The sequence below is a fragment of the Talpa occidentalis genome, unplaced genomic scaffold (genome assembly GCF_014898055.3).
Source record: "Talpa occidentalis isolate TD23 unplaced genomic scaffold, MPIMG_talOcc4v2.1 talOcc4.10, whole genome shotgun sequence".
Lineage (NCBI taxonomy): Eukaryota > Metazoa > Chordata > Mammalia > Eulipotyphla > Talpidae > Talpa > Talpa occidentalis.
In genome coordinates this window covers 85853300-86430015 of record NW_023600993.1, presented here as the reverse complement: position 1 = coordinate 86430015, position 576716 = coordinate 85853300, and the positions used below count along the sequence as shown (strand labels likewise).

Here is a 576716-nt window from a genome sequence, read left to right as displayed (position 1 = left end):
TGTTGAGTGCTTTTTATCAGAGAAGAGTGTTGAATGTACTCTACCTGGGTTTTACAACTAACAATCAGCAAAATTCTTTGTATCTCATTTGGTATAATTATGTGAGACCAAGTTTCATAAGAAATTTTATTATGGGCTTCCCTGGTGGTGCAAGGGGTTAAGCATCAGCACTGTGACGCTGTCCACAGCTACTGCAGCATGAGTTTGATCCCAGGCCAGGGAGGTGACCCACAAGGTGCAGCAGATCTCTCCTGTCTCGCCCGCTGCTCCCCTCAGCAGTGTATTTCAGTCAGTCCGCCTGTTTTGCTCCCCACTCTATCTCTGGTGAATCCTCTCACACACACCCCCCGCCCCCCACACACACACCTCTGGCCTACACCACAGCTCTTGTATAAATAAATAATGTCTTTTTTTAAAAAAGAATTTTTATTATTCACAATTCAAAACCTATTCATTGTAGGTTTTATTAAAATTCAGCTTTTCTTGACTTGATAACCTTTTTAAAGAAGGTTACAAAGGTTATATATGGCTGGGAGTCTAACCGTGTGATCTTAGGCAATTGCTGCTTCTGCGGGTCTGAGTTTCCACAAGTGTAAAATGGGGACCACACAGTAATGCTTGTTTCATGGGGATTTGGTGGATGGAGATAAGATGGAATTTTGTATGCAAAAGTACTTTGCAAGGAAATCAAAACTATATGCTTCTGTTGCTGATCTTACCAGAGATATTTTTAAAATTCTGGTGAAACATGTGTTTGATAAAGTATGCAAAGGGCATTGATCTTAAGTATAAATATGAATAAATTTATACACCCATGTGAACATGGGTGGATCTTCCTAATCTGTCCAGCACCCCACAAATGGCCTTCTTGCCTGTTCTGAACCACCCTCTGGAGGTAACTACTGCTCTGACTCCTAGCACCATAGATGAATTTTGCCTGTTTTTAAACTTCATATAAATGGAATCATATAGGCTTTTGTGTCTGATTTCTTTCCCTCAGCATATCTGTGAGTCACCCAAGTTGTTGCATGTGATGGTAGCCCATTCTTCTCACATAATTTTTTTTTTAAGATTTATATATTTATTTATACAAGCACTGGGTACAGTCAGAAGCGCGGGAGGGTGAGAGAATTCACCAGAGCCAGAGCGGGGAGCAGAGCAGGCAGAAGGACAGAAGTACACTGCTGAGGGGAGCAGCGGGCAGCAGGAGAGGTCTGCGCGCCATGCGGGACCCTCCTCTGGTGGCCGGGGAGCAGCCGGAGATCGAACCAGTGTTGCAGAGGCTGCTGGCAGCTTCGCAACCCAGCACTCAACCGCTGCACCACCGGGGAGGCCCACTTGTCACATAATTTTTGATTAGCTAGTGACGGTTGTAGTTTGAAAAGGCTATCCACATGCTCAAGAAACCAGAAAAATGAAGACTAGAGAACCCCAAGGCTCTCCAGTATTGAGCCAGCTTACTCTGAATCTCTACCCAGGTAGTTGCATCCTTAACCAGGATGGCAGCTCTCTTGCCCATGTATCACCATTTCCCACTCCATACTCTAGAAAGACATCAAACATCAATGTTGGCATAGTTTTTTTTTTAAGATTTATTTATGCATACAAGAACTGGGGTGTAAGCCAGAGGTGTGGGGATGGGAGAGGATTCACCAAAGAGTGAAGAACAGTACAAGAAGATCTACTGAAATACATTGCTGAGGGGAGCAGCGGATGAGACAGGAGAGGTCTGCTGTGCCATGTGTGTTGCTCCCTGGCAAGTTCGGGAATCGAACTCATGCTGCAGTGGCTGGAGATAGCTTGATAGCGCTGTCTTTAACCCCTGCACATCAGGGAGGCCCCTTGGCGTAGTTTTTTACAAGGAGTCCTGTTGCAGCCTCAGAATCCTTAACTCAGCTATCCAAGTGGCCCATACCTATGGATTAAGGTTGGAAGTCAAGATAAAATCTGAGTTTTCTGCTATGTTCCCAAGGTATTTTTCTGGGTTCCAGAGTCAATACATGAAAGGCCCTTCTATCACCCTTATTTTACCCCACAGCAGTATGAATTGGTGGTGGTGAGGTCTATAGCTTCCCCCTCTTCACATACTCTTTGGATCATCGCTCAAACCCAGGAAATGTTTGCTATCTCTGTGCTTGGTTTCAACATGACTTAAATAAGAAGGGATAGGAACTGATTGCTTAGATGTGGAGGGGTGGTTGTATCCATGAGGTGACTTGATTGAAGCCTCCTTGTTTTTATCTTTTATTTTCATGAAGACATTTCAATGTCTCAATTACAAAACAAACACAATTATGCTGCTGTGAATTCTTGACAGTTCTAGCATACCTCTCACATTTGAAAATTTTCTATCAACCTGCAAAGTTGGGTGAAATGAACTCTCCCATCCGTTGGAATGGGACATCCTACATATGCAGACTGTAGTCGGAAGTTGTTATAATAACAACTTCTGAAGCATGTTTTTACCCACATGTAGATCAATGTCTGGAGAGGAGACAAGACCTCATGTATGTGAAATGAAAGAGAAAAAGCTCTTATTTATTTGAAACTCTGTTCCCAAGCAACTTCACATATATGAAAGGCCCAGGAAGGAATAAAAAAGGTCTCTAAGGGCCTCCCTGGTGGCTCAAGGGGTGAAGACACAACCTATGAAGCTAACCACAGCCACCACAGCACGAGTTCGATCCCTGGCCAGTCAGCTACCCACATGGTGCAGCAGACCTCTCCTGACTCACCCACTCCTCCCTTCAGCAGTGTATTTCAGTCAATCTGCCTGTTTCTGTTCCCTACTCTGTCTCTGATGGATCCTCTCACTGCCCACAGCTCTGGCCTGTACCCCCGTTCTTGTATGCATAAATAAATCTTTAAAAAAAAAAAAAAAGGTCTCTGAGAAGCCATATTTTCTTCACTGGAGCACACTTCAAATTCTCACTGTTTAACTCTGTTTTCATGCGAGATTAGCACATGTAGAAGATTGAAAACAGCAGATTGGAATGGTGGGCTTGGGGGAAGAAGCTATCAGATGTAGCTCCCCTCGTTATGGATACAGACGTTATGGCTACATTCTGCAGAGGCCAGGGACAACTTCAATGTGGTGTGCTCAACCCTTTGCACCATCAGGAAGGCGAGAAATGATTCTTGCCAGCAAAGGGCAAGGGAAAACAATGAAAATGTCCCTCTATAACCAGTTGGCCCTATATAATGGTACAGGCAAAAACACATACAATACTTCTACTTTTTTTAAAGTTCTGGATCTCCTACTGGTTTAATTATCACTGTGTATGATGACCCAGAATACCTAGAAATAAAATATACATTTCTGAGCACCTTCTGTACTAGGTCTACACTAGCTAAGCACTTTTTACAGGGCCAGTAAGTTAGTTACTTAATTTCTCTGAGTTTTGGTTTACTCACCTACAAAATAAGAATGGTATATCTTAGCAGTGTGAGAATTAAATGTTATAATGGATATAAAGAGCTTTGCACAATGCCTGGCTCATAGAATGTGCATAATGCTAATTTACTGTCTTTTATAATACTGTGGTTTATTTCTGTCCTATCCCCAAGATAGAGTGGATTCCAAGGAAACCACATTTCCCAGCATGCCACTTCACCCTTTGACCTTCTTAGATCTAAAAGATGCGCCTTGGAGCGCCTCAAGCCGGAAGACTATAGCCTCCCGGCATGCAGCACGCTTCTCTCCATTAGGTTTGAGGCGCAGTGCGCGCGGTGCCTACTGGGAGCTGTAGTCAGTGGCGCGTTGCCCTGACGCGGGCCGGACAGGGCGTGGGGGGCCTGTGGGAGGTGGCGCGGCTGGGCCCAGCTGCGGGGTGGAGGCGGCGGAGAGGCCTGCGGCGGCAGGGAGCGGCGGGGCCGGGAGCGGGCGCCGGAGCCTAGCCGAGCCGGAGCGGGCGGCGCAGGCCGGCGCGGCGAGCAGCAAACATGTCGGTGTTTGGGAAGCTCTTTGGGGCGGGAGGGGGTAAGGCGGGCAAGGGCGGCCCGACCCCCCAAGAGGCCATCCAGCGGCTGCGGGACACGGAGGAGATGCTAAGTAAGAAGCAGGAATTCCTCGAGAAGAAAATCGAGCAGGAGCTGACGGCCGCCAAGAAGCACGGCACCAAAAACAAGCGCGGTGAGACGGCCCAGTCTCCCCAGAACCCCTTCAGACTCCCCGGGCCTGGGCTCCACCTTCGTTAGTCGCCTTAGAGTCTGGAACTCTTCGCCGGTCAGACTGTTCCGTGCCTTTCCCGGCCCGGGACGCCTGCCCGTGTGACTCCCTTCAGTGTCTCCCCCATCCTTGGACTCCCCCTTCGTCAGACTTTCTGTCATTCTAGCTGTCTCCCCTCAGGTTATGCCAACTCTGCCGGGGCCTTTCCGAGGGGCACGTTCTTCCGCCCTTAATTCCTTTCTCTTCCGCATTTTCGTCCTTCCTCTGGCCTGCCCTTCTCGATCTTCCCTTGTACTGTCGCCGCCGTCCTCTTCATCGTTTCTGCCCTTCATCCTAACGTTTGTGTCCTTCTGGATCCCACCCCTGCCCTCTCGCGACCCCTCCGCGGAGTCCAGCCACCCTGGCCTCTCCCCGTCCCCCTGAGTCATAATTCCCCTTGCGAAGCCCCCTTGATGGAGAGAATGGTACTGGGGAAAGAGGAGACCCCTGTTTCCGGCTCTGTTCACTTGAGTGAACTTGAGCAAGTTGCTTCCCTTCTTGAAGTCTCATCCCCCCCAACCATCAGCTAGTGTTTAGCCTCAGTGAGGCCTAAAGTGCCTTCCAGTTTTTTGAGTCACTTCTTGTTGCCTCATAGCAGGTCTTATCAGAGTTTTACGTAGCACAAGCCTTCATCCTGTGACTCACTTCTTTCCTATCCCTCTGAATAAGAAATAGGGATTCCATTTCTCCCTTGGCACTGATTCCTCCCCAGCCCCCACTACTGGGAGTTCAGGGCAGGATTCAGTATTGAATTTCGAGGCACACTTACTTTATTTCATGTTATTATATGACTTTCGGGCAAGTATTTTGTGTTATTTTTAGTGAATGTGAAATGTTGTAATAGCTATAAAGCAATTTAGGAATATTTGATTTTTCTTGCTGTTGTGGCACTATGAGTATGAATCATAGAGTGACAACCCCTCCCCCTCAGAGATGGGCAGAGGAGAGAGGGATTTAGGAGCTGCACAAACAAGTATTTAATGGAAAAGTCCGTTTTTGCTTAGCTGTATGACCTTGAGCTAGTTAATTTGCCTCTGAAAGAAAGATCATGGATTTACAGCACTTAGGATATAGGAAGGGCTAAATAGATCTTTTCTTTGTTCTAACCTAAGAACAAAATCACCCAAACTGAGGATTTTCCTCTGCTGATAGTTAACAAGTACTCTGGGAAAATGTTTCCAGTGCTACTGCATGCACTGTATTCACAGGGTGAACAAAATATCTTTTCCACCCTAATGAGGGGGGAGACAGAAACAGATGGGAAGATAAATGAAGAAAACATTGTTCCCAAGTGATAAGTGGACAAAGATGATCTGCTAGGAGTGATGGGGTGGGAAGGGGTGCCACTTTAGCTAGAATGATCAGGAAAGGCCTCTTTGGAAAAGTCCAGTTTGCACTGAGCCTTGAGAAGGAACCAGCTCTGTAAAAATCTAGTGGAGGAATCTTCCAGGCAGAGAAAGCAGGAGAGAAAAAGGCCCAGAGGATGATTTGTTTTAATAAACAGGATCTCCATGTCTGGAGCGAAATGATTGGAGAGTGATATGAAGTGGGTGGGGCGTGGACTTTGAACTTCCTGGTAGAGTTTAAATTTTATTTCAAGTACATGGAAGGCTGTTGGAGGGTGCTTTCCAGGAGTGTGTCCTAATTATTGATAATTTTAAAAACACCATCTGTCTGGGCTTTGGAAAGTAGATTGGTGGAGGGTGAGAGTGGGAGCGAGGAGACCATGGAGGAGGCAGTTGCTGTCATCCAGTTATTGCCTGGGCTCCAGTTGGATCTCTGAGAATGGAGAGTAGGGTTAAATTTTGCTGCCTCTAACTTTTTCTCTGATGACTCTTCCCTCAGTCAGGATCCTCTGCTGTTCATGGTAATTGGAGTCATTGTTTTTACCAGTCTTGGTTTTGGAACACTTTGCCCATTGCAGGTGGTAGAGGAGGTGTGTCAGCTTACTTCATCTCCCATCTGAGAGAGCAGTTCTCCTGTTGTATTTTGGTCTACAGCTAGTTTAATTTTGCAGTTTCAGAAGTGATTGAGTTGGCTTTCAAGAGGCTTGGAGAGAGGCTGCCAGCCGACTGTGGAGGCCAAATCCTAGCTGTAATAACTGCTGAAAGCAGTCTGTTGTCTTGAATTTGCTTGAGAGGACAGGAGCTGTTGTAATGTGCCATTCTTTTTAGCATCCTCAGGGAGGAAGATTTTTTTACCAGCTTGCTGGTATAGTGCTATGAGGTGTTATCATTACCACATACCATTCACTTACTCAGGCATTACTGTGCTGGGACCTGGAGAATCAGAAGTGAAAATACAGTATGCTTGCCTCCAAAAACTCAAGGTTAGAAGTGTGTGTGTCTGTGTGTGTGTGTGTATAAGAAGGGGGAGAGGAGGAAGGGCAGTCACTACTAAAACTTGTGTACATAGGGCTGAGGTTGCAGAGGAGTAAGGTTTGTCTGGAGAGGAAAGGCCAAGGAAGACATCAGAGTAGGATGTGAAATGGGTCAGCAAGGAGTTGGGGAGCAGGCTGGGGATGGGCAGCAGGTGGATAATACTGGGTAGTGGCCTGTGTCCTTTAGACTTTGACCCAGAGATGCTGAAAAGTCATTGATGATCTTAAAGTACAAGATACAGATCAACCTGGATTTTGTAAAGAATACTCCAGCAGTAGCATAAGTAGGAGTGTAGACCAGCCAACAAGGCTTAAGGGCAGGAATCCAGTGAGGAATAAGAATAGACTCTCATCGTTATTGGCCTGAGCCATAGTTTTGTCACTTACTAACTGTGTGCCTTGGGCAGGTTACTCTGCACCTCAGATTCCTCCTTTATAAAATAGGGGTACTAGTATCTACCTCGTTGGGTTAAATCATGTTACACATGTAAAGCTCTTAGCACAGTGCCTGCCATTAGGTCAGTGATCAATAAATGCTTGCCATTATCATTATTACAATGGAATTTGTAGTTATTCAGGTGGGAACAAAGGCCCTCGAGTAGAAGCATGGAAAGCCAGACAAAAAGTAATACATGTCAGAGACTTCTGACGGAGAATCAAAAGCAGTTTGGTGATTTATTGGAATTGTGGGCAGGATGAAGGGGAGGGAGGAGTGGAGGATGATCCCCAAGTTTATGCTCGGACAACTGAGGGGACAGTGATGCCATTAACCAAGTTGGGAAACACCCTGAAGGAGTAATATTTCATCATCATGCAGTCCTTTCAAGTTTGTAACACTCCTTTTTTCATGTGAGTCTCACAGCATCTCCTGAGTCTCTGAGCTCTATGACATAGAGTCATGTTCATCACTGTGTCCCCAGCACCGAGCACAGTACCTGGCTTGTGGCTAATGCTCAGTATTTATTAAATGAATGAAAACAATCTTGTATGTTCTGTTATTCCCATTGGACAGGAGGAAAATGAGAGGCCCAAGAGAGGATGTGAGTCGACTTAGACCAGTTCTTCTGGTGATGAGTGTCTGTGTTCTGCTTATTCCCATGATGGCTGGAGGCGTCTTCATGACCTTTGTCATCTGCTCGGCTTGTTAAATGCACACCTATGTAAGGTGTGGTGCTGGTGGGGATGGGGGGAGGGATAGAAGTGAAACAGGCCCTGCATGTGGAGTGTGTAGGTGAATGTGGCTTCCTTCTTTGTGGCATACATATTGGAAAAATGATAAAATCATCCTTGGAAACAAAACTCTGAAGCTTTGAGTAGATTGTTTGCATTGTGCATATGTGCTGTAGCAGTGGTTTCTGTTAGGAACCTAGAGCACAATTTAGGTTGCATATTTTCCCCCAAATTTCCTTTTCTATAGTCATGTATTCATGCATAAGTATGTGGCAAGTTCTTAAACTGTCCCAGTCTCATCCCTGGGAATATAGGGAAACTAGACAGGGTCCCTGCCATCCTTAAATATTGTTACTTTCCTTTCATCTAAAGTGGAAATGATAATCATCTCACATGACCTTGGTAGGGATTAACTAAGATAGTACATGAAAAAGTGTCGTACATTATAGGTTGTAAAGTATACTTTTCTTTCCTTTTCTGACAAAGTTATTATTGATCACACTTTGGTTTAATTTTCAAAATGGAAAAATTCTTTCACTGAGAACTGGATGGAAGTCAGGCTTGCAGTCTCGGTGAGCTGACAAAAATCACTCAAACTTACATCTTTTTTTGGTAACTTTCTAGACAGTGCCCTGTTGCTTTTATTCCTAACAGTTGATCAAATATCAAAGATTATTTTCTTAAGGCATTGTAACCCTAAGTGGTTCAGATTTCCTGTTTTAATAGAGATGAAAACACTATATAGAAAGGACTGTATTTTAGCTTAACAAGAGAACTTTATGAGATTGGAAAATGGAGACTGGGTATCTCAGACACACTGTACTGGTACATTTCTGTTGAATTTATGAATGCAAGCAGTTCATTTACAGGTTAATTTAGGTTCAGCTAAAAAGTGTCTGATGGATGCAGAGAAACCAGGCGCTCCGGGAAATACATCTTCATTAAATCCTGTTCATTGCTGGAACCAGGCTGGCTCTCTCATGTTTATTAAAGTTACTCTAAAATGTTAGCATGTGGGAAGATATCTTAATAAGTTAAATATATATGGAATGCAGCCTTTTGGTTCTCTGGAATTAAGTATCAGGTTGAAAAGTACAATATCTTAATGGTATATGTACCAGCAGGATCTCCTCTCTTAGAGGCCCTGAGATGGAAAATCTGAAACCCACCCAGGGAACTGAGCAGTGGGTATTTCCCTTGGTGATGCTTAAGTTTCTTTTTTGAAGAAATGGTTAGCCAGCTTGGGTTTGGTTTACTCTTAAGACAGATGGCGTGTCAGAGAGGCCTTATGTGTTGGTTGTCCAAACATGCTGGTGCCTTTGATTCAAATGACAAAATCTTTTCTTGCCTCATTTGGCAGGAAGATTAAATATTTTTTTTTTTTTTTTAAAGGGGGGTGAATTTTTTTTTTTTTTTTAAATAGAGGCATTATTTATTTATTTGTTTGTTTTGTTTATACATGCACTGTGTACAGTCAGAAGCACAGGAGGGTGAGAGAATTCACCAGAGCCAGAGCGGGGAGCAGAGCAGGCAGAAGGACCGAAGTACACTGCTGAGGGGAGCAGTGGGCAGCAGGGGAGGTCTGCGCGCCATGTGGGCCCCTCCTCCGGTGGCCGGGGAGCAGCTGGGGATCGAACCGGCACTGCAGAGGCTGTGGGCAGCTTCGCAACCCAGCGCTCAACCGCTGAGCCACGGGGGAGGCCCAAGATTAAATATTTTTAAGTGCATACCAGTAGGTTTATAATGTGATTTGAAATTCAGTATAGTACACTGATACTTCAAAAATAAATTCAAGATAGATTTTGTTCTGAAGTTTAGCTAAATGTGAGGACCTTTGAGCCTGAACATTTTGCTAAGGGTGGCTTGGGTTGTTGTGAATTGGGTTTGAGTGTGGGGAGTAAGGTCTTGGAGAAACCTGTGAGGATGTGTATGAGCTATACATCTCTGAGGAAGAAAGCCAGGGCTAACTGGGAGGACAGCAGAGCTCTTGGGGCCTTAAGGAATTCCTGTAAGTAGGAAAAGTGTTGTGAAAATGTAGTCCTTTTGCCCAGAATTGTTTTGTGCCATGTCACTGAAGTGAAAGAGAAGATACTAAACAACGACTTTATTTTTTATTATTTTTTTAAAGATTTATTTATACTAGAACTGGGATACAGGCCAGAGGTGAGGGAGGGTGAGAGAATACACCAGGGACAGAGTGGGGAGCAGAACAGGCAGATTTAGTGAAGTATACTGCTGCGGGGAGCAGTGGGCGAGGCAGAAGAGGTCTGTTGTGCCATATGTGAGTTAGCTCCCTGGTCAGCGATCGAACTCAAGCTGCAGTGGCTGGCAATAGCTTGATAATGCTGAGAATTAACCCCTTGTGCCACCAGGGCAAGCATTTCTTTTTAAAAGCATTTATATTTTCCTGTGACCTTCATTAGTAAAGGAATGAATACCTAGGAACCCTAGTGTTTGATTCGCCCTTTTTTTTTTTTTAAGATTTATTTATTTTTGCATACAAGAACTGGGATGCAGGCCAGAAGTATGGGGAGGGGAGGAGAGGATTCACCAGAGAGAATGGGGAGCAGAACAGGCAGATCTACTGAAATACGCTGCTGAGAGAAGCAGTGGGCAAGGCAGGTGAGGTCTGCTGTACCATGTTGGTTGCTCCCTGGCCGGCTAGGGATTGAACTCATACTGCAGTGGCTGGCGATAGCTTGATAGTGCTGTCTTTAACCCCTGAACCACTAGGGAGGCCCAATGTTTGTCCCTTCTTAAGGAATTTTAGCTGAAGGATTGAATGGTTTACTTTTTTTTTTTTTTTTTAAGTTTGTTTATTTGTAGAAGAACTGGGGTGTATGAGAGAGGGGCTGAGAGGATTCAACAGAGACAGAGTGGGGAGCAGAATAGATGGATCTACTGAAATACTTTGCTGCGGGGAGCAGTGGGTGAAACAGGTGAGGCCTGCTGTGCCATATGTAGGTTAGCTCCCTGGCCGGGGATCCAACTCAGGCCTTAGCGGTGATAGCAATGAGATTTAACACCTAGACCACCAATGAGGCCCGCAGGCCCCATTTAGACTTATTAGAGCAGAACCTGCATCTTTATGAGAATCCCAGAATCGTTTGTATGCACATTAAAGTTTGAGAGACACCTCTCTGCAGTTATTGTGGGTATTCAATGGGAATATTGGACATTCTTAATATACCCATGCCAATATGCATTCCTGGACACTTGGGAATGCTGTGTCCCTGGTCAGTTTGTTTACTCCTCCTGTTGCTCAGAGATTAAACTCTTAGCCAGTTCAACCTATTAGCAAATACCTTCAGGCATCCGCAAACTTGAGAAGGCTACAGAATGTGGATGGTTTGACAGAAATCTGACTTTCCCTGCTTGGAAAAGTACTTTAAGCACATGTCCTCCTGATGGCATAAAGCCTTCTTCATGAAAGACCTGGTCATCTGGATATCTGACAAGCATTTTGTCAAGCTGTCATTCATGAGGACCCACTGATTGTCAGACACTGGCAGCCCTGGTAGTATGTTAAGGGGCAGTTCCCATCTTCATGGTCTACCACTGCCTGGTGTGGGGACCAGTTGGTAAAGAAAGAATTTCCACTCAGTGAGGCTCATTGGCTTATGTACAATAAGGACCCCAGGTCAAGGGGTATTAGATCCACTTGGGAGGGCTAGAAAATGAAAATTTTAAAGTCATATCTTTTTCTACCAGAAAGGTTTTTTCAGTAAGTTGTGGTTTCTTGGTTTAGTAACTTTGTGGCTATTTCCTATTTTGTTTTTATGGCACTGAGACTCTTCTATTCTACCAGTTTTCTGCATCAGGAGGGACAGATGTTCTCTGAGAGCCTGTTGTGTGTGTTAGGAACCATCTGAGATGCCATGTGGATTTCCAGGCAGTGAAAAAGACACAGCCTGGCCCAGTTGATCCTACAGTTGAACAGATCTGTGGTGCTCTCAGAAAAAAAATGTGATCACAACTAAGTAGCCCAGTTATTTTCTCACTGGAGTCTTGCAACCTCCTAAGTAAAACTGTTCCTTTCAGAAGCTGATGGGTAAAGTAAAATTAGAAAATACAAGGAAGGGCTTCTCTGGTGGCTTAGGGGTGAAGTCTTAGCGCTATCACCACTGCGGCCTGAGTTCGATCCCCAGCCAGGGAGTAACCCACATATGGCACAGCAGACTTCTCCTGTCTTGCCCACTGCTCCCTTTAGCAGTGTATCAGTAGATCTGCCTGCTCTGCTCCCCACTCTGTCTCTGGTAAATCCTCTCACCCCCTGCACCACTGGCCTACACCCCAGTTCTTTTACGCAAAAAAAAATAGAAAACTAAAGGAACTTCAAAGTTGAGAGAGAAGGATAATATAGTATAGATGGTAGGAGAGGATCAGTAAGGGAATTTTATCATCAATCTTGTTCAATCCTATAAATGGCATTTTCTGGATTTGGGGGCGATACTGAACTTCTTAGCAAGGATTCCTGATTGGGTTGAAACTGAGTAAAAAAACAGTATCTTCTTTTCATCCCCATATCTCTAAAAAAAAAGTCAGAAACAAAAAATAAATAAAAAAAACATCAAGCACCAGGTTGCTTAGGGCATTTGACCTGGGCCTTGGCACACCCTGTAGAGGACAATTTCTTCCCCACTAAACAGTCAGGGTGGTTTAGTTTGCTGAGAGGCAAGAGGTTCTGTGTCCCAAAGTAGTTAAGACATTCCTCAGTCAGTGTTTTCTGCCCAAGTAGGAGACCTGCCTCACGAACTTGCTCTCAGGAGGCCCATACTCTTTGTGGGGGAATATAAACCTAGGACAGGAGTAGCTAAAGTCCAAAATTGACTTAAGGAACACTCATAATGGAGCTCAGTGGAAATCCGAAGAAGCACTTGCCCCAGTTAGGGTTAGGAGTGACATTGTGATCATTTGTATTAGTCCTTACAGGAAGGAGTAGGCAGTCCCTACAGTAGGAATATGTGGGGTGGAGTGAGGGCTGGATGTAAACACTCACGTTTGGTGTATAACACCATCTCAAATTTACAGTTATAACTAGAAGTTGCAGAACCTTTGCTTTTATGTAGCTGTATTGAGTATAGAGTCATAAATAGTATTTGAGAAAAGGAAAGTAGAAGACTTGAAACAGTTGGATATTGTATGCTATTTAGGAATTCCAGATCTATTTAGATTCTAGATCTTTTTGGTCTTAGAGTAGCTTATACATTTGCACTTTATTTCAGATGGTCAGTTTTAAAAGAAGGTAACTAGAAACTTTTGCTTCATTAATTAATCCGTTTTATAAATATGTATGTTAGTTAAAGCTATATGCCAGATACCGGGACATAGGTAATTAGAAATGAAGACAGGCCATTGCTTCACAGTCTAGCTAGAGTGACAGACAAATCAGCGATACAACAGGGTACAGTGTGATCTGTCCTAGATGCATATTCAGAATTCAGAGTACAAATTGTGTAGTGGAGGCAGCCAAAACAGCTATGTGTGTTGTGTGTATGTGTACAGGTGCCCACATGTTGCTTTAATCTGTGCCTTATTAAATAGTTATGGTGGAGAGTAATAAAATGTTGGAACAAAAAGGAATTCAAAATGTATGAGTGCTTCAAACTTTGAATTAATAGGAAAAGTTTTTCAGAAGGAACAATCAGGAATATAGAAATATATGTAATCATTTTTAAAAGCACTTTATTTGAATCAGAAGGGGGGATAAAAACAGTAAAATGCCTAGTTACAAAAGATTTAGCTTTAGCATACTAAATTTGAAGTATAGTTCATTCTGATAATGGTTGCAGATAGCTTTTCAGTTGTTTCACTTTCCACAAAAGGAAGTAGGAAACAATAAACCTGAGAAGCGAGTTCTGTACTGTCTGTGTAAGCAGGAGCTGTAAGTTCCTTCTTTGTCATCTTTGTAAGATCTGATAATTGTAAAAGCAATGGGAAGACTTGTAGGTGTGTTTTGCAGTACAGCTCTCCCCTGCTTGAAAGGAATTGCCACCTGAGAGACTCCATTAGGGTGAGGAGTTTGATCAGCTTGATGTCCCTAGTGTTCATTGCTCTTGGAAACATTGACTGACATGGGTAACATTTGAAATTCAAAATAATTGCTAATTTCTTAATTCTCCAAGAAGTGAATTAGTTGTTTTCACCACTCCAGTGCATTTTCTCCTTTTAGAGTCTTGCACAAGGGTAGTTAAGTGGCTGCAGATTGCATGGCCAGTCTAGAGTTACAAGATTTGGGTGTACTCTGATGAAGCCCTCTGTTAGCCTTCTGTGGCCATGTGTTAGAAGGAAGCTGATACCAGCCTGGCATTTATCTTATTGCTCATCGTGGGCCAGGGCCATAGGACTGTTGACTAGACAGCCCTTCTCATGCTTAGATTTTAAGGGTAACTTTTGAGGTATAAAGGACAGCTCAGTATGGATACATCTTAAGTTATTCTCACCATTCTTTAAAAAAATTATGTTACAGGGCCTCCCCGGTGGCGCAGCGGTTGAGTGCTGGGCTGCAAAGCTGCCCGCAGCCTCTGCAGCGCCGGTTCAATCCCCAGTCACCGGGCGAGGGTCCCACATGGCGCGCAGACTTCTCGGGCCGCCTGCTGCTCCCCTCAGCAGTGTACTTCGGTCCCTCTGCCTGTTCTGCTCCCTGCTCTGGCTCTGGTGAATTCTCTCACCCTGCCGCGCTTCTCACTGTACCCAGTGCTTGTATAGATAAATAAATCTTTAAAAACTGTGTGTATATATATATATATATATATATATATATATAACAAAGTGAAAAGTTTTTTTCTGAAGGAAAATCTTCAGAAATTGAAAACATTGCCTCCCCCCACTCCTAATCTTTGGGAATGTACTTGACAAAATTGATCATATTTGATCTTTTCAACAAATGAATGGTATTATAACCCCCTCATTAGAGATGAGAAAGCTGGGCTTTAGATTACATGATTCACTGAACCTACCCAGGAATGTTGGGGATCCCTAGGCGGGCTGTATCAATGAGTTCTTTCATCTTTGGTGTTTTCGTAGGCCCAGGACTCCATAGTCTTGAATACTTATAACTTATTGATGGACAAAATCCTGTCATTGGAAATAGCTTTTTATAATATTCCCTTCACAATGTGAGCACCTGTTATTCTGCAGGGGCATACTTCACATTAGTACGTAGCATTGACTACCAAAGCAGTTTCATGTAAATGATCTTGTTTTGAAACTCAGGAGAAGCTTTATAAGATAGATAGGGCAGGTTGTGATTATCAACCCATTTTGCAGAAGAGGAAACTGGCTCAAAGCAATTAAGTTAGGTTCCAAGTCTAGTGCTTTACTAATAGAGCATCCACCATCCTTGTATTAATACTTATTAATGGTCACTCTCAGATTCCATTGCCAGCTTCAGCAAGCATGGGTATGGGTCAATCATGGGTATGGGTCAGGTTGAGGAGTATGGGTCAATCATGGGTATGGGTCAGGTTGAGGAGGTTGGGGGGTCCTTAGAGTGACTGGGTATGCTGTGGAACTGGTGCCAGAGAGAAGATGAAGAGGAGACTGTTCATGTGTGTCTGAAATGGTTTGAGAACCTTTAATCACTATATTCATTCATTCACAATCCACTATAGCATTAACAGTGTGTATTTCCCAGCCTGGTTTCCATTTTGTTTACCACAATGAGCTTGTTTTCTCATTGGCCTCTAGAGCAGAGTTTCTTAACCTTGGCACTATTGATATTTTGGATCGCACATTTCTTTCTTGTGGGGGGTTGTCCTGTGCATTGTGGGATGTTTAGCAGCATCCTTGGCCTCTACTCACCAGATATCCATAGCACTCCCCCTCCAGTTAAGACAACCAAAACTATCTCCAAGCAGTGCTAAAAGCTCCTAGAGTTGAGGACCATTGCTCTAAGAATGGTCAAATCAACCAGGTATAAGTCTAGTCCAGAAACTGACCTAAGTGTGAGGGGTCTTAAAAAGCAGAGCTGGGAATACCCATTAAAGCATTTGTGCTTTTGTTAAGTCCTGTGCTTTTGTTTTTCTGCTGAGGACATCAAGATCTAGAGACAGTTCAGGGTCTCCTGGCTCTGCATTATGGAGTCTCACTAGGTTTGGGACCTGTATCTAATTCCTTCCTATCCAAGACTTTCACCAGCCAGAGGTCCTCAGTCTTTCCAGGTTGGAGGGCCCTTTTCGGTTCCAGAAAATATCAGGGATGGTCATGTAGTAATAGTTGTACTTTTACTACCCATTATTTGAGAAGATACATAATTCCCTTCAAGCTATAGTTACTGAACACCCATTGTCTATATCACTGAACACCCATTGTCTATATCTCTATCCTAGAACTACGACTGACATAAGCAATAATAGGTGGTCAGATTATTGTGTGATGTACCCACCATTAGTGTGCAGGCAGTTTTCACAGAGCAGGGGGGTGATAACTGAACTCCGTGGACTCACAACCCATAGGTTGCAAACCAATGGGTGCATAATACTATGAGATTTGAGAGAACAGCAGGTTTGAGACTTTGAGCTTTTCTTGATTTCCATACTTGAGATGGAAATCGCCACACTTTGTAGAAATAAAAAGCCAACAGGCTACCCAGAGTCCTCAGTGTAGCTCTCAGCAGCTATACACTAGGGCATGTGTGACAAAAGAAGAGGCATTTGGCTGGAAACAAGTTTTAAGTTCCTAGCATTAGTTGGCAAACGGAGCATGAGCCTAAGAGGAGTTTAAAATAATGGCCTGAAGTTGACAATGTGTGTTTCCAAAGCTACTTATCTCAGAACACTAGCTTCTCTGACAAGAACTATTAGTCTTATTGCAGAGGTAAGAGGAGAGTGGCCCAGCCTCACAAATGGTCCCTGAAAGAGAGCCAGCTACTCATAGATTTAGGAGCTGGGACTCTGGTTGGTATCCCAGGAAGGGATGTTTGTTTCTGAAGATGGTGGCTAGAGAAAGTTTGTTCAATTAAGTTTCACACAGGTTGGCCAACGATTTGAGAGACCACAGTGGAAGAGTCTTTGTGAAGGGACTTTATGGGACACAGATGAGCAAGATTTGGGACGAGTTGGTGTTCGGGAGCCAGGATACTGAGATGAACACATTGTGTATGTGTATAGGAGAGGTGGGGGGCTCATGGGGGCTGGTTAGGAATAGTGGTGGCTCAGGCAGAGTGATGGAAAGGTAGGCTGCAGCCTACCTTTGAGAAGGCCCTGGCTGCCTAGCTGAAGAACCTGTGTTAGGTTAAATTTATTGAGGCACGTACTGAATGGACACTTTCTCTAGAGCAGCTTGTGGGATCTAGTAGCCATCTTCCAGCAGCACTCCGATGGTTTCCCTTTGGTAGGCTTTCTACCCATTATTGTCCGAGGGAATGAGGTGGGTTAGAGGAGCTGGTCCCTTATAAGGGTCACCACCTTTTCTCTCCTTACTTCTTGGTTATCCTTCTGTTTTTTTCTGAAGCCCAGCACATCCTGGGCAGCTGGGTAGAGGCAGAGCAGCAACTTTTTTTCCACTTGAGAGTATTTCAGGTAATGTACCAAAGGTAGACAGGCAGATCCTCCTTATTTAAACTGTCTTCACCCAGCCTCATTTAATAACCAGTTCCTTGACTACTGCTTATTGTGCAGTTTTTACTCCCAGCTGCCTTGCTGACTTGCTCAATTAGTTGTGATCTTTGAGATTACTTAATCTTCTCTTCATGTTTATCTTTGATGACATGGACCTGTGTTTCTGAGGCAGTACATTTCAAGTTCAGCTTGGTCTGCTATGGTAATCACAAAAATCTGAGAACTAACTCTCTTATTTCCCCCTTTCCTGAGCTCCCAGCCTCCTATTAATTTCCCTGTTCCCTGAGTGCTCTCCATCACCCAGGATGGTCAAGTACAGCCCTCAGACTTAGAAAAACACTGTACACTGGTACTTGTTCTGACTATAGTAGCCACTATCTTGGGGCAAGTGCCTTCCCTACTGTGGGCTTTTGTTATGTCAAAATGAATTAGATGGCTGGATTAAATAACTGCTAAGGTTCATGAGTCAGTAATATTCCAGTCACTCTCCAGAGTGTGACTCTAAGCAGTTTTACATAAAAAGATGGAGCAGCTCAGCATTCATTTTTCTGTTAGAACTAGAATATCCCTGCTCACTGTAAAACCTAAGGGTACCCACACACTCTTATATAGAAGGTGTTGGACATTTTTCCATTTTGACTCCCTGGTCCTGGTTTAGAAGCCAGAGCTAAATAATGTTGTTTTTTTTTTTTTTTAAGATTTATTTATTTATGCATACAAGAGCTGGGGTGCAGGCCAGAGGTATGGAGGGTGAGAGGATTCACCAGAGAGAGAGTGGGGAGCAGAACAGGCAGACTGATTGAAATACACTGCTGAGGGGAGCAGCGGGCAAGCCAGGAGAGGTGTGTTGTGCCATGTGGGTCACCTCCCTGGCCAGGAATTGAACTCGGTGGCTTCAGATAGCTTTATAGTGCTGAGGCTTAACCCCTTGTGCCACCAGGGAGGCCCTGAATAATGTTGTTTTAGTTGCTCTCCTCAGCCTCTGTCCAGGTAAACAGCACAGATTCCAGAGGGCATCTTTCTTGGTGTCAGAGCCTCCTTTGGATTAGTAACTTGGCTCTGACTTCTCTGTCAGCTTTTTGACAAATCAGAGGTACAAATTTCTTCTGGCGCTGAGCAGACTCAAACCCTTCTTTACAAAAATCCACCAGTGACCAGTTAAGCAAACTGGGGTGCTTTCTTGTGGCAGGACTTGACTTCCTTACCAACCCACCTTTGGGGCTAGAGGATGCAAGGTGTTTATCTTCTGTGTAAGGGTAGGGGAAAAGGAACAAGCTGCTCAGGACTGGCCTGACTTGAGACATTTTAATTAAATCTGCTTTTTAGACTGGTGATTAAGGATGATGCTGGTTGTCTTAGGGAGAATAGCAGGCTTCTCCGCAGAGACCGCCTGTGCTTAATATAAATCCTGATGCCAACGTAAGCAGCTAAGCCTCTTAGGAATATGGAAAACATTTACCCACCTGGTTCTAAATGAAGGCCTTTAAAACCTCAAGTTCCCTACTAGTGCCCGTTAACACGGTTCTCTCCCTTTCATTAACGTGCATGGTACATTTCTATCTCCTAAGCAGTCTGGAAATTCACAGAACTTAAGAACTCTTTCTGCCCATGCAGAGGGAAATCCCAGGCCCAGAGAGGTTAGGTGACCAGTTAAAAATGACACAGCTCATGGGGCCTCCCCGGTGGTGCAGCGGTTGAGCGCTGGGTTGCGAAGCTGCCTACAGCCTCTGTGGCATCGGTTCGATCCCTGGCTGCTCCCCGGCCACCAGAGGAGGGTCCCACATGGTGCACAGACCTCTCCTGCCGCCCGCTGCTCCCCTCAGCAGTGTGCTTTGGTCCTTCTGCCTGCTCTGCTCCCCGCTCTGGCTCTGGTGAATTCTCTCACCCTCCCGTGCTTCTGACTGTACCCAGTGCTTGTGCAAATAAACAAACAGACAAACAAACAAACAAACAAACAAATAAATAAATAAATCTATCTTTTAAAAAAAAAGGCACAACTCATGAAAGCAAACCTGGGACTAGAACCCATGGCACTTAGCTCCTCAATTCCAGTGAGTTCTAATGCCTCACTGCTTTTCTGTAGATGCTGTGGTGGCATATTCCCAGCCCTGCCAGAATGGTTTTGAAAATAAAACTAAGCCAACAGGAGAGATGGAGCAAACAGTTGCTATTTTAGGGCGTTGTTTTCTTTTGAGTTATAACTGGCTGTTGGTGGTTAAGACGGCTGGGTGGAGAATCATAAACCCCAGGGCCCATTGTTGCTACACTCCTAACTCTGTGTGTGACTAAGCTGTCTTTCCCTGCCTCCCAGGATCCTCCTGTGCAAGAGATTGGAATAATTCTCACTTTAACCCATTTTACAGAGCTTTGGGGAGGATTAGGAAGTCTGTAAAAGACTTAGGAAAGGGTATATAAATAGCAATTTTTGTTGCTTCTTGACTTTTTTATTAAGATATAACTTTTTTTAAAAAAAGATTTATTTTTATTTATTTATGCATGTAAGGACTGGGGTGCAGGCCAGAGGTGCGGAGTATGAAAGGATCCACAGAGACAGAGTAGGGAGCAGAACAGGCAATCTACTGAAATACACTGCTGAGATGAGCAGCGTGCAAGACAGGGGAGGTCTGCTGTGCCCTACGTGGGTCAGCTCCCTGGGCAGATATCCAACTTGTGCTGCAGTGGCTGGCGGTAGCTTGATAGCGCTGAGAGTTTAACCCCTGTGCCACCAGGGAGGCCCAAGATGTTAAACTTTCTTAAGAATAAAGTAGATGGGACCTCCCTGGTGGCGCAGCCGTTGAGCACTGGCCTGCGAAGCTGCCCACAGCCTCTGCAGCACCGGTTCGATCCCCGGCTGCCAGCGAGGGTCCCCGCATGGCAGACCTCTCCTGCTGCGCCCGCTGCTCCCCTCAGCAGTGTACTTCATCAGTCTGCCTGTTCTGCTCCCCGCTCTGGCTCTGGTGAATTCTCTCACCTTCCCGTGCTTCTGACTGTACCCAGTGCTTGTATAAATAAATAAATTAATTTTAAAAAAAAGAAGAAGCAGATGAGTCCAAAGTGTACAGCTTAATGTCTTTTTATAACAGTATTCACTAGTGTAACCACTACCCAGATCAAGCACTCCAGCAGTCTTGATAATTTTTATAGCAACTCAGGACTTGAGAGGGAGAGTGTTTACTCTATTTCCTTTAAGAATCCCAGAAGCCTTTATATTATCCTTCTGTTACTCATTTAACATATGTTTCCCAGACACCTAGTGGAATAGGGCACTGTGCCAGGTATTGCTGGGGGTACAGAAAGGAGTGATTGACCTGTGTCATGGGGCTAACAACCCATCAGGGATTATAACTAGGATCCAAGGGCAAAAGTGAGGAGGCTGTGAGAGGCAGCTAGGAGGAGAGAATACTGCCTTTTGCTGGGAGAGGAATGTGTGTGTATAGACACAATTTATCCAGTTCTCCTATGGCCCATACATACAGTAAAGGATCCACTCGATGAACTTCCAGGTCCTTCTCAGCCAGTTCTTTGCATTCGTGAACTATGTTGGGTGCTTGGAGAGATACAGTGACAGCCAAAAATCCACCTCTGTGGTGTTTGCTCAGCCTTTCCTTGTTTGCCAGGAGCCAGTGGAGAATGGGGCAGTGTAGCGGGAAGGAAAACCAAGAGGCATGTCCCTACCCTTCTTTGTGCCCTAGACTCCAAGAAGCTGACTTCTTTCTTCTGTCTTAAGGCTCATAAGACCACATGTCTGCATTTATTTTGGCCCGAATTTCTTTACCCCCTTTGGTTGAATAATTTCAAACATAGACTTTTCTGATATTTTTTCATGTGTGAGAAGCAAGTTTTTGTTTTGTTTTAATCGCTAATAAAAGCATTTGACTGTGATTGGTAGGAGGGAAGAACGCAATGTCTGACGTAGATATAAGGTGATTCCTTTCTTTAAAGAAAGAGTCTTCTGAGGTAGTGAAGACCAACGCCTGAGAGGTCAGCCTGAAGAGATAACCTGGGACATCTGCACATTACAGTGCTGTATCTTGGTGTGTGTGTGTAGATAGTAGATAGGAAAGAAAGTAGGGTAAATTGCTTAGCCTGGCTGAACCTTGTTTAGGTTTTAATGAATTACTATTTATTAGAAACCTAAGAGACTTAGATCATGTAGGTCTGTTTTACAGATGAGGAAACCAAGACTGATTTGACCAGAGCCGAAATCAGAACCAAGTCTCATGTCTGGTAGAAAACAAAGACACTCTGGAAGAGTGCTCAGCAGGATTTGGGAGGAAGCTTGGATGGGGGAGGTGGTGGTGACGTGTGAAGGGTGAATGCAGTGACAGGAGCGTCAGGTGGTTCCAAACATTTGGAACCGGGAAAACCAACTTGCTGAAGAGGTGAGAGTGGGGCACAGGGAAGCATCTGAGACTGTAAGTCATTTGTGGGGAGGGTCTTTGGAGCCTTCCAGCAAGGGGATGTATAGGGTACTGTGGCCAGGATTAAGGCTCTTAATTGACTGGAAAATCTTCAATGCTTAACCACTTTATCTTTTTGTTTTCAGTTTGACTGCTTGGGAACCCTTGAAATATTGCTTCCCTGTGTACAAAGTTTGCTTTCTGACATTCCTTTCTGAACAGTCAGGTGTAATATAGCACTGTTGTGTATTGTTCAAGGGAACAGAAATGATTTCCCCCACAGTATTGGTTTCTGGTAATTGTGTGCAGTTTGGATTTAGTCCTCCAGTATTCTTCTTCTTTTTTTTTTTTTTTTTTTTTTTAAGATTTATTTATTTATTTATTCATACAAGCACTGGGTACAGTCAGAAGCGCAGGAGCGTGAGAGAATTCACCAGAGCCAGAGCAGGGAGCAGAGCAGGCAGATCAATGAAATACACTGCTGAGAGGAGTAGCAGGTGCAGCAGGAGAGGTCTGCGCGCCATGTGGGACCCTCGCTGGGGGCTGGGGATCGAACCGGCGCTGCAGAGGCTGCGTGCAGCTTTGCAGCCCAGCGCTCAACCGCTGTGCCACCAGGGGAGGCCCCAGTATTATTATTCTTATATATATGGCCATGGGCTGCATTGTTCAGTGAGAAGGCCAACTAGCGGAGTCATGAATTGATCTGGTTTCTCTGTGTGTGGTAAAACATATGTAACAAAATTGTTTGTTTTAAACATTTTTATGTGTAGTTATATGGAATTAAGTACATTCACAGTTTTGTGCCTGCTGTATTTTTACTCCTTGGATCTTTTTGGTTTTTTTTTTTTGACCAAGGTTAATCACTGAGCAGAAAGGTTCTTATATTTGATCTCTGCCATTAAGGTCAGTGGTTTGGCCTTGTCTGTGTCCTAACTTGTAAAATGGGGATGATAATGATAGTGATGATGATGATGATGATAATGGCTCTGGAGTTAGACAACTGGGTTTGAATTCAGACTCTGCCACTTACTAACTGCAGTGTTAGGACAGTTATTTAACGGTCAAAGACGTCATTTTCTACTCTTTTGCCCTATTGAAGAGGAAGGGAATGAAGATTTATTGAGCATCTTCTATCAGGTATGGTTACACAGTGCTTAACCTGTGCTGCCTTGTTTCCTCACAATGCCCCAGTGAAATACAGCTGCTCTTGTGTTTATTGTACTCATATACACAGTGAGCCTCAGAGAGAGTTAGTGACTTTGCTATCTTAGTGAGCCTTGGGAGAGAGCCTTTTAGGAATGACTATCATGGTACTTTTGGAAATGGGATTTTCTTTTTCATAAAGACTTGATTCCGTTAATGTTTGCTGAGCCTTTCCTAGATGATAGGTATTATAGTTCATGCCAGGACTATTTATCACCATTTTATAAATGAGGAATTAAAGCTCAAGGCTTAACTAACAAAATAAAACTCATAGATACAGAGAACAGAATGATGGTTTTCAGAAGGAAGGGGAATTGTGGGGATAAGTGATATGGGTAAAAAGGATTGAGAAGTACAAACTTCCAATTATAAAATAAATAAGTCGTGGGGAAGTAATGTATAGCATCTTGACTATACTTAGTGCATATGTGAAAGTTGCCAAGAGAATAAATCTTGGGGGTTCTTATTACAAGAAAAAAAAACTGTAGCTTAGTGTGATGACAGACGTTAACTGAACTTATTGTGGTGACCATCTGGTGGTATCTATAGATGTGAAATCATTATGTTGTACACCTGAAACTATATAATGTCATATTTCAATTATACCTTAAAAAAATAAAAACAAAAACTCAAGGTCACCCAGATTGTAAATAAGAGCCAGTATAGTGACCCAAATCTTCCTAATTCCCACCTCAGGATTACCTGACAGTGGCCCAGTTGTTTCAAGCAGTTTTTGATAAAAATGAATTTCATTTCAGCTTTAGAATTTGGCTAGCCTCAGGAAATTAATTGCATTGAGATCTGACCTGAATCACAAAATAATAAAAGATAATGCGGAGGGTAGGTAAGGAAAGGGTATTCCCAGCCATTTTTAGCATGTCTGCTTAAAAGCACAGCAAAATCCCCTTGCCCCTGATAATACATATCCAGCTGATTGTGCTGCCCCGCAACACCATAACCCTACCCTGGTTGCTCCAGTTACTGTGAGGGACTTTCCCTTGGTGTGCTGAAGAGCCAGCTGCTGAGGCTTAAGTTGAAGATGTGTGGGCAGAGAGGCTTTTGGAGTCTCTAAGGGAGAAGTTGTATCTGCCTTCATCCAGGTCCCCTAGAATTGAGAAGGGCAGTAAATGGCTATTGGTGAAGTGGGAATTGCTAACCACCTAACTCCTCCTCAATCTAGCTCCTCATTCAGGGAGAGTAAATGTAGAAATAAAATCATGCTTCTCCGATGGGGGTGGTGTGTGTGTGAGAGAGAGAGAGAGAGAGATATATGGGGTGGCAGGGGTGGGGGTGTCACAGACCCAGTTGAAAATCCAATATGTCCTTTTTCCTTAGAAAAACACGCATAACAGGTGCATGTGCAGTTTTTTAGGTGTGTTAGGGATCCCACACCCCAGTTTGAGAATCCTGTCCCAGCTTTTCTCCTGCTGTTTTTCTGTTGTACGTCATTTCTTGAATTGGCTGGTTTGTTTTTCATTGCAGGTTATAGAATGCCAACTCATGCTCTCTTACTCTGCAGAAGGGGGACTTACTGAGTCACATGACTGTGAGAAAGGGCAGGGAGGAAGTGACTCCCTTCAGCTAGTTGACATAATCTTACTGAATTACTGACTTCTTAAGTCTGGGCCTTTGGGGCAGAGGCAGACTGCTCTGGTTGATGGCTTTGGTTCTTGGAGGGATTGGGGAAAGAATTTACACACACACACACACATGCATTTCACACATGCGTTTCACACACACACACACACACACACATTTCAGAGAAGGAAGCTGATTGGGTCATATGCCCATGACTAGGCCAATCACAGCAATCAGGGAGGGCACTTTCTGTCCCCCAGTTTGAGTCATGTCTCTGTGGTCTGGGAGGCAGCTGCTGAGGCTTGGGTTATGAGGTTTGGTACTTAGAAAAACAATCGTCCCTGCACTCTTCTCCCTGGGATAGGGATGTTCCTAGGAGATCATCCATTCTTTCCCTAACCCAACCCGGATTGTTGGGAAGGATTGGAGACCTGGGTTTTGGTCCTAGGCGCTCTTCTCCACCAGACTTTCATTCAGCAGGGGTTTCCTAAGCATGTTTTTTTCTGCTTACACCTCCTTGGGCTTTAATTTCCTCTGTCTTTGCAAGGCTGGATTTCCCCTCCAGCCAGCCATCCCTGACCAGGTGTTACTGTGAACCAAGGATACTGAGATAGAGAATTCTGTCCCTCCCAGAGCTCATATTCTAACTTTATAGGCTAGGTTATAAATTACAGGCAATGTGAAAATAAAGATATACCACAGTCTTCCAGTACTCTGAGGTTCTGTGTCCCCATTTCTTGTGGACCAGGACAGGACAGTTTTGTTTTTTTTTTTTCCCTGAAAGGTACCTGCTTCGGGACCTCCCCAGTAGTGCAGCAGGTTGAGCGCCGCACTTTGAAGCTGTCCGCAGCCTCTGCAGTGTGGGTTTGATTCCCGGCCAGCCAGGAAGATTCCCACATGGTGCAGCAGACCTCTCCTGTCCTGCCCACCGCTCCCTTCAGCGGTGTATTTCAGTCAGACTGCCTGTTCTGCTCTCCGCTCTGTCTCTGGTGAATTCTCTCACCCTCCTGTGCCTCTGACTGTACCCCAGTTCTTGTAAAATTAGTAAATCTTTAAAAAAAAAAAAAGAAAGAAAGAAAAGAAATGTACCTGCTTCATTTGGGCAAGGAGGGTGATTTGTCCTTACATCCCCTCATCGTGTCTCTGATTCTAAAAGGAAAAAAGCTGGTTTGGTTTTCTCTCTTGCTTGGGAAAGCCACTGGAAAGTGTTTCTCTGCTTTCACGTGCCCCATATACAAACTACCCCATCCCCCAGGTGTCTGTTGTCATCTCAGTTGCCAGGGTGCTCTTATGCTTGCTCAGGCAGAAGGGGGCTCTTGTTGGCATGAATTCAGATGGAAGCAAGGAAGAAAAGCCAGTTAGGAAAAAAAAAAAAAAAACAACATTTCATCCCAGCCTGGGAACGGAACCCAAAGGCAGACTCTTTACCTCTGTCCCAGCCAAGATCTTCATTACCCACAGCTAAGAGCATCCAGCCTGGAACCTAGTGGGTGGGGGAGGAGCTCAGTCAATGTCTTTATTCCTCTGGTGAGACCGACCTAGTTAAGTTCTTCTTAGTAACTGTTAGCTGTTTTAACTATAACTCATGTTTGGCAATGAGGAAGAAATTGGCAATTTTATTTAAGTTACTTACCTTTTTGTTTTGATTAGTCATATAAATGGTAGATAATTTTTTTAACATTTATTTTTATTTATTCAGGCCTCACTGGTGGTGCAGGGAAGGAAAGGTCTGGTGAAAATGGTTTCCCTCTTCTTGCTCCACATTATCTCTCAGTCACTAGTCTCAGAAATCTCTATCTCAGTCACCTGCTTGGTCACCCCAGCCAGGAAGCCTTTCCTGACTCCCTGGCTGGGACTTCCTTAGCTGGAGTCTTTCCTGTCTCCCTCTCCATTTCCTTCCTCTCACATTCCAACTGGTGATCAAGGCCATGGAATCTTCCCTCTTGATATGTCTCAAGTTCATTCCATCCTAATCAGCGCCTCTGCTCTGGCCTTAGTTTAGACCCTTAAAATCCAAACTCTGGATTTGGTCACCAGTCTTTTCTGCCCCCAGAAGCCAGAACGATCTTTCTGAAATGCAAATCTGATCACGTTCCTGTCCTGCTTAGAATCTCTCAATGGCTTCCCTCTAATCCTGGGATAAAGTCCAGCAGCTCCTTAATAAGACATACAAGTCTGTTCTTGAGTTTCTCTCTTGGGCTTTTATCTTCCTTCAATCCCTCCCCCATTCTCTCATGTCTCCTCCTGCCTGGGATATATCTCTTGCTCTTTATCGTCTTTTAAAATGTGTGGTAACTTCAGAAATTAGATTCCCCTCCTCTGGGTTCCACAGTGCCCTGTGCTTATCTCTGTCATCATATCACATTGTGCATCTCTCTGTGGCTTGTGGGTTCCATCAGCTTTGGGACTATATAAACATTTTTTGTCCCTGTTACATAGCAAAGTATGAACAAGGTGTAATTCCTGATACAGGAGAAGGAACATGGATTTGGGTTGTTCAGGGAATTTGTCAGTCTAGGTTGTGAAATTTATTGGCATGAAGTTGTTCATCATAGTCTCTTTTTCTTTTAATATCTATCTGCAGTGCTGTCGCATCCACCATCCCTACTACTGGTAAATTTTATTTCCTCATCAGTCTGCCTGGGAGTTCAGTTTTGTTGATCTTCTCAGATCAACAACGTACTGATTAGATGTATGTGTATATTGTGAAATTGTCTCCACACTAAGTCTAGTTAATATCCATCTGTTTTTCATTATTGATTTTCATTTAATCATTATTCCCTTTCTTCTGTTTACTTTGGGTTTCTCTTGTTGTTCTTTTTGTAGTTTTTTTTTTTTTTTTAAAGATTTATTTATTTATTTATTTATTTATTTATTTATACAAGCACTGGGTACAGTCAGAGGCATGGGAGGGTAAGAGAATTCACCAGAGCCAGAGCGGAGAGAACAGGCAGAGTGACGAGGTACACTGCTGAGGGGAGCAGCGGGCAGCAGGAGAGGTCTGCACTCCATGTGGGACCCTCACCCGGCGGCTGGGGATCAAACCGGTGCTGCAGAGGCTGCGGGCAGCTTCGCAACCCAGTGCTCAACCGCTGCACCACCGGGGAGGCCCCATTCTTTTACTTTTAATCTACTTTTTTTTAATGGTTGAAGCATTTATTGTAGGTAGTATAGGTGGATTTTTTAATCCATTCAATAATTTGCCTTTTTTTTAAAGATTTATTTATTTATTTATTTATTTATTTATTTATTTATTTATTTATTTATTTATTTATACATACGTATAAGCACTGGGTACAGTCAGAAGCGCGGGAGGGTGAGAGAATTCACCAGAGCCAGAGCGGGGAGCAGAGCAGGCAGAAGGACCGAAGTACACTGCTGAGGGGAGCAGCGGGCGGCAGGAGGGGTCTGCGTGCCATGTGGGACCCTCCTCCAGTGGCCGGGGAGCAGCCAGGGATCGAACCAGCGCTGCAGAGGCCGCGAGCAGCTTTGCAACCCAGTGCTCAACCGCTGCGCCACCGGGGAGGCCCAATAATTTGCCTTTTAATTGAGGAGGTGTTTACAAAGTTGCATTTAATCATTCTTACTGATATGATTAGATTTAAATCTGTAACCTTAGTCTTTTTTTCTGTTTGTCTCCACGTGTTCTTAACATTTTTTTCTCTTTTTCTGCCTTCCTTTTTAGACTAATTTTTTTTTTTTAAAAAAAATTTATATTTATACAAGAGATGGGGTACAGGCCAGAGGCGTGGGAGGGTGAGAGGATTCACCAGAGACAGAGCAGGAAGCAGAACAGGCAGACGGACAGACTGAAGACACTGCTGAGGGGAGCAGCAGGCAAGACAGGAGAGGTCTGCTGCACCATGCAGGTATCTCCCTGGCTGGCCAGAAATCAAACCCGCACTTCAGAGACTGAGGACCGTTTCACAGAGCTGCACTCAACCTGCTGCGCCAACGGGGAGCCCCAATTTTTTTTATTTTTTTTTTTTACAGATTTATTTATGCATAGAAGAACTGAGGAATAGATCAGAGGTGGGGGTGGGGGTGGGGAAAGGATTCACGAGTAAAGTGGGGGAGCAGAACAGGTGCATCTACTGAAATATACTGCTAATGGGAGTAGTGGGTAAGACAGGAGAGGTCTGCTGTGCCATGTGTGGATCAGCTCCCTGGCCTGGTATTGAACTCAGGCTGCAGTGGTCATAGTGTGATAGCACTGAGACTTAACCCCTACACCACCGGGAGGCCCCAAGGCTGTTTTATGATTCCTTTTAGCTCCTTTGTTGGCTTATCAGCTGTAATTCTTTCATTATTTTAGTGTACTTTAAAATTCATAATGTATATCTTTACCTTATTGTAGTTTACTTTCAAGTGATCTTACCACCTCGCATATAATATCTTACATTTAGTACACTCTCATTTCTCATCTCCTGGCTTATTATTGTCCCTATAACTTTTATATATAAGTGCCGTGCTACATTATTTTGTTTTTTTTAAGAGATTTAAATAATTAACAAGACGTTTGTTTATTCTTGTTTTTGTTTTTTGTTTTTTAAGATTGATTTATTTATTTATACAAGCACTGGGTACAGTCAGAAGCGCGGGAGGGTGAGAGAATTCACCAGAGCCAGAGGGGGGAGCAGAGCAGGCAGAAGGACCGAAGTACACTGCTAAGGGGAGCAGCGGGCGGCAGGAGGGGTCTGCGCGCCATGTGGGACCCTCCTCCAGTGGCCGGGGAGCATCCGGGGATCGAACCGGCGCTAAGCTGCTGGCAGCTTCGCAACCCAGCGCTCAACCGCTGCGCCACCGGGGAGGCCCTGTTTATTCTTGTTTTTATCTGGTGTTCCTTACATCTCTTTGTAGAGCTATATTTTTATCTGCTATTATTATCCTTCCATTTAATGGATTTACTTTAAAATGTTTTATAGTGTGAATCTATTGGTAATGAATTCTTCTAGTTTTCATTTCTTTCTTTGTCTGGCAAAGTCCTTTATTTTGCCTTTGTTTTTATCTTTTTTTTTTTTTTTTTATTTATTTATTTGTACAAGCACTGTGTACTGTCAGAAGTGCGGGAAAGTGAGAAAATTCACCAGAGCCAGATTGGGGAACAGAACAGGCAGACCAGAACAGCTCCCCTCCTGCTGAGGGGAGCAGGGGGCGCGGCAGGAGAGGTCTGCACGCCATGTGGGACCCTCGCCAGCGGCCGGGGATCGAACCGGTGCTGCAGAGGCTGCGCACAGCTTCATAGCCCAGGGCTCAACTGCTGCGCCACCGGGGGAGGCCCTATTTTGCCTTTGTTTTTAAAAGATTTCTCTCAGTTTAGAATTCTAGGTTGGTATTTCTTTTCTTTTGTTACTTTAAAAATAGTGCTCCATTGTCTTCTTGGTAGTATTGCTTCCTATGAGAAATCTCCATCAGTTTTTTTGCTCTTGTTACTCTGTATGTAATGTGTATTTTTTCCTTTGGCTGCTTTTGAGATTTATTTTTTACATTAATTATGATACTTTTTTTTTAATTGTATTAGTTTTTATTGAAGTAATGTCACGCAACACTGTATGATTCAGAGATATAGTTCAAACCTCTGCAGATGTGTGTTACCACACCACACACACCACCAAGATACCCAAAGGCTTCTACCATAGTCCACTGGACCCTTTCTACACTTTGTTCCTTACCCTAAGATTTCTTTCTTATACTGGTTTTAAACAATTTTATTATGCTGTGCTTTGGGGTAGTTTTTATGTTGTTGTTTTTTTTTAATGCTAGATTAATTGAGCTTCTTGGATTTATGGGCTTATAGGTTTTTTTTTTTTAAGATTTATTAATTTATGTATACAAGAGTTGGGGTACAGGCCAGAGGTGTGGGGGGGCGTGAGAGGATTCACCAGAGACAGAGTGGGGAGCAGAAAAGGCAGATTGACTGAAGTACACTGCTGAGGGGAGCAGCGGGCGAGTCAGGAGAAGTCTGCTGCGCCATGTGGGTTGCTCCCTGGTAGGCCAGGGATCGAACTCATGCTGTAGAGGCTGCAAACAGCTTCATAGGTTGTTTCTTAACCCGTTGCGCCACCAGGGAAGCCCCTGGGCTTATAGTTTTACCACATTGGAAAAATTTTGGCCATTGTTTCTTGAAATACTTTTTCATCTGTCCTCCTCCTTTGAGAAAATCAGTTATATTTACATAGGCTGCTTGGACTTATCCCACAGCATTTATCCTCTGTTCATTTAAAAATTTCTTTTTCTCTCTGTTTTATTTTGGATATTTACTGTTGCTATGTCTTCAAGTTTACATCTTTTCTTCTGCAGTGTCGAATCTACTATTAATTCCATCCAGTAATTTTAGTGTCTAAAAGTTCACTTGGGTGTTTAAAATAACATCTTCCTGTGTGTCTCCTTTAGTTTTTACTAATTCTAACATCTATTTTAGTTCAGGGGTACATGCAATTGATTGATTTTTCTCCACATTATGGATCGTGTTCACCTGTTTCTTTGAATGTAACTTTTGATTGAACTGCTAGTGTAAATTTTTCCTTTTTGGATATGGGATATTTCTAATTTCCTATAAATATTCTTAGGCTTTGTTTGAGCTTAATTTCCATGGCAATAGTTTGTCCTTTTGGGTCTTGCTTTTAAGATTGGTGGAACCAGAGCCATGCTTATCTGGTAAAGGATTAGTTATCCCCTACTGTTGAAACAAGACCTTTCTGAATATGCTACCCCAAACCCCTGTGAATTAAGAGGTCTTTCTAATATGGCTGAGGAGCAGACGCTCTTAACTCGCCCCATATGAGTACTGTTCTCTGATCCTTTCAGGTGGTTCTTTTCCTGGCCTCAGGAACTTTCTTCACACACTTACACTGATCAGTATTCTACTAACTACTTGAGGGGGACTTTCTGCAGATCTCCAGAATTTACCCCACTTCCCACCCCACAGCTCTCTCGAATTCTGGACTCCTATCGCTTTGGTCTCCCCAGACTCAGCTCATCAACTCAGGGAATGTGTCAGGTGCTTCCAGGGTCTTCTCTCCATGCGTTGATGTCTGGAAACTCTCAAAGTAATAAACTGGGTTGATTGTAGGGCTCATCTGGTTTATTTTACATCTCTGAGGGATTACTGTCCTTTTTTGCCTGATGTTCAGTATCTTGAAAACTATGTTTTATTTCTCTTAGATGGGAGGATAAATCCAGTCCCTACCATTTTATCTTGACTACAAGCAGAAGTGTGGATTTGAATCCTGACTCTGCCAGTTATTCACAAGCTTTGAGAGGTTAGCAATTTACTTATCTCTCCAGCCTCAAATCTTCTCATCTGTAAAGGGGCTATTAAGATAAATTCCTTATTGTGAGGATTAAATGAAGGAATAAAATGCAAGGCTCTGAACAAGTGTTAGCTACGTTTAGTATGTGAGAAAAGAACCGGGGATCAAGGTTTGAGCTCCATACTGACCATTAGGAATTGAAAAGAGGGAAAGGATCTTGGTGTGGAAAGCCTGAGAAGAAATGACTGTGGGGCTGGGAGGCCCGGCTATGGTATCTTTTAAGACTGACGGGATAGAGGAATTTCAGACAGAGGAGGTTATTAGCACGGTCAGAACTTGTAATGCAGTGGGGCCTCCCCAGTGGCGCAGCGGTTGAGCGCTGGGTTGCGAAGCGGCCCGCAGCCTCTGCGGCGCCGGTTCGATCCCCGGCTGCTCCCCGGCCACAGGAGGAGGGTCCCACATGGCGCGCAGACCTCTCCTGCCGCCCGCTGCTCCCCTCAGCAGTGTGTTTCGGTCCTTCTGCCTGCTCTGCTCCCTGCTCTGGCTCTGGTGAATTCTCTCACCCTCCTGCGCTTCTGACTGTACCCAGTGCATGTGTAAACAAAACAAACAAACAAATAAATAAATAAAAACATGCCTCTATTTAAAAAAAAAAAAAAAAAGAACTTGTAATGCAGTGGAGGGTGAGGGCATCTGGAGTCACACACTAGTTATCATTTCTCCTAAATGATGTTGTAAATGATCTTTGTGGCTAATGTTGGATCCTCCTCCACCCAGCTGGCACTGTTGAGTTCAGGGGTTGGAGGGAGTCTCAGCTCTTTCTAACTCAGTTTGTGAAACCAGTTAAGAGAGATACTAATTTCACTGGATAAGAAAATCCAAAATACTCAGAAATTGAAGTGTATTTGATATTACTTACATTTTCAGGATTTCACAGGGTCAATCAGTATTTGTTTCACCCAGTTACTGGCAATTTCACAGCTATATAGATTCATGTATTACTAAACTGAAGGAAGAACTTGGAGTATCTGATCAACCCTTCTCGTGTCCTTGATGAGAAGTACAGATCCTAAGAAGCGAGTGGCCTTTCTCAGTGACATAATTTGGTCATGACAGAGTTAAATTTAAAAGGCAGATCTAGGATCACAGGGCCCATTTTACAGGTTCTGTCTGAATATTGGTATCCCCTAGAAGAGTGGAAGGAGCAGCGTCCTGGGAGACAGGATACCTGGTTTGGATTCTTCTTTGGATGTTACCTCTGACTTTATGGCCTTGAGCAAGTTTTGAGCTTTAGTGACTTCGGTTGCCTGTCTTTATTTTTTTTAATTATTATTATTATTTTTTAAATATTATTTATTTATTTATATTTATACAAGCACTGGGTACAGTCAGAAGCGTGGGAGGGTGAGAGAATTCACCAGAGCCAGAGCAGGGAGCAGAACAGGCAGAGGGACCGAAGTACACTGCTGAGGGGAGCAGCGGGCGGCAGGAGAGGTCTACGTGCCATGTGGGACCCTCCTCCAGTGGGCAGGGAGCAGCTGGAGGGTCTACACGCCAGCGCTGCAGATGGCGGCGGCAGGTTTCGCAGCTTCGCAACCCAGCACTCAACCGCTGCGCCACCGGGGAGGCCCCAGTTGCCTGTCTTTAAATTGGGAATAACTTTAACTGCTTGAAAGTAAGGGATTGTCCCAGATAACTCCTAAGGGTTTCCTCCAGATTTAAGATTAATGCCAGGTGTTTTAGGGTGGTCAGGACATGTAAATGAATAATGTATGCAGGTATATAATAAAGATATACAGTAAGGTATACAGTGGTGGGCAGTGACTGATGCTGAGGTGAACTGTAGTATGTGTGCCCTTCTAAAAGGATGGCTGGACTCAGCTCCACTGAGTGGTTGCCAGACAGCAATGTGGGCTCACTGTTGCTAGATAATCTGCATCTTCACGAGGAAGCCAAAAAGGTGGATTTTTGTGTGAAATATATAACTTTCAGATTTATATATTGAGACACAGGACAATGAAAACATATCTGTGAGCCTCATGAGTGCTCAGTTTTAGCTTCTGATGGCTGTTTAAGTGAATTTCTATGACATGGTTGGTGTACAGAAAGAACCTTGACCTTAGATCTCAAATCATAGTAACCCTCAGTAATGAAGGGCTGTCACTTTCCTTCCCTAGGTTCTAGTTCTCAGTTCTCAGTGCTGGCCCTAAGTTGCCCTGATCACATGGAGCTAACCCGTGGCCTCCTGCTGTGTCTGGGAAGTAAAACACCTCCACTGAATTGAACCCAGCCACAGCAGAGCCGTGGGAAGCCATCAGCTGCCCTTTTAGGAACAGGAGGAGGCAGCCACATAGGCTTTGCACTATTTCCCTGGGTGGGCCTGACTCCCCTTTGCCATTTTCTCTTCCTCCCTATGGCCCCGGGTGTCTCTCTCTGGGACACCCTAGAACAATCTGCTGCTTACGCTCTGTTTCTGCTCTTTCCCTCCAGATGTAGTCACAGGGAAGGTCCCAGGATCGCTATCACTTATACAAACCCTGGACCCTTTGGTTTTTTAAATTCTAGGTATCCTAGTGGAGAATAACAAAGAAAAATATGACAAAAATGGGCTTCCCTATGGCACAAGGGGTTAAGTCTCAGCACTATCAAGCTATCCGCAGCCACTGCAGCATGAGTTCGATCCCAGGCCAGGGAGCTGACCCACATGGCACAGTAGACCTCTCGTGTCTTGCCCACTGCTCCCCTCAGCAGTGTATTTCAGTCAATCCACCTGTTCTGTTCCCCGCTCTGTCTCTGGTGAATCCTCTCACCCCCGCACCTCTGGCCTGTACCCCAGTTCTTGTATGCATAAATAAATTAAAAAAAAAAAAAGAAACCCACTAGATAAAAAATGCCTTTACTACTTAACCTTCGTGTATTACCAATTAGTGAAGAGCTTCTGGGAAGATGGAGCTACCTCTGGTGCCCTTGTTGTCAGACTGCTAGTTTGTGAAACCTGTTGGGTGGGGAAAGCACGGGAGACTCTTAGATCCTCAGGCTCGAGCAGAAGCCAGCCAGCTGCCTGCGCCTTACAGGGTAGGTGTTCTAGGTGTTCTTGTGGAGAGTGGGAACTTGCCTTTTGCAGATGGGCAGCCTTGGCCCACCACCCTCCGGTCCATCACTGCCTAACCAAATGACTTGGGCAGGTGCCTCAATTTTCTAATCTGTCAAATGGAACAGTAAAAATATCTACTTATAAAGTTGTTGGGACAATCCATTGAGCATGTAAAACACCAGTGCTGGTGCCTGTTTCTGAGGAAGCCACTCACAGATGCTAGCTGCTGTCCATATATTTTTCTACATTGTGCCACAGCTCTTTCTTGGAGAGTGCTAGGGGAAAATGCCAGGGACAGGAAAATCGAGAGACCCACAGGGAGATTGTCGAACACAGACTAGGAGAGAGAGACAGAAGGGGGTAAGAGATGGGCAAGATGAAGAGAATATTCACGCTAAGTATTTTCAAAGAGATTATCTTTCTTATTTTCATTGGAATAGTGATGTCATTTCCATTTCCCACTTGGTGAGGAGGTGAAATAACTTAGCCCAGGCCAGTATCAGGGCCAATATTTTGACTTCGAGCCTCGTGCTTCTTTCTTTATGCTCCAGTACCGTATGCACCTGCCAAGACTAAGAATGGTGAAGCTTATGTTGGCTGAATAATCAAGATGGTTTTATTTTTTATTATTTTTTTTAAAGATTTATTTATTTATTTATACAAGAACCAGGGTATAGGCCAGATGCACGGGAGGGTGAGAGGATTCACCAGAGACAGAGCAGGGAACAGAACAGGCAGACTGACGAAATACACTACTGATGGGAGCAGTGGGTGTGACAGGAGAGGTCTGCCATGCCGTGTGGGGCCCTCCCCAGCCGGCCGGGATCGAACCGGCGCTGCAAAGACTGTGGACAGCTCCACAGCACTGTGCTCAACTGCCTGCGCCACCAGGGGAGGCCCAATCAAGGTGGTTTTATTTTATTTTTTTTTTTAAAGATTTATTTATTTTATTTATTTATTTATACAAGCACTGGGTACAGTCAGAAGCACGGGAGGGTGAGAGAATTCACCAGAGCCAGAGCGGGGAGCAGAGCAGGCAGCATAGCAGGCTGAAGGACTGAAGTACACTGCTGAGGGGAGCAGCGGGTGGCAGGAGAGGTCTGCGCGCCATGTGGGACCCTCCTCCGGTGGCCGGGGAGCAGCCAGGGATCGAACCGGCTCTGCAGAGGCTGCAGGCAGCTTCGCAACCCAGCGCTCAACCGCTGCGCCACTGGGGAGGCCCCTCAAGGTGGTTTTAAATTGATTTTTCCCAAACTATTTTTTGGGAGAGTGGTGGTGGTAACAATTCTTTTGCTGTTTAAATAGGCTTGGAGAGAAGTCTTCCATTAGTAATATCATAGACATGTCTGACCTTGTGTCTGGAGCTTTACATTCTATCTCATTTTTAATCCTCACAATAACTCTGAGGTCAGTATTATTATTATCTGAGGATTAGTGAAGTTAACTAATTTGCTTAAGGTTTACCTGATAGTAGAACTGAAATTCATAGCTGGATAGCTAAACTCCCTAAATGGCCATGGTAACTTAATGTAATCCAGCATTTCCTGAGCTTGTTTGGTGGTGTTTTATCATACCTGCCTTTATCTGCCTTTTACAGAACATATTTTATATACACTATTTAAATAATTTTGGAGCACTTTTATATTTCATTAGATTGTCGATCTGGGGGGGGGTTATTTCTTTCATCTTATTTCTCATTAAACAGATACGCAACTTCCTTTTTTCTCCCTAGAATTTTCCCTGTACTCCCTGTGCTTTTGCTGATAAAGTCAGCAGGGTTTCAGACACCACTTTCCTGTTCATATACAAGTACTTATTTTATCATCACTAAATGGAGCCTATTAGCCCTAGGACACAGAGAGCAAGTTAGGGGAACAGGGAGATATATCACAGAAGGAGGCTCCTTGAAAAGTGCTGTCTTCACGTCTAGCATAAACTCCCCAGTTATGTGGGAATAAGGACAGCATTGTCAGGGGCAACATGCCAAGGCTTTTGGAATGAGGCCCTCTTTTTCTGCAGGTGAGCCTGGGACATTGAGGGACAGACACAACCAGCCTCTGTTTGGGCTTAAAGATGCATTTAGGTTTCTTGAGACCTTTCTGTGGGTCCTATAGAGTCATACTGTTCCTGCCCCCTTTTTTAATAAGGTAGAGAAATGAGAACCCAGAAACTGCAGGCAGGATCGGCAGCACTCATTTGGGGGTGTACTCTGGAACCAGGCACACTAGTATCTTTTTTCCATTCTTTTTTCTTTTTCTTCTAATTGGGGACTTAGGAGAGTATATTCAGTAGCTTTCCACTTCTTTCATGTGTCAGCATGAGCTTTTAAATGAGGTTTGCAAAGGGCAGGGTTTGGAAATTGGATGAAAGAGCATTAGGCAGACTATTTTCCTGATGAAGGGGGAACTGCTGGTTTATTTATAGCAACTTAATGGGAGATAACAAAGTTGAGGTGGTAGAAAGAGCCCTGGGCTAGAAACCTATGTTCTAGTCCTGATTCTTCCTCTAACTCAGTACAGGATCTAGGCAAGCTGTGTCACTTTCCTGGGCATCATTTTTCCCGAGACAGGTTGGACTTCAGTATCCCTGGGAGTCTTTTGAACCCCTCTGCTTTTGATGGCATGTTGAAACTCTTATTTGGTCAAACTTTGGTGGGATATCTGATGCCTTGTGGTCCACAGATGGTTACTAATAACTGTCCCTAAAGAAGGGTGGGTTTCTTTGACATTGGTTAACTGTGTTGTTTTGATTTTGGGTCTTTTGTTGCCCGCATGCACAGGGAAGATAACAGGTGACTCCAGCAAACACAACTAGTGACATGAGGTATGGCTGTGGTTCTCCTGGCTGAGGGCACCCTGAACATTTTATTTCTGGGCATGATGGGCAAGGACCATCTGAATGATTGCTGGAGACAAAGCAGGGCTTCACTTGGCCCCCTGCCTGCCAGTGCCCTGCCATGACCTGGCTGCTGAGGGTTCTTCAGAATTATCACTTAGTGTTGCATTTGTGTGTAAGTGTCTTTTGGAGTGTGTTTGTTTTAGCTGTGTGGTTCATGCTGAAAGTAAGAAAGAAGCATCACTCTCCTTCCCTCCCAGCCCTTGTACCTTCTGCTAGCTGAATTAAAATTCTGTTAGTAGAATCCTGGGTCTTTGAAAGGACTGTGGACACGATCACTCATTTAGTGAAAGGATATTATTGGTTACTCTTTCCCCAACGTGTGAAACTGCCTATGTGAGTCATGAGTATACATTATGACTTCTTAGCATCAGTTGATCTACCTTGGACTAATGATCCCTGTAATGAATGCCCAAGTTGGGGCAGGAAAACTTGCCCTACTCACAACTCTTCAAAGAGAAGTCACCTGCCTCTGCCTAGACAGGAGAAAGAACCGTCCTGTCTAGTTTCGTTGATCCAGTGCATTCTTTGAAAACAGTTTCTGTACAGTCACTACAACAAATGCCTCAAAGGAGTTTCCAGTCCTGGGTGAATGTCTTTTCAGCTGATCTCTCTGCTTCTTAGGGTATCTCTTCTCTATTTTTCTTCCAAATAGCTGTTTGGAATGTCTAATGAAGCAACTGTCTGGAGACCAATGTTTATTTCAGTGTGGTTGGAGTTGTTTTTGCTTCAGCTTTCAGAGCCAATAAAGCTGGTTATTAGATTTTGTAACTGCTGCTGTAATTACTCTCTTGGAACCAGCAAAGGTATAATTAAATATGGAGATTCAAGGACTATTTTTTCTTTCCATCTCAAAGTTACCTCTTACCTCTTAAATGATTATTGGCTTGGGTGCTATTTCAGTTGTTAGAGAAGTTGTGTTTATGAATGACACTGGGATTCTTTGGGAAAGGGATTTCTTAGAAGCATCTTCTTTGAATATTTGGTTTAGATGAACTCCTATTGATCCAGTACTTGTTTTTTCCCCCATTTTTCTCCAGTTTCATTGATATAAACATATAACATTCTTTTAGTTTAAGTGTACAACATAATGATTTGGTATTTGTGTATGTTGCAAAGTGATGACCACAGTGAGTTTACCCATTACCATATGTGGTTACAGTTTTTTTTCTTGTGATGAGAACCCACTACTTACTTTTCTCATGGAATTTGGAGAAGTATCAGGCAGGGCACTAAGAGTTAGCATATATTTATGTAAAACCCTGGGCATAGCCCTTTAGGCTTGGGCAACAGATAAACCCAACTTTCTATGGTCAGAAATAAGGTTGGAGTGGAGGATGTTTTACTTTAAGTGTGTTAGTGTGTAGGAAGAGTGGCATTTTACTCACCTTCGCACATTGATTCCAGTGAGCCTTTAGTTTACTAGCATTGCCAAAAGTTTGTAAAATACAGAGTGGTTCAGGTACCATGACTATGTTCACACGTATTTTTGCCCAAATGCTAACCCAATGTCTAGTTTCAAGGTTATTTTACTCATGACCCATGTGTGAAGGTTTCTGATGGGAATATTAAATGTATAACCTTTCTCTTTGGAGTTCTTAGCTAGTTCAGAATACACACAGGAGAGAGATGGGGTAAAAAAATCAACTATCCCCAGAGAGGAAGATACCTAGTCAACCTTGCAGGTAGGAAGCTGGCTGTTTGCCCAGCACCTTTTCCTAGTATCAGAAAGGCATATCTTACAGTGAGGATGGAGGAAAGAATGTTTCCTGCCTTATGGACCTGGGGGAATACAGCGAAAGAATCTTGCCAAATAATTGCTTGTTTACATATATTATCTCATTTACTCCTTATTAAAATGAACCTTTCAGGGATGGGAAAATAGCTTACCTATCTCTGTCTATGAGCTGGAGTTTGAATCTAAGGCAGTTAAACCTCAAAATGCATTCTTTGTTTGGGTGCCTTCTCATGCTTTGATTTGTGTGTGTTGACCAGAGGATGTGAACTTCTGCTCATGTGCTTGGCTATATATATATATTTTTTAAGATTTTATTTTTTGTGTAGCAGAACTGGGGTGTGAGCCAGAGGTGCAGTTGGTGAGAGGATTCACCAGAGACAGAGTGGGAAGCAGAACAGGCAGATAGATTGAAATACTCTGCTGAGGGGAGCAGCGTGCAAAACAGGAAAGGTCTGCTGCGCCATGTGTGGATTACCTCCCTGTCTTTGGATCGAACTCAGGCCGTCGATGTGGGCTGTCTCAGTGGTAGCGCTGCGACTTAATCCCTAGGCCACCAGGGAGGCCCAGCTTGGCTGTATTTTGAAGGATGTGAATTTTGTATAGTTTTGAAATTGAATGTGTTTCTTGTGTAGAAGAGATTATTAGCCAATCTCTCTTACAATAGAAGCAACTGAGATACATCCATTACAATTAGGGTGAAGACTCAGCTGAACTGTGGACATCACCTTGTATCTGGCTCTCTGAAACCCTGTTTTTCTCTCTCATGCAGCTGCCCTCCAGGCACTGAAGCGCAAGAAGAGGTACGAAAAGCAGCTGGCACAGATCGATGGTACACTCTCAACGATTGAGTTCCAGCGAGAGGCCCTAGAGAACGCTAATACCAACACTGAGGTGCTCAAGAATATGGGCTATGCCGCCAAAGCCATGAAGGCTGCCCACGACAACATGTAAGTGGTCCCCTGCTAGTGGAGGGGGGCACCCAGCATGGAGCAATGCTGACCCTGGAATGCCTCAAGCTGAGGCCATGGCCTTGGTGGATAGATCTCTTGACTGATCCGTGCCAGCCCCTGAGTTTTTGTTTGTTTTTTTTTTAAGATTTATTTATTTATACAAGAACTGGGGTACAGGCCAGATGTGCGGGAGGGTGAGAAGATTCACCAAAGACAGAGTGGGAAACAGAACAGGCAGACTGACTGACTGAACTACACTGCTGAGGGGAGTAGCGGGCGAGACAGGAGAGGTCTGCTCACCATGTGGATATCTCCACGGCCGGAGGGGATCAAACTGGCATGCAAAGGCTGCAGACAGCTTCACAGTGCTGTGCTCAACCACCTGCGCCACCAGGGAGGCCCCTGAGTTTATTTTAATTTGCATTCTGTTTTTGGAACTCCTAAAATGGATTATGTCTCCTGCTGCCTTGGAAGCAGATCTTATGGAATGAAACAGTATTTTCTGTGTAATTCAGGATTATTGTGGTGAGCTTAGAGTTTCAGTCTGGAAAGGTCTTAGAAGGTCCTCTCACCCAGACCTCTGATTACCAAGGTAGGCAAGCTTGATGGGACTTGACTTCCTTGGGTTATATATGAGCTTGGGCATATATGTATAAATATATTCCCTTGGCTAGGACTAGGGTTAGAAGTAATTGATTAGAATTTAAGGTCCATGACTTTTTCATCACACTGTCAGGTGCCTTGAAAAGTACTTCCAAGGGTTTCTGATCTCTTATGTCTGCTGTTAATGGAATTTTCTGCCTCTCCTCTTGCTTTCGGTTTAGACTATTACGTTGACAATGTGCTTGACCTCAGTATTCCTGTCTTTGCATAGCTACTTCTCACTTATAGTGGTCTAAGAAACTATATGAACAAGCTTGTTGCAGTTATAATGAAAGGCCAAGGTAACACTAGAGCCAAATGAAGGCCTCTCATGAACAAATTTTGCATTTGGAATTCTGCTTCAATCGGCAGCATGTATGTGGGAGTGCTTAGAGGCCTTTTTTGCTTCCTTCTGAGTGCTCACTAGAAAAGGGATTGGCAAAATGCAGCCTGTTTTTGCCAGTAAAGTTTTTGTAAATAAAGTTTTACTGAAACACTATTTGCCCATTAATTTATATATGTCTTTTGTGTGACACAGTAGGGTTGAGTATTTGTGAGAGATCATGTGTATAGACTGCAAATTCTAAAATTGGTACTTTACAGAAAAATCCTACTGGTCCCTGCTCTAGAAATGTGGGTTTGTAGGAAAAGTTGTATTCAAATAAATGAGGTGGGGCTTCCCCGGTGGCGCAGCGGTTGAGCGCGGGGTTGCGAAGCTGCCCGCAGCCTCTGCAGTGCCGGTTCGATCCCCGGCTGCTCCCCGGCCACCAGAGGAGGGTCCCACATGGCGCGCAGACCTCTCCTGCCGCCCGCTGCTCCCCTCAGCAGCGTACTTCGGTCCTTCTGCCTGTTCTGCATCCTGCTCTGACTCTGGTGAATTCTCTCACCCTCCCGCGCTTCTGACTGTACCCAGTGCTTGTATGAATAAATAAATAAATAAATAAATAAATAAATCTTAAAAAAAAAAAAAAAAACAAATAAATGAGGTGTTATCTGAGAGTTCATTGTTCTGAGCTTCCTGAGTGAAGTCCATGTCTGCGTCATTTCTGGTCCTCTAGATACCTAGCACCTAGTACAGAGCATTCCTTTAGGGCCAAAAATGGATTTGGATAGATGGGAAGGGCCTGTCAGGTGGCATAGCTGTACTTTATGATTTATGATTATACTGCCCCCTGTACAGAGTTCCCTTAAGCTTGAAGAAGACTTACTGACCCAGGAGTTAAGGCTCCATGTTCTCATTTGACATGTTACTAGCTTGCATAAGAGACTGTGATTGTGGCACTTAACTTTGCCTCATTTCTTCAGGGTTGTTGGAATAGCTGATCTAAGGATTCTTCCACCCTGTTGATACTATGATTCTTAAAGGGGAAAAAGAAGGAAATAAAGATTCACAGGATTAATTGTAGGGGGTGAAGCTGGGAAGCAGACTATGTAGAGTGGGGTTTCTGTTCCCACCTCACAGACAGTCTTTTATAGATTTTTATTTATACACATAAGAATTTGAGCGCTTATTTCGATACACACATAGAGAACTGGGTGTGTGACTGGGCTTGCATATAAGAACTGGGGTGTAGGGGCCTCCCTGGTGGCTCAAGGTGTTAAGCACCGTACTATGAAGCAATCCGCAGCCTCTGCAGCATGAGTTCGATCCCCGCGGCTGGCCAGGGAGCAACCCACATGGCACAGCAGACCTCTCCTGACTGCCCGCTGCTCCCCTCAGCAGTGTACTTCAGTCAATCTGCCTGTTCTGTTCCCTGCTCTGTCTCTGGTGAATCCTCTCACCCTCCACACCTCTGGCCTGTACCCCAGCTCTTGTATGCATAAATAAAATCTTTTTTAAAAAAAAAAAAAGAACTGGGATATAGACCAAAGGTGCGGGGGTGAGAGGATTCACCAGAGACAGAGTGGGGAGCAGAACAGGCGGATCTACTGAAATACACTGCTGAGGGAAGCAGCAGGGGAGACAGGAGAGGTCTGCTGTGCCATGTGTTTCAGCTCCCTGGCTGGGGATCAAACTCAAGCCGCAGTGGCTGGTGATCGCTTGATAGCACTGTGTCCTTAACCCCTGCGCCACCAGTGAGGCCCATCTTTACACAGACTGATCATCTAATATGACATCTGTCTATTTATTTAAAGGGACATCGATAAAGTTGATGAGTTAATGCAGGACATTGCTGACCAGCAAGAACTGGCAGAAGAGATTTCAACAGCTATTTCAAAGCCTGTTGGGTTTGGAGAAGAGTTTGATGAGGTGAGTGTGTTGGGTCACATGTCTATACAGCGACTCCCGGGTCACCCTCTGATGTGTTGTTGCAGGTTCTCAACCTGGGGCATGCGGTCTGGAAATCACCAGTCTCATCCCTCCAAAGACTTAGACATAAGTAGGGCATAGTATTAGCCCTTACTAGTTCTAGATTTTTAGGGATACATTCACTGTCTGGGTTAGGAGGTGGAGTAAAGGAACTGTTTTGTTGGGACTCCTCAATAGGCCTCAGGTTGCTGGTTGGTTTCAGGAAGCAGTTACTCTGCACCTTTCTTTGGTGGGCCCTGGGCTCAAAGCTGGGGCAACCAAGGTGACCATGCCCTGGAGAAGTTAACAGGATTTGCCTTTAGACAACGCTAATGTGAGGGAAAGGTAAAACCACAAAAGGAGCATTTACATCTGGCTCCTGAGCCATCTGTTTGGAACTTTGCCACCTACCAATTTCTGCTATAGCAATTGGGACCTTGGTTTCTTGGGTTTTAAAAATGCAACAAAGTCCCTGTGAGGCTACTGCATTCTGCCTTAGATTTGAGTTCAATGAAGACTCTCTCTGCTAAGCCTCACTCCTTGTCCTATCAGATTCTCACTTGTATAATTGAGAAGACAGCCTGTGACTCTTACCTTTGGCTCCCAGCACCAGGGTTTTCATAGTTTCAGAGTGGACTTTGATAGACTGGTCAAGTTACTTTCAGTTTAGCAAACATTTCAGAATATTGACTCAGTGTGCCCAGTTCTGAGATAAATAGGAATGAAAAGATACAACCCTTCTAAATATTTTACAGCCTATTATAAGACACCAGATGTAGACATCAGTAATTGCTTGATAGTCTGTATGTTCACCAGTAGAGCATATGTTGGGTTAGTTGAGTCATAGAGCATTGGCCTGGAATTCATCTCTCGTCTGACCTCTTCAGGGGAGGTGGGGGGATTCACTTCTCCGGAGGAGGGTTCTGAGCCATCAATCAAGAGATACTGCTGCAGGAACTGGGCTTCCCAGGTGCATCTGTTTCACTGTTTTGTTTCCTTTTACCAGGATGAGCTCATGGCAGAATTAGAAGAACTAGAACAGGAGGAACTAGACAAGAATTTGCTGGAAATCAGTGGACCCGAAACAGTCCCTCTACCAAATGTTCCTTCTATAACCCTTCCATCAAAACCCAGTGAGTACTCTTTATCCAGAGTCACTACACATCTGTGACACCATGTGGTGGGTAATCTTGTGGGTGGTTTGCCTCAGTGTGGGTTCTGAGTTTGCACAGCATTGAGAACTAGATAGGATCTATTGTGGTGGCTGCAGAGACATTTTTACCTGCCCATTCCTAGTTTCGCTCTAGAAATAGGATTTCTTAACCTTGGCACTACTAACCTAACCAGGTCATTCTATGGGAGGAGTAGGAGGGCACCCGTCCTGTGCACTGTGGATACTTAATAATAATGGCTGTGGCCTCTAGATGGCAGTAGCACCCCCTCCCCAAGTTGTGACAACCAAAAATGTCACCAAATATTGCCAGATGTCCTGGGATTTACACACACACACACACCCCAGTCGCGTGCGCACACACACACACCAGTCGAGAACCACTGTTCTAGAATAATTTTCCCTGGGTGGCCAAAAAAAGGGAAAGGCCCAGGCACTGGGAGAAAGTATGAGAGTTGAAGTCCAGGAGGGCTCTCACGTCCCATGTGGTCTCCTGCGCTGTCTGGGGGGGAAAGCCCAGGCCCTGAGACGACCACTTTGAGAAGGAAACAGCTTTGGAAACCTGGTTCTATAAAATTTTCATTTCCTGCCTCTTCTCCCTCTCCACTCCCACATCATTTCACCCTTTGGTAATATTCTACAACGTATTCCTATAGAACAGGTGAAGCAATTTGATTTGGCCTGGAGACTTCGGGGAACAAGTGCGGCCAGGCCGTAGTCAGCTCAGTCTCCCGCATATCCAGGGGAGATGGCCCCTGCAGTCAAGTGAGCTCCCTGGAGAGCTGTGAGCAGTGCTGTCGAAATGCTGTCCAGAAAGCTGCCTGTGGGTGTGCAGTGGTGGTTTGAGCCACTTGAGGGGAGTGGAGGGCTGTCGAGGATTAGTTGTCTTCTGGGCTCTTACTGCTCTCCCTCACCATGGATGGTCTGGGACTGGAGGCCTCAGGAAATCCTTAGGGGCTCTCGATGTATAATCCTTATTTTGTGAGGCCCTGCACAGGAGGGAGTGGCCTGGGGAAAGTGCTTAACCAGGAGTTTATGTTGCAGGTTTAGGCACAGAGAAGCGGTCTGCCGCAGCCTGGAGAGGAAGCTGGCTGCCAGCAGACGCCATGTAGCACAGCCCTGGCTCCCAGCTGGGGTGCGTTGAGAGCAAGCAGCAGGTCTCCTAAAAGCCCTTTTTCTCTTTATACAGCCAAGAAGAAGGAAGAGGAAGATGATGACATGAAGGAATTGGAGACCTGGGCTGGGTCCATGTAACTGGTCCAGTGCAGGCTGGGCCAGACAGACTCTGGTGGCCTGCGCAGCAGGCGTGCGTGTGCGTGTGCAGGGCAGGCAGGACGTGGTGCAGGCAGGTTCCATCGCTCTTGAATCTCCCTCCAAAGCAGTACGGCCACATCGCTGCTCACTCTCTGCATAGCATGGTCTGCACCCAGCGGGATGGGTTGGGGGGAGGGGGGGCGGGCGGGGTGGGAGGTGCCTGCTGTTTATAATGTTGAATTTCTGTAAAATAAACTGTATTTGCAAATCCAACATTGAGCTTCTGGACTACGCTAACTCCACTGCTGAACCTCAATGGAAAGGGTCGACCGTTTGCAGTTTAAATGATCTGAAAATGTAGCCTCTGTCCTTTTAAGTCTGTTGACTTGTCGCACATCTCTTTGTAAGACTTGTATGGTACTGGCAGAAAAGTCGTTTTTTAAAAGCCATAGGCTTTTCCTTGTTCTTAGCTGTAATAATGCATCTGATTTGGTTTCCTCAAGAACTGTATTTCTCTCCATCACCTGTGACTGGCCCCTGTGTTTACCACTCTGGCCCACTCCTCACTCCTGCTCCCCTGGTCTTTTGGAGTTTGTGACACTGATTTGAAATGGATGGTGTTCTCTTGAGAGCAAGTGAGATTGTTAGAATTAAATTCCAGCTATACATTTTTCTAACATAGCTCTAAGGTCCTTGTTGCTGTTTGTGATAACTGATAGATAACTCATTGGAAACATGTGCATACATTTATATTCAGATGAAATTATGGTTTGCACTGTCTATTAAATATCTCGATTAATTTTCATACTTTGCTGTTGTGTTCAATTAGTTGTCATTTGCTTTGGGAGTAGACCCTTTCCAGGTCAGCATGGTGTCCCCTGGAGCTGTGGAGATGTATGGAAGACTTGAGCTTGATGCACATCAACAGCCTGAACCAAAGAGCAGAGCCTGTGTTACTATAAGTGTGTTTAGGTTCTGGAGACTGAATCTGTGGCGCTGAGTGCATTGACAACCAAATTCCCTCGTCCTTCGCTATCAGCATCCATGAGTGATGCCAGCAGGACAACAGAGCTTCCACCTGTTGGAAACCCTGGGGCTCCTACTGACTCGGCCCATCTGATGCATTAACCAATCAGCCACATTGAAGAAAATGGCCTTACCTGTGGGGAGGAAGTGTCGGGCAATAACTAAGACTCTAGGACACAGTGGTAGCCCGAGGCCTCCTGTGACTTTCTGTATGACTTTGTGCAACAACCTCTTCTACTCACTCCCTTTTTCTTTATTCTTATGCCCCCTTGAGAAGCTGATGAATGCTGTGGACCCTCTCCTTCAGAAAAGTCAACATACGCATCTTCACCCTTAATTCTGCATGCAAAGTGGCAGAATTGAAAGGATCCCTCTCCATTGTCCATCCCCAAATCTCTTACAGTGGAAAGCAACCTGAGTTCACAATTGAACACTACTGTTAACCACTGGTCCCACCCAGATCTCATGTTCCCATCTGTGAGACCAGGACACAAGACCAGATCATTTCAGAGGTCCTACCTGAGAAACAGCCCATGCTGTGTTCCCCAACTGTCATTGCTCTAAGGTGTGCCTACACTCATATTTGGCACTTGACCACAGTGGTTGGATTCATGACTTGTGTGGAGGTTGGTCCTGTCTGGTTATTTACACAATATCCTTATTTCCAGCCCAAGAAGAATCTGGTTGTAATGCCTATTACTGCCAGCATCTGCCTTCCCAGCCTGCATTGGTGTGACTCCTGGGCGTCACTGTGGGTGAGATCCATGCTGGACATTCTTAAGCTTTTCTCATAAACTGCCTCAGGGCCTTCTCACCTCAGGTCTGGGAGTTCTCAGGCCCAGCCATCCAGCTCTAGCAAGCCCAAAACCAGGTCCAGAGCAGTGTCTGGGGAATAATGAAAAATAGTACTTTCTGCTATTAATAGATGTGGGACATGTGCCAGGCTTGTGGGATACAGTGTTCAGTCATACCCAGTCTTTCCCACTCTCAGGAGTTTCTTAGTCAAGCTGGAGAGAGAAATTACTGTGTCTGGAATCCTTGGTCACAAGTAGCAGAAGCATCAACTGACTGGTATAAGCAGTAAAGACATGTACCAACTCACTCAAAACTTAGTCAACGAGTCCTTTCTTTTAGGAAGGAAGAAAAAGGGATAGTGGTGAAGTAGGTGGTACCAAGTGTTCACAAGAGGCAGACACCAAACATCAGACAGATGTGAGATTACTGATTCTCAAAAGCAGTGGAGTCACGACGTGTTCATTTCAGCTCCCTCCATTTACCTCTGCCCTCTTTTCAGAGGTTGGAAAGTAAAGGTAAGAATTACAGGGAACCTTGGTCCACCCAGGTTAAGTGTCAGCACTATGGCAGCCACTGCAGCATGAATTCGATCCCCAGCCAGGGAGCTACTCAGCAGACCTCTCCTGTCTTGCCAGCTGCTCCCCTCAGCAGTGTGTTTCAGTCAATCTGCCTGTTCTGTTCCCCACTCTGTCTCTGGTGAATCCTCTCACCCCCTGCACCTCTGGCCTGCCCCAGTTCTTGAATGCATAAATAAATCTTAAAAAAAATATTTAAAAAAAAATTACAGGGAAATCATTAGAAATACACTCCACTGGCCTCACCCCAGAACAGGACCCAAGAATTTGCATTTTAACAAATCTCATGGGTAATTCTGCTGTAGGATTTGGAACACAGGTTTACAAGGTCAAAATAGAATGGTTTGGGCCTCCCGGGTGGTGCAGCGGGTTGAGCGCAGCACTGTGAAGCTGTCTAGGGAGATACCCACATGGCGCAGCAGACCTCTCCTGCCTCGCCCGCTGCTCCCCTCAGCAGTGTTTTTGTCCCATTTGCCTGTTCTGCTCCTCGCTCTGTCTCTGGTGAATTCTCTCATCCTCCCGCACCTCTGGCCTGTACCCCAGTTCTTGTATAAAAATAAATATTTTTTTTAAAAAATGGCTTATATGGACCCTCCATGGTCTGGCCTTCATATTCACCTCCCTTTTTGTCTCCATATTATCACACAGAATTCTCCTCCCATTGGCAACATTTCAAATATGAAATGAACTACAGATGGGAAGACTGAGGTCCTGAGGTGCTTCATATCCCATAGCAAGTACAAGCAGAGCTAAGACATCAACACAGCTCTCATATCCTAATCTAGGTCTCTTCCTGTCTGCCTTGGGTACTTGGCCTGCAGAAACAGCTTGCTTCCTTTCCGCTAAGCTGCATCCTGGCCTTGCTCAGGCAACGGAGGAGTTAGGTGGCTCTGGGATAGAAGTGCAGACCTGTGGGTTATGGAGCCCAGATTGCACCAATCCCAAACTAGATTTCATGAGCCCTGGCTAAACTAGGCCCAAATTCCCAGTCTGGACTGAAGCAAAGGTCCCTTTTCAGAGCAGAAATGTGTTCTGTTCACAGTTGAAGTTACTCTCTTGGACTCTGGTTTTCAACAAGAAAAACCCTGAAGGAGTGACAAACATTCATGGAGCCTTTACGAAAGCAAGCACTTAATCAGCATTGCCACGTTCAGTCCATGCAAGTATTTCAGGGCAGGGCCCACTCGCCCTATTTTACAGCTGAAAAAACTGTCTCAGAAATAGAGTGACTTGTTCAAAGTCACAGAGCTTGTGAGCAGCAGCAGAGGCACAATAATCCAGCCTTTTCCCTTCCACCCTCACCCCAGCCCTTCCAAGCCATGGTGGGGGGGGAGGGGCAGCCTTGGAGACTCTAGAAGTGCCCATTCTAAAAGTAACCAAATGTTGGGTGCTGGGGCCTCCCTGGTGGCCTAGGGGTTAAGTCTCAGTGCTATCACTGTGATGACGACCCACCACTGTGTTCAATCCCTGGCCAGGGAGCAGCAGATATCTGTCCCGCTGCTACCCTCAACAATGTATTTCAGTAAATCCACCCGTTCTGCTCCCCACTCTGGTGAATCCTCTCATCTCCCCTGCATCTCTGGCCTACACCCCAGTTCTATGCAAAAAGAAAAAAAAACACTTGGCACCCAAATGTTGGGTGCCAAAGAGGAAGCCAGTTTGCCAGAATCTTTCTGCTGAGAGCAAAAAAGCCACAGGCAGCAGGATCTAGATCATCCAGGGTAAACTGAAATGGAGCAGTGAAGTCAGAAACAGTGAAATTGGCCTTTCAGCTCCTTCCACAGGGAGCTTTCAAAGGTGGAGCCCCTCTGGGGCTGATTTTAACTGGTGGCTGAAGTCAAAGACTGTTATAGGTGGCGCCCCCTGGAGGGGGCTGCTGGTGAGGGTGGATGGTCCCAGGGAAAATACAAAGTATCAGTGCGGGTAGAGACTCTGGTAAGAAATAAAAAGGACTGCAGAATTCCGGCACTCAGCATTTGGGATTTCAGCACTTTTGGGTATTCAGGGATTCCGGGGACAGCGATTTCTACCCCCACCATGTCGGTCTTCCAGAAGGCTGTTGCGGGCCTCTGGAGAACGTGGAGAGGCTTCCAGCAGCCAACCTCAAGAGAGGAAAAGTTCGGAGGCTTTACGAGTAGCCAAGCGACTGAACTGTTCCTGGTTTTGCTGCTGTTACAGCCTGGCAGGGAAGGCGAAGGCCCGGAGCTGGTGCCTCACTGAGCTGTGAGTGTGGCCGTTTGTCTGGTCGTTTGCCCTTGGGCCGCTGCAGCTGCTGTTTTGAGTGTCGCTTGTCTGGTGCTGCATGGGGGCATCTCGGTAGCAACCGGAGCATCTCCTGTCGTGTCTTCTGCTGTCTTCGTGAGTTGGATCCTGGCCTTTTGTCTGGTTGCCGGGTGCTCCAGGCCCTCCGTGGAGGGAAGATGCCATTTTGGACGCCTTTTGTTTAAGACTTCAAAACACCGGACACTGCTTCAGGTGAGATAAACGGCCACTTGTGGCCTCAGTGACTCTTTGTTTTCCCTTGCTTGTTAAATAAATCCCGTTGTTGTTGTTCTCTGAACCTGAATAGTCTTGCAATTGTGTTCGCGAGTGAAGAACTCAGTGACTGGTAAACTATTTGGGTACTGTCCTTGGCCAATTTTAGTGCCCCTTATTGCCCAGTCTTGGCTGGTGAGGCAGCCAGGAATGAGCCATCTGTGATTAGCTCTTTGGGGAACGGTGGCTTCCCCATGGCACTGGGTACCATAAGCGCAAGTGTGATTTTTTGGTTTAAGTATATTTGTTTCAGATATGTGTAGATTTGCTGTTGAAAAACTGGCTTGGCCCTTCTGAAAACTTTGCGTTTTTGTGTGCAATTTGTTTGTAGTCACTTGCTCAGAGGTTTGATTTTGCGGAAGTTGTTCTGTGTGGTAGTAAGCAGTTTTGGATCCTGTGGCCAGATCAAAGATGGCATCTGAGGCCACCTGTTGGGCTTCTCTGAAACTCAGAAGTTTTTGTTCTTTTGGTCTCCTAAGATTTTTTTTTTTAAAGGATAATTTTTTTTTAAAGATTTATTTATTTTTATACAAGAACCGGGATAGAGGCCAGATGTGCAGGAGGGTGAGAAGCTTCACCAGAGACAGAGCAGGGAACAGAACAGGCAGACTGATGAAACACACTGCTGAGGGGAGCAGCAGGCGGGACAGGAGAGGTCTGCCGCGCATGTGGGTATCTCCGCCACCGGGGATGGAACTGGCACTGCAGAGGCTGCGGACAGCTTCACAGCACTGCGCTCAATCGCCTGAGCCACCAGGGAGGCCCTCCAGGGAGGCCCTCTGTAGGGTAAGAAAAAATGTCAGGCTTTTCTGCCCTCCTGCCATCAGGATAGATGATGGCTCACTGCAGTCCTGAATGCATGCCTGATGGCGGGCACCTGGAATAGGGTGTGGGCATAGGTAGATGGGATTCAGCTGAGCTAAGACTGTGCTTTTAAGGGCGGCGTCACCGGGATGCCAGCAGCAGCAGCAGCAGAAGCAAAGAAGGAGAAGCAGCAGCAGTAGAAGCCGAAGCAGAAGCCAAAAGAGAAGCCAAGATCACCAGAGAGCCCAGATAGAGTGAGGATTTGCTGGGGGCTGGGAGGCCTGCCAGCCTCCCGGCCCCCCAGCACCCCTGCCTGCCATATGCCTGGTGAACCCCAATAAAAGACCTGCAAAAACCACTAAGGACTCTGACTCCTCCTTTACCCATGGGATCAGAAAACCTGCACTGTGCCCAGTCCTGCCCTTACACGGATATAAGAGCTGGAGTACAGGCCAGAGAAAGGGGGGTGGGGTAAGAGGATTCACCAAACAGAGTGGGGAACAGAACAGACAGATTGACCAAAGTACACTGCTGAGGGGAGCAGCGGGTGAGACAGGAGAGGTCTGCTGCGCCATGTGGGTTGCTCCCTGGCCAGCCGGGGATCGAACTCGTGCTGCAGAGGCTGCGGATTGCTTCATAGTGTGGTGGTGCTTAACCCCTTGCGCCACCAGAGAGGCCCGATTTTTGCTTTCTGTTTGTGGCATCCTTTGTTAGCTAAAGTTAAGCTAAAGTTGCTGTGACTTTGGCTTTTGATGGAGACTACTTCCTGATCTCTGCCTGAGGGGGTTTTGCAAACCAACAATGGGGCAAGGATGGTTTAAATTAGCAAATTTATGCCTGGGACTGTTCCTTCTCACCTGTGCCATCCTTCACTGGGCATCCACCTGTAATAGCTTCTAGCTACAGCCCCTGGTTACACCACCTCTTCCCCCAAAAACTGATACTGAAGCCCATGTGCATTAATTTAGCCCTTAAAACCATGGATTCTTGAAACTGTAAAAAGGAATTCTCAGACGTAGACAAGTAAGCAGAAAGAAGCAAACTTTATTCAAGAAAGTAAGAAAAAGTTTATTTAGAGAAAAAAGAACAAAAACAAGGACTTCAAGGAAGCATTGCCAGGGAGGGCAAAAGACGCTGTGTGGGCCCGTGTCTAGAGGATATTGAGACTCTTTTGCTCTCTTATCGTGGAGTTTACCTCCCCTGTCCAAAGTTTCATTCTCTCAAGTTTTGCTGGTTTTGTTTAGTCCTCCTGGGCTTTCTGACCTCATCTCTGGAGTATGTTTTGGTTAGCACCCCTTAGAATTTACTGTTCTTATCTCAGAAGTCCCTGCCTGCACTGTCCCTGAAGCTCCCTAATTAACCCTAACTTGCCTGGGACTCAATACTGCTGTCTCCTCTCCCTCCTCAGTTTGGGCAGCTATGGGAACACATTTAATTTTCTCACAGAAAGTATGAACAAAGAGGGCCTCCCCTGTGGTGCAGCGGTTGAGCGCTGGGTTGCGAAGCTGCCCACGGCCTCTGCAGCGCTGGTTCGATCCCCGGCTGCTCCCCGGCCACCGGAGGAGGGTCCCGCATGGCGCGCAGACCTCTCTTGCAGCGCCCGCTGCTCCCCTCAGCAGTGTACTTCGTCACTCTACCTGTTCTGCTCCCTGCTCTGGCTCTGGTGAATTCTCTCACCCTCCCGCACTTCTGACTGTACCCAGTGCTTGTATAAATAAATAAATCTTTAAAAAAAAAAAAAAGAAAGTATGAACAAAGATACCAAGGTTACATAATGATGGAGTTTTGCTTAAATTGTTGCTCAGTAAACCACCCTGAAATTCAGTTGTGAAAAGCAGATATTCCATTATGTTCACAGATTCTGTGCTCAGAAATTTGGAAAGGGCCCAGTGGGGACCACTTGTCTCTTTCCCATGCTAAGTGTGTCCTCACCTGCAAAGAGAACTTCACCAGCTGGAATCATTTGGAGATCTAGTTAGTCATACTCTGTGTGTGTGTGTGTGTGTGTGTGTGTGTGTGTGTGGTTTTAAAAATCTGGCATAAGAAATTAATATAACCAGAAGTTTCATTGTTTTCTTTCTGTTATTTCACAGGATTTACCTCAGGTATCTGTCCCCTCACCTTTCCCTCCACTGTCACCACCTGATCCAGAGCACCATTAAATCTCACCCAGGCAACTGAAGCCATCACCTTGATGGTCTCACCCTCCACCAGTCCTTTCTTCCCGGTCTCCAGAGCCAGCGTGACCCCTCTAATGCTCTGTAACCCCTGTTTAGAGGCTCCCCTGGCATCTGCTATCTTGCAGTCACAGCTCGGCCTGCCCGGCATGATCTGGCAGGGAGTCGGGCAGGCCACTGCCTGCTTCCAGACCTCCTTGAAGGCCGCCTCCTCAGTTTTTCTCATGCAGGGCTGGCAGAAGATGTGCATTAGAATCTCCCTTAATTCAACATGCAGATTCCTGCATGGATCTGAATTTCTTGGGGGTTGGAGCCCCAGAACTTGAAATTTAAACAAGCTCCCACATGATTTTCTTTCTCATTAAAGTTTGAAAATGCTGCCAAGCCTTTGAGATAAGGGTTGCAGCACCCTCTCTCTGCCCCATTCTGCAGATGAGGCCGACTCTTTGATGGCCTCAGGGCTTATGTCAGGGAACTGAAGGGTTAACTCAGTGCAGACTTTGGGGGCAACTGTGTGTAGATAATCCCAAAGAGCATTTCCCAAGCTTGTTGACCAGGATGTGAGCTCCATGAAATATGTTTTGGAAAACATATTTGGGAATCTGCCTCGGTTCCTCCAGGGCCGGGGACAGCAAGAGGTGGTCTAGCCGGGAGCTCCACCCAGGCCTCCAGAGAGTCATCGGCTCCCTCTCTGCACTCTCTTCCGGCCTCTGAAGGGCCTATGCCGCAGTGCACCTGAGGGCCTGCAGGTGGCGCCATCTCCCAGGGAGTGAGACCCACATTGCGCCAGATCCGTGGGGAGAGGGTGGGTCCATCTTGGGTGGTCTGAGCCCCTGGAGTGAAGGTGGAGGGGCTTGTAGATGTGTGTATCTCTCTCTCTCTCTCTCTCACACACACACACACACATACACCCCTGCCATCCCTTGCCTGCCCACCTGCTGGGGCCCTCTGATGAGAGTCTGCATGCCTCCCCCAACCGTGGGCATAGGGGTGGATGGGGAGGAGTTGTTGATGAGTCCCAGCTCCTGCCAGGACCTAGGGGGTGAGAGGAGGGGGAAAGGAGGTAAAGCCAGCCAGGAGATGGGGCCACTGTAACAACGAAGGGTCAAATAATATTATTTACTGAGCACCCCACTCTGCAAGTGGCCCAGAATGGGGGGAGTAGGGAGGTGCTACCGGTGTCCATGATTCATCATCTTCTAGGAGGTGTCTCCTTCAAGGTCTCTGCCAGCCTCCAGATCTAGGCAAAGGTGGGCAGCACTGCCTCTCCCTTGGACTGGCCTCCACGTGGAAGGGTAGGGGTAAATGACAGACCAGAGCCTTTAGTTGCAGATCTGGATCTGGGTCCCCAGGGCCCAGACCCCAAACTGCCACCCCTCAGCTATCTGGGTGAGCTGCCTCCTTACACCTCAGCTGACTGCCTTTTTCCAACCCCACAACCACACTGGTGTCCTCTACCCATTGACCCTCTGTGAAACCTGTGGCCCCACTATGCAGGACCTTTCTGCCCAGGCCCTTCAAGCTGAAGGTCCCCCACCCCAATCATCCCGAGCCCCACTCTGCACCCTGTGGGTGACCCACCAGGCCTGGGAAAGGTGCTCAAACTCAAAAACTGTATTTTTAGCACCTGTCAAGGTGCACCTTGACACATTCTGGGAAACAATGATGAAGACGCCTCTTTGAAAGAAAATAGCTTATGTTTCCTGATTCCCATGGTATAAATACTCCCACCATGGCGAATTTCAAGCTACAGTCGTGACAGCAAAATTCCTCAAAATTGAACTGCTGGTCCTTGGAGTAGGTTAGCGCGGTTCCAGCACACCAGGAGAAAGAAGTTCTGCCTGTGAGTTTGGGGATCGAAGAAAGCTTTCTTTGCTGTGGTCAGGAATCAACAAGGTCCTTTGCAGGAACCAGTGCAAGATGAAAATATAGGGACTCCTGTTCAAAAATTATTAAGAGTTTTTTTTAAGATTTATTTATTTATACATCCAAGAACTGGGGTACAGGCCAGAGGTGTGGGAGGATGGGAGAATTCACCAGAGACAGAGTGGGGAACAGAACAGGTGGATCAAATGAAGTACACTGCTGAGGGGAAGCACCAGGCGAGTCAGGAGAGGTCTGCTGCACCATGTGGGTCACCTCCCTGGCCGGGGATTGAACTTGTGCTGCAGTGGCTGCAGATAGCTTTACAGTGCTGCATCTTAACCCCTTGCACCACCAGTGAGGCCCCAAATTATTAAGAGTTTTAAGACAGTGATGACAGAGTAGTAAATCAAGTGAGGGCTCCTCTGAGTGAGGGCCCTGGGTGGTTGCATAGGCTGCACACCCACGAGGCTGCCCTGGCTCTGGTCCAGGCTGCTCCACTGACTTCCTTGCTGTCGCCCTGACCCCTACAAACCATCTCCACTCAGCTGTCAGGGGCGCCTGAGGCACCTAATATCTAGGCCAGATATTGTCACGCCTTTGACTGCTAATTGTTCTTAAGAATGAGGCACTTCTATCTGCCCTGCGTCCCCCAACCTCAGCTCCCAGTGATGTAATCTCATAGCTTCCCTTGGGTGCCTGTCTAGCTCTCATCGCTGGGGAGACTTGACATTTACTTTCTCCCCGTATCCTAAGATCCAGGAGGGCAGTGCCGTTGTATCCCTGTGCTCAGCGCCCCTGTGCACTTCCCCTGAAGCCCTCCCTGTGCGCCGGTAGAATAAATGACTTCATCCATGGAAAGGATAGTTGGACCAGGACAGGGGTTTTCTTTTGTTTTTGTTTTTTTAAAGATTTATTTATTTATGCATACGAGAACTGGGGTACAGGCCAGAGGTGTGGGAGGGTAAGAGGATTCACCAGAGACAGAGACAGAATGGGAAGCAGATCAAGTGGATCTACTGAAATACCTGCTGAGGGGAGCAGCGGGAGAGGCAGGAGAGGTCTGCTGTGCCATATGGGTCACCTCCCTGGTCAGGGATCAAACTTGTGCTGCAGTGGCTGCGGATAGCTTCATAGTGCTGACACTTAACCCCTTGCGCCACCAAGGAGGCCCCCAAAATGGAACTCTTGAGAGGGTCTCTTTCCTGCACCTCCTCAGTGGCTCCTAGAAGAGGATCCTGAGGGGGCACCTCCCCTTGGGGCTGTCCTGTGTTGTCCTCCCACTTAGTTCCTGATGAGGAAAATTCTGGAGGTACAGTGTGAAGAGGGGCAGCATGATAGGTTCTGCCCTCCTCTGTCACCCAGTGGCCCTGCCCCTCTCAGGCCTCAGTTTCCTCATCTCTAGTGTGGGTCTCCTCGCAACAGCCACAGTGTCAGGGCAAAGGGCAAGTTGGGATCAAGTCCCAGTTCTGTGTAGTCAAGACTCTCACATAAAAGGGCTGTGCTAGTTTCTTGATACCGCTCTAACAAATTGCCACTAATAGAGTGGTTTAAAACAGTAGAAATATATTCTCTCACAGTCCAGAAGAGCAAAACCCAGATGTCAGCAGGGCCTCGTGTCACGATCCCTCCTTGCCTTCTTTGCCCGCAAAGCCTTGGCATTCCTGGCTTGGAGCCTGCAGTCTCTACTCTGTCTTCACTCACCTTTTCTGCATATGTCTTCTCCATCTCTTAGAAGGGCATTTGTCACTGGATTTGGAGGCCACCTGGGTAATCTGGGATATCATCCTGAAATCTTTAATTACATCTGCAAATACCCTTTCCCCAGATGAGGTAACAATTACAAGTTCCAGGGACTTGGATGTGACATCTCTTTGGGGAGGGGCACCATTCAATCCACTCTGGGGGTTACCATAGTCCCCCGCCTGCAGGAACTGCCAGAGGAATGAAAGTGAGAGGCAGAGGATTCCTCCGAGGACCTAGTGCTGCATGCAGGAAGCTCAATAAATATGAACCCCAAGAAAGAAACTGAGGCACAGAGAGGAAAAGCCGCCGGAGACGCCTGTACTCTGGGCCTTGTCTCTGAGTGGGTCAAGCTGGGCCTCGTGGGCCAGGGGCACCTGCCCCTGACGCCTGTCTCTGGGCTGAGTCTGGCGGGTGGGCATCTTGGTGTCCCGCTCTGGCAGAGCATCACCCGGAAACATATTTTACCCGTAAACGGGCCAATTAAGAAGGCAAATGTTTTCAAACAGGAGGATTTATTGGCATAGAATGTGCCATCCCTCCGAGCGGGAGGAGTGGGTGTGTGGAACCATCTGGAGGGGAGTTGTTTATCATTTTTATTTAGTTACAAGTTGCTGGGTTGGAACTGGCAGGGCTTCATTAGGTGTGAGCAGGGATGCCTAGGAGGGGCACGGGTTTGGGTGGCTCTGTGCCTGTGTAGACATGCACTTCTCTGGGTGTGAGTGTGTGTGTGTGTTTCTGCAGGTGCGTGTTCACATGTCTGCCGTGGGTCTTGCATGCATGTTCATGCGTGTACATATCAATGCACATTGAGTGCATATACTTGCCTTTATGTGTGGATGCATGTATGGCCTCGTGTGAACTTGTATGCCACAAACCCTTCCTACCTTGCGTGATTCAACTTCCCATCAGCATCATTTATTGCTGATCACACTCTCCTTGAAAGGCCTTCCTTGGCAACTTTTTCTGCAACTCTCTCTGTCTGATCCTCTGGTCACCCCTTCCTGGCTTCTGGCTTGTGCTTCCCAGTCCCCCTCCTACCTAGCAAGGTGCATGAACTGTGTGATTTGATCCTGCAGCTCCAGCCTTGCCCTCCCCCCTCCCTGCTGATGTCCCCTTCAGCAGTACCAAGCTGCCTTTATCCTATTTATTGCCTCTTGCTTTTGCACATGCTGTTCTCTCTTCGTGATTCCTTCCTGGGGTCCTCTTCTTCCCCAGTTAACTCCTCTTCATCCTTCAAGACCCTCCAGGAAGCCCCCTCAGCAAAAAAGGAGATGTTAAATCTCTCCTCCTCCGAATGTTCTCGGCATTCCGTGGAATGGTGCCTAGACAGTACTGGTACACAGGAGGTGCTTAGTTGATGTGAGTTCCTCCCTCTGTCTACTAGCTCCCCCCAACCCTGGGGTGCTGCTGCAACCTGTGGCAGGAGGATGTGGGAACCTACTGGGCCCCAAGGGATTGGACGGTTCAGCCTCTGGACAGGTGAGCTCCCACGTCCAGACTTGGGCTTCCTATGACGTCAGCCACTGAACTTCATCAGCAGGTGGAGTTTTCCAGCCTCCTTCACCCATTAACAGGCACCTTTATAATTTCACTGGGCGAGCATTCGTCTCAGAGAATTCTGATTTTTTACAGCTCGTGTTGAAGAGTGTGATGTTCTGGTCTGTAAAGATAGAATTGACGCTCGGGAGATGGTTTCTCTGGTGCAAAGGGGAGCTGGCAGGGCACCAGCGTGATTGGCACTCTTAAGTGTCTAAAGCAGCTGTTGCAAGTCCCCAGAGCCACAATTCAATCAGCCACTCCAAACGGGAAAGTCAACTGTGAGTGTTAAAAAGATGGGGAGCAATGGAAATAAAAAGAGAAAAAACATTCAAGAGTGAATTGAATTTTGGAGTCATTTGATGGAAGTTTTAAAAATTAATAACAGTCCTCCAGCCCCCCAAAAGTGTGACTTCTCTAGCTCGGCTGAAAGAGAGAGGGGTTTGCTTTCCTGAATTTTGAAGAACTTTTCAGTTTCTTTTTTTCCCCCCTCCCTCCTTCCTTCTATTCTTTTTTTTTTTTTTTTTTTAAAGATTTATTTATTTATTTATTTATTTATACAAGCACTGGGTACAGTCAGAAGCGCGGGAGGGTGAGAGAATTCACCAGAGCCAGAGCGGGGAGCAGAGCAGGCAGAAGGACCGAAGTACACTGCTGAGGGGAGCAGCGGGCGGCAGGAGAGGTCTGCGCGCCATGTGGGACCCTCCTCTGGTGGCCGGGGAGCAGCCGGGGATCGAACTGGCGCTGCAGAGGCCGCTGGCAGCTTCGCAACCCAGGGCTCAACCGCTGCGCCACCGGGGAGGCCCTTCCTTCTATTCTTCATCCCCAATCCCTAGCCTATTCCAGTCCATCTATAAATGATTCCGATGTACCTGCTATGTGCCCAACACTGAATGAGGCACTAGAACTATAACAACAAATAAGACAGATGTTGTCCCTGCCCTTGTGGAATTTATAACCCTCCCCTACTTTCAGGTACCAGGTCTGTTCTCACAAGTGCAGAAAATGGGGACATTTTGCACGTGTACCTGCGGGAGGCATGGAGTAGCAATGGCAACCGAGGCCAAGGGTATATCAAGTACCCCACATTCTAAAGAGCACAGGGGCCAGACACTCTGTTTAGGACTTAGAAAAGACAGTTGAGCAAGTTCTCTTGTACCAACAGATTCCCCAACCCCCACCCCCCAGCCACTAAGGCCTTGCCCTGTCAACATAAGCAGAAAATCACTGAGAGAGAGAAGAGAGTTATTGGAGTGCATATTATTTGCTCTGGGGATGGGGTAGGTGTTACCATCCCCTTCCTGTGGAAGAGAAGAGGGAATCTTCAAAGGGAGCACTTGCTTAGATGAGGCCCATGTTAGGGCATCTTGTGCCATGTTAGAGGGTCTGCTTAGGCAATCACCCCATCTCTCTGCCCTGGACCAGATAAGGCTGGGCAGAGGGGGGCTGCACAGAGGAGACTATGGCCAGGTGGGCCCAGACTAGGAGGCTGGCAGGAACTGTGTGCTGGGACAAGGACTCAAGGCACAGCAGGAGGTCTGGGTGGGCTGGCAGGGGTGGGAGCAGAGGGGTGGAAGGGCAGAGCCACAGCACTGTTCCACATCAAGTTCTTTGAAGATCCCCTTGGGGTTACAGGGCCCGGCAGGGGAGCATCTTCATACACATCCTTTCTGCCTTCTGGCCCTCTTCCCTGGAAACTGTCCCTGCCTGCTCCTCTCCACACCCACCAAGATGGGTCGGAGCCCCAGGGTTCCTGCCACCTTGGCACCAGTCCCTCTGGCCTGGGATCCCTGCCTGGGATGCGACGGTGTCTGGCAAACAGCAAGGCCTTTATTGTCTTGTTTGTTGCAATGTCCCAGCACCTGCACAGTGCTGGTAAACAGCAGGCACTCACTGTGTGTTTTTTGGGGGAGTGTTGAGTCCAGGAGAGGGGTCTCTGGACCTGGAGGAGGCGGTGTCTTTATTGTTCCTTCTCTCCTCTTTCTGCCCAACCCCACCTGACTTCTTTACAACTGAATAAATAAAACGTGGTCTCAGAGAGAGTGTTCCTTTGGACCGTGCGCTGCCGAACTAGGAATGCTCCCAGCCTAGGTGTGCAGCATAGGAGGCTCTGGGAGAAGACCTCTTAAGACCTGGCTAGGCCCCTGTGGGACAGGGCACCCCCAGCCTTGCTGATGCCATGCTCTTGGCCCTGTTGTACTGTCCCTTCTCTGTTGCCGAAATATCTCTTTCCCTCTTAGGCCTCCTCCAGGAAGCCTTCCTTCGTCTCTCTGACTGTTAGGTTCTCTGCTGGGATCCCATCCTAGGTTCTTCATCCCAGCATTTAGGATTTTAGGGCCTCCCTGGTGGCGCAGGGGTTAAAGTCTCAGTGCTATCAAGCTATCACCAGCCACTGCAGCATGAGTTCGATCCCCGGCCTGGGAGCTGACCCACATGGCGCAGCAGACCTTGCCTATCTTGCCTGCTGCTCCCATCAGCAGTGTGTTTCAATAGATCTGCCTGTTGTGCTCCCCATTGTCTCTGGTGAATCCTGTCGCCCCCCACACCTCTGGCCTACACCCCAGTTCTTGTATGCACAAATAAATAAAAATTAAAAACAACAACAACAGGATTTTAATAGTCTGTGTCTATGTCCAACTTATTTACTTTACTGAGCCCTTTGTAAAGTGTCCGATTCTGTGCCCTGTCCCCAGCTGTCATTAGGAGTTTGTTACAAGTTTTTGAACAAAGTTTCTGGTTGGTGGACCCAGGCTGGAAGGCATGAAGTGGTAACATGTAAAGTGGTAACATGTAGAGATGAAGCAGATGTGAGTGTTGGGGACAGGGTCACAAAATAGAGAAATGGGAAAAGGGAAGAGTGACACCAGGGAGCAGGCACAGCGTGGGCAAAGGTACAGAGGCAGGAAATCGCTGGTGTGTAGCAGGCTTTCGAGCAGCCCACAGCTCCAATGGGAGTGGTGAGCGAGGGGACGGGAGATGCTCAGGGCCAGGTCCAGGGGTGTTGATGGCAGGCAAGGAGTGTGGACCATGTCCTGAAACCCTGGGAGCTGTGACGCCTCAATAGTAGGAGGGATGTGGGCCTCCCCTGTGGCGCAGCAGTTGAGCGCTGGGTTCCGAAGCTGCCCGCAGCCTCTGCAGTGCAGGTTCTATCCCCGATCGATCACTGGGTGAGGGTCCCACATGGCGCGCAGACCTCTCCTGCCGCCCGCTGCTCCCCTCAGCAGTGTGCTTCTTCCGTCTGCCTGTTCTGCTCCCCGCTCTGGCTCTGGTGAATTCTCTCACCCTCCTGCGCTTCTGACTGTACCCAGTGCTTGTATAAATAAATAAATAAATCTAAAAAAAAAAGGTTGTTTAAAAAAAAATAGTAGGAGGGATGTGAACAGATGTTGTGTGTAGAAAGTTCCTTCTGGCTGTGCAGTGACCAATACCCCCCACATCTGCTCCTCCAGGCCCCACTTAACCCACGTGGTCTCCCGTAAGCTCATTGCTCCTGCTCAGAGCAGGTGCCAAATCTGAGTCTTTCCTGCAAGAGTGGGAGTGAACTCTCCAGTGAGGAATCGTGTCCTTCATCCTGTCCCTTGCATTTTACGCCACCATGTAAATTTTTCCATTAATTCCTCAGGATAAAATGTAGTGGCTGTTAATTTTTGATGCCTGGGAAGTAGCCAGCTGAATGCTTTTTTATGGTGGAAACTATTTTCCACCATTAGGAGAGTGTAATAAAAATTTTTCCTTCTTTGATTTTATTTTTTAATTAGCCTGGAGTGTTTAGGGGCTCTGTAGTCAAGAGCTGCGGCCAGCAGTGGGGAGCCCCGGGACATGGCAAAGAAGGGACACAAACTCTCTGCAATGCCTCCCTGCTCTGAAAATCGGAAGGGCCCAGGTCCGACGGAAATCAGAATAAACTCTAAACCGTCACTGCTTTTCCAGAAAGGCCACTTGTAAGAGGTAAATTGGAAGCTCTGTTTCTGTTCTCTGCTTCTTAATATTTCTTCTTTAGACCTTCCTTTTGGCTTGGTCAAGTTTTCTTTAGTTAACTATTCTCATCTACAGCAGGTCCTTAAATAATGTTATTTTGTTCAATGTCTTTTTTTATAATGTTGATGAGGAAAAAAAAAATCTGTTCCCATGCAGGGCCACATCTGTGAGTCTGCACTTCTCCCATGTCTGTGTGGGTTCCCCTCCCCCAAGCATGTGCAGCTTAGGCTCATTGGCGTGAGTCTGCCACTCCCAGCAGATCCATGCCCCGCTGCCAGCCCACACGTGCCATAGCAGCTTGTTGATCAAATTTTGTTTGAATTTTACCAGTTTGTATAGTTGCAGGTGTCTGCTCAGGTAAGGGTTTATGTCCTATCTTCCTTGGAGGTGCCTATGTTTCATTAGATGAGTTTCTTTAGACTTGAGGTTGGTTGGTTTCCCTGGGATCTCAACTCTGCAGTAAGCTTAAGAAAAATTACAAAATTGCAGCTTCCCTGTTGTTGTTGTTGTTTTTTTTTTAATCCTATGGGCTGAGATGATACTTTTTCCAGCCACCTACCTCCTAAGCAGAAACTGGAAGAAAAACTGGGCCAGTTTTAAAATGTACCTGTGTGTTCTTCAAGGGCAATGGGAGTGGCTCTGCAGGACTTCTGAGGCTGTGTCTCAAGGGCAACTCAGCTCCCTGTGTTGAATGCCTACACTAGAGTTCTGACTTGCCATGTCAGTTCATTTACCCCAAGTTCACTGCCCTGTGAGGAAGCCCACACCACAGGCACTTGTGATTGTGCCAGCAGATGGCAGTGACCTCCAAAGGTGTGAGTGGTGACAGCTTCAGTTTCATTCTCATCTTCCCAGAGGGGAGCAGAGGCAGCCGTGCTCACCGAACCGTGTCTGAGGTCCTGACCCACTGATTCTGGGAGCCTAATAAAGCATTGCATGCCAGTACTTTGGGGCTGATTTCTTACACAGCCATGGTAACCAGAGCAGTGACTCATCACATGTTTATTTATTTGTTTTGTGCCTGCTCTTGGCCTGATACCCAAGAGACCAAGGAGCTTCTAAACCTCTGCCGTCCTGGGGCTCACAGTCTAATGGCGGAGGCAGATAATTGCTACTTAGAGAGATGAGAGTTGTGATGGGAATATAAGGGACTATAGGGGCCAAGCCTGGGGTCCCTGTCATGGTTTGCATGGTGGGAGTGACAGGGGGGGGGGAGCTAAGATAAATGAGGGCAAAAAAAAACTTCCTGGAGGAGGTGACTCCTGAACTGGGACCGAAAAGGTGTAGAACAAAGGGCAGAGAAGAGAGTCCAGTAACAAGTAGTTTGGGCTAGAAGGCTGATGGGCAAGAGATGTGCACTTTGCAGGAGCCTGCAGGAGGCTAAATAAGACTGAGTGAGGGAGTGAGTTTGAGACGCAAAACATATTGCAAGATTTCCACCATTGCGCACAAAGGGGTGTTGAATTTTTTTTTTATCTTTCATTGAGGCATTTTATTTGCACACAGGTGTTACATCCCTAGAAGAATTCCTGGATGTCCCCCCCGCCCCTGTGTGTTTTCATCTTGTGTCGTCATGGTTTATGATGCCAGTACACTGACAGCAAACTGTCAAGACAGGAACAGGTTATCTGTCATTTTCCTAGGTCTTGGAGTTGCCCATCAAATCTGGGGCTGATCATTCCATAGTTGTTCAACCTGTCTGTGAGACACACAACAATTTCCCCAGCTCTGTGAGCATTGATGATTTCAGATTCTCCAGGGCAACCATGCTTCATCATCACAGTTAGAATCCAGATGAGGACTTTGGAGCACAGCCTCATAAGAACTTGGTGTTGGCCTCTCTTTTCAGCATGGCTGATGTGCCTGAGAGGTTTGGCTGGTACAGTCACATGTACTATTATGGCGGCAGGGAAAGATGAGGGAACGGAGACACAGAGTAGTGGCTTGCCATGGCCCCACAGTATGTGGTAAAGGCAGGGTTTGAACCCATGCTGGTCTGACTCCAAAGCCAGCAAGAACCATCTCTTCATGCTTCTGAGAGGAGTTGGGGTGAGGGATAGGGGCTTACAGGCCAAGATGCTAAATGTCCAAACCTTGGCCGGGCCTTCTGTTTGTTGCTTTATGACCTCCATCATCTAAAAGAGGGGGCAGTGGAGAAGAGATGGAGGAAGGTGACAGCTGGCAGGGGCTCCTGGAGGGTGAGAGAAGGCCTTGCTATCACTCTGAATGTACTTGATCAACTCTAACCAAATTGGTACCTACACGCTTCTCAGCTGTTGTATTGATACATCTTGCCTTGGAGGCCAAATCAGCCCTTAATCAAATTGGATTTCTTATTTCTGGTTATAAAGAAACCCAAGGAGATCAATAATAATAACAGACATTCAGAGAAGTGCATTACCTCTCTGGAAAAGTGAGGGGAATTTCTTTTAACTCAGCCAGTGCCCCACCAAGGGCAGGCATGTGAGCAAGTGTTCCTGGTGGCTCTGTTTATTTAGCTCTATCAGCACATCACATAGACTTCTAAATGCCAGTGCTACTATTTGCGGGAGATATGATAATATACATAGAGAACCCCAAAAACTCCACAGAAAAACTAATTAAACTAATCAATCAGTTTAGTAAAGTGGCAGGATACAAAATCAACACACAAAAATCAGCAGCCTATAGCCTTGCGGAGGGTTGCCGTGGTTTCCTGCTTCAACCGTGCTTGGGCAGACCCCTCCCCTGCTGCCACCCACCCGCCTGCCCGCTGCTCCCGCCCACAGCGCCCTAGGATCGCCCCCAGCCCTCGCCGCCGCCATGACGACCGTGTTCCCCTCTAGGTGCGCCAGAACTACCACCAGGACTCGGAGGCCGCCATCAACTGCCAGATCAACCTGGAACTCTACGCCTCCTACGTCTACCTGTCCATGTCTTGCTACTTTGACTGTGATGATGTGGCTTTGAAGAATTTTGCCAAATATTTTCTTCACCAATCTTATGAGGAGAGGGAACATGCTGAGAAACTGATGAAGCTGCAGAACCAACGAGGTGGCCGCATCTTCCTTCAGGACATCAAGAAACCCGACCACGATGACTGGGAGAACGGGCTGAATGCAATGGAGTGCGCCTTACACTTGGAAAAGAGCGTGAATCAGTCACTACTGGAGCTGCACAAACTGGCTACTGACAAAAACGACCCCCATTTGTGTGACTTCCTGGAGACTCATTACCTGGATGAGCAGGTGAAATCCATCAAAGAACTGGGTGTCCATATAACCAACTTTCGCAAGATGGGGGCCCCCGAATCTGGCATGGCCGAATATCTCTTTGACAAGCATACTCTGGGAGACAGTGACAAGAGCTAAGCTAAGCCTTAGGCTGGCCTCTCATAGCCAGGGGGTGACTTTCCTGGTCACCAAGGCTGTGCATGCATGTTGGGGTTACCTTTACCTTTTCTATAAGTTGTACCAAAACATCTACGTATAGCTTTCATTTGTAACATTCCTTCAAATAAAGCAATTTGTACCCGTTTAAAAAAAAAATCAGTAGCCTTCCTATACACAAGAAATCTGAAGAAGAAGAAGTCAACAAAACCACTTCTTTTATTATTGAAACAAAAAAAAAACCCAAATACTTTGGAATAAACCTAACAAAAGAAGTAAAGGACCTATACAATGAAAACTATAAAACACTATTAAAAGAAATAGAAGAATCAACAAAAAACTATGAACCAGAGACACTTTTTGGGGGTGGGGGGCGGGAGGGGAGGGATTGGGGTCAGAATGGGGGGGGTTGCAATTGTATAGGGAATATAAAAATAAAATTTATTATAAAAAAAAAAGAAATAGAAGAAGACACAAAGAAATGGAAAGACATCTCCTGCTCATGGATTGGAAGAACTAACATTATTAAAATGGCCATCCTACCAAAAGCAATCTACAGAGTCAGTGCTATTCCAATTAAAATTTCAATGTCATTCTTTGAAGAAATAGAAAAAATATTGATTAAATTCATATGGAGCCACCAAAAACCCCCAATAGCCAAATCCCTCCTGAAAAAAAAAAAAAAGAAGGGAATGGAGGCATCACTCTCCCAGATTTCAAACTATACTATAAAACCATAATAATCAAAACTGCATGGTATTGGAACCAGAACAGACACATGGACCAATGGAACTGAATATAGAAAACCCAGAAATAAACCCACAGATCTATGGTCAACTAATCTTTGACAAAGGAGCAAAGAATATGCGCTGGAGCAAAGAAAGTTTGTTCAATAAATGGTGCTGGGAAAACTGGGTCGCTACATGCAAAAGAATGAAGCTTGACTACTACCTCACACCATGCACAAAAACCAACTCAACATGGATTAAAGAACTAGACATAAGACCTGAAACCACAAAATATATAGAAGGAAATATAGGCAAAACACTACATGACATGCACCTCAAAGACATCTTTACAGACGCATCACCCAAAGCAATGATAGTGAAGGCAAAGATAACCAGCTGGGACTACATCAAATTAAAGAGCTTCTGCACAGCAAAAGAGACAATAACCAAAACAAAGAGAAATCCCACTGACTGGGAGAAAATTTTTGCACCCAATGCCAACGATAAAGGACTGATCACAAAAATCTATAAAGAGCTGATGAGACTCAACAAAAACAAAGAAAATAATCCAGTCAAAAAATGGGCGGAAGAGCTAAAAAGAAACTTCTCCAAAGAGGAAATACAAATGGCCACCAGGCATATGAAAAAATGTTCAACATTACTTGCAATCAGGGAAATGCAAATCAAAACTACCATGAGATACCATCTTACACCAGTGAGAATGGCACATACTAAAAAAACTAGCAACAACAAATGTTGGCGAGGGTGTGGAGAAAAAGGAACTCTCCTGCACTGCTGGTGGGAGTGCAAACTGGTCCAACCACTATGGAAATCTTTGTGGAGATTCCTCAACCTACTAAAAATAGAGCTGCCATATGATCCAGCAATTCCACTCCTAGGTATTTACCTAAGGACACTATAGTGTTGTTTTGAGAAGGATTCTGAGGGTCTGTTTAGGCTTAGTAGAGGAAGGCACTGTGATCAATGAGTGATGTATCTCATGGAGTCAGGAGGCAAGGAGTGGAGGGGACAATTTACTCCAGACTTACCACCTGTGTAAGGTAGGTTTTCAGGGAAGCAAAGTCTGAGATGGAGATTTGCATGTTAAGAAGACTACTGGGGAGTGTACCCAGGAACATTTGTAAGGGAGTGAAGGAAACTGGCAGTTCCCCCTCCCCCACTCATTTTTAAAAATCAGATCATTTAAGCTACTAAGAATGTGCTCCTTATGTTAAGTGGCAAATGACGATATTATGCATTTGGTGAAGGACGTACATCTTAAGTTGTACAGTTCAATGAATTTTTACAAATAGATGCATGTGAACACTTCCCATAACAGGATATTCATGGTTTCCAACAGTCCAAAAAACTCCCTCTGCTTTGTTCCCCTAAACGTAATCACTATCCCAATTTAGATGAATTTTGCCTGTTTCTGAGCTTCATACAAATGGAATCATATGGTCGTCACTCTTTGCCCAAATTCTTTCCTTCAGCATTGAGATTTACCACTGAGATTCATTCAACTTTTTGTTATGGACTTATGAAACAACAGTTAGTTCTTTTTTTTTTTAAGATTTATTTTATTTATTTATGCATAGAAGAACTGGAGCATAGGCCAGAGGTTCAGGAGGTGAGAGGATTCACCAGAGACAAAAGCGGGTGTACTGAAGTACACTGCTGAGGGGAGCACCAGGCGAGACAGGAGAGGTCTGCTGCACCATGTGGGCAAGCTCCCTGGCTGGGAATCAAACTCAGGTCACCATAGTGGCTGGGGATAGCTTGATAGTGCTGAGACTTTAACCCCGCGCCACCAGGGAGGCCCCAGCAGTTAGTTATTTTTTAATTGCTATGTAGTATTGTTATATAAACATACCACAATTGATATATCCATCCTTTGATGATGGACTTGATGGCTATTTCTGATTTGAACCTATTGAATAATGCTACTGTGAACATTTTTTTAAAGCTTTTTAGGTTTTTTTTTAAGATTTATTTATTCATGCATACAAGAACTGGGGTGTAGGCCAGAGGTGTGGGGTGTGAGAGGATTCACCAGAGACAGAGTGGGGATCACAACAGGCAGATGGACTGAAATCCACTGCTGAGAGGAGCAGTGGGCGAGACAGGAGATGTCTGCTGGGCCATGTAGGTTGCTCCCTGGCCAGCGGGGGGTTGGAACTTGTGCTGCAGATGTTGGTGAGAGCTTCACCTGTCTTCACGCTGTCTTTAACCCCTGCGCCACCAGGGAGGCCCTACTGTGAACATTTTTATGTGGTTCTTTTAGCAGTTATGCTCTCATTTCTCTTGGGTATATATCTAGGCGTGAAATATTTGATCATAAAGTTAGGTATATGCTTATCAGTTATTTATTATTTTACTTATTTATATAATTTTTCTCCCATTAAGAAACAAAATTGTCTTGTTCACTACTTTATTCCCACTGTGTAGCACAGTGCCTGGCACATGGTAGATGCTCAATAATTATTTGTTGAGGGGGTCCCTCCGGTGGTGCAGGGGTTAAAATCTCAACACTATCAAGCTATCCGCAGCCACTGCAACACAAGTTCTATTCTCTACCAGAGAGCTATCCACATGGTGCAGCAGACCTCTCCTGTCTCGTCCGCTGCTCCCCTCAGCAGTATAATTCAGTAGATCTGCCTGTTCTGCTCCCTATTCTGTCTCTGGTGAATCCTCTCACTCCCCACACCTCTGGCCTACACCCCAGTTCTTGTGCGCATAAATAAATAAAATAAATCTTTAAAAAAATAAGTATTTGTTGGGGTAAATGAAAAGACAGAGCTTGAAACTATCAGCTCTAAGTAAGTTATGATGAGCTTGGATTAGATCCAAGTCCTCCAGACTTCCATCCTCCCCAAGCTGAGATTTGGGAGCCCAGCTGACTCCAAAGGAGATGGAGCTGCAGGTGCTGGGTTAATTTCAGCATCCTGTTATTCTTTGAAGTAAAAGCAGTTCTCTCTCCCTCTCTTGGCCTGTATTGTCACAGCTTGAAATATTCTTTTGATTATGAGAACATTTCCCATTAAGTTGCATCTCCAGTTTCTCCCCCACCACCCTAGTATTTATGAGTTCATAACTCCAGGATATGTCACAATCAGTGTTGCAAAAGTGTATCTGAATGTAATGAAATAATTCGATGAGAAACATGGTAAGGAGACAGAATTTTCTCCTGCCTTGAAATCTATCCCCAGGGGATCGGTGTATATAAATCAGCACCTCCCTTAATTAAGTAAAACATTTTAAGGAAAAAACAAATTAATTACCACTTCATGGTACCCCCCTCCCCAGCCCATTACCCAAACAGTTCACGTTCCATAAACCTTGCCTGAATTTAGAACTAATTACCGCTCTTTCGGTTTGTTTATACTTCCCCATACAGCAGAGATCTGTATTAAAAAGTGGGATGGTTTTTTCCTCCACTTTCAAGATGATGTAAGTTGTCACAACAATCATGAAGTAAACCTTTTATTTTTATGTTGAAAATACAGAATGTATAGAATGTTGAGCATCCAGAGGAGGAAGTAAAAATGATCTTGGGGTATTGCTGGGGTGGTGGCGATAAGCCCAAAAGGGTCAGAATGTGTGGGGTGTTGGCCTTGGATTGTCCCTAACTTAATGTGTAACCTTGGGCAGGTACTGGAAGTCTCTGTTCTTGACATTGAGCAGCTTCCATCTAGTCACGTGTCTCCACTGTGAGCCCCCACCTCCTGGCATGCTCGTCCTATTAGAGGTGAGAATTCTATGTCTCTGAGCTATTTTGTCCAACCTGACCCAATGTTCTTCTTAACTCTCCTTCCTGTTGGCTCTGGTCTCACTCTTGTCCCATGGGCCTGACCTGTTCTTACCTTTGCTCTAAATCAGTTCCTGTGGCCAGGGCAGCTGCTGACAAATGCTTGTGTGTTCCTGTCTATCCCAAAGGGACGATTTCACAGTTGGACTCTTGCCTCTGACTGCCTTCCAATTGGTCCAGTACCTGGTGGAGCAGGCTGCTCAGGCCTGGCCTTGGCTCTTTTGGGGTGTGAGAAGAGCAAGAATCTCAATGGCATCTAGCGCAATCGGCCCTGAGTAACCCATTCCATCTGTCTTGATCTAAATCCAGAGCCACATCCTAGTGCTTGGGGGTAGAAAGTCAAGTCCTAACCTTTGCTTCTGCTACTTGCCTCACATGAGTGCCTGTACAACACAGGCACTCAATAAATAGAGTCACTATTTGAATTTTACTGAAAGATGTAACTAATCAAAAAGAAACAAGAATCCTATTCTAAAACATTTTAATTACATATGTTGTATGAGTCGTACATAATACAGCACATATATTATAAATGTAGCACCCAATGAATATTTACTTTGTGTGCCCCCATGTAAGCTCCACCCAAGCAACACACAGGATATTTCCAGCTCCCCAGGAAGGTTCTCTCCTGGTTAATATCCCTTAAAGATAATCATTATCCTAACTTCTATCCCCATGGATTAGTTTGGTGTGTTCTTGAATTTCACATAAATGTAGTCACTTGGTATCTATCAATAGTTTTTTCGTGTGTGTCTGGCTGCTTTTACTCAGCTACTATGTCTATGATATTCATTCTTGGTGCATGTAGCAGTGTTCTTGAATTCTTTTACAGATTAAAGAATTTTTATTTTATTTTAAAAAATGTATTTATTGATGCATACAAGAACTGGGGTATAGGCCAGAGGTGCCGGGGTTGGGGGGGGAGTGCGAGAATTCACCAGAGACATAGTGGGGAACAAAACAGGGAAACTGACTATAACACACTGCTGAGGGGAGCAGCGGGTGAGACAGGAGAGGTCTGCTGAGCCATGTGGGTAGTTCCCTGGCCAGCTGGGGATTGAACTCAGGCTGCAGATAGCTTCACAGTGCTGTGCTTAACCCCTTGCGCCACGAGGGAGGCCCCTAAAGAATTTTTAAATGATTATTGGTTATTATTATCTAGTTTGGTGGTATGCGGTCCTATCCAAATGCCAACATATCCAATACTGTCATAGTATGCAGCCACTCCCAACGGGATAATTTGGCTCTTGAGAGTAGTCCAGTGCATTCAAGTTCAAATGGAGCTGGGACAAGTCTGATTAGGAAGGTGTCTGACCACATCTCTCCCATCTTGAGCACCTTCCAGGGCATCTTTTTGTTGTGTTAATTCCCATCTCTCAGGGTTACCAGAGAACTCAAGCATCTTAGGAGCATTTGTCATCTAAGGGCACTTGGTTCCTGCTGGGGCCTTCTCTGGAGGACTAAGAAAGAAGGGAGTTTGAAGGCAGCTCCCTCCAGGTCTTGCTGAGGGAGTTTTGGACCAGACATCCCTTTGGGTGTCCAAAAAGCTACTCACTGCCAGACCAAAGGAAAAATCAGTGCTTTAGGGAAGGTGGGAGAGATGGGGATCTACCTTGTCTCAGGCCAGATTCAGGCATCACTTGTCCCCAAGAAACACTCAATTTTAACTTCTACCTTTAATTCCAAGTGCATCCTGGCAACTGATGCCTGGGGCTACCTGAGCCTCTGCTCCAGCATCAGGGTCCAGATTGGGGTGGGTCCAAAAATAGGATGTTTCAAAACTCCCCAAGCGATTTCAGGGCATGGTCTGGAACCAGTCTGCCTGAATTTGAATTCCTGCTCTGCCTGATATCATTGTGACCTCAAACCAAGTGATTTGCCTTAATTTTTAAAATCGTTGTGATGGGGATTATAGTAATTTGGGGGGAATAAAGTACATTAATGCACTGATACTATGAAGCACTTACAGGTGTGCCTGACATGGAGTAAGCACTCAAAAAGAGTACCACCACCACCACCATCATTATTTATCATAAATGATCATAAAGCATCACAATGCTTTTCCATCTCTTTTACTCTACACTCAGGCACTCTGAGGACCACAAGGTCACACAGTGAGTCACAGGTGGTGCAGGGACTAGGATGCTAGGGCTCTCTTGTCTCCTCCCCTGTATAGTCAACTAGTCATCCTCCCAATTCCATCTCTACAGTGTCCTTGGAATCCAGTCCTCTGCCTTGCCTGAGGCTACTCTTGGAAAACTGCACCAGCCGCTCCCTTGTCTCCCTGCTGCCACTTTGGTGCCAACACTCTATTCTAAAGCCACAATGTCCTCCCAGAATGATTGTTCTCAATCAAAGAACAGGTCACACCCTTACCTAAAATTCTCAAAGGTATGAATGGATAAATAATAAATATGTGTGTGTGTGTGTGTGTATATAGATATATGAGATAAAGTAGTATTTAGCCTTTAATAAGGAAGGAAATTCTGTTGCATGTCACAACACAACATGAATGAAACTTGAGGACATTATGCTGAGTGAAATAAACCAATCACAAAAAGGACAAACTGTATGTTTTCACTTACTTGAGGTATCTAAACCCAAAAGAAACAAAATAGAACAGTGGTGGTTAGGAGTTGAGGATCAGGAAGGAAGGAAAAGTTGTGTTCAGTGGGCAAAGATCTGTTTTACAAGATGAAAACATTTTAAAGCTCTTTTATATAACATATATATCTAACACTACTGAACTGTACACTTAAAAATACTTCAGGTGATAAGTGTTATGTTACTTGTATTTTTTAAAGCATAATTAGGAAAAAAAAACCAGAACTTCAAGACTCCCCATAACCTTTAGGCAAACCTAGACTCCTTCACCTCCAAGACCCCTCTTCATAGCCACCTCCTACCAGGCCCCACCAGCTACCATGTTATCCATTTCCACCAAACTCTTTAGCTTTCTCCACACCAGCTCACAATTGCTCACCAACCAACTTTTCTGGGCTGTTTTCTCTGCCTGGAATGTCCTTGTCAGTCTTTTGAAATTCTAAGCATCCTTTAAGAGCCAGCTCAAAAATATCTTTCTGTGTGAAAGCTTCTCTTAACCTATTTCCTCTAGGAAGAATTAATACCCAGAGTGTGTGGGTATATATTTATAATATCACTGCCATCACCACCTTTTCTCCCATTTAATGATTGCTTAATTCATTAACTAAGCACTGAGCATATGAGCTAAGCCCCATGCCAAGCGAGATCTATATCTATATCTATATCTATATCTATATCTATATCTATAGCTATATCTATATCTATATCTATAGCTATAGCTATATCTATATCTCTAGATGGATAGATAGATAGATAGAGGCATGTTTTTTTTTTTTTTTTTTTTTTTTTATTTATTATATTTGTTTTTTTTTTTTTGTTTATACATGCACTGGGTACAGTCAGAAGCGCGGGAGGGTGAGAGAATTCACCAGAGCCAGAGCGGGGAGCAGAACAGGCAGAAGGACCGAAGCACACTGCTGAGGGGAGCAGCGGGTGGCAGGAGAGGTCTGCGCACCATGTGGGATCCTCTTCCGGGGCCGGGGAGCAGCCGGGGATCGAACCGGCGCCACGGAGGCTGTGGGCAGCTTCGCAACCCAGCGCTCAACCGCTGCGCCACCGGGGAGGCCCGATAGATAGATAGATAGATATCTTAATATCTCAGTTAATCTTCATGATAACCTCTTTTATCCCCCATTTTACTGATGAGGAATCTGAGGCTGAGAGAGAAAACATCATACCCAAGATCATGCAGGAGTAAGTTGTGGCTCTGAGGCTTACATCTTCCTAATTCCAGAGAAAAGCTTTCAACCACTCACCTCTCCTCCCCATACACACCCAAATCATTGCATCGTCCATATAATTGTTTAGTTTTCTGCTTCCTCAGTTAGGTAAAGATTGTGCCCCTGCATCTGCCTTCTATGCATCGTGTCTGGCCCAGAGTCTGGCAGAAAGGGGGTGCCCATTTTGTGGGAGTTTTGTTGAATACCCCTGAGTAAGTCAATATGAATGTTAACTCCCCTAATTCTACCCTTTCTATTTACCCTCCAGGAATTGGCAGTTTGGCAATAGCAAAAGAAACATTCCCAGCTGATCAATAAATAATAATGTTGGAGAATTTAAAATAAGAAACTGGATTATTAAAGTTACAAATCTTCGGTCTTTATACCTTTAATAAAACATGCGTCTATTAATAATGGATACTGATTCTGGCCTGCTTATGCTGAAAAGGGGAAAAAAATGACCAGTCAAAAGATGCTAATATTTTTTCTTCTTACCCAGCTTGGCTGCCAACTGCTTTCCTGACAAATTGCTCATCATTTAAAAAGGTTTAAAAATTTTAACAGCTCAAAAGGGAAATTGAAGATGGGATGTTCAGCCTTGGGGGTCCTCAATGAGAGATCGCTCCTTCTGGAGACATCTCTTTCCTGGAGACGCTTCTGCTGGCACCTCACCTCATCCTCTGGCTGCCCCTTCTCAAGTCTCTTCCCCACCTTTTTTTCCCAACCTTTTCCTCCAGCCTCCTCCCTCCCCTTCTCTCTCCCTTCCCTTCCTGCCCCTTTGCCTCCCTCCCCTACTTTCCCTTCTTTCCTCTTCTCACTTACTTCCCCACTCTGAGTGTTTTCACCCACTTCTGTGACCAATAATCATCAGCTTTGCATGAAGGGAAGTTCAGAAAGGTCATAAAACTTTGGGTTTTGAAGTCTGTTGAAGGATTTTGACTGCAAACACATTATCACTAGAGGAGCAAAGAATGGTATGTTGTGGCTTCTGCCATGTGACTTATAGACTGTAGGGTGATAAGGGTAGAAGCAGGAAAACTGTTTAGGAGAATATGGCTATAATTCAGGCAAGACAGTAGTTTGGAAGGGGATGCAAGCAGTGAGGCAGTGAGAAGTAGCTGAGTGCAGGATATATTTTAAAGGTAGAAGAGATAGGACTTGCTGATGAATGGGAGTGGGGTATGAAAAAAAAAAAGAAATCAAGGACAGTCCCAAGCATTTGGGCCTGAACACCTAAGAAGGTGGAACTTCATTTCCTAAAATGGAGGTAGGCTGTGGGTGGAGCAGGTTTGGGGATAAGGAATTTAGTCTTGTATGTGTTTAGTCTGAGATGACTGTTGGATATAATGGTACAGGCTAAATTGTGTTCCTTAAAACTCATACATTGGAGCTCTTACCCCCAATGTGACTATATTTGGCAACAGGGCCTAGTAGATAGACCAGTGTTTTAGAAGAGGAAGGGACACCCATGATCTCTGTCCTCCCACACATACAGGGAGGCCCATAGGAGGTCACCACAAGGTGACTGTCTACAAGCTGGGGAGAGAGCCCTCACCAGAAATGAACCATACTGGTACTTTGATCTCGGATTTCTCTTCCAGAACTCTAAGAAAATGTTTGCTGTTTAAGCCCTTCCAATCCATTGTCATCTTACTATGGTGGTCCAGGTTGACTAATAAACATATCCAAGAAGACATATCAAATTGATTATTGGACACTTGGATCCGGAGTTGAGGCTAGAAATATAAATATCCACATCGCCATCAGAGAGGTGGTAAGCCATAAGACCAGATGAGATTGCCAATGGAGGTAGTGTGGCAAAGATGAGAATGTGACGAATGAATGGAATCATATGAACTTCCTATGTTTTAAAGGTTGGGGAGATGAGGAGGAATTAATAAAGAAGATTGAGAAGAAGAGAGTGAGATAGGAAAGCCAAGAGAGTCAAGAGCCCTGGAAACCCCATGAAGAAAGCATTTTAAGGAGGAGGGAATGGTCATCTATGTTCAGTGCTCTGATGGGTTCAATAAGGTGAGAAATGAGGGAAGACCACAGGATTTAGCAACACTGAGGTTATTGGTGATCTTGACAAGAGCATTTGATGTAGCTTTGAGTTCCCTGATAGTGAGAGCAAAAAGGGAGCCCAATGAGTTCCATAGATATTATACTGTTATCTTCCACAAAGAAATCTTATCAGTTGTTCAAGACTCTCCAATGTTTGCAGGATAGTTATCATGTGAGTCCTCACAAATAGCATGTACTTGCACTAGAAGAAGTTCTTTTCTCCTGTTTTTAATGACTTGTTTCTTCCCGCCTCTCTCTCACACCTTTATATTCACAAATACACCATATAACTGTTAGAACTCTTGTTTATAAGTGACAGAAAACTCACTTCAAAATGACTTAAATAAAGATAACTTCTGGTTCTTGTCACTGAAAAGCCCAAGGGGGCCTCCCCGTGGCGCAGCGGTTGAGCGCTGGGTTGTGAAGCTACCCGCAGCCTTTGCAGTGCTGGTTCGATCCCCGGCCACTGGGCGAGGGTCCCACATGGTGCACAGACCTCTCCTGTGCCCGCTCAGCAGTGTACTTCGTCAGTCTGCCTGCTCTCCTCTCCGCTCTGGCTCTGGTGAATTCTCTCACCCTCCCGCACTTCTGACTGTACCCAGCGCTTGTGTAAATAAATAAATAAATCTTTAAAAAGAAAGAAAGAACAGCCCAAGGGTAAATTTAAGAAGTGACTAAACTCAAGGGTCAAACAATAGTTCTGTAACCTGGTCTCTCCCTGATGTGGCTCAGCTTGCTCCATTGTGGGCCTAGCATTCACCTGCCACAGGATGCCAAGATGGACGCCAGCAACCCCCTGGTCTAAATCATCCCAGTGGAGGGCCTCCCCTGGTGGTGCAGCGGTTGAGCGCTGGGCTGCTAAGCTGCCCACAGCCTCTGCAGTGTGGGTTCGATCCCTGGCCACCAGTGAGCATCCCACATGGCATGACAGACCTCTCCTGTCTCGCCCACTACTCCCCTCAGCAGTGTGTTTCGTCAGTCTGCCTGTTCTGTTCCCTGCTCTGTCTATGGTGAATCTTCTCACCCTCCCGCACATCTGGCCTGTACCCCAGTTCTTGTATAAAATAAATAAATAAATCTTTTAAAAAATTAAAAAAAAATCATCCCAGTGGAATTAAACAGAGAAGCCTCTCCATTGTGCCTCATTGGCTCTGTTAGGGTCTGGTGACCATCCCTGAACAAATCGCTGTGGTCACAAGCCCACTTAGTAACAAGAATAGAATCAACTCTAAAGCCCCTGGTAATTAAGCAACCTTAATTACCAAGGCAGGTTGAATGGACCTTTGGCCACAAAAGCCTTGTATATTTATTTTCATGGAGGGAGATGTCCTGAGATACTAGAACCAAGCCTACTGTATGGACACTTAGGGCTGGATGATTCCATGGTTCCCAGAGCAGTGGAGTCTGCAAACGACTGAGCCCTGAGGGAGAGGCTGAGAAATGTGAATGGTCTAGGGCTTAGAAGTTGTGCAGTCTCCTCATTGGACAGATAAGAATACAAGACCAGATTGGCCTAGCAACTTGTCTGCAGCCACAGCAAGTTGCAGTAGAGTTGGGATTTGAACCCAGTATGTGAAGGCAGGAACCCGGCTCTGTGTGTCTGGCAGCTGCCACATTTGAGCTGACATCTTGTTTCCTTGTATAGTTTTACAAGGTTGTTAATTACCAGCCATAAAGCTCAGCAAACATTGTGATAGGCCTTAAAAGCTCATGAAAACAACATTACATTTTAAGGGATGGCTTCCTAATTAATCTAATTAACTGTCAGGCTCACATCCTGCTGGTTTCCAGACGAGGCGAGCTGTACCTCTCAGCTTCTGAGTCTGCCCCAGTAGACAGGTTTTGGGGCTTTTACAGCCACTATCTCCAAGCCAGTACTAGCCAACATGTGACTGAAGGGTGGCTTGTCTGAAGCAGAGTCTAGATGCTCAGGCTCATGTGGGTTTATTTCCCCTGGATGACCTAGGTCCAGCACAAAGAAAGCAAGGCGCCTCTCCTTAGGACCATCCCAGGAGGCCATCGTATCAACAAATTTGGGGTGTCCTCCCCAATGGTGCTGTTTCCAGAGATTTGTTCTCATCCACAGACCTGACTTTGTCCTTGTGCTCCTGTTCCCCACACAATAGCTGATTAGACCGAGATGGAGCCTCCTCCTCTACTTCTGACCTATGACCTGGCTTGAGCTGGCCCAACCAAATGCAACTCTGGGGAAGGAGAAACAGCATCAGGAAAGGGTGTATGGTTTGCTAGGGCTGCTGTAGCAAAGTACCACAGACGGGGCATGTTCAACCACAGAAATTTATTTCTCACAGGTAGCCAGGAGCTACCTGGGAAGCCAGAAACTGAGACCATGTGCCCTTTTTTTTCTTTTTTTAAGATTTATTTATTTATGCATATAAGAGCTGGGGTGTAGGCCAGAGGCTCTGGGGGTGAGAGGACAGAGTGGGGAACAGAACAGGCAGACTGACCGAAGCACACTGCTGAGGGGAGCAGTGGGCAAGCCAGGAGAGGTCTGCTGCACCATGTGGGTTGCTCCTTGGCCGGCCAGGGGATCGAACTCGTGTTGCAGAGGCTGCGGATAGCTTCATAGGCTGCATCCTAACACTTGCGCCACCAGGGAGGCCCCCTTTTCTTTTTGAGATAAAACATGATCACAACCTTTCTGGTTGATTGGGATCAGCCTAACTGAGGTCCCTAAAAGAAAGAACTTAAAGACCCATAGGGAAAATGATCATAAATGCAGAGGGAATCTGTATTGATGACCAGTGTTCAACAGCAACATCAATTTTATTATAGTATTTAGAGTGAAATGTTTAAGAGTTAAGATTAGACCATAGGAATTAAAACCTGGAACTGTGAGCTATCCTGGAAAATGAAAGTGTGATTGGAAATTGCGTTTTGGAACCTGAGCACTTGGAACCTGAGCACTCAGTTCTTCAGAGCCTCTTTGTGTTTAGTATTTGGGGGAGGGAACATAGGTATGTGGGTTATATCACATTTTCCTCAAGAGAAGACAGAAAGGAATAGAGTCAGCAGGGACAGAGGAGTTGTTGGGACATTTGGCTTTTGGACTAGAGGAGTTTTCAAGATAGGGAGCCCCAGATGATGGGGGAAATCTCAGAAATGGGGTCCAGTCCTTGGGTCAGGGATAACTTGATAATTCCAGTGATTAAAATGTTGAACATAATAATCATCGTAATGTCTGTTTACAAATGAGAAATCTTCACCACTCTCAGTAGGGCTGAGTGTAGGGTCTAGGAGGAAAATCAGACCCTAAAAAATATGATTCAACAGTGAGAAGGTAGTAGGATGATGAGACAGATTGGGAAATTGAGTTCAAGGTTGTGAACACTTGGGGTGGGGATGTCTCCCAGAGATTCAGGAGGCCCATAAGGACTGAACAGGATTGTTTGCCCTTCCAGAGGCTTCAATCCATCGACTAGCACTGTCTGGTCCTCAACCTGACACCCCTATGATGGATTTCAATTGATAACCTCAAAACTGTAAACCTGAGACTAGTTCTCCCTTCCTTCTAGCCACTCACTTTCAAGAGTGTAATGAAATTGTCTATGTTAAAATGTTTTATTAAAGCACAATGCTGGCGGTATTACTGAGGAATTAAATCCTAAACTAATAGAAGTTGAGTATAATATAAAATAGCAACTAATCTCTGTCACACAAAGTAAGAAAAATTAACAAACAACTCTTCAAATATCTATGAGCAGGAGAGACTGGACTATCTTTATCCTATGATTTGGGGGCAATTGAAACTCAAGGAATTGTCTTATACTTAAGTGGGGGGTTGGGATCCAGAGAGGTGAGGGGGCCAGAGCTTCAGGGTGAGAAGTATGACACCTGTGGTCTCCTGGGCAGGTTCAAATGGGAGGAAATGTCTTTAGAGACATCAGCTTGTGGGTGTTCACCCTGACATGACTGTCACCAGCTCACCTCGGTGACACATGTAGCAGGGTTTCAGACCCTTCCCCAGCCAGGGGCACAGTACCAAACCTCAACCTTGACCCGCTTACCATGACCCTGCTTCTATGCTCCCTTCAATCAGCCCCTCTTTCTGACAGCTTTGGTAGGTCTTGACTATGCAGTTCCAAAAGCCATACCCACTGCTCTGTACCAAGGATCAAGAACAAGATGGATGGCATGGACTCAGTCACCTGGGAGCTTTCAAAGTACACAGGTGCCCAAACCCCACCCTCAAGATTGTGATGTAATTGTCTAGGGAGAAGCCAAAGCAATTCTTGGTTCTGCCAGACTTGAGTGGAGGACAGTTTCTGCCTCTAGTGGAGGCCAGTTTCTCCCTCCTATCAGCTGTCATGGGTTGACTCTTCAGCTGTGGCCTATGAAAAGTAAACATTTATTAAATTCTGGGGTGCACTTTTGAAATTAGCTCGCAAAATCAGTATCAATTCCCTTTATCTCATTGTCTTTTATTAGTTAATATAATAAATAACCACCAGTAATAATTTAACAAATTTTTTAAAGTCAGCATTTCCCAGAGCTCAGGCATGTGGGAACTGCCTTCTCTTTGGCAATCTGCGTGTGTGGCCATTGCTAATTTACTTAGGACTCTACTTTAAATCAACTCCCGAAGTTAAGTGGATGTTTATTATGCCTATGTGTTTACTGGGGCTTCAGTCCCAAGAAAGGAGAGAGAGCCAATGCCAGGGCTTGCCATAGAACAAGCCACTACTTGGCATCAAGCAGAACTGATTTGCTTGCTTGGCCTGGAGATAAGGTCTTCTGATAGGCCTGCTGAATGCAGCCAGCTCTGAACAATCCGCCTGGGATAAGGAATGGGGAGGAATGTATCTGCCTGCTTTGTTCCTATTGGGAACATTCACCCCTCTACCCTTCCTGGTAGTTCATTCGTGTGCACCCAGTTCATCCATGTCATCTCCCACCTAAAGCCCAATAGCAAACTGTGGGGGCAGGAGGCAAAAGGTAGATGGCCCAGGCATGAGATTAGTTGGAGCCCCCAGAGGGCAACTGCAGATAAGCTGGAACAAGTAGCTGAATCTGCCCACAGCTGAAGGAGGTGTAGGGGGACCTGGAACTTGCACAAAGCTTTGTCTGCTCCATTGACTCCCCCATGGCTCACTCCTCGCTTTCCTCGTGACTCAAATGCTACCTTTTGACAAAGCCTTCCCTGATCACTTTGTTAAACATTGCAAGACCCCCATCTGCTTACTGCACTCACTGCCCTCTCATATAACGTGCCATTTACTTTTAAAAAGAAAATTATCTCATGTCGTCACACTCCAGTGGGCACTCCATGGAAGGCAGAGCTGCTTGCCTATTTGCTCACCTCTGTGTCCCCGTGCCCACACCAGTGCGTCACATGCGGTTGGTCATCAGTAAATATTTATTGAGTATCTTTAACAAAAGAACTGAATGAATGGAGCCCTTAGAAGTCATCACATTCACTAGCCTCAAATTTATTTCTAAGAAATGTGACATGGAAATCCTATACTGAAAGAGGAAAAAAAAAAAGGGAACAACGTCAGAAATGCCATGGGACTCCCTCCTCCTTGGGTTGGTCTTGTCTATTTTCCCATCACCACCATGCAGTTATCCAATTCTCAAGGATGCTGACCATGTGTCCTACAAGTTTAGCTCAATTCTGGCTCCGTGGAGATGATAGGGGCCTGGGCATGAGGGGAGAACACCGTCGCTAGTATAGGAATCTGCACACACACAGCATAGGCCGCACCTACACACGATACATGTGACTAATGATCTGTTTTCTCCAAACAAAACTCTTATTTTAAACTGAGATTTTTTTTAATGATTCTTTTTTTTTTTTTTTCAGATTTATTTATTTATTTATACAAGCACTGGGTACAGTCAGAAGCGCAGGAGGGTGAAAGAATTCACCAGAGCCAGAGTGGGGAACAGAACAGGCAGACTGACGAAATAAACTGCTGAGGGGAGCAAGGGGCAGCAGGAGAGGTCTGCACGCCATGTGGGACCCTTGCGGGTAACTGGGGATGGAACCAGCACCGCTGCGCCACCAGGGGAGGCCCTTACACTGAGATTCGTGCCCCGATGATGCCCATATGAGTTTTGGACATTGACACCATGGGAGGTACCCGGGTCAGGATAACTGGGAGGCTGCTACCAAGTTCTGGAGACTGACTATCACGACTCCCATGACCATGAGCTGTGATAGGCTGTTCTGACAACTGCTTGCTTATGACAAACTGTTTTTGTTTAACTCATAAAAAGGCCAGCTTAAGATGAGATGGCAGAATAATTTCTTTGTCCTCTCTGACCATGGCCAGTGATCTGAAAAATAAAAGTGCTTACAAATTCAATTCCTCTCTGTGCATCTTGGCTTTTTGGTAGAGTCAGGGTAGCAGGACCCAGGCCTATTCCCAGTAACAGGGATAGCCTTGTATTTGCTAACCCCTTCAGATGCCAATTGAAAGTCCAGGTTGTCACCCATGTTTCTGACTGATCTGCTGAAAATCAAAGGTTCCCATGACCCCCTCCTTGGGTTTAATCAAAACTCAGGACACTAGTTTTCTTAGTAGGATACTGCTTTATTATTAAGGATATTAGAGGATACAAATGAACATCTACATGGGAAAGTAGCCTAGGGCAAGTGAATGTGGGGAAAGGGCTAGGAGTCTCCATGCTCTCTGGGTGCACTCCTCTTCCTGCACCTCCATGTATTCACCAAGCTAGAAACTCACAGAAGCCTGGCCTTCTGGCTTTTATGGGGGCTTAACTACAGGATTGATTAACGTACTGATCAATGGCCATTAGTAATTGAACTCAATTTAAAGTCACTTGAAAATTCTCTAATCAAGTTGATTCCTCTGGAAATCAGCCCCCATTCTTTTTTTTTAAAAAAGATTTATTTATGCATACAAGAACTGGGGTATAGGCCAGAGGTGTGGGGGGTGAGAGGATTCACCAGAGACAGAATGGGGAACAGAACAGGCAGACTGACTGAAATTCACTGCTGAGGGGACCAGTGGGCGAGTCAGGAGAGGTCTGCTGCACCATGTGGGTAGCTCCCTGGCCAGGGATTGAACTCACACTGCAGTGGCTGTGGATAGCTTTGTAGGTTGTGTCTTAACCCCTTGTGCCACCAGGGAGGCTCCCCTAATCCCATTCTTTAGGGCTTTCCAAAAGTCCCTCATTAACAAATTCATCTGTGGTTGCAAGGGGTTTGTTATGAATAGCTAAGATGCTCCTTTTACCTTTATACCTCTTATCTCTTGGGAAATTTCAAAGGCTTTAGGTACTCTTGTGCCAGAAATAGGGGCAAAGACCAAGTATATTTATTATAAATTTGGGCCTCCCAGGTGGCATAAGGGGTTAAGACTCAGCACTATGAAGCTATCTGCAGCCATTGCAGCACGAGTTCGATCACTGGCCAGGGAGTTACACACATGGCGCAGCAGACGTCTCCTGTCTCGCCCGCTGCTCCCCTCAGCAGTGTATTTCAGTACATCTGCATGTTCTGCTCCCCACTCTGTCTTTGGTCCCGCATCTCTGGCCTGCACCCAGGCTCTTGTATGTATAAATAAATCTTTAAAAAATTATTATAAATCACAATATCCCATTAGTTATAGTGATATTAGTGAGCCCAGAGAGGGCATATTCTTTCCTCCACCCTCACCTACACTCAAACATAATGACTATAAAATGCTAGAGTTGCTTTCTATTTGGAACAACTATTTAAAGGATAAACACAGTTTAACTTAATGTTCTCTGGACTGAAAGTTCGTCCTGTACCTCCAAAATTCTTTCCTGAACAAGGAATCAGAGAACTCAAAGTTCCCAGCCAGCTCAGACTTAGAGTGGTCAGTTTCCCAGTTTCCAGGTACAGGGAGAACACTTGTTGTTTTGTAACCAGCTCATGCTTATGACTATTTGTTAGGCAGGTGTTAGAAATCTTCCTCAGAGAATTGTACTTTTCTTTGGGAAACTGCTTCAGCAGCTCTCTGATCATTCAAAGGGATACTTGCTGAAGGGCCAATGTCGCTGTGTGTTCTGCTGTTTTTGATTCTGTAGTGGGGATTTCATTTTTACTTAAGTACTGTCCTGTGTATTTGACTCACCCATCTTTGCCTTCTTTTCAACCTTTATTTAGCATTTTGTCGGGGAGCAAAGGAAATCATCCTTTACCCCGCTGAGTTCTTCTAAGCTGACAAGTAAGTATCAGACAGATTGATAAAGGAAAAAATATAAGGAGAGTTTAATAATAATACAAATAACTCCTGGACACCTGGGAGAAACCCAACTGGACTGAGTAATTCGCCCACTCTGGCTTCACCTTTGTTAACTGGTATGCAGATTTAAGTCCTGCCTTCTCCAATGAAAAGATAAGGAGACTAGGTCTTCCTGGTACACACCCTTTCAGAGAAGCTTACAAGTAAACATCTTTTTCAAAAGTAACCTCTCCCCAACCTTCAGAGCCCCTCCCATGGAATCAATGTTTTGCCCAAAAGACAAATTTTGGGGAGGCCAATTTTGACTTCCCTACAACCCTGTTTTAACAGATTTTTTTTTTTAAGATTTATTTATTTATGCATACAAGACCCAGGGTACAGGCCAGAGATGGGGGGGTGGGGGTGAGAGGATTCACCAGAGACAGAATGGGGAACAGAACAGGCTGATTGACCGAAGTACACTGCTGAGGGGAGCAGCGGGCAAGTCAGGAGAGGTCTGCTCTGCCATGTGTGTTGCTCCCTGGCCGGCCGGGGATCGAACTCGTGCTGCAGATGCTGCAGATTGCTTCACAGTGCATTGCCCAACCCCTTACGCCACCAGTGAGGCCCTGTTTTAACAGATTTTTTTATGAAACATATAGAGGGCAGAAGGAGAACAGAGAACCTGGCACCAGGCTGGGGTAAAAGGAGTCAGTTGTTTACTAAGAAGGCCTAGGTGGGAATCTTGGCCACTGAGCTGTCTGATACTCAGGTGAAAGACTTTTTTCATTCTATTAAGGGCCTCCCAAAATGGAGGAATGTACTAAGGAATGTAGTCTTAACTGGTCAATATGGAATTTTCTGGCTAGCACCAGTGAGATTATCCTTTCCATTCCTCCAAGGAAGTTGAGATCATGTACCAGAAAACCCTTTCCCATTCCCCATAGGTAGGCTACCTAAACCTGAAATAGTTCCCTCTTCCCATACCTTGCCTATATCCTTCCTATACTTATACCCTTCCCATACCTTCCTATAAAAAGCCTTTCATTTTGCATAGCTTTTTGGAGCACCTTTCTCCTTGCTAGACGGGATGCTCCCCAATGAATAGTCTAGTAAAGTCAATTAGATCTTCAAAATTAACTGGGTTGGATTTTGTTATTTAACAATTCTGTGATGACACTATCTTTTCTTTGTTCCCAGACTTTCAGGATCAGTTGTTACCCCAATAGAGGGTTGAATTATGACCCCCCCCTGAAAAGATGCTCACACCCTAACTCACAGAAGCAGTGAATGTGACCTAATTGGAACTTTGCAGAGATTTGTTGGTCGGGGGAAGCTGTGTGCTGTGTCCAATTCACTGATTCCCTTTGGAACCTTGTCACTCTTCATGGATGTAGATTCCAGACTCTGGGGAACCATTGCTAAAATCTCTGCTAAGTGGTTCTGAAACATGTTTAGATGCTGTTTAGCCGCTTGGATGAACCAGTGACTGCCTCATTAATCTGATAAACTGTTGGAAAGGACTTGCTTGCTTCTCTCCTCCTGGCATTAAGTGCTCACAGCAGCCTCCTTATCTCCAGGACCCTTTGCATTTCAGGAGTCCAGCGGAATCTGACTTTGGTACCAGAAAGATGGGAGTTCAATTTTGGCTTCATGATGTGAATCTCTCATGTTCCTGTGATCTTGGGGATGCTCCCTCTCTGACCCTAGACTTCTACATCTTGGGGATCGTGTTAGCCTCAGAAAGTTGGGGGGGCTTCTCTGGTGGCCTAGGGGTTAAGAATCAGCACTATCACTGCTGTGCCCTGAGTTTGATCCCTAACCAGGGAGCGAACCCACATGGCACAGCAGACCGCTCCTGTCTTGCCCGCTGCTCCCCTCAGTAGTGTATTTCAGTGGATCTGCCTCTTCTGTTCCCCACTCTATCCCTGGTGAATCCTCTCACCCCCTGTACCTCTGGCCTATACCCCAGTTCTTATATGCATAAATAAATAAATCTTAAAAAATAGCTAGTGGCATTAACTATTGTAATTCTGTGCAATTGATCCATATGTGAAATCTCACCCCTTCCTTAATTCCCACACATAAGCTCCCACTCAAAGAAATTTTGTGAGCATAGCAGAATTTACCACCATCAGGTACAGTGGAGAGAGGAGGGGTTTACGGCTTGTTACACTAATGGTTTCAAGTTGATCTTTAGACACTGCAGTTCTACAGCTTCAGCCCAGCCTCCCACACAGCCCCCCACCAGGTCTCTCCTGATGGTCTCCTTCCTCTCACTTTTTCTCTGCTCCCTTGGTTCTCTCCTTCTGTTACAGGACAGGGAGAGGGGCAGCCCAAACCCGGCAAACCTGCCTATTCTAAATGGGTTCTGCCATCCGCCGCATCAACACAAAACATATGAGACTTCAATGGGAAGGAACTTTAATAAAACTAGGAAACAATACAGGTAAGGCAAAGAGTCTAGTTTCTAAATGAAGCACCCAAAGTTACCCATCCCCTCGTGGGTAAAAGTCCATCCATATGGGAATGGCGCAGAGCAAGGCCCCAAGGCCTGCCACAAGTCTAAAGCATCTTCCAGTGGGGACCCACAGAAAAGGGCCAGAAACAACCGGACAAGCCCGGAAGGAAAAGAGCAAAATCAACATCAAGATAAAAGCTGCCATTGTCACCTCCCCACGGGTCTCACCCACATCTGTGTCACCCAGTCCACGACCAAAAGACAAGCGCAGTTTCTTCACGTGTCTCTAGGCTCCATGCGCCTCCTCCAGGTCTCCTTCTGGCTCCATCCTGCTTCCTTCCTTCCTCAGTCTCCTCTGCAGCTTCTCCTCTCCCTGCTCAGCTCCACCCTCCCTTGGGTGGGCAGGGCACCTCCCCCTTTCCTGGGGACCACGCTGTTACACTTCCACCTATCTCCTTCCCTTTTCACCCTGGGTTGTCCTCATCATCACTGTCTAATTTCTTCTCCCTTTGGTAAGCAGAATGATTCTGCTCTTGCAGCCCTATTCCTTGCACAAACACATTTAGCAGCACCCCTCACCCTTGAAGGTGCTCAGCTGAGGGCAGAGGTTTCCCATGCAATTGATCCCCTCCTTTGAAGGTTTGAGTCATAAAAGAAATGTGATGTCTTGTTGAGGTATGTAAAGACTATGATAGGGACGGTAGAAATTATAAAGGTCCAACTACACATGTTGTTTTACATTTACACTATTACCTTTTCACTTCCTTTTTTTTTTTTTTTAAGATTTATTTATTTATACATACAAGAACCAGGGAACAGGTCAGAAATGTGAGGGATGAGAGGATTCACTAGAGACAGAGTGGGGAACAGAACAGGCAGATTGACTGAAATATACTGCTGAGGGGAGCAGTGGGCAAGGCAGGAGGAGTCTGCTGCTCCATGTGGGTTGCTCCCTGGGTGGGCATTGAACTCGTGCTGCAGTGGTTGCAGATAGTTTCATAGGTTGCGTCTTAACCGCTTGTGCCACCAGGGAGGCCCTCACTTCCTTTCTTATCAGATCTCATTGCACCAGAGAAAGAGATCTATAGTTGAATGGGAAGAGAAACCAGAGAAATTAATTCCCAGAGATTCCAGGAAATTACCTAAATTTTCTAGGATAATTTTAACAATAAGTAATTTTTACCTTATAATATTCAAGTAAGGATGTAAACCCCACATGAGATAGAAATCTATAGTTCAGTCAAGTGTAGATGGCCTTTCTTTAGAAGAATCAGGCTTTTTGTAGAGCAGGAGAGTATAACAGCATATGAAATCTTCATGTAATTATTTGACAGAAAACTCTGATTTTTGCAATGAGGTCTACCAAGTTTATGTGGTCCATCTTTCAGCGATAGAGAAACGTTGGATAAAAGTCTTAAGACACATCTATTTAATACATAGCTGAAAAAGAGTGATGTTAAAGCAAGAACAGTAAACTCTTAGCTGATAGAGCAGCAGCCACCAGAGTACATTCATGGACTCAGAGACTAGAGATGGAGGTTTTAATGTCTGTGCAGGTAGAAGATGTGGCCCTGGGTACCTGTGGAACTGTGATCTGGAACAAGACCTGTTCAAATCAAAGCCAGAGGACTGTCCTCACTGGCCTGGACCCAGACCCAGCAGGCTTGGGGACAGGACAGGTGAGTAGGGCAAGAATCCAGACACTTGGGACAGGACACAACCCCATTTATCAGAGTATGAGCACAGAGTGGACAAAATTGATGCTGCATCAATTTCACAAGACTAAATAATTGAATAATAATAATGAGAACAATGGTCATTTATTATGTGCCTATGATGTTCCACTCTGTTCTAAGTACTTCGCTCTTAATGTTTGGCAACAATCTGGTGAGGTGGGTACTACTGATGTTGCCACCTAGAGGTTCAACTTGTAAATTTGGGTGATGTCAGGGTGAGGAGGTGGATGCCTATTGGCTCCAGCTTGGGGAAGGCTTTCTTGGGATAGTCCAGAGGGGAAATCTGGAGATAATTTCTCAGTCCAGGGGTAGACGTTGAAGGGTAACAATTGAAAGGTCCACTCAATGAGACTTGGCCCCAACCATCCCCCCTTTTAACCAGAACAGTTCCACTGATGTCTCTTACATATTACACCTCTCCCTCATGAGATTTGCTTCACAGAAAGGGTTCAGTAGTCCAAAATAATAAACTACAATTTAAAAAAAAATCCAAAAGAGCAACAACAATAGCATGAGGTGTGTAATTGCCGCCACACAGCTGTCCCTCCCCTTGCAGCAACCCACAATGCAAATGATGTTAGCCTTTGTCAGGAGCCCCGAGGACAGGAAGACTGCGGGGCTTTGTTCTTTATGGTTTCCCCAGCATCTGGTCCAGCGGAGATCTTCTACAACTTGGAGGAAGGAATCACACTGGCATTTCCAGGCATCCCCTGCAGATCCAAGAAGCCAGAGGTGTAGTGACTGTTCATTGTCTCTACAGACAGTGTGGGCTGCTTTTTGCCCTGGGTGCCCCTCCAATGGAAAAGAAGGATAGGGTTTGTTTCCAGTTTGTTCTGTTGAAAGGCAAAGCAGACTCTGCCTCTGGAAAACCCTTAACTGCATCTTTATAAAGAGACTCCACATCCTGAAAAGGGAGAAAATTAATTGGTCTTCCAGGGAGCAGCTGAACACGATCTGGTAATTGAATTTCACAATGGATGCCTCCCTCTGGGTGGCTGGCATGTGATCTGGGATGGATATTTGAAACTTTCTTCATGTCAATAGTTTGAACTCCTCAAGGTTTAGGTTTTGGGTGGGTATTACTCATTCACACATTCCTCTCAGACAAGATGAAGGGAAATTTATTTTGTCTTACAAATTCAAAAATGACTGAAGGGTAAAAAAAGGAGTGGGGGAGCATGACAATCAACCCATTGAACAACAGCTTGTGAGATGCCCCCATTGAAGAGGTAACCGGCACAGTGACTTGGTGAAGATGTAATTTATGTGCTTTCTGCTTCAACAGTTACCAGCAAATCCCCTTATCCTTGAGAAGTGGCTGCAAGGTAACCCCTAATCACTGCCACCATTGCATGAGTATCTAAAGTTTAGGTCAGCACTAGAACTGTAAGATATATTTCTAGAAATACATAGAATAAATAGAGACATAATATGAGCCACAAATGTGAGCCATATGTGTAGTTTTATTTTTTTTAGTAGTCAAATTAATACAAAGAAACAGGAGATATTAATTTAATGACCTATTTTATTTAATCCAATACATCAAAGATATCATTAATGAGATGTAAAATAATGTGATATAAAATGTGACGAAGTATTTACATTTAAAAGTTTGCATTATTTTTTATCTTTTACTTTTTATTTACAGCATTTCTTACTTTGGACCAAAGTTTGTTCTTTATGGTTTCCCCGGCATCTGGTTCAGTGGAGATCTTCTACAACTTGGAGAAAGGAATCACACTGGCATTTCCAGGCATCCCCTGCAGATCCAAGAAGCCAGAGGTGTAGTGACTGTCCATTTTTTCTATAGACAGTGTGGGCTGCTGATATCCAATGTGTATTTTAACTTACAGCACATCTCAATTCAGCAAATGGTGCAGGGACAGCTGAATAGCCACATACAAAAGAATGCAGTTAGACCCTATCTCATACCTCACACCACATACAAAAATTGGCACAAACTGTATCCAACACCTAAATATAAGAGCTATTTAAATTAATATTTCTGTCCCATTGTCCTATTTTATGACCATAGAAAGATGTTTCAAATAATGCCCATCTCATAATTTCCACATCATAGAAGTGATTTTTTTATCCTACTTTTACCTTCATCCTTTGCTGCTTTATTTGAATTCTTCCTAAAGGGTTATATCATCTTCCCAGAACAATAGATAATTTTCTAAGTAACTGGAAGAAAATATGTCAAGGTAGACCATGATAAAATATGGATTATTATTTAAAAATTTTTATTTGTATTATATTTTCTGTGGATTATTTTTTTCTTTACATTTTTCTGTATTTTATTTTATTTTTTTTTTAAAGATTTACTTATTTATTTATACAAACACTGAGTACAGTCAGAAGTGCGGGAGGGTGAGAGAATTCACCAGAGCCAGAGCGAGGAGCAGAGCAGGCAGAAGGACCGAAGTACACTGCTGAGGGGAGCAGCGGGCGGCAGGAGAGGTCTGCGTACCATGTGGGACCCTCCTACGGTGGCCGGGGATCGAACCGGCGCTGCAGAGGCTGCGGGCAGCTTTGCAGCCCAGTGCTCAACCACTGCACCACGGGGGAGGCCCTTTTTCTGTATTTTTAAACCTTCACCTCCATCCCCACCAAAGGAGTCTTTTGCCACGGGTAACTTTGGTAAGGTTGACTTGCATTCTAGGTCTATGGTCTGTAGGTTCACAGACACTTTCCAAGAGTCTGAAAACTCCAGGGTGCGGAAAAGCTCAGTAACAGTAGCCTCTGGTCCAGGTTCTGGCATGAATCTCCGTGACCCAGATGGGAAACTCAGCCACATACAGACAAATAACCACCCAAATCACAAAAAGGCATTCATGGGTATAATTAAATTTTTTTCTCAGTTGGCAAAATTTTTAAATAAAAAAAAAGAACTGAGTGCAATCTAACAAATACCCATGTCCTCCAAATCTCAGAATTTAGTATAAATTTTATAGTATATGAAAGGTTTGGAGCAGTAAAGAAAAGGAGAGCCAGGCTAAATTTCTCAAAGGAAGGGAAAATTTATGGGGCCCGGGCGGACCTCACGGACCCACGGTGGGGGTCCGTGAAGCTGCGCCCGTTGTGAGGAGAGATGTCCCTTTTATATAGGGCGAGGAGAGGTCAGGCAGGAAAACTGGGTTGGCAGGGGGGGAAACAGGTTTAGACGGAACAAAGTTGTTTTGGGTGGAGCCAAGTTGTTTTCTCCTGTTTATGGCTTCTGTTTAGGCTTGGTGGTATCAGGGGTCCTAGTGTCAGGGTCATCTTGTCTTTTTCTATGTGGGCTTCCTCATTCCTGGCCCCTGCATCGACCTTTCAGTCTATGCTTTGGATTTTTAAATATCAAGTGGGGTTCACAGTGAAAACTTTTATATACACCTCCCTTCACAGAAGAATCCACCATCAGGAATTTGTGTCTGGCCTTCCAAATTCTTTAATATTTCTGCATGTAATGTATCCATAAATGCTTATAACGGGTTTGTGTAACATGCATAAAAATGGCATTGCATTTTATTTTCTGTGACTTGCTTTTTTATGCAATAATGTGTTTTTGAGATCTTTGATGATTTGTTAAAAAAGAAACAACAGGGGGCCTCCCCTGTGGCGCAACGGTTGAGCGCTGGGTTCCAAAGCTGCCCACCGCCTCTGCAGCACCGGTTCGATCCCTGGCTGCTCCCTGGCTACCACCATGGAGGAGGGTCCCACATGGCGCGCAGACCTCTCCTGCCGCCCGCTGCTCCCCTCAGCAGTGTACTTCGGTCCTTCTGCCTGCTCTGCTCCCCGCTCTGGCTCTGGTGAATTCTCTCACCCTCCCGCGCTTCTGACTGTACCCAGTGCTTATATAAATAAATAAATAAATAAATAAATCTTTAAAAAAAAGAAAAGAAACAACAGGTCTGGAATGGAATCCTTATGCCAAGTCCTTCCAAGACTTAATAACTACTAGTTGCAGTTTCAGTCTCTCCAAAGGTGGAATTTTAAACCACGAGCCTGGAAGTTTTCTGGTCAGCAGAGTGAAGTAATCTTCATAATAAGACCCCTCTGTCTTCCCCTAAGGGAAGGTGGTTTTGCCTGAAATCATTTTTTTCCCCTAGTAATCTTGTCCCATTCTCTCCTGACCATAAAAATCTTCCATTTTATATAACTCCACCGAGCACCTTTCTACTTGCTAGGTGGGCTGCTGCAGGATTCACAAATCATTGCATAAAGCCAATTAGCTCTTCAAATTTATTCAGATGATTTTTGGTTTTTAACAATATATGGAGAGATACACATGGATATCCATCTACTTCATTCATATTAACTGTTGCATAGTATTTCATCATATGAATATTTATAAATTCATCTCTCTAAAGCTCTACTTGTAGATAATTAAGGTTTTCCAGATTTCCTCTATTACAGACAATGCTATAAAAGTGTGCATTTTTACTTCACTAAATAAATCCTACCAAATTGCTCTTCAAAGTGGTTGTTTATACTTCCACTAACAGAGTAGCTGGGTTCCTGTTTTATAAGGATCTTTTTTTGAAGATTAGATGCAATGCTAATAAACAGAGCAGTGGTTAATGAAAAAATGCAAAGAAATTAAAAATAACTATTTGTTAAAGATTTATTTATTCATGCATACAAGAACTGGGGTGCAGGCCAAATGACTTGGGAGGGTGAGAGGATTCACCATAGACAAAGCGGGGAACAGAACAGGCAGATTGAAATACACTGCTGAGGGGAGCAGCAGGCAGTCAGGAGAGGTCTGCCACGCCATGTGGGATTCGTGCTGGTCAGCCAGGATCGAACTGTTAGGGGGAAAGGATGTCCTGAGCTAATTCCATGCAGGCTTTGTGGACTCCACCCCCACTCCACACTAAAGCCATCAAGTCATTGGGAAAGACAAATCCCATCACCACCAAAGGGAAGGTGGCTGGGACCTGAGGGTGGAGTTAAGCAGCCAGGGTTGGTATAAAAACCAAACACGTGGGCCTTGGGGTGCTCGCTCTCTTGCTCGCTCCCTCGCTCGCCTCCTGGCTTCACGGCTCCTGGCTCGCGGCCAGCTCTCAGAGTGCCATTTGGGATTCCAGATCGGCGGATTGGGTAGGACGCATTTAAAACGTTGTCTCCCACTTTTCTCCCTGAGCTGTACATTTCCTCATTTGCCCTTCCCTTGTAAATAAACCTTTTATTAACCTTTCGCGTGTGCCTGCAGTAGAGCATTGATAAGTCCTTTTAAGTGTGCGGGTGAGGACCCACAGTCAGGCACCCCGTTTTGTATCGGGGCTGCCCTATAATAGAACCAGCGCTGCAGAGGTTGTGGACAGCTTCACAGCACTGTTCTCAACTGCCTGAACCACCAGGGGAATCCCCTAAGAATAACCATTAAGCTCTGCTTAAATGTCCTGCCACCCCATCTCCATGCATACAGACCCGTGCCCAATGGGGGATTTTACCGGCTGCTTCAATCCATGTTGTCCCCAGTTACCATTTTGCTGACAACTTTTCTTCATTAACTACTTTTCATACTTTCAGTACTTTCATCCCCAGTCTCATTTCTTTACCTCCTTCACAAGGGCAAAAAAGAAATTCCTTTCATTTTCTAATGGAAAATTGCCTCCACATTCTTTGCAGTTACTTGGGGCGTGATGCTCCTGCTTCTACTGCTTTATTTTCTATCTTATCTTATCAGGGCCGTTTCTCAAACACAGTTCCCCCATTGAATCAGTTGGAAATTGCTACCAACAGGGCCTTCCTGGTGGCCTAGGGGTTAAGCCTCGGTGCTCTTAACCTCTACAGCCTGAGTTTGATCCCAAGCCAGGGAGCTGACCTCTCCTGTTTCGCCCACAGCTCCTCTCAGCAGAGTATTTTAGTAGATCCATCTCTTCTGCTCCCCACCCTGTCTCTGGTGAATCCTCTCACCCCCTGCACCTCTGATCCACACAAAAATAAATAAAATTAAAAAAAGAAAAAGAAATTTCTACCAATGTACTCACCATACACTTAACTGACTTGACACAGCACTATTAGCTTATGGGTTAGCAGTTTGCACTGGGCTTAACTAATAGCATTTCTGGTCTTGGGTAAGTTCGTTCGGGCATTGTGTTCAGCTAGGTGGCTCTGCTCCTCAGGGCTGCTGGAGAAGAGTGGGACTTCACCATTTGTCTTTTATGTTCCAGCTAGCTAAGTTGGGCTTGTTCTCCAACCATGAGAACAGAAGCACACCAGACTTCTGGAGCTCAGGCTTAGAACTGGTATAATTTCACTTCTGCCTCATTCTATTGATGGAAGCAAGGCACATGGTCAACCTAGATTGAAGGAGTAGAGAAATAGGGCCTCCCTGGTGGCGCAGGGGTTATAGACACAGAGCTATCAAGCTACCCCAGCCACTGCAACATGAGTTCAATCCCCGGCCAGGGAGGTGACCCATATGGCACAGCAGACCTCTCCTGTCTCACTCACTCCTCCCCTCAGCAGCAGTAGATTCACCTGTTCTGCTACCCACTCTGTCTCTGGTGAATCGTCTCACCCCCTCCCCCCCACACACACACATCTATGGGCTACACCCCAGTTCTTTCTTTTTTTAAAGTTTTATTTATTTATGTATACAAGAGCTGGAGTGCAGGCCAGAGATGCGGGGATGGGGCATGAGAGGATTCACCAGAGAGAGAGTGGGGAGCAGAACAGGCAGATCCACTGAAATACACTGCTGAGGGGAGCAGCGGGCGAGACAGGAGAGGTCTGCTGTGCCATATGGGTCACTTCCCTGGCTTGGGATGGAACTCATGCTGCAGCGGCTGTGGATAGCTTTACAGTGCTGCATCTTAATCCCTTGCGCCACCAGGGAGGCCCCACCCCAGTTCGTGTATGCATAAATAAATCTTTTAAAAAAAAAAAGAATGGGGCCTCCCTGGTGGCACAAGGGTTAAGACGCAACCTATGAAGCTATCCGCAGCCACTGCAGTACGAGTTTGATCCCCTGCCAGGGAGCAACCCACATGGCACAGCAGACCTCCTGTCTTGCCCGCTGCTCCCCTCAGCAGTGTACTTTTGTCAATCTGCCTGTTCTGTTCCCCACTCTGTCTCTGGTGAATCCTCTCACCCCGCCCCCCATCTCTGGCCTATACCCCAGCTCTTGTATGCATAAATAAATAAATCTTTAAAAAATTAAAAAAAGGAATGGGCCTCCCCAATGGCGCAGGTGGTTGATCACCACACTGTCCACCGAAGCTGTCCACAGCCTCTGCAGAGTGGGTTCGATCCCAGCCAGCTGGCAAGAATCCCACATGGTGAAGCAGACCTCTCCTGTCTTGCCCGCTGCTCCCCTCAGCAGTGTATTTTGTCAGTCTGCCTGTTCTGTTCCCCACTCTGTCCCCGGTGAGTCCTTTCACCCTCCCGCACATTGGGCCTATACCCTGGTTCTTGTATAAAAATAAATAAATCTTTTTTTTAAAAAAAAGGAATGGAGAAATAGATTCCATCTCTTGATTGAGGAAGCTGTGAAGTCATGTTCCTATGGGCATGGATATAAGGGGGAGGAAATGAAGGAAGCAAACTGAGATAGTAATTAGCATGCAAGAAGTTATGTAAGAAATACTCAACACTTATGAGAGAAAGAGAAAGAGACTGCATGGAGTGGAGGGAGTAGTCTGAACTACAATGTGAAGCTGTTCTTTTCAGTAGGAGGAGAGAATGAGGCTGAGATCTGAGTCTGGGAGAAATGATCACTCAAAGGGGAATCTGGAAAGCCAGCATGGAATTTCACTGAAGGGTCAAGTTGTGAGAGGAAAAAGACAATGCGCGAAGCATTTAAAGATGAAGAAACAGTCCCATTAGGCAGCTCTTGAGATCTGGGCAGATAAATGCTTTGAATAAGCAAGTTGCTGATACATCAAAATTCCAGGGCAGTCACCAAATTAGTATTTGGGAGCTGGATGGAGAATTATACCTGCAGCAAAGGAGAATGCTTGTGCCCACACCGAGAAGACTGCTTTTGGGAAACGAATGGCTTTGACCTTCACAGGGAAGTTGACATGTGGAAACTTGGAGGACCAGCCAGACAGGAGGAAATTTCAGTATGGAGGTCTGAAAGAACCACAGAATGTCAGAGCCCCTCAATTTAAGTGGAGAGCCCAGTTCTCCAAGGACCAAGATCATGCTATGTGTTGTTGCCTATTTTGTCTAGCTCTTGAGATCCACACCTTCACCCTGCTCTCCCCAGGAGTGCTATGTTCCAGGGGTTCCTGTGTTCCACCTTTATGGAATGTCAACAGGATCCTTAATCCTCTGACTAGATGGTGGAAGAAGGAGAAATGTGAATATATATTCCCACAGCTCCCTCTGCACTGGGGCCATGGACTGGGACCATTCTAGAAGATGCTCTTTTACAACCCCAGTTCCTACCACATTCCCATAAGCAGCCCTCTCCTTACCCCTTCAGACCTGGGGTCAAAATGTCCCCCTCACCTGTACCAAATGTTGAAATTTCTGGTGTTCTTCCCATACCTTATTGGTTCGCCTTAAATATTCTTGCACCTTTTAAATTCTTGTTTTATTAAACTCATTTGTTTAACAAAATGCAACCTGATGGATGATATATCAAGTGAGCTAGCTAGCTTAAAAGTTTTCACATATGTTTAGTCCTTCTGGCTTTCCAGGCCCAGAAACCCATAAATGTATTTAGAGAATTTCCCACTAAGTGAGTCTTGGTAGGAAGTAGAGTTCACTTCCCAGTGTAGAATGTGCAAATGCTAGCTGCATACTTTCCCAGCCTTCACTGCAGTTAGAGTTTGGGCTTGTGACATAGATTCAGCCATTAGATTTTAAATGAGGAACCGGTGACAAGAAGACACAGGGACAGTGGAGAGGCCCAATCTGGCTGTGGTGGCCACAGAAGCAACTATATCCCCGGGTAGCTCAGGACAGCAGTGGGGTCAGTGGCAGTCCCTAGTGTCCTGGTGTGGAGCTTTAGCCGGTAGAGATCTGTACTCAGGTGGTGGCAGTAGGTCTTTACAGACTAGCCCTGTGCTTGTGCTTTTGCCACTGTGGTAGCCAGGTTTGGTTCTCCAGCTTTCCCAGCAATGTCAAAATGTCTTCAGTTAACTTTTCCACTAAGGTCTCTTCTGCTTAAATCTACCAGAGTTCATATCTGCTATTTTGCATTTATGAATCTCAGCTACTACAGGTCTCCTTGAAACCAAAGAATGGAGAGCATGCAGGCCTCACCAAGAAACCAGAAAGCAGTCCCTGCCTGCCTTCTACCCCGGTGTCTCAGTTTCTCCCTCTGTTGTATAATGGCCACATCCTTCTCCAGGTATGGCTCTTAATCCATGAGGAGGCAGTATCGTCTATTGATTGGAACGTACCCACTGAGGTCAGAATGCTTGGATTTGAGTTCCAGGCGTACAGTTTACTAAGTACAGCTCTGGTCAAGTTACTGCATCTCTTTCCTCATTTGTGCAATGATTACTGTAGGGTCTTCTCGTGTTGAGGACTAAAAAAGATAAGATAATGTATATAAAACCCTCATCATACTGTGTGGCTCAGCTATTAGTAATTTGGCTATTGATATCTATTTTCATCAGCATTATTATTATTATTATTATTATTATTATTATTATTATCAAGATTCAAGGGCTTTATGGAGACTAAGTAAAGGTCTAAAACTCAAGTGCCTGATGGAGCCAGGTGGGTGACAGAAGTAAGTGAAGTGAATCCACGTGTGAAAACACTTTGGGGCAGGGTGAGTGGAAGAGTGTGCGCCTGTCCAGAGGGAACACTCACTTCTTAGGAGCAGCCAGTTATTGCCATATGGAATGTGAGCTGGTGATGCCTGACTTTCCACTGTTTCAAGAGAAACCAGAAACCCAGATTTTTATAGGAAGCTCACTGTTTTCTGTTTTCAATAATCTAAAAAAGCATTGTGTCAGCTTTACAAAACTCACTAGGGCTATGATGGGCTGCAGATGCCAGTCTGTGTGTTCTGAATGCAAATCTCCAGGTCCAGCTGAAATTCTCAAGGAGAGAATATGGTCAGGTCAGGTTTATTCCACTGACTCACTCAGCTGTGGCCATGGTCCACTGTCCACCCAGTGGGTAATGTGATGAAAACTCTCTGAGGAGTGGGTGTGGTGAGAATGTGGTGACGGGCACACTTCACAGAGGAGGTGTAAAGATTGGGGAGGTTCTCCAAGAATTCCTTCTCTGTGGATGACAAGGGCATTGAGAGCAAATGTATCAGGAATTTAGAGAACTTTAAATTTAAGATGGGGCCTTCTCAATTTTACATAAAAATTTGTCTGCAAGTAGGCAGAACAGGGCTGATACATAGGCTTAGATACAGACACACGATTCCAGACACCTTCTCTCTTTTCACACCTCATCTTAACATGTAGACATTGGTCTTCGCGCTTGTCCCCTCCTGGTGGCAAGATGGTTGCAGCTGTGACCATCGTGTCTATGTACCAGGCAAGTAGAAGAAGGATCAAGAACCAAGGGGTGGTCCTTTTTGAAGGATTTACTACAAATTCCCAGCATATTTTCTCTTCCAGCTCATTGACCAGAGCTGCCTTACCTACCCATACATGGGAAATTGGGAAGGCAGATATTTTTATCTTAGCACAAAAAATATCAAGGTTCTGTTCATTGGAAAGGAGAGACTAGACCTGGGCTAGGCAATCAGCAACCTCTGTCACCTCTTCTGATTATGTGCTATGTGCCAGACCCTGGCTAAGTACTGGGGACCCAAGACTGCACAGTAGAAAGATATAGATGTTGTGAAACCCAGTGCAGCTGGGCCTGCTTCCAGAGTGAGAAAATCAGCTCTGATTCTTTACAGCTCCTCAAAGCCTCCCATCCTTCTTGACCTCCCCCCTGATGTCAGTGTGACCCTATCATGGTCCCAATGTAGTGGGCAGAAAGTGTGATTAATGCCAGTAGCAGTTTTAGGAAGCAGCCAAGAGACATTCTAGAGAGAAATATGTAACCAACACATCTGGTTTATAATGTATATTAATCCCTGACATGTAATTTGAGTAATATATGTAAAGCAAAAGTCCAAGTGCTGATTTAGGAGCCTTATTATTACCCTGTCAGCAGAATTCATGTTCTATTTGCACAGTGCTCTGGGTCCAGCATCTCATCTAAGGCAGCAGAAAAGAGGCTTTCTGATGATTGCCAGCTGATGGCAGAGCCCCTGGCCCCTCACCCACTGCTGATGGAGATGGGAGATCAGTCAAGTGCTTAGAGCCTCTGGTAGGGTTGGCAGGAGCTCATCTTGGCGAAGGGAACTTTGAAGCTAGACCAAGTTCCAGATGGGGCTGGGTAGATCTATTCCTACCCTTCAAGGAAAGAAGTCTAGGCAACTGTAGGCTTTGGGGTTCAAAGATAGCTCATGATACTCCCACCATGTGACTTTGGACAAGTTACTTCAGCTCTCTAGCCCCTCAATTTCCCCACCTGTAAAGGAGACTCAGACTAGCACTCAACAGGATGATTCTAAGATTTATATAAAAAACCAAACAAGCAGATATTGATCACTTACTATGGGCCAGGATAGTATTCCAAGTGTTTTTTACATGTATTATGTCATTGACACCTCACAGCAACCTCATGAGGTAGTTACTGTTATGACCCCAAACTTAGTTTTTTTAAAAAGATTTATTTATGTATACAAGAACTGGGGCACAGACCAGAGCTGTGGGGGGTGAGAGGATTCACCAGAGGTAGAGGGGGGAACAGAACAGGCAGACTGACTGAAATATACTGCTGAGGGGAGCGAGACAGGAGAGGTCTGCTATGCCATTTGGGTAATTTTCTGGCTGGGGATTGAACTCGGGCTGCAGTGGCTGCGGATAGCTTCATAGGTTGCGTCTTAACCCCTTGTGCCACCAGAGAGGCCCCCAACTCACCGTTGAAGAAAATGCAACAGCAAGGTGAAGTAGCTTTCTCAAGGTCACACAGCAGAGACTAGCAGAGTTAGGGTTCAAACCCAGACCCCGAGTACATCCTCTGAGGTTGTTCCTCAGCAAAGGGTAATTCTCTAGGTTGGTGAGGTTCAGTAGAACTTTCTGTGATGACGGAAATTGTAGGGTAAGGAAAAAGTATCAGGCTTTTCTGCCCTTCCGCCATTAGGCTAGACAAGGGAACCCTGTGGTCCTGAATGTGTGCCTGATGGCGGGCACCTGAAGTGGGTACACCTGAGCTGAGAGACTGAGTTTATAAGGGTGGCGTCACGGGGACACCAGCAGAAGCCAAGAATGAACAGAAGCCGAGAGAAGAAGAAGAGAAGCTGAAAGAGAGCCAGGGAGAGCCCAGATAGAGTGAAGATTTGCTGGGGGCTGGGAGGACTAACAGCCTCCCGGCCCCCAGTACCCCTGCCTGCTATATGCCTGCTAAATCTAAATAAAAGACCTACAAAACCACTGAGGACTCTGACTCCTCCTTTACCCCATTTTGATGGATCAGAAAATCTGCACTGGCCCTGTCCTGCCTCTACAGAAATGTTTTAAAATTCTGTGCTGTTCAGGGCCTCCCTGATGGCACAGGGTTAAAATTTCAGCACTATCAAGCTATCGCCTGATACTGCAGCATGAGCTCAATCCCCAGCCAGGAAGCTGACTCACATGGCGCAGCAGACCTCTCCCGTCTCACCTGCTGCTCCCCTCAGCAGTGTATTTCAATAAATCCACCTGTTCTGCTCCCCGCTCTGTCTCTGATAAATTCTCTTACCCCTTGCACCTCTGGCCTACACCCCAGTACTTGTATGCATAAATAAATAAAACTAAGTCTTTAAAAAAAAAAGAATGTTGTGCTCTTCAGTACAGTAGCCAACAACCACAAATGGCTATTGAGTTTTCAAAATGTGACTTGCTTAACCAAGGATCTGAGTTTTAAAATTAATTAATTTATTTATTAATTAAAGATTTATTTATTTATGCATACAAGAACTGGGGTATAGGCCAGAGGTAAAGGGGTGAGAAGATTCACCAGAGACAGAGTGGGGAGCAGGACAGGTAGATCTAATGAAATACACTGCTGAGGGAAGCAGCGGGCAAGACAGGAGAAGACTACTGTGCCATGTGGGTCAGCTCCCTGTGCTGCAGTGGCTGGCTATAGCTTGATACTGCTGTGTCTTTAACCCCTGCACCACCAGGGAGGCCTGGATATGATTTGTAAATTTAATATTGTTTTAAATAGTCACTTGTGGCTAGTGACTATTGAATTGGACATGAAGCTCTAGGCTCCCTCACTCACTGTCACCCCTGCTGGAGGGGTTTGAGTCCTACAGTGGCCTGCCAGGTAGGGCTCTGACAATAGAGTTGTTTGAGCTTAACAAGAAAGTTGATAGAGGGCCTCCTGGTGGCGCAGCGGTTGAGCGCTGGATTGCGAAGCTGCCCGCAACCTCTGCGGCGCTGGTTCGATCCCCGGCTGCTCCCCAGCCACCAGAGGAGGGTCCCGCATGGCGTGCAGAACTCTCCTGCCGCCCGCTGCTCCCCTCAGCAGTGTACTTCGGTCCTTCTGCCTGCTCTGCTCCCCGCTCTGGCTCTGGTGAATTCTCTCACCCTCCCGCCCTTCTGACTGTACCCAGTGCTTGTATAAATAAATAAAAATAAATCTTAAAAAAAAAAAAAAAGACTTAACTCTAAAAAAAAAAAAAAAAAGAAAGTTGATAGCTTAGCCCTTTTTGGTACCAATGAGAACATCTGTGGGCAACACTATTCAAAATGCTACTCAGTTAAGATGAGTTGGGGCTCAAGATACCAAGCCTTTCAGAGACCCCCTTTGTAGTGAGCTACAGGATCCTAGATGCTGTCCCAGTCAATGAGATTAGATGATGGACATGACCCCTACCCTCCTGGAATTGGCAGTCTAGTGAGGGAGAAGGATATTAAACAAATGACTGCTCAATTAATTATTTAATAACAATTAATCAAAGTCACACCTGACTGAATGCCAATGTCACAAGTGATAAAGTGGCAGTTAGAAAAAATGTTCTAAGAGCCCTCAGCAGAGAGCAATTATTGTGTCCAGGATTTTAGGAAATGGATTGGTCAGAAAAGAATCCAGGAAGGAGAAGAATCTTAAATTTGGCCTTCAGCAGTTGGAGATTCTAAGGGTAAAGTGTGCGGGGGTGTCATTTCAGACAGAAGTAAAAGTATGGGCATCCTTAGGGTTTAAGTAAAGAGTTTGTTTTTGTTGTTGTTGTTGTTGTTTTTTACTTGCAGTTAATCACAGCCTGACTCATAAACACTTGTAGTCTTGTGTACATATGCTTTAAGTTAACTTATTCTTTTTTGTCAAAATATGTCATTAAAGAGAAGACTCTATAAAGTATTTTCTCTAACATGTATTAACCATGACTGCTATTAAAATTTTATTTTATTTTTTTGTGTCTTTTTTTAAAAAAAGATTGATTGATTTATTTATACATGCACTGGGTACAGCCAGAAGTGCGGGAGGGTGAGAGAATTCACCAGAGCTAGAGCGGGGAGCAGAACAGGCAGAAGGACCGAAGTACACTGCTGAGGGGAGCAGCGGGAGCGGCAGGAGAGGTCTGCGCGCCATGTGGGACTCTCACCCGGAGGCTGGGTATCAAACCGGTGCTGCAGAGGCTGTAGGCATCTTCGCAACCCAGCACTCAACCGCTGTGCCACGGGGTGGTGGGGGGGGGCTGTTATTTAAAAATTAAATCATGCTCTCCCACATATCATCTAAAACCATCTTGTGTCCCACCAGGGAAACATCCCACCTTCTAGAAAGCACTGAGCTTTTCTTCTGATCACAGGGTTCTCTTCTTACTTTTTGCATTTGAGAATTTATGAGGTTCCTGTGCCCAGGCTGGTGCTACATGTCCCCTGCCCTCTGGAGGAGTTAACAAACAGCATTCCTGTGCTGTGCACAGGACAGTTAACATTCATGGGAGGTGACCTGTGTCAGGACTATGAAGTGTCTTAGAGTTTGCTCTGCTCGCAAGCTGATAAGCTAGACTGCTTTGTGGTGCTGGCAGAAGACAGATTTCTGGGGCAGAGACAGGGACTGTACCTGTCACAGAGGAAGTGCATCTAGACTGTAAGACTTATGCAGATTTCCCATGTCTCCCAAATCCCAGGGAGGTGATGCAGGTGGGCCTGCATACACCTGCATGGAGAATCTACTGTTTTTGTAGGAACAAAGCTGCTTCCTGTCTGGGGAAGACATTACTTCATCATCAAGGTTGCTTGCTACAAACACAATTGTGACAAATGGCCTGGGAAAGGGGCAGTCAGGGATTGCCTTCCTGGCATAGCCAGCAAGGACCTGCACAAATATTTTCGCAGAGCCTCTGGGGGACTGCTTCTCCCAAGAAACCACACCCGTGGATATCCTGGCTGTAAGCTCTGTGATTCAGGTCAGATAGGCTGGGCTGGAATTCCATATTCTCTCCCTCACTCCTGAAGGTGTAGCAGAAAGTCAGCAAAGGAGATCAGAATTACATCAGGTTCATCCTGATTTCACTTAAATCAGTAATAGCAAAAGGTTAAATGTTTGCTAACTTCAGGTGTGTAACTTTTATTAATAAAATAATCCAACGTTGCTGGGCTTCACCAGCCTTCACATTTAACCCTTTGAACTCTGCTGTCCCCTCTCAACGGACATCGGAATTCTAGCATATCACTCGGATGTCCCCTCTCAGGGGACATTGCAATTTATTAGTGATTACGGGGAATTGAGTTATTTCAACGCAACTTTTTGAGACATGCATGTTTCCCTGAAGTTTTATCTTGAAATGGCACAAGAAATTAAATCAAAATATCATAAAATTACTAAGATATATACAAGAAATGTCAGCGGGTTTTGTGTCAGACGAGAACATGAGATGCGTGCTCACGACGGTCCGAGGACTTCGCGACACCACTTGGAAAGAGCAATAAGGGGAGTTTGTAGAAGAAAGGTCGGTTTTCGAACATAGAGCGCACTGTATAGTGAGATATATAATTACAAATAAACAAGTCTACATCTGAAGGAAAAGATTTTCAAAGCTGAGCTCATTTTTTTTTTTTTTAATAGAGGCATATTTTATTTATTTATTTATTTATTTGTTTTGTTTATACAAGCACTGGGTACAGTCAGAAGCGCGGGAGGGTGAGAGAATTTACCAGAGCCAGAGCAGGGAGCAGAGCAGGCAGAAGGACCGAAGAACACTGCTGAGGGGAGCAGCGGGCGGCAGGAGAGGTTTGCTTGCCAAGTGGGACCCTCCTCTGGTGGCTGGGGAGCAGCCGGGGATTGAACCAGCGCCGCAGAGGCTGCGGGCAGCTTCGCAACCCAGTGCTCTACCGCTGCACCACCGGGGAGGCCCAAAGCTAAGCTCATTTTGGTTTGAAGCTTCGAGCAGTGCACATAGATCTAACGAGGAGAAAATCGGAAAAGTGATTCTTTTCTTAGTGAATAAATTGTTTGGTGAAAGCTATTTTGGTAAATATCATCTTGTCAGTTAGTAATAACAATTAGAAATTTTCAACCCATGCATTTATTCATATTTTTTATTAGAACAATGGCAAAGCTTCCAACCACGAATGAGTCTCATGACACAAGTAGTAGTGAAGATGAGCTCCAGATAGACCTCTATACAGACATGTCAAACATGCACTAATCAGCCTGCAATGCATATTGGGGAGTGTTACAAAACTTATCATACTGTACAAAATTATAAACAATAAAATATTGTTTTTTTGCAAATATACATTCCTCGATGTCACCCAATTCATATAAGTCCAATATCATTATAATACGTTACTTGGTTCCAAAATTATACTAAATAATACGAGGGTCTGTAAATGCACGTTTCCGCCGCAAAGTAGCGTCAAGTACCTGGTAGCCAATGTCCAGAATGGTTCGGAGTGCAAAGGGTTAAGGGAAAGCAAATAGGGTAAGTGCTAAGGAGACATGGGTGGGGCTCTGGCAATTGGCTACAGATATTTTTTCCTTCCTCTAAACCAAGATATCCTGGGGTTTCCCCACTTTACCACCAAATCGGTGGGAAGGGCGGGTGGTCTATGTATCAGTCACATGCTGTCCCCTGGCCTCTTAGGTAACAGTCCCAGAGGACATTACAAGAAACTATGTGTGGCCTGGTTGACAACCAGATGCCACCTTGAATGGGGGAGGGGCAGAGCACAGAAAGATGAGCCTAAATACTTACCTATGTGGTGAGACTGTTTTAAACTGGGAGAGACTAAGTTTCTGTTATCCACCAGGTTTATATTTTTCTCTCTTAATAAAAGGGGAGACACAAGAAAAAATTTTAAAAATTCCCACTTATAGAAAATAAAAAACTATACATTTTTTGCACCTGTAAGTTGAGTTGTAATGGTAGATTTAAGTTTTCCCAGGAATACAATCTCCACAATGACAGAAACTTTCCCTGCTTCGATCATTGATATATTTGTAGCACGTGTGCTATGTGTGCTATGCAGGGTACATGAAGATGCACATCAATATTTGTTGAGTGAATATATGCATTGTATTTCCTTCCCATTCAAGACCTAAGTCATTTAATTTCAATTAGCTTATTGAAGTTTCACCCAGAGCTAGGCAGGAGTGCGAGTATATTCTCTTTGGCAATTAACTGCTTTAGTAGTGGAGGGAGTAGGTGTGAAGGAGCACTCTCTGCACCCCACACAAGTCTGGCTGGCTTGGTAGAAAATGGGGAGGCTGTCAGAGCACTGGCTGATGAGTGAAGGGCTGTGTGTGTCCCTTCAGGCCCTCTTAATCAGCATAAATGATGGCTGGGCTGTCCTACCCTGCAGCGATGTTTCTCCAAGGCTTATTATGATCAGGGATGAGCAGTGTTCTGCAATCAGTTATGCCCCAATGTCAAGGAGTAGAGCTGAATCCTAGGTCCAGCTAGACTCTTTTCTGTCTAGTTGGGTGACTTTGGGTGACTTCCTGAGATACAACAAATAAGAACATGCATTTTATAGGGAGGAAATTGGAGCTTATACTTGAGGAGCTTGCCCAGTGAGAGGTAGAATTAGGGCTCATACTGAAGCTTAATTATTAGATTTCTGACTACTGGGAGGTCCAGGATCCCGGCTAAGACTTATCAGTGGGTGCGCTGTCTTTAACCCCTGCACAACCAGGGAGGCCCTACAACCGCTGTTTTATTTTATTTTTTAAAGATTTATTTTATTTATGCATACAAGAATTGGGGTACAGGCCAAAGAGATGGGAGGGGTGAGAAAATTCATCAGAGACAGAGTGGGGAACAGAACAGGCAGATTGACTGAAGTACACTGCTAAGGGGAACAGCAGGCGAATCAGGAGAGGTCTGCTGTGCCATGTGGGTAGCTCCCTAGCCAGGAATCGAACTCATGCTGCAGTGACTTGAATAGCTTCATAGGTTGTGTCTTAACCCCTTGCGCCACTAGGGAGGCCCCAACCCGTTTTAATGCCAAGCCTGTAACTTCTTCAAAGACATCTTCCTTCTTTATTTGTTCCTTCTCCAGGTCCTACTGATTCTTCCACATCATCGCTCCCTCATCTGTCCTTCCTCTTCACTCGCTTGCCTTTCTTATCTGCCTTCATTTTTTGCTTCCATTATATCTGCTAGGTTTCTCCATTCTTCACTCCCTCAAATTCATCTTCCTAATTTCGGTATGGGTAGCTCCACAAACATTATTGTCAAATCGCTGAAGAGGAATTTTCCCATTCAAGTTGAATTCAGAGGACAGAATTAATTCCATTGGCCAGAAGAGGAAATGGTTGAATGTATGCCTCTGGTTCAGATGGCCATGGGTTCAAAACCTGGTTTCTTCACCTACTGTCCATTAGACATTGACCACATCACATTTTCTTCTTTGTGGAATGGGGACAAAACGAACTCACCTTATAGGAATGCTTGGAAAATGAAAAATGCAGTTGAGCCAGATTACTTTTTTAGGTTCTTCATACATTTTATCATTTTAAAGCAGGGGGCAGGCCACACAGGACATTATAGTCTGTGAACATAATCCCCAGCGCCAGCAGGGAAGATTATCACCTGCACAGGCAAGTTTTATAACTGAGGCTATGAACATAGGGGTGTGAGTGCCTCGACTTGCCTGAGGGTGGGGTTGAAGAGAGGTCAGAGAAGACCTCTCAGAGGAGGTGAGCTGAGCTTTGAAAGCCGAACCAGGGGTATTTAGGCAGAAGGGGAGGAGAATCCAAACAGAATGCCGCTCCAGAAGAGGGTGCCTGAGATTGTGATGTATTCAAGCAAACATGGTAAGGCTGGTACACAGTGAAGGAGGTGAGGATCCAGGGAGTATCCAGAAACCGGAGAGGTTGGCAGAGATTTATTAATTGGTTGGTTGGTTGACTGACTGACTGACTGATTCATTCATTCATTCATTCAAGTGTTTATCGAACACTAGGTCTGTACTAGACATCGCACTAGATCTGGGAAGTAGATGTACACAACAATGAGAAATCCCTGGTCTCATGAAATTTACCTTTTGGTGGAGACAGACAAAAGCACATAAACAGCAAATGCCATGAAGGAAATGAGTAAGAGGCCAAGTAACTAGAGAACAGCTTTAAACCACGTTTAGGGGAAGCCTCTCCAGGGAGGTGATATTTAAACAACGACCTGAGGCACAAGAAGGAACCAGTTAGACGTTCCAGGCCTGCGCCCTGCTTGCAGTGTCACTATATATATCTCTAATTTGATTTCTCTTCCTTTATAACCGAGACACGAAGGTCATCACAAGACACAAGCGGAGGTATAATTGCTGGTCTGGCAGAGTTAAGTCCATTCAAAGTCTGCCAGGTTCTTGGGCATCCCGTCTCTTAGGCAGATTCTGGGTAAAACCAAGTGAAAAACACAATCACGGTATCACAGGTCGGGCGACGCATGGAAAATACGATCAGTCTCCAGCCTTCAGCTTACTCTATATCCGAGGGCTGAAGGGCCATCATCCTTCCCAGTGTGCTCTTGGAAGACCTCTTCAGCTGTTCGATGGAGGTCGGAGCACTGATTTAGGTGAGAGTTTCTGGCAGGAGAAGTAATTAGGAGCAAGGCTCTCCAGCCAGGTCAAGTTATAAAACATTTTCTGCACCCCAGAAGGGTAAAAACCCTTTTTTAAAAGGTGGGAGTGGCACCTCCTCGTGAGATTCAGCCTCTCCGCCAGTGCCGCCCAGGCAGCAGCAGCGACCTCAGTCCAGGGCACGCTCTGGGGTCCCTGAAAGCGAAAGGACCGCCGTTTCCTGCCGGGTCCCCGCCGTCGCGCTCGCGCCCCGCCCCCGGCGGATTTGTTTGGGCCCCAGCTCCAGGCCCCGCCCACCTCGGGCGCCACCCGCGAGACTCCCTAGGGCCACACCCCCTTCCGGCTCTTCCTCCGAGTGGCCGCTTTCGGGCCCCCTCCTCGCCGCTCCGCTTCCGGGCCCGCCTCCCATCCAGCGTCAGTCTTCCCGCCCCTTCAGGGCGCCTCTTCAGGCCCGCCTTCCGCCCTCACCTCTTGGGGCCTCGCCCGGGCTTGCCCACCCCGCTGGCTCCTCCTCCCGGCGCGGCCTCGCTTGAGCCCCGCCCACATCCCGCCTCTCAGGCGCGCCTCGGCTCGCGCTCGCCGAGGCCGCCGCGGTCTTCCACGGGAGTCCTCCGCGCCTCTCCCGCACCCTCCTCCGCTCGCGCCCGCCCCGCCCTCGGCTCCTCAGGGGCGTACGCGGGTCTCCCGGCCCACCCCCAGCCCCGCCTCCGCGGGCCCCCGCCTCAGCCCCTCCTCCCCGTCAGGCACCGCCTCGGCTCCCCGTCCCTCCTCTCCGCCGAGGCTCTGGGCCTTTCCAAAGCCGGGCTGACGGCGGGGGGAGCCCAGGCGCCAGGCGAGCCCGACTGTGGCGGGGCGGGGCTGACGGCTCCCCGCGCTCGCGTCGCCGTGTCCTTCCCGGGAGGCCCGGGCGGGGGCCAGGGAAGGCCGGGGCCGGGGCCGGGGCGGCGGGCGGGGCCGAGCTGAGGGTGGCCAGCCCGGGCGCCCCCACCCCGCGCGCCTGAGTGGTGCCGGCCGAGGGAAGGACTAGCGGCTGCGGGGCTCGGGCCGCTGTCAGTGCGGCTGGGCGCGCGAGCGGCGCGGGCGCGGGCGCGGGGCGGGCAGAGCCGGGAGAAGCTGAGGGGGCGGTAGCGGCGGCGGGGGCGACTCCCGCGCGTGTGCTCAGCTCTTCACGCCGCGGCCGGGGCCGCCCTCTTCCTCCCTCTCCGCCTCCCTCCCGTCCCCGGGGCCGCGGCACCGCCTCCTTCCGCGCGGCGCGGCTTCCTCCGGACCGTTCGGCGCGGGTGAGTGGGGCAGCGGCGCCTCGGGGGGTGTGGGCGAGGGGTTCCTGTCCCCTTTCGGTCGTCCACCCCTTCGCGTCGGCCGCTGCCTATTTTTAGAAACTCTTTTTTTCCGCCATTCGGGGACTCCGGGGAGTCCGAGTAACTCCCGGCCCCTCCCCCGCGCCTTCCCCCCGCCCGGGCCCGCCGCTCGGGTCGCCCGCCCGCGGAGCCGCGCCGCGCCCGGCCGCCCCGCGCTCCCTGCCGCCCGCTCCCGCGGCCCGGGCCTGGGCCAGGAGTTGGCGGGGTGGGCCCGCGCCCGCTCGGAAGTTGGAGTCTTTGTGCTCGCGCCCCGCCCCGCCCGGCGAGGGGAGGAGAGTGGGGAGCCGAGGCCGCGCCGGGGAGGCCTCGGGCGGCCGGGCCGGGGCTCGGGCCCCCACCTCGGGCTCCTTCCTCCTCTTCCTCCCGGGCCGGGTCTGCGAGATCCCGGAGGCGCGCAAAACTGGTTTTGCCTCGCTCCCCGCGGGCCTGAGCGTTTCCTCGGCCCCCACCTCTGCCGATCCTGGGCTCCTGGCACACCTCGGGCTCGGAGAGGAACAACAGGCCCTCGAGCTGGGGCCGTGTTCGCGCCGCACGCCGCCCCGGGAGCGGCAGAGCCTCAGTTTGCCTCTCCGTGAAACGGGAAAGAAAGTCACCTTAAGGGTGTTTGTGGGTTCAGGGAGGGAACTGCTAGGTAACAGAAGTGTTTAATGCCAACAGGTAACATTTAATGAGACTTGACTCGGGAACTTCTTAAGCCTTATTTCGTTAATGCTCACGACGGTCTTTGGGGTTATCCCTATTTACAAGAGCAGGTACCAGGGTGCAGAGAGGTCAAGTACTTTGTTCCAAGTCACAGTTAGTAACCACAGAAAGGTAAAGCTGCAGTGCTAGTACCTATTATTTCTTGTGATCTTGCGTAATCTCTTAGTGCAGGGGGGATATTGACTTTCCCCTTGGGTCGCAACGTTTGCTAGAGACGTAACTTAGTTCTCCCAGACTCCTGGGCCAGTGTCCCGCTGCTCAGTGGTTGAAATCCCATTTTGGGGCTGTGGATGTCAGAGGGAAAGAAGGTACAGATGAATTTCTTTTTGCTAGTATTGTCGTTAGAAGTTGATGGCTGCTGGGGACAGCTCAGGCACCACTGAAGTTCCCTGGGGTTTTGGCTCTAGGAAGACTTAAAGTCTTAGGGCCATCCTTTATTTTGTTAATGGTATTTTCCTCTCCCCCTCCCCCAACCTTGCTTGTTCTTTATGGTCTTTAGATTTGTACATTCTAGTTGGGGAGGTAGGAGGCCAGGAAGTGGCTCAAGTCAACCCTTCAGCTACTTGCTTTCAAATAAGGTCTTATTTTTCCTATTTTCAGATAAGGCCCAGAGGGGTAAAAGCAAACTAAAATTAACTTTGGCAAATGCTCTAGTTTTCCAACGTATTGGATCCCTGGTGTAGGGAGTGTCTAAAAATTAGGGAGGGGAGTTCCTGGGCCAGGTCTTAAGAAGTGGTCTGATGTTTGCATTAGTTCTTCCAAGTCTCCCCAAGATTCTGAATTTGGGAGCTGTGGTATGTTGCAGTTGGGAGGCCTCCTTACCATTTAGTTCAACTTCCTTACCTGCCTTTCTTGCCTGTTCTATAAATTGCACCTTGGAAAGGGGAAGTAAGTTTTCTAACTTTTCTGCCTTAGTGACAGAATTAGAAGTAGAATTCCTAGTTGTCTTCCTCCCAGGCCAGTAATATTTTTATTTCTACCATGTCTTGTCACCTTGTGAAAGGGCACAGAACTACTTATCCAGACCTTAAGACCAGGAATTTGAGTAAATTGAAATCACCAGGAAGCTGTGTAGTCCCAGCCACTCTCTACAGCTCACCTTCTGTGCGCAGGTGTACCCGTTCTCATAAATTACCATTTTTATTGTATAGTACCTTACGGTTTATAGTACTCTTCCATAACCATTATCTGATTTCATTTCTAATTCAGTTCTGTGAAGGAGTTCTAGAGCTTGGTTTATACCTCCTTCTTGCAGCTATAATTGAGAATGGAGACACAGCAAGGCTATAGTACTTGCCTACTTAGATCACCAAATTAACAAGTAGTGAGAACAGATAACCTCTCGTGGGCAGAGGATTTTATGTGGCATCATAGAGCCACCGTTTCCTTATCTATAAACTTTCAAAGTCCTCACGTTACTGTGAGGACTTAGGAGGTATGACCATGAAAGTGCTTTGTTCTAGTTGTAGCATAGGAATAATAGCTAGCATTTCAGTACCTGCTGTGAACCAGTCACTGGACTAAGGACTTTGTGAGGAATCTTGTTTAAACCCATAGCAATGGTATGAATTAGGTACTATTATCACTGATTTACAGAAGAAGCAGTCTTAGAGAGTTACATACATGACTTGCCGAGGATCATGTAACTGATAACTGCAGACAGTGTAATTTTAAAGCCGGTGTACTCTTTTGGTAAAAATATACATAAGATAAACATTTTAACCCTTAAATGTACAGTTCAGTAGCATTAAGTACACTTACATTGTTGTGTGGCATCACCAACATGCACATTTAACACTTTTTCATTTTTTCCCAACTGAAAGAAACTCTGTATCTCTTAAACTAATTTCCTACTCTGTCCTCAGTCCCTGGCAATTTTCATTCTTTTTTCTAGTTCTTTGAATTGACTACTCTGGGTACTTCATATAAATGGAATCTTACACTAGTTGCCCTTTTATGACAGGCAAAAGCTGGTACTCTTAGTGCTGCCCTTCTTGTCAGAGTACTCTGTAAATGTGAAATGATTATTCTCATCTGCACCGGAGATTGTTGCGTGTGAACCCAGATCAGGAACCCAGACATAGTTGTACCTCTAGTTGTACCCTGTACCCCATAGAGTGAAGTTCCTTGTCACTGAAGCCCCCCCCCCTTTTTTTTGAGATCTCTCCTGTCTCTTTTTGTTTTCCAAAGACACTGCAATAGGATCCAGACAACTAACTTCTCATCCTCTTCTTGTTTGCACCTGCCTTTCTGACTATCTGGGGCTTGGGCATGTGGGACTGCAATGATCAAGGATTAGTAGTGCTGTGACAGCAGCTTGGATCAGAACCAGTCAGAGAATGATTAAGTGGATTACCTTTAAGAAATGCTCCCTCGGGCCTCCCCGGTGGCTCAGCGGTTGAGCGCTGGGTTGCAAAGCTGCCCGCAGCCTCTGCAGTGCCGGTTCGATCCCCGGCCGCTGGGCGAGGGTCCCACATGGCGCGCAGACCTCTCCTGCCGCCCACTGCTCCCCTCAGCAGTGTACTTCGGTCCTTCTGCCTGCTCGCACTCTGACTCTGGTGAATTCTCTTACCCTCCTGCGCTTCTGACTGTACCCAGTGCTTGTATAAATAAATAAATAAATCTTAAAAAAAAAAATGCTCCCTCTTTGTGTTCTCGTTCCGTAAAGGCACACAAGAGGGTTTGGCTTTTGAGTTCCTAGAGGCTGTTTATGGATCCTTACTGCTTGCAGGTGGTTAAGATAGAGTTAAATGCTGTTTTTAGCCTTTCTGTATTCCCTTTGATTTGACTATTTACATGTCATGTGTGTTTTGGGGGTGGAATGTAGTGCTTGTGAATGGTAGTTGGAGTTTTGTCCTGATACCAACAGGGGTTTAGGGTGGGAGAAGTTCCAGAGGTTAGTTTTGTCCTGATACCAACAGGGGTTTAGGGTGGGAGAAGTTCCAGAGGTTGGTAATAGGGCAAAAAGCAGGTGCTTTCCTTGACGATCGGATGGTCTAACGTTGCCTGTGTATTAAAGTCCAAACATACTAAAGTGATAATGACATCAGCATGTGTTAAGTTATTGATTAGATAGAAACATGTAGTTGAGGGGCTTTAAAGTTAATGTAGACCATTTACCTGACCAACATTTGAATTGTCTAGCTGTTGATATTCTGTCATTCGACACCTCGTTTTTGGAAAGTTTTTTCCTCACTGAACAATTAAGCATCTGCCAGACATAGTGTGGAGCTTAATGCTTTTAATGTATACAACTTAGTGGTCTGTTTATCGGGCTGTATATCAGGCAAGGAATCCGGGCAGTGTGAAAAGTGTTGTAACGGACAAACATCGTGAGAGTACAGAGGAATGGTATCTGATTCCACCTTGGAGGGTCAGGGAAGTCTTCCTTGGAGAAGTTAGCTGAGCCTAGACCTCAAGAAAAAAATACACATAAGGGCCTCCCCTGGTGGCGCAGCGGTTGAGTGCTGGGCTGTGAAGCTGCCCGCAGCCCTCTGCGGCGCCGGTTCGATCCCCGGCCACCGGTGAGGGTCCCACATGGCGTGCAGACCTCTCCTGCTCCGCCCGCTGCTCCCCTCAGTAGTGTATTTCGTCAGTCTGCCTGTTCTGGCTCTGGTGAATTCTCTCACCCTCCCGTGCTTCTGACTGTAACCAGTGTTTGTATAAAAAACACAAAACAAAACAAAAAACCTTGGGGCCTCCCCGGTGGCGCAGCGGTTGCGAAGCTGCCCGCAGCCTCTGCGGCGCCGGTTCGATCCCCGGCTGCTCCCCAGCCACCGGAAGAGGGTCCCACATGGCGCGCAGACCTCTCCTGCCGCCCGCTGCTCCCCTCAGCAGTGTGCTTCGGTCCTTCTGCCTGCTCTGCTCCCCGCTCTGGCTCTGGTGAATTCTCTCACCCTCCCACGCTTCTGACTGTACCCAGTACATGTATAAACAAAACAAACAAACAAATAAATAAATAAAGCATGCCTCTATTTAAAAAAAAAACCAAAAAAAAAAAACCATAAGCCCAGAAAAGATGAAATTTGGGGGAACAGAAATAAGTCTGTTGGAAACAGACTGTTCTAGGCAGAAGGGATATTATGTCTAGAGATGGTGGTGATAATAGGTGAGACTTTTGAACATTTACTATATCCACCAAGTGTTGTTCTTAGCATTTTGTATGTGTCAACTCATTTTTTTCCATCACCACCCTGGGAGGTATGAACTATTATTATTCATATTCTGTAGGCAAGGAAATAGGCCCAGAGGGATTAGATAAGTTTTTTAAAATTCCTGGGTAGAGCATAAAGCATGAGGTGGGTGGATGTGGTAAAAGACGAGACTGGCAAGATAGAGTAGAGAGTAAGTTATGAAAGGGCCTTGTTGTCCAGGTTCAGGAATTTGGACTTCATTTCAAGGTGAGGTGACTGTGATCCTGATCCCATGTGCATTTCAGGGGATCTTTAGCTACCTGTTGGAGATGAATTGGAGGGCTAGAGTGTCATGGACAAAAAGACAGCAGGCTGTTAGGAGTAAAGCAGTTAAGAGATGATAGTGTTTCAAATAGAAATGGAATTGAGGAATGAGACGATCAGAGATTGTTGGTGTGGAGGGTAAGGAAGAAATCAAAGATGACGTCTAGATTTCTACCTGGTACACTGGTATAGATAATGTTTCCTGAGGTAGGGACACAGGAGGAGTGCCTAAGGAGGGGGAGAGGATTTCTCATGTAGGAGCCTCTTCTTCCTGTGTCTACTTTTCACCTTTTTCTAGCTATTGATACTAGCTCTCTGGGGGGGGGGGGTGATGGATTGCAATGAAGAAGTATGGGCCAACAAATCTGGTATCTGATAACTGCCCCTGGCTAAACTGGATGAAATAAACAGTAGTTTTGGAAAGGAGGAAATATTAGGATTGATACATCCAGGCCCTACGTAGTCCTGAATACCCTAAACATAAGCCAAGGGATGCTTAGCGTTTTATCTAGACAACTTTATTTGGCACTGCTCTCTCCAGGTACTAGTGTGCTCTTCTGCTTATTTGCTGCTGGACATTAGGAAAAAATAGATGAGTAAAACAGAACTTGAGGAACTTGCATCCAGAAAGCAGTAGATTTCAGTAGCTTAGATACAGTGGAGGAGGGAGATGGTGGAGTGGGATGGGACCAGGACGGATTTTTATTAGGGTCTAGAGTCAGGAGACTCTGCTCTATTCTTTAGACTTATCTGGTAAAGGTGTCCAGACTTATTCAGAGGTCCAGGTTTATAAATCTGAATAATGAAGGAAAATGACTGTGACCTCCCCCCTCACTTGTAGTAGTAACCTTTATCATTGTAGACAATGAGTTAGACAGTTTATCTTTTTTATTTTTTTAAAGATTTATCTATACACAAGCACTGGGGTACAGTCAGAAGCGCGGGAGGGTAAGAGAACCCACCAGAGCCAGAGAGGGGAACAGAACAGGCAGACCAATGAAACACACTGCTGAGGGGAGCAGCGGGCGGCAGGAGAGGTCCGCACACCATGTGGGGCCCTCCCCCAGAGGCCTGGGAGCCGCCGGGGATCGAACCGGCGCTGCAGAGGCTGCAGCCCTGCAACCCAGCGCTCAACCGCTGCGCCACCGGGGAGGCCCTAGACAGTTTATCTTTTAGAGAGGTATTTTATATCTTGCTCTCTTTGCTTCCCTCCCTCTTCCCCCTGCCCTCTTTTTATTTTATTTATTTATTTATTTTTTAAAGATTTATTTATTCACACATACAAGAACCGGGGTACAGGTCAGATGTGTGGGAGGGTGAGACGATTCACCAGAGACAGAGCTGGGAGCAGAACAGGCAGACTGACTGAAATACATTGCTGAGGGGAGCAGAGGGCGCGACTGGAGAGGTCTGCCATGCCATGTGGGTTTCTTGCTGGTAGGCCGGCCTGGATGGAACTGGCGCTGCAGAGGCTGTGGACAGCTTCACAGTGCCGCGCTCAACTGCCTGTGCCACCAGCAGAGACCCCTGCCTGCTTTTTAAAGATTTATTTATTTAGGGCTTCCCTGGTGGCACAGGGGTTAAATCTCAGCACTATCAAGCTATTGCCACCCACTGCTGCATGAGTTCGAAACAAGGAGCTAGCCCACATGGTACAGCAGACCTCTCCTGTCTTGCTCGCTGCTCCCCTCCCCAGTGTATTTCTGTTTTACTCCACAGTGTAAATCTCCCTGTTTTACTTCCCATTCTGTCTCTTGTGAATCTCCCCTCTTACCCCTCATTCACCTCTGGCCTACATCCCAGTTCTTCCATGCATAAATAAATGAAAAAATAAAATCTAAAAAAAAAATATTTATGCATAGAAGAACTGGGGTGTAGGCTAGAGGTGCAGGGGGGTGAGAGTATTCATCAGACAGAGTGGATTTACTGAAATAAATTTACTGAAATACACTGCTGAGGGGAGCAGCAGGTGAGACAGGAGAGGTCGGTAATGGCAAGGGGTTAAGAGTAGAAATAGCAGGGGAGTTTTCACATAAGTGTTTTTATTTTATTATTTTTAAAGATTTATTTATGCATACAGGAGCTGGGGTACAGACCAGAGGTGTGAGGGGTGAGAGGATTCACCAGAGACAGGGTGGGGGACAGGCAGATCTAATGAAATACACTGCTGAGGGGAGCAGCGAGCGAGTCAGGAGAGGTCTGCCACACCATGTGGCTATCTCCCTGGCCGGGGAGTGAACTGGTGCTGCAGAGGCTGCGGATTGCTTCATAGGTTGTATCTTAATCCCTTGCGCCACCAGGGAGGCCTCCCATGAGTGTTTAGTTTTTTTTTTTTTTTTTTTTTAAGATTGATTTATTTATACAAGAACCAGATACAGGCCAGATGCGCTGGAGGGTGAGAGGATTCACCAGAGACAGAGTGGGGAACAGAACAGGCAGACTGATGAAATACACTGTTGAGGGGAGCAGCGGGCGAGATAGGAGAGGTCTGTGGTGCCATGTGGGATCCTCGCTGGCTGGGCCGGGATCGAACTGGTGCTGCAGAGGCTGAGGACAGCTTCACAGCGCTGCGCTCAACCACCTGAGCCCCCAGGGGAGGCCCCCACATGAGTGTTTTTGTTTTTTTTTTTAAAGATTTCTTTCTTTCTTTATATAAGCACTGGGCACAGTCAGAAGCGCGGGAGGGTGAGAGAATTCACCAGAGCCAGAGCGTGGAACAGAACAGGCAGACCAACGAAATACACTGCTGAGGGGAGCAGCGGGCATAGCAGGAGAGGTCTGCGGGCCATGTGGGACCCTCGCCGGTGGCTGGGGATCGAACCAGTGCTGAAGAGGCTGTGGGCAGCCCCACAGCCTAGCACTCAACCGCTGCACCACCAGGGGAGGCCCTCCCACATGAGTGTTTTTAAAAGGCTAGTTTTATTCAACTTTAGATTTTTGAGTACAGTGTACAACTGGAGCGATGAAGATGACAGCAGTAATGCTAGCCTATTGTCCTGCAGGTGCCCCTGGGTAGTGTAAGGGAAGTTATAGACCCAAGCTAGATGGGGGTGCAACTTACAGACTCTTAGGACTGGAGGGAGAGGGGCAGTGGGAGAAACTGGAACCTAGTCATGAACTTGAGGATCATTTGATCTAGTTCTTGCTAATTCAGTACAATGTGTGGGCTTTGCCATGCCCTTTTCCTTTTGGAGGCTCCATTTCCTCATAAAATAATCTAGGAGATCCCTGAAATTCTCTAAAGACCCAAAGTGTAGGGCCAGAAAAAATACTGGGTACCCACTCTCATTACTTCCCCTCTCTGCTCAAGTGAGTAACTAGAGATGAGGATCTGCTCAATTTTCACTGTTATTTTTTTCAGACTGTTTCCACAATCCCTTTTCTTCAGAGTGTTGACGTCTTTCTGCCACTTTCATAATGGCCTCCATGTGAATAAATGTAGCTCTTCTTCTTGAGGAAAAGAGGAAGGGTGGGGTGTTAGCCAAAGATTCTATTCTTCATCTCTAAAGAGACATTCAAGCTTGTGTCCATGCCCAGTGCTCTCTGTTGGGTAAGGTTGGGAGTTTGTGGTTGAATACTTAGGTTTCCTGAAGCTTGGGCACATGTGTTTGGCATGCTCTGCAACTAAAGTGCAATCTGGCCATCTTCCCAACATGCTTGGCGTGGTTTCTCTGGGGGAAATAGCATTCAGTGGACTTTTGATGCTTGCCAACTTCTGTTAATTATAATTACTTAATATTCTCTGGGATCTCCGTTTTCCTATCTGTAAAAAGAGGAAGTTGGCTTAGATCATCTTGAATGACGTTTTAACCTCTAGTAGTCTGCCTATCTGTTTTTATGGCAGTAGATTAAGAATTTGTCTCTGGAAGGAAAATGGGCTTTGCTAGAACATTAGTATCAGAAGGTTAAATCCTGGGTTCACTGATACCTTTCAGTATAGAAATAGTATATAAACAGATGGATATGGATATTGCTTTTTAGAGTGGACAGATTGCTGAAAAATTGCTTGTGAGATGAATTTATCAAATTGTCTGCTGAGTTTCATTATAAGCTTGGAGCTGTTGTCCCATGGGACATACTTGGCGTCCAAGACTATAAAAATTATATTTACATATGTAGTGTTCCCTTCATATTATAAAGGGAAAATAAACACTATAGAGATCCTAAACAGTAGAACCAGAAAAACATTAGACCAAAAGTTTGCATTTCCTTAGAGCTTTAGCTTTGTGAGATAGATACTTCTTCTGAGGTTACCTGGTCCTTGAAATGCCATCTGTAGAGACTGAATGGTTCTGTTTATTTGTCAAGGTAAGAATCATTGCTGTATTCCAAGTAAGTATTCTCTTTCAGAAGGCTAGATTTAGAAGCTTAACATTACTGGTCAGGTTTTTGTCATTCCAGAATCATTTAGCTGTCTTCTGTTTGTTCTGTGTAAGTTTTCAGGTATATAGCATTATGCTCTGACATCTGTATATACTACATCAAGATCACTGCCAAAAGTCTAGTTTCCATTTTTTTTTAAAGATTTATTTATGCATAAAAGAACTGGGGTACAGACCAGAGGTGTGGGGGTGTGAGGATTCACCAGAGACAGAGTGGGGAACAAAACAGGCAGATTAACAACTACACTGCTGAGAGGAGAGGTCTGCTGCGCCACGTGGGTCACCTCCCTCGTCAGGGATCGAACTCATGCTGCAGTGGCTGTGGATGGCCTCATAGTGCTGCGTCTTAACCCCTAATGCCACCAGGGAGGTCCCTAGTTTCCATTTATTTATTTATTTATTTATTTATAAAAAAATATTTATTTATACAAGCACTGGGTACAGTCAGAAGCGCGGGAGAGTGAGAGAATTCACTAGAGCCAGAGCAGGGAACAGAACAGGCAGACTGACAAAATACACTGCTGAGGGGAGCAGCGGACGGACAGCAGGAAAGGTCTGCGCGCCATGTGGGACCCTCGGCCGGGGGCCGGGGATCGAACCGGCGCTGCAGAGGCTGCGGGCAGCTTTGCAGCCCAGCGCTCAACTGCTGTGCCACTGGGGAGGCCCTCCATTTATTTTAATAAGGATTTCAGTAAGCTTAGTTAAAGGTACTGTTTGCATGGTGTCTGTTAATCTGTTTGTCTGGTTTCCTCTGTAATTCTTTGAAATGAAATGAAAGCAAGCTCAGCAGTAGATTTAAAGGAATCATTTCCATAACTCATTATTTTTCTAGGTCTGAGTTTCTTTTCTGTAAGGTATGATTATGCTTCGTGGAGAAGTCAAATGTCCCTAGCTTTTATGTAGGCCGTTTTAAGGCTTGTGACTTTATTTTTGTAGATAGCTGTAAACTGACACTGAGGATGGTGCTGTTGATATAATAATGATAGCTGTGCCTGAGTCAGTTGGACACAAGAGTAACTTTCCTTCAGACCTGAAGACTTACCCTAAATTGATTTTCACACCAACTGAAATTAACCCTTACTAAAATTAAGGTCTTAAATTGATTTTCCCACTAACTGAAATTAACCCTTACTACAATTAAGGTGTTAGGTAAAGTTGCTATACTAAGTAGATTACCTACTTCCACCGGTTATTCAAGAAATTTGGAGTACCTATTATGTATTCTCCCTGTGGAGAACAGAAAAACCCAAGCAAGGCATGATTCCTGGCCTCAAATTACTTTCAGTCTTGAAAGGGAGGCAGATAAGTGCAACAAATCCTAGCTTCTCCTTATTCCTGTCACCTCGCCCCAGATAGTTAGGTTGAAGCTTTCCCTTGGAAATGGCAGAATTGATGGATATAAGCAAGGAAAGTAAGCAAGGAAATCTGTCCAACTATCTGACTTCCAGTGTTTAGATTTATTTTTGGTCTTTTTCCTACTCTCCCTTTTAGCTGCCTGTTATCCAGACATTTATCTTTCATTGCTAAGGTATCTAACACCCAGTGTATAAAGTGAGTGTTCCTCCCTGGTGGCGCAAGGGGTTAAACACAGCACTATGAAGCTATCCGCATATCGCTAGGGAGCTAACCCACATGGCACAGCAGACCTTTCCTGTCTTGCCTGCTGCTCCCCTCAGCAGTATATTTCAGTCAGTCCATCTGTTCTGTTCCCCACTCTGTCTCTAGTGACTCCTCCCTGAGCCCCGCACCTCTGGCCTGTACCCCAGTTCTTGTATGCATAAATAAATAAATCTTAAAAAATAATAATAATTAAAAAAAAAAGAATGTTAGAGTGGGGGACCTGGTCCTTTAAGTTTGGGTAGCCAGACATCTGCCTAGTGCCTTCCCTATTCTTTTCACATCAATTCTCTGGCCAACTTCCAGAAAGATTTGTTTATTTGGTTTTTTTTAAAGATTTTTATTTTATTTGTGCATACGAGAACTGGAGTACAGGCCAGAGGTGCGGGACGTGAGAGGATTCACCAGAGACAGAGTGGGGAACAGAGCAGGCAGATCGACGGAAATACACTGCTGAGGGGAGCAGCAGGCCAGTCAGGAGAGGTCTGCTGCACCATGTGGGCATCTCACTGGCAGGGATCGAACTCATGCTGCAGTGGCTGTGGATAGCTTCATAGTGCTGAGACTTAACTCCTTCAGCCAACAGAGAGGCCCTGAATTATTTTAAATTTTATACTCAGTTTTGATATTAAACAGCTTTCTATTTTGCTTGCAAGTGGAATTATTTGAGGTGTTCTTTCTGGCATTGAATCAATTTGTGACTTACTGATTGTGATTAAATTGTGGTTCTTTTTTTTTTTTTTTAAAGCAGATCTCATCTTTTTTTTTTTTTAATTAATTAATTAATTTATTTATACAAGCACTGGGTATAGTCAGAAGCGTGGGATGGCGAGAGAATTCACCAGAGCCAGAGCGGGGAGCAGAGCAGGCAGAAGGACCGAAGTACACTGCTGAGGGGAGCAGCGAGCAGCAGAGGTCTGCACGCCATGTGGGACCCTCCTCCGGTGGCCGGGGAGCAGCCGGGGATCGAACCAGCGCTGCAGAGGCTGCGGGCAGCTTCGCAAACCAGCGCTCAACCGCTGTGCCATCGGGGAGGCCCTAAATTGTGGTTCTTAAAGCCCATTACCATGGTCTCTGCCAGCCTTCTTTGGACACTTTGCAGCAAAGATCCCTGAGAAGTGGAGGGAACATATGGGTTACCCTGATCTTAAAGGGCTTTTCCTTTTTGCTCATCCCTCCCCTCAAAGAAAAATTGGTGATGCTGTTATGCTCATGATTTTTGCTAACAATTTAAGGTTGCCTATGAGGTCTGGAAGAAGAGGAACTATGCCTATTTCAGTCTTTGAACGTTGGGGATAATATTGAAATTAATTGGCTAAACTTTATGGAGCCCATTGAGTACCTTATTTGGTGCTGTGAGGGTTGTAAAGCTGTAAAGCATACTATTGACTTAGGGAACCTATGATCACTTTGGGATGGTAAAATAGTCACGAAGACATAGCTGATAATAAGGTTGTTTGTTGTAGACAATGTAGTTCAGAAAACTTAATGTCTGTTCTCATTCATGGTGCTAATTTAGCATTAAAGTGGAATTTCAGGTTCTTTCTCTTAACCTCCATTTATCTATAAAATGGGGTTAGTACTCTAAATCTTGTTTTCCTTTACAATGTCATCATGAATAGCAAGTTAAACGTTAGTAAAAGTACAATGTAAAATAGGATGATGCAATTTGTTGAAGAGTCCGTAAGTTACTTGTCAGAGGTAGTAGGTAAATGGCAGTTTTTTCAAAGATGGGGAGATCCCTTGGGCTGGAATGATCAGGAAGTATAATCTGAATTAGCTTCTAGGATTGGGAGGCAGAGGGATGGAAATATTTAGACAGGGGCAATGATGGAGTAAAAGATAATAGGCAAAACTATTTAGGGGGAACAGTGAATATTCTCCAACCTCAGACTCACTGGGTAAGCGTATATATTCAGCTCTAGAAGATATTGTCAAGCAGTTTTCAAAGGCACACTAGATCACACTCATCTGTGATGTGTATGAGAGAATTCCTATTTTACCATGTCCTTTCAACATTTACCACTAACTTTTTCATTTTAAGTCATTCTGCTTGGCAGTTACAGATGTAAATTTTAAGAATCATAATATGAACTCTCAGGTAACAGTACCATAAATTAGTAAAGTGATTAGGACATTAAGAGGAAAGGGAAAGATTGCTTCCTTTCTGGGTGTGTGGTGCCAGGGAACATTTATGGAGCAGTGAGCATTTGAACTGGACCGTATAAGAGAAGACTAGTGATCATGTATTGTCGAGTATCATACCAGTTTCTAATATTCTGTCTGCTTGTGCTTATAAATTATGAAACCAATATTTCTGTACCTGGACTTTATCTCCCAGACTGCTCAGAAACAATACCTAGGTATCTTTACTCAATTGCTGTGCTTCTCTCCCCTCCCCATTTTTTCTCCCAGAAGTATGGTTACAGGAGATTTAAGCGTAGAGATGGAGAGAGAACATTCTGTGCAATGGGACAACTTGAGCAGAAGCACAGATGGATGACTAGATTGAGTGGCATCTATATTCCGGCTAAAGAGCAGAGCAGGATGTGTCGCATACTTGTGGGGCTTAGGTAACGCTTTTGCAGAGCCTCCTGAAGCAGGTGGGAAGGTTATACTATTTCCAAGCCAATGTGTATTTAAATTGGACAGAAGGTTGAAAATTACCTCTTCATCTATAATTATATCATTTCAGGAGAGAAATTAATCCAGCAAGCCATCCTGTAAAAGAATGTAAAAAGAGGGTTTGTTTTCTCTTAAAATGGAGTGGGGAATGCCAAAACCTGAAGAGCTTAGTCTCTCAAAACTCATCTATTACTTGTATATTTGCTCAGGGAAAAATTGCCTTCTTTTGGTCAGCTTTTATTCTGCTGGGTGGACCCTAGCCAAGTGTTTATTTTCTGTAGTTTTACCAAATCACTTTGAAGGCTGGTATGAACATTGATCAAGTCTTAGATCCTTTCCTCTTTGTTCTGTCAGCAAATGTTAGAAAAATGTACCTTAAATTACATGGTTGGGGGAAAATAAGGTAGCCCTGCCTGCTCCCAGAGAGCAGCACTTTCATGTTGAACATTAATCAGCTCCTGATCCTGTGTGTCAGGTCAGGGTATTAGTCAGGAAACCCTGGGTGTGTTAGTTACCACTGGGGATATTCACCAGAGGGTATCTAGACCTGTGGAGGAGGCTGGCATCATACTTGATTAAAAATCTGGGTTCTAGGGCCTCCCCTGGTGGCGCAGCAGTTGAGCGCTGGGTTGCGAGGCTGCCCGCAGCCTCTGCAGCACCAGTTCGATCCCCGGCCACTGGCGAGGTCCCACAAAAAAAAAAAAAAAAAAAAAATCTGGGTTCTAGGCTTATGTCTGGTTTCATATTAACAGGAGCTACCCTGAATTGGGTGCCTACTTTGTGGAGGTTCCATACTTGTTACCTTGTGTTTATACTAATTGAATTGTTATTTACTGAAAGTTATCTCCAGTGCGAAAATGCATCTTTCTTTATAATACTTTTTATATACATTTTAAGATTCATTTATAAATTTTTATACTTAATATTTGTTATATGTTTTACATATAAAATTTATATAGGATTAGTAACAATAAATTCATACCTCAAACTTAAGAAGTTCTGTTGATCCTCATAAGTCAAATAAGAAACTGAGACGCAAGGAGCTTAAAAAATATGCTTACAGTCACACTGCCTGTAAATGGGATTGCCAGAATTTAAATCTAACCAATTCGGGCCTCCCTGGTGGTGCAGGGGGTAAAGATGCAACCAGTGAAGCTGTCCACAGCCACTGCAGCATGAGTTTGATCCCTGGCTGGCCAAGGAGCAACCTACGTGGCGCAGCAGACCTCTCCTGCCTCGCCCACTGCTCCCTTCAGCAGTGTATTTCAGTCAGTCTGCCTGTTCTGTTCCCTGGTGAATCCTCTCACCTGCCACACCTCTGGCCTGTACCCCATTCTTGTATGCATAAATAAATAAATCTTTTTAAAAAATCTAACCAATTCTCTTTTTAATATGGAAAATTTCAAACATACAAAGTAGAAAAATAGATCAATGAAGAGTATGCCCATCCCTTAGCTTCAGTAGTTATTCATGGCTAATCTTAATTCATTTATATACCTATCTGCTTTATCTCATCCTGTTCTTTGAAGAAAACCTCAGCTGTTATTATATTTTGGCCTTAAATATTTTACACTGTATTTCTAAAAGATGATTTTTAAAAAATGCAGCCATCTTATAAGATTTAACAATTCCATAATGCAGTCAAAATCCAGATTATGTTCAAATTTCCAATTGTTTCATAAATGTCACAACCTTATTTTTTTTTAAAGATTATTTATACAAGAACTGGGGTACAGGACAGATGTGCAGGAGGGTGAGAAGATTCACCAGAGAAAGAGTGGGGAACAGAACAGGCAGAGGTAATGAAATACACTTCTGAGGGGAGCAGCGGGTGAGACAGGAGAGGTCCTCTGTGCCATGTGGGTATCTCCGTGGCCAGCCAGGATCGAACCTGTGCTGCAGAGGCTGTAGACAGCTTCATAGCGCTGTACTCAACCGCCTGCGCCACCAGGGAGGCCTCACAACCTTATTTTTAATAGTTTGTTTGATTTAGGGTTCATAATAAGATCCACACATTGTAATTGGTTGTATGTCCAATTCTTTTTTTTTTTTTTTAAAGATTTATTTATGCATGCAAGAGCTGGGGTGTAGGCCAGAGTTGTGGGCTTAAGGGGGAGGTGAGAGGATTCACCAGAGACAAGAATGGGGAGCAGAACAGGCAGATCTAGTGAAATACACTGCTGAGGGGGAGCAGTGGGCGAGATGGGAGAGGTCTGCTGCACCATGTGGGATAGCTCCCTGGCCAAGGATCAAACTTGTGCTGCATTGGCTGCCGATAGCTTGATAGTGCTGAGACTTAACCCCTTGCACCACCAGGGAGGCCCCCTAAGTCTCTTTTATTTATACATCTATTTTCCCCCCTTTTTTGTTGATGAAACAGGGTTTTTCTATAGTTGCCCATGTTCTGAATTTTTCTCATTGCATCGCTGGTCTTTAATATGTTTCTGTTTTCTACATATTTCCTGTAAATTGGGGGTGGGGTTCTATCTAGAGGGTAATATCTCTTAGTCTTCGTAGCAGCCCTACAAAAATAGGTGTTATTCTTACCTCTTTTTTTTTTTTTTTTTTTTTTTGGGTAAAGATTTATTTATTTATTTATACAAGCACTGTGCACAGTCAGAAGCGCGGGTGGGTAAGAGAATTCACCAGAGCTAGAGCAGGGAACAGAACAGGCAGACTGACGAAATATACTGGTGAGGGGAGCAGCGGGCACTGCAGGAGAGGTCTGCACGCCATGTGGGACCCTCACTGGTGGCTGGGGATTGAACCGGCGCTGCAGAGGCTGCGGGCAGTTTTGCAGCCCAGTGCTCAACCGTTGCACCACCAGGGGAGGCCCTATTCTTACTTTGTAAATGAGAAAACAGATTGAGAATACTTGGGTGACTTGCCCAATGCCTCATAGCAACCTTGAATTTTAACATATATCTGCTTGCATCCAAAGCCTTTGCTCTTTTCCTTTTCACCATTCACCCATTCTGTGAGCTTGAGAAAAATCATTTAAGGCTTTCTGGTCCTTCGTTTCTTTGATGTGTACCCTGAGAGATCTTATCAAGAGTAATACTATCCCATGTGCCTGACCACTTGAGTGCCTACCATGCGAATGCATGGTACTAAATTCTTTTGATGACACTCATATAAGTCAGACTGTCTTGAGGACCATGTACACCGCCAGAGACTGTAGGTCCATAACCTGTTTCATTCACAGAGCCTGCTTTGACCATCTTGGGTCTGTAGGATCATTAATCCCCTATAGGAGCTTCCTAACCAGCCTTCCTGAAGCCTGTCTTTCATGCTCATTGCTGCTAGGTTTTTTCCTAAAAACCATTGTTGCTGTGTTCTGCCTGCTTATAACTCTAGCTTGAGGGATCTGGTAAATAAGAAACAAAGCTTTTCAGCAATAAATCTTCACTCTTTGGATTAAGTTACTATTTCAAGGATCGCTTGTCTTTTTACTGTTTGGCAGATGATAAGGGAATCTGGAGGTGATATAATAATGATGGAGTGAAGCAGAAGGAATGCTGTCTTGCTTCAGGGAAGAGCATTTGAACACTGCGGGCATTTGACTGTAATGGAGCAATTGTGCTCTTTTGCACAGAAAAAGAACTTTCAGTTGTGGCATCCAGGGAGAAGAGTCTTAAAGATACCTCTATGAGGGAACCAAGCTGCTGAACACTTCATCTCACTGGCTAGCCAAGCCACTGACATGGATGTGGTTTATAGGAGTGAAGTCAGGCAGAGTCTAGTCATTTGTGGGGGGGAAGACTGGGGTCCAGACTTGACACACAAACTTCTACAGGTAGTAAATTCAAAAGACAAGAGAAGTAAAGTTTGGGGTATTTGTATCCCTAAAATGTCTAAATCTTTTTTTTAAATCTTGACTCAGTGGATCAAACCAAAGAAGACTGAACTTGTGGTCTAAAGCTTGGAATACAAGAGATCTAGGACCCTGGATAGCTCCTTAGAAACGCTATTCCTCTGACAATGTTCGTTCTTAGGGAACTCTAAAATCCTTTCTCTTCCAGATACTTTCAGAGGATCTTACCTCTAGATAAGTGGTTGCAAACTGGCAGCCCCTTGGATTACGTCCAGCCTGTGTACATATTTGGTTTTACCTGTAATATTTTTACTTTGAATTTGATGCCCCAGCATGAGGCGGTTGGGGCTGCCTTTCAGTAGCAATGTTACATATGAGATTAGAGGCCCTGACATCTGGACTGTGAGAATGACTGATTTCTCCTGAAGATGGAGAAAGATTTTTGAGGTCAGAGACACACATCCATGGACCTGAGCCTGTTCCTGACCTGAGCAAATTTCCTTTTCACAGGAGTGAAGATAGTCCCCAGTCTTTCTGCCAAGCCCTCTGTCTTAATGACTTCTTGTGCTGATCTCCGTATGTATAAGATGCTTGTAGCCTGGCTCTTTGGGGGACTCTGAGGCAAAGGACTCTGACTTTTGGGCAGGCCTTTGTGGCATTAGCCAAATTTGGCAAAATGCTTGAGTTTATATCTTCAGATTTTTCCCCTTATTTGTTGGCTCTTTTAAACAGAACTTATTTATTGTCAAGTTTGTCAAAGCCGACACCATTTTCTTTAGTTTCTGATACAAAGCCTAGTGCCACTTGCCATTTATCACCAGGTGAGTACTTTTTTTTTTTTTTAAAGATTTATTTATTTATGCACACAAGAATGGGGTACAGGCCAGAGGTGCGGGTGGTGAGAGGATTCACCAGAGACAGAGTGGGGAACAGAACAGGTGGATTGACTGAAATCACTGCTGAAGGGGGTGGTGGGTGAGTCTGGAAAGGTCTGCTGCACCATGTGGGTCACCTCGCTGGCCAGGGATTGAACTCATGCTGCAGAGGCTGCAGATTAGTTCCATTGTGCTGCATTTTAACCACTTGCACCACCAGGAGGCCCAGGTGAACACTTTTTCTTTGACACACTGGTCATGCTACACTACTTTTTTGCTCCTTTCTTGGTCCATGTAGGCCAACCGAGTTCTAGATGATACTCTCTAATATTGAAGAAACGCCAGTTGCAGTGCACTAGTTCCCTGTCATTAGATGAACTAACTTCATTTTACCGGGGTTGTAGGATAATGAGTATCTTAGGTCTCAAAATACAGCAACAATGAACTTTGTCCTTGTACTACTGGCTTTTTTGTTGTCGTTGATGTCAGTCTCTTAACAATTTATGAGCTGGAGGGCCTCCCTGGTGGCGCAGTAGTTGAGCGCTGGGTTGCAAAGCTGCCCGCAGCCTCTGCAGCGCCGGTTCGATCCCCGGCTGCTCCCCGGCCACCGCCACCAGAGGAGGGTCCCACATGGCGCGCAGACCTCTCCTGCCACCCACCTCTCCTGCCACCTGCCACTGCTCCCCTCAGCAGTGTACTTCGGTCCTTCTGCCTGCTCTGCTCCCTGCTCTGGCTCTGGTGAATTCTCTCACCCTCCCGCGCTTCTGACTGTACCCAATGCTTGTATAAATAAATAAATCTTTAAAAAAAAAAACAATTTATGAACTGGGGGAAAGTAGATCTGATGTCTCGGGAAAGAAACCACAACATCTATCTAACTCAAAAACTTTTATTTTTAAGTTAGTACCTGGTTTCATACCTTCCTGTCTCTTTCCCCCTTCCCCCAGCTGCAACAACCTCAGCTCCTATATATTGAAAGTAGGTGACTTTCTGAGTAAGTCACTTTTCTTGCTGCCTGTTCCCTTCGGCTTCTAGCAATTACTGTAATATTATCATCCACTATATGGAGCACTATGGTAATTTCCATGACAACTGATCATGATTCCTAGATTAAGGGAGGAAGCTAATAAATGTTATGAACTAAAAAAAAAAATGGACTAAATTCTTGTGATGCTGGTAGAATTTCAAGCTGGAAAGGACTTTTAGGCAGCAACTGCCTATTTTAAACCTTTTTTTTTTTTTATAGACAAGGAAACAAGTCCAGAGAGGTTGAACAGCTTGCCTATGAGGTCCTGGGGTTGTGGTTTTTGTTTGTTTGTTTTTTTCACTTTTTTTTTTTTTTAAAGATTTATTTATTTACTTATACAAGCACTGGGTACAGTCAGAAGCCCGGGAGGGTAAGAGAATTCACCAGAGCGAAGAACAGAATGGGTAGACTGACGAAATACACTGCTGAGGGGAGCAGCGGGTGAGACGGGAGAGGTCTGCCGCGCCATGTAGGACCCTTGCCCGCTGGCCGGGGATCGAACTGGTGCTGCAGAGGCTGTGGACAGCTTCGCATCTCAGCGCTCAACCGCTGCGCCACCAGGGAGGCAATTTTTTTTTTTCACATTTTTTAAAACCAGAAATTTATTGCGGGACTGCTGAAATCATTAAGATGAACTGGACCCTGCAACAGCAGGTTTAGTTGTTCCTTCACAGAAACCACACCTGAAACTGGTATACAAGTTTTAGGTGCCTCATTTGACCAGTCCTGGTGGTATTTCAACTTTTAGTTTCAGCACTCCAGTTGTACTTTCTCTTCTGCTTGGCAAGGTAGCCACACTTGCCGCAGGTCAACTTCTGAAGGTGGTAGGCCTTAGAGCCACAGCACAACAAGTGCGTCTTACTGCTGTGCTTTCCGAATGCTGATGTTCCTTTCGTCATCTTGCTTCTGTGGCTAGGGCCAAACTCAATGGGGTTGTTTGTAGAATAAATTCAAGATCCTAAGCTTAGTGTTTCCTTGTGCTTCCTATTCAGTATAGCTTCTTTCCATTATATCCCTCTGGGCATTGAGCTCCATGAAAGCAGGAGCCATGTCTACCTTATTAATTTTTTCCTAGTGCCTATGATGGGAACTAAGTATCTTTTGAGTGAATGAATAAACTGTTGGAATTTTTCAAATAATGCACATGACTACATTGTTAGATACACATGAAAGTTCAGAATAAAGCTTATTTTCCTGAAGTATCAATGTACTCAGGTGTTTTGGGAGTTGGATTAGTTAAAATATTATAATTTAAATGTTTACCCTTAAGTTATGTTATAGAATGGATGATAAATTAGCTTAAATTTTTTTTAGATAAAATGAGAAATTATCAGATAAATTACAGGATTATAATAGGCCCTTTGACCACTACCCTGAAGGGTCTAGTGTTGCCAGTTAGCTGATATTTTTAAGAGAAACTATTTTTTTTTTTTCAAAGAGGCGTGTATTTTTATTTATTTATTTATTTGTTTGTTTGTTTTGTATATGCACTGGGTACAGTCAGAAGCGCGGGAGGGTGAGAGAATTCACCAGAGCCAGAGCGGGGAGCAGAGCAGGCAGAAGGACCGAAGTACACCGCTGAGGGGAGCAGCGGGCGGCAGGAGAGGTCTGCCCGCCATGTGGGACCCTCCTCCGGTGGCCGGGGAGCAGCCGGGAATCGAACCAGCGCTGCAGAGGCTGCGGGCAGCTTCGCAACCCAGCGCTCAACCACTGCGCCACCGGGGAGGCCCTTTAAGGGGAACTATTTTAAGTGAGATCTGATTTTAAATTTTGGTAGTTAACTCAGGTTTTTTTTTTTTTTTTTTAAGCTTTATTTATTTATTTATACAAGCACTGGGTATATAGTCAGAAGCACAGGAGGGTGAAAGAATTCGGCAGTGCCAGAGTGGGGAAAAGATCAGGCAGACTGACGAAATACACTGCTGAGGGGAGCAGCGGGCGCGGCAGGAGAGGTCTGTCACACCATGTGGGACCCTTGTCTGCAGCCAGGGATTGAACTGGCGCTGCAGAGACTGCGGGGTAGCTTCACAGCTCAGTGCTCAACCGCTACGCCACCAGGGGAGGCCCTTAACTCAGTTTTTTAACAAAATTGTAGGTAGGAAAGAGCATGCCATTGGGCCTGAGCATCTGTTTGTGACCTATGAAATAGAACAGATCTGAGCAGGAGCTAGATTTTATTATTTTTTTAATTTTTTTTTTTTTTTTTTTTTGAGAGACATGTTTATTTATTTATTTGTTTGTTTGTTTGTTTTGTTTATACATGCACTGGGTACAGTCAGAAGCGCGGGAGGGTGAGAGAACTCACCAGAGCCAGAGCGGGGAGCAGAGCAGGCAGAAGGACCGAAGTACACTGCTGAGGGGAGCAGCAGGCGGCAGGAGAGGTCTGCATGCCATGCGGGATCCTCCTCCGGTGGCCGGGGAGCAGCCGGGGATCGAACCCGCGCCGCAGAGGCCGCGGGCAGCTTCGCAACCCAGCGCTCAACCACTGCGCCACCGGGGAGGCCCAGGAGCTAGATTTTAGACAGTACCAAATGAATAATGGTGTTCAGATGGCTGTCACTCTGGGCCTGGCTCCTTTTTCACTTCAAACTAGTCATAGCTTAGAGTGAAAAGAAAGGATTAATACCTGGTAAGTTAGAACCAGTTCTCATTAAATATCACCCTTTGGGGCCTCCCTGATGGTGCAGGGGTTAAAGACCACCCTGTCAAGCTATTGCCAGCCACTGCAGCATGAGTTTGAGTTCATTCCCCAGAGGGCGAGGGAGCTAACCCACTTGGTGCAGCAGACCTCTCCTGCCTCGCCTGCTGCTCCCTTCAGCAGTGTATTTCAGCAGATCTGCCTGTTCGGCTCCTCACTCTCTCTGGTGAATCCTCTCCACCCCCACCCCCACACACACCTCTGCCTTTCACCCCAGTTCTTGTATGCTTAAATAAATAAATCTTTTAAAAAAAAAAATCACCGGGCCTCCCCGGTGGTGCAGCGGTTGAGCGCTGGATTGCGAAGCTGCCCACGGCCTCTGCAGTGCCAGTTCGATCCCCTGCCTCCAGGCGAGGGTCCCACATGGCGCGCAGACCTCTTGTGGTGCCCGTTGCTCCCCTCAGCAGTGTACTTCGTCGGTCTGCCTGTTCTGCTCTCCGCTCTGGCTCTGGTGAATTCTCTCACCCTCCCTTGCTTCTGACTGTACCCAGTACTTGTATAAATAAATAAATCTTAAAAAAAAAAAAAAAGATTTGAAAAAAAATTTATTAAAAAAAAAAATCACTCTTTGAGGGAAGCAGTCTCTTTAAACTCACAGGCTATCTCAGCCCTTAGAGAGTGTCATGTTTTACTTCCCTTGTTCTGTGGGTGAAACTAAGGTCCAGGGAAGGAAGTACAACTTTTAGGACTCCAAGCAGTAGCCATAGGTATTGGTCAGGCTCCACTTCAAACTCCAGACCTTTGGTGCCCCTGCCTTATGCATTCTTAGGGCATGGAACAAGAGACTTTGGGCTTACTTTGGCATTGTTGGTAGAGCTGGGTGAACTATACTTGGCACAGCCCCTTTATCCTGAGCAAAGAGGGTTGAGGATGGCAGTTAGTATGTACTCCGTTTCATCTTGGCACAAAGGGTCTATTTCTGTTACTAGAATGAGATTGCCCTTATTTTTTCTACCTAGAAGGATGTACAGGACAGCCCAGCAATGATGAAACTCCGTGCAAAGATAGATCTATCTTTCCTTGTGTTTTCCTAGCCTCTTCCTCTTCTGTTTCCTTTAGTTCCTTCCTCCTGAGCCCTACTACCTTCCCTTTTGCATTCCACTTACCCCCCTCTGCCCCCACCTTTGTTTTTCTCACTGTTACGCTTTTTCTCTGTGGGAAATTCTTTCAGTGCCACCAGTAGGCAGAACCTGGGATTGGATTTTTTTTTCAGGGTGTTTGAGGGGACTTACTCTAAAGTAGGGAGACTTCATAAGGGAGATTCAATGTCTTTAAAATGTCTCATCTTCTGCACCCTCCAGGTACAACAGATAAAATTTCAACTCTGGGCTTGACTACATCTGGTGCCCCTTCATTTGTGTCTTCTGTCAGCAGTGCAGAACTTAACACCCACTTGTGCTCCCGCACAGTAGAATGGATTTTTTTTTTAAAAATTTATTTATTTATGCATACAAGAACTGGGGTATAGGCCAGAGGTGTGGGGGCAGAGGTGTGAGTGGATTCGCCAGAGGCAGAGTGGGAAGCAGAACAGGTGATCTACTGAAAAACACTGCTGTGGGGTGCAATGGGTGAGACAGGAGAGATCTGCTGTACCATGTGGGTCAGCTCCCTGCCAGGGATTGAACTCATGCCACAGTGGCTGGTGATAGCTTGATGGCGCTGAGACTTTAAGCCCTGTTCCACCAGGGAGGCCCCCTCATGCCATTTTAAATGCTACCTCCTCAATGTAGCTTTTCTTGGTCACTCCATGAACAGTGTTAGTTTTGATCTTCTTGGTACTTTGCTTCTACTTCTGTAGTTATACTGTGGTGCTGTATCATACCTGAATTTGCTCTCATTCATGAAATTGAGACCTTATAGACTAGGGGCCAGTATGCTACTTAATTTCTATTCCCCTTGGTTTTCCTTGTGTCTATAATAGGCTTGGCATAATCAGTACTTGTAGAATGAAGGACAAAAATGTATGTGTACCAATACCCATGGTACAAAGTTGAATATTAAGTGCCACAGGTAAAATATGACAGAATGCTCTGTAAGTTTACTGGAGTTTTTGAGAAAAAACTTCTGACCAGGGGAATGGAGATTTCTATAAACTAGTAGTATTTGAATAGGTCCTTGAGATTCAGATGTTCAGATGGTAGGAAGAACCTTCCAGAAGGAAATGGTTTGAGTAAAAGCAATGAGGAAGTATAGAGGTCAAGTCTCACCTACTAATTCACCTTTTGTCTTACCCAGTATTCATGATAAAATGTGTGCTAAATTTCTAGGTTAGCCTAAAGAAAAGTTTTATCTTTTTTTCTCCTATCTTATCTACCTTTTTTCTTTCTTTTTTTTCTGCCTTTCTGCCTATATCTTACCGACCTTATTACCTTAAATTTGGTTTGTTCTCACTTCTTTCCTTTTGTTTCATCTTCCCATTTCTTGAGTTTTTTTTTTTTTTTACTTTATTTTTTACTTTTCTTTACCTACTTTTCTGCCCTCTTTCCCATGTAACACAAGAAATACAGGCCTTTGTCTTGATGTGAATCTGCTATACAATATTTAACTCCAACTAACACCTTCATCTTGTGTAGCCAAGTAATCATGGCATAATTGCTTCTCATCTGTCTCATGTTTTATTGGCATTGACTTTTTTTTAACCTCCCACGATGCTGGAGGTGTTGTTATCATTTTATTTTTTTAGTAGTTGTCAAAATGTCAATTTTAATGAGAAATTTCTGCAGACAGGCTTGCCCTTGAGTAGTTTGAGCCTCCAGGCAAAGCTGGGCTGGATGAGTCAGATATGCTCATGGATCTGTTTTCTCATGCATACAGGTGTCTAGGCCACACAGAAACACATTTCCTTCTATCCCACGGGTTCTGTGCTTTGAAACAGATACACAATTGAGTCACAAAACTGCGATCCATATGGCCTTCCTTACATTTCCAATTTATTTACGCTCTCCTCCCATGTACTCACATATTTACCCTTTTATAACCCTGTCCCACGTTTTATACCAAGAGTTGTATGTGTCATGTCATGAAGTATCTGCTAGCCTCTCTCACACCACACTGTCCATTCCCTTACACAAGTCCTCCCCTACACATAGACATCCATCCACACTCACGGTCCAACATACTCTATCGTACCATCTTCCACTGTTCTTAAGTTCCTCCCCTCCTTGAGTATCTAATCTTCATAACAGGTATTTTAGTTTAAGACTAGTTTTGAAAGGAAATGTCTCTGCTGATATCCAATCTAGTAAGCTGTAATGAAGCCTGAACCATTTATACTTATCTTTTGACTAAGGTCTAGAATAACCCTGCTACAGTGGGGGTGGAGGAGGACTGGATCAGAGAATAGTGGTTTGCTTCAAAATGGCACTGTTATGATCCATGGTAGGTTTTTTTTTTTTTAAAGATTTATTTATTCATATAAGAATTGGGGTACAGGCCAGAGGTGCAGGGGTGAGAGGATTCACCAGAGACAGAGTGGGGAACAGAACAGGCAGATCCACTGAAATACACTGCTGAGGGGAGCAGTGGGCAAGACAGGAGAGATCTCCACCTTGTGGGTAGTTCTCTGGTCGACCTGGTATCAGAACTCGTTCTGCAGAAGCCGTGGACAGCTTCACAGTGCTGTGCTTAATCCCTTGTGCCAACAGGGAAGCCCCAGAGTGGGTTTTGACCCTAGTTGCAAACTGGACCCTATGATTTCAGGGTTCACTTCTGTTGGAAGATGATCACATATTTAACAGGAGCTAGAGCCACTGGAGTGGGGCCTAGAAAAGTTCCCTGAGTCCATTTGTTGTGTAGCTAGGTTGGGAAACATCTAGAAGAAAAAACTAGAAGATAGTTACATTATCTTTCTGTACTACCTTGGACAAGTTTCTTTTTGAACGTCAGCTTTCTCCGCTATATTATAACAATGATCATGCTCATGAAAGACTCTTTCAGGGCCTCCCCTGGTGGCGCAGCGGTTGAGCCCTGGGCTGCAAAGCTGCCTACAGCCTCTGCAGTGCCAGTTCAATCCCTGGCTGCCAGCGAGTGTCCCATATGGCGCGACAGACCTCTCCTGCCGCGCCCACTGCTTCCCTCAGCAATGTATTTCATTTGTCTGCCTGATCTGTTCCCCGCTCTGGTTCTGGTGAATTCTTGCATCGTCCCGTGCTTCTGACTGTACCCAGTGCTTGTATAAATAAATAAATCTTTAAAAAAAAAAAAAAACTCTTTAAAAAAAAAAGACTTTCAACTCTAAAATTTAATGCTGCTTTATGATGAGCTTAGCCTGGGCATCTTTTTAGTTTCAAATATGTTCATTCTGTGGGACTGTTCTGGTCAGAACATTTTAGTTTTGGGTAAGGGGTCAGCAGAGGCAGCCCAGGCCTTGACCTCCTGTCAGAAGCACTGACATAGCTCCTAATTAGAAATGGATCGATGAGGGCCTGCAGCCAGAACCGGGGAGTTAGGAGAGGAGGTGAGTGCTACTAGCTGGGGAGAATCTGATTACCATAAAATGGATCTGGGTAAACATGTCAACACAACAATTCTGCTGGACAGTCCTCCTCTGGGACCAGCATGCAAGGCTTCTGAGCAAAGGGGGTAATAGTTAACTTGTATTCCCCTTTTATATGTTTTCCTCACTTTAATAATTTTGCATAATATGATGCTAGGTACATAGTACAGGTCTCTCCTCAGATGGGGGAGAAAAATCACTTACTGAACACTTCGTAAGTGTAAAGTATTGGCTTTAGCCCCTTTGTGTGTTTGTTTCTTCTAACAACCTGTTGGGTTATTTTGGAAATGGAAACAAAGTCAGAGAAGTGAAGTGACTTGGCTATCTATGTCACATAGCACATTCTCTGTTGTACCACACATTACAACTTTTCTAATTTCAGGTGAATCAATAGGGGTTTTTTATCCAGGGCCATCCCTTATCCTTCTCAGACTGAAATAGAGCTCAAGCCCTCTTCCCTGGAGCCTTTCAAAGACTAGGGAAGGATGTGCTTTATGCTTTCTTATTTTTCTAAGGTCCCAAGAAATGAGCAGACTCTAAAGAGAGAAATCAGTCATCATTTGGAATCAGTGGGAGGGCTTCTTGCTATGTGGAGTATGGAGTCAGGTTTCTGAACTGGACTTGTGCAAGGAGGTGGCAGCGACTCAACTAGATATTTCTAGACAATGTAGAACCTGAGGGCTTTAATACACTAAACTCCCTGTGTGGTCAGACCAAGTTCTCCCTGTATTTAGCCATTCAGCAGATATTTCTTCAGTATCTCCTGTTTGGCAGGACTTGTGCTAATGCAAAACTCAGTCCTTGCCCTGAGAGACCTCATAATTTAGTGTCAGAATCAGATAAGGAAACAAACCACAGATTTACTGTATGTGCCTTAATAAGAGACATGTTAAGGGACTCTGGGATTATAGAGGCATGAAGGGTAGCTTTCTTGAGAAAGGTATCTTTGATCTGTGCTTTAAAGGAAGAATGAGTTGAGGGTAGGGCAAGATAGGGCACTGCTTACCAGGGAAGTAGCACAAATCTAAAGATGTGTCCAGGAACTCTTGAGAAAGACTTGAATATGCGAATAGTCCTTAACATGTAACAATTAAGATTGCCTTAAATCCTGACCCCCCACCCCCACTACAATTTACCCCTTGCCATAATGTAGTAACCATTGGGTGGTAGTAACACAGGAACAGCATGTGGGGAGGAGGTAGACTTATTATCAGGTACTGACTGAAACTTTGTTTCAGGGAGGAGAGCTGCAAAGGGCAGCCATCTGTCCTCTGGACTACGCCTGCAGAGGTGCTGTGGATTCTTGGCAATGGTTTAAAGGCCAACCTGGCCCAGGCACATGGCTTTGTTTCTATCATGGCAAAATCCTTTTTTGCTCCACTCAGCCTGCCATTTCATTCTGTGTTCTTTTAAAAAAGAAATTAATGGGATCTGTTCAGAATACCCCTGAAAATGAAATTACATTTTTAACTCTAATTACCCTAATTAAAACTTGACAGCCGTAATCCTGGAATGGCAGATATGCTAAGTACCCCATGCCTGTGACAAGCTCACTTACCCATAAGATGGAATGTTGTTCTGTGCTGAGCTTAGAAGACAAATTCTTCTGTGTTTTGTTTTTCCCCATTATGATTTAGTCTGGCCTCAAAACTTCCCCAAGCTAAGAGAGCCATATATATGAACTATAGATTTGCCCAGGACCCCTAATCTCAGTAGTGGCCCCTTTTCATCCAGATGATTGTTACTCACTTACCTTTGAGTTCTCTCTTCAATTGGGGTCAGACTGTGTGGATGGAGTCTTTCCTTAGGTGAAGTCCCTGACCTTTGGGGAACCAAGGATCTGCACTTGGGCTTGCTGCATTAAGCCTAAATTAGGACTGGGGATCAGTTTTTATTGCTGGTATTGAGGATATAGTTTGGGTCAGGGACAAAGAGTTCTGAAAATAGGGATTTCTTATAACACATTTCAGCATAAGCTAGAGCCACCTTGAACTGCCCATCTTGGTCCCTACCTTAACTAGTTACCTGGCCAGACCCAAGGAGTGTGATGAGGAAGAGGAATGAGACCTTGGAGCTGACTGAAGGTTCTATTGATGTTTTGAATCCTGTCATGGTTCTGTTAGAATCAAGGATTCCCATGCTCTAATGATCATCTCTCAGCTTAGAAGCCTGTTTAGTCAGTGGACACTGGGCACTATGTTTGGTACTGCAAGGACTATAGAACTGGTCCTGCCCCTGAAAAGCTTTGAATTATAGAGGTGTGGGGAGGCTGTGGTGGGTGACGGATGTCCATGTATGTTACTGGTCGTATAAGGCAGAACAAGCAAAGAATTTTCACAGGTGTTGGTATTTGAGTGTATTTCTGAGTAGGTAATATCGGCAGAGGAATGACAAGAGCATTGCAGGTGTTAGGGACCATCATGGGGAAAGGTAGGAATTTGCTAGGTGACAGTCTGCAGCAATTGGAGTGTGGTATACTGGGAGGGGATATAGTAAAGGATTAGGGTAGAATTTATTTATTTTTAAGGAACAAGGGGTGGTTTCCTTCCAGGCTGAACTGCTAGTCTCTCTCTCTCTCTCTCTCTCTTTTTTTTTTTAAGATTTATTTATTTGTGTATACAAGAGCTGGGGTACAGGCCAGAGATTGGGGGGGTGAGAGGACTCACCAGAGACAGAGCGGGGAACAGAACAGGCAGATCAACCGAAATACACTGCTGAGGGGAGCAGCAGGTGAGACAGGAGAGGTCTGCCGCGCCATGTGGGTTTCTCCCTGGCTGGCTGGTGATCCGAGCTCATGCTGCAGAGGCTGTGGATTGCTTCATAGTGCGGTGCTTAACCCCTTGCGCCACCAGGGAGGATCCTTAGAGTAGAATTTAAACTTTAAACTGTAGGCAGAAGGGATCCATTGAGGGTACAGGACTATGATATGAGTGTCTATGTTTGATTGGGAGATGGGGTGATTGACGGCAAAAGAGTGTTAGTAAGCTGTGTCCTATGGACTAAATCCAGACTCTTTTTGTGAAGAGACTGTTCTCTTCTGTTCACTCATTTGTTCATCTTTGACTGCTTTTGTACTACAGAGTTGACTGCTACAGAGATTGCTATAGCCCACAAAGCCTAACATACTATCATCCTATATAAAAAGTTTGTTGACCTGAGTTTGAGTATAATTATGCAAGTCCTGTGGGAGAATGTAAATGTCATAGCTGAGTCTGAAGTGGATTAAAGGTATAAAATGAAACTTTGGGACAGCATGATTAAGCAGAGGACACCTGCCTTACTTCTCAAAGCTTTGTAGAATTCAAATTTGATGAAAGTCACCTAGGTCACAAAAGCACATAGGATGTAGACAAGTCCTGATTTGCTCTTAGCAAATCACTTAACTTGAAGTTCAGATGAGTATGGGGACTGGAACAAAGAAAAAATTCAAATTCTCCCTTGTGGTGCAGCGCTCTCCTCTGACTCTATACCCCCTCCTTCCTTTCTCCCGCCTCTTCCTTACTCCCCACCCCCAACGACCTCCCATTTTATAAGTCTAGGGGCTCTCTAGTGGCAAAGAGGATATCCTAGAAAATCATGAATGTAGTTTGAGTTAAGCTGGCAATGGGTAAACCTAGGGCTTTGATCACGCAAAGCAGCTGATGTAGGAGGGCCTCCAAATACTTAGAGAACATCCCGCATGTACCCATTCTTTTCCTTGTACTTGTTCTGGCCAGATTGAACTTATTTCTACCCTTTAGTTTCCAGAGCATATTAGGCTCCTGCAAAAACTAAAGCTGTATACCTGTCACCTCTCCAAGCCAGAATGGTATAAGTACTGAGTCCTAAGGCAAATTAAGGTTAATTAGGTAGTCAGGGACTGTGGAGGCAGGGGCTACGGGAGAGTTAGAGCTTCTGAGATAAGGGCAACAAAAGGAATCAGGGAAGCTCCAGAGATTAGGACAACTTCCAAAGGGGTTAATCACACATCCCAGACCAGGGACAGATGTTCCTGGACAAGGGCAATAAAGAAAACCATGCTAAGATAAGGGCTGGGACACAGGGACTTAGTTCTGGGCAAAGAGATATCAGGGCAGTGAATGAGACCACTGAGAACTAACCAATCACAGAGGGACTGGTGGGGCTTTAGAATAATTAGGGAAAGAAGGTGCATATTCCCTGAGATACGACTCTACTTCGGGTTCCTTGCCCCTCCCTGGTCTGGTTCCATGGCCTGGGAGTCCCACTTTATTTCTGTTCCTTTTCTTCTTAATAAACTGTTCCTTTCTCTAAACAAGTCTGCCTCTTCGCTTCCTTGCCTGAGCGTCAGTGAAGTTCCTGCTGCGGCTTTGTGAGACACCAACGGTGGTGGTCTAGTGACTGGGACCCAGCACTGCCCCTGCAACCTGAGATCCATTCCTGGCTGGGAGACCAGTCCTGAAAACGTGACATTACTGTATCATTACCTCTTGACATCCCTTATGTATCTCTCCCTGCCACTACACTGAACTCTCAACCCCATGCCTCACTCCCTTTTTCCTAGAACATTGTGACTCTACCCTCTTGGGGGGGGAAGGGGGGGCAGTAGATAGGAGACCACAGTGGTGGGTCACAGACTCATTTTCTTGTCGGCTTACTGTGTCACCTCAACCAATTTGTTTAATGTCTCTGGCCCTTCTGTAGACTCCAGTAAAATGACTTTAGTTACTTATTGAGATTTGGGGATTATTCTTTGACCTCATCCACAGAGCACAGCATTTTTCCTTTTTTTCTTTTTTCCACCATGTTGCGTACCAACCCTTTTCCAGCTAGAATATTAGTATATGTCCACATCTTACTTTTGACTGTGAGGAGAATGGTCACATTCCCTTTTTTGCTGGCAGGGTTTCAGGAACTGGCTCTCAATCTAATTACTGGAGAACAAACCTTTGGGTCAGGTTCAGCTGATCCCAGAGGTTCAGCAAGGCCTGATCGCTCTAGGGTGTGCAGTCTAATTCATTACTAGCAAGCACTTGGCCCATTGTATCCATGATAACAATAGAAGAATGTCTGGGCAATTTCCTTTTTTTTTTTTTTTTAATTTAGCTCACAGCTCTGAGGTAGGTGGTATTATCCCTGTTTTACAGATACAGAAATTTGGTTTTCAGGATCATTCACTGGACAGTGATTGACTCATTGAGGATATAGTGGAACAATACAAAAATATTCCCCGCTCCTCCCAAATAGGGGAGAATGGTAGTAAAGATAGACAAGTAAAGAATGATGAAAGCTCAGGTCTCCCTGGTGGCCTAGGTGTTAAGTCTTAGTGCTGCCACCTCTGGGACACAGTCTGAGTTCAAGTTGCTGGGGAGTTAACCCACATGGTGCAGCAGACCTCTCCTGTCTCACCTGTTGCTCCCCTCAGCAGTGTATTTCAGTAGATCTGCCTGTTCTGCTCCCCACTCTGTCTCTGGTGAATCCTCTCACCGCTGCCCCCCCCCCCCACCTCTGGCCTACACCCCAGTTCTTTTGCACAAAAATAAGTAAAATCTTTGGAAAAAAAAAAGTGATGAAAGCTCTTAGAGGATACATGAGAAGTAATTAAGTAACACCTAAGGTTACCCAGTTTAGGTAGCAGAACCTGAATTCAACCCACATCTCCCTACATGCTGTTTTCACTATATGTGCTCTCTTCCTTGGAGAAGGGTGAGAAGAGGGGTAGAATAAAGTGTAAATCCAGGCTGGTAGGTAGGAGAATGGCCATTGGTGGGGAGGGATTCAGAGTAAGCCTTTTTGATCCTGGGAGTGAGACCAGATGTGACAAGACAGAGGCTTTCACATGGACCTGGGCCCATTTATAGAACAGAATACATGATTTTGTGCCCTCTAAAAGGTGACACCTGGTGGTCAGCACTGGTGATATCGTAGAATACCACAGGGGAACCCATAGTTTACTCTGTAGATACAGAACAGGGTGGAAGGGTTGATATTCAGGTCCTATGGGTAGGGGATAGAAATTAGGGCTGTGACCACTTTAGAGTCATAATTCATTCGAGAACCATATTGGAGTTGTTGAAATCCCACCTGAAAAGATAGGCTGCAATAGACTGAGAGGCAAGGCAAGGGAAGAGATTATAGAAGCTGATCAGGGCCAGTCTTAGGGTTAAAAAATAGCCTTGTTCAATTCTACAAATTCTTCCAATTTAAAAGTATGAACCCTTTTCTTCTCAGCACAGCCTTTACAAATGCTGGCTTTCCCCCCTAGAGATCCTTCTTTCTTTTTCTTTTGGCAATGGTTAGGCAGACAGACCATCACTAGTTCTGGGCCATTGTATCCTTGGTCCTTCACCTTGGGTCTTTTCAGTGTGTCCTCTTCTATAGTGCGAGATTTGGTGTCTTCATTTGTGAAAGAAACGGATTGTTCTAGCTGACTGACTTCCAGGTGTTCTATATTCCGGGGCTCCTTTATCTGTGTGACCAGAAATCGCATTCTTAAGGCTCTGGACCCTCACCCTTTATACCTGCAGTCTTCTACATAGCTGGGCTGAATCCTAACTAAAACTCAAATTCTTTTTATTCCTGATCATCTATTGTGGTTTTTGAAGAAATTATAAAAAAAAGCCTCCCCGCCCCCCCAGAACTGGGGTTCTTGGACCAAGTCCACATCAGCAATGTATTGTCAATGTTTTTTGAATAGCTATTCAAATAATGATGTGTGAACTTAAAACTTACAGTTCCAAACTCCACACTGGGGACACCTCCAAAGTCATTCTGTGCTGTAGGAGTCTGGATGATACGGGCAATGCCTTGAATAGATCCTCTGTCTTAACTGCCCTATCTATTAAAGGGCAATAAGACCAACTCTGGCCTCATCTGGGACAGAAAGTCATCTTCTGTACAATTTCATTTGTAGAGCAATGTCTGGCCCAAGCTTTGGTGTGTTGGTTACAGATTATAAAACCTTAGATTCTTGCTTCCAACTCAGGAGGGGGAAGGGGAACCATCCAACTGTCTCATTAGCATGGAGAAAAGAAAACAGTAATTACTTGTGCCTCCCTTGATGATTCTTGCAGGGTTAGTTCTTCTAGGGAAGGAGGAGGGGGAAACTGGAGACAGCTTCAGTTGAAGGAGAAATACTGTTAGCTGCTCAGAAAATGCAGAGGCAAGAATGATTACATTGCATGTCACTTGTATCCTCTGGACATTCCTCCAGGCAGCCTGGAGACAGCCTGGATTGAATTTCATCTATTTATGGCATACATAATATTCTCATATTAAGGACATGGATTTGGGCTCAAGAGCTCTAGTGTCACCTGTCATTAAGAAACCAGCTGCCCTTGAGGGCCTCCCACTGTGATGTGGAGCATTGGGACACCTGTCTTTGTTGGGGAGTAGTTTTACTGAGCCAATTACAAGGTTAGGCATCCTGGTAGAACTGCAAGACCATGGTGTTTGGTCAATACTGGGAAAAGCAGACCTTAAAAGGGCTGAGGGGGTTAAGTTCTGAGGCCAAGAGGTTAAGGGACAGCTAACAAATAGATTGGCACGTGTGATTTCCTGGGACAAGGGTATTCTCTGGTCAGTCTTATACTTCTTCCTGGATCTAGGCCCTCAAGTGCTGACTGTAGCAGGAGTGGGTTTGAGGCCACTTAGAGGTGAGCCCTGCCTGATTTAGCCTGACGCTGGTATGTTGTGATAAGTCTTCTGAGGCTACTCCTGCCTTGGTTACCACCCTAGAGACCTAGAGAACCCAGCTTTCCTTTTCCTTCTCCTCTCCTGAGGAAGATTGTATTTCAGCAACTCCTTTCACTCCGGTTTCCTATAGGCTCTGGAGATTGGTTTACTTTAAAACAGCAAGGATTCTGTAGGGAATGCTATTAAAAGTTTTTGGTTTTACAAATGTAGGTGATTTCTTCTGTCAAAATCTCTCCTTAGGCCCCTGAAGTGTTCCCTTTCTCTTGTCCCAGACCTTTTGCTTTGTTCCCTACCCTAACAAAAGCTTTGATGTCCTGGCTCCAGTTCTTCCCCCAAATTTCTTAGTTCAATCCTGGCTTCTTTCTTCATAGACACCAGCTGTAGATTCATGGTTTCCCTATACTCGTGTAGAATCTGTTCCCTCTTCCCCCCACCTTTTTTTTTTTTTTTTTTCCCTCACAGAATGCTCTAAAATAAATCCCTGACCAAGGGGAAGGAATATTTCTTTTGAGACTTAACTTGTAGTCATCTGGGCCACGGTAAAGGGCTTCCCAGAAATGGGGCTAGTATGCACACCCAGGATATAGTACACGTGGCTGGATCCTTGAAAAGGTGTTCACAGCATTGTATTCCCTCCCAGTATAAGGTATTTTGATAATCCTGAATTTGAGTTCAGCCCTGGCATCTCTTATGGCTTCTTGCCTGTTCTTTATGGCCTTAAATATTTTGGCCTTTTAGGGCATGATGTCCAGTTTGGCAAAGCGCCTGTCCCCTCTCTATTGTAACAATTAGAACCCTTTGGGAGTGCCTGGTAAGTCAACTCCTACAGCTGGGAACTGGTGCATTCCTTCCCTGCCCATCTTTCCCCTAGGAATGCAAAAACCAGCAATTGCTTCATCAAGTACAAAATGGGAGAATGTGGTTTCATTTGCTAAAACTATTATTGGTGCCTACATGGATGTGGGAGAGGGGCTCATTGTTTTTGAGCTCAAGAAAATGCAAGGTATGGAGTAGTAGAAAGAATATAGTCTTTGGAGTCAGACCTGGATTCCAGTAAGTTGTATTTCCCAGCTGTGTGGTTTACACAAGTTACTTTATTCTGTGGATCTCAAAAGGTTATTAGAAATAAATGGGATTAATTAAGGGTTTGGGCATAGGGCGTGATACACAGAAAATGAACATTACTTTCTCCTAAGCCTTTTTATTGCTTCTGATTCATTTTGTGTACTTAAATGGAAAAATAGTACCTCTTATTGAGTACTACACCAGGTTGTGAGCTAATGACTTTTCTATACTATCTCATTTATTTCTCCCAATAACACATTTGCAAAGCAGGAACCTTTTAAAACAAATGTAGGAAACTAAGGTTTCCTTAGTACTTACACATGTAATACTTTGCTTAAGGTCACAAAACTATTATGAAGCAGAGCTGGGATTCAACCCCAGGTATCTGTTTCTAGAGCTTGAGATCTCACCACTAAATTGGTCTGTTTCTTGAGTTTTTTAAGTCTTAGGTGGTGCCTCAGAAACCTTTTTTTTTTTTTTTTTTCAAAAACAATATTTTCTTCCCCCCACCCCCTCAGGTTGAGTCCCCATAGAATTTCCTTCCCCAAGGTACCTGTGCACCATCACCACAGTCTCCTATTCTCCTCCCTCCCTCCTTCTCTCTGATCCCTCTTCCTCCTCCTCCCCTGCAGTATGTCTCTGATTTGTAATTGTCTGTTTTTGCTTTGTTGTGTTTTGTACTGTCGTTATTTTTTTTTTTTTAACACTGATGTGTTATTTGGTTTCCCTATATTCCTGTTGTAAGTGAAACCATCCGATATTTTTCTTTTTCCTTCTGGCTTATTTCACTGAACGTAATGCCTTCTAGCTCCATCCATGTTGCTGCGAATGGCATGAGTTTATCTTTTTTGATTGCTGAATAATATTCCATTGTGTATATATACCACGTCTTCTTGATCCAGTCATCTATTTTGGAGCATTTGGGTTGTTGTATTGTAAAAGAAACCTTTTTTTTTTTTTTTTTTTAAATGGAGGCACAGATAGTGATACTGTTTGCCACAGCGCTTTCTCATTCTTTTACCCAGAGACAATTCCTTCATTTGAAACATGGGACAGTATACCCCCTCCCCCCATGTTTTTCAAAGAGGCCATCCCCTCATTCCTTTCTTACTGCTCATAATCACACTAAGCATTTAAGCATTTTTAACTGCAATTTTCAGTCTTGATCCATCAGAAGATCCTTTAAAAGAGCATATACTGTTCCCCTCATTTTACAGGTATGGAAACAGAGATCCAGGCAGGTAAAATAACTTATCCAAGGTTACACACAGTGAATTAGAGGTAGAATTGGAACTAGCTTTTGTGTTTTCTGACTCTCAGCCTCGTATTTTTTCTATTAATTTAGTAAGAAGAAGAGCTATAATGTGCAGATCAGACCTAAAGAGGGTTGAGTTGTATTAGGACCCAGGACTTGAAGAGTTTTGAAGGGACCTTCTGTCCTCCATCTTCATTTTCATCTCAATTCATTCATACACATTTGAGGAATTGAGCAGAAAGGGGGAAACATTTTCCTTAAGGGTTCAACAAAGCTTTCATGACAGGAACCTTGGGGAAGAGTCCAGAGGAAGGGTAGGCTCCAGGGCTTATTAGCCCAGAGTAACCTTTGTAGCAGAGGGGGCAGAGGAATAGAGGATAAACTTGCAGGTTTTAAGACCCCTGCAGACTTCAGTCTAAACCTGTTCAAGGTTGGGCTTGGGCAGGCTTGTGGTGATGATAGTCTTCTGGGGGAATTCATGGCAGCAGTAACCCTTCTCCTCCCTCATTCAAACCATTGGATTTTTTTTTTTTTTCTAAGATTTATTTATTTAGGGCTTCCCCTGGTGGCGCAGTGGTTGAGCGCTGGGCTGTGAAGCTGCCCACAGCCTCTGCAGCACCAGTTTGATCCCCAGCTGCCAGCAAGGGTCCCACGTGGTGCAACAGACCTTTCCTGCTGTGCCCACTGCTCTCCTCATCAGTGTATTTTGTCAGTCTGCGTGTTCTGTTCCCCGCTCTGGCTCTGGTGAATTCTCTCACCCTCCTGTGCTTCTGACTGTACCCAGTGCTTGTATAAATAAATAAATAAATCTTAAAAAAAAAAAAGATTTATTTATTTATACAAGAACTGGATACAGGCCAGATGCACAGGAGGGTGAGAGGATTCACCAGAAGACATCGGGGAACAGAACAGGCAAACTGACGAAATACACTGCTGAGGGGAGCAGTGGGCGAGACAGGAGAGGTCTGCCGTGCCCTATGGGACCCTCGCCGGCCGGCTGGGATAGAACTGGCGCTATGAAGGCTGTGGAGGCTGCGCAGACAGCTTCACAGCGCTGCGCTCAACTGCCTGAGCCACCAAGGGAGGCCCTCAAACCACTGGATTTTGAGAAATAGTTTATCCTTTCAGATTGCTGGAGTAAGGCAGACCATGAAGTAAGCAGCAAGCAAGCACATTTTGGAGTAAAGTAAAGCAGGCCTAGTTTCTAGTTTGACTTCGAATGGCACACTTAGCCTCACCCATCTTCAGTTACCTTGACTATAAAATGGGCATGCCATCTCCTGTTTCACAGGGTACTATGAGGGTAACAGTGTAACACCATGCCCTATGTCTGTAGCCCATGTCTTTCTGTCAAAGCCTGACTTAAGTTCTTCTGTAAAGGTTCTCAAGCAACCTGTGGCCAGACTGATTTCTTTTCCACTTTTGTAATATGTAGTAGCATTCTTTGAACTGTTAGATCTTGCTTAATGTTATTAGTAATGAAATTGATACTGTCCTACCCTGAACTGCAAGGTGCTCCTGGTATGGACTGTTCTCAATCATCCCTGCATCCTCCATAACTCCTAACTCAGAACTGTGACCACAGCAACCAGACCCAGGATATATTTTTTTGACTAGTTGGGTAGAAGCCCTATATATATTCAGTGTTTTGTGCTATAGAATTAATGTGTTAAAGACCTAGCTGAGAGTTTCCCATCTGACTCTTTCCCTTTTCTTGCCAGTTATCACCAAATCCCTGTATTATTACAGGATGAGAATTATTTTTCCCTTTTGTCGATGAGGAATCTGAGCTGTAGCTAAGAGTCCAGGTCTTTTGTTAGGAGATAGATCCGGAGGAAGATAAGAGTATCAGGAATCAGAATAGAAATCTTAATTGACTAGGTCTCCATTCTGTGGAAGCAGTAGAAGTCTCTATAAGGAAGAACAGGAGAACTTTAGTTCTGAGACCTTAGTTGGTGAGCCCAGAGCCAGATATAGTTACAAGCTGTAGATATCTCAAGAACATGATGCAGTGGTGAGAGGATTCGATATAATTTTTAATGATTTAGTAAACCTTGAAAATTAAGGATTTGAATATGTACAAATGAAGACAGGCATTCTAGTTGAACAACAGCATGGGCAAAATTATCGGAGTTGGAAAGCCCATGGTAGAGAGAAGGCAGATGATGACGACCAGAGCATGACCAACCTACAAAGTAAGGCTGAGGTGATTGGGAACATGACTTTTTTTTGAGTAGGGAAGTGACATTGGGAACATGAGTCTGGCAGAGTGAGCCCAATAGATTGGAGCAGAAGGGTGGGAGGAAATTGGTAAGAGACATCAGGCAAGAGGTTACTGTGATAGTCTGTCCTTACAATGTCAGTGCATTTTAGAAAATTTTCTAGCAGTGCAGACAAGAGATAATGAGACCCTGAACCAAGAGTAAGTTGACACAGTATTGGATAAAGAACATTTTGGATGTAGAGCTTTTAGAGCAAAAATCCTCGCAAGGATGTGGCAGTTGTGGGGATGAGGAACGAGGCAAGGAGGAGTCACAGAGTATAAATACATTTGGAATCGAAATGCTTGGAAAAATGGTTATACCATTCCCTGAGCCATGTGACGTGGGAAACAGGAGATGGTTGTATTTGTTGACATTTTAAAATGGAGGAGCTAATAGTACAGTACCCTTACCACCCACCACCTTCTGCCTCTGCCCTTTGGCTTAGGTCTATGGAAATCCTTTAGTTACATGTGTCTTTGCAGCTTTGTACCAGGCCTGGAGCCTTCTCATAGATCCCTCCACCTATGTTTTGTGAGCAACTCTGACTCCTCCTCTGAGACAAAATAGTGATCTAAGGTGCTTTAGCTCATTATCTAGTCTGTTCTAAAGTGTGCATTAATTGTCAGTGGCTATTAAATGACTACTGATGTGCTTATCATTAAGCTAGAGACGAGGGAAGCCTATGGAATCCCCTGACTGAAGGACTCAGGCATCATTCAACTGTAAATAACTTAGATTACAAGTAAACGAATAGGAGCTCAGGCGTGAGCATATGTGGGGGTCTGAGCCGTGTCAGCGTGAACTGGAGAACATGCTCCCTGTCTTTTTTCCTTCTGTTTTTGCGAAGTGGTATAGGGTGGAGTTAGAAGGGCAAGCCCTGAAAGTTGGATTTCCTGCTCTACTATTTGTTAGCTTTGTGATTTGGGCAAATTTTATATTGTCTCCGTACCTGTTTTCCCATTAGTAAAACAGGGAATATGACAACACGCCATCTTCATAAGATTGTTGTAAAGATTAAATTAGCTAATATAAATAAAGGGTTTAGAATAGTGCCTGACACGGGCTATTATCTCCTTACCCCAGAGTCTCCTCTGCTCCTCTATCCCACATTCCAGGGAGTAAATGGGTATTTCTCTGTTCTTCAGCTTTCTTCATCAACAGGAGGGGATGAGTGGAGAAACCTAAAGTCTAAAGTCTTAAGAGTGCAAGTTTGTCCTAGCTGGGGTCTAGGTAATTCTGGAGGAAACTGACCTCTAGAGCTCTAGTGAGGCAGAGTTAGGGTTGTCTAGAAGACCTTCCCAGTTTGCCACTGACTGACTTTGATTTTGGACAGGTCATCTAACCTCTGAGCTTATTTTCTCATATGTAAAATTGGGAGCATAATAAATATTTCCATGTATATCTAGTACCTCGTTCTTCCCACCACTACATGCCAACTGTTAGTATTAGCTTTCTTGTTCCACAAACATAGCAAATTATTTTTGCCTAGCTATTACTGCTGCAGGGCCTTTACACTTTCTGTTTCCCCTCTCTGGAGCACCCTTTCCTCAGATCTTTGTGTATCTTACCCCTTTTCTTTATTCAGCCCTCTCTCCAGAGATCATCCTTGGAGAGGCCTTCCCTGACCATTTTATTGTAAAAAGGTCCATTTTTACCCCGGGTTATTCTTCACTTACTCTGCTTTATTTTTCTTTGAAGCGCTAGCACAACCAGAAATTCTATATTATTAACCTGTCTTTTTTAAGATTTATTTTATTTATTTATGCATACAAGAGCTGGGGTGTAAGCCAGAAGTGCAGGGGTGAGAGGATTCACCAGAGACAGAGTGGGGAACAGAACAGGCGGATTTACTGAAATACATTGCTGAGGGGAGCAGTGGGCAAAACAGGAGAGGTCTGCTGTGCCGTGTGCATCAGCTCCCAGGCTGGGGATTGATCTTGTGCTGTAGTGGCTGCCAATAGTTTCATAGTGCTGAGACTTAACCCCTTGCGCCACCAGGGAGGCCCCTATTAACCTATCTTTTCCTAGGATGTAAGCAAGATATGTTGACAGCAGGAACTTTGTTTTTTAATTTTTTTTTTTTTGATTTATGCATACAAGAACTGGGGTGTAGGCCAGAGGTACAAAGAGTAAGAGGATTCACCAGAGGCAGAATGGAGAGCAGAACAGGTGGATCTACTGAAATACACAGCTGAGGGGAGTGGCTGAGACTAACAAAACCCTGCGCCACCAGGGAGGCCCAAAAGCAGGAACTTTGAATGCTTGCACTGTCCTAAGTTTATGCTTGTTCTGAGTAGGACTCCTGACTGATTTCTTTCTCTGTTATAGGTGAACCCTGTACCCAGAGACAGCTAGTGCTGATCCTGTAACCCAAAGGAAGAAAATCCCTGGCTAAGCTCAGCTTTGATATTGGTGAGTGAGGGTTTCTGGGTAAACTCTAGACCAAGATACAGAGTAATTACTTTTGGGCTTATTTTCTCTTAGTACAGGTAACTTACTGGTAATTACTCTCCTACTCCATATCTAAGAGATGGAATGATGACCATAACCACCCTTCTGAACTGGGAGAAGAGTTGAGCTCACTTTTCTGGAGCTGCCAGGAGATGGTCTGAGATCATTTGCCATGAGTAAACCAGAGCAGGCTCAGTTTCTTTCTCTGCCTATTTATTTATGCAGAACAGGCAGATTGACTGAAGTACACTGCCAAGGGGAGCAGCACTGCTGAGGGGAGCAGCAGGCGAGTCAGGAGAGGTCTGCTGCACCATGTGGGTTGTTCCCTGGCTGTGGGGGGGGGTGGGGTGGGGTGGAGGATCGAACTCGTGGTGTAGAAGTTGCGGGCAGCTTTATAGGTTGCGTCTAGCTTCATAGGTTGCATCTTAATCCTTTGTGCCACCAGGGAGGCCCAGGCTCACTTTCTTTTTGCACATTGCCAGCTGCTTTTTCCTGGGGGTTTTCTTGGAACTGGCAGCTAAACCCATTCTCCTACAAGCTATCTTGACTATGACCTATCAAGTCTTTAGGTAAGCTTCAGAAAATCCGAAGTTTTATTAGTCCTCAAAATGTGACCATGAGTGGAGGGGAGGATGGAGCAGTAGAATGGGGCAGTATGCAGGAAAAGACAAGGAAACTAAGAGGAATGACCGTCAGTGGTGAGGTGGGAAGGGAAACCAGTGCGTTAGAAATCAGCCTGTTAAGGATCTCATTAAATCTAGACAAAACCCAATTTTATAAATGAGGGGATTAAGACTCAGAAAGTTCAAACAGTTTGCCCAGAGTTCCCACCTGGAATCTGTGAAGCTGATGTTGGAACCTAGGTCAGTATAACTAAACCCCTTGTCTTTCCAGACATGGCAGGTTTTCCTTGGACTGCTAATCTCCCCGGAATCCTGAGTTTTCTTACAAGGTTCATACCTCATTAGGGTGATCCAGTTATTTGAGGGGGCCCGGCAGGACAAATAGGAGTTGGATATCCCCCCCTTTTTTTTTTAAAGATTTATTTATTTATGCATGCAAGAACTGCAGTACAGGCCAGAGGTGCGGGAGGTGAGAGTATTCACCGCAGACAGAGTGGGGAACAGAACAGCCAGATAGACTGAAGTACACTGCTGAGGGGAGCAGTGGGCGAGACAGGAGAGGTCTGCTGTGCCATGTGGGCAGCTCCCTGGCCGGTGGGTGATGGAACTGGTGCTGCTGAGGCTGCAGACAGCTTCATAGCACTGTGTTTAACCCCTTGTGCCACCAGGGAGGCCCCAAAGATAAGAATCTTTAAGCAGGAAGAGGTGCAGGCTTGTTGACTGGAAGGGGAAAAGAAAACATCTGTAACACACAGGTCCCCATAAGCACTTGAACCAGCACAGATAGGAGGACCTGGAGAGTTGGATTGGAGTTGGGAAATCTGGGTTTTTATCTTGTCTTTCAACATGTGTCCTGGGACAATCTTCATTTCCCTAAGAAAGATATGTACCCTATGTAAAACTAGAGTGCCCCTCTGTACCCCCAGCAGGGATGTTGTAGAGAATCAAATGAGAAACACAAGTTGGAAAGCTTCATGAATTGTAAAGCAGCACGACTGAAGTGAAAGCAAGAAGAAAGCATAGGTATCTTGCATCTGGCATCTTGCACCTGGCATCTTAGTCCCTGACCTATTTGCCACCCCACTCTCCAGTGATAAAAAGGAGGGTTTTTCCCTTAGAAATCTGTGCTGTAAATTTCCTTTGCCCTCCTCCTCTATTTCTTCTCCAGGCCTTACTCAAAGTTAAAATTTTCCATAAGGGAAAGGATTCCAGGGCCCAAATCACAAAGCCAGATAGGATCAGCATCCATGATTTACAGCACGTGGACTGCAGAATACAGGTTTAAATGTACTCATGCAACCTGACTCCCAGGCCACTACCAGCATAGGTAGTAAAGTAGTTTTCAAGAGCCCATTCTTAGCATGTATGTGACTCACTGACTAGTTCCATTGCAATGTTGGCCTTGTTCCCTACTGTCATCTCAGAAGAGAAAGGCTGTATCTATTTTGGCCCTGGGTTCTCTGCCTCCTACCAGCCCTACCCATCCACTGATGATGATAATGGCACTAATCCTGAAGTCTCATATCTCATCAAAAGGCATAATTTTCCCACCACCTCTCTCTCTCCCCCTTGGCCACTTTCTTCACTCTTGTTTGAGGATGCAGAGAGGAGTGTGTCTTCCATTTGATGTTCTCAAACTTATCATTGGTCAACTCCAGCCTTGCCTTTTACTGTGAATTGCCAGGCTCTTGTACCACCTCTTTTTGTCTGATTAATTTAAAGTTCTAAAACTTCTGGCCTGGGCACCAGACTTGAATATTAATTGTTCTTGTAACCTGCCCTGTGAAGAAGTTCCACTATTGACTATTTTTTTAATATATGATTAATACCATGTTAATAAAAAGTATAATATACAGATATCCATATAACTACTTATTATCAATTTTTTCAGAGCCCAACTAAAAAAACAAGAAAGAAACAACAAATTGTCATCTTTAAACCCTCAAACAGTGCTAATTTATTCTTATTTTTATGTGTTGTAACAAGCTTAGCAATCTGGTTTCTACACCCCCGTAAGATTAAAAGCAGCATATAAAAAAGGAGAGGAGCTGCTGTATTAACAGCAGCTGGAGGTGAGAGCTGGAAGCTAACAATAAGGGAGGAATGAAAAGAATGATAAGAAAGAGAAGTTAAATTGAGTATGGAGGCCATTTTATTTTAGGACAACAGCCCTGCAGACACTTATATGTTTCAAAAAGGTGGGCTGGGGGGCCAGATAATTTTTTTTTAAGATTTATTTATTTATGCATACAAGAGCTGGGGTACAGGCCAGGGATGCGGGGGGCGGGGGGGCGGTGAGAGGATTCACCAGAGACAGAGTGGGGAACAGAACAGGCAGACTGACTGAAATACACTGCTGAGGGGAATAGCAGGTGAGACAGAGGTCTGCTGTGCCATGTGGATTCTCCCTGGCCAGCTGGGGATTGAGCTGGTGCTGCAGAGGCTTCTGATTGCTTCATAGTGCAGTGCTTAACCCCTTGTGCCACCCGGGAGGCCCCAGGGGCCAGATAATTTTTAAGGTAGTTATGGGTTCCTCTTGAAGGCTAGAGGTAGATTAGTGTCTGCTGGATTAACAGGTCCTTACCAAATGCTCTACATAAATAGATTTCATTTTCGTTTTCTTTTTTTTTTTTTATTTATTATTTTTTTTAAATCTCAACCCTACCCTACACCTAACTGGGTAGGTTTTTTTTTTGTTTTTTTTTTTTTAAGATTGATTTATTTATACAAGAACTGGGGTACAGGCCAGAGGCACAGGAGGGCAAGACAATTCACCAGAGACAGAGCGGGGAGCAGAACAGGCAGACGACCGAGAACACTGATGAGGGGAGCAGCAGGCCCAACAGGAGAGGCCTGCTGAGCGCCATGTGGGAATCTCCCTGGCCAGCTGGGAATCGAAATCTTGGTGCAGAGGCTGTGGACAGCTCCACAGCACTGTGCTCAACCTGCTGTGCCACCGGGGAGGCCCCTGATTTCATTTTCATAGTTTAGGAGGTGATATAAATTACTGAGCCTTAGAGAAGGACACATAGGCAAGTGATTGGAAGAGCTAAGGTTAGAATACAGAAGATTCTGACTCCATAGAACCAGGGATTTTCTACTACACTACATTAGCTCTTTACCCATGACCTAAAACAATGGTCCTTCTAAGTCTCTTGGGTCATTCTTGCTAAAGGTTTGTCAATTTTGTTGATCTTTTCAAAGAATTAAACTTTTAGTGTCATTGGTTTTCTATTCCATTGATTTCTTTATTTAATCTTTATTATTTCCTAACTTATGCTTGTTTTGGATTTAGTTTGCTTTTTTCTTGTTTTCTGAAGGCTTTATTAGGTTATTGATAAGGTTTATGTTTTGGTTATTTAATTTTTCTTTGTGTAGCGAAAGCACTCACCTTTAGGCTTAACTGAGTTGTCAGTTTCCTCCTTCTGAAGTAGTCTCTAAAGAAATGTCTGGACCCTCAGAGGAAACCTAACTCTTAGACAATGGAGACAAGTGGTTTGCATGTGTGACTAACAGAAAGGGGATTGGGGCTAGGCTTGTTGCTTTGGGAAACCTGGATCCTTCTTGCCCCAAGTCAGCATTGAACAAACAGTGAGGCAGGCCTGAGTTTCCAGTAAGAGATGGGATGCAGCAGAAAGTCAGGAGACACATGGAAAGTCAGAACTCCCAAGACTTTTCAGGAGATTTTGCCTGATACAGAACTGGAGGAAATAGCTGCCCACTTCATAGGCTTCTGGATGGCATTGGCCTTACTCTGTTGACTGTTAATGACCGAGATTTTAAGTAGATTTGATTCCATTAAAGATACAAGGTTTAAATACAGATCCCTAGTGTTGAGGTAGGAAGAGCTCTAAGTAAAGCCTGGACTTGGACTTGGTACATACTCATGGCCTTTAGTTTCCTCATCTGTAAAGAAGGAATAACAGTTTCTACCCAGCCTCCCTTGTGACCCCATTCTACTAACATTTCAGCTAAGTGCTATGTGAAACTGTTAGGCATTGTACAAATGTAAAGGACTATTAATGTTAATATTATGGTGCTATAGACCTGGGACAGAGTCTGAGGAGGTCAAGGAGCTGTAGTGGTATATCATCATTATCATTCAAGGTGTGGGGATGAATGTCTGACCAAAGTGGACTTTGTAGCATACTAAGAAAAGAGGTTCATTGTCTGCCAATGTTATTATCAGATGGTTCCCAGAGAATCTACAGAGAAATCTGAGGGAGGCCACCAGAAAAGCTCATATAAGAAGCAGCTATCCCTGTTCACTCCCCATCCAGGAATTTTGGCCAAGGCTTATTACTTTGATTCCAGAAAAAGCTGGCTTATTTGATAGTTGCTGTTACAGGAAAACAATCAGATTCAACTCTCTTGGGGTCAGAATGCCAGGTAATGAATTCTCAGCTCCTATTCCTTCACTCCTTCGCTGGTATTTATTAAAACTAAAGGGGATATTTCTATTCATATAAGTGGGGTGAGCCAGACAGAAAAGGGACTAAGTGATCCTTTAGGTCAGATCAGTAGAGGGCAGTTCCAGGGAGGTTGACTGTGGCAGAGAGGCAGGGATCTGAGCCTAAGAGTAATTTCAAGAGATTAAAATTCCAAGCTGGGAAATTGAAAACAACAGATAGGGAACCAAGGTTCACCAGCATTTGTGGTGTTAGAACCATGAGATAAATAGGTGAAAAAGGGAACTTAATGATCTAACGGGGCAATTACAGAAGAAGACAAAACTATCCTACAAAAGACCCTGTTAACACAAAACCTTCTTTTGAATTAATCTGTTTCCACTCTTCTCTCCTTTGTTGTCCCCCTTATTTCCCAATTAGCATACTCTAAAGAGTTAGTGGGCATAGTGCAAGAGACAGAAGTTAACCTGTGATACAGCTGGTTTTGAGAAGATTAATTGCATCTCTCCCACTGTTGTGTATATTCTGTAAAACCTTAGGTTATGTGGTATTGGGAATGGGGGGATAAAAGCCAAAGATTTGAATCCTTGCTCTAACATTTCCTGTGTGACTTCCTCATCTGCAAAATGGGAATAACAATACCTGTATGATAAATGGTGTTGCATCACAGGAGATTTTAAAAAAGCCTGACCTGAATTGGTGTTCAGCCAGTAGTGATTGAAATACATTTGATTTATTTTCGTAATTTCAAAAATTCTGATTTATTTCCATAGTGTCAGATTGCAGTAGAAGATGATTGCTGTGTCCCTTAACCCTGTTCTGCTAACTCAACCTTGGGAAAGCATTTAATATCTCTTGGCCTCAGTCTTCATAGCTCTAAACAAAGGGACTGTGACAGAAAGTTGATCTGTAATTGCTGCTGTAGCTTCCTTTGAGACATTGGTCTGCAGTTCAAAGGCCTTAAAGAGTCAAGAAAAAGGAAAAGTCAGGTGGGGGGTTAAAGGAAAACCCTCAACTTTCAGCCTTGCTTAAAGCTGCAGCACGGACACAGCTACTATCTACAAATGGGAAGGTGCTGGAAATGTGTAGGAGTCTGCTGCAGGGGCAAAGAACTATCTCTCACCATCCGGCATTTGTGTGTTGTTGTTGTTTTTTAAAGATTTATTTATTTATTCAGACAAGAAGTGGGGTACAGGCCAGAGGTATGGGGGGTGAGAGGATTCACCAGAGACTGTGAGGAACAGAACAGGCAGATTGATTGAAATAAACCATTAAGGGGAGCAACGGCCAAAATAGGAGAGGTCTGCTGCACCATGTGGGTAGCTCCCTGGCCGGGTATCGAACTCATGCTACAGTGTGCTGCCGTGGCTGAGGATAGTTTCATGGGTTGCGTCTTAACCCCTTGGGCCACCAGGGAGGCCCACCACTCAGCATTTGGAAAAGAAAGAGAAAAGTTCAGAATGGCCTAGAAGGTTGGAGACTGAATAGAGAGCAAGTATGAGAGAGACAATGAGGCTTAGGAACCAGTTTGTGCTCTGTTACTCTCTTTCTGGGTGTTTCCACCTCTTTTTCTTTTTGCAGCCTCTGTGTCTCTATATGTAAAATGGGTTCATCAGGCAGTGATTCTCCCAGGGTCTCTTCAGGGTTTCCTTAAATTTCATTGTCCACTCTCTTTGGACTCTCGGTTGCATTTATAAACTACCTTTTGCTCTTGGTGTTTAGGATATCATTTATATGTGAAGACTTCTTAATCAGACAGGCTTTGTTTAGCCCTATAGTATTTAGAATGCTTTTGGAACCACAATTTCAGGCTACTAAAAATAATAAATTTTCAAGTTGAGAAATTGTATTGGTCCACCTGTTCTAATCCCCTTATTTAACACTGAAAGATAAGGCAGCAGAGTACATAGTCTAGAGACTTTGACAACAGACCTTGAATTCAAATTGCTGTCAGTAATAACTTCATCTCTCTGAGCCATAGTGTCATCTGAAAATAAGGGTAGTGATAATAGAGTAGACAGTTATTTTGAGGGGGAAAGAGAACTGAGGCCTGAGATGTGAAGTCATCAGCTCAGGGTCAAGCTCACCTCTGGACCTAGGTCTCTTGTGTCTCATTTCAGGGTTTTCTTCTCTAGAGTCAAGGTCAGTTTTGTACCCATAAATATGTGGTAGCAAAGATTGGAACTGAAAGCATGTTGACTTTTGCAACACCTCCTCTAACAGCCTTCTCAGTTCCCCTGTGGCTTGTGTCAATAACACAGCCTGTACTTGTTTTAGAAACAAGTGCTCCATAAGCACTCCTGTTTGATTTGCTTTGCCTGGTACAGGATCCAGATGCTCTTAGAATAGCACAACAGACTTTCCAAATCAGCCCATTCTCATTCTGAGCCACTAGCAACTCTGATCTGCTGCTGGCTTGGGTTTTTCTCTTTAAGTTCTCACTATCTGTCATGTGAATCGCACAGGGTCTTCTTCTGCGAGTTTGTCCTAACCATCTTGAGCGAACATAACATTTATTGAGTGCCTACTATGTGCCAAGAATTGTGAATAGGTACTTTGAATGCATTATCTCCCTTAATCTTTATAACTAGTTATTTCCCCTTTTCCATAGAGAAAAGTTGAAGCTCAGTGAAGTAAATAAATTTGCCTGAGGTCATATATCTAGTCTATGGGATAGCTGGCATTTGAACTCAGATCCTCCTGACACTGTAGACCCTATGCAGTTAGTAAATTCTTTCCTGAGTACTATATTACCTCTCTGGCCTCAGCCCTTTCAAGAGGGTAGAGTGTTAAGGAGTGCTCTGATAGACACATTCGGTGTAGTGGGACTCTATTCCATGCCTTCAGTATATTTTCCCATGAGTTTCAGCTCTGTTCTGCCTCAAATCAATCTCTCTAGGACCTGGAGTGATGGCCCAGAATTCCAAACATTAAGCCAGAGGCCAGGTTTCTGTCTTCAGCATGTATCTGCTATTTTCATAGTTAAATGAGGGGAATATTTAAAGCAATAAGCCCCTAATTGTATGCCCAATTCTGAAGTGCAGAGAAGGAAGGAGCTTATATGTCTCAATCTTGAGGCGCTTTCTTCAGGGACCCAGCAGGAGCAGAGACACACATGCAAAAGATTTTAGAATAAGATTGTTCTCAAATCTGTACTTGATTTACAAAGAACTTTAGAGATCTTACTGTGAGGAAATTGAAGTGATTTACCTTTATGTGGCATAGTCAGGGGCTAGAGTTCAAATCCTTATTTCTGATAAGGCCTGTGAGTCTAAGCCCTTCCTGAAAGAGTTTTGTCCTTTGCCTTGGGCCCACCCAGTCTTTAATTGCCCTTAGTCTCTTCCCATTTCTGAGCCCACCTCTGCCCATTTATCCCCTTCCTTACCCATTCATACTCAGTTGTTAAGGCTTTTATACCCTCCTTCCAATAATGTTTTTAGGCACAGGTTGAGAGGAAATATTTTTGACTCTGCATTTTCCTTAGAATTTTTTGCCATAGAAATGATAGAATTTTAACAATTATAAATCAGACATACTGAAGGGGAAGAGGAGGGAGAGGGATCAGAGAGAGGAGCACAGGAGACTGAGGTGATGGTGCACCTGTGCATTGGTGAAGGAAACTACACCTGGTGTAGGGACTACACCTGAGGGGGTGGGGGGAAGCAAGTATTGTTTAAAAATGAACAGTGGGGCCTCCCCAGTGGCGCAGCGGTTGAGCGCTGGGTTGTGAAGCTGCCCGCAGCCTCTGCAGCGCTGGTTTGATCCCCGGCTGCTCCCCGGCCACTGGAGGAGGGTCCTGCATGGCGTGCAGACCTCTCCTGCCTCCCGCTGCTCCCCTCAGCAGTGTACTTAGGTCCTTCTGCCTGCTCTGCTCCCCGCTCTGGCTCTGGTGAATTCTCTTACCCTCCCGCGCTTCTGACTGTACCCAGTGCTATATAAATAAATAAATCAATCTTTAAAAATAAATAAATGAATAAATGAATAAATAAAAAGGGACAATGATGTAAAAAATAAAAAAAATTATTAAAAGAAATGATAGAATTTTAGGATGTAATCACATTTACAACATATAAACATAAAATTAACATCTGAAACAGCTTCTCTAGTTTATGGGGCTGGGGGGCGGGGACCAGAATCCACCAGTTCAGCTTCCCCTTGTCCTTACCAAAGACAGCCCGGGGGGCATCTGCCTTAAACCCATAGGGTTTTCAGGAGCAGAGTTTGTAAAACAACAATGACTTAGACCAACTTTCTCATTTATAATTCTGAAAATTGAGCCCAGCAAGGGACTGTAAGTAAAAATACCCAAAGTTACACGGTGGATTAGTGGTAGGTCTTCTGATTTTTAGTCTGGTGCCCTTTCTACAACATTGAACTTAATGTCACTTTGTCATTTCATGAATGACCACCTGTTTAACTTCACTAACATCCCGCGCCTGGATGCTTGGCTTCTCTTGCCTCCTGGCATCGGATTGCTATGAGGTAGATAGGTCTTGGATGTGTGTACCCTCTGAGGGCATAATTCTCATACATATGGTGAACATGTGTCAAGTGTTTAACTCATTAATGTGGGGACCAACAGAAAGAGAATAGATGGATTTTTGTTGTTAGTGGGAAAAGAATTGTTAAAATTAAATTGCTAAATTAGATCCAAAATTGATTAACGTCTTAATGAAAATGTAACCTTTAGAGTTACCTTCTATGCTTTAAAAAGTGCATCTTTTTCAATTTTCTATGTATTAACCTCTAACTGCAGTTTTAAGACATTTGGATTCTAATCATTTGTGAATAGTAAGTCAGACAAAATTCCATTTTCCAAGAGATTCAGATGACTCTCAGCTGCGTATTTTTAAATGTTCTGATGTGACTTTAAAAGGTCACACAATCATCTTTTCCTATTATTTCCAAGTTTTGGATAATTTTCTTTTAAGAGACCACCACTGAAAATGGTAAGAGTCTCTTGTATTAATTAAAGCCAGAGCTGTGGACATCTTTCTACTCAGGGCACAGACCTGACTTGGCTATAGGTTTTTTTTTTTTTTAAAAGATTTATTTATTTATTTATTTATTTATACAAGCACTGGGTACAGTCAGAAGCACGGGAGGGTGAGAGAATTCACCAGAACCAGAGCAGGGAACAGAAGAGGCAGACTGACGAAATACACTGCTGAGGGGAGCAGGGGGCAAGGCAGGAGAGGTCTGTCGCGCCATGTGGGACACTCGCTGGTGGTCGGGGATCAAACTGGTGCTGCAGGCTGCAGGCAGCTTCACAGCCCAGCGCTCAACCGCTGTGCCACCAGGGAAGGACCTTGGCTGTAGCTTTTGCAGATTGCAGCCATCAAGGAGATCTTGAGCTCTCCTGTAGCTCAACTCACTGATCAGGAGCCTCGCCTTTGCTAATTAATCCTGGATTTGCTTCTTCCTTTCCCTTGATCAAGGAGGACAAAGATAAAGTTCCTGTTTGAGGAGGAGGGCCATAGATATTTATCTTGGGTGAAGAGAAGTTACAGTTCTACATGGAGGAAGTTTGTTTTGAGACCAGAGCCAGTTCTACTCTGGTAAAGTAGGCAACTGGCTTTGTCTGTGAGCATGTTTTGCCCATCCTCCCATCCCTACTGCTACCACTCAAAACCAGATCTTAATCGTCTCTCACTAGGACTATTTGACTGTCAATTAACTCATCTCACCACCTCCAGTCTTTGTCCCTGAAATATAATCACCTTTCTCTCTCCATAGGTTTTAAGATGCAAATCTTATTCCTATCACATTTATGCTTCTAAAACCTCTAGTCTCTTTAGCATAACATTCAAGAGTCTCCCAAGACTTTTCCAAGATTCTTTTTCCCCTTTTTTGCCATCCTCTTCTCTAGCTCTTTCTTTCTCCTGCTTTCTGTTCCATAGGAGCACATACTAGGGTAAAAAATATTAGGGAAACCAGCTTTTGAACAGTATGAAGGAACAACCTGATCAAGTCTGCCAATGAAGGTTAGGAAGTGTTTTTAGTTATGTTGCCCTGTTATCATTTGCTTTGGTGAACATTTGTGTCAGGTACAGGGGAATAGGTCCTTAGGGATAAGGAGAAGGCAAACACATGGTCAAAACCTTTGGATCCCATAGCTTATCAAGGAGGATAGGCAGGTAAAGTAAGTAGACTAGAGTGAGGATCACTATAGTGGAAACTTATGGAGTGCTTTGGGAGTTTGAGATAGGAGATAGGGGGACATGAAATACCTGAAAGATAAAGGATGTCTTCATAGAAGAGGTAATAATTGAGGTGTACTTCAAAGGCATTTGGCAATTGTGACAGATGAGGTTAAAAAAAAGAATGTTGACGTATTTGGCAGTTATGAAGGGGAGCCTGTAGCTCCCAAGCAGAGACAATCAGGTACAAAGGTGTAGAAGTTTGCATGTCTTTCAGAGAGGGGTAAACGGCCACTGTAACCAGAGTGTAGGATTTCAGGAAAGGTGTGCATTTAAGGTTAAAGTTATTAGTACGTTGGGGCTAACTTGTGTAAGGCCTAATATTTAAGCCTAAGGAAATAATTGTGTTTGCACATAGCTTTGGGTGGTTCTTGAGTTGTGAAATGTATTTGTACATATGTAGGGATGTATGTGTTATTTTTAGATATTTTTGAAGTCCCACTGAGTCAGAACAAATATCAAAACTTGGAGCCAAAAGAGAGGTTTGGACCTAAGTTCCACCTGGGTCTGAACTTGAGATCTTCACCATTTCTATAAGCCCATAACTCATGGCATGCCAGAATTTGCAGGGACCTCAGGAACAAGGAATTCCTACATACATCCAATCAGTTCTCAATTCAACAAATATTTTGGCTACTGCAGTGAACAGAACAAAGGCTGCCTTCATGGAACTTGTCATAATATGGGAAATAGAATATGAGTAAATCATTAATTATATCACTTTATATGTGTTATAAAGAACTGTAAGCATCAGTAAAGGGTTAAAAAGTGCCAGGAAGGCCTGAGGAGTATCATTTCCAGGTGAGAGAAGAGCAGGTGAAAAGGCCTGCAAAAAGAGCATGCTTGTAGAAAAGCTAAAAGGCAGACAGTGTTTTTAAGAGTGGGAGTCAGGGGCCTCCCTGGTGGCGTAAGGGGTTAAGATGCAACCTATGGGGCCTCCCCGGTGGCGCAGCGGTTGAGCTTGAGTGCTGAGTTGCGAAGCTACCCTCTGCTTCTGCAGCGCTGGTTCGATCCCCGGCTGCTCCCTGGCCACTGGAGGAGGGTCCCATATGGCGCGCAGACCTCTCCTGCTGCCCGCTGCTCCCCGCTCTAGCTCTGGTGAATTCTCTCACCCTGTACCCAGTGCTTGTATAAATAAATCTTTAAAAAAAAAAAAAAGATGCAACCTATGTAGCTATCTGCAGACACTGCAGCACGAGTTCGATTCCCAGCCAGGGAGCTACCCACATGGTGCAACAGACCTCTCCTGACTTGCCTGCTGCTCCTCTCAGCAGTGTATTTTAGTCAGTCTGCCTGTTCTGTTTCCCACTCTGTTTCTGGTGAATCCTCTCACCCCCTACACTTCTGGACTGTACCCCAGCTCTTGTATGCATAAATAAATCTTAAAAAAAAAAAAAAAGAGCAGGAGTCAGGAATAAAGTGGGAATGGGGACAGCTGAGGCCAAAGTATACAGGTTCCTGAAGACCGTTTGGTCAGTGGGAAAATAAGATTGACTAGTAGCCAGGGCAACACAGCAAGCCAGTGGCAAGGCTAGAATTGACAGTATCCTGGTTTAGCTTCCCTTTCTTTGCCTCCCTGCTGTCTTCTGGCTTTTACCCAAGATTACCTCGAATCACATTTAATACTTTCATTCTCTTCTCCCTCACTCAGCTCTTTCCCTCCCCCTGTGCCCAAGGCTCCTGTCGCATCATTGTTCTGTTTCATTGCAGGTTGCTTAATTATAGCATTAGCATTTCCCAGTCCCACATTTGGAAGGATGACATGGTAATGGAATGATTCCTGGAAGGTCAAAACAAGAAAGGGTTCTTTGGACACACTTAGATCAGCCAGAAACCCAGATAGGGAAAGTTACTTGCCCGAGGCCACTTTTCTACTTAGTCCTAGAACTTGATTTCTTTTTGCCTCCCAATCTCTGGCCTGTCATTTACTGTATGCTGCTTCCCTTTGTTTAGTGATCAATAAAAGGCACAAGTTCTGACCCATTTGGTTGGCAAGAGTAATTAGCATTCAAGGTCCCTCTGCTATCAGTCCTTACCTTAGCTTGTAGTTTGGTCTTTGTCATGTGGATTTGCTGTTGTAATTTAGGCCAGTGTCTTTGACCTGTCACTTCTTGCAAAGACATCTTGTTCATGCTACCCCCATATTTAAAATAGCAGCCTGCTTTAACTACCTGTTATACCTAAGCTGTTTGTGGCAGCATAGAGTTTGGAGATGGATATATCTGGATTTGAATCCTAGCTTGGCATATATGGGGACATAATAGTCTTAGACAAGTTTCTTCACCTCTGAGACTATGGGGACATAATAGTCTTAGACAAGTTTCTTCACCTCTGAGACTATTTTTCTCATCTGTAAAATGGGGATGCTAATTAAAATGGGGATGCTAGATGGGGTTATTCGAAAGAATACTTAAGGTATTGTATATATATTGAAGGTATTGCATTATAAACTTCAAGCATCCTGTAATGAGAAACTTCTTCCTCCTCAGAGGTCCATCCTGAATGCTCTCTTCTCTTTTCCTACTATCTAATAGCTAACCCTTCCCAGGTGGGTTTCTGTGTGCCAGTGGCAGTGCTAGGTGCTTTAAAAAAATACTGTTCACTGTATGTGAATGTATAATTATCTCAAAGTAAAAGGCAAAAAGTCTCAAAAAGCTCTGCTTTCTTGTTTTTTTATATTTATATTATTCTTGCTGTATTTAGATAGATGATGGGTTAGGATTCAGTATATCAGCATATGAGGAAGAGGTGTAAGTTAAAACAAGTCAAATCTACATGTTCCAGTTGTTGCTCTGACTTTTCTGTGTATGTAAACTTGGACATGTCTCTTAATCTCACTCTGGTATATTTTCCTACCAGAGCCCTGTCCATTTGGAAATGTGACTTGCTTGCTTGCTCACTTTAGAAAATGTGCCCTTGTTGACAGAGCAGTAGCAACTGTGCTGGCCCCGCGTGACTTGGAGAAGACAGGATGGGAGGTAGAGAACTGAATACTTGATAGCCATTAGATGATCAAGGATTAACAACTCTTCGCAAAATAAGTGAATAAAAGATTTCTGGGGTAGGATCCTTGGAGGTAGTGTTGGTGACTCTGCTTGAATTCTGTTGTGGGGATAAGAGGAATTGCCAGCTTCATTGAATGGAAGGACCAGCAATGTACAGCCGCCCTTGATTGTGCCTGACAGTCCCCAGACCATGTCTCCATTCAGGACCTCAGCTGCTACCCTCATGTCAGCCTCTGGATAAGACTTCTGTGTTTTGGTAGTAAGAATCCAATTTCTGGGATTATACTAATCTCAATTTAAATCCCTGCTTATCAATTACTACTTGTATTCCTTAGGCTAATTCTTACTTTACCTCTTAGCCCCTTAGTTTCCTTATCTGTAAAATAGTGCCATTGATACCTACTTTCAGGGTTGTTGTGAGGATTCAAAATACCTTAAGTAAATAGGTACCACATAGTACCTGATGCTACTCAGTTGGGTCAATGGCAAGTTGATCTGTTGCTTTTAGCTTTCTGAAGGCTATTATCCCTATGAGGTGTCATTAAAATCAAGTCTTATTCTCTAGTCCCTTGGACCTGCCTTTCTTTTCTTCCTCAAATTCGGGGCCCAGAAATGTTTGGCAAGAAGGACCCTCCCAAGCAAGTCTCCCATCTCACCAGGTGGCATATCTGAGTAAGCAGAATTGTTATAGTGCAGACATGCAGGGCCAGGGCAGGTAACCCAGGCAGCAGCTGATGAACAAAAGACTTCTCTCTGTTTCCAATAAATTGGTCCTTGGGGAGCCTAGCTTTGAAATTCTAATTGACACAGGAAGGAAAAGATTCATTAGGCTCTAGACTCATTAAAATGCTCTGCTGCTCACCTACAACTTATTCTTGGCACTTCATCAGGAGGAATTTAGTAAACCAACAGGATGGGAGGCTGCTGACAGCAGAGTCCAGTGTGCCTGGTGCTGCTTATGGAATGTGAATGTCAGGCCTCCTATACTATGGAGCACACAGATAGCTTCAGAAGTTCCTCACCCCTAGCACGTGGCATAGTCTAAGTCACACATAGTGTCAATGATTTTGAGATGATTCATAGATGGTAACTTAATAGAATGACTGGGGCTTGCCTGGGACCACCAAAGATAGTAGTGGTGGAGCTAGAACTAGAATAAGCTAGACCTCCTGATTTCCAGGCTAGGAATCTTTCTCCTTGCATTAATCATCTTTGGATTTCTATATATTCATTATTTCTTTTTTTTTCAGCCTTCAGCAGATACTATAAATACATTCTGTATGCCAGGATTCTGTGATAAACAAAACAATTCTCTCTAGAGTAGAGGAGTTGAGGAAGAGGTGTAAGTTAAAACAAGTCAAACCTACAAGGTTTGGGCCATCTCGGTGGTTATAAGAATCCTAGACCTGGGATCAGGAGTCTTGTGTTCTAGATGTTAGTCATCATTCAGGTAGCATTTTCTTAACATCATGGCTGTGCCATGCCAGGCACTGGAATATAAAATGCCTAAGATAAATGGTAGTCCCCTTCCACACAGATCTGTCAGTTTAATGGGACAAACTGTAAACAACTCCTATAATAAATCAGAGGAACAGTTACCTCTGTTGAAGAAATTGAGAGTTGAGCCATGTGTACTTTCAGTATTTTCTCTGAGTTTTGATTCTCACCTGTCAGGTGTGATAACCAATGTAACGTGTAGCCTGTGAGGAGATGCGACAACAGCTTTGTTATCACTGGTATCCATGTGGCATGTTGCTGGTTAGGAGTCACTTTGCCATCGTTAGTTAATTGAATCTTAATTACAATCTTTTGGTTTTAGAAAATTTCCCCCATTTTACAGATGAGTAAGACTCAGAGGTTGAAGCTTATTCATGATTTTACAACTTTTGATTTACAAAAGCTAGATTTATAAATCCAAATCCTATGCTGTATTTTTGAATACAGTGGATTTAGAAAAAATTAGAAATATTGAAAGATGGCAATTTTTTATTGCCCTTTTATTGCCAGAAGCTGGAGGGAGCAGATGGCCATAGCAATTGTAGATCATGAGGGTGTGATCCCAGATGGGCTGGAGGATGAGTGTGAGCCCTGTGCCTGTCCCACTGCCAGGGTACCCTCTGCTCCAGAGCAAAGTGACGCTGGCCAGCTCTGTTCCCATCTCCTTCCCATCTCACTTCCCCCTGCAGCCTCCTCCCTTGTCCAAATATTTCCTGGTCTCCTGCATAGACTTTATACAACAACTTCTGGGATCTGTTATCCCATATGACCCTGTGGAACAATATCCCAGCATGTACTAAGATAAGGGTAAGGGGTCTCACTCCACAGCCAGTCTGGTGTTTCCTCTATCTTTAGGCCTCCCACCAAGCTCCCACCCACTCTGCTGTTTTGCTAGGCTTCTTACTGCTTAATGTGACTGGCAAACAACCTAAAGAGATCAATAGTGAGAAGTTGGCATATTTCCTCTTTACCCAAAATCATGACTGGAAAAATTTTAAGGAGCACTATTGGGGGAATTTCAAGGTCAGTTGACTTCCATAATGGGAAGCGTGCAAGAGCCTCTGCTATCTTGTAAATGATGAAAGGAAAGATTAACATTTATTCATAATGTTTCAAATGCCTCTTTCATTCATCTTTATAAAGTTGTTTACTTTTGAATCTTGTGGCAACTTTGTGAGGGAAGCTGGACAGAGCCCCAAACAACCAAGATTTGGGAGGCAACTAACCCAGAGTATGAAAATCTGGTGCTATATAACCTTGGGCAAGGTACTTGGCCTCTCCAAGCTAAAGTTTTTCTTTTCTGTAACATTAGGATAACAGTGTTTACCTCTTAAGATGGTCTATGGATTAAAAATGTGCAAATATAAGTAAAACACAGAATAAGTATTAGGCTCAGTAACAACAGGTTTCCCATCTCGGTGTTTTAAGGTATTTTATTCTGAGTCCTTGAAAATTAGTACTCTCACTATAGTAAAATGAACTACATATAATAAATTCTGATTAACTACAATGTCATTTAAGTGTGCCTCACTGGGTTTGGAAAACTAGATTAGGGGGAAACAGGGATGCTTCAGGCACTGGCTGAATACTACTGATACAAATCACAGTGGGTTAGAGCTGATAGGAACCCTAGAGATCTGTTCCTTAGAAGAGATGTTAATAAATTGGGAAAAGTCAGACTGAGTAATGTGAAATACATTTCTTTGTTGCTGACTTCTCAGAGTCTTAGCGTGCATATGACTCTTGGGTTGGGGCAGTGGAGTATGTGCTGAATGTCCTATTTTTATTTACCTTGAAGCTGCTTTTTCTGAGGCACTCTTATTAACATTTTGAGGAACATTGGTCTTCCATAGGAGCATTAATGCAGCACTGATGTGGTCTAGTTCATCTGTTTTCTGGATGGTCAGTTAAGATCTAAGCAAATTTAAAGAGGTTATTCACACCTAGAACCAAGGCTAATGTTCAGGATGCCTGAGTACCCCTGGGCTGTACCAGTCTGCTCTCCACCATTCTTCTCTTCTACCCAGCAAATTGTAAAATTACAGAGGATTCTGCAAACTACTAATCAGAGAGCATTGTTACTGCATCAGGCTTTCTGTTATGATGTGTTTATTCTGTAAACAGGAAAATGAGGAGGCAACAGGCTTAATGGCCACCAAATGGCCATCCTAACAATTGAAGAATGGGGTTTGGGGAATCAGATTAGTTCAGTGTTTGGAAAAGGGCCTCAACCTTGAAAAGTTTTTTTTTTTTTTTAAAGATTTATTTATTTATTTATTTATACAAGCACTGGGTATAGTTAGAAGCGTGGGAGGGCTAGAGAATTCACCAGAGTCAGAGCAGGGAACAGAACAGGCAGACTGATGGAGAAATACACTGCTGAGGGGAGCAGCGGGCGCGGAAGGAGAGGTCTGTGCGCCGTGTGGGACCCTCGCCGGCGGCCGGGGATCGAACCGGCGCCGCAGAGGCTTCGCAACCCAGCGCTCAACCGCTGCGCCACCAGGGAGGCCCTACCTTGAAAAGTTTTAAGTCTGCTTTAAGAAGTTTCAGCAAACTCATTCTGAAGAGACCCACAATTCAATTCCCAGTGATGAACATTTTGACACCAATAGCTATGGGAAAAGTCCTGAGAGGAATTTGAAAAGAGAAACTGTCAACTTTTGCTCCTCTGTCACCCACCATCCCTACCATGGAATTCAGAGTATAGGCGTGTACTCCGGGATTTTTAACCAGACCCTGACTAAGGGAGGTAGTTATCCTTGACATTTAGTGGGAGCTATACTTGCATTTACTAAAAATCTTCTAGTTCAGATTTACCAAAAACATCACTTTCACGTTTGTACAGTACTTTTAAAAGCATATTTGATACTTAAAAAAAAAATCCAAATCCTGTGATACAGAGGTTATCTTCCTTGTGTTACGCGAGGCAGCTAAGGTTCAGAAAAGGGGTAGTAACTTGTCCAGGGTCTGATAAGAAATCAGTATGTTCCCTGTTGTTATTGCATGTGTCTCATGTAAGCCTGAAATACATCAGATCTGCGAGAAATGTTTATTAATTGAAAAGTTAGTACATTCTTAGGAATGAACTTCAAATCTTCTCTTTGTCCAGTGCTCTTTCATTAAGTCAGCAGGGTGGGGCCCAATGGTTGGGCTCATCTCAGGGTCACCAGATAATACAGAGAGGGATGGCTGGGTCTTTATTCCTGTGTTGATAACAGTTTGGCCTTTGCTGCCTTCTTCTTCTTTTTTTTTTTTTTTATATATATACTTAGAAATGCCTCATTTATTTATTTATTTATTGAAGATTTATTTTTATTTATTTATACAAGCACTGGGTACAGTCAGAAGCACGGGAGGGTGAGAGAATTCACCAGAGCCAGAGCGGGGAGCAGAGCAGGCAGAAGGACCGAAGTACACTGCTGAGGGGAGCAGCGGGCTGCAGGAGAGGTCTGTGACCATGTGGGACCCTCCTCCAGTGGCCGGGGAGCAGCCGGGGATCGAACTGGCGCTGCAGAGGCTGCGGGCAGCTTCGCAACCCAGCGCTCAACCACTGCGTCACCGGGGAGGCCCTGGCCTTTGCTGCCTTCTGTTTGGTAGAGATCTCGAATATCTTTCCCAGCACAGAAAACCCAGATTCATCAGTTTCTGGGCTGAAGATTTGGCTTCTCTTGAGCCTTTACTCCCTGTGGTCTGCAGAGTGGTGGCCCACCGCTAGTGGTACACCAGCATTCTCCACTTCTCTCTCTGCACCTCCTTTCTTTACTTTGTCATCATTGTTTTTACTTGTCCTTAGGGGTGAGAAATTTGAATTCATCTCATGAACAGCACCCATGCAGTTCACTTTTAAGGAGTTGCCATGTCAGGAACATGGGGAAAACATTTGAGACAGTCCCTACCTAGGATTCTCTCAACTGTTAGCAGAAATTCACTGAGCATCTACTGGTTGCCAGGGCAGTGCTGGAGGCTGGGATTAATAAAAGTGTCTTTGCTTTTAGGGAGCTCAGAGCATAATGGAGGGAGACTGAGGTTGTGACTACAAAAATGCAACAAATGTTGTAAAAAAGGTCTGTAGAGAATATTGGGGTCAAGAGGAGGGATGGCTGGATCTACCCCGGGATAGGAAAGAAAGGGCCATCGTGACCTTAGTATAATTCTTACCTCAGTGAGTTGTAAGAATGGGAATTAAAATACTTAACAATGCATTTACTACATAATAAGCAGTTAATAAGTCATAATGATCATTTATTATATTGTGTAACAGCTTTCCTAATGTTTGGGGTGGATTCGGACACTACAAAAGTGCCTCCTTTCTCTCCCGAGCCTCTCATGGCCTTATTATCTGTATAGCCTCCTTCTTTGTTTCTTAGCAATTGTGGATGGGGAAAGAGGCAAGAGCAATGGTAGATCAAGTTCAGTTCAGCAGATAACCCCCTGAGCATTCTTGGGCTAGGCCCTATTCTGAAAGGCTCTGGGTGAAATAGATGAAATAGATTGTGGTCCCTGCCATCTAGGAATTTGCAGTTAGTTTAGGGGGGGAAATAACACAGAAGCAGATAATTATATTTTTAAAAATTTTTTTTTGTGTTTAGAGGAACTGGAGTGTAGGCCAGAGGTGCAGGGGGTGAGAGGATTCACTAGAGACAAAGCAGGGAGCAGAACAGGTGGGGAATTGATCTAAATATATTTAGATACATAATTGATCTAAATATAATTCAGGATGCCATGGATTAAGCCCAAAGGAGACTACAAATTGGTCAATTCACTCTGCTTCTGTCCTGATAACAACACTGATTCCACAAACTTGACTTAAGCCTCCGCCCCTTGGGTGAACAAGCAAGTGTGTCCTACCTCCTCCTGTTTTATTCAGGTGCTCTGATCACCAAGAATCAAACTGAAATCCTTTAATGATACTACCAAATCCATACATAACAATTCTCTGAGGGGTTATAAGTCACACTACTTTATAGATGAGTAAGCCCTAGTACAGAGAGGCAAAGTCCAACATCACACAGTGGGCAAATCAGTATGAATTAGGTTCTTCCTAAAGGAATGGGTATGAGACTCCCAAGTATAGATTCAAGTTCAAAGCCGCATTTTCTTGGCCTAGCCTATATGAGGCAGGTTAAGGGATGGGTATTGTATGACTCATATGAACTCTTCCTTTCAGGGAGCAGCTTAGACATTATCCCTTATTGGAGGCTGCCAATCTGACCTCTCACTCTCACAGCTGCAGCATCATTAATAAACATGACATAACTAAAATGCTCATTTGCATGCAATATGGACTGTATTTGCATGCCTTAGTTCAAGAGGCCCTGCTGCCATGAGCATCAAATCAAAACCAATCAGTGAACAACTAGGAAATAGTAAAAAATAAACAAGGAGAAACAAAAAACCACAGCCCCGGGGCCTCCCCAGTGGCGTAGCGGTTGAGCGCTGGGTTGCGAAGCTGCCCACAGCCTCTGCAGCGCCGGTTCGATCCCTGGCCGCTGGGGAGGGTCCCACATGGCGCGAGGACCTCTCCTGCCACCCGCTGCTCCCCTCAGAGATGTATCATCCCTCTGCCTGTTCTGTTCTCCGCTCTGTCTCTGGTGAATTCTCTCACCCTCCCGCGCTTCTGACTGTACCCAGTGCTTGCACAAATAAATAAATAAATAAATCTTTAAAAAAAAACAAAAAAAAAAAACCAAAAACCACAGCCCCCACGACAAGCATAATATACCCACTACCTTATCAGCTTTTAATCACTTCAACTGACAGAAGCAGCTTTGATGTCTGTGTCTTTTCCTGTTGCAGAGAAAGAATTAACTAATTCTTTGACACTATGCTAATGAAGTTCCTAAACTATAATAGTTAATTTTTAAAAAAGGCTCCCCAAAATTGTAATAGGTGTCTCAGTTGTAGGACAAAAGAACATGGACTTTGGACAGAGACAGACCAGGGTTTAAATCCAGGATCAACCTCATTTACTGGTGGTGTAGCCCTGGACAGGACATCCAACTCCCTGAGCCAGTGTCCTCAACTGGGCACATACTTCTTCCCCTCACATATTGAATTATCCTTGATTCATATCCTGAAACAAATCCTGCTGCTTGGGCTTCCTAAATAGTTTTCGAATGTAAGTAACCCTCTCTATTCTTATCACTGTTGCTCAAATCGTGCTCTACACAGTCACTGTACTATCACATCTCTTCTTTGCTTAAAACTGAAATTAAGAGATTTTTGCTTTATCATTTAAAATATTTTAGCCAATGTGTATATTTTACAATTTAGTGTGATTATTATTTGAAGTTATTATGAGAGTCATCTAAATAGCCACCCCTCCATAGGATGTAACTACCAGTACCATATTGATGTATTTCCTGCGGTGTTTTTTCTTGTGCATTATATTTGGGTTACATAGTTGTATCATTCATTCAATTTTGTAACCTAATTTTAAAAATTAACATCATACAGTGTTACATGAAGCTATAACATAATTGTCTTTATTACTACATAGTTTTCAATAAGTACACTTTTTATAACTTTAATTTTTTATAGTTATTTTTTTCCCCTGAGTAGATACATATCATAGGTTAGACAGGTAACAGTTTAGGTGGTCATTTAGGCCTTTCCCTGCTTCTCACTATTATAAATAATAGCATCTGATGGAAAGGTTGTTCTATATATTGGATTATTTCCCTGGGACTGATTCCCAGAAGTGGAATCATTGTGTCAAAACATGAACAGGGCCTCCCCGGTGGCGCAGTGGTTGAGCGCAGGGTTGCGAAGCTGCCCGCTGCTCCCCGACACCGGAGGAGGGTCCCACATGGCAAGCAGACCTCTCCTGCCGCCTGCTGCTCCCCTCAGCAGTGTACTTCGGTCCTTCTGCCTGCTCTGCTCCCCGCTCTGGCTCTGGTGAATTCTCTCACCCTCCCGCGCTTCTGACTGTACCCAGTGCATGTACAAACAAACAAACAAAACAAATAAATAAAAATACATGCCTCTTAAAAAAAAAAAAACAAAAACATGAACATTTTTATGGCTCTTGAGTTACACTGCCTTAATTGTTTTCTAAAAGTGCAGTGCCAATTTGCAGTGCTTTCACCAGTGAATGCCACCTGCATGGGGACCTCGCTAGTGTGGGGGAGGGGAGTGGGAGAGGTACAAGGGATATTAAGTGGAGAAGGAACAAATCCTAATGGTTTGTTTTCATGTACATATGTCGATAATTAGTCTCCTATGTTTGTTTACTAGATTTTAAGTCTATGAATTTTGAACTCCACAAAGTTATTGAGGGTTCATGGGTAGAGAAATAATATGCTGCAAAGATTTAGTTATTACCTCATTTATCAAAAAATCATCTATTGAGCACTTATTACTCTGTTGCCGAAGGGGAACCCAGTCTGCCCTCTGGGTCCTCAAGGTACAAATAGGCCTTTCTGGGATTCTTTGTTTAATAACCTCCACTTGCTTCCCTTCTCAAGTTATATTTTCCAGAGCTGCTTTACTCTAATTATTCATTTATTTTTTCATTCAACACTTAATTAGTGCCTACTAATGTGATTTCATTTATGATCTAGGCACATCAAAAAAATTAGAAGTTAGTAACAATACTTCTATCCACAATGATAGCATATCCTTTCTTTATCACAGTTTAGCTCTAGGTTAATGCTAAAGTAGACCTGACTGCTTTCCCTTCATACTCACAAGGAAGAAAGTTCTTGTACATTTCTGTAAGACCAATAATACCATGGGCCTCCCTGGTGGCACAAGGGGTTAAGCACTGCACTATGAAGCAATCTGCAGCCTCTGCAGCACGAGTTTGATCCCCGGCCAGGGAGCTACCCACATGGCACAGCAGACCTCTCCTGTCTTGCCCTCTGCTCCCCTCAGCAATGTATTTCAGTCAGTCTGCCTGTTCTGTTCCCCACTCTGTCTCTTGTGAATCCTCTCACCACCACCACTGCACGCCCCCCGCCCCTCATCCCTGGCCTTTACCCCAGTTCTTGTATGCATAAATAAACAAATCTTAAAAAAAAATAAAAAAAACAAAGACTTTGTCTTATAAAAAAATAATAGCAATAGCAGTAGTTAAATTTTGCATACTTTCTAATGTGCCAGCAGACCCTGTTCTAAACACTTAAATGAATTATTTTATATCCTCTAGCAACTCTACAAATATGCATTGCTATCCCCCATTTTACATGTGACAAAACAAAAGCATAATAAAGAATTTAAGACATTCTGGGAAGGTCATGTCACAAAGGTAGTTCAATGGTTAAAATGAAATAGCTTTTGGTTTCTGAGATTATTCTCTTGACCATGTGGCCTCTCACATGGAAATAAACATTCAGGGCTTGGCTTTTGTTTGGCAGGCCCTTACTCAGAGCAGCAGGTTGTTCCCCTCTCTCTACCATGTCATATGACCCACTCAGCTCTGGGTTGTGCTGAAAGGTAGCACCACATAAACTCAGAACAAAAAGCACTTAGAACATGGCTGAAAATTTGGCCATGTACACTGAAGATTCAAGGTATACTATTGTGCCTTGACTGGTTAAGAACTGTTCCTCTGCCCCAGCCAATTATGCTCTTGGGTGTGCAAAGGCATTTAGGAGTGAATCATTGTCCACCTTACTCTCAAGAAACTCACTAGGAGCGAGAAGACTGCTGTGTATATTAGACTGAAACTTAGAATTACCAAAAAGTTACAACATGTCTCCACTGCTTGGCTGGTTTCTTCATATCCTCTACTGTGGGGTGACAAGATCCAAGTGTATACCCTCCTTCAGACTACAGGTCTCAGGAACTTTGCTCCGTCCCCGTATTAAGCTTAGATCATCATCTCTTGCAGGACAGAGCATGACCTAGAGCAGATGACCATGATAAATCACCTTCTGAAGTGAAGGTGATTTGCATTCATCCTTGACCTGCTTACTTACCTCCTTCTCTCCTTGTTGAGAGAAACAAAAGGAAAAGCTTCCAATTGTTTTGTCAACCATTCTAACACCAAACTCCATTAGAAACGAGACTAAAGAACTTGAAAGAAATAAATTTTGTTCTTTTATTTGTTTTGGTTTTTATAGAGATTGACAGACATAGGTGAGAGTGGCTTAGAGTTGTACGACTCAAAGTGTTGCTCACTGAAATATGCCAGTTTACGATTAAAAGCTGCTAGTTTATGACTGCTGTAGAAACTGAGAGCAAGTGCTTAGAAACTTTCATAGTAATATGACATTTTAATTTACCTTACAAATATATTTGTCCATAGTGGATTAGAAATTTATAAAACAAGACAAAAACAAAAACTGGTCCTCAGCATAATCTTGAGAACCAGTGTCTATAAATTAGTATGACGAAGTAAAGAAGACTGTAAGTCTCACTGTCTGTAAAATGAGATTAATAATTATTACCTCTAAGTTGTTTGGGGAATTGATAAATAATATTTTGGGATACTTATATGAGCCTGCCACTGTGCATTGTACATGTATTATCTTAATCCTTGCCACAATTCTGAAATAAATTTTGTTATCTCTATTTTTCTGAGACTTGGATAGGTTGAGAGACTTACCAGAAGTCAAACATGTAGTCAGATGTGTCAGTGAGATTTGAATGGGAACTGGCACTCAACTCTCATGCCATGGTCTGGTACTAGGACCCCCTATCACACTCCTTTCTCTACATCACTAGAGATCTGGAGACCTGCTTTCTTATTCCATCTCTGAATCTGCCTTGTTTTGTGACCTTGGGCAAGTCACTTGTTTAGACCTTAAATATCTCTCTTAATCACAGTGGCAGGGACTATTATGTTTTATTCATCTTTGACTCCCTAGCATTTAGCTGGATGGAGTATGAGTACTGGGGCAATTGATGATACTAGATGATCTCTAAGGGTCCTTTTAATCTCTGCTTCCTCTGAACATCTTAAGTACTAAATTTATCCCTTTCTGCCTCCTGACCATCATATTCATCTCTACTCCACCTGGCAGCATAGTCATATTTCCTCACATCGTTGTGTCTTACGCAGCCATGATCCTGGGTACTCAGAAGGAGCCCATATGGTGCCCCCCCCCCTTTTTTTTTAACTCATTTATGAAATAGGTCTATGATAAACCCACTAGGGATAACACGAGTAAGGAGTGGAAGGGACTGACTCACAGAGTCAAAACATGTTCTTACTTCATTTCTACCCAATGGGCCTGGACCTAGAGCAGCTCTGCTGGCAGGCCTACCAGGCCTGAGTAATGGCCACAGCTTGGAGCAGGGTTTTCTATGAGCTCCATCGGGGTCTCCAGTAATTGGAACATGGCACCTTCCAACTAGTAATGGATGACAGAATGAGAGGGGCATTTGTCATTGCCGACTTCCCTGCAGGAAAGAGGCTCATAAGTCACAGCTGACAAACCCTTTGATGACTTTTAAACTTCATTTACAGAAAAGAATAGCTATAATCAACCAACAGCAAGCAGTGACTAATCTTGCCACATTATCACTGTGAGGAGCCAGCCCCTTAAGGCATGGGAAGGCAGGAAGGGGCTATCTTTCAGGCTCACAGCAAGTGCTGATGGACTCTTGATTTGAGAGTATGTCCTTTGCAAGCCCCATGAGTTTATGTTATGTCTCAAAGATCAGAAAATGTTAGGAGGTAGATGATGAAGTTGACCTTCTGGAAGGTACAGAGCACTTAGGCATGAAGCCGTTCTGGGTCAAAATTTGGAACACAAACTGCCCTGTTCTGGCTTGTATAGGACTCCAACCCTTAGTTCCCTCATTTGTGAAATGGGCATAATACATGCCAGAACCCACCTAATAGTGACTTAGTGAAGTAGGAATATAGTATGTGCTCAGCAAGTGTTAGTAATGATTACCGGGCTGGTAATGGCTGGTGCCAGTAGTAATGGCTACTACCAGTTAGTAGCCCTTTATGGTCACATGATCCAAACCCCAAAGTTATGTGATGTAATTTGTCATGGACAAATTATTTCTCTCTGAGCCTCAGTTTCATCTAATGTAGATTGAAAAGAATAGTACTTATTAGGTTGTGTTCAGCATTAGGAGAGATGATGCCTGTAAACTAATTTAAATACAATGCCTGGAACACAGGCGCTGCATGTTAAATTGTGTATTCCCTTTTTATTCTCCCTCAAGACAAGAATTGGTATGCTTTCATCAAGGGAAGACAGTGCTGAAGGAATTCTATTTCCAAGCCTACTCTGTAACTTGCAAGAGAAAGTAGACTAGGGAGAGCAAAGAGTTAGGAGCAGGGGGCATGTTTTGTACATTGTTGTGCTAGGCATGGCCTCTTCCAGTGTCACCATCCAATGGGAATTCATCTTTTTTTTTTTTTTTCATATATAAACATTATTCATTTTGATATTATACAGATACAGATTTAGAGAAGAATGTGAAAATATGCACCTTTTACATGTAAAAGCAAAAGTCTTAGGATTTGATCTGCAAAGTACATTAGCAGTACAAACTGCTACAGCAGATCTAAAAGAATTTGTACACAGTTAAAGTTAAAACTGCTTTCAATGGGCCTCCCTGGTGGCGCAAGGGGTTAAGATACAACCTGTGAAGCTGTCCGCAGCCACTGCAGCGCGGGTTCGATTCCCGGCCGGCCAGAGATATTCCCACATGGCGTGGCAGACCTCTCCTGACTCACCTGCTGCTCCCCTCAGCAATGTACTTCGGTCAGTCTGCCTGTTCTGTTTCCCACTCCATCTCTGGTGATCTTCTCACCCCCCACACCTCTGGCCTGTACTCCAGCTCTTGTATGCATAAATAAATAAATCTTAAAAAAAAAAAAAAAAACTGCTTTCAAGACTTTATTTAAATTTACAGGCATTAGCCATCTTACAAATATTTACATAAACCAAAAAAAACCATACCTACTTCACATGGAAAAGAAACTTTAAAGAAGATATCTTTACAGGGCCTCTCTGGTGGCGCAGTGGGTTGAGCACAGCACTGTGAAGCTGTCCACAGCCTCTGCAGCGCAGGTTCGATTCCCGGCCAGCCAGGGAGATTCCCACATGGCGTGGCAGACCTCTTCTGTCGTGCCCGCTGCTCCCCTCAGCAGTGCTTTCAGTCTGTCTGCCTGTTCTACTCCCCACTCTGTCTCTGGTTACTCCTTTTACCCTCCCGCGCCTCTGGCCTGTACCCCAGCTATTGTATAAATAGAAAAAAATCTTTAAAAAAAAAAAAAAGATATCTTTGCAAACATTGTTTTTATAAATAATAGTTTTCTTATATGTCTTATGTAAAGGTTTTTAGTGACCTGCCTAAAATTTCCTATATTTGTATACAGGAAAATAATCTGATCTAACAGTAGGCTATAATCTTAACTTTAATCTTTCAGTTTCTTTAGCTTTCTGTTATGTACTTTCTCTTCATGGAGCCTTTCCTTCTGATATGCCAGATTGTGGCCAGGGTGATTGTCACCTGCTGGACTGGGAGTTTCTGGAGATCAGGTCCAGACCAGTTGCTGGATGAATGAATGAGCACTTCATTTGTTAATTTAACAACTGCCTTTTAGTTGGCCCAGTGAGTATTTGGATATGTATTATTATGATTGAATAGGAAGCAGATATTCAGATGGTTTTGGTAAAAATAGTTTTAACAATCATTTGTACATCTCTAGCTCAGTAATGGGGATTGTAGGCCCAACATTGACACCTTCCCACTCATTGCTGCCTTTCCTCTTACAGCTATAAGGTCTGCTTGTTATATCCTAAGCCTTAACCTAAGACCACAATCAGGGAAAGAGTTAGAGTGCAAGATGAAGGGAAGGAAAAACAGATACTCAGGGTAGGGATTATTGAGGCCCCAAGTTTACCTTATGTTTCTGCTTTGGAGGGGGGACATTTCCTCTCAGATCCTATCAGATGCTAATATGATAGAGACCTCATAGTATAGCTGAAGGGTGAATAATTGGCTCAGCAGGGTTTGGAGCCCCAACCAACTCCCCACATAGTAGTGATTTGACAGGCAGGGGAAGGGCACCATTAAGAAGTTTTAGGTTTGGTTTAAGATACTAGCACAAGAGAATGCATAGTCCCCCACCCCTGGTTCCTTTATTCTCAGGCAGACTGTGGAACATTGGGAGACAGCATGAGTAAAGAACATTAGGGCTAGAATGTGAAGGATCTAGAGTATTAGGCTAGAACCATCTGTCTTCTTAGGGCATTTAGGTTATCAAATACCTCCCAGTCCCAGTCATTAGACCGGGCAATTTACATATATTGTCTCTAATCCTTACCCTAACCCTGAGAGGTTCGTATAATTCCCAGTTTGCAACTGAGGAATCTGAGGATCAGTGAGGTTAAGAAATATGTCCAAGGTTACAGCTCAGAAATGATGGGGCTGGCATTGGAACTCATTCCATTCTGAGTGTAGAACTGGTGTAGATTCTACTATTTCAAGTTCATTTTTCCTTTGTTACTAGGAAACAGTCAAAAAATTAGTACCTAGAGAGGGGTCTTTTTTAAAAGACAGATAAAGGACAAGGCTTATGTGTGCTGTTTCCAGCATCTTCACAGTGCCAGTATTGAGAAAACTCAAGAAATGTTTGTTGAATGAGTGAAGGGGATAGAAAATAGGTAATAGTAGAAATGGGTTTAGCCCCAGATTCTTTTAAAGTATGTTACACATGATGCAACAGGGTACTTTCATATCAGTTAGCTTATTTGATTTTTATATCACATCTGAAAGGTAGTCAGGGAAAAGTTTATTGTGTAACTTGTTGCAGATCACATGACTAAGAACAGCTGAGCCAATGCCAAGCCTCTTGGACCTGTAGCCTGTAGCTTTTACACTCTCACCCATCCAGGAACCCTTAGTGTTCAGCGTGCTCAGAACTGCAGTTTCTCATAGGAGTGGGAATGGTCAGGACCTAAAGAGCATTCCTTGGAAAATTAGTCCTGTCTGGCCGATAATGATCATTTGGGCGATGCTAATGAGCTGGATGGAGCCTGGCAAATTTAATGAAATTAACAGATGTTCTGTCATCCTTGGCTGCCTGGTAACCAGGAGCCTCTGACCAAGGAGGCCCTGGGCACTGTTCAGTCTAAACTGTTTGACTTTCTTCAGAAATAGACTCCCCATCACTGGTAGTTACTTTCCTTAAAAAACACCCAAGTGTTCCAGGCAGAGGACCGGCCCTGAGGTGTGGCCCTCATTCCCATGCTGGAGAATAAAATGAGAGGTATGCAGCAGGTCATCACGACCAAGAGCAGAGCAGCTTGTCCTTTAAAATGAACTTTGCAAGAGCAAGCAATCTGGTGCTAGAGAGGATCTAGAGTTAAGGGAATGGGTATCCTGATATCTGAGTGCCTGAGGGGTCAAGTTGAAGAGTAGACTCAGATTCCATCTCTGATTGGCAGGACTGAGGGGGCCCAATGGATGATATGGTAGAGTTAGAGTCTTAAGACAGTTTTGGAGACAGTGGCATGTAGAGTGTCTAACAAGAAGTTCATTCAGTCTCCTAACTATTCTTCTCACTAGCTGGGTGGCCATTAAGTAAGTTACTTATCATTGCTGATATTTCATCTATAAAATGGGACTAATAATGTCAAGATAAAGGATATAGACAGACCTTGTTCGCTGAAATTCTGTGCAAGTTGGTACCAGCCTCTTCATCGGTAACAGTCCCTCTCAGCCCCCTTTCTTGATATTGGACCGTACACATTCCAATCATTTTTGGGTGTAGTCTTTGGTTTCTTTGCAAACAGTGCCATCTTTTGGTCAGAACATGCCAACTTCCTTCCTAGAAGGAGTGAATAGAAAAGCTTCTCAACCAAGTGGGGGCGAAAAATACAGATTTCCTAGTTTATATTTACTCAGCTTTTCTCTGATATATTGAAAAGAAGCCCCATTTCCCCAAAAAATAAAATTTTGAGGGTCAGGTGTTTACAGTTAGCCTAGGCTGGTGAGAGTTTTCTTTTTTCAAGATTTATTTATTTATACAAGCACTTGGGTACAAGCCAGAGGGATGGGAGGGCGAGAGAATTCACCAGAGACAGAGCAGGGAGCAGAACAGGCAGAAGGACTGAAGTACACTGCTGAGGGGAGCAGTGAGTGCAACAGGAGAGGTCTGCTGGCCATGGAATCTCCCTGGCCGGCCGGGAATCAAACCCGTGCTGCAGAGGCTGCGGACAGCTTCACAGCGCTGCGCTCAACCTGCTGCACCACCGATGAGGCTTGTGAGAGTTTTTATACATACTTCTTGGGGTCTTCAGCATCTTCTGAAACAGTTTTAGGGTATTGAGTGCTCCAAAAGGAAGTTGCACCAACCCATGCCAATGAGCAGAAGCCTGGGCCAGAATGTACAAATTATATGGCTTAATGATAAGCTTTTCCTACTAAATTGAGCCTCTTTTCCCCTTCCCTACAGAGCCTGTGCCCATTGTAATCTGGTCAGGAGGGGAGGGGAGGGAGGAATTTATACAGCCCTTTGGGAATAAGAGTATAGCAGTCAGAGTATATCAGATCGCCAGAGTATAGCAGTCAAAGAGTATCATCTCTAAGCCAAACAACAAAATCTGAATGAGTAAATATAAAAATAGGTAACTAAAAGTTAATTTTTCAAAACGGTTCACATAAATATGCTGACTTACTATAGTACTTATGTTGACTTTAGCTCTGGGAAGGAGAGAGATAAAGTCAAAAGAAAGGGACTTTAGCTGATCTGAATTTTGAATACCTGTTTGTGAATGGTAATAATACAACTCATGAGGCCTTGGGATTGTTCAGTATTGCTTACTACCATAGTGCACATTGAGTGTTCTGTCATGCTGATTTAGCTTACCTTTTTAAAAATGACTGATGCCTATAAAGACAGCCATAGTTAGGTTAATGTCTGGATCAAACTAAGCAATTTTCATAATAATGATATTGTTCCAGAGCAAACATTACTTCCAATTGCCATGTTTCTACATTGAAGGAACAGAAGGAAAGCTGTGGAGAGTCCTCAACTTTAGATTCTACTTTGGGAAACATTTGAGATGAGCGTTATAAAAGGAATGAGTTTAAAAGAATTGGAGTCAAGCAGACCAGGGTTCAAATCCCAGCCCTACCATTCACTAGTGTTATGATCTGTGAATGTGTCTTCTTTGTAAAATTTTCTGGTTCTTATACTTGCCTTGTTAGTATCAGGGGTTCTAATAAGGGCACCTCTGTGAGAGAAAAGTGAAGTAGGTAACTGTAAACTGAAACCCTTGATGTTTACACATGAATTCTTTTGGAATGAGTACTTTATAGAATGGGGTATGTGTTTACTAAAGACTTTTTACCTGTGGTATAGGATTAATCATCCTGATCAGAGAATTTTCTGAATCTCTTTCTATATGGTTCAAATTATGGCCAAACACCTCTTAAAATGAAACATCTTGACAGTTTAAAAATAAAATGTCCTGGGCCTCCCCGGTGGCGCAGCGGTTGAGCGCTGGGTTGCGAAGCTGCCTGCAGCCTCTGCAGCCGGTTCCATCCCCGGCTGCTCCCCGGAGGAGGGTCCCATTCTCCGCGCTCCTGCTCCCCTCAGCAGTGTACTTCGGTCCTTCTGCCTGCTCTGCTCCCCGCTCTGGCTCTGGTGAATTCTCTCACCCTCCCACGCTTCTGACTGTACCCAGTGCATGTATAAACCAAAAAACAAACAAAAAAAATAAAAAATAAGACATGCCTCTAGGTATATATTATAATGTCCAGCCTCCTGGTGGTGCAGCGGTTGAGCGCTGTGCTGCGAAGCTGCCCGCAGCCTCTGCAGCACCGGTTCGATCCCCAGCCGCCGGCGAGGGTCCCATTCCTGCCGCGCTCACTGCTCCCCTCAGCAATCTGTTCCCTGCTCTGGCTCTGGTGAAAAAATGTCAGTCACTGGCATGAAGTCAGTAGTCAATAAGATAAGCAAAAACAGGGGGCTGGATGCTGTAGGGGTGTGTGTGTGCGTGTGTGTAAAGCAATTTAGTTTTGTCAGGATGTAGGCCATGGGCAGTCTTGGGCCAAATTTGGGGACCTAGCCTCACAGTGACTCTCTTTCTTCAGGTAGCACCATGTCTTTGAAGATCCAGACAAGCAATGTAACCAATAAGAATGACCCCAAGTCCATCAATTCTCGGGTCTTCATTGGAAACCTCAACACAGCTGTGGTGAAGAAGTCGGATGTGGAGACCATTTTCTCCAAGTATGGCCGTGTGGCCGGCTGTTCTGTGCATAAAGGCTATGCCTTTGTCCAGTATGCCAATGAGCGTCATGCCCGGGCAGCTGTGCTGGGGGAGAATGGCCGGGTTCTGGCTGGGCAAACTCTGGGTAAGCATCTCTCCATAATCCCATCCCTGGTATTCTCCAGAGCAGCTGCTAGCTTCACTCTCCAGCTTCCTCTCTTAGCCCCATTTCTTTCCCCCCATCATTACCACTGCTCTGAGGTGTTATAACGTAAATAGTTTTAAATTACATGTAAGTTATGAATTAAGCAGTTGTAAAATTAATGCTATTTAGGGGAGAATTTTAGGCACTTCCAAGAAGTGCTTTTTCCTTTCACAGCGCTTTCTCTCCTTTCACAGTACTCTATGATAAATCTTACAGTTCTAGTTAAAATGCATATTTTCCAGAGAAGGGGAACAGAGTAGACTAGCACAGCCTGTATTACACTCGGCTACAGATGACTTAGGTTAGAACCCTTTTTGAGAGTCAGGAGGAAAAGTGGGGAGCACAGGGTGAAGCAGGTGCCCTTGACGTTGGTGTTTTAAAAACCATGTGATGTAGCCATGCTGGTGGTCTACTTTGGAGTATGTGTGGTGTTTCTGTATTTGTACCTAATTCCGTGTATATCTATCTATATATGTACTCCTGAGTATGAACTGAATATGTGGAGAATATATGGACACATTCCTAAGTTTGTTAGTGTGTCTGTCAGGATACATTTTAGTGTATAAGCAGATATGCACATTCATTTACCAAATGCTTACTGAGATTCTATGATGTGTTAAGCACTACTCTAGATTTGGTAGTGCATTTGTTTGAATATGCATTAGCTCATTTGCATACAGGCCAAGTCTGAGTGTACTTGAAAATAGATGTGTTATTGATGTGAGCTATATAAATATGTGGGTGAAAGTGTGTATCTGATGTATGTATTTACTTGTGTACTTGAGAATACATATATGTGTGATGTCCATGACATGTGTAAGAGGTTTATGAGCATGTATGCAGGTGTCTGAATGGCTTTGTAAATAAGCACATGCATATGCATGTAATGTGTGAAGACCTTTGTTGGTTATATGGGTGAGTAAAGTCCATGTGTATAGCATGTAAACACATAATTTTTGCATGTGTGCATGAGGGTGATATGTACATAGGCATCCTGCTATCTGGCCAGCGTCTGACTCTGCTTCCTCCCTCCCCCAGACATCAATATGGCTGGAGAGCCCAAGCCCAACAGACCCAAGGGGCTAAAGAGAGCAGCATCTGCCATATACAGGTGGGGCACTCTGTTTGGTCTGTCAGGGTGGGATTGGTCCCTCTTTCCACAGAGGGGGTGAATGCTAGTGGTGTGCCAAACCTAGAATCCGGGGAGGCATTTGGAGATGAGGGCCTGTGGAGAGTGGGTTGAGTGGCCGTCCCTAAGCCCTGGCCCTCTCCCCTTTGTTTCCCCAGTGGCTACAGCTTTGACTATGATTACTACCGGGACGACTTCTACGACAGGTGAGCAGGGGAGGGGCGTGCCCAGGCATGAAACAGCCAAGCTGGAAGGGTCCTGAGAGATTGCTGGTGCAGCCCACTCAGTACTCAAGTGGGAACCTAAGCCCAGAGGTGTGGACAGGCATCTGCCCAATGCTGTTCCATAAGTTGGTGGCAGAGCTAGGACTAGAGTCCAATTCTGAGGGTGCCCAGGCCAGCGCTCACACTGTCTCACACTGTCTCCCATTCTCTGACTATCCTTCATCCTCCTAATCCTGGGGTGGAAACTTGATGGGACCAGACAGCCAAAGAACCTATCAGTGTAGTAAGTTGGAATACAAAGCAGTGTACAGGGAGTTTGAGCCCTCACGCTGCTGCAATCACTCTGCATACTTCTTTGATGTGTCCAGCAAGCTAGAAGGAAACTCAGAGCTCATTCTGATCCTCTTGGCCTTGTATTTATACTCAGAAGACTCAGCAGCCATTTTGAGGTATGAATTAGTCCCTGGTAGTCTATGCCCCACTCTCCAACCCAAAACCTAGCCAGATCCCAGCTCCTTGGAACAAGGAACATCTCTGAGAGGAAACCATGATGGGAACTGGTGCACACCTCTTCCCTGCTTCCCATCCTCCCTCCATCTGGGCCTGCCCTAGGCTGTCCAGGAAGAACAGAACCTCTCTGAGCCTCTGTTTTCTTACCTGTGAATGGTGTCAGGAGAGTGCGCTAGCCTGGGGTTCAGAAGACCTGGGTGCTAATCTTAGCTCTGCCACTGAATGGATTGTTTGACTTTGGGCAAATCCCCTTCCCAGTCTGTGAAATGGGCTTGCACCAAGTGATTCCTCAGGGTTCCTCCAGTTCTGGGATTCTGTGGTTCAGTGATTCTGACCAAGGCCAGAGCCGCCCCCTCCCCTTGGGGGCAGAAATGCAGGGTCTGGGACTGGGTGTATTCCCAGAGACTCTCCATCTCTTGCCAGCACCACCCCAGGGCAGGGGCTCTCTGAACAAAAGACTGCCAGAGCTTGGGGCTCATTCAGTTGCCTTCATAGGGCAAGCTATTGTCAAGAAAATGATCCAAAGTGTACCCTTGAGGCAGCTGTTCCCTGCAGAAAGGTGATAGTAACAGATGTGGAGGGACTTCTACCCTGCCTACTGAGCTTCCTGACCAGCAGAAGAGACCTGGATGATGGCATTGGGAGACAGGGTGCCCTGGGGTCTGAGCTACCCAACCCTTGATACCCTGCTGGATCCCCTGCCCTCCATCTCTGAAGTAAAATAAGAAGGATAGAGGTACTAAGGGCATCCAACACGAGAAAGGGACTTGGACTCCAGTTTCGTGCCTCTGAGGTCTTTAGCTCTTCTCAGTACCCTGGCCTTTTTCCTGTCACACCTATCATGTGTTTTTAACCAAGATCTCTCATATTCTTGCCCTTTTAGTAGTAGCCTTTGTGGGGGTGGGGCACAGAATTTGAGATAGCCATCTTTATTTGGCTGGAAAAAACAGGCTCAGGCAGGCTTAGGGATTGGCCCTACTCTTACACCTGTTCACAACTGGGCATTTGTGTTCCTTTAGGGTACTTAGTTTTGGTGGCAGTTGGCTGAACAGAGGCCAGGTTATATAATAGAGAAGGCCTGGTTGTCAGAGTGATCTAGGGCATGCTCCTTTCCGGGGCTAGTCTCAGTTTGCCTCTCCATTGAATTGGGACTATCTCATTATCTCAGCTACCTCACCTGCTCTTACTTGCCCTGGCTCTTGTGTAGTGTAGTGAGGCTGCCCAGTCCTTGGATACATGTTAGGCTAGGGCTGCAGTGCCCCCTCTGTTGGCCACAGGCCATGCTGCAGCCTCTGGCCCATTTGCCCTCACAGGCTCTTCGACTATCGAGGCCGCCTTTCACCAGTGCCCGTACCCAGGGCAGTCCCTGTGAAGCGGCCCCGGGTCACAGTTCCCTTGGTTCGGCGTGTCAAAACCACCATACCTGTCAAGCTCTTTGCCCGCTCTACAGCCATCACCACTGGCTCTGCCAAGATCAAGTGTGAGTGACAATGTCTTCTTCCTAGGTTATTTTTATTTTTGTCATTAGTAAAATAATAGAATCACATTTTTTTACATTGGAAAATAGATAAAGGAACCAATCTCCCACAGTTCTGCAGCTCTGACACAACCAAGTGAGTATTTTCATGCATTTCTAAAGGAAAAGACTGACATTTAAGGAGGAGAGACTTGGTTGGGCACAGAGTTCAGTGCTGTGACATGAAACCCAGTGAGGAGATGGTGACCTCTTTCCTCTAGTAAGGACAAGGACAAGTCTACATAGGCCCCCTACTCCACATTCATTCTGGTGTACACATGCTATAGTAAGGATCCCAGGAAATTTGATGTCAAAACACCCACATTTACACGCTTGAAAGGCAGATGCCACTCTGTTACACAAAGAGAGACACACATGTACCACATACCCAGCCCCTTAAAGAGATGAGACATCAGTGGGGGTGAGGGAGATGAGGAGGTTAGAGGCCCAGTTCAGAACTGCAGACTGGCCACTGGAATGGCCAATGGCTATTGGCCACTGGCCAATGAAATGGCCTCCAGAACATCTCAGGGGGGAGCAAGGCAGCTCCAGCATTGTCCCTGGCCAGGGTAAAAAACGTGGACAAGGACAGTTCCTTAGGCCTGTCTTACTAGTTGACAGAATGGGGCTGAGGTCTTATGTTAGTGTCAAGCTCCTAGTTCCAAGTTCCCAGGTGACAACCCTGTCTTCCCTCCACTCCCAGTAAAGAGCAGTGAGCTGCAGACCATCAAGACAGAGCTGACACAGATTAAGTCCAACATCGATGCCCTGCTGGGCCGCTTGGAGCAGATCGCCGAGGAGCAAAAGGCCAACCCAGGTCAGCTTCTGAGGGTCCCTGCCCAACTCAGTTACCAGGGGCATGAGCATGGGGCAGAGTGTGGGGAGGACAGTGCATGGGCCAGAGAGGGGCTGTGGCCTACAATCCCGAGGCCTACTATTCTGCTAAGGTGCTATCATGGGCAGCTGCCCCAAGCTGAATTTTAATATACTTACTCCCCTTCCCCCTCAAGATGGCAAGAAGAAGAGTGACAGTGGCAGCAGCAGTGGCAATACTGGTGGCAGCAGTCGGCCACCAGCCCCTCAAGAGGACACCGTTTCTGAGGCAGGCACACCCCAGGGAGAAGCACAGGCTCGAGACGACGGTGATGAGGAGGGGCTGCTGACACACAGCGAGGAGGAGCTGGTGAGGGCATGACTGGGTTGGGACTTTGCAGGTACTCACAGAAGGACAGCAAGGGAAGGGGGAACATCTGAGCTGGTTGACCCCGCTATGAGCATACTCCTTTCCAGATGTTCTAGTCCTGTGAGGAAGAGTGGGTGATGAGCAGGGAGAAGTTGCAGCCAATCAGAAGTCCTATGAGGATTGGGGTAGACCTCGCCCAAGCCTAGGGTCCATTCTGGACTCCATTTTCTGCATGCATTAGAGAAGGAAAGTCAGGACTCAAGGTAATACGCAGGTCTGCCAAGTTCCAGAGAACAGTGCTGGGACTGCCTGGGGAGGCCTCAGTGGATGCCCGCTCCACCTGAAGAGTTTCTAAAAGCCATCACGGCCTGCACTCAAAACAGGCTGTCACCTGAGGGAGTGAACTTTCCATCTATTACTGGAATTCTTCAGAGTGAAGTTGGGAGGGCATGTAACTAGACATTTATGTTAAATGGGAAGGTAGACCAGATTCTGCATCTGTAAGCTATCTTTGTGTGCTTACTCCTCCTCTGCTTAACATTCACTGAGCACCAGGCTCTGTAGTTCACACTTTCACTTTGCCTTGACAACAGCGTTGCACTCTACAAAGTATTAACTCTTCTCACATTTTACCATGTGAGGAAATGGAGATTCAGAGGAATTGAGTAGCTTGCTCAGGGTCTTATAACTAATAAGGGCTGAATCAGCATTGGAGCCCAGATTTCACCAAGTCTGGAATATTCTTTTTATCACTGGTAGGTTCTGGCATGAGGGCTTTTGGCCATGACAGTTAAGAGGTCCTCCTCATACCTAACTCACCTCCTTTGAGCCTGATACTTCATCTTACTACCTCAGGGAGAGTAGTCTCCATAAAGACTGATGTGCCCCAAAGATGGGGAGCTCACAGTCTGCTAGGCTGTCAGTGTATTCCCGTCTGAGATGGTCTCTCTATGTGGAAATGTCCTCCCTGCCACACCCAGGGCTCTCTTGACTGCTTTCTTCTCACTTCTGAGGATCCCTCACACCACTCTGTCAGAAACTTAACCAGCCTTGTTTGGACTGGGCCCATAGTCATTCCCCTTGACTCTCCCTCTCCCTTGCTGAGTGAGTGTGCCAGACACCCAGTGTGACTCAGCTCACAGTGAATGATGTATGGTCTCTTGTTGCCTCCTTCCCATCAGGAGCACAGCCAGGACACAGACACGGAGGATGGGGCCTTGCAGTAAGCAGGTATGGGGGTCTTGGTGGGTAAGGGGTGGGAAAGCAGGGAAAGGGAAGGCATGCTGTGAAGCAGACCTGGCTGGGTAGTGGAGGCTCCTCTGTCCTCAGCCATCCCACTGCCCACCCCCACCCCGAAAGTGGGGGCCTGGTGGGCTGCAGGAGAGGGAGCCATGGATGAACTTGCCAAGCCTGTCCAGTTTGGCACACTGAACCATGATCCTTGTCTCCATCTTAAAGAACTCTTAGTCTGATGGAGGAAGGTACAAACCATTATCACCCAGTGTGAGCACTAGGACAGGATTAAAAAGGGGTGGAAGAGATAATAGTATGAGCCTGCTCAAGATTGAGGGAACAGTCTTATTAGCAGGGGCATAGAGTTCTTATAGTGTGTGTGGGAATGGGCCAGGATCCTCCTGTGACTACAGTCCCAGCTCTGCATAGTAGGGAGAACAAGCAGCTCTCATCAGAGGATGATAATTGTCCCAGACTTAGGGAGCTAGGTCTTCATCCTGTCAGAAGGGAATGTTCTGTGTGCCAGGAGCTTCCCCAGACCTACAAGATTGTGATTGTACCAGCATAATGATGTGGAAGCAGGCACTGATGAGGGCGGGGAGAGAGATGTCATGTGTCTCACAAGGTAACAAGGTATGGAGTCTAGATTTTAGGCCAGCGTGCACCTCCCTGCTCTGCCCACATCAGAGGAAAATCAGGCCACACCATTCTGCCGGCTTGCTGCCCCATCTCTTGGGACTGTGGTCAGAGTGAAACAGACTTGGCTGGAGGAACGTCTCAAACAACACAAGTGTCTTGACACATGACGCTATGCTGTGAGATGCTCCACTAGCAAGGGCTTCCCGGACATTAGGAGGAAGTGCCTCAGATCCAATCTTGCCTCTGGGAGCTTCATGATTTCTGTAACCAGGGAGGTTAAGTTTTACTTTATTAACAATTTCAAGATGAGGTGATGTGTGGAGGAGACTTGCCCAAGGTTTTGTGGAGAGAGAATGAGGCTAGAGCGAGAGCACAAGCATGTCTTTGTCTCCCAGTAGCAGACACCATTCTCCCCTTTCTTCTTCCCAGCCCTTGCTATCTAAAGTTGAGGGATTTTTTTTTCCTCTCAGCCTTAGTTTTTCCTTTATCTCTCTTTCTCAGCCTGACAGGAATGATGACCACCGGCAGGAGGAGGGTGTGCACTGTCCAGGCCTCAAGCTGGGCACCCACCCCTGGATGCCATCCCCAGCAGATCCCAGAGGAGAGCTGGCAGCAGGCACCTCCTCCCCCACACATCCCAGCCAGTGCCACATCCTCTGCAGGTGGAGTTACCGGCCTCCCCACCCCACGCATCCTCCCTGTCGGCACTGCCCAGGACAGAGCACAGAGGTTTCCCCACACTCTGCCTCCCTTCCTCAGGACACTCCCATATTCAGGGGTGGGGGTGGGTGGGTGTGGTTTCTGTAGGTTTGGAGAGGTGGGCCATAGCGAGGGGACCCCAACAATAAACGAGATTGGATCCCAACTTGCTCTGAGATGGGATGGTTTGTGTTTTCTCATGAAGCTATCTTTCTCTGCCCCATCCCCCACCCAGCCAGCAAGCATCTTGGCTATATCACTTTTTGTCCCCTCCTTTACTCCTCCTGCCAGGGAACATTGTTGGAAGATGGCAAATATTGATCCATTGGGCCCTTAGTTTCCATGGCTCAAGTAATAGGGATAAACATGGCCAGTGGGGTTGTTGGGGAGAATCAGTGCCCATGAGATCACCTGGCTGACTGAAAGTCCAGCCCAGCAGTTGTGACCCACTTAGTCGCTCATTAATCGGTTCAGACACATCTCTTGCCTCAGCTTCTCACTGTTTGGTTTCCCCCAGCTTTAAAATGATTCTAGAAGCTGTCACTTCTTTCCTTTTCTAACGTAATTTAGGACTTTTTTTTTTTTCTCACTTGGCCTTTGTGCTCCTAGCAACCTCCCAGTCTCTAGCTTGCCCTCCCTCATATCCTTTCTACCTCCAACCACCAACCAATCGGTAGTGAAGATTTCTAAACATTTCCTTCTCTATGGAAACTCCTTTCTGACTCCTCATCGGCAAGGCAAAATCCTAGCTCCTGAATGTGGGGATTCCACCCTGCTTGTCCTGGCTGGCCTTCTGTCTTTGTCACCGCTTCCCTTTCCTGCTTCACACACACACCTTCCCCCACAGCCACTCAAAGCAAGACTGTCATATTTGGAGGTGGTTTTGGTAGCAGGGGGTAGAGCACTACCCACTCTAGTTGCCTTAACCAATGGAAAGTTTGCATCAAGATTCATATGGCCTGGTTGCACCTGTCCTGGACCGTTTGTCTAGACATGCACTCTGTTGTCTCTCAGACACCTACTTCTGTCCTCCCTTCATACTAGTTCCCCTTTATTACACATAATGTATTAACCAATTCTCCTGAGAGAATCGTTCAGTTTTCCAAGAGAATCAGTCAGTTGCCACAGCAGAGCTTTTTCACTCATAGGTAACAAATACTGTCCCCAGTCCAGTGAACTGGACATCCCAAAACAGGTTTTGTTCTTAGCCTTGCTCCTACTTTTCTCTATTTGGGAAATAGCAACTCATCATTAAGCTTCTGTTCTGTGTCCCCATCTCTCAGACGTCTCCCCATCCAGCCTACCGTTCTTTTTGAATTTCTCATTCCCTATTCTGGGCTGCCTTCACCCAACACAGGAAATTCAAAACTATCATTAGAGCAAGATGGAAGCTTTTACAGTTCATCTTTACATGTTCCTCAAAGTCTGCATGCCTGCTGGTGTCCTTGTTGAAAGTCTCCAGTTTTAGACCAACAATTCTGTCATAGAACCTCTGCCAAACCTTCCACTGAGCTTTGGTAGAACATGGAGGCTGACTAAGTCCCCAGGAAATGTTCATCCCCCTATAAAGCCATCAGTAGAACATAGGCCTCCCAGTCCCCAAACCTGCAATTTTGTTGCCCAGAAAGCTAAAACCCAGCTCTAGCGGGCCCTCTGTATACCTGGGCAAGTCTTCATGTCCTTACCTGTGTATTCAGGTAACCATTGCCTGGGACTAGAACTTAGGCAAGGTTCAAAGAGGAGATTGTAGAGCCTGCTGAACTTCACGCCTCGAGCTGGCACTATATGCCATTTCAGTCTCTGTAAGGCCCTAGACCCAGACACTCACTTTTCAGACCTTGGGAGATGGGTAGAATATCAGAGGGCTTGGATTCCCTTTGTATGCCAGACATAGAGGGTCATGAGAAGAGCAGGGATGACCATTCTCAGGGCAAGAAGCATCGGTCCCAGAGGGCCCCACCGTACCCTGCCCTATCACTCTGGCTTCAGGACATGTTCTGCACAAAATGAGAATGGGATTCCCCCTCCTGGCACTCCAGAATAGCTCCTGGGAAAGTCACAGGCCCTTGAATGGGAGATTCACATCCACAGAATACTACATGCATATACTTGCCTGCCTTCCCCATGTCTGGGCCCAGGAAAGGTATCTCCCATTCTACTGCTAAAGTTTGTATTTTTTCTGTCACACCTCTGAAGACCAAGGGAGATGGTGCTGAGATCTGATACCAGATTCTGCTCAAAGGCCTAATATTCTCTAGATCTGAAGCTGCAATTGTGATTCTAGCTGCCATCTGGAAAAGGATGCCAGCTTATTGGATGGTGATCGAAGGTTTTATCTTTATATTGTTGCCAGTAAGGTTTGTGACCCTGGGGAAGTCTTTCCTTGTTAGGTCTGTCCTCGTCTATAAAATAAAGGGTTGGCCCAGATGAGAAAATAGTAAATGGGCCTTGTATCAATTACTGACTTTTCTGTTAGCACCCTGAAATTCAGTACCTTTTATACACGTTCAATAGCTTCTGATTCTGTGGCATGGCAATTTGGGCTGTGCTCAGCTGTGTGCCTCTCATCCGGGTGCTCATGTGGCTCAAGTGAGCTGGCAGGTTGGCTGGGAACTGTTTGGTCCCAGATAATTTTAACCATTGCTTGTCGAGTGGTTAGCTGGGCAGTGGGAGCAACTGGGCTACATGTTCCCAACATCTGTCAGACTGAAGACTGGCTACCAAAAGAAACAAGACAGCAAGCCCCGATATGCAAGTGCTTTATCAAGTTCCTGCTTATGTTGTATTTGTAAGGTTTCATTCGCCAAAGCAAGTTACATGGCTAAGTTCAAATTTCTGTTAATTTGAGGAGCGTTTTCAGTCAGTCTCAGGCCCCATTTCACTTACTGATTCAGATCATTTAATAGTGGCTGCCTGGAAAGCTTGTTGAGGATTTGGAGCAATTTTTAGACTATTAGGAAATAGTAACATCATAGTTTGGGCATGTCTTTTTTTTTTTAAAAAGATTTATTTATGCATGCATACATGCATGCATGTAAGCACTGGGTACAGTCAGAAGCGCGGGGAGGGTGAGAGAATTCATCAGAGCCAGAGCGGGGAACAGAACAGGCAGAAGGACCGAGGTACACTGCTGAGGGGAGCAGCGGGCGGCAGGAGAGGTCTGCGCGCCATAGGGGACCCTCCTCCGGTGGCCGGGGAGTAGCTGGGGATCAAACCAGCACTGCAAAGGCTGCGGGCAGCTTCGCAACCCAGCACTCAACTTCTGTGCCACTGGGAGGCCCATGGGCATGTCTTCTATGGATGAGGAATTAAAATGTGGGCATGTCTACACAAACCCTGGCTAGGTTGACCTATGAGGTGGTCATCTGTCCCATAAGGACAATATATATGCTGTGGGCTCATCACAGAAATCTAGATAGTTTGGCAAGATACTGGGCCAGGTATCCTGGGTCAGAATCCCAGTTGGACCATTGGTTAACTTTGGGCAAGTCAAAGTTATTCCTCCTGTATTCACATTCTTCATAAAAAATACATTATTCCCCAGTAAAAATATCAAAAACACCTTTATTTGCAGTATAAAAGGCACATTTTATGCTGATTTAGTCCCCACAATAACCCTATGTGGATAGAGTGTGAACTTTTGGTTATACATTATAGAAACTGAATTCAAACCTGCTTAAGTAAGAGGAAGTTTATTGTTTCACAAATTGACAAGTCCAGGGGCAGATTGTCAGACCCAGTAGTTCAAGAACTGCCACCAGGAATTAGTTTCTCTAGTCCTCAGCTCTGCTTCCTCCTGTTGGCATACTCAGGCAAGTTCTAGGTGATGGCAGAGCATGACCATGGTGCCTATGAGGTTGGAGGGGGAGAGGGAAGAATCCCTAACAGGGAAATATGAATTCTGTTGCTAGAAGAAAACAAGATTGGGTTAACAAAATCCACAGGTCTTTGTGTGGTTATGCCCATTTTATAGACTTTTTAGATGTGAAACTTCTAAAATATCACCCTATTTGACAGGTGGTGTTTGCCTGCATTCTGTGACTGTTCAGTAGACTATGGCAATGATGATACTATGCCCTTCTCTCAGTTCAGTTCCTAAGAAATAAGTTTCTAATTGTTGTGTCTTGGGACCTAATCACAATGCTGTGAAGAAATCCAGGCCACATGAAGAGGCCATGTGTTCATGGTCCAGCTGACAGCCAGTGTCAACCGTCAGACACAAGTGACTAACCCTTCAAGATAACTCCAGCCCAGCTTCCATCTCACTGAAAACCGAGTAAGAACTGTCAAAGCCCAGCACCGTGAGGGATAATCAAATATTTTTCTAAGCTTTTAAGTTTTGGAGTGACTTGTTATATATCAAATAACCAAAACACAAATGGAGACTCAGGTTAAGTTAGCTTACTCTACTTTGAGGGCCTGAGTTAAGAGTGTAGACTTTGTTGAACTGAGTTCCTATCTGGACTATTTGTTGTGTGAACTTAGGTAAGTCATTTAATCTTTCTGAGCCTCATTTTCCTTAGCTGAAAAACAAACGAGCATATCCTCATTATGAGATACTTAATAAATGAGAACATTTATTTTTACTATATCCAGATTCAGGTGATTTTCTTTTAAAGAATAACATAATTTGCATTCTTTTTTTCCTATTTTTCTGTTCACCTTGTTCCAAAATGTATTTCAGGCAACTCACAGAGAGAATATTATAAAAATATTAGAATATTATAAAAATGCAGCAATGGAAATAACAAGAAGTCCACTTTTTGGTGTTCTGACATCTGTGATTCATTTCAGTCAAATGTCACTCAGTTCATGCCCTCCTTTGAACAATAAGTCCCTTTTTTTTAAAGATTTATTTATTTATACAAGCACTGGGTACAGTCAGAAGCGCGGGAGGGTGAGAGAATTCACCAGAGCTAGAGTGGGGTACAGAACAGGCAGACTGATGAAATACACTGCTGAGGGGAGCAGCGGGCGCGGCAGGAGAGGTCTACGCGTCATGTGGGACCTCGCCGGCCGGCCGAAGATCAGACCGGCGCTGCAGAGGCTGCGGGCAGCTCTGCAGCCCAGCGCTCAACCGCTGCACCACCAGGGAGGCCCAATAAGTCCCTTCTCACCTCTCAAACCCAACTTTCAGTGTCTCTTATACCCTTTCTACACTCTAATGTCCAATGCCCTGGCCACACAGGGAACTAGCTGCCTCGGGTCAGGTTCTGGCTCTTTCATTCTTGCCCATAAGTGTTTTAAGAAGGAATGTGCTCCAACTAATTTTGGAGCACATGCCAGTAGTATAGTTAGCATCTACCCTAATTAGCCTCCACTGCAGCATCTGATGAGGAAGGAAAGGGCAAGAGAAAGGGGTGTGTGTGTGTATATATGTATGCAAATGCAGAGCACACGCACACTTCTGCATGCTGTGCTAAGTTCTGCAAGACAGATTGCATGATCTTGATTTAATCCTCAGAACAATCAAAGATACTAATTCCACCTTGCAGATTGGTAAATTGAGATTTTGGGGTTGAATAATATGTCCAAGGTCAAACCACTTCACTTGGAAGATGTATAGGCAGGATGCAGCCCAGGCGTCTCCCTACATGCCAGTCATAAACAACTGAGATTTCCCCTCCTGATGCTGTCTCCTGGCTCTCCTTCCTGCATACTGCTCAGTTTCCATTGCTCACACTCTTCCTCTTCCGCTAGCACCTCTCCACCCGTTGAATTTTTCTACGCAGAATCCTGCCTCCACAACCTCCACCTCTACCCGTCCTCCTCCAGACACAGATGCCTAATAGCTGCACTTGGATGTCCACAGGAATGCCCTGTCCAACCTTCAGTCTGTCTTTCTTCATGAATCCCCCATTTGAGAAAATCAAACTTGACGCCTAATGCCAATGTCTCCCTATTTGCCATCTTTAATTTTTCTATGGTATGTCTTGGCTCTAACCCATTTTTCATCTCATTTCCTTAGGTGCTTTTATCTCTTGGATTTGGCAGTAGCCTCCTAGTTTCGTGCTGCTTGCTTCTCATCAGTCTTTGCTCTTTACCATCAGTTACTCACTGCTTAATGGATAAAATTCCAGACCCCTGAGCGTAGCATATGAAAATTTGACTCTCATTTCTTTCTAGCTCACTACCTCTCCTCCCTCATTCTGTCCCCTGGTCTTAAGCCACACGTAACTAATTGTGAATGACCCATTTATTCTTTACATGTGCTTTTGTCTCTTATGTGGCATGTTCTTTGCCCTTTACTGGCTTACCCTCTTTATCCTTTATAGCTCACCTCAGAAGGTACTTTCTCAGACACCTTCTAGCATTGGACCCACCTGTGTGCTATTCGTCACAGCTCTTACGAGATTATATTTAGTACTGGTGTGCACATCTGTCATTTCTTCTAGGTTCAGTTCCTAGATGACCAGGGCTGCCTTTTGCTCCAGGCAGTTAGTAATTCTTTTGAACAATTAACACTGTCACTGAGAGGCTTTGTTGCAAAGTACAGGATATGGAGCCTGAATGCCTAGGACTGCTTCTTGGCTCCCCACTCCTCTCCAAGTCTGTTTCCTCTCTCATAAAATGGAGATGATAGTATGCCTGCCTCAAAGGGTTGCTGTGATTTCTATGCTACACACACACACACGAATGGGGCCTGGCATATAGTAGGGACTTGGTAGTGCTAACCATGGATCATGTGACTAATAACCCAGATTCTGGGCCATCTGAGACATTTGTCCTAGTGCACTGGTCTATCTGGACTAGAAAATGAAAAAATGAAGCCGCGATAATTCTCTTTATCTTACTGATACTGAAGTTGTTGCCCAGTATATGTTTGGGTTTGGCTGGCTTCCCATGTAAAATTTCAGCTTTGTTTTCTGGCTCCCTATGTTGTTGGTGTCCTGAGACCAATTCCCAGTGGGGGAGGTCTGTAGAGGCTTCCCCACATAGACAAGCATTCTCAGTCACCAACAGGGTGTCCAAGAACTCAATTCTAACATTACCCAGAGATAGTGTTGGGTTCTACTAGTTAAAGAGCTCAGTCTCCCAAGTCTGCCTTTCACTTCGGAAGTTGGTCGCAGGCCCCAGGCAACTTGTTAGGCTGCCATTTGGTCTTGACCAACTGGCTATAGACTGATGTTCCCATGACCCCCCCTCTTCCCATGATCTCTGGTGCCCATAAAAGCCCAGGTTATCTGTGCTTCTGACTGACATGCTATAAATTACAAGTTCCTAGGTCCTCAGATCTCCTCAGGCTTGAATAACACATAGAACCCAGGAAACCTGTTTACTCACTAGATTGTCAATTTATTACAAAGGATGCTGAAGGATGGTCAACAGCCGGATGGAGGAGATGCATCAAGCAAGGTAAGGGGGAGCCTCTCCTTTTGGGCTTTTATGGAGACTTCATTACTTAACCAACTAATTCACTGGTTATTGGCAGTTGAACTCAGCCCCCTCTAACCTCACGTTGGTTCCCTGGTAACCAGCCCCCAAGCTCAGGTGTTTTCCAGAAGTCAATTTCATTAACATAACAGGAGATAGCTTTATCACTCCCTAAACTTGGAAATTCCAAGCATAACTGTGAGTCAGGAGCTGTGGATGAAGACCAAATATGTATGAGAAATACTGTTTTGGTCATCCAAATGACTGAAATAATTATTTCTCCTATGCCACAATCGCATTCATGAAGCCAAACTTAAATCAACAGACAATAATTAGAAGGCTTCGGGAATATTTTGATAAGGGCAGGAGCCTTGGCTCCCACAGGTCACCCAGCACAGGCATTAGGTCCTTTTCTCAAGAGCAGTATGATGAACATGACAGAGCTCCAAGGACTGTCTTTATTCCAAATGCTTGGGAGTTTGGTGATCAAATAACAAGGTTGGCAGAACATGGCTTCTGATCACCTCCTGATCCAAAATTGCCCAATTAGGGGGTTTCTTGGTGTGCTGATTACAAGACACAGAAGCTTCAATTGCCTTTTTTCACTCCATGAATGGTTCCTTCCAGCTGAGCTGTGGTTGGCGTGTAGCAGTAGACATATTGCTACTGTGTGGGGGTAAGCTAGGGCAATCCATTATTTTTAATGGGTTCAATATAGTCCATTCAATTTAACCTAGGGAAACCTGGCCTGGTCAGGGTCAGTCCAGAGAATGTTTTGCAAATGGAGTTAAAAATGGGTTGAAATTACCAACATAACTGTACCACCAACCTGTTGAGTACCACATCCTCCCCTAAGGGGATCCCCCTAAATTAATGAACAAAACACACATTACATACAAAAGCAGTGGAGTGCTAATTACACAAGAGGCACTGATCCTTGCTTTATTTACGCCATTAACATCCAACATTGGGAAGCGTGTGGGTGTAGATACAAAAGAGGGGAAAGGTGGCATCATAAACAGTAGCTGAATTCATGGGGGGGGGGCAGTCTCGGCAGCTTAGCCAGTGTGTAGTCTCCTCAGGACCTATTAAGTTGAGGGAATACTCTGCTCCCTCCATTGCTTCATGGCCAAAATGCTTTACAACACTTTAAGGGTCACAGTGATCAAAAAAATGGTTGAGACATTCAGGGATAAGTGACTGTTCCTGGGCTGCTAATAGTCTGGCAAAGACAAAGTGAAGAACAGCATTATGCCCTTATCCTCAGCAAGTGTGTGCAAAGCAGATCACAGCAGACACGTTAAGATCTTTTCCCCTGTGCTCAATGGTTAAACACCCTTTCCAACCAAATCCTCAGAAGACAGAACTGGAGGTACAAGAAGTACCACAAAGGCAACAACACCTCTTGGTTTCTTATGGTCACATTCAAAACTAATTTTAATACAGAAAATAGAAATGTACTTGTTGTAGGCCTTATTCAAACCCATAATCCAAGTTGGAGAGGAAAACTTCCTCTAGTATGGTGGTTTAGACTCTCATCAGAAGAGTTATCTGCACTGCACACAGCACATCACCTCCTGACCCAATGATGCCGTTAGGGGTTTTCTTAATGTGCTGATTACAGGACACAGAGGCTATGTTTCAAGGAGCCTCTTAGTGGCCAATAAAGAATATTCTAAGGAGGGAGGGTACATAGCACCTTGTATTCCCTCACATGGTAACAGCTGGAGTACTTGGCAGTAAGGTAGCGGCAATGATCCTTGCCATAATGAAAATAATTCAAATCTATATAATTGTTCCTTAAGACACTGAAAACAGACTGTGCTCGCATACCTCTTGCTTTAATCACCTTCCCATGTGAAGCTGTTTCTACTTCATGTATATCTCAAAAGTGGAGTAGGAAAATGGCTGGCTAGCTGAAGTGCCTGCCACGTCCAGTTTCTCAGAACAAAGATACAGAGTCTTGCCAGGCACAAGCTGTTGTATTGAATTCATCGAGCACAATTTTTATAGAAAAGAAAACTGAAGAACAAATCAAATTGAAAGAATCACTGTTATAATAACTTTAATTTATCTTGCATTTTACAGAAGTCTATGAACGATTTTAAAAAAGCACCTCCTTACCCCATCAAGTTTCTGACAGTTGTTAAGTGGGTAATGAGTATGCCAACAGCCTGAGCATCCACATCTCGCAAGGATTTCAGATCAACCAGCCACATACCAAGGAACTTGGCAGCGTTTCTATCTTGTTTTTAATACAATGGTATATCCACTCTGATGGTAAACCTGTCCAGCCAAATCTCCACAACACACTTTGAAAAATCAGTGGTGATTAGCAAATTAGTTAGCTTTGGCACGGAGCTGTGCTCGCTTGCCGGTGACAGCCTGGAAGCCGGTTTTGATGCTGGCAACAGAGCATCGAGAATGACAAGTTTCACACTGTAAGAAATAGAGTCGGGTGTCCTTTTGCAGGATTGTGTCTGGTGATCGGCATGTGTGACAGGTGACATATTCCTCTGCAAAAAAATAACATACAGAATTATTTGGTGGCCACTATAATCCAGGTTTCTTCCCTCTGAAATACATCTTCTACCCGAACTCCAGAAATCCATGCTAGCACCCACTTCAGAAACCTTTAGCTAAACTTAGTAATTCTAGGGGTAAGAAAACACAAGCTGTTATTGTGCTTCAAGTACCAAACAAGGGTTGCAATAAGACTCCACATGTCTAAGGAAGCAGGAATGCTTGCCAGGTGCCTTATCAGGGGTCTGTCCACTGGAGTCACTCAGGGAAGTTACTGGCTTCCTAGGCGGGAGCAGACCTGCCATTTTTAAGTGACTGGGGAGATAAAATCAGGCCAGGGCTAAATGCAGATTTTTGACTAGGCTTCAATCAGGAACCAACCAGTAGCCTTAATCAGCTGGGTTGTCTCAGGACATCCAAACCTTTCACCCTGTAGCCCTGATCACCTGTAAGACCCAACTTCCCATTAACTATAATTTTCCCTGACATTTTAAGGTCAACCATTCCAGATTCATTATAAACTAATGGCTCTCCTCGAAATAGTGTAGCCTGATGAGAACATTTCCAGACTGATGTGCTGAAATTAAATAATATACTTACTGATATATCTTCTCAAAACATTCTCTATTTGTTTCTGTTGGAATCTTCCTTTGATTACAAGTTGGTTATTACCATCTATAGAACCACTATGAAAGAAAATGAAAAAATTTCACCATTAGTTTGTCCTGTAAGGACCTTTATTTACATTTGTTGATTTAACATATATTCAGTGACACAGGAACAACGTTATCCTACCTGGTTTCTCAAATTTTAACAAAATACAAGAGGACAAATCCACTTATATTTACTGGCTTTTCAGTAAGTTTAAATTCTTGAGGGTTATAGCACCCACTCGAATTCTGTGCCATCTACGGCCTTAGCTGGAAGGTTGCTTTAGCAACCAGGGGCATGAGTTACTTTTTCCCAGATTACTGTTTTTATTTGGTTTGCCACTAGGAGTCACTGCAGTGTTCTCTCCTTTTTACACATAAGCATATTCCTTGCTAGATAGAATTCAGTTAGTTTCATCTCTAGCATAAAGAATTTTAAGAAGAGCTGTGTGCTCCCTCTGGTTTCAGAAATCGTACCTGGAGCCAGCAAAAATGGCCTTGAATCACAGCCTTCCAGCCATATTTTAAAAGTCCCAGTAGGCACGGTTATTAAGCTTTTTAAGAATTCAAACTCCAAAGGCAGACCTGAATTTGCATAAGGTGACAGCAAACTAAATATGGCAGTGCCACGGTACACTTTGGTACCCCAGCAGGTCTATTCCAATGAATCACTAATAACTCTGTACCTTGTTCCCAAACAGCCAAGCTCTCCCACTGAAATGAATTGATTTCTGTTCCTCACTAGCTGAGTTCCTTTGTTACATAACCCTCCAGTAGTACTGTATACAACTGAATATAATTTCTTACCTTGTACCCAATTCAGCCAATAAAAATGCAAGGAGATGTTTGGGCTGACGATGTAATCTGAAAAGAAAATGGACATAGAAAACTTATCTTTCATGGAAATCCAAACAAACTTAAAAAGCAAAGCAAAACTGTTCACTGTTTTAATCTTTGATTACTTAGCTATTAGGTAAATTTCAGTACACTGTTCACATCAAACTCTGAAGTAAAGATATACACACACACACACACACACTTCAAAACCCATAAAAAATTGTTATTTACAAATGCCTAAATATGGAGAAGAAAGGTAATCAACTTACAAGGATAACATACTTCTCTGGGAAGGTGAAAGAGGTCAGAAATAGATGCAAAGGTGGTTTTAATTCTAATCTTAAAAAAAATGTTTTTGAAGTCAAATTACAATAAACCTAAGCAATGGATATTTGATATTTGGGTGTATTATACCAGGTCCTTGCATATTTCCTGCTAAATTAATTTCTACATTTCTGTTTGAAATTTTTCATTAGAAGAAAAATTAGATAATATAGAAATATTTCATGGTAGCACAATAGCAGGAAAATTGAAAACAGCTTAAGTATTCAACTGGTGAGTAGTTAAATAAATTATGGCATATCCATTCTATCTTGCTTTTAGAATAAGACAGGTCTCAATATACTTAAAAGACAAAAACAGATTTACACGCCTAAAATTAATTCTATTCACCTGGGCACTGTTTGAACGTATTCCAATAAGCAAATATTAACTACTATAAATTTTAGTTATTTTTCCCCAAATGTAGTGAGTGAGAGTTGGTGAAAATATAAAAAACAGGTTATTAGTTGAAATACAAATGGATACAAGCTTGCTAGAAAGCAACCTGTCCACTGGTGCAGCAATTCTATTCTGTGAATTTTTGCTCCCAGGCTCTGTTTACTGCCAACATACATGTATTAGTGTTCCCTGAAGCTTTGCCTCTGACAATGAAAATTTGGGATTTACCTAACAATTAGTACATTGTGTAGTCACTAAACATGTTTATGAAGACTATTTAACATTTATGAAGAAATGGGTAGAAGTATCATAATGTATTAAGAGAAAAAAGTTGATGGGGCAAAAGGATTGTTTCTCAAATTTAACTTAAGTACCCGTGACTTACCCATAAATTTAAAAGTTGGTATGATGGGCCTCCCATGGTGGCCAAGGGGTTAAAATCTCAGTGCTGTCAAGCTATCACCAGCCATTGTGGCCCAAGTTCAATCCCCAGGCAGGGAGCTAACCCACATGGTGTAGCAAACCTCTCCTGTCTTGCCCACTGCTCCCCTCAGCAGATCTATTTCAGTAAATCTGCCTGTTTTGCTCCCCACTCTGTCTCTGATGACTCCTCTCATCCCATGCACCTCTTGCTAACACCATCGTTCTTGTATGCATAAATAAAAATAAATCTTTTATTTAAAAAATTGGTATACCAATTTATTTAAAATATGTGTATAAACTAAACATAAGAATATATATTTTTTAAGTTTCCTTGTGCTTTTTTTTCCCCCCTTCAAGATTTTGTTTATTTTTGTGTAGAAGACCTGGGATGTAGGTCAGAGGTGTGCAGGGTTGAGAGGATTCACCAGAGACAGAGTGGGGAGCAAAGCAGGTGGATTAACTGAAATAAGGGAAAGGCAGGCGAGTTAGGAGAGGTCAGCTGAGCCATGTGGGTCACTTCCCTGGCCAGGGATAGAACTCATGCTGTGTGGTTGGCGATAGTTTGACAGCACGGAGACTTAACCCCTAGGGCTGCCACATAAAAATATTAAACTATGATTACTTTTTTGTTAATGATAGGCTTATTAGATGTTCTTTTTTTTTCATTTTCTTCAGTGTGTCTTTTCTTATTTTTCTATAATAAGCATATAGTCCTTATTTTCATCAGCAAAAAGTCTATAATCTTTAAAGTAATGCCTATAAGCAATGAAAACAAGTGTCCCTTGGGTGACAGAATTTTTAGTGATTATCATCTTTTTTGTTTACCACTGTTTTTGCCTTTTATCTGCAATAGTCCCATCAATATGAGACTGAAGAACAGACAGATAAGGTCAGTTGCCTAAGGAACCTGAAGAAAAGATATACCCAAAGAACTACAAGAGTGAGGCCAAGGCAGTGAGACCTGGGAATGACATTGACATTGAATGTAATGCTAATTAAGTTGAAATCTTATCAACAATGTCTTAGCAATGACCATCCAAAGAAGTGTCAGACCAAATTCAGCTTGCTTTCCTAGGGCTTACTGCTTACACTTGCTTGACAGGACTATACCAGCACTAATGAGCTTTTCCACCCTCCTTGGGCTTCCCCCAGGCTCTAAGGACGGCATTCAGGCTCCTCACTTTTCACTGCATCTGATTAGGATTCACTCTCATGGTTCAGTATGAGATGGCTTTTCTCACCTTTGGATGCCTAATAAAAACAACCCCAGAATCTAAATAACTGACAAACTCAAATTGTGACCTCCTTGAACCTAACCCTGTGCATTCTCTTGATAGTTCTACCTGCAGTAAAGTCTACAATAAGGATATTTAATATACACTCCACTGAGAATATAATATTTGGGATGGAGACACTCCAATAACCAACTTACAGTTTACAGATATCTGTAAAGTTGACGAAAGAAGTTTTCTTGGTTCCTACTCGGACAACCTGTGGAGGTTTCATAACGAATTTCCTTTTCTCTCCAGCAACCATATCTGGATTCTTTTCCCTCATGATGTTGAACACTCGATTTAATAGCTGTAAAGATAAAGTAGTATGCATGTACTGTTATTAATAGGAGCATAAAAAAAAAATAGGAGCATGAAGTTCCTACTTGAGTCACTTTGCTTTAACTGTAAACAGCAAACTTCACTGTTGATTAAACAAACACATGCATCACTACATGTTCTGGGAGCTCCCTGAGGGCAGTCTGCAAACAGGATCTGGTCCATTATCACTGCTCAGCAATTCTTTGTTCAAAGTTAACGAATGTACCCCTACTAATTCTGTTTCTATGGGAAAGTGTATGATACATGGAAAAGCCCAAACAAACTCCAGACAATCCCTCTTCTCCCCCTGTCCTTCCCCCACCTCACTCAAAGGGGCACATGTTCAGTCAGATGGGAACAGTGAGCAGTACGATGACTGTCACACTCTGGGCAAGCTGCCCCAGCATATGCAGGCACGAAACAACATGCACTGTCAGTGTGACCTCTCTGCGTCTGTTTCACTATCAATCCATATTTCAATGGCTTTCCCAGTTCAGGGAATATTTATTTTGCTTTTCTTTGAGTTCTACTGAACAAAGCCACTTTCATAACAAAATTTGTCTTACCTCTTCATATGTGTAGTCTCTTTCTGAGCCTGCCCAAGCAGGGCCTGTCTGGTTACTGAATGAGATACCATCATCTTTTTTGCTGTCTTCATCTTCTAAAGCTATAGAGAACAAAGACTGTAAGAATGAAATAGGGTAGGCCCTGATACGGTATTAAAAAAAAAAGGGGGGGGGTTTGAAGAAGAGGCACGGGGAGGCAGTTCTAGAGAAAAGCTTCAAAGACGCCTGTCTTCCCTCGTAACTACATTCATAGCAGCAGCAAGCATAAAAGCATTAAGTCTCACAACCCCCTATCCCTTAAAGATAGGATTCCTTAAAGATTACAATTTTCATAAACAACCCTCAATGGAGGAAAGAACCAACTGTTTTGAAGCACTTAAACATCCACATCTATAAAAACCCAACCTGTTGATAACACAAAAGTTCTCTAAACACCTTACAGCACTTAGAAATTAATAATATAGCACATTTAACAAAAACATTACATTTTTTAAAATTTTATTTAAAATTCAGTCAAACAATTTTCCCAATAGTTTGAATTAGCATATTTTGTTGTCATCAAAATTGCCTACACTTCCAAGAAATATTTAATTGTCATTTTCAGGTTAGGTACTATTTCCTTTTAGCTTCCATTATCAGGTAGGGGAAAAATGAAAAACGAGCCCTCCAATCCCATCAAAGAGACTAGGTTAAAGGCTTGAGTAACCTAACTTGAGCTGCTGAGTGCCCAACATTACCTTCATCTTTCTCTAGTATTTCATCCTCATCTGGGAACTTGACATTCTTCCTTTTCTTCTTTTTATTGCCAAGCATAATGTCAAGGTCATCCTCTGGCTCAGCTGGCTCCTGAACATCACTTTCAATCTTAAGATCCTAAGAAATTGAGATAAGCGTCTGAACATTGTAATACTAGGACTAATTTTTTTTTTTTAAATGACATGGGCTGGGCCTCCCGGTGGCGCAGCGGTTGAGCGCTGGGCTGCGAAGCTGCCTGCAGGCTCTGCAGCCGGTTCGATCCCCGGCCACCCCACTGGTGAGGGTCCCACATGGCACAACAGACCTCTCCTGCCGTGCCCGCTGCTCCCCTCAGCAGTGTATTTCGACAGTCTGCCTGTTCTATTTACTCTGGCTCTGGTGAATTCTCTCGCCCTCCCGCGCTTCTGACTGTACCAGTGCTTGTATAAATAAATAAATAAATCTTAAAAAAAAAATAAATAAATGACATGGGCTGACATCATTTGAGGAAAAAAATCAAATATTCAAAACTGAAGTTTCAGATAAGATATGTCCATTCTAGATAAGCCATACCAGTTCAGAGATTCTGTCATTTAAACCAGAAATTCTTGTTCAAGACACTTTTGTAGAATCTTTTCCTTTCTTTTATCCATCGGTCTTGGGAGCTTATAATCACTGTCTGTGTTTCTAACTGACAAAAATCTCCTGGGAAACTTTAAAATCCTTAAAACTGATTGACAATTCAGCAAGAACAGGGTTCAGGAGTATCTTTCAAAAGTTTCTAAGTACTCTGATGTAGTAAGTAGAAGGCTTTTTTTTCTCCTGACACTAAGTATGTGACACTAACTAGATCACCTACAATTTAATTCAATTCTATCCAGAGTTAGTCAGATTCCACATGTTTAAAGGCTCACTCCCATAAGACTGTCCTCATTTCAGGGGTTTGTCACACGTATAGGGTCCCTAGGTTATATACAACTCTCCCTTTTCCCCCAGGTTCAATAATGTTAGAGAGGAACTCCCATAACTCAAGAATGTACCTTACTTAACTACTACCACAGTCATTCTGACACCACACTTTGTAGTGATCTTTGGGCATCATTTTAATAGATGTCATTATGGAAGAGGGAAAAGGCAGAACCCATGGAAAATTATGGTCATTTGAATAGTTGCTATAACCACGGATATAGACAGGGCATACCACAGCCTAGAAAATAGTCATAAATTCCCCCAAAAGAGCAGAAAGAGCCAGTCTCCAGTTTATCCAGCTCACCATGAAATGTGCTGTCAACATTACCAATCTACGTTTGCATGCTCCTATCTGAACTGTGACAATGACTAGTTTCAGAAATCCTATCAGCAAAAAGTTGGAATAACTGAAAGTAAATGAAACCATCACAGACCAATTGTCCATGTCTATTAGCTATATAACACACAAATTTAGCCTAGACTAAGACTAGTCTTTTTAACATAGACTACAATGACACATCGGTAAACACTAAACTGACATATGAATATAAATTAGCACACCACAGCCAGCTTCTATGCCTACACTATTTCATCCCAGTAAGCTCTATTTCCAAACAGGGGCTAAGACCCAGTGAAAGGCAAAGAACACCACAAAGTATTTTTCAAAAGTCCTGTCATGATCTGAAAACTCAAGTGGGAGACTAACTCAAGATCTTAAAAACATTTCAGTTTTAAGTTAGCATCTATGTTGTTGCCTAGTGATGAGGATACTTGTAACATCCTTTGTTACCACTTCAATAGCAGAGAAAAAAGTATCCACATACTTTATTAAGATAGAGTTTATAAGTGACTCTTCAGGACAAAAGCTACCAGAGGAATTGACCAACAATTACGATTTTTCTTGGTACAAGCTCTGATGTGTCACGTGGTTACTCAGGATATTTAAACCTCATTTATTCAGTATAATCTAAGCATTTCTCTTTCTCAATTTCCCTGCAGCAGTAAAAGAGAAGAAAATCCCCAAACCGAGAAAGAACAAGATAAAAATCCAGGTAAAATCATCTTGTTCCAAAGGAGTCTAACTTACCCCTGAACTAAATACCTCTGAAAACAAGAAAACTATCTTATTCATTTTCCAGTATTCTAGCAATCAGCACTACACCTGACTCACTGTAATCACCAATACATATTTACTGAATTAGTCAAGTCATCAAAATTGTGACAGTTTTCAAAATTCAGTGAATTTCTACCTATATTTCTTGCTACATGTGGGATATACTTTTACCTGGGTTTGAGCAAACAAATCATTTACCAAAGAAAAATTTGAGTAGAGGGCACAAAGTGGGACGCTTCGTGCATGTATGTGTTCTCTTGCTCTCTCTGTGTAAGCATAAAATTGCCATTACCCTGCATTTTCTAAATAGATTTGTGTGTGGGTTCTGCTAAAGATTCCTAAACAGGTCTTCTAAAAGAATTCTGAGATATCTGAATTGGAATTAGAAATCAATCCAGTAGTAAGACAAAGTCTAAAGTCCTCACAAGATCAGAGAACTCCAGAAAACTAATATGAGTGCTCTATTTCTCCTATGGACTGTAAGACCATCAGCTACCAGAGGTACACATATAAGTTTATGTATCTTTAACATGTTACCAAAAGTTTAACGAAAGAAACTATAGGAAATATTTGCTTCATAGAAATATCTTCCGTTGGCCAATCTCTATATAGTTAAAAATAAGAGGCATTTTGTAATCATCTTAATGGTGCACAATATACAAAGTGTGCCTAAATTTACATTCATTTGAACCATAATCCCTTAAGATAACAAGACATAATTTGAGAAAATAACCTTTGACAGTGGTAAAGTACTTAACAACAAAAGCAAAGCTAGTAGATGAGACAATGAGGGAGAAACATCACCCATTAACAATCTTTCAATAGGTCAAATTTTACCTTCAATAAGAAAGCAATACTACCTTTACACCTTCTTCAGCTTCATCAATATCAAATATCTTTTTTGTTTTTTTCTTCTTTTTCTTCTGATTAAAGAAGTTCAAGTCATCAAGATCATCAGAAGCATCTAAAAAGAAAATTGAGATTATTAACAAATTGTTTACTGAAACTAATTAGAAGCAACTAATCTTGGGGTCAAGTTTTAAATTAATAACAATTATTAACACAAACAGCAAAAGGCAAAGTATCAAATTGAGTTACACTAATGTGTCTCTGCTACTAACTAAACCACCAGAATAAAAACACTGGGCATTAATTAGTATAGCAGTCCCTCCATAACCACATTATACTTCTGAAAAACAGTGGGAAGTCAACTCAAAGCTTTGAATGAAAAATGTGGTCAGGTGACCATACTGGGGGGACCAAATCATACCTCAATGTTCCTAAAACAAAGTCAGGGCTCTAACTTAATTTCCAAGAGTCTCTAGCTTTTTTTCTCCCCACTTCTGCCTACCCTTTTTTAGTCCCTGGTTCCAGCCCAAATGACTACTACTTCTTAGTGCAGTGTGTGTCTCTCACCTCCATACCTACCCATGGCCCTCCCATATACCTCTTATCTCCATCCCACAGGACATTAGATGCTACTTCCACCAAGTATTCTCTAAGTCAATCTCCTCCCAACTGGTGCCCTCTAGTAACTTCTTGACTCCAACAGAAGTAGTTATTAACATTCTGCATGTTTATCTCCCAGTAGACACTAAAGGACTATGCCTTTTTCATCTTACTCCTAGAGCCTAGCTCAACATGTTATTCACTCAATCACTCAAGCAAGCAATCAACAAAAGCCCTTATAAAGTATTTCACATTCATTAAAATGAGGCTTTAATATGAAATAAAATTTTATCTGCCATTAGTAAATAATGTGTTCTGTCCAATAAGTTTTCTCTTTGTTCTGCTGAAGCCCATTGTATACTAGCAGTATTTTAGGATCCCTTTGCTAAAAAGTTTTCAAGGAGTTATGTATGAATTCATTTTATCTTACTGCAAGAGTGATTTACTTTCCAAGTTTATTTTAAACATGTGGTAGATGCTCAATGAATGTCAGTTCTTTCTATCCCAGCAGTGTCTCACCTTCAACAGACATTAAATTATGTTTAGTGAGCCATTAATTTCTCCTTAATAGTCAAATGGTGTCTACATAGAGCAGAAAACTGAATTAATTATCACTGGTATTTAACCCCAAATGTATTAAGCTGTAATTTTACTCTTTTACACATTTTCAGACTTGCTAAGACATAAACTGCCTACCTAGGTCCCATTTCTTTTTGCCTACACTCAAATACAGCCACCATTAAAATTGGAAAAGAGACCAGACAAATTAGACTGGAAAGTCAGTTCTGGAATGATGAGATTTTGTCATCTTTGAAACTTATGACTTCAATGGGCATTTCCATGGAATGAGTCTATCAGAAATCTGACAAGGCCCAGTGCACAGAATGTTGATGGCCTCAACGTCAGTGGAACATCCTTATTAGGCTGTGTGGTCACCGTATGCACAAAATCCAAACACCAACGGAAGAGGACTTGGTTTCCCAGGACAACAGTAAGTCTCTTGTGTTTATCACTCACCTTTTTTCCTACTGTCCTCTTCATCTGCCTCTACATCTTTGTCCTCAGTTGGCTCTGGCTCCACTTCTTTTGTTTCCGAGGGCTGAGTTTCTTCTGTCTGAGCATCTCCTTCCTCATCTAACATAAAAGGCTTCTTCTTCTTCTTTTTCTTCTTGCTCATAGTAGGATCAAAAATCATCTGTTTAAAATAAAACAGAAAGGGATCAAGTGATTTTTTTAAATGATGGTCATTTTCAAATCTGCTTTATCTTCAAATGGCATACATTATTAAAGAATAGAATAGGTGGTGGTCCTCAAACTTGGTTACAGAATGTTTAATTTGTAGATTACCACAAGACACACACTCTTCACTTTTAGTTTTACCAGCAAATCTGGAGACTTAATGAATGAATGATGAAATTTAGAGGAAGGAACCTCAGCAATAACCTATGCTACACACCTTTATGGTTGAGAAAACCAATGCATAGGTAGGTTATATGTGTTTAAGGCTGGTACCCTGGGTTTGCTACACCAGAGATTGATCTGATCTAAAAAAAAATTTTATCCTGAAGTTCGGACAAATTAAGGAAGCTCAGCAGCAACTCTTCATGTAGTCAATCTCTATGTGAATAAGACTTTGCTTTTTGTTCTAACCTAAGTTCTCTTAGGTTATTTTTATCTAATGTCCACTAGATAAATGAAAAAGCAATCTATAACTTACTGTAGACTATCTTTGCATTGATCACTTGGAAAACTACAACAAAATTACTTTAGACAAATAGTTTAAACAATATATAGGGCAGATGCCTGGTAAAAGGAACAAGGTCTTTGAAGTCAAACAGAACTGGATACAAATCCAGTATTTTTTTCTAAGTCTCTTACCAATCTTTATCCATATTCTACCATGCTTAAATTTAACATTTTGCCTAGTGATCTGTTAATGATAGTGTGGCAAAGTGTTTAAGTACAAAGGGATCCAACTGACTGAATTCAAATCCTGACTTTGGCTCTTGTGTTATTCCAGAAAAATCCCTGCCTTCCCCATGTATCATTTGTAAAATGGATGAAGTAGCAGAATCAATAGTAAGTATTGGGAAGATTAAATAAATAAATAGACATAAAACACTTAAGATAGTACCTGGCACAAAAATAATATATGTCAGCAATCATTATAACTTATATAATGCTTTCACAGTTCAAAAAGCAGTGTCTTCTGATTCCTATCACTAAAATTTCATCAACTGGTGACCTAATTTCCAAGACATGAAATTAAAAAAAAAAAAAATCCCAGAATTGATTCTAATTAACATAAATATCCCAAACAAGTCAGTTTGGGAAAGTGGGCAGCTATACTGAAACCAAACTATAACCTGCAATAGGGTAGTTTTTGTCCTTACTTTACAGAGAAGATCTGTAAGACATTCTAGAAATTAATACAACCTCATTTAAAAGTTATACTCTACTGTGTGAATAAATAGCTGAAATGTAGTCATTCTGAAAAAACATTATTTGGCAAACTTATAGAGCAAGAAGAATGAATGACCTACTGGGCCTTGGGTCACCCTACAGGGAATGTTGCAATCTGTTTCAGGGAGGCAGCTAAAGTTCCTCCTCATTCCTGAAATATGGAGATTTGGCAAAAGGACAGACAGCATTCCAGGCACTATAAATTTGGTTGTCTGGCAGGCAGGATTTAACTATTCATTTATTGTATTTTTCTTTTCAAGTACCATGTTCCTTGGAACAGTCATTTAGCTATTTATTTAGCAAGACAGACCAAAGAAGGGAGGGATTCTGAAATATCAAAGAGTCTCACAAATGCCTTCTTATCCTGTTTGTATCTAGGTCTACAGGGAAACTATCTGATCAACAGTTTGAAGTGTTGTAGTGGGTAACAAACCTGAGAATTATCTACTGAAATAATTAACATTTCTCTCAATTACTGCCTCTGGATACTTTAAACATACTCATGACCTCATTTTATTCAAAGCACTCAGCAATTTAAAAAGAAGAATCCCAAAGCAGAACCTAGAGCAGAGCTCCTACCCCACCCCAATAAAAAATACCTCACAAGGGTATGTCAGTCTTGACTTAAAAAAATGTTTAAGACTTTCATATCTGATGTACAACTGATCATATTCCAAGTATTTGTTTATGAGACTAGTTTAAATTTGAGAAGCAGAAAGCTGCTATCAATGCATTTATGGAAAAAGCAGAACCTCGATTTTTTTTGTTTAAAAATTTATTTATGCATACAAGAGCTGGGGTACAGGCCAGAGATATGGGGCAGGGTGAGAATTCACCAGAGACAGAGTGGGGAGCACAGGGTTAGACAAGAGAGGTCTGCTGTGCCCTATGTGCGTGAGACCCCTGGCTGGGGTTCAAACTCAGACCATCCAGGTGATAGTGCTGAGACTTCTAGGCCACCAGGGAGGCCCTTGAACTTTTTTTTTTTTGAATCATAACAAAGTCTTCAAAAAGCAACTTTCAATTTTCAACTTCCTATGTTGAGTTTGAGGAGGTGAGGGAAAGAGATACCAGCAAAAATCACCCCGATAATAGCCTAAAGTGCTTTATCAAATTGGAAGCCTGCTTCTATCCAAGATGGTAACTTTATGGTCACACCACACCCAGTAGGCAGGTGAGAGTTACAAAAGAACCAGAGAAGCAAGGTGAGCAGAGAAAAAGTACTGTCACCTCTGGGTGAGTTTTAGTTCTCTCTGTTTCTTCTGGATTTTGTAAACTTCATTCAATACACAAGCCATTTTAAATTAGAAACTTTTTTTTAGTATAAAGCTTTTTTTGTAAAACATCTTACTGTGTTGTGTGAAAACCTGATGTTCTAGCACCTTGTGAATGCGCTATAGTCTTAGCTATTGACAGCACTTAAAAAAAAAAAAGGTCTGAAATATACTGTATGCCCACAGATAAGGAGATTTCTTCTTCACTAGGTAGCACCCATGTTTCTAGAATACTGATTTTTAAAGACCATGGCTCCACATAATTAAGAGGTTATGTTTTGGTGAAATTTTTTGGTTTAATTACCAGGATCAAAAAAAATGTTTGCAGGGGCCTCCCTGGTGGTGCAAGGGGTTAAGCACCACACTATGAAGCAATCTGCAGCCTCTGCAGCACAAGTTGAATCCCCAGCCCTCCAGGGAGCAACCCACATGGTGAAGACCTCTCCTATCTCGCAGGCTGCTCCCCTCAGCAGTGTATTTCAGTCAGCCTGCCTGTTCCATTCCCCCTCTCTCTCTGGTGAATCCTCTCACCCTTCACATCTCTGGCCTGTACCCCAGCTCTTGTATGCATAAATAAATAAATCTTTAAAAAAAATGTTTGCAGTTTATTTTATGTCAATTGTACATCAATAAGTTATTTTAAGTTGAAAGAGTTACTGCTCCTAAGCATAAGTACTCCATTCTGGGGAGTCCTTGGCAGCTTATTAATCATTTCTATATACAGATTTTCACTTGATCTGTACAAGTCTATAAAACAGTCACAAGTTAAGAATTCATTGTCTGGTCCTCCCTGGTGGCACAAGGGGTTAAGACACAACCTATGAAGCTATCCAGAAATCCCCAGCCGGCCAGGGAGATACCCACATGCTCAGCAGACCTCTCCTGTCTCGCCAGCTGCTCCCCTCAGCAGTGTACTTTGGTCAATCTGCCTGTTCTGTTCCCCACTCTGTCTCTGTGAGTCATCTCAACCTCCCCCCCAACCCCAGCACCTCTGGCCTGTACCCCAGCTCTTGTATGCATAAATAAATAAATCTTTAAAAAAAAAAACAAAAAAACATTATCTGGTCAGAAATACTAGAGGAACCAGAATCGGCACATAGCTCCAGAGTGGAAACCAAATGCCAGGCGGGGTTTTCGTTCCACTAACTTGCTGTGTGTTCTTAAACAAGTCAACTTTTCCTGGGCCCTAGTTTTCTGTCTAAAATGAAGTTGGACAGGTATACCTGAGACGTGCCAAGCTGCTTAATAGTTTATTAGCTTCTCGGTGGAATGTTGGTTCTGTCATCTGTTTGACAAAATCCTATTCACTCTCCAGTAATGCATTCATATTCTACTTCCTTCAAAACCTCATCCCACTTCTAGAAATGAATCCTCTAGCCCCTCAAACCGATCTCTTACCTTCTTCCTTCCAACACTTGTAAGCACTTTATTATAGAAACCATATGCCATACACAGTACCTCACACTAGACATGTACTGTATTTGCTAAAGATCATGAAAACATAAATAAAATGGGTAGAAACAAAACAAGCATGAAACGCTAACCCTCTCAGAACTTTTGGAATATAGCAGCCTCCAAGCAAGAATCACCTATTTCCCTTACACTCTGTTTCTTCCCTAAGAGAGTAAGAGCCTCTTAGTCACCTAGATAAAAGCAATATTGCATAGACCCGGAATTCTAGTACTGGCTCATGGGGATTATAAAAACTCTCTAAACCTCAGTTTTCTCATCTCTAAAATGAGCACATATCTTACAGGACTGTTGGGAGAATCAAATGCGTGATTAAGAGTCCCATACAGAATAAAATTCAAATTCCTTAACCTGGTCTTTAGATCCCTCAATGAACTAGCCACTATCTACATATCAAGGGATTAACTCTAACCAAATTCGAGAATATTCCACTTTTCACTTACACACTTGCCTATTCCTAGCCTTCTTATTTATTCCTTTGGCCCGTGATCAGTCTTTTCCAAAGAAATTCTAAGCATCTTCAAGGTCTACATCAAAAGGCGACCCCTGAGAAATTCAGATATTTTCCTCTTCTTTCTTTCCAATGACCTACAGGCCTCGAATTTTTAGAGAAGTGATTCATAAATATCAAGAGCTTTTCTTTCTTTCCTTTTTCTTTTGGTGAGGAGAGCTGACCCATAAGTAGTAGCTTCCCCCCAGTGTTAAAGAATACTAAATATCAGTAATTAAAATCAAACTTCACTTTAAGACAACGGATTTACATACACTGGGATAAAGCTGGCCAAATGGGATTGGCATAAATTTGCTTAGGTACAAGTAGGAGGGCAGAAAAAGACCTAGCCGGCCTCACAGCCCTGACTTCTCGCTCACGTCGCTGTGAGCTCTCGGTTACAGAACTCAGGAACTACTACCTTAAGTTTTCCGAGGTCACTTGATGAGCATGGAGGATACTGTCCTTCCGTCTTACCTCCCTCATCTCCTAGTCTTTCAAAGAAATAATACTCGAGATGAGAACAAGGGCGGATACTAAGCTAGGACAAACCAGTCTGCAAAGTTTTTAATGGGGGCACTGCACCGGAGCTGAAGGAGGCTCCTCCCGGCAGGCCTGGCCAGGCGAACTGGAGCTTCACTGTCAAATCGACAGGAATGCAGAGGTCGCCAGCCCCGATCTCGTTCAGTCGGGACACTAACCCGGCAGGCAACTCAACGTGCTCTATTCCGGAAACGCCGGCCACGGGAGGACGCCGGCCTCCGCGCCGCCACCCTGAGAGCAGGGCGCGGCCAAGCCCAGGGCTCCGGAGTCCTCGCCGGCTCGACTGCTCCGGGCCGCTTAGGCCCGGCTGCCCCACATGGCGGCGTCCGGCCGCTAGGCCGCAGGCCCGGGCTCCCACACTGGGGTGGGTTCGGCTCCCCGCCTCAGTTCTTCGCCTTAGCGCCCAGGCTCAGGCCCTCACCTCGTCCCCGGACATGGCTGCGGCTCGAGAAGGTTCGACGCAAATGAGAAGTCGGACGGGTCAGCTCCAGGCCCCGGCGGCAGCGCGGCTCCAGCCGATACCTCTCCCACCACCGCACTAGGCTCTTGCATCAGCGAAAGGGAACGACACCCCGCCCTCGCCTCCCAATCGTTGGAAATGCGCCTGCGCAATGCTCGTCACGGCGCAGGCGCGCGGAGGACTCGACCGAGCGCGCTTCGTAGGGCGCGAGTTACCTGGCGACGCCGCGGCGCCATGCACTTCGGGACTTGTAGTCCGCCTAGAAGAGGCGGGCGCTTGCTCGGCCGCCGCACCGTGATCTGTGCGCATGCGTGACGCCTGAGGACGCCGGCCCCAGGGTTGGGTTTGTGGGCGGTGCCACCTTAGCTTGGTATTTTGCACATTGGGGAATCCGCGCTGGTCTGCTCTCCTTGTGGAGGTGAATTGGGGGTTATTGCTCCTTGTTTAAGGGTGTGAAGACATTTAGTAACCTGAACCCTTTAGGGCGGCTACTACCAGCATGCCTCCTTGGAGTTTTCTAGTGCTGGAGGAACTCAGTTGGAGGGGGAGGCGCGCACCTCACCAAGGGCTTTTCACTTTGTTCGTAACTTAACCTGCTGCATTTCAGCTTGAGAAGCCGGAAATCAAAAGCCTCCTTCTTGTCTCCTCAGGGTATACTGAGGAGAGATGTTCCCTAAGGAGAAACGACTTGTCAAGAGGCAGTCGGTCTGGAAGCTTCAAAATAGTTGTTTATGATGTCTTTGCTTGAACGCTGAGGGCACAGCATACATTTCCCTTGAGACATAATAATGGCTACTCCTTGGGGGGTTCCCACTATTGTCATGGTACTTCAACCAAAGACCACTGAGAACAGCCCTGTGTTGAACAAAGTTGGACATTCTGTCGTCTTGCAAGGAGGGAGGCGAACTGTGGGCATCTCAGCAAGAGGATGCTGGAAAAATAATTACAGGATTTGGGCTTATGTTAGGAAATTTGGGGAAGGGTTCAAGGAAACGGGCCTTCTCTGGAATGGAAACTATAGGAAGTGGATGTAATTCTGTGATGGATTTTAATAATTATTATCTACAATAGAGAAGACACCAGAGGCTAAAAGTTATGATGGGTTTAGAAACAGTCCCTCGTCTTACCCAGGATAGGGGGCTATTGGGTATTTCTGTGCTTGGGATAGTGTTCTTTTTCGTTTGTATTCAGGCATGACTATGAAGTGATTTGTGTATGTGTCTTGATTCATCGTGGTCAAAGAGTAGCTTTGTCTGGTAATGGTGTTCTGTGAAATTGTTTATGTTTAACAGGCAGCATACCCTAGCTAATAGTGCCAGCCTAGCTCCTGCTACCAGAAGCTGCTTTTTTCCTTGTCACTGTGTTTCCTATTACTTGGTATATGTTCTATGCCTTAGACCTCAAAACAACTGTGTGAGACAATCTACAAATACTTAGTACTACCCATTGAGTTCTAGCTTCTAATCTAGGCATGGCAGGTAGAAATAGGTCTCTCTCCTGCAAGTAATTTACAGTTTAATGAAAATGATACTTTATTAGTCCCCTTTGCAGATGAGAAAAAAACTTTCATGGCATTTACTAAATCCCATATACAACCAGCAAAATGGGGAACCTGGGTATCCAAATCCAGACTGCCTGATGCTAATGACTGCTACTTTATTTACCACACTGAGAATCTGCACCTGTAACAAGTCTGCGTTGCCTCCTCAGTAATCTTCAACTGCTGATATCTGTGCAAACCAGGGTTTCTCAGTAGCAACACTATTGATCAACATTTTGAACCAGATAATTCTTTGTTGTTTGGGGCTTTTCTGTGCATTTAGGATGTTTAGCATTATCCCTGGCCTGTATCCATTAGCTGCCACTGTCACCCTCACCCTTGTTATGACAAACAAAATTTTCTCCAAATATCAGTCACTCCTGATTGTTAGCTACTGGTATATGCCATTTATCACCTCCTGGGTCTCTGCAGTAACAATCATTTGGGGCATGGCAGTCCACAAAGCACTTTGAATGGGGATGCCTTGAAGAGGAGAGAGGGAAATAGTTTGGCCTGTATTTGAAAAGCCTGTTTAACCAGGAAAATGAAGACTGAGAGAAACTAGAAACAAATGAAGTGGGGAATCAGTGGGAAGGAAAAAGATATTCCTTAGAGATTTCAGGCTTTCCCCAGGGTAGTAGTTTCTTTTTCAGGAAAAGTCAAGATTCAGTGAGGAACTGGCAAATGTCACAAAGCAATAGCAGCTAAACTTTTCCAGGTTTTCAAAGAGATAGATTCTATTTAAATAATAATAAAGTCAATACAAATAATTATCTTAACCTCTCCAATCTAGGAATCTCTGCAAAACATATACACATTAATTTCCTTCTCACCATGGTGAAGGAAATCATTGTGATTTTCCTGTTTTATAGATACAGAAGCCAAATTATGGAGGCCATAAAAATAATGAGAAATGCAGAAACAGACTACTGGAATCTTCACCTGGATCTTTCTTTATGCTCAACACCACCCAAGATCTCCAGCTGCTCAATAGTAAGCTAATGATGACAATTCTTCAATTATATACTAAGTTACTTTTTTCAGAGGCCTTATAATATTCCCTGGTCTCTTCACATGATCCATAAAATAGCAGACCTAGAGAGACAATAACTTAAAGTGAAATAGTGACAGTATTTAAAGTAGAAACCCGATCTCATGATTCTTAATCCAGGACTCTTTTGATGGGCAAGCAAGCCCATACATACTTATAGGAAGCGTAATTTTTTGTAATTTTTTTAAAAGATTTATTTATTTATGCATACAAGAGCTAGGGTACAGGCCAGAGATGCAGGGGGTGAGAGGATCCACCAGAGACAGAGTGGGGAACAGAACAGGCAGACTGCCTGAAATACACTGCTGAGGGGAGCAACGGGCAAGACAGGAGAGGTCTCATGTGGGTTTCTCTCTGGCCGGCTGGGGATCGAACTTGTGCTGCAGAGGCTGAGGATTGCTTCATAGTGCGGTGCTTAACCCCGTGCGCCACCAGGGAGGCCCCATAATTTATTTTTTTAAAGATTTATTTATTTATGCATACAAGAGCTGGGATACAGGCCAGAGATGTGGGGGGTAAGAGGATTCACCAGAGACAGAGTGGGGAACAGAACAGGCAGATTGACTGAAGTACACTGCTGAGGGGAGCAACGGGGAGTCAGGAGAGGTCTGCTGCACCATGTGGGTAGCTCCCTGGCCAGGGATTGAACTTGTGCTGCAGTGGCTGCGGATAGCTTCATGGGTTGTGTCTTAACCCCTTGCACCACCAGGGAGGCCCAGAAAGCATAATTTAGATAGAGATTCTAACTCACATAGAAATCCAAACCTATTCGGCCTTTTCATTTATGAACATCTAATTAAGTGGGACCTTTAAGTATTAGCTTTGCTGAGAAAAAGAGACAAATTACTGAGATATTAATGAAAAGCATCTAGTAACAGAAATTAAATTTATCTTTGGGTTGATAGAAGATATCTTTTCTCTCCCCCAAAGATGTCTTGAATAGAGTTATCCTTTGAGAATTAAACTAGTAGGAATGAATTGTTATTTAGTCGTATGTAGAAATGACTTATAAGGTAACCAGTGTGTCACTGAGATTTACTAATTATCAAGTCCAAGCAAGTTGATCCAGCTATACTCAAATGAAAATACTATTTCAAATACTGTTATTATGTCACATTTCCAACCCAAACCTCACCTTTGAGTTCTAGCCTCACATCCAAGCTCCTCTGAGTTTTAGCCTCACATCCAAGTGCCTAGCTCTCTATTTGCTTATCTTCCAGAGATCTCAAAATGCAGAAAGCTCTGCTTTGGTAATTAAAACCCTCCCTTTAAAAATGATTGATTTTAGGGGCCTCCCCGGTGAACGCAGCAGTTGAGCGCTGGGTTGCGAAGCTGCCCGCAGCCTCCACAGCACCTGCTCGATCCCCGGCCGCTGGGCGAGGGTCCTACATGGCACGCAGACCTCTCCTGCCGCCCGCTGCTCCCCTCAGCAGTGTATTTTGTCAGTCTGCCTGTTCTGTTCCCTGCTCTGGCTCTGGTGAATTCTCTCACCCTCCCGCGCTTCTGACTGTACCCAGTGCTTGTATAAATAATTAAATAAATCTAAAAAATAAAAGTAAATAAAAATAAAAATGTTTTTAGGTGCCACTTACTCTTCGAGGCCTTTTTAAAGTCATTTCAGCCTATTAAAATTTACCCTCTTCTGTCTTTATATAATACCAGCATTGACTCAGCATTTAAATTATAGTATCTTGCATTGTTGTTTATTTCTAAGTGCATATGTCCTGCCTTTCAGGTAGATTACAAAACCCTTGAGAACAGGGATTGTGTGCAGTGTTGCCTTCTACAGTGTCTTAATCTACTAGGGTCTTATTGCTATAAAATGTTACCAGGAGTTATTTAGTGTCCTGGCATCTCAATAGAAGACTTCAAAACTGTTAACAAAACCACCTCACACCTGGCTATTTAAAAACAAAAACAAAAAACCTGACAAGAGTTAGCAAGGATATAAACTGGAACCTTGTGCACTGTTGTTAGAAATGTAAAATGGCATACCCTCTATGTATGGTTGATCCTCAAAACAAAACAAATTAAATTACCATATAATTTAACAACTTTACTTCTAGATATATAGCAGAAGAAGTAAAAGCAGAGTCTTTTTTTTTAATGGAGACAATACATTTATTTCTTATAATTAATATACATTTAAAATATCTTTAGTCATCAATAATTCAAATAAGATAAACAATACCTCTACTCTAGAATAACATTCTGGATATTAGTTGGGAATTACATTCTCATTGGGCATGGTTTTTTCATTGTCAGTGAAAGAAGAATCCTGAAGAAATGTTTGTATACCTACATTGGTAGTAGCATTACCTATAATAACCAGGAGGTAGAAGCAACTATAGTATCCATCAGTGGATGAATAGATTGACAAAATGTAGTATTTACATATAATGCAATATATTTCAACCTTAGAAAGGAAGGAAATTCTGGCACATGCTACTGTATGGATAAACCTTGAGGACATTGTGCCAAGAGAAATAAGGCAGTCACAAAAAGACGAAAACTGTATTTTCCCACTTGTATGAGGTAACTCATACAAAATCATGGAAGCAGAATGTAGAAGCATGGTTGGGAGACGAAGGCAAAAGGGAATTGTTTTAATGGGTACAGCTTTTCGGTTTGTGAGAGCAAAGTTTTAGAGATTGGTTGCTACAACAATGTGAATGTACTTAATTAAATCATAAATGTAAAAATGGTCATGATGGTAAATTTTATTATGTGTATTTACCACAATTAAAAAAACTGAATATGAGTTCAAAAGATCATGTTTGAAATTTTGGGTTTTCCTTAGTAGCTAATGAATCTTGAGCAAATCTCTTCTTTATTTGTGCCTCAATTTCTTCTTTTCTAAAGGACATAGGGAAGCCAAGCTGGTGCAACTTCTGGATTTGTGTGGGGATCAAACGGGGGGAAAAAAACTCTTAGGATAATTTTTAAGTAGTTGTTTTTCCAGTTTTCTAGTGTCCCTGATCTCTCTTAATAGTCATTACAAGTTTCGCGTCTTATTTCATGAGAAAATGTTCCTCAAGATGCTTTCAGCAATAGCCTATTACCACTTCAAAGGATATGTATGCTGAACTTCAATTTGGACTGCTCACCTCATAATTTGGTCCCGGAAAAACAGCAAATAAACAGTCTTTATGAAGACTATTGATGACCTAAGATGCTAATTACTAATATGGTTTATCATTCATTGAGGAAACACAATCTCATGATTTTCATGTGAGCATTCTAAAAAAGGAACAATCAGAGAATGATAGCTCTGGGAAGTTAAAAATATAATAACAAAAATATATACATATGTATGTGTATATACATATATATACACCAAGTTAAGGGACTTTTCCAGAAAATAGAATAAAAACACAGAAATGGAAAATAAGAAAGAAAATAAGAGAATGAATCATAAGGTCCAACAGTAGGCTAATAGGAGTTCTAGAAAAAGAGAACTGTTAGGAATGTATCAAAGAAACCAGAAGATTATCTGACAAACTGAAGGATACGAATTTACAGAAGACTAAGCCTGCTGAGTGCCCCGCGTAATGTAGGGGGGAAAAAAGCCAAAACACTATGACAGTTTCAAACATAAGGAATAAAGAGAAGATTAAATATATATATATATATATATATCAGTGCTAGGAGATGAGGAAACAGGGAAAGGGAAATGGATGACTTATAAAAGAGTAGGTCTTAAGAGTAGCTTATTTTTCAACATTAACACTGGTGGCTAGAAGACAGCAAAACAGTGCTTTCAAAATTATGAGAGAATTATGAGAAAATTTTTTCAAACTAGAATTCCATATACTAAGTCACACTATTAATCAGTTACGAGGGGTGAATAAAGATATTTTCTCAGCATTCAGGGATCAAAAATGTACTGACACCTCCTACAGGTTAATCTTGTACTTTTCCTGTCCCAGATCTAGAATGAACTATTTCTCTAATACACTCTAGTTTCTTTTAATGGGAAATAGTATTTCAAGATCAAAACATGGGAGTTGGGAATTCTTGTTACTACAGGCAAGGTCATTTTCTTAGCCCTTTTCTGGTGGTGTTAACATCGTCCCTTAGTTTTTCATAATTTCACTGTAATGTGTTTAGGTATTCATATGCTCAGATTCCCTTGAGTTTCCTAACTCTGAGGTTTTGTTTCCTAGATCATTTTTGGAAAATGTTTAGCTTTATTAGAAACTCAGATTTCTGAAGTGGTTGTATAATTTTTCGTGCCCATCCAGAATGAATAAGTATTCTAGTTATTCCACATATTCATCAATAATTGGTATTGTCAGACTTTTAATTGTATCAATTCTGGTGAATTTACAGTATTATTTCATTTTGGTTCTTGTTTACATGTCCCAAATAAGTAATGACATTGAGCATCTTTTTTTTAAAGATTTATTTATGCATACAAGAACTGGGGTACAAGGCAGAGGTGCTGATGGGAGGGCGGTGAGAGGATTCACCAGAGACAGAGTGGGGAGCAGAACAGGCAGATTGACCGAAATACACTGCTGAGGGGAGCAGCAGGAGAGACAGGAGAGGTCTGCTGCGCCATGTGGGTTACTCCCTGGCCGGCAGGGATCAAACTCCTGCTGTAGTGGCTGCGGACAGCTTCACAGTGTGGTGCACCACCAGGTGGTGGCACCACCAGGGAGGCCCTATTGAACATCTTTTTATATGTTTGTTGGCCATTTGGATATCTTTGTGATTTGTTCTGGTTGGATTATTCTCTTTTTTGTGGATTAGTAGGAGTTCTTTATAAATTCTATTGATAGATACAAATTCTTTGTCAGATATATGTATTGTGAATATATTTGTCTTTTCACTTTCTTAATGGTGTCCTTTGATAAGCTCATAAACTGATGCTTGCGTATTTTGTGTATGTATTTTGTAATTTTAAAGTTACATTTTCTAATTTTCAAGAGCTCATCTTTGACAGGGCTTGGTTGTCCCTGCCAGAGAGTTTTAGTATTTGCTCTGGTCAAATACCTCGATGTAGGACCAATTTTTTACTTAAAGTTTTTGGCATAAAAGTCCTAACAACATGTAGTTAGTATAAATATGATTGTCAAACCCACCTGAGCATAAATCCATAGTTACAAATTTTTTTTTAAAGATTTTTATTTTTTATTTATACAATAGCTGGGATATAGGCCAAAGGCACGGTAGGGTGAGAGGATTCACCAGAGACAGAGTGGGGAGCAGAATAGGCAGACAGACCGAAAGCACTGCTGAGGGGAGCAACGGGTGCGACAGGAGAGATCTGCTGCACCATGTGAGAATCTCCCTGGCCGGCTGGGAAATGAACCCACGCTACAGAGGCTGTGGACAGCTTCACAGCTCTGCGCTCAACCTGCTGCGGCCCCAGGGAGTTACAAATTTTTGAGTAAGATTTTTTTTCATACCGAGTACGGCTAAAACAAACATACTTCCATGTTAATTCTCTATGATGAGGCCTCCCTGGTGGCTCAAGGGGTTAAGTACCACACTATGAAGCAATCCGCAGCCTCTGCAGCACAAGTTCAATCCCCAGCTGGCCAGGGAGCAACCCACATGGCACAGCAGACCTCTCCTGACTCACCCGCTGCTCCCCTCAGCAGTGTATTTCATCAGTCTGCCTGTTCTGTTCCCTACTCTGTCTCTGGTGAATCTTCTCATCCCCCTGCATCTCTGGCCTGTGCCCCAGCTCTTGTATGCATAAATTAATAAATTTTTATTTTAAAAAAAGATGCAAATGCCATAGAACATTAAAAAAAAATTCTCTATGATGGTGGAAAAAGTAATTCATTCTTTGACCAAGGATCTCAATTTTTCCCAGGCATTCTGTTTCTCTTTAGTTCATTTGTCTTTCAAAGTATTAAATCCTTAATTCCTAAAACAGGCAACCTCTTCTTCCCTCCACTCCACGCCCCTCTCCTCCCCTGTCCTCCCCACCATCTAGATTAATTCATGTTTATCCTATAATTTTAGCTTCCTCTTTATTTTTAGTCTCTGGATTAAAAAAAAAAGGTCATTGGACTTTTACTTTCTTAGGAACTCAAATGTACATTAGAAAGCATGTTTATGATATTTTAGTTAGCAACTTTAGGTGTTTTATAGAAGTTTTTCTGAAAACCTAAACTAAAATATTGCTGGAAATACATCAAACTGTTCTTTCTCTCTTACAGTCTCTTCTTACAGTCTCTTGGGAGAAAATACGTGCTAAAGATGTGAGGACTCCTTGAGTTAATACGTGCTTACTTGAAGTCTAAAAAGTCAAATCAGCATATCTTAGCTTTCCTTAGTAAGATTCTGCTTAGTCCTTTAGGATTTTGTTAACATTTGGTTTTGCTTAATTTTACCTACATCCTTTTTTTCTCATAAATGGGCATTATGAGCTTTCTAATGACTTCTTGAACTTCAAATAGCCCGTTAAAGCAAGACTGTGTGATGAATTGAGTGTGACTGAATCAAACAGAAATTGGTTTCCTTGACATACATATGGATTTAATAATTAGCAGGAAAGGAGAGTTCTTCCTAATTAAAATATATTTTAGGATAATTTTTTTTAAGATTTATTTATCCACACAAGAACCAGGATACAGGCCAGATATGCAGGAGGGTAAGAGGATTCACCAGAGACAGAGTGGGGAACATAACAGGCAGACTGACTGAAATCCACTGCTGAGGGTAGCAGCGGACGAGACAGGAGTGGTCTACTGTGCCATGTGGGTATCTCTGCCGCCGGCCAGGATCAAACCCGCGCTGCAGAAGCTGCAAACAGCTTCACAGCACTGTGGTCAACCTGCTGTACCATCTGGGAGGCCCTATTTTAGGATAATGTTTGAAACATTGGAGAAATGTAAAAATATTGCTGGATTGTAATGTCTCAGCTTAAACATTTCATCTGGAACTCTGATGTCACAGCCATAGAACAAAGAATATCAACTAGAAAGTGAAAATGGCTAGCTAGTTTTGGCACATAGCAAGCATTTAAGAAATTTTAGCTCGATCTCTATTTTCCAAATGTTTCAAACACCCCTAAACTTATTTCAGTGGAAGAAACTTCTTTCATACCTGCCCTCAAAGGCTTATAGTCTAGTAGAGGAGTCAGTGTGCAAACAAATAAAAGCAATGAAATGTGCAGGATATGGTACAGAGAAAAGAAGGTACTAGTTCATGCTACTTAAAGAAATTGAGAAAGGTAATAGAGATGATGCTTGACCTGAGTCCTAAAAAGAGATGTTTGCCTACTGATCTATTATGGGCAGAAGGACAGCATGTGTAAAGGCTCCAGGGGTAGGAAAATAGCTTGGAAATTTTAGGGAACTGCAATTAATTTGAGATGCCCAAGTATAGTATAGGAGAGGGGAGCACTGAGGAATAGGGTTTGAAGGAGCAGTAGGAAGGTCAACTAAAGAGGAGCTGGGAAAAAGAAAACTTCAGGCCAATCTCCCTAATGAACACTGATATAAAAATCCTCAATAAAATTTTAGTTATCAGAATCCAACAATGTATCCATAAGATAATTCACCACGACCAAGTAGGATTCATTCCAGGGACACAAGGATGGTTCAACATCCGAAAATCAATCAACATTATCCAACACATCAACAAAAAGAAATATAAAAACCATATGATAATATCAATAGATGATGAGAAGCTTTCGACAAAGTACAACACCCATTCATGATAAAAGCCCTTGAAATTCTTGGGATACAAGGAACATACCTCAACATCGTATGACAAGCCAACAGCCAGTATCATTCTCTTTTTTTTTTTTTTTTTTATAGAGGCATGCTTTATTTATTTGTTTGCTGGTTTGTTTGTTTGTTTTGTTTATACATGCACTGGGTACAGTCAGAAGTGTGGGAGGGTGAGAGAATTCACCAGAGCCAGAGCGGGGAGCAGAGCAGGCAGAAGGACCGAAGTACACTGCTGAGGGGAGCAGCAGGCGGCAGGAGAGGTCTGCGCGCCATGTGGGACCCTCCTCGGGTGGCCGGGGAGCAGCCGGGGATCTAACCGGCGCTGCAGAGGCCGCGGGCAGCCTCGCAACCCAGCGCTCAACCGCTGCGCCACTGGGGAGGCCCGCCAGTATCATTCTCAATGGTGAAAAGCTGAAAGCATTTCCATTAAGATCTGGAACAAGACAAGGATGTCCGCTCTCACCACTGCTTTTCAATATAATACTGGAAGTCCTAGCCAGAGCAATAAGACAAGAGAAAGACATACAAGGAATCCAAATAGGAAAAGAAGAAGTCAAACTCACTATTTGCAGATGATATGATAATATACATAGAGAACCCCAAAAACTCCACAGAAAAACTAATTCAACTCATCAATCAGTTCAGTAAAGTGGCAGGATACAAAATCAACACGCAAAAGTTAGTAGCCTTCCTATACACAAACGATAAATCTGAAGAAGAAGAAATCAAAAAAACCATCCCTTTTATTATCAAAACAAAAAAAAAATCAAATACTTGGGAATAAATCTAACAAAAGAGGTAAAGGACCTGTACAAAGAAAACTATAAAACACTGTTAAAAGAAATAGAAGAAGACACAAAGAAATGGGAAGACATCCCCTGCTCATGGATTGGAAGAATAAACATTATTAAAATGGCCATCCTACCAAAAGCAATATACAGATTCAATGCTATTCCAATAAAAATTTCAATGTCATTCTTCAAAGAAATAGAACAATTATTGATGAAATTCATATGGAATGACCAAAAACCCCGAATAGCCAAAGCTCTCCTGAAAAAAAAAAGAAGGGAATAGAGGCATCACACTCCCAGACTTCAAAATCTACTACAAAGCCATAATCATCAAAACTGCATGGTATTGGAACAAGAACAGACACACAGACCAATGGAATCGAATAGAAAATCCAGAAATAAACCCACAGATTTATGGTCAACTAAACTTTGACAAAGGAGCAAAGAATATGCATTGGAGCAAAGAAAGTTTGTTCAATAAATGGTGCTGGGAAAACTGGGTTGTTACATGCAAAAGAATGAAGCTTGATTACTATTTCACACCATATACAAAAACAAACTCAAAATGGATTAAAGAACTAGACATAAGACCTGAAACCATAAAATACATAGAAGGAAATATAGGCGAAACACTACATGATATGCACATCAAAGACATCTTTACAGACACATCACCCAAAGCAGTGATAGTGAAGGCAAAGATCAACAGCTGGGACTACATCAAATTAAAGAGCTTCTGCACAGCAAAAGAGACAATAACAAAAACAAAGAGAAACCCCACTGATTGGGAGAACATTTTGCACACAACACTAATGATAAAGGACTGATCACAAAAATCTACAAAGAGCTGATGAGACTCAACAACAACAAAGAAAATAATCCAGTCAAAAAATGGGCAGAAGAGCTAAAAAGAAACTTCTCTGAAGAGGAAATGAAAATGGCCAACAGGCATATGAAAAAATGTTCAACATCACTTGTAATCAGGGAAATGCAAATCAAAACTACCATGAGATACCATCTTACACCAGTGAGAATGGCACATATTAAAAAAACTAGCAACAACTAATGTTGGCGAGGTTGTGGAGAAAAAGGAACTCTCCTGCACTGCTGGTGGGAGTGCAAACTGGTCCAACCACTATGGAGAGCTGTGTGGAGATTTCTTGATCTACTAAACATAGAGCTTCCATATGATCCAGCAATTCCACTCCTACGTATTTACCCAAAGGACACAGAAACATCAATTCCAAAGAGCACCTGCACCCCTATGTTTATAGCAGCACTGTTTACAATAGCTAAGCTTTGGAAACAACCTAAATGCCCAAAAACAGATGACTGGATCAAGAAGATGTGGTACACATACACCATGGAATATTACTCAGCATTCAAAAAAGATAAACACATGCAATTTGCAGCAACATGGATGGCGCTGGAAGGGATCATGCTCACCGAAACAAGCCAGAAAGAAAAAGAAAAATACCGGATGGTCTCACTCATAGCAGGAATCTAGAAAACTTAAATAAGGGGCCAGGAAAATGAATAACTATAAGAAAGTGAAAATGAAAATCAACAAACAACTATGAACCAGAGACACTCTATGGAGGGTGGGGGTGGGGAGGGGAGGGATTGGGGTCAAAATAAGGGGGTTGCAATTGTATGGGGAATATAAAAATAAAATTTATTAAAAAAATAAAATTTATAAAAATAAAAAAAATTAAAATAAAATATACTATTAACCAAAAAACAAATAAATAAATAAATAAATAAACTTTCATTTAAAAAAAAAAAAAAGAGGAGCTGGGTTCTGGGCCTCCCTTGTGGCACAAGGGGTTAAGTCTCAGCACCGTGAAGCTATCTGCAGCACAAGTTCGATCCCCAGCCAGGGAGCTAACCCATATATGGTGCAGCAGGCCTTTACTGTCTCGCCTGCTTCTCCCCTCAGCAGTGAATTTCAGTAGATCTGCCTGTTCTATTCCCCACTCTGTCTCTGGTGAATCCACTCACCCCCCACACCTCTGGCCTACACCCTAGCTTTTGTTTTGTTTTTTTATAAGATTTTTATTTATTTATGCAAGAACTGGGGTTAAGGCCAGAGGTGTGGAGGGTGAGAGGATTCACCAGAGACACAGTGGGGAACAGAACAGGCAGACTGACGAAATGCACTGCTGAGGGGAGCAGCAGGCAAGACAGGAGTGGTCTGCTCGCCATATGGGTTGTTCCGAGGCCAGCAGGGATCAAACCGGCACTGCAGAGGCTGCGGACAGCTTCACAGCGCTGCTCTCAACTGCCTGCACCACTATGGGAGGCCCCACCCTAGCTCTTGTATGCATAAATAAATAAATCTTAAAAAAATAAATAAATAAATAAAATGCCCTCTTCAGAGCTTCTTGAACTCCAACTACTAAGGCATCATTTTGAAATCTGCCTGAAAAAAATATCCAAACTAGCTATTCCCTTCCCTGCCATACAACTTGGTTTATTCACTCCCACCATACTCAGTCCCATTTCATATTATCTTTGCAACTTTTTCTAAAAATGCTTTCTCATTCACTGAGGAAGCATAGAATTATATAGGTTTTATTGTTCTTATTGTCACCTACATTCAAATATTAGGATAAATATTAATTATCATGAAACTCGAAAGCATAGTTATATATTCTAGTCTTAGATAGATCAGAATTAGTCACAACCCATACAGAATTCATGTATGACTTGGTGGAATAAAGTCATTTTAGGACAAGAAGAGACAATGGTAGAAAGGATGGAATTTTGTCACATACTCCTAAATTTGGACTACTTTTGCTCAAACTGCAAAAAATCATGTGTCAAGAGAACTCAGAGTGTGGATTGTTCTGGAATTTGACAGGAGGGCTGCATTTAATCATTTCATATAGCTCACATCTGGGAATTACCATTGGAAAAATGTCTTTGTGCCGTCCCTTTCTTTCTCATAGACATCTGGAGGGGAGACTTGGATGGAGTCAAATTTCTTTGCAAGTGAAAGAAAGCCTAGAAACAGAACACTTCAAAGTACAGGCTATATTCCTTTCTCCGGATACATTTGATTATATATGATTTAAACATTTTCTTCAATGTAACTTGGTACGAATTGTCTCCCTTGTAGAAAAGCTGCAAGTTTTTAAAGGGATGTGGAAATTCACTTTGACTGGAAAACATTTGAGGAGTGAGCAGATTGTCTTCAAGGTAGGAAAAACATTTGTCAAATGTCTTGTGCCTCCTGTAGAGTAACTGAGCTATTGACAATTTCCTTCTCCTTCCTGTAGCTGAGTCAGACAGGAACTAAAGGAAAAACACAGTCCCCAAAAAGAAGGGTTTTTCTTGCTTTCTAAGCTGTCTGGGCTTGTCCTACCTCCTCAGGCTTGCAGAAATCAGAATCCTTTGGGGTTAAGTGTGGTGAATGGATGGAACACAGGATAACGTGGAGTTTTTACTATTAAATAATTTTTTTTAATGTACAAGGATTGACTAGCTGCTCTTTTATGAAAGAAAAAAAAGTCTAGTCTCTGAAAAGAGTATGTTGATTTGAAAGGTATACTCATATTCTAGGGACAGCTTACCTTTTCTCATACCCTCATCCTTAAATAATAATTTTCAGTCTTTTCTTCACCTTCACCCCTTACCTCACCACTTTCAGTGCCCGCGTGTGCGCCCACCCGCCCACGCACACACATACACCATAATACTGGATTCCTTCTTTTGATTGCCTTTCTCTCGGGTGTAGGAGATAAGAGTTAGATGGTGTTGGGAAGCAAAATATTGACGAGTTGTGCCCAAATGAGATAAGCGTTCTATTTTAATGGGGCCACCTGCGCAAACTACTACTCTATATTGTATAGGTGCTTCAAAAGTAATTACGGGGCCTCCCTCATGGCACAAGGGGTTAAGACAGCACTGTGAAGCTATCCACAGTCTCTGTGGCATAAGTTCAATGCCAGGGAGCTACCCACATGGTGCAGCAGACCTCTCCTGTCTTGCCCACTGCTCCCCTCAGCAGTGTATTTCTTTTTTTTTTTTTTTTACGATTTATTTATTTATTTATTTATACAAGCACTGGGTACAGTCAGAAGCGCGGGAGGGTGAGAGAATTCACCAGAGCCAGAGCAGGGAGCAGAGCAGGCAGAAGGACCGAAGTACACTGCTGAGGGGAGCAGTGGGCGGCAGGAGAGGTCTGCGCGCCCTGTGGGACCCTCCTCCGGTGGCCGGGGAGCAGCTGGGAATCGAACCAGCGCTACAGAGGCTGCAGGCAGCTTCGCAACCCAGCGCTCAACCGCTGCGCCACCGGGGAGGCCCTCTCAGCAGTGTATTTCAATCAGTCTGCCTGGTCCGTTACCCACTCTGTTTCTGGTGAAGCCTCTCATCCCCTGAATCTCTGTCCTATACCCCAGAGGTCTGCTGCGCCATATGGGTAGCTCCCTTGCCGGGGATCGAACTCGTGCTGCAGTGGCTGTGGATAGCTTCATAAGTTGCATCTTAATCCCTTGTGCCACCAGGGAGGCCCTATAGCAGTTTTATTCATGATTGCATAATCTTGGAAGCAACCAAGATTTAAAAAAACCCAAAATAGTAATGAAAAGATTGGCATTGTTGTACTTTTCTGTGAATCGCTTTAATGTTTGACTTAATGAAAGACAACTGGAGCAGCACTCTGTCTGCCCACCTGTGACCATGCAGGTGCTTCTTTTCACCAACCCTCTCCCTCTGCAGGGCAGCAGCCTTCCTGCCCCTGTCCATGACCTGTACCATGCCGGGACTTCTCACTGACCTCCCTCAGTGAAGGCAGCTCTCCTCAATGCTGCCCACCTGCAACCTTGCAGGCCTCTCTTAGCAAACCTGTCCCTTTTGGAGCAGCTCTTTCTGCATGCTTGTATCTATGCAAGTGTCTTTTACTGTCCTATCCCTTTTCTAATAAACCTGCTCTTTAAATATAACTACCGGGGCCTCCCTATAGTTGAGCGCAGGTGGTTGAGCGCAGCGCTGTGAAGCTGTCCGCAGCCTCTGCAGTGCAGATTCGATCCCGGCAGGCTGGCGAGAATCCCACATGGCGCAGCAGACCTCTCGTGTCTCATCTTCTGCTCCCCTCAGCAGTGTATTTCGGTCATTCTGGCTGTTCTGTTCCCCGCTCTGTCTCTGGTGAATCCTCTCACCCTCCCGCACATCTGGCCTGTACCCCAGTTCTTGTATAAGTAAAATAAATCTTAAAAAAAAAAAAGAAGACAACTGGATTCTCATGTCTGCTTCTCTATTTAGCCTGTTGTGATAGCACATGTTATATAGTATATGGAAAATTCCACTTGTAAGAGAATCAGAGTGAAAAAGACAAATAATGTTTTAGCATTATTTTGAAAATCATTTTGACCTCATGTACCTACTGATAGGTTCTCAGGGACCCCAAGAGTTAGATCACACACATGCGAACAACCCCCATTCTATGGTGAGAAAAGGAATCTATATATGAAAAAAAGAGAAAATAACAAAATGGGCATATTTCAGGTGACAAAGAAAGGGAACAAAACACAGAGGGCTTAACAATTGAGTGGGAAACAAACCTACCGAAGCAATAATACTCTTCCTAGGCAGAGGAAATTTGAGATAAATTTCCAGCCATTTGGTGGTACCGAATGGAAAGTGGCATGATGTTGCCTATACCCATCCTACAGGGTGGGAAAGAAGTCTTATCACTTCCTGGTAACTAGCCGTGGCTTCAGGAACAAGACTATTCCTGTCAGCACCTTAGAAGTTATGCTACCAATAATATATTCCCAGATAGTCTTCTATCTGGGAGCCTGCTGCTCCCCTCTTTTTTTTTTTTTTTTTTTTGGTTAGAGCCATGTTTTTTATTTATTTATTTGTTTGTTTGTTTGTTTTGTTTATACATGCCCTGGGTACAGTCAGAAGCATGGGAGGGTGAAAGAATTCACCAGAGCCAGAGCGGGGAGCAGAGCAGACAGAAGGACCGAAGTACACTGCTGAGGGGAGCAGCGGGCGGCAGGAGAGGTCTGCGCGCCATGTGGGACCCTCCTCCGGTGGCCGGGGAGCAGCCGGGGATCGAACCGGCACCGCAGAGGCCGCGGGCAGCTTCGCAACCCAGCGCTCAACCGCTGTGCCACCAGGGAGGCCCACATAGTCTTCTTGAATACAATGATAACTTTCTAACAGATGGTGAAAGCCCACAGATAAAAAGCTAGGTGAACAAAGTATGGTGCACAGAAATCTGCACAACTTTATTTCTTTTATTTCTTTTATCAGACTAGTCTTGTTCTCTAGTGATGTTAAGTTTCATTTTTCTGGTTTCAGTTTCTTTTTCTGGTATATCGAGTCAATTCACACCAATTTAATGGCACCTTTAATGCATCAAACAACCTGGTAGGTACCTATGGGAAATACATAGGAATAAGAGAGGATTCCTACTTCAAAGAGTTAGAGTCATATAAATAATTATGTAGGGCCTTCCCGGTGGCGCAGTGGGTTGAGCACAGCTGTGAAGCTCTCCGCAGCCTCTGCAGTGTCGGTTCAATTCCTGCCCAGCCAGGGAGATTCCCACATAGTGAGGCAGACCTCTCCCGTCTCCCCCACTGGCCCCCTCAGCAGTGTACTTTGGTCCTTCTGCCTGTTCTGCTCCCTGCTCTGTCTCTGGTGAATTCTCTCACCCTCCCGCACTTCTGGCCTATACCCCAGTGCTTGTATAAATAAATAAATCTTTAAATAAATAAATAAGTATAATATGGGCCTGGTATTGTCATGTTCCTGGTACAGGTACTTAGTTTCTTAACAGCCATCTAGAAAAGCCAGACATATGACTTAGTTTTTTATTTTTTATTTATTTATTTTTTTTTTATAATTTTTTTTTAATAGAGGCATGTTTTATTTATTTATTTGTTTGTTTGTTTGTTTGTTTGTTTGTTTTGTTTATACATGCACTGGGTACAGTCAGAAACGCGGGATAGTGAGAGAATTCACCAGAGCCAGAGCGGAGAGCAGAGCAGGCAGAAGGACCGAAGTACACTGCTGAGGGGAGCAGCGGGTGGCAGGAGAGGTCTGCGCGCCATGTGGGACCCTCCTCTGGTGGCCGGGGAGCAGCCGGGGATCGAACCGGCACCGCAGAGGCCGCGGGCAGCTTCGCAACCCAGCGCTCAACCACTGCGCCACCGGGGAGGCCCCCAGACATATGACTTAGCATATTCTGCTTTCCACTGTAAGATTAAATCCACTGCCATCTCCAAAGTTTCTAGGCTGGGCTCTGTTAGTTAGGAGTTCACTGATGGCCTGAACATTGTAAATATTCTCTGAAGTGGGTCTGGATTCAGGCACAGGTTCTTTTGGTATTACTAGTGTAACCTAGGATTGAAGAAAGAAATTCTTGTGACTTCTCAGAGTATTTACCTCACTTCCTTCCCAGAGGTGCCACTGAGGAATATTTCAATTTTAAATTTATGCCAACAATTATGTAGTGACCACAATTATGTAGTGAAATTGTAAAAAGACACCCCTTAAATATTCTAGTATCCAAATTGGTGATTGTGGGTCTTGGCTTCTCCACTTGTCTTTCTTCTACTAGGTCTCCAAAGAACTCCCTCTGGAAGAGGGCCTCCCTGGTGGCACATGGGGTTAAGCGCCTCACTATGAAGCAATCCACAGCCCACATGGCAAGGCACACCTCTCCTGTCTAGCCCGCTGCTCCCCTCAGCAGTGTATTTCAGTCAGTCTGCCTATTCTGTTCCCCACTCTATCTGTGGTGGATACTCTCACCCACACCCCGCCCCCGCATCTCTGGCCTGTACCCCAGCTCTTGTATGCATAAATAAATAAATCTTAAAAAAAAAAAAAAAAGGGGGCCTCCCCGGTGGCGCAGCGGTTGAGCGCTGGGTTGCGAAGCTGCCCGCGGCCTCTGCGGCGCCGGTTCGATCCCTGGCCACCGGCGAGGGTCCCGCATGGCGCGCAGACCTCTCCTGCCGCCCGCTGCTCCCCTCAGCAGTGTACTTCGGTCCTTCTGCCTGCTCTGCTCCCCGCTCTGGCTCTGGTGAAGTCTCTCATCCTCCTGCGCTTCTGACTGTACCCAGTGCTTGTATAAACAAAAACAAACAAACAAACAAATAAATAAATAAAACATGCCTCTATTAAAAAAAAAAAAAAAGAAAAAGAACTCCCTCTGGAAGAGACAAATACAACCCAGATAAGCTGCTCCCCAAACCAAGCGCAGAGCAGAGTCTGTGTGGCCACGTGGGGGCAGTGCAGATTTGTGAATGAGTTTCACATTGCGGTTTCACAGCACCAGAATTGAGCAGTACGGGTTCTGTGTGCCAGTCTGCCTAACCCCCATTCCTCCTACTTGCAGGGAATGACTGCCTTTGATGAAGGCTCCAATTCAGTTTGATTGAATTGTGCTCAGGTGTGAGGCACATCTGCGTGCACACACACACACACACACACACACACACACATACATCGTGAAACACATCTAGCCTCCAACTCCTGAGAGATAAGCTTAAATAAATCAAGGTGGGGGGGGGGTGTCTTTGAATCAGGAAAAAAATACATTTTGAAAGTGTGAAAGGCTATTGTTAAACACATTAAATAGGTACTATAATCAGGACACACAGGTAGTGACAATGTTATATTCATTTAGTTTTCTAAATTAAATATCCTTGGCTCCCATTCACCAGTGGGGGGTGGGGGGGAATCCAATCGTGATCCTTTTTAGGAGCTTACAGGTATTTGAGAGAAGACATCTCTTAGTTTCTGCCACACTTGGTGTTCATTTGTCCATGACAGTGGTCTATCCTAGGACCCTTTCTCTAAGGCCTAGATGGGGCATGAGGCTCCCAAATTTTAGTGCCTTTGCTCACCCCCTTAAGCACACAGTCATCCCCATTCGAGGTTCTTAACATCCAGAGGTCTGTGGAAGAGGGGAAGCAGAACCTGGTTGCCTTCAGAGACAGCAGTGCTCCTTGGCAACATCTTGTTCAGAGGCAGTCTCAGGAAATTCTTTCTTTGACCTTTTTTAGATAAAACAGTCTCGCAGTCTCACCTGTGTGACCCTGGGCTGATTTTAAAAGCAAAAATCTGTTGATTTCCTTTTTTCTTCTTTTGTGTGTGTGTGTGTGTGTGTATGTGACATGATTGACATGAAGTCGAAGATGAGACGTGGTAAAGAGCCAGGAAGTCACAGGACCATTTCACTTGATTCAACAAATCTCCTTAAAAAACGTAAATGTGGGCCTCCCTGGTAGCCTAGGTTTTAGGTCTCAGCGCTATGACCGCGATGGCCAGAGTTCCATCCCCAGCCAGGGAGCTACCCACATGGCACAGCAGACCTCTCCTGTGTCGCCTGCTGCTCCCCTCAGCCGTGTACTTCAGTAGATCTACCTGTTCTGTTCCCCTCTGTCTCTGGTGAATCCTCTCACCCCCGCACCTATGGCCTACACCCCAGTTATTGTATGCATAAATAAAAATAAATCTTCAAAAAAAATAAGTACTTCCATACCTCTATACCTTTGCTAGTGCTATTTCCTTGCCTGGAATCCCCTTTTCCTTCTCTACCTAATGAACTCTTCATTTATTTTCCAGACCCATCAAATGTCATGTCCTCTATAATTTCCTCTGACATGTTCCCCTTACTGCAGGTCACTAACATTCCTCATAGACCCATCCTACTTTCATGTAGCTGGATATTTCATATTAGATGGTGAATTCAGTGAATGGCTTGAGGACTCAGGGAAGAGCAACTCCTAGCTTTACTTACCCTCCCATCCTCTTCAACCTACGACTTCATTCATCTTTGCATTTGCAGGAGTTAGTATAGTGTGGGTACATAGATGTATTTAACAAATGTTTGTTGAATGTAATGAAAGCTGGAAGGCATCAGACAAACTTTGGTTTTAGTTTTCACTTTCTATTTCTACTTCTCAGGAGATTTGGTTACCGGTGCCAGTTTCCTCTTCTCATCATTTCTATTCTTTCTGGCCGAATGTATCCCATTCTGATTTTCACCTGACTTGCCTTGGCTCGCTGTCCCACCCCTAACACTTAACTCATTTATTCCCTCATACAGAACATGTTTATTGAATACATGCTCTTCTACGGGAACTATTTTAGACTCTGAGGATAACAGTATTGAGCACGATGGATGAAATACCTTCATGGAGCTTATGTTATGGTTGGTTAACTAGACTAAAGAAAAATAATGAATTAAGGCACTTTCAGAAAATGATGTGTTCTAGGAAGGGAATAGTGATGTGATAAGGAGTGAAGTAGGAGCACCTTAGAGGTTGGTCAAGTAAGCTTTCTCTGAAAAGAAGGTGCTGAAATCTGGAGGACAAGAAGGAAATGGCCATATAGTGATCTGCTGAATATACATTTCAGGTGGAAAGCTCAGGATGTGCCCAGACCCCGAAATAAGCCCAAATGACTCAATGCTTTCTGCATTACATAAACAAAATCACTAAGGTTTTCCTTAGAACTGTAACCATCCTTCACCCTTTTCACACAGAAGTAGCTTTGATCACTGAGAAGTGACTGCCTTCACCTTCCCTACTACCACAATGAATTTTCTTCCAACAAATCCCATTGACACTCATCTAAGTCTATATGACTATAGCACCAATCTGTGAGATTAGTATAGTCCCTTCTATTGCATAGTAATTCCCTTCCCTTTCTCTTCCAGAAGGACTAGGTTCTGTCCCTCCTCCACATTGCACATTGCCTCCACTGGGCTGCTGTGTCTAGCTGGTAAGACAGTCCAAAAAAGCTGGCCTCCTCGTAGATAGCAAAACAGCTGCTTAAAGAGGCTGGAGGGCTTCCTGTTGCTAGAGACATGAAACACGCTCATAAGCAAAGGAGCCAAAATCAAAACCATATGGTTTGCTTTGCAGTAAAGATCACAGGGACAGAACAATTAGAGGAAGGAGGGCCAGCCAAGGGACAAACTTTTGGGGATGAGGAGTGTGTGTCCACCCCAATACTGACAGCCCTATACTCACAAGTGAGGCAGCCCTCCTGCGTAAGGAGCCTCCTGTCCTTGGGCTACTGGCCCACCTGTACTCTCCTCTGGCCACACTGGTCAAAGTTTGAATAAATGCTAGAAGAATAGTAGTACCTACTCCCTGGAACATCGGGATCCCCTACAGTCTCCTGACCAGATGTCCCCCAAATGAAAACCATCCCTGTTTGGTTTTTTTCTCTAATGAACTGATATAACTCGTGTCTTGAAAATATTAAACAAGCAATCCTTTATCTACTTGTTTACTGTATATCTAAAGTTTCTCTTAAAGGGAATCTAAGATTCTGAGGTAGAATCCACAAGCATTAAAAAGAAATCCATTCTTGGGGCCTCCCTGGTGGCACAAGAGGTTGAGACGCAACCCATGAAGCTGTCCACAGCCTCTGTGGCACGAGTTCGATTCCCGACCAGGGAGCTACCCACGTGGCACAGCAGACCTCTCCTGGCTCGCCCACTGCTCCCCTCAGCAGTGTATTTCAGTCAATCTGCCTGTTCTGTTCCTCACTCTGTCTCTGGTGAATCCTCTCACCCCCCCCCCCACACACACACCTGGTCTGTGCCCCAGTTCTTGTATGCATAAATAAATAAATCTTTAAAAAAGAAAAAAAAAGAAAGAAATTCATTCTAAAGACTACTAGAAGGATAGACTACATGGACTCAGTATGGAAAGCCTAGATTTGGATCTGCCTGGGAACTTTAAATGCTAGGTCTGTGTTAGTTCCAGTGGATTCCTATCCTTCCTGATGCATGAGATTGTTCATGGGCAAGTTGGGGAAAAGGTGCTGTGTTCCTGGAACTGGGATAGCCAATAGTGCCTTCTGCTCGGCAGACCAAGGCCCAGGCACTTGAAGAACTTAATTTTTACCATCCACCTGCTGCCTCCCTGCTTCTCCCATAGGAAGTGACTCCATACAAAAGATAGCATTTGTGGGGAAAGATCTATGTTCACATGTCCCCATGTCCATACAGAAGAGTTTCGGGCAGATGCTTTTGCTTTCAGGCTCAGGCCAACTCAGAAGTGGGAGGAAAATTCCAGGTAGCCCTTTGCTATAAAAGGAGGTAGAACTTTGGTTCTCAGAGCAAAAAGCTTGCTCCATAAGCTCCATAAGCTTCTCCCTGTTCACTCAGGGCAGGTCTGCAAGATTCTGGGTCATGGAAGAAAAAAGCAAAGAGAAAAAAATTAAACATATAAACAAGGATCTTCCTTACTTTCTTCTACAGGTATTTTCTTGGATGGGAAGGGAATTCAAAATTCTGATAAAGAAAATGGCTTTCTTGCTGGACTGCTCTTGAAGTGAGTGTATTTCTTGCTGGGCTGCTCTTGAAGTATGGGTAATAAGTGCTTTGAGGGTGGGGCTTTGTCTTACGGTTCCCAAAGTTGCCAGTGTGACCCCTTCCCTTACTTCCAAGCTCTCTGACCTGTGTTCTACTGTATGCTAAGGTCAGAGCAGGGAGCTAGGCCTCCATGCCTTTGACTCCAAACAGGCCCCTCAATTGTAGCTATCAAAGACATGGCCCTGGTTCTAGAAACTTCAACTGTGAACTCACAGGAAATTCAGAAAACCCAGAGGTAAGTTTTGCTTATCTCCTGATGTTATTTCTCATTGCCTTTCAATGATCATGCACAGAACTCAAGGAACTGACTAATTTGGTTAAGTCCAGCAGCTGCATTGCCAGTTATGATTCAATCTTGTCAACTGCAAAAAAGGATTAAACTTTTAGATAAGCTTCCCAAAGCATGTTAGGCACTGCTAGGTTGACAGGATTGTTTTTGAAGGTTTTGACCATGCTTTATATCTACCTATCTTTGTATTTTTATAGCTCCCCATCTTATTTATGCTTCACAATAATACTGTGCTTTGGGGGCCTCCTTGGTGGCTCAGGGGTTAAAGTCCCAGCACTATCAAGCAATTACCAGCCACTGCAGCATCAGTTTGATCCCCAGCCTGGGAGCTAATCCACATGGCATAGCAGACCTCGCCTGTCTCACCTGCTGCTCCCCTTTGCAATGTATTTCAGTCAATCTGCCTGTTCTGCTCCCTGCTCTGGTGAATCCCCTCCCCCTCCCCTGGCACCTCTGGCCTACATCCCAGTTCTTGTAGGCATAAATAAATAAAAATAAATCTTTTTAAAAATACTGTGCTTTGGGGCCTCCCCGGTGGCGCAGCGGTTGAGCGCTGGGTTGCGAAGCTGCCCGCAGCCTCTGCAGCGCCGGTTCGATCCCCGGCTGCTCCCTGGCCACCAGAGGAGGGTCCCACATGGCGCGCAGACCTCTCCTGCCGCCCGCTGCTCCCCTCAGCAGTGTACTTCGGTCCTTCTGCCTGCTCTGCTCCCCGCTCTGGCTCTGGTGAATTCTCTCGCCCTCCCGTGCTTCTGACTGTACCCAGTGCTTGTATGTATAAATCAATCAATCAATCAATCAATAAACAAATCTTAAAAAAAAAAAAAAAAAAAAAATACTGTGCTTTGGAAAGGGAAAGTATGAATGTTGTTTTTTATGTGGGTGAGGAAACAAACACAAAGAGATTAAATGATTGCCCAAACTTATCTAGATCTGTTGTTACCAGAATCAGGATTAGAACACTGATTTTCTAACTTCCAGCTGTGTCCTTTCCACCATTCCATCTTTTTAAAAAAGTTACTGAAGTGACATTGATTTATAGCATCACACAGGTTTCAGGTACACAGCACTGTGATTCAGCCTCTCTGTATGCTACATTATGATCCCCACCAAAAAGCTAGTTTCCATCCATCATGTATGATTCACCCTCTTTACCATATTACCCACCCACCAACCTCCTTCCTCTCCGGTAACACCATTTTTCTCTCATAATGTTTGTTTTTGTTTTTGTGTTGTTTGTTCATTTATTTTGTTTCTTTTTTTAAGCTTCAGGTGTGCAGCTTTATATTTCAGCATCTGTATATACTGCATTGTGATCACCAAATATTTAGTTTTCTTTTTTTTTTTTCTTAAATTTATTTATTTATTTACACAAGCACTGGGTACAGTCAGAAGCGCGGGAGGGTGAGAGAATTCACCAGAGCCAGAGCGGGGAACAGAACAGACAGACTGAAGAAATACACTGCTGAGGGGAGCAGCGGGCACGGCAGGGGAGGTCTGCGCGCCATGTGGGACCCTCGCCGCCAGATCGAACCAGCGCTGCAGAGGCTGCAGGCAGCTTTGCAGCCCAGCGTTCAACTGCTGCGCCACCAGGGGAGGCCCCAAATATTTAGTTTTCATCCTACACTTATAATTGACCTCCATTACCTGTTTTACCCTCCTTCCCTCCTTCCCCTTCTTTCCTCCTAACCCTCCTTCTGCTATGGTAACCACTATTCTGTTGTCAGAATCTAAGGGTTTGTTTTCAGTTTTGCTTTGTTTGTTCATTTGTTTTGTTTATCTTCCACAGAAGGGAAATCATGTGGCATTTATCTTTTTCCGTCTGACTTATTTCACTTAAGACAAATATGCTCTAGAAGGTTTCAGTAACACAAAAATACTTGGAAATCACTGAGCCCCTTCCTTGGGGTCCCCTTATAATTGTGAGGTATTCTTTCAAATGGAGTCCTCCTTTTTTAAAAAAAAAAGATTTATTTATTTATGCATATAAGAACTGGGGCACAGGCCAGAGGTGCAGGGGGTGGGAGTGGTGAGAGCATTCACCAGAGACAGAGTGAGGTACAGAACAGGCAGACTGACTGAAATACACTGCTGAGGGGAGCAGCAGGTGAGACAGGAGAGGTCAGCTGCACCAATTGGGTTGCTCCCTGGCCTGGGATTGAACTCATGCTGCAGAGGCTGTGGATTGCTTCACAGTGCTGTGTTTAACCCCTTGCACCACCAGGGAGGCCCCTCAAATGGAGTCCTCCTTTGCCACAATGTGCTCCCCATATGCATACGCAGTTCTGTGCATGCATCTCCACCAGGCCCTTTACATATAATTATCTCAGTTCATTCCCCAGTATCTCCACTGAGGATATTATTTATCCACATTACTGATAAAGAACTTGAAGCTCAGAGAAGGAGATAAATTAGCTCAGACCTTGTAAGTGTCAGTCACAGCTGAACCCAAATTTTGATACTCAGATCTTCCTGCTGTACCTTAGGTGTCCAGAAATATGAGTCATAATAAGAATCAAATATATATATAGCCTCAAAATACGAATGGTTTTGTGGATTTTACTTGCATGAGGCAGATTCTAGGACTGCGATGTTGTGCAGTACAGTAGAGAGCCTCCATTGTCTCCAGAAGTGGCAAATAGCCTTCCCACAAGGTATCCACCTGGAAGCACATGAGCATGCTTACGTGCCCTGTGCTGCCCCACCTTCTCCTGCTAGGGGTTTGGTCACAGCTACAGCATCTTGACAACCTATTTAAACCAACTTGCAGCAACTGGCAGCAAAACTTCATTCTCTTGTGGGCTGAGCCATTGAGCCTCTGCAGACTTTGGAAGAGAGAATCATTAGCCGAAACTTTCAACAACCGGAGAGTCCAGAGAGGTATGTAATAAATTCCATGCAGATGTTAAGGTTCGTCTTTCTTTTTTCTCCCTTTTTTTCTTTTTCTCTCTTCTTTTCAATCACATTCAAAGAGCAAACATGTTGTTTCTACCTTATCAAGCAAGGTGGGAAGAACATTGCTTCCTGTATCCTCTGGGAAGGTCTGTACCAAAGGATTAAGAGAGCTAACAGCATCTGGGTGATTCAGGGTGGCATTCAAATTATCAGAGAACACTTTGTACACTTGACAGAATTATCCAGATAGGTAACTGGTGTTGCAAGCACTTCAGCAAACAATTAGAGGCTTCCAAATTCATTCTGATTTACACGGTCCACACCATTTACTTTTGGTGGAGGCAGCCGATTATGTTTTGAAATCCTAAGAAATTCATCCAGCAAATAGCTGAGTGTACATTTTACTTTATTACAGAGAGAAAGGCAGACCTAGCCATAAGAACTAAATTTTGTCTCATGACATCTGAGCAGCCTGGATGGTTTGGCAACTTTATTGTGCTATATAGATAACAATAATATCCTTAGATAACTCATAAAAACTCCTCTCCAGCAGCTCTGGCTTTTCTGGGGTTAATTCCTGCTGTGGGACTAGAAAGTGGAATATCAGACCTTCCCAAGCTGCAGCAGCACTTGACATCCGCTTCACCTCACACCTGAGTCCCTGCTTCCGGGAAGAAAAACCTGAGTAAAGTCAGCCATGGCAGCAGAGACGGATTCTTCTTGACAGTGGCTACTTCTAACTTCAGAGCTGTGGGCACTGAACTAGAAAGCGGTGCAAAAAGAAAGGAACAGCATTTAAATGACAATGGGAAACTGGAAAGAAAGAACCTACGTTTTCTCCCTTCAAAAAGGTAAGTTTCACAAAGTTCATCTTTTCATGGGGACTGGTGAGTCTTAAAATTTTTAGTCCTTAGTCTACTTGAACAGAGCAAAAGAGTCTCACCTATTTATTAGATTAAATAAACAAGCCAGTGAGGTGTTTTTGCTGAGCCTCTGTGTTTACTTGTAGCTCCCTTTAAACATTTTTGTTTTTGTTTTGTTGCTTTTAAGTTTTGATTAAAATCAGCAGTGGAAAATATGTTTCAAAGGGGAAGAAAAAAACTACCCTTGTGTTTTGACCCAGCCCACAAAATGATTAGAAGAATCTTTGCAGACCCACCAGAGAATCCCGGGATTCCACTAGAGAACCATTGATCTCAAAAACAGCATCTTGATTTCAGAACCCTTCTTTTGATCTAGAATTACCTGTTATTGACCACAGAGAGCTGTTATTGACGATCCCTGGGACAGGGCCCTGTAGAGTGAGAGGTGAGCCCCAGCATGGGAAAACAAAATCTCTCTCTCTTTCTCTTTCTCGGCGGGTGTTTCGGTGCAGCAATCTATCTATGCCATAGTAAAATATCTTAATATTGGTCTTAATTTCTTCTTCTTCCTTATCATCTTTTAGTTAGTTAGTTAGTTAGTTAGTTAGTTAGTTAGTTAGTTTATTTGTTTCTTCTGTGGTAAAATATTTCCCCAAGCCTGCAGAGCATAGATGATTTTTGCCTGGTGCATTTTGCTAACTGGAGATTCCGAATGACATTTTCTTATTTGGGTGCAGGATTTTCCTAAATATTTAAGAACCTGAATTGTAAAAGGAGCTGGCTGTTGTCCTTGCCTTATAGATAGGTAGCTGAGATGTACCAGAGAAGGCTGAAGGGCTGTACCAGAATGCAGAGCTCTATTGAGATATGTGTAGGAAAAGAGAAGAACCCTCACGGAGGGAGCAGCCATGTTGCAGTGAGCCGGCAACATGGACAATGTGAAGAGCCAGTCCAGGAAGTAATGGAACCATTCCCTGGAAGGGTGAACTTAGAAGTCTTACAACCAAGCTGAGCTCTGCGAATGAGATAGTTCATTTGGTCAAACAGTGCTGCGAAAGTAAAGGAAAAGCTCCTGACTCCCGTTAAAGATGGAGAATGTGTCTGAGTCTCCTGCTTAAGCCACCGGGATCTCATTAAACATAAAGATATTAACACTGTCAGCATTGCTATCCTTCATTAACAGCAGGGAATGTGTGTTATGCGCACACTGGGTAGTAATAGCAAATGAGCATTTAACCAAGTACGTAAGCCTCTATTTGAAATTTCCAAATCCCAAAACTCTGAAATGAGAACTGTCATTTTTTTTTTCTTTTTGTAATTCATTTGCAGCAAAATCTGACCTTACCTGATGTCATTAGGCAACAAAACCTATCCTAAATTCATGCTAATCAATTCATAGTCTCTGTTTAATGGGTTTGTTATGAATATTTATACCTCTTTGTTATAGAATAATATTTTTATTAATTAATCTGAGGTATGCCCAGATCACTTCTATGGAACTTAATATAGTATAGAGATGGTCTTGTTTTTCTCAAAATCCCTAGTTCTAAACAAAAAAATCTGACCCAAGGATCATAATACAACTAGGTATTACAAACCTACATTGTAGTTAGGATATACATATCCTCCCAGGATTGGTGGAAGGAATCCTAGTCTTTAACCGTCTCCTAATACCCAATTAAAATTAATTCTGGGTCTTCATCTTTTCTAGATTCAATTCAGTTTTGTAGTTCCACCAAGTTACTTAGGTTCTAAGACATTGTATTTTAAGTTCATTACTGCAGACTTGTTTATATAACAAAGGAAAGTTTTAGACCAAGAGAGTGGACAATTTTTTTTTTTTTATAGAGGCATGTTTTATTTATTTAGTTTGTTTGTTTGTTTGTTTATACATGCACTGGGTACAGTCAGAAGCGCGGGAGGGTGAGAGAATTCACCAGAGCCAGAACAGGGAGCAGAACAGGCAGAAGGACCGAAGTACACTGCTGAGGCGAGCAGCGGGTGGCAGGAGAGGTCTGCGCGCCATGTGGGACCCTCCTCCGGTGGCCGGGGAGCAGCCGGGGATTGAACTGGCGCTGCAGAGGCCCCGGGCAGCTTCGCAACCCAGCGCTCAACCACTGCGCCACCGGGGAGGCCCCCAATTTTGTTTTTTAAAGATTTATTTATTTATACAAGCACTGGGTACAGTCAGAGGCGTGGGAGGGTGAGAGAATTCACCAGAGCCAGAGCGGAGAGCAGAACAGGCAGACTGACGAAATACACTGCTGAGGGAAGCAGCGGGCACAGCAGGAGAGGTCTGCGCGCCATGTGGGACCCTCGCTGGTGGCCAGGGATCGAATGAATGCTGAAGAGGCTGCGGGCAGCTTCGCAGCCCAGTGCTCAACCGCTGCGCCACCGGGGAGGCCCTAAGAGAGTGGACAAATTTGAAGAAGTAAGAGCAAAAGCAAGGAGATTGGGCCAGTGTGACTTGTTTCGTTGACAGCAAGGAAAATGCTGGAGTGAAGAGGAATTGGAAAATATGAAGTAATTTGAAAGGAATAGAAGGTAAAGTTTGGTAAGGGATAGGAGATAAAAATCAGGGAAGAAAGAGTTTGAAAATTAAGACCAAGGTTCTTGACTGGGGAGGATGGTCTTTGGACAAAGGTAGAGAGTATGGTGGAGCCAGATCATGCACATATTTGACTTGTGCAGAGTCAATGTATGTGCTTAGTGATTGAGTGAGAAACTGGAGGGGCTCATACAGAGAGCACCTGCTTGGTGAAAAAGATGTTTGCCTTAGAATTGGGAGCTAGAGATTTGCTTTTCCTTCAACTGAGCTCTTACAGTGTGAACCTTTCAATATGTTAATTATGATCCTGGTGTTCAAAGAAAAGGATTTTTTTATACATATAACCCAATGACTTATTCTGGTGTGAAATGGGAAAAACAAAACAAAAAAGGCCCAACAGTTATCATTTGCCGTGTTGGAAAAAAGTCAGTACTCTATATAATTTTTACCCTTGAGTCTGATGTTAGACCTAAATATGCAACTCAGAACAATTGACATGGGAGAAATGCCCTTTAGAATGCCATGGGTTAAGAATAATAGAAAACTCAACTCATGCAAGTTTAAAAACAATAAAGGGAATGGATTATCTTCTCTAACTTATAAGTCCAAATAAAAGATGGGTTTCAGGCAAGTTGTAACCTAGTGGAATAGTTATATTACCAATGTCCTTTCTAACTCTCTGTCCAGTCTGCTTTTCACTGTGTCACCTTCATCCTAAATCTGGCTTCTGTTTATAAGATGTCTGCCAGCACTAATCAGGTCTGTGGGCTCCACTGTGAGATATTTAGCTTCCCTAAACAGTCAGAAAAGGTCTGGGTTTCCTCGGGTTATCTCTTCTTCAGTCACATAACCATGCCTGAATCACTACAGGGAGGGTGGAATTCAGGATCCTCTTAGAAAAAGCAGAAGATCATAGTTGATGTTGAAGAGGCAACTAACTGTTATTTTCAGAAACCCACCAAGCAAGAAAGATGAGGAGCTTAGCTAAAGACATTAGCATTTATCCAGTCAACATTTGCTGGACTCCTGCTCTGGGCTAATCACTATGGCAGGTTCAGGGTCATAAAAATGAGTAAGAGATGGCCTTTTTTTTTTTTTTAAATCAAGTGGGAGGGACAAACACATAAACAGTGTGACAAGAGCAGGACAGTACAAAATTCTGAGAAGCAAATAATGGAGCAAATAACTGCACCTCAACCCGATGAGTTTTCTGACATAGGGTTGTTTGGTTTAACTATTGCTGACAAGAGCTAGGAACCTCAGAGATCAAACTGCATGAGCCAGGAATCCTTAGGGCCTCAAAAAATGTTCTGGGCCTTAGGGCTTGAGGAAATGATCTGAGCTGCTTGAGAAAACTCTTTATTGACACTGTATTACCTACTAGGATTGTACAAATCACTGTTTACTTGAAGAAAGAGTTCCCCTGATAAATGAATATAAACCACTAACATAACACATTCCCTTCATTTTACCATTAAGAGAGGGAGAGAGAGAGAGAGAAAATGGATATTTGCAAAACACACATCTAACTAATGCTGAGTCAAAACAAGAACTCAGAGCTCTTGACTCCCAGCCCAGAATTCATTTTTTTGATTCACTACCAAGCTTTGGTAGAAAATTGCTGGCCAGTTCGTGATAAGTGTTGGGGAAGCTAATCTTCCTCTAGCTTTCTAGGCCCTCACAGCTGGAAAATATGTAAAGTGACAGAAGACAAATTAACAGAAGGAAAAAAAAAAAGACCACATTTAATTTCATGTGCATGGAAGTACCATTATGAAAATAGGACTTCCTGAATAACTGAAACAGCCAATTTATATAGTTTTTAGATAAAGAAGTTATACATTTTTGAAGAACAGACAGGATAAAGAAATTCTTAAAATTTTGTTTTGGACATCTTATTTAGTGAGCTAAGCAGCATTTGTTTACATAGCTTCCTGCTCTGGTCTCTGTGATAAATCTCTATGTCTTTGCATGGAGATTTATTTCCTGCTTTCAGGGACAGACAGGATGAGGATCAGTGAAAATTGCTGCTTTTAGAAGAACGGGAAGTTTAGGGAATCATTCATTCATTATTTATTTCTTTAATTCAAAATATTATGTCACTTCAGCACATCATGTGGCAACTTCTTCTGTGAAACTGACCTGGAAGTTTAACATTAAAAACTGAGCTGGGGGCCTCCCTGGTGGCGCAGCAGTTGAGCGCTGGGTTGCGAAGCTGCCTGCAGCCTCTGCAGCGCCAGTTCGATCCCCGGCCACCAGGTGAGGGTCCCACATGGCGCGCAGACCTCTCCTGCCGCCCACTGCTTCCCTCAGCAGTGTACTTCGGTCCTTCTACCTGCTCTGCTCCCCGCTCTGGATCTGGTGAATTCTCTCACCCTCCCGCGCTTCTGACTGTACCTAGTGCTTGTATAAATAAATAAAAATAAATCTATAAAAAAAATAAAATAAAATAAAAACTGAGCTGGTAGAGAGAAGAATCAGGTTAGTAGTAGAGTGCTAAGAGATCTGCAGAGGGCAACCCCACATAGGTAAAATCCCACTGATCTAAAGGAATAAGAATTGGCATTAGGACCGAGATGGGTAGAGGTAGACTTCAGGAAGTTTATGAGTGGGGAATGTCTTTTTGTGTCCCCTCCTCCTAGAACATATATAACAGACATACAGAAAATTTTATTCCATCCAGGCTGAGGGCCAGGAGGAGTAGGTTAGAAATTACCAGACTAGTGTAAGGGATGCCCAGAAGTGGACACCACCAGCATAAGAAAACCGTTTTTTCTGTTCTTGCCCACAGTGCCTTATGGCAGGGCGGAAAGACCTCAGAAAAGCAGCCTCTACTTTTGCCCAGACACCAGAGAGAATATGCACAGGGAAAAGGAAGGTGGGGCATGGCGGGGAGTCTACACTCAGAGAAGATGAAGATGCTCCTGAAGCTATGAGCCCCAATTAAACCAAACTCATGCATTATGAAAGAAGTCCATTCTGAGATCTGTCAAAATCTACCTAGTAGTAAATCTACAGGTCCATCCTCCTGACACAAACCATACCTGTATTTATATTCTCTGGGTGTGGAAATAAAGCATTTACAACATACACAGTTGTCCAAAGGAACCATTCCCCCTGATTTTTTCTCACTGAATCCTAACTTATTAGCCTTGTACCTGGACCTTAGTAAAACCTCAGCCCTGTGAGGCACTACTAAGACCTTTCAACTACTCTCCCAGATATAGGGCCTTCTGAGGCCACTAACTTTAAAACAAAACAAAACAGCAACTCACCCTCTGGATGAGAGAGACCAATTGTAGTGCAGTCCTTTTCTCTTTGCTTCAATTGCCCTCCCTTACATGTCTTTCTCTCTTTCTCTCCCCATCTCTCTCTCTCTCTCTCTCTCTCTCTCTCTCTTTAGATTTATTTATTTATACACTTTTAAGCACTTGGTTACAGGCCAGAGCCCTGGGAGGGTGAGAGAATTCACCAGAGACAGAGCAGGGAGAAGAACAGGCAGAAGGACCAAAATACACTGCTGAGGGGAGCAGCAGGCGAGACAGTAGAGGTCTGCTGCACCATGTGGGAATCTCCCTGGCCGGCTGGGAATTGAACCTGCGCTGCAGAGGCTGTGGACAGCCTCACAGTGCTGCGCTCAACCCACTGCGCCACCGGGGAGGCCATCTCTCTCTTTTTCTTTTTTTCTTCATCAATTCCCTTTCGTTGTTCTAAGCCATGCTAGTCTTCAGGTTCCACTGGGACACTTGTGGAATGGGGTCAGAGCACTAACCCATAGAAACACAAAGAAAACAGGAGGGCACATCTCTTGCTAAGACCCCTGGCCCACCAGCCTGACTACCTTCCCTGTCCCACTCATGCCTCCTAGGATGGACATCACCCGTCTGCTCCTGGCCACTCTGCTGGTCTGTCTGTGCTTCCTCACTGCCTGCAGCCACCTGGCACCTGAGGAGAAGCCCAGAGATGACAGGAGTAAGTCCTCCATGAACTTGTTGGATTTCCCTTCTGTCTCTATCGTGGGTAAGTAGCCTGGCTTGGGGCCTAGCTTCTGGATTCTATCTTATGATAAGAGGCTGCAGGAAGTCAAATCTGCTCCCCAGGCTGATACCAGGATTCATTGCCATAGTTATGGGTTCCTTCTTACTCATTCTGCAAAATAATACTAGAGGAATACAGTGTCTCTTGACTCATTTGATTGGGAAAGCACTGCATGCCCCCAATCTAATACATGGCTAGCATTTTAGAAGCTCTGAGAAAGCCCGAAATGAAGACCCTGTTGAACTTGGTTTAACTTAGCATTTCCTAAAACTTCCTGACTCACAGAACTCCTCTCAATGGTATCAAACTTTGGGTAATGCTGCAGAATATAAACAAGTGTGGGCTGATGAACCAGTCCTGTCATGCCAGGGTTGAGAATGATTACACAGAAAAATATCAAGGGCATTTAAAGCCTTTTTGATAATAGTAATTCCAGATAATACTTATCATGTGCTAGGCATTATGAAATGAATAATATTTTTATTCACATTTCACAACTGAGGAAATTGAGACTTATGAAAGGTAATAATTAACATAATACCACACAGTTCTTAATTGGCAGAACCAGAACTGAAACCCAGGTGTTTAGGCCCCAGAACCCAAGTTCAAAACTAATATCATTTACTGCTTTGCCTAGGAAAATATTCTAGCTATATCAGGGAAGTAAGGGCAGGGAAGGAGATCGGATACATCAATATTGACCACCTCTGATGTGCCAGATTTCCACTTTATAAACATACTTCATTTATCCTCAAAACAACACTGCAATATAGGTATTACAGTACCCCTATTCGCAGATGAGAAAATTGAGTCTTACGGCAGTTATGTTACCCAAGACCACATAGCTGTTATATGGCAGGATCAACATTCAAATCAAATCAGGTGTGCCTGGCTCCAGAGCACTTAAGAAATGGAAAACGTAATACAGAAAACACAGATCCATCCATGTAGGAGACACAGAGTCCATGTTCAAAGTATCACAGTATTCTTGACCTGCCAGACTAGAAACTAAAGAAGGGACATCTGGGGTGAATTTGAGTGACACAGGGTCAATTAGGTCAAGGAACCAGGCCCCTCATGAGTGCCACAGACAGATCCCAGGGTCTCCTTTGATTTTCCTTTTGCCTTTCCTCCGAGGGCAATTTTGCCTTTAGTCTCTGATTTCAGGTCAGCAGTCAGGCTAACAAGAACCTGCTGGTCTAAATCCCAAGCTGTGATTCATCTAGCCAACCCCCACTACTCTCCCCTACCCTGGGCCTTCCCAGAGCCCTTCTGCTCCTCCCACTTTACTGCAGCTCAGGGCCCTCAGAAACATCTGGCATTGGACCTTTTGTCTCTCTTTGAAGCTCTGAACAAGAAGTCTGAAAAGATCAGCAGAAAAGAAGCAGAAAAGAAATCTTCCAAGGTAGGCCTGGGAGTTCTCATTATTTGGGTAAAAATAGACAGAAAATGGGAAGACCCCCAAGCTCTGGCTCACAACTAAATGAAAGATTTTCCAGGTCAACAAAAGAAATTGAAAGTTATCTAAAGGCATCCTGGCCTAGATCCCTGAACCAGACCCCCAAGGTGATGAGGTTCACTGAGCAAAACAGCTTACCTGCTGAAAAGTAATTTCTTCTACTAACTAGCCCCCTGCCTGAAATCTCACCAGCACTCATTCTTTTGGATGAATACAATGATTCCTAAAATTAATAATTAATTTATTATTAATAAATATATATATTTATTAATAAATTAATAAATATATATATTTCAAAATATATATAACTGAATAAAAAAATGAGGATCAATGCTGTAAATAGTATGTAACCTTAAGAATAAATAAAATGGGGCCTCCCCTGGTGGCGCAGCGGTTGAGCGCTGGGCTGTGAGGCTGCTCGCAGCGTCTGCAGCGCTGGTTCATTACGCTGGTTCATTACCCGGCCGCTGGTGAGAGTCCCACCAAAAGAAAAAAAAAAAAAAAGAATAAAATGAAAAACAGTAAGTGAATTCTAGCTGATGTTGCCTGCCAAAGGTTCTAAATCTGAGGTTTATCTAAACTGTGCTTTAAAAGGCAGATTAGAATATGTTGGGGAGGCATTAATGGCATATGGATGCCAAACTGAGCTTTCAAGTTGAAAGAGATTGAAAAAGAATGCTTTCTCATCATTGGATTGCACATATGCTGGAATTTCCCACACTTTAGGAAATAGTAGCTACGGCCTTGCTGAAATGTATTTACTTCCAATTTAGTGTCCCTCAGTTTATCAGATCAACTATAACCAATACAAGGAGTCCTAGACTAGGCATTGGGAAGTAAAACCTGACAGTGCATGACCTTGAAAAAGCCCTTGCTCCTCTCAGGGCCTTCTGTGAAATGAATAAGCAGATCAGATTGTAACAGGGTGGTCCCCAGGAAAGGGGGAGGTTCCCTGCCCCACCCAAGGGAGGGTGGAACTGAGCAGGAAGAGGAGAAGCTGAAAAAGAGACTGAGGAAGGAAGCAGGATGGAGCCAGGAGACCTGGAAGAGGCGCATGGAGCCTAGAGACACGTGAAGAAACTGCGCTTGTCTTTTGGTCGTAGACTGGGTGACACAGATGTGGGTGAGACCCATGGGGAGGTGACAATGGCAGCTTTTATCTTGATGTTGATTTTGCTCTTTTCCTTCCGGGCTTGTCCGGTTGTTTGTGACCCTTTTCTGTGGGTCCCCACTGGAAGATGCTTTAGACTTGTGGCAGGCCTTGGGGCCTTGCTCTGGGCCAATCCCATTTGGATGGACTTTTACCCACGAGGGGATGGGTAACTTTTGGGCGCCAAATCTGTTATAGGACAGGGAGAGGGGCAGCCCAAACCCCCGCAAACCTGCCTATTCTGAATGGGTTCTGCCATCCACCGCATCAACACAAAACATATGAGACTTTAATGGGAAGGAACTTTAATAAAACTAGGAAACAATACAGGTAAGGCAAAGAGTCTAGTTTCTAAATGAAGCACCCAAAGTTACCCGTCCCCTCGTGGGTAAAAGTCCATCCAAATGGGATTGGCCCAGAGCAAGGCCCCAAGGCCTGCCACAAGTCTAAAGCATCTTCCAGTGGGGACCTGTTAGGGGGAAGTGATGTCCTGAGTTAATCCCATACAGGCTTTGTGGACTCCACCCCCACTCCAGACTAAAGCCATCAAGACTCTGGGAAAGACAAATCCCATCACCACCAAGGGAGGGTGGCTGGGACCTGAGGGTGGAGTTGGGCAGCCAGGTTGGATATAAAAAACCAAACACGTGGGCCTTGGTCTCTCTGGCTCGCGATCGCTCGCCTCCTGGCTTCACCGTTCCTGGCTGGCGGCCAGCTCTCAGAGCGCCATTTTGGGATTCCTAATCGGCGGATCGGGTAGGACTCATTTAAAACTTTGTCTCCCACTTTTCTCCCAGAGCTGTACATTTCCTCATTTCCCCTTCCCTTTGTAAATAAACCTTTTATTAACCTTTCGCGTGTGCCTGCAGTAGAGCATTGATAAGTCCTTTTAAGCGTGCGGGTGAGGACCCACAGTCAGGCACCCCGTTTTGTATCGGGGTTGCTCTACAACAGACCCACAGAAAAGGGTCACAAACAACCGGACAAGCCTGGAAGGAAAAGAGCAAAATCAACATCAAGATAAAAGCTGCCATTGTCACCTCCCCATGGGTCTCACCCACATCTGTGTCACCCAGTCTACGACCAAAAGACAAGCGCAGTTTCTTCACGTGTCTCTAGGCTCCATACGCCTCCTCCAGGTCTCCTGGCTCCATCCTGCTTCCTTCCTCAGTCTCTTTTTCAGCTTCTCCTCTTCCTGCTCAGCTCCACCCTCCCTTGGGTGGGGCAGGGAACCTCCCCCTTTCCTGGGGACCACCCTGTTACAATATGATAGACAAAATTGACACCTTTTTTTACACATTAGGTCCTGGGAATATAGTAGGGAACAAGAGTGACATATCCCTGCTCTCTGGAATTTACATTCTTGTAGGGAAAATAGATATATAGTAAGTAAACCAATAAATGGATATGTTCAAATAAGGATAAATTCTGATGGGATTTAAGCATGGAAATGAGACAGAATGAAGGCAAAAGTGATCAAGGAAAACAACTTAAAGACTGAAAAACTCAGTAATCTCAGCAGCAATAGCCACTGGAAATACCATGTGATGTGAGCCACACATATAATTAAATTTTTCTAGGGCCTCCCTGGTGTTGCAGGGGTTAAAGTCTCAGCACTATCAAACTATCACCAGCCACGGCAGCAGGAGTTGGATCCTCCTCCCCCCCACCCAGCTGACCCACATGGCACAGCAGATCTCTCCTGTCTCATCCTGCTGCTCCTCTCAGCGGTGTATTTCAGTAGATCCATGTGGTCTCTTCCCCACCCTGTCTCTGGTGAATCCTCTCAACCTCCACACCTCTGGTCTACACGCCAGTTCTACACCCAGAGTTAAATAAGATTTGAATATTCAGGTCTTCCCTTGTGCTAACCACATTTCAGGTACTCAGTAGCCATATATGGCTAATGGCTACCTGTGTTGGACAGCACAGCAAGGAATGTCCCCAGGAAAGGGAGAAGCCAACTCACAGACCCTTCAGCAGGGACTCATTTGCTGTGTTGGGCAAACAATGGAAGGCAGGTGGGAGAATGTGTCATTGATTAGTCAGAGGTGGGCAGGGCCAAACCATAGTGGAATAATGGGCAAAAATAAAGTTTAAAGTTTATGTTTCATTTTTAAGGGCAAAGAGCTTTGGTGATGGAAGGCACTTTAAGCCCAGTTGAGATGCCATCATTTTCAGAGGTCCCAGGTGCACTTAAAGGATGTACTGAAAGGGTGCCAGAGCAAAGACAGATTAGGTCCCAGGGTGGCGGTGGCAGTGGCAGTGAAGTATGTGATGTGGGCCAGGATCTGACAGGGATTGCAGATACACTGGAAAGGGGAAGACACAGATATGGCAGAGTTAAAACTGGGGTTTGAAACTGACACTTTCTTACATGATGGGAAATACTGTAGAACTCAGTCTGTGTTTATCAAAATTATTACCCTGTGCCTACCTCTACTAGCTATCCCACTATTTCTTTGAAATGGTTTCCTGAAAATAATTAAAAATACAAAACAACCGTGAGCTGAGTGAGATTCCCCTAGGGAGAGGAGGGGGCCAGGCCCTGAGCCAGATACGTTTTGATGGGCATGGTGGGGGGCATGATTGGGAGTGCAGGAGGGGTCATTGGGGGGTGTCTCGAGAACAGCGGGTAGCGCGTGGGGGGGTGTCGTCAGGGCCTCGATAATCCAGGAGTTCGTTCCCAGGCAGAGGTGAGGACGGATGGCGGCTTGGGATGGCTCAAGCAGCCCCGGTGTTTCCCCGCAGAAAAAGGCTTCGATGACGAAAGCGGCGCGACCCCGGCCCCAGTCGCCCGCCGCTTGCGTGGCCACCCGCGACAGCTGCAAGCCGCCGGCGCCCTCCTGCTGCGACCCCTGCGCCTACTGCCAGTGCCGCCTCTTCCGCAGCGCGTGCTCCTGCCGGGTGCTCAGCCCCCGCTGCTGAGCGCGCCCGCCTCCCGGCTGCGGGGCTGGGCGGGCCCCAGGAGGCGGGACTTCCTGGGGCGGGGCTCCCAGGGGACCCTGGAGGCCCCCAGTGGGTGGGTGACCTCTAGTAGGTGTGGCTTCCTCGGGCCTGCGTGGGCGGGGCTCCCGGGAGGCGGGGCTTCACGGAGAAGGCTTGGGCTAGGCTAAGATCTAAATATATGAAGGCTGCTTGAAGGTATGTTGTGGCTGTTTCTTTAAAGAACTGGAAAGGTTCTTTTCACTTGGCCCAGTCCCCTTCACCGCGGAAGTCCCTTGGCACACAAGCTACTCACCTGGTCCTGGGGAAACCCAGTTACCTCTGTGCCAGGTAACCCGGTTATCTCTGCACTCCTGGTAAGCACTTTCATGATGCTCTATTCCTTTACACCTGGGACACCCAGCGCTGCTTCCAAAACCAGGCACTGCAGATGAGTCAGGCAGAAAGAAGCTTCTAAGGAATCGCCATTCAACCTTCACCCCTCCTCCCCTCCTAGAGAACTCCCTTCACCCCTGGAAAAACAAGATTACAATTGCATACACAATCTCACATGGCTATCAATCCTGGGGGGAGTGGGGTGCCAGTTTAAAAACTGGGCTGGCTGGTTGTGACTGGCTGTTGCAGTAGGTCCCTATAACCAGACTCTGGCCTGAGTAACCTAGGGCCTCAGAAAACTCCAAAAAATGGGTGCCACCTGTGCAGCCCCTTCCCTTTCTCCCAGAGGTGCTGGGACCTAGGGGAGTTTCTCCAACTCCCAGACTAAATAAACACTCTTCGTCCCCTGGCGTTTTTTTCGTTGGGACAACCTAACATTTGGGTTCGCAAATAGGAAGCAGGGGGTTCGGGAATCCTTCATTATCCTCTAGCTCTGTCAGCCAGTAAGGAGGCAGTGTACCTGGGCTTGGTGAGTAGGCCCTGGATTATCAGGGGCCTGTTGACCAAAATTTCTTTTTTTTTTTTTAAGATTTATTTATTTATGCATACAAGAACCGGGGTACAGGCCAGATGCGTGGGAGGGTGAGCAGATTCACCAGAGACAGCGGGGAACGAAGAGGCAGACTGACTGAAATACACTGCTGAGGGGAGCCCGGGCAAGGCAGGAAAGGTCTGCCGCGCCTTGTGGGATTCTTGCAGGCCGACGGGGATCAAACCGAGGCTGCAAACAAGGCTGCAGAGGCTGCGGAGAGCTTCACAGTGCTGGGCTCAACCGCCTGCGCCACCAGGGGAGGCCCCTTGTTGACCAAAATTTCATCCTGAGAGCATCTCTGAGTCTATGAGAAACTGGGTGCGGTACTCTCTGGAAGGGCCCTTGAGAGAGGGCCACCTAGTATATTGCTATGGAGAGGAAGTAGCGGTGAGAGCAGGGTCTGTGAGGAAGGACCAACCAGGATGGGGGAGTCACGTGGAAATTTCCAGTGCAAGAACTTCAAATGACACCATCTATTTACAATGCTTGGCTGTGGGGCAATATGCCAGTCAGGAGAAAGGATGAGATGCCACCTGTCAGTGCCCCCCACTACCCTTAGCAGCTGGGATCTGCCTCTCCCCCAAGGAATCACTTTAAGCAAGAAAGAGGAAGCTAAAACATTATTATAAGAAGGTAATATTTTAAAAGCCTGTGCACAAGAAAATGCTAGAGAGGCTATAAGAAGTTGCCTCGGCCCTAATAACTACCATGTATCTATCCTTGGAGGCGAGGACAGTGGCGCTCACAGGCCAGTACAGGTGGGACCACTTCTCCTGGTCCACTTGTCCACTTGCAATCTTCTCTCTTTCCAATTCTTAAAGCTGCCTCCTTTCCACAGACCTTTTACCAACCAGAGACCCAGGTGTAACCTGAATGGTCAACATAGAATCAAGGAGGCAAACATCAGATAGAGTGGGAACAACCTGGACAGAGCACGAGAAAAAAGATGGACACTCCAGGCCAGGCTGGAGACAGTTCTGCAAACTAGGCAAGTCTCTGCATTTCTCTTGGCTTCCGTTTACTTATCTATAAAATGTGAAAAAATCCTCTTCTGTTATTTCAGATAGTTGTTGCTTCTTATTCCTCAACAGGAAACACAGATTGCCAGCTACTTGTTTTGTTTCCGTCATTTAGGTTGCAAGCCCACAGGGCAAGAACCTTTTGTTCCTTGTACCACAGTTGCTACTGAGTAAATGTCATTGGTAATGGCAATATTGGAAACATATTGCAACCACTGTATCTGTGTTTGCCAGACATTGCTGGCCAACTAGGCACCATTTGACTCTCAGGGGTGAGTGAGGCAGGGATGCAAAATCAAAGCCCCAGTTCATTAGAGAAAGAACCAGTTGGCTGCCAGGTAGAGACAACTACATGAAAAAAACAACCCATACATTCAGCAAAGATGTACTGAGCACCTACTGTGTGCCAGGCATTGTGTCAGGTACTGTGAATACTATGGTTAACAGGTCCAATATGGATACCCTGATTACAGAGCTTGTGGCCCAGTGACCTTGTAGAGGCTAAAACCATTATTAACATAGTGGTCTGTAGCGGCAGGAAGCACAGGGCAGGTTCTCTATGACAGAGCAGACAGGGTAAAGGAGGAGTCCTAGGAGCCCTCGGTGGCTTTTGCAGACTTTTATTGGAATTTACCAGGTACATGGCAGGGAGGGGTGCCGGGGGGGCCAGGAGGCTGGTACACCTCCTATCCCCGATATATCTTCACTCTTTCTGGGCTCTCTGGTGTTCTCTTGAGGTCTCAGCTTCTCTTTCACACTTTTGCTTTTGTTCTGCTTCTGATGGCGTCCCCGTGACTCCACCCCCACCACGCCCTTATAAGCCCAGTCTTAGCCCAGGTGAATCCCATCTACCTATGCCCACACCCTATTCCAGGTGCCCGCCATCAGGCATGCATTCAGGACCCCAATGATCCATCATTAATCCTAACGGTGGGAGGGCAGAAAAGCCTGATATTTTTTCATTTACCCTACAGGTCTATTTTTGCTTTTGTTAAAAATTCAACTATCTGGTAGGTATATCTGCCCAAGTTCCCTTTCAGATCCTTAGACTCTCCATCTTTTCAGAATTCCCTTCAAACTTCAGGGTCCTAAAGACATAGTTCTAGGGCCCCAAATCACCTGCCACTATGGTTGTTCTTAGGATACTTCTAGCCCCAGAAATTCTGCTACATATTAAAATTTTAAAGAGAGGGCGGACCTCCCTGGTGGTTGCAGGCAGTTGAACACCGCCCGCCGCAATGTGAAGCTGCCCGCGGCCGCTGCAGCGCAGGTTTGATCCCGGCCGACTTGCGAGAATCCCACATGGCGCGGCAGACCTCTCCTGTCTTGCCTGCTGCTCCTCTCAGCAGTGTATTTCGTCAGTCTGCCTGTTATATGTTCCCCGCTCTGTCTCTGGTAAATCCTCTCACCCTCCCGCGCATCTGGCCTATACCCCGGTTCTTGTATAAATAAATCTTAAAAAAAAAAAAAAGAGGTTCATTTCCTCAGTTGAAATCTTATTACATAAAGTTATATCTAACACATAATACATTAAAGCAGTTTTAATTGGTTTTACACTATAATGTCCTCAGAAATTTGAAATCAGGGATTAGAGATTAATACTTGTCCTCCTTAACCCACCTCCATAACCAGCGTGTTTCCATCATTTTGGTTGCATGATACTAAGAAAGGTCTAATTCACACAGAAAAGTTGTTGCTAAGAGGTTTTAACAGCCGTGACCTCAGAATAGTGTTCCATTGAACAGAAACAAGAGGTTTATTTCAAAATCTGGCCCAGGTGGTCTCTAATGTGTTAAAATTAGGTGCATAGTACTTTTAAATACATGCATGCTTTTACTTTTAAAAAACTTCAGTGTTCTTAAAAGTAGACATTGAAAGTTACGCTTCTACAGGAGTAGTATACTTCAAAACACTGCCCTGCGGGAGTAGCAGGGCCATAGAAGAGCCTTAAACCCCCTTCCTGAACTCTGGACAACAGACCAACCTAATTAGCAATCTCTGGGTGCTTATTCTAAGTATGTCCATTTGTTTGAACAACCAAACATCTAGCACCTCCACCATCAGGAAATTACCCCCAGTCATAACAATAGGAACTTTATAAAGGAATTTAATGCCAAGAGCAAATTCCCATGTGTGAAAGGAATAGGATAAATCAAGAAAAGAATTTGATTTTAACTGAATTAGCCTAACCAGCTGTAGTAAATTTCAGATTAGTCTGGAATAAACTTTTTTTTTAAGATTTATTTATTTATTTATACAAGAACCGGGGTTCAGGCCAGATGTGCGAGAGGGTGGGAGGATTCACCAGAGACAGAGCGGGGAACAGAACAGGCAGACTGACAAAATACACTGCTGAGGGGAGCAGCGGGCAAGACAGGAGAGGTCTGCAGTGCCATGTGGGACCCTCACCGGCCGGCCAGGATCCAACCAGTGTTGCAGAGGCTGTGGACAGCTTCACAGCATGGTGTTCAACCGCCTGCACCACCAAGGGAGGCCCTGGAATAAACTTGTTCCTCCCCTTCATTTTCCATGCATGAAGTATATTTATAGTGGTGATGATGACAATGAATGCCATTATGTCTTATTGTTTGGGGAGCCCAGCAAATACCTTCATTCCTTTGGCTCCTGAAGGTTTTCACACCTTCTAGAGTTCCACTTTAGAATCTGGAACAATGGTTGTATAGACTACAGAGCAGTAATAAAAGCACGACTACTAGAAAGTTAATTAACCTGACTAGTTGGTGAGATTGCATTTACAAGCTATTGGAGCAGCTGATTCCTCCCCAAATCAAAAAGTACAATTTTGTGTCTTTGGGCTACTACACGTAGGGGGAAAGTTTAGTTTTTGTTCTTTTTCTCATTATTTATCCCAATGTCTAACAATATCTGGAACTCTGCATTGTGTATACATGTAAGAGGCTGTGAAAGAAAAATAGAGATGGGCCCTAGGAAGCGAAGGCAGGGAGTGCAGCCCCTGGGGAACTGGGAAATAGAGGGAAACTTGAGGAGAGGAAGGAGACAATGCATTCATTGATGTTGGATTCCAAGGTAGTCTTGGTTTCCCAGTCTTTTTTTTTTTTTAAAGATTTATTTATTTATGTAACACTGGGTACAGTCAGAAGCCTCGAAGGGTGAGAGGATTCACCAGAGCCAGAGCGGGCAACAGAACAGGCAGACTGACGAAATACACTGCTGAGGGGAGCAGCAGGAGGGCAGGAGAGGTCTGTCGTGCCATGTGGGACCCTCGCCGGTGGCCGGGGATCGAACTGGTGCTACAGAGGCTGTGGGCGCCACTGGGGAGGCTCTGGTTTCCCAGTCTTAAGTGATCTGGGAACCAGTTGATCTTGAAGGTCAGTCAGTACTATTATACACCAAATAATTCTCAGTAATTTCACTCAGGCCCAAATCATGGAGCCCCCTGACTCCTTTACCCTCTGAAAGGCCGAGATGTGCTCCCACAACCTCTCTCAGATGCCTGTAAGCTTGTATACTGGCTTTGGCTAAGAACCCAGGGCTGCTACTGACAGCCTGAGATCCTTGTGATCTGAGGCTATCCTACACTGACTAATGTCTGAGCAGCTACTTCAAGCCAAGGTAAAACCCAGTCTCCCTAATTTGCTTTTTCCTTTTTGTTCTCACATTTTATTTGCATGTATGTTTACTGGGAAGAGAAGCAAAACATAGACTTCATAAGAAAGTGACAAGAATCTTGAGTTCCTTTAAATGTGGGGAAGAACCATTTTAAAGAACTTCTTTCCCCACAGAAAGCTGGCAGGTTAGGGCTTACTGCCTCCCACCCCGCCTTAGTCATTCTTGCTTAAGCTGTTCTGCCTGGAATGCCCTTGCCTTTAATCCCTCCTGTTAGAAACCTTCAAGTACCATCTCTTCCCCACTGCTTTTCTCCTACTGCTGCCTGGTACAGAACTCTAAAGCTGGACAGAGAAAGTGAAATGCCAGAAGATGGTGTAACAGTTGGTGTGCCTGTTTCTAGCTTGAGATCCTAGCTGGCTGGGGTCAGGTCTCAGATATCCCAGCAGCCCCATGAGGTCTTTCATTCAATGGTTGATCCTTAGAATAGCCTCCAGTTACCATTCCCAGGAGGGCTTTTATTTCTCTTTGATTTCCAAGAGCAGAACAGGGATTCAGTAAATCACCATTTAGGCAAATAGGGAGCTCAATTTCCTGTGATTTGGTCATGATAAAGCCTTTTCTAAACTGTGACTTTAGAAAAGCCACTTAAATATCTAAACTTTTCCATTGTTTTCTGTAAAATTAATGCAATCTTGTTGTGAGAAGGAAAAAAAAAACCTCAACTATAAAACATCTAGCACATAGTTGGTGCTCAATAGAGTCAACCCAAAGTGAAAATGGAGAAAAAGAAAATATGAACTGGATCACCAAAAATAAGGTGGAGGAAATAAAAACAAGCAGGTTACAATAAACAAGTTAAATTCACCTATTAAATGACAGTCTTAGATTGGGTTAAAAAAAAAAAAAAAGCAGGCTTATTTACAAGAGCTACACCTGAAGAGATGAGCTCCATCTTCACACCACAGGATTGCCTGCCTGAAGCCCTTATCACCCCACACTGCAGACTTCATCTTTGCACTGCTTCATCAGCACACAACTGTAACCCCTTGTTCATGCCATACACTACTAGCAGTATATTTATATAATAAAGGCTCAAAATTCTTTTCGGCACCAAAATTTTTATTTACAAACTTTCCTGCTCTCCTTTAACATTATAAAACCAAATTAGTCTCTTTTTGATCCAGAGTTGTGGATCCATCATGTTCCAACGTGGTGGCAGATGTATGCCTGCTTTTATGTTTCCTGGCCCTGCTCAACCTCTGGCTGTCACTTCTCTTGTCCTTGTCCTCCAGCAGTATATTCTAACCACTGTAAAACAGGAACTGAAAAATACCAACCTCATTTTTCTGAGGTCTAAAAGAATGCCCGGCCCTGGGTCAGGCTCTCAGGAACATTACAACTCTTAACAGTTCCTCCCTGCTCCTTCTCATCTGTATGGGCTGAGGAGCCAGTGAACTTGCAAACCAGAAACATGAGTAGAGTCCACAGGCCAGATGAGGACCTCCAGAGTAAAGTGCATGGGCTTTGTAACCACCACTGCCAACTTCCAGTCTAAGAAAGGAATGAGTGAGCAGTTCCAAGACCCCCAAGCTCATGGTTTCCTGTGGGTGTCTCCTTTACACCCTCTGTCATGACCAGGGTTTGAGGGGCGTCTTAATTCCCCAACATTCTTAGAACAGTATGAGTGATGCAGCAGAGGCAAAAGACTGAGCAACCAGCTCCTGGGAGTCAATAGGAGACAATAACAAACCAATCTCAAAGTTGGTGCCATTTGCTCTTGGACAAGAGAGGTGAGACTGGGCAAGGACAGCAGCTGGAAGACAAAGGGCAGGCCTGGTTCTCAGTAGCGGTAGTGATCAGGCTTGAAGGGGCCATCACGGGGCAAGCCCAGATACTGGGACTGCTTCTCTGTCAGCTTGGTCAGTTTCACATTCAATTTGCCCAGGTGGGCTGCAGCCACGGCTTCATCCAGCTGGGAAAAAACAAAGAAAGACCTGGAATCAGTGCCATTTTCTAGGACCTTTATCTGCATTCAACTGCCAGTAGAGGTAAAAAGCTGTACTGTTGTGGTATTTGTGTGTTACCTCATTCTGTCCTCACAGTCTGCCTCAGTGCATGTGTTGTTTTGGGCTGCCTAGCTCCCCTTCCTCAGAGGGAACCATGCTACATCCTCTTCTCTAAGCAGTCCTGGTGAGACCATCAATTACATCTCTTTCCTCACCCTCCACCAACCCAAGTAGCTAACCGAAATGTTTCTCTGAATTGATCTATGGTCAGGACATATTTTCCATGACAGGAGAAACAGGGGCAACCCAGTCTACTGAATTCCTAAAAGGGAGGGAATTAGCCTCAGCTCGCCAATGGTACGTCTAATTAACAAGTGAAGTGAATGTAAAGGAAAGAACCCAAGACAGAGCTCTGATGACAGTGAATCCTTGATCCAGTGTCTAAACCTTTAACTCCTCTACTATATATAGCCAGTAGTGTTTCATTTTTGGTTAAACTGGTTGTAGTTGTTTCAAAATATATCCTTAAATCCTCTGTCCTTGAGTTGGGGTTATAATAGAGCAACACATAACTAATGTATCAATTTGAACAGGGTTTCTACCACTTGTAACCCAAAAGGATCCTGGCTACACTGTGGCAATCAAGGCTCAAGAAAGGTAGACTGACTTGCCCAAGGTCACACAGCTAATGACAGATCTAGGATCTGAACCCAGGTACTTCTGGCTCCAAAGCCCCAAAACTGATCTTAAGCCTGTCAACTTATGGCCTCCAAGGCAGTTCTGAAGAAAGAGAACCAAGGAGAGCAGAAGCTGGGGTTAGAGAAGGCTGGTTTTTAACTCTGACCAGCACAGAAATGCATAAAAGGGACCTGAAAAGAAGACTAAGTGGTTGCCCTTAGAGAAGAATGAACGCTTGAGCATCTCAGCTTCTAGTTCTAGATGGGGTCTCTCTCTCTGCCCCCAGGAGCCCAAGTTCCATGCCATAACCACATGACAGCCTTTAACGACAGACCAGCCAGGGCGTTAATTCCCAAGAGGTTTCACACCCACTGTCTCATTAAAGCCTCACAAACACCACTCAGAAGGAGGGCAGGATTTATTGTTGTATTTAACAGATGACAAAACTGCAGGAGGCAAGCAAAGGCAGGAGCAGAACCCAGCCCCAAGTCCGTGTCAGTTCTGGAGGCAGAATAAAGGTCTCCAACTCCCAAGTACACATTGCATCTACCCTTCACTTGGCCTGGTCTACCTTAGAACACCCTTCTTTCTCCCTCACCCTGTACCCAGAAGGCAGTGCATCATACAGTTAGCAACCTGGACAGAGATGGGTTTTATTCCTGGTCCAATACTTGACAGTTTTGGGAACAAGTCAATTTCTGAACCTCAATTTCCCCATTTGAGGATAGATCTCTCACAGCTGTTACGAGGTTTAATCTTTCAAGGGATGGTAGGAATAGAGGTAAAGAGGTAAAGAGACTTCTCCAGTAGCCACAAGCTGGGAGAGCAAGAACAACTCTAACCATTGAGCTGATAGGGAACTGAGGCCCAGACAGGGTACAGTGGCAAAGCTAAGTTCACCTATTACACTGGCAAAAAAAAAAAAAAAAAAAAAAAAAGCCAGGACTAAAACAGTTCTGACCCCTGGGATGGGCAGGATGTACAGAGTGTTAGAATAAGCTCTGGATTTTAGATCAGAGAACCTCACTGTTACGGAAGTGTGACCACACACCCATAGTTTGTGTGTCATGCTCACACACAAGTGCTAGTGGCATCATCTCATTCCAAGGCCCCAATCTTGCAGTCTGTAAGCTGCACTGGCCTGAAAGACAATGTCCAAGCTGAAGTGCCTGGTTATTTTTTTGTTAATTGCCTATTTTAAAATTGAGTATTTCATACAAAGATCTTTATGTCTGAACTCTCTTAAAATGTCAGGAGTCCTGGACCAATGGGCCTGGGTTCCAGGTTGATGACAGGCAGCCACCCCCTTCAGCTGGGACATGGGCTATTCAGTCAGTCTCCACCCAAACCACTTTATCTGTTTACCTGCCCAATACCTGTGGGCATGTGTGTTTGTGATCCCTGATCTAAGGAAATCCTCATAATCCTTAAAGAAGGCAGTATTACTTTCATTTTATAGATGAGGAAATGAGACACAGAAGTTAAGTAACTTACCCCAGTTATAGAGCCTATAAGTGGTGAGGCTGAGATTTAAACCTGGGTGTGTACACTCCTAAATACTTGTTTTTCTCACTACCCAGCCCTGCCACCATGGGCATCATTCCCTACTTTGGGCCTCAATTTTCTCCTGTTAAATGGAAAAAATGATTTCTGTCCTATAAAGGACCCTATGAGGACCCATAAGACGGTAGAAAAGTATGCACTTTATAAACTCCGTGGACACTTGGGCTAGGGTGGAGAAGGGAACCCACCTTTTTGGGTAGGAAGTGCACCCCGACAGGGTACTTGTCTGAGTGGGTCCACAGCTCAATTTGCGCCAGCACCTGGTTGGTGAAGGAGTTGCTCATCACAAAGCTGGGGTGACCCATGGCACAGCCCAAGTTGACCAGCCGGCCCTCGGCCAGTATAATGATGCGGCGCCCATTCTTCAGCCGGTAGCGGTCCACCTGCAAGTTGGCAGCACATTGATGAGGGCTGGAAGGGCAGTGCTCCCACTATCCACCCCTACCCACCCTTCTTGTCCAACAGGCCTCCCTGCTTCCAACAGTACCCATGAAGACCCTGAATGACCTCCAGCTCAGGGTCTGGCACACACAATTAACAATAGTGAATATTTAAGCAACTCTGAGCTGTAGATCTCACATGTCTGCTATGAGAATTCTGAGTTGGCACATGTAAAGCACTCGGCGCCAAGCTTGGCATCTACTGAGTATTTAATATGTAGTAGCTAATGCTGTCATTGTTATTATATCCACTGGTCCTGGGCTAAGAGCATACATAAACTATGTATATGTATATATACATAGATCACATTAAATCCTAATAGACCTATAATCTACTATTATTCTCATTTCACAGATAATGATACTGAAGTTTAAAAGGTTTAGTCTTTCATCCACAGCCATGAACTGCAATTTGAGTGGTTGCAACTTGAGCCTGCAGTCCGAGGACAGATTTGAGACTTCTTTTTGGCCAGAATCTCAACCACCTTCCTCACTAACAATTGAATGCAGTGGTGCTCAACCTCAACTGCAAATGTGAATCACAGTAGGAGTTTTTAAAATGGTGATGCTTTTGCTTCACTGAGATTTTAATATCAGTTGTCTGTGGTGTGGCTACTCAGTGATTCCACCAGGCTGAGGCCCTGGTTTAGTGAATAAACAAGAAATGGAATCATCAGCCTCAATCCCCCAAAAGTCTTCCATCTCTCTACTACACAAACACGCATGTAAATTCGCTTTTCTACCTATTTCCCTCCTCTTCCTGCCACCTGTCATCCCTCACAGTGCCTCTCAAACAGCTTTCCGAAAGCCTAGGTCTCCAGGTTACTCCAAGAGGCCTATTATAGTTCAAGGAAAGGTCTTTGAGGTCTACCGAGCATCCCTTCTTCAGGAAAACTCACTGGCACCTCTCTGAACCAAGCCCCCATAGGCAGTGTATCAAACTGGACTCTGCCCTCATGTAGGACAACAGAGCCAAAGACCAAAATCAGTGACTCCAACTACAATAGGACGGGTGCTGTACTACAGATCTGCACAAGCAGGGAACTGGCTTGGCAGGGGATCTCGAGCAAAGAAAAGGCTAGTCACTGTTCCAAACAAAAGGAGTCTCCAGATGGAGGAACAGAAGCAGAAATGTGGTGTATTCAGGGAGTGATCCAGGGTGACCCAAGTGTGCAGGTCCTTGAGAGGCTGGATAGGAGATAAAGTTGGGAAGAAGGCTGGCAAGACTGTTGAGGATCTCAGGGGGATCGAGAGTCAGGCTTTAGAGGGCAGCTTAGGGGAGAGATGCCCATCATTCCAACAGAGTTCTGTGTGGCCTCTTTGGAAGGCAGTCTGGCTGGCTGCCAGGGATGCATGCCTTGCCCGCCCCCATGCTGTGGTGAGTGCCAGGCCTCCTAGGCAGAGAGATGGAGTGCCCTCCCCGGGGCAGGAACTGGTACCCCTAGGCTAGTGCTGGAACTCCCACACTGGGGCAGAGGGCCCAAGCGCAGAAGCACCAGGAGGATAGATATGTGGTGGATATTGGGAGGGGTGCTTGCTAATGCCCCTGGGAGTTTCTGTGCTCCTGCCTGGGCCTGTGGCGTTGCTGCTCGGGTGTCTGTGCCTACACTTTCTATACGTCTCGAAGACAGCATTGGCACCAACCCGAGTGCTCCCTTTATTGTGGTGTATTCCACAAATGTGGAAAATGTGACAAATATCCATATGTACAAACCTAATTAACTCCTGAATATTACTTACTGGAGAAACTCCGAAAAGTTTGCTTAAAGCTCTTGCTACTTGAAATTAAAGGGTCTCCCAGAAATGCATTATTTTTATAAGCAGAGGAAAAAACTGCCCCAGTAAACATAATCCCCCCCCCAAAATGGCACATATCCCAAAGGAACTCATCTTTTAACTCCCCACTGCCTACTCTTTCTCCAGCTCCATGTCTCCTCAGCTCAGTAAATGGTCCCCCTTTTTATTCATGCCAAAAATCTAGCATGTTTCGATTCTTCCCCCATCTGACTCCACATCCAATCCATCCGGTCCCCACAACCTACAAGTCCCTTGCAGGGACCTTAACAGCATCCTCCGGAAGCCTCTGCCCACCCAACCCCAACTCCGTTGTTTTTCTTCCCCACACAGCAACAAGAGTGTTCATTCTACAGCAGCGACCTCACCACATTCATCTCACTTGCTTCACACCTTTCCCAACTCCAGCCGCACTCAGGATCAACCTGGCGCTGAAACCAGACCCTCTCCATATCCATCCCAGTGACCAGGCTGCAACAGCCTTCTCACCTGCCTGCCTTGGTGGCCAGTCCAAAGCATGGTGCCTCCACCCTCCACGTGCCCACCCAGCTGACAGGGCTGAGGCTACTCACCTGGGGCTTGATGTTCACTTTCTCCACAGCGTTCTCATTGAGCCATTTGACATCAATCTCCACGTCAAAGTGTCCGATGTTGCACACGATGGCATCATCCTTCATCTGCTCAAAGTGTCTGCAGGGAGCCAGAGCCCATGGGAGACTGTTAGGACAAAAGACAGCCACCCAAGCCTGCCTCACCCCTGACTTCCCAAGACCCCCAAGCTGGCACTTACCGGCCAAGGATGATGTCAACGCAGCCGGTCGTGGTGACAAAGATGTTGCCCTCCTTACAAGCCTCATCCATGGTCGTCACCTCATAGCCTGTGCAGAGACAGGAATCATGGGTCATCCGGGGTGGGCTTGCCTTTCCCTGGTCCCAGTGGCAGAGAGCCAACCCTCACCCTATCTTACCCTCCATGGCAGCCTGCAGTGCGTTGATAGGGTCGATCTCAGTGATGATAACACGAGCCCCAAAACCCCTCAGGGCCTGCGCACAGCCTTTGCCCACATCTCCGTAGCCTGCTACCACTGCCACCTTGCCTGCAATCATCACGTCTGTGGCTCGCTTGATGCCATCTATGAGGGATTCCCGGCAGCCATAGAGGTTATCAAATTTGCTCTGAAAGGAGAGGCAACAAGGGGTGACATGTACAGGCAAAGTCCTGGGGCCTTGGACCCACTCTCAGCATCTTGGCCTGGTGGGCATTGGGATGATCACCTCCTGTGACTTCTCCCCACCAGCCAGTGTACTCATATGGCCGTTGCCCTGATCAGCCCTCAGCCCTTCTCTCTCGCCTTCCTCTGCCAGTCCAGGCTTTTCAAGGATCAATTACTAGGAGAAATTACCTGGTCAAAAACCTGCTTCACTTTAAAGCTCTTGATGCCCAGCTCTGAGCCTCACTGTGTAACTCTTCCCCCCTTTAACGCCCTCATTATCCTCAATCTATATCCTCCCTCCCCCTTGCAGGTGTCCCTAGCCTGGAGCCTTCCTTCAGGCCCTTTTCCAGGGGCCTACCCTGAGCTGCGCTGGGAGCCAACAGCTAGAGCGGTCTCTGCCCATGGGCTCACCTTGGTGACGGAGTCATTGACGTTGATGGCAGGCACCTTCAGGATCCCATTGGCCATCATCTTGTACAGGTTGTGGACCCCAGTCGTGGTCTCCTCAGAGATGCCTCGGATACCTGAACAAGAGGGAGGGGATGAAGCTCAGGCCAGGAAGGAGCTGCACAATGGATGTAGGATGAGGTAGGGGCTGGGGGACCTGGGATTAGGCCCCAGGAGCCTCCAAGGACCCACACCCATTGGCCAAATTCTTCACTTTTGCCCCCTAAAGCTACTTCTCCCAGGTTCCCATCTCTGTGTCTGATAACAAAGTCCACCCGATCACCAGGCCAAAATGAGGGAATCACTGCCATTACCAGGTCTAATGGTTCCATCTGCCCACAACTCCTGACCTCTCCATTTCTACCACCACTCCCAGTGCCGGCCACCATCCTCTCTTACCTGACATCTCAGCCACAACCCATGTTCCAGCAGCCATTTTTAACATACATATTTTCAGAGAAATCTTTTCAAAATGCTCCAATTAATTAATTCCCTTTACTTCCAGGATCAAGTTAAACTCTTTTTATTTGACTTACCATGTCCTCATACATCTGGCCTTCACTAAAGTTCCAGCCATTATCCCATAATACTGTCCTATAGTGGAAAGTGCCCTGGTTTCTTCTGTTTCCTAAGTAGTCCAGGCTTTCCTGCCTCAGGGCCTTTGCACTTATTATCCTCATAACATTCTTCCCCACCACTCTGCTATTCCCAGCTGTTACCTTATGCTTGCCCTTGGACCACTAAAGCCGGGCCTCCCCATTCACCCTAGTACCACACCATCAGAAGTAAAAAGACCAGGCCCAAGCATGCCTACAGCAGCCTGTTGTCCTCCCATCTTCCACAGAACCTTCTGCCTAAGCCACCATATGTCCTGGCAAGCCAGGCCTGCTGCCTTCACACAGACTGCCATCACCCAGTCCACCCACACACTCTGCTCACCTGAGAGAAGTTGTGGATACTTGGTATGAATGAGATTGGTAAGGTCACCACCATCATCCAGAATCATGTTGAGGGGTCCATCCTTGAAGTACAGTGTCTGTTCAATGCACCACAGGTACTCCTCGTCTGTTTCACCCTTCCAGGCATACACTGGAGGGTGAGTGGCATATTAGGGCCTTGTCCACTTCACTGGCACTTGCTCCAGGGACCTACCTGGACAGAGCCAATACTATCTCCTTCCTAATTCCCATCCCCAGCCACCTCCAGCCCCTATGAAGACTCCACAGTGCTAAGAACACAACCGAGGGCCAGGTAGGTCTGAGTTCAAATCCTCGCTCTGTCCTCTACGGCTATGTGACTGGGAAATCATTTCACCTCAGTAAGCCTCGGTTTCTTCTATAAGTGGGGGTTCAGATTAAATGAGATGAAGGCCATGTACAGCCCCCCAGATAGAGGTATCTGAAAAGTTATTTCTATTCCCAGCCCCTCTGTCTGTCCCAAGTACATCAGCCCACAGTGAGCACAGTTCCTCTTCACAGTATCTACTGTTGACAAGGGGGTGCTGCAGGGCAGCAGCTACACTCAGGTGGGCCCACAAGGCAAGATTCAAGGTTCCTTCTGCTCCGAAAGCACTTGAGAACCCAGCAATCTTGTGGTAAGTGGGCCCAGACAAAGTCTGGCCAAAAAATTACTAATAGCAGCTACTATGTATGAAGTACTTTCTCCGTGCCAAACGTTGCTCTGCTTCATGCCCCAACTCATCTTCCCTCACAGAATCCCATACGTTATGCCTGGACACAAGTGTGGGGCAAGGACATAACCAGCTGCTCCTCCCCCAACCAGAGCAGACAACAGTCTGGAAAACCAGGCTTTCCCAGAAAGGGCCAAGGAGCCCAACCAATGCTGAGGAGTTAGAGACATGGCTGTCCAGGCCTGATCAGTTTCTGGAAGGGTCCTCCTCTGTCCTTTCCACCTGTGGCTATTTAGAAGGAATCAGGAACGTTTTATTTAATCACCACCAGAATAACCACTCCCCTCACCAACTTGAGGCAAAATGTGTCCATTTTCCCAGCAGCTTGACAAAGTTCCTTTTCATTAGGTCCAGTCCTCTGCCAGTCCCCTAGACACGGAGCTCCTTCTCTGCTCAGTATCCCTCCCCAGTTCTTTTGGAAACAGACTCTTTAAGGAAAACTTCGCCTCCTCTACAGCATGTGATTTCCAATCATAAGATCCCAACCTCCCTGGTCACCTGATTTGAGTTGAGCCAATAAGCACTAAAATCTATTGGACGACAGTGGGACAAAACAGCTCTTTCCTATGGATCACTAGGTTTGGGTTCTGTGGCCATAAGTCCTCAAACCTGCCACGGGGAAATCTGTCACCACAGGAGCTGGTAAAGCTCATAGAGCAACAGAGCCTCCTCATGCATTCCCACCTTCTCCAGCAGCAAGCAGCACTCACCTGGAATACCTGCCTTGGCGATAGCAGCTGCTGCATGGTCCTGGGTAGAGAAGATGTTGCAGCTGGACCACTGCACCTGGAAGAGGCAGCCACAGAGCTGCTGGTCATGGACAACTCAAATGCACCAGGGTCACTGGACAGGGACAGGGGAAAGCCCTGGAGGTCGGGGTGAAAGGCTCGGGATCTGTGCCCAGCTGGCTGTGCTAACATAAGCTGGGGACCCGAGTGGATGGACGGGCAGGAGCCAGGACAGTGACAAGAGCCGATGTGTGATTTAAGATATCACTCTGGTGCCATGTGGAGGGAAAAGGGAAAAGAGTGAAGGAGAGGTTACAAGTTCAGACAAGAAATGCAGCAGCGGGCCTCCCCTGGTGGCGCAGCAGTTGAGCGCGGGGCTGCGAGGCTGCCCACAGCCTCTGCAGCGCGGGTTCATTCCCTGGCCGCCAGCGAGGGTCCCACAAAAAAAAAAAAAGAAAAAAGAAAAGAAATGCAGCAGCAGCAGCAGTGGAGGTGATGGTGGGTCTCTTTTGAAGGCTGAGCTCGCAGGAATTGCTGAAAGATAAGTTGTTACTGGTGTAAGTCAGGCATGACCCCAGGCTCTCGAACTGAGAGAACCCACAGGCTGGAGTTTCTATTTGCTTAAGTGGGGAAGACTGCAGGAAGGGGTGGGAGGGGTGTGTGTGGAAAAACCAGGGAGATAGGACGAGTTGAGGTAGAGATATGTATTAGATGACCAAGCAGAGGTAATACACCAGCAGCTGGACATATAAATCAGGAGTTCCAGGGAGAAATCCAGGCACTCTATTTGGGAGTCATCACCATACAGACAGTAAAGTCATGAAAAGGTCACCAAGAGTGTAAATACTTAAAAAGAGGAGGTCCAAGGAGTGGGCCCTAGAATACTGTTGCTTGTGGCTGCTCTGCCCTGCCTCCTCTTTGAGAAACTTTAAAAAAAAATTTTTTAAAAGACAGGTTTATTAAGAAAAAGAGGGAATAAAAGGAACACCTGCTTAGACATAAGCCCACAAGGCAAAGAACTGCCGGTGCAAGTCTCTTGCTCCTGGTTTCCCAGCGCTTGAAGGAGCTGTCAATCATTGCACACATGACCCAGGCTGAGCCAATCAGAGCAGCCATCCTTCCGCAGCAGGCGTGGCCTCACACAGGCACATGACCCTGGGCGGCCAACGGGAGTCAGTTGCGGGAAGACCGCAGGGCTTTGAATTCAATTCCCCCCCACCCCCCCCACCCCCCCCACCCCCCCCCCCCCCATAGCTCAGGAGGCAAACGGAGCGCAGTCAGCCAGGAGCTATTTTCCCAGTCAGGGAGAAAATGTGGAGGCCAGTCACCAAAAAGGGTGAGGGCAGGCTGACAAGTCCAGAGTCCCCGCCTCACGGGCCTGTGCGGGCACCGCGTGGGCCTTCCCTGCCCGCCTCACCTCCGCGCCCAGGGCTACGAGGGTCTCGATGAGGACCGCGGTCTCCACCGTCATGTGCAGGCAGCCGGCGATGCGGGCGCCCTTCAGGGGCTTGGAGGCCGAGTACATCTCCCGCATGCGCATCAGGCCGGGCATCTCGTTCTCCGCGATGTCCAGCGCCTTGCGGCCCCAGGAGGCCAGGCTGATGTCAGCTGCGGGGGCAGGACGGGTGTGAGTTCCGTGAGCTACCGCGGCCCAGCGACCACGAAGCACCGCTGCTCTTCACTCACCACTCGTGGACTCAACAGCCTGGCCACTCCACTCCCTCGCTGATTCGACAAGGATTTATGGAAGCAGGACAGTCAAAAAAGGCATGGTCCCTGCCTAACTGCAGCTTACAGCCTCGTGGGAGAACACGTTTAATCAAAGAATCATACAGGTATGCGAGAATTATAACAGATAAATGCCCCTTTGAAAAACAGCTATCCAACTACTGAGACACCCCCCCTCCCCACTACCCTTCTACTGCGCCTACCACCCTCCCTCCTCTTCCTCCAAAGATTTTAGCACCTGGCCCTCCACCTTCCAAGTCATCCCTCTGTGCCTTCAACAGTCATAACTGATATAATCTAACACATTTTGGGACTTGATAAGCTCTTTGATCTTGAAGATAAGAAAATACTTCTCTTCCCCATCCCAGATATTTCTCCTTACAGGGAGCTTACTCGTATAACTAACACTCTTGGCCTCTCTGCCCCAGGAAAGGTGATTTGTCTGATTAGTAAACTTGGCGAGTGCAGTTCTCCCTTATTTTGCAAGCAAGCAGTGGCCTGCCTGTAGGAATCGAGTGTTCTCTGCTCTTTCACAGAGACCTACCTAGGCCCGCCTTGCATGTAACTTGTTAACTGTTTTGGAGTTCAGTTAGCAGGACACTAATCTACATACTCTTGACTATGTTATTAGTAATAGAAGTTATAGTTATATACAAAGTTATATCTATCTGCCACCCCAAATGCCTCAAATCTATCCAAATTCACAAGCAAGAAAGGATGATAGTTTTATCAGCCCTCTTATTATTTAAGTCTTCTCTCTAATAATTCCACCACCACCACACTAGGTCAGCCCTTAGGTCACTGACAAACTTCTCATCAGTCATCTGCTCTAGTTATAAATCTTCCTGGAAAGTCAGATTCAATTGGTCTAAGACAAGGCTGGGACTCCTGGTGATTTTCAACTTTAAGGAAATATAAATCCTGCCACTCACCCAAGGAGGTGGTGGGTGGGCGGGAAAGAGACTTAAGAGAATTTAATATTCTACATTAAAATAATTTTAGAGCTGAAATATTCCTCCTCCCATGGGAGGAACTACGCCCACTGTACGGAAACACATATCCCCTCCTCCTGCATCAAGCCCACCCCCACCCTCTTAGCAGGTCACCACCAACGATACTGGCTCTTGAAAATCTTGATTTCAAGCAACTTACTCTGCGCATGTTCCCACCTTTCAATCCTCTGCCGGTAGAATCCTGACTCCATAAGGCCAAGACATGTCAGGTCAGCATCTCTGTCCATTAATCCTACCAGTTTCTAGGGTCCCACTTTGTACCCACTTAATGTTCTCAACTTCTTCCTTCCACAGTTTAAGATTGCACTGTCCCCTCTTTTCCTATAAGGTCCCGCTTGGCAAAACTCCTACCCTGGTTAAACCAAATTGTCCAGTGTATCCAGGTCATAGAACCAAGCAGAAGGATAAACACACCACAAGATCTCATGTATTAAGACCACAAATCTCAAAGGATTCCAGCAATCCTTTTATTACATTTTCTTAGTAAACATATTCTTCTCTACTTTCTCCAAGTTTCCAACATCTTTCCTCACCAACTATCAACCTCACTTGAAAATTCACTGAAAAGAATTCAGAACTGGGCCTCCCTAGTGGCGCAAGGGGTTAAGACACAACCTGTGAAGCTATCCGCAGCCACTGCAGCACGAGTTCGATCCCTAGCCAGAGAGCTACCCACATGGCACAGCAGACCTCTCCTGCCTCACCCTCCGCTCCCCTCAGCAGTGTATTTCAGTCAATCTGCCTGTTCTGTTCCCCGCTCTGTCTCTGGTGAATCCTCTCACCATCCCCCCATCTCTGGCCTCTACCCCAGTTCTTGTATGCATAAATAAATAAATCTTAAAAAAAAAAAAGAATTCAGAACTATACCACTTTTCTCCCGTGGGGTCCACTAGTCCTTAACTGTAGCTACAGGAACTGGGCATAATAGATTAGCTGTTTCTGCTCCAAGGGGGCTAATTCCATGTCTTCTCACCTCTTTGAGAACTTCACTACTCCACTGAAACTGCTCTCCTCAAGGTCCCCAGCCTGACCTTCAGATCTATGTTCAATTCTTTGTGATCAGCAACACTAATCTCCCTTTCTTCTTTACTTGGCTTCTCTGCCTGAACGTCTGTGGTTTTCCTCCCACTTTCCTGGCTTTCTTCTTCTAACAGGCTCTAATATTTGGCTCCATCATCTCCCTCTAAGCCAACTCTTGCCAGATGAGCTGTCTTCTGGCTTTAAATACATTCTCTACAGCAATGACTTCCACATATTATCTCCAGTCCAAGCTTCTTTCATGAACTTGAGACTCATAAACTGTCTACTCAGCATCTCCACTTGGAAGCCAAGCTGGATCTTTTATATGGTAAATTTGAGCTCTTGTGATTCCCTGTCTCCCCCCACCCCAACTTGTTACTCCCATATTATTTCATTTTAGGAGGGGCCTCCCTGGTGGCACAAGGGGTTAAGCACCACACTATAAAGTAACCCACAGCCTCTGCAGTCTGAGTTCAATACCCAGCCAGCCAGGGAGCAGCCCACATGGCACAGCAGACCTCTCCTGTCTCGCCCACTGCTCCGCTCAGCAGTGTACTTCAGTCAATCTGCCTGTTCTGTTCCCCGCTCTGTCTCTGGTGAATCCTCTCACCCCCTGCATCTCTGGCCTGTACCCCAGCTCTTGTATGCATAAATAAATAGATCTTTAAAAAAATAGTATTTTCATTTTAGGAAATGAAATTACAATTCAACCAGTAGCTGTCACCAAAAACTTATAATAGTTCTTGAGTCTTCTTATTCCTTTCAGCTCATCAACATGTTTTTTTTTTTAAAGATTTATTTATTTATGCATACAAGAACTGGGGTAGAGGCCAGGAGTGGGAGGTGAGAGGATTCACCAGAGACAGAGTGGGGAATAGAACAGGCAGATCGACTGAAATCCACTGCTGAGAGGAGCAGCAGGAAAGTCAGGAGAGGTCTGCCACGCCACGTGGGTAGCTCCCTGGCTGGGGATCGAACTCATGCTGCAGTGGCTGCGGATAGCTTCATAGGTTGCGTCTTAACCCCTTGTGCCACCAGGTAAGTTCAGCATGTTGTTGGTTCAACACTCCAAATGCATCATACCACCTAATCTAAGCTACCACTACTCAGATGGATTATTGAAGCAGCCATACCTCACTCATCTCCCACTCACACATACTATGTTTCCCACAGATGTCAGAGGAAAGAGCTTTTTAAAAAAATTTAGGGCCTCCCCAGTGGCGCAGCAGTTGAACGCTGGTTGCGAAGCTGCCTGCTGCCTCTTCAGCACCGGTTTGATCTTCGGCTGCTCCCCGGCCACCAGAGGAGGGTCCCACATGGCGCGCACACCTCTCCTGCAACCTGCTGCTCCCCTCAGCAGTGTACTTCAGTCCTTCTGCCTGCTCTGCTCCCCGCTCTGGCTCTGGTGAATTCTCTCACCCTCCTGCGCTTCTGACTCTACCCAGTGCTTGTATAAATAAATAAATAAATCTTAAAAAAAAAAAAAAAGTAAAAAAAAAATTTAAGTTGTATCACTCCACTCTTGTAAAAACAAACCAACCTTCTCTTATTGATGAATAAAATACTAACTCCTCACCTGGCTTCTAGGCCCTTATCAATGTGAATGCCCACACTACTCCCTCACCTCTCCTTCCTCTCCTACCTGCTAGCTCTGCCACCGCAAGGATCTTACTATCTTCAGACTGTAAACTAAGCTCATGCCTACCTCAGTTTAACCCAAGCAGTTCTGAGCCTGAAAGGCTCCTCTCCAAGCACCTGACACAGTATCTGGCACACAGGAGGTGCTCAACAAAAACCCAGACACAGAAAAAAACTTAACTTCCTGAAGAAACAGAATGCACCAGAGTACCCCAACTAGAGGGAGTGAGATGCGTCATTATTTTATTGCCAGTGAGTTGAGAAACCTACAGAGTTTTAAGAGGAGTATCATGACCACATTTGTGTTTCCAAAAGACCCCTTTGGCTGCTGTATGTATTCGTAGAGCAAGAAATCCAAGGAGATCTGTGGGGAGAGTCAGAACTGAGTTGCTGAGTTGGTGGCCAGGGTACAAGAGGAGTAGAGCTCATTCATAAAATGGAGACATTTTACATTACCTGCATGTATGCCTGTCCCACACTAATCCTTGAGCCATATTTGTATCTCCAGTGCTCACCAAGGCTTGGCACAGAGAAAGAGTCAGCAAATGTTTACCGTCCATATCTGCTGTTAGGACTGAATGAAAAGGGCTGGTGTGGGGCAGTAGTGATAAAGATGCTAAACCAATCTGAACTTAGTCCAGTTTCCTGAATTTGCCAACAAAGAAGGATCCATAGAAGGATCTGCCCCAGGTGCCAGAGTCAATGGCAGAGGTGGGGCTGATAGAAGATGGGGCTAGAATCAGAGTCTCTTCCAGTGCTCCTAGGAGGGACCCAGCAGTAGTGGACAATAGGCTCTGTCCTATCCTGCTAAACTTCACTCCCTCCACCACTACTTGTCCTTCTAGCTAAAAATAACTCCTACACTGCCCTCATGACAGCTGTGTCAGCCCCAGAGTTTTCCATGGGTTCCTCAACTCCAAGGGCAAAAGAGAGTTCAGTGTTCAGAGCTCTGGAGCTTTTGGTGCCAAGGGAAACTGAGGACTTGCAGCTATTACTGAACACCTGTCCTAGGAATAGCCTGAGCCTTAGTTTTTTCATCTGAATAATGGGCATAATCATCCTTAACCTTCCTATGAGCCCTGAAGATTTAAAGAAGATGCCATATGGGAAAGGTCTGGCACAGTATGGCCTGCTTGATAGGGCCTTCCTTTCTCCAACCTTACCCAACTAAACTCCCCCACCTGCAAAGACAGTCATATCTCCTTATCTCACAGATCCTAAGGCCTTCAACCTTACTCTCTACTGGATGGCAAGCCCCTATTCCAGTTCTGCCACTAATGTGACCTTCACATAACCTTTCTGGGCTTTAGTTTCATCATCCACACAATGGGGACAACAGGTCCACTCTGGCCATTACTTGATAAGCTACTATTTCTATTTTTTAAAAGATTTATTTATTGGGTCTCCCTGGTGGCGCAGTGGTTGAGCGCTGGGTTGCGGGGCTGCCCGCAGCCTCTGCAGCGCCGGTTCGATCCCCGGCTGCTCCCCGGCCACAGGAGAAGGGTCCCGCATGGCGCGCAGACCTCTCCTGCCGCCTGCTGCTCCCCTCAGCAGTGTACTTAGGTCCTTCTGCCTGCTCTGCTCCCCGCTCTAGCTCTGGTGAATTCTCTCACCCTCCCACGCTTCTGACTGTACCCAGTGCTTGTATAAATGATAAATAAATAAATAAATAAATCTTTAAAAAAAAAAAAAAGATTTATTTATTTATGCATACAAGAACTGGGGTACAGGCCAGAGGTGTAGGGGGTGAGAGGATTTACCAGAGACAGAGTGGGGGAACAGAACAGGTGGATTGACTGAAATACACTGCTGAGGGGAGCAGCCGGAGAGACAGGTGAGGTCTGCTGCGCCATGTGGGTCAGCTCCCTGGCCAGGGATCAAACTTGGGTGCTGCAGTGGCTACAGATAGCTTCATAGTGCTGACTTAACCTCTTGCACCACCAGGGAGGCCCAATAAGCTACTATTTCAACAGAATCTTTGCAAGCCATTTCCTACTAGGGTCTTGGGGGTTTGTTTGTTTTTTTGTGGGACCCTCGCCCATGGTCGGGGAACAAACCTGCGCTGCAGAGGCTGCGGGCAGCCTCTGCAGCTCAGTGCTCAACTGTTGTGCCACCGTGGGAGGCCCACAGGGTCTCAGTTTCTAATGGGATAAATTCCACTGAAGATTATTCTATAAAGCTATGGAAATAACCAGATACACAGCAAGTGCTTTGTAAATGTTAATGCCTTTCTCCAGGTTTAACTGTGTCTTGAAGTTTCTTCAAACTAGCCAGAACTGGTTTTTTTTTTTCCCCATCTCTTCCTTTTTTTCTGCGTAGGACTGGGGTGCAGGCCAGAGGTGCTGGGGGTGAGGATTCATCAGAGACAGAATGGGGAGCAGAACAGGCGGATTTACTGCAAACACTGCTAAGGAGAGCTGGGGAGACAGGTATGCTGTGCCATATGTGGATTAGCTTCCTGCCTGGGGATGGAACTCTGGCCATACTGTGCTAGTGCTAAGACTTAACCCCTAGGCCACCAGGAGGCCGCCTAAATTGACTATTGCTGATAACTCATGGTTGTTCCAAACGCTGTGTTCAGTTGTGTAGCAGTAGAGAAAACATGTGCTCAGAGGCCTAGGCAGCCTGGTTCATATCCTGCTCCACCACCTCCCAGCTGTAAGATCCTGAAGAAGTTACCTTTATTCCTGTGTCTCAATATACTCATTATAAAAATGAGAAAGTAATAGTCCCTAACCTAAAGAGCTGTGAGAATAAAATTACTGCAGAATAAAAGTAGAAGGCGGTGCCCATCCCACAGCAAATGGTCAATAAACAATAACTATCCAGAGTATCAGTCTCCAATCCATAGGACAACAGGAAGGATTTTTCTAACAACTCCTAATTTTCTTCGAGATCCTTAACTCTGCTGTCCCTGTGGTCCAGGTGGGTGACCCCAGAGGTTGAGTAACTAAAGTCCCCGACACGTGGACTAGTGCCTCCGGGCTCATTCCCCAGGCCTCTGCCCACACGCCCTTCGGGGCTCCAGTGTCCTAGCCTTCCCGCTAGGAGGACCGAGAGGGGTGAGCACTTGTCTGGGACCACATTGCTGGCCAAAGGCCCAATTCTGGCTCAAGAGGCAGGTCCCGGATCCCCCCAGGGTGGCAGGTCTGGGCAGGTGCGCGCTCGCCGCCAGTTGCAGCCAGCTCAGTATAGAACACGCCGCCAATTCTCGGCTCCGCGACCCGCGCAGTGGCACAGGGCCACGCGGGGCACGCCGGGACTTGTAGTCCTCGTCCGCCTCCCACCACCCACTAGCTGCAGCAAGAGAACTCCAACCCCCAGGCGGCCTCGCGCGCCCAGGATCGCGCCGCGCCTGCGATTCAAGGGGTCCTGCGCGCTCCGAGTCGGCCCTGCGGCCGCCGTCCCGACAAGCCCCAAGCAGTTGCCGGGCAGACGCTGCCGGCAGCACATCCTGGAACTCACCGACTTTGTAGGGCAGTTTGTCCGACATACCGGCGGCGCTTCCTCTCGGAGTGAAGGACTCGAGCAGAGGGGGCCGGGCCTAGGAGTGGGCGCAGGCACTGGGCGGGCGGCGCGAGGTAGGGATGGTGGCGTGGCGCCGGCGCCTTTAAATATCTGCCTCGCGCTTGCATATTCATGACCCCGCCGAGGCTGGGCCCCGGGGCGGGGCCCGACGCGAGGGGGCGGGGCCGCGTGGACTTCGATCTGAGCAGAGACCGAATTTTACCGACTTTCTGCCTCCTGCCGGGTTCGGAGCTGAGAACGAGCCCGGGAGAGTTCTCTTTTTCGCTCTTCCAGCCAGTGAATTTTATGTCAAAAGCCTGAAACCGAAATTCCACCCAATTCGCTTCCTGAGCTTCAAATATCTTAATCTGTAAAATGGTCTGAATGATACCTACCTCACAGATTATAAGTAAATTTACAGTGTGTCGGTTACCTAACCTACCTCAGACCTTCCACCCTCACCCCCCACTACTAGCCTCAGTTTAAGTAAATTTACATACCATTTTCTACTTTTACAACGTGTATAAATCGTTAAGTGCTTCCTAGAGTTCTTTGTATTTAAGGTCTTTATATCAATGATACCTACCATACTGTACTTACCCTTATGCAACTATTTTTTGGTCTATTTTAGATTTGTTAGAGTTGTGCGTATAGCATGGATGTATTTATTTTTGCTCAGAATAGTATTTCATTATATAAATGCCATGGTTAATTTACCTATTCTACTTGTGGATTTTCGGGTTGGATATAGTCTCACTGTTGCATACGTGGAGCAATGAAAATTGTCTTAGTGCCTCTAAGTGGGTGTCTTTGGGCTTAAGTATACCGATGGGTGGAGTTTATGGGCTGAAGGCATACGTTTTCTTTCCTAAATAATTGCCAAATTGCTTTCCAAGGTAGTTTTACCATTTACCCTCCCATCAGCAGTGTCTGAAAGAGACCATTGCTCTACATCACTGTCACCACTAGTCACTCGGAGAAATTTTTGTTGAACTGATGAGTGAAAATATATCTACTTGTGACTTTAATTGGCCACCTGAAGACCCCTTAACACTCCGAAGGAATAACTGCCATCTCCCTCACCTCTTCCCACATCTCTTTCCTCCTTTCTTTTCAAACTTTTTCAGAGTTGTCTGCACTTCCTCACCTCCCCCAGTCCTCAGCTGTGTGGCCTCCACCCCCACGTCTATGCTGAAACTGCTCCAGCCAAGGTCATTGGGGAACCTGGCAGAATTCAATCAATGTGCCTCAGCGGGCGTCCCAACCCACCTCCCTGCTGCACACAATGTGCTCTTGCTTCCACTTTCCTGACTCTCCTCCCACTGTTCACACTGACCTTTCTCTGTCTGATCTTAGCAACTTCCTACTTCTCTAGTTCCTTCATGGGTTGATATTCTTTTATTATAAATATGTAAATATATTTGACTCTGTTTATTCCTAGGTGTTTTTATGTTTTTTTTATTTTTTTTTTTAATTTTTATTTTTCAAGTGTGCTTCTTTCAAAATTGAGGTACAATGACATATTAGTTTCAGGTGTATAACATAATTGTACAACATTTGTATATATTGCAAAATGATCACTAAGTCAATCTAACTAACATCCATCACCACACATACATTTTTTCTTTCTTGTGATGAGAATGTTAAGATCCACTCTCTTAGGGGCCTCCCTGGTGGCCCAAGGGGTTAAGACACAGCACTATGAAGCTGTCCACAGCCGCTGTAGCACAAGTTTGATACCTAGCCAGGAAGGTGACCCACATGGCACAGCAGACCTCTCCTGCCTTGCCTGTTGCTCCCCTCAGCAGTGTATTTCAGTAGATCTCTGCCTGTTCTGCTACCCACTCTGTCTCTGGTGAATCCCCTCACTCCCCCACACCTCTGGCCTACACCCCAGCTCTTGTATGCATAAATAAATAAATCTTTAAAAAAAAACAAGATCTCCTCTCTTAGCAACTGTCAAATATACAATATAGCATTATTAACTATAGTCACTATGCTGTATACTACTGTTGTAGAAATAAATTCTAGCCTTTTACCCAGGCAGGGGAAGAACAAGCGGTACTTCAGGAATGGTGAGGTCAGGAAAAGTTTTATTACTCATGCATGAGGTCCCAGACTTGAGTAGTCCGATAAGGTCTGAGCACTGGTTTAAAGACCAAGGGGTCCTTTTATACCAACTGTCTCCATATCAGTTACATTGATAGCATCGTTTTTCAGCAGGCACAACCATTTGCGGCAAAGTAGCCAGACAAGGTGGGCTAGGCAAGGGGGGAAAGATGCAGGCATTCAGGGATGGCCTTGGAGAGACAGACCATCTGATTGGCTGCCCGACCTTGTAGATAAGAGTGCTGAGGCCCTGGCCATGAATCTTGAAAGGGAAAGAGCTGTAAGTAAGCAAATTTGTTAATTATGCCTGCATTGGAATGTTCATTGCACCTGGGCTGGAAGTTCTGCTGGAATCTTTATTATATTCATTTGCTCAATAATATATTTTCTTATCATTACATCCCCAGGACTTACATATTTTATAACTTGAAGTTTGTACCTTTTGACCCATTTAACCCAACACCCCTCTGCCTCCAGCAGCCACCAATCTCTTCTACGTATATGTGAGTTCATTTTGATTTTTTTTAGATTCCACATTTAATGAGATTATTGTCTTTGCTTATTTCACAAGATGAATTGGTTTTAATCTACTTAGTAGTCTTGATCAACTCTGATTTGCTTGTAAATTATTGCACTGACTCTGTACACAATTCTTATTTTCCAGTCCTGACATTGGTTGTTTTGTCTTTTCTCTTCCTTACTGAAGAAGTGGACATGGGTACCTTTAACTTGTTCTACTACCTCTTGTGTCCTTCATCTCATTGACTACCTGGCACCACCTTCATTCAGTAACAGCCCCTCTTTCACCTATAGAGTTCTCAAATCCACCAATCCCTACCGCCTGGCCTACAGCCTGATTCCATCCTTCACCATCTCCCCCTGGATCTGTACACCAGCCTTCGCACTCTGCAAGCATCCAATGTACCCATGAACCATACATCCTCTACCCCATAGCCAGAGTGATCCCTTAAAAGCACAATATAAGCATATTAAACCCCTCCCCCCTGGGGCTTAAAACTATTCATTGACTTCCCGCTGCCTAAAGTAGTAGTCTGTAAAAGGGTATATGTACTTACCAGTCTCATTACAAGACCATCTGTTAAGGTGTAGTAAATATCAGACCTTCTATTTCTGTTCATTTTTTTAATTCTAAAAATAAAAAAAATCAAGTTCATCGTGATTCTTCTGCTTACTGATGAGTAAGAAAGGACAGAAAAGAAAAGAAACTATTGATTGCCTTATCTTCCCCTTTCCTTCTAACAGAGTAATTAACATGAATAAGAAAGACACAATACTGCCCCTCGGTCTTAGGCTTTTCTGTGTAGGAATCAAGTTCTGTTCTGAATGGCAAGTGTGATCTCTGAAATTGTCAGTACTCAGCTCATGTAGATTTAACAAGCTTACCCTGTACTCACTTTGAGTTCTGCTGAATTCCCACACATCGTGGGTCCACTGGAATTTTGTGTTAATGTGACTTCTGGACTGCTGTGTGGGCACAGGTGCCCTGTACTATTCATCTGAGGTGGGGAAAGGTGAAAATATCAACTTCTGATCCCAAGGGATCCAAGGTTCTCCCCACAGGGCATTAACTACCCTGGACTTCCAGGAGATGCTACAAATGCCCAATGTAAGAAGACTTGGGAAGGAAGTTGTGGGGAAGGAACAGCTGGAGATGCAATTGTATGAAACTGTAGGAACCTGTGCAGAACTGGTTCCCTCAGAAGGGCTGAACTGAGTCAGGGGAGACCTGACTGAGAATCTGAAGTAGGGCACAAAGGTTCTGACATGGCATCTGATCCTGCCACCTCATTTCCCTTAGTGTTATGCGTTACTATATTTCTTATCTTTTTTCTCATCATTTTATATATATATGTAAACACATAATTTTGTGTTGCTTTATGAGAATAATTATCCTTTTCATTTTTTAATATATAACTCAAATACCATGCAATTAACCATTTAAAGTGTACAATTCATTGGTTTTAATATGGTCAATGGTTTTTAATATCATCACGGTTGCACAGCAGTTTTGTGCCACCTGCACCAGGGTCTAATACCAGAATCAATATCTAATACCAGAACATTTCATCACCTCGAAAAGAAACTCTACCCATCTATCCATCAATTCCATTCTTCTTCCTATTAGTCTCTGATAACCTCTAATACTTTGTTTCTATAGATTTACCTATTCTGGACATTTCCTCTATATGAAATCATACAATATATGGCCACCTTTTCATTCTGAGATTGGTTAAAATTTGTATGAAGTAATATGCACAGAAGTTAAGTATTACGTAGATGAACTTTAACAAATGCATACACCCTTTTAGCCTATACCCCAGTAAAATAAGAGAACTCATAGGAAAAATTTTAAGTGCAGGTGTATCATACTGCTATCATGAAATACTGGGGTTTTTTTTTTTTTCATTATTAGAATGGTAATGAGTTGTTACTCATCCAGAATTTCTTATGTATTTTGAGTCATTTCTTTGGGGGGAAAGTGGGTGGCTCAGTGGTTGAGTGCTGGCTTGCAAAGCTGCCCGCAGCATCTGCGGCACCAGTTCGATCCCTGGCTGCTCCCCGGCCACCAGAGGAGGGTCCCACATGGCGCGCAGACCTCTCCTTCCGCCTGCTGCTCCCCTCACAGTGTGCTTCAGTCCTTCTGCCTGCTCTGCTCCCCGCTCTGGCTCTGGTGAATTCTCTCGCCCTCCCGCGCTTCTGACTGTGCCCAGTGCTTGTATAAATAAATAAATGACTAAATCTTAAAAAAAAAAAAAAGTGAACAAAGCCACTTCATTTAAAAAAAAAAAAAGAATAAGCTTAGTGAGAACATCCCTCTGAAAGTTTATGACAGTTCATTGGATTCTATGCAGTACAGTGTGAAAACCTTTATTCTCCAATTTCTTCAGAAGCAATTTCTACTTACCCCTCATAGTCACACTTCTCTGGTAAAGATAACTTGTACCCATCCCATTGCCTTTAAAGTCTCTTACCACCTCTTTGACATACCTGCCATGAACCTCCCTGAGCCTCATTTTCTCAACTGAGAAATGGGAAAAAGAATATCAGCTTAAGGGTTAATGCTAATCAAAAAACTTTACCTTCATTGGGTACAGTGCTTTCCAGGTTACTAAGCCCCCCCCCCTTTTTTTTTTTTAAAAAGACTTATCCATTTTTTTTTAAAAGATTTATTTATTTATACAAGCACTGGGTACAGTCAGAAGTGTGGGAGGGTGAGAGAATTCACCAGAGCCAGAGCGGGGAGCAGAGCAGGCAGAAGGACCGAAGTACACTGCTGAGGGGAGCAGCGGGCAGTAGGAGAGGTTTGTGCGCCATGTGGGACACTCCCCTGGCAGCCGGGCATTGCATGGTGCTGCAGAGGCTGCGGGCACCTTCGCAACCCAGCGCTCAACCGCTGCGCCAGTGGGGAGGCCCGACTTATCCATTTTTATACAAGAGCTGGGGCACAGGCCAGAGGGTTCACCAGAGACAAAGTGGGGAACAAAACAGGCAGATCGACGGAAGTACACTCCTGAGGGGAGCAGCAGGCGCGACATGTGAGTCTGCTGTGCCATGTGGGATTCTCACCAGCTGATGGGATTGAATCCACACTGCACAGGCTGCGGACAGCTTCACAGCACTGCGCTCAACCCACTGCGCTCAACCCACTGCGCCACTGAGGAGACCCTTTTTATTTTTTTGCTTTTTTAATTAATTAAAAAAATTTTTTTTACATTGTTGTAGTCCCCATAAATCTCCTGCCACCAGATCACCCATGAACCATCACCATATTCCCTTATGTTCTTTCCTCCCCTGTGTTGACTCCTCTTCCTCACTTTCCTTTGCTATGTGCCCCCAGTTCTGTGGTCAGCCCGCTAGTTTTGACTTTTTCTTGACCTTTTGTTTGGTTTCTCTACATATCACATATAAGTGAGACCATCCAGTATTTATCTTTTCCTTCTGACTTATTTTGGCTAGCACAGTCTCTTCCAGCTCCATCCATGTTGCTGCAAATGACATGCATTTGTCTTTTTTTATTGTTGAATAATATCCCATTGTATAAATGTACCACAATTTTTTGATCCATTCATGTAATTTGGGGCATTTGGGTTGTTTCCGTATCTTGGCTATTGTAAATAGTGCTGCAATAAATATAGGAGTGCAGGTTTCCTTTTGAATTAGTGCTTTTGTGTCCTTTGGATAGAATCCTAGTAGAATTGCTGGATCATATAGTAGATCCATTTTCAGTGTTCTGAGGAACCTCCACACAGATTTCCGTGGTGACTGGACCAGTTTACATTGCCACTAGCAGTGTAAGAGGGTTCCTTTATCTCCACATCTCCAGCATTTGTTGTTTCGGTTTTTTAACGTGAGCCATTCTTACTGGAGTGAGGTGGTATTTCATTGTGGTTTTGATTTGAATTTCTCCGATAATGGTGTTGAACATTGTTCATATGCCTGCTGGCCATTTGCATTTCTTCCTTGGAGAAGTGTCTTTTTAGTTCTTTTGCCCATTTTTTGACTGGGTTGTTTGCTTTGTTTTTGTTGAGTTATGTGAGATCTTCAATATCAGTCCTTTATCCATCATGTGATGTGCAAATATTTTCTCCCATTCAATAGGATGTCTCTTTTACTGTACACAAGCTTTTTTTTATTTTTTTTAATTTAAATTTTATTTTTATATTGTGATCAGTCCCAATCCCTCCTTTCCCCGCCCCCCACGCCCCACCCCCCCACCCCCCATAGAGTGTCTCTGGTTCATATTGTTTGTTGATTTTGATATTTTCTTTCTTACAGTTATTCTTTTTTTTTTTATAGAGGCAAGTTTTATTTATTTATTTGTTTGTTTGTTTGTTTGTTTTGTTTATACATGCACTGGGTACAGTCAGAAGCGCGGGAGGGTGAGAGAATTCACCAGAGCCAGAGCAGCGAGCAGAGCAGGCAGAAGGACCGCAGTACACTGCTGAGGGGAGCAGCAGGCAGCAGGAGAGGTCTGTGCGCCATGTGGGACCCTCCTCCAGTGGCCAGGGAGCTGCCGGGGAATCGAACCGGCGCTGCAGAGGCCGCGGGCAGCTTCGCAACCCAGCACTCAACTGCTGCGCCACCGGGGAGGCCCTCTTATAGTTATTCTTTTCCCTGGTCCCTTGTTTAAGTTTTCTAGATTCCTGCTATGAGTGAGACCATCCGGTATTTTTCTTTTTCTTTCTGGCTTATTTCGCTGAGCATGATCCCTTCCAGTGCCATCCATGGTGCTGCAAATTGCATGTGTTTATCTTTTTGAATGCTGAGTAATATTCCATGGTGTATATGTACCACATCTTCTTGATCCAGTCATCTATTTTTGGGCATTTGTCTTGTTTCCAAAGCTTAGCTATTGTAAATAGTGCTCTTTGGAATTGATGTTTCTGTGTCCTTTGGGTAAATACCTAGGAGTGGAATTGCTGGATCATATGGAAGCTCTATGTTTAGTAGATCAAGAAATCTCCAGGGCCTCCCCGGTGGCGCAGCGGTAGAGCGCTGGGTTGAGAAGCTGCCCGCAGCCTCTGCGGCGCCGGTTCGATTCCCGGCTGCTCCCCAGCCACCGGAGGAGGGTCCCACATGGCGGGCAGACCTCTCCTGCCGCCCGCTGCTCCCCTCAGCAGTGTACTTCGGTCCTTCTGCCTGCTCTGCTCCCCGCTCTGGCTCTGGTGAATTCTCTCACCCTCCTGCGCTTCTGACTGTACCCAGTGCTTGTATAAACAAAACAAACAAACAAACAAATAAATAATAAAAACATGCCTCTAAAAAAAAAAAGAAAAAAGAAATCTCCACACAGCTCTCCATAGTGGTTGTGTTAGGGGGAAAGGATGACCTGAGCTAATTCCATGCAGGCTTTGTGGACTCCACTCCCACTCCAGACCAAAGCCATCAAGACATTGGGAAAGACAAATCCCGTCACCACCAAAGGGAAGGTGGCTGGGACCTGAGGGTGGAGTTAAGCAGCCAGGTTTGGTATAAAAACCAGACACGTGAGCCTTGTGGGGCTCGCTCTCTCGCTCGCCTCCTGGCTTCATGGCTCCTGGCTTCCACCAGCTCTCAGAGTGCCATTTGGGATTCCAGATCGGCGGATCGGGTAGGATGCATTTAAAACGTTGTCTCCCACTTGTCTCCCTGAGTTGTACATTTCCTCATTTGCCCTTCCCTTGTAAATAAACCTTTTATTAACCTTTCGCGTGTGCCTGCAGTAGAGTATTGATAAGTCCTTTTAAGAGCACGGGTGAGGACCCACAGTCAGGCACCCCATTTTGTATCGGGGCTGCCCTATAACAGTTGGACCAGTTTGCACTCCCACCAGCAGTGCAGAAGAGTTCCTTTTTCTCCACACCCTCGCCAACACTTGTTGTTGCTAGTTTTTTTAATATGTGCCATTCTCACTGGTGTAAGATGGTATCTCATGGTAGTTTTGATTTGCATTTCCCTGATTACAAGTGATGTTGAACGTTTTTTCATATGCCTGTTGGCCATTTGCATTTCCTCTTCAGAGAAGTTTCTTTTTAGCTCCTCTGCCCATTTTTTTACAGAATTATTTTCTTTGTTGTTGCATCTCATCAGCTCTTTGTAGATTTTTGTGATTAGTCCTTTATCATTGGTGTTGTGTGCAAAAATGTTCTCCCAGTTGGTGGGGTTTCTCTTTGTTTTGGTTATTGTCTCTCTTGCTGTGCAGAAGCTCTTTAATTTGATGTAGTCCCAGCTGTTTATCTTTGCCTTCACTATCACTGCTTTGGGTGATGTTTCTGTAAAGATGTCTTTGATGTGCATGTCATGTAGTATTTCGCCTGTATTTCCTTCTATGTATTTTATGGTTTCAGGTCTTATTGTACACAAGCTTTTTAATTTAATGTAGTCCCAGCTGTTTATTTTCTCCTTTGTTTTCTTTGCTTCTTGAGAAGAATCCTCAGATGTTTCTGAGGTTTATATCATGGAGAATTTTCCTTGTTTTCTTCTATATATTTTATGGTGGCAGGTCTTACATACATTCAAGTCTTTTATCCATTTTAAGTTGATTTTTTGTATATGGTGTGAGACAGTAGTCTAGTTTCATTCTTTTGCATGTTGCAGTCCTGTTTTCCCAACACCATTTATTGAAGAGACTTTCCTTGTTCCAGTGTATATTCTTTGCTCCTTTGTCAGAGATTAGTTGGCCATCTATCTATGGTATTATTTCTGGGCTTTCAATTTGATTCCATTGGTCTGTGTGTCTGTTTTTGTTCCAATACCAAGCTGTTTTTATTATAATGATTTTGTAATGAGCTTTTACTATGGGGGGGGGGTTGTGGTTCTGTATGAATTTCAACAATATTTGTTCTATTTCTTTGAAGAATGCCATTGAGTGTTTTATTTGAATTGCATTTAATCTGTAAATTGCTTTTGGTAGGGTGGCCTTTTTTTTTTTTTAAAGATTTATTTACTTATGCATACAAGAGCTGAGGTACAGGCCAGTGATGTGGGAGGGGGTGAGAGGATTCACCAGAGAGAGCGGGGAACAGAACAGTCAGACTGACTGAAATACACTGCTGAGGGGAGCAGCGGGCAAGACAAGAGAGGTCCGCTGTGCCATGTGGGTCTCTCCCTGGCTGGCCAGGGATTGAACTCATGCTGCAGAGGCTGCAGATCACTTCATAGAGCAGTGCTTAACCCCTTGTGCCACCAGAGAAGTTCCAGGTGGCCATTTTTTAAATGTTAATTCTTCTGATTCATGAGCAGGGAATATCTTTCCATTTCTTTGTGCCTTGTATTTCTTTTAACGGTGTGTTGTAGTTTTCCTTGTATAGGTTTTTTTTACCACCTTTGTTAGTTTTATTCCCAGGTATTTAATTTTTGGGGTTACAATTGTAAATGGGATGATTTTCTTAATTTTTTCTTCCTGAGGTTGATTGTTTGCATATAGGAAGGCTACTGATTTTTGTGTATTGATTTTGTAACCTGCTACTTTACTAAACTGGTTTATTGTTTTTGTTTTTTTGGTTTTTTTTTTTTTCAGATTTATTTATTTGTACAAGCACTGGGTACAGTCAGAAGTACAGGAGGGTGAGAGAATTCATCAGAGCCAGAGCAGGGAGCAGAACAGGCAGAAGGATTGAAGTACACTGCTGAGGGGAGCAGCGGGCTGCAAGAGAGGTCTGCATGCCATGTGGCACCCTCACTGGTGGCTGGGGATCGAATCGGTGCTGCAGAGACTGCGAGCAGCTTCACAACCCAGCGCTCAACCGCTGCGCCACCGAGGAGGCCCTAAACTGGTTTATTGTTTTAATTAGTTTTTTTGTGGATTTTTTATAGGATTGTCCTATCATCTGCATACAATGACAATTTTACTCTTCTCTCCCTATTTGCTGAATTACCCTAACTAGGACTTCCAGTGCTTTATTGAAAAGCAGTGGTGAAAGTGGACATCCTTGTCTTGTTCCAGATCTTAATACTCTTGGGTGGCATCTTTTGTCTTGGAGTTTTTTTGAATATGTTGGTCCATTCTCTTCTTGCCGATAGTGTTTCTTCAGAGAAGTCTGATGTCAGCCTAATGGTTTTCCTTTATTGGTTATCTCTTTCTTTTCCCCTTGTCAACTTCATTATTTTTTCTTTGTCTTGGACTCTTGAAAGCTTTACTATTATGTGTCTTGCTGTAGTTTTCATTGTGATAGTTTGGTGCTTTTCTAGCTTCCTGTATGTCTATTTTCATTTCCTTCTTCAGGTTTAGAAAGTTCTCTTCAATTATTTCCTTGAATAGTTTCTCAGTTCCCTTGTCTCTCTTTTCTCCTTCTGGGATTCCTTTCCATGTGGTGTCAGATAATTCTCAAAGTGTATCTTCATTCTTTTTCCTCTGTTCCTCTCTTTCTTTTTCTTTCTTGGCTCTTTTTATATCTGTATCCTCAAGAGTACTGATTAGTTCTTCCATTTCATCTGTTATATTTTTGTGGCTTTTCCAGAATTTTTTTGCCCCTTCAGTGGTTGATCTTTTAATATCCTGGAGTTCCTTTATTTTCTTATTTACAAATTCAGTCTCATTCTTTTGTTCATTGATTATGTTTTCCATAGCATTCTATTCCTTTTAGTTTTTTAATCAAGGTAATTCTGAGTTCTTTATCCTGCATAGAAATTTTTAAAAAAGATTTATTTTAGGCCTACCCGGTGGTACAGTGGTTGAGCACTGGATTGCGAAGCTGCCTGCAGCCTTTGCAGTGCTGGTTCGATCCCCGGCCTTTGGGCGAGGGTCCCAACTGGCGCACAGACCTCTCCTGCTGCCCACTGCTCCCCTCAGAGTGTACTTCATCAGTCTAACTGTTCTGCTTTCTGCTCTGGCTCTGGTGAATTCTCTTACCCTCTCGCGCTTCTGCCTGTACCTAATGCTTGTATAAATAAATAAATAAATCTTTTTTAAAAAATAAAAAAGATTTATTTATTTATGCATACAAGAACTGGGGTGTAGGCCAGAAGTGCAGGTGGTGAGAGGATCTACCAGAGACAGAATAGGGAGCAGAATAGGCAGATGTACCGAAATACACTGCTGAGGGGAGCAGCGGGAAAGACAGGAGAGGTCTGCTGCACCATGTGGGTTAGCTCCCTGGCCACAGCGGCTGATAATAGCTTGATAGCGCTGATATTAAACCCCTCCACCACCAGGAAGGCTCTCTCTTAGCTTCTTAACAGAACTTTTACAGAGCAAGCTTTTAATTTTGATGCATTTCAATTTATCAGTTTTTCCTTTTATGGATCATGCCTCTAGTATAAATCTAAGACCTCTTTACCTAACCCTAGATCCCAAAGATTCTCCCCTTTGGTGTTTTCTAGCAATTTTATATTTTACCTGTAATTCCATGGTCCAGGTCCATTTTGAGTTAATTTTGCTACAAACTGTACAGTTTAACTTGAGGTTTTTTTTTTGTCCATGAGTATTCAATTGTTCTAGCACTATTTATTGAAAAGGTTATCTTTCCTCCACTAAATTGTTTATGCACCTTTTCAAAATTCAGTTAGGCACATTTATTTCTGTTGGTTTATGAGTTTCCTATTCTGTTCCACTATGTGTCTGACCCTTTGCCAACACTATAGTCTTGATTACTGTAGCTCTATATAAGTCTTGCAATCAAATAAACTGATACCTCCCACCTTATTCTTGTTTTTCAAAATTGTTTTAGTTATCCTAGTTCCTTTGTCTTTCCCTATAAATTTTATTTTATTTATTTTAAAGATTTATTTATTTATTTATACAAGCACTGGGTACAGTCAGACATGCGGGAGGGTGAGAGGATTCACCAGAACCAGAGCAGGGAGCAAAACAGGCAGACTGACGAAATACACTGCTGAGGGGAGCAGCGGGGGCGGCAGGAGAGGTCTACGTGCCATGTGGGACCCTCGCCTGCGGCCAGGATCAAACTGGTGCTACAGAGGCTGCTGGCAGCTTCGCAGCCCAGCGCTCAACCGCCTGCGCCACCGGGAGGCCCTCTCTATAAATTTTAGAGCAATCTTGTTGTCTATATAACAACAACCAAATCTTGCAGGTTTTTAAGTCAGAATTGCTTTAAACTTTATATCTACATGGGAAGAATTGGTAACTTCACTATCCTGATTATTCCAACCCATGAACACTGTATGTTTCACCATTTATTTAGATCTTCTGCTTTCCTTCATTAGTATCATGTAGTTTTCAGCATAAAAGTCTTTTTTTTTTTTTAAGATTTATTTATTTATTTATTTATTTATTTATTTATTTATTTATTTATTTATACAAACACTGGGTACAGTCAGAAGCGCGGGAGGGTGAGAGAACTCACCAGAGCCAGAGCAGGGAGCAGAGCAGGCAGAAGGACCACAGTACACTGCTGAGGGGAGCAGCGGGCAGCAGGAGAGGTCTGCGCGCCATGCGGGACCCTCCTCCAGTGGCCAGGGAGCAGCCGGGGATCAAATCGGTGCTGCAGAGGCTTTGGGCAGCATTGCAACCCAGCGCTCAACCGCTGTGGCACCGGGGAGGCCCCATAAAAGTCTTATGTAAGCATCCTTAGTTTATACCTAAGTATATCCTTTTTTTTCTGCTCTGTCCCCTTCTTTTGAATGGTATTGCATTTTATTTTATTTTATTTTTTAAAAGATTTATTTATTTATTTATTTATTTATGCAAGCACTGGGTACAGTCAGAAGCGCAGGAGAGTGAGAATTCACTAGAGCCTGAGCAGGTTGCAGAACAGGCAGACTGATGAAATACACTGCTGAGAGGAGCAGCGGGCACAGCAGGAGAGGTTTTCGCACCATGTGGGACCCTTGCCGGTGGCCGGGGATTGAACCGGCGCTGTAGAGGCTGTCGGCAGCTTCGCAGCCCAGTGCTCAACCACTGCGCCACCAGGGGAGGCCCTGGTATTGCATTTTATTTTATTTTATTTATTTATTTTTAAAAAAGATTTATTTATTTATTTATTTATGCAAGCACTGGGTACAGTCAGAAGCGTGGGAGGGTAAGAGAATTCACCAGAGCCAGAGCAGGGAGCAGAGCAGGCAGAAGGACAGAAGTACACTGCTGAGGGGAGCAGCGGGCAGCAGGAGAGGTCTGCGGCCATGCGGGACCCTCCTCCGGTGTCTGGGGAGCAGCCGGGGAATCGAACCGGCGCTGCAGAGGCTGACGGGCAGCTTTGCAACCCAGCGCTCAACCGTTGCGCCACTGGGGAGGCCCTGGTATTGCATTTTAAATGTGTCCATACATTCACATGTATTATGTAGAAATACATTTGATATTTTAATACATTTGTGTATTTTACTTGTACCCTACTGCTACAAGAGTTCCTTTCTATATCTTTGCTGATCGCCTGTCTATTTGATGAGAGTTATGTTAAAGTCTCCCAACTGTAACTATGGATTTGTCTTTTTCTCCTTCAGTTCTATCAGTTTCACTTCACACATTTTGCAGTGTTCTTACTTCATCCATAGTCATTTAGGATTGCTTTGTCTTCTTGGTGGAATGACCCTTTTCTCATTATATAGTGGGAAAAAAAATCAATGAAAAAATAATCAGGGAGGGAAAGGGATTCCTTATTAATGCCAAATAGGAGTAGAAGTCTAGGTTTCCCATGGGGTTGAGTACAAATGGGTATGTGATCAATTTTCTTCTTAAGTTTATCATCAGATTGATAAATTTTAAGTACTATAATGTCTGGCTAACTGTTGAAGAGGTTGTGGAGAAGCAGGTCCCCTCATACAGTGTTTCTGAGGTTGTATATTGACCCAACTTTTCATGGGCAACACTATGGCAATGGCTAACAAGATTACAAGCGCATATACCCTTTGACCAAGTAGTTCCACTTTTAAGACTTTATCCCAAAGATGTAAACACATTGAGTGAAATGACGTTAAGAGCAAAAGGTTGGAAACAGTCCCAGTGCCCTTCAGTAGGAGACTTGTTAAATAAATAATGGTATAATCCACAGATGGAATACTGAGGCAGCCACTTTTTTAGAAAAAGGATATTTATATATAACCATCAAGATTAAATGCTAAATTGAAGGAAAGGAGCAACGTGCAGAACGATGTGTCTAGTATGTTATTATTTTTGTAAAAGGCAAACACACATATATTACATATTTTATATATACGTGTGTGTATGATCAGGCTGGATATACTAGCAACTGCTAATAGAGTGGTGGTCCTCACAGCGTACTGAAAGGTGCAGTGAATAAATAGCTGTGAGACTGCCCTTCTCTCAGCCCAGGAGCCAGCTGAGGGTTCTGGAGAGGCAGTGGGGGCCCCCAAAACAATAGGCAAAGACAGGTTAGGCCATTTGAACCTGCCCTTTTAACCTGGCCTTTTAACCTGCCCTCTCGATGTTTATTTTTGCAGTCATTTAGCTCTGCAGCATGGAGGGTGGAGAGGGGTGGGAAGGAAAGGAGCCTGCCCATTGGCCAAGGGGTTCTCTAGACTGCCCTCAATCCAGAGTCCAGCACTCAGACTCTGGATTAATTGGGAAATTGCGAGGTGTAAGAATGGAGTCCAGGCCCGCTGATGGAGATGAGAGACGATATGCAGTTCCATCTCCTCCCTTCACGCCACCCCTATCTTGGTGCCAACTCCTCACACACTCTATCTAGACTCTCAGGGTCACCTTGGACTTTTAAACCCCCAGGGTCTGCCTTGATGTCACTGCTGAACATGGGAGTACAAAGGTAGGGAGATTTCTTAGAAAACTTGAAACAGGCTCCTGCATCCCATCCCTGTCTCAATCTTCATCCTGGATTATTCTGCAGTAGATGATGAGTGTAGGGCTGCACCCACCCATCCACAAATTTCTCCCATTGAGGAGCCCCCCCAAACTCACAGAATACAAGAGAATGTTCCTTACTAGCCATTGCCCTCTGATTCTCAGTTTTTCCACCTGTAAAATGGGATTGTGTGCAGCTATTTATCATTATGTTGAGAATGTCTATGTGACTGCCCCCACTATTTCTCAGGAAGGTCAGGAATGTGTCTGGTTTTGCTCGATGCTGTATCCCCAATGTCCAGCTCAGTGCAAGGCACACAAAAGGCCTCCAGTATTTGAGGAATGAATGAATGCTCCCAAATGTCTCCCCAGGAATCCACATTGTGGTGCCTCTCTTGGCTTTAGCTCACAGACCAGGTTGTCCAGGGATGAGGGGCCAGAGCTCCCGGAATCTGGGTCTGTTAGGTGCCTAGCTAAGGCTGGGGCCTTCCCTAAGAGAGCTGAGTGGCCTCTTAGGTCAATTTCCACTAGATTCGGGGCTTCCTCCATCCTTGTATTTTAACATTTGCTAAGAGCCTAGTCCAGGGGCTGTAAGAATCAAACGGTGTGGGATGTTGCCTCTTCCTTTTCATTTCTCACACGATCCTTTAAGATCGACATCGCCTAAATGATCCCACAGAGGAATGTAAAATGAACACTGAAAGCTCAACTTGTAACCGGCCGCCTGGCCCCCCCTGGCGGAGGGTTGGGAGAAACTCCCCGGAAGTGAGGTCTGAGGGAGGGAGGAGGCCCTGCACGCTGGGGGCTGTAAGGGTCCCCTGCCAGCCAGCCGCTACTCTGAAGGGATCCATTTTCTGGGAGTCCAACCCGCACCGCCGTCGTCCCGCCGGAACTAACTTTTACCTCCCACTGCCAGAAGAGGGCGCCCTGCTCCTGGCTGTGGCTTCAGCCGGTCGCAGGCCCGTGGTCTCACATAAAGCGCTGCCCTGGGAAACAAGCGAAGCGCCATTGATTGCTCCCACTCATGGAAAGAGAAACTAAGATTGAGAGACGATCAGTGGATGTGGCTAGTGAGTAGCCCTTTGACTTGATTTGAGGAGTGAGCGCTGGGCTGTGTGCTGAGGGTGACACGGTGTAATGATACCACTTGGCATTTGAGTGCTGCCTGTGCTTCACACGCAATTCTAAGCTTTTTAAACCACCCTAAAGTAGACGCTGCTATAATATAGCCACCTACAGATGAAAAACCGAGGCTTGAAATGGTCGATTGGCCCACCCCCAGGAGTGTCGGACCCCGGGACCGCTCTAAAGAGCACCGTGTTCCTTGGGTATCCCAGATTGCTAGGTGCTTGATTTACAAGCCCTCAAAAAGGAGAGACACAGACCTTCCTACCCTGGAGCTCCATCTCAGTGAACATGCCTGTGTTTACACCCAAATACATTCATTACGACCCTCACACATTTCCCAGCTATCACACACAAACACACATACATATATATTTGTACATTCAAACACACGTGTAGATCCCCACTCACACACTCAAATATGCATACTTATTCAGTCACCCATTTACACACACTCCATCAGGTGTTGAACAAGGATACACCTCTGACCAGCATTTTATTTATTTATTTTTAAGATTTATTTATTTATGCATACAAGAGCTGGGGTATAGGCCAGACTCATTAGAGACAGAGCAGGGAACAGAACAAGCAGACTGACTGAAATACACTGCTGAGGGGAGCAGCGGGTGAGACAGGAGAGGTCTGCTGCACCATGTGGGTTGCTCCCTGGCCAGCCAGACATCGAACTCATGTGGCAGAGGCTGAGTTTTGCCTCACAGTGTGGTGCTTTACCCCTTGTGCCACCAGGGAGGCCCCATCTGACCTGCATTATAACTGCCAGGGATCTGGGGCATGAGGTTCAGCCTGTGAGCTGCCAGCTGTTTATGACAACCTTTCCTCCCATTCATCCACAAACATTGCTGGTCACCTGCTGGAGGGCAGAATACTGGGGAACACAGATCACTCAGACCTGGCCTCTGCCTTCAAGGAACTTCCTGGCTGTGGGAGAGACTCACTAACTACTACCACACAGATCATAGATGCCAGTTGCAGAGTCAGGATCTGACCCTGCCCCGACTGACTCTGGGGGAGTGTAAGTTAATGTCACTGCTTTGACTTTGGTCACTTCTGCTTCCCACACATCTCCCCCTCTGGCACTTTAGGGGATGCTAACAGGTGCACCTCCTCTAAATCTCATCTGTGTACCCCAGTGCCTCCTTTACCCAGCATGCCATTCTGTCCAAGAAGAACTGCCAATCATTGTGTCCTTAGGGACCACACAGTCTTTTCTGGTTTGGGCAGACAGCATTGTAAATGTGTTACTTGTACTCCTAAATTCTTCACAGAGGACTGAAAGCTCAGAAGGCCATGAACTCCTTCAGGGCAGTGACCAAAACTTAGGCATTTCCTCAGCTCAGTGCCTGCCCTAGGGCAGCTATGTGGAATGGATGACACATGGGTTTGAACAGAGGCCAGAATGTGGTTGGTAGTCGTTAAGGTGATAGAACCATGTTTTCTGATATTTTGAATTAGTTGCCATTTTTTTTTAATCGAGGGAGGTCACATGAAAATACATATTTCTAGATCCCCTTGAAAAATTTATCAGTTAAGACAACTGCATCTACATTGCAGTCTACATACAACAAGGGATAAGTAAGCTGGATATTAGGTGCTCTCTTTAGATGGTTGCTAAGTCCTTCAGGCCAACATATGTCCCTGCCCTGGCCCATTTCAGTTCTTAATGGTACTCTGGCCTCTAACGTTTCTCAGTGGTCCAGGATCATCCTGATCCTGGTTATTCTCACTTCATGACCACCCCCCCCCACACACACACACACACTGAGTAGTTTGGCCCTACCCTAGATGTTCCCTTATTGCAAGACCTCCTGAATTGTGTTGGTTATAATTTACCCATTTTGTCAGCTGTAACCTCTAGGCCCTAACAAAGAGGCTAACTTTTGTGACTTGCTCTGTCCCTAATGGAGTTGAGGCTGCTCAGCCAAAGGTAAAGACAGGAAAGACAGGGAGGTATCTCTTTAGACCCTGCTGATTACTTATTTTCAGGGACCAAGATAGATTTCTAGACATTACAGAAATACAGGCAAAGGTAGTATTGTAAGTTAAATGGTGGCCTCCCAAAAGATGTGTGGTATCTGTGAATATAACCTTTTGGGGAAAAAAAGGTTTTTGTCCGTGTAATTAATGATCTCTGTAAGGGATCAAAAATCAGCCACCTCAAAACATGTCTTTGGGAAGAGGTTTATTTCAGGAAGGGGTTCTGAAGGTTAGGTAGAAAGAAGTTGCTTTTGATTTGACATCTAAGCTTCTCTCTGTAAAGGTCCTTTCCAGGGAGTCTTAACCCCCTTATCTCTTTTCTCCTGAGAAAACAGAAGTACCTTTATACCCCAGTAAGTGCCCTACCTGACTTCTTCCCTTTCACTTGTCAAAGCTAAGCTATTTAGTATGACATTTAAAGCCATGTGGGCCACTTACTCAGTCCTGCTGGGTCTCCTCCATGTATACTGGAGCTATACATGTTATTATTAAACTTCTCTATGACTTTATTTTTAAATTCAGTATCTTGTGATAAGATCATTCTGGATTTAGGTGCACCCTAAATCAAATGACAGTTGTCCTTATAAGAGAAGGGAGGGAGATAAAGGAGACAGAGAAGACCACGTGAATACAGAGGCGGAGATTGGAGCTAAGTGTCTACAAGTCAATGATCAGCAAGGATTGCCAGCAGTTACAGAAGCTGGGAGAGAATCATAGGACAGATCCTGCTTTAGAGCCTCCAGAAGGAACTGTAACAGGGTAATCCCCAGGGATAGGGGAGGTTCAAGGTTCTCTGCTCCACCCTAAAGAAGGGTGGAGCTAAGCTGGGAGGTGAAGCTCTAATAGACACTGAGAGAGATGGAGAAAGAAGACTGGAGGAGGCACATGGAGCAGAGGGACATGTGAAGAAACTGGGCTTGCTTCTCAGCCTTGGACTCGAAAGAGAGTGATGTGAGTGAGAGATTTGTAGGGAGGCTGACAATAGAACCCTTTATCTTAACTTATATTTTGATTTTGCTCTTTTCCTTCCAGACTTGCCTGGCCCCTACTGCCCCTTTCCTATGGGTCCCCACCAGAAGGTGCCTTAGACTTGTGGCAAGATTTTGGGCCTCAGTGGCCCTGCTTTGGGCCAACCCTGTTTGACCTGGCATCTACCCACGAGAGGATGGATAATTTTGGGTGTTTCATGGGGAAACTTTTAAACTATATTTTTTCTCTTTTCTTTAATGCACACAAATTGTATTAATTTTCTACTGAAGGTATTACACACTAGAGTATGTTTTGTCTTGATGCGGCAGATGGCAGAACCCATTTAGAGCAGGCATGTTTGGGAGTCTCGGGGTACCCCTAACTCTGCCCTGTAACAGAACCAACTCTGACAATACCTTGATTTTAGACTTCTGACCTCCAACTGTGAGAGAATGCATTTTTGCTGTTTTTAGCAACTTATGGCACTTTGTTACAGCAGCCCTAGGAATCTCATATAGATGGGAAGAGTAGAGGGAAATGGAGGAGGTGAGCAGGATGGAAGCCTGACCTTGTGATGCAGTTCCCTTATCGCCCAGAGAAGGAGAATGTAGAAAGAGTGGAGGTGCTGGGGCAACAGTGAAAATTAGTCAGTCACTCCTACTACCATTCCAGGGACTCCTAAAGAAGGAATCATGCTGGCAAGCTATGAGTTTATTATCAAAAGCTTTTTATTTTAAGCATGTATAAGGAACTTTCCTAAGGGAACCACTTTAGGGAGGGTGGAGAGAGTCTCTGGGAAGGCAAGTGAACCAGGCCTGACACTCCAAATGTCAAGGGTTCACATGAGCTACCCGTTCCAGGCAGACTGTCCAGCAGAAAGAGTTACCTGAAGCAGGGGAGTGGAAAGGAGACAGCCACAAGACAGACCTGCAAGGGTGGCAAGGTGGAGGAAGATGACTAAGAGGAGGAAGGCATGGGGGGGGTAGCTTCTCAGACAAAAGTAGTGAGAGAAAGTTGTATCCAAGGGGGATAGGGGTGGTGACAGGTGTTTCTAATATCTCAGTGTCAGGCTGCAAATAGCCTTTTCTATGAGGAGACATAGCCAATCTGGTATCATTATCTGGTCCTACCTGTCTGGTAGGACAGGTCGTCACACAGAGCTCTGACCAGTGTGGTTCACCATACCAGACCATTGTCTATTTGTGTGTGTGAGGAAGTCTCGAGGTGTGTCCAAAGATGTGTGTGTAAGTGCATATATGTGCCAATGTCCATACGAGCTGCATGAATGAGTGTGTGGGTGTGAGTGTGAATAAATGTATAAGTGAGAACTTGGGCGGAGTCATGTCCATGTACACAAGAATCCATGTAGGACTGTGGATGTGCATGAGTGTATGAGACAGGGGAGTGAGAATGAGACCAAATGTGAGTAGGTGTCCTCAAGTGTGCAAATTAGTACTGAGTGTGGGAAAATTGAGCCAAGAGAGTATGTAAGAGTGATGTGGTCATACATGTGTGCTAAATTGTGTGTTTGTGTGCACAAGTATGTGTGTTTTCCAGAGGTGCTTGTCCATATTTGATGATTGCAAAAAAAAAAAAATCAAAATATAGAAACAAAGACTATTTTCAGACTTTCTCAGAGATGTTCCAGTCAAATGAATCTCTGGGGACTATGACCAGCTGGAAAGATGATGCGGGCCAGGTGGAGGGGCGTGGAGAAAGGTTTTCCTGAGGCTCATAATCACACTTGGGCCAGGAGCCAGGAGCCCTATTAGGACCAACTGCTTCCCCCACGCAGTTTGGATGACAGCTCTGCATCTGGGCCTTCCTCCTCCTTGTCCCCACTGCTATTAGTATTCAATTTGTCCATTTATTCAATTTGTCCACTGAGTACCTATATGGACCAAGCACTGTGTAGTGACTGGGGATACAACAATGATCAAAGCCCCTGTCCTAGAACTAACGGCCTGGTGGGGGGACACTGTTACATAGCACAGATACAAGGAATAAATATAACATCAGGTGAGGGGTAAGTGCCAGGAAGAAAAATAAAAGGGATAGAGAAAACCCGGGAAGTGGAAGATACTTTAGAGGGGAGGTCAGGGAGACCTCTTTGAGGGCCAGAGAAATGGGTGGAAAATATTTCAGGCGGAAGAAAGAACAAGGACAGAGTCCTTTAGGTGAGCATGTGCCTGGCACATTCCAGGAATGGCAAAGAGGCTGTGGAGGTTACAGAGAAGTGAACTGGAGGCAGAGGAGGAAATTAAGCTGCCAGGAGATGAGTTTTTGTAGGAAAGGGTGACTTCTTCCTCTCTTTCCTCTCCTTCCCCTTCACCTTATCCTCATGTATTACTTTCCTGGCGCTACTGTAACAAATTATCATGAACTGAGTGTGAAACAACAGAAATGCACTCTCTCACAGTCGTGGAGACCTGAAATCTAAAATCAATAGGTCAGCAGGATCACACTCCCACCGAAGGTCCTGAGATTCTTGCTTCTTGCAGCTTCTGGTGGTTTGAGAAGGTTCCTGGATTGTATCTGCAGCACTCCAGTCTCAGCCTCCATCTGACTCGTCCGTTCTTCTCACTCTGTCTCTCTCCCTGTGTCTCTTTGAAGGATATTTGTCACTAGATTTAGGATTTAGGACCCACTGAAGTAAACTCATCTCAAGACCCTTAACTTAATTACATCCACAAAGACCTTTTTCCAAATAAAGTTTGCAGTTTCTGGGAGTTAGGAAGTGCATATCTCTTTTTGGAGACCACTTTTCAACCCACTACGAAGAGCTATGACTGAGGAACAAGTAGGTCTCTCGCAGTTTCAGTTTCCCCCTTTGTGAAAGAGAACAAATGCATAGACTTCTGGGGTTGTCAAGAGGGAGAGATGAAATCAAGAATGTAAAATGCAGGCCTCCCCAGTGGCGCAGCAGGTTGAGCCCAGGGCTGTGGGGCTGTCCTCAGCCTCTGCAACGCGGGTTCGATTCCTGGCCGGCCAGGGAGACCCCCGCCTGCTGCAACCCTCAGCAGTGTCTTCCATCCATCTGCCTGTTCTGCTCCCTGCTCTGTCTCTGGTGAATTCTCTCACCCTCCTGCACCTCTGGCCTGTACCCCAGTTCTTGTATAAATAAAAAAATAAGTCTAAAAAAAAGAATGTAAAATACTTTCCATAGTTCCCTGCATAGAGTGGTTCTCAATTTTCATGTATTATTATTTGGGGTATGCCCTCATGAAATTAGTCACTTTGATAAGTTTCTTGTGCTTTTGTTGAGTACAGAGCATCCAGGAGACATTGGGGGAGTCAAAAAGAAAGGGGCAGACCCAGCAGCATCATATACCCCTTCTGATGTTGCTCTCTTGCCAAAGAGCACCTGCCACCCTCAACATTTGTGATGATTGCTGGGGAAGAAGCTAATCCTCTAGCTCCTTCCACATTGCTGCTTCTTCTATTGGGTGTTGCTCATCCTTTTTAGCCATCCAAAATGTGAACTCCTTTCCTATTTTGAGGAAAAATCCCCTACCTCTGTCAGAACATCTAATTAACCCCACCCGACCTTGCTTTCTTCATTTTTAAAATGGGGAGAATAACAGCAATCATGGGCAATAGGGTTGAAATGGAATTTGTATGTGAAGCATGGAAGACAGAACCTGGTACCTTGTAGACATTTGTGCATATTTTCATGTTTACACTATGGAATACTGGGCAGCAGTAAGAAAGAACTAGTCACTACAAATGTCCCTCTATAGAGAAGCAATCTCTAAGTCGTGGGTTGAAGTAGAAAACCTAATTGAAGAACATGATCTACTTGGAAAACAAAATGATGTATTTCTATATATTTGTGCCACAAATGCATAAAAAAAAGATCTGGAAGGATGTGTACCACATTATTGACAGTGTTCCTTCTGGGACAGGGGAGAATTTTGCCTCTTTTTTTCTGGGCTCTTTCATTTACTAGCTGTATGGTCTTGGGCAAGTTACAATGCCCCTCTATGCCTCAGTTTCCCCATCTGTAAAACAGAGATACTCTAGTAACTACCAGATAAGTGGTTGTAAGAATTAAATGAGTTAATACATGCAAAGCACTTAGAATAGTGCCTCTTACACAGTGTAAGATAACTGTTAGCTATTACTCATGGAATTAATTTATTTTCATTCTTCTATGCCCTTTCACTCTACTAAATAACATCTCTGTCTTGGTCATAAGTAGGGGACAGCCTCCCCCTCATAATTCCTTCAAAGTCTTATGTAGAGGAAAAGCTTTAGACAGTTTGAAGATTGTATTGGAGACCCAGGGTTAAGACAAAGACTGCAGGGTGAGGACAAGCCCTTGGTTGGGTGGGAAGGAGTGGGCCTGGGCCTGGGATGGGGGTGGGGGTGGAGGAAGGGATGCAATAGGACCCAGACTGCAAGAACAGGGTCTAATTACCATATTTCATCAAATTAAAAACCCATCATTGGGCCTCCCCGGTGGCGCAGCGGTTGAGTGCTGGGTTGCGAAGCTGCACGCGGCCTCTGCGGCGCCGGTTCGATCCCCGGCTGCTCCCCGGCTACCAGAGGAGGGTCCCACATGGCGCGCAGACCTCTCCTGCCGCCCGCTGCTCCCCTCAGCAGTGTACTTCGGTCCTTCTGCTTGCTCTGCTCTCCGCTCTGGCTCTGGTGAATTCTCTCACCCTCCCGCGCTTCTGACTGTACCCAGTGCATGTATAAACAAAACAAACAAACAAATAAAGAAAAACATGCCTCTATTAAAAAAAAAAAAGATAAAAAAAAAACCCATCATTGTAATATGCACTATTATTTTATGTAACACTACACAATATTTTTTTAATGCTGCAATTAGTTTATGACTTGCCATCAACTATTACATGCATCCCAATTTCAAAGATATCAAAGGGCAAACAAATATATGTTGTAGATTCATTAAACTATGGGTCCTCAAAAACAATGAAATAATATAATGCGCTCAGCCCAATTTTTTTATAGCCCACTAAACTGTAAAAAAAAGTATGAGGATTTTCCCCATAATATTACTTTGAAGTTTTTCTGGGGGAAAATAGTAAATGTCAAATTCTTTCCTTATACCATATCTCATCTCCTTTGTTCCCATGCTGCCTGAGTCAGCCTGTTGGGTGAACCCAGGCCTGCTCTGGGGGAGGGGAAAGCCATACAACTGAGTCCTTTGAGCCTCTCCCCTATTCTGAGGGCAGTGCAACTGGAAAGGGGCCCAGCTTTATGGGGGAACAATGGTGCCAGCCAGCTGCAGTTGAAGCAGGGCTAAGCAGCCTGGCCTGCCCTGGCCTGGGTCCATAAAAATGACCCTTGCACCTGAGGGGTCCACTTCACTTGGGCAAAGGTGTGAGAGATCCAGGGAAATTGGAGAGGGAACTACTCATCATTCCAGGTGAACAACTCTGTGCATGGGATCCCAGAATCTCTCAGCCAGAGGGCCTCAGGCCCAGGAAATCAAAATGCACCATTGTACAGATAGAAAAACAAAGTCCTCAAAAAGGGCTGGAACTTGTCCTTGGTCACACAGTGAGTCAGTAGCAAAGCTGGAACCAGAATCGTTTTCCTTTGACTCACCAAGTCCACTGTCAAGTGATGATTTGTGCAATCTTTTATAAACATGTTCAAGTTATGTTGCTTTGACAGTGTCTGACACATTAAATGAAGAGTCTGACTCACCTGATCACTGGAAACAGAAACAGGCCTTCAAGTGTGATGACCTATAGGTCATAGGAGACCTGTGGACACCAGCCTGTTCCCACTCTTTTGAGTCAATATTAACTGTGACATAGTAACTTACCTGGGTTCAAAGCCCACCTCTAACCCCTTAGCTTGGATAAATTACTTTGTCACTGTGGTAGGTAGTCTCCAGGATAGCCCTCAGTGATTCTCACTTGCTGCTATTCATACTCTCCTATAGCCAGTTTCCTCCTACAATGATTAGGATTGACCACCACTAAGATACTGCAGAAATGACAGTGTGACTTCTGAGATGAGGTTAGATAAGACATTTCAGTTTCCACTTTATTCTCTTAGATCATTTGCTCTGGGGGAAGTCAGATCTGCCATCTTGTGACAGCACTCAAGCAACCCACAGAAGAGATCCACATGGCAAGTAACTGAGATCCCTTGGCAACTACCAATGGACTTGTCAGTTGTTTACCCAGTCTACCTTGTCATTGGATTTGCCAGCCCTAGTCAATTTTGGTTGCAATGTGGTTAATGTCTTGGCCAGAACCTCATGAGATGTTCCAGACCCAAATCACCCAATTAATTTGTTCATAAACTCCTGAGCCACATAAAATGTGTGAGCTAATAAATGTTTATTTATTATTTATTAAGCTGTTAAGTTTTGGGGCCATTTGTTATGCAGCCATAATGAATATGGTCATTCTTTGCCTCCCTTTCCTCACCTTTATTTATTTATTTTTTTAAAGATTTATTTATTTATTTATTTATACAAGCACTGGGTACAATCAGAAGCGCGGGAGGGTGAGAGAATTCCCCATAGCCAGAGCGGGGAACAGAGCAGGCTGTCTGATGAAATACACTGCTGAGGGGAGCAGCGGGCGCGGCAGGAGAGGTCTGTCGCGCCATATGGGACCCTCACCGGCAGCTGGGGATCGAACCAGCTCTGTAGAGGCTGCGGGCAGATTCGCAGCCCAGCGCTCAACCGCTGTGCCGCCAGGGGAGGCCCAACCTTTCCTCACCTTTAAAATGAAGATGATGGCTCCCTGTTCATGGCCCTGTCAGCCTGCCTGCACGCTGACCTCCTCCTGCTCCTCCTGTCCTGCTCCCCTGTCAAAGGTTCTATGGACTGTGACCAGCATGGCTTGCAGGGGAAGACCACAGGGGGCACCAACATGCCTTGGTGGGCAAGCGTGCACTACTTGGGCTTCCACATCTGCAGTAGGTCCATCATCCATGCATACTGCATCCTGTAGCAACCCACTGCTTCAGCAGGCATGTGGACACCACGACATTTGACATGTCTGTTGTCCTGGTGGGCCTTGAGTCACATGTAGTCATACTCAGTAGTTTGAGGTGCATCGGGTGATCCCACACCCTACATATGAAGTGTGCCATCCCATTGGAGGTGACATTGCTCTGATGGAGCTGCAATCCTGCATCATGTTTTCTGAGTGTGCTCCCTGTCTGCCCTCAGATGTGGACCCTCTCAACCTTACTTGCTGGGCTGCAGGATGGGAACTCAAATCCTGACAGGTGAAACCTCAGACAAGCCCCTGCCCCTGTTCTTGGTGTTCTTGGTTCTTGGCGTTCTTGTGCCAAATGTTCTCGGGACAAAATTTGTACAGCCTATGGAATTTGCTATATCCTGGGGCCTCAAGAACATAAAGACTATGTCTGAGGGTGACTCGGGAGGCTCTCTTGTTTTTGAATTCCACTACAGCTGGATGCAAATTGGAATAGTCAGCTGGGGCCTAGTCTGCATGTATCCCACGCATCCTGCCATTTATGCACGAGTCTGGTACTTCTCAACGTGCATCAGTCAAGTGGGGCATACATGCTGGCCTCCTCTGCCTCTCCTGCTCCCTCCTCTAATTTGGGGGTGCATCAGTATCCTTGTGACCGCACTAGCTGTCCTGTCAATGTGCTGAGGATTATCCCCCCACCCCGCCAATTGCTTCCTCATGACCTAATGCCTCTGTCCCTACCCAGCTCCATCCCATCTGGTCTCTGGGCACCTGAGCCAGGGGAAGCCCGCCAAAATTTGCTTCATGTCAGCATTTCCCAGGGAGGGTCTGAGTAGGGGCTGAGCAGTGCCACCCCAGGAACGCAGAGGCCATTCTCACCACAGAAGGGCTAAGGTATCTTGGGGAGAGCAAGAGCCTTGGCACCTGAGAGCTGGTAAAATATCAAAGGAAGAAAGTGCCCAGAGGAATGCATGAATGAATGAGCAAATAAATGTTTTATTTATTTATTTTAAAGATTTACTTATATATGCATATAAGAACTGGGATACAAGCCAGAGGTGCGGTGGGTGAGAGGATTCACCAGAGAGAGTGGGGAGCAGAAAAGGCATATCTACTGAAACACACTGCTGAGGGGAGCAGCGGGTGAGGGAGGAGAGGTCTGCTGTGCCATGTGGGTTGCTTCCTGGCAGGCTGGGAATTGAATTTGTGCTGCAGTGGCTGGTGATAGCTTGATAGTGCTGTCTTTAGCCCCTGCGCCACCAGGGAGGCCCCTAAGTGTTTTAAATAAAAATGATGATAGCTCTTGTTTTGTAGAATCATAGGGAAGATTCACTGCAATGATGCCTGGAAAGGGTCTGGCTTATAGGAAACATAAGTAGATGTGAATTAGATTGCTGAATTATTATATATATATATTCTTCATTAATTGAGAACAAAGGTTAAGTATCGTGTGAGGAAGGGTCAGGAAGGAAGATGAAGTAGCAACACCCAGTTTCTTCTTTATTTTCCTTGCGATTCAGCTCCAACTATACACCTGTATACCTCTCCCAAGTCCCACAGGGAGCCTCAATCTCCCTCCTCCCTCCTCCCTCAGAGGGCCTATTTATTGCTCTTTGACCATTCCATTTGCAGGTCTCAGTCTCTACCACCTCCACCCCTAGAACTTATGGAGTAATTTCTTGCTCAACTGCTAAGAGGAGCAACCAACAGAATTCACTTCATCTCAGCATTTTCCAGGGATTGTTCCTTACCCCTGGCAGTCATCCAGCTAAGTACTGCTTTGCTCCTTAATCCATCTCTGAGACCTGAGTTTAAATTTTAACTCTTCTGCTATTTGCCCTTTGTCAAGTCATTCAACCTCTTGAGCCCCATTTCTCTATCTGCCAAACAGAGTGAATTTTGTCTTAGGGCTGTTGGGGGAAGAAAATGAAGCAAGACAGTGAGGTACTGATGATTTTTTGAGTGGAAATGATAAGCTATAAATGCCCCAGTCAGGTGCTGCTCAGCTCCCTGCTCTGCTCATTAGACTGCTCCCCACAGCTGGAGCACAGGGGAGAGGATTCTCATACACTGATTCTGCCCTGCCCTGGCCTTGAGACAGGGCTTACTTTTTAATCAGGGAACTTTAAGGATATTAATCTCTTCAATCAGAGGCTCTGCTACAATTTGAAAATGTGCCCAAGAACCTTCTTACTATGGCCAATACCCCTCTAAATTATTGATAAATCACCAAAATAATAAATTCACAGCATAGAAGACTGATTCTTAAATTTGGATGGGCATTTGAATCAGACTGAGGGGTCAATATTGATGCCTGGATCCCTACCTCCAGTAATTTGAATTTAATTATCGAGGGTGTGGCTTGGACATTGTGGCTTTTAAAAGCTCCCTGCCTTACTCACATGAATGAAACAATTGTTTTCAAGACACTGTACAGCCGTTAATGAAGGGCAGTCACTCCTGAGAAATTGGAAACAAATAAGCTTTCAAAACTTCTGTCTTGAGAGAGAATTTTCAGGCCATGATGCAGGTAGGGAGAACCCAGGTAGAGCCCAGCGGAGATCTGAATTGGTGATATGGAGCTGAGGGTCTCAGGAGACCAAAAAATGTTAGAGTTCTTAGGAAAGAGAGCCAGAGAGGAGAGAGTTAGAAAACTCTGGAGATCTACTCATGTATTCAGCTGAGTATTCAGTAGCCTATGCATGTGAAGAAATTATCTGAGAAAGGGGAAAGAACTACCCAAGAAGATTAGAGGTAACAGCACTCACTGTTGTTTTTTTTTTTTAAAGATTTATTCATGCATACAAGAACTGGGGTACAGGCCAGATATGTGGGAGGTTGAGAGGATTCACCAGAGACAGAGCAGGGAACAGAACAGGCAGACTGACTGAAATACACTGCTGAGGGGAGCAGTGGGCGAGGCAGGAGAGGTCTGCTGTGCCATGTGGGTATCTTCGCAGATGGTTGGGCTCAAACCTGCACTGCAGAGGCTGCGGACAGTGTCATAGCGCTGCGCTCAACATCCTGCACCACCAGGGAGGCCTAACAGCACTCATTGTTCTGAAAGGCCAGGAATCGTGCCTGTTCTTAGCTAGACTGGAAAGCATCATGAATTTGGCATTCAGTGGATTTCACAGAAAGATATTGCCTCAGTAGCAGAGAAAACATAGTACTAGACTAAGCACTACTTTGATCATGCCTAATCTTAAAAGCAAGATGCAAAAGTATCAACCTATTTCCAAATAACTGCATCCCAGAACAATTTCAAGGATACTTATAAAATTACAAATTATCTGGTATACAGCAGGTAAAATTGACAGTGTCTGGCATCCAACAGAAAAATTTACCATTCATGAAAATTTGGAAATAGTGAGGAGAAAAATGAATTGATCCAGAACTGACATAGATGTTAGAATTAGCAAACAAGGACATTAAAACAACCACTATAAATGTATTATACATGTTTAGCAGAGATATACAAAAAAGAAGTTAAATTTCTTGCAATGAGTGAGATAAAAATGAGATTTCCTATAGATTAGATATTACAGAAGAAAATATGAATGAAGTTGAAGATAGAGCAATAAAAAATACCCAAAATGAAACAGAGAAGTCAGTAGCTGGCCTTGGAAGAGGAAGCATTCACCACCTTCCGAGAGGGATTTTGCTCCCAGCCTCTGATGAGAGAGACACATGGGCCAATAGACCTCTGTGGGATTCACCTTCATAGACCTTTGACTCTTGTAGACCCTTGTATATCTTGTAGACTTCTAGACTTTCACACTTCCATAGACCTTTGCAGAGACTTGGCCACTGTACCTGCCTCCAGCCTTGCCTCTGACATCACTTGCAAGGTGCACCACTGGGCTTGATCTAGCACCTCAAAATGCCTCTAGTTCTCTGGCATCACCTCCTGGTGCTGCTGAGTATATCACTTTCTGGTTTGGTGTCCAGTCCAGGCTTCAGACAGCTGCTGTGGGCTACTACAGTGTCACCTCATCTTCCATGAACAGCCTTTGAGACTTCTGGACACTTGTAGACACTAGCTGGGGTGAGACAGCTGGCCACTTGTGGTCTCAAAAACTCTTTCCTTTTCTCAATTTCTGTTTGTTAAATAAGCCCTGTTGTTGCTGGACCCTGAGCCTGAGTGGTCTTCCAATTGTGCACTGTCCCTTAGAACTCTTTGGCACTTTGAGCACTGTCTTTGTATGGTATCATCTTGGCAAAAAGGTGGAGAAATAGATTAATGGAACAAAATAGTTGAGAAACAGAGCCACACATATATGGATGCTGATTTTTTTTTTAATTTATTTATGCATACAAAAACTGGGTACAGGCCAGAGGTGCAGGCGGTGAGAGGATTCACCAGAGACAGAGTGGGGAACAGAACAGGCAGATTGATTGAAATACATTGCTGAGGAGTGCAGCGGGCAAGCCAGGAGAGGTCTGCTGTGCCATGTAGGTAGCTCCGTGGCTGGGGATCCAACTCGCGCTTCAGTGGTTGCGAATAACTTCATAGGTTGCGCCTTAACCCCTTGCACCACTACGGAGGCCCTGGTTGCTGATTTTTGACAAAGATTTTAAGGCAATTAAGTGGGCAAAGGGTAGTTTCTTCTACGCCTGCTGGTGAACAACTAGTTATCTGTATGTAAAAGAGAAATTATAAGAATTTTGATCTATATCTTGCACCATATAAAAATTTTACTCAAAATGAATTATAGGCCTAAATGTAAAGCTGAAAACTATAAATCTCAAAAAAAAAAAAAAAAAAAAAAAACCAAGAGAGACCTTTATAATATTGGATTAGGCAGTTTTCCTATAAACTATACCAAAACATAATTCATAAAAGAGCAAATTAACCCATTCGATTTCATCAAATTAAAAAATTTATTTTCGGGCCTCCCCTGGTTGCGCAGTAGTTGAGCGCTGGCCTGCGAACCTGCCCACAGCCTCTGCAGCACCAGTTCAGTTCCCAGCCACTGGCGAGGGCCCCACATGGCGCGCAGACCTCTCCTGCTGCTTCTGCTGCTCCCCTCAGCAGTGTATTTCGTCATCTGCCTGCTCTGCTCCCCGCTCTGGCTCTGGTGAATTCGCTCACCCTCCCTCGCTTCTGACTATACCCAGTGCTTGTATAAAAAAAAAAAAAACAAAACTTATTTTCAACAAATATCATGAGAAGAATGAAGACAAGTCATGGACTGGTAGAATAGATTTGTAAAACACAAAAAATAAGGTATCAAATTGTATAAATAACTCTCAAGACTCCTTAAAAGGACAAACCACCCAATAATGAGCAGTTTAAATAGAAACTTCATGAAAGAATATATATAGAAGACAAAAAAAGCACATGAAAAGATGCTCAACAAAATCACTAGGGAAATGCAACCTAAAACCACAATTAGAAACCACTCTACACCTGTTAGAATGGCTAAATTAATGAGTGACTATACCAGATGTTGGAGGATCTGTAGTTCTTATATACTGCTGGTTAGGAATGTAAAATGATACAACCACCTTGGAAAAATAACTTAGCAATTTCTTAAAATGTTAATAGAATGATATAAAAATTCTACTTCTAGACATTTGCCTAAGACAAATGAAATCCTATATCCATACAAAGATTTGTACATGAGTGTTTCTAGCAACTTTATTCTAATAAGCATATGTTCCAAAAGCTGGAAACAATTCTAGGGTCCATCAGTTGGTGCATGGATAATAAATGGTGATGCAGCCATACACAGTAGACTGCTCATCTATAAAGACAAATGAACTATTGGTATGTGCTACAGTTAGATGAGTCTCAGAGTAATTATGCTGAGTGAAAGAAAGCAGACACAAAAGATTGTGTACTATATGACTCTATTTATATACAATCCTAATCTGAATTAGTGATTAGAAAGATCAGTGTTGTCTATGTAGGGGCAGAAGGAAGGGATCATAGCAAAGGGACATGAGGAAACACTGGGGGTGTGATAGGAGGTCTGGTTTCTTTGACTTTTGCATTTGTCAAAACTTAGCAAATTGGGCCTCCCTGGTGGTGTAAGGGGTTAAGCACAGCACTGTGAAGCTATCCTCAGCCTCTGCAGCACCAGTTCGATCCCCGGCCTGCCAGGGAGCTACCAACATGGTGCAGCAGAACTCTCTTGTCTCACCTGCTGCCTGTTCTGTTCCCCACTCTGTCTTTGGTGAACCCTCTCACCCAACCCCCACCTCTGGCCTATACCCCAGGTCTTGTATACATAAATAAACAAATCTTTTTTAAAAAAATTATCAAATTGCACATTTTAATATGAACAGTTTATTGAATGTCAGTTACACCTTAATACTGCTGTTTTTAACAGTTCCCCCAAGTGATTCTAAGATGCAGCAAAGTCTTAGAATACTGTTAACAGCTTAAAAGAAACCCCATTATTTCACACAAACCCCATAGATCTGTTGGCTTTGTAGTGTATCATCTAATCTTAAAGTGCATAGATTTCCTTGTGTTGAGGTTTTGGGTACTGTGGGTTGTTTGTTTTGTTTTTAATTTAAACCAGAGAGTAATATATATTCATTGAAATCTGGAAAAATGTAGAAAAGTAGACAGAATAAAAAGATTGCCCAATCACACAACCCAAATATAACTATTGTGAACATTTTCAGTGTATGCCCTTTCAGGCTCAAAGGAGGGTCTGAGCAATAGAAATAAAATTTGGAGTCACAGGCACAGGGATTATAATTCTTATTTTTATTTTTAACTTTAAAAATAAATATAAAGGGTCCTCCCTGGTGGCACAAGGGGTAAATCTCAGCACCATGAAGCAATCTACAGCCACTGCAGCGGGAGTTCGATCCCCCTCCAGGAAACTAACCCACATGGTACAGCAGACCTCTCCTGTCTCACCCACCGCTCCCCTCAGCAATGTATTTCAGTAGTTGTGCCTGTTCTGCTCCCCACTTTGTCTTTAGTGAATCTTCTCACCCCTCACACCTCTGGCCTACACCCCAGTTCTTGTATGAATAAATAAATAAATATTAAAACTAAATATTAATTTTTAAAATGTTCACAAAATATATAGAAAAGCTGAGAGAATAGTACAATAACCACCCAAATACTCAATATCCAGATGTAACAACAGTAAACATTATTTAAAAATTTTTTTAAAGATTTATTTGCGCCATCAGGGAGACAGTTAACATTTTGCCATATTTGCTTTGCCTACACAATGGCATGTTTGTGCCTGAGTATGTGTCCTTTTTGTTTGTTTGGTTTTTGCTAAACATTTTGAAAATAGGCATAATGACACCTCAGCCCTACATATGTCAACATCCATATCCTAAAAGGATATTTTCCTTCATGACTGTATCATCACACATAAGAAAATGCTCTTGATACCTAATTCCTAGTCTATCAGATGTTATCAATTACCCATTTTTTTCATTCACCTATTTTTTTTTAAAGATTTATTTATTTATTTATACAAGAACCGGGGCACAGGCTAGATGCAAGGGAGAGCGAGAGGATCCACCAGAGACAGAGCAGGGAACAGAACAGACAGACTGACAAAATACACTGCAGCGGGCGCAACAGAAGAGGTCAGCCTCGCCATATGGGACCCTTGCTGGCTGGCCGGGATCGAACCGTCACTGCAGAGGCTGCGGACAGCTTCGCAGCGCTGCGCTCAACCACCTGCGCCACCAGGGGAGGCCCCAATTACCCATTTTATAACTTTTTTTTGAACCAGAATCCATGTGTGTAGCTCCCTGGCCGGGGATTGAACTCATGCTGCAGAGGCTGAGGATATCTTCATAGGTTGCGTCTTAACCCCCTATGCCACCAGAGAGGCCTGCCACTATTAATTGTAATAATAAAAATACCAGATGAAGTTTTGGTCTTCAGAATATATCCCTTTAGTATGTAGACTCAAAGTTCTGTGTTGAAATTTCACTCTATTGGGGCCTCCCTGGTGGCGCAGGTGGTTGAGTGCAGTGCTGTGAAGCTGGAGGTTGGATCCTGGCCGGCTGGGAAGGCAGACCTCACCTGTCTCTCCCACATGGCGTGGCAGACCTCTCCTGTCTCGCCCCCTGCTCCCCTCAGCAGCTATTTCAGTCAGTCTGCCTGTTCTGTTCCCTGCTCTGTCTCTGGTGAATCCTCTCACCCTCCAGCACATCTGGCCTGTACTCTAGTTCTTGTATGCATAAATAAATAAACCTTTAAAAAAAAAAAAGAAATTTCACCCTATTGTTCTTACTCATTTTAAGCCATGAGAATTGTTAGTACATGATCGGCAAGCACCGAGGTACTCCAAACTGCTACGGAGTGCATTCTTTTTTTTTTTCATGTTTTTTTTTTTTTTTTTTTTTTTTTTTTTTTTTATAGAGGCATGCTTTATTTATTTGTTTGCTGGTTTGTTTGTTTGTTTTGTTTATACATGCACTGGGTACAGTCAGAAGCGCGGGAGGGTGAGAGAATTCACCAGAGCCAGAGCGGGGAGCAGAGCAGGCAGAAGGACCGAAGTACACTGCTGAGGGGAGCAGCGGGCGGCAGGAGAGGTCTGCGCGCCATGTGGGACCCTCCTCTGGTGGCCGGGGAGCAGCCGGGGATCGAACCGGCGCCGCAGAGGCCGCGGGCAGCTTCGCAACCCAGCGCTCAACCGCTGCGCCACCGGGGAGGCCCTACGGAGTGCATTCTTTAGAAGGAGTCTAGCCATTTGCTTGCACAAACGCAAAGAATGCTCTGAATGTGAAAGAATTTTAACAGAATTAGTGTGCATAGAGAGAGGTGAACGGATATCCCTGAAAATAGTTTCCTGATGACAACCCCCCCCCCTCCAAAAAAAAATAATAATTACCCATCCCCTAGTGGGCAAATACCTAGCCAAACAGGTTTGGCCTGAAGAATGACCACTGGGGTGTGAATGCTTGCCACAAATCTAAGTTACCTTGTGGTAGGGGAACAACAAGGAAGGGGTTAGGTTGGTGCCAGACAGTTAGGACTGTTAAAGAGATTCAGAATTCAAAATGTTCCAAATATTCCACTGTGAAGTCAGGACAATGACTGCCATTGTCTCTGGCCAAGGACTGAGAGCAGCCTCCCATGTGTCTGTTATCCATGTGTCTCTTCCAAGTGCCTCTTCCAACTATCTTTACATGTCTCTCCTTGTGTCTCCTCCACATCTCCTTTCCAGCAGTACCAGAGTGCAAATCAGGCCACAGAAGCAAGAGAAACAGACCCACCTGCCTTCTGTGTTATAGAGGGGCTGCTCAGCTCCACCCCTAGTTCCCAGGAACTCCCAGCTAAAAAAGTCCAGTTCATGACATACTGGAACTTATAATCCAAGATGGCTGCATGAAAGTGAGGCTAAGAAAAATGGTCCCTGTTCATTGTTCTGCAATGCTCCTCCCTTTTTCACAGAAATACTTATATAACAGAATAAACAATATCACTGAGAAGGAGAAGAAAATAGATCCTGAAATAGCAGCATTTAGATGTTAGTAGAATAATTGGTAGGAAGGAAAGGAAGAATTTGGGATCCTCAGCTGGGACTCATAGGGAAGTTTTTCATTACTCAGAGGGTCTGAATTTGTGACAGCTAAGAACCCAAACATGATACATGTTTGTAATAATACTAGTAGTAATAATAACAAAAACATACTCTTTGGGAACTATTCTGTATGTTCATGTGAAATAATAGAAAAAACATATATTGGCTTCTGCTCTTGGTTTCTGTCTCAGAACTCCCAAAACCCTTAGAACTTCCTAAGTGATTAGAGTACTAAGAGCATCTTTTGTTCTGATATGTGATCTTTGACCCTGTCCCTAACACAGAGCTCCTAAATCCCTTGGAATTTCCTGGGTGGTAGTGTCTTTTATTCTAATGGGTTGACTCTAGGTAGGCTCCTGGATAGTTTCAGGATGGGGGCTGATCACAAGACCAACTCATAATTAGAAGCTTAAAACTTTCAGCCCCAACCTCCATCCTCAGGGAAGGGAGAGGAACTGGAGATTTGAGTTAATGATCAAGCACCATTAACTAAATGAATAAGCCCCATAAAAGACCCAAAATGGGTTCTGAGGAGTTTCTGAGTTGGTGAACACATACATGTACTGACAGGTGGTGCATCCCAAGTTCATAGGGACAGAGTTTCTGTGTGCCAGACTTTTTCAGAGTCTGACTGTTCATTTGTAGCCTTTAAAATATCCTTTTAGGGGCTTCCTTGATGGCGCAGACACTGCAGCATGAGTTCGATCCCCCGCCAGGGAGATGACCCACATGGAGTAGCAGACCTTTCCTGACTCCCCTGCTGTTCCCCTCAGCAGTGTATTTCAGTACATCTGCCTGTTCTGCTCCCCACTCTGCCTCTGGTGAATCCTCTCACCCCCAGCACCTCTGGCCTGTACCCCATTTCTTTTATGCATAAATAAATCAATCTTTAAAAATAAAATAAAACAAAGTTAAGATGTATGGTTTTGTCCAGTGGCTTTCATCATGGCTGTCAGAGAAGGCAGACAGAGGATGGAATTCATTCTGAGTTGGGAATTACCCAGGAAAGGATGGGGCATGCAATTGATCACAATGGTGGGTGCTTTACTATATATGAATAGCATATGTCTCTCATATAATATATATGTATACTATTTATTTTCCTGTTGAGAAGATTTGGGTTGTTTCCTTTTCTTTGTGTATTACTCCACTTCATCTATATGTATATTTATTATTTATTTTTTAAATGAAATGTGTTTTACATCCTTGTTAATATTGTAACAGTATAGAATTTCTTCTCTCAGGTATGGTCACCAAAACACCCATAGTCCTCCACCATACTCCATTATGCTCTCTCCCACCCAATTTTCATCTTTCCCCCTTCCCCCTTGACCTGTATTAAAAAATTATTTATTTTTAACTGAGATAGTACTGGGGTACCCCCATCAGGTTTTACCACCACATTATACCCACCACTAACTCACCCATATTCTACCACCATACCATTTATTATGCTTCCTTCCCTCTTTGTTCTTTCCCCTTCTGTCCCCCCCATGTATTTTTAAAAACATAATTTCCTTGTTTTTAACTGAGGAAACTGAGTTTCAGAGAAGTTAGATGTCTTGTTTAAAGTCACATGGCAGGGGGCCTCCCTGGTGACAGCTCTATCAAGCTATACAGCCACTATTGCATGAGTTTGATCCCTGGCCAGGGAGCTGACCCACATGTTGCAGCAGACCTCTCCTGTCTCTCCTGCTGCTTCCCTCAGCAGTGTATTTCAGTAGATCTGCCTGTTTCTGCTCCCCACTCTGTCTTGGTGAATCCTCTCTCTCACACACACACCTCTGGCCTACACCCCAGTTCTTTTGTGCATAAATAAATTTTAAAAATGTAAAGTCACACAGCAAATAAGCACCAGTACTGGGATATAGACTCTGTATCCTGAGGTTGTCAAAGGATCTGAGTGGCCTGATCATTTATGACAGTAGCAGGATTGTGATGCAGCCTGGTGACTGATAGCTCTGGGCTTGTGACATGAGCCCACTCAGATCCTCCTAGGAAGCTCCTTCCACAGTCACTGTACTGGGCAATGCCTGGAAGGCGCTGTAAGAGGGTAATCCCTAGGGAAAGGGAAGACTCCAGGTTCTCTACCCCACCTTAAGGGAGGTGAAGCTGGCCAGGGAGGTGAAGCTAGAAAAGACTGGGAGAAAAGAAGAAAGAAGCAAGAGATCAAGAAGTCTTGGAGGGGCCTCCCTGGTGGCGCAGCGGTTGAGCGCTGGGTTGTGACGCTGCCTGCAGCCTCTGCTGCACCGGTTCGATCCCTGGCTGTTCCCCGGCTACGGGAGGAGGGTCCCACATGGCGCGCAGACCTCTCCTGCCGCCTGCTGCTCCCCTCAGCAGTGTGCTTCGGTTCTTTTGCCTGCTCTGCTCCCCCCTCTGACTCTGGTGAATTCTCTCACCCTCCTGCGCTTCTAACTATACCCAGTGCTTGTATAAATAAATAAATAAATCTTTAAAAAAAAAAGTCTTGGAGGAGGCACATGGAGCAGAGAGACATGTGAACAAGAAACCATGCTTGTTCTCAGCCTTGGACTTGGACTTGTAGGATATGGAAGGAGCCACTTGAAAGAGACAGACATGGGTGAAAGACCCGTGGGGAGGCTGACAATGGCAGCCTTTATCTTGATTTGTATTTTGAATTTGCTGTTTTCCTTCCAGACTTGCCTGGCCCCTACTGCCCCTTTCCTATGGCTCCCCACCAGAAGGTACATTAGACTTGTGGCAAGTTTTTGGGCCTCAGTGGCCCTGCTTTGGGCCAACCCTATGTGGCTGGGCATTTACCCATGATGGAATGGGTAACCAGCTGTTTTATGGAGAAAACTTTTAAACTATATTCTTTCTCTTCCATTTTTTAAAAAAAGATTTGTTTATTTATGCATACAAGAACTGGGCCAGAGATGTGGGGGTGAGAGGATTCACCAACAACAGAGTGGGGAACAGAACAGGTGGATTGACTGAAATACACTGCTGAGGGGAGCAGGGGGCGAGTCAGGAGGGGTCTGCTGAACCATGTGGGTCAGTTCCCTGGCTGGGGATCGAACTCATACTGCAGTGGCTGTGGATAGGTTCATAGTGCTGCATTTTAACCCCTTGTGCCACCAGGGAGGCCCCTATCATATATTTTTTGCAAATATTTTCACCCACTCTTTGACTTATCTTTCATTTTATTTACGACTTTTTTTTTTAAGTTAAATTCACACAACACATAAAATTAACCATTTGAAATTGGACACTTCATTAATGGTGTCTTTGGAAGCCCAAGATAGTGAGTGTTGATGGCCTGGTTTATTAAAATTTTCTTTTATGTATAATGCTTTTTGTATAATATATAACAAATCGTTGTCTAACCCAAGATGTTAAAGATTTTTTTTCCACTATCATCTTCTAGTCTTATAGTTTGATATTTTTGGTTCCTGTTCAATTTCTTTTTTTAAGATTTATTTATTTATGCATACAAGAGCTGGAGTGCAGGCCAGAGGTGGGATGTGTGTGAGAGGATTCACCAGAGACAGAGTGGGGAACAGAACATGCAGATTGACCGAAGTACATTGCTGAGGGGAATAGTGGGTGAGTCAGAAGAGCTCTGTTGCGCCATGTGGGTTACTCCCTGGCCAGCTGGGGATCGAACTCGTGCTGCAGAGGCTGCAAATAGCTTCATAGGTTGCATCTCAACCTCTTGCGCCTCCTGATCAATTTTTTAAGTTATTTTTTGTGTTTGGTGTACAATAGTAGTATAAGTTATTCTTTTTACATGTGGATATTCTGACCTTAAGTTTATGATTTTTACTAAAATAATAAAGAACAGTTTGTTTTACAGTAAATTCTGTGTTTGAATAAAATTTCAATGGGTAATTGCTAAACATATATGAACTCCTTACTAATCAATGCCTTTCAAAACAACAGGGAGGAGAAGCCTACTGCAAATTGTCCATCACCAATGCCTTCAGTAGAGTATAGGACAAATCAGAGGATCTTCTTGGGAAATCTGGAAGATCTGTGGACTTTAATTGGAGAACTTGGTTTGTTCAGGTGGTTTTCTCTCACCCTCTGCAAACTGAGAATGCCAGGCTTTCTGCTCTCTCAAAGCAGCTGGAAAGCCAGGAAAGAACAGCAGGACTTCAGGGGAAAGGTGCATCTTCTGAGGTCTAGGAAAGAGAAGATACCAAGGTTTCCCCAGGGCCAAGTATGACCATATTTTGTCACTATGGGTATCCTGATTTGTATTTATAATTTCAATAGATGTGGCCAAATTGTCTTTCCACCACATAGTTGGCACCACACCAATCAGCAGTTAACACACCCTTGCTAACACAACTGAGACATCAAACTTTTTGCTCTTGACAAGTCTGATAATGAAAACATGGAATCTCAGTTTCAATTTGCTGAAATCCCATTGTAGCCATATCCTAAATAGTACCTGGGAAATGACCATTTCAGTGTAATAGCTACATCTTGTTTCAGTATCCATTACTAAGACATACAGTCACTCAGATGAAAATTAGCATGACTCTACCAAAATAGACATCACAGAGGAAATGATATAATATCTGGGATTTGCTTTAATATAAGCCATCAGAAGAGGCAGTGGGTAAAGGTATTGTTAATGAGTTGATACTTGAAGCTGGAAATTATACTATTTCCTCTTCTTTTGTATATCTTTGAAATTTTTCATAATGGAAGGTGGTGATTTTTTTTTTTTTAAAGATTCATCTATTCATGCATACAAGAGCTGGGGCACAGGCCAGAGGTGTGGGGGGCGAGAGGATTCACCAGAGACAGAGTAGGGAACAGAACAGGCAGACTGACTGAAATACACTGCTGAGGGGAGCAGCAGGCAAGACAGGAGAGGTCTGCTGTGCCATATGGGTAGCACCCAGTCTGGGGATTGAACTTGTCCTGCAGCGGCTGCCGATAGCTTCTTAGGTTGCACCTTAACTCCTTGCGCCACCAGGGAGGCCCAGTGGTGTTTTTTTTAAAAGACCATTTATGGCATCACCTAAAATCAACTTGTGTACATCCATCAATGCACAACCCCTGGACAGATAGATGTTAGTTTAAAAGTTAGGATTGAGGGTTTAGAGTCAGGCTGAACAATTTTTGTAGATACATAATGAGATAGCATTGTTTTATAATACTATATGTTTTAGGGGTATGGATTCACACCTTCAAATGCATGTTACTTCATCATGCCCCCCACCAAAGCACCAATCAGTCCTTATAGTTCACTGGGCCTCCTCCATTCTTTGCTCCCACCTCTTCCACCTCCCCCTTTGGTAGCCTCACTTTTTAAAATTTATTTTTATTTTTCAATATATTTTTTTACATCATTGATCATTTGGTAGCCTCTCTTTTGCACTCATTCCCGAGGTTTGATTTGGTTGTGCTTTGTTCATTCCTTTGCTTTACTTACATTCCACATATGAATGAAATCATGTACTATTTTTTTTCCTTCCAATTTATTTAGCTTAGCATAATCCCCTCTAGTTCCATCTGTATTGTTGCAGACAGCAAGGTTTCATCTTTTTTTAGATAGCTGAGTAATACCTCATTGTGTGTCTATACTGTATATTCTTTATCCTTGCATCTATCATTGTACACTTAGGTTGTTCCCAAATTTGGCTTCTGTAAATAGTGCTGCAATGAATGTAGGAGTGCATATACTTCTTTGAATTACTGTTTTTGTATTCTTTGCATAGGTACTTAGGAGTAGAATTGTTGGATCATATGGTAATTCTATTTTTATTATTTTGAAAAAACTTCACACTGTTTCCTATAGGGGCTGGACCAGTTTAGATTCCCACCAACAGTGTACAGGGGTTCCTTTTTCTGTGTGCTTTGTCAACACTTGCTGTTTCTGGCCATTTTGATGTGAGCCATTCATCTAGGTGTGAGGTGGTATCTCACTGTGGTTTTGATTTGCATTTCCCTGATGATGAGAGATGATGAATATTTTTCATATTCATGTTGATCATCTGTAGTCTTCTTTGAGGAAATGTCTATTTAGATTTTCTCAGGGTGACCAAATTTGAATCCTCATTCTACATGTTACTAGATGAACTCAGACAAGTTCTCTAATGTCCCTGGGACAGAGTTATTGCATCTGAACACTCAAGCACGACTTTAATTGAATGCATCATAGTCCTGTACAGTGTAAAGGCTCTCTCATTTTATCCTTCCAATAACAGTAAAGGATTAGGTACTACTATTTCTTCTGTTTCACATATGAGGAAACAGCCTGCAGGTGACTGGACAGCTTGCTCTCATAGCACCTACTCTTACTTCCAGTAAGTTTAGAAGGTCTTCAAGGACAGAAAACAGCCCTGTATTTCTAATTACACCCTTTGCTACCTTAGGAAAAATTTACATGAATCAGACTAAGTTATAAGATTCCCAGGAGTATTTCTGGTCTGATGATGGCTTCCCAGATTGCATAAGGTGACCTGAATGCTTGTTGCTTGATTCTATCTTGGCCTGAGGAATTTGCAGACCTGTCTTTTTTTTTTTTTTCTTCAAGAGATGAAGATTCTGGATTTAGAACCTACATAGCCAGTGAGAACTACAGGCAAGACATGATTCTGATATTCAATCTGTGGAGATGGGCCAGTGGGATTTCCTGGAAGAGGTTTGAGAGCAAGAAAAGCAGAAACTGAAGACAACGAGCAGGACTAGAAGAAGCTCTGACATGCTGTTTACTATCTAAGGGAATTCGTTAGTCCAGTAATTGCTCCTCTGGATCTCAGTCCTCCCAAAATCTGTGTGGGAGGGGTGGGGTGGAAGAAAGGTGTTCTGAGGGCCTCCCCGGTGGCGCAGCGGTTGAGCGCTGAGCTGCAAAGCTGCCCAAAGCCTCCGTGGCGCCGGTTCGATCCCCGGCTGCTCCCCGGCCACCGGAGGAGGGTCCCACATGGTGCGCAGACCTCTCCTGCTGCCCGCTGCTCCCCTCAGTAGTGTACCTCGGTCCTTCTGCCTGCTCTGCTCCCCACTCTGGCTCTGGTGAATTCTCTCACCCTCCCATGCTTCTGACTGCACCCAGTGCTTGTATAAATAAATAAATAAATCTTTAAAAAAAAAAAAGGTGTTCTGACAGCTCCTTATGGCTAATTATTTTCATATTTTTTTCCCTACTCTTATATTCAGAACAGAAAATCTGAAGGATAGAGGGAAGCACATAATCTCTTCTTTATACAATTCAAGAAGTATTAGTTGTGAAGTAGTGAAAAGAGACAGTCCTGGATTTAATTCCCAGTCCTGTTTCTTGCGTTTTCTGTGAATTTTAGCAAATCACCTAATCCTTATGAACCTGTTTCCTCCTCTAGAAAAGTAATCACAATTATCTTCTACTTTACCGGGGGGGATAAAGGCATACAGTGGGTCATACAATGGGCACTCAATAAATGTGTCTGTGTCTCCTCCTTTCACAATTGACAAAACAGTTCTTATTCAAGTATTTTCTTTTTTTTTTTTTAAAGATTTATTTATTTATTTATTTATTTTATTTATTTATTTTTTTAAATAGAGGCATGTTTTATTTATTTATTTGTTTGTTTGTTTTGTTTGTTTATACATGTACTGGGTACAGTCAGAAGCACGGGAGGGTGAGAGAATTCACCAGAGCCAGCGGGGAGCAGAGCAGGCAGAAGGACCAAAGTACACTGCTGAGGGGAGCAGCGGGTGGCAGGAGAGGTCTGCACACCATGCGGGACCCTCCTTCGGTGGCCGGGGAGCGAACCGGCGCCGCAGAGGCCGCGGGCAGCTTCGCAACCCAGCGCTCAACTGCTGCGCCACCGGGGAGGCCCAAGATTGATTTATTTATACAAGAACCGGGGTACAGGCCAGATGCGCGGGAGGGTGAGAGCATTCACCAGAGACGGGAGGGAGGGGGGAGCCGCATCGAACCCGAGCTGCAGAGGCTGTGGACAGCTTCACAGTGTGGCGCTCAACCGGCTGTGCCACCAGGCCCTTATTCAAGTATTTTCTGAGCACCCTTGAAGTGTTACTATATGCCAAAGGAAATGCAGGGATGGATAAGACCAGCTATTTGGCCTTGAAAAGCTCATGGCTTGAGGAAGGAGGAAATCTTACAAGATTAAATAGTCCAGAACGTTACCTTTAGATAAAAAAAGACATGTGATCACAATTCCCAGATGTCAGCAGAAGCTGAGAGAGGTCAGGTCAAGCAGCAAGTAAATAGTGGGGAAGGGATAGGAATTCAATTAGGGGGAATAATGGAATGGATGGTAGTGAGAGAGGGATTTTAGAAATAAAACAATGCAGGTTTGTAGAGCAAATGAGAGGGACTAATAGGAGACGGAGATGTCTGTGAGTGAGTCAAGGGTTACAAACCAAGCCTGATGAAAATGGACTGCATTTTGATTGTGCACAGGCCCCCTCATTCCCCCAACATTTCATTATGAAGAATTTCAAATATATGGAACAGTTGAAAGAAATGTGCAGTGAACATCCATCTATCCATCATCTAGATTCTACAATAGTTAACAGTTCACTGTATTTGCTTTGTCATATGTTTATTCATTCATCTATCCCTCCACAATTTTACCCATCCATCTTATTTTTTGGTGCATTTCAAAGAAGTTGCAGAATTCACTCTACCTCTAAACACTGTATTTTTTTTAAAACATTTATGTATTTATGCACACAAGAAATAGGGTGTAAGCCACTCACTAGAGAGGATTCACCAGAGAGAGTGGGGAGCAGAACAGGCAGATCTATTAAAATACACTGCTGAGGGGAGCAGTGGGTGAGGCAGGAGAGGTCTGCTGTGCTATGTGGGTCAGCTCCCTGGCTAGCCAGGGATCGAACTCGTGATGTAGTGGCTGGCAGTAGCTTGACAGCGCTGTGTTTAACCCTTGTGCCACCAGGGAGGTCTCTACCTCTAAGCACTTTAGCATGCCTGTCATTATGAACTAGATTTCAATTTTTGGTTTTTTTAGTTTACATTTACTTATAATAATGTCCATAGTTTTGATAAATGCATGTAGACATGTAATCCACACCTCTAATACAATATTGAAAGAACATTTTCAACACCCCAGAAGAAGCCACTATTATGATTTTTTTTTACCATTGATTGTGTTTTAACCTGTTGTAGAACATCATAAAATAGAATCACACAGAGTGTATTCTTTTGTATATAAAACTCCTTCTTTATAGCAACATGCCTGAAACTTATGTTTTATTTTGTGTGTTAGTAACTTGTTCTTTCTTACTGTTTTTTAGTATTTCATCATATGGATGAATTAATCATTATTTGTATTTTCCTGTTGGTGGCGCTTACAGGAGTTTTAAATATTTTGAATTGATTGCCAATGTTTTGGACCTGAATTCAAATCCTGATTCTGCCACTTGCTAGATATGTGGACACTGGCTGGTTACTTGCCTCTCTAAGTCTCAGTCTCCCCAAATGCATAATGGGACATACTATAGCTATTGTTTATTAAGAGTTTTCACAGAATGCTTGCCTGACACTTTTCTAAGTGTATCACATGGACTAGCTCATTTAATCCTTACAACACCCCATGATTGTGTGTGTGTGTATATATATATATATATATATATATGTGTGTGTGTGTGTGTATGTGTGTGTATATATGTATATACATATATACACATAAATATACACACATACACACATATATATACACACATATATATATTCTAAAACTACATATATAGTTTATTTTTATTCCTATTTTATAGATAAGATTGCTGAGAGTATTCATAATGCATGTAAAACACTCAGGATACTATTTGTTGTTTTTTTTAGGATACTATTTGTTAATTACAATGTAAAAAGTAAATATTAGTTGTTATTTTTCCTATTAAGGTACTGCACATATCTTAATGTATTTTTAAAACCCTGGGAGTAGGTTTGCCAAATAAGATATAGGATTTCCAGTTAAATTTGAATTTTTGGTAAATAATGGGAAAAAAAACAGTTTAAGGATGATACAGGCAATATTTGTTACATATTTATACTGAAAATTAGTCATTTTATCTGAAATTCTTCTTTCCCCCCTAAATCTGACAACCCTACCTATGAGGAAGTGACTGAGGTGACTAGGAAGGGAACTTGTGTCCTGCGTTTTGCCCATGAGGAAAAAGAGCATGACCTCTAAAAGTGTTTTCTTTGGATCCAGATGGTAGGCTCCCCGCAGCCCCATCCAGTGTCCTCTCTCCAACAATGCACAGCTTTGCCACTTTTCAAGTCTTCCCCTGCTTCTGGCAGTTGAATGCAGAGTGACTCCAGGAAAGAGGGGGATAGCATCGTGACTAAGTGTTCTGCAGGGAAATCAGTAAGTGACAGGCAGCATGTGGGCAGCTGGGTTTTCTCTTCCCAACTTCTTCCAGCTCTGCATCCCTGCCTCTTCCCTCCTTCTCTCCCCAGAGAACTGGGAGCCTCCTTTCTTGCTGATGGGATTTCTTGCTGATGGGGGCCTCCTCCAGGATTCCTGCCCCTGCTCTAGAAGGACTGGATCCTGTCCCAGGTTGACCTGAGTACCCAAGCAGAAGGAGGATAGGTAGTTTGGAAGTTATATCAGCCACCAGTCCTGCATTCTGACCAGGACAAGACTATAGGAGCAGGGAACCTGCAAGCTAGAACTACATAGCATGGGAGATGAGGAAATGGTCAGTTTGGGATTCTTTGCCCTCACAAGTTCAGACTTTCCTAGGAGAAGCACCAATTAACTATCCTGAGGTTTCTAGAATCTTCACAACATTCTAAGCAGTAGACTGTACTAGTTCCATTTAGAAATTTGGACACTTGAGGTTCAGGGGACTTGCCTATGACCCTGAAGCCAGTGTTGACAGTCAGACCTAGATCCTTGAATCAAATACCACTGAAGAATCCTAAATTATTAACTCCTACTAAGCACTGCCTCCTAGATCAGAACTTATCCACCCTGGTGACATTAGCAAGGAGGTTATGAAGGTATGGTCCCGTGGTTCTCAAAACAGGATCCCTGGGTACCAATATCATAGGGATCTTGTTAGAAATACAAAATCTTGGATCTGATTTCAAAACTTCTTGACTCAGAAATTCTGGGGTTGGGGGAGATACCTGGCAATCTGAGTTTTAATAAGTGCTGCTGGTGATTCTGTTGTACTGTACAGTTTGAGACTTTTTGGTGTGTAGTATTGATAGAAAGTGCTATCAGTTTGGAACAATTTGTTTTAAGTAAACTTATGTAAGCACAGAAAAATACACAAATCACAAGTACTACATACAGCTTGAGGAATTTTCTCAAAGTGAACATCCCTGTATAACAGCACCCAGATCAAAATACAGGCATTATAGTGGCCTTGAGATGCCCTTTTATGTCTCTGTCTTGGTACTATCTCCCCTCAAAGGGTAACCACTATCCTGACTACAAACACTGTAGATGAGTTTTGCCTAATATTATATAGTTTTTAAATCGTACATGAATCTAGAATCAGAGGACTTTGATTGGATCCCTGATTCCTGGCTGAGTGATCCGGAACTAGTCCTCTGATTTCCCTGAGATTCATTTCCTTCCCTATATAAAGGTCATAAAAAAGCTTAAGTACCTTAAAGGGACACCGTGTTTTCCAAACTTGCCTGGTGACAAGAATCACATGGGTCACTAGTTTAAAACCCACATTTCCCAAAACATTTGTCCTAAGAGGACAATGGTTGGGATAGAGAGGAATTTTTAAAACTTTTTATTGTAAAAGCACAGATACACATATGGTATGTAAATAGATATATATTTGTGATACTAATTGATGGGGGAGTGATTAGGGAATGGGCAAAAAAAGGTCTTAAAATGTTGCCCAGAGAGAGGGTTAAAAAAAGGTTGTGAAACACTGACATACAGTAATGATTCTCCAAATATGTGTGGTCTGTGGTAAAAAATGCAAATTCTGAGGTCACACCCCAGACCTATTGAAACTCCGCACCTGGTGCCCAGTAATCTATTGTTGACAGACGCTCCGGGTGATTCTGATAGTTACTAAATTTGAAATTCACTGCGCTAGAAAATCAGAACGAGGTAGGGTCCAGGATTTCGTATCTTGAAGAAGTTCTCTAAGGCATGTTGCAGGAAACATTGACATGGAGAAATTGAAAGTACTTTGCAAAGTGTAAGTGACTTTCCAGAAGATAAAATATTATTTTCATTAGGAGGAAATAGGCTAAACAATAATAGCAAAGGTCACTTACTAATAAGCACTTTGTTTATTTTTGAGTCTACTGCACAGCTTATCCTCACAAACAGCCCATGAAGGAAGTTAAGAGAGTGGACTCTGAAGTCAGACTATCTGGGTTCTCAGCCAATTTGTGACTTTGGCTTATGCATCTGTAAAATGAGCATAATGAAGGTACTTTCCTCACAAGTTTGTTGTGAGGATTAAAGAAATTTATTGATCGTCTCTTAGAACACCTGCCACATTGGCACCGCCTACGTGTACAATATCTTCATCATCCCTCAAAGCACCCTGTTAAGAAGAGGATTTGTACCAAATCAGTTTAACTCCGGAGGGTACTTTAAGGACTAAGCTGTAATACGATGGTTCTCAAAGTATGAGCCTCCACCAGCGGCACCCCAGAGAGTTTGTTAGAAATGCAAATTATTAGATCCCACACCAGATCTGCTGAATTAGAAATTCTGAGGGTGGTGCCCAACAGTCTTAAGTTATAAGCAAGTCCTTCAGTTGACTCTCACGGGCACACCAGCGCTGGGAACCGCAGCAACAGACCTTAGAGGTTTCAGTGTTTGTGTGCATGTGAAAGGGTTAGGATTTAAAAAAGAAAAGCCTAGAGCCGCTGGGGGCCATCCACGAACGCCTCCCACCCCGTGGCAAACAAACTCAGACTTTTTTTTATCCCTCCTCAGTCCTCTTCAGCCCCAAAGCCAGGCGGCCGCCTCGCGCGCAAGGCTTTCTGGGGCTTGTAGTGCGGTTCACGCCCAAGCGGAGGCGCCTGCGCGTTGGCCGCCAACTCGCCGTAGTTGCTGTGCTCGGAACTCGGGAGCGGCTGCCATCTTAGTCGAGGGACTGGAGAGTCGCCGCCGCCCCGAGTCCCGGTAAACACCCGTGGGCCGACTGGGGGCAGTTCTGGGGAGAAATGGAGAGCCCGGATGAGCGTGTCCGAGCAGGAGGCGGCGGAGTGCGGCGCGCGAGTCGGGACCCCAGAGCCGCGGCTGCGCCCTCTGCCCTCAGAGCTGGTGCCCGTGGGGGACTCGGGGCTCGGGCCATGTCCAGGGGCGGGCGGGGCGTGGGTCCGCCGGCCGCGCGGAGGGGCCGCTGTCGGGCCGAGGTGGCCGGCGGCCCTCGCCTCGCGGGCGCCAAGTAGTGAGGGGGCTGGGCCGTGGCGGGCGCCGGCAGGGTCCGGGCGCGAGACCCTCTGCCCCGCCCAGGGGCTCCGCGCGGCCCGGCCTACTCGCGGGCCGGGCGGCGGCGGCCGGGCGGGCGACGTGGCCCTGTGCGGGGCGGCGGCCGGGCCCACCTGCCACCCGGCCGGCCTTTCCGAGACTTTTGGAATCCCTGAGTCGCGAGGAGGGGGGCCCAGCACGGTGGCCGCCTCCTTCTCTCTGTTCCGCTCTCCTCCTCCCTCCATTGTCCCCAGCGTGGTGGTCCCGGCCCGGCCGCCCTCCTTGGCGCCCGCCGCCACCGCGGCCCCGCCGGCGCCTCCGGAGCCGAGTTTTGCAGACGTGGAGCTGTCACCGTCCTTGTTGGGGAGAGTGCCCTTTCCTGTAGCAGAGAAGAGGGGGTGGGGAGGGGGAAACCGTGACTGTGTTCTAAGGGTCGAAGCATGGTGAGGACGTGACTTCCTGGGGGCTAAGTGGGGATCTCAAGTTTTCAGACTTAGTTTCGGGAGCGGTAAACACAGCTGTGGTCTGTGCGCCGGAGGTAGGCGTTGGGCCTAAAGTTAGAGATGTAACCAGGTGAACTTGCAAACTACCCGAAGTGTGCGATTCCCGAATAAAGGTTCAACTTGTTTTCTTGCTGCTATTCGTAATCTTGTTACATTTTTCTGCCGTTCTACGGCTTCAGTGTACTTTGGGAGCTAGGGGTGGGAAAGGAAGCGTGGAATTTTTCTCTGAGAGTTAATGAGAAACTAGAGCTAGCCACCATCAGTGCACTTAACGTGGGTTCTCCCGCATCTTTTCCTAATATAACTCGATTATAAGGAAGTATGTGAAAGCATCGTATTGCCACCCTCAAAATCGACTAAGGATTTGTTTCTCAACTGAAATAAAATTGACGTGGCAGATGTGGTGAGAGCCTGTAGTTTGTGTTCATAGGTTTACTCAAGATACAATCACTTCATGTTAAGATTTAGAAATGAAGATGGAAATGCAGCTGAAATGCAGTGAATGTAATTTTTATTGTAGTATGGAAAAGGAATTCCTTCATCTTTACTATATGAGTCAACAAAGATATGATATGAAATTAAAAAAAAAAAACAGAATACTTCTTCAGTGTGTTGTGGAACAGGTCACTTCTACATTCTTTAAGGAATACACTTCTTTGCATCTATTGGAAGAGACAAACAAGTCCCCAAATTTGACTATTAGAATAATTAGGGGAACTTTTTTAAAAGTAGAAAATATAGTGTCTCATTTTCTGATACTCATTTAGTAGCTTTCTTCTGGTCCTAAGAAATTATTTTTAAAACATGCCTCAGGCAATTCTGATGGTCTTGGAGTCACCAAGGCAAACAGTACTGTGAACAGTTTCAGATAGCTTTCAGACAGAAGAGGACATGACCAGTTCTGTCTGAGAACGGTTGGCCAGAAGAGCAAGATCTGCCCTTGGATGAGTTGGGGCTTAGATGATGAATGTCATAGAGGTGGAAAAAAGGAAAGATTGGGTAGAGGGAACACCTTAATGCTCTGTATTAATACAGAGGATTGTGGAAGAGAAAGGATTTAGGGAGCCTTCTGGGAGGTGAGGCTGCAAAGATAAAGGGAGACAGCTATAAGAAAGTTCTAAGTATAATGCTAAAAAGTTTGAGTTTTATGTTATCAGCATCAAATAGAGATTTTTAAACAGGGAAGTGATAATGAATATATGTGTGTTTTACAATAAATTGCTCTGGTGACTTGGTAGAGGGTCTAGGTGAGATGAAAAAGCTTGATCCTGGAGAGACTCTATGGGGATGATCAAGTGATTGCGTTTTAGTTCTTTACTAGTGTAATATTGTTGCCCTGTTTTTGGATGTGAATTTTTTAGGACCAGTCTGAGTAAAAGTCTCCTTTTCTGTTAAAAGAACCAATTAGCAAATCTGAATAATATCTCCAGGTTATATATGTTAATGGCATAGAGTATATTATCAGTTAGCATCTTTAATTAGAATTAAATCAGGTGCAATTTGAAGGACTTAGACATTAGGCTGAACTTTTTATTTTTTTTAAGATTTATTTATGCATACAAGAGCTGGGGTACAGGCCAGAGGTGCGGGGGCGGTGAGTGGATTCACCAGAGACAGAGTGGGGAACAGAACAGGCAGATTGACGGAAGTACAGTGCTGAGGGGAGCAGTGGGCGAGTCAATAGAGGTCCGCTGCACCACGTGGGTAGCTCCCTGGCCTGCTGGGGATGGAACTTGTGCTGCAGAGGTTGCAGACAGCTTCATAGGTTGCGTCTTAACCCTTTGTGCCACCAGGGAGGCCCTAGACTGAACTTTTTATAATGACTATCAACTTTTGATTTATACTTGTGTAGTAGTTTTTCTCCCTTCTTCAGAAACTTGGTATTGGAATTTTAGAGTTAGAAGAGATTATCTAGTCCATAGCATTAAATATATTTTGATTTATGGGCCAGTTGTGCTTTTAAGTATTTGCCTAGAAGCACTGTGTTGAGAAGGATTTTGATCATATGGTTCTCTAAGAAAGTGAGTTATGATTGCTTAGTGATGCCGCCTGTGGACAGTTACTTAGAGGTATAGTATATGTGCTAGATATGTGCTATTCTTAGAGTAGTCCAACCTCTTGGTTTTCTGTTTGTTAAAAAAAAAAAGAGAAAGTCCTAAGCAACTTAAATAATTAACCTAAAACTAGCTAAGAATCAGAGAGCTAGAAGTAAGTTTTGTAACTTTTAGAGTAGTTTTCATTGGTTTACCAAGATGAATGTGTGCCATTAAAACAGCTTTGGTATTAGACCAAAAGGCAGAAAAAGGTATTTCTAGCCTGCCTCTCTTGACTCTTTTTTTATTTTTTAAAGATTTATTTATTTATTTATACAAGCACTGGGTACAGTTAGAAGTGCGGGAGGGTGAGAGAATTCACCAGAGCCAGAGCGGGGAGCAGAGCAGGCAGAAGGACCAAAGTACACTGCTGAGGGGAGCAGCGGGCAGCAGGAGAGGTTTGCACACACCACGTGGGACCCTCGGTGGTTGCCGGGGATTGAACTGGTGCTGCAGAGGCTATGGGCAGCTTTGCAGCCTAGTGCTCAACAGCTGCGTCACCAGGGGAGGCCTCTCTCTTGACTCTTTAAGCAAGAGTTTAACAAGGAACTTTGACCTTTAAGCAAGTTTTGTTAACTTGCTTAAGAAATTTAAGAAATTTGGCTTAAGAAATCTGTGTTAGGGGCCTCCCTGGTGGCATAAGGGGTTAAGCACAGCACTGTGAAACAATCCACAGCCCCTGCAGCATGAGTTGGATCCCAGGCCGGCAAAGGATCAACCCACATGGTGCAGCAGACCTCTCCTGCCTCGCCCACTGCTCCCCTCAGCAGTGTATTTTAGTCAGTCTGCCTGTTCTGTTCCTCACTCTGTGTCTGGTGAATCCTCTCACCTCCCTCACCTCTAGCTTGTGCTCCAGCTCTTGTATGCATAAATAAATAGATAAATCTTTAAAAAAAAAAAATTCGTGTTAGTACTGGTAGGAGGTAATTACTTGTTTGTTTTTTTTCTGTTTTCTTGTGCCTCATCCCTTTCTCAATTATGGGCTTTGGGGACTGGTTTCCTTTATGAGTTAAGGCAAAGGCAAAAGCGCATAAATTTATTTATTTTTCTGTATTTATGTAGCACCTAGCCAAATTCTGGGTTCATAATAAGTGTTCAGTAAAGGCTTGTTGAATTTTGTGGCCATAAATTATATTGGCTTTGAGTCAATATAAATTAGCAAGGGGTTTGCAAAATTGAATTGCAGCATTCTCTGGTTGGGTGGTTGGCCCTCAGCTAAAAATATTGGGTTGAAGCTAGCTGACAACTAGAAGTAGTTAACAAGAGGGCCTCCATCTCCCTTCAGTATAACAGTTCACTGTCCTTGGAAAACTGCTGCCTGCTCAGCTCTTTTCAGAACTGACTATACTTAGATCCTTGGAGTGCTTTTTCTTTTCCTATCCTTCAGAGCCTCCAAGTTGCAAGGACTGCCCTTCTTATAGTGACCCTAATAGGTGGAGCATATGTTTAAATGACCATCCTCATTTTGTCATGTGGCCATCACACCCAGGTGTGACATTACTCCGTACTATAAGTGTCATTTCCCCCTTAACTCATCTCATTCTCTTCCCTGCTGCATCAAAAATGATCTATCCTATGAAGCTGTGCAGTCAGATTCCCAAGGCCATTGATAATCCAGTGTGTTTAACCACAGGAGTAATGTGTTAATGGATCCTCCTTCCTCTTTCAGGGAACATGCATTTAACAGTGGCCTTCTGGAGACAACGCCTTAACCCAAAGAAGTGACTTGAACAGTCAGAACTTCAGGTATGGTGGCATGCCTGTGAGAGAGATTGAAGGGGCAGGAATGGTGCATATGGTGAACCCCGATTGTATAACTGCTGTGAGATTGGGAGAGAGCAATGTTGATGCCGTCTACATAAGTGGGTTGAAGAAATAGGCAATTTCCACTTGGATCTGAAACCCAAAGCCTCCTCTGTAAGAATTAAACTGTGAGCCACACTGTGCCCTTAAGTAGTATCCTCTGACTTTTCTGTTTTTTTCCTAGCTTCCTTACAAACATCTGTCTCTGTATACTTGTCCAGACATGTGTATGTTTATGGTTAAAAGTGTAGGAATTTAAAAGAAGGCAACATGGTACAATGGAAAAAGAGTAGAAGACTTCGAAGAAAAAAATCTGGGTTCTGATTTGATTTTGCCACTGACAACTCTGTGCCTTACAGCAAGGTCTTTAATCTCGGTGGGCCTCAATTTATATACCTCCTACCTGCCTCCCTAGTAGTGTTGTGAGGCTCAAGTAAAATAATACATATTCAATCTTTAGGGAAAAAATGAATTCTCTGCTTTAGACGTTAGATCTGCAGGGTTGCAGAAGTTGGCAATAATACTGAAAAAGTAAACAGGATAGGACACACTTACCTTAAAAGATCAGAAGAAACAAAAGACTAATGAAGAAGAAAACAAAAAGCAGAACATAGAAAAAAATCAAATAGTAAGAGAATAGGGAGTGAATGAAGTAGAGTAGGTGAATTGGTAGCTAAGAAAGCTGAACAGCAAGGGCACAGCTCCTTTCATTTGCCTAACCCTAACCTTGCAACTATTTGTCATTATCATTACCACCTTCCTTTACCTAAATGTCCTGTCCATACTTAGAGTCTTGTCTCCACTGTAAACTTCAGAGTTTATTATTCATTCATCTATGTGACTCTTTGTATATTTATATCCTCTTCCCCTCCTTCCCCTGAGATTTCAGCTGTTATTTGTTCAGACATTCTTTGTGGGGGAAAAGACTGTGTATAATGGGTGTGTGTGTGTTGGGGTTCTGAACATAATCGTTTATCAGTACTAATGGTAATAAATAGTTTATGTTTTTGTTAGCTAATTGTCCTATAAATGCTTATATACCAAGGCTATGATTTGCTTATTATGGTTTCCTAGGCTCGTACTATAATCAAATGTGCTTTAATCTGTTTTTTTTAATAATTATGTGAAGAAAGGAAGGAGATAATGGGGTGCTTTGTGAGAGATACTAGGAAAGTGGGTAGAGGGGAAGGAGCTAGTAAGAGGAAGAGAGAGTAAGAGGAAGAAATTGTTATGCAAGGAAAGGCAAGAAAATGAAAATATGTAAAGCAAAAAAAGGAGGCAAAATGGGGAGGTTTTGATCTGCAAAATAGGAACAACACAGCCATCATTTCTTTAATGGAGATGTAATACCTTACAAAAACCTATGTGCTGGGAAAGGTCATTCTCTATATTGAATATCGTTAAATATTTCTAAAGTATCCACTTCATCCTAAACTCAAAGTAGTTCTTTGTGGAAGGAAAACTGGGCCAACATTCAAGAAACCTGGGTTCTAGCCTTGATAATGCTTGTTACTTAAATTCTGTAATCTTGAGCAATTCACTTAAATCCCTTTAGGCTTCCATTTCCTCAATTGTCTATTGAAAGTATTGAACATTGTGATCTCAGGTTTCTTCTAGCTCACTCTTTGATTATACTTTGTGTTTTATATACTGGCTCACTAATTTTTCAGGGCTTTGTTGATACTACAAATAGGACTGGTCTCAGAAATACCTTCTAAATAGGACTTCATAATATCCAGTGCTTTGTTTATTTATTTTTTTAAAGATTTATTTATTTATGCATTCAAGAGCTGGGATACAGGCCAGGTCAGAGATGCAGGGGGTGGGAGGATCCACCAGAGACAGAGTGGGGAACAGAACAGGCAGATTGACTGAAATACAGTGCTGAGGGGAGACAGGAGAGGTCTGCTGCCCCATGTGGGTATCTCCCTGGCTGGCCGGGGATCGAATTTGTGCTGCAGAGGCTGCGGATTGCTTCATAGTGCTGTGTTTAACCCCTTGCACCACCAGGGAGACCCTAGAGGCCATTTTAATTTAAGTTCTACTTTAAACTTTGGCAGAGAGATTTGAGATACTAACTTCTTATTTTTTGGTTTCTTTAACATAATTGAATCCAAGCTATGTGTTGTTCTGTGCTCAGCATTACAGTGACTCATGATGAAAAATCAGTACCTGTCCTCAAGAAACTTGCAAATTTCTCACATCTGGTCACTATTTACCTTAAGAGATTTGCCCTTCCATCCTAGGAAAGAGGTGGTTTATGCTGTATCATCATTTTGTAGCTTTAAACAGAATTCATCTGCATATTAAACTTCCTCACTCCAGAAATGTCTATTAACATTCTTGCTTTCTGAGAAAACATTATTTTGTTAGATTCTGTAACATTTTCTCTTGTCAATTACAGAAAAAAATTTCTTCTAAAGACAAGGAAAGAATCCAGAAATGCCATCTGTGTTTAGGTGAACTTTGGTTTGCTTCTTAGTCATTCATGCTAAGAAAGGTTCTAAAATTTAGTCTTGATTCTTTGTTCTGGATAATCATTTGGTCACAGAGGAAAGTATAATAGTCTCAAGGAATCATTGTAGGGGTTGAAAGTATGTATTGGAATTAGACTATCTGAACTTGAATTTTGCTTCTACCATCTACTGGTAGTATGAACTTGACCAAGTAGCTTAATTCCTTTGTTTCTGTTTCTTCACCCATGGGTTTGAGAATATTAGTAGTGTATATCATTGGATTATTGGGTAGATTAAATGAGATAATGTGTTTTTGCACGGATAGTGCTTGGCTTACAATAAGCATGACGTGTTAATTGCTATTGCTATTACTGTTATTGTTGTCATTATCATTACCACCAACCTTGTCTTTTTAAAAATTATCTCAATTCATTAATCAGTAAAATTTATCTCTGGTAAACGTAAATTCAAATGCCTACAAGTGCTAGGTGAACATTTTAAGTAGCAACAATAGTCAGATTGGTACTTAAATGAACTAGACAATTTATGTCCCTTTTAAGCAGCTTTGACTCATCTTATTTTTTTGTACTTGTAGCAAGGATTATGATAAACTTCACTCATTGTGCCAGAGACCCTTATGGTGGTAGCAAAAATTTGGCCCTTATGTAGCATACTGTCTACACTTGTAAGTTCAGTGACCAGTCAGTGGCCTGAAGTCACCTTTTTTTAAAAGATTTATTTATTTATGCATACAAGAGCTGGGGTACAAGCCAGAGATGCAGGGGGTGAGAGGATCCACCAGAGATGGAGTGGGGAACAGAACAGGCAGACTGATCTAAGTACACTGCTGAGGGGAGCAGTGGGCGAGTCAGGAGAGGTCTGTTGTGCCATGTGGGCTGCTCCCTGGCCCTCCAGGGATTGAACTCATTCTGCAGAGACTGCGGATTGCTTCACAGTGCGGTGCTCAACCCCCTATGCCACCAGGGAGGCCCCTGAATTCACTTTTTTTAAAATGAGATAAAAATTTACCATTTTGAAATATCCTATTTGGTGTTTGCTCACCATTGTACTAGGAGATTGGGGTGGGAGGGTATGTGTATAAACTGAATGTGACCCTAACATCTTAACTTTATAAGAGAAGCTGGAAATCCAGATTTTGTGAGAAATCTTTAAATGTTTTAACTTATGAATTCATAATATAAACACTGTGGGCCAAACAAACCACCACTGTGGTTAGCAATTGCCTTGTGGGTTGCTACTTTGCAACCTCTGATCTGGGGCTTGACTTTTTGCAGTATGACCCATGTTCCCTGCCCTCTGGGAAGAAGGTCCTTAACCAAATAAAGATATAAAACAGTTCAAGTGGTACCTCAGAATAGCCTAAGGCTTAATGAGGGATATGCAGCATAATTATTAAGGCAGAGGAAGAGGGAAGTTTTTTTTTTTTTTTTTTTATATTATTATTTTTATTTATTTATTTGTTTGTTTGTTTTTTGTTTATACAAGCACTGGGTACAGTCAGAAGCACAGGAGGGTGAGAGAATTCACCAGAGCCAGAGCGGGGAGCAGAGCAGGCAGAAGGACCGAAGCACACTGCTGAGGGGAGCAGCGGGCGGCAGAAGAGGTCCGCGCGCCATGCGGGACCCTCCTCTGGTGGCCGGGGAGCAGCCGGGGATCGAAACGGCGCCGCAGAGGCCGCGGGCAGCTTCGCAACCCAGCGCTCAACCGCTGCGCCACCGGGGAGGCCGGGAAGAGGGAAGTTTTTTTTAAGACTGGTATTCAGAATGGACAAAGGTGCAGAGGCAGAATGAATTTGAGATGGTGGTAGTAGAATGAATAGATTAGTTGGAGTTAGTCTTAGGAGGGTTTGTGTGGGTCTTGTAATGGTAGAAAGTTCGGAAAAGTTAAGAGACTAGCCATCTGATTTTGTGACAACCTTACATCTTGTTGGCCGACAGGATTAAATGATATTTTATGAAGATTTATTTGGTATATATTGAGATTGCAGTATTTACTAGGGTTGGTAAGGTCTAGAGGCAGGGAGACCAGGCTAGGGCGGTGATAGAGGGAATGGTAAGGAGGGACAAAAGCATGTTTATGGGTCACCCTGTGACAGTGGCCTCTGCAGCAGATTAAGGAGGTCAGTTTTGAAAGCTTTCCTCTATTCATTCTCCTGTAAAAACTGGGGTATATGAGTATAATACTGTGTACAAGCTCTTTTTTTTTATGTTCTGGATCTTGCTCATCACTTTTTCAGCCTCAGCCCCTCCTTAATGATCGGTCACATACATAGTCTTATGATTTCCCAGTTTGCACAAGTAGAATAGAAAGAAAAAAAAAAGGAAGGATCAAAATAGCTCATCTGCTTATGACATGTCTACTTTTGGATTTTTGTTGATCTCAGTTAGCCTCTAGTATGTTTCATTAGACTTAAGTGTTATGTGGGATTTTTGTATTTACCGAAATTTGGAAGTACGTTTATTCGTGGAAAAGAAGTAGAATTTTGTGCAGAAACTTGACAGCAATAATTCATAATTTAAAATGTTTAAAGAAACTGATAAATGTTGTAGAAAGGTAGAATGTGTTTATTCTGTATAATCTGAGAAAGTGATTTTTAGGATTTTATTTTCACCAGGCCTTTGTTCTATTTATACTTTCTCATGAAATTTTCTTGACATATACAGGGAGGTCATTCCTTATTCATGGCTAAAATGTAAAATGTAGCTATATTATGTAGTAAATGAACTAATAGTGTTAGATATAAACTGACTATGGAGAATAGCTGAGATCTAGCAACCGTTCCCTTATTGATGGATGAGTGCTGAACTGAGCCTCTGGAAAATACGTAATTACCACCATCATAAGATGCAACCATAGGGTCAAATTGAGCTAAATCTAAATCTCACTTAATGCAGAAGCGATTTGTTGTTTTAATTTTTGAAGTATGTTCTAACCTAGTTTTGGAGTTCTTTTGTTGTGAAAATTAAAAGGGATTAATTACAGATCTGCTTTGGAAGTGGGAAGGAAAGAAATATGGGGCAGAGATTAGCTGCATTTGCTTATGTGGAAAATGAGTGGTCAAGGGGAAATCCAAATTATCTGTTTATGTTCTTGAAAATTTTGGAGGAAAGATAGTACATGTCTTAATTAAACCTATATCCTCTGTATATTGAAATGTACAGAACTGAACTTAACTACTACTGGTTTTCATTGTTCAGAATGTTACTGAAATTTATCATTTTTCTCCCTTTGTCTTTGGAGGGCTTATATTTTTTAATTTATTTCTTTTATTTTGCTGGGGTTTCAGGAAGGAATAGAGGTGGAAGAGGGATTGTAATCAGTCTGCCATGCTATTTCATTTTACTAAGTAAATTGATGTTTCGTCTCTAAGGGACAAAGAAATTTATGAACTTATCTGTCCTGGTTTTTTTTGTTTCTTATTGTGGTAAAGTATACATAACATAAAATTTACTGTTTTAATCATTTAAAGTGTTCAGTTCAGTGGCGTTGTTTCATATTGTATAGCCATCACCACTCTCCATCTCTAGAACTTTTTCATTATCCCAAACTGAAATTCTATACCCACAAAATGGTAATTCATCATTTCTCCTCCCCTAGCCCCCTGGAACCACTATCTGTATATATAATTAGACTATTCTAGATATCTTTTTTTTTTAAGATATATTTTTTATTTATACAACAGCTGGGGTACAGACCAGAGGCGCGGGAGGGTGAGAGTATTCACCAGAGACAGAGCAGGGAGCAGAACAGGCAGACGGACCAAAAGCACTGCTAAGGGGAGCAGCAGGCGAGACAGGAGAGGTCTGCTTCACCATGTGGGTTGCTCCCTGGCTGGCCAGGAATCGAACTGGCACTGCAGAGGCTGCGGATAGCTTCACAGTGCTGCACTCAACCCGCTGCGCCACCGAGGAGACCCTCTAGGTACCTTTCTTTTTTTTTTTTATAGAGGCATGTTTTTTTTTAAATTTTATTTATTTGTTTGTTTGTTTGTTTTTTGTTTATACAAGCACTGGGTACAGTCAGAAGCGCGGGAGGGTGAGAGAATTCACCAGAGCCAGAGCGGGGAGCAGGGCAGGCAGAAGGACTGAAGTACACTGCTGAGGGGAGCAGCGGGCGGCAGGAGAGGTCTGCGTGCCATGTGGGACCCTCCTCCAGTGGCTGGGGAGCAGCCGGGGATCGAACCGGCGCCGCAGAGGCCGCAGGCAGCTTCGCAACCCAGCGCTCAACCGCTGCGCCACCGTGGAGGCCCTCTAGGTACCTTTCATAAGTGGACTCACACAATATTTGTCCTTTGTGTCTGATTTATTTAATTTAGCATAATGTCGTCATTATGCTATAGCTTATGTAGGAACTTCATTTTTTTTTTTTTTTTTAAGATTTGTTTATTTATACAAGCACTGGGTACGGTCAGAAGCGCGGGAGGGTGAGAGAATTCACCAGAGCCAGAGCGGGGAGCAGAGCAGGCAGAAGGACCAAAGTACACTGCTGAGGGGAGCAGCGGGCAGCAGGAGAGGTCTGCACACCACGTGGAACCCGCCTCTGGTGACCGGAGAGCAGCCGGGGATCGAACCGGCGCTGCAGAGGCTGCGGGCAGCCTCGCAACCCAGTACTCAACCGCTGTGCCACTGGGGAGGCCCTTCATTTACTTTTAAGACTGAATAATAATTCTGTTTTATGTATATTCCACATTTTGTTTATCCATTCATCTGTTAATGGATATTTGGATTATTTCTACCTTTTGGCTATTGTGAATAATAATGCCGTGAATATGGATATACAAATACTTGTTCAAGTCCTTTTTTCAGTTTTTTTTTTTTTAAAGATTTATTTATTTATATAAGCACTGGGTATAGTCAGAAGCACGGGAGGGTGAGAGAATTCACCAGAGCCAGAGTGGGGAGCAGAACAGGCAGAAGAACCGAAGAACACTGCTGAGGGGAGCAGGAGAGGTCTGTGCGCCATGTGGGACCCTCGCCTGGTGGCTAGGGATCAAACTGGTGCTGCAGAGGCTGCAGGCAGCCTTGCAACCCAGCGCTCAACTGCTGCGCCACCGGGGAGGCCCACCTTTTTTCAGTTTTTAGGTGTATTCCCAGAAATGGAATTGCTGGATCCTATGATAAGTCTATTTTTAATTTTTTGAGGCACCAGCATACTATTTTCCTCAACAGCTATACCAGTTTTACATTTCTACAAATGTACAAGAGTTCTAATTTTCCATACCCATGCCAACATTTGTATACCTGTACTTTTTTGATATATTACCTTAATTTACTCAAATACCAGTCTGATCACACATGGTCCAAGAACACTCAAATAATCCAACTATAGTCAGATGTTAAAGATTGGTCTTCAGACATTATGCCCAGTGATGTCACATTTGACTGTGTTCTCACTGGTGTAAAATCACTTGTACATATCAGTGGCCACCAAACCATTGAGCGGTGCTTCCTTAACAGTTGGCATAGTTCAGCACACAGTATTATTGACTCCCTCCTTCCCCCAAATCTGATTAGCTGCAGGGACCTCAAGGGTTGGAGGAACCTGCTCAATGCTGATATAGTGCCAAAATGCAGCCACTCTAGGCAGCCAGTAAGTCACTTTAACAGAGGCTTTCTCCTTGAGTTTCCAGGCAAATTGAGCCATGGGTCCAGGATGGAAGGTATTTTCTGTATTTTTGTGATCCCGTTGGATAACATGGTATCTCATTGTGATTTTGATTTGTATTTATTTAGTGATTTGTATTTATAGAGTGTATTTTCATGTGCTTATTGGTTATTTGTATATCTCCTTTGGAAAAGTGTCTATTCAAGTCCTTTGTATGTGTTTAAATTGGGTTGTCTTCTTGGTGTTCTAATTATTTTGTAGCCTGCTGCCCATCTTTTCTGCTTCTGGATTTACCGCTATTCCTCTTTCTTCCCTATTGTTGCCAGAGACTAAAACCTCTCCAATATATGGTCCTTCAGTAAGTGTTTGATGATGAATTGTTAAAAGTAGTGCTTTCTGGGAAGGTGAAGGTTGGTTGGGACTGAACTTACATTACATTTTTCTCTAGTTTTAGATTTCTATTTTTTTTTTTTTTAACCATTTACTTGGTGAGGTAAGCATTTTTTTTTTTTTTAAGATTTATTTTTTTATGCATACAAGAGCTGGGGTATAGGCCAGAGATCCAGGGGGTGAGAAGATTCACCAGAGACAGAGTGGGGAACAGAACAGGCAGACTGACTGAAGTACACTACTGAGGGGAGCGGCGGGTGAGTCAGGAGAGGTCTGCTGTGCCATGTGGGTTGCTCCCTGGCCAGCTGGGGATTGAACTCGTGCTGCAGAGGCCACGGCTTGCTTCATAGTGTGGTGCTTAACCCCTTGAGCCACCAAGGAGGCCCAGCTTTTATTTATTTATTTTTTTAAAGATTTATTTATTTATGCATACAAGAACTGGGATACAGGCCAGAGTCTTTGAGGGTGAGAGGATTCACCAGAAACAGAGTGGGGGACAGAACAGACAGATTGACTGAAATACAGTGCTGAGGGGAGCAGCAGGTGAGCCAGGAGAGGTCTGCTGTGGCATGTGGGTTGCATCTTGGCCAGGGATCGAACTTGTGCTACAGTGGCTGCAGATAGCTTCATAGGTTGCGTCTTAACCCCTTGTGCCACCGGGGAGGCCCCTGGTGGAGTAAACATTTATGAAGGATTACACTTTTAGGCAAAGAAATCCCTGTGTCATGAAAATTTCATTTTAGAGAAGGAAACTATAGGATCTTTTTTTTTTTTTTTAAGATTTATTTATTTATGCATACAAGAATTGGGGTACAGGCCAGAGGTGTGGGGGGGTGAGAGGATTCACCAGAGACAGAGTGGGGAACAGAATAGGCAGATTGACTGAAACACACTGCTTAGGGGAGCAGCGGGCAAGCCAGGAGAGGTATGCTGTGCCATGTGCATAGCTCCCTGGTCAAGGATTGAACTCGGGCTGCAGTGGCTGCGGTTAGCTTCATAGGTTGCGTCTTAACCCCTTGGGCCACCAGGGAGGCCCGGAACGATAGGATCTTACTAAAAGAAATTTGAATCTTAGAAAGCTTGCTGTTGTTACTGTTCATGTAGGAAAGTATAAGCATGTAGGAAAGTATAAGTCAACTCGAGCTATCCAAATATGGGTTTTACCTTTTGTAATTCTGCAGGAATGAAAATCTTTTAATCATTTCAATGATTAATTTCTTAACTTGATTTTTTTATAATGATTTTGAATTTCTTATTTGGAGATTGTGCTATTTGTTAGAGGTTTTTTTTTTTTGGTTTTGTTTTTGTTTGTGTCCAGGGTAATAGGAGTAATCCTAGATTCAATGTTTAATAATTTTGAAAAAGAACAAGCTGAATCAATTCAAGTTCAGCACTGACAATTATTTTTCCCCCCAGTTACCTTTCTGACCTTCTTTATGGAACCATAATTTTAGATCATAAAATAAACATTAAGCAAGTCTAGAGATCTCAGTTTTTAACCACATCTTCTGTTCTGATATTTTTACTGGTTTGTCTTACAATTATCAAGTAAGAGTTCTTTGTAAATTCTAGCTGTAAATCCTTTATTGTAAAAGCATTTTACATATATTTTCCTCCTGTCCTTTTGCTTGTGTTTTTACTTTCTTAATAGTGTCTTTTGAAGAGTAAAACTTTTGTATTTTGATAAGGCTAAATTTCTGTTTGTTTGTTTGTTTGTTTTTAATGGATGGTACTTTGGGTGTCATATCTAAAAAATCTGCCTGTTTGGGTAATCCACTTAACTTTCCTGGTTTTCCATTTGTTACCTGTGAGAACAAATAAGATGTGTGTGATATTTTGCCTTCTTTGAATTAATATTTTTTCAGTCTGGGTTAGAGGAGGTAATCTTATAATAGAACACTTGGAATAGGTAAAAATTTGCAGTCCCAAATTGGAAAGTAGAATTGGTTCTATTTTCATAATTATGTTTGTTTCTTAGTGGATAAATGGTAATTTGTCTATCTACTCTTTCCTCCACCTTGGATTCTTAGGTATAATAAGTCTCTGATTTTTTTTCCTGGTGTTTAATACAACTTAAGTAATAATGCTTTTTGGCTCCTGAGTATATATGTCTAATACTTAGTAACTCATTAGTACTGACATCTAGTTTGCTTATTAAGTAAATAATGTTTAGAGATAATCTGAGAAGGGTTTGCTGGAAGGATGGGAATGGTGGCCATCAGTCTTGTATTTTGAGCATTCACTGTCAAAAACAAAAATTTGGGGGGTTAATATTTTTTTTTTTAAGATTTATTTATTTATACAAGCACTGGGTTAGGTCAGAAGCATGGGAGGGTGAGAGAATTCACCAGAGCCAGAGCAGGAACAGATCAGGCAGAGCGACGAAATACACTGCTGAGGGGAGCAGCGGGCTCGGCAGGAGAGTTCTGTTGCGCCATGTGGGACCCTCGCCCAGCGGCCGGGGATCGAACCGGCGCTGCAGAGGCTGCGGGCAGCTTGGCAGCCCAGTGCTCAACCTCTGCGCCACCAGGGGAGGCCATGGGGGGTTAATTATATATATAATTAGATTACATTGTTTATAAAAGACAACAATGTTTATAGCATCACAACAATAGTTAAATTTATTGTGGCATGTCAAATCCCTTAACTGTAGCAGTAAATAGTGAAAACCAGGAAACAATTTTTAATGATCGTTAATACTAAAATGCTTGCCAGAAAGTTGTTTTGGAGAACAGGGACAAAATTGCCTCTGAGTTCTGGTTACAGAGCTCAAATCAGAAAATGAATGCGAGAAGTTTGATTCTGGTGCCAATTTCCTTACATTTCTATTTTAATACTACTGAACCTTGAATGTTACACCTTTCTATTTTCCTCTTTGAATAAAACAATTATCTTTTTATGCATATGCTTTAGAATCCACCCTGGTATATTTGGTTGGAAAATGGGAAAGGAACTTTCAGTGATCTAATGATTACTTGATGTTCCGAGCCAATGTGTCATTGTAGGTGGGGAGAATGGATGGCCACATCCCACCTCCTCTTAAGGTAACTTTCTCCAGAAAATATGAAAGCAACTTTTTTGCATCATGAGTGGGTTTGAGCTCATTCTCTCTCTTTTATAAATTAAGTTACAGAAATAGTATTTGCCTTCTACTCTAACCCAAAGAACTCTGATGCCTCTGATAGTACCTCCAGCAACCATATACTAAGGTCAGCTCTTTCGGGTGGGGGGGGTATAGAGAATGGGATTTAAACATTGTTCTTTCTGGTTAGTCTCTTAGTGTCCTTAAGGAACAGGATATAGTTTTCAACCAAGTTACTGTTTGTGTAGTGTAGTGTGGCTACTGATGGCACACACAAGAACTGCACCAACTCTATGGTTCTACTTCCAACTATATTGAGACTATAGTTCATTTTTCACAGTAGTGGCCTGTGGTGACTGAAGACTGATTTTTTTCAAAACAGTTCATTGATAAACAGTTTTCACTTAGGTAGTGGTTTGGGAACTTGACTGAGTAGCTGTGTCCAAGGAAGACTACCCAATATTTATAGTTACCATGTATACTTCTGTATATTACTAAGACTGTTTGAGAATTGACTTTAGTTGGTTTTCGTTCTCTGAATACCACCATGTGTTTAGCTCTTTGAACTCTACTTTCTGCTTCAACAAACAGTTTTTCTTTTTAACAGTTTTGTGTGTTTTCTGAGAAAATTTTGGTAGCCTATATTAAATTATGAAAGGTTATCTAGATCAAAATAGATGTGGCCTATAAAAGTAACCGATTGTGTTGGGTATGTTATTTCTGAAAATAAACCAAGAACATTTAATAATACTTTGACTGTTGATATTTATCTGTAAATAGAATATGTATTTTAAAGTAAGACTAGAAGTGAGTTTGCCTGTTTGTTGCTTACGGCACAAGATGTTACTCAGCTGATCTTGTGAAACATGTCTTCCTCTCCACTGCCTTTTAGGAAGATGTAAAGATTAGTTTTTACCTTTGGCAATATTTTCACACCTTCTTTCTTGCTTTTTTTTTTTTTTTTTTAAAGAGAGGATTCACCAGAGACAGAGTAGAGGAGCAGTACAGGTGGATTGACTGAAATACACTGCTGAGGGGAGCAGCGGGGGAGACAGGAGAGGTTTGCTGCGCCTTGTAGGTTAGCTCCCTGGTTGGGGATTGAACTCATGCTGCAGTAGCTGCTGGTAGCTTCATAGTGCTGAGACTTAACCCCTTGTGCTAACAGGGAGTCCCTATATGACCTTTATTAAAAATGAGGCAGTTCCCTTCTATTTTTAGTTTGTTGAATTTTCTTTTTTTTAATTCTGAAAGTATGTTGAACTTTATCAGAGGCTTTTTTTCCCCTCTATCTGTTGAGATGTTAATGTGTTGCCCCCCCCCCTTTCATTCTGTTAATATGGTACATTACATTGCTTATTCATATGTTGAACCATACTTGAATTCCAGGAATAAATCTCTCTTGGTCATGATGTATAGTCTTTTTCGTATGCTGGAAAATGTTTCTCCCATCAAATATGTCAAGTTTTTGCTTCAGATATTTTGATGTTCTCTCAACCATCAAAATTTATAATTATTGTATCTACTTCTTGTATTGGACCTTTTATTATATATAATGCCCTTTGTTATTATAAATTTATGATTTGAAGTCTGTTTTGTCTGACACTGGGCTAGCACCTCTGCTTTCTTTTGGTCAGTAGTTACATGAATATCTTTTTCCATCTTTTCACATTTTTATTTATTTGTTTGTTTGTTTGTTTGTTCATTTATTTATTTATGCATACATACATACATACAAGCACTGGGTACAGTCAGAAGCTTGGGAGGGTGAGAGAATTCACCAGAGCCAGAGCAGAGAATAGAACAGGCAGAGTGACAAAGTACCCTGCTGAGGGGAGCAGTGGTTGGCAGGAGAGGTCTGCGCGCCATGTGGGACCCTCGTCTCGCAGCCAGGGATTGAACTGGCGCTGCAGAGGCTGCGGGCAGCCTCGCAACCCGGCGCTCAACCGCTGTGCCACCGGGGAGGCCCCCATCTTTTCACTTTTAACTTATTTGTGTCTATGGACCTAAAGTTATCTGTTGTAGACAGTGTGTAATTAGATCATGTTTTTAACCCCCTCTGCCAGTGTGTTTGTGTGTATACATATATACACATGTATACACATAGACGTACATACACACATACATATATATGTGTATATATATATTTTTTACTGAGGTAACATTGGGTTACAACACTGTATGTTTTATAAGTAAGAGGTTCACACCTTTTTTTTTTTTTTAAGATTTTATTTATACAAGCACTGGGTACAGTCAGAAGCGCGGGAGGGTGAAAGAACTCACCAGAGCCAGAGCCGGGAACAGAACAGAATGAATGAAATACACTGCTGAGAGGAGCAGCAGGTGGCGCAGGAGAGGTCTGTGAGCCATGTGGGACCCTTACCGGTGGTGGGGGATGGACCCGGCGCTGCAGAGGCTGCGAGCAGCCTCGAAGCCCAGCGCTCAACCGTTGCGCCACCAGGGGAGGCCTGGTTCACACCCCTTGAAAGGTATGGTACCACAGCAGCCCTCCACTACAGTCCCTTGGGATTGCTACCACTCTTTGCTCCTACTCCTTCTCCCCCTTTGGTAACATCAGTTATGCAGTCAAAATGCAAGATTTTGTTTTGTCCCTTTTGCTTTGTTTCTCTATATTTTATATATGAGTGAAATTATCTGGTATTTGTCTTTCTCCTTCTGATTTATTTTGCTTAGCAAAAACCCTTCCCGTTCCATTTGTGTTTTCACAATGGCAAGATTTTATCTTTTCTTGTGACTGAGTATTGTTGCTGTATTGTATATGTTTGCCACTCTTTATCCCATCATCCATTGATGCGCATTTAAACATTTCTGTCTTTTGGAAAGTTTACTTGTAAAGTAAGTACTGATGAAGAAGGACTTACTCATTTTACTATTTTCTGTATGCCATAGAGCTCTTTCGTGCCTCATTTCTTTCATTATTGTCTGTTATGGTTGATATTTGGTAGTGAAACATTTTCATTTTCTCATTACATTTTGTCCATGTATCTATTTTTGTGGTTACCATGGGATTACATTTAACATGCTAAAATTATAATGTTCTAGGTTGAATGTATAATAGCGTAACTTCAATAACACACACACACACACACACACACACACAAAGTGCTCCTTTACAGTTGTCACTACACATTTCAGTTATTGGTGTCACAAAATTGCATTTTTATACATTTTGGGTTGTGGTATTACTTTTTATGATCTAACCTCAGAAGTCGCATACTTTTATTTCCTGCCACATTCTTTTAGAAGAAAGTCACTAAATCTGTACTAAATTCAAGAGAGAGGAATATTAGTTTCCATCTTTGGAAGGAGTGGTAATTTGTGAACACATTTTAAAATGATAACACTTATTGATGAGTCATGCCTAGTTCAAATATTATATTAGAGATGGCAAAAAGAAATTCTTTCATTCCTTCTTCATTAAAAAGTTCAACTAGGTCCTCCCCGGTGGTGCAGTGGTTGAACGCTGGACTGCGAAGCTGCCCGCAGCCTCTGCAGCACCAGTTCGATCCCCAGCTGCCCGCGAGTGTCTCACATGGCACGCAGACCTCTCCTGCCGTCCCCACTGTTCCCCTCAGCATTGTACTTCATCAGTCTGACTGCTCTGTTCCCCGCTCTGGCTCTTGTGAATTCTCTCACCCTCTCATGCTTCTGACTGTACCCAGTGCTCGTATAAATAAATAAATAAATCTTTAAAAAAAAAAGTTCAGCTAAATTTTGAGGGGAAACTCTTAGTTTCCATGAACAGGTTCCAAAATATTTCCTATCCCTGTTTTTAAATTACATTTTAATACTTTTTAATCTGTATTCCAAAATCTTACGGTTTGTTAACATTTCTGTGCCTGTTTCATCAGTGGGAATAGTAGTATCTACCTCATGGGGATTGTATGTCCTGTGTCTGCTGTATCAAATTACCATGAACTTGGTGACAGTTCTGAAGTGCAGAAGTCCAAGATCAGGGTATCAGTTGGGCCAAGTTCCCTCATAAGCTCTAGGGGAAAATACTTACTGCCTTTTCCAGCTTTTGGTGTCTCCGGGTGTTCCTTGACTTGTGACTGCTTAATTCTGATCTCTTTGTTTTCATGTGGCCTTTTTTCCCTTCTCTCTGTGTGTCTCTAATTAGGACAGTTGCCATAGGACTTCAGATTCACTTGGATAATTTTCATATCTAATCCTAGTTAGATATGAAAAGAGCCTTTTTCCAAATAAAATCATTTATAGTTTTCAGGAACTAGGATGTGGACATGTCTTTTTGGGATTCACTGGTCAACCCTAAATGGAGATTGTATTGAGTTACTATGTGTAGAATTATTTAAAAGTTCCAAGCACAGGATTATTCAATCAACAAGTTATTTTTTGTTATTATGATGGTTGTTGTTTATAGTGACTTCTTAGATTTAACGCTTTCTCTCTTGTAAGCCATCTTAAGCTCTAATTTCCATGCCTGTCACCTATAACTGGATGTCATAGTTTGCCTCATATAGTTTTGCATTAATTTCCTGTTGACTTAGTATTCCATTGCATCTGTTTATACTCAAAATTGTTCCATTAAGTGGGCACTCTCCCATAATTCATTGTACTCTATTTTGGCTTTAAACATATCATTACTGAATATCAAATAAGTCTACGTTCCCTCCTGTTTAAATTGTAAAAACTTAAGGATAGATCCTGAGCAAGGTAGGTTAGTACTTCTATGGAACTTTCTTATTTGTGTAATTTAGAATAGAGCCATTACTTGCCCTGGTATGTAGCCAGAATTATACCTTGTCTCCTGTGTTAGTTTTCTATTAATATTCAATAAATTATCTCAAAACTTCGTGGCTTAAACTAACAATCATTTATTATCTCCTGCAGTTTCGGTGGATTGATAGTTATGGCATGAGTTTTCCTTAGTCTCTCTTGAGATTGTGCTCACAGGTCAGACATGGCAGCGTTCATCTGTAGTCTTGACTCACTGGAAGATCTACTTCCAAAAAGGCTCACTCATGATTAGCAAATTGGTGCTGGCTCTGGGTGGGAGGTTTCAGTTTATTTTCACCTGGGTCTCTTCATAGGAATACTTGAGTGTGGTGACTGGCTTTCACAAAACAAATAATCCCAGGAATCAAGACAAAAATTGTGAAATGACAGTATACTGTCATTTCCACCATATTATGTTATACTGGCCAGAGAGGAATTACGTAAGTGTTTGAATAAAAGGAGGTAAGGATTATTGGGGTCTGTGTTGGAGATTGACTACCAGGCTTCTAGACTGGCCAAAAGTTCACATCTTTTTCTATGTTCTTTTTCTATTAACTCCACCTGAATTCCAAGCATCCCAGCCCTGACTTTTCTTTTTTATTATGTGTTGCCCTGTTGTGAATGTTTTATGGTCACACATTTGAGTAGTTACCTCCAAAAAATTGACTTTTGAAATAAAAATTTTTGCCTTTTTCACTTAGAAAGCTTTCTACTTTTCACTTCAAAGTTTTCTACACAATTTTGTACACGATGCTGGTCAGTTTGTCTGGTTATTATTAGTTGTATTATGTGCTTTTTTGGATTTTCTAGGAAGACATTCAGATTGCCTGTGAGTTACAGGATTTGTTTCCTTTTTTTTTTTTTTTAAAAGATTTATTTGTTTATGCATACAAGAACTGGGGTGCAGGCCAGAGATGTGGGGCAGGGGTGTGTGTGTGTGAGAGAGAGGATTCACCAGACAGAATGGGGAGCAGAACAGGCAGATCTACTGAAATACACTACTGAGGGCGAGGCAGGAGAGGTCTCCTGTGCCATGTGGGTCACCTTCCTTGCCAGTGATTTGAACTCGTGCTGCATTGGCAGGGGATAGCTTCATAGTGCTGCATCTTAACCCCTTGCACCATTAGGGAGGCCCCAAGATTCGTTTCTTTTTAGTATGACTAACAGCAGAGCCGGGGCTTGGTCCTAGTTCACTGATTTTTGTACTCATTTGTTTTTCTATTGTATTATTTTCTCCTTTGTACTCTATTGACTTTGAGCACTTCTCATTCTCTATTACTTTTTTTTACACACAAGGGCCTCTTTGCTGTAGTGTCTTGCCTGAAATTTCTTCTTCCCCCAAAACCAAAATTAATCGCTACAGACTGTATTGCCTTACTTGTGTGTGTTGTGCATGTAAAGAACATGGTGTCAGTTTTCTGTGATCCTAATTATTTTTATTGTGACTTTTCCATACATTTTATTTATTTATTTATTTTCCCATACATTTTAAATTTAAGGGGGACAGGCCCTCTTATCTTTTAAAATCTATAGTCTTTACTATTTTTTTTTAAGATTTATTTTTTATTTATACAAGAACCAGGGTATAGGCCAGATGCGTGGGAGGGCAAGAGGATTCACCAGAGACAGAGCGGGGACAGAACAGGCAGACTGACGAAATAAACTGCTGAGAGGAGCAGTGGGCGAGACAGGAGAGGTCTGCTCGCCATGTGGGTTGCTCCAAGGCTGGTGGGGATCCAACTGGCACTGCAGAGGCTGCGGACAGCTTCACAGTGCGGCACTCAACTGCCTGCGCCACCAGGGAGGCCCTGGTCTTTACTATTATGATGGGGACCAACATGAAACTTTCTGGGGTGTGTATTCATTGGTTGCTTTTATATTGTAATTATACACCAAAGAACAAAATAATAGCCTTTGTAGCCTCATTTCTTCAGAGGCTCTTTGGCTAGATTACTAGTGCTCCATTTATTTGAAAAATGTTGGAGAGTGGTGAGTGTTTTGAATTATAATAGATCTTTTAAATCTTTTTAATATAAGAGAGATGCTAAATTCACTTTTTTTAAAAACAGATTTTATTTTTGCATAGAACTGGGGTGTAGGCCAGAGGTAGGTGGTGGTGGTGAGAGGATTCACCAGAGACAGAATGGGGAGCAGAACAGGTGGATCTACTGAAATATACCGCTAGGGGAGCAGTGGGTGGGACAGGAGAGGTCTTCTGTACCTTGTGGGTTAGCTCCCTGCCTGGGGATCTAACTGAGGCCATTGCGATGGTAGCACTGAGACTTAACTCCTAGGCTACCAGGGAGACCCTAAATTCACTTTCTTTTTTTACAAAGATTTATTTATTTATATGTACAAGAGCTAGGGTACAGGCTAGAGATGCTGGGAGTGAGAGGATTCACCAGAGACAGAGTGGGGAATAGAATAGGCAGACTGAGTGAAATACACTGCTGAAGGGAACAGCGGGCGAGTTTGGAGAGGTCTGCATCGCCATGTGGGTTGCACCCTGGCCGCCCAGGGATCAAACTCGTGCTGCAGAGGCTGCGGATTGCTTCATAGTGCGGTGCTTAATGCCTTGTGCCACCAGCGAGGCCCCCCTAAATTCACTTTTATCTGAGGTTTTAGAGAAAATTCACTTTGAGCATCATAAGTTTTTCATGTTTGTATTTATGGATATGACAAATATTTGAGGACTTACTATTATTGTGCTTCAGGCACTGTGTTAGGGCTAGCAATATAAAATTAAATGGTCTCTGACCTCAAGAAAACAAATTGAAAGAGGAGACAGACTTGCAAGCAGATAAAAGATAGCTATTGACTAGTTACCAAATTTAAGATTGTCTATAGCACTTTATAGCTATTACCTCTATCTTATAACAGAGCTACTATTATCCTTGTTTTACGGATGAGGAAAGCATGGCTCAGAGACTCAGTAATTTGCTCAAGTTCACATAGTAAGTAACAAGGCGGATTTGTTGGAGATGTTCCAAAGCCTTTGAGAATATCCTACAGTACATCATCATGACTAAAACCCACACAATTACCATGTAATATCTCTTGGAATACGTGCTATAAAAGGTTGTAGAGAAGAAGAGAGTTGTTATTTCTGTCTTGGAATTTAGGAAAGGCCACCAAATGCCAGAATGTTGAAAAGTAAGAGACCAGGATTTAAGGATGTAGTGGGGCACATTTTGAAGAGAAGGAACAGAAAAAGTAAATCACAGATTTAACAGATGGCATGTTGGAGTACAATGAGGAATCCTGTGGTTCGGGAGAGTGACAGGTAAGAGAATAGGGAAGCCAGAATCGTGTAGATGATCAGAGATATAGGGAATTAATTTTAAAAATTCTTTTGAGAATTCTGTGTGGATAGGAGGGATATGGCAAGGAAAAATGTTGAAATTAGTATGATATTCCAGACAGCCAAATGAAAGGAAGAGGTTAAAAAGGATGACATAAAAGAAATTAGTTACAAATTTTTCCACCCATATCCAATTATTATATTCTACTGTCACAAGGAATTTGCCTCTTCTGTATTTCTTAGGTTTAAGTCATGATGGTGTGTAGGGTATTCTCAAGTAGTATCTAATTAGCCCATGGGAGGATTCTGGCCCTCTGCCTCTTTTTGTAAATAAAGTTTTATAGGAACACGGCCCCATTTGCTGCGGACCAGCACAGCAGTAGACGATGAGGCCGTCTCAGGGTTGAGAGACTGCGCAGGGTGGTCAGGGATTCGGTTAAAGAAATGACAAACAGACACACTTCAAGAGAGTGTAAATCTGAGTGCACTTTATTTTAGTCAGTGGTCAGTATATATATGTTTTTTCTAAAGGCATAGGAACAGTAAACATCAGAGAAATCAGCTTGCTCATAGGTTTAGCTTATCATTGACAGGGCAGTGATTTATGTCCAAAATACATCTGGACCTAGCTGCATTCCTAAGTAGACAGGCTATTAACTCTTTCTATATTCTTGTACTAATTACTACTACTATTACCTACTTATGTTTACTCATAATTAATTGTCATGGGTGAATTTATATTATAATGCAGTTAATATCAAAGGTACTAAAGTTAAGCACATAATAGAAAGATTATTAAACTAACAATTCTATTATAACACAGTGTTTAGTAATGTTTCATTTGCATTAGCCTAATTATTAAATTACGTATGTTTTTTAATTAGCAATCAATGACCAGAAAAAGGAAAGATTTTAGAAAGACAGTTGTAGCAGAATAAAGTTTGTGGGCCTTGAGAAAGCGAGATAAGGTTCCAGGTGGTCAGCATTTCTTTTAATCATCTTTGTGGCAACTTCTGGTGGTTGTTATCTCTTGGCAGGCATTCGGCTTCTCTGCATCTTAGGGAGTTTGCTGCGCATGGTTCCTTGCCCACGCTGGACCTCAGGGACCATGGCAACAGCCATTAGCCCTGAGGGTCACTGCAGGGGGAGGTGCAGCACCATTGATTCATTTTATCTGTTGTCTATAGCTGATTTCACACTACAGTGGCAGTTAAGTAACTGTAACAGTCATATCACCTACAGGGTCCAAAATACTCTCAGCCCTTTACAGAAGAACTTTACAGACTCCTATTTTCAGAGCTTTAGATTGAAGACATTCTATGATCTAATAAAAAAGTGAATGTGACAGGTGTTTACTTAATACTGAATATTAATATAGGTCATTGTTAATTAGGTGACATTGACCACAGCAATGACTCAGAATCTACCCAGAATGTATTTGGAAATATTAATTTGCCACTCCCAAATTGCAAGGTTTCTTGGACATTGAAGGTTTAAATGTAAAGATATTTATGAAAATGAAGAAGGGGAAACTGGCAGTCAGGTCTCAAAACAAAAAAGAACAGGACATATTGTTAGCCTTCACAAGGACCAAAAAGTCTTAAATGCTTGCAAGATTTTACATCAATAGCTCTGGCAACCAAGTTTGTCAGCCTGGCAGCAGCAGCTATCAATTGATCCCTATTCCAGTGCTCTGACAAACTGAAATCTATGTACAGAGTTGTTTGTTTTTTGTTTTTTTTTAAAGATTTATTTATTTATACAAGTACTGGGTACAGTCAGAAGCGCAGGAGGGTGAGAGAATTAACCAGAGACAGAGTGGGGAACAGAACAGGCAGACTGATGAAATACACTGCTGAGGGGAACAGCGGGTGCGGCAGGAGAGGTCTGCGCGCCATGTGGGACCCTCTCCAGGAGCTGGGGATCGAACTGGCGCTGCAGGGACTGTGGGCAGCTTCGCAGCCCTGTGTTCAACCGCTGCGCCACCAGAGGAGGCCCTATGTACAGAGTTGCAGTTTCAGACTACAGAAGAGGTGTTCACCTCTTGAAGTAGTCAGTTTCCATGTAGTATAGGCTATTCCTTTTGGGGGAAGTTTTCATGCTAGTTCCTTCTTTTCCCTGAAGGTGGTTTTTGCTGTGTTTTTTGGCATCTTGTTTTTGTTTCATGAATGTAATATTCTTTCATCTTTCTGAGGATATTGATATATTTTTAAAAGTTTTTTGGCATCACTTTTCACAATAGAAGTTTTTCACATTGCATGCTAACACTTTATTATGCTTAAAGATGGGAGACAAAATCAAAGTGGGGGCTCTGAATGTGCATGTAGGGAGAAGAGGGCCTATTAATAGAAAACTTCACTAATAGAATTATTTGGGGAATCAGTAGGAACGTTCGTAAGAAGAATTCCCTGCCTGGTTGTTTAAGTCTTGGTTACAGTGAGTTTGAAGCAAAGTAGGGAAACAGGATGGGGAGTTTTGTAATTCAATTTGCATACTTTATTCTTTTTTAAAAAAAGATTTATTTATTTATGCATGCAAGAACGGGGGTACAGACCAGAGGTGCGGGTGGTGAGAGGTGGTGAGACAGATTGGGGAAAAGAACAGGCAGATTGACCGAAACATACTGCTGAGAGTAGCAGCAGGGGAGTCAGGAGAGGTCTGCTGCACTATGTGGGTTTATCCCTGGCCGGGGATGGAACTCGTGCTGCGGTGACTGTGGGTAGCTTCATAGGTTGCGTCTTAACCCCTCGCGCCACCAGGGAGGCCCACCATAGTTTGTTCTTTAGTCTACTATTTTTGATACTGTTCTCCAACCGTCAGCTGTGCTGACATCTCCCATCTCAGATTTATCCTCCTAAGAGTGGAAAAAACTTCCTTGTATGAAGTAGGGGGTTTAGCAATAAAAATGGGTAGGCAGCTTTCAACTAATCTTGCTTTTGCATCCCAGTGTTGTTCCCCTTTTCCAGAATTATCTTGAACACTGTAGTATAAACAATAGTGGTTCTCGACTTACGTATTACCAACATAGGAGTTAACGTTGTGTGTGTTGTCAGCATTGGTCCATCCATCTGCTTTGTGGTTTACTGAATTTGTTTGCTTGTTGTCTACTTCTGTTTTTGCTGACCATTACCAATACTACTTTTTTAATTACTAAAATTGCTTTGTGAAGGTTTAGAGGAAAATCTTCATTCAGGTCTTTTGCCAATTTTTAAGTGTTTTGTCTTTTATTATTTTTTTAAAGATTTATTTATTTATGCATACAAGAACTGGGGTACAGGCCAGAGGTATGGGGGTTGAGAGGATCCACCAGAGACAGAATGGGGAACCAAACAGGCAGATTGACCGAAACACATTGCTGAGGAGAGCAGCTAGCGAGTCAGAAGTAGTCTGCTATGCCATGTGGGTCGCTCCCTGGTCAGGGATTGAACTCTTGCTTTCAGTGACTGTGGATAGCTTCATAGGGTGCGTCTTAACCCCTTGCACCACCAGGGAGGCCCTGTTTTGTCTTTAAGTGTTGAGTGGTAAGTTTTCATTTATAGTCTGGATACTTTTATCAGGTATATAATTTATAGGCTTTTTCTCCCATTCTGTGGGTTGACTTCTTTGTTGATGTTTTTGGAACCCAAAAGTTTTAAATTTTGTATTATATCCAGTTAGCCTACTTTCTTTTATTGCTTTTTCTTTTGGAAACCATGAAACCATGTCTAATGCAAGAAATTATGTCTGATGCGGGTCCCATAGAAATACAACTAATTTCTTCTAAGAGTTTTTTAGATTTAGGTTGATGATCTACTGTGAGGTAATTATTGTCTGTGATCGAGTTAGGGGTTTGTATTCATTTTTGTGCTTCTGCATATACAGTTGTTCCAGCACCAGTTGTTTTAAAGGTTGTCTTAGCATCCTTGTCAGAATCAGTTGGCCATTGATACTGTGTTTATTTCTGGACTGAGTTCTATTCCATTAATCTATCCATATGTTCCATATTTCTATTCTTATGCCAATACCACAGTGTCTTGATTACTGTAACTTTGTAATAGATGTTGAAATTAGAAAGTAAGCATCCTCCAACTTCAACTTCATTTTTCGTTTTTAAGTTTTTTTTTTTTTTTTGGTGGGACCCTCGCCGGCAGCTGGGGAACAAACTGGTGCTGCAGAGGCTGCAGGCAGCCTCGCAGCCAAGTGTTCAACCGCTGCGCCACCAGGGGAGGCCCTGTTTTGTCTTATTTTTGATAATTCGTATTTCCACATGAATTTTGTGATCAGCTTAATGAATTTCTGCAAAAATGGTAACTGGGATTTTCAGAGTGACTGTGTTTAATCTGTAGCTCATTTAGGAGACAGTTGTCATATTACTGTTGAATCATGTAACACATGAACATTGAAATTTTTTTTTCACCTAGGTTTTTTTCTTCCAATTTATTGGTTTGCCAATTGTTTACATAACCATTAATACTTGCTTTTAGGAGTAAACATTCACATTTCCATATGTATACATGCTTTACTCACCTTCTACCAGTGCTCCAGTAATAGTGCCCATTACCTTTCCTCTCCTGTCTTCCTGTCTGCTCCCCACCCTCCTGATTGCCAGTGTATTTTTTGGTCTAAGAATTATTTTTGATGTGCTTTTCCATTTTGATTATTTATATTCCTCAAATGACTGAAACCATCCAGTAACTGTCTTTCATTTTCTGATTTTTTTCACTTAGCATATTCACCTTAAGATCCACCCATTTTGTACCAGAAGGCATTAGATCTTATTTCTTAGTTTTGTACTTTGTTGAATTTATTCCTGAAGTTTTTTATTCATTTTTATGCTATTATAGATGGAATTGTTTCCTTGATTTCATTTTCAGATTTTTTTTATTGCTATGGTGTAGAAATACAATGGTTTTTACATAACGATCTTGCTGATGTTCTTTAATAATTTTTAAGTGAACTTGTTACAGGGCAACCTTGATATGAAATGGGTTGCCTGACTGTGGGTCCTCACCCACACGCTTAAAGGGTGCTTATTTATTTATTAATACTCAATTGCAGACACACACACAAAAGGTTAATAATCAGTTTATTTACAGAAGAAGGGGAAATGAAGAAATGAGTAATTCGGGGAGGAAAAGAGGGAGATAAATCCATGAATGTGTCCTACCAGTTCCACTGACCTGGAATCCCAATGGCATGTAGAGAGTTGGTGAAAAGCCAAGAGCCGTGAGGCCAAGAGAACCCCAAGGCCCACGTATCTGGTTTTATACCAAACCTGGCTGCTTAACTCCACCCTCAGGCCTCAGCAACCCTCCCTTTGGTGATGATGGGATTTGTAGTTCCCAGTGTATTGATGACTTTGGTCTGGAATGGGGGTGGAGTTCACAAAACCTGTAGAGTTTGCTCAGGACATCATTTTCCCTTAACAAACTCTTTAGGATTTGTACACTTGACCATATCCTCTTCAAATGGAGATAGTTCTCCTCCTTACTTGATTTATCTTGCCGGATTACGCTGGTTAGAAACTCCAGTCAGTCTGTATGGAAGGGCTCTAATTTCCCACAGCCTTGCTGACATTAATTTTTTTTTTTTGTTAGTGGCTATCATGAGAGGTATGAGAGGATGTTTCATTGTGGTTTTGATTTGCCTTTTCCTGATATTAGTGATGCCAGGCATCTTTCCACATACCTTACCTGTTGGTCACTTGTATGTCTTTGGAGAAATGTCTTAAGTCCTTTGCCCATTTTTAAGTTGAATTTTTGTTTTGTTTTGTGTTTTTACTGAGTTTCAGAAGTTCCTCAAGTAGTTTGGACTTGAACCGCTTATAAATGTGGTTTACAAATATTTTTTTCCCATTTAGTGGACTGTCTTTTCTCTAGATTGATTGTTTCCTTTGCAGAGCAGAAGGTTTTTGTAGTTTGGTATAGTCCCTACTATCTATTTTTGCTTTTGCTTAGCATAATATCCAAGAAATTATCTCCAAGACCATTATCATGAAGCTTTTCACCTGTATTTTCTTGTAGGAGTTTTACAGGTTTGTGTCTTTTTTGAAGACTAATAAATTTTGAGTTGGTTTTTATGTATGGTATGAGTGTTCAATTTCTTTTGTATGTGGATATCCAATTTTGGCAACACCATTTATTGACACTGTCCTGTTCTTATATTGCTCTCAGCACCTGTGTTGAGTATCAGTTGGCTGATTTTGGGTTTATTTCTGGGCTGTCTGGTCTCTTCCATTGATCTAAATGTTTATTTTTGTGTCAGTACAATAGTTTCAATGACTGTAGCTTTGTAATGTATCTTGAAATCAGGAAGTGTTAGGTCTCCAGCTCTGTTCTTTCACAAGATTATTTTGGTTAGTTGAGGTCTGTTGTGGTTCTATTTGAATGTTTGGATTTTTTTCTATTTCTTTTTTTTTTTTTTTAAGATTTATTTATTTATACAAGAACTGGGGTACAGGCCAGATGCGCGGGAGGGTGAGAGAATTCACCAGGGAGAGCGAGGAGCAGAACAGGCAGATGGACTGAAGACACTGCTGAGGGGAGCAGAGGGCGAGACAAGAGTCTGCCCTGCCATATAGGCATCTCCCAGGCCAGCCGGGAATCGAACTGGTGCTGCAGAGGCGGCGGACAGCTTCTCAGCATGGTGCTCAACCCGCTGAGTCACCGGGGAGGCCCTAAGTTTGTTTTAATCGCTTCATACTTATTCTATGGTATGAATGTCATTATTTCACTGGTTGCCAATTGATATTTAGAGTTTAAAAAAAAATATGTTCCTGTTGTTTTTAAGTGTTCTATAAATGGTAATTTTTATTTTTTTAATAATTTAAAATACTTAATGAATTTTGATTATGTAAAACTAATGTTTAAGTATTAATATCTATAAATTATAAAAATTATCACCATGTTTTTACAACCACCCCACAGTTCTTTAATTATAGAATCACTATTCCTAAAAATGTTTTTTTCAATTTTTTTTTTTAAAGATTTATTTATCTATACAAGCACTGGGTATAGTCAGAAGCGCGGGAAGGTGAGAGAATTCACCAGAATCAGAGCGGGGAGCAGAGCAGGCAGAAGGACCGAAGTACAATGCTGAGGGGAGCAGCGGGCGGCAGGAGAGGTCTGCACGCCTTGTGGGACCCTCCTCCGGTGGCCAGGGAGTAGCCAGGGATCGAACCGGTGCCGCAGAGGCTGCGGGCTGCTTTGCAACCCAGTGCTCAACCGCTGCGCCACCAGGGAGGCCCTCCTAAAAATGTCTGTAATTTATACTTCCATTAGTCTTTTCTACATGAAGTTCACTTGAGGTTTTTTTTCTTTTAAGATTTTATTTATGTATAGTAGAACTGGGGTGTAGGCCAGAGGTGTGTGTGTGGCAGGGTAAGAGGATTCACCAGAGACAGAGTGGGGCAGGTCTACTGAAATGCACTGCTGAGGGGAGCAGCAGGCGAGACAGGAGAGGTCTGATGTGCCATGTGGGATGGAACTCACCACAGTGGCTGGCAGTAGCTTGATAGCTCTGAGACTTTAACCCCTGCGCCACCCACCAGGGAGACCCTCATTTGAGTTAAGATGTTTTCTGTAGAGCTTTGAAGATTTTTTATTTGCAGTTTGTTATTAGTGCTAATTTAGAATATTTAAAAGAATGTTTTTCCACATCAAAGTGTTGCTATAGATCAGCAACTGGAGTAGTACTTTATCATGCAGCAGATCAAAATCCAGATATTGGGTTCACTGCCTCTTAATGTCCTTGTCTTGATATTGGACTCACTGCCTCTTAATTGCCTTGTCTTGATGTCTTTGCCTTCTGTTGTAGTAGTCTGCTAGTGTTGATGAGAAGTTGATTACTATAAAGAGTATGGAAATGATGTCCCTTTAATGGCTTCCTATAACAAGCACTTTGAATCAGAAGAATATCCTGTGCAGTGCAGTGTTAAGACTTTTTTGTAATACCTCATTTCTTTATACTCTCAATGCCTACTAATGACCTCCACTATTTAAAATAAAAGGCATTTTAGTTAATTGGGAGTTAAAAAAACACCCAAAATGATGCAATTTAAGTAAATAATTAAGATAAAGAAAAAAATATGTACCAGCTCAGGGAAATGAGCTAGTTGCTATAGTTGAAAAATTTTAGCTTTTGATCATTTTCATGTGTAACACAAGGAATAAAGCATATTGGATTTTACACAGTTCATTTCAGTAAGAACCATTTTATTTCATTTTGGCAGATTTGAGAAGATATCAGAATTGTTTTAGATTTAAATTTTTTAAAAACTTATTTATATATACTTTACATCATTTTCTTTTTTTAATCATTGTTCATTTTTAAAACAACGCTTGCTTTCTTTTCTCAGGTGTCGTCCCCATAGAATTTCCACCACCAGTTCACCCATGCACCATCACCACAGTCCCCTGTGTTCTTCCTGCCCTCCTTCTGGTCCCTTTCCCTCCCCCTCCCCTGCAGGATGTCTCTGGTTTATAATTGTTTGTTTTTGTTTCGTTTTGTATTGTTATTATCTTTTTTCCTCTGATGCCTTATTTGGTTCCCCCATATTCCTCCTATAAGTGAAACCATCCAATATTTTTCATTCCAATATTTTTCCTTCGGACTTACTTCACTGAGCATAATTCCTCCTAGCTGCATCCACGTTGCCGCAAATGGCATGAGTTTATCTTTTTGATTGCTGAATAGTATTCCATTGGGTACAGATATTCTTTTGAATCATTGTTCTTGTATCCTTTAGGTAGATCCCTGGGAGTGGAATTACTGAGCCATATGTTACCTCCATTTTTAGTAGACTGAGGAACCGCCATACAGCTGTCCATAGTGGTTGGACCAGTTTGCACTTCCACTAGCAGTGTAGGAGAATTCCTTTTCACCACATCCTTGCCAACGTTTGTTGTTACTAGTTTTTTTGATATATGCCATTCTTACTGGTGTAAGGTGGTGTACCTAATTGTGGTAGCCAGGAATCAAGCCCAGGTTTTCTGACTTTTATATAGTTTTGTTAGAGGAATCATGTTGTTTCCACATTGGGGTTAACTCTTCTGTGATTAGGAACTGAAGAAAATAATGTTGAGTTGTTTATTAAGTGTAATTTAATAGCTCTTTTTTTATTCATTTCATCAGATATATAAGCATTTACTAACAGTGTCAAACTGTTTTGAACTTAGGAGTTTGATCAGTGAACAGAGATCCTACTTAGTGGAGTTATATTCTGGATTTAAGCCAATAAATATAACTACCAAGTACATCAGAAGGTTATATATTCTGTAGAAGAAAAAATTTCCAGGATAGGTGGAGCAGATTGTAATGTTGTTAAGAGAACAGTTAGAACAAAAGTCTCCATGTCTAGAATGTGTTGGCATATTTGAGAATGTAAGTGTTACAGGACAGGGAGCGGGGCACCCCTGAACCCCAAACCTGCCCACTCTAAATAGGTTCTGCCATCCACTGCATCAAGACAAAACTTACTCCATTGTTTAAGAACTAGAATACAATTAGTGTGCAATATAGGAAAGGGGAAGAGAATGGGGAAGAATAGAGTTTCCAAATCAAGCACCCAAAGTTACCCATCCCCTCATGGGTAAATGCCCAGCCAAACAAGGTTGGCCCAAAGTAAGGCCTGAAAGCCTGCCACAAGTCTACTGTACCTTGTGGGACCCATGGAAAAGGGTCAGAAACAGCCAGACAAGTCTGGGAGAAAAAGAGCAAAATCAAAATCAAGATAAAAGCTGCCATTGTTAACCTGCCCACAGGTCTCTCACCCATATCTATTTCAGTCAGCCCAGGACCAAAAAGCAAGTGTGACTTCTTTACATGTCTCTCTGCTCCATGTGCCTCCTTCCGGCTCTCCATCCTTCTTCCTTTCTTTTCCAGTCTCCTCTTCAGCTTCTTCTCTTCCCTGCTCACCTCCACCCTGCCTTGGGTGGGCAGGGAACCTGAAATCTCCCCTTTTCCTGGGGGGACCACCCTGTTACAATAGGAGGTAGGTTCCTGAGTGGGAGAGGAAAGAAGGAAATGTCAGGAAATTGGGAGCAGGGAATAACAAATAATATAAGATCTTTCAGGTCATTGTAAAAACTTCATCAGCTTTTACTCTGAGTAAAATGGGGAGCATTTTGCAGGGTTTGGAACATTTTAAAGAATTATCTTAGGGCCTCCCCGGTGGCGCAGCGGTTGAGCGCTGGGTTGCGAAGCTGCCCGCGGCCTCTGCGGTGCCGGTTCGATCCCCGGCTGCTCCCCGGCCACCAGAGGAGGGTCCCACATGGCGCGCAGACCTCTCCTGCCGCCCGCTGCTCCCCTCAGCAGTGTACTTCGGTCCTTCTGCCTGCTCTGCTCCCCGCTCTGGCTCTGGTGAATTCTCTCACCCTCCCGCGCTTCTGACTGTACCCAGTGCATGTATAAACAAAACAAACAAACAAATAAATAAATAAATAAAACATGCCTCTATTAAAAAAAAAAAAATTTAAAAAAAAAAAAAAGAATTATCTTAGTTGTGTTAATTAAAGGTACTGAGATTAGAAAAGGGAAGAAACAGGGAAACCTGTTTGTAAAGAATGGCATAATCTAGGAAATAGGTGCTATCAGGGGAAACTGAACAGATTTGTGGTAGAGGGGGTAAGAATTGAGTGCGTTCCTGGACCAAGCTTTAGTGTGGGGTGCTGTAGGAGTAACTTCTCCGCATCATCAAGCATTTCTCAGATACCAAGCAGAGTATCCAAGAATTCAACTTAATTCTGAACTATTTGGAAATAGCATCAGGTTCCATAGGTAGTGTCTCAGTCCCACAATACAGTGTTCCATTTCACATTCTGATGGCAAGCTAGTGCTTCTGACCAACTAGCTACAAATTGGAGGCTTCAGTGACCCCCGCCAACTCAGGGTATCAGTTGCAAGTCTAGGTTATCAGTATCTCTCAATTACTAATTATAAATCACAAGTCCATTAATTTACTAGAGCAGCTCATAGAACTCAGGACACTGGTTGCTCACTAGATTACTGATTGATTACAAAGAATATTAAAGGATATGAATTAGCAGTTGGAGATATATAGGGTGAGATTTCGAATAAAGGAACTTCTGTCCTCATGGAGTTTGGGACCTGGTTCATAGGCATATGAAAGTGCTCTTGTTTCTGGAAACTCCTAAGACTCCTTTTGGGTTTTTTTGGAGCTTCATTAATTGGACATGAATAAGTAACTCAGTGGCCATTTGTGATTGTTCAACCTCTAGCTCTTTCCCTTCCCCAGAAATCAGGAGGCAGGACTGAAAAATTTCAGTGTTCTATTCTTAGTTGCTTTCCCTGATAACCTGATCCCCATCTTTGGGTGCTTTCTAAAAGTCACTTAATTAACATAAGGCCAGTTGGGGTGTAAAAGAGCTGTTATAAATATCAAGACACCTATTTTACCTTTATGGGTCTGAAGCTTATAAAGTCATTAAGTTTTCAGGAACTTCGGACAAAAGGCCAAATGTTACTACAAAGGATGGACCCATTGCCGTTATCTTTGGAAATTCCTAGGACTTTGGGGTCTGTGAGCCAGGAACTGTGAAAAGGTGGGGGTGTGTGGGGAAAGTGTAAAATATGAATCACTATATATTTTAATTATTATTTTTAAATATTTATTTTTATACAAGAACTGGGGTACAGGTCAGAGGCACGGGAGGGTGAGAGGATTCATCAGAGACAGAGTAGGGAGCAGAACAGGCAGACGGACCAAAGCACTGCTGAGGGGAGCAGCGGGCGAGACAGGGGAGGTCTGCCGCACCATGTGGGAATCACCCTGGCCGGCCGGGAATTGAGCCCGTGCTGCAGAGGCTACGGACAGCTTCACAGCGCTGCGCTCAACCTGCTGTGCCACTGTGGTTATAAATCACAATTAGAAGGAATCATCAAAGGAACCTGTGAGGTAGGAGTTAGACCTAGAGAATTATTCTGTTCTTGGGAACTCAAGGGAAGAAAGTAAAACAAGGGAACTCAAGGGAGGAAGGAATGATCAACTGTGTTGGATTTTGCTGATGGTTTAGTCAGGATAAATAATAGAATTGAAAATTTAGCAATATAAAGGCCATTAGTTATTATGTGGCCTTTAGTGGGATATGGAAATGGTCTGGTGGCACTATTTACATATTTTTAAATGGGAATGCTTTGATGTTTACAAAAGTTTTTCCTTTGCCATGTTCAGGTTTTCTATTCTATTGGTGGTATGTCTGACAGTGGCTCACAGCTTGGTTCAATGGGTAGCTTGACCATGAAATCACAACTTCAGATCACTGGTAAGTTTTAAAAAGATCCTCTGCTTTACTTTTTGTTTTTCCTAAGGTAAAATATCTTAAGAAAATCTTGAGTGACTCATATGTCTGATGCTGAATTAGTATTTGCTTAAATGAATGAATGAACAAAATATTTTAGATATGTAGAAATTACCTTTTAATTTCAGGATGTTCTTGTGTCTTTTGCATGTTTTTTGATTTTTTTTTTAAAGATTTATTTATTTATATAAGAACCACGGTACAGGCCAGATGTGCGGGAGGGTGAGAGGATTCACCAGAAACAGAGTGGGAAACAGAACAGTCAGACTGACGAAATTCACTGCCGAGGGGAGCAGCAGGTGAGGCAGGCAGGAGAGGTCTGCCACACCATGTGGGATTCTCACCGGCCGGCCAGGATCGAACCCATGCTGCTGGGGCTGTGGACAGCTTCATAGTGCCGCGCTCAACTGCCTGTGCCACTAGGGAGGCCCCCCCTTTTTTTTTTTTTAAAGACTTATTTATGCTTTTTTTTTTTGGTACATTAAACATAGGTGCCTGGGCAGTTGTTTGCTTAGTTTGTATGAAGTTTTATTGAGAGATAATTCCCATACCATATTGTTTACCCATTTATGTAGGTCAGTGATTATTAGTACATTTACAGAATTATTCAGTCATCACCATCGTCAATTTTAGAACAGGGCCTCCCCGGTGGCGCAGCGGTTGAGCGCTGGGTTGCGAAGCTGCCCGCAGCCTCTGCGGCGCCGGTTTGATTCCCGGCTGCTCCCCAGCCACCGGAGGAGGGTCCCACATGGCGCGCAGACCTCTCCTGCCGCCCGCTGCTCCCCTCAGCAGTGTACTTCGGTCCTTCTGCCTGCTCTGCTCCCCGCTCTGGCTCTGGTGAGTTCTCTCACCCTCCCGTGCTTCTGACTGTGCCCAGTGCTTGTATAAATAAATAAAACAAAATAAATCTTAAAAAAAAAAAAAAAAGATTTAAAAAAAAAATTTAGAACATACTTACCACTCCAGTGTTGACAAAAATAAAATTTTTAATAATATTAGACAGAGCTTATTAGATAATCCAAATGAGTATTTGAATCCAGGAAGTTGTCTAACAAAATTTTACTCTGTGAATTTGAGTTTAGTTTATATATAGGAACAGTGAGTCATTGATTTTTTTTTTTTTAAAGATTTATTTATTTATGCATACAACAGCTGGGGTACAGGCCAGAGATGTGGGGCTTGGGGGGGGTGAGTGGATTCACCAGAGACAGACTGGGAAATAGAACAGGCAGACTGATTGAAATAACACTGTTGAGGGAAGCAGCAGTCTGGATTGCTCCCTGGCCGGCTGGATATCGAACTGGTGCTGCAGAGGCTGCGGATTGCTTCTTAGTGCGGTGCTTAACCCCTTGTGCCACCAGGGAGGCCTCTGAGTCATTGATGTTAAGAAATTATTCTTTTTTTTTTTTTTAAGATTTATTTATTTATTTATACAAGCACTGGGTACAGTCAGAAGCGCGGGAGGGTGAGAGAACCCACCAGAGCCAGAGCGGGGAGCAGAGCAGGCAGAAGGACAGAAGTACACTGCTGAGGGGAGCAGCGGGTGGCAGGAGAGGTCCGCGCGCCGTGCGGGACCCTCCTCCAGTGGCCGGGGAGCAGCCGGGGATCGAACTGGCGCTGCAGAGGCCGCTGGCAGCCTCACAACCCAGCGCTCAGTTGCTGCGCCACCGGGGAGGCCCTTAAGAAATTATTCTTGACTGTTAGGGATGGAGAATAGAAGTGGGCTTTTGGTTTATTGTAGGCTTAGAGCTATAGATTTCCTAAATTATATTGAACTAAAGATGTGCTGATGATCTATGAGTAGAAGAGGCTAAATGCCTGGGTCTAATCACTTGTCCTGATTTGTAAAGAATGAACAGTGGAGATGCAAAGCCTGGGTACCGATTGTTTAAATCTTCTTTATCTGGTAGTGATTGAAAGGATGGTTTACCCACAGGCATTAGACTCCTATATGGCTGCGTCACAGAACAGGAATAGGAAGCCCAGCGATCTGACTTAAAAGCCTGTACAGGTGACTGTTCTCTTGCTTGCTAGGTCTGAGAGGGGGGGTTCCCAGAACATTATTTATTTATAAAAGATTTATTTTTATTTATTCAAGAGCTGGGGTACAGGCCAGATGTGCGGGAGGGTGAGAGGATTCACCAGAGACAGAGCAGGGAACAGAATAGGCAGACTGATGAAATACACTGCTGAGGGGAGCAGCCGGTGAGATAGGAGAGGTCTGCTGCACCATTTGGGGTGGCTGGTGGGGATCAAACCTGCACTGCAGAGGCTGCGAACAGTTTCACAGCGTTGTGCTCAACTGCCTGCGCCACCAGGGAGGCCCCCCAGAACATTTATAGTTTGTTCACACCAGAAATGTTGTATCCATTAGGAGTCGCTCCTCATATTCCACAACTACTAATTTACTTTCTGTCTATAGATTTGCCTATTCTGTTTCTCTCATAAACTGAATCATAAAATGTATGGCCTGTTGTCTCTAACTTCTTTCACTCAGCATAGTTTTCAAGGTTCACGCATGCTGTAGTATGCATTAGTATTTCATTTCTTTTTATTTTCAAATACTATTCCTTGTATGCACATATCACTTTTTTTTTTTTTTTAAAGATTTATTTATTTATTTATAAAAGCACTGGGTACAGTCAGAAGCGTGGGAGGGTGAGAGAATTCACCGAGCCAGAGCGGGAGCAGAGCAGGCAGAAGGACCGAAGTACACTGCTGAGGGGAGCAGCGGGCAGCAGGAGAGGTCTGCGCACCATGTGGGACCCTTGCCCCGTGGCCGGGGAGCAGCCGGGGATCGAACTGGCGCTTCAGAGGCTGCGGGCAGCTTTGCAACCCAGCGTTCAACCGCTGCGCCACCAGGGAGGCCCACATATCACTTTTGTTTTTCAAAGATTTACTTATTTATACAAGATCCGGCGTACAGGCCAGATGTGCAGGAGAGTGAGAGGATTCACCAGAGACAGAGCGGAGAACAGAACAGGCAGAGTGATGAAATACACTGCTGAGGGGAGCAGCGGGCAAGACAGGAGAGGTCTGCCTCACCATGTGGGCATCTCCGTGGCCGGCGGGGATCCAACCGGCACTACAGAGGCTGCGGACAGCTTCACAGCGCTGTGGTCAACTGCCTGTGCCACCAGGGAGGCCCACATACCACATTTTTATTTATTCATTTGTCATTTGATTTGAGTTGTTTCCTCTTTTTGGCTGTTATGAATAACACTATGAACATTTGTGTGTGTTTTTGTGAAGGGCCTCCCCGGTGGCACAGCTGGTTGAGCGCAGCGCTGTGAAGCTGTCCGCAGCCTCTGCAGTGTCAGTTCGATTCCCGGCCGGCCAGGGACATTCCCACATGGCGTGGCAGAACTCTCCTGTCTTGCCTGCTGCTCCCCTCAGCAGTGTACTTCGGTCCTTCTGCCTATTCTGCTCCCTGCTCTGTCTCTGATGAATTCTATCACTCCCCGCACCTCTGGCCTGTACCCCAGTGCTTGTATAAATAAATCTTTAAAAAAAAAAAAGTTTTTGTGAAGGTGTATACTTTCACTTCTTGCAAGTGTATACATAGGAATGGAGTCACTGGGTCATGCAGCATCCATATTTACCATTGTTAGGGTGAAGCTAAAGAATCAGTATTTTAAAGTGTACAATGTAGAAAACTCTTATTTAAATAATGTAAGACATATTGGATGTCACAAATAATCTTCCATTTGTGACTTGCCCTTCATTAGCTTTCCAGCACGCTTAGAATAAAATCCTAATCCCTTATCTTAATTTTTTTTTTCCTTTTTTATATATTTATTTTCTGTTTTATATTTTTTTTTTTAAATATTAAATTTTATTTTTATATTCCCCCATACAATTGCAAACGCCCCATTCTGACCCCAATCCTTCCCCTCCCGCCCCCCACCCCCCTTATCTTAATTTTTAAGCTAAATATTATCGCTCCCTATTTACCATTCTTCCCTATTTGCCATACTTTTCCACAGATATGCTTAGCTTTTTTCCTGGCTGAAATGCTCCCCTCTTCCCACCATCAGTGTTCACATGGCCAGCTCCTTATATGAATGTTTCCTTAAAAGTACTTTCCAAGACCCTCCATAGTACCCAGTGATAATCTACTACATTAGCTTGTTTTTCATTGTAAGGATTTTTTTCTAACTAGTATATTATCTCCTTTATCTTCTTTACTTATATGGATCTATTTAGAGTTTAAAGCAATATATGACACATGGTAGACATTAAAATATTTGTTGATTTAATTTATCAGTATACTTTTAATTGACTTCAGAGCTCTAGCTCTGCTGATACTGACAGTTGGGATCTACTGATAGGCTTTTGGGTAGATTGTAATTTATTTGCTAGAATGGGAGGAAATACAAAGGTCATGAATGAATAAAATTCGTGAGTAATTTAGAGCAAAACTGCTTTGAATAAAAATATTTAAGCCTTCATGAAATTGAGTTGATTTGAAGGGTGAGCTAACATCTCAAATATTAAAATATTTTCTCTTTTCTTTTACCTAGTCATTTCAGCAAAACTTAAAGAAAATAAAAAGAATTGGTTTGGACCAAGTCCTTATGTAGAAGTCACAGTGGATGGACAGTCAAAGAAGACAGAGAAATGCAACAATACGAACAGTCCCAAATGGAAGCAATCCCTTACAGTGTAGGTTTGGAAGTATTTTCACAGTATATTTTGTTTAGTAGGTGAGCAGAAATGCAGCTTTAAAAATATTTCTTATTCCTCACCCCTCATTCTTAGAACTCCTTCTCTAGTCCTGTTTTGTTTTTTTTTCCCTTTAGATACTATGTTCTTCCAGTCTGTCCTTTTCTGTCTTCTCCACTTTATTTGATGGTATTATTGCAACTGAACAATTGAGAGAGCCCATTTAAGACTTTGTTTTTAATTAATAACACATTAGAAATTGAAGCTAAATATGTGAATAAGAATTAAAAAATATATAAGCGGTCACAACCCTCATAAAGATTATGACTAGAGATGTTTAGCAGATTAGTATACTGATGCTACCTACTTTCTACCAACTGCCATCTCTGCTCAATAGAGACGTACTTTGAGGTTCTTAAGCAGATACAAACATGAACGAACTCCTTGGTGGTTTAAGACTTAAGAAATTCTCCTTGTATCCCCAAATGATGGTGCTGTTGTTGAGCCCAGATATTTGGAGGAGTACATGCTTCAAGTTCTTCTACTGAATTTTTAATTTGTAGCAGACTGGTGTGCAGTTTTAACAAGCCTTCCATTGTTACATAGCAGGCTTTCCAGACTTCTCTTTAGAACTTAATCAAAATAATTTGGATAAGATCATCTTTCACAGTATACTTTATCCTTTCAAATAAAGTAAAATTATCAACTGTTTTATTTCATCCCCATTATTACTTCCCAGATAACTAAGAGAAATGTTTTCTTAATGTATTTTATACTATGTGTTTTCCTGAAAGTTACAGTCGAGAATTTTGTAAAGAATGAATTTATTGTAGCCCCACCCCCAAAAGCAATGTTAAGGTGAATATTTTTAGTTTAACTACCTATTTCTCTTAATAAAATGATGGTGTAAATATGAGCATGAATATGTTAGACATCAGTAGACTTCTAAGAAGGAAAGTGTTAACTTGTTCTCCAAAATTTGATCATGTTTTAGAGAGATTTGAGATACAGAGAATTTCAAACATTTCTAGAGTTTGTCTTTATATCATTGAATCTTAGGACTGTGATAAACTATTCCTATTTTTCTAATTAATGGCTCTAAAATTGTTTTTATATAATTGCACATTCAAATTTCCTGTTCTTTGATTTAGAAATTACCATTACAGATAGCATTCCTTATTGACATTTAGCAAGATATGAGTGAGTCTATGTTTGACACCTGTCCAGGCAAAATGTCCTCTATCATTATAAAACTTGGGGTATCTAATGTAATTTTCAAATCATTATGTAACTGAGGAACTTTTTAATGTAAATTTTTTTTTAAAGATTTATTTATTTATACAAGCACTGGGTATAGTCAGAAATGCGGGAGGGTGAGAGAATTCACCAGAGCCAGGGGGGCGAGCAGAGCAGGCAGACAGACGAAGTACACTGCTGAGGGGAGCAGCGGGCGGCAGGAGAGGTCTGTCGCGCCATGTGGGACCCTCGCCCATGGCTGCAGAGGCCGTGGGGAGCTTTGCAGTCCAGCATTCAACTGCTGCACCACCAGGGGAGGCCCAGTGTAAATTTTAATTACAGCTCTTCTTCCAGTGTATTGGCCACTGACTGGCTATATAACATTGGGTAATTTGCTTAACCTTTCTGTTTTTTTTTTTTTTGTTTTGTTTTTTTAAGGATTTATTTATTTATGCATACAAGAACTGGGGTGTAGGCCAGAGGTGCAGGGGGTGAGAGGATTAACCAGAGAGAGTGGGGAGCAGAACAGGCAGATCCACTGAAACATACTGCTTAGGGGAGCAGTGGGCGAGCCAGGAGAGGTCTGCTGTGCCATATGGGTCATCTCCCTGGCTGGGGATTGAACTTGTGCCTTATTGGCTGGCGATAGCTTGGTAGCACTGTGTCTTTAACCCTTGCACCACCAAGGAGGGCCCTGCTTAGCCTTTCTGAATATTAGTTTCTATATCTGAGTATGGGGATGGTAATTCCCATCTTATAGGTTTTCTGTGAAGATTAGATGAAATAATCTCTAGCTCAAGATTGACATATAAAATAAGAATTTAATTTGTAAATTCACTTTTTATGCTACAGAAAGAAGCCATTTTTCCAGCAGTTTATAACATAAGCATACTTTTATTAAAGACATTCAGATATGGTTTATATACAGTTATAGAATATAGGCAATATTGATTGTACAGAAAACTATAAAGGGGTTCAATGGGATGACATTAAACATGAAAAAGTCAACTGTAATTTATTTGGAGTCCCATTGTGACATTTTGTGAAAATAATTTTTTTCATCTTTTTTCACTTTTAGTATTGTCACGCCTGTGAGTAAATTACATTTTCGTGTGTGGAGTCACCAGACACTGAAATCTGATGCTTTGTTGGGAACTGCTGCCTTAGATATCTATGAAACATTAAAGTCAAATAATATGAAACGTATGTATGTAAAAGTCTTAGAAATTATGTTCAGCTGTTTTTTGCTCCATGAAATTCATATGGTAAAAATGCAAAATGACTGTGTTCACTGTTTTTAAAGTTCACTCAGCCATAATACTAGCAATGAGAAGAATCTTAAACTATTTAAATTCTGAGTTACCTTGGTTTGGTCATTCATTTTGGACCCAGTATTTTTAATATTAAGTTTAGATATCAAAGTCCTGTATACTCAATGATGGAAAAACTGAAAAATATGGGTTAGAGTTGAAGAAAAACATAATACCACTTCAGAAAGACAAATGTGGTTAATTGACTGATTTCCTTTTCAAGTGATTATCTTTTGATGTCCTCATTTTGGATGGCTGTTGTTTTACTAATATGTTTACTGTGGGGGGAAAAATTTTCCTTTCTTCCCTTTCAAGGTTCTTTGGCTGGTATAATAGTTAAATTGACTCAAGAAAGATTAATAAGAAAAAAATTAGTTTCATATGTGTAGGTTTACTAGAGATATATGGAACCCAGCAAAGTGACCAAAGTACCCAACTTTTATATCTTTTTGACAAAAGATAATTGACAAAAAAGGTTGAGGCTGGTAAATTAGTAAAGAAATAATGGTTTATTGATTCATCCTTGAGTTTCCTATCTTTGGAAATAAATATAACTTCTATCCTCTTTTTACTGGAAGAATACTTTTTTTTGAAAGAGGGTAAAGGTTTTATTTATTTATTTTTTTGCTATTATTGTTACTGCTTTTTTCTTTAATTTTATTTTTATATTCCCCATACAATTGCAGCCCCCTTATTTTGACCCCAATCTCTCCTTTCCCGGCTCCCCCCACCATAGTGTGTCTCTGGTTCCTAGTTGTTTGTTGACTGGAAGAATACTTTTAACATGAGGCATGTCTCCTTCCAAGTACACAGAGGAGTGTCAGTGTCCTTTTTGCACCTGCTCTTTCTCAAGCAATTTTAATAAAAAATAATCAGAATGCCAATGTGACATATATGGAGGGAATATGCCCTGAACTCTATCAGTATGTGTGTTTGTGTATAAATACAGACATATAAAAACTTGAAATGTGCTTTTTTAAATAAATGATTTTAAGATATACTTTTCTACCCCATGCCTATCTAAAACATACTTCTAGGAATTTTATTTCTTGTTTAAAATTTATGAGCTACAATTAATTCTTAAGTTACATGTTTTTGCTCAGTGTAACTCTAATATATATTACTGAATAGTCTTGGTTCTGTTGATTCATTTTATATGAAGATGGGATGAATATAATAAATGAGATGATCAAGCTATCCAGTGTTTTATGGATATTGAGCATTAGCAAATTTTGTTCTATTTTGACATGTTTTGCTGTCATATGATCTGAAACCTTGGATGAAGTATGTTAGATCAGTTTCTATGCACATAAATGTAAATTTTTTGACAGGGTTTCAGCAGTTAAGATGACTTTAAAAAGTGACCATTTTGTTGTAATTTTATTCTCTTCCAGTTGAGGAAGTAGTTGTGACTTTACAGCTTGTAGGTGACAAAGAACCAACAGAAACAATAGGAGACTTGTCAATTTGTCTTGATGGATTGCAATTAGAGTCTGAAGTTGTTACTAATGGTGAAACTACGTGTTCAGAAAGTAAGCAATCACTTTGTATAGTATATTTAACAGTTCTTCTTACATTAGCTGCTCTGTATGTATGTAATTATTGCTTTTCTTTTTCACATTAATTATTTCCTTTTTATAAAATAGAAACAATGATTATTTTAAATATTTTCTTTTTAATGTATTGCTCTATGAATAAAACATTTTTTATAAGTTGAAAAGTTAGCCAAAAGTATAACTACAGTTGACTTTATGACTTAATTTTTGAAGTATTTGTTCTGTTAGCCAATAATGGTAGCTCATATGGCATAAATGATACCATACCTCCAAATGATGCCACACTACAATGGCAGTGGAAGTTTATTGTCTGTAGCAGTGTCTGGTTGAGTTTAAATTTGATTTGAATTCTTCCTAGTACTGTAGGCTACTTTGCAGAAGTGGCTTGTGTTATAATAATGACAAACCAATTGTTGTGTGTGTCAGTGTGTCTTACAGTGCATGTTTTGCTAGTGTTAAAGGGAATAAGCATGAGCTATGATTAAGAGAAGTGTGATAGCACCTGTTACTGCCTGCATAGTTAGCATGCTTAATGAAACTATTTAATGGATTTCCTTAAATATTTCTATCACTTACGAATGTTCATATTTTTACTTCAATCAGACAGATTTTAGAGGCCCCAAGACAAGAGCAGATTAATATTTCCGTTGATTAGTCTGATAGCAATCTTTCTGTTTACTTAGAAACTGCATTATGAAACATTTCGCAACTGTTAGGTGCTGTTATTCTTTAGTTTCTACTTTGAAAATATCCTACTTCCTTTTTGCTCATGACTTTTTTAAATAGTATGACCTTCAAGATAGTCCTTGTGTATATTTGATTGGTTCTTTGGGTGAATTAATGAGCATAACGAAAAATTTCTTAAATAGTCATACTGCTTCAAATTGACATTCATTTTAGTTGACTACTAGTCAGAGGAGCTCTTACAAATTTCTCTTAATTGGAATTCTGGAAAATATACAAGTTAACTCACATTTTAAATCTATCTTAACCTCAACATTAAGATATTCCCCCCTACAAATTGAAACTATTTCTAATGCAGAATATTTAATAATTAACAAAAGTAAAGCATGCCATTCTTCATGTTTCATACTACAATCTAAACTGCATATTTATAGTTAAGGCTTTGCTGTTTCCTACACAAGTGGACATTTCTCTATCACCAGTGTTCTGTTCAAGTAGAAAAATAATTGACAAAATTTAATCTAATTCTTTGAAGTAAAAAGGTGTTTTTACTGGGCAGTCACAGTGAATTTTAGGATTAGAGTTGCCTTATAAATAGCTAAGTGCCATTTTTTTAAAGTTTTATCAAGTACCAATTGCTATATTGGTGTGTTTACTTATATTCTCATTTAACCATCACAAATTTGTAAGACATTGCCGTCATTTTGCAGATAAGGAAAGTGAGACACTAAGAGTTCATATGTTCAATATCATGCCAACTACTATGATGTGGAATCAAAGTTGAAACAAGTTATTTATTGTTTCCTTTGCTTACCTGTACACTTCAAATCAAATCATGAGTAGTTATAAGCAAACAAACAAAACCCAGTTCAACTCACAATTGTGTGGTAGGAACTTCACTTGTTATTTGATTGGTTCCATTTTTGTAACTGTAACTACAAGCCAGAAAAGAAATGGAATTTAATGCTAAAATTATATTCCCAGCAGCTGATCATTGGTTGGAAAAGAACAGGGGTGGATAGAGGATTGCCTTTGTATTCTAATATTTTTCTAATGTTACATATTTTTACTTTTTTTCTGGAGAATATTTAGTCAGAAGTGTTTGTGCAAGAATACATAGGGATGGGTCTTTTATAGACTTTTATATTCTTGGTTAACTTTTTGAAAAATGTTTATGAAAAATGAATGATGATATTAAAGTTTACCAAATAATGCTTCATTACATATTTAGATAATTTAATAAACATTGGATTGTCTTGATGAGACATCATGATCTCTTTTGGTACTTAACAAGTTTTTGGTTTTAGTCTTCTGTGGATAAATTTTATGAAAAACAGCAGCTTCATAGGTAAACCTTTTTCAGGTGAAACAGAGTTTCACTTTAAGTGAAACAGTAGTTTTCACGCTTTCTTCAAGCTTTGAGAATAAGAGAACTTTCTATCCCTACCCCACTTCCTCCATCCTGCGCCCTCTTATCTGGGAATAAGTTTAATATCCAACCAAGAGCATGATACTTTATTTCTCTAGTTTAAAGAGTGACTACATAATTTGCCATGATGTTGTCCTTCATTTAAGTAAGAGTTAATGTACTTTTATGAGCCTCTGGAAGAAATCTTTATTTAATTTGCTAGTTAGGTAGATTGATTGTTGTAGCCTTCAATTCTAAATTAATTCAACAAATTGAATATGTTCAATTTGTTTATATCTACAAGAGCTTCCCATTCATCTGTTTTTACTTGGGCAGGTGGTGGTGGTGGTGGATTGTTACAACACCTATCTTCCCAAATAAGACATTGAACAGGAAACACCAGAAAGTTTTGTCAAAGACACTAGTTTTCATTAAGAGAAGTAAAAATCTATTTTACATTCAAATTCATGATTATGAAATAGGAACATCGTTTTGTAAGATCTTTACTATTTCCTGTGTATATTCTGGATAGATTAAAATTTAATTTGGGGTTTTTAGCATAGATGACTTCCAGTTCTTATTGTGTATGTTCTAGTCTTCATTTTATCTCTTTTGTTTCTAATTTTTTTTGATATGGTCTATTCTCGCAGGGATTAGGTGATACCTCATTGTGGTTTTGATTTACATTTCCCTAATAAGAAATGATGTTGAGCAATTTTTCGTGTGACTGTGGGCTATCTCAAAATCATCTTTAGAAAAATGTTTACAGCTTTTACCCATTTTTTCATTGGGTTGTCTGGGGTTTTTGTTGTTCTTGGATTGTGTAAGTACTAGATATATTTTGGAAATTAGTCTTTTGTCAGATGAGTGATGTACAAATATTCTTCTCCCAGTCTATAAGTTGCCTTTTTGTCTTTGTGATGGATTCTTTTGAGGTACTTTGAAGCTTTTTAGTTTGATATGGTCTCATTTGTTTATTTTTACTTTCATTTCCCTTGCTGTTGGAGTTGCATCCCCAAATACATCTTTGCAGTTGATGTCCTGTAGTGTATCCCCTTTGTTTTATGGTTAAAGTGTTTCATGGTTTCAGCTCTTACAACCAAGTCTTTAATCCATTTTGAATTGATTTTGTGTGTGGAGTTAGGTATGAATATAGTTTCATTTTTTTGCATGTGGCTATCCATGTTTCCTAAAACTGTTTCTTAAAGAGGCAGCCACTGCAGCAACGAGTTCAAACCCCAGCCAGGGAGCTAACCCACATGGCGCAGCAGACCTTTCTTGTCCCGCCAACTGCTCTCTCAGCAGTGTATTTCAGTAGATCTGCCTATTCTGTTCCCCACTCTGTCTCTGGTGAATCCTCTCACCCCCCTGCACCTCTGGCCTACACCCCAGCTCTTGTATGCATAAATAAAATAAATCTTTTTTTTTTTAAGATTTATTTATTTATACAAGTACCGGTGCAAAGGCCAGATGTGTGGAAGGGTGAGAGGATTCACCAGAGACAGAGCGTGGAATAGAATAGGCAGAATGATGAAATACACTGCTGTGGGGAGCAGTGGGTGAGACAGGAGAGGTCTGCTGCGCTATGTGGGATTCTCACAGGCTGGCCGGGATCGAACCGGCGCTCCAGAGGCTGCGGACAGCTTCACAGTGTAGTGCGCAACCGCCTGCGCCACCAGGGAGGCCCTAAAATAAATCTTTTTAAAAAAAGATTAATCTTAGTGTATGGAACTCTAAAGGGCCTAAATTGGGGATTCTCTGCTCCAGAGAAAATTTCTTTTGCTTCTGCTAGTGACAGGGTGTTATACTTACTGGAAACACTTTAACTCCTTTCTATGATTCCCCAGCTTAATAGGGCAATCTCTGATTCAGCCCCTTCACTTTAATGCTAACTAAAACCTTAATTTTTGATCCATCTCAGAGCATTTTCACAGTAAATAGGAGCAGTATGTTACTTCATCCTAGAGCTGGTTATTTTGTGGCACCAGGGCCCTTTTGAGTATTACACTGAATAGAAGAGATCTTTGTAGATCTTCCAAAGTGTCCTGTGGGACAATCATGTGCATTTAGAAATCTGATCAGTTTTCTTTAGAAAATTTGGATTGGGAATACTTTTAATGAGCAATACATTTGTAAAATGCAAACTATAAACACAGCCATTCTTCTTTTCTTGGACAATCATGGCATTAAATTTCAGATTCTTAGTTTCATTCTTTTAAACTGTTCTCTGGCTGGAATTACAAGATTAGATGAAAATAATTTGTCATAAATTTTATAGGTGTGGCTTTATTCTGCATTGTAATTCAATGAAAGATTGAGTCTAAATGGCCCTTGACAAGATTTTGCTGAAGAATTGTAAATTTTGAGAAATAATAATAGCTAATAGTAAAGGAGTTCTTTTATCCGTTGGGCACTGTTTTGAATGTTTATTTCTCACAGCTATTCTGTGAAGTAGATATCATTATTGTCCCTATTTTATATATGAGATAAAAGACACTGGAAAGTCATCAAGTTAGTACATGATGAAGCTGGGATACATAACAGGTTGTCTTGCCTCAGTTCATGTGATTAAATGGACTTCACTAAAATAAATGAGAAAGAATTAAGGTTTTGAGAAAATTGACAGATTTAGTATGTTGGATATTTTGGCTTGGTTTTCTGGCTTCATTTATGTCTCTGTCTCATTTATCAGCAATTTTAGGGGAATGTATTTTAGGGGGATATTTTCCATATAAAAATAATTTTTATAGAATTAAAATGTATCCTTTTCAGCCTAAATATATTTCATTGTACTGTGTATTTTAAACAGCTTTATTGGGGTGTAGCTTATATTTCATAAAATTCAGCCATTTCAGATATATATAATGATTTTTAGTAACTTAACTGAGTGATTTAACTATTACTGCAAATCAGGTCTAGAACATTTTTCATTCCACCTCCCCCCCCCCCCATCACATTCCCCCTCAAGATCCCTTTTGCCCATTTACAAGAAATCTTGTTACCGTCCTCAGCCCTGGACAACTACTAATTGATTTTGTCTCTCAAATTTTGTCCTTCTGGACATTTCATATGAGTGGATTCATACAATATGTGGTCTTTTGTGTTAGTCTTTCACTTTGCATAGTTTTTTAGGTTCATCTATGACATGTATGTTTCAATAGTTTGTTCCTTTTTATTACTGAACAGTTTTCATTTCCTAGATATACTGTATTTTATCTGTATTTACCTGTACACATTATTTAGATTAGATGAGAAACTTAACCAACTTTGCTGAGCGTTGTATAGTATAGTGGTGACTTACCCTCTTTTTAATGAACTCATTAATTATTCTGTAGTGGTGATTTCATTGTTTAATACTGTATTCAGGGACTGTTCTTTTTTAAATGGACCAACACTGTTAAATTGGAGTTTTTCTAGAAACAATTTATAGTTTTTTCTTCTTTGTCTATTTTTTCTAGAATCAGTGTGCCTAGCTCTAGCCTTTCTCTAGCGTGTTTATAGTATACAGACCCCTCACTGATGTTTCCTATTAATAAAATTTGAAGAAAATGAATGTTGTGTTTATTTTGGCCACATTGGTACTTATGTATGCCTTTTCTATTCATAAAGCTGTCTTCTAGGCCCCTGCAAAAGAGAACTGTTACTGGGTTTTGTGTTTTCAGAATTGTTTATTAATTGGCTGGTGATCAGCACTCTTTGTGAGATATTTGGAATATAAAAGATGGCTAACTTCCTAGATCTGAATTAGAATCAAGCAAAATATATTTCAGAGAAGGCAGAAGTACCTCAAGTAATATACCTTGACATTAACATCTCATACCATAATTAAAAGCATTTGCACAAAATTTTGGTAATTGTTTTATTTCAATTACATAAACAATGATTACATTTTCCTTATAAGTGTTGGTAGGAATTTAAATTATGTGTTGTTTATTAGAAAGATTTAGTAAAGAGATTTGCCTTTATAACATGTTTAGGAAAAAGGTGAAAACCTTTTGAAACTCATTTTCTCTGTCTAAATTTTGTTGATGTTAAAGGCGCTTCACAGAATGATGATGGCTCCAGACCCAAAGATGAAACAAGGTAAGAGTTCACTTAATTGCTTACCATGGAATTCAGAAAAAGACCAGCGAGAATGAATAGAGATTCATTTTAGGAAAAACTGTAAGTTCAGATTGATATAAGAATAAATGAATGTCAGAAAAAGTAAGAGAGGAAATATTTATGAAAGCGTCACGATTCACAGCTTATGTGACTAAGCCAGGGATATCCAAATCAGAGAAAGTAAATATACTGGCATTTTTTCCAGAAGTGGAGAGTCCAGAATCCCAGGGCCATCACTGGACTGTTATGTCTTTTTTAGGAAAGCTGGGATGTTCAGTTTAAATATATGTAAAGGTCAACACTAGCTATAGCTACTGGTCCTTCATTAGAAAAGGCAGAGATATATAACAGCTGTTTGCTCGGTCAGTACTTCATGAACTCTGCCTTTAGGCCTAGGGCTGAAAAGTATTGTATATCTTCAGCTGTAGTAACTGACTTAACAAACTCAAGTTTTTATTGTTTATCTTGGAAACTGGTAAAAGGAGATGAATTTAGGAAAGGAGATGATCCTAGTCTTAGGCAATTAAAGTGTCTTCAAATAGAGTGCTGAAATGCTGTTGGATTCTTCTTTTTTCCAAAACTGGGTAAGCAATGGGTAGAAAGAATATAAACCACAGGAATAGAGGAGGAAGAGAAGAACCAGGAAAGTGGTGTTAATAGTACATAAGGGGAAAATATCCAGAAAAATGGGATATTATAGTGTCAGAGCTATAGGGGAGGATAGGTGAAACAAATAGAACAAGATGTTGCAGCCTAGTTGTTAGGTACATGGGAGTTTGTTGTACTATTTTACTGTTCATAAGAAAAAGTTTTTAAAAAGCCAACTCATCAAGATCTTTAGAAAATCAGTTTGTAAAGCTGTAAGGTTGTACCTACCAGATTTATCTTCACAGAATCAATCCTGTGACAAGGAATCATAGTACCCTCACAAAGGGAGGTTACTTCTTGCCTAGAGAACAGTTACCTTTTTTCTCACTGTGATTGAAAAACTATAGAAAAGGCCTTTAAATTACATAAATATCTATGTAGACTGGAAGACAATTTATACCTTCTATACCTCTTCTTAGTTTTAAATTCATTTATTTTTTTCTTAGTTTTATCTTTAATAGAATTTTATTTTGAATTCCCAAAATTTCCCCCATAAAAATGTTTTAATATTTCAGTTTGCTTTGGTGAGTGAACTCTTTTAAATACTAAACCCATATTTTTTTATAGTAAGTAAAAATGTGGTAGAATTTAATATACCTATAGAAAGTTTTTACTTTACCATTCTATTGATGGTTTTTATATATTTCAAATTTCTTTCTTACAATGCTTTATGAAAAACTGGCAGCTCTAAATTTCTTGCCAGGGCTTTGCTTGAGCCCTTAGCTTCATACCATTTATTCATTCAGTGCTTTTCATCTTCTCAAGTGAATTATTGTCGTAAATAACTGGGAAATCTAGATTTCTGAGATCTCCAGACTATTCTTTGTGTCTTTTGTGTTGATCATGAATTTCTTTGCATTAGCTTTTATTCTAGAGGTCATATCTCTGAAATGATGGGCTTGAAAAGCATTATAAACTATCAACTATGGTTTAAATGTACTACACAAAATATATGGCCTTGTCTGGATTTTTTCCTTTGCTTGTATTTGCTGACTTTATTAACTGTAAGATTAAAAATGCAGGGCAACATATATCTACGGAACAAGGACCCTTTTTGTGTCCTCTTAACCCCAACCCTGTTATAATTTAGGAAGTTTACTAAACAGCTTTAAGTTATTTTTGTACAAATTTAAGCACTAAGTGTATCATGCTTTCTTCTATAGCGTATCTGAATGTTTTAATATTTCTTAGTGTTGTCTTTTTTTTTTAAAGATTTTTTTATTTATGCATACAAGAACTGGGGTACAGGCAAGAGGTGTGTGGGGGGCAGTGAGAGGATTCACCAGAGACAGAGTGGGGAACAGAACAGGCAGATCAACTGAAATACACTGCTGAGGAGAGCAGCGGGCAAGTCAGGAGAGGTCTGCTGCACCATGTGGGCAGCTCCCTTGCCGGGGATCAAACTCATGCCGCAGTGGCTGCAAAAAGCTTCATAGGTTGCGTCCCAACCCCTTGTGCCACCAGGGAGGCCCTCTTAGTGTTGTCTTAATGTTATTTTTATGAACTCCCAAAATGGATTGGTGCCTGGTGTTCAAATTTTTGTTTTTAGGTGTGACTTCTTGACTGTCCTTTGATTTGTAGCATTATTTATAACCTTAACCATATTAACATCTTGGTTTGCCAGGGTTCTCTATCCTGTTTATGAACATATGGGACAGATGTATATATGTGGTTAGGTAAGCAGAGGTTTATAAAATTGTGGAGCAAGGGAACAAAGCCATAGTAGCTCATGATTAGTAGCCAATTGCTTTTGAAAGATAATGGTGGTAGTGGGTTCATACTGACAGTTCTGTGTAGTATTCAGGTTTCCATAATGATTTTTAAAATCCATTGCAGGTTTAGCTTCACACCCACTTACTAAAGGACTTAAATAAACTACTGGTACTGTTTCAGTATGGCTGTTTCTCAAATTTCAGAGTGTATTAGAAATCACTTGAAGTACTTATTCAAACAGATTATGAATCTCCTTTTTTTTAATTTAAATTTTATTTTTATATTCCCCATACAATTACAACCCCCTTATTTTGACCCCCATCCCTCCTTTCCCCGCCTCTCACCCCAAATAGAGTGTCTCTGGTTCATAGTTGTTTGTTGATTTTGATATTTTCTTTCTTACAGTTATTCTTTTTCCTGGTCCCTTATTTAAGTTTTCTAGATTCCTGCTATGAGTGAGACCATCCGGTATTTTTCTTTTTCTTTCTGGCTTATTTCGCTGAGCATGATCCCTTCTAGCTCCATCCATGTTGCTGCAAATTGCATGTGTTTATCTTTTTTGAATGCTGAGTAATATTCTATGGTGTATATGTACCACATCTTCTTGATCCAGTCATCTATTTTTGGGCATTTGGGTTGTTTCCAAAGCTTAGCTATTGTAAATAGTGCTGCGATAAACATAGGGGTGCAGGTGCTCTTTGGAATTGATGTTTCTGTGTCCTTTGGGTAAATACCTAGGAGTGGAATTGCTGGATCATATGGAAGCTCTATGTTTAGTAGGTCCAGAAATCTCCACACAGCTCTCCATAGTGGTTGGACCAGTTTGCACTGCCACCAACAGTGCAGGAGAGTTCCTTTTTCTCCACAACCTCGCCAACATTTGTTGTTGCTAGTTTTTTTAATATGTGCCATTCTCACTGGTGTAAGATGGTATCTCATGGTAGTTTTGATTTGCATTTCCCTGATTACAAGTGATGTTGAACATTTTTTCATATGTCTGTTGGCCATTTGCATTTCCTCTTCAGAGAAGTTTCTTTTTAGCTCTTCAGCCCGTTTTTTGACAGGATTATTTTTGTTGTTGTTGAGTCTCATCAGCTCTTTGTAGATTTTTGTGATCAGTCCTTTATCATTAGTGTTGTGTGCAAAAATGTTCTCCCAGTCAGTGGGGTTTCTCTTTGTTTTGGTTATTGTCTCTCTTGCTGTGCAGAAGCTCTTTAATTTGATGTAGTCCCAGCTGTTTATCTTTGCCTTCACTATCACTGCTTTGGGTGATGTGTCTGTAAAGATGTACTTTGATATGCATATCATGTAGTGTTTTGCCTATATTTCCTTCTATGTATTTTGTGGTTTCAGGTCTTATGTCTAGTTCTTTAATCCATTTTGAGTTGGTTTTTGTGCATGGTGTTAGGTAGTAGTCAAGCTTCATTCTTTTGCTTGTAGCGACCCAGTTTTCCCAGCACCATTTATTGAACAAACTTTCTTTGCTCCAATGCATATTCTTTGCTCCTTTCCATTCGTCTGTGTGTCTGTTCTGGTTCCAATACCATGCAGTTTTGATGATTATGGCTTTGTAGTATAGTTTGAAGTCTGGGCGTGTGATGCCTCCATTCCCTTTTTTTTTTTTTCAGGAGAGCTTTGGCTATTTGGGGTTTTTGGTGATTCCATATAAATTTCATCAGTAATTGTTCTATTTCTTTGAAGAATGACATTGAAATTTTTATTGGAATAGCATTGAATCTGTATATTGCTTTTGGTAGGATGGCCATTTTAATAATGTTTATTCTTCCAATCCATGAGCAGGGGATGTCTTTCCATTTCTTTGTGTCTTCTTCTATTTCTTTTGACAGTATTTTATAGTTTTCTTTGTATAGGTCCTTTACCTCTTTTGTTAAATTTATTCCCAAGTATTTGATTTTTTTTTTGTTTCGCTAATAAAAGGGATGGTTTTTTGATTTCTTCTTCAGATTTATTGTTTGTGTAGAGGAAGGCTACTGACTTTTGCGTGTTGATTTTGTGTCCTGCCACTTTACTGAACTGATTGTTTAGTTGAATTAGTTTTTCTGTGGAGTTTTTGGGATTCTCTATGTATATTATCATATCATCTGCAAATAGTGATAGTTTGACTACTTCTTTTCCTATTTGGATTCCTTTTGTGTCTTTCAATTATGAGTCTTCTTATTAGTCCCTAGTTCATTAGGTCCAGGGTGAGGCCTGAGAATTGCATTTCTCACTAGTATTCCAGGTGATGCTGATGGTGCTAGGCCTACAATTTGAGAACATCTATGGTTAGCTATTTCTTTGTTATAGTTAACTATTAAGACTGAAAGGTTATGTAACAAGGGCTATTTCTTGAATGTCCAGGTTATAGAATTTGCCAAAAATGTCATTCCTTCTGAACCTCATACATATTCTTTTACTGTAGGACTAGTTTGAATCTTGTTTTTTTGATCTGTTTTATTTCTGTTGTTACAAAATAATACATGATTGGTTTTAAAAATGTTAATTGGTTTATAAAATAAAATTTGTAAAACCTTCATGGAAGAAAACGGCATTTGACCTAAGACTATAATGAATAATTATAATTTGGATATGCCTGTCTTGTGGGTATTAGAGAGTTTCAGGAATTACAGATGAAAGGAGGAAAAACAGTCATGGAGGTAAGAAAGAACAGAATGTTTGTTAGAAATCTTCAGTCAGCGTATTTGCTCAAAATAGAGAAATTGAAAGGGAGAAATAGCAGGTGGTAAATTTGATAGCAGAATCAGTTAATATTTAGTACCTGTATTATATGTCAGGCAGTATGATGAACATGTTTCCCATTATTTCAGTTAGTCCCTAAACATTTCTATAAAGTAAATAGGTATTTCTGTAGGTAATGAGAAAGAGGCTAAGAAAGGAAAAGTAATTTGTCTGAGTTAATAGTGTAAGTGAAACTGTTGAACCTGGGACTGCTTTACGTTCAGAATCTATGTTCATAATTACCATATTTTACTGTCACCTAAAGTGGGATGCTGTTCTTTTTTCATGTAAATACTTAGCCTTCAATAAATCTTATTTTTACTATTAGGTAGGTTGAGGTCATATGGAGATTTTTGGTTTGCAAGTAACAGCTTATGGGATCTTTTTCTCTTAAGAGGAATATCCCCCAAAATGCTTGAAATAGAGCATTGGTATGATGAGAACTCCATCGGAAAAATTCTGTTTAACAGATGTCTTTAGTTTGGATTATATAGTGATGAGTGAAGGTGGGAAGGCCTGTGTGGGAAGTTGTTCTAGTAATCCACTGGGAGATAATGAGGTCAGTTACTTTAACTAGTTAAGTAGAGCTGTTTCGGTGGAAGAGTAGAGAGAATGTGGAATATCAATGAGATTTAGGTACTAAGTGTTAAGAAACACAAGAGAAGGAAAAAAGTAATCTGGGAGGATAGCAGTGTCAATCCCTAGACCCAGAATATAGAAGGAAGAGTAACCTAGAATTGGAAATTTATTTAGATCTCCTGCATTTATTTAATAATTTGGTACCGGAGAAGGGTATGAGAGAAGATTGGAAACTGATTTGGAGTTCATTTTTAGAGATGATCTTTGAAATGGTATTTGAAGCCCTCGGGGGGGAGGGGGAGGATCCATGGATAGAAAAAGGAAGATGAGAAAAGAACCACAGGATTCTGTTAGCGAATGAGAGGAAGAGGACAAACTGAAGAAGGTTACTTAGGATGACAAGAGATACTCCCATATATTAATGGCAATAATATCCAGAATGTGGGATTGAAGGTAATTTTTATTTCATAATTAGAAGTCATTTTTTCACTTTCAAAATCTTTTAGAAAGAAACAGAAAAATAGAAAAACAAATGCCTTGAAAAGACAGGACATCAGATACTGCAGAAGAGAATCCGGGCTCATACTGCTCAAGCCAGGGAATAGTGTGAGGGGGGATATGAGGGGGTGGGGAAATCACATTAGAACTTCAGCTTATCTCAAGGTCAGAGTAGATTTTAAAAAAAAACTAGGGCCTCCCTGGTGGCGCAAGGGGTTGAGATGCAACCTGTGAAGCTGTCTGCAGCCACTGCAACACGAGTTCAATCCCCAGCCTGGAAGCAACCCACATGGCACAGCAAACCTCTCCCGACTTGCCCGCTGCTCCCCGCAGCAGTGTATTTCAGTATATTTGCCTGTTCTGCTCCCCACTCTATCTCTGGTGAATCCTCTACTTCCCGCACCTCTGGCCTACACCCCAGTTCTTGTATGCATAAGCAAATAAATCTTAAAAAAAAAAAAAAAAAAGAAATACACAGTGAATGACTATAATGTGAGGTAAGGGAAAAACCCCCTATGTAAGTACGAAATGGTCAGTGCTTCATCCAGCCAAAGAGGTCACAATGGTTCTGGAAACTTTGGTGGCGGTTGTAAAGTTTTGGTGGGAATAACAATTTTGGTCATGGAGGAAACTTTAATGGTCATCGTGGTTTTGGTGAAAGACATGGTAGTGGTGGATATGGTAGCAGTGAGGATGGCTATGATAAATTTGGTAATAATGGAAGCAGTTTTGGAAGTGGTGGAAGCTACAATAATTTTGGCAGTTACAGCAATCATTTTGGGTCTGTCAATCTGGGTCTATATAATTGTACAGGACTTAGTAAAAGTTCTATGTCCTACCAAATCAGTATTAATTTTTAATTTTATTTCTAACACCAGTACACCAATCCCATTGAAACTGTGGTGTAGGTTCTCATAGTCATCTGTCTTTTCTAATTTCTTAGTTCCCAGGAGACTTGAGCTATGATATCTTTTTTTTTTTTTTAAATGGAGGCATGTTTTATTTATTTATTTGTTTGTTTGTTTTGTTTATACATACACTGGGTACAGTCAGAAGCGTGGGAGGGTGAGAGAATTCACCAGAGCCAGAACGGGGAGCAGAACAGGCAGAAGGACTGAAGTACACTGCTGAAGGGAGCAGTGGGCGGCAGGAGAGGTCTGCGCGCCATGTGGGACCCTCCTCCAGTGACCAGGGAGCAGCTGGGGATCGAACTGGTGCCACAGAGGCCGCGGACAGCTTCGCAACCCAGCGCTCAACCACTGCGCCACTGGGGAGGCCCGCTATGATATCTTTTTAAGTACTCATTTCAGCAGCACATATGCTAACAAGTAAAAAGAAAAACAACAACTTTTTATCTTGTGAGTCACTGGCAATGGAAACTTAAGAACTTTTTCTTACTGGGCAAATTGGAAAATTTATCAGGATCTTTAGTAGAACAGTCTGCCCCTTTAATTTGATTCTTTAATTTGCTCTATTGAAATATACCTGATTTCTCAAGTGGAACATTCTCTAGCATTGCTTGTTTGCACTAGAGAATACTGTTAGAAAAAGTAAATGGGGCCTCCCCGGTGGCACAGCAGGTTGAGCGCAGCACCATGAAGCTGTCCACAGCCTCTGCAGCACGGGTTCGATTCCTGGCTGGCCAGGGAGATTCCCACATGGCGTGGCAGATCTCTCCAGTCGCGCCCGCTGCTCCCCTCAGCGGTGTAGAAAAGCCCTAGAGAACTTCTTGGGAACATAGTTTGAAAATGATATATTACAGGGTCCTGCCTCTATATTTTGGTTTCTTGAATCTTTTAGATTTTATTTTGTTCAGGCTTATTAAAGGTTCAGGAGGTTCAGTGAATAGTGTGTAGTAGTTTGCTGCTTGCCAGGTAGTAGATATCAGTGCCTAAGAGGATGAATCTCCATGCTGGCTAATTAACACTCTGCTTTTAATTTATGACCAGATCCTCTAGGAAAAGCAGTCAGATTATATTTTGCTGACAGTAGTAGTAATGGTGACTCTAACATTTCTTATTAATGTCCCTATGCCTCCACCCACCCTTCCTTTATTTCCTTCCAGTTGATATCATTCCTCTTAGGAAGTGATAGCTCCTTTAAAGAAAGATCTGTGGGTACCTGTACTCTATTTGTACATTTTATATGCCATTTGCTGAAATGAGCAATGGTTAGAGCACCCTGCCCCTAGGAAATAAGTGTACTTTTTCTCTTGCCATGAAGCAGTCAACCCTGCCCCAAACCTGAATAATATTAAGAGCCAGCAGAAACCAGGAAAATGATGATGGTGAAGTTATCTATGCCCTTTTAAGATACTGAGATTTTGAGAATTTGACTCTGTTCTACTTATGCAGTGGCTCCGAAGACTAATTTGAAATATAAATCAGCATATCTAATAGTTTTGAGTGGTCTGAGGTGTTCTTGTGCCATTGGGCAACTGCTCACTCTTTCAGGGTGGTCTCTAAGGATTATATATAAGACTCTACCCAAAAAGGATGTTTATGTATTTCATAATACTGGCCAGAAAAAGGGAATCTTTTGTCAAGCTTCTAAAATCTTAAGTTTTCATCTCCTGCTGTTGTTGTTTGTTGTTGTAGTTAAATTCAAAAAGCATTCTTTTTCTCTTTTCCTCTCCTTTCCTCCCTTCTTACCCAGAGTGAACACAAGTGGATCAGATGACCCTGAGGATGCAGGGTCTGGTGAAAATAGGAGGGTCAATGGGAATAATTCTCCATCACTTTCAAATGGCGGTTTTAAGCCTTCTAGGCCTCCAAGACCTTCACGACCACCTCCTCCTACCCCACGTAGACCAGGTGTGTATTCCAGCCATACACTAGGGACGTAGCTCTCAGTAGTATGATTATCAATAATGTTCTATTTTGAAATTGATATACAGGTAAGTGTCAGGTTTAGGCTGGTTTTCTGGCAGTATTTTATATTTTGGCTAAGAATGATCTTTCTGTGATTAACTATAGAAAATGCCTTTTTTCCTAAGATTTTCCTCCAGGGGAGGTCATTGAAGCAATGTTGAGAATGAAAATTTTGTGCATTATATAAATATAGGCAGTATAGATGAGATTGCAGCTTTCTGGTGGGATTGTAACTGGAATAAAGCATGTCTTATAGTCAAGGATCTGGTTGCTTAGTCTCATTATATTCTTTAAAAAGACAGTTACTAAATGGCAAATAATCCAACCAGATAAATGATACTCAGATTTTAAAGCAAAAAAATATATATAACAAATGAACATATTTCATGTGGTAAAAATGTTAACATCTGATTAGCCAAAACAAATCCTTTATTTTTTATTTTTCCTTCTGCTAGGATGAACAGAGAATGAATGTAAAGGAATTCAATATTGGAAGCGTAAACTGGTTGTTGAGATATCATTTTATTAAATGATTTTAATTATACATCTTCCTCCTTTTTTTGTAGATAATTGTGTTAACACTATATTCCTAGTCTTTAAGGTCATATACTATTTTGTCATAGTATTAGTGACTTCCTTCAGGAATTGTTTTATCAACAAGTATTTCCTGAATGTGTAATATGTACTTCAACAGTAATATTCTTGCAAATAGTTAATCAGTCATATCCTATATTAAAACTACTATCAAAATTTGTTTTCTGAACTGCAGGTTTTCATAGGAAAGACCATTTTTATGATCTAGAAAATTGCTAAATGAACTTATTATACCAAGGGATACCAACACTTTCCTATTCTAAAAGTTTTTGCTTACTGTGGCATCAGGAAATTAGAATCTATATATGCTTTGTAACTAAAAGAGGTAATGGGATAGACTAAAAAGTTGTGAATGAGCCTATTAAGTAGGGTCATTGTCTATATCCCATTATTTTAAGTAATTTCACCTGCCTATGTATATCTCAATTTATATTTGTCATCTACCTTTTTATCTTTTAAAATTGAAATTCTATTTCGAATTCAGATTTTTGAAAACAAAAGATTGTTTTCCTAAATCTTTTATAGCATCTGTGAATGGTTCACCATCTGCCACTTCTGAAAGTGATGGATCTAGTACCGGCTCTCTGCCACCAACAAATACAAATTCAAATACATCTGAGGGAGCAGCGTCTGGATTGATAATTCCTCTTACTATATCTGGAGGCTCAGGCCCTAGGCCATTAAATCCTGTACCTCAAGCTCCCCTGCCACCTGGGTGAGTAACTGGTTTTGGTTGACAATTTTTTTTGGGAGGCATCTGCATATACTTATTAATAGTGAAAATGGTACTAAACTCCATTCTTTAAAAAATTGTCTTCAGGCAATTGTAACTGATTTTAGGGATGTGGAGTCAAACTGTACCCAAAAACTTGCCACATTTGAAATTCCCCCCCACCCTTTTCCAAAGCAAAATGGGGGGAAATTTTTTTTTAAGGACTCTAAACCATAAAGTTAGCTAAGACCAAGTAATAAAATAGTCACCTAACTCATAATTTCTTTTTCTTCAAAGGGAAAAAAATAACTTTTTAAAATTAAAAAATTTTCCCTCATAAAGCCATTATAGAAAGTAATACTATTTAATTAGTTTTTATAATCCCTTTTAATCTGAATGTTTTTAACATTAATAACCCTAGTTATTTATATGTATATACATTGTAGTGTTCAAATTAATCCAGAGCTCAGAAAGCTAATCAGAATTAAACAAGTGACTGATAAACCTGTCATGATGAGAATTCTAATTGCTAAATAGATTTTATATTGTTTGTGACAATAGTTAGGCTATTTACCTTTTGGCAAGCCTAATGGGAAGCCACATTAAAAAGTTGCTTGTGCAACAGATTGGCAAGGAATAACTGGGCGCTCTTAGAAGTAATTGGCCTATCTAAGTTAGGATGGTTTTCCTATCTTCACTTTGGGGATAAACCTACCAAGATGACAAGATAATCAGATTAAATTTCTTTATAGTACTGTGCAGAGGTACATCGGATAAAGTCTTATTGTTTGATTCCAGTTTGTCTAGAACCCAAACAGTCCTTTTTCTTTCAGTAGCAACTCAGTCTTCCTACAGATTTCATAAACTTAATTACAACTTTCTTTTTATCTCAGGTCCTGAGATAGAGTTTGTCTCTGGAATGCATCAGCCTTTAACCTCTTTAGAAATACAACTCATCTCCTAGAGCATATACTTGTATCAGAAGAAATCTCATCCACTGTATTTATCACCCTCAAGATAACATTTTTTGACTATTCCTAAATTCTTTTGGTATCTTCTTTGTATACTGACATGCTTATTTTCCTTAGTTTTATAATATGGTAATATAAGAGAAAAAGGCAGAGACAAGTACCATACCAGTCCTCTTTAAATTTTGTGTTTAAGTTGGGAGCAAAGAGTGGACCAGCATGGGCGAGTTTACTATGTAGACCATATTGAGAAAAGAACCACGTGGGATAGACCGGAACCTCTGCCCCCTGGGTAAGTATCCTAATTAAAGAAGGAAAAAAACCTTTCTAGATTACATATATATATTTTATATATATGTATTTATATATATGTGTGTGTGTGTGTGTGTATATATTTACACACACACACATATATACCCATATGTAAATTTTATATAAAATCTTCCCTACATTTCTGCTTTTCCTCTTGATAGTCTTTTGTGGTGGGTACAAAGTAGAAAGAAAGAGTAAGAGAATTCACTGAGCATGATGAGTGATTTTTATTTTCACTCATTTCTGACTTAAAGATTCCATAGGTTTTGCTGCTTCCAGGTTTTTCTTTCTGAACTTTACCTGACTCAAACCAGAGAGTACTGGGATTAGTTTCTTCAAGAGTAATTAATTGAGAAAGAGTTATAGCCCCTATCCATATATATGAGGGAAAAGTTCCTATTTTGTTAAAAACAAAAACAAAACTTCAGTGTTATAGTGAAGTCATTACAAAGTATTTGGGGAAATAAATAAATTATGTGGTGTTGGGCATTTAACATTTATATTGTTAAAATGTTGGGAAGAATGTATTTTTTATTCAAGGCAATAAAACAGTAGCAAACAGGGAAATTTTTAACCTTGCTAGTAATCTTAATTACATTCTTTAAAGGTACAGTTTTACTTGTTAAGTTAGTAGATGATATCCAGTATTGGTAAGCTTGTAGAGGAACTTTATCACCTAACATTGTTAGTAGGAGTATAAATTATAGTTACAGCTCTTACAGAAAAAGTGTAACCATAATAATGCACATACCCTAAGTAATTCTCTCTAGGAAATTTATCCTGAAGAAATAATTCAAGAGGGGCCTCCCTGGTGGTGCAGGCGGTTGAGCACAGCGCTGTGAGGTTCAATTCTGGCTGGCTAGGGAGATAACTACATGGCGCAGCAGACCTCTCCTGTCTCATCCACTGCTCCCATCAGCAGTGTATTTTGTTCAGTATGCCTGTTCTGTTCCCCACTCTGTCTCTGGTGAATCCTCTCACCCTCCCGCACATCTGGTCTGTACCCTGGTTCTTGTATGCATGAATAATTAAATCTTTTTTTTTTTTTAAAAAGAAATAATTCAAGATAAGAAAAACAATGTACTAAGGTATTTATTATTTTACTACTTTTAATATCAGAGTATTGATGATACATATTCCTAAAAGCCAATCACCAAATTGTATCAGTGCTTAATATTATGTACGTATTTGAAATGATAAAAAAGATAGTTCCCTTATTGTGAAAAAGTGCTTTTTGATATTTGTGTAAAGCTATATATATAATTGTGTCCCTATTAGAATTGGAACAGTCAAAGGAACACTGAAAAGAAAGTGTTAACTTTTCACCTAATGACTAAGATTTATTCCCTGAATATACATTATGTTTTAAGACTCTGACTGATAGACCTTAAGGACTTTTTTTTAAAAAGATTTATTTACGCATACAAGAACTGGGGTACAGGCCAGGGGTGTGGGGGTTGAGAGGATTCACCAGAGACAGAGTGGGGAGCAGAACAGATGTATTGACTGAAATGCACTGCTGAGGGGAGCAGCTGGTGGGAGAAACAGGAGAGCTCTGCTGCGCCATGTGGGTAGCTCCCTGGCTGGGGATCAAACTCGTGCTGCTGTGGCTGCAGATAGCTTCATAGGTTGCGTCTTAACCTCTTGCACCACCAGAGAGGCCCCTTGAGGACTTTTCAAGAAAAAAATTTGAAGAGGCATCTCTGTTAAGTTCATTGATAGATTGCTTAAAAATTGGTAAAATGAAAAACTGCAAGTAAATCAAAAGTATTTTCTCAAGGTAAAATCTTACAAATATGCACCAGGGTCAGTGCGAAATTCTTGTTTGTTTAATATCTGTTTCAGAAGTATTTGTTGAATTAGGTTGTTTTTGTATTTATTTAGCTGGGAACGGCGGGTTGACAACATGGGACGTATTTATTATGTTGACCATTTCACAAGAACAACAACGTGGCAGAGGCCAACATTGGAATCTGTACGGAACTATGAACAGTGGCAGCTCCAACGTAGTCAGCTTCAAGGAGCAATGCAGCAATTTAACCAGAGATTCATTTATGGGGTGAGCAACTTGTTACATATTAAGCTGAATATGAGTATTTGCTATCACCGTAACAGCTATCACTCACTGATACAGATAAATTCACTGTTATCAGCAGCCTTCACTACCTGGTTATGACTAAGAAAGATAACTTGTTTCATATAACAGTTTTTTCTGCCATCTTCTGTAAAACAGCCGTCACAGGATTGTTTTGACGGTTTTGACCATCCTTTATATCTACCTCTCTTTGTATTTTTATAGACCCCCATCTTATTTATGCTTCACAATAATACTGTGTTTTGGGGGCCTTCCTGGTGGCGCAGGGGTTAAAGTCCCAGCACTATCAGCTGCTACTGCAGCATGAGTTTGATTCCCACCAAGGGAACTAACCCACATGGTGTGCAGATCTCTCCAGTTTCTTCTGTTACTCCTATCAGCAGTGTATTTCATCAGTCTGCCTGTTCTGCTCCCCATTCTGTCTCTGGTGAATCCTCTCACCCCTCCCCTCCCACCTTGGCATACACCCCAGCTCTTGTATGCATAAATAAATAAAATAAATCTTAAAAACTTTCAGTAAGTCAACCCAGTTTCTTTAATAAGTCAATGGCAGTAGTATGGGGGTAAAAAAAAAAAAAAACAAAACAGAAGAACTGCTATAGGTTGAGACTTTAAGAAATTCAACCAAATGTAATGTAAGGACTTCGTATTCTGATTAGAACAAATAATCAGAGGGAGTTAATTTGGGGTTGGGTATTAGATGATAGAATTAACTAGATTCTTATCTAGGTGTTTTAATGGTCTTGTTATTATATAAGAAAATGTCTACAAATTTTAGAAAGGCACACTAAAGTACATAGGGATTAAAAAGAGATATCTGATTTTTGCTTTAGCAAAGAGTAGGTACAAAAAAATAATTATTGAGTCTTGGTGCTGGATATATGTGGTATATTGTCCTATTGTATTTTTTTAAGCTATTATAGTTATTTTATTTATTTATTTATTGCCTTACTGGAGAAGGGCTTAACCAGGTCTTGCTAACCAGTAACAAATTATCCCCACTTTATTATACATTTATTATACATTTTAACGGAAACACAATCATTGAGAGATTTGGTGCAATGTGATATTTGCGAACAAATATTTTTTAAAAAAAGATTTATTTATTTATGCATACAAGAATGGGTACAGGCCAGAGGTGTGGGCAGTGAGAGGATCCACTGGAGACAGAGTGGGGAACAGAACAGGCAGATTGACTAAAGTACACTGCTGAGGGGAGCAGCGGGTGAGACAGGAGAGGTCTGCTGCGCCATGTGGTTTGCTCCTTGGCTGGGGATTGAACTTGTGCTGCAGAGCCTGGGGTTAGCTTCGTAAGTTGCGTCTTAACCCCTTGCATCACCAGGGAGGCCCCTACAAACAAAAATTTAAGGCGTCCTCTATGCAATTCTAGAATTGTTCAGCTCCTTTTAACTGGAATTCTTATCTTATTTGACAGCCTGTTCTTGGTTCCCCCATCTCTTCCCACAGTTCTTTATGTATACCATGTTCTATGTGTGAACTTCTCTTTTCAAGTTAGAAATACAAGATTTCTTACAGTCATCTGATAACACGGAGTACTGTTATTAATAAATGACTTTTTCGGGCGGGGAGGGGAGGGATTGGGGTCAAAATAAGGGGGTTGCAATTGTATGGGGAATATAAAAATAAAATTTATTTTTAAAAAATGACTTTTTCAGGAATCACAGTTCTTTAATTTATTGATCTGTAGCTAAAGAACTAAAAATGGTCATTTGGGGGTAAGGATTATGTATTTGTGATATTTGAATTTCAAATAATTTTAAAAATTAAATAATGTTTGCCAAGATTTACTTTTTTCCACCAGAGTGTATTGGCATTTATGCAGGATTGTGTGACACTTCCCTTAGATGTGAGCTCTGTAAGAATGTATTATGTTATACAAGGCCAGGAAAGATGTATCAGACTATATGGTTGCTCTCAGATTGTCTTTTTAAGTTGTTCATTGTTTCACCATTTCATATTCTTTTTAGAATCAAGATTTGTTTGCTACATCACAAAATAAAGAATTTGATCCTCTTGGTCCCCTGCCACCTGGATGGGGTAAGTCACATGAACTTCTTTCATTGAATTCATTCATTTTAGAAATAAAATATTTGTAGATGGCACCCTGATCTTGCTTGAGTGAATAACTTGGAAGCTTTTGGGGTGTGTTGGTTTAATTCATTATACCAAATGGGCATTAGATTTCCCGAAAGCTCTAAGTTGACTCTTTTACTATAGTAAACTTACTAAAATTTTAGAATTATTTTATTCTTCCAAAGTTTAAAAATATTTTGTTCACACAGCAATAAAAAGAAATTGATTATTGATAGAACAGTCTAGGTGGATATTGAGGGCATTGTGCTTAGTGAAAAACATAAATTTCAGAAGATAACATCCTGTGAGTAATAATTTTGTAACATCCTGTGAGTAATAATTACTTCAAAATATGAAGTTTAAAGTATTTAGAACTCATTGGTGCTTACAAAACACAGCTCAGCATTTGATTGAGTTGACATTATCTGAAAGAAAAGTGAAAACAGGGTTATGATAAGATGGTGACTTTGTGCTGACACCATGTAACACATGAGAATGCTGTATTCTAGTACATTTGGTTATAGGCCTTGTTAATAGATTTTAAGGTGGGCCTACACTACCAAAGTTTAAATTTTATTGTATAACACTATACAACTTATAATGCTGTAACAATGTTCCTGAATAAACAAGGCAATATTGAAAGACTTCTGCGTAGCAGCCAAAGTGAATATAGCAAGTGGAAAACAGCAAAGTAAAGCAACTTAGAAAACCAGTTGAGGGCCTCCCCGGTGGCACAGCAGTTGAGCGCTGGGTTGCGAAGCTGCCTGCGGCCTCTGCAGCGCCGGTTCGATCCCCGGCTGCTCCCCGGCCACCGGAGGAGGGTCCCACATGGCGCGCAGACCTCTCCTGCCGCCCGCTGCTCCCCTCAGCAGTGTACTTCGGTCCTTCTGCCTGCTCTGCTCCCCGCTCTGGCTCTGGTGAATTCTCTCACCCTCCCGCGCTTCTGACTGTACCCAGTACTTGTATAAATAAATAAATAAATAAATAAAATCTTAAAAAAAAAAAAGAAAACCAGTTGAAGTTTTTATATTCAAGAGTTGCAGACACTTCAGAACATTAAGCTAAATTTAGAAAGGGATATTTCTAGGTGTTTGTTGGGAAGCATTGGTTCCCAAGAGTGATTGCTCTATCATTACTCTGAGGAATGGAGGAAAAAATTGATGTATTAGGAAGATCACATGAATCTGGGAATAAATGATTGTTACTACATAAGTCTGCCTTTGAGAAACCCATTGTTCTTAAGTTATTTATCCTTAACACTCCTGTGAGTCAGGTAAAAAAAGAAAAGGTAATAGATCATATCTACAACTGTTATTGTTACTAGCTGTAATAAATGGGGATTTTATGAAAGTTGCGAATTATTAACTTCCCCAAAACCTGACACTCTGGGAAAGGGTCTTTCGGCTCTGCTGGAGTCTCAGGTTGGACAGTGTGTGGTTGATAGGAAGTAAAAGGGAATGTTGCCCTTGTGGCGTATTGAATTAGATCTGTCAGATTGTAGTCCCAGCCATGATGGTGTTTCCCCACTTTATCCTAGAATTGTTGTATGTCTGTGTTATAGAGGGGAAATTAACTCACTAAACCGTTATATCTGAAGGTCCATGTATTTATCTTCTTAATTTTATTGCAGAAAAAATATGACCCAATTTTTTGCCAGGAATAGACCATTTCACTGCTTAGACAGAAAAGCTGTAAGAAAAATAGCTTCTTGCTCACAGAAGCATAAATTAAAAAGTTTTTCCTGCAACTTAATTCTTATCTCCTGTATTTATCATTATCCTCATCATTAGGATCATTCTCATTTTTACTTTAGCCCACACCACCTCCCTAAAATACTGCCTCTGAAGTCTTAATCCTACCTTATCCAGATTATAAGAATCTTGCCTTGTTTATTTTACATTCTGCTCATTATTTTTAGGTTCACTTCTAAAGTTGTAGTGTGCCCTTCTTCCTAAATGAGTTTATGATCGTGCTGTTATTCAGACCAAGCACTGCTTTATGACTGTCCGCCTTTCAGGCACATACCTTATTTGTAGAACTAGTGACAACATTGGTACTGTAACAAATGAGATATACCCTCAAGATTTACCCAGGAAATAAAACCCCAGTTTTCAACCTCTTTTGAGTTCTGAAGTTGATAACATTACTTATGTGACTATATGTATATTTAAGTTCACTTTCTTACCCTTTTTTATATGCTTCAATTACATCTTACACATTATATCTGACAGTAAAGAATTTCTAACACATGCTGTCTGTACAGGCTGGAGAGCAAGGAATTCTTTTAGTTTAACAATGTTGTCTAACAGGACCAACTTTGTGTAGTTGGTTTACCCATCAAAGATAAAGATATTTTCTCATTTTCATAGTAGTTGTGAAAGAAAACAAAACAGCCAAGAAGCTTCAGTTTTTTACTGTTTTACTCATCAACTCAGGAAGTATGCTGATCTATCAGGTTTGATGTTCAGTAATTTCAGTATTGTTTACCATGTGATTTTTCAACAAAGAAATCAGCTCTACAGACACAGTACTTCCTCTCATTAAAGCAGATGAGCCTTCAGTTTGCAAGTGGATCCGCCTTTGAAATTTTGTTTTTCACAGCCTTTTCCAAGAAATGCTGATTTCAGCAGTACATACCTAGAACATGCATAGTTTTCTGTTAACTTAATCTTGTCTCATGTTAGCTTTTGAAGTGAAAATAAACCTCTTACCTGGAAATCTACCTTACATGGCAGATAAAAAATGAAAATATGCTCAGTTGTGCACTTAAGTTATTATTTTTAGATTATAATAATTACTTTAAGATTATTAGGATACAAGAAAATTTGTTGACTCTGTAAGTATTTTAGAAAAATTAAACTTATTATGACTGCCAAGAACATTAACATATTTTATTATAAAGTAGCCAGCAGTAGCATTAGCCAGCAGTAGTACTGTAAATGCTTCTTTCTGCCTCAGAGACAGCCTTAAAGTTACATGCTTCCATATTCAGGATGCCATCACAAGGGACACCAGTTAATATTCAGAGTGTGTCAAAAAATGCAGAGTTGCCTTTTTCTCTATATTATGTATATCTGGACTTCTAGTTCCATTTTAGGATCAGCTGATGTAGAAAGTAACTAATGTCAGGAACAGATTCACAGTACTAACCAGTATATCTCTTCTAACTCCATATTATCACTGCTATTTGAAATTAGAGAATCAGTGCTAGAGGTAAAAGTTAACAAATGCTGACCTAAAAAAGCTATGTAATTTGGCCTAAGATTCATCTTTCAGTGTCTTGCTTAAAGATCCAAGGGGTCTACTCAGTGTAAAAAAATAATAACAGTACAAAACACAACAAAGCAAAAACAGACAATTATAAATCAGAGACATACTGCAGGGGAGGAGGAGGGAGAGGGAACAGGGAGGCAGGGAGGAGAACAGGGGACTGAGATGATGGTGCACAAGTGCATTGGTGAAGGAAATTCCATGGGCACTACACCTGAGGGGGTGAGGGGAAGCAAATATTGTTTTAAAATGAACAATGATGTAAAAAAAATTTAAAAAAACCAAGGTTTCTAAATTAATGTTTGAAAAATGGATATCAACATTCGGGAGGGTGAGAGGATTCGTCAGAGACAGAGCAGGGAACAGAATAGGCAGACTGACGAAATACACTGCTGAGGGGAGCAGCGGGCACGACAGGAGAGGTCTGCTGTGCCATGTGGGACCCTCGCCAGCCGGGTGTAAAAATTGATTTTATCAGCATGGAGTTGAGCTTAAAATTTTGTTTGAAGGGCCTCCCCTGGTGGCACAGGTGGTTGAGTGCAGCGCTGTGAAGCTGTCCACAGCCTTTGCAGCGCCGGTTCCTTCCTTGCCGGCTGGCGAGGGTCCCACATGGCACAGCAGACCTCTCCTGTCGTGCCCGCTGCTCCCTTCAGCAGTGTATTTCGTCAGTCTGCCTATTCTGTTCCCTGCTCTGTCTCTGATGAATCCTCTCACCCTCCTGAACATCTGACCTGTACCCCGGTTCTTTCATTTAAAAAAAAATTTTTTTGTTTGAAAATTGCTAATTTTTAGAAACTATGCCTTTTTTTTTTAATGATTTATTTATTTATTATTTATTTATACAAGCACTGGGTACAGTCAGACGCATGGGAGGGTGAGAGAATTCACCAGAGCGGGGACCAGAGCAGGCAGAAGGACCGAAGGACACTGCTGAGGGGAGCAGCGGGCGGCAGGAGAGGTCTGCGCGCCATGTGGGACCCTCCTCCGGTGGCCGGGGAGCAGCTGGGGATCGAACCAGCTCTGCAGAGGCTGCAGGCAGCTTCGCAACCCAGCGCTCAACCGCTGCGCCACCGGGGAGGCCCAGAAACTATGCCTTTTTAAAAGTTGGAATCCACTCTGTATTCTAATACTTCAGCTATATTCTTTGAGAGATCTTGGCCAAATTATAAAGTTCAGATACAGGGCCTCCCTGGTGGCGCAAGGGGTTAAGACGCAACCTATGAAGCTATCTGCAGCCATTGCAGCACGAATTTGATCCCCAGCCGACCAGGGAGCAACCCACATGGCTCAGCAGACCTCTCCTGACTCCCCTCAGCAGTGTATTTCCGTCAATCTGCATGGTCTGTTCCCCACTCTGTCTCTGGTGAGTCCTCTCATCCCCTGCACCTCTGGCCTGTACCCTACTTCTTGTATGCATAAATAAATATCTTTAAAAAAAAAAAAAAGTTCAGATACAGGGGTTAAAGTCTCGTGCTATCAAGCTGTTACCAGCCATTGCGGCATGAGTTCGATCCCTGGCCAGGGAGCTAACCCACATGGTGCAGCACACTTCTGTCTTACTAGCTGCTCCTCTCAGCAGTGTATTTCAGTAGATCTGCCTGTTTTGCTCCCCACTCTGTCTCTGGTGAATCCTCTCACCCCCAACCTACACCCCAATTCTTGTATACATAAATAAATAAAAATAAGTCTTTTTGAAAAATAAGTTCAGATACAGGAAGAGACCTATAATTTGAGGAATGACCTGGTAAAGGAGCAGACAACAATAGTTCAGAACAACAGAATTTAATACTAAAATGCAAAACCTTGGTTATTAAAAGAAAATGATATATACATGACCCATAAACTTTAAAAAAAGTTCAGGGAAGCAGGAAATTTTTGTAGAGTGAGAAAAAGAAAAAACGACACTCCTAAAACAAGAGATGGGGGCAGACAGATAGCTGTCTTTATTGCTTCAGGTGCAATAAATTAAAAGAGCTGAATACTGCTGCCCAGCTTTTGGGTGGAAAGTTAGGGTAGATATTTAGGATTTGGAAACTGGGTTTTTTTAAGGAACAGGATATATATTTGAAACAATGTCTTCCTTCATTGAATAAGCCTCATATATCCCAAAGAAACTTTTAAGTTTTATCTCCCATGATATTTTAAGTAATGAGATAGTGTGATATGAAAAATTCCTAAATGGAAATCTGAGTTTCCTTCCTGTTGCTACTTAATTCTGAGATTTTAGGCAGATTGCATAACCTGTGAGTGTTTCATTATCTTCAAGATAAGCTAAAACCAACTGCCCCATGAACTGTTAAAGATAAAATGTGGTCATGTTTGAAAAGTCAAAATGGTTAGTTCTTCCTGCTTTTGTTGGTTTGAGCAAAAATGGTCCTGTGGGCAGGACACTGTAATTTAGTCATTCTCACTTCTAAGATATAATGATACTTCTAAATTTTAGTATGTGAATAGTGATTTAAAAACTACAAAATCAACAGTACCATGAGAAATGGACACATTCAGCTTATTTTAGTTTGAGAAGGAAAACTATATCAAACTTTAATGTTTTGCTTTTTGTTTTGTTTTGTTCAGAGAAGAGAACGGACAGCAATGGTAGAGTGTATTTTGTCAACCACAACACTCGTATTACCCAGTGGGAAGACCCCAGAAGTCAAGGGTAAGAATTAGCAGTTACTAGCATACAGTTAACCTCTTAAGGATTATACCAAATATTTGTTCCAGTTATGAAAAGGGTCAAAGTTTACATATTCTTTTCCCTTATTTATAATCATTCACATACTTTAGAAAAAACAAAATTATGCTATTAATATGGTGGATACTGGTTTCTTAAACAGATAGTTAAAAGCAACGTTGTTATAAATGTATATATTTGTGAATACACATGTATTCAAAAATACTTATTTTCAGTAAGACCAGTTTAGTACTCGAAAGCAGGATTTTGCAACCTGAGATCACTGGAGAAAATGGGGGGAAAAAAAACACATGCTCACTTTCAGTAACCTGTACCTGAAATTGAGCATTTCCTTCTATCATGATTGTAGGCAACAACTGTAATAGAATAATAATGTCTAGGAATTTGCCACCAATAAAAACCGCATGTCTTTTAGATCATTCTGCAGTTATTGTAAATATGTCAAAATATTGTTTATGTACATCGTTACAGCAACTTGCTAGTGAATATATTTGAAAAAGAGACATTACAAGTTTGTATTTTTGTTGTCTTGATAACTTCACATAATTGCTTTTCTTTGTAACATTATGGATATTAATTTGCTAGGGCTGCCTTAACTAAGTACCACAGAGTGACTTAAACGACAAATTTTTCACATAGTTGAGGAGGCTAGAAGTCCAAAAGATCAAGTTGTCAACCAAGCTATGCTCTCTCATGGTACTAGGGAAGGATCTATTCTAGGTCTCTCCACTAGTTTCGCATAGTTCATGACTTGTGGCCTCATAACTCCAGTTTTCATGTGGCATTTTCGTGTGTGCATGTCCAGTGTCCATGTTTCCCCTTTTTATTAGAATGTCAGTCATATTAGAGTAGTGGCTCACTGTTTTCTAATATGATTTCTTTTTAACTGATTTCATCTGCAGTGACCCTGTTTCCAAGTCCCGTCACATTCTGAGGTTGCATTTCCACATATGAACTTGCTGGGGGACACAGTTTGGCCCATAACAATATCTAATGCTATGCAGATAGCAGACTGCCAGAGGATTCTGTTCTGCAGGGAGTTTGGAAACTTCTATATTCTGTTCTGCAGGGAGTTTGGAAACTTCTATCTTCAGAGACCACAGCCCCCCGCCAAATTTGCCCCCACTTCAGATATCAGCCATTAGATGAGGGTTCTCCAGCATTGTTCTCGTATCAGACTAAGTGGCTACAGATTCAGGGATTCCCACAACCACTTTCAGGTTTGATAACTCTAGAGAGACTAGAGCTCCACTGAAGCCTGTTTAAAGTCATAGGTACGTTTATTTAGGGAAAGTATACAAATTAGAACTAGCACAAGGAAAGAGGCAGAGTCTGGGAAGGTTCCAAGTTCCCATATTGATGTGAAACAGTATGTATAGAATATTGCCAACAAGAAATCTCGCCCAAGTCTATTATACAGAGTTTTTATTGTGGTTCTATTCTATAATGCCTGTCTGGCTAACTTTGCAGCTCTCCCCAGAGTTTGGGTTAATACCATTAGTTTCCAGTTATTCCAGAGGTTGGAATTAAAAGGATATGCCTCGGGCCTCCCCGTTGGCACAGCGGTAGAGCGCTGGGTTGCGAAGCTGCCTGCGGCCTCTGCGGCACCGGTTCAATCCCCGGCTGCTCCCCGGCCACCGGAGGAGGGTCCCACATGGCGCGCAGACCTCTCCTGCCGCCCGCTGCTCCCCTCAGCAGTGTACTTCGGTCCTTCTGCCTGCTCTGCTCCCCGCTCTGGCTCTGGTGAATTCTCTCACCCTCCCGCGCTTCTGACTGTACCCAGTGCATGTATAAACAAAACAAACAAACAAACAAATAAATAAATAAAAAAAAAAAACATGCCTCTATTAAAAAAAAAAAAATCTTTAAAAAAAAAAAAAAAGGATATGCCTCAAAATCTTCATCATAAATCACATTGTTGATTATCTTGTATTCACACCTCAAGCAAACAAAGATATGTCTGGCAGGCAGGACTTTCCAGAGACCTAATGAACACTTTTCAAAGCTAAGGGACAAAGGTCAGACCTTTCTTTGGGTATGGTTAATCCTTCATTGAACTCATTCCATGGCACAAAGTTTTAAGAACCTCTTTTCTAAAGATACGTTTTAAATTAAAAATATTTTTCTGGGTACAACAAATCTCAACACTTTTTACAAAGTTATGGTATTTAAAATGTATTGAATTTCCTCAAAAGGAAGAATTAAGAATTTCAAAGGTAACACCTCTAATTCCTCTCTAAAATTCTATCTCTAAGGTTAGAGATACACTTTTCTGTAATATGCTACCATTTTTTGGTTCCCCCCTCGTACCTTTAAAGTTTCAGAGCTAAAGTTAGAATCATATTTTAATAAATAATATAAATGGCCCACTTCTATCCACTTTGATTTGTTTTCAAGGCAATTTAATACTGAGCCTGTCTTAGAAATATAATTAACGACAAATGAAAATGTTGTCTTTAAAAAAAGATTTTGGGGCCTCCCCGGTGGCGCAGCGGTTGAGCGCTGGTTTGCGAAGCTGCCCGCGGCCGGTTCGATCCCCGGCTGCTCCCCGGCCACCGGAGGAGGGTCCCACATGGCGCGCAGACCTCTCCTGCCGCCCGCTGCTCCCCTCAGCAGCGTACTTCGGTCCTTCTGACTGCTCTGCTCCCCGCTCTGGCTCTGGTGAATTCTCTCACCCTCCCGCGCTTCTGACTGTACCCAGTGCATGTATAAACAAAACAAACAAGCAAACCAGCAAACAAATAAATAAAGCATGCCTCTATAAAAAAAAAAAAAAAAAAAAAAAAAAGATTTTGGTAGCCTATTTTTTTGATATTTGTATAAAGTCTTGTAAATACAGGTAAATGTTCCTAACCATTTATACAGCTTACAGGATACTGTTTTGGGCATTGGTTCTCAACCTTTGGTTCTTCTAAGGTACACTTAAAGAAAATGACACTACTGTCAGCAGTCTAGAATTCCCTTTCTGTAAAACATTGCACTTAATGCCTCCCACCCCTCCCTAATTCTTTCTGATGTGAACTCCCAACATTTCCATTGTTTTCTCTCATACTTAATCTGCCAGATGAGAAAATTCAAATAGTAGAATAAAGAAAAATGAACTGGCACATACGGATAAAACTTGGGACACTTACAAAATCTAAGTTCCTAAAAAGACTGGCTGCCATTATGCATAATACACAAATACATACTGCAAAGAAGTAGTCATAGTTCCTTATTCTTTCTAGTATAATATTTTGAAATCTAAAAACAAATTATTTAGGTTCGTAAGTAAGCTGTTTTTAATATTCTAATGTCTCAGTGGTTTTAATATATATCAAGTTGTCATTTGTATAAGTCATTATGACCTGTAATCTTTCTCCTGTTTTTAACTCACATCATATTTACAGGGTGGGATGTTGATAAAACACAGGTTGAAATAACTGACAAATGCTGTGCTAGCAGCTTGAAGAAAGTAGTATGAAAGGTCTAAAAGATCAATGTATAGTAGGAACAGTAGTAATAGAATTTGAGTTTACTATGTACTAAACTTTTTATTGTCTCATTTATTCCTTATACAGTCTTATCACATAGACATTGTTATCTCCACCTCATGGACAAAGAAACTGAAGTTTACCGAGATTAAGCAAGGTCCAAATTAGGAAGTGGGTAGGAATACTTGATTAAGAACATTTGAGTTGCCTTAACAGAGTAATAATAGAAAGATTGTGGACAAGAGGTGGGGCTTCACTTGGAGGTGTTGGAGGTATTCTTGTTTAGGGAAATGGTGAGGAGCCATATACTCTGAAATCATAGTTCGTGGAAGGGAGTTGGAGATAGAGTGCAGAAAATACCTGAAAGAGAAAATTGAGGGCAGAGTATAGCGACAGAGTGAGTGCCAGGAGGAGGAGTTTAAATCTTACCTTTGATAGATTTAAAGTTTAAGGAGAAAGTTATAACTTGATCAGATCTCAGTTTTTAATGCTCTGTCAGCAATATGAATAAGAGTGTAGGACCAGGGTGAAACTAGAGACAGGAAAACCAATTATGTATCTGTTGTGAAAGTTTAAAAGAGAGATGAATAAAGCCACTGTAAGCATGGGTTGGGGATTGCAAACAATGATGAACTTGAAGATTGTTACAGTGAATAGGCCGAGTTTGGTTACCATGAGTTGGTTAGGTGGATTGCCAGGGAAATGGGCACTACAGGTCAGATAGACAAGGGAAGACCAAGTGTTGGTTGATGGATCTGTTAGCATATTTAACATATTTGTAGAATATATGGATAGAAAGATCTAGTAAACTTTAAATACTGGACTAAATGGTTTTCTAGAATATTTCTACTGCATTTACAGATATTTTTAGTTTCAGTATTTAGCAATAAGCAACTCTAACATTTTTTATTTGTTATATTTTTCCCATGTTTTTAGACAATTAAATGAAAAGCCCTTACCTGAAGGCTGGGAAATGAGATTCACAGTGGATGGAATTCCGTATTTTGTGGACCATAATAGAAGAACTACCACCTATATTGATCCCCGCACTGGTAAATCTGCCCTGTAAGTTATCTTAGCATTGTAGATTAAAAGTAAAACCGATTTCCTAAGATTGTGATCTAAAGATCAGAATTAGCAAGAAGTGCAATTCTTGTTATTTCTTGAGTTGGCTTACTCATAGTTTTCTGTTCATTAAGTATTTTATATTTTCATTACTCCCTTTAATATCTTCTCCTAGAGCTTTTTCATCTTTGTTACCATCTGGTCACATAGAACTGAATGAGACTATTTAGAAATTATCAGTACAGTGCTGCCATCAACTAATTCCTGATTTCTAATTCCTTTCATTTCTGTTACCTTTTTTTAAAAAAAGATTTATTTATGTTATGCATATAAGAGCTGGGGTACAGGCCAGAGGTGTGGGGGGGGGTGAGAGGATTCACCAGGGACAGAGTGGGGAACAGAACAGGCAGATTCTGTTGCTGACAGGAGCAGCGGTAGAGTCAGGAGAGGTCTGCTGTGCCATGTGGGTTGCTCCTTGGCAGGCCAGGGATTGAACTCGTGCTGCAGTGGCTGTGAATGAGTAGCTTTATAGATTGCGTCTTAACCCCTTGTGCTGTAGTGGCTGCGAATAACCTCATAGGTTGCGTCTTAACCCCTTTCGCCACCAGGAAAGCCCCTTTTTTTAAGATTTATTTATTTCATAGAAGAACTCAGGTATAGGCCAGAGGTGCAGGGGGGTGAGGGGGTGAGAAGATTCATCAGAGACAGAGTGGGGAGCAGATTTACTGAAATACACTGCTAAGAGGAGCAGTGGGCAAGACAGGAAATATCTGCTGCATCATATGTGGATTAGCTCTTTGGCCAGGAATTGAACTCAGCCTGTAGCAGTAATAGTGCTAAGACTTGACCCCTAGGCCTCCAGAGAGGCACCCTTTCATCTTATCCCATTTCTGTTTTGTTTTTGACAAGTAACTTTGTGTTTTGTTTTTTGCTTAATATTTTTTGATGACCTTTTCTTTATTCTGATAAATACTCATAATGAAGTTTACCATTAAATGTATCGTTCAGAGGCGTGAATACATTTACACTGTTTGCAACCATCGCCACCATCCATTTCCAGACTGTTTTTTATTATCCAACACAGAAATTCTCTACCTGTTAACCAGTAACCCCCCATTTCACACTCTCTCCACCCAGGCTCTGAAGCCTACTGTTAGATTTTCTGTCTCTGTGAATTTGACTACTCATATAAGTGGAATCATACAATATTTGTCCTTTTCTGACTAACTTCACTTATCATCTCTCCAAAGTTCATACTGTAACTTGTATCAGAATTTCATTCCTTTTTAAGGCTGAATAGTATTTCCTTATATGTCTGTCCCACCTTTTGTTTATACATATGTTTGTGGACATTTGGATTCTTTCCACCTTGTAGCTGTTGTGAGTACTGCTACTATAAATATGACTATACAAATATCTATTTGAGTCTTTGCTTTCAGTTCTTTAATGTATATACTCAGAAATAGTATATACTGGATCCAATAGTAATTCTGTGGGATTTTTATTTTATTTTATTTTTTATTACTATTTTTTAAAGATTTATTTATACAAGGACTGGGTACAGTCAGAAGCGCAGAAGGGTGAGAGAATTCACCAGAGCCAGAGCGGGGAGCAGAGCAGGCAGAAGGACCGAAGTACACTGCTGAGGGGAGCAGCGGGCGGCAGGAGAGGTCTGGGCGCCATGTGGGACCCTTGCCCAGTGGCTGGGGAGCAGCCGGGGATCGAACCGGCGCTGCAGAGGCTGCGGACAGCTTCGCAACCCAGTGCTCAACCGCTGCGCCAGCGGGGAGGCCCCCAATTCTGTGGGTTTTTAAAAAAAATTTTGTTTTATTTATGCATACAAGAGCTGGGGTGTAGGCCAGAAGTCAGGGGTGGGGGGGGTGAGAGGATTCACCAGAGACAGAGTGGGGAGCAGAACAGGCAGATTTACTGAAATACACTGCTGAGGGGAGCAGCTGGTAAGACAGGAGAGGTCTGCTGTGCTGTGTGGGTTAGCTCTCTGGCCAGGGATCAAACTCAGTGCTGTGGTGGCTGTGGATAGCTTCATAATGCTGAGACTTAACCCCTTGCATCACCAGGGAGGCCCAGTAATTATGTAGTGTTTTTGGAGCACTTTCTACAGTGAGTATGCCATTTTACATTCCCACTAGTAACATGTATGGGTTTTTGTTTTCTCCACATCCATGCCAGTTTTTGCTTTCTGTTTTGTTCATAGTTTTTGTTGTTCTTAATGCGATCCTAATGGATATAAAATAGTATCTTACAGTTTCTATTTTTCTCTGATGATTCACGATATTGAACATCATTTCCTGTGCTTATTGACCATCTGTAGTTTTGAAAAAATATCCACTTGAGTCCTTTGACCATTTTGGGTGCATTTTGGGCTTATGTTGTATTTTGATGAGTTTTAGGAGCTCTCTATATATTCAAATTCATAATTTGCAAATATTTTCTCCCATTCTGTGTGTTTCCTAAGAGTTACATAGCTTTAGCTCTTGCCTTGAAGTCATGAACCCATTTTTAGTTAATTTTTGTAAATGGTACTAGTTAAGGGTCCAGCTTCATCCTTTTGTAAGTGGATATCCAGTTTTCCCAGCAGTAATTAATGATAATATTGTCTTTTCTCCATTGAGTTGTTAAAAAATCATATGATCACATGTGAGGGTGATTTAATATGATTTAATATGAATCATATGTGAGGGTTTATTTAATATGCTTTATATTCCATTGGTTCATATGTTTGTCTTTATTTCAGCACCATGCTAAATTGATTACTGTAGCTCTTAATAAATTTTGTTAACAAGAAATGTGAGTTCTCCATCTTTGTTGTTCTTATTTGAGATTGTTTTGACATATAGAGTCCCTTGAGATTGTTTTGGCATTTTACCTCTTAAATTCTGATACAAATTACAGTATGGATGAACTTTGGAGAGATGATGCTAAATGAAGTAAGCCAATCAGAAAAGGACAAATGTAGTATGATTCCACTTGAGTACTCAAATTCATAGAGACAGAAAATATAGGAGTAGTCTTCAAGTCCCTTGAGATTCCATACTAATTTTAGAATAGATTTTTCTACTTTTGCGGGAAAAAGAAGTGGAATTTTGTTAGGTATTACACTGAAGCTATAGTTCATTTTGGTTAGTATTGACATCTTTTTTTCTTTTTAAGATTTATTTATTTATTTATTTATTTATTTATTTATTTATGCAAGCACTGGGTACAGTCAGAAGCATGGGAGGGTGAGAGAAGCAGGCAGCAGGAGAGGTCTGCACACCATGCGGGACCCTCCTCCGGTGGCCGGGTTGCAGCCAGGGATCCAACTGGCGTTGCAGAGGCTGCGGACAGCTTCGCGACCCAGCGCTCAAACCGCTGCGCCACCGGGGAGGCCCAGTATTGGCATCTTAATATTGTTTTCTAATCTGTGAACACTGTCTTTACATTTCTTTTTTTTTTCTTTAATTTCTTTTAGCAATGTTCTATAGTTTTAATTGCACGTATTTTGGCAGAGTGTGGATTGTGGTCCTGAGACCAATCCCTAGTGGTTACCAAGGGATAACTGTCTTGTCAGTCAAAAGTTACACACAGATTTTCTACCACAAGGGATTGACACTTCTAATAATCCCATCCTTCCCTGCTGCCCAGTTATTCAAGGGTCAACTGCCATGACATTAAATCCAAGAAGATGTAAATTGACTAAAGTGGAGTTTACCCCCAGCAATGCAAGATCAGTTTAATATTAAAATGTCAAATCAGTGTAATTCATCATAGTAGCAGATTCAAGGAGAAAAATAATCATTTCAAAAAAGCATTTGACAAAATACAAGATATGATAAACTCTCAGCAGTGGAGACTTTGCTACCTGAAAATGGTATTTACAAAAAACTTGCAACCAGCATCTACTTGATGAAATTGCTCTTAAAATCAAGAATAAGATAACGTGCCATCACTACTTCCAGTCAACACTGTATTGGTATTGTATTGGTAAGATTAGAGAAAGAAATAAAGGTTACAGATTGGTCAGGAAGAATTAAAACTTAGTTTCTCACAGATAAATATAACTGTGTATATGGAAAATCATAAGGAACCTAGTAAAAACTGCTCTAACTAGCAAGTGAATTTAACAGTGTTGCCATGCCAGATACAAAGTCAATAAGCAAAATCAAGTGTATTTCTACACTGAACATTTATAAAATGAAAATTTAAAGTAGCCTAGTGGGGAAAGCAAATAGTCTACTGGGGTGAAATCCAGGGCTAACCTGGAAGCCTCATGATGTGACCAGTGATCTAAACTTCTTTTCTTCGGTTCTACCTTCAAAAACTAATTTCAATCTCTATCTTCAAGGCACCTCATTGTTTTGTGGTAACAGCTATTACAAAACTTTAGCTGTCATAACCTAGAATATGGAGGAACGGCAAATTGGAAAGTGAAGAAAATCCCTTTCCCAGCTATCTCGTTTCTCTGGCCAAAGCCACACTAGGAAATGTAGTTTTTATTCTAGGTAGCATTTTGCCCAAGTAAATATTAAGAATCTGATTTAAGGACAAAGGAGAAAATGGATATGGGGACAAATTACTAGAACCTTCTTTACCTAGTCCTCTTAGATTTCACTGTACTTAAGAAAGGTCCACAACAGTAGCTTTTAAAAAAGCAGAATTTTTTTCTGTGTCTTACCTTTAAGTAGGCACTGAGAAATATTTTTAAAAGAGAAAGTATTGTGTATGTTATGTATTAGGGGCCTCCCTGGTGGTCTGGGAGTTAAGTCTCAGCACTAGCACCACGAAAGCCCACCGTGACAGCCGGAGTTTGATCCCTGCCAAGTTGCTAAGCATCATGGCACAGCAGACCTTTCCTGTTTCTTCAGCTTGCTCCCATTAGTAGTGTATTTCGGTGGATCTGCCTATTCTACTCCCTACTCTGTCTCTGGTGAATCCTCTCACGCCTCGCACCACTGGCCTACATCCCAGTTCTTGTATGCATAAATAAATAAAATAAATAAAAATCTTACAATAAAGGAACAATTCTTTTAAAAAAAGAGCATGCTATATTAGATAGGGGTTTTTGTATTTGACTACTAAGAACTAAGGGGATGTGGTATTTTGCTTTTTTTTTTTTTAGTATTTTATCTTGCTAAGCAGCGATGCTAATATATTAACATTCTTCCTCAGAGACAATGGACCCCAAATAGCTTATGTACGCGACTTCAAGGCAAAGGTTCAGTATTTCCGGTTCTGGTGTCAGGTTAGTGTTGGTACTATATTTCTGTACTCCCTTTTCTTCGTTATGTTGCTTATATGACACAGTGATTTTGAACATAAATAACTCAGAAAAACAGGTACATTAGAAAGCATCAAAATATCTTCTGTTTTTCAATTTTGGTAATTTTATGGCTTCTGTTTTCCAGAAGAAAAAATTTGAAGCCATTTGAGTAAGAAAGCATTTCTACTCTTTTCTGCAGTACCTGTTACTTCACATTGCAGAAACCTTTAAACAAATGGGTTTAAACATTTTCTTATCAATTTTGACCAGCCCCTTTCATCTTTAGCATTTGGTATAAATGATTTTGATAGATACATATGTATGCTTATAGTAATTTTCCAAGATGTGATTAATTATTTCTGATGTATAAGTACTGAATCAATTATTTTTATAGCTTCTAAATTAACATAATAGTGAAGGATATATATTTTTAAACTCCAAACTCTTGTAATTAACTGATTCATGTAAGAAAGAAAAATCTGAATTAGCTTTGTGAAAATAAATTAAGTAAAGATTTGTTAAACTCATTAAATAAGCAGTGTTCACATGAGATTTTTCTGTTTCTCATAAATTATAATTAGTATGAATGATCACAAGTGAATGATTAAACATTACTTAATGTTCATAATCTACTTGTTTCTGTAAGCAAAGATAAAAGTAAATAAAGCTTTCCCTTCTGGTTTTTTGATGCCATTTTAATGGTGAGAATCGACTTTTATATCATTCTTATATTTCAGCAATTGGCCATGCCACAGCACATAAAGATTACAGTGACGCGAAAAACATTGTTTGAGGATTCCTTTCAGCAGGTACTGTTTTATTCACTTAATAGTTTATCCTATTGGCTGCCTGTCCAGTTTTAACAGCTTGGAATGCTTAGAGTTGAAATCCTTGCATTTCTAACTCTAATCCCATTTCAGCTACCTTAGTAGTATTTAACAGGGGCATATGCATATGGTTTTGTGTTTGTATTTCTTATATGTGTGTGTTCTGTTTTTGAAATGTCAACAACTTACACTGATTAGTGAGTTTTAGGTTTCCATTTCTAAACTAAATGTTTGATTTGAAATAGATTTTTAAGTAAGAAAATAGGCTGTAGATAGACAAATGTTGACATATCCGACATAATTGGGTAGAAAAGGAGAGGGGCTTTTTTTGTACTTTTGTATTAACGCTTTTTACAACAGCATATTTTACTGTTATAATTTAAAATTTTTTATGTAGGAAGATCACAAGGGACTGTGGTGATGGATTATGGGTGCTTTGGTGATGACAGAACTACAGTCACCATACCTGAGGGAAGAAATATATTGTCCAAAAATTAAAAATATAAGGAAAAAGTACTAAAATCAACGAAGCCCTTACACATGAAAAAATAAAAATTTTGTGTGTCAGAGAAATTGGTTATTGATGACATATCTCAAAATCTATTGGAAAAATTTCAGAAATAGTCAACAGATTTTTTTAGTGATTCTGTTGGCAGAGGCCAGGGTTCAGCCAGTCATCACACAAGATCCAATACATAGCAGAGGAAGTTTGATATAATGAAAGCAGCTTTAATTGGCTGCCAGCAACCTGAAAAGATAGGGGACTTAAATATCCCAAATAACCATCTTGTCTTCCCAGCTCAGCAAGGTGATTATATGGGAAGGTGAGGTTTGCATGGACTGACTTCTATACCTCTGTTGTTGCTTTTCTCTTAGCAGAGAGTGCCTTGTCAAGATTTTCAGGCTACACCAGTTTATTTTTAAAAGTTTGCTGTTCTGACCCCTTCCAGAACCAACTACCTTCTATGAGGCATATTCCATTATCATTTGGGCCAACCCTATTTGGCAGGGTATTTACCCCCAAGGGGACTTCGAGTGTTAACTTTGGGTGTTTAATTGGAAACTATTTTAACTATATCCTTTCTCTTCTCTTTATTGCACACTAATTATATTAAATTCCTTTCCATTGAAAGTCTTTAAAAACAACAAAAAGATGATGAATGTCTTTTGAAAAAAAAAATGTGAGAGCTAGTCCTCTAGCTGTTCCTATGCAGCCTGGATCCTGAAAAACACGAGGGAGGGGATGGGGAAACAAAGAAGAAAAGAAAGAAACAATATGCAGTAGAAATGCAGACTTACAACTCCCAACTATCAATGTCTTCTCCCATATCTGTGGTACGAGTATCTGCCATCCTCATACAGTTCTGTTTGAATCAGCTTGGCCTAAGAAATGATATCCAATCTCCTCCTGAGAGCCTGTAGAGATAAGCAGCATTTGCTTTTCCATTTTTTTTTTTCCAAAGTCCATGAACAGGACTGAGGGGAGCAGCGGGCGGCAGGAGAGGTCTGCGCGCCATGTGGGACCCTCTCCCGTGGCCGGGGAGCAGCCGGGGATCAAACCGGCGCTGCAGAGGCTGCGGGCAGCTTCGCAACCCAGTGCTCAACCGCTGCGCCACCGGGGAGGCCCTAAATGTTGTGATTTTTTTTTTTCCATAGAGAAAATTAAAATGATCAGTGAAAAAAAGTCTTAAAATGAAAACATCCATTTATTTTTTTAAGATTTATTTATTTATACAAGCACTGGGGTACAAGCCAGAGGCGCGGGAGGGTGAGAGAATTCACCAGAGACAGAGCAGGGAACAGAACAGGCAGAAGGACCAAAATACACTGCTGAGGGGAGCAGCAGCCGAGACAGGAGAGATCTGCTGCACCATGTGGGCATCTCCCTGACTGGCCGGGAATGGAACCGGCGCTGCAGAGGCTGTGGACAGCTTCACAACGCTGCGCTCAACCTGCTGCGCCCCTGGGGAGGCCCCATTTAGTCTTGGGGAGGCCCCATTTAGTCTATGTTTATGGTCAGATGTGGAAGTGATTATTATCAAGCCCCTTTTGGTAGCTACAGCTTCAAGAACTTCCAGGCTGGATGCAAAAGGCAAAGAAATTGTCTGAGATAGTTGATGGTAGCTGGCTTCTTGGTTTCTGAAATAGTTATGTGTTTATTCTAATTGAACCTTGGTTATTAACATTAAAGCCAAAACCAGTCAGCTGTCCTAAGTAAGAGCAGGTAGCTTTCTGGTGTCAGAGCTTTATTGATGAGAATTCTGACTCTTTCCCTTGATCATGCTGTAAGTGTCCAAGACTATCCCCACCCCAGTTGATACCTATTCAAATTTTCATATTCATAGCCACTGTGTCATTCTCGGTATGCCAGTTTCTTGGAACATAATTTTCCAGTGGCAGAGCTAAAAAGATGCAAAACATGATTATGTGTTCTTTATCTTTTTGCCTTTTTTTCTCTCTTTTTACTTTTGAAACCTAAAGGTTTTAGCAGAATGACAAGCCAAATGGTACTAAAAATACAGTTTAAAATTCTCACCCTACATTTGACATCCACTGAATAATGTGAAGTAAAAACTTAAGAGAAAATTTTTTATTGCTTTGGAAGAGTGACAAATCTGATAACAAAATTAGCACCAGATTTTCTTCACAAACTATTGGATAAAGTTATTTTGGGTAGTGTTTTTGTTAACATAGCACCACTCCTTATGGGGCAATTGTAAGAGAAAAATTTGCTTTTCCTTCATATTAGGCATTTGTTAGAAATGCCCTAAAGACATTTTAAACCTAAAACATCTCTCATTTGTATTGCTCTATATTTGGCCTATAGTATTTACAGAATATTTGTCAAAAAACTTTAATTTTTTGGTTACATTTAGGATTTTCTTGTTTGAGTGGAATATGAATTCATGAAAATGTTATTATCTGTTTGTAGGAACTTAAAGATCCCTGGCATAACAATACAGGTTACTTCGTGAACCTCTCTGGATATTTTTATTTTTTATTTATTTTTAAAAATTTATTTATTTATACAAGCACTGGATATAGTCATAAGCGTGGGAAGGTGAGAGAATTCACCAGAGCCAGAGCGGATAACAGAACAGGCAGACTGATGAAATACACTGCTGAGGGGAGCAGCAGGTGCGGCAGGAGAGGTCTGTTGTACCATGTGGGACCCTTGCCGTCAGGCGGGGATTGAAGCAGCACTGCAGAGGCTGCGGGCAGCTTGGCAGCCCAGCGCTCAACCGCTGCGCCACCAGGGGAGGCCCTCTCTGGATATTTTTAAATGTTAGAGTTCATTCTTATTATTTATAAAACAGAAGCATTGTATCAACTTCTTTTTCTCTAGGCCCTGCCTCCTCTCTTCACCCCCCAAGATTAATTAATATTTGTAATGTTCTAATGGCTCAATTTTGGAAAAATAATTAGTTTTACAAAGGAAGAACCCAAATGACCTATGCATTATACCTCAATAATGGTACTGCCCTTCAAATATGAGGATGACCTCATTAACCACTCTAGTAGGGCAAAAATCTAAGTAGTTCTTCGGGTTTTAATAGGTTTCCACTGAGATGGGTTTCCAAAGTTAAATATATTCCCTCTGTGTCCACTGGTTTTCATTTCCAAGTTAGGCAGTTGACTTATTATGTGTACCCTTTCTCTATTAACAAACCCAAACCTAACCAAACCAAAAAAACAAAACTAAAAACTTTAACCCTTTGACAATGCCCACAGGTACTCTGATGTAAGCAAGTAAATGGAGCAACTTACTAAGTCAATATTAAGATCATTTAAAAATATATAGGAATAAAATATATATAATTATAAAATATGAAACTAATGTATTTTCTGTATGTATGGTGTTGACTAGACCACAAACACCATGTTACTTCATTAGGAATTTAAGTTACCTGTGATGAAGATATTAAACCTGGATATGGTAGAATGGTGTTTCAGTAACTGCTTTCATGAATTCTTTTACTGTATTGTTTTCTAGATAATGAGCTTCAGTCCCCAAGACCTGCGAAGACGTTTGTGGGTGATTTTTCCAGGAGAAGAAGGCTTAGATTATGGAGGTGTAGCAAGGTAGTGGTAATATGTAATATGAATATTCAAAACCTAGTTCCTTTTCTTCAAAAGTGCTGTTATACTTCGCTTGAAAACATTTTCTCAGTCTAATATTTCAGGAAAATGAAATGGAGCAAATAACTTTATCTTTATTATGCTGCAGCTACAGAATTTCAATAAACTTAAATTCAGCACTTTCTCTAAGGCATTGCTAGTTGATTTCATCCATATCACTCATTTGATCCTTTGATTAACACTGTGAGATAGAACTTTATAAAAATGATGAGGTTTACAACACACTTAAAGCACATGATTAAGTTGTAGAGCCTGAAAACAAGCTTTGCATCATCAAATCAGTATCCATTATTGTAATCACTACTTCATGTCGATTCCATGTAAGGCCCTAGAGTGATCAGGTCATTTTCCTCCCCATCAGTTATTACTGATAGAATGATCAGACAGTTATTCATTTCTCAACTGGCATTAATAATGTGTCTTTCGGGATATAGAGGCTATATAAAATAGGAGTGGAAATTTTTAGTTCTGCCTTCTTTATGTGGAGTTTCTTATCAAACCCTGGAAGATAGACTCAAAAGAAAACTGCTTTCCTTATTCCATTTATTATATGAAATTAAAAATTTGCATAGCAGTGCAGTGTGGAAAGACAAGGACTTTGGGGTCAACTGGATTTGAATCCTTTTTTTACATACAGTAATATAATCTAGGACAAACAGTTTCATTCGTAAAATAAGTATATTCATATCTACTCTTCTAGGATTATTGTGAAAAATAGAATTAATATTTGTTAATGACCTTTGTGTGTTCCCTAACTGGTAGCTACATTTTAGTAGTTTTTAACTTGCTGTATTTCAAAGTTCACATTTTAGAATGTATGAAATAATCATTAGTAAAAAATGAGTAGAACCATTTAATTTTGGTTTTAAAGATAATTCAGAATGGCAGCATTTTTAATTAGGAAATCAACTAGCAATATTAAGTATGTACAGCATACCACTAGAGGCCATGAACTAACAGGAAAAGATACTCTTAAACAGAAGCTGAATATTGCATATATTGCCCCAGAGCAACTCTGCCTACTGTTCCAAAACAACCACCCTTGCACACAGTAACTATAATCTTATAGTCACATGTTGATATTTTCATAGCATTTGAATTAGAGCTAATAAGAGCATGTTTCCTTTTTTATTTTTTTTTAAAGATTTATTTCTTTATTTATACAAGCACTGGGTATAGTCAGAAGCTTGGGAGGGTGAGAGAATTCACCAGAGTCAGAGCAGGGAACAGAACAGGCAGACTGCAAAATACACTGCTGAGGGGAGGAGCAGGTGTGGCAGGAGAGGTCTGTCGAGCCGCGCTCAATCGCTGTGCCACCAGGGGAGGCCCCATTTTTCTTTTAAATGAATGTCTTAAGTACTTGATTGCCTTTGGAAAAGTAAAGTGACACTTGGTGAGGATTACTTTTGTGGGTCTTAGAAATACATGTAATAATGCTAGACTCATTTCAGTTGCTCTAATTACATGTGTCAAAGTGAATTTTTTTTAAAAATATTTATTTATGCATACAAGAGCTGGGGCACGGGCCAGAGATATAGGGGGTGAGAGGATTCACCAGAGACAGAGTGGGGAACAGAACAGGTAGACTGACTGAAATACACTGCTGAGGGGAGCAGCGGGTGAGACAGGAGAGGTCTGCTTCACCATGTGGGTTGCTCCTTGGCCGGCTGGGGATCGAACTTGTGCTGCAGAGGCTGCGGACATCTTCACAGTGCGATGCTTAACCCCTTGCGCCACCAGGGAGGCCCTCAAAGTGAATTTTAACCTTAACTATGTATAATATTTCTTTGAGTCTAAGACCATCATTTTCATATTTTAATATTCTAAATTAACCATTTTAACTGGAAAGAAATTTTTAGTGGTTCATCATGTAATGGGGTGTTCAAAGTCCGTGTCTTAGATTTTTTTGAAATATAATAAATAAACTGTGTAAATGTAAATGTTAGCTGTGCAGTAGATGTCAGTTTGAACAGAAGCTGTGCAGTAGATGTCAGTTTGAACAGAAGCGGTAAAATTCAGCATGGGTTTAAACGACTATCACTAGAGCCTCCGTGGTGGAGCAGGCATTGAAGTCTCAGCACTACCAAGCTATTGCCATCCACTGCGGCATGAGTTTGATCCCTGGCCAGGACACTAACCCATGTGGTGTGGGAGACCTCTCCTGTCTGTCCACTGCTCCCGTCAGCAACATATTTCAGTAGATCCATGTGTTCTGCTCCCCATTTGTTCTGTGGTGAATCCTCTCACTTCCCACACCTCTGACCTACACCCCAGCTCTTGTATGTATAAATAAATAAAAATAAATCTTAGGGTCTCCCCGGTGGCGCAGTGGGTTAAGCGCAGCACTGTGAAGCTGTCCACAGCTTCTGCAATGCGGGTTCGATTCCTAGCCAGCCAGGGAGATTCCCACATGGTGCAGCAGACCTCTCCTGTCGCTCCCACTGCTCCCCTCAGCAGTGCTTTCAGTCTGTCTGCCTGTTCTGCTCCTTACTCTGTCTCTGGTGAGTCCTCTCATCCTCCTGTGCCTCTGGCCTGTACCCCAACTATTGTATAAATAAAAATAAATCTTAAAAAAAAAACTTAAATAAAAACTTGTCACTAGCTAAGATGTATAGATTCCTCACAAATTTTAAGTGTTCTTTGGTTTATTAGCATGGTTGCTTAGAAGATTTTTCACCCTGAATTTTCTTTTGATTTCAGAGAATGGTTCTTTCTTTTGTCACATGAGGTGTTGAACCCAATGTATTGCCTGTTTGAATATGCAGGAAAGGATAACTACTGCTTGCAGATAAACCCCGCTTCTTACATCAATCCAGATCATCTAAAATATTTCCGTTTTATTGGCAGGTTTATTGCCATGGTAAGTAAAGGTCAAAAACTGTAAATCTGCTAATTCAGCAGTACGAAAACATTGTTTCTTTAACGTTCTCATTTGCTATTTTCTCATTTCTAAGATTAAGTTTGTTGCATTTGTTCTTTCCCCAGAAATGTGCCATAATTGATCATATAAGGGAGCTTTTTCTTAAGTGAAGAACTCATCTAACATTATAAAATGACGTATAAGTGGTATTATTTTCTTTTTTGCATAGGCCTTGTTCCATGGGAAATTCATAGATACTGGTTTTTCTTTGCCATTCTATAAGCGTATTTTGAACAAACCAGTTGGACTCAAGGATTTAGAATCTATTGATCCAGAGTTTTACAATTCTCTCATTTGGGTTAAGTAAGTTCATTTCCATTTAATTTATCAAAATGTAACCTATATATTTTCATTATGGTGTTGTAACTTACTTAAACTGTAAGCATGTGATTGATTAAATTTAGTCTTACATCAAACTTGTCTCATTATTTAACATGATACATTTTACAAAAATATACTTAACCTCCTAGGCAAAAATGTTACTCTAGAGCATTATCTTCCAGTTTTCTTATGTTGATGTTACAGTTTAATAGTAATTCTTTAAGAACATAGTCCTTTATTTAAAAACTTATGATTGTATTAGTGTTAATAGATAGTGTTAATTTCACTTGTGCAGAGAAAATAATATTGAAGAATGCGGTTTGGAAATGTACTTCTCCGTCGATAAAGAAATTTTAGGTGAAATCAAGAGTCATGATTTGAAACCCAATGGTGGCAACATTCTTGTAACAGAAGAAAATAAAGAAGAATATATCAGGTGAGAGAGAATTCTTTTAACATAGTTTAGCCTTTCTGTTTGAGTACAGCATGTTGATATAGTAGTACTAGTGGACAGTATTTCAAAAAATAATATTTGCCTTTTTATTAATATTATGAGAATTGATTATACATTATTAAGGATTACTTTCTGCCTTATAAATGTGTTGGGAAAGGAACAAGGAAAGTGCTATGGATGTCAAAGGAGTGAGCAACCATTTCATCTAACTGTAGTTATTTAGCTAGAACAAGTAGTCGATATTTAAGTCAACTTAAGGTTGGGAAGGATTTAGTTGTACAGAAATGAGAGCTAAAGTTTTGAGCAAAGATAATGGAGACTGGAAAGCACAAATCACATCTGGTAAATAGGACGAGTAGACATGGTCTGTGGTGTAGTCAGATTGAGGTAGCTCAGAGTTGCTATTCCATTCTGCCATGTCTTACATTTTAGAAGACAAGGAAAAGTTGTGGAAGTTAATGAATTAAAATAACCTTTAAAAGAATAGAACTATAGCCAATTAGTAGATACAGAGACCAGATTAAAAGAAATTAAATATTAAATTCAGTAGTCAGTCTAAATTTCTCATCCAGCAAGACTGGCAACAAAACAATGAAAGGTAGGAGGGATTTCTGGTGGTGGAAGCAGGATAGAGGTACTATCCTGAAGGTTATCTCAAACCAGACCTTACAAAGAAATAGTTTAGTGGTAATGGGTTTTATACTTCCATTCCAGTGCAGTTTCAGTTTAACTGGGATTTGGAAAATTTATAAAGTAATAGAATAAGAATTTTGGTCATATGGAACTTTTACTTTCCCCAAAGTGGGAGTTTTAAGGGTAGAAGTAGCACTAGATCGCTCTTTTAAATACCAATTTTGGGGGCCTCCCTGGTGGCTCAAGAGGTGAAGTCTCAGCACTATGACGCTATTGGCAGCCACTGCAGCATGAGTTTGATCCCTGGCCAGGGAGCTAATCCACATGCACAGCAGACCTCTCCTGTTTTGCCTGCTGCTCCCCTCAGCAGTATATTTCAGTCAGTCTGCCTGTTCTCTTCCCCACTCTGTGTCTGGTGAATCCTCTCACCCCCGCACCTCTGGCCTGTACTCCAGCTCTTATATGCATAAAAAAAATAAAATAAATCTTTAAAAAAATATATCAATTTTGTAACTACGGTGCCATGTGATGTGTCATTAAATTGAATCTCTAAGTTATATACAGATATTTCATGGTGAATATTTTAAGAGGAGGTAGAAATTTACAGTATGGTTTATTGTATATACTGTCATGCTTTACATTGGTTCATACTTTAATGTCTAGAATTATTAGTTCATTCAACACCAGTTCTCTCAGATCAGGGTTAGATTTTACATATGTGTTTCCTCTTGAATCTAGTTTCTAGGTCTCGCTTACTTTTCTGTTTTTCAAATATTAGTATATACATTCCTACTTTCTTGTGATTTATGTTTGCATGGTATAGCTTCCTCCATCCTTCACTTTCTTTCCTGTGTCTTTGTATTTAAAATTTGTTTCTTATAAGCAGCATATCATTGGGTCTTATTTTTTTTTTTCTGTCTGATAATCTTTACTTTTTAATTGCAGTATTTAGTACATTTACACTTAATGTTATTACTGATATATTTTTTTTAAGTTTCACACTTAATTTGTTTCTTGTATTTCCCAATTTCCTTTGTTGCTCCATTCCTGTCCTTTTTTGAATTGAGTTATTTTTAGTTTCCTTTTTTGTCTTTCCTACTAAGTTTTGGGGGTTTTTATTTGTTTTTGCTATACCACTTTAATTTTTTGTCACTGCTCTGATGATTATAATAATCACATTATAAGTGATAAGTTACAGATTTATAATTAATATTATAAATAATGCTATAACTTATTTTACTACTAATTGTGCAATATAAAGGACTCATAAGAGTATTATTCTATTTCTCTCATCCCAGCCCTTCATACTGCTATGGTCATATTTTATTTCTTATAAACCCCATAATACCTTATTACTCTCACTTTTAATCAATAAATTGTTAAATAAATTAAGGAAAAAATAGTCTTTTATGTTTATTCACATTACCATTGTGGCTCTCTTTTTCTTTCCAAGATCCAATTGATGTGTGATCATTTCACTCAACTTACATTTTTCTTAGAGTGCCACTGCTGACAAATTCCCTCAGCTTTTATCTGGAAATATCGTTATGTCACTTTTAGTTTCAAAGGATTATTTCAGTAGAGTTAAAGATTCCAGGGTTTTTTGTTTTTTCCTCTTTTTCTGGAGGGGGGAGCACTGATTTCTTTATTAGATTCATGCTTTAGTATAGAACAGGACCAAGATGATACATTTGTGATTTGTTTTTTGTTTCTTTTATTCGTTTCTTCCTATTTTATTCATCTTTTTCAAACTTTCTTTCAATATCATTCCATTTTTGGCTTCTATGGATTTTCATGATGTATGTCTTTCTCAATAAAATGTGTTTATTCAATGAATTTTTAAATTTTTTATTTTAATTTTGGTTTTTACCATTTTGATTCTCATGGTTACCTAATTATGATTGCTTTTATATTGGGCATTTACTGAGCTTCCTAGAAGTATGGGCAATTCATGTTATTTCAGCAATTGTAGAATATTTGGGGCTTTATCTCTAGTTTCTTTTGCTTCATTCCATCTCTACCTCAAAGATTTTAGTTGCATGTAATTTAACCTTTGGTATCATCACATGGTTCCTAGATTCCATGTGTTTTGTATCATTTTTCTATCCAGTTTGTATCATTTTGATTTCTACACCCTTGAATTCACTTCTTTAAAGCCCATTTTCATTCCAGATATTCAGATATTCTAGAATTTCCATCTGTTTCTTTTAAGGGTTTCTCTGCTGAGAATCTCCATCTCTTTTTTGTCCCCCCCCCCTTTTTTTTTTAAGATTTATTTATTTTCACTTTTCATTGTGGATGATACATGAGTAGAAACTCTGGATTCTTTTTTCTTCCTCTGAAGAATATTGACAGATTACAATGATCCTGTTGAACCTTGCTGGAGAGGGTCTATTTACATTCTGTCTTTAATCCTACAACATAACTTTTACTCCTAGTACATGCTCCTTCATGCAGGTATTTACTGTGAAACTTTGTGAAATGTTAACTCTTAAATTTGGTCTTTCCATCATGAAGTAGCTGCTGAAGTTTTTGCTTGGGTTTTTGTCTTTCCAGTTGTTACTTTGCACAGGGTTCTGTGCAGTCTCATTTTATACATGTGAACTTAGGAGTCAATTAAATATTTGAAGTAAATTTCTGTGCAGATTTGGATATTCCTTTGTCTATTTTTTTCTGGTATTTTTTTCTGTACCAGCTTTGGTAACCCCAACAATCTCAGCCTCATGTCTCCTTTGTCCTATAAGACTGTTGCTTTTCTTTTTGAGCCTCAATCTCTTGTACTCTGTGTAAACTGGGAAGTACCCTCAACGAAAAAAATTAATAAATGCAGATGTGCTTCAGTGTGCCAAACCCCTTAAAAAAAATATCATCCCCACCAGCTTCTGCTTGCCTTTGGTTTCTTTCTGGTGGATTCCAAACATCTGTTTTTTAATAATTTGCCCATGGTTTATCACTGTACTCACCAGACCAATATAACCTACACTGCTCTTTTCCAGAACTTAAGAGACTTCAATAAATTTTAGGACTTTGTCCTAAGCAGTCATCAAGTAATAAAATCCTTAAAATGGGGGCTCCCTGGTGGCACAGGGTTTAGGGACATAGCATTATGAAACTATGACCAGCCATTGCAACATAAATTTGATCCCCAGCCCCAGAGCCGATCCACATGGCACAGCAGACCTCTCCTGTCATATCCGCTGCTCCCCTCAGCAGTATATTTCAGTACATCTGCCTCTTCTGCTCCCCACTCTGTCTCTGATGAATCCCTTACCCCCAACACCTCTGACCTACACCCCAGTTCTTGAATGCATAATTTTTTTTTAATTTTAATTTTTTAAAAAGATTTATTTATTTATACAAGCACTGGGTATAGTCAGAAGCACGGGAGGGTGAGAGAATTCACCAAAGCCAGAGCGGAGAGCAGAACAGGTAGACTGACGAAGTACACTGCTGAGGGGAGCAGTGGGCAGCAGGAGAGGTCTGCACACCATGTGGGATCCTCGCCCGGCGGCCGGGGATCGAACCAGCACTGCAGAGGCTGCGGGCAGCTTCATAACCCAGCGCTCAACCCCTGCACCACCAGGGAGGCCCTGCATAAATCTTTTTAAAAATGCCTAGAATGCTCGCTCCTCAAAAATTAAATATTCTGCAATAAAATGAAAAATCAGTTTATCTTTGGTGTGATTTTAAAACTTAATATCTATGTAAATGAAGATTACAAGAAAGAGTTGAAATCTAGAATATTTAGTAGAGTGCTTTAATGATAAATCATTCCTTTTAAACTAAACATTTTGTTTTACAAGCTAGGTTTCTTAGTAGTACATGGCTGATTTTTGTCTTTTCAACTAATCTAACAACCTAGGTCTTTAAACAAGACTATTTAATTCATCTACACTTTATATAATTGATTGTTTACTTTTACATAATGTCAGTTTGCTCTGTTTCTCGTTTGACCCAATTGCTTATGTTTTTTATAAGTCTACTATGTTGCTTTCCTTAAATGAATAGATTTTAACAATTTTTTAAATTTTCACAGGGGAAAACTGTAAATTAAAAGCAGCGTAGGGGCCTTCCTAAGCTGGAGGCCTAGGGTTTAAGTCTCAGCGCTATCACTGAGGCAGCCTGAGTTCAATACCTGGCCAGGGAGCTAACGCACATATGGCGCAACAGACCTCTTCTGTCTCACCCGCTGCTCCCCACTGTCTGTCTCTGGTGAATCCTCTCTGCACCTGCACCTCTGGCCTACACTCCAGTTCTTCTAATCTTTTTTTAAAAACTAAAAGATTTTGGGATATATGAACAATTTTTAGATTCTGAATCAAGTAATAGTTTTTTAAAAATTAAGTTAATCAGTAGGCTTTGGACTAAGGGTTTATTTGTTCACTTTCTGTGTGGTAAGAGTATTATAGTTTTGTTTTTTTAAAAGAGAGCTCACTGAAATAAGATGTTAAAATGAAATAATTTGATAGCTAAAGTATGTAGGGACATAGAAAGTAAGATTGGTGTTGCTTGAAGATGGTTCATTATATTCTTCTACTTTTGTATATAATTGAGGTTTACTCATAATAGTAAAGTTTTTATATATTTATTCATTTATGCATAGAAGAACTGGGGTGCAGGCCAGAGGTGCAGTGGGTGAGAGGATTCACCAAAGACAGAGTGGGGAACAGAACAGGCAGATCCACTGAAGTTCACTGCTGAGGGGAGCAGCCAGTGAGACAGGAGAGATCTGCTGTGCCATGTGGGTCAGCTCCCTGGCCAATGATCAAGCTCATGCTGCAGTGGCTGGCAATAGCTTGGTAGTGCTGAGACTTTAACCCGTGTGCATCCAGGGAGGCCCATAATAGTAAAGTTTTTAAAAATTACTTTTACACTCAAAATGTAACGGTAAAACCTAATGTTCCTGATAGCCTTTTTAATGTTTATTTACCAGAATGGTAGCTGAATGGAGATTGTCTCGAGGTGTTGAAGAACAAACACAAGCTTTCTTTGAGGGCTTTAATGAAATTCTTCCCCAGCAGTATTTACAATACTTTGATGCAAAGGAGTTAGAGGTAATGAGTTTTTGTCTTTCTCTGTAGCATGCTAATAAAAAAATGCTTTCAGATGTCTGCTTTCAACTCACTGTCCTATATTCCCAATGGCAATAGTATCCTTTATGCTGATGGGATGTTTTGAAGCATCCTGAGTAGTTTTTAAAATCCTTAATTTATCCAAATATAAGCATGTTACCAAAAAAAAGTCACAACATCTCTGTAGTGAGTGACTTTATTTGAACATGTCTGTGGTATCACATACTTATACTTAACCTTCATGAGCATCATAGATGCAATTCTTGATAGTTTATAAGCCAAAGCCTTCTGATTGATTTGTTTTCTGAGAATTGTTTTATATTAGTCTTTTTTAACATTGAAAGTATAATTACATTATTTTAATTTCAGATATGCAATATAATGCTTGAATATTTGTATGCATTATGAAATGATCATAGGTCTTCTTACAAACTTCTCTTAATAATTTTCTAAGTTTCAATCTATGCCTAATTTTTTATATGTTACCTAAAGAAAACATTTGTCTTTTTCATCCCTAAAGGTTCTTTTATGTGGAATGCAAGAGATTGACTTGAATGATTGGCAAAGACATGCTATCTACCGTCATTACACTAGGACAAGCAAACAAATCATGTGGTTTTGGCAGGTTTGTCTGCTTATTTCTTTTGGCAAACAGTATAATTTTTGTAGAAATTGCTTGCTGCTTATGAAAATGAGTCACAGAATAAAATCTACCAGTGTGTTCAGTCCCCTCATTTCATTTTATGCGTTATAATAAATGAGTATAGATTATGAAAGCACCCTCTTAAGACTGTTATAAAGTAAGCAACTTATACCCTGTACCTTTAGTATAAGACAACTCTAGATAATAAGATTTCCTGCATTTGCTCTAAATGATTTTGGAATTTTATAGAATTCTAATGTATGGTTTTCATCATTTATACCTCATTAAGAATTACATAGGGCCTCCCTGGTGGTGCAGGGGGTCAAGTCTCAACACTATGAAGCTATCCGCAGCCACTGCAGCACGAGTTCGATCCCAGGCCAGGAAGCTAACACACATGGCGCAGCAGACCTCTCCTGTCTCACCCGCTGCTCCCCTCAACAGTGTATTTCAGTCTACCTGTTCAGTTCCCCACTCTGTGTCTGGTGAATCCTCTCACACACATACCTCCCCCGTCCTCCCATCCTCCTGCACCTCTGGCCTATACCCCAGCTCTTGTGTGCATAAATAAATAAATAGGAATTATGTAATGTTCAGAAATTGTCTGCTCAGAATTAAAAACACATGAAAAGATGCTCAAGGTTTGAGCTATTCATAAAGGAAAAAAAAAAATCAAAACCACAGTGAGATACCACTTCACACCCATTAGGATGACAGTGATCAAAAAATGGGAAATACTCAACCTGGGTGGTGATAGAACTCTTTCTTCATTACTGGCAGGAATGTAAAATGGTACACCACTGTAGAAAAGTTTAGTTCCTCAAAAAGTTAAACATTGAGTTTACATATGATCTAGCAACTCTACTGCTAGATGTACACAAAAGAATTAACTTATTTTTTCATTCTCCCCTGTCTCTGGCCAGTAGTAACCCCTGTTAAATTTTCTGTCTCTACGAACTTGCTTATGCTAGATACCACATATAAGTGAAATCATGTATACTTGTCCTTTTGTGCTGGACTTGTTTCACTTAGCATAGTATACTCAAGGAAATAGGATAAGCATTTTTAAACATTTGAAAGTAGTACAAGATAAAAAATTACTCTTTACAAAAAATGTTTACTGAGACAAAATCGTGCTATAAGCTACAAAGCAACTTTTAAAAACCTATTTTTTTAAGTTAGAGTTGTAGGAATTAAAAGCCACATAATTCTGACACACATAGCTACACAGAAACCTTAAAGAACATTGAGAGTAGTTGGTTGTTATTAGTATATATCTGTATCACAATTCTGTGGGCTTGATTTCATTTCTTCATAAAACCAGAAAGTCTGTATTGTGTCCTATGTAACTACATAAATGTCCTGTAGCACAGGCAAATCTGCTGAATAAGATGGCACTGTCCTAGAATTGCTGATCTTGAAACTGCATGAATAGGGAGCTTTTGGGCCTGAGGACTCTCTTTCTGCCTCCCTCTTAGGATGTGGTCCTAAGATTTATGTGGGAGAAAGTGTGTGGGACTTAGATAAATATGGAAAGCTCCTCTATCTATAGTGGTAGGTACAGACCATCTAGTACATCTGACATTAACTGTTCAAGATTTGAAATGATGGTTTCTCTTCCTTGTTTAGTATGTTTAGTAAGCATAGCATATGACCTATATATCTCTTTAAATGTGCTTTAAACAGTTTGTTAAAGAAATTGATAATGAGAAGAGAATGAGACTTCTGCAGTTTGTTACTGGAACCTGCCGATTGCCAGTTGGAGGATTTGCTGACCTCATGGGTGTGTATATAAGATCATTTTTCTCATAAAAAACTGTTTATCACACTGCTGTAATATTGGTGTATACATGTATACATCCAGTATGTATACATTTTATCAAAAAACAAGTATTCATAGTTAATCTGGATTTCTATAAACTTTCTGTAAACTTTTAAACTACCTCATAGTCCTTATCTCTAGAAATTTTTAACCCTTAGACCCCACATTTTAACTCAGTAGGACATTAGTCTCCTATACTTAAATATTTAAATATATTTAAATATTTAAATATATCATCCAGCCATTTGGCAAACATTTTAGAATCTTCTATGAAACAGGTACTATTAGTTGTATTATACTATATTTTAATGTATTTACACATTTCCTATTATACCTGGAGCTCCTTGAGATACAGATCCATATCTTCTTCATCTTTATTTCTGGTACCCATCACAGTACCTGATACATAGCACTTACTTGTTAAAATCTGCTTTGTTTTGAAATAACCATGGGTATATTTATTTTGTGGCTAAATAAGTAAACTGTTGTCTTTCTTTAATACCGACATTATGCCAAGTACCATAGGAGGACAGTTGTTGTGATCCCTAAGCCTGCTTCAGCTGAAGCAGAATCAGAATTAAAGAATAAGTAGGCAATTTTGGCCACTTTAAAAGATTTAAAAACCAAGGCCTCCCCAGTGGCGCAGCAGTTGAGCTCTGGGTTGCGAAGCTGCCCGCAGCCTCTGCAGCGCTGGTTCTATCCCCGGCTGCTCCCCAGCCACCGAAGGAGGGTCCCACATGGCGCGCACACCTCTCCTGCAACCTGCTGCTCCCCTCAGCAGTGTACTTCGGTTCTTCTGCCTGCTCTGCTCCCCACTCTGGCTTTGTGAATTCTCTCACCCTCCCATGCTTCTGACTGTACCCAGTGCTTGTATAAATAAATAAATTAATCTTTTAAAAAAAAAAAAGATTTAAAAACCAGACCAGGATCTCCCTGGTGGAACAAGGGGTTAAGTCGCAGCACTATGAAGCTATCTTCAGCTACTGCAACACAAATTGGATCCCTGGCCAGGGAGCTACCCACATGGTGCAACAGACCTCTCCTAACTCACCCACTGCTCCCCTCAGCAGTGTATTTCAGTCATTCTGCCTGTTCTGTTCCCCACTCTGTCCCTGGTGAATCCTCTCACCCCCACACACCTCTGGCCTATACCCCAGTTCTTATATGTATAAATAAATAAATCTTTTAAAAAAGTGATTTATAATGAAATATTTCACTCCATGTACATTTGAAGATACAATAGTCAGATACTTATTAGAAGATACAATAGTCAGATACTTATTCCTACTTAAAGGAAAAAGTATGAGTTCAAGATATGATCAGAAGCCCTTCTGCATAAGAAGCACTGGAATATGAAAGAACAGAGAAAATAGAGGAAATAATATACTAAATAAATAAGAAAAAGGGGAAATAACATAAGTGAGGTAGGGATAATTTCTCTGCCAAAACATGTTGCTCTGTAAGCCGATCTGATATGTTTTTTAAAAAGCCTCACAGACCATATCATTTGAAAGTTGAAATAGGCTGAAAATTGGAACATGTGCAAGAATCTACATAAAAGGTATTGAAAACAACAAAACACCTAAAAATAAACTCCCTGTGTAGTGTTTATAACTTGATATCTTACTATTCCATAAAATTTTAGAAAGCATTCTGAATGATAGTACTGTAACATATTTATAAAATAGCCTTCATTAGTTCATTTTATGTCTTGATTCTAAGTGAAAAGCAACCCAGACTACTCTTCTGTTGCATCTATTAATTAGCACTAGTAAATGAAACTTTCCATTTCCACTGTGTGTTTACAACTGCTATAAAATATTGAATAGGGAAATGTGAGTAAATTATTAAATAATTTCATGCTTACTTTAAAATTGTAACTGTCCTTTTTCATAATGACCATTTCCTATGTTACTGGGCTTTTCACATAACTTGTAAAAACAGTTCAGTGTTAATAGATTAAAAAGTCCTACCAATATATCTTTGCATTGGGTTAGTCAGGTAAGATGACAAAATTCTTTGATGTTCTTACACATTGCAGAACATTTTAGATTCAAATTAAACTTGAATTTAATTTCTTCTTTAAGAAGGTGAGTAACACCACCAGTCATTGATACCACCAATAAGTACTTCTTAGGGAGCATTCATTAGTGATCATTCAGAAAAGCAGTGCTGTAAGATCACCATTCACAGCTATCTTCAACAGAAGATAAATGAGAGGCAAGAACTGGGTCTGTGTGTATAAAGATATGTAGGACCCATAAACCTAAACATTAATACTGAATTCACTAGGGTGTTTACTTTTTATAAAGTTAACAGTGTTACTCTGTTCTAGAATATACTGGGTAAAAAATGCATTTCCTGGGCCTCCCCTGGTGGCGCAGGCGGTTGAGTGCAGCGCTGTGAAGCTGTCCGCAGCCTCTGCAGCGCTGGTTCGATGCCGGCTGGCGAGGGTCCCTCATGGTGCGGCAGACCTCTCCTGTCTCACCCGCTGCTTTGTTAATCTGCCTGTTCTGTTCCCCACTCTCTCTTGTGAATCCTCTCACCCTCCCACGCATCTGGCCTGTGCCCCGGTTCTTATATGTATAAATCAATCAATCAATCTTTAAAAAAAAAATGCATTTCCTTCTCCTGGACATACATTAACAAAATATTTCTCAAACTTTAGCACTAACCAGAATCACATGGAAGCTTGTTAAAACACTTGTTGTTGAGCCTCACCCCCCCAGAATTTCTGATTCATTGCAGTAGACTTGGAATAGAGCCTGTGGATCTAAGATTCTGTTGACGCTGATGATGCTGTTGGATTGAGGATCCAATTTGAGAACTATTGCATTACCAAACTGTTGATAACTTTACTGTGTTTTAGGGAGTAATGGACCACAGAAATTCTGCATTGAAAAGGTTGGGAAAGAAAATTGGTTACCCAGAAGTCATACCTGGTAAGTAAAATCAGAAAGAGTAAAGAAAATAGCCCATTTTGGGCCTCCCCGGTGGCGCAGCGGTTGAGCACCGGGTTGTGAGGCTGCCCGCAGCCTCTGCTGCGCCGGTTCAATCCCCGGCTGCTCCCCGGCCACCAGAGGAGGGTCCCACATGGCGCGCAGACCTCTCCTGCTGCCCGCTGCTCCCCTCAGCAGTATGCTTCGGTCCTTCTGCCTGCTATGCTCCCCGTTCTGGCTCTGGTGAATTCTCTCACCCTCCCGCGCTTCTGACTGTACCCAGTGCTTGTATAAATAAATAAATAAAAAGAAATCTTAAAAAAAAAAAAAGAAAATAGCCCTTTTCTTACTCTGTAGATATTAAAGCTTATTAGAAGTTAGAAATGAATACCATGTGGTATTTATTTTTTGATAACTGATCTTTAGAAACATAATTACATACCATAAAACTTACCCATTTTGTGATATTAGTAGATTTACAGAGTAGTGCAAACATCACTACGATCCAATTCTAGAATGTGTCCATTATCCAAAATGCTCCTTAATGTTCATTTGCAGTCAGTCTCTGTTTACATTCCCCTGCCCCCTTTTTTTCAATGTAGTATTTAGAAAACTTCTCTGAAGGCAGAGAAAAAAAATCTAGTTGGGTTAGCTATTGGGAAAGCTATGTTTCTAACATGTTAAACAGAGATATTTTACATTCTCATTATAAATGTAATTTAACCACATTTTCAAAATGTACAGAAGTAAAACTCAATCCAAATCTTAAATACAATGTGTGTTCCTTTACTGTTTTATACACATACAAAATGTGGGGTTTTAAATAATACCCTGGCATCCTTGCTGCAAAATCAATTGACTATAAAATTATGAGTTTATTTCTGGGTTCTCAATTTTATTCCATTGATTTGTATGCCTATCCTTAATGGCAGGTGTTGCATCTCTTGATTTCTATAGCTTTGTAGTAAGTTTTGAAATCGGGAGGTGTGTGTTCTCCAACTTTTTCAAGTGCTTCATGATTCTGGGTGAATATCTGAATTTTACAATCAGCTTGTCCATTTCTGCAAAAAGGTCAACTGGGATTTTGATACAAATTGCTTTAAATTTGTGGATCACTTGCAGGGGAAGGGGAGAGTAAATCTCCCAGTCCATGAACATGGAATTCTTTTCCATTTATTTGGGTCTTTAATTTATTTCAACTATGTTATATAATGTTCTCATTATATGTCTTACACTTTGCTACCTTTATTCTTAAACATTTTATTCTATTTGAAGCTACATTAAATGGAATTGCTTTCTTAATTTTCAGATTGTTTTAGTGCTAGTATAGAAAAATGCAGTTAATTTCTGTACTTTCATCTTGTGCATGTTTTTTATTTACCTCTTGTCCCTTGCTTTTTTCAAAGTTGGAAGAAAATATCATACTGTAATTTCACAGCTGTGAAAAGGTTACTTCAGTCACCTAAAAATCGGCCTCATTACTTTCTCAAGTTCCATGTTTCCATTTGCAAACATTAACAAAAGTCATAATTGTACATTTATGTTCCCTTTGTGAATAGCATTGCTTCTTCTATTATCAAATATTTGCTTAGACTTTACCCTAAAATACAGCAGTGGGCCAAGGCTTTAGGGCATATTCATTACCTGTTAATTGTGTCGGTGATACTAATATGATCCCAATTAGGAGGAGACCTTTAAAAACTTACAGCTAAGAATAGGACAGAAAAATCTAATAAGAGCAGAACATTAGGTATTCAGGAAGAAAATTGTTTCTTACTTTTAAAGTGGTATACAGTATACAGGGCCTCCCCGGTGACGCCGCGGTTGAGCGCTGGGTTGCGAAGCTGCCCGCAGCCTCTGCAGCGCTGGTTCGATCCTTGGCTGCTCCCCGGCCACTGGAGGAGGGTCCCACATGGCGCGCAGATCTCTCCTGCCGCCCTCTGCTCCCCTCAGCAGTGTACTTCAGTCCTTCTGCCTGCTCTGCTCCCCGTTCTGGCTCTGGTGAATTCTCTCACCCTCCCGCGCTTCTGACTGTACCCAGTGCTTGTATAAATATATATAAATGAATGAATGAATGAATGAATGAATGAATGAATGAATCAAATATAAAAAAAAGAGTGGTATACATATAACATTCTGATAAAATATCTATGGGTCACAAATATTTACTAAATATTTAACCCTTTATAGAAAATGTTTGCTGACTAGTGTCTAGATTGGGGTGGGTGGGAGAGAATGAGAAAACCAACATTTTGCTGAGTACCTGCTAAGCATCAGACACTGTTCTGTGTTATGTTTGCCTCTTCTTCACTCTACCCTGAGAGATAACTATTGTTATGCCCGTTTTGCCAATGAAACGAAGACTTGAAAAGTTAAAGCACTTACTTGAAGACCAAGTGGCAGAGCTAGGATTTGCATCAGTTTTTCCTGACTTAAGTATTAATGTTGTCACACATGGTCTATAGGATTCTTTCTATATTTCCTTTTCTCATATTAACAATTATTACTTACAGTTTCAACCGTCTGGACCTGCCACCCTATAAGAGCTATGAGCAACTAAAAGAAAAGCTGTTATTTGCCATTGAAGAAACAGAAGGATTTGGACAAGAGTAAACTTCTGAGAACTTGCACCACTGAAGGACAAGAACTTATTTGCAATGTTTTGTCCTTTTCCTTCTCTGCCTGTTGCACATCTTGTTGTAAAATTGGACTGTGACTTTTTAGAAAGTTATCTGAGTGTAAGTAAATTAATGTTATTGAGATTTATCTACCAGTGATTCTGGATTGCTCCTCAATGTTTCCAGAATTCAGATCTGCAAACGACTAGTCAGAATCTTACTTAATATGAGATTTAACACAGCAATGATATCTGCCTTGTCTTATTCCACTAGATCGTTTCTTTAACAACAATTTTGTATGTGTGTGTCAAAAATCTCACCTGGGATAAGATTTTTTTCTTTCAGAGATTCTGCAGATATGCAGAAAACTCCCTTGGTAACTGCAATATATAAGATCTTCTATAACTCTTGGTAAGAGGTATTTGTTTAAAGTGCAAGCTCATTAGCCCAGTTTCTGAGGACATGAGCATACTTCTGGCTTGTGCTCTCCCTCTCATTTCAGCCTGGCCCGACTGTTGTAATCCCTTTCTAGAGCATGAATTCATGCATCATTTTGATGTTATCCCTGGAAAGTGATGTAAGACTTTTGCATCTCTCTATAAAGTAGTTTTTGTTCATTCGAATTCAGGGAGAAGTTGGTCCCAGCCTGCAAATCATTTCTTACCTCCCTTCATTTGGATGTTTGTTTTGCCTTGCAAATACTAAACTTTACAAATAATATTAACACTGTGCTTCCTTCCTTCACTGTCATTTTTAAAATTTTACCTAGAATTGGAATTAGCTGAATTTATCAAAGGCTGTCATTGATAATTTTTGTATGTCCCTGTATATAAATTGCTTTATAATTTTATCATAATCCAATAACGTCAGTAATGTTTAATTGTTGCTAAGGCGTTCAGGTGGTAACTAGAGTGTTTTCTAGCTCAAATAGAGGTCATTTAAACATCCTCTAAAAATATATTTTCATTAGGGAGGGAGAGCTGTGGTACTGTCTAAAAAGGAAATTATATATTTACTAGCAATACATTTCTAGTAACCACAGAAATGTATTCTCTATGAATTAAACGTTTATCTTCAAATTTATCATTTCTCTGACACATAATTGGAGTAGTTCTTTTCTTTACAGTGTCTTGAATTGGACTGATATCCCTTACCTACAATATTCTCTTGAATTTTATTCCTAAAATGTTAACAGGTTTATGCACTTTGAAGTTCTCTGTAGATAATTCTTTTAACTTCCCCTAGCTTAGACTCTGTCAAGATGGCTGCTGTCAGTTTTGACTTTATGAACAGTGGGATGAAGCCTAAGCCAGCTGAGTGCCTATCATACCTGGACCTTGAGTACAGCCTGGGAACTCGTGAAACAAGGACTTTGTCAGGTTTTAGTAGCATGAACAAGTAGCATTGAGCCAAAAATAAGCAGAGTAGCAAAACCCTTTTCATATGGAAAGAAAATGTTTTTATTCTTTTGTTTTGTCTCTTTGTCCCTAGCTACTCTTCCTTTTCCATCCTGGAAAACAAAAACATTTTTAAACTTATATATATATATCTGTGCTCTAAGACACTGCCATCATAAAAAAGACTTATATGAGTGAAAGGGTTGCCTCATCCAGAAATTGTTAATGTAAAAGGAGGGATTATGTTCTCCTCAGCCCTATCTTTGTTTTTTTTTTTCAATCCACATATTCCAGGAAAGTATGTGGAAATGTATGGTCTATAAAAGTCCTAGCTGTTTTCAAAGTTAGGGACTCTGCCTTTTTGGTGGCAGGAGAGGAAAAATGCTACTACTTCTGTCTTTCAGAGCAAATGTCTGCCAACTACCCGTTCACTATATAACTCTGAACTTTGGTAATATATCTGGCTGTGGAGATTAAGCCTTCTATACAGACTTCCTATTGAGGTGAATTCTCACTGAAATGTAGTTACCTACAATGTTTACTAGAGATTTATGGAATTAAATTAAGAGATAATGTAAGAAAGTAGACTTTTTTTGTTCTACATAATGCTTGATGATTCATTTAGGGACCTAGAAATATTGTGTGAAAATGTATAAATATCACCCAAAGGCTTTCTGCCCTATATTTTTAAAATACAGAATAGTTATATTTGAAGTAGCTCTGGCCCTAGTTCTATAGGGCTTGGCTATTTAATATTTTTATGGAAGAAACATTTAGTTCTGGAAAAGGTAAATGCTTGTATATATTTTTGCAGCCTGGGATCTCCCTTACTCCATTTCTTCCTTTAATTTAAGTGGCCACATGTATATGTCTTCCCTGCTGTGTTAGGAAAATGGGGGCTGGATATCCCAAGAATCAGAGGTTATATAAAAATAACTGCAGCTAGACAGCAGACATAAATATCTACCAAATGCTATCTTAAATTTTGTTCCAAACTGAACATTTGGAAATAGATTTATTGTAAGTGTTTAATTAGAACAATTTCTTAAATCTGAACTAAATTGCTTTTAGAGTCCTTATTCTTTGTAAGCATTGTAAATGCTAATAAGTCCTGTTAATTTTTTTACTGCATGTTATGTTGAAATAAAAACAAAGTAAATGAGCAATTGCCTTATTCTTCTGCTCTTTTGGGAGGTTGGGGAAAGCAGCATTTCACAGCCTGGGTCAGGAGAGAAGGACCACATTTATTTCATCAAATAGAGTGCTTTAAAACTGATCCAGCAACTCATAATAATAATTACTCTGTCTTTTATGATCTTATATGTGATTGCAGAAGAATCTAATTTCTTAAGACTTACAATAACTCTATTTGAAATTCAGGTACTAATTTTTCATCAAGAGATTGACATACCAATTTCAATTCATCAGAAATTTTAATGAAACATGACTCACCTGCCCACAAAGATCCTAAACGAACTTTTTCAGTCAAGCCCACGCTGCCACTTTCTATTTATCTGGTTATAATCTGAAATGTTATCAGAAGTGACTCACAGAATTAGACTTCTCCAGCTACTTCTATTTAGTATTGTTGGTATCTCCAGCCCCCCCACCCCCAATTTGTTTTCCTTTTAGATTTATTTACAAAAGTATTTGTATATATGCTATGCTTTCATTAACTAAAAACAGGGAATGGCAGCACTGGATTGTATATGACTGTATCGGAGTTCCTTTGTTTTCTTGAACTGTAATTTCAAATACTCAGGTAACTCTACAAATAATCACAGGGAGTCAAGTGCTCTTATAAAGGTCCTTCAGGGGGCTGCCTCACTTGAATTTCCATAAAAGATGTAAGACTGTTTATAATTAAACTTTTTTGGTCCTTCATTTGCACACTTTTCTGTTAGTTTTGAGTAAGGTTTTCTCCACCTTCAGAGAAATCTTCTAAAATGACTGGGTTGTATATATTGCTGTCTTTCTGTTTTTGTAAGTAGGCAGGTTTCAACCTGTCTGTACTGTGGAGTGGGTAGGGAAAAAACAAGACTCAACTGTAGTGCGATTCTATTTGTTGTCTATTTTGAAGAGAACTGATGAAGACAACTAAAGGTGCTGTGTAAGACAGGACCCCAGCCATAGGTGCTGGGTAGAAAGAACCACTACCTAGCTATAAAGACTACTTTCAGTACGGTGTCCTCTTACACGAAATCAAATGATCATGCTCTCCTTTAAAACAGAACCAGTGGAGAGATGTGGATTTTTTCTTTTTTAGTATGCTAACAGTGATGACAGAAACTGTTTAATATGACATAGTTAGAAGGCGCTAACTTCAGTGTTGCCAAAAAAAAACAACAACAGATTTTACACACAACACACACATACATAGACATACACATATGGGGAAAATGGTGTGTCCCTAAGAATTAGGAAATCTGGAAAATAAGTAATTCTTTCTGTCCATTTGGCTCTCCAGCCCCAACCCCTCAGGGACACCATCAAACCAGGACTCAGTTGTGGTTGACTGAATGCTGTTCTCTGGACTTTGAAGGAATATGTCCCACATTGTGCAACTGCAGAGCAGAAACTTACGTAATTCACAGCCCATTTCAGTTGTCAATTCTTATGTGTCTGTAGGGCTCCTATTTATGGTAAGGACATTTTCAGGGAAGGATTAAAGGGAATCTTCTTGGTTGGCAAGGAAAAGTCTTCAGTGGGACCCTCAAAAGGACAATGTTGGTACCTTAATGAACAGAGTCCCATTAAGCAAAGATGCTGTGGGCAAAAGGGATTGTTCAAAGGGAAGGACCTTGAGAATTTACAGTGATAACTTGCAGATCACTAAAAACACCTATGCTATTATTTTTCATTTTTAATCCAGATCTGCTCTAATATTTGTCTTTCCTATTCTAACAACCAATACTACACCCATATTCACATAGTCCCAGGACAAATGTCAGTATTTATTAATGTGCCCCAAACACTACTAGATACACTACATGTACTGTTGTATGGACACTCTCAGAGAAGAATGTGTCTCTTTTCTAAGTATATAAGAAAAATACTTAGAGATCGAGTGACTTGTATATAAGAACAAGTATATAAGTGGCAACTATATAAGAAAAATACAAAGAGATTGAGTGACTTGAAGTGTCCACAGCTATTAAGGGAGTGCAGCAGTGCAAACTGGAATATAGGACTGTCTGACTCCAACACTTGGGTGCTTAAATTTTTGCTATACCGCTGCTCACAACCCTGGGTATCTTCCATAATCAGTTCAGCTGTTCTATTTAATTAGTCTACAAATACTGTCAAATCTGTCTCCAAAATTTTGTTGAATCACTGCTATCAGAGTATCCCCATCAACATACCTAAATCCTTCATTCCTAACCTGAATGTTAGAAGTTTCATTTCATTACTTCCTTTATCCCAGCTCCAGGTCATCTCTGCTGCTGCAGAATGATCTATGGAAGACCTCAGTCTGATTCTTATTTCCTGCTTAAAATCTTAACAATGATTCTTCCATTACCATAGGATAAATTCTAAAACTCCTAAGCCTGTCAAGGCTATTTAAGGCCCCATTTCCAATTCCACCATCATCCTCATGTCTGGTAGCTGTCACATTATTTGTTTGGACATTCTGTTTTGCTTCCATGAGTGTGACCTTGCTATGTCCTTTTTCCCCACCCTACGCATATATGGAATCTGGTTCTCCATATATAAAATAAGTTGAGTGCCTATCTTTCAGGATGCTTCAAGGTTCAGTGACTACAGCCTTACTTCCCCTTGCTAAATGCTTTCCTGTTATTTCCCGTGTTCAATAGTCATTTCTTCATATCCAGTATTTTTTTTTTAAACTCTGCTTTGAAATAATTTTAGACAAAGAACTATTGCAAAGATAGTACAGAGTTCCTGCACACTCATCAATCTCAAACGGAACCATGGACTAGAGTTAACCCAGCTGGCAGGTCCTCACTCACCACTTACGACTACAGAACACAACACAAAAGCAGACACGTGAGAAACAGCTAGGGAGTGAGAAAAGGGAGCACCAAAAGCGTGTTTACAGGCTGGACCAGAGCCAGATTCTGTCCTATCTTCGATAGTGTCCACTGAACAGAGATCAACCTTCAAGCCAAAGCCTTATGCGGCAAGTTGGCAGGTTTTCCACAGACACTTCCTCCTTAGTAGTTTAACTGCCTGAAACCCTGAGTTTAGCCAAAAAGCATCTGCTATGCCCCATTTTCTCAGCAGCCTCCACTGGGGGTGGAGTCTGGAAAGCTCCACCTTCTGCCATAAAGTTGGCTATGAGCGCCACCCACTGGCTAGGAGGTTGCTTCTCCTCCAACCCAACTTTACCAAATAACTAGGTACAATTAACAAATCTAATAATATTGGTAAAATAACACTAAATCGCAGCCCTTATTCAGATTTCACTAGCTTTCCCATCGGTATTGTTTTTCTTGATCACCTCCACTCTAGCAGTTCCTTCATTCATTCATTGTCTCTGCCCTTAACTTTTAAAAGGGGACCTTTCTTGACAGATCTCTATGTTGTTCGTTTCTGCTTTCTAACCTTCTACTCCCGCGAGCCGGGAAAGTTTCTGTGTTCTCTGGCAGGAAGATAGTTGTTAAAACGCACTGCCATAAAACCTTGTTTCAGTTATGTTAAAGAATATTGACCAAGTACCTTGTAGACTGTCCCACAAATTTGGTCTAATGTTTTCTCACGGTTAAGGTCGTGAAGTTAAAAAAAAAAAGTACTACAGAGGTGATGATGTGCCCTTAGCTCATCTTATCAGAGGGCACACATCAACACATCCCATTACCTGTGCCTGCTAGGTTTCCTCATACTAGTCCTCATAGATACTGTAGCCAGTATCTATGCAATCCTCTTAACTTGAAGACACCCCCGTAAGAGTAGCACCAAATCTTTCCCAAGTCAAAGTGACTGTAGGGGATGAAAATTTGGAGTTAGGTCATCTGTGCTGAATTTAGCAAACCCTAATGCCTCGAAGAAACAGCATTCGCAAAGGAAAGCGGAGGCTGCTGGAGGTAGCGGTGTAAGTGTAATAACTGAAACAAGGTTCAGTATATGGCAGCGCGTTTTAACAATTAACTTCCTGCCAGAGAACCCAGAAAATTTTCTGGCTTGCGGGAGTAGAAGATTAGAGAGCAGCAGAAACGAACATCACAGGGATCTGGCAAGAAGGGCCGCCGTTTCGAAGCGCTAAGACCAGAGGAGCAGCAAAGACGGGAGTGGCTTCTGCGAGCTCGCTAACACGGGGCGCGGAGCGAGGGGCCCTAGGCTGCAGACTCCCAGCTGACCCCGACCACGTCGTCTCAGAGCCTGCGAGGAATATTACCGAGGGGTAGCACTGGGGGCCCCATGGACAACAGACGCCCACCCCAACTTCCAGACCACCTTGTCCTGGGCGCATTTTGCGCGCCTCACTTTGTCTCAACCGGCGTCAAGCGGTCTCAACGCGCCTTTTCCTCGCCTTCGCACCCGCCCAGCACGCTCCACCCGGGGCTTTCAGAATCAGCTCGGACTTAGTCCAAGAGTTGAAAATCCCTTCCGACTGCTAACTAGCGTCTTTCCGGCACAACCAGAACCGGGAGTTTTCCACAGCTGAGGCGATCCTTGGCGTCTCGCTCTCTGACAGCGCAAGGCAAACGTCCCCCGAGCCCCGGGGGAGCCAAGCCCCGCCTGCCCGCACGGCGCACGCCGGCTCCTGATAGGCTACGGGCGCTGTCCGTTTTGACAGACTCCTGTGCGCAGGCGCGGAAAAGTAGCCTGCCTGGGCCGAGCGGTGGCGACGCGGAGGTGTCTGTCCGGTCCAAGATGGTGAGTGTCCGCCCCGAGCTGTGAGCGGTCAGTCGGGGGCGGCCGAGCGTGGCCGCCCAGCACCCTGCGCTTGGTCTTACCCTCTCCAGGGGCGTCTCTGCGTTGGGGTGGGAATTTGCGGGGCTGGGCGGGGCCAGGCCCGAGAGGACTGGAGGGTGCGGTTCCCGGGACCCGGACCCAACGGGACCTGAGGCGGAACCGCCGGGTCCCGCTGCCCCTGGACCGGAAGCGGCGTCGGCCTCAGGCCGGGGCGTCCCGGCGGCGGGGAGGTCGGCGTCCGGGGCCTGCGTCCCGGCGTCCAGGGCCGTGTTGCTCGGGAGCCGCGATGACGATTTACCCCGTGCCGGGCACTGCCCAGCGCCTCCTGCCCTGGCGTCGCCTCACCACAGCCCGTGCGGCCCATCCTGCCTCGGCCCCGTTGTATGTGCTCGGAAAGTAAAGCCGGGTGGGGCTGAGCGCCTGGCCCGGGAAATGGCGGAGGTGGATTTGATCCCTCGAAGCTTGCTGCCGCCTCAGGGTCCCCGCCGTGGCCGCGAGCGGCTGGCACTCGGCGCCTGAGTCAGGCGGGGGGGCACCCCCTCGCCACCCCAGAGCCTCCTGCCTTCCCCGCTGGGGTTCCCTGCGCCTTTGCAGGTTGGTTTTCTCAAGCTTTTAATTCTCCCAATTTGTTTAAAAAAAAAATAAAATTGGGAAAGATCTTCAATTTAAGTCGTGTGAATATTATTCCCTTTTCAAAAATTAAAATGTTAAAGCCTAGAAAAGTTGAAAGGTAAAAAAGAAACTGTCCTCACCTCGAGACAGCCAGTTTTAGTTTTAATTAGGCATATTCTAATCGTTTTCTCGTCATTATTTTGCTTTATATAGTCAGCTCCTGCTCAATATACAGTTTTGGCCCTTGCTTTTTCAGCGTATTATTACACCATAGAATAATATCTTCACGTCACTAAAAACATGTAATAATGCTGCAGATAATATAACTTCACCTTTCACATCACTTTTTAAACTATAAAAATTTTCTTAAGATAATACTTGTACACAGTAAACAAAAGTTATGAAATGATCTAAGTAAAAAAAATCTCCCACCAAACCCTGACCCCAGCCTCAATCTCTTTTTGTAACAACCATTATTAATTTCTTGTGTGTTAATACAAGCATGAGTATCACCTCTTTTTTCTTTATACAAGTAGTGGCATGCTGCAACCTGTACCATGTTATTGTGTGTTTATGTTCTCATAAAAGCAGTATATATTTAGATGTACATTTTAACAAATTCATGGGAAGTATGTAACTTAGAAATTGCATGCAGTTCCCACCTCTCTTCCCCCGGTAGCGATGTTGGCAGTTGAGTGTCTCCTTCCAGATTTATTTTTGTGTAAGCACAACTATATATAAGCTATATATTACATGAAACTAGTGCTTACATGTTTAAACATGCAAAGTTCACTTTCAGCTGTGTTTATAAGTATTTCATTTTGCAATTTACTCTGTTCTCAAAAATATCAAACTTTTTTCATGTCAGTATTCAAATCTTTTTTTTTTTTTGAGGGTTTTATAGTACTCTGTCACAGTACTACATGCACATACATATATAAGGCAGTTTTTCATTTTTTACTCCAGATAACCATTCTCGCCTGTGTGTGTGTTCATATAGTGTTTATGTAGGACAGATTATTAGAAGAAGTAGTTCTGGCATGGATTTTTTACATTTTGGTAAAAATTACCAAATTGCCTTTTAAAGTGATAGAGTGTAAATCATCCATAAGTCTCACCTGGAGTTGCTTCCCCACGACTGTTTCCATGTGTGTTCTCTTTCCTCTTTGTTCACATGTGCTTATTTTTCAAGATGTACATGCTGGTATTTCCTTTTTTGTTTGTTTTGGTGTCCAAAACATTTACTTTTGTTGCTACATCATTTTGGAATGAATTACTTTTAGTGACATATAGTGAAATAGTTGTACCATAAATTTGCCAAACCATTCCTTTGGTGTACGTTTGAGTTGCTTCTGGTTCTTCATCAGTAGAGATAACACTATGATAAATGCCTCTGAGTGTGTGATTTATTTAAATTGATTAGATTTGGGCCTCCCTGGTGGCACAAGGGGTTAAGACGCAACCTATAAAGGTAACTGCAGCTTTTGCACGCGAGTTCAATCCGTGGCCTGCCAGGGAGTAACCCACATCGGGCAGCAGACCTCTCCTGACTCGCCTGCGGCTCCCCTCAGCAGTGTACTTCAGTCAATCTGCCTGTTCTGCTCCCCACTCTGTCTCTGGTGAATCCTCTCACCCCCCCCACACACACCTCTGGCCTGTACCCCAGCTCCTGTATGCATAAATAAATAAATCTTTTTAAAAAAATAAATTAATTGGATTTCCTTAGAAGAAATGTTCAGGAAAAGAATTTCTGAGGCAAAGGAACCAACAGTTTTATGGTTTTTGGAATTGGGTTGTCCTGTTGCTTTCCATAGGTTGTAATGCTGTGGTACCAGTTTTGCCATAATGTTGCCAGCATTTAACAAGATACCTCAGCTTTGCTATAGCTATTAATTTTTTCATTTACAGAGAACAGAGAACTTTTTTTTTTTTAAAGACTTTATTTATTTATACAAGCACTGGGTACAGTAGAAGCGCGGGAGGGTGAGAGAATTCACCAGAGCCAGAGCGGGGAGCAGAGCAGGCAGAAGGACCGAAGTACACTGCTGAGGGGAGACCCTCCTCTGGTGGCTGGGGAGCAGCCGGGGATCCAACCGGCGCAGCAGAGGCTGCGGGCAGCCTGCAATTCAGCACTCAACCGCTGCGCCACCGGGGAGGCCCCAGAGAACATTTTTTTGTGTAAATTCTCTGCAGTGTGTTTTCTACTGTTGTCATCTCTGCCCACTTAAAGTTTTGGAGATTTGTTATTTTAATCATTTTTTGTGATGTCTTTGTATGTCATTCAATGCAGGGATTTTTTAAAATCCTATTTGATTAATTTTTGCTTTATAGAAATTGAAATTTTCAGCTCAGTAGTCATATTGGTCATAGTTCCTTTGTAAATCATTTGCTTCAGAAGGTTATCCCTTCTATACTAAACCGAGAAATAATCCTGGAGCTGTACTGTTAATTTATGTTCCCATTTGTCAACACCCATCTGGGAATTAGAGAACCCAGAAGCTTTGTCCCTTCTCTGATGTAGACACCCATGTTTATAGTCCTAAAGACCCAGGATGCTGCAGATGCCAGTTGGGCTCTCTAGGAACCAGAGAGGACGTTGGAGATGTGAGCTGACCCTGAGGAGTTGCATGACCACTCAGGTATTTCTGGTAGCTCTTCTTAGTGCTGTAGGAATGACAAGCCTTGAGGCAGAACTGACATGACTTCGATGCCTGAGTACACACCTTTCCCATCTGCAAATATCCCCATTGCTTCTTAGAATTTTGGGGGCAACTTTTGTTTTCTTCCTTGGCTCCTTCAGGGATGAACTTGAGGTTTATTTTTAAGTTGTCCTATACCCAGATAGGTAACTGCTGGTCCCTGTACTTTCCTGGAGACCCCTCTAGTCCTCATGGCTATCCCATTTACCCAGACCTATCCACCCCTCCAGCCCTCTGTTGGTTAGGTAAACTATTCTCTAGCCTGCCAGGAAAATTTTTATTAAATTTGACTACATTAAAATTTTAAGTTTCTGATTATCGAAAAAACATAAGACTAAATGAGGGAAGTAGGAGTTCAATTTATATGACAAAAGTAATATTTCTAACATACAAGATTTTTAGAAAAGTCAATAATACAGAAAAACCAAAAGACTCAAAAAAAGGAGAGTGTGGTCAGTAAGGTAGATTTCAACTTCACTGATAATGCTCAAAAATTAAGGAAAAGTTGACTTTCTATTATTTGATCTTTGCCTATCAGAATAACAAAGAAACAAAAAACTTGGAAATAAGGGTCATCTTTTGGTTTCTTGAACATGCCAAACTTTTGCCACTTCACTGCCTTTGCATTCACTCTGTTGCCTGGAGTGCTTTGCTTTTCTATCATTTAGTTCTTGGCTTGAAGTTTACATCATCCTCAGGTGTTCCTGCTAGCCAGAATAGCCTCTCCTTGTCCCCCAGCCCTGTCTGTGCCCTGAAAGACTCTTTGATCACTTGTTTTTTGAAGGTCTCTTCTACCAGAATATGAGCTCCCTAAAGGCAAGGACCTTGGCAGTTGTGGTCACTGGTATAGTCAGTTCTCTTGACTGCTATGTGACCTTGGGCAAAACTTTTACTTTTTTTTTTTTTAAGATTTATTTATTTATGCATAGAACTGGGGTACAGGCCAGAGTTGGGAGGGGTGTGTGTGAGAGGATTCACCAGAGACTGGGGAACAGAACAGGCGGGTTGACTGATATACACTGCTGAGGGGAGCAGCAGGTGAGATAGGAGAGGTCTGCTGCGCCATGTGGGTTAGCAAACTCTTGCTGCAGTGGCTGCACATAGTTGAAAGTGCTGACACTTAACCCCTTGTGCCACCAGGGAGGCCCCAAAATTTTTCCTTTCTGAAGGTCAGTTTTCTTTGGGGATTATACCACCCATGGAAGGTTCAGATGGGAGTTGTATCTGAAAACATTCATCCCAATGTCTGACCTGTCCTAAGTAGAACTGTGTGTACTTGTCTGTTTTTACTTTCTTGGTAAGTGTATGTTTCTTTTTTTTTTTCTGTTTTGTTTTTTAATAAGCTGTAAGTCTCAAAAATCTTTCTCTTCATCAGATTTTTGCTCCCCTTGCAAAACTTCTGGTCTTCAAGCTTGAACATGGCGCTTTACTCCATAAAAAACTTCCCGTTCTAGTATATTATGAAGTTCTTCTGAAGAAAACTAAATTCAACTCATACCTCTGTGGAAGCCAGTCTCTTTGTTAAAAGGTAGAGAACACTTTTGTATCTGTGCAGAGTGTTCTGATAGCTCACCTTCAGTTATTCAGATTATACAACTAATAAGCAGTGAAATTGGAATTCTTAACCCAAGCAGCATGACTTTGAAGAATTTCTCAGTCACAGTGGCATGCAACCTCCTCTTCCAGCAGCTAAGCGGAGATGTCACAGGTTTCTCAAACGAACACATTCAAACTTTATTCCCCATCTTCCGAATTGTTTCTCCTAATTTTAGCCATGGAATTCAACATCAAAATCTGGAAAATCATTCCTCTCCCTCATTCACAAAAAGTTACCCCAGTTCAGATCCTTATCTTTGAATTTGACTGCTAAAATTGCCTTTCAGCTTGTCTCCTCACCTCCAGACTTTCCACTTTGAATCCATTCCCACACTAGGCAAAAGAATCCCTTCAAAAAATCTTGAGGATTGTAATAAACCTTTCTACTAAATCACTCCAAAAGGCAAATCGTGAATATGTGCCCCAAAGGTTCAGGGATCATTCCCTAAATGGTTAATTGCAAGCAAGATTTTTCTGACAAACATAACTTGCCAGCCCCTAGTTGAATGTAGTGCCATGGCGCCCCTTACTTATTAAGCAAAGAAGCAGACTTGTTTCTCATCAAACTTAGCATCAGCTAAACCTTAACCCTTTTTTTCACTCTGGGTACTGTAAGGCCATGTCTCCCTCTCCTGTACTTAAAAAGGTTGATTTTGTGAAACACCATTGCAGAAATGTCTTTTATTTGTTCCTTAAGTTCATTGAACCTATGGTGTTCTGGTTACTAGGACTATGAAATCTAGGACCCTGGTTTCAGTGTGCTTTGGGTCTGGAGGAGGAAACAGAAGTGAAGCAGTTACCCCCATTGTGATACATGCTATGAAAGCGGGGTCCCCAGGGTACCCAGATGAGGGGCAGTTATCAGAGAAGCTCTCCCATAAAAGGCTCATGAGCTGAGTCCAAAGGGTTGGGAGTTAGTTACATCAAATAGGGAGGGAGAGGAGGTTGCTTTTTTCAGAGGAGCAGAGCATGCCAACACCCCTGGCTCACAGTAGGCTGTGTTGCACTTTGCAGCCCAGTCTCTCCATAGCTGTCATCCTTTTGAAACATTAAATCATGTGACTCCTTACTTCAGAACCTGCTACTGGCTCCCCCAGGTTGTCCCCATTAAAAAAGTCATTATTGTGGTCTTCTACCGGGCCTGCTGAAATCGCCCCTAATCCTTGCTACCTCTCATTTTGCTGCTCTAAACCTTCCCCCTGCAGCCCTGCAGCCATACTGGCTCCTTTGTTTTTCCTGGAAACTCTGCTTTCCCATCTCAGGACTCGGGTTTGTTTTGTTTTGTTTTGTTTTGTTTTGGTGCAGTCTGGAATGTTCTTCCCTAGAGAGCTGCATGATTAGCTCCCTCATTTCCTTCTGCTCTCATCTTAGTGATGCCATGTATGACCACCTTATTTAAAGTTGCCAGTAGCTCCTGTATTCTAGCTCACCTTCCCTGCTGTGGCTGGTAGTTAGGTTTTACTTACTCTTTTTTAATGTCTACTCCTTCCCAGCCAAGTGTCATTTCATTAAGCAGAGATATTTGTTGTATTTTGTTCCCTACAGCATCCCCAGGCCTAAAACAATGTCTTGCATATGGAAGGTGCCCACGTAGTTTTCAGCCCCACCTTCTAACCCATGGGGAATATTTTGGACCTCGTATTCTGATATGTTTGGTTTTAGCTTTTATTCCTCTTCCCCAGGGTGATTTGCAGATGAATTGAACTTCCTAATTTGCCATCCAAATGACAAATTGTTCTTATCATCTTGTTCTTATCATTGTTTGTTCTTAAAATTGTTCAAACAATTGACAAATTTATAATCTTGTTCTTAAAATGTTGAGCTTGTCAGAGCCATATGGCCCTCATCTCAGAGATTCCCTTAGATACACAGAGAAGGGTTAAAGATATTTTTAAAAGAATTAAAAAGGGCTTTAAAAAGAATAAAACTTTACCTATAATTTTCTGCTTTTAAGGGAGCTTTTATTTTAATCCCTCTTCTTGTTTTCATATAGTTGTAGTCACTACTTTATTTTTTCTTTTTAACTGTTTTCACTTAACATTATATCTTAAACCTTTTGCAGTTGTATATTCTGTTCACCATTGTTAATATGTAATATGTCTGTGAGCAGACATTTCATAATTTACTTCTCCCTTGTTGGGCAATTTTGGACTCTTTCTGCTTTTTGCTGTTGTAGGATTTACTAAACAAACATCTTGCTGTGTTCTTTTCTATCTTTGGAATTATTTCCTGCGGATAAATTTCCAGACAGGTTACTAGGTCATACTGTACTGTGTAGTATTGACCATTTTTGTGCTTTCCCCGCCTCTCCAGAGTAGCACATAGTAAGAACTCAATAGGAATTAATAAGTCTGTTGCAGAATTATGATTTCCTACATGCATGACCCACTGTCTAGTACCTACATCCACTGACCTAGCATTGTCCTTTTACCCAGGCTCCAGACTTTAGAAGTATCAGGCTGTGTGCTTTTTTGCCGGAGGACTTGTTTGTCCTTTTCTGCAGCAGTTGGGAGTATTCTTATATCACGGGGGAATGGTTTGATGGTGACTGGATTATCAGCCTTGTGCCTACTAGAAAAATAATAATTCATTGTGCTATCTCTATCCAGTGTTAGGGATGTCCACCTCTCCCCCAACTCATTAGCCCCTGGGGTAAGGAATCACTCATTTTTGGTGAATGGATCCTGTTTCCAGCACAATCGGACTCTCAGATTTGGAGTTGCTTCTGACTGGATTCTGGACCAGTCTGGAAGATGCCTCCTAAGAGCAGGCCCACTTGGAGGCCACTTTTCATTCATAGGAAGAGGTAGACCTTGTTCAGTTAAGAAGCTGCTTACTGAGTCCCTACTCTGCAGCCCATTGTAGAGACAAAGTAAAATAGTATGTAATGTACTCCCCAAGGAGAGACAGTCAGGAGTTTGGCATGTCAGAGGGAGGCAAGACTTCACTACATGGAGACTGGTAAATACTTTATGAGAAGGTGATGTCTTGCATGGTCTGAAAAAGTTTGTTGGATTTCAGTAGAGAAGAGGCCTTGTTGGTGTAAAAGATGTGATCAGGAGGTTTGGTCCTGTAAATGGAGAGTGGAGGGAAGGGGCAAAGAGGTGGGAGCGAAAAAGAAGACCTTGCATGGCGGGGTGAGGACCCAGTGTCTTATTGTCCCTCTGTTTACAAATCCTGTGTGCCAGAGTAACCCACACACTCTAACTAATTTCTGGACACTCAGCATTAATGAATCCTTCCCAGGCACATTTCCCATGACGGTGTGCCAGGTGTCACATTGTCTAAGATGCCATCGTATTAAGTCACTGAGTCTATCCTCATAGGGTCATTTTGCTTCCTTTGGAATGTTTTTAGTTGTGCTCTTTAGGCCACAACGATAATGTGTCTCTCCTTCCTGTTAGACATCAGTGTTGGGTTTTTCAAAACATCTAAGTCCTATACCCCAGCTATACCAAATATGAGTCATAGATGTGGCTATCCTGGGAATTGTATTTATACTCTGCTACCTAGAGCTGGGGGTTGGGGGTAGGGCAGCACTAGTGCCTAATGGGCAAAGGGCCAGGAGCAGCCCCGTGCTGGAAGTGTAAGCAGATGATTCAGGTGCTGCCGATGGCTTAAGGACCATACCAAACAGGCCTGGGGAGCTTTGAGGAGGTGCCAAGTGCCTGGGTGTTACCTGTTTGCTGTCATCTGCCAGGGGTATGGAGGAGTTAATACAACCTACCTGGTCCCTCCTTAACCTTCGTCTTCTTCTCTCTGGCAGGCAGAGGTGGAGGAGACACTGAAACGACTTCAGAGCCAGAAGGGGGTGCAGGGCATCATCGTGGTGAACACAGAAGGTACTCCCTCCCTCGGCCTTGACCTGTACACAAGAAGACCCCAGAAGACAGCCTAAACACAGCATACCATTTGGTGTTTACTGAGTGCCTTCATATACATGATCTAATTTCAGCTTGTTTTGGCAGCCTCCAGTGTTGTAGCACTACTATGGAGTTAGTCCCACTGCCCTAACAAGCTTGTTTTTCAATATTCCATTCCTTTTCAGCACTTGTCCAGGCATATTTTCTCTTGGTCATAATTATAGTTGTTATTCTTTTGCATGTGTTCATTCAATTGCTTTTTTATATTGCTCCATGATTTACATAAGCAAATTTTTTAAACTGCCACTACAATGTTTATTAACCATACTCTAAGGTGTTTGTACTTTTTTGCTAAGTAATACTGAACTGTTTTGTGCTTTTAGCTTTTCCCTCCTCTTTTGGAGGGAAAGAAATTACTTTAACAACTTTAAAAACTACAGATACTAAATTTTCCAAGCTGCTCTAGATATGGTAGAAGGGGGAACTGACATTTCTCATATGTACATCCTGTGCCAGGGCACAAGGCTTATGCTTTATAAGCATATCATTGTGTTTGATCCGTAAAGCAGCCCTGTTGTCTCCACTTTGCAGTGGTGAAAACTGAATCCAGAAATCAAAAACCTGCTGTTACAGAGCCAAGATTTATTCCAAGTCTGTCTGAGTCCACTTGTGCACTTTCCCCTACTCTGTGCTATGAAGGACCAGAGAGAGTGGGTGCTGGTCTAGCCAAGGCCGTGCCCAGGATCATCCAGCTTGATTCTGCCAGTTCTCTACTTTTCCTCTCCTCAGTCTGTCTGATTTGTTCAAGACTTCTGTGCACCCTAGTGTATATGCATTGTCATTAGAAGCCTTGTTTTGGAAAGGCAGAATTCTTGAGGGTGACAAAGTAGAGGTGGCATATCCTCAGTTAGAATGTTGTTTTCTAAGCCATCAGACAGGCCAGCTCAGAGCTAGGCAGACCTTGCTCCCCAGCTTTATCAAACTCTAATGAAACCTTGTGGTAATTGTTTTCAAAGGAGACTGCAGGTTGGGAATACTCAGGACACTAGGAGTCAGGAGCAAGTCCCAGTTCAGATTTGCCACTGATTAACTGGATGACCTAGGTCAGGCCCCTTACCCTCTAGGACCTCAGTAACCCAGGTAGTGTGGTTAATCCAGGTAATCTCTGGTAGGTGCTTTTTGTTCCTAGACCCAAAAGACTGTATGCCACACAAAGAGAGACTGTCTTCGGAATCGGGGCACTTTTTAGCCGAGGTCTGTAAGGCTAAGCCCCAAGCACAGACTCTCCTGGTGGGTCCCCTAGGCTTCTGCCGAAATTCGCAAATCACAAGCCTTCATTCTTGCTTTAAAACTCCTAAAATGGAGCGTTTCCATTGAGAAAATAGAGCCCCAATTACTTACCTCTTAGATACAAATGAGCACTTGTTTTTTGTATACCAGTTTGGTAATACTGCACAGTGGCTAAGAATGTGGAATATAGAACCAGACTGACAGGTTGAGTCCTGACTCTACTTATTTGTCAACTTTGTGATCTTGGACAAGTCATTTAACCTCTCTGTTCTGATTTCCTCATCCTTAAAATATGGATAATTATACACCTTTTTCTAAGGGAATTTTTTAGAACAGTGCCTGATACATGGTAAATGGCATCTAAATGTTACGATTAGAGTGTGTGTGTGTGTGTGTGTGTGTGTGTGTGTGTGTGTGTGTATGTTTCCTTAATTTGTGCCCCAATCACAGAGCTCCCACTTCAGTCTCTCATCTACATTTCACACAGTAACCCTATTAAGGCTGGGGTGTTTGACCATTTTCAGATGAGAAACCCAAACTGAGAAAGGTGAGGTGACCTGCCCAAGGCCCCCAGCTGTGGATGGGGATGATCAGAGCGTATTTTTCTTTTTTCTTTTTAAAGATTTATTTATTTATGCATACAAGAACTGGGGTATAAGCCAGAGTTACGAGGGATGAGAGGACTCACCAGAGAGAGTGGGGAACAGAACAGGCAGATCTACTGAAACACACTGCTGAGGGGAGCAGTGGGTGAGGCAGGAGAGGGCTACTGCTCCATGTGGGTTGCTCTCTGGCTGGCTGGGGATCGAACTTGTGCTGCAGTGGCTGGCAATAGCTTGATAGTGCTGTCTTTAACCCCTGCGCCACCAGGGAGGTCCAGAACTTATTTTTCCATGGGGGCTTTAAGCCCTCTGGAAACTTCCATTAAGGATGATTGGAGATGATTGTGTTAGGAATTTCTATTTTCCCCTCTAGGGCTTTCCTGCCCCTCTCATTCTTCCTACAGGATGACACCCCTGACCACCCCAGCCCAGAGTGAAGCTCCTGCTCCTGAACCCATAACACTTGTCCTGATCACTTACCAGCAATTTTCCACTGCCTTTTGATAGCTCTGCCTAGGCCAAATTCAAATGATGTTTCATAATAAAAGTATGAGTTTAAGCAGCTTTTACCAAGAACTTAAGGAACATTCCATTCCATTTGTACCTCTCGACCCTCTGCCATCCTCTGCTGCAAAATAAAAGACTCAAGTGTGTAACCTCTCAGGGCAGGGATTTATCTTGCATGTTTACTGCTGTACCCACAGCACCTCGAACAATGTTAACACAGATTTGGTTCATTAATAAATATGCATTAATTTTTGTTAATTTTTTTTCATGTTGATTGATGGGCTGAGTGTGGTGGGAGGACCTGCATAGCCTCACAGATCTGAGTCCTGAGTAGAAGTCATGCCTCCCTGGTGACCAGCAACTTCTGTAGGCTGCAAAGTCCCCATTTGTGAGGGCAGAGGCTTAGAATAGGTAGCCTAATTGTTAGACCATCTTCGAGGTGTCCCCAGCCCTGGCATACTGTGAATCTGGAATTATTCTGTTGCCCTTATTTGAAATTCCCCCCAGTTTGGGTCCCTGCCCTGCCACCTCCATGTTCTCTTTTGTTTTTAGAGTGAACCAGCAAGTGCTTAGTTTCTTGTTTCTTTTACATATACTCTCATTTGGTAGAAATGTGATCAAACTAATGATATTTGTCTGAACTACTGAAAGTAGATCTTGTGGCTGCTCATTTATCAACAGTAATAAATGCTTAATGTAGTCTTTTGTGAGGACACTTGTGAGCATATCAGATCTGGTCCTGGCCTTCAGGGAGCTTTCATTGTGCGGGGGACAAACACAATGATCACTTTCATAAAGATGTGATATCAATCTCAAGTCACTGTTCCAAAAGAACACTGATGTGCTGGCATGGTAGCATGGGGACAATCACCACAGCTAGGGGAGGAGGGTTAGAGCCATTAGAAGATGGAAACCTGAGGGACTAGTGACAGTCATGAGTGAATAGGGAAAGGAAGGAAAGTTCCAGACAGGGGACCTGATAGAGGTGGTCTTGTAGTATATAAAAAGAGGTTAAGAGGTTGAATCACCCAGACTTTGTAAGGCCTTGAGACTGACCCTTTGTGTCACCTTTGTACCTTTACCCTTGCCATCCTTTGCTGCTGCCCACATGGGACTGGGGGTGGGGATGGGATTTATTCTATAGGTGATGTTGATAACCAACATATTACGTGAGTACTCTTGCTATAAACATTCTTAAATGAGTTTAGCCATGTTTAATCCTCAGAGCAGCATTGTGAAGCACAGGCATTTTACAGGTGAGGAAGTGGAGTCTTAATAAGGTTAAATCACTTACCTAAGGGCCACATAGCTATGATGGGGCAAAGTCTGGGTGTAAGCCCGGGTCATCACATTTCAGTTTCTACTCAATTATCACCCTATCTGCACAAAGGTTTCACTATCCAGCAAGGCTTCCTGGGGCCCTAATAGGCACATTGTTGGCTTCTAGGATTCAACAGTAGCCTTTATAACCTGATTTTCTTGTCCCTTAAAGAAGTGGCAAATGGCCACTATAACTGGTTGTAGTGACTTGACTCAAAACAGCTGTTCAGACTCAGCTTTTTCAATAGCACCATGTCCTCTTCTGTCGACACTTGTGTTCCTTTGACATAAGAAGACAAGGTTGAGCCAATTTCTTGTGTAGATCTGAGAGTTACTGCTTTTGGTTGATCCCTAAACTAATCAATTGTGGGCCATATTCGCAGTGTCCTAGGCCCAAAATCCAGCCACAAAAGTGTGAGAAGTCCCTTGTGCTGTCAGTGAGGGCTTTTGGGGCCTCATTGATAAAGCCTCTGCCTTCAAGTCACAGTGATTCACAGGTACCTGGTGACACAGTTGTGGCCAGAGGTGGGTCACGCTGAGCCCCATTCCTCACCTCCATGACACTGTCTAGTGAGGGAGTCCATTTAATAGTTCATTACAAGGAAACAGAAAAGACTTGATGTGCAGTACTGTTCACAACACATCTGTGCAGTACACAGTTAACTAAGTAAAAAATGCAGCCAAAGTGCTCAATAATAGGAAAATGATTAACTCTGTGGATGGTGACTTAGTAGGCTCTTTGAATGCAGTAGCAATGCTTTTTACAAAGGTACATGCAATCAGAAACAGGCGTCACTTTTGGGGGCATGATCACCTAACTATAGACAGTGTGTTTATAATTGGGCCCTAAGCCTCCTGTGGTGGGAGCTGGAAGAAAACACTTGTTATGTCCTGTTATAAGCTAATCTTTTTTCTTTTTCCTGTTTGTCAATATTTATACATTTGCAAGTGCTGTCATTGTTCACATTGTAATTGTTGTGAATGATAATTGCCTTTACTTACTGGAAATCAATCAAGACAGCGCAGCCCTGTGAAAAGAGCCCAGCAGTGGAGCCAACGGGCCTACATTTGAATCCTCGCCCTAATGCTTATCTTTTTGTGCTCACCACTTGACGTTTCTGTTAACTCGTTTGCACGTGAAGATGGTTACTGCCTTCAGAATAGTTCTGTAAACTAATGCCAGCGTACTTGAAGTGTTCAACATAGTACATAGCAAGCCCTCAGTAAATAGTGGCGTTCGTCGTTAACTACAACCCTTAACTCACACACAATCAACTCAGACCAGTGCTCTAGAATTAGGGGTGTGGAGTTGGGAGGCAAGAAGGAGCTCCAATCCTGTTCAGTCTCTGTCTGCTCTCCCCCCAGGCATTCCTATCAAGAGCACCATGGATAATCCCACTACCACACAGTACGCCAACCTTATGCACAACTTCATCTTGAAGGCCCGGGGCACTGTGCGTGAAATTGATCCCCAGAATGACCTCACCTTCCTTCGAATTCGCTCCAAGAAAAATGAAATTATGGTTGCACCAGGTAAGAGGCCTTCCATATCCCCACTTAGGAGCACACCCTCACAGCACATACTCTAGCCTATCAGGAAGACTTAGCACGTTATTATTTTCACAAGTTCCACAAAATGGCCTAAAGAGATGAAGATACAGAGTTGATTGCCTCACTGCCTGGCCCTGCCCTAGATTCTAGGCAACAGAGGGGAATCATGGGGAAGATAGCCACTTAAAGTATGACACGGTGTGCGTAACCCTCTCCCTGGAGTGGAGTATTCAAGAAGCATTGGGAACATGGAAGAGGGTGTGATTGTGCTTGGGGCAGTCAGCAAAGGCTTTCTAGAAAAGGGGACATTTGAGCTGAACCTAACAGCACAGGAAAGTGTAAGCGAGCTGGCTATGTGTGAAGTCAAAAAGATTTTGTTGGGCCTCCCTGGTGGCGCGGTTGCGAAGTTGCCCACAGCCGCTGCAGCGCCGGTTTATCCCCGGCTGCTCCCCGGCCACCGGAGGAGGGTCCCACATGGCGTGCAGACCTCTCCTGCCGCCTGCTGCTCCCCTCAGCAGTGTACTTCGGTCCTTCTGCCTGTTCTGCTCCCCGCTCTGGCTCGGTGAATTCTCTAACCCTCCCGTGCTTCTGACTGTACCCAGTGCTTGTATAAATAAATAAATAAATCTTAAAAAAAAAAAAAAAAATTTTGTATTTCTCAATCAAAGCAGAAGCAGAAATACTGGAAAGACATTTTATCCTTGAAAAACTGTTTCACTGCCCGCCTGTAACATGCAGTCCTGTCTCTCTGGGCCCTATGCAGCCTACTCTTCCTCCAGCATTAGAGCGGATGCCTGTTTTTGTTTCATGTGAAGTGCCCAGCTTGCATCTGGGGGCTGTTGGTACAAACAGTACCTGTCTTTAAGTATTAGAATCATTCTCAGGGGGATGAAATGCTTTTCCTGGGAGGACCCCACAAGGACTGAGACCACAGGAGGCGACTGTCCTGCCTGCTTCACCTCACTTACACTTTCTGGAAAGAGTTCCCCAGGATCATTTTTGCATTGCTGCTTCTCTCTCCCTCTCTCCTTTTTGGCTGAGTCACATAGTAGAGTGAGCATGAGCTAAGTGCGTATGTGATGATGCAGGCAGGCTGCATGCAGCTTATCTACAGCATTAGAATATGTGCAGAATGGAGTGGGCGGTGAGATGTTTGGTCTACCTTAGAAGGGACTTCAAACATCAAACCCAGCTATGTGAACTTGACCCTGTGAGCAGTATTTTATGACAGAAGGTGATAAAATTGCCATATATCTGGATGAAAGAGGACAATGGAGAGGCTGGGGATACTGAATGCCCCTGGGCTTGGCAAGACAGATGGCAAGAGGCTGGCTGCAGAATTCTGAGGTGATTTGAGAGGAGAGGGGTGCCAGCCACTCCCAGCAGCAGAATGATGGTAGTTCTATTCCCAGACTGTTCAGCCCAGTCTAGCTCCCTGAAAGGATGTGAAAGATTTAAAGGAGAGACCCATAAAGCCCATCACAGGTACCCTTGAGACCCTCCCTACAGATGTGGTGACAGAGAAGAATGTAGGGTAACTTCAGAGACATTGATTCCAAAAGCATGCCGTCATACACTGTTTGTGGTGTCATCACTGCTTGATACATCACAAGCCAAATGATGATTAAGTCTCTATACTGTCATGGCAAATTACATCAGGCACAGAATCTGTTTCCCAGCTTCACTTCTTACGAATGTGACCTTAAATAAGTCACAGAACCCATGTACCTCTGTTTCCATACCTTTAAAGTGTTAAGTAGGGGACTGGACTGCTCTGGGTTTTTGAGACATCCCATCTGGTTGAGTGTGTTGGCACAGGGTGAGGCAGAAAGGCTTGGAATCAGATTTGAACTCAAATCCCTACCAAGATTTCATACTGGGTAAGGACAAACCTCCATCCTGTAAAACGTAGACTGGGAATGCTCACTGTACTGACCCTCCAAGTCAGCGTAGGCCTTAGACCTACTTGGGAGCTCACGGTGTGAGGCCAGGACAAATCATGCAGTCTTCTCTCCTGCATGGTGTCTCTTGGCTTAAAAGTTTCCAAGAATTGGCAGCTCTCCTTTCTGTGACTGTGTAGTTGTTCTGTTTATTCCCTTTGCAAAGCAGCAGCAGCAGCTCTCTGCCCACCTGTGTCGAGGCAGGTGTTTCTTTCTTTTTTTTTTTTTTAATCTTTCTCCTTTTCCTAATAAACCTGTCCTTTTAAATTGTAAAATAAAAAAACAAAAAAAACATTAAGTTTCCAAGAGTTTCTGCTCTGGAACAGCAGAGCTGTGGGAAAGCGACTGGCCAGCCATCCATGTCTCAGCTCTGCGTAAAGCCATCTCCAACTTTCCTTCAAGGTCCAGATCCATGGGTATGATTGGTGCTTGAGTCTAAGTTGGCAACTGCCAATGTAGAGGGTGTCCTTGGGGCTCACAAGCCCAGAAGCTCCTCAGCCTTGTTAGTGGAGAATGAAGTGGCCATACTCTTGGGCAACACACAGAGGCCTGTAGGGAGGGTGTGCATGCTGTCTTGCTCTCGCTTGCTCTCAGATGTGGTGCACACCTCTTAGGCTGGAAGTACGACTTTTCAGGGTTGCCTTGAGTCCAGTGAGTGTTCCTTCTGGACACCCTCACTGCTTCTCCAGCCACCTTGCTGCCTCTCAGAGCCTCAAGAGCTTCCAGCTTCTTTCCCTAGGCCTCACACATACCTTCCTGATATACTCCCTTCTGGCCGCCCTTTTCACTTGGCTACCCATTGCTTCTCAAGAAGTTAGAGGAAAAAAAAAAAAAAAAACAAAACACTTAGCTCACTAGCCTGCTCACCTGTTTTTTTTTTTTAAAGATTTATTTATTTATTTATACAAGCACTGGGTACAGTCAGAAGCTCAGGAGGGTGAGAGAATTCACCAGAGCCAGAGCAGGGAGCAGAGCAGGCAGAAGGAACGAAGTATACTGCTGAGGGGAGCAGCGGGTGGCAGGAGAGGTCTGCGCGCCATATGGGACCCTCCTCCGGTGGCCGGGGAGCAGCCGGGTATCGAACTGGCGCTGCAGAGGCTGGAATTCAGATAGCTTTTGCTGCCTTTGACTTGGTACTTTGTAAATTTTCTCATCTAGAAAGTTCTCGAAGGCCAGCAGCTCAGCCTCTGATAGAATTGACATTAACCCAAGACCAAGGGGGTTGAGGTTGGAATTACACCTTTGACTCTTAACTAGCTCAGAGTCACCTTAAACTAGCAGTTGTTCTCCCAGAAATTGCAGCGTCAGCATCACCTGCAATCTTGTTAAAAATATGAATTCTCAGTTTCCACCCCAGAGCACTGGGGTTGGGGCTCCCCAGTGTTTGTTTGCAACAGTCCTCCAGGTGATTCAATCCCTCTAATTTGAGAGCCGCTGCTGTGGGCAGTTCACTTAAACTCTGTGAACCTGAGTTTCCCTACCCAAAAGCAGGAGTGGGATCCTGCCTCCCTGTGGTACTGGGAAGACTGAAAGGGAGGGCGCGCTGCCCTGGCAGAAAGTGTAGTGGGGGACCGCGCTGTCCGGCAGCCACACGTGTAGGCAGAAGCACCACTGGAAACTTACGAGTTCGTCTTCCGTTTCCCCAGCAACGGAAGTGACCTAATGATCGTTGATGTTGTTTATCACCCCTCCCCCCATTTTATGATTGGTGAATCAATGACTTAATTTTTTTTCTAGTTTTTCTCCCATTGTGATTTATTTTTTATTTTTCTCTTTTGCAGATAAAGACTATTTCCTGATTGTGATTCAGAATCCAACTGAATAAGCCACTGTGTTGGCGGCCTGCGTCTTTCCTTAATTTAATGCCCCCCCAAGAATGATAGTGTTAATCATGTCCATCAGCTGGGATACCTTAGAGTCCACTCAACCATCCAGTGACCAAGGGTGGTCTGTAGCTCCACCCACCCCACCAGACTTCTCCCTCTGCTGCCAGGCGCCCCGGAGCTCCTGGGAGGGCCCTTTCCTCGTGTCCAGATTTTGGAGCAAGAGCTTATGAGAAACCCACACCCTGCCTCCCTCTGACCTTCTGTTCACTTTGTCAACTTTGGGGAAAGCTGTCTTTAACTAAAAATAACCAAAATGTTTACCTGCTTGTGTGTCTTAAACACGGGGTTCAAAAGATGTCTCTCTTCCTGTGTAATCACATGTCTAAAGGCGGAAGCCCCGATGCCACTCCAGCCCCAGGGCAGGCTATTCATGGCTGAGAGGCCTACTCCTCATTGCGCTCCTGGCCACCCCTCTGAGCTGAGCCTGGGTTGTCTTCGGTTCTGTGGTTCCTGGGACTCTAGTTCCTAGCCACCCCCTTATCATTTCCCTCCCTTCCCAGTATTTTCAAAGTTTTTTCCTACACTGAACTGAGAAAAGGAAAGGGAGGGGATATGAAATGAAATTGGGATCTAAAAAATGACTCACTTTAGGTGTCACAGCCAGGACTAGGTTTCTGGTTTGAAAAGCTAGCTCTGCGCGTCCCCGCTGCCTTCCCAGGAGCTCCAGAAGGTTCTGTGGGTGAGCTCGTCCTGGGCAAACCTGTGCTTCCCCTTGGACTGTATAAGGGGATCCCAGGACGTGCCTGCCACTGTGAGGCTGCAGGACCCATCATCCAGCGGCACTCTAGAATCCCCCCAGAAGGCACACGTATTTATTACGTTTTTGTTTCTTGTTCCAGAGGGAAAAGATTGAAAATTGTGTAGTGCAAATCTTGAAATCCTTCATTGTCCTTTCCCATAAGTAACCTGTCTATAGTATTATTTCTCCCATCTAGCAAAAATGCTTTTCTCATTTCCCAGTGAAATTTTATCAGTAACAGAAGAGTGAAACATACCCCTCGGAGCCTAGGGGTGTAGTTTATGAGGGTTTGGCAAAATTTCTTCACAATTTCCTATTTTAGTGAAAGATCATAGGAATTTTCCACTCCATAATGCATGTCTGTCAACATAGAAGTCTTTTCAAATAATTTTCCTCAAATCTTCAAGGAAAACTGATTCTCTGGGAAACCGCTGTACATTTGCCCTGTCCCTGCAGACCCAAGAAGCCCATCCTGAGGAGGGGGTGATGGCAGGACTGGATCCATCATTTTCTCGGAAGTTAGCACTTGAAGGAAAGTGAGGTATGCCACCAGTATCTTCCCTTTGTTCTCTGAGGCTGGGGTCCAGATCAGGTTCCCTGTCCTGGCTTGAGTTTCTCCAAGGATAATGGGGCAAGAAGGTCTGATACACAAATCATCCAGAGGACGTGGGGTTTCCGGAGGAAGGGCCTCTGTCCCTGGGGAAGCAGGTGGTGTAGCTCCAGAGCAGGCTTTGGGGATGTGGCCCTCCCTTCTTCATGCAGTCCTTCTTACCTGCATTTAAGCTCCCCAAACTTCTGTCAAGGTCCTGAGGAAAATTTAGGCTGTCTGGCTTTGGGGAAAATCCATGACTTGTAATGATGCTTCACCGCCAGACCCCTGGGCAGTTGGGTTCCACTCTGAGCTTCATTCCTGCTTGTGATGCACCCCGTTTAACTCTCCAGAGGCAAAACCTCGGAACTTCAGTCAGTCTAAATAATAGTAAATTCTCCAGGCCTTCTGTACTTAAAAGCAAATATAGAGGAATAATACCCGCTAGAGTTAGAAATTGACAAATGCCCTGGGCATGGAGGGAAGGGTATGGTTTCTGGATTTTAGAAGTGAATTTGCCAAAATAACACGCGTGTGTCTATTCCCACCATTATGGATATTTTAATATCAACAAGTGGAAATAATTGTATGTCCTCTATTCTGTAATTTCTAGTTAGCTTTATGTAATCTGTCCATTCTATCCATCGTATTTTTTGATGCATTTCAAAATATAATTGTAGGCCAAACATTTCAACATGCATATTAACTAGTTTGTTTTAATAAAGGTGGATAAGATTGTTTTAATACAGGTGGAGGGTGGATAAGATTTAAAGTAATGAAATGCATAAATCCTAGCAGGTACACCTGTCAACCCAGTCCCCCCATTTCAAGATCACATTATGCCAGAAAGCTCTCCTGCTCCCCAGTCTCCACCCCACTCACCAGAGGCAACACCTTTTCTGATTCCCTTCAGGTATGTTCTTTACCCTCCAAGGTGCACCTCCACAGGGTCCCTGAGCAGGCCTACATTTCAGATGAGTGGTTGCCTTTCAGGGACTGCCCTCCATCGCCAGCCCTCTACCCCAGCACCTGCCACAGGCTACAGAATTGTGTTCTCTGTGAGCTGGTATTTCCTTTTCTCCAAAAATGTGCTTTAAAAACCCTTAAGGAGGGCCTCCCCGGTGGCGAAGCGGTTGAGCGCTGGGTTGCGAAGCTGCCCACAGCCTATGCAGTGCCGGTTCGATCCCCGGCTGCTCCCCGGCCACCGGAGGAGGGTCCCACATGGCGCACAGACCTCTCCTGCCGCCCGCTGCTCCCCTCAGCAGTGTACTTCGGTCCTTCTGCCTGCTCTGCTCCCCGCTCTGGCTCTGGTGAATTCTCTCACCCTCCCGCGCTTCTGACTGTACCCAGTGCTTGTATAAATAAATAAATAAAATAAATAAATCTTTTAAAAAAATACATAAATAAAAAAATAAAAACCCTAAAGGAAACAGGCTTTATCCCCTTTAATATGTTTGGCTCTCAAACCAGCTGCACTTTTGTATGTTTCTCCATTCAGAATCCTAACCCAACATCCCACACTAAATTCAGGTTCTGGTGAATTACAAGGGGAAAGAAAAGAGAAATTGTGAGATCACAAATGGCAATCTTTGCAGCAGGTGAAAATTGCTAAGTTGCCAAGCTCATCGAATTGGTACAAACACTCAATGTCGATGAGCTGCACCTGATCAAGCTTTTCAGTTGCGAAGGAAAATAGCACAAGAGCTAGTTCTGCCATCACAGCTCCAGTGGCTCAAAAGGCCCCATTTGGTCTGCTGTGATCTGTTCTCTGGCACCTTCCTCTGCTGCCAAAGAGAATGTAGGCCAAGTCTCCTCCCATCACTTTAGGATCCTGGAAGCCTCCCCCTTAAGTGCCCAGTCCAGGGTGACCATGACTCTTGTGAATTGCTCTTGGAGATAGAGGCCACCTCTTCCCCAGCTTGGGCCTACAGCTTGCCTCGCCCTGCTGTATTGAAGGGGGAAGGAGGAGCAAGAGTTTGACCTTGGCTTTATTTTCCCACCTGTGCTGCCGCCTCTTTTATCCCATGTTGCTAAGTGAGTGAGATGAGGCAAGTTTATATTTCACCAATACTGTGGTGAGTCGACTGCCGGCTCTCCACCTGATGTGTGTTTAAAGCGGACACTTGTGCTTCTGGTTGCATCTGTTGTGAGTTTTCAGAGGGCTGCCCTGTGCCCACCACCCTCTCCCCTTCAGCCTGCATCTCCCACCCACCACCCCCTTTGAGTGATGCGCTTTCTGGCTAGCCCACTTTCCATTTGGCTCATGGTTTGCAAGGGGCCAAAAGCCCTGCAAGAAGTTTGGGGAATAATTTGGTAATGGGCCATGGAAAATTAAGTCAAAACTTTAAAAAAAAAAAAAAAAAAAGCAAATGCAGGCCATAGGGCATATAATCTATCTCAGCTGCTAATAGTTATGTAAGCAAAATACTACAAATCCTGAATAGTGCTAACACTAGGGGTGGGGATGGGAGGACGGAAAGAGGCAAGTGTCAAGTCCCCTTCCGTGGTAAAAATGAAAGAAACTGGAAAACCACAATTTAGAAACATGAAGGTAAGTTTCAGAAGGAACATCTGCATGTAAAGTATTCTGTGATTTCTATACTACAGATATTACTTGGGTAAAAGTTTAAGTTTGCCTTAACTTAAAGCTATACTTACAAGAAAGCCAGTGCTGCTGGCTTTCCCAATGAAGTGACTGAAGAATGAGGAGAGTTCTAGAACCCCAGAGGGAATCTGGAGGAGTGGACCAAAGCATACCCAATGCAAGCGTGAAATGTCTTTGAGGTCTCCTGTCTTTAAAATTGTGCATGTATTTTGCACTCTGGTGGCTCCATGGAGAATGCAGAGCCTGAGTGGAACCCGGAGCCCAGTCAGCCAGGTGAGTGCCCATGGGGGCCTGGATGAGAGGGGGGTAGCTTGGGGCCACTACTGGGGCGGGGATCCTTCTCCAGGAGACCATCAGGACATTTTGATGGGTTTTGAACAAGCAAGTAGACTTGTTCAAAGACCGCAGGTGCTTGCTTCAGCAACCAGGTGCTGCCATTTACTGAGATGGGGGTGACCGGAGAGCAAGTTTGCAGGGGAAGCAGTTTCGAGGTGGCCTGCTCTACTCGAGCCTGTCTGACAACTGTGTGTCTAGTAAACTTTGTTGAACACACTACTGGATGCACGATTCTGCCAGTCCTGCTGAACAGAGATTTGGAGCCATAAGCCTGTGATTAAAGCCAAGGGACTTACATGAATTCACCAAAGTGAAAGCAGCAGCGGAGAGGAGAGGCATGAGAGGCATCAGCTGGGCAGCAGGAGCCCGTGAAAAATAGGAAGTGGGGGGGGTGTCAATTGAAGCAAAAGCTGTTTGAATGAGGATTCAGTTCAGCTGTGGAGACTCACACTAGCAGTGGCTTCATTAAGCAAGATCAGAGTTTGCTCCACGGCCCAGGGCTGGAATGGGGACGCCCCGAAGTCAGGGACCCAGGCTCCTTTCAGCTTGGAGGTGCGCTGTCCCCAGGGCTTAGCCCTTGGCCTGGCTCAAAATAGTTGCTGGCGCCCCAGCCCTTTAAGGACACTCCCTGCACTTTCCGCTGCTTTTGGGGAAGCCTGTGCCCATCTATCCCCAAAAACCTTCTTCTGCTTCACAATCTGACCAGACGAGGACAGCCTTCTCCGGCCCGGGAGGGGGCGGGCGGGCTTCAGCCTCCGCGGCTCGGGCGCAGCCCGCCTGGGTCTGGGCGGCCTCCGTGCGGGAGCCCAGCGGGGCGGTGTTGGGGGCCCGGGTGGGAGGAGGCTGGGGCAGGCCCCTGGAAGACGGGTCTGCAGACGCCGCTCCGAGGAGCCCGGCCCTCCAGGCGCGGCCGGCGGCAGCGGCCCCCGGCAGCCTGCGGGTGGGGAGGGCACAGCTGCCCCTGCAGACCTCGTGTTTGTTGCGGGCCCCGCAGTTGTCCGCTGGCTCCAGCTCTAGGTCCGGGACCGCCTCGCAGGCGGCCTGGGGCGCACAGGTTTGCGATGAGCCCGGCCGCGGGCTGTGCGGGCGCCGGAGCAGGCGGCGGGGGCGCACGGGCGGGGGCGGGGCGCCTGCCCAGGTCGGGATCCCACGCGGCTAAGCGGGGTCTTGCTGCTGGAGACGCCCCGCTGCCCCGCCCCGCCCCACACACGTAGGTGTCCCCGACAAGTTAGTTTTCCCGCCGCTCCTCGCCGCAGTGAGGCTGAGACCCAAGTCCAGCTGGACGCACGGCCGCCCCAGGGACAGTCAGGTTCTGTGAAAGGGGGGGGGACTGTAGCTCCGGGGGTCCCCGTCGGCGGTCTTCACTCCAGGAGGGGAGACTCAGCGTGAAGTGGGAGACGGGGCTGGAGGTGAGTCACTGACGCGTCTGTCCGCGGGGCCGAGCTCCGGAGGCGTCTTGAGGAGCAGCCAAGCCCGGAGCGGGTGAGGGAGGGTGGCCTGGGGCGCAAGGAGAAGCCCCGGCCTCAGCCTAGAGCAGGGACAGCCATTCCCCTGCGCCCCAAGAGGAGGCCGAGGGAGGGCCCGGGGCTGGGTGAGGTGGGAGCGCTGGAGCTGCGGGGCAGGACTCAAACCTAGACGGTGAGCCGCGCGGGCTGCACGGCCCAGGGTGGCTTTAGAGCCCAAGTTTGCATCGTCTCAGCCGAGGGTGCAGCGTGCGCTACGCGCAGGGCTGCCTTTCACCAGGCCTGGGGGCCAGCCCCACTCATTTAGCAGAGGAATAAGGGAAAATGAGGGAGTTAGTGCTTTTGAAAGTAGTTATGAGGGAACTGGGGTTTGTGCTCGGTGAGGAGTCAGCGGAGTGACTGAGAGGGGAAGCAGAAATCTAGCTGGGAGGGCAGGAGTGTCCCCCGAAGTGCCCTTGCAGTGGGGTGGGGGGGTGGTAGATGGGACAGTGGGAAGCCAGGGGTTAATGGAGCAGGTCCCAGGGGAGAGCTGCCCGGAGGAGTGACAGCAGGGGGAGCGGGAGGCTACAGAGGGGTTGAGAGCCACTCGGGAGGATTCCAAGGGTGACTGGATTGGGGGGGTGGGGACCAGCTCAGGCTTGGGCCAGGCTGGGGTGATGGGGACCGGCTAGTGATGGGGAAGATGGGAACTTCATGTGGATGTGTTGTTTGAGATGCCTAAATCTGAGGCACCCTGACCAGGAGGCAGAACCAGGGCCTGAGATAGGGAGCGAAAAGGAGGGAACTTGGGGTTTGGGAGTCATTGTTAGTGGCCTGTGATGGTGCGGATGTGCTGTGCCTGTGGAGCTGGAGCGGGAGGGGGGAGAGGAATTTCCTGAGAGGAGAGGGCGGTGTCTCCATGGGGGTTGGGGTGCTGCAGGTGTGGGTACTTGTCAGAACTCATCAAGTGCACTCTCGAACCCGCATTTAATTGTGTGCACATTCCAGCCCCCACCCAAAGAAAAGAACCAAATACTAATCTGACTATGAAGGGTTTAAGAATAAAGTGAACTGCAAATTACTCTGATCTTTTAATTTCCTTTTTTCCATTGAGATATGATGGACGAGTTAGTTTCAGATATACAATGCCGTCGGGGATTTGTATGTATTGCAAAATGATCACCACAGTAAGTCTAACAATCATCAGCATACAGTTAGATTTTTTTTTCTTGTGATGAGAACTTTTAAGACCTACTTTTAGCAATTTGAAATGTGCAGCATGACTGTTAATACTACTAATACTAATCAAATCCCCAGGACTCATTTATTGTATAACTAGAAGTATGTACCTTTTGGCCTCCTTCACGCCTTTCACCCATCCTCTGAACCCCATCTCTGGTAACCACCAATCTATTCTCTGTATTAATGAGCTCAGGTATTTTTTCCTCTGATTACACATATAAGTGAGATCACGTGATATGTCTTTCCCTTATTTCACTTAGTGTAATGACCTCAAAGTCCATCCGTGTCACAATTGGCAATATTTTTCTTTTTAATGGCTGAATAATATTCCACAGCATGTATTCCAGTTGTATATATTATACACTTTTTTCACTCGTCATTGGACATTAGGCTGTTTCCATATCTTGGTAGTTGTAAACAATGCTGCAGTGAACGTGGGGTGGCAGAAAAGTTTCTGAGTTAGTGCTTTCATTTTCTTAAGAGAAATACCCAGAAGTGGAATTGCTGGATCATATGTTAGTTTGAGATTTTATTTTTTTTAGGAACTTCATACTGTCTTCAGAGTGGCTGCACCAGTCCACATGCCCACTGGTTTCCTTTTCTCCAGTCTTGCAACATTGGTTGTCTGTTGTCTTTTCGATAATAGCCAGCTGAACAGTGTGAGGTCACATCATATTGTGGTTTTGATTTGCATTTCCCTGACGGTCATTGGTGATGTTGAGCCCATTCTCATTACCTGTTAGCCATTTGTATCTCTTCTCTGGGAAAATGACTATTCAAGTCTTCTGCCCATTTTTTAGTTGGGCTTTTTTTTTTTCCTACTGAGTTGTATGAGTCCTTTCTATGTCTTGGATATTAACCCCTTATCAGATATAAGATCTGCAAATATTTTCTCCCATTGAGTAGGCTGCCTGTTCATTTGTTGCTTTCCTTTGCTGTGAAGAAGCTTTTTAGCTTGATGTGGTCCCACTTGTTGATTTTTGCTTTTGTTGCCTTGGCTTTTGACATAAAATCCAAAACCATCAGTGCAGAGAATAACATCAAGTTGCTGACCAGCTGTTTTCATCTCGGAGTTTCATGGCTTCAGGTCTTACAGTCAGTTCTTTAATCCATGTTGCGTTACTGTGTGCGGTGTTGCGGATGCCCTTTCATTCTCTTGCACGTGGCTGACCAGCTTGCCCAGCACCCTTGACTGAACAAACTGTCTTTTCCCCACTCTATCATCTTGGCGCCGTTGTTGTAAGTTGACTCTATATGGATGGGTTTATTTATTTTTTTTAAAGATTTATTTATGCATACAGGAACTGGGGTACAGGCCAGAGGTGCGGGGGTGGCGGGGAGAGGATTCACCAGAGAGAGTGGCGAGCAGAACAGGCAGATCTGCTGAAGTACACTGCTGAGGGGAGCAGCAGGCAAGGCAGGAGAGGTCTGCTGCGCCATGTGGGTTGCTCCCTGGTTGGCCGGGGATTGAACTCGTGCTGTAGTGGCTGGCAGTAGCTTGATAGCGTTGTCTGTAACGCCTGCGCCACAGGGAGGCCCTGGGTGAGTTTATTTTAGAATCTATTCTGTTCCATTGATCTATGTGTCTATTTTTATGCCAATACCATACTGATGGGTGATTGCAGCTTGTAATAGTTTGAAGTCAGGGAGCATGATACTTGCAAATTTTTTAAAAAGATTTATTTATTTATTTGTATAAGCACTAGGTACAGTCAGAAGCGCGGGAGGGTGAGAGGATTCACCAGAGGCAGGGCGGGGAACAGAACAGGCAGACTGACGAAATACACTGCTGAGGGGAACAGCGGGTGTGGCAGGAGAGGTCTGTCACACCATGTGGGACCCTCGCCGGTGGCCCAGGATCGAACTGGTGCTGCAGAGGCTGCGGGCAGCCCCGTGCTCAACCGCTGCGCCACCAGGGGAGGCCCGATACTTGCAAGTTTTACTCAAGATCGCTTTGGATATTTGGGATCTTCTGTGGTTCCATGCAAATGTTAATGTGTGTGCTTTTTTTGTGAAAAATACAATCAAAATTTTAAAAGGGACTGTAATAAATGTGTAGATTGCTTTGGATGATATGCACATTTTAACAATATTCAATCCACAGGCACAAAATAGCTTTCCATTTATGTGTCTTTAATTTCTTTCATCAGTGGCTTATAGTTTTAAGCATATAGGTCTTTCACCTTCTTTGATAAATTTATTCTTAGGTGTTTGATTCCTTTTTTTAAAAAAGATATATTTTATGCATACAAGAACTGAGGTGCAGACCAGAGGTGTGGGGGGTGAGAGGATTCACCAGAGACAGAGTGGGGAGCAGAATGGGCAGAGTGACGGAAATACACTGCTGAGGGGCAGTGGGCGAGGCAGGAGAGGTCTGCACGCCATGTGTGTTAGCTTCCTGGCTGGCTGGGGATCAAACTCAGGCTGCAGTGTCTGCAGACAGCTTATAGTGCTGACGCTTAACGCCTTGCACCACCAGTGAGGCCCCTGTTTCATTCTTTTTGATGCAGTTGTAAATGGAACTGTTTTCTTAATTTATTTGATAGCCCATAATAGTATATAAAAAAGCAACAGATTTTTATATATTGATTTTTGTATCCTGCAAATCTACTCAGTTTATTTTCAGATTTTCCTCCACTTATGATGGGGTTACAGCCAGATAAACCCATCATAAGTTGAAGACATGTAAGTCAAAAAATGCTGACAACCCAGGACATCATAGACTGTTGGTGGTTGTACCCATTTACCCCTGTGACCACATGGCTGACTGGAAGCTGAGCTTGTACCACTGTCCAGGGTCAGCCGAGAGTGCTGTGCTGCCTGCTGCTAGCCTGGGGAAAGATCGAGATTCAAAGGGCAGTTTCTTTTTTCATTGTCCTTTTAATTTTTGCATAGAAGAACTGGGGTGTTGGCTGGAGGTGGGGGGGCATGGAGAAGGATTCACCAGAGAGAGCGGGGAGCAGAACAGGTGGATTTACCCAATCCGGTGAGACAGGAGAGGGGGGTCTGCTGCACCATGTGGGTTGGCTCCCTGGCCCCGGGGATCAAACTGAGGCCATAGCCGTGATAGCGCTGAGACTTAACCCCTAGGCCAACAGGCAGGCCCCTCAAAGTACAGTTTCTACAGAATATATATACAGCTTTCATTCCATCGGAAAGGTGAAAAATCTTAAGTGGCATCACTGTAAGTTGGGGACCGTCGTATAAAATGTTACCTGCAAGCAGTGAGTTTCACTTCCCACTGTCCAGTTTGGAGGTCGCTCTCTCTTGCCGAACTACTCTGGGAAGGTCTTGCAGTCCTGTGCTGGATGCAAGTGGGGAGAGTGGGCGTCCTTGCCTTGTTCCTGACTGTAGAGAAAACTTGCAACTTTCAATGATGAAAAGACACATCTTCATCACTGAGTGTGATGTCAGCTGTCGGCTTATCTATGGTTTTATTGCGTTGAGGTACACTCACTCTATACCCATTTTTGGAGTGTTTTTATCACAAGTGGATGTTGGAAAAACAAGATGGATGGATGAGCAAACAGGCAGGATAAAGCAAATGCAGCATTAAGTGTGGAATGTAACTGGTGGGTATATAGGTGTTTGTTGAACAATTATTTCAAATGTTCTATATGTTTGAAATTTTTCATAATGCTTGGAAAAAATATATAACATTTTAGAAGGTAATAACAGCTCTGGGGGGAAATTAAGACATTGGGAGGGCCTCCCTGGTGGACTGGGGGGTATGTCTCAGCACTATCACGGCTATGGCCTGAGTTCGATCCCCGGCCAGGGAGCTACCCACATGGCGCTGCAGACCTCTCCTGTCTCGCCTGCTGCTCCCCTCAGCAGTGTATTTCGGTCCATCTGCCTGTTCTGTTCCCCACTCTGCCTCTGGTGAATCCTCTCATCCCCCTGCCCCTCTGGGTACACCCCAGCTCTTATATGCATAAATAAATCTTTTAAAAAAGACATTGGGAGGATAGGGAATGACTGGGGTAGGGGCTGCAATACTAAGTATCACTGGGGAAGTCCTCCCTGGGGACACCTTGGAAATGAGAGTGAGTCACAAAGAGATCTCAGGGAAGAATGTTCCAGGTAAAGGGAACCGCCAGAACAGAGAGGCCCTGGGGCACAAGTGTATCTGGGGTTCCAGGAATAGTGAGGAGGCCAGGGCAGCTGAAAGCAAGGTGGGGAGGCTGATGGACAGAGGGAGAGCAGGGAGCCAGATCCAGTGGGTCTCCTGGATCACTTTTCAGCTTGACTTTCACACCAAATGAGGGGCTGCAGGAATAGCAGATCTAACTCCTCTGTGTGCTGGATCCCTCTTGTCACAGTGAAGCAGGCAAGGCGGAAGCAGGGGACCAGTGAGGAGACCCCAGTAGTAGTCCGGTAAGAGGATGGTGGCTCTGGTCTGGGTGGCAGTGGTGGGAGCGATGAGAAGTGATAGTTTGCAAACATTTTGAACATGGCCTGGGTGTGTGTGCTAGGGGGGACAAGTGGTCAAGGAAAGAAGAGTCAGATCATAGATAGGAAGATTCCAGTTGAAGCACATTTTATTTATTAAAACTTTTTAAAGATTTATTTATGCATGCAAGAGCTGGGGTACAGGCCAGAGGTGTGGGGGGTGAGAGGATTCACCAGAGACAGAGCGGGGAACAGAACAGGCAGATTGACAAAGAAATCCACTGCTGAGGGGAGCAGTGGACGAGTCAGGAGAGGTCTGCTGCACCATGTGGGTAGCTCCCTGGCCGGGGATCAAACTTGTGCTGCAGAGGCTGCGGACAGCTTCATAGGTTGCGTCTTAACCCCTTCCTTGCGTCCCCAGGGAGGCCCTTTGGTTTGACTCAAATAGTTTTTGCATCTCTATATAGTCTCATCTTTGAATTTTTTTTTAGAGGTAAATGTCCAAGATTTTGGACATTTTACTTTTGTCTGTGGTAAAAGGATGGTCTGAATCAAAGTGAGTATGTGATATCTGTAGAGGCTTGTTGGGGAGCCTAGTACATTTTTGGTACATTTTCTGTTTGAAAACATGTTAGGTTCAGAACTAGTAATTATAATCTCTCTCTCTATATATATAACTATATATAATATATATTTTATATACATAATCAGTTTCTATATAAATATATATAAACATCACATATATAAAAACATACAAACATATATATACACATATATATATAAATATATATAAACATCAGTTCATTTTGTCCAATGTATGCTTTCAGGTATAGCCCCCCTAAAATTCCCATCACCAGTTCTTCTCTCCCATTTTCATTCCTCTACCTCCTCCTCCCCTGCAGAATGTCTCTGTCAATCTATATATTTTTTAAATTTGTGCAATACAAGAGCTGGGGTGCAGGCCAGAGGTGTGAGGGGTGAGAGGACTCACCAGAGACAGAGCGGGGAGCAGAACAGGCAGAGCTGCTGAGATACACTGCTGAGGGGAGCAGCGGGTGAGGCAGGAGAGGCTGCTGCGCCGTGTGGCCGGGAATTGAACCCGAGCTGCAGTGGCGGTCAAGGTAGTTTGATAGCGCTGAGACTTTAACCCCTCAGGGAGGCCCAAGTTTTTGTTTTTGTAACCTGGGACAAACAAGTTCAAAATTGTAGCTTTCTAGAAAATTGTTGTCATTTTGTAGTGGCTGGCTGTATCCCTCGCTATGTCTTTCAGCTTAAAGCCTTGTCTGCCTGACTGCTGTGGGCAGACCTGTAGGTGAGTTTTTCCCTGGAATGCCTCTTTCCGTCTTTTGACTCTAAGAGCTGCGTTTTATTTTTCTTGGTCAATCTGATCATTTGTTTTAATAGATGGATGTAAAACGTTTTCTGCTTCAATATTTATAGCCCATCCTTCCTTTTTCTCCTTTTATTTTTTCCTCTCCTTTTAATACCCTTTACTAACCTTTCCCCCCACTGCATTGGCAGTTATAGCTTCTATTCTCTTAATCTCTCAAATGTCCTAAATACACACTTGATTTTTACAGAGAAAATTTTCATCATCTTTCCTCTCAAACCAAGCTTCCTAGCACCCTTTAACTCTGATTACCCCTCCAGTCGTACCTGTATTGCACCTTGTTTTGTAGTCCACAGATTAATCATCACTAGTCACGTTCCAACTAAGTGCTTGTTTCCATCTGCTGACATGTTTACCACTCTGCACACCCCATTTCATCTCGTTTCTTCTTTAGAGTTTTGCAGATTCCTTAGTGTGCTTAGATGCTGATTTTATTTTTCTTTACCCTGCTCTGCATTTTAGGTGAGGTTCCTGGTCTATAAGTCAATGTTGGATACTCTCCAAGAATGTCATTTTTTAAAAAATTAGGTATACAGGAGCTGGGGTGCAGGCTTGTGGGGGGATTCGCTGGGGGTGGAGCGTAGAGCCGAGTGGGCAGATGGACCGAGGGGGCCGGTGGGTGAGCGGGGGCTGTTGTGGCTCCCTGGCCAGCTGGGCATCTGGGGGATCCTTTGGCGGCGCTGTGCTTCAGCCTCGGCCCTGCGGGCCCATCTCGCCGCGGCCGTCTGTCAGAGCGCCCATCTCGCCGCGGCCGTCTGTCAGAGCGGGACAAAGCGTCCAGCGGCCGGTCTGCGGTGCGGCCTTGGCGGGGAATCGAACCCGGGCTCCGGAGACTGCAGGCAGCTTCCAGGCGCTGTGCTCAGCCCACTGAGCCACCACGGGGCCCCCTTTAGCCCTGGCTCCTTAGCTCCCTTTTGAGCTCTTACTGGCCTCCCTGTGCTGTCAAGGCCTCATATTCATTCCTTCACCTGTTTCTCTGCCTAATTGCTCCTGATCGCTCCTCCAGGTCAATGTCTTTCTCTCCTGCTGTGTCTAATCTTTCTTGCCTCATCCTTTGAGATGCGAATTTCGAGTTTTAAACTAGAAATGTCTTTCAACCTCCATGTGTTCCTCTCTAAGGTCCTGCTCTTATGTTTTAATCCCCCCCCTGCTTCTAACGGAGCTCCTGGAAAGCGAGGCTGAGCGCGGTCGCCCCGGGCCGGGCGCGGGCGGGCGGCGACGGGTCCTCGGCCCGGCCCGGCCAGCGCGCTCCGGCCGCGGGAGCAGCGGAGCTGCGTTCCCAAGGGCTTCACCAGTTTTCCAGCTTCTCCAGCCAAGGCCTGTGGGAGCGGGGCGCTGGGTCGTGACGTCACGGGACTGTGACGCACCCTCGGAGCCCCCGCCCTTCACTGCGCAGGCCGGGAATCCAGGCTCGCTGCGCCGTGACATCACGGGCCGGGCGGGCGGGTTTTGCGTCGGCCCAATGGGAGCGACGCACCGTCCTCCCCTTTAAGGAATGTTGTGACCTGACGTCACCCGGGCGAGTTACTTCCCCGAGCCGCCGCCGCCGGGCTCAGCGTGAGCCCCGGAGCCCTCGAGCAGCGCCAGGCGTGGAGCCCCGGGAGCCCCTGAGCCGCAGCCACATCCCCGCGCCCGGGAGCCCCGGCCTGCGCGCCCCGCCGGGCCCGCGCGATGCCCTCGGACCGGCCTTTCAAGCAGCGGCGGAGCTTCGGTGAGGCCCGCTGGTGGGCGACCTGCCCGGGCGGGGGGGGGCGCAGGGCGGGGGTGCAAACCTGCCGACCCCGACTGCCGCAGCTGACGTCAGCCCCGTGACGTCAGGCTCTGGCCAGACCCCAGGCTGGGAGGCCGAGTCTGGCCTGGGCCCCGGGCCTCCGCCTCCCAGCCCCGCGGTGCCGGGGCTGACGGGCCTGACGGCCCCGCGGGGGGAGGGGGCGGCGGAGGCGAGGCCTGGGCGGGGCGAGGGGCCCCGCCTCCTGGGGACGGGCGGGCGGGCGGGGCGGCCCCGCGGCGGGCGGCCCTAGGCCCGGCCTCACCGCGACCTCCCGCCGGCAGCCGACCGCTGTAAGGAGGTGCAGCAGATCCGCGAGCAGCACCCCAGCAAGATCCCGGTGAGTGCCTCGACCCCCTGCCCCGTCCCGCCCCGCCCCGCCCCGGGCTCACGGTCCCCCACCCGCTGGGCTCCCAGGTGATCATCGAGCGCTACAAGGGAGAGAAGCAGCTGCCAGTCCTGGACAAGACCAAGTTCCTGGTCCCGGACCACGTCAACATGAGCGAGTTGGTCAAGATCATCCGGTGCGCGGGCAGTCGGAGGACGTGGGTTTGGGTCCCTGTCCCGGGGAGGCTGAGAAATGCCGGGGGCCGTGTAGGTTCAGCGCTGGGAACCTCCAGAAGGGGCCGGTGGGTGTGGAGGATGGGAAGCATCCTTGGGAGGGAGTCAGGGTGCCCCCCCACCCCCGCGGCCAGGCCCTCATGGTCGCCCTGCTCCCCACCTCAGGCGCCGCCTGCAGCTGAACCCCACGCAGGCCTTCTTCCTGCTGGTGAACCAGCACAGCATGGTCAGCGTGTCCACGCCCATCGCGGACATCTACGAACAGGAGAAGGACGAGGACGGCTTCCTCTACATGGTCTACGCCTCCCAGGAGACCTTCGGCTTCTGAGCCGGCAGTAGGGGCTGGTCTGGGAGTGGGGGGTCATGTCAGGATCGGTCTAGGGAGCTCCTGGCTCCCAAACTGAGCTGCCTCTGACCCTGCAGGCTGGGCAGAGATGCCACTCCCTGGGGAGGGGCACCACCATGCCCGCTCCGCCCTGGGGTGGGGCCTGGGCAGTCTCTTTAGGATTGCCCCTCCCAGTGCCGGCTGGAATGGGGAGGGTGGGGAGCAGCCCCAGCACTTGTGCTCTGTGTGGTTTGTCTTTTTTTTAGGCCCCTGCCTGTCTGCCCACCTGCCCTACCCCACCTGAAGCTCTGCCCCCTTGCCTGGACCTGCCCACCCTGAAGGACTGGCCCCTGGCTCGATCTTGATATGGTGTATGGATCTGTAGTCACTGTCCCTCTGCAGAATAAAGATTGCTCAGGCCTGCCTGGCCCTTTGCCTCCAGCTGTTTGGGGAGTGTGTGTGGGGGGTGCCAGTGGGGCTGTCCCAGGCCTTCTCGGCACACCGGTGCACAGACATGCAACTTCGGGGAACCCCACCTGTGTGTCGTGCGCCAGGGTGATTTTAGGTGCCCAACCTCCACTCCCAGGCATGCAGTGTGATCCCGGTGCTGCTTCATAACAAAACACGTTTATTAAGTAGCCACAACCTAGCAAGCCCGCTCACCTGCTTCCTCCCCTTTCCTGTCAGGGAGGAGGCTCCTTGGTGTACAGAGCCACAAAGTGGGGTCCAAGCAGAGGTGCTCCTGCCTATTCCCCACAGGCTTTGCTGCAAGCCATGACTCTCCTCTAGAGCCAGAGATTCATGATCCTGGACTTGAACCTCATCTGCCGGAGGACGCGCCTGCTGGCAACTCTGGCTAGAGGGCTTGGCCCAACTTCTGGTCCTTCCACCCCCTGAAGTCTGTGCAACCCTGTGCCCAGCCAGGCCTACTTGAGCACAAGCATGGCCTCCGTGCCGTCCTTGGCAGTCAAGTAGAGACCATGTGTGAGGTAGTATTCCCGTCGCAGGAAGGCGTAGAAGTAATCGGAGATGAGCAGGATCTGGAGAGAGAGGGTATGAGAAGGTTCGGTAAGCTTCCCCCTCAACCTTGGGTCCCTGAGGGACCCTGCCCAGGGATTCCCTCGCCCTCCCATCCCACCCTTGGGCCTACCCATGTGCCTCCAGGGACCTGCAGAGCTCTCAACCCACTGCCCTCCCACTCTCTCCCTTGGTTGACGCCTCCATCCCAAGCCCTGGCCTGAAACTTGAGACGGGTGCATCTGCCACCACAGACCCCGCCACCTTCTCAGGTGCACAGGTCTTGACAGCCCAACCCCTGTCAAACCTCCCACTGGGGACCCATGCCCCCACAATCCACCAGGTGCTCACGTGATCCCTCTCATACAACCAGCCCCCATGTGTCCGTCAGTTTTCCCCTCTAAGCTTTCAGATCTACCCGTTCGCAGCTGTACTGGCCGCTATGGCGTGTCCAGATGACAAGCCACTCTCCCTTTTCGTTCCCTGGCCTCACCCCCAACCCGACCCCAAGTCCATTTCTCCAGTAGCCAGAGGGAGCTTTTCAAACAACAAATCTTGTCATACTACCTTTCAGCTTAAAGTCCTCCAAAGGCTTTTTCTCTGGCTTATTAGAGTGAAGAGAAGCCTCCCTGGGGCGCTGAGGCCTTGTACCCCTCTGGCCCCTGCACTCCCACATCTGCGCACGCATCACCCTTCCCCCGTTCACCTCGCCTGGCTCCGCACACTGGCCTCTTCCTTACTGTGGGATCTTTGTTTCCTCTGCCTGAAATGTTCTCTCCCCTTCGTCTCTTCAGTGCCTCCTGTCCTTCAGTTCTCAGGAGGCATCAAAGAAGCCATCCTTTGCCCCCCTAGATTGCATCTTGGCCCATGAGCCTCTATTTAGTAGCACAAACTCACCCAAAGTGCCATTTTTACGTCCATCCATATGACTGATGTCTGTGGTGGCCCCCACTGCCTCCCAGTTGTCAGCAGGCAAGTACCCGCCCCTCACCTTGGACACCCTAGTGTCTATGCCAGCTCAGTCTGTTTTTCCCATATGGACCATAGAGTCAAATGGGCCTGAGTATCTCGAGCCCTCTATCCTACCACGCTGAAGTCGGAGGGGACCAGGGATTTGCCACAGTGCCCTAAACGCCAGACCTGCCAGGGTTAGTCTCATTCACCCAAGCTCTCCAGCGCTTGGAGCAGTAGGCCAGAACCAGCCCCGCAGAAAGGGAGAGTAACTCACCCCTGCAGACACCGACCTCTAACCCCCAGACCCCTGCCCGAGGCAGCATCTCTCACACCTTGGCCAGGAAAGAGTAAGTAGGGGCTTGAAGGGGAACTCAGGACCAACAACGATGGCCTCAGGGAAGGAACTACCAAGCCATCACCACAGGAGCCCACTGGGAAGGCCAGGCTGATGGTATCTGTCTCACAGATGAGGAAATTGAGGCTCAGTGGGTTCGAGTTGGCCTAAGGCTATGCTGAGAGCTGTACTAGCCATCAAACCTGCAACACCAGGAACTGGGGGTCCAATCTGTGCCCAAAGGCACACAATTTCACTGCTGAGGAGGTCAGGAGAGTAGATGAGTCCAGGGAGCTGCTGAGGTCTTGCCCTGGGGGGGAGGGGGCTGGGAGGGGCCGTCATCACACTCTGCAGCGCCTTTCTCACCCTGGCCCGAGGTGCCTGGTCTGGGAAGGGGGAGCCCGGAGCTAAGGCTAAGCTGGTAGGGACTAATCCCCAAGCCAGGTCAGAGGAGGTGCAATCACATTCCACACACACAAAACTCAACTCTCTTGTCACACACCGTCAGCTGGACAAGTGGGAAGTCAAACGCTAAGTATTATTTCAATCATGTGAAATGGTTCAAAACGGCGGCTATGGGCACCTTCGTATGGTCCAAGCATGGTTGCATATTGGCTACTACATATGGTTCACACTAACAGAAAAGGAGGAAAATCAGCACAAACAGTAGAGAAAGCATGCGCCTTAGAAGTACCAGAACAAATAACCAGGGCCGCAGGGAGCTATTCATGCTCCTTACGTGAATTGTGACATATGTTGATGAACACCGAAGTCCAGTTAAAAACAATCAGCTCACAAATAATGAGGGAAAAGCCAAATCTTGTGGCTTTCCCCCAAATTTCAATCATCACCCCCCCTCCAGGAGTCAACTTTTTTGCCCACTCCCTACCCCCTAGCCCCGCGTGGGCCAGACTCAGCGACTCACGAGCGGAGGGACGGCACCGCGGAAACCTGCGAGCCCTAAGGCGAGGGAGGGTGGGTGCCAGCAGGACATCGCGTGGCCAGCCGGTCTCTCTCAGACACGCTCAACACCCCAAGCCCTGTCTGATGTTGAGAAAAGCATCCGACAGAGCCCACCTGGGCACCTCCACGGGCTAAGACAGGCCAGGTGGTGAGGAGTCAGGAAACGCCGAGAAAGCAAGCCGGGCCGTGGGCAGACGCGACAGGTAAATGGGATGTGCCCGGGACTGGGCCTGGGAGAGGAGGGCCCGAGGGCATCCCGGGGAGAACGGGGCAGCCACAGTTGGTTTGGTCAACAGAACGTGCCAGGTCAGTCTCCTGGCTGGGACGAGCTCGCCCCGCGACACGGAATGTTCACCAGGGCGCTGGGGGTCGGGCGCACGCCCGCGCTGCCTGGAGCTCTTCCAGCAACAAGCTGTCACCACCCCTCCCGCAGGGACGGTCCTCCAAACGTCCGGGGGAAAGAAAGCTTCCGGAAATGGCCGCGTGAGACGGTGCTTCTCACCACGAGTCGCGCAGGAGAGGAACACGGCAGCGCGGGGCGGGGAGGAGACGGGCCGGTGCGCGCCGCGGAAATGGACTGAGAACCACCGGACCGTGGGACGGGGAACGTGCGCTCGGGTACACACTCGTGCATGTGAGCACGACGGGCCGCTGAACAACGCCCACGACAACGCTGAGGAGGAAAGGCAGCCCCGGCCACACCCTCTCCTGACACCGTCTCCGGGAGCCGGGAGGGAGAACGCGCCGTGCAGCTGGGCGGCGGGAATGTGGGTGCGGAGGCGGCCTCTCTCGAGACACCAGGCTGGCCTGAGGCTTGGTCTGCCCAAGGGCAGCGTCGAGCCTGTGGCGAGCGGGCTGAGACCTCTTCTGACCTTGACACCTTCCCTCTGGGTTGAGAAGGGACTTCCCAGAGGCCCCAGGATTCAGCCAACATGGCAGCTGGGGCCAGACCCCGTTTGCCACGCCAGGGCAGGGGAAGTTGGGCAAGGGGAGTAGAAATAGGGGTGAATTTGTGGCTGTGGGACCCCATGGAAGTCACTTCCCCTTCCCTGAGCTGCATTTTCCTCAGCTGTGAGAGGGCAGTGGTAAACTAGTCCATTATACCCGCGGCCCCTACCCCTGGAGCTGGCCTGAGCTCTGGCTCCACCCCTCTCAGTGGCCTGTTCTTTATAGCTGCCCACACTAAGGGTGGCTGAGCCCCTCAGTGTCTCTCCTGCCACTAACCACCAAGCCCCATCCACATTCCCCTCCTCAGACATCCAACTCAGCCCCCTTTCACCCTCTCACCGCCACGTCTTCGCACACACAGACCCCCACCCCTCGAGCCTTTCATCTGCCTGCACAGAAGCCTCCACTGCACCCCTCTGTGCCCATCATACACCTCACCTTGGTGCCACTGCTCATGACCCACCCCTGGGCCAGAATGACCTCCTCCTCCTCAGGGCTCCTGCTTATCCCTGCAGAGGCAGCATCTCTCCCCTGGGGTCTTTCCTGTACCCATGCCTGTGCATGTGACACCTGAAGTGAGCTCATTTTCTGCTGGCCTCCCACCCAATGGGGTGGCCTCTGCTCCAGCACAGGGCTGGCACTCTGTGAGCAGTCTGTGGGCCCCCACCCCTCAGCACTGCCCTCAATGAGGGCTCCCCAGACCACATTCCTCTCACTGGCAGCCCTGAACCCTCCAGGACTTCCTAATGGGCCAAGATGAAGACTTAACAGGGTGGCTGACAGGGACAGGGAGGGCAAATGAGAAGTGGGATGCACAGATCAGCCAGAAGAAAGCAGAGTGAGGAAATGAACATCTGAGTATCCCACACCGTCACCTCCCCCTTGTGTAACCCCCAATACAAGATGACAAACTTAGAGGTTATGGGTTTTGCCCAGATGTTATGAGAGTAAGGGAAGTGGTGATGCTGCATGTCCGTCTACCTATCTGAGGCCCAAACTCAAATTTTTCCTGTCACCCCACAAGCCCCTCAATTAAATATGCTTAGTGGGAAGAAGGGGTAGCACCCAAACAGGTCCTGCTACGTGCAGACCCATACCGACACCCCTCTCGAGGCTGTGCTCCCCTGTTCACAGCTCTGTCACTGAGCCAAGAACATAGTTTTTTGGGAAAAGGCCAAAGTCTCTGAGACATCAAGCCAGCAGAGGCTGTTAATTCAGTGCTTCTAGAAGCTGCAGAGCTCAGGAGAGCAGCCCCAGCCAACCCTGGTGCAGCCTCCTGGAGAAGCAGGTGCTGGCACCCCAGGCACGACCTGGTCCCCAGGTCTCCTGCTCCTGTTGGAGATGCTGACACTCAACAGTCAGGCTGCGTGTTGGGCGCTCCTGTGATGTCACAGTCGGCCAACTGTGGCTTCCTCTCGCCACACTGCATAGGCATCTAGGACACCCGGAGCAAGAGGGCTGATGGCCAGTGTGTAAAGCCAGACTGGGCTTTGGCGTGACCTGCCAACTCACGGCCCGCATGGACACCGAGTGGGAGGAGATGGTAGAGAAGCAGAGCCCCGCCCTCCAGCTCTGAGGATGTGACACAGCAGGGAACCCACTGGACAGCGGCCTTAGGGTCTGGAAGGTCACAAGGAAGAGCAAAGCCCTGCGATGGGGGTTCACGTCCACACGGCGCTTCCAATTCACAAGAGCTGCCCGCCCCACTCCACACCAGGCCCTCACAACCACCTGCCGGGCTGAGGAGACCAAGGCGGGTGTCACCTACACCTGGTTCAGCAGCCTCCTCCCTCTGCTCCAGATTCCAGGCTCACACCCCTCACCTCTTTCCTTCCAGGCAGAGCGAGGTTTGTCAGAGCATGAATTTGATCCCAGTTATCCCAGGAATCTGTCCTCAGCCTGGTGCTCAGCATGGTGAGGCCTGTGTTCACGCTGTCCTAAAATGGCCTCGTTCCCCATCCTGACATACACCACCAGGGGGCAAACGCCCCTCCTACAGAGCTCCTTGCATACTGATGCCCTCAAACGCTCACCCCCAGGTCTCCCCACCTAGACCCTGGGTAGATCCTTTAGGTGCCTCAAGCACCTTTTGCCAGAAATTTCTTTAAAAGCCCCATTTATAGCATTCCCATGATGCCCTGTCCTACCCTCTTCCTTTGCCTTCTTTTTTTTTTTTTAAAGATTCATTTATTTATACATACAAGAGCTGGGGTGCAGGCCAGAGATGCGGGGGATGAGAGGATTCACTGGAGACAAAGTGGGGAGCAGAACAGGCAGATCCACTGAAATACACTATTTAGGGGAGCAGCGGGCGAGACAGGAGAGGTCTGCTGCACCATGTGGGTTAGCTCCCTGGCCGAGGATCAAACTTGCACTGCAGTGGCTGCGGACAGCTTCACAGTGCTGTCTTAACCCCTTGCACCACCAGGGAGGCCCCCTTTTCCTTCTTTCCCACATGTAGGCTCTTTGAAAGCAGGACTGTGTCCCATTCACTCCTAGCAGAGTGCCTGGCAAATAGTAGGCATCTAATTAATATTTGTAAATAAATAAATTAGGCCCCACAGAGTTATGTGACGTGCATAGAGCCAGCAAGCCAGGATGATGGGGCTGGGAGTCACTATGGAGTTCAGATCTCCAAAGCCCAGGCCTCTTGCTGGCTCTGCCCCTCTATATTAAGTCCAGACTCTTCTTGTCACTCTGGTTGTGGGGGGAGGTGAAGAGCCTGTGAGAGACAAGCTTGAGATGCTGAGCATGAGCTAAAAGTTTGAGGATGAACAGGACAAAGGAAAGAACTAAGATCTTGACAAAATACCACAAGTTGAGGAAGGCAAAATGAACACGCACACCTAGCTGGGCGAGGGCTCCAGGCTGGGCCACGGCACCTCGTGTCAGGAGGAACAAATCTTCCCACACACAGACCCAGGGTCTGGCAGCCAGGGCTACACACAAGCCAAAGGTATAAACCTGAAAGGCGACCCCAGCATCTGGAGGCGACACATCACCCTGCCAGGGATGACCTGCCTAACACGCTCCCGAACATTTCCTCACTGCTCCCACTCCCAGAACAACAGAGAGGCAATCCCAGGAGATGGGCCTGTAGGTTGCCCAGACCCCAGGAGCCAGGCCTGAATGGCCAAAGCAGGATCAGCCCAGGATCTACAGGACCTTCGGCACAAGGTGGTGGATGGCTCTGATCCCCTGTGGTGCAGAAGTCACAGCCCATGGAATGTTCCAGACCCAGCGAGGAAGGGTAAAGAAGGGGCTACCAGAGTCTGTTTTGGATGCACAGGGCAGGGGCTGGTCCTTGGTATTAGCCACCGGGTATGAGGGCTCTGGCTCCGACCTGGTAGGAATCTAACTCCTATCACAGGCCAACTTCTGACCAAAACAGACTAAAAGTAGTAGGTTAGGATGTCAAGATTGAGATGACTCTAAAATGTGGCTTCTGATTCCAGCTCATTACATTTACTCATCAATAAATAGTCACTGAATATTCTTCTTGGTGCTGCGGATATAGTCATGAACAAGATAAACCTGCGGGCTGCCCTAATGGAACCCACAGTCTATGGAGACGGTGCGATAAACAAGAGCAACAATAAATACACCACTTTGGAGCTTGTAACTTCCAAGCTTCAACCTCTTAATTTGTATCATGAGTTGATAATAAGTGTCTCTCTCAAAGGATTATTATGAGGATTAAGTGAAGTCCTTTATCCTAATAAAAGGAGAACATATACACTGAAAACCCTAAAGACTGCACTAAATAACTACGAGAAACAATAAATCCATAAAGTGGCAGGCTACAAAATCAATATGTAAAAATCTGTTGTTTTTCTAAATGCAAATGACAAATGAGAGAAAGAAACAATCCCATTTATAATCATCAAAAAGAACTAAGTGCCTAGGAATAAACAAAGGGGTGAAAGACCTACACAAAACTATAAGACATTTTTAAAAGAAATAGAACACATACAGAAATGGAAAGCTATTCCTTGTTTGTGGACTGGAAAAATTAATGCTGGTAAAATGGCCCTCTTACCAAAGCAATATATAGATCCAATGCAATCCCTATCAAAATTCCACATGCACTCTTTAAGTACTGGAGCAAACATTACTAAAAATTTATGTGGAACCACAAGAGATCCTGAGCAGTCAAAGCAATCCTGAGAAAAAAGCAATTCTACAAAGCAATCTAATCAAAACAGTATGGTACTGGAATAAAAGTAGACAGATAAGTGGAATAGAACTGAAGAATCCAGGGCCTCCATGGTGGCGCAGGGGTTAAGTCTCAGCACTATGAAGCTATGCGCAGCCATTACAGCACAAGTTCCATGCCCGGCCAGGAAGGTGACCCACATGGCGCAGCAGACCTCTTCTGTCTTTCTCCCTGTTCCCTTCAGCCGTGTATTTCAGTCAGTCTGCCTGTTCTGCTCCCCACTTTGTCTCTGGTAAATCCTCTCACCCCCTGCACCTCCAGTCTATACTCCAGCTCTTGTATGCATAACAGAATATTTAGGAAAAAATAATTGAAGAGTACAGAAATAAACTCATGCATTTCCCCCCTCCCCCAGTTAATTTACAACAAAGGAACCAAGAGCATACAATGCAGAAAGTCTCTTCAACAAATGGTATTGGGAAAAGTGGACAGTCTCAGGTGAAAGAATGAAAGAAGACCACTACCGCACATCACACACACAAAGTAACTTAAATGGATTAAAGACTTGGATATACGACCTGAAACCATAAAATATATTAAAAACAAAATCAAAACAGGCCCCGCAACATTGGCTTTAGAGACGTCTTTGGGGACTTACTCAAATGGCAAGGGAGACAAAAGCAAATAGACAGATGGGACTACATCAAACTAAAAAGCTTCTGAACAGCAAAAGAAACTATCATCAAAATGAAAACACACCCCACTGAATGGGAGAAAATATTTGCACGTGATACATCAAACAAGGGATTTATAGCCAAGCAATATAAAGAACTTGTACAACTCAGTAACAACAACAAAAACAAAAAAAATGGGTAAAAGATCTGAGCAAACATTTGTCCAAAGACGATGTACAGATGGCCACTGGGCACATGGACAAGGGCTCATCACCTGTTATTAAGGAAATGCAAATCAAAACCACAGTGAGACACGATCTCACACCTTTAGGAAAGGCCTATAAGACCAGAAACAAGAAGTTCTGGCCAGGGTGTGGAGTTTTGGCCCTGTGTATTGTCGATGGGGATGTAACTTGATACAGCCTCCATAGAAAATGGCTTGGAGATGCCTCAAAAAATTAAAAATAGATCTACCATATGATCCAGCAACTCCACCTCTAGGTAGCTATCTGAAGAATATAAAAAAATTCAAAAAGATGCATGCACTCCTATATTCACTACAGCCCTGTTTACAATAGCCAAGTGATGAAAACAACCTAAGTGCCCATTTGTGGACGAGCAGATAAAAAAAGACGTGTGTATAAGGACAGTGTAATACTACTCAGCAGCTATAAAGATGGATGGATTCTTGCCATTTGTGACAACATGGAAGGAACTTGAGGGAATTATGCTAAGCAAAGTAAGTCAGGAGAAGAAACACAAATGCTGGATTATTTCACTAGTAGGTGAAGAAACAAAACAAAGGAACAGAGAAAACAAAACCCAAACAAACCCTTGGATTCTGACTGTAGAGCTACAGAGGTTACAAGTTGGGGAGAGGGAGCAGGGAGGGCCCGATGGACTGTGGTGGGGGCTACTGGTGCTTTGCTGGTGGGCACGTTGTGATAACCTACATGTGAGAGATACGGATCTGTGTGATGCTTCCTCAAATACAGTATTGCAAGTCAACATTAGCTCAATTTAAAAAACAAAAGCCAAGGGCCTCCCCTGGTGACGCAGCAGTTGAGCACTGTGCTGCAAAGCTGCCCACAGCCTCCGCAGCGCTGGTTTGATCCCCGGCCACTGGCGAGGGTCCCACATGGTGCAGCAGACCTCTCCTGCCTCACCCGCTGCTCCCCTCAGCAGTGTATTTCGTCAGTCTCCCTGTTCTGTTCCCCACTCTGGCTCTGGTGAATTCTCTCACCCTCCCGCGCTTCTGACTGTACCCAGTGCTTGTATAAATAAATAAATAAAATCTTAAAAAAAAAATAAAAAAAAACACAACAAAACAAAAGCCAACTAAAAGAGTTGTAAGGACTGATACGTAGAATATAGGGAAACCAAACAAAAGGTCAAGAAAAAGTCAAAGCAGCGAGCTAACCACAGAACTGAGGCACACAGAGAGAGGAGGGGGGCAAAACAGAGGAGGGATGAACACAAGGGAATATGGTGATGCTTCATGGCTGACACGGGGGCAGGAGAACTATGGAGACTACAAGGATGTTAAGGAGGAAAAATTAATGTAAAAAATTTTGGTAAATACATTTTTTAATTTTTTAAAAATAGGTATATTTAAAACAAACAAAACAAGCTGTAAGGAGTAGTTATATCCACTGTTGTGAATCCACATGTGCGAGACGTAAACGAAATAAAAAGGAGCTTCCCCTCTCACACAGACAAGGAAAGATCACCAAGATGCCTCATTAAAAGGAAAAGAATCATACTTTCATCATAATGCCAAGGCGCTCTCTCTCTCTCTCTCTCTCTCTCACACACACACACACACATATACACACACTCACTCACTCTTTCCCCACCAGCATACAAGTACATGTAAACACACAAGGAAAGGTCCAGAAGGCTGTACAAGCACATGATCAAGATGACGAAAGGGGTCACACGGGCCGGGCCTTAGTGAGTGAGCTCTCTTTAAACATGAGCCACCGCTAATTATAATTTCAGGGAAATATTTCTTTATGTCCCCTGTTTTTTAAGTTGAATTAGGGTGAGTGGAACATTTTATCTTACTCTTTTATAATAGCTAAATTTAAGCACATTCCTTTGTTTATATAACCCCTTGATAACCATATTTCTTCTGCTGGTTACTGACCTTTTCCTTCTAACCTACACAAGAAAAGAGTTTTTAAAAAGAAGGAGGAGGGGTAGTAGTTCTCTCAGTTTTCGGTTCTAAGTGCTGCCCTAGGAGTTTGCTCTGGGAATGTGAAAAGTCTGCCACTGAGCCTATGGCCCATGTCAACATACAGATAATGACACCAGGACCCACACATTGTGTTCAATCCTCTCAACACCTTGGGAGATTGGGGTTATCATCCTCATTCCAGAAAACTGCATCCCAGAGCAGTTCAATCACTTGTTGGAGGTCACACAGTGACGCAGAGGAGGACATCAACCAAACCACCTCAGTTCCTCCTTCTCTCTCAAACACACACACCCCCACCACCCACCCACCCTGTGGATGTTTTACTGTTGTCATTTCCTGGTTACTGACTCTGAGGCATAATTATAATTAGCAAATGACCCATGCCACAAGCTGAAAAATACTTAATGGCCTCAGGGGAAAAAGGGGGCAGGTCTAAGTCACTAGTTTACCTGCTGGTGTAACTAATAATCCACCAGTAATTGTTCCTATTAATAGGGTATGGCACTGACCATTCAAATAAAATAGAGCAAAAAAAATCTGTAAGCCAAGAATTCTCTCTACTTAGCTCAGTAATTGGCGATGATGGGCCAAACTGTGGACACCTGCTGAAAATCCATAGGCACCGGTTCCCAAGATACCTCTGAGCTCCCCTCCCAGAAGGAAGAACGGGGACCAGGTGAGGAAGAGGTATTAAGGAGAAGGCTTTCTCTGGTCACACCCCCTAGGTGCCCCCAGCAGTTACTCTCAGATATTTTGGCATTAAACACACGATGTCCATTCTTTACACCAATATTTGTTCAACGACTGCTCTGTGCCAAGCACAAATCTGGGAGTTGGGGACCTGGGGTGGGTAGGACAGGCAGACCCTGACTTCAAGAAGCTCAAAGGCTAGTCTGGGAGGCAGAGAGAGAAGTAAGTTACAAACTGAGTTAAGTTCTATGATCCTAACCTAGGCCTTCCCTGAGGTTCCCCTGCTCCACTTAGGGGGCTGGGACAGTGGGGCAGGGGAACCTCAGGGAAGGCCTCGTGAAGAAAGTGACATGTCACTCTTACTAAAATCCCAAAGGTCTCTTTGCTCTGAGTCTCCCAACAGATCTGAGGAGACCCCTCATGAGTGCACTCTTGCACCTCAGTCAGAGCTCCTGGACAGTGATGGGATTTGAGTGACCACCTTGGTGAGTTAGTGCCCCATGAGCATCTCTTTAGTGATCCGGCAGCACAGCCAAAGAGCCCAAAGCCTTGAGTCCCAGGAAGCAGCGACCCAGCAGAGTTGTCTCTGGCTCAGAGCCACAGAGCTCACCCCAAGGAGGCCCATCACACTGCCTTGCTGGGAGCCTGGATGCCAGAGCAAACTGCCAGCTTAGGGGCACGGCACCACTGCTGAGAGGTCTGGCAGTCGCTATGACCTGTCTGAAGGGCAACTCAGCAATAACTGCCAGAATGTGCAGTGCATGTGCCCTCTGACCCAGCAAATCCCACCACCTGAAATCTATCCCAGAAAATACTGGCATGTGGAGGAATGTGCAAGGCTACAGTAGCTAAACAACCAGAAGGAACTTCAATGTCCACCAGTAGGGGCCTACCTAGCCAAATAAATCACAGTATATCCTAACCATGGGAGAGCATGGAGCCATTAAAAAATGATCTCAAGAAGAGATCATTAAGTGAAAAAAAAGTAAGTCCAAGAACAGTATTTGGAGTATGATGCCATTTCTTTACATAAACAAAAAAAAGCTCTTTCTTTGTGCATCATGTCCTTGGAGCTGCCTGTAATACACAGAGAAAGTCTGCAAAGACACAGAGAAAAGACCCCACTCATCACGCCTGCACTGGGGTGGGGACGGATGCGGGCCCAGAGGGACTTTCATTTCATGTAAGTTACGTGTAAGTATTACTTATACTTTTTAAGTATAAGTTCACTTACACTTTTTAAAATACATTTTAAAAAGAGATTTTAAAAAAGTTAAAACACAAAGCCTAAAGGCACAGTCTGGTTTTTCTCTGTAAGTTCAGCCACTAACACAGTCCAATGGTGTGGCCTTTGGTTGCCACCCCCAGGCTCCTTTCCCCAACAATTCAGCTTCTCCAGCCTTCGGTGGCACCCAACTACCTTCAAACTTCTCCTGTGCCATTTTCAGAGACCCTTGTCTCTGAGCCACAAGGAAAAAGACATTATCTGGCAAGTTCCATGGATGCTTCATAATCACTGCAACTATAGTCCTGACCCACGCCTGATGCTAATGACCAAACAGCTGTAAACTATTTCAGGTCAGCGTGCCGACCTCCCCAAAGGTCCAGAGCCCTCCCATACTAGTCATCACTTTCAAAGGAAAAGGGGATTTCAGTAAAACAGAAGAGCTAGAAGAACTTTTGAGATTCTAAGTTGGATCCTGCAGACTTCTGTCTGCATGTGCCATAGGCAGGAGGTGCCGAGCACCCAGCAATAATAACCTCTGTGTCGGGCCTCCCCTGGTGGTGCAGTGGTTGAGCGCTGGGCTGCGAAGCTGCCCGCAGCCTCTGCAGCACTGGTTCGATCCCCCGGCCACAGGCGAGGGTCCCACATGGCGCGACAGACCTCTCCTGCCGCGCCCACTGCTCCCCTCAGCAGTATGTTTCGTCAGTCTGCCTGTACTGTTCCCCGCTCTCGCTCTGGTGAATTCTCTCACCCTCCTGTGCTTCTGACTATACCCAGTGCTTGTATAAATAAATAAATAAATCTTAAAAAAAAAAAGAAAAGAAAAATAATAACCTCTGTGAAGGCAGAACGGGCCCTCTGGGCTGGTCCCACCAGGCTACGTGGGCCTCCATCTCTGTTACTGCTGTTCACAAACCAAGATAAATAGCTGGGCCAGACATTAATAGTCCAGGAGTGTCCACAGAGGAAACACCAGCCCTCTCACTCACTGCAAAAAGCCCTAATGCCTTTTGTTGCCTTCTTGTTCATAATCTCGGAACAAGACTGCCCCTGGGACTTATTCACCAGGACGATCAGTCCTTCCAGCTCACCATGCTTCTCATCCAGTCCCGCGTGCACAGGAAATGCCTGGCTGCGCCAATGCCACTGAAATGGTGCATGGCACAACTGATTCTCATAAGGCCTGGACAGCGAGGAAAGAGCTGACCTGAGAGAACACAGGACAGTGGACGAAGGAACTTCAGAGAAGTTTGCTTGGCCACTTGCAACAGAATCTCTGGGAAGTTTATTTAAAAACACAAGTTCCTGATGCTGTTTCCCACATCTATTGAATCAACATCTCTGCAAGGAGGACCAGGGAATCATCTGTTTTTTTTTTTCCCTTTAGACAACCAAAGCCATGTAACTGCGACAATCACAAAATGACTACAAGATTTAAAACTCACTAATAGGAAATCTGCCTTTGTAACAAGCTCCCCCATGAGTCTCATGCTTGAGAACCCTGCTCTAGTGCACCAAGGAGAGGCTCTGTCCAGGGCAAAGGGAGGTTGGAGTTTCCTGCTGGTATTTTTCATTCTGGGACCCCCACAGCCTCCTCTCCCCATAATCTCAGCTACACAATCTCTTCTCTGGACTCACCCAACAGTAAGACCAAACTATGTTTTACCTCCTGCCTTTGCTCCTGCTGGTCTGGAGTCTGAGAAGCTCCTTGTCCCTGCTCCCACTACCTTTCCCACTCTCAAGAGGCACCCATCTTAGACTCCAGAAGCCAAGGCACTGTTACAGAGAGGGTAGCCTCAGAAATTGATCCTTCCCTGAATTTAGTTATTGGTCCCTCTGATGAAAATGGGCAAGAGAAAACCTCTGGCCCCTTAGTTCCCATTTGTAAAATAGAGATAACACCATCTCATTGGCTTGGTGTGAGAACTCAGAGGCCATGGCTCAGTGTGGTGCCTATAAATATTAGCCAGACTCAGTTTTCCTTGGCTCTTACTTTCCTATCTTCTCTACCAGACCATGGGCTTCTAGAGGGGAGGAACTGTCCCCTCATCCAGGTTGACATCTCTCGCTTGCAGAGCTTAGGGCCTAGATCAAATGTCTGAGGCTATAAAATGAATCCCTGCCCCCTCAATTTCCATGACTCTTACCTGCCCAACATTGAAGGTCAGTGTGATGGCATAAAAGAAATTAGAGTTGGCACTTCCTGCATAAATCCAGAGATGCCACAGGACAGGGAAGAGCAGGGAGCAGACGATAATGATGCAAGTGAGGACAAAGATGTTTCGCAGGACTGCAAAGACAGACAATCACAGTTAGTGCGAGAGATTCTCTTTGGGACCCTTTCCTTGCTGTGATGGTGCCACAGGATGGAAAGGCCCAGGGAGAGCATGGTGCTGCTTCAAAGTAGAACCCCCCTCCTCACTCAGAGGCACCCGACTGCCAAGAGGCAAACCTCCGACCCTTGAGTCAATGTTCCCCACGGCCAAAGCTGGCGGCAGGTCCTAGATTTGCACTCTGTATCTCCCTCTGTGGGCCTGGCTGGCTGAAGATCAGCTATGGTTGGCAATGGAGTGAATTCTCTGGGTGCAGCAACGAGATATTTCAGCAAGACACTGCGTCTATACCTCATCTCAGAGGGTCCCAGAGTAATTCCTCCCCTCTCCCAAGCAGGGTGCTGTCTGACCACATCAGATCATGGCTGGGAATAGCAGCATGAGCTTGTGGAGCTTAGTGCCCCACAGTAAGTTCCTATGGTGCCACAGGCCCAGGTCTTGGGAAGACATTTTCTATCCACCTTAATTCATGTCTTAGTTCCCCCCTGCCTTGCTCCTCAAATGTCCCCCACTCTTCCTTAAATGATTACACAATCTCTTCCTGACACCCTCTCTCTCTGACATTACCCCTCCACCCCCCACGCCCCATGCTCCCTAAGGCCCAGGGATGACCTTGACAGTGGTCCATGGGCAAGCCGGAGCTGATGGAGGGGAAGGCAGCATGACTGTAAAGCACAGGCTTGGCCTCGAGAGACCTTGGTTAAAATTCCTGCTCTGCCAGCACGTTTCTCTAAGTCTTGGTATCCCCATCTCTAAAATAGCATGAAAATGCCTACTTCATAGGTATATGAATTAAGATATTTGAAAACCTGGCACAGATGTATTACTGCAGGTACTGGTTTTCCTTCTATTGCTGCTGTCATAAAACTTACTACAAAACTTAGTGGCTTAAACAATATATCTTACAGTTCTGAAGGTCAGAAGTCCAAAATGGGTCTCACAGGCTAAAATCAAAGTATCTGCAGGGCTGCATTTCCTCTGGAGGTTCTAGAGGAGAATCAATTTGTTTGCTTTTGCAGCTTGTTGAGGCTGCCTGCGTTCTTGGCGTGTGATCCCTTCCTCCTTCAACCAGCAGATTAAGTTCTCACATAGTATCACTCTGACCTCCTCTTTTGCTTCCCTCTCTCACCTTTTGTTTGGAAATAGACTTACGTTTTAGAGCACTTTTAGGTTCACAGCGAAACTGAATAGAAGATAGAGATTTCTTATACACACCCTGCTTCCTCTTCCGCCCTGCTTCCTCTTCCGTGTCTAGGGATTCTAGGGATTATACTGGCCCTTCTGGCTAATCAGGGCCAATCTCCGCAGCTGAAGGTCCTCAACTTAAAGGTCATTTGCAAAATGAAATCACGTGAGGAGCCCAATCCAGACTAAGAGTTGCCACGGATGGGGCCCAGGCATCCATATTAGTTTCTAAAAGCTTCCCCAGTGACTCCAATATACAGCCAGGGTTGCGAAACATTGGATTACAGACCCTTATCAAATAAGAGGCCCCTACCAGTCCACAACAGAGGATTCACTGGTCAGAGTCAGAGTGAGAACAGTAAGGACAAAGTAAACCTGAATACTTGCAACTTAAGGTTCCTTCTTTATTGAGAAATAAGAGCTGTCTTTTTGTTGCTGGTTGTTGTGAAGTTTTTTTTTTTTTATGAAATTTGGATGAATGACTGATAGCTGGCTGTACTGATTCATCAGCAAAATAAAAAGTTGGCAATTCTGTCACCAGAGTTCTGTGAAATGCTAGTGGTATGTGAAACCCCACAATTTGGAAATACTGGTCTGGAAGGCTTGTAAAGCCAGCTTCCTGATCTGAAATTTCCATGGTTCTGGGTTTTCAAAGCTGAGTAGGTAAAGCCCTGACTCAAGCTCCTGGGACCTCTCAGGGAAAGCCTCTGGTACATGCTTCCAGAATAAGAAGTCTGGAAAGAGGGATATTTGCACTGAGAATTATTATTACTGTTATTAATGTTGTTACTATTAAACATTTCCTAGCCTCAAGAGCAGAAATCTATTTACCATTCCTCCACTCCAACATCACTAGTTACATATCTCCATGGGTCTTTCTGATCCCCTGGAAATTATTATATTATTTTAACTGAGTAACACTGGTTTACCATGTTGTTTGTGTTTTAGAGGTCGCTCCTTCCTGGTGCTGTTATCACGCCTCATCCACCACCCACAGACCGCTACCATAATCCGCTGTGCTCTCTCCTCTCTTCCCCAGTCCCTAGAAATTATTTTGCTGAAAAGAATATACACTATTCTTAAAATAAAACTGGGGCCTGACAGCCCAGGTGGGTTTTTGTTCCATGCCTTTAGCCACACCGGATTTCAGACAGGGTGACAAAAAGGTGACCAAAGTGCATAGTAACCGAGCGAGGCTCACAGGCAGTTCCTGGGTACAATGACAAAGAGTTGCAAAGATACACTCTCATGTGCCTGGAGGAATGGTCACCAGCAATCTGTTGGCTTCTGGTCTGTGGTGACCTTTGCAGGAGCAGGGAGTTGCTGCTCACTCTTGCTGGCTGACGGGCCAGAGGATTAAGGCTCTTTGCCAGAGCAAATGGAGCTGGGGACCCAGGGCACAGGACAGCTTGTTCCAGGCACCAGGAGGTGTCAGAGATGTCGGAGTCTAATGAGATGAAAGGGTTCGCCCTCATCAGACTTACTAGGTCAGACGGAATCAGATTCCCCACTACACTCACTTGGTGGCTTATCTAATCTTTGGCTCCACTACTGACACTTCAGGCGAGTGACTCTCCCTCTCTTAGCCACAGGTATTCAGAAATAAAATTCCACTTGAAAAGCCCTGTCCATAAGGAGGGGCACAGAGGGGTCTTAGGGACTTCAAAGGTCGTGGTGATGTTCCCATTTCTTAAACTAGGTGCTAGGTTAATGGGAATTTATTGTGTTATTCTTTCACGGTATTGTTTTCTTTCTATACACTGGCTAGTAAAACAAAATGAAAACACACACACACACACATGCACTCTCTCTCTCTCTCTCTCTCTCTCTCTAGCCCTTTGGTAATTGGTTTTCAGCTCAACCACTGCAGGCTGGCACTGGCTCTACCAGCAGGCTGCTCCCTAACACCACACTTGTGTGTCTGTATGACTCATCCTGGCCCCAAGCGCCACAGAGTCCCAGTATTTGGGGCCAACACGCAGGGAAGGGCCCACATGCCTCTTTCTCCGCCCACTGAACTGGACAGGAAAACAAAAAGGTGAATGCACCAGTAGGCATGTTCGCACTGGTAACTAATATTTAAACTGAATTTTTAACCACATTAAAAGTCTGAACACATTGACACTTAAAGACTTTCCAAAGTCTCCACTCGTAGGTCCAAAGAACCAGGAATGAAGACACTCCTGGCTGAATATAAAGATTCACAGTTATCAAACTCCAAACGGCTACTGCAAGTGCAAATATTCTCTGTTACAGGAGTTGGGTGTCCAAAGGTGGCAGCCAGCGCTGGCTGCAGGACCTTCAGACAAGCTGATCTTGCTCAGTAAAACCAGCAACAGCATCTATTAGATCACCCAAGTTTCTGGAAACCTCATCCTTATTTTCTGTGCCTCATCACCCCAGAGGGCATAAAATAGCTCATTTCAAGTTTTGGAAACTATGTTTATTCCAATGACTTGAATGACTCTGGCTACCAAGCCTGAAGCTTTGATCATGCTGGAGCTCCTACCCACCCCACCACATAATTATCACTGATGATAATAACTGCAGTGCTATTCATATATATTCTTTCTTAAATGATATATATTCTGTACACCTGACAGATGGAAAAATGGGAGGCTCAGAGAGGTTAAATGATTTGCCTAAAAACACACAACTATAAAAAAATAAAAAAATAATAAAAAAAATTAAAAAAAAAAAAAACAAACAACACACAACTAATAATCTGAAAGGCAGGTTTCAGACTTAAGTCTGTCTGGCTCCAGATTATTCAGCTATGTGGGATAAAAGGTATTAACTGAGGGAGAGATGCCCTGTGTGGACAGATAGTTAGGGAAAAACAATTTTACTTTTGAGGAGAGGGCCAATATCCCTAAGATCCACCCTGGTGCAAACTGGGGTATATCCACACATTTGGTGGGCTTGTGACTTGTCAGCAATCGCTCTGCTAAGAGGCCCGAGGTTGACTGAGTCTCGCTGGACTGGGTGATTCTTGTCTGTGCAATGAGGATGTTGCAGGCAGAGAAGCTACTTCCTCCTTTCAGTCAGGCTGGACTAGTCACGGCCCTACAGGCCATCACCTGCAAGAAGAGCCCTGACTTGGCCCGCCCACCCAGCTGTTTACCTTTGCTCAGAGGCCCACTCTTACAGGTAAATTTCTTTCTGGCAGCTGGTCAGTTTCACTTCCTGGTTGACACCCAGACAGGCCCAAAACAACAACAAAGACTCACTTCCTTTGAAGACTGCCTTCCCCTGGTTCATTCTTGAACCCTGCTGGGCACCCATGGTAGGCAAGGAAAGTTCAACAGCTCCCTTCCCATTTTAGAGAATGAAGCAGTGTTGGGCCATTGACACTAGCTTATTTAGGGAGGCTTGAAATACCCATCCACAACTCACTCATCTGTGAGTTGTTCACATCAGGTTTGATCCTGGAGACCAGAGACACAGGCAATGGAGTCATTATGCCTACCAAAGGATGCTCACAAACACTGGAAAGAACCCACATCAGGGGAACACTGGGGGGCCTAGGAATCACACTAGATCCCCCTACACTATCTTCTGAGGGGAGATGGTTTGAACTTAAAGGAGTCTTCAGAGTAGGCAGGAAGTCTAATGTTTATGGTCCTTTGGGTCCAGCACTGGTTCAAAGTTCAAGGTCTCATGCTGCACTAATATAGTAGCCACTAGCCAAATATGGCTTCTTAAATTTAATTTTAATAAAAAATTCAACTTCTCAGCCACTAAAGTGGCAACTCTATTGGACTGTGCAGATACAGAACATTTCCAGGATCACAGAAAGCCCTTTGGGCAGAGCCAGCTAGGGCTCCAGATCTGGATTCTCATCCCAGTGCTTCCCACATACTAATCACTTGACCTTGAACAGACCTTTCAGTTTTCTACCTTTCAGTTTTCTCAAAGGCTGGTGTAGAGATAAAATGAGCTAGTACATGTAATACTCCAAGAACCATATTGGTCAGGTACATAGTAGGTGCTCAATAGTTACTTTTATCATCATCACAAGTGCACAACACCCAGGAGGTAAATACTGAGCCTCATGTTACTGCCTCTCTAGAGTGCTTCTCAGTACAGCAGATGCCTAGTGCATGCCTATCAATCCCTTTTCCCCAGCTGTTTTACCCACGGGCCAGGCAGATAGACATCAGCCACCATGGGGTTAGAGGTGGAGTACTCACATCTGTAGAGATGGTTCCACACGGGGAAGAAAGCCATATACAGGGCCACATCCCCCACCGTCGGGTAGGACTTGAAGATGGAGATGATGGCAATCTGGATAAACATGAAGAAGATAGGGTGCTCCCTGGGGCAGGGCAAGGTAGACAAACAGAAAGAGAAATATCAGTCAGGGACCAGGGCCCACCCCAAGAGACTTTTGACTCCATTCTGAGAACCCAAAAATACTCCCTAGGGAACACAGGCAGGGGCTTGCTCAGCTACCCACAAAATATGAGGCTAAAACCAAATAGAGGAGCAGAAAACTGGGGGGACTCAGAAATGCCCAGAGGTAGCGAGGCGGGTGCAGCAAACACTAGAGAAACAGCCCACAGAGACATTTCCCATCAAGCCCCAGCCTCTACCAGCTCTGGGCCTTCCCCCAGGAGGCACCCAGGAAGAAAACAAATGAAGTCAGCACTCTTTATTACTGGGCTTAAATGACTGCTTGTCAGAATAATTAGGCAGTCTCCCTTGCCAAAGGCCCCTCTGAAGACTGGACTCAGGGCGGAAATGCCTCCTCACTGATGCTTTTTTCACTGACAGCATAGTTATGGGGTCCATAGAACATGAGCTATGATGAGCTCCTTTCCAAAAAAGAGAACTTAAAACTGCATACAGCTTTTTGTTTCTTAAGGGCCTGAACTGGAGTTGTTACCTTTTCCTGAACCTCACTCTGTGCTAAGTTCTATGCTTTTCTTGCTTCATCTCACATGAGTCTCACTATAACTTAACTAGCCCTCGAGGTAGGCAATACTGTCACCCACACTTTGCAAATGAGGAAACTGAATTCCAGAGAAGGTAAATGAGTTAGTAAGAAAAGGAGCTGTTTGTCTCCAGAACTCCTAACCACCTCTGATACTGATCCTGTTCTCCTGAGTGGCCAGCACCATCACAGGTCTAGTTAGGGAGAGTGGGGACAGAGCTCAATCTCCAGTGCTCCTCCAAAAACTGACCAAATGCCACAGGGAAGCTAACTGAAAGAGGTCAGATGGACACCACACACCCTCCTTGGCTCCCCCTAAACAACAAGCATGTGGCTCATTCCTGGATGCTCAACTCATGAAGGTTTTCTTCAGAGGTCATTGGCATATTTGTCTTAAAAGCAAAGGTCAGATGACTCAAAAGGTATAAATCTGAGATGTGGAGACAAACATGCACACACCCAAACATGCCACTGCTTTTACATAGCAAAATTTACAAGCAGAAATTTAGCTTGACAGTCACATCATCCCATAGTCTCTAAGAAGGGTTCAGCAGGCTCAATGAAAATCTTCTTAAACACATTCCACATCATTGCCTGGGTGTTTTAGGTAGCTGGGAACAGTGATAATATTTCTATGAAAAGGACAGTAGATGTGTGGTATTAAAAATCAAGGAGACCAAGGCCTCCCCGGTGGAGCAGCGGTTGAGCGCTGGGCTGCAAAGCTGCCCGCAGCCTCTGCAGCGCCGGTTTGATCCCCGGCCACCAGGGCGAGGGTCCCACATGGCACGCAGACCTCTCCTGCTGCGCCTGCTGCTCCCCTCAGCAGTGTACTTCATCAGTCCACCTGCTCTGCTCTCCGCTCTGACTGGTGAATTCTCTCGCCTTCCCGTGCTACTGACTGTACCCAGTGCTTGTATAAATAAATAAATCTTAAAAAAAAAAAATATCATGGAGACCAGAGGGCCTCCCTGGTGGTGCATGCGGTTGAGTGCAGAGCTGTGAAGCTGTCCGCAGGCTCTGCAGTGCGGGTTCAATCCTCACTGTCTGCGGAGCAACCCACATGGTGTGGCAAACCTCTCCCTGTCTCGCCCACTACTCCCCTCAGCAGTGTATTTCCTCAGTCTGCCTGTTCTGCTCCCTGCTCTGTCTCTGGCAAATCCTCTCACACCCCACAATCTGGCCTATACCCTGGTTCTTGTATAAATAAAATAAATCTTTAAAATCATGGAGACCAGAACCTCCTGTGACACTGCCTGGGGCGGGGGTGACCAGAAGGGCCCTGTTCTCACAGAGCTAGCACTGAAAGTAAGCACCGAAGGGATTGCAGAGTTAGTGGTGCTTCATATCCAGGCAGAAGAGGTCAGCAGTGAGGGAGGTCAGGTATCTTCATATCCTCTGTCCCCATAAGTCTGAGGCTGTAGCTTGGGGGGCTCACACGACAGTGGACCCACTGTCTACCCAGGAGCTAGCTGTGGCTTTTACTCTGTAAACAATAAAAGCTTCTACACAGAGCTAGGAAATGTGCTCCAGGCCTCTGCTTCTCTCAGCTCAGGTGCTACATCTGACCAGAACAAGGGTAGGAAAGGTGAACCACAGACCACTGGAGAGCTTGAGTGGACAAGACTGTCAAGAGTTCTACAGTCTGCCAGAACAAGGAAGGATGGTTTTCTGTCAGATTCCAGGCTGAGGCTGTGTCATGAGAAGGCATCATCAGCTCTGAGTTTTTATGTAATGAGAACCAATGGTGAACTGGCCATGGAGAATGGCAGGAAAGTTAGAGGTAGAACTCAAGCTCTTGAAATCTAACTCTCTCTCTTACAGATTTTCTAGACAATCTAAGCATAACTGTCAGTGCTTGTTGGCATGTTTTCCCTTCTGTGATTACCTGGGATAGCAGAATCATTTCTAGAGGTTACTACCAGTGACCTCTCTCAGGAGTCTGTCATGGTAGAGGCTTAAGCATAGATTCTGGAGCTAGACAAGCCTGGGTCTGAATCCCAGTTTGTGCTTACTAGCTATGTGACTCTGGGAAAACTGTTCCAATTCTCTGGGCATCAGTGTCCTCAACTATAAAGTGGGAGTCACGATAATAAAATAATGCCTTCCTCCAATAGCTGCTGGGCGGGTTCAGTATAATTACAATTCAGAGAGTCTAGAAAGCTAGGAGGGAGCAGGGCTCAACAAATGCTGGCTCTCTTACACTGCAGAAGGGGGCTCCCTAGAAAACCCTTTTGAGGGGAACTGATCAAAAGATTAATTACAGCTACAAGTGACCCAACCATCATATCTTGGAGCCCCTCAGATAATCTGGCAGTGGGCCACTCATAGAAGACATCAAACAAGATCCACTTTTCCTAAAGACACTCCCCCATGTTACACCCTTGCTCTAGTGCAAAACAGTGAGTCAGCTCAGCAGCAGCCAACTTTGGGGTTAAATACCCCAAAGTGAGGAGACCACAGGAAATATCAGGGCTTAAAGCACCCTCTCTGAAGTCTGCATCGGTGTGTGACTATTGCTGGCAAAGGACACTGGCACCGAGGCAAAGATGGCAGAAGCTCCCAGTGTGAAGACCACCTGTAAGGCTCCCGGGCGGCAGGGAACACTCAGATGGCTCTGTGGACGAAGAAGCAGCAAGTCGAACCACTTACTTCAGCTTTATGGCTAAGGGGATGGTGTAGAAGAAGACGTTGATCTGAAACACGCATACAAAGAAGAGGCTGAAGTGCTCAAACATCTCTGCAAAGAAGTACCAGAAAAGACCAATGTTTGGAGTGAGATCGGGAACAGAAAGTCTGGAATGAAGAAAACAAAAGGAGAGAAAAAAGAAAGCAAAGTTATAAATGATCTCCTTTGGCCTGGTTTTCTCCTGAAGACTTTGGTCACTGCTTGGCAGCCAAGGATCTTTGTCCTAACAGAGATGAGGGGCTCTCCAGGTACAATGAATACAGGTAATTAACAAAAAAAGGAGGGGGCAGAGACACAGAGACTAATAAACTAAAATCGGTAAGAGCTAATCCAAACTCTGGCATGAATCAAAGACCTAAAATAAAGCAGTGATTCATGCTAGAAATCAAAAGTCCAGGCCCTTTTTACCACCCAAATGTAAAACCAGGAGATACTCAGTATTGTAACTAAAGAGGAATGGGTTTTAAATAAACAGTATCTATTTTGGTCATTCTAGAGATTTGCCTACAGGAACAGACTAAAAGGTCCTGCTCCTCCCTGTTCCTGCTCCATTTCCCCAGTAGGAGCCAGAAGACTGAAAGCTTGACACTGCAGAGACCTCTGGGGGCTTGATGAACCATGGGAAGGTCTGGCTAGGATCCCAGACCTCATCTGAGAAACATTTAACTGGGAAACTCTTTGTCCAGCTATATTAGATAAAGATCAGCTGCAATTCTGGTTCTTCTAATAAAACTCACATTATATATTTTATTTTTTAAAATACAGAGTTGAAACTGATGTTATTTCACAATTTTAAAGAGATAACAACTGAAATATGGAGAGGGAGAAATAGTAAAGGCTCTTGGTCAGACTTCACTGATCCAGGCCTCCACACAGGACAAGTTTGCCTCCTGCTGTAACTATATCTCCTTTCCTGTGAACGAGGTAAGGAACACAATTTAGCCCAGCCAGAAATCAGTAAAAGATTTTAACCAGAAAGTACAAAATCTTATCCAAGGGAGAGCATGAAGAGCTGAAAGTTACTAAGTTACTGTTAATCAGGATTTAACACAGCTCTGCAGTCCAGAATCCCCAAGGGGTGTTCTGCGACTCCAGACTCGTGCCCTGCCCTGCCAGAATGCCTATCACTCACTGAGCTGTGAGTTCTTTAAGGCTTGGGCAGCAACATCTCTCTTGGCATACCCACAGAATTCATACATTCCTAAAGGATACTCTTGAATTCCACTAGATTGAAGGAATGTCCTAGACCAGGGATTCTCATGATCAGTAGCATCAACATCACCTGAAAACTTGTTAGAAATACAAATTCTTGGGCCCTATCACAGACTTACATAATCAGAACCTCTGTGGGGAGGGCCCAGCACTCTAGATGTTAACAAGCCTTACAAATGAATCTAATGCACACTAAAATTTGAGGACCACTATTCTAGATATTCCCTATGCACACTTCTCCCTCTAATTCCATGTGAGCTGTAAGAACCAAACTACATTTCAAAATTTTCTAATGAGGTCATTACTTACATGAAGCCATAGACTGCAGGGATGAAATCCCAGGAGCTGAGAAGGAAGAAGGAGAGGCAAACAATTACCACCAGGCTTCCCACGTACATCATGGCATACTCCCAAGAGAAGATCCAGAAGGCTTTGCTCTTCACTTTCACAGGGATGTACTGCCGCTAGGAGTGAAGGCAAAATGATACATTTAGGGACATCAAGGATAAAGAATGGTTATCAACTTAAGCTTTAAGATAATACCTGCAAAATACAGGAAAGAATACAAAATACAAAGAAAAGTTTAAAATCAAAGGATGGAAAAGATATGCTAGGTAAACACTAACCAAAAGAAAACTAGCTTAAGTTACAATTTTTTTGCCAGACAAAAACCAGATTTTAATGTAAAATGTATTTCAGAGATAAAAATAATCCATGATGATACAAGGTTCAATTCATCAGAAAGATTTAATAATTCTAAACTCATATGTATCTAATAACATAGCCTCAAAATATAAAACAAACATGAACAAAACCGCAAAGGAAAAGTACACAAATATATCATCAGTCAATAATTGGTAGAACAGACAAAAAATTAGTAATCAAGTAGAATAGGAATAACACACAAAAATTTTGATCTCCTAAAACATGATACTTATACAGAACAGCATACCTAATACACGGAAAATTCACATTCTTTTAAAACATTTTTAGGACCAGGAAAATGAATATAAGAAAGTGAAAATCAAAATCAACAAAAAAACTATGAACCAGAGACACTTTTTGAGGGGTGGGGGGCGGGAGGGGAAGGATTGGGGTCAGAATGGGGCGTTTGCAATTGTATGGGGGAATATAAAAATAAAATTTAATATTTAAAAAAAAAAAAAAATAAAATAAAACATTTTTAGGGCACTTCCAAAGACTTACCACCTACCTAAATTATGCCATAAAGCAATGTTTTTTAAAAAAGATTTATTTAGGGCCTCCCCGGTGGCGCAGCGGTTGAGCGCTGGGTTGCGAAGCTGCCCGTAGCCCCTGCAGAGCCGGTTCCACCCCCAGCTGCTCCCCGTCCACCAGAGGAGGGTCCCACATGGCGTGCAGACCTCTCCGGCCGCCCGCTGCTCCCCTCAGCAGTGTACTTCGGTCCTTCTGTCTGCTCTGCTCCCCGCTCTGGCTCTGGTGAATTCTCTCACCCTCCCGCGCTTCTGACTGTACCCAGTGCTTGTATAAATAAATAAATAAATCTTTAAAAAAAAATTTATTTATTTATGCACACAAGAACTGGGGTTCAGGCCAGAAGTGCGGGGGGGGGGGGGGGGGAGTGAGAGGACTCACCAAAGACAAAGTGGGGAGCAGAACAGGCAGACTGACTGAAATACACTGCTGAGGGGAGCAGCAGGCGAAACCTGAGAGGTCTGCTGCGACATTGGTCAGCTCCCTGGCCTGGGATCAAATTCAGGCAGCAGTGGTTGGCTGGCAATAGCTTGACAGCGTGGACTTTAACCCCTGTGCCACCAGGGAGGCACTAGAATGTTCTAGTTCTTGCTAAGTATTTAAGGTTAATATATCTTGTTGTCTATAACTTCCTTACAAATGAGTCAAAGGGAAAAACACATATATTGACATAGATATAGAAAATGTGGCAAAATGAAAATCTAAATATAGGGTATTTAATATACTACTTTTTCAACTTTTCTGAAAGTATAAAATATAAAATTAGGAAAATAATTCAAAGAGAAATGGAAAATTTGAATGGTACTATAACTATTAAAGAAATCAAATTAGTAATGAAAAAGTTTTCCCATCAAGAAAAGAGCAGGCCCAGCTAGCTTTACAGTAAAGTTCTACGAATATTCAAGAAGCTAATGAATCTAATCTTAGATTAACTCTTTCACAGCAAATACTTTAAGCCTGATACTGAAGCCACTTACCAACACAAGTATAAAAATACTAAATATCTAATATTTCAACAACATGGGAAAAAGATGATAAAGTGGCTTAACCAGATAGTGTATTTAAAAAGTCAATGTTAGTTCAATATAAGGAAAACTATTAATATATGTATCACACGCAACTTAAACATAAAAAATCCTACTTGTATCTTTATACAGAAAATAAAGAAATTTAACCACTCATGATAAAAATAACAAACAATAATTCAGTTTAGTAACAGGATATAATATTAACATATAGATAGCTTTCATATGCACAAATAATAAACACTAGAGGACACAAGAGCAGAGAAAATCACATTTATAGTATTAAGTGATATTAAAAGTTAGAATTAAATTTAATAGGAAATGTGTAACAACTTATTCAAGAAAAATTTTTAAGTACTCCTGAAAGACACAAAAATACACTTCAACAAATGAATAGATGTCCCTGTTTCTTGTTTAGAATGATCAGTCAGTTCTTAGAAACATGTCAGTTCTTAGAAAAAGAACAAGAAAACCAGGCCTCCCTGGTGGCACAAGGGGTTAAGTTGCAGCACTATGAAGCTATCAGCAGCCACTGCAGCACAAGCTTAATCCCTGGCCAGGGACCTGACCCACAGGGCATAGCAGACCTCTCCTGCCTCACCCACTGCTCCCCTCAGCAGTGTATTTCAGTAGATCTGCCTGTTTTGTTCCCCACTCTGTCTCTGGTGAAGCCTCTCACACACACTGCCCCACACCAACAAATCTTTAAAAAAAGAACAAAAAACCCAAAAGCAAGTATTAGGAAGAAAATAATTAAAATTAAAGCAAAAATAAATGAAATACAAGTCAAAAGGACAGTATGTATAAAAGATCAATGAAAACAAAACCTAGTTCTTTCTAAAAATAAACAAAATAGTAAACCCTTAGCTAGGCTCACAAAGAAAAATGGAGAAAACTAAAATAATGAAAGAGGAAAACCCATTAATGAACGAGGAGAAATTACACAGCAGAAATCCAGAGGATAATAAGAGAGGTTATTAGGAACATTTATATGCCAAAAAGTTCAACAATCTAGATGAGATGGACAAATCCTTGAATTATGCCAAGACTTAATAAGGAAGAAATAGAAAACTTAAGCCAATTATAAGCAAGGAAACTGAAACAGTACTCAAAATACTATCAAAAAACAAAAGCCAGGGCCTCCCCTGGTGGCGCAGCAGTTGAGCGCTGAACTGCAAAGCTGCCCACAGCCTCTGCAGCCTGTTTGATCCCCGGCCACCGGCGAGGGTCCCACATGGCGTGCAGACCTCTCCTGCCGCGCCCGCTGCTCCCCTCAGCAGTGTATTTCGTCAGTCTGCCTGTTCTGTTCCCTGCTCTGGCTCTGGTGAATTCTCTTACCCTCCCGCACTTCTGACTGTACGCAGTGCTTGTATAAATAAATAAATAAATCTTAAAAAAAAAAAAAAAAAGCCCAGGAACAGATGGGTTTACAAGCACGTTCTACCAAACTTTCAAAAATGAACTAATACTTACTCTGTTTGAATTCTCTCTAAAAATTGAGAAGGGAATACTTCCAAATACATTTAATGAGGCTGATATCACAAATATCAAATACAAAAATCAAATAAAGACAACATAAAAGAAGAAAACTATAGGTCAATCTTTCTAATGAACACAGATGCTAAAATCCTCAATAAAAAATTAGCAAAATGAATCCAATAATGCATCAAAAGGATTATACGCTATGCCCCAGCGGGATTTATCCTGGACACACAACAGATGGTTCAACATCTGAAAGTCAATAAATGTAATTCACCACATCAACAAAAAGCAAGATAAAAACCATATGAGTATATCAATAGATGCAGAGAAAGCATTTGATAAAGTTCACCATGAATTTATGATGAAAGCCCTTGAAAAACTTGGGATAAAAGGAACATATCTCAACATAAAAAAGCCATATGTGACAAACCCACAGGAAGTATCATTCTTAATGGTGAAAAACTGAAAGCCTTCTCACTAAAATGCAGTACAAGATAAGGATGTCCTCTCTCATCACTGCTATTCAACATAGTACAGGAAGTCCTAGATAGAGCAATTAGGCAAAGGAATCCAAATTGGGAAAGAAGAAGTAAAGCTATCATTGTTTGCAGATCATGTGATAATATATAGAGAGAACCCTAAAAATTCCAGGGAAAAATAAAACAATAAACCAATTTGGTAAAGTAGCAGGTTACAAAATCAATACACAAAAATCAGTTGTCTTTCTATATGCAAACAATCACCTGAAGAGGAAGAAATTAAGAAAACCGTCCCATTTACAATTGTACCAAAAAAAAAATTTAAATACCTGGGAATAAATCTAACAAAGGGGGTGAAGGACCCACATAAGGAAAATTATAAAACACTGTCAAAAGAAATTGAAGACAGAGAAATGGAAAGATAGTAGGAATGGAAAGATCCCTGCTCATGGATTGGAAAAAAATCAATATTATCAAAATGAACATCCTACCAAAAGCAATTTACAGATTCAAAGCAATTCCAGGTCAAGGAAGAAAAACATTCTTTTGCAGCAGGACAGATGGAGCTGGAAGAGTTGATGCTAAGCGAAATACTCAGAAGGAAAAAAGATAAATATTGGATGGTTTCACTTATATGCGGAATATTGAGAAACCAAATAAAGGGTCAGACAAAGAAAAACCTTGAAACCTGACCATAAATAAGAGGCATCCATGAAGGGAGGGGATGCAGAGGTGAGAAGAGGGACAAATAAGGGGTGGGGGGAAGGGCTGGGAAGTGGACTGTGGGTGCTTTGGTGGTGGGAGAACTACGGTGACCACACCTGAGTGTGGAAAAATTGACAAAATTCTAATAAAGTCTGTAGTTTAGATAATATTACATAAATGTTAATTTTTGTTATTGATAATTATGCTATGGTTATTTAAGTTTAACATTAGGGGAACATTAGGGGAAGTGAGGTGTTAACATTAGGGAAGTGAGGTAAGTGATAGAAGAAAAGCCTTCCTATAAACTACTTTTGCAAGTTATTTTTTTAAGTTTAAAATTGACTCAAAATGTAAAGTTTTTAAAAATAGAGAGAAAACTGCTGCCAGATTGGTTAAAAAAATACTTTGCAGATAATTTTAAAAATCAGAGAATTCTACAGTATATGTATGCTGTATGAAAGACAGCACCCTTTGCTTTTAACCTTCATAAAATCAAGCATGCTAATTGTGATGTTAAAGAAGTTTGTAATTATTAAAATTTTTGGCTGCTTATTCTTAGAGAATTGTGTTAAAATCTGATAGCTGGTTTATCATTTTCTCCTAGTTGTATCAATTTTTGTTTTCTATATTTAAAGGTTGTATTAGTTGAATACAAGTTTGAATTTTCAAAAATAAAGTAAAACTTTTAATCAAACAAAAAACTGAACCTTTAATGAGATACTAATACAACCCACCAGAATGGCTAATATTAAAAAGACCAATGCCACCAAACATTGGTAAGGAATTATTGTAAACTAGAATCATTTTTTTAAAGATTATTTTTATATATTTATGCATACAAGAACTGGGATACAGACCAAAGGTGGTGGGGAGAGGATTCACCAAAGACAGAGTGGGGAACAGAACAGGCAAGTCTACTGAAATACACTGCTGAGGGGACAGGATGAGAGTGTGGATGAGATAGGAGAGGTCTGCTGTGCCATATGTGGGTTAGCTCCCCAGCTAGGGATTCAACTCAGGCCTGACAGCGCTGAGACAAATGGTGGGAGTGCTCCCTGCACCACGAGGGAGGCCCAAGACTCTTATTATTGGTTGGTGGGGGTGTAAAATAGTACAAACACTTTGGGAAAATGTCTAGCAGTTTCTAGTAAACCTAAACATACACATGTTCCTATGTCCCAATAATTCCAGTCCTAAGTATTTATCCAAGAGAAATGAAAATGTAAGCTCACTAAAAGACATGTACAAGAACGTGCACAGCAGCTCTATTCATAACAGACAGAAACTGGAAACAGGCCAACTTTCCAACAATAAGAAACAGATAAACAAAATGTGGTATAGCTACACAACAAAAAACTATCCAGAAATAAAAAAGGAAATCACGCAACAACATGGATGAATTTCAAAAATAAACTGACTGAAAAAAGCCTTATACAAAAGAGTTATCTCGTTTACCCCATTTATATAACGTTCTAGAATAGGCAAAACCAGTCTGTGGTTTAAAAAAATATCAGAACAGTTGTCCCTGAAGGGACAGGGTGGGAAGTAACTGGGAAGGAGCCTGAGGGAACATTCTGTGACTTGACAGGGGTTTGATTACTCAGGTCTATGCAATGGTATACTTAATATTTGTATACCTCATTGTATGTAAATTTTACCTCAAGCAAAATAGATTGTAAATAGATAATGAGCTTTATATAATGATATAGATGCTGAATTATTTAGAGGCATGCATGACATATGCAACATACTATGAACTGCATAAAAAATAAGGACTAATTGATGAATAGAAAAATGAATATGTGAGCAAATTGGTAATTTTTTAAAGATTTATTTTTATTTTTATAATTTATATATACCAGAAGTAGGGTGCAGGCCTGAGGTACAGGGGGTGAGAGGCTTCATCAGAGACAGAGTAGGGAGCAGAACAGGTGGATCTACTGAAATACACTGCTGAGGGAAGCAGATGCCTAGATAGGAGAGGTCTGCTGTGCCATACGTGGGTAGCTCCCTGGCCAGGATGGGGATCAAACTCAGGTGGCAGGGGCTGGTGATAGCTTGAAAGAACTGAGACTTTAACCCCTATACCACCAGGGAGGACTGCAAATTGGTAACGTTAATGCTAGAATCTAGGTGGTAATTAAATGTCCATATTTGCTCTCTTTTTAAAATTCTTCATTATAAAATGGTGGGAAAATATGAAGCTAAGTAAACTGTTTAGCCATCCACACACACGTGGTAAAATTCTTAAGGAAAGCACAAGAATGATTAAAGTAGCTATATCTTCTGGGGTAGAGGGAAGGAGATGCAATGAGAAAGGGGAAGCCACGGGGCTGCAAAAGTACTCGAAATAATATATTTGTTAAGTAGAGTAGTGGGAACACTGGTCTTTATTTTATTATACATGTTATTATAAAATAGAGATAATTTAAAATGAAGAATTACATTTGAGGCAGATGGAACATCATGGGCACAGTCCTAAGGTGGGAAGGAGCTTGTCACATTGGAGGACTAAAAAAGGCCAGTGTGGCTTGAGGTGTATGGAGAGGGAAGTGATACAAGATAAACCTAGAGAGGTAGGGAGTATTCAAATCAGAAATTATACAGGATCTAAGCCATGTGGGTCATAGGTCTTTACATAGGTTCTTTTTTTTTAAAGATTTATTTATTTATGCATACAAGAACTGGGGTACAGGCCAGAGGCGTGGGGGGTGGGAGGATCTACCAGAGACAGAGTGGAGAACAGAACAGGCAGGTTGACTGAAATACACTGCTGAGGGGAGCAGCAGGCGAGTCAGGAGAGGTCTGCTGTGCCATGTGGGTATCTCCCTGGCTGGGGATCGAACTTGTGCTGCAGTGGCTGCGGATTGCTTCATAGGTTGCGTCTTAACCCCTTGCACCACCAGGGAGGCCCCTACATAGGTTCTTTAACAACTGCCTTGGAAAAGTGTGGGGTGGATGAGGGTTAGCTCCCTCTACACTCTCACCACAAAGAGAACAAATTCCAGACCAGATTATGGCACACTTATCCACATTTAATAAACAAAGACTCATTAGCAAGCAGGTTAACAAACAGTTCACACAAACTATTCTAGAAGCTAGCTTAAACTATCCCCCAGCGCTCAACCAATGTGCCACCGGGGAGGCCCCCTTTTTAGTTGTTACAATCATCACCTGAGAGAGGTTTACTCAAGACAGAAGTGACAATATCTCAGAGTCAAGGTTCTGTTGTTCTAGGAGTCACATCAGACAACCAGAAATTCTCCTAACAAAGGACTGATTAGGAATTAAGTCTCAGGCACCATATCCAAGGGATGAAGTTACAGGTCTTCCTAGATTCTTAGTGCCTCTTCATCTAAGTAGGATGTGTCTCGAAAATATTTTAGACAATTTTACTTTTTTTTAATACTTCAATTTAACCACCAAGTTTATGTCTAATATTTATTCTGCTAGTTAGTAAAATACTAATCTAGCCTACAAAAACCCAATCTGCTCCTCACATTTATTGTGCTAATGAGCAAAAGCATAAATCAAGCTACAGAAGTTCAGCCTGAACATTCAGCAGTCATTGCCCTAGGGAGAATAGTCACCATATATGGCAGGGATTTTGTGCTCAGGAGTCCAACAACCCCCTAGACTACAGACTGTGACAAAAGGTGTGGAGTCTCTCATTTGCACAGACTGATTTGTCACAGATTTACCAAGTCAAAAATTTCAGATAAAGGGCCTCCCTGGCAGCGAAGACGTTAAGTCTCAGCACTTTCACGCTATCACCACTGCAGCCTGAGTTTGATCCTAGTCAGGGAGCTGACCCACATATGGCACAGCAGACCTCTCCAGTCTCGCCCACTGCTCCCCTTAGCAGTGCATTTCAGTAAATCTGCCTGGATTAGAAAAAGCACATACTTTTCAAGTTCATAAGAATATCCCTTCAGTGAATGCAAAACTGAAAGTAATTAAATATTTGATAAGAATCAAGCACCCAAACCAAAAGGAAAAAAAAAAGAATCATGCACCTACAGCTGCCGCAAGGACTTCCTGCGGAGGAGGACTCAGTAACAGGTGCCTCAAGCACTAGTGGTAGGCTGGCACCTAAGTCCTCTGGACTACAAGGCAACTAAGTCCAAATGCCGGAGCAGTTTCAGATTAAAAACTGGAAATCATTTTTGTTTAAAGATGGTGAGAAAGTGTTTTCATTAAAGTATAAATTGTAAAAATAAATTAATAAATCAATCAAACTAGAGAACTGAAGAACTGACAGTAGCTGCCTATGGAGTGTGGCCTTTCTGTTCTACAGCTAGAGGATCACTGTGGGGATTGGGTGCTTCATTAAAGTAACTCAATGCCAATACAGGGGAGAATAAGGGCACAAGAGACTGTGGTGATGGTTCATGGGTGAACTGGTGATGGTACTATTACGCGGAATACACCTGAAAGACCACACAAGCATACATTGTACAAAAATGAACAATGATGTAAAATACATCAAAAAACCAGTAACTCAATGCCCCTTGAGTTTAGTTTGAAATTAACTGGCACATATACACTATCACATGGTCTACGCATAAGTATTTTAAAATAAATCTAGATATAGGGCCTCCCTGGTGGCACAAGTGGTTAACTCAGCATTATCAAGCTATCAGCAGCTAATGCAGCACGAGTTTGATCCCCAGCCAGGGAACTAACCCACATGGCACAGCAGACCTCTCCTGTCTCGCCCACTACTACTCCCCTCAGCAGTGCATTTCAGTAGATCTGCCTGTTTAGCTCCCCACTCTGTCTTTGGTGAATCCTCTCATCCCCACTGCACCTCTGGTCTACACCCCAGCTCTTGGGTCCATAAATAAATAAATAAATAAATAAATAAATAAAATCTTTTTAAAAAAAATAAAATAAAATAAACCTAGATATTATAACTCCATGTGTAAAGACTTTAAGGAGAATGGGAAAGCTGGAGATAACATGACTGATAACAGATATAGAGGGGAAAGGAAACTGATCCAACCTACGGCCCCTCTCTAACCACATGTGGCAATTTAAATCACTGGAAAAAAAAATTATTTATTAAATTTGTTAAAATTGGGCCTCCCCTGGTGGCGCAGCGGTTGAGCACTGGACTGAGAAGCTGCCCACAGCCTCTGCAGTGCCAGTTTGATCCCCGGCCGCCGGTGAAGATCCCACATGGCACAACAGACCTCTCCTGCCTCACCCACTGCTCCCCTCAGCAGAGTATTTCGTCAGTCTGCCTGTTCTGTTCCCCGCTCTGGTGAATTCTCTCACCCTCCCGCGCTTCTGACTGTACCCAGTGCTTGTATAAATAAGTAAATCTTTAAAAAAAAAAAAAAAAGAGAGAAAAAAATTCGTTAAAATTAAATTTGTTAAAAACAGCATCCCTTAGTCCCACTAGCACATTTTAAGTGCTCGGTAGCTGCATGTGGCTTGTGACAACACAGAATATTTTCATCATCACAGGAAGTTCTATTGGACAATCATATTCTAAAAGAACAAAGTTTCAAGAGAATACATTTCTGGAATAGAAAACAATTTATCAAAAAGGAGGCATCGTAGATAAATTCAAAGAGGAGGGCACTTATGATCTGAGTTCCGTTCTAGAGTTCTACCTGCCTTTGATCATCTTGATCTCTCTTCCTGAAAATGATGCCATCTAGTAAAGGAGGAAGAGAGGAAGGGGAGGAAGGAGGAAACTACACGCCCAGGAGGGAAGAAACAATTGAAAGCAAAAGTTTTATTTTGCTTTCCATTCCTCCCTATTAATGAAATATATATTTTAAAAAAGAAAAAAAAAGGCAGGAAGTGAAAAGGGCAGCATGAAGAACTGAGTCAGGTAGACTCGTCAAAGCATTGGGTTGTTGAGCCTCCCTGGTGGCGCAAGGGGTTAAGACGCAACCTATGAAGCCATCCGCAGCCTCTGCAGCACAAGTTCCATCCCTGGCCAGGGAGCAACCCACATGGCGCAGCAGACCTCTTCCGTCTTTCCCGCTGCTCCTCTCAGCAGTGTATTTCAGTCAGTCTGCCTGTTCTGTTCCCCATTCTGTCTCTGGTGAATCCTCTCACCCCCCCCCACCTCTGGCCTGTACCCCAGTTCTAGTATGCATAAATAAATAAATCTTAAAAAAAAAGTATTGGGTTGTTAGAAGAGTTATGATGAATTTTTGCTTGAAAAACAAAAAATACATACATCATGACTTTTCTGACAACCCATAGCTTTCTCAGGAGAGTCCTAAGGTCATCTTCAGGAAAGGAGGTTTCACTCTTTGCAAATCCCATCATCTGCCCCCATGTTTCTGTTTGCCACCATGTTCTCAGTGCTCTGTGAGAACTGAAGTGTTATTGCGGATGTTTGAGTAGAGAATTAATTTATTTCTGGTAAATTTATGATTATAAAATGTACATTAAATTTTAGGTATAATTTTGACTTTAAGATTTTTCTTACAGTGAGTTTTGCTTTGGGGAATAGAGCCCTAAAAATATAAAGTAATGTGGAATATTTTCTGAGTCTAATTATAAAAACTAGGCTTACACTTAATCTTTTAGGACTACTCCTATTACATAAAGTGAGGCATGCCTGAAATTCTTTAAAAAGAAACTCAAGCAATCCTTTGATGATTTGTTATTTATATATTCTAGAGTCAAATTTAAGCTAGATGTCGACATTGCAAATTTCCCAGTGGACAGATGAGCATTCATTTTACCTACTTCTTTTGCCCAATAGCAAATGCTGACTTAAAATAAAAAAGATGTAAACAGAAGGGATGGAAGAATGCTATCTTAAACATTTTGATCAGTTTTTTTTTAAACCCCTTTTGTGGTAAAATAAAACTGAAAATGAAAAAACACATACACACAAAAAAAAAGCAAAAAACAAACAAACAAAAAAAACAAAAACAAAACAAAATCCCACTTAGAACAAATTTATAGCTTAGTGAATAACTATAAGGCAAACATCATTTTAATCACTACCCAGGTCAAGAGAAAGAAATTTCTAGCCATTACCCAAGACTCTCTCTTTGCCCTGTCCCAATCATAACCTCTTCCCTGCAAATAAACATTTATACTGGCTTTCGCAGTAATCATTTCCTTGCATTTCTTCATTTCCATCTAAATATGCATTCCTTTACACTATAGTTTGGTCTTGCCCATTATTAAAAAACTAATACAACTTCTAAGTCTTAATTTACAGATCGCCCACTCCATTTCAGTTCCCATTCACGTCTTTATTTTCTTTTCTTACAATTCATCTGTTGAAGAACCTGGGGCATTTAATGTATAGGACTTGATTTTTGCAATTGGCATCTGGATCCAGACACCTCAGCAAGTTTGAATTTGATCCTTTTGGCAAAACTTTGGTGGGAGTGTGTTCTTTCATCAGCAGGCATGATGTGTTCTCTTTGATGTTAGTAGCTATTAATGCTCAATGCCTTGGTCAACTGTGTTGCAAAATCATGCTTATCAACTTGTTTTCATTTGTAAGCTGTAATAATTTTACAGATGTTTTTCCTCACTACTATGTGGTTACCTAGTTGTACAGGTAAGGCAGGATGAATGATTAATTTTTACCTTTGTATTCAGTTTTCAAGATAATGAGTTGGGAGGATAATAAAAGATAATGAATTAGGGGCCTCCCCTCCCTGGTGGCACAGCGGTTGAGCGCTGGGCTGCGAGGCTGCCCGCAGCCTCTGCAGCGCTGGTTCAGTCCCCCGCCGCCGGCAAGGGTCCCACAAAAAAAAAAAAAAAAGATAATGAATTAGTTGCCAATGAATTTTTCTAATTTGATCAATTAGGTTTTCTTTTTTTTTAAATTTATTTATGCATACAAGAACGGGGGTACAGGCCAGAGGTACGAGGGGTAAGAGAATTCACCAGAGACAGAGGGGAACAGAACAGGCAGATTGACCAAAATACACTGCTGAGGGGAGTAGCGGGCAAGTCAGGAGAGGTCTGCTGCGCCATGTGGGTTGCTCCCTGGCCCGGGATGGAACTTGTGCTGCAGAGACTGCAGATAGCTTCATAGGTTGCGTCTTAACCCCTTGTGCCACCAGGGAGGCCCAATTAGGTTTTCTTTTTAATACCATTATGAATGCCTACATTGATCCATTGCAATTCTATTCTAATGAAACCCAAATAGTTCATCTTTGGTCAGTGATCTTCAAGTTGAATTCTGAGTCTTTCTGTGATAACCACAGTAGTCTTTGAGAGCTTCCTTGTTATCTGGTATCACAGCATTGCAGGATCATCCCATTCATTTCCTGCCCTAAACCTAGAATCAGCCATTTTTCTAAGAAAACCCATTTTTTAAAATAGGTAAATGACATTTTAAGATCACAATCTAGGCCCCAAGGATGCTCATTGTGTCTAAACTTTTTAGTGTATATAAATACAGACATGAACACATACATATACACATATATATTCAAATACCTACAGGGAGCACACAGGTAAAAAATGAGTGAGGTGTTATAACAGGGTGGTCCCCAGGGGAAAGGGGAGGTTTCAGGTTCCCTGCCCTACCCAAGGAAGGGTGGACTGAGCAGAGAGAAGAAGGTGAAGAGAAGCCTGGGAAATAGGAAGGAGACCAAGAGGAAGGCCTGGAGGAGACACATGGAGCAGAGGGACATGTGAAGAGGCTGTGTTTGCTTCTTGGCTTTGAACTGGTACCAGGAACTTGGGGAACATGGAAGGAGACACTTGAAACAGCAGTGGGTGAGAGACCCTGGGGAGGTTAACAGTGGCAGCCTTTATCTTGCTTTTGATTTTGCTCTTTTCCTTCCAGACTTGTCTGGCCTCTTCTGCTCCTTTCCCATGGGCCCCCAGCAGAAGGTGCCTTAGACATATGGCAAGCTATTGGGCTTCAGCAGTCCTGCTTTTGGCCAACCCTGTTTTGCTGGGCATTTAGCCATGAGAGGATGGGTAACTTTGGGTGTTTTGTGTGAAAACTATTTTATCTATTCTTTCCTTTCTCTTCTCTTTATTGCACACTAATTGTATTAAAGTTTCTTTAAACACTAGAGTATGTTTTGTCTTGATGTGGCACGGCAGATGGCAGAACCTATTTAGAGCAGGCCAGTTTGGGGGTCCCCGCTCCCTGCCCAGTAACAGTATGACAGAAATGAAGCACAGAGATTGTGGTTAACTGTACAGAGTATGCCCTGACTAAAGCAGACATATCTTCCAATTTTTCAAAAGAAGCCAGAAATGTAAATTTTTAATATGATTTTTGAAAATATTGACAACTAATTAAAAAAAAATTAAACATTAGAGTCAAACAAAATCCCAGTCCATGGGCTATATGCCTCCTCAACCTAGAAATTTAATTAGTAGTTCTCTCTCTGAAGTCACATTGTTACTAACATATAAGAGCATGCTAGGGAAGTAAGCAAATTCTCAGACTATTTCAGGAAAAGTCAAACTATAATATAGAAAAGGAGGAATGTATAATTATCTTCATTCCACCCCGTTTCCTCAGCTCTCTAAAGCAATAAACAGAAGCATGGTATGAGAGGGGGGAAAGTCAGTTATCAGAATAAACTCAAAGAAATTTGAAACCTAACAAATGTTTTTTATACCTAGGCTCTTAGAGTCTCATTTTGAGACCCAGGAGATTTATTTTATATATTTATAAAATTTCAAACACAGACACTTTATATGACAGGTATATTATAGGCAATAAAACTGGTAAAGTTTATTGCAAGTGCATGATTATGCCCTTACCCTCATTTTTTTTTTTTTTTAAGAGTTATTTATTTATTTATTTATTCATACAAGCACTGGGCATAGTCAGAAGCGTGGGAGGGTGAGAGAATTCACCAGAGCCAGAGCGGGGAGCAGAGCAGGCAGAAGGACTGAAGCACACTGCTGAGGGGAGCAGTGGGCAGCAGGAGAGGTCTGCGTGCCATGCAGGACTCTCCTTTGGTGGCCGGGGAGCAGCCGGGGAGCAGCCGGGGATCAAACTGGTGCTGTAGAGGCCGCAGCAGCCTCGCAACCCAGCGCTCAACCGCTGCGCCACAGGGGAGGCCCCTTACCCTCATTTTTATCTACTTTAAAATGAAAAGAAGTTAACAGAATTGACACTTATGCCTTGGTCCCCTCTTGGAATGAGCAGAAACAATAGAAAGTTGCAGGGAAAAGAAAAATTAAGATGTGAAAATTCTAAACAAGCCCCAAAGAAAGTCTGGAGACAGGCCTAGATTGGGTTTGGCTCCTTTGGTACAAGGTAGTGTCATGTGACCTTCCCAGGCTCCAGAAAGTATAGAAATCAGAGGATTAACCCTTTTGGTTCAAAGATAAAGAGTTTAGATTAGATTAAAGCAGGAAACATAAAAGCCCATATAAGGTATTATTTTCCCCTGGTTTCTATTACTTTTCTTTCAAAGAAAATAAAGACTTCAAACTACCTAAGTGGGGAGGGAGGGGGATTTGAAGGCTTTAGAAATCCGAAGCAAAAGGGAGGAACTAGAAATTTTCCTGACTACACCATGAGCCTCTGCCAGCCTCAGCCTGTCTGCTGCACTTGGTGTATCCTTCACCATCGTCTCTTGGTCTATAGTCTCTTAAGGTTCTTTTATTTGTATGCTATAAGAGCATGACGTTTTAAGCTTCTCTCAACTTTGGAAACCAGGCCCTAAGCCAAGGTCAGAGAAGAGTAAAGTTGGGGAAGAGGGAGCAGATGAGCTCAAAATTACCATTTTCCTAAGTGACTCACCAGGGAGCCACATGCAGCATCCCTGGCCTTTGATCCTGAAGCCTTCCTGTGACTCACATGGGAAGAGAAAAACAGCTTTGCCTCTGGCACTGAGCAGATATTAGCTTGTCTATCACTTGTCTTTTGTACCCTCTAAAAAGTATACCAGCAGAATGGAAACAGGTTTGCAGTGTCAAAGGAAGAAGTAAAACTGCTTTTTACAGTTCATTTTTCTTTGGAAAGTGAGTTATTTCCTTCCCTGCATTACCCATGTACCTCTAGACCATGACCATCTCCCTTCTACAAACATCTGAATACCAATAATCACAACTAATATCTACTGAGTTAGTATCAGACTCTGTTCTGAATACTTGGCATACATTAACTCTGTGCAGTTAACTCCTATATTATCCTCATTTTATAGATAAGGGAACTGAGGCAGGGAGAAGTAGTCACTTTCCCAGGGCCAGAGCTCATAAATACCCAAGCCAAGCCAACTTTAAAGCCTGTATTTTATTTCCCTCTTTTTGTTTTTCAAAAAGTTGAAAAACTAATACAATAGTCAACCATATATGATGTTACCTAGATTAAATATTATTAACTTAGCATAATTATGAACTTAGTCTTTGAGGAATGCTTTGCAACTGCCTTATACTGAGTTGCTTGTAGCTCCCACCCATTACTTCTAGCTTTTCCCCTTGGAGCTATGGATCACTGTGAAACTCAGGCCAAGAAGGTCCACTTTCTGGTCTCTGCAGAACTCATCCCTAGTGGGTAATTTCCTCTTCTGTTCTATATCTCATTTCTTTTTTTTTTTTTTTTTTAAAGATTTACTTAGGGTCTCCCCTGGTGGCGCAGGCGGTTGAGCGCTGCACTGTCAAGCTGCCCGTAGCCTCTGCAATGCTGGTTCCATCCTGGCCGGCCGGCAAGAACCCACATGGTGAAGCAGATCTCCCCTGTCTTGCCCGCTGCTTCCCTCAGCAGTGTATTTCGTCAGTCTGCCTGTTCTGTTCCTGGCTCTGTCTCCAGTAAATCCTCTCACCCTCCGGGGTACAGGCCAGATGCGGGGGAGAGTGAGAGGATTCACTGGAGGCAGACTGGGGAACAGAACAGGCAGACCAACCGAAATACACTGCTGAGGGGAAAGGCAAGGGTGACAGGACAGGTCTGTTCGCCATGTGGGACCCTTGCCAGCCAGCCAGCCGGGACCGAACTGGCCTTGCAGAGACTGCGGACAGCTTCACATAGAGGCGCTCAACCACCTGCGCCACCAGTGATGCCCTATACCTCATATTTAAACAGGTCGGTTTATTTCCTGGATGTGACTGGACTGATTTTCCAAATACACAAAAAGCCTTACTGTCTTTAAGGTCACTTCATCAACAGACAGACAAACAGCCTGCCAGCCAGATAGATAGAGAGATAGATAGATAAATAGGTAGATAGGTAGACAGAGATAAAGACATACAGTATGGGCTGGAACTTTAATTTTTGCACAAATTGGATGGCATCCTTAAGTTCATCTTAAATTCTTGTTCTTGTTTCCTTATATATAGATGGCTGCTAAGCACAAGCACTTTCACCTCCTAAAAACCTGCCTCTAGTCCTTCATCTCTCCATTTTCCCCGGCACTGTTTCAGGCCCCCAATTTCCCTCTCTGAATCAATCTAATAAGATGGTCTAACTTTCCCAACTTCAGCACACCCCACAGGCTGTGCCAGAACAGACTTAGCGGAGGACTGCCCTGCTCAGCAACCCGCAATTGCTTTCTATCTGCAGAGCCTAACATAGCATAATCTAGCATACTGGAGGTGTTCAGTAAATATTGGTAGAGGGAGGGACCAAATAAAGTGACTGTCTTGAGCTATCTGATTTAATGAGTCAGTTGTACTATATACTGTTGTCAAGAAATATCCTGGAGTTTTAAACAAAAGCTGTTTAACATAAAATGGTATTTAGAAATTGACTTAACAAGCCCATTTAAAGATTTTTTGTCATTTCATATGTAGGAATAATATATTTCTATAGTATATATCTAATAAACAGTTGCACAAAAATCCCAGTTGCATGCATTCTCTTTAGTGCTCAGATTTTCTAAACAATAAAAAAAAGAAATTATAGACAGCACAGTGTTATGTGGAAAAAGCAAAAGACTTCATTATATGTATGGTGATACATCTATTAAAATGACAAACATGGGCCTCCCCGGTGGCGCAGCGGTTGAGCGCTGGGTTGTGAAGCTGCCCGCGGCCTCTGCCGCGCCGGTTCGATCCCCAGCTGCTCCCCGGCCACCGGAGGAGGGTCCCACATGGCGCGCAGACCTCTCCTGCCGCCCGCTGCTCCCCTCAGCAGTGTGCCTCTGTCCTTCTGCCTGCTCTGCTCCCCGCTCTGGCTCTGGTGAATTCTCTCACCCTCCCGCGCTTCTGACTGTACCCAGTGCTTGTATAAATAAATAAATAAATCTTAAAAAAAAAATAAAATAAAATAAAATGACAAACATAAATCAAATTAGTGAAGTTAGTGCAGGCAGCCTGGAAGGAAATATTTTCCTTCTCTTTAGACACTGAGCGTGGCATTGCAAATTAGCTCAGGCTTTCTGGTGAATCATCTCATCCTGCATAATAAGAACTATGAAACTTCCCATACCTTTGGGGCCAATGATTCAGTTGGAAATAACTTTAAGAAAAATACATTTCTATACTACTAGTGATAGGGCACATCTCAAATTCTCTGAATAGGAGAAAGATGAAGCTAACCATGTATCATAGGTACATGAACACAAAGATACAGTAACAAGTCACTTAAAATGATAAGCAAAAGGCCTATTTCAATAAATGGGGGTACATACTTGGTTCAAACAACAGTGTTTATAATTAAGCACAAAGGCTCTGAAATCAGACACATCTTCATTTAAATTCTGGCACTGCTCCCCTCAAACTCTTTCAAGAAATATTTCTCTTCTGAGAATACGTGGATCATGGACCTGCAAGCAGTTACTTGTTCTTAAGAAGATGTTTGTGGGCCTCCCCATTGGCACAGCGGTTGAGCGCTGGGTTGCGAAGCTGCCCGCAGCCTCTGCAGCGCTGGTTCGATCCCCGGCTGCTCCCCGGCCACTGGAGGAGGGTCCCACATGGCGAGCAGACCTCTCCTGCCGCCTGCTGCTCCCCTCAGCAGTGTACTTCGGCCCTTCTGCCTGCTCTGCTCCCCGCTCTGGCTCTGGTGAATTCTCTCACCCTCCCACGCTTCTGACTGTACCCAGTGCTTGTATAAATAAGTAAAATAAATAAATAAATAAATAAAAATAAATCTTTTAAAAAAAAAGAAGATGATGTTTGTATTCTTATTTGAGAGACATTTAAAGAGTAGGCTTTTGCCCCAGATGTCTGAGTTCATATCTCCACACTGTCACTTACTGGCCGTGTGACCTTAGGCATACTGGAGGTGTAAACTACCCAACATTCCAGTTATACTTCATACATCTGATATGGCTAATATTAGACTAATACATGGTTAATAATATCACCTACTCCATAAAATTCTTATGAAGTTGAAATGAGATGCCTTTAGAGTGATTAGCATAGTGCCTGACATGTAGTCATTTCTCAGTAAATGTCAGCAACTTGAATTCTTTGATTTATTGATCACCCACTATGTTTCAAGCACTGCATTACATGTGCCCATTACATTTAATCCCTATAAAAACCTTATATAATATTACTACACCGAAAGTTTAAGTAAATGAGCTCAGAGAGGAGGCTTATGAACATTTAGCAAGAAAGGGAGAATAAAAGATGGCTGGTTGATCCCAACTACAAATACATAAAATGAAATGCACTTACATATTTGTAATAACATACATAATTAGAACTTTATAACTATTAGGTCTACTTTGTTTAAAGTTCATAGAGTTTCTTTGTATTTTCAATTAGAAGCAAGCTTGAATTGGGGACCCAGTCCCATTGTCTTTATTGACCTTTGCCCTTCCTTCCCCCAAAGAGGGGCCAGGACTCACATTAGATGCCAACTAAGTGCTGGCTTCTGATCAGCAAGTACTTACCTGGAGGAGATAGAGGAGTCCTGGGACAAACAAGGTGAGTGGGTAGAGAGACTGGTATGTTGCTAAGGCAAGAAAAATAGCACTGAGGAAGGCACTACCTGTAAAAAGAAATAAGAATATGTATGGGATAATCCATTCTCATCGACCAGGAGTAGACTCCATAAATGCTCAAATAATTGCCTACCAAATGTCTCCCGGTACTGTGCAAACTAACACAGAATGAAAGTGTCTTCTTGATTTGATTTTCAATGAAAGGAAAGCAAGGAAGTCAAAACCATTTACTTTTAGCAACCTGAGACATCATAGGTATATTTCTTGTAAAATTTTCAGACCCATAAAGGTTTTATAAAACTTTAGCCCAAAAGTGAATAAAGGGATCAAGCTAATTAACATCCATCTCCTATTTAACTTACCATTAATAAAGCTAACAATTATTGTTTGTGCTTTTCAGAGCACTGAAAACTATCTCTTGGGATGTTGCAACACCCATCATTATTTTTATAACCCCCCTTCCTTATGTACTATCTTCAGTTCATGTCTCTTTTTTTCTTTCAAATTAAAATATATTCATTTTTATAAATAATGTCCCCCAACATTAAATGGAGCACTATGGAATCAATGAACATTGCTGTTATAATGAATTTGCAATGATGTGGAAAGAGATAAATATGATGATCACTTTTTAAAAAAAATGCATAAATATATTTTAAAAAAGATTCAACATAAACAGCTAAGCCACAAAGTTTACAGTATTTTTTCCCTGGGTAGTTGGATTATGAATGGTTTTTCATTTTTGCTTCTCTGTATTTTCTAAACTTTTTATAATGAACATTCTTTGTTCTTGTCATAAGAAAAAATAGTTTTCTTTAAAAATAAAAAAGCTATTCCCTTCCACACTGCTCAAGACAAGAGAGCACTCTAAAGTCAAGGTTTGAGAATCCAGTTTATAAGAAGTTTGAAAGTGGCTCAGAAAGCAGCAGGGTGCAATTAATATTCAAAGTCAGTGCCTGCCTATGTTTATAGGAGCACTATTTACAATAGCTAAGCTATGGAAACAACCCAAATGCCCAAAAATAAATGACTGGATCAAGAAGATGTGGTACATATACACAATGGAATATTACTCAGCAATCAAAAAAGATAAACTCATGCAATTTGCAGCAACATGGATGGACCTGGAAGGGATCATGCTCAGCAAAATAAGCCAGAAAGAAAAATAAAAATACCAGACGGTCTCACTCATAGCAGGAATTTAGAAAACCTAAATAAGTAACCAGGAAAAAGACTAATTATAATAAAGTAAAAATCAAAATCAACAAGCAATTATAAACCAGAGACACACTGCAGGGGTGGGAGGTGAGAGTGGGATCAAAGCGAGGTGGGTGGGAATTGTATGAGGACTATAACCAAGATGAAAACACATACATTGTGCAAAAATGAAAAATGATGTAAAAAATATATATTAAAAAAAACAAAGCTGGTGCCTGATTATGTTTCATAAAATGGCAATACCCATCATCATTCTTATTAGTGTAGGGTCAACTGTTTACCAAAAATAAGACATCCTCTCAATGGGTGTTTCATAAATGGAGAAACTAATCATGTCAATCAGTACAAGGAATTTTATGCCCCCTCCAACCCAAGTCCAGAGACAGACAAAAGATGATCCATACAGATTTTTGCCCACCAAAGTGGTATATATACTTGAAATGTCTAGGAGCTGTCTTGGAAGAGGGAAGGTTATAAACTTGACTACCTCAAATAGAGTGGAGAGAAAAGAACTTTGAGTGGCCTATCTCTTAAACCAAAGAAATTTATAGTAAGGAATAATTCCTGGCTGAAACAAAGGAGAAGAAAGGCAGAGAAAGGAGGAAGCTGGAGTATAAAGGCCAAGGACAGAACTGTATGGGGCAGGCTGTCTCACCATGGCTGGTACGACATCCTATATCCAGGACACTTGTATGACTAGGCAGAGACAGGGTCATGCCCAGTCAAGCAGTGCTTACCAGCAAAGGCCCACACATACCTGCTGAGCCACAGATACCTAGAACCAGAACCATGTCCACTCTGAGATAGGAAGACAGCAGTGGTGGGTAAGATTCTGCAGCCCAACAGCTAGCACGGGCTCAGGATTACTTGATTTGGCCAAAATTGTGCATGACATTTTGTGGGAAACAATTTAAAAGAGGGAAAAAATTGGAAAGAACTTTTTGATTTAACATGGCCTTTACCCTGTTAAACATAGTTTTCTATCAGAGTTTGGGGGTTGGAGACAGAGGAGGCCCATGTGTCTGCTACCTGAGGAGGAAGGCTAATGTTCCAGCCCCACCCATTCTTAAAAATGAAAACAAACATATGACTTTCATCTCTTTTTCCCTCAGGAGACACCAGAGAGTGAAATAAACACAGCTACCTCCTGCCCTTATTGCCTGAGATCAGTAATTGTTTGTCTGGAGCAACCAATTATTTATAAAGCCCAAGAGAGAAGAAATGGCTCATAGCCTGATAGATTGGACTTGAAAGTTTTAGAATATTTGTTCCCAAGATCTGGAAGAAGCTGTCTTTCTTCCTGGGATGAAATCACTAGGAAGGAAAAACCTGTTCCTTCTGCTAGTATCTTTGCTGGTTAGTGGCATGAAGATCCTTCCAAATACCCCAGCCATTCTTCATTCTACCAGCTCCCACACTCCTAAACCACAGCACCAATCACCACTGTGTCTCATCATCTCTCACCAAGAGTTTTCAGAAGCCTTTTCCTTCTTCTTAATTGTTTCCCCAGCCTCTTCCCATCTAGTCCACCCTTTACAGAAATACCAGAAGGAGCCTTCTAAACACAATTTAGATTATGACAAGGCCCTCTTTAAAGACTTCTGATGATTCTTTTTTATTGGATTAAGTTCAAACTCCAGTAGCAAACAAGACCCTTCACTAGCGGGGTCCTATTTCCCCAGCAGTAGCTCTGCATAAGAGGGTGCTCTTACACATACTCTGTCTTCCAGCTACACAGATCACTCCCCAGTTTTGGACAACATTATGTCTTTCATTCCTCTATGTCTGTTCTCAGGCTCTTCCTTCTGCTTCAGCTGATCCTTCCCTGCCTTCCCTCTTAGAGACCCATCCTTCAGTGGTGAGTGAATGCTATTTCCTTGTTATGAGACCTAAACAAAGATGATAATAATAAAGATCACAGCTAACATTACTCATCACACTAGGTGCCAGGCAGTTACTCTCTTTGCATCAAGAATAGGGCCCGACTCAAAAAAAAAAGCCCCCAGTAAATATAATATCATAAAAGCTCTATTTTCCCACACATTTTTATTCTACCCATTTTACTGGCGAAGAAATCAAGACACAGAAAAGGAAAGGTTAAGTATGTATCCAAAACCACACAGCTAATTCCAATGCCCATTCTCTTAACTCATTCAATACTGTCTCTGTCTTATAAAAATTAGCTAATGTGGGCCTCCTTGGTGGTACAAGGGGTTAAGTCTCAGCACTATGAAGCTACTGGCAGTTGCCACAGCATGAGTTCGATCCCTGGCCAGGGAGCTAACTCACATGGTGCAGCAGACCTCTCCTGTCTTGCCCACTGCTCCCCTCAGCAGTGTATTTCAGTCAATCCACCTGTTCTGCTTCCTACTCTGTCTCTGGTGAATCCACTCACCCTCCTGCACCTCTGGCCTATACCCCAGTTCTTGCATGCATAAATAAATCTTTAAAAAAGAATAATAGGGCCTCCCTGGTGGCGCAAGGGGTTTAACACCGCACTATGAAGCAATTCTCAGCCTCTGCAGCACGAGTTCAATGCCCGGCTGGCCAGGGAGCAACCCACATGGCGAAGCAGACCTCTCCTGTCTCACCCGCTGCGCCCCTCAGCAGTGTATTTCAGTCATCTGACTGTTCTGTTCCCCACTCTGTCTCTGGTGGGTCCTCTTACCCCCCTGTATCTCTGGCTTATACCCCAGCTCTTGTATGCATAAATAAATAAATCTTAAAAAAAATAATAATTAGCTAATGTGTCTCTCTCCCCATACTCTGTCTGAATTTCTCAAGGGCAATACAATTCTCTTTGTATTTCTAGCACTTAGCACGGTGCCTGGCACATATGATGAATGATCTCATTTAGAAATACACAGCATTTCATGTGTCTTTAAAGATTTATTTATTTATTTATACAAGCACTGGGTACAGTCAGAAGCGCAGGAGGGTGAGAATTCACCAGAGCCAGAGTGGGGAACAGAACAGGCAGACTGACGAAATACACTGCTGAGGGGAGCAGCGGGTGGCAGGAGAGGTCTGTGCGCCATGTGGGACCCTCGCGCATGTGGGCGTCTGGGGACTGAACCAGCACTGCAGAGGCTGCGGGCAGCTTTGCAGCCCAGCGCTCAACTGCTGCGCCACCAGGGGAGGCCCGATTTCATGTGTCTTTAAAAAGAAAAGCATATAAAAGAAAACCAATGTTCATGGGGAAGGAAAACTTAAGTATAAAACAGGGTAATGAACATTGGCAGAGTACAAAATAAATCTGACTTGAATAAAACAGAACTATAGAAAAGTAATTGGGGACTTGTGGCAGGGGCTCAGCATGGAGAATGCTCTCAGCAGAGTACACTTTTGGGTGTCTCGGCCTATCAGAGTACACTTTTGGGTGGCTCGGTCTGCACTCAGGGCTCTGGAGGCAGCACTGTGCTGCTACAACAGCCAGGAGCCTGGTGTGTGGGATGCTGGGACAGGTGTGGATAGGGCACACACAGTCTGAGCAAAAGTGAGGGGGAGTATGGAGGCACACAGACTGAGACAGGGTTGATACATTTTGTAAAAAAACTAGAAGGTGCAAGAAGAGTAGATTAGGAAGGCAGATGGAAGTAGTTATGTGCTTGGAACAGGGGCAGGGGAAATAAAAGTAAAAGCTGACTTCAAATATTTTAGACAAAGTGTGCAATAAGCAAACATTTCTGGAGTGTCTGCCCACTGCTGGGAACCAGGGAGACTGGTGACTCACACAATTTCTGTCCTCCAGGAGCTCCCAGCAAACAATGACAAAACATGCGAAGAAAGTAAGAAGGAACTATACCTACCCATTAAGGGAAGCTGGCACCTGAGTTTTGAACAGAGTAGAAGCCCTGGCAGTCCAAGGGAACAACACATGCCCACTGAGAGAGAGTGGTGTGCTGGGGTGGCGGGGTGAGGACTGTAAATCAACTCAACATGGCAAAAACTGGGTGAGATAAGAGCAGGGAGGAGTAACTAGAGAGGGCACAAAAGAAACTCTTGCAGATGTTGGTCACATTCTCTTTCTTGATCCGAGTGTTAATTACTCATCATTTTGTGAAAATTCATTGAACTGCACACCAGTGATTTCTGTACTTTTCTTTATACATGTTATACATCAGTGAAGATATAAGCTAAAATGTCTCAGCAAATAGGTAGGTAGAGGTCAGATCATGGAAGGCTTAGCTTGCATAGTCATTCAAAAACATCTGCCCAGGACCTCCTTGGTGGCGCAACGGGTTATGTTGCAGCACTATGAAGCTATTTGCAGTCAAATCACTGCAGCATGAGTTTGATCCCCAGGCAGGGAGGTGACCCACATGGCACAGCAGACCTTTCCTTTCTCATTCGCTGCTCCCCTCAGCAGTGTCAGTCAATCCACCTGTTATGCACCCCACTCACTCTCTGGTGAATCCTCTCACCCCCTACACCTCTGGCCTGTACCCCAGTTCTTATATGTATAAATAAATAAATCATTAAAAAAACAAAAACAAAAACATCTGCCCACAGGCCTAAACAGGGCATCTAAAATTATCATTTCTGAAACAGCAGCCTCATGTGGGCAAGAGCTAAAGCATTTGTTCATCTGTTCTATCAAGCAGAACAACAGTACCAAGTGGATTATGAGTTTTACCAAAATAAGATATAATATATTGTTTATATGCTAGTATAGCCCAGATACTCAGACACAGGTTTTCTGTATAAGTTCTAGCCTTTGGCCTTATCGCAGGAATATTAAAGTCAGTCAGTCAAAGGTATGTGCACTGGCTATAGGGAATTTCATTATCTACCCAAAACTAGTTTTGAACACATCTTGGGACTGTGTAGGTTGGGGGGCGAGGGGTGGAGAGAGAGAACAAAACAAGTCTTGGTAAGACCTGGGGTAAAACTCTTCCCCCAAAGACTGCACCTTGACATGATCTGGGTGAGTGGCAGAGCTACAGGGTTGAGTGGGAAAAATAGATGAGGTAGAGCAGTAGGGACTAGTTCAGGATATGGACTTCCAGTGGAATGAGCAGAGACTGGGTCACAGACAGTGACCTGTAACAGGACAGGCAGTGGGACAAACTGGAATGTGGGCAAAAGGGCTCAGCTTCCACAGGACACTCCGAAGACAAAGTAGCACCAGGGACTGAACAGCAAGCCTGCCAGAGAGGAAGAAGGCCTAGCCTATGTTCTACATTCCTAGCCAAGGATGTCCTTATAACAGGGCAGGCTCTCTCAGAATAGTCCAGCCATCAGAGATGACGAAGATGATGAAGATTTATTGAACACTACTCTGTCCCAGTCACCTCGATAAATACTTTACACAACACATATTACAACATTTAGCCGTTCTAGTAACTCCATGAAATGGATACTACTATGCTACCCCCACTTTACAGATAAGAAAAAAGACAGAGATACCATTTGCCACGGGTTACAAAACTAGTGAGTAATAATCATAGGATTTCAACACCTCATTCCATATCACCATATTCTTCAACTGCATCACTATTGTACCTTCTTGATTTCAATCTCTGGCTGTCCCATAAAAGTCATAATAACGCAGCAACTATTTTTGAAGAGGTTCTGCTAAGGAAGCATATGCTAAGCATTTTATATTTCTCATTTATTCCTCTACTAACCCATGAGGCCAACATTATTCCCGTGATCAGACTGAAGCTCTTGAGATTATAATGCGCCTGAGGCTACAGAATTGGTAACTGGAAGGGGCAGATTTTGTAGCTGGGTTGATCTGATGAAAACTATTTGTCCTTGGGTCATGGGCATGACTTTACTCTAGAGGAACCTCACATGGAAGTGAAGGGATAGTCAGGCCTCAGTATTATCACTCCAGCAGGAGGCGAATATCATATACACACACACACACACACACACAAAATCATCATTGTTCTTTTTTTTTTTTTAAATACAATTTTTTTAAGATTTATTTATTTATTTATACAAGCAATGGTACAGTCAGAAGCGCGGGAGGGTGAGAGAATTCACCAGAGCCAGAGCAGAACAGGCAGACTGACAAAGTACACTGCTGAGGGAAGCAGTGGGTGGCAGGAGAGGTCTGCGTGCCATGTGGGACCCTCGCCCAGTGGCCAGGGATTGAACTCGCACTGCAGAGGCTGCTGGCAGCTTCGCAGCCCAGCGCTCAACCGCTGCGCCACCAGGGAGGCCCATCATTGTTCATTTTTGCAGGCAGACTGAAGTACACTGCTGAGGGGAGCAGTGGGGGGCAGGAGAGGTCTGTGCGCCATGTGGGACTCTCCTCTGGTGGCCAGGGAGCAGCCTGGGATCAAACTGGTGATGCAGAGGCTGCGGGCAGCTTTGCAACCCAGTGCTCAACCGCTGCACCACAGGGGAGGCCCACTGCTGAATGTCTCTGATTTATAGTTGCCTGCTAGTTGTCTTTTTTTTTTTTTTCCTGATCCCTTATTTGGTTCCCTGATATTCCTCCTGTAAGTGAAACTATCTGATATTTTTCTTTTTCCTTTTGACTTATTTCACTGAACACAATCCCCTCTAGCTCCATCCATGTTGTTGCAAATGGCATGAGTTTATCTTTTTTGATTGTTGAATAGTATTCTATTGTGTATATATGCAACATCTTCTTGATCAGGCCATCTGTTTTGGGGGCATTTAGGTTGTCTCCATAATTTAGCAATTGTAAACAGTGCTGCAATAAACATAGAAGTGTGGGTTTCCTTTCGAATTAATGTTTTTGCATCTCTTGTTTTTTTTTTTGTTTTGTTTTGTTTTGTTTTTTTTTTAGAGGCATGTTTTTATTTATTTATTTGTTTGTTTGTTTTTGTTTATACATGCACTGGGTACAGTCAGAAGCGCGGGAGGGTGGGAGAATTCACCAGAGCCAGAGCAGGGAGCAGAGCAGGCAGAAGGACCGAAGTACACTGCTGAGGGGAGCAGCGGGCGGCAGGAGAGGTCTGCGCGCCATGTGGGACCCTCCTCCAGTGGCCAGGGAGCAGCCGGGGATCGAACCTGCGCCGTAGAGGCTGCAGGCAGCTTCGCAACCCAGTGCTCAACCGCTGCGCCACCGGAGGCCCTGTTTTTGCATCTCTTGGGTAGATTCCTAGGAAAATTGCTGGGTCATATGGTAGCTCCATTCTTAGTAATCTGAGAAACCGTCACACAGCTTTCCATAGTGGTTAGACCAGTTTGCGTTACCACCAGCAGTGTAAGAGTTCCTTTTTCTTCACATCCTCACCAGCATTGGTTGTTGCCAGTTTTTTTAGTATGTGCCATTTTCACTGGTGTGAGGTGGTATCTCATTGTGGTTTTGATTTGCAATTTCCTGATTATAAGTGATGTTGAACATTTTTTCATATACCTGTTGGCCATTTGCATTTCCTCTTTGGAGAAGTGTCTTTTTAGTTCTTCTGCCCATCCTTTGACTGGCTTGTTTGCTGTTTTGTTGACTCATGTCAGCTCTTTGTAGATCTTTGAAATCAGTTCCTTATGGGTTGTGTGGAATGCAAAAATGTTCTCCCAATCAGTAGGGTGTCTCTGTGTTTTGGTTATTGTTTCTTTTGCTATACAGAAGCTTTGTAGTTTGACATAATCCCAGTTGTTTGTCTTTCCCTTCACTTTCTTTGCTTTGGGGGATTAGTCTTTAAATATGTTTTTGAGATGTATGTCATGGAATGTTTTGCCTATATTTTTTTCTATATATCTTATGGTTTCAGGCCTTATGTTTAAGTCTTTTTCCATTTTGAATTGGTTTTTGGGCATGGTGTGAGGCAGTAGTTTCATTCTTTTGCATGTGGTGGTCTAGTTTTCCCAGCACCATTTATTGAACAGACTATTCTTGTTCCATTGCATATTCTTTGCTCCTTTGTCATAGATTAGTTGTCCATATATTGTGGCTTTATTTCTGGGTTTTCAATTTGATTCCATTGATCTGTGTATCTGTTTTTGTTCTGGTACCATACTGTTTTAATTATTATAGCTTTTTTGTATAGTTTGAAGTCTAGGCATGTGATACCTCCATTCTTCTTTTTAGTCAGGAAAGCTTTGGCTATTTGAAATTTTTTTTGTGATTCCATATGAATTTCATCAATATTTGTTCTATTTCTTTGAAGAATGCCATTGGGATTTTTATCAGAATTACATTAAATCTATAAATTGCTTCCAGTAGGATGGCCATTTTGATAATGTTAATTCTTTCAATCCCTGAGCAGGGAATGTCTTTCCCTTTGTGTCTTCTATTTCTTTTAACAATGTTTTATAATTTTCTTTGTATAGGTCTTTAACCTCCTTTGTTAAGTTTATTCCCAGGTATTTGATTTTTTTTTTTTGGTTTTAATTATAAAAGGGATGGTTTTCTTAATTTCTTCTTCACATGGACTGCATATATGAAGACTACTGATTTTTGTGAGTTGATTGTGCATCCTGCTACTTTACTAAACTGGTTTACTATTTTAATTAGTCTACATATATAGTTTTAAGAGTTATATATATTATCATACTGTCTGCAAAAAGTGACAGTTTTACTTCTTCTTTCCCTACTTGTATGTCTTTCTCTTGTCTTATTGCTCTGGATTTCCAGTATTATATTGCAAAGCAGTGGTGAGAGAGGACATCCCTGTCTTGCAGATCTTAAAGGGAAGGCTTTCAGCTTTTCACCATTGAGAATGATATTGGCTGTGGGTTTGTCATCTATGGCTTTTATTATGTTAAGGTATGTTCCTTCTATCCCAAGAATTTTGAGGGCCTTCATAATAAACCAACGTTGAACTTTATCAAATGTTTCTCAGCATCTATTAATATGACCTATAGTTTTTCTTTTTCTTTTTGTTGATGTGATTTTCGGATGTTGAACCATCCTTATGCCCCTGGAATAAATCCCATTTAGTCATGGTGTATTATCTCTTTGATATATTGTTGGATTCTGTTTGCTAGGATTTTATTGAGGATTTTTGCATTAGTATTCTTTAGGGAGATTGGCCTGTAGTTTTCTATTTCTGTGTTGTCTTTGGTTTTGGTATTAGTGTAATGTTTTCTTCATAAAATGTATTTGGTAGTATTCCTTCTTTCTTGATTTTTTTGAAATAGCTTTTGTAGGATAGGCACTAATTCATCTTTGAACATGTGGTAGAACTCATTTGTGAAACCTTCTGGTCCTAGGCATTTGTTTTAGGGGAGGGTTTTGGTTACTGTTTCAATTTCATTGCTCGTGATTGGTTTGTTTGTTTTCTGTTTCTTCTTTATTCAGCTTTGGAGTATTGCATAGTTCTAGGAATTTGTCCATCTCTTCTAGATTACTGAACTTGTTTGCATATAAATGTTCATAGTAATCTCTGATTATTCTTTGGAGAGAATCTCTCATTTTATTTAGTTATTTTTTTAAAGATTTATTTATCTATATAAGCACTGGATACAGTCAGAAGTGCAGGAGGGTGAGAGAATTTACCAGAGCCAGAATTGGGAGCAGAACAGGCAGAAGGACCGAGGTACACTGCTGAGGGGAGCAGCAGGCAGCAGGAGAGGTCTGTGCGCCATGTGGGACCCTTGACCAGTGGCCGGGGATCGAACCGGCGCTGCCAGTTCGATCACAGCTTCACAGCCCAGTGCTCAACTGCTGCACCACGGGGGAGGCCCAAGAATCTCTCATTTTAACCTTCTCCTAGTCCTCCCTAAAAAGGTTCAGGGAGACCCTATCAAGTCTGAGGGATTTTATTTGTAATTTTATTATTTTTACTGAGGTAATAGTGGTATACAACACTGTATATGATTTAGGGAAATAGGTTTATGTCTCTTATGATTTATATTACAACACCACACCCACCACCAAAATACCTAAGGGATCTCTTAAAAGGGAAGATACTATTAAGATTAACAACCAACACCACCATTTACTGAACACTTAAGACATGGTGTTATAAAACACTATGCTAAGTGTTTTATATGCATCATCTCATTCATCCTTTACATTCACTCAATGCAGTAAGAACTGTTTCAATTACGTTAAGATAAGGAAACTGAGACCCAGAACAGTTAAATGACTTTCTTAAAGTGATAAACCCAGGAAATGATGGAACTGGGATTAACTACCAGATCATACATCACAGAATCCTAAGGTCTTATCACCTCGGGCTGCCTCTGATAGTATTAATCCTTCTTTTTCCTTAGATAGCAAGTTCCCTGTCACATAGGGTTGAATTAACAGTTGGAAGGGTCCTTGAGTGGCAAACCTCAAGAATTCCTTCTATTATATCTCATTGTTGACAAACACCAACAATAAACAAGCAGAAGTAACCTGTTTGTTTTTCATTTTAGCTCATAACAAAGACTGTCTTACAGAGTGGAATTATTTTTATTAGCTCACTGGAAGACAGAGTACCCCTAAACCAGAAGTGAAAACCAAGCTGCTCCTTTAAAATAACATCATCCCTGCCCACAGACCTGTTTCCCTGTAAACAGCCCAACAAGGACATCACAATACAATGGCCCTGGGCCTTGTCTCAGTGTGTGCCAGGCAACCCTGGGTTGCCACAAAGGAAGTCAAGGAAGAGCAAGTAGAAGGGTTTAAGGGGACAGAATAAACAAAGCCCTCACTTCTGCAGGACACCAACTCCATGGAAGTCTGAGGAGAGAATTGCCAAGTTTACTTCCACTATCTATCTCTTTACTAATCAAGTTATTTTACCTTGGAGAAAAAAATTATATGAGAAGGAAATAAAAATCACTACACAGACAAGTAATATTCTTATGAAATCTATTTTCTATCTGTTTTTGTTGCTGTTTTAACATAGCTTAGATTATATTTTATTAAAATACACAATAGTGTATTCTGCTTTAATGCATTCTCACACAATTTACAATTATTTTTAAATACTGTATGCATGGGTAAACTGTATTTTATTTAACTACATGGGTAAACCATATTTTACTTAACCATTCCTCTATTTTTGAAGTATTTTTCGATTTTTCCAGTCATTATAAATTCTGCAATTAATGACTTCACATAATGTTTGTCTATAATTCAGCATTACTTTAGGATAGGTTCTCAAAAGTATTATTAGTAAATCAAAACTACAAACATTTTAAGACAACTGCCAAACTGTTTCCCAAGAAGGCTGTACTGATATAATTCATGTAGGATTTAGCCATGTAGGATAATGTCTATTTGATAGCACCTTTCACAGCATTGAGAATTATCTCCTAGAATCCTTGCCAATTTGAAAGGGGAAAAAAGGTTACTTTATTCTTTCAATTTGCTTTTCTACAGAGCTGAATATATGTATTTTTTAAAGATTTATTTATTTTATGCATACAAGAGCTGGGGTGTAGGCCAGAGGTGTGTAGGGTGGGGGTGGGTGAGAGGATTCACCAGAGACAGAGTAGGGAGCGGAACAGGCAGACTGACTGAAATACACTGCTGAGAGGAGCAGCAGGTGAGACAGGAAAGGTCTCCTCTGCCATGTGAGTCACCTGCTTAACCCGGGATCAAACTGTGCTGTAGTTGCTGCTGATAGCTTCAGAGTGTTGAGACTTAACCCCTTGTGCCACCAGGGAGGCCCAGAGCTGAATATTTTTTCATATTTTTCAACTATTTACAATTTTTACTCTTATGAATTCTCCCAACTGCTTTCTTCTTTAAATAGAGTGAGCTAGTCTTTTATTAAATAAGTAAATAAGTATTTATGTGTATTAAATAAGTAATTATGTGATAAAAATGTGAAATGCAGAAATACAGTTTGTCAATTTTATAACTGACTATTCTATACTGTTAGTAAGGATTTCTAACATACTCAAATGCTAGAGTAGTTCAGAGACCTAACTAAAATAGAATTCTTCAAATATTTTAGATTAGAAATACTGTTTGTGATCGTTTCTACTTACAACTGCCAACAATGGAAAATAAATATCCAGCAAAAAGGAAGGGGTGGGACCCCACGGCAAAATATACATGAGGAATGGCAGTAGAGATTGGGGCTGGGTCATCAGAGAATTTTATTTTTTATTTTATATGTTTGAAATTCTTTTATTCATAGCAAGTACTTGAACTTCCTCTACATTTTTAAAATTAAATCAAAATTTAAAGATGTCAACAAATAGGTGACCAATATCAAATATGATTCATGTAAAATAAGTGATAAAAGTAAAACAAAATTATGTGTATATTAAAAAATGTCAATGAATTCATCTTCCAGAAATCTGGAATGACATCATTTTTTTCCTCTGTGGAACCAAAAACAATAAGGCTGCAAAAGAGATACATAAAACTTTTTACATGTTTTTCTCCCACAAATAAAATCTTTCCACAGACTTAAAAAGTCATATAAAAGATGCTATTAAAGTATCATATATGGTATCATATATGGGCCCCCCTGGTGCCTCTATGACACTATCACTGCTGCCGCCAGAGCTAGATACCCTGCCAGGGAGCTAACCCACATATGGTGCAGTAGACCTCTCCTGTCTCACCCACTCCTCCCCTTAGCAGTATATTTCAGTAAATCTGCCTGTTCTGTTCCCCACTCTATCTCTGGTGAACCCTCTCACCCCCCCCCCCGCACCTCTGGCCTATACTCCAGTTTGTCTATGCAAAAAAAAAAAATCACTTGCTGTATTACTTAAATAACTGAAAAATTATGTAAATATTTAATAGAAGATCATTAAAGAATTTCTATACATTCATCCATACAATGGGATCTTATAAGTCATTAAAAATGGCAGAGAGCTGCCTCCAGGGCAGACCTCAGGCGCAGGTACGTGTGCTTCTGACTCACCATTTTAGATTAGGGACCTTTGCTTCAACCAAGACTGCTTGGAACTGGGAGAGGACTGCCTGCAGCCAGAGGTGAGCTGGGAAGCCCCCTCATGCCAGGACCCATCTGGCCAACAGTCGGAGCCTAGACGGGGATCCAGTGATTTGGAGCCCAGTGAGCAATCCAGCCGCCCCACCTCCAGGGCAGACATACCTTTGGAATTAAACAAATACAGAAGGAGGAGATATTCTGTGACAGCGACCATTAACATATTAACACTGCCCTACTGGACTTCTGGCTTAACAGTATTTGATTCGATTGGACCACCAATTTCTGACATCCCAGAAAGAGCACACCAAAAATATGCCAGCCAGTACCAGAGACACAGTGTCCCAACGCATAGGACAGATTAGAAAACAAGCAGCAGGGAGAAGAAAAACTACAAGCAACCAAGCAAGTCCTCAGGGAAAAGACACACCACAAAATGAAAATTACCCACCAGATTGCAACATCAGTGACTTGGAAGAACTTCTGAGCCTTCCAGAAAGAGAATTTAAAATTGTTGTGATCAAAAAACTGACAGAAGTCATAAAGGAAAACAACGATAAGGGGAAAATAATCAACGATCAGAAGAATGAAGTTGAGTCCCTAAAGAGGGAAGTCAAAGAAATGCAGGAGATCAAAGGATTAATGGAGGAGCTAAAGAACTCTGGAAAAAGCAGTGATAGCAGAATAGATGAAATGGAAGAACAAATAAGTACTCTCGAAGACACAGAAATAAAAAGAACCAAAACAGAAAAGGAAAGAGATATAAAAGCAACACACAAAAATCAGTAGCCTACCTATACACAAATAATAAATCTGAAGAAGAAATCAAGAAAACCATCCCTTTAATTATTCAAACAAAAAAATCAAATACTTGGGAATAAATCCAATGAAAGAGGAAAAGGACCTATACAAAGAAAACTATAAAACACTGTTAAAAGAAATAGAAGACACAAAGAAATGGAAAGACATCCCCTGCTCATGGATTGGAAGAATTAACATTATCAAAATGGCCATCCTACCAAAAGTAATATACAGATTCAATGCTATTCCAATAAAAAGTTCAATGACATTCTTCAAAGAAATAGAACAAATATTGATGAAATTCATATGGAGCCACCAAAAACCCTGAAGAGCCAAAGCTCTCCTGAAAAAAAAGAAGGGAATGGAGGCATCACACTCCTAGTTTTCAAACTATACTACAAAGCCATAATAATCAAAACTGCATGGTACCGGAACAAGAACAGACACACAGATCAATGGAACTGAATAGAAAATCCAGAAATAAACCCACATATTTACAGTCAACTAATCTTTGACAAAAGAGCAAAGAATATGCAATGGAGCAAAGAAGGTTTGTTCAGTAAATGGTGCTGGGAAAACTGGGTCACTACATGCAAAAGAATGAAGCTGACTACTACCTCACACCATGCACAAAAACCAACTCAAAATGGATTAAAGAACTAGACATAAGACCTGAAACCATAAAATATATAGAAGGAAATATAGGCGAAACACTACATGACATGCACCTCAAAGACATCTTTACAGACACATCACCCAAAGCAGTGATAGTGAAGGCAAAGATAAACAGATGGGACTACATCAAATTAAACAGTTTCTGTACAGCAAAAGAGACAATAACAAAAAAAGAGAAACCCCACCGACTGGGAGAAAATTTTTGCACACAACACTAATGATAAAGGACTAATCACAAAATTCCACAAATTGCTGAGGAGACTCAACAAAAACAAAGAAAACAATCTGGTCAAAATATGGGCAGAAGAGCTAAAAAGAATCTTCTCCAAAGAGGAAATGCAAATGGCCACCAGGCATATGAAAAATGTTCAACATCACTTGTAATTAGGCAAGTGCAAACCAAAACTACAATGAGATACCATCTTACACCAGGAAGAATGGCACATATTAAAAAACCTAGCAACAACAAATGTTGGCGAGGATGTGGTGAAATAGGAACTCTCCTGCACTGCTGGTGGGAGTGCAAAATGGCCCAACCACTTGGAAAGCTGTGTGGAGATTCCTCAACCTGCTAAAGATAGAGCTTCCATATGATCCAACAATTCCACTCCTAGGTATTTACCCAAAGGATACAGAAACATTAATTCAAAAGGGTACCTGCACCCCTATGTTTATAGCAGCACTATTACAATAGCTAAGCTATGGAAACAAGACAAATGCCCAAAAATAGATGACTGGATCAAGAAGATGTGGTACATATACACAATGGAATATTACTCAGCATTCAAAAAAGATAAACCCATGCAATTTGCAGCAACATGGATGGAGCTGGAAGGGACCATGCTCAGCGAAACAAGCCAGAAAGAAAAAGAAAAATACCAGATGGTCTCAGTCATAGCAGGAATTTAGAAAACCTAAATAAGGGATGGGGAAAAAGACTAATTATAATAAAGAAAAAAATCAAAATCAACAAGCAACTATAAACCAGAGACACACTATGGGGGGTAGGGGGAAAGAAGAGGAGGGATTAGGGTCAAAATAAGGGGGGTGCAATTGTGTGAGGAATATAACCAAAATGAAAATGCATACATTGTGCAAAAATGAAAAATGATGTAAGAATTATATAAAATAAAATATATTAAACATTAGAAAAAATGGCAGAATACGGGCCTTCCTGGTGGCACAGGAGTTAAGACGCAACCTATGAAGCTATCCGCGGCCACTGCAGCATGAGTTCGATCCCCAGCCAGGGAGTTAACCCACATGGCGCAGCAGACCTCTCCTCACTTGCCCGCTGCTCCCCTCAGCAGCGTATTTCAATCAATCTGCCTGTTCTGTTCCCCACTCTGTCTCTGGTGAATCCTCTCACCCCCTACACCTATGGCCTGTACCCCACACCTGTGGCCTGTACCCCAGTCCTTCTATGCATAAATAAATCTTTAAAAACAAAAAAAAAATGGCAGAATAGACCTTTTTGATATATGTGGTAGATTGTACTACTGGCCCCAATTTTCCACCTCTCCCTATGTCCAGGCCCTCTGCCTTATAATGCTATAGTGCTCTTGCATTGTGGACAGGATGGAAGACTCCACCTCAGGGCTCAGCCTTGTGTCATGTTTTGATTGATGACAACAATATAATCGATGATCGATGATGATGATGATCGATGATCGATGTTACCACAATATAATACAACAAGAAATTTAAAAAGCATATTCCTGAATTGGACTTCTTCACAGTTGTGCCTCTGCCATCACTAGGGGAAGAATATATCTAAATTAGTCCCCTGATGCAGGATAATAGACATGTGAAAAAGAGCCCAGCCTACAAAAGCCAACTACAGTCAGCCATTGATGTAAGAGTAAGACCAATGAAACCAACAAACTGCCCAGTTATATCCAACCTAGATCAGCTGCCCCACTACCTGACTTACAGATGGGCTAAATCAATGCTCACTGTTGTTTTAAATCACTGAGCTTTGGAGTGATTTATTAAATAACATTTTATGGTGATGGTTAATTGATAAAATATTTAAAAGTCCCAAAGAAGAATGGAGGAAAAAAAATCTGGAAATACATTTCCAGTCAAAAATGATAGATAGACCACCTGTGTATTACTTCTTAAAAAAAAGGGAAAAAAAACCTGACTAAAATATAGGAACAAAACTAGTCTTAAACCACAAAAATTAGAGAAGGAGATTACAAAAAAATAAATTTTAACACAATAGTGGAAATATAAAGCAGGTGGAGCAGTAATAAATGACTTACCAATGTGGGAGAAATTACAGTCCAGTGGCCAACAGACAGAAATGCCAATAAAAATCAGGCGAACTCACCCCACAGAACTTGTGAGAAATTCAGCACTTTGAAGGAACCAGGTACTATGAAAAGTTGGGGTGGGCCTCCCTGATGGCACAAGGAGTTAAGCACAGCACTATGAAGCTATCCGCAGCACGAGTTCAATTCCCAGCCAGCCAGGGAGCTTACCCACATGGCACAGCAGACCTCTCCTGTTTCGCCCGCTGCTCCCCTCAGCAGTGTATTTCAGTCAGTCTGCCTGTTCTGTTCCCCACTCTGTCTCTGGTGAATCCTCTCACCCCCTGCACCTCTGGCCTGTACCCCAGTTCTTGTATGCATAAATAAATAAATCTTTTTTAAAAAAAGATTTGGATAAGGTACAGAAATGGAAATAAAGCTGAAAGTTTGTAAACAGTCCTGTCAGAACCCCAGGTCTCATCCAAACTATGTGCAGTCAGTTGACTACCCCTATATACCTCACCCCCCTGACTTTCTACTCCATCCCCTAGAGACTATGGTTCTTCTGGAGAAAATTAGTGACACAGGAGGAGGGGATATTATATACAGCACTAGTCTGAGAAGAAGAATGGGCTGAAAAATAAAGAAATCACTCTCCATATTGCAATCCTTTGTTCCTGCTCTCACAACTCCAGCAGTTGATCACATAAACAACCGCACCCACAGCTACTCCAACTCTGCTACCCCTAGGCAGGAAGTTGGAGTATTCCTCTCTGGAAAAACTAAATAGTTACAGAGGAAAAGAAAATCTATAAATGATGACATTTAGAGATACCTCCAATAAAAAAAGTTAGCCCACTGTCTGATCTCTCCATGGTGAGGATGAGTCATCAGCACACATGCACACATACACACATGCATCATGCTCACATCCTGCTGTGCAGAGTTCCCAAAACAAATAAAAAAAGGGGAAGGGGGACCAGGAAGACGATGACATGCTTGGATCATATGGAAACTGAAAAAAAATCAGAGAGATAAGAAAATATGCTGTAATAAAATAATATTAAAGGAAACAGCTTAAAGGAAACAGCTGGAGACTAAAAGAACTTAAAGGGCCTCCTTGGTGGCGCAAGGAGTTAAGCACTGCACTATGAAGCAATCCACAGCCTCTGAAGCATGAGTTCGATCCTGAGCCAGCCAGGAAGCAACCCACATGGCACAGCAGATCTCTCCTGTCTCGCACGCTGCTCCCCTCAGCAGTGTATTTCAGTCAGTCTGCCTGTTCTGTTTCCTGCTCTGTCTCTGGTGAATCCTCTCACCCCTCACCCCTCTGGCCTGTACCCCAGTTCTTATATGCATAAATAAATAAATCTTTAAAAAAAAAGAACTTAAAAATTAAAAATTCAACAGATGGAAAAATTAATAGAAAATAAAATGCACAAATTAGGTCAAGCAAGCAAGTACAATACAGAGGTACCAAACAAGAAGACAGAGAAAACAGAGAAGAGATACTTTGAAATACAGTATAGGAACACCTTTTAGAACTAAAGGACCTAGTTTCTATATTGAAAAGGACTGCCAAGTACCCAGGATAATGAATGAGAAAAGACCCATATTAAGACACAACATCGTAAATTTCAAAACATTGAAAATAAAAAGAAGATTCTAAATCTGTCAGAAAGAAAAACTGGGTTACATATACTGGCATCAAACTGCTCAAGAGCAACCAGGATGCTAGAAGACAATAGAACAATGCCTTCAAAATTCTGAAGAAAAAGATTTCCCAGTCTAGAAACTCTATATACTAACCCAGTGATTAATTTGGTACTGAACTAGAACAAAGACATTTTTCAGATGATTCAAAATATAGATCTCCTATATCCTGTCTTAGAAAACTACTAAATACTTCAGCAAGAGAAAAAAATCAATAAAGGAGACAAGGTATCAAAGAAAGAAGGGATACAACATGGGAGAATTATAAAGAGAAGTCTCGGTATGACTGCTTTGCACCATGTCCAGACAACAACCAGGACAAATTAGGGTAGGATGGAAGATATGTGAGGGAGGCCTCCAGAATAATAATGGAACCAATGGACTACTTGATGTATCTAAGCATTAAAAATAAAACCCAACTTGGGTCTCCCTGATGGTGCAGGGGTTAAAGTCTCAGCACTATCAAGCTGGCCAGAGTTAAATCCCTGGCCAGAGAGCTAACCCACATGGCATAGCAGACCTTTCCTGTCTCACCTGCTGCTCTCCTCAGCAATATATTTCAGTAGATTCGCCTGTTCTGGTCTCCTCTCTGTCTCTGGTGAATCCTCTCACCCACCCCCATCTCCCACCACTGGCCTACAACCCAGTTCTTGCATGCATAAATAAAAAAAAAACCCAAATCTTTACAAAAAAACAAACCAACTACTGCTAGGCACTTTATAGATCTGGCAGAGCAACTGAAGGGGGAAAAAAATGTGATTAGTATAAAAAGAATAGGGAGGGGGGAAAAAAAAAGAAAAAAGATAATTATCATAGAAAGAGAAAGAGGAAAGAGAAAAGAGAAAAGATTATACAAGAAAAATAAAATCAGTTAATTACTTAGTTGCTACCTACTACTTACATATTACTCTTAGCTCAGCAGTAAATAATGTATATAGTGTCACAAAATACAGATACTATGAATTTTATCAAAAGTGTGACATAATTCCTTTAGGACGATTAGTAGAGGGGAGGTAGAGATACTGGTAAAAAAAAAGAGCTGAATATTTATATCCCACAGTGGGAATGAAATTGATAATGTCTAAAATTTATAATTCACTGGAAAAATAAGGTCTTATTTAGAAATATAGATGTAAATAATAGCAATAGTCAGAAAGCAGTTGTTTCAAAGAAGTTGAACAAGGGGTAGAAAGAGGAAGGCAGAAGGTTGCTATTCCCATTATCAGCCTTTTAGGAAAAAAATTTTAACTATGTGAATAGTGATTCTTTGAGTGGTAGAATTTCAAAATATTTTAATTAATTTTTTCTCTTGAATTATTTAACTTTTAAATACTAATCTTATATCACTTGTGTGACTTTTTACAATGCTCTTAAGGATTGCATTGTTCTTTTAAAAGTTCACAACATGGTGTTATAAACCCTACAAATTAAGAGCTGAGCTTTGTACTTTTCTTTTGGGCCTTACCTTTTATCGTGGTCAAAATGAAGAAAGCAATGAGGGTGTTGTTGATGGCGCAGGTAGACTTGGCAACACATGACAAGATGGTGTAGGGATTTAAGAGATAGCTGGGGAAGAACACACATAGTTGGCATTAGTAATCCTGGTAAAGGACCTGGGGGTAATGATCACCACAGTCAGGAAATTCAAGAGATTTACTAAAAGCATACTCAAGAGAGGCAATTTCTTAGAAATGAGTTCTCCTGAGAAAAAGAGAATACAATGGGGTTGGGGTAGTGAGTAGAGGGCACTGAATCGTCACTGCCAGCTTGTGCTACTCTCTATAGAAAACCATCATATTTAATTATCCAGAAATCCTATAAACTAGCAATAACGCTATTTTTATTTTACAGAGGAGGAAGCTGAGAATCAGCAGTTAACTAGCTTGCCTGAGGTTTCACTAGCTAATACATTCAATTCAGGTCTTTCTAACTCTAAAGCTTATGGTCTTTCTACTACATCAGACTTCAAAAATGATAAAATTCTTCAGTTCCCACAGAGCCATATATTTTAGGAACGGTGACAGCTGTCTATGAAAACCAGGAAACTATTTTTCTTCAATTAGGTGCCTAAGGTCTGACACAGCCCACTCCCCTCATTCAAAAGTAGCTTGGATTTAGCCCTCTTGATAGCCACTGAATCAGACCCTAAGGACAAAATAAGTATCTGCTAAACTCACAAGCTAGTTGCCACAGACCTTCACAGGACATCTGAAGTTGGACTACTAAAAATGAATCAATCTGAAACATCTAGTCTTTTCCTGAGGTGAGAAGGAATGGATGATGAAAATACATTTTAAATGTTGTGAGTAGGGAAATTTTATATAGTCATAATGTATTATTACTTTCTTTTGTTTCTATCCTGTTTCTTCAAAAGATTTGTGGTAGCTCAAATAAGAACAGATAATTAAAAATAAAAATAGAAATAAAGAATTGAGAACAGAGAAAACAAATCCAAAGAGAAGGACTAGGGAAAGAAAACCTACAACATTGTAATAATCAGCTTCAAATCTGGCTCTGAGTGTCCTGGCAGACAAAGTGAAAAGGGAGACCAATTACATAATTCTGACTATCAGATGGGATGAAACATACCAATGTCTCAGAAAGAGATTATATTATTGTTAACAAATAAAGACCTTAAATCCAATACCTCCCAGGGTTGTAAGATTAGCAGTTCTAAAACCAAAGGCCTAGAAATTGTTGGTGGTTTTTTTTTTCTTTCAACAATCACAGACAGTCCTATTATACAACCTTTAAAAAAATGTCTACTGCTATTACAAAACTATCCCCAAGAGACATAAGTCCATAAGGGATTCATAATATTGCTAAATCTTTGGTTCTATTAGGTAGTTCCCATCAATATTTCTGAAATACACAGATGTGAACTGATATTCAAGCTTTTTGTGGAAAAGGAAAGAAAAAGCCATTTCTAAATAACAGATGATATTCAAGAGGCATCTAGATAGTGAATAAAAGATTTGCACACAAGGCAGAAGATTGAATAAACTGTCCTCATAAGGTCCCTTTTAACTGAGAAGTTCTATGGTCATATTTTTCCATGAGGAAACTTGTCTTATTTACTATGTATCCCTAGAAACTAGTGTATTACTAATATTCAATGACTATTAGTTGACTGAATATGTATCCACATCTGCCTATCTCAGGAATATAAACAGGAATAACCTGAGGAATTATCTTTTTTTTTTAACCTGAAAGACTTAAATTTACTGGCAGCACTGAGTACTCCTAGCAAATTTTTTTTAAATCTTAGTTAAGTTCCACTTTCCCATACTGGTCACCAAGCTAAGGTAGGTCTGTTTGGCACTTTATTTCAGTTTCTGAACTACAAATTAGGGACTAAATTATACCTAAAACATAGGAGCTGCTTGAAACAACAGCCACATATAGATCAGAATTTTATTCAATCCATGAGTATCAATTGGAGACCCTTTTTTTTTTTTTTTAAAGAAACACTGGTTATAAGTAGGCTGGAGGCCATATCAGCATCAAGTGAAAAAGCATTTGTGAAGGGTTGATTGTGCATGTCCCTGTGTAAGGCTTTGTCTCAAGAGAGACAGAATGGCTCTGTCTTTTTTGCTGGCCAGAACCCCAGTTGTGCAACAGAACTACAGCAAATACTTGATGACTAAGACTGCAAATCTCCAAAAATACAACAAACAACATGAGAAAGTCTCATCAAATTTTCCTCGTACTCGTTGGCACTAAGCCCTGTTTTGTCAGAGAATACTTACAACAGGGCCACTTTCAGAGGGATGTAACGCATTTCCACTGGGGTTCGGATGAGTTCGGCCACATCTGGGGCATACTGATCTAGTTCTAGGAGGAGTTTCTGCTTTTTAAACTGGAAAAAAAATGACAAAACACATGAAACATATTACTTCCCATTGCTTTTAGAAGGAAGATATGAGTTCTTCCATGGCATGGACTTGCCTGGTCTGGCCCAGCCTTTCCAGGTTCATCTCACACCCACCTCTCCCTTTTTGGGTTGTAGCACCAAGAACAAGCTATGCCCCAGTCCTGCTCTCAGGCCTTTGCATTTGAATATAGAATAACCTTTTATTGTCTTTCCCTAATAAACTCCTACATAGTCTTTAGATTTCAGTTAAATCATTACTTCCACACTCACCTCCCCTGGCTAGATGAAAACTTCCTTTTATATACATTCTTTCATAGCACTGTGCACAGTTGCAACGATATTTATATGACCCGTTAATACACTTCTCCCTCACTAGACTATGAATTCCATGAGGGCAGAGACCATGTTAATGTGCTAACACCTGCCACAGTGAACAAAAAATAAATATCTGTTGAATGGCTGAATAATGAATGGCAAAGCAAAGTTCTTAGCCATTTTGAAGAACTATCATCAGTTGTCCAAAGAACCCAAAGTTCCATCACAAAGCAAAATCTTTATTTCATGTGGATTGGAATAATCCCCTGAATGTCACAGTATCCTGGGTTTTCTCCAGGGCTCTCTTATTTCAGATTTCTGGCTTGCACAGAGGAGGTGGGGAATGGCCTTGATGAAGAAGAGGAGGACTGGGTGTGGTTGGGCAGCTGAATAGTTAAGAGGGAGTGAGATGGGGGTGGAAAGTACTTACCTTCCCCTGGTGTGTCCCAACAAGTTCATGGGTGTGTTACAGAATGAAAAAAAAGTTAGGCAATTCTATAAGCAAACAGGCCAGGCTATAGATGGAAAGAGCCTCTGAACCCAAAATGGGTAGCCCTGCTGATTTAATAATCACAGAATCTTATTTAGATAGTATAAAGTCTTTGCTGCAACCTATTATAAATCAGAGTATTTTGAGGAACCAGAGTAGCAAGTTCTTAATGTTCTGTGCTTGATTAAATATTTAATGATGACAAAAGCAGATCACAAGAGGCTACATATTACATTGTACCATTTACATTAAGTTAAAAGCATGTAAAATAATACTGAGTCTCACTGAGAGGTGGGTGTGGTGTGACATTCACAGTTGCTGAGGTAACTACACCTGAAACCTATACAATGTTGTAAACTAATGTTACCTCAACATAAAGAAAAGAAAACCAATACTAAGTTATTTAGCGATATTTACCAATGTAGTAAAAGTTAAGGTCATGTATGGGAATGACAAACACTATATTCAAAATAGTGGTATTTTATAATAAATAAAGCATATATGCACAAGATGAAATATTCCAACAGTGCTAAAGGGTTATTTACAGTGATGGATAATTTTCCCTTTAAAATTTTTTAATTAACATGGGGCAAAAAACTGTGGTAGCTAGTTAGAGGGTGGGATACAGAGATGAAATTATCAGAGAGAAGCAACTATTATATGTAATGTTTTATTTTTTAAGCTGAAATAGGTTCGCTGAAATAGGTTCACAGTATTATTATACATGCATTTTGTATGTCTTAGAAATTTTTTTAGATTTATTTTATTTATTTAAGCATACAAGAGCTGGGGTGCAGGTCAGAGATGCAGGGGATGAGGGGATTCACCAGAAACAAAGTAGGGAGCAGAATAGGCAGACTGACTGAAATACACTGCTGAGGGTAACAGTTGGCAAGACAGGAGAGGTCTGCTGGGCCATGTGGGTCAGCTCCCTGGCCGGGGGATCAAGCTAAGGCTGCAGTGGCTGCTGATAGCTTCATAGTACTGAGACTTAACCCCTTGCGCCACAAGGGAGGCCCTGTTTTAGAATTTTTTTAATTTAAAATATAAAAAATGTCTTAAAGAATTATCTTTCAGTTCAAAGGAAAATAAGAGGTCAACACAAGAATACAGGTAACCCCAAATTTCTTGCAATAGCAGCTTAATCAGAAAACCTGAACAAAGTTTAAAAACCTTTTGATCATCACTGAGAGCCCAAGTTAAGTGGTACGAATTATCATCAGTAAGATTTATGCTGCCATTCACAGCTGAGGTTGTTTGATTAAAAGGACAAAATATAAACTAAGGTGCTTTTATCAGAGAGAAGGCGGATGGCTCAGCAAACAAAGCACTTAGTGAGGACAGGGGCAGCAGCGTTAGAAAGAAGCCCCCCCCCCCCCAAGCTAGGGGTTCTGAAGTGGCAAAAAAAAAGGCCACCTGGGGAGTGTGAATGCCACAAAGAAACCTGTTAAAAGGAAACAGGCAGTTCATCCAGGAGTAGCCAGAGACAGGTGGGAATGCAGGCCCATTCCCCAGGCTGGAGGGCAGCCAGCAGGACTATATAAAAAGATGGAGGCAGCTAAACAGGGATGTGTACACTACACAAAGGTGACACCACCAACAATGAAAGAAAAGTACTTCCTTATAGCTCCAATTTTCCCAAATACTTTAAAAACAGAACAATTTCATCAAAGAAGCCTCCAAGAGATGGGCAGTCAGGGCGGCAGTCTTCAAGTTCTCTGCTACCTTTCCTTTTGCCTCCCTCAGTCTCACCAGCACAGCTGCCCTGTGCCTAGCCTGGTGGGCCCAATACTGGCAGCTTCCCTAAGCATAGACAAAATCTCTTTCCAAATTCTCCATTGCATCTAGTTAGAGATAGGAAAGTGGCTAAAAATCTAAGGAAAATTAAACACACATACACACCCCAAGAAAATTTGAGAAGTACAAAAATAAATGAGGTTAAAAAGCATGGTCTAAAATCAAAAGAAAAGTATTTGTATAGATATTCAGCAACCTTGAAAATGATGAAATTTAAAGCCATCACAGGAGAGATTAAAAATGACCTAAAGGGGGGGTCTCCCTGGTGGTGCAAGGGTTAAGCACCACACTGTGAAGCAATCCACAGCCTCTGCAGCATGAGTTTGATCCCCAGCCTGGCAGGGAGCAACCCACATGGCTCAGCAGACCTCTCCTGACTCACCTGCTCTCCCCTCAGGAGTGTGTTTCAGTCAGTCTGCCTGTTTTGTTTCCTACTCTGTCTCTGGTGAATCCTCTCAACCCCCTGCATCTCTGGCCTGTGCCCCAGCTTTCGTATGCATAAATAAATAAATCTTTAAAAAAAAATGACCTAAAGGGTAACTACCTCGATGTACATTTATGATCATTAATCAGCTTATACTCTTATACACTGATGCGTGTATGCTTTTCCATACATGTTACATTTCCGTAGAAACTTCTGAATTTCAAAAGAACTCCAAAGTGGGGTTTTCCTTCTCTTTTATCCATTCCCCCATAAAGCCCTTTTCTTGTCCCTTGGAAAACCTGGTTTTGCAAGGACATAATTCCCCTACATCAAAATATAAAGAGCTTTTTCTAATCATTGAAGCTGTGTCTACACGAATTTGCGTCCCCAAAATTATGATGCTGGGCATGGGGAGTGGGAGAGAAACACTTTCCAAATTCAGGAGTCTATCCTCCAAAGTTACACATTAAAGGATACAGGTTTTTATCATTTCCTATCAAACCACTTGCAGTTTTCTAACAGGAAATCTGAGTTTCAAGGTGGAAGCACAAGCTCAGCAAAAGACAGGCTAGATTAACATTGTTTTTAATCAAGGAAGGCAGATGTAAAATGTCATGGGAATCAACATGTTACAACCAATCAGCATTCACTTTACACAGGCTAGCTGGAGATGGAGGGTGGAGATGGAGTTCCCCTCTCAGCACCATAGTTTTCTGGGATGCATTTTGGTGCAGACACTGCTTTAATAAGCAGGGATAAAAATCTCAAATTCCAACAAAACCAAAAATGTTTCCAGGCTATATGATATGGGCCCATTCTAACAAAGAGGGGAAGATCTGAAGGAAGATGTGCTGATATTCTACCCAAATCAATGGTCTGTCATCTAGAATGAATTAATTTTTGACATAGTATAAATAAAACTCTTATTCTGACCAAGAAACCTAGAAACCTAATGTTCCAATAGGACAAATTCTGATAGAAAAACAAACTATTCCAAAGTTTAATTCAGTCTTAGTGATAAAAGAATGTTTGTGCACTAAAAAACAAAGTATTAACAAAAGCCCATTTAGTTTTCTCACATTCTCTTTATATAACACAAAGGAAACAAATATGTTTCCATATAAACTGAGAAATAACAGAAGAATTAAAATTATTGGTACTCTATATTAAAAATATCTCTACTAATGACATTGAAGGCTCACTTTGTTATAAAAGTAACCAAAACCTAGTTGCTTCCCCAATAAAGTACCTCAATAATTAGAAATTTGTTTTAATTAAGATCTATGTGTGGTATTTTTAGGACAGACAGGAAAAAAATCATAATACATATGATATTGGCATCTTTAATTAACTTTCATTAAAACACATTTCATTTTTACATTTTGGTTAAAAGGATCTGACTGGCTATTTTCTTAAATGAAAGCTATCACACACACACCCTTAATTCGTATTTAATCATATCTATATCTTATAATTGTGTGTGTAATGTCTAACATATAGACATTGGTGGGTAGTCACATGGATATATTTTTTCCTCAGTGTTTTGTATTGAAAATTTTCAAACTACAGAGAAATTAGAAGAACAATAAAACAATAGACGTACCAATTATCATTTTACTACATTTCTTTTATCTCTACACATACACACACACAAAATAAGAAAAAAATTCTGTAAGAAAAAAATTCTGAATCATTTGAAAGTAAATTGCAGATATCATGACACCTCATTCCTAAATATTTTAGCATCTAACTTCAAAGAAAAAAGATTGTGGTCTACGTGCACAATCTATCTTGGAGAAAAAAAATTACAATTAATCTCAGAATTTCTCAGCTTATGAATCTCCTCCTCAATTATTTCATCTCTAAGCCCTCAAGGGAATACTGTTAAAGCATTTCACCTCAGCCCATAAAATTTTCTTTTCTTTTCTAGCTTTATTTAAATATATTGAGATATGATTTTGTGTTAGTTTAACGTATACAATGTTATGATTTAATACAGATATATACTGCAAAATGATTACCACACTAAGGTTAGCTGGAATATCATTCAATTCACATAATTTCCTTTCACCTTCGCGTGCGTTTGTATGTGTGTGTGCATGAGCTGAGAGCCTTTAAAATCTATTCTCTTAATGATTTTCAAGTATATAATACATTATTGTTAACTGTAGTCAACTGTAGTTGTATAAGAGATCCCCAGAACTTATTCATCTTACAAATAGGAATTTGTACCCTTTGACCTACATGTCCCCACTGCCCCCCCCAACCATCATTCTACAATCTGTTTCTATCAATTCAACTTTTTAAGATTCCACATATAAATGAGATCATATAGAATTTGTGTTTCTCTATCTGACTTATTCACTTGCATAATGCCCTCAAGATGCATCCATGCATCCCAAATGTTCCATTAGTTTAAAATGTACAATCCCTGGGCCTCTCTGGTGGCACAAGGGGTTAAGCACTGCACTATGATGCAATCCAGAGCCTCTGCAGCATGAGTTTGATCCCCGGCCGGCCAGGGACAAACCCACATGGCGAGGCAGACTTCTCCTGTCTCACCCACTGCTCCCCTCAGCAGTGTATTTCAGTCAGTCTGCCTGTTCTGGTTCCCCACTCTGTCTCTGGTGGATCCTCTCACCCCCTGCATCTCTAGCCTGTACCTGAGTTTTTGTATGTATAAATAATCTCTAAAAAATAAAATAAATAAAATAAAATGTGCAATCCCTGATATTAAGTGATACCAACTCTCTAAAATGTCTTTCTTAATTCTTTAGAAGAAGAGTCAAGGACTTTTTAAGACCTGATAACAGCTACCAACTCTCTACTTGGGAAAAAATAACACATATACATACAATTTTTCATACCATTTTAAGGCTTTACAGACCTACTAAGCCTATCAATGGTCCCCAAGTTAAGAACCCTCAATTTATATATTATAAAAATCTCTTTGAGGTCTAAAATTCTAGAATTTACCAGCTTACTTGTTACTGATGACCAGTGCCACAGAAAGGCAGACTGCTATTTCTATTCCTATTACTTGGTAACAGGAGAAAAATGAATCACAAACAGACACCCATGGGATGCAGCCTTCTCTCACCCCAGTCTAAATCCTCTTAGTGGCTCCCAGCCAATCAGGGAGGAGGAACACAGCCAACTTTTAAAATAATGACAGGGATAGTACACATTGCTTATCTATTAACTCTCCCAGAAACAAGGAAAATAAGAATGGTCCCACTATACAGTGCCCCTTGGTTATTATACATGAATTCAGACTAAAGTTTACATTGACACTTTTCAATCAGGAGTTCATTTTCCTTTGACAAGAGGAACTGACAAAAGGAATGGAAGATTTTTTTTTTTTATTTTTTTTATTTATAGAGGCATGTTTTATTTATTTATTTGTTTGTTTGTTTGTTTTGTTTATACATGTACTGGGTACAGTCAGAAGCGCGGGAGGGTGAGAGAATTCACCAGAGCCAGAGCGGGGAGCAGAGCAGGCAGAAGGACCGAAGTACACTGCTGAGGGGAGCAGCGGGCGGCAGGAGAGGTCTGCGCACCATGTGGGACCCTCCTCGGGTGGCCGGGGAGCAGCTGGGGATTGAACCGGCGCCACAGAGGCCGCGGGCAGCTTCGCAACCCAGCGCTCAACCGCTGCACCACCGGGGAGGCCCGGAATGGAAGATTTTTTAAAGGTATTCATTGACATGATGTAGTGCCACTCCACCTGCTCCAGAAAGTATGAATTTGTACAGGTGAGTGGATATTATGCTACATAGATTAAGGTGACATTTGTGTAATCTATTATTAAAGCTACCTTGTGGGTTTGGCTTTGGCCACTACAGAGCTGAATGAACAAGCCAAAAGCTTCACTCCCACTTAGTATTTTTCAAAGAGTTGGATCTATGACCTTTGATTCTTTGTAATAATAGAGACCAGCAAGCAACCAAATTCCACCAATTTTGTCCCACCCACTGACTACCTACCACAACTTTATTGAAGTCCTGGATTGCGAAATACAAGGCAATGGCAGTGAGTGCATCAGTTATCTGTTAGGAGAAAGAGAAAAAATAGGAAATGAACAAAACTAGTATAGGAGTCATGGAATGCTGCCAGGGCCTGAAGTTTTTGGATGGTGGTAGACTATCTGAACTCATAGTCAGGCAGAACTTCAGTACTGAACTCATAGTCAGGCAGAACCTCAGTACTGAACTCATAGTCAGGCAGAACCTCAACCCTCATTTTGACTACCCAAAGATAAGCCTTTTTGGGGAGAAGAAAACCCTGAGCATTAGGACTTTTCGAGGCTATGTCAGTTTGGTGTCTACGTCTGCTCTATAACTGCAAGTTACTTTTCTGTAAAATAGAAATAATATGCTCTGCTCTATAGGACTGTTGTATGTCTAGTGCTTAGCACATATTAAGTCCTCGATAAACAGCAACCATAAACATTATTAAGAAAGACCATCTCAGAGGTTCTCCAAGGTATTTTGTGACCCAGGGTTTTAACCATAGATTAGGCAAGTATTTCAAATTACTATGTTCTCAAAACATAGCCCTATCATTTCAGTTTTGAAGTTCTTGCCCCTGGAAGTCTTATTAGGCCTATGTCCTCTTTCATAATGATTCACAGAATCTCATGGCATAAAGTTTAGGACGTTCAGCATGCCCTCTATACTGACACCAGAGTTAAAACTATTCACAGAATCTTGGAGCTAGAAATTTCAATACTAGATAGTACAGAAACCAAATTCTAAATAGTATGAGGAACTGGAACTGGTCAGATGTCATAAACTATTTACAACTTATATTCAATGACTATAAATTGAAGATGGATTTTTGCTTTAGTCTGATAACCTCAGGCTCCTAAAACAGAATTTTTCTAAAAACAAGAAAATAAAAGACTAAAAAATTAAAAATATATACATATTGATTTTATGTGGAAGGTTACTTACCATAAATACCAATTCAGCATAGTCAATCAGGAAATGAAAGAGGTATATTATTAGTGGTGTCTGCAGGAGAAAAACAAACAAAATTTTAGTTAAATATGCCACAGCCAGTTTCTAGAGTAGGAGATGTCCTGAAGGCTACTTGTCAGCAAAAATCTTGCTTTCCTAGAATACATTTCTACCTTGGCTGACCAATGTACACATGATGGGGAGTAATTCAGTATCACTGATTATTTTGTGCCACTGGGACTATCTGCTGAATTGAGTAAAGGGAATCAACAAAATCTGACATGTGTTAACTATTTGCTTAGGAATTATTAACATACTGAAGGAATGCAGTGAAGTTTAGTTTTAAGTCACAGCCAAGGGGAATTCCACAGTGGACCAAGACTGTTAAACTAATGAAGTAAGTTGGGAAATGTTTTCCCTCCTATAGGTCTCTGAGAAGTTTTATGTGATTAGTGTTTCTTCCCCTAGGCCACCAGGGAGGCCCTCTGCATTACTTTTAATTGTTTCATTTTCCCTTCTATTAGCTTGTTGGTTACACATTTAGCTACTATATTTTAATAGATAACCTACAGATTATAATATATATATATACTTCACTGTAACTATAGTACAATATAATTATTTTTGCCACTTTCTATGCAATATAAGAATCTTTGTATTCTTTGCATTAATTCCATATAGTACTTCCTAGCCTTTTCTATTATTTGTTATATCTTTATGTTTACACATATTTTAAACCCACAAGACATTATTATTATTTTTTAAAGATTTATTTATTTATATATGCAAGAACAGGCGTGCAGGCCAGAGGTTGGGGGGTGGGGGGAGGGTGTGTGTGAGAGAGGATTCACCAGAGTGAGGGGCGGAACAGGCAGATCTACTAAAATACACTGCTGAGGGGAGCAGCAGGGGAAACAGGAGAGGTCTGCCCCCATGTGGGTTAGCTCCCTGCGAGAGATCAAACTCATGCCACAGTGGCTGGCAATAGCTTGATAGCACTGAGACTTAACACCTGCCCTACCAGGGAGGCCCTATTATTGTTGTATATATAGTCAATATTTATTTAGATGTACCCACATATTTACCTTTTCATTGTTATTCAGTCATCCCATTTTTTATGATGCTAGTTAGGATTACAATCCTGACTTTTTTTTTTTTTTTGCTTTTAAATGTAAGTCTGCAGGCAATATATTCTACATATTTTGATTTGCTTAGAAATGTCCTTATTTTGGGCCTCTCTGGTGACTCAGGCGGTTGAGCACCACACTGTGAAGCTGGCCGCAGCCTCTGCAGCACGGATTCGATTCCGGCCAGCCTGCGAGAATCCCATATGGCGCAGCAGACCTCTCCTGTCAGCGCCCGCTGCTCCCCTCAATGGTGTATTTCATCAGTCTGCCTGTTCTGTTCCCTGCTCTGTCTCTGTGAATCCTCTCACCCTCCCGCTCATCTGGTCTGTATCCCGGTTCTTGTATAAATAAATAAATCTTAAAAAAAAAAAAAAAAGGTCCTTATTTTGCTTTTATTTACAAGAGATTTTCATTCAGCATAGAATTCTATGTTGGCAGATATTTTCTTTCAGCACTGTAAAGATAACTTTCTATTGTGTTCTGTATGCCATCATTTTTTTTAAAGATTTATTTATTTATGCATACAAGAGCTGGGGTGCAGACTGGAGATGCGAGGGGGCGGGAGGGGATTCATCAGAGACCTAGTGGGAAGCAGAACAGAGAGATCCACTGAAATACACTGCTGAGGGGAGCAGCAGGTGAGTCAGGAGAGGTCTGCTGCGCCATGTGGGTCACCTCCCTGGCCGACTTGTGCTGCAGTGGCTGCGGATAGCTTCATAGTGCTGCATCTTAACCCTTTGTGCAAGCAAGGGGGACCCCATCATTATTTTTTGAAAAGTTAGTTTCAATCTTACTGTGATTTAAAGATAATTATCTCCCTTTGGCTGCTTTTAATGTTTGGATTGGGTGGTTTTATTATGACATATGCTTTTCTTTGGATTTATGCCATGTGGATTTATAGAGTTTCCTGAACTGAAATCTTTCATAAATTTTGAAACAATGTTGAGCCACTAATCTCTTCAAATATTGTTTCTGCCTCATTCTCTCTTTTCCCATTTTGGAACCCATTTGTGTATATTTTCTCTCTCTCTTTCTCTGTCTCTCTCTCTCTCTCTCTCACATCTTCCAGATCACTATCTTTAGTGACACTCTGTTTAACTTTGTGTTCTCTGCTATTAAATTTGTATATTGTATTCTTAATCTGATACTATGTTTTCCAAATCTAGAATTTTACTTTTGTATATTCCAGTTTCATGGTAAAATTATCTCATCATCTATATTCTGAACATATTAATCATTGTTCACAGTTATTCAAAAGTGCAAGGTTGATAACCCTAATACCTAGATCACCCGTGAGTCTGTTTTTAGTGCCTAATTTGGGGGAGGGGGTTCTTACTATGCTTTGTAATTTTTGACTGGATGATGAACATTGTATATGAAAAAGTGTAGAGGTTCTAGGTGAGTCTATCCCAGAAAGGATTTCTTTAAGCTTCTAGTAAGCAATTAGAATACAACTGCATCATCTTAATTCAATTAGGAATTTAGCTAATTAGAGGTTAGATTTAGTCTTTGTAAGACTAGTCTATGTAGTCTATCCCAATTCCTAACTGGAAATCGAGTCTTTTACCAGAGCCCTGCCACCTCAGCTGGCCATGCACTCAGATTTTTGTTTCCCCAGCACTATAAAACTGCCGATAGTTTTGCTTAGTTTCTTAGCCTCTTACCAGCCAATTTCTGATTCTCTCCCTTGGTCTGTGTCACTTACAAATGAGTAAAAGCATAAAAAAGAAAGCAATTCAGTCTGTCATTCTCACTTTTTGCACTTTCCTCTCTGGGAATTTGTGCCTTTGCATCCTGGCTATCTTGGTACTTTCCAACTGCCTTCAAAGACATGTTTTCTGTATTTAACTTGCTTCTCTAGTTGTTCTAGGTGGGAGGGTTGACATGCTGCTACAAGCCAGCTCACCAAAACACCAGACTCAGAAACATAGTTTATGATTTGGTTTTAGTGACCCCATGCTGGTAACACAGAAGCACCTCTTTCCAATCCCAACCACAAGTAAAAATGTGTCTTCCCGTACTGTAAAGATGATCAACAGGTTTCTTAATGAGAACAAACTAATATGGTATTATTAAAACAGGCTTTGGGGGGCCTCCCTGGTGGCACAAGGGGTTAAGTCTCAGCACTATGAAACTATCAACAGCCACTGAAGTACGAGTTTGATCCCCTGCCAAGGAGCTACCCACATGGCCCAGCTGACCTCTCCTGTCTCACCCACTGCTCCCCTCAGCATTATATTTCAGTAGATCTGCCTGTTCTGCTCCCCACTCTGTCTCTGGTAAACCCTCACATGTCCCCCACACCTCTGGCCTACACCCCAAATCTTATATGCATAAATAAATAAATCTTTTTTTAAAAAGGCTTTGGGGTCATACTTTGGTTTAAAACCAGGTTCCACCTGTGTGCCTTTGAGCATGTTGTTTTTCCCTTTGAGCCTTAGTTTACTCAGCTGTAAAGTTAAGAATAGCCACCTTTCCACAGGGTTCTTGAGAGGACTAACTGGTAGCATACAAAAGCACTTAGCATGGTGCCTAGCATACAGTAAACCTCAATTATGTAACTATCTGAGATAATTTATATATATATATATATTTAAAACGGTCATCAGCTTTGCCTTTCAAAGTTCTAAGAGAATTAAGCTTTTACAACTATCTACTAATGGATTCTATTTTGCATTTATGTTTGCCAGTAAGAAGTAATAACTTGATATTTATATTACCAATAGCTTTTCAAAGTGTTTTTTGGGTTCAGATGGTTTAGAATGGGAAAGCAGATCTCAGAAATAACAAAGTATCCCTCAAGAAGCCCTATCAACAGACAGACTTACCTTTGCCTATGAATTAGATAATAAAGTCTGTTGAAAATTAAGAAAGAACACAATGATAAGCTTTTTCTTCAAGTGTTCTTTTCATTTGGCTTGACATAATTATTACTTAGAAAAAACTATATTAAAATACAGTTAGCTCTTATGAATACCCACCCTATAAGCAAATTAACCCACATTCAGGAATGAGGAGCATTTCCCATCACCATACACAGGAAAAGCAACTATTCTTGCCCTTTAATTCACCACTCTTAAAGGTTAACAGTCCAAAAGGAGTTGTTATAAGGTATATAGCGTTAACATACTTTTGGTAGCAGGAAATTACTACCTCATGCCTTAATCTCCTCTTACACACACAACCTGCATAACCTGATAAGGAGAAAGAAAGTGTACTAGGCTCCCTTACTGTATCTAAAAATACATTTTTCCAAAGAAACAACATTTAAATGATGGTGAAGTAGCTCAACATAGCTCTTCCATTTATCCATTTATTTTTCATGAAAAGACTAGTTCATATCTTCCCACTCCTAACCTCCAACTTCCATCCAGCTGACAACCTCATTTCTTATACCTCTGAGAGGCAATTAGATGAGAACCACCTTATTTTCCTACTCCCCAGTTGACAAGCTTCCAATATCCTTCCCTCTACCTTTCTCAGTTTACTAACAATGGATGAAATTCCTTTCTTCCTACCTACAGGAAATCCTCCACCTATGAATTGGATCCATCCCTTTGTGCTTCCTCAAAAGCACTGCTCATTCAATTATCCTCTATCTCTTATATCATCAACTTCTCTATCCACAGGATTATTCCCATCAGCAATTAAATATACAGATTCCTGTATTTTCAGTCCTCCGTTTGACGTCTACAGCTACCATACCATTTCTCTATCTTTAAAGCAAAACTCCCTTCAAAGCTTATCTATCCTGTTTTTCTACTTCCTTGTCTCTTGTCTCTTTACTCCACTGAAATTACTGTTGCCAAAGTCTCCAAAGATTTCAATTTGACAAATCAATGATGACTGTTCTGCCCAAATTTTCTCAAACGTGCAGGTTTTTACTTCCTCTTGCAGCACTTTCTTCATCTGGCTTCCAAGTACCACACTCTCTTGATTTTCCTCCTTTTCAATTTCATTTGCTAACTCCCCTCCCCAACTCCGTGTTGGAGTGCTCCAGTTCTCTGTATGTTTCTTTATGTAAATGCATTCCCTAGGTGTACTGGTTATCTATTTCTGTGTGACAAATTATCCTAAAACTTAACATGTTAAAACAACACGCATTTATTATCTCACACTATAAATGAGATTCGGGAATCCATTGAGAGGATATTGAAATCTCCAACTATAATTATGAATTTGTCTATTTCTCCCAGTCTTAATGTATTTTGAAACTGCTACTAGATGCATTAACATTGGGATTGTTATGTTGTGACCTTCATTATACTGGCATATTCTTTGCTCTGGAATTTGTTTCTTTTTTACTAACTTAATGTCTGTTTCTCTCAGACATATAACTACTATGAGGCCAAGAACTGTGTCTTGTTTGGTATCCTTAGCACCTAACGGGGTAGCTGGCATTTAGTGCATATTTAACAAATATTTATTAAAGGAAATAGAAAAGGGGACAATCAGAATACATACGCATATATAGACTAGGCACTAAGAATAGAATAATGATGAAAAGGTGCCAGTACTTGTTCTGAGGAGCATGTACCAAGGTAGACAAAACAAATACAGAGGCAGGCCTCCCTGGTGGTGCAAGGGGTTAAGGCACAGCACTATGAAGCTATCCGCAGCCTCTGCAGCACAAGTTCAATACCCAGCCAGGGAGGTGAACAACATGGCACAGCAGACCTCTCCTGACTCACCTGCTGCTCCCCTCAAGAGTATATTTCTTGTCAATCTGCCTGTTCTGTTTCCCAATCTGTCTCTGGTGAATCCGCTTACCCTCCACAACTCTGGCCTGCACCCCAGTTCTTATACGCATAAATAAATAAATCTTAAAAAACAAAACAAAAAACAAGTACAGAGGCAATTTCAAGACTATGATATGAGCCATGAAAAGGACTAAGCACAAGTTGAATTGGAAGATACAGGAGGAACATCTTACCTACTCTAATATGAGGAATGGGTTCTTAGAGGATGTAAAATTTAATATCTGAATAGTAGGCCTCCCTGGTGGCGCAAGGGGTTAAGACGCCACTTAAGAAGTTACCCGCAGTCACTGCAGCATGAGTTCAATCCCTGGCCAAGGAGCTACCCACATGGTGCAGCAGACCTCTCCTGTCTCACCCACTCCTCCCCTCAGCAGTGTATTTCAGTCTATCTGCTTGTTCTGTTCCCCACTCTATCTCTGGTGAATCCATCCCCTCCCCCACCCCGCACCTCTGGCTTGTATCCCTGCTCTTGTATGCATAAATAAATAAATCTTTGAAAAAAAATCTGAATAGTAGCGCCAACTAAAAAAGAGGTAAGAATGACTCTCCATAAGGAGATAGCAGCATGAGCAAAGACACACATGTAATAGGAATATGATGTTGGAGCATAATCAGAGTATGTCAGGATTTCCTATTCTGTCCAGAAAGCACATTACCCAAGGTACGTATCACACAGAGCCCTCATGGCTACTCTTTGATTATGTCCATACACATCTGTTACCAATAATTGAATATGTGCTTATTAAGAGTTTTGTAAGTTGCTTCTAACAAGTTTCTGCTAGTAATTGTTATTGCAATTCGATTAGATGTTAACTTGTTCAGGAGCCTCATGTGCTTCCCCAAATTACAAATATCTTTGTATTATACAAGAGATCATTGTTACAGCCATAAGAACCAAGTTGAATGCTTTCAAAAAACTAAATAAAAGTACAAAAAAAAAAGAAACTGTTCTCGAAGTAGACATAAGACAACTGTAAAAATTAGGGATTAAGTTACCAAATTTGAAGACTTCTACGTTAAAGTGATATGGTCACTAACAATGGGAAGGCCCAAGAGAAAAGAAATGCAGTTAATGTGATGAGCAGGACCACAGGGCTTTGTACACCCCTGAAGTTTTTTAGAGATTATTCTGGGATCAGAGGTGAGCACTCAAAGATACTAGCAGGAGAGAGACAAAATCACTTTCACACTTCAGAACGACTGCTTGAATTACAGAATAAAGAGTAAAGAAGCAAAATGCAGAAAGATTTGTGAGGAAGCTGTTACAGTAACCCAAGCAAGAGTTGATGGTGACCTAAAAGTCATTTTACAATTCCTGAGAACTAACTTTATGTGTTAAAAGGCTTTTGTGGGCTTTCCGTCAGTGTTCAGACATTATGCTCTGAACATTATACTCTGAACATCAGTGTTCAGACGTTATGCTGATAGTGTGACTGCTATCACAATTTTCATCAAAAAGCATGTTTCAAAGAACCAATAACATGCCAATTAGCATACAACCTGTTGATGGACTAAGAACACTGTTCACAATTTATTTTCCATTAAAATGGTAACTTGCACAGGATTCTCGTGTGCTTCCCCACATTACGATCTTAATCTGGATCATTTTCATTGCAATTGTGAAACCTCCTTCTTATGTAGAGAACATCTAAAAAAAGGATTGTTTCTAAATACGGATTTTCAAAAATAGATCTTCTAAAACATTTGCACAAAACAGAGATTAGGTTTTGATATCTGGGACTATAAACTACTCTTGGTAGCCAGGAAAGAAAACAAGAACACTTACTTCATGAAATACTGCTCCAGAATATGGAGACACTCCCAAATCCAATAGTGACAGTCCTTCAACCACTGAAAAGCAAAATACCAAGTTCACTCTTAATTCAGTGAAATATGCAGATAGTTAAAAACCAGTGTTAATACTTGCAGGACCAAGAAGTGCCTCACAGTTTATCTAACCCCCTTTACTCCATTCCCAGACAAGTGATTTTAAGTCTTGATTTGAACCTTCTAGGTGATGGGGATTTTTTTCCTTACAGAGCACCCCTTTCCACTGCTGGGCAGTGCTCGTTATGAGAAAGTTTTTATGTTAAACTGTAAACACCCTTCAATTTTCTTGTAACTACCACCCACTCTAGAAAGTGTTTCATTTATGTATATTCTTCCCCATTCAAATACAAGTAAGATAGCAAATTAGACGGTGGTGAGAAATGTCCATAGTGTGAAGAAATACGCAGTCATGCTCATATGCTTTTGTGTTAGCTTTTCTACAAGGCAATATGTATTTTTTTTAAGTGCAGACCTTTTTGACCCAGAAAAGATTGTTCTTAGAGCAATTTATCCTAGAGAAATAACTGAACAAGTGCTTAATAACTATGCTTATTACAGTGTTCAATACTGAAACTTTTAAAATAACCCCAATGTCTATTAAGGGAGATTTATTTAAATGACTCATATATACATATGCACACATGTGTGGATAGATACATATATAGATAATAATATGTCATAGTTAAAAATCATTCTTTGACATAAATTAGTGGAAGAGAAAAGAAAGTTCTTCCTTAAAGAAAATTCTAAGTTATCAAATGTAAAAGGAAAGGTGGAAATAGAAAATCACCATCTGGCAGAGCCCTCAGTAATAATTGTGAATGTAATCATCATCAATGGATACAAAACTTAGTTGGTAAAAATATGATGGAACAGAATATCTGCAAGGGGAAAATAATTTTATGTGGATAAACCTAGCATTCACTACCTAAATCAAGTCAACGAAGTTAATATCACCAGCAATATGTTGACCAATTAAAATTAACATCAACTAGCTCCTGATATGATTCATTGAAATAGGGATAAAAACACTTTTGTGGTCCTCTTGCCATAAACGTGTAGCCTTGCCAGAAGAGCATAATCATGGGTAAGTATCAGGCAAATATAAACTATGACAAAATAAGGGGCAAGCAATCTTTAAAAATATTAAATTCAAGGAGATTTCTACATAACTAAATATAATGTGGAATCACGGATTGATTCCACTAAAAAGGATTAGTAGGACAATTGGTAAAATTCTAATAAGGTCTGCAGATTAGTTAGTAGTATTCTATCAATGTTAATTTTGTTTTAGGTCATTATACTATGCTTACACAGGATGTTAACACTAGAAGAAATGCAGGGTGAAGAGTAAACAGAGCTCTATCTATTATTTTGCAACTTTTTTAAAATCTAAAATATTTCAAAAGAAGGAGTTAAAATTAAATAGTACACTACACATATATTTACTGAAGGAAAAATGTCCATGAAATAGTCTTAAGTGAAAAGGAGATCATAAAATGGTCAAATTTTATTTCAAATATTTATAAGCATCTGTTCATTTAATTATTTGGAAGAGAATAAATCTGTAATCAAAGAGAAATGTCTCAAAATAAACATTAAATAAAATAAATATAAACACAAAAATGTTGGGCCTCCCTAGTGTTGCAGGGGTTAAGACACAGCCCTGTGAAGCTAACCGCAGTCACTGCAGCACAAGTTCGATTCCCGGCCAGCCAGGGAGCAACTCACATGGCTCAGCAGACCTCTCCTGACTCACCCACTGCTCCCCTCAGCAGTGTACTTGGGTCAATCCGCCAGAGTGTTCCCCACTCTGTCTCTGGTGAATTCTCTCACCCCCACTCCCACACCTCTGGCCTGTTCCCCAGCTCTTGCATGCATAAATAAATAAATCTTTAAAAAAAAAACACAAAAATGTTAACAATGGCCATCTCTGGGTAATAAGATTACAGAAGATGCTTAGTTTCTTTTATCTTCATTCTCTGAATCTTTAGCATGAGCATGTATTATTTTATAGTTATTTAAAAAATAGAAAAATTTAAGAAGTAACAAGATATAAAAAAACATAAAATGGAGTCACAAAAACCTATAATAATAAATAAGCTTATAAATGCACAAAATATCTCAGAAGTAGACATGAGAAACTGATAACAATGATTGCCTCCAGGAAACAGAATTGGGTGGTTATAGGAAAGCAATGGAGGGGTGCCTTTTAATCATACAGCCTTTTGCACCTTTGATTTTTGAACCACATGAATTACCTATTCAAAAATCAATCAATCAAACAAATAAAATCAAAGTTATAAAGGCTGTTCAAAAAAACCATGTATTTGTAATAAGTGGACCATAAATAAAACTTGAAACTTTACAGACTCACCCTAAAAGGAAACAATCAGTTACACAATTTTATCTATAAATAAAACAAAGCTGGTTGCTCAAGACAATTGTAATTGGTCCTCATACTAGCATCAGAAAGAAACTTCCCTCAAGGAGCTCCATAAAGAGGCTACTATGTAGCATAACTATTAAATCCTTTACTAATAGCTTTGCTGAAGACCCATGGAGATGATTCATCAAGACACTTCATAAGGCAACTCTCAACCTAAGTCAATGGTATCCTATCCCAGAGCAGTAAAGGTAACTCTACAGAGGACATATAAAGTGCTGCCCAAGAACATCACTCTAAACCAATTTAATCCAGAGGGAGACTCCTGGTTATACAGCTAGAGGACAGACTATTAACCTGTGAGGCAATCTGTCTAAAATGTAATTTCTCTCAGCTATGCTTTTGCTAGATATAGAAAACCAGTGAATTTGTTAATGTATTCTCTCAGACAAGTGCCTGGAATGTGGTTCTGCTATCTTGATCATCAAGTATGAGTAAATATGACTCATATTACTTAACTGATCAAAGGGATGAATCAATCTCATATAAAAAATATTTAAAAGAAAACAAACACTACTATTTACTATCACCATCTATAACAAAAACATAGTAAGAATATAAACACAATATTTTTACTTAAAAATTTAGCTTTATGATACACTTCTCACAATGTCCTTTTTAATATTATTTTGGTGCACATGATTTGAAACTCTGGCATGGTTTGAAGTCTGAGTTATAGAGTACCTGAATCCCCTAGAATAAAATAGTGAATCTATTCTTTGTATAACAGAATAAAAGAATACTTGGGGGAGTCCTCAAATCCTAATTTTATTTATATATAGATATACACACAAATATATATGTATGTATATATGTATGTATGTATAAATATCAAAGCTAAAAGTGTATAAATATCAAAGCTAAAAAACACATAGAGAGACATAACAAAGGGTCAGTCAAAATCAGAAGCAATAATAAACTAACATCTCACAGCAAAACTGAGGCAACTGGAAGAGAAGCATGTAAGGGGGAGAATGGGGGAGGGAGGGATATCCAATGGAAATGGTGGAGGATTATTGGAGGCACTGGTGGTGGGCATGGTGTGAAAATATACATTGTAGTGGTTTAAACCTATAATCACCAAAGATACAATGATGTAACTTATAAAAAACAAACAAAATAGTGGTATATCCACATGTCAATTTTCAGGAAATACAAAGAACATAGAAACATGTTAAACTGTACCATGAATACGCAATCAGGAAAATTCAAACTATGGGTGACCTAGAATTACAGGTCAAATGGTCTGGTTTCTTCAAAGGGAGAAGAAAGGAAAGGATGGATGGGACCCTAAAGATTAAGGGAGACTTATAAGGTATATAAATCCTTATTTTTTTATTTTTAAGGTAAGACAAAACTAAAGTGTCTAAGGATTTGGGTAATAAAACTGAAAAAACACATAGCTGTCATTACTGTAAAGGTCAAAATAGAGGCCTCCCTGGTGGCACAAGAGATTACGTCTCAGCACTATGAAGCTATTGGCAGCCACTGCAGCATGAGTTCAATCCCTGACCAGGGAGCTGGCCCACATGGCCAGTGGACCTCTCCTGACTCAGCCGCTGCTCCCCTCAACAGTGTGTTTCAGTCAATCTGCCTGTTCTGCTCCCTGTTCTGTCTCTGGTAAGTCCTCTCACCCCACCCACAACAGCTCTGGCCTACACCTCAGTTCTTGTATGCATAAATAAATAAATATTTTTTAAAAAAAGTCAAAATAATGGTTACTTAGGAGGGGGTAAGGGAGTTATGACCAAGATGGGGCTTATGGAATAAATGGCAAAATTTTGATTCTTGACTTGGATGATAGTCACAAAAATGTTTGCCTTATAATAATTCACAGTGCAATAAATTGTTGTGTGACTTATTCTGTATTTTATTTCACAGTAAAAGTGCATTGTTTTGTTTTTTACTATAGTGATATCAGAAGTATTCCTCCTGACCATCACTCTTGTAGCTGCATTGGAGGTAGTTTTCTAAATAAGCACTAATACCTTGGGCTCTATCCTGAATTTAGGAAGCTAAGCCTATACTAAATCCTAATCTTTACGTCAAAGGCTGAGGAGATACCCAAATATGCAGAAAGGTTCCAATATTACTCCTGATAGATTTCTACACAAGATATTATAGAGTGAACTCTAGTGGAGGAGCCATGCCTAGAGGTTGCTGGTTATTCACACAAAAAATTGTTATCTATGTGACTTAGGGCAAATAACATAATTTCTTTGTGCTTCAATGAGCTCGTCTGTAAAATGGGGGTAGTGCTACTTTTTACATCATTGCAGAGATAAAATTAGTTTTTTTTTTTAATAGAGGCATGTTTTATTTACTTATTTATTTGTTTGTTTATATATGCACTGGGTACAGTCAGAAGCGCGGGAGGGTGAGAGAATTCACCAGAGTCAGAGCAGGGAGCAGAGCAGGCAGAAGGACCGAAGTACACTGCTGAGGGGAGCAGCGGGCAGCAGGAGAGGTCTGCGCGCCATGTGGGACCCTCCTCCAGTGGCCGGGGAGCAGCCGGGCATCAAACCGGCACCGCAGAGGCCGCGGGCAGCTTCGCAACCCAGAGCTCAACCGCTGCGCCACCGGGGAGGCCCAGAGATAAAATTAGTTTAATTATATCTATACCAAAAGTGATTAGAACAGTGCCTGGCATGTGGAAAGTATTATATCAGTATTATCATCAGTTTTATTGGACTCAGAATCACATGCTTATATGTTGTCAGCAGGAAACTGGTATAAATTTTAGTTGGACTATTAAACTGATTGATCTGTGCAAATAGACGACACAAAAACAATCTTTCCTCTTTTTCCTGGATATCTGTTATTTTCACCTGTATAGCATCAACTTACCTCTCTTCTAGCAACAACACCCTAGTTTTCCTATGGGATAACCCCTCTTCCATAGTTTGGAAAGCTGCCCCTTCTCCAAAGAAGTAGATAGATACATGATCCAGGCTGAATCAGTAATTGTTTTAAGAATTGACATATTACCTAAATAAGTTCAACATGACTAAATTTCAAGGCTTTTTATTGTCAAGTCTTTCCCCCAGACACTATCAGGATATAAATCAGATTCTGATTGTGGCTAATTTTGCCAATATATCATAAAAGTCTTCCTGAATGCAGTCAATATCAAGATGGAAAAAGAACTTCTGAGGAAATCCATGAGTCTCTAGATCCAGCTGGGCCTGAAGTAAGGATCTAACCTTGGATTATCCCCTTAAGTTGGCCAATTAGTACACTCTTTATTGTCATTTGGATAGTGTGAGTTAGGATTCTGTCATCTGCTCATGAATGGACAACGCATCAATTAAAAATCTTTCACATATTTGAAGAAACAATCACCCTCTCCCCCAAGTATACAACCTCTCATGTATTCCTATTAAAAATCAGTATACAATTATGGTGAATCAAAATCTATTTGGATCCAGGGCCCTTAACCCAAAGAATTGGTGACTCATATAAAAAACAAAATGTCATGTGAAATCAGAAGGACTCCAAGTTAAATATATGTATGTGTTTATTTATTTTAACTGCAGTAACACTGCTTTGCAACACAATATAGATTCCATCTACTTCAATATTTTAAATGCCTTGCCTTTTAGGGATTTTTGTGTTTGGTTGGTTGGTTGGTTGGTTTTTAAGGACAGGTTTATTAGGAAAAGGAAAGAGGAAAAAAGAGAGACACCTGCATAGTCACAGGCAGACCAGGAAGAGAGCTGCCTCCTTTCAGAGTTCAAAACTATCAACTGCTTTTTGAAATACTCCATCTTATTATTGTGCTTTGGTGTGGTAACAGATATTTGAAGAAGTGTGAATCTATACCACTAAATCTTATATGTTGTAAACCATTACCTCAATTAAAAAAATTAGAACACAAGAAAAAAAATCCCATCTTTAAGTATACTTTGAAGTGATACTTACAGATGTTGTGCACCCAAATGGGACAAATATTAATAGTTATCCTGACTTTGACAGATCCAGATTGGTAATTACCAAATTTCTTTTTGTAGCTCTAACATTGGCCACAAACTCCAGCCCTAATCCTCTGAATATATATAATTCAAATATTTGCAGCTGTCCTTTCTGACTCACCTATTTCAGTCAATGCCATCACTATTCTCCCTATCATTTTAAACTTAAACTCTTAGAATTAGCCATTCTGGATTCTGTTAATTGTGCTAGGAGCTGCAACACAGATTATTTCATTTTGTGGGGTACATATTATAACTGATGATTTTACAGACAGAAAAAAACTCACATTAAAGATCACAGAACTAGTAAGTGGCAGAAACAGATAGATTCAAAAACCCTTTCTGAGATTATAAACCCTATGCTCTTAATCATCACACTACATTGCCTCATCTTTGGATCCTTCACCCTGTCTGTCCTCTAAGTAACTAGATCTTATGTTTTCTTTTCTTCAATATTTAATCAACAGTAACTATGCACCTACTCTATGTCAGGTATAAAGAATTCAGGAGTAAATAAAACAATCTTAGCCTTCAAGGAGCTTATGGTACAGTGGAGTAATTAGACATAAAGTGAAAATGCTCTTTAATTGTGGTATAGGGAAAGTGCTACGAGAGCAAGAGAAACTAAAACTGCCTTGGGTCTTCCCTTATCCAGAAGAAAGCAGGAACAAAGGAGCCTCAACCAACAATTCTGTTTGTTCAACAAATAATTATATGCAAATATATGCAAAGGTATTAAGTCCAAGCTCTTACCATCACATATATGAATTACTACTATATTTATTACCATGTGTCAACTGGGAGTCCTGAGCAAGTCATTTTATTTCTCTAAATCTCAGTTCCTCATATGCAAAATGGGGGAAAATAGCACTATCTCTCACATAGAACAGGGGGATAAAATGAGGCTAGCATAGCCTCTGATATAAAGTATTTTTTAAAACCTTAGCTCTAATTATTCATAAACATCCATTCATTATGCCATGTCCGTTGCAAAATGTCTACAGGATAACATCAAAACTAGCATTTCATTTACGGATATGAAAGGGACTGCTGGTTTACGGACAGTGTTCTGTTTCTTGATCTGGGTGCTGGCTACATGAGTATAGTTTGTGACAATTCACTGAGCTCCACACTTACTATATGCGCATTGTATGTATATAGTACTTCGGTTAAAATATATATATATATTTGTATAAATCTTCAAATTCTGCTCCTAACCTAATCCCCATCCTTTTACTCTACTTGGGACACTTTACATACTTCAACATTTCTTGATTCTGTTTACCTTCTGCTACATGGAACTCCCCTTTCTCTAATATCCTTTCCAAGCGCCACATTCTTCAACAGTTAGCTCAAATTCTGCATCCTTAGAAAACTGGAAAGGGAGAGGGCAGTTTCTTCAGGGTCAGAATTCTAAAGAACTGAAAGTGTACAGGAAGTACACTTTTCATAAATGACTATAACTATTTGTCTCTCCCATTAGCCTGTGAATCCTTCAGCCCAAATTCTGTCTTCTAGTAGGAGCTAGTATAAAACAAAGTTTGATGAAGTATTTAAATAAGACGAAACACTTAAAGTCCCAGGCTGAGAAGCAGCGTCTAACCACACCCCCACACTCTCTTCATTTAGCAAGATTGGTCCCTCCATCCCGGCCCCTCTCACGCACGACCTTCTATCCCAGGGAGCACCACTTGCAACCCACGCCAAATCCCAAACCCACCAGCAAATGCCACTACACCCAAAGTGCCTTTGCTCGTCCAGACCCCTCCTCAGACCACGCCCCTTAGCTCCAGACCCAGAGTGAGACACACCCCCTCAGGTCCCCACTCCAGATGATTCGGCTCCCGGGTTCAAACTTCACCACACTGCCCGAAGCCCCCTCCTCTCAGCAGCCCCGCCCTCAGGGAAGTACCCAGGAGTGGGTCGGTTCCCGCAGAATCTCGAGCTTGTAGCCACAGATCCCGCCTCTCATTCACAGAGGCCAGGAGAGCAGCAGGGTGTCCTGGCCCCTACTTGAGCCGGTGGCCTCACCTCTTTTCCAAGAGCTGAGTGGGGACACCACCTCCACCCGCTCGGAGATGAACTCGGCCAGGCTGGAGCGGAACAACGCCGCCCGCACGGTCACGGCCACCACTAGCACCAGGGCCAAGGGAGCCGCCATGATAGCTGGGGCGGGCGCGCAGGCGGGGATCGAAAGTCGAGGCGGAAGAGCCTGGAGTTCTGCGCGCCACGGTCTGTAGTCCGCGGCTTGGCGCGGCCAGCGGCTGCAGCCGATGCTGCTGCGCTTTTGAAACTACCACTCCCAGAACACCGTGCGGCGAGAATAGGGGAACGACAAAATCCGGGCGTCGCAAACTGTCAGCTAAGGGTTGGGAGATTCCTCCTCCAATAGCTGGTTAATTGTGAAACCGCTCAGGGGTGGATTGCGGCTTAAAGCAGACCGAAGCGGAAGCAGTTATCTTGCGCTTTGCTTGTGAGCGCGTTTTAAAGAGTTGTCAGTTTCACTCGTGTGTATTTTTTTGATATTTAAATGTTTCCCTTTTAGCTTTTTAAAGACTACTAAATAATTATTTATTCTACAGTTGTTATTGAAACCCAAGTCTTTGCCAGGCACTACAGTGGCTTCTGTGGATAGTGGATTCCCTGGTAGTCCACAGATTTATTAGCTCTGCGACCTTGAACAATTTGCTTAACCTTTATGAGTCTCATCTGAAAAATGTGCTGGTTGTCAGCTCTGCAGTCTCCCTAAGAAACGACCGGAGAATGTTTAAAAATGTTGCCAGCCGCTTTTAAGCACAACCATTTTCAAAATTAAATTATATAATCTTACGATTGAATATTAAAAACGAAGTAATAAGTACTCAAAACGCATCATTTCCTAATTATTTTATACACTTTTGTATTATGGGTGCAACTGAAGTTATTTACCTCTGCTACATCAATATTTCAAATACTATCCAGTGGTGTGCTACTGCCCTTCTCTTCCCGGATCAGTGTACAGTGACGTCAGTAGGTAGCTTGAACTCCCTCCCACTGGGAGTGTTTATACTACAGAAATATGCGAACACTACAAATTAGGCTTTTAGAGTTTGGAGAATTCATTGATAAGCACTAAGCAGCATACCACTTCATTAGTTCTTACGGTGAGTGCTTAAGTATGACTATAATTAATACTAAATAAATGTACAAGGAAATTTCATATCTGTGAATAAAATGAAACAGTTCTCACGAACAAAAAATAATTCGGTGGAAGGATGGTAACACTGGACAGGGTGGAAAGAGAAGACTTTGAAAAGAGATGACATGTGAGCTGAGACCTACAGGTTGAGAAACTAATCAGAGTTTACAAGCAAAGGGAACAGACTGAGTAAACTACAAGGTGTGTTTGAGAAAGAAAACAAGGATGGTCCAAGTGGAGAGAGTGATAGAGGTGTGAATGGAAAGGCAGAGAGCCAATCAGGTAGGGATCTTTTGCCATGGTTGGGAATCTGGGCTTTATTCAAAGAGCAATCTGTGCTATTGGAGAACTTTAAACCAGAAAATTAAGTTTTTTTAAAGATCAATATATCCCCAAGTCCTGTACAGAGTGTTGGGAAATACAGCAGTGACAAAGTTATACCCCCTGTCTTTATGACCCTGGAGGATAACTGAAGAGATGTAATACTCTTAAGAATAACAAAAGGAAAAGTAAAATCACAAACCATGATGAGAGAAGGAAAAGGGGGAGCAGGATGCTACAATAAAAAAAATCAGTTGTGGAGCTCATAACTTTCTGGACCAGTAGGAGAGGTCTCTGGTGGAGAAGGGAATCAAAAAAAGCACTCTCCTCCTTTGTGTCCTGCTCTGCCAAGCACTATGTCATATTTTTAACACACATGAACTTATATAGTCTATACAACCTTTCTTCCTAAAGATGTAAATGTTGGTATCCCCTCTTACCCTTCGCACCTCTGGCCTACACCCCAGTTCTCATATGCAAAAATAAAAAACTACTGGGCCTCCCCGGTGAAGCAGCGGTTGAACACTGGGCTGCCCGCAGCCTCTGCAGTGCTGGTTCGATCCCCAGCCGCCGGGCGAGGGTCCCACATGGCACCGCTGCTCCCCTCAGCAGTGCACTTCGTCAGTCTGCCTGCTCTGCTCCCCCCTCTGGCTCTGGTGAATTCTCTCACCCTCCCACGCTTCTGACTGTACCCAGTGCTTGTATAAATAAATAAATCTTAAAAAAAATTTAAAAATTAAAAAACAAACAAAACTACTGAGTCTCAGAATCACTTAGGAGGACCTCCCTGGTGGCACAACGGGTTAAGGCTCAGCACAATAAAGCTATCAGGGAGTTGGATCCCTACCCAGGGAGCTACCCACGTGGCAAAGCAGACCTCTCCTGTCTTGCCTGCTGCTCCCCTCAGCAGTGTGTTTCAATAGATCTGCCTGTTCTGCTCCCCACTCTGTCTCTGGTGAATCCTCTCTCACACACACACCCCAGCACCTCTGGCCTACACCCCAGCTCTTGTATGCATAAATAAATAAAATAAATCTTTTTTAAAAAATCACTTAGGACATATATTTCTTAAATGTAAATTTCCTAGTTCTGCCATAGAGACTGTGATTTACTGGGTCTGGAGTGGACTAATCTCTCCAATTTATTCTGACCCTGGTGGTTCAAGAGCCATACTTTGAAAAACATCCATACTTTGAAAAACATTACCCTGAAAGCATAAGAATTCATTTTTTCATCAGGAAGATGAAAATAGTAAAATAGCTAGTATTTTGTGCTTATGATATGCTAAGTATTATTTTAAGTGCTTATGTTACATGTTTCATCTCACTATATGTATAATGTATATATATATAATACATATAAAATTATAGGCATTATATTTTCCCATCACCACAAACACATAAAGAAACTGAGGCACATCCTGGTGGCACAAGGGGTTAAGATGCAACCTATGAAGCTGTCCGCAGCCACTGCAGCACGAGTTCGATCCCCAGCCAGGGAACTACCCACCTGGCGCTGCAGACCTCTCCTGTCTTGCCTGCTGCTCCCCTCAGCAGTGTACTTCAGTCAATCTGCCTGTTTTGTTGCCCACTCTGTCTCTGGTGAATCCTCTCACCAGAGAGGATTCTGGCCTATACCCCAGTTCTTGTATGCATAAATAAATAAATCTTTAAAAAAAAAAAAAACCTACTTAAAAAAAAAAGAAACTAAGGCACAAAGAGATATAGTAATTTTGTCTACGGCCACACAGCTAGTAAATGGCATATCCGGGTTCTGATATTGTGGTTAAACTACTCAGCCTGAGAAAATGAGAGGAATTTGGATTGGGTTGGGCTGAGTTGGGTTTTATTGTTTTGTTGCTGTAGTTGAGAATGAAGGGTAGAGAATCGAAAGGAGAGAAATAATAAAGGAGAAAGCAAGGAGATTTATCTCCTGGAAACCAGATAATATATGGCCTAACTACAGAGGATGAAATTGAGGCTCTGAGATATTAAGTAGCCACCTTTAAGCCACACACCTGGGTAGTTTTTCCTTTAGCATTATTGAACATTGAACATTGCCATGTCCTACACCAGACTGTGGAGATACAGTTTAATCTATCAAGTCCATCTCTTTTATTTCAAATAGCAAACTGGTCTGTCTGTCTTTAATATAAAGGAAAACAACTAGGAAGCTATTAGGGAACTCACAGTGTCATGGAGACGACTGGGAAACTAGACTTGGAAAGTTGGGGCGCAGGTAGGCAACAACACAGGTCCTCAGTAGCAGGAACCAACACCAATTTTTAGTGACCTTGCATCATGCCATTCAAGAGTCAAAGTTCTTGAAAGAACAGATAGATTGAGATTATGTCTAGTACCTGACTCTTGACTATGTGTAGGGGAAGAGAAAAGGATATGTGGGACTCTGGAACGTGAGGCTACCATGCTTGCCTTAGGAGAGCACCCCCTGAAGGCAACTGGGGAAGTCTTTGGGTGAAAGGTAAATGTCCACTTTTAATGGTTGTGACAAAGATAGATACAGTCCCTCCTGTACTGGAGTTTATAGTCTAGAAGGTAGTCATGTAAAAATAGATCTAAACAGACAAATAAAATAGAGATTGTGATTAGGAAAGTCTGCCTGAGGTGGTGATATTTAAAACTGAGACTTAAAGGTGAGAAGGAAACACTGATGTGAAGAACTGAGGATGGTGTGTGGAGGAGAGGATTGAGGTTACAAAGAGTTTGCAATGATCCCTCAATGTTGGAGTGTTGGCCAATGTTGGAGTGAAGTGAGCAAGAGCTGAGAAAGGGGAAGTAAGAAAGGCTCAAATGCCTTTATGGACCCATGATGCTAAATTGGATGTTTATCCTAAGAAAATGGGAAGTCCACTGAAGGGTTACAAATAGAGCTGGAACATGATCACAATTTAGATTTTAAAAATATTCCTTTGGCGGCAGTTTGCCTGGCCACCTGTGACTCCACAGGTGTTTCTTTTCACAAAACTTTTCCCCTTGCAAAACAGCAGCTCTTCCTGCCCAGTTGTTTGTGCAAGCATCTTCTTTCCTTTTTTCATTTTTATATAATACACCTGTCCTTTTAAAAATGTAAAAATAGGGGCCTCCCGCGTGGCTCAGCGGGTTGGGCGCAGTGGGTTGAGTGCAGCGGCTGTGAAGCTGTCTGTAGCCTCTTCAGCGCGGTGCCTGTTCTGTTCCCCACTCTGCCTATGGTGAATCCTCTCACCCTCCCATGCCTATGGCCTGTACCCCAGCTCTTATATAAATAAAATAATTTTTTTTTAAAAAAAGTAAGTTTTAAAAAAATAAATAAGATGTAAAAATACATAGATATATATGCCTTTGGCTACTAAGCAAAGGATGGATTAGAAGGAGGGTAGCAGCAGGTAGACCAGTGAGGAGGCTGGTGCAGTCAAGAGGTATAATGGTTTTGAATAAAGTGGTAGAGTGAAGTGAGTGGATTCAAGATTATTCTGGAAGTAACATTGATGAATTGTTTCCCAAACCCCTTCGAGCTTCCTGCTCGCACTCAGACCCTGGCTGCTTAAATACTTAAAGGACAATTCTCTGAGACTTGCATTAACAAAAATTTGAGAGACAGAAAATTAGAGCAATGATTTCAGATTGACAAGTAAACAAAATCTTTAAACACAACAGAAGGCTTTTTTCTTCCCTGACAGCCTGATTACCAGCTGCCATTATGAATGACACAGTAACCAACCAAGTGAGGAAGTTCATGACATACCAACTGTTCCCACAGAAACAAATGGTCACAGAGATCCTTTCCCTGGGAAGGCAACAATACCTAAATCAGAAATCCTAGAAAAACTAACTAGAATGTACCAGACCACACCAGATAATTACCTCTGTCTTCAGATTTGAACCCATGTTGACAATGGCAAAATAACAGACTTTGATAAAAAAAGAAAAATTTACAGTTCCTTGGGTTATGTAAAGAGAAATCAACCCAAGCACAGATTTGTAAGACATGACCTGGATAAGAAGGAAAGAACTCACAAAATCAGCAAAAGAAACTCAAGAACAGAGTGAAAAAGGATTGTTTTAAAAGAAAAAAGGATTAAAGATACAGTATTGGCTTGATTTGCATTTGGGCAGATTTTCCCCCAGAAGACAATACACTATTTAAAAACTTAAACAGTAACAACAAATGGGGTGACTGGAAGCATGTAGGGAGAAGTAATGAAAGGTATGGTTAACATTGACAAAGTAGGAAAGGTCTTTTCTATTTCACTGTACAGATTGAGGAAATACAGCCCAGCAAGGAGCAGCCCTGTGCAGCATCACACAGCAAGTCAGCAGTGGCACGGGGCCCAGAAACCAGGGTTCTCACCATCTGTCTCTTACACTAGCTGCTTCTTGTTTCTGGGCTGAGGCCTCTGGTGAGGCCCACTGGGAGACCAATGCCAGCTCTTCTTAATCCTTGGACCTCAAGAATGGTAAGGGCCTCTGAAAGGACCCAGGGACCAGACCTTATAGAATGTCCGGAGTGCAGGTTTCTGGGACCCTCTACCTCCAGGCCTTTCAGCTTCCTTCCTGTCTCCTACCTGCAAATGCCCACCATTGCAAAAGCCATCCTGTTAGAAAAACAAAACCAAGATGTAAAAGAGGCCTAAAACCTCAACTTTCAAGATTGGCACTCCCTCCCCTAACCTTCACTCTGAAACCTCTTCCTCCTCAGGGGCGACACCTTCCCCAGCAATGGAAGCATCCAGACACCTCACACCCTCCCCACAAACATACATAGGCTCCCCACCCCCTCTGGGAAAGGAGACAAGTAGAGTGGAATTTGCTTCTTGCTTCCTCCCCACTCCTAACAGGACCTGGTAAGTCTCAGTGATTTGAGTGGGCTTCACCTCAACCCCATTTTCAGGGTTGGGCCCTAAATGGCTTAAACTAGTCATACCCTTGGCTACAGTGCTTGGTTCTGGGATGAGCATGTGACCCATATTAGGTCAATCAAAACAAATAGGACTCAATTCTGGACTTTTGGATTGAATTATTTTGGAAAACATGTCTTTTCGGCTGGATTTGAGCTTGGAAACACCAGGCCTAAAAGCAGTTATTCCTTAAAGTAGACAAATTCCTTGTCTACTTTAACCAGTTTTAAGACAAAAGGTCCTAGGACAAGAACAGGACAGGATAAAATTTTGCTGTTTAATCTTGCTCTTCCCATGGGCAGGTAAACAAGAGGTTAAAAAAAACTGATGACGCTAGGCCGGGACACCTGCTGCCATAAATTCCCTTTCTGAGTTATCTTCCCACAGCTTATCAAGTTGGCTGTTATGGGAAGAAAAGGGAGTTGCAAACCCAGAAGAA

At 43.0% G+C, this 576716-nt stretch overlaps 9 protein-coding genes, 2 long non-coding RNA genes and 3 pseudogenes across 19 annotated transcripts; 8 read left to right on the top strand and 6 right to left on the bottom strand.

The window, feature by feature from the left end:
* Positions 1-3841: 3841 nt before the first annotated feature.
* Positions 3842-46590, top strand: CHMP4B (charged multivesicular body protein 4B). The gene is made up of 5 exons (XM_037496732.2): positions 3842-4132; positions 40248-40425; positions 43207-43321; positions 44367-44493; positions 45721-46590. The coding sequence occupies exons 1-5, from the start codon at positions 3943-3945 to the stop codon at positions 45783-45785; spliced, it is 675 nt and encodes a 224-aa protein (XP_037352629.2). The 5' UTR covers positions 3842-3942; the 3' UTR covers positions 45786-46590.
* A 19002-nt stretch (positions 46591-65592) lies between these two features.
* LOC119253860 (ferritin heavy chain-like) lies at positions 65593-66332 on the top strand (annotated as a pseudogene).
* A 43805-nt stretch (positions 66333-110137) lies between these two features.
* On the top strand, positions 110138-192108 carry RALY (RALY heterogeneous nuclear ribonucleoprotein). 4 transcript variants are annotated; one of them, XM_037496702.2, is made up of 10 exons: positions 110139-110254; positions 151590-151673; positions 184463-184726; positions 185825-185897; positions 186074-186121; positions 187963-188129; positions 188869-188982; positions 189176-189348; positions 190530-190578; positions 191722-192108. In XM_037496702.2, the coding sequence occupies exons 3-9, from the start codon at positions 184471-184473 to the stop codon at positions 190572-190574; spliced, it is 876 nt and encodes a 291-aa protein (XP_037352599.1). In that variant the 5' UTR covers positions 110139-110254; positions 151590-151673; positions 184463-184470; the 3' UTR covers positions 190575-190578; positions 191722-192108. The 4 variants fall into 4 exon arrangements, with proteins under 4 accessions (XP_054552982.1, XP_037352599.1, XP_037352609.1 ...); XM_054697004.1 differs by lacking the exon at positions 110139-110254 and adding an exon at positions 110878-110989; XM_054697007.1 differs by lacking the exon at positions 151590-151673 and having other exon boundaries at positions 110138-110254.
* LOC119233980 (60S ribosomal protein L37-like) lies at positions 130457-130730 on the bottom strand (annotated as a pseudogene).
* A 9233-nt stretch (positions 192109-201341) lies between the features above and the next one.
* On the bottom strand, positions 201342-217702 carry EIF2S2 (eukaryotic translation initiation factor 2 subunit beta). The gene is made up of 9 exons (XM_037496687.2): positions 217533-217702; positions 211889-212066; positions 210283-210386; positions 207342-207477; positions 206605-206705; positions 205879-206027; positions 203274-203330; positions 202417-202502; positions 201342-201809 (listed from the first exon to the last, which is right to left on the bottom strand). The coding sequence occupies exons 1-9, from the start codon at positions 217545-217547 to the stop codon at positions 201634-201636; spliced, it is 1002 nt and encodes a 333-aa protein (XP_037352584.1). The 5' UTR covers positions 217548-217702; the 3' UTR covers positions 201342-201633.
* Positions 217703-217915: 213 nt separating this feature from the next.
* ASIP (agouti signaling protein) lies at positions 217916-257163 on the top strand. Of its 3 annotated transcripts, XM_037496661.2 has the most exons (9): positions 217916-217989; positions 219984-220104; positions 231769-231848; positions 240883-240955; positions 244053-244162; positions 244728-245028; positions 251457-251608; positions 252973-253031; positions 256987-257163. In XM_037496661.2, exons 7-9 carry the CDS (start codon positions 251458-251460, stop codon positions 257161-257163), a joined length of 387 nt encoding a protein of 128 aa, XP_037352558.1. In that variant the 5' UTR covers positions 217916-217989; positions 219984-220104; positions 231769-231848; positions 240883-240955; positions 244053-244162; positions 244728-245028; position 251457. The 3 variants fall into 3 exon arrangements, with proteins under 3 accessions (XP_037352558.1, XP_037352567.1, XP_037352541.1); XM_037496670.2 differs by lacking the exons at positions 217916-217989; positions 219984-220104; positions 231769-231848; ... (1 more) ...; positions 244053-244162; positions 244728-245028 and adding an exon at positions 245410-245485; XM_037496644.1 differs by lacking the exons at positions 217916-217989; positions 219984-220104; positions 231769-231848; ... (1 more) ...; positions 244053-244162; positions 244728-245028 and having other exon boundaries at positions 251332-251608.
* LOC119233956 (uncharacterized) lies at positions 244648-260851 on the bottom strand. 2 transcript variants are annotated; one of them, XR_008552437.1, is made up of 4 exons: positions 260788-260851; positions 257477-257605; positions 251430-251533; positions 244648-244939 (listed from the first exon to the last, which is right to left on the bottom strand). It is a non-coding gene; the product is annotated as an uncharacterized LOC119233956 (long non-coding RNA). The 2 variants fall into 2 exon arrangements; XR_005122508.2 differs by lacking the exon at positions 251430-251533.
* A 2799-nt stretch (positions 260852-263650) lies between these two features.
* AHCY (adenosylhomocysteinase) lies at positions 263651-282318 on the bottom strand. The gene is made up of 10 exons (XM_037496632.2): positions 282183-282318; positions 274736-274926; positions 273301-273376; positions 271840-271989; positions 270865-270977; positions 270208-270415; positions 270030-270117; positions 269812-269929; positions 267194-267388; positions 263651-264730 (listed from the first exon to the last, which is right to left on the bottom strand). The coding sequence occupies exons 1-10, from the start codon at positions 282208-282210 to the stop codon at positions 264599-264601; spliced, it is 1299 nt and encodes a 432-aa protein (XP_037352529.1). The 5' UTR covers positions 282211-282318; the 3' UTR covers positions 263651-264598.
* A 48749-nt stretch (positions 282319-331067) lies between these two features.
* Positions 331068-439985, top strand: ITCH (itchy E3 ubiquitin protein ligase). Of its 2 annotated transcripts, XM_037496600.2 has the most exons (25): positions 331068-331152; positions 335706-335782; positions 367618-367708; positions 372268-372409; positions 374724-374848; positions 376350-376487; positions 382641-382686; positions 391540-391697; positions 392874-393063; positions 394225-394320; positions 396225-396399; positions 398424-398493; positions 404374-404458; positions 408904-409032; positions 414202-414274; positions 415030-415101; positions 419114-419202; positions 421960-422119; positions 422349-422482; positions 422796-422936; positions 428521-428641; positions 429180-429284; positions 430989-431085; positions 433994-434066; positions 436577-439985. In XM_037496600.2, the coding sequence occupies exons 3-25, from the start codon at positions 367639-367641 to the stop codon at positions 436674-436676; spliced, it is 2589 nt and encodes an 862-aa protein (XP_037352497.1). In that variant the 5' UTR covers positions 331068-331152; positions 335706-335782; positions 367618-367638; the 3' UTR covers positions 436677-439985. The 2 variants fall into 2 exon arrangements, with proteins under 2 accessions (XP_037352497.1, XP_037352503.1); XM_037496606.2 differs by lacking the exons at positions 331068-331152; positions 335706-335782; positions 367618-367708; positions 372268-372409 and adding an exon at positions 372417-372450.
* Positions 439986-443824: 3839 nt separating this feature from the next.
* On the top strand, positions 443825-464355 carry DYNLRB1 (dynein light chain roadblock-type 1). The gene is made up of 4 exons (XM_037496620.2): positions 443825-443916; positions 452629-452704; positions 457810-457977; positions 461717-464355. Exons 1-4 carry the CDS (start codon positions 443914-443916, stop codon positions 461758-461760), a joined length of 291 nt encoding a protein of 96 aa, XP_037352517.1. The 5' UTR covers positions 443825-443913; the 3' UTR covers positions 461761-464355.
* A 6970-nt stretch (positions 464356-471325) lies between these two features.
* Positions 471326-475768, bottom strand: LOC119253853 (uncharacterized). The gene is made up of 3 exons (XR_005127218.2): positions 474823-475768; positions 471990-472122; positions 471326-471605 (listed from the first exon to the last, which is right to left on the bottom strand). It is a non-coding gene; the product is annotated as an uncharacterized LOC119253853 (long non-coding RNA).
* Positions 475769-476072: 304 nt separating this feature from the next.
* Positions 476073-477639, top strand: MAP1LC3A (microtubule associated protein 1 light chain 3 alpha). 2 transcript variants are annotated; one of them, XM_037496588.2, is made up of 5 exons: positions 476190-476267; positions 476609-476664; positions 476742-476848; positions 477051-477220; positions 477477-477639. In XM_037496588.2, the coding sequence occupies exons 1-4, from the start codon at positions 476228-476230 to the stop codon at positions 477211-477213; spliced, it is 366 nt and encodes a 121-aa protein (XP_037352485.1). In that variant the 5' UTR covers positions 476190-476227; the 3' UTR covers positions 477214-477220; positions 477477-477639. The 2 variants fall into 2 exon arrangements, with proteins under 2 accessions (XP_037352476.1, XP_037352485.1); XM_037496579.2 differs by having other exon boundaries at positions 476073-476267; positions 477051-477639.
* Positions 477640-477820: 181 nt separating this feature from the next.
* PIGU (phosphatidylinositol glycan anchor biosynthesis class U) lies at positions 477821-570242 on the bottom strand. The gene is made up of 12 exons (XM_037496567.1): positions 569916-570242; positions 561424-561488; positions 553745-553804; positions 552776-552838; positions 545639-545748; positions 543355-543455; positions 522404-522501; positions 503033-503187; positions 501475-501618; positions 498083-498207; positions 492519-492661; positions 477821-478250 (listed from the first exon to the last, which is right to left on the bottom strand). The coding sequence occupies exons 1-12, from the start codon at positions 570043-570045 to the stop codon at positions 478137-478139; spliced, it is 1308 nt and encodes a 435-aa protein (XP_037352464.1). The 5' UTR covers positions 570046-570242; the 3' UTR covers positions 477821-478136.
* On the top strand, positions 511243-511980 carry LOC119237536 (39S ribosomal protein L30, mitochondrial-like; annotated as a pseudogene).
* Positions 570243-576716: the final 6474 nt, after the last annotated feature.

Excerpts from the sequence above, each read along its gene's own strand:
- CHMP4B (XM_037496732.2), top strand. The coding sequence starts at position 3,943 with ATGTCGGTGTTTGGGAAGCTCTTTGGGGCGGGAGGGGGTAAGGCGGGC. Across the intron at positions 4,133-40,247 it reads CGGCACCAAAAACAAGCGCG|CTGCCCTCCAGGCACTGAAG; the intron begins GTGAGACGGCCC and ends TCTCTCATGCAG. Across the intron at positions 44,494-45,720 it reads AACCCTTCCATCAAAACCCA|CCAAGAAGAAGGAAGAGGAA; the intron begins GTGAGTACTCTT and ends CTCTTTATACAG.
- RALY (XM_054697007.1), top strand. The coding sequence starts at position 184,471 with ATGTCTTTGAAGATCCAGACAAGCAATGTAACCAATAAGAATGACCCC. Across the intron at positions 188,130-188,868 it reads TGGCTCTGCCAAGATCAAGT|TAAAGAGCAGTGAGCTGCAG; the intron begins GTGAGTGACAAT and ends CTCCACTCCCAG. Across the intron at positions 189,349-190,529 it reads CACACAGCGAGGAGGAGCTG|GAGCACAGCCAGGACACAGA; the intron begins GTGAGGGCATGA and ends CCTTCCCATCAG.
- EIF2S2 (XM_037496687.2), bottom strand. Across the intron at positions 203,331-205,878 it reads TTTACAGATATCTGTAAACT|ATTACATCGTCAGCCCAAAC; the intron begins GTAAGTTGGTTA and ends TTTTCTTTTCAG. Across the intron at positions 202,503-203,273 it reads TTGGCTGAATTGGGTACAAG|TGGTTCTATAGATGGTAATA; the intron begins GTAAGAAATTAT and ends TTTCTTTCATAG.
- ASIP (XM_037496644.1), top strand. The coding sequence starts at position 251,446 with ATGCCTCCTAGGATGGACATCACCCGTCTGCTCCTGGCCACTCTGCTG. Across the intron at positions 251,609-252,972 it reads CCCTTCTGTCTCTATCGTGG|CTCTGAACAAGAAGTCTGAA; the intron begins GTAAGTAGCCTG and ends CTCTCTTTGAAG. Across the intron at positions 253,032-256,986 it reads CAGAAAAGAAATCTTCCAAG|AAAAAGGCTTCGATGACGAA; the intron begins GTAGGCCTGGGA and ends GTTTCCCCGCAG.
- AHCY (XM_037496632.2), bottom strand. The coding sequence starts at position 282,210 with ATGTCGGACAAACTGCCCTACAAAGTCG. Across the intron at positions 270,978-271,839 it reads GTATCCACAACTTCTCTCAG|GTATCCGAGGCATCTCTGAG; the intron begins GTGAGCAGAGTG and ends CCTCTTGTTCAG. Across the intron at positions 269,930-270,029 it reads GTTGACATCATCCTTGGCCG|ACACTTTGAGCAGATGAAGG; the intron begins GTAAGTGCCAGC and ends GGCTCCCTGCAG.
- ITCH (XM_037496600.2), top strand. The coding sequence starts at position 367,639 with ATGTCTGACAGTGGCTCACAGCTTGGTTCAATGGGTAGCTTGACCATG. Across the intron at positions 396,400-398,423 it reads ACCAGAGATTCATTTATGGG|AATCAAGATTTGTTTGCTAC; the intron begins GTGAGCAACTTG and ends TATTCTTTTTAG. Across the intron at positions 398,494-404,373 it reads TCCCCTGCCACCTGGATGGG|AGAAGAGAACGGACAGCAAT; the intron begins GTAAGTCACATG and ends TGTTTTGTTCAG.
- DYNLRB1 (XM_037496620.2), top strand. Across the intron at positions 452,705-457,809 it reads CATCGTGGTGAACACAGAAG|GCATTCCTATCAAGAGCACC; the intron begins GTACTCCCTCCC and ends CTCTCCCCCCAG. Across the intron at positions 457,978-461,716 it reads TGAAATTATGGTTGCACCAG|ATAAAGACTATTTCCTGATT; the intron begins GTAAGAGGCCTT and ends TCTCTTTTGCAG.
- MAP1LC3A (XM_037496579.2), top strand. The coding sequence starts at position 476,228 with ATGCCCTCGGACCGGCCTTTCAAGCAGCGGCGGAGCTTCG. Across the intron at positions 476,665-476,741 it reads AGCACCCCAGCAAGATCCCG|GTGATCATCGAGCGCTACAA; the intron begins GTGAGTGCCTCG and ends CTGGGCTCCCAG. Across the intron at positions 476,849-477,050 it reads GAGTTGGTCAAGATCATCCG|GCGCCGCCTGCAGCTGAACC; the intron begins GTGCGCGGGCAG and ends TCCCCACCTCAG.
- PIGU (XM_037496567.1), bottom strand. The coding sequence starts at position 570,045 with ATGGCGGCTCCCTTGGCCCTGGTGCTAGTGGTGGCCGTGACCGTGCGG. Across the intron at positions 501,619-503,032 it reads CCTGCAGTCTATGGCTTCAT|ACTTTCTGTTCCCGATCTCA; the intron begins GTAAGTAATGAC and ends TCTTCATTCCAG. Across the intron at positions 478,251-492,518 it reads TGACCTTCAATGTTGGGCAG|ATCCTGCTCATCTCCGATTA; the intron begins GTAAGAGTCATG and ends CTCTCTCTCCAG.